The 576,716-nt window shown below is 42.5% G+C and overlaps 3 protein-coding genes, 2 long non-coding RNA genes, 1 other non-coding gene and 1 pseudogene across 22 annotated transcripts in view; 3 read left to right on the forward strand and 4 right to left on the reverse strand.

Moving 5' to 3' along the window:
- Positions 1-41,445, forward strand: part of NBEA (neurobeachin) — a 656,478-nt gene extending 615,033 nt beyond the window's left edge. For 4 of the 9 annotated variants that reach the window (XM_025263201.3, XM_044927360.2, XM_044927358.2 and 1 more), the window contains 10 exons: positions 14,963-15,025; positions 15,345-15,434; positions 18,219-18,411; positions 20,287-20,358; positions 22,265-22,420; positions 22,950-23,120; positions 33,793-33,894; positions 36,295-36,491; positions 37,601-37,752; positions 39,567-41,445. In XM_025263201.3, coding sequence (XP_025118986.2) covers positions 14,963-15,025; positions 15,345-15,434; positions 18,219-18,411; positions 20,287-20,358; positions 22,265-22,420; positions 22,950-23,120; positions 33,793-33,894; positions 36,295-36,491; positions 37,601-37,752; positions 39,567-39,657 — 1,287 coding nt within the window. In that variant the 3' untranslated portion in view covers positions 39,658-41,445. The remainder of the gene's footprint in view (positions 1-14,962; positions 15,026-15,344; positions 15,435-18,218; positions 18,412-20,286; positions 20,359-22,264; positions 22,421-22,949; positions 23,121-33,792; positions 33,895-36,294; positions 36,492-37,600; positions 37,753-39,566) is intronic. The other 5 variants (XM_025263205.3, XM_044927361.2, XM_025263207.3 and 2 more) reach the window with 3 other exon arrangements.
- A 35,952-nt stretch (positions 41,446-77,397) lies between these two features.
- On the reverse strand, positions 77,398-83,110 carry LOC123328915. The gene is made up of 4 exons (XR_006543917.1): positions 82,512-83,110; positions 80,263-80,422; positions 79,883-80,165; positions 77,398-78,309 (listed from the first exon to the last, which is right to left on the reverse strand). It is a non-coding gene; the product is annotated as an uncharacterized LOC123328915 (long non-coding RNA).
- Positions 83,111-111,773: 28,663 nt separating this feature from the next.
- Positions 111,774-130,367, forward strand: LOC123329008. 2 transcript variants are annotated; one of them, XR_006544165.1, is made up of 3 exons: positions 111,774-111,909; positions 118,620-118,809; positions 130,234-130,367. It is a non-coding gene; the product is annotated as an uncharacterized LOC123329008 (long non-coding RNA). The 2 variants fall into 2 exon arrangements; XR_006544166.2 differs by lacking the exon at positions 130,234-130,367 and adding an exon at positions 125,361-125,488.
- On the reverse strand, positions 120,965-469,642 carry DCLK1 (doublecortin like kinase 1). 4 transcript variants are annotated; one of them, XM_006057528.4, is made up of 18 exons: positions 469,418-469,642; positions 463,030-463,425; positions 442,265-442,611; positions 276,438-276,537; positions 219,137-219,253; positions 200,873-200,967; positions 185,299-185,386; positions 182,536-182,644; positions 175,464-175,521; positions 174,347-174,466; positions 170,488-170,634; positions 157,701-157,834; positions 155,302-155,379; positions 154,811-154,907; positions 151,945-152,025; positions 139,933-140,046; positions 134,764-134,837; positions 120,965-121,587 (listed from the first exon to the last, which is right to left on the reverse strand). In XM_006057528.4, the coding sequence occupies exons 2-18, from the start codon at positions 463,403-463,405 to the stop codon at positions 121,530-121,532; spliced, it is 2,193 nt and encodes a 730-aa protein (XP_006057590.1). In that variant the 5' UTR covers positions 463,406-463,425; positions 469,418-469,642; the 3' UTR covers positions 120,965-121,529. The 4 variants fall into 4 exon arrangements, with proteins under 4 accessions (XP_006057590.1, XP_006057588.1, XP_025118697.1 ...); XM_006057526.4 differs by lacking the exon at positions 134,764-134,837 and having other exon boundaries at positions 469,418-469,641; XM_025262912.3 differs by lacking the exons at positions 134,764-134,837; positions 219,137-219,253; positions 276,438-276,537; ... (1 more) ...; positions 463,030-463,425; positions 469,418-469,642 and adding an exon at positions 201,917-203,216.
- Positions 466,547-466,621, forward strand: TRNAE-UUC. Its single transcript has one exon. It is a non-coding gene; the product is annotated as a tRNA-Glu (tRNA).
- A 25,204-nt stretch (positions 469,643-494,846) lies between the features above and the next one.
- Positions 494,847-495,294, reverse strand: LOC102412366 (annotated as a pseudogene).
- Positions 495,295-506,855: 11,561 nt separating this feature from the next.
- Positions 506,856-548,317, reverse strand: SOHLH2 (spermatogenesis and oogenesis specific basic helix-loop-helix 2). Of its 5 annotated transcripts, XM_044927362.1 has the most exons (12): positions 548,150-548,317; positions 533,543-533,757; positions 524,377-524,438; positions 524,191-524,295; positions 519,998-520,097; positions 518,228-518,338; positions 513,689-513,836; positions 513,434-513,525; positions 512,690-512,811; positions 509,315-509,347; positions 509,091-509,215; positions 506,856-507,702 (listed from the first exon to the last, which is right to left on the reverse strand). In XM_044927362.1, the coding sequence occupies exons 1-12, from the start codon at positions 548,195-548,197 to the stop codon at positions 507,682-507,684; spliced, it is 1,182 nt and encodes a 393-aa protein (XP_044783297.1). In that variant the 5' UTR covers positions 548,198-548,317; the 3' UTR covers positions 506,856-507,681. The 5 variants fall into 5 exon arrangements, with proteins under 5 accessions (XP_044783297.1, XP_044783298.1, XP_044783299.1 ...); XM_044927363.1 differs by lacking the exon at positions 509,315-509,347; XM_044927364.1 differs by lacking the exon at positions 509,091-509,215.
- Between the last annotated feature and the right edge of the window lie 28,399 nt (positions 548,318-576,716).

Here is a 576,716-nt window from a genome sequence, read left to right on the forward strand (position 1 = left end):
GGATGGGGAGCACATGTATACCTGTGGCGGATTCATTTCAATATTTGGCAAAACCAATACAATATTGTAAAGTTTAAAAATAAAATAAAATTTAAAAAAAGAGAAAAATAAAAAAAAAGGAAATGGAATTAGGATTGAGACTTTTTAAATGTGGATATAGTGTTTATTACTTGAATTCTATAAAAATACCTGCTACTACAAGGTAACACTCCATTGCTTTGGACAGTAAAAAAAAAAAAAAAACTGTATAGAATTGTCAAACTGTAGAAAATCTCCATGAAACTTTACATGAAAGAGAGTAATTTAAAAAATTAAAAAATATGGTTGGGAAGGGGTTCCAGCTTTCCCAGTCTGAGGGCATAGTTGCTGAACACTGAGGTTCCATTAGAGAAGCTCCCAGAGTCACTCAGTGCCATGTATGTCCTCCCTACCTAAGCCCCTCGCCCACCTCTCTCACCGAAAAACTCTTCTGTCAGTTCTCAAAATACTAGGTGAGAGAGCATGTACTTGGAACACTGTTACCTTACTTCCGCCAGGCAGCACGGGCTCACACACACACTAGCAGAGCACCGGCCCTGACCCACCCAGTGTTTTGTGGTTTAGATGCTAAGTCATGTCCAACTCTTTTGAGACCCCATGGACTGTAGCCCACCAGGCTTCTCTGCCTATGGGATTTTCCAGACAAGATTACTGGAGTGGTTTGCCATGCTCTCCTTCAGGGGATCCTCCTGACTCAGGGATCGAACCCATGTTTCCTATGTCTCCAGCATTGGCAGGCAGATTATTTACTCACTGAGCCACCTGGGAAGCCCGTCCTACCCAGAGGCCCTGTGTCAACTCAAGATAGCTTTATCTCTTTAAGACCACTAGGGAAGCACTTAGGACGTTGCAGATATGACAGATGAAATGACCTTGCAAGGAATAGGAGTTAATTGCCCCCTCCACATTCCCCATGCTCACCTCCTTTACTTCACAACTAACATATTTCCACAAAATAAATTCTGTATTAATATTTAAGAAACTACAAAGATGAGAACCTGCCTGAATCCTGTGAGCTTTCTAATGTGGCCAAGTCATTTAGTGTTCTTCCACTTCCATTGCTTTGTCCATAAAGAAGGGATAATACCAAACATATGTTTGCCAGCATAAAAGCATCTAGCGTCTATTGTCACAAGAAAGAACCCTGTGGATAAGTGGAACAGAGTATAGTATCGTCATTATTTGGTGGTCATTTTTGCCCCTATGCAGTGAGGAGGCTGTCTGCAAGGCACGCTGCCTTCCATCAGAACATCAACATCGAGTTCCAAGAGGTCTGCTCTGTGATGCTGTGATTTGAGAGAGTTGCTTTATACCTAAATGATCAGACAGAGGCTTTTGGGAAAAGTAGTGTTCAAAACGTTGAGCCTTTTATTGAGTTCAGTGCATTCCTTTTATTTGATAAAGTTTATGTTGAAGTGAAGTGAAAAGTGAAATGAAGTCGCTCAGTCATGTCCAACTCTTTGTGACCCCATGGACTGTAGCCCACCAGGCTCCTCCATCCATGGAATTTTCCAGGCAAGAGTACTGTAGTGGGTTGCCATTTCCTTCTCCAGGGGATCTTCCTGACACAGGGATCAAACCTGGGTCTCCCACATTGCAGGCAGATGCTTTACTGTCTGAGCCACCAGGGAAGCCCCAAAGTTCATTTCAGTATTTTTAAATATGAAATCACTGTATTTCACAAAGATAAAACCAAAAGAAAGTGGCAGTTATCTTACACTAAGCTCCAACTAGCCTAAAGAAGATAATTTTTAATGCCTTAACAAATGCTGATTTAAAGGAGAAATTTAATATACAAAAATCCACATATGTCCCTTTTGTAAAAGAGACTAGAAAAGATACACACACACACACACACACACACACACACATATATATACATCTACAGTCTACCTAGAACTTTGAAGTTAGGGCTAAAATTCGAAAAATGTCTTAAGATTATTGATTCATTCTTCCTTGACAGGTGAAATCATGAAGCAGCACTAACCACAGCAATTATAGCATTAAAATGTCAAGAAATTAGAGGTCAGAATAACAGATAATTTTCTTCTCTATGTCAGATTTAAAATTGACATTCTTTGACAGCTTAGGATCTCTGGCTGAGAAAAATATGACAGCTTAACTTATTTTATACTTGTAAAGCAGTAATTGATAATAAACTTTATCATGACAGCCTCTGGGCAGAAACATGACAGAACAGTTTTGGTACCAAGCTCTTCATAACATGTAAACACTAGATCTGGGGGATATTAGGTATTATTTAAATTGTCTTAAGCCTGAGCTTTTATCATAGTCTTCTAGACACTTTTTTTTTTGTAGATGAGCTCATCTGACTGTTTAAGCAGTATTTTTCAAGCATGATAATGAGTGTTTTTCATATATATTTTTTCATGTTAATAAAATTATGTGATTTGCTTTATGTTTTTACTCCCCAAATGATGGCCGAGAAACTTAATCCTATGACCTACATGAGAAACAGGCTGTTCTGGTTTATATCTGGTCCCATGGTTTTCTAACTCCTTACTACTCGAATATGGTCCATAGACCAACAGTATCAGTATGAGCATCACCTGGGAACTTGATAGAACCTCATACTCTGCTCTCAGCAATGCCCCCACACAGCCTAGTAAATCAGAATGTTAGGAAATCCCCTGGTGACCTGAGGCATTACAGTGTAGGAAGCACTGTGCTGCTGTTCAGTTGCTAAGTCATGTCCGACTCCTTGCGACCCCGTGGACTGAGGCACGCCAGACTTCCCTGCCTTCCACTGTCTCCTAGCTCCATCCACTCTCCATCCTCTTTGCCTGCATCCCAAGGGTATCTCAGAACATCCAGGAAGAGGGCTCAAGCAAGTTTATTTTGAAAAAAAAAATTCTTTAAAATAACAGAATATTTACTTAGGGTTTTGTTTTGTTTGTTTGCTGTGCCACTGCAGCATGTGTGATCCTCGTTGCCAGACCAGGGACTGAACCCGTGCCGCCTGCATTGGAAGCATTGAGTCTTAATCGCTAGCCGACCAGGGAGGTCCCTTACTTATTTTTCGACATGATATTCTTCTTACTCCCAAAATGATTCTTTAAAAAGTAAAAGGCTTTTTAATGGGCATTTCCATTTTAATTTAAACTGTAAGATTTTCTATTTGTTTATGCTTTTAAATTTATTAAAACTTTTAACTCAGTAAAACTTCAGTAACTGTAGAGAAAATGTTAAGGTAACTTTAAGAAATCTTTATCAGCCATTTTTTTTTCTCGTTTGTCCTTTACTCTTATGAGTGAAAAATATTCTAAAATTGTTTCTTAAAATTATCTCTGTTATAATCAGGAGTATAATTAGTCAAGCCTGTCTGCCTCAGAGTATGATTGTTTGATCCCTAGCAGTCAATGGAAGATGATGGAAAGGTGGACATCAGATAACAGATTATATCACAGCCCCAGCATCATTATTTGAGTGACATAAGGGAGTCACTTTAATGTACTTTTATTTAACCACCTAAAATATAATTGAAATGATATCTCACTCATAGGACTGTACTTGAGGATTGTATGTGAAAAGATATGTGAAAATACTTTGTAAACCGTGAAGCACTACTGGACATTGATTACTCCTACCCCCAAACATAAGTAAATGAAGTATCGTGGAAGAACTTCTGTTTTAATAATTTATTTCTCTGTATCATGATATCTGTAGTCAACACTGCCAAACTGAAAAATGATTTAAATGACTTCTCTTTGACTGTGAAAGAGATATACACAGAAGTCTACCATAAAAGGCTTGTTTTGCTGGCAAATTATTAGAACATATGGACCATGCAGCATTTATTTATACATTTTGATATTACCAGTAGTCATAAAAATGTGGTTATTTTAGTCTAATTTTCTGTTACCAGTATTTCTTAGACTATATATTCTTCATTTCTTTCTTTCTTCAATCTGACAGGGATAACAAAGCATTCCTTTGGATCTGCTATGGTGAAAATATGCCCATAGGAAGTAGAATAGATCTCTTCAGTTTTCACTTTATTTTCTTGCTGAAACATTCCTTGCTACTGCAGAGAACTGACATGATAGGGCTGTCAGGAACCAGCAAGACAAATGTGTCTTTAACCAAAACAGCTGCAATGCTGACTTTCCTAGAAAAGGAACTCATAAAATTTATAAGGAAAAAAAAAAAAATGAACCCACTTTTCATCTTGATCATGTAAATGAAGGTATTTATCGTGACAACGTTGATGGCCTCTATAATAATTGCCTATTCTTTCTGAGAATCTGTTATTCCTAGTCTTTACCTTCCCTCATTTCTGACTTCTCTCTTTGATCTGACAAGGGATATTAACACCCACCCCTCCTGGATCGCTTGAGTGGGTTGTAGAACAATATTGTGTGTTTACTGGTGCCGTGCTGCCTAATTGTCTTCAGATGGGGGATGTTCAGGGTTCTTCTCCTAGGCGACTATTCTGAGGCATGATAACAAATGATCAACAAAAGGGCAGATAAATATTTCTTAAAACCATTTTCATTCCCCCCCTATAATTACTAGAAATTTTACGAGCTGAAAATCTTAACAAACTCAAAAGCCAAATTAACATAGAAAGAAAAGCCATACATTTTAAATTGTTGGAGTAGAAATACACATTGGGTCTTTTTTACTTTTAAAGAATCATTTTGGGAACAACAAGAATATTATGATCCCTAAATCTGGTAAGAGTATAGGTTCAAATGTATCTGTTGTTGTGCTTCTCATCTGTAGCAATAAGGCATGCATTGAGATAATTCAAGAATACAGTTTCTATATAGAAATTAGTATCAAGAAAATTAATGATACACATTTAATTTTGATTGGTGAATAAATCTTTTAGTTTTATCTTTTCTCTTTCTAATTACTGCAGTCCTTAGCTAGTCCATAGTCATCAATTGTGCATAGAAAAGCATAAATAATGCACTTAGTCAAAGTGAGATGTATGTCATTTATGTGAGGTATGCTTTTCTTCTCTCTTTGTGTTATTTTTATTGTGTGGTGCTGAGAAGCGCTAATTATTGATTTTCAGAAATTAACAGCAAATGCTTTTACAAGCATCTAAAGTCATATTTTACACAAGGAAGAAGGGTGAAAATTGCAGCCTGCTGTTTGTAATAGGAATAGCTGGAAGAGACTTCCTTATCTTCAATTAACATAGATTTCAGTTATATTACACAGTTGTTACCTTAGCATAAATTAACAATTATTCAAAACATACTGCATGCTTCAGTTTCTTGAAGTGGGTATTACTCAAGCTAAGTACCTAACCATTTTAGTTAGATGTTTAGGACTCATTTTTAAATGTTTTAAACATATTGATAATGAGTCTATTTATAGCCGTTTGATCTCAGTATAGTATATCTAAATTATTGTTTCCCATTTATGTCAAAGAAGAGCATTTTGTTTTGCCAAATACATGCAGTACTATTTTTAATTTGAATTTAATTGAGTGAAAGGGTATGATTTCATTTTGTAATGTTTATACCCACACCTGGTGAACCTTAGTCTTCATATCTTTCTATGTACCAAACAAATCCATTTCAGCTTTATTATTCTCATTATTGTCTTTCCATGATCAGACACTCCAAGTGAATTTATTTTGTGTAGTGAAGCAGGTCACCACCGATACTACTCTCCCTTCCCCCCGCCGCCTTCTCCTCAACCTCCTTCCTCCTCCATTTCCTGAATCAGCCAGCATAGAGTTTGCTTTATGTGAATTTATTCATCAAGGGAGAATTTGGCATGGATATTGTAGTGTTGTTACCTCTCACATATCATTAAGTATTTCTGGACTGAGTCTTCTACTATGTACTATTGAATGATCAAACCCAAAGTGGGCAAAGAACCAAAAACCTGGGGGCATCCTTAAGAACTCATCTGCTAAAACTCTTGCTTCTAGGTCAATCTGAAAATTATCCAGAACAAAATGTTATAGTTCTTTTTTTGAGGGTTAACAAGCATAGATTGAAAAAGACTCCATGGCCTCCCCCAAGAAGCTTATAGCAGTGTTTATCCCTCAAATATTCTAAATCTTCAATACAAATCTAACTTGTGTGTAATCACCTTTTGGTCAATCCTACTTGGAAATGAAGCAAAAGCGAGCCAGCATTTTTCTTATTTATTATACCTGAACACTAATCCTAGTTGTGTCCATCAGTGTGCTGCGTGTATCTCAGCACATTGCCCTTTCAGAGGGATAATGAAGACTCTGAAAAATGATATCTAAATGGTCAAGAAGAACAGGGAAAGAGTCTAAACATCACTAATCGTTATGCAAATGCAAAACAAAACCACAGTGAAGTGCCACTCCATACCCACTAGGTTGGATATAGTCAAACAAACAAACAGAAAATAGCAATGTTGGCAAAACTGGAATCCTTGAGAGTACTATGAGAATATAAAATGGTGCAGCCTCTCTGGAAAACAATATAGAGGTTCCTCAAAAAATTAAAGAGAGACTTACTGTATGATCTAGCAGTTTCACTACTGGTTATATATCCACAATTAATAGCAAGATTTCAAAGAAATATATTGCATATCCATGTTCATAGTAGAATTATTCACAACAGTCAAAGTGTAGAAGCAATCCAAGGGTCCATGAGCAGGTGAACAGATAAAAAAGTATGCCATTTAGATATAATGGGATATTATTTGGCCTTAAAAAGGAAGGAAATTCTGAGGCATGCTGTAACAGGAATGAACCTTGAGGACATTATTCTAAGTGAAATAAGCCTGTCACAACAAGACAGATTACTGTTTGATTCCAGGTGCTTAGAATAGTCAAAATCAGAGAGAGGAAAAGTAGAAGGGTGGTTTCCAGCAGCTGTGAGGTGAAAGTCACTCAGTCTTGTCTGGTTCTTTGCAACCCCATGGACTGTACAGTCCATGGAATTCTCCAGGCCAGAATACTGGACTGGGTAGCCTTTCCCTTCTCCAGGAGTTGTTCCCAACCCAGGGATCGAACCCAGGTCTCTGGCATTGCAGGTGGATTCTTTACCAACTGAGCCACAGGGGAAGCCCAAGAATACTGGAATGGGTAGCTTGTCCCTTCTCCAGCGGATCTTCCCGACCCAGGAATCGAACCAGGGTCTCCTGCATTGCAGGTGGATTCTTACCAACTGAACTATCAGGGAAGCCCTTGATATCAGGGAAACCCTTCCAGGAGCTGGGGGAAGGTGAAATGAGCAGTTGTCTGATGGGTACAGAGTTTCAGTTTCTCAAGCTAACAAGAGTTCTAGAGAATATACGCAATAATATGAATGTGTTTAACACTGCTGAACTGTACACTTAAAAATTGTTAGGATGGCAAATTTTACACTGAAATTTTATGTGGTAAATCTTAACCACAGTTTTAACAAATTTTAAAGGGATAATCAAGAGTTTAAAAATAGTCCTATTTACAGAAATGTGGGGCAAATTAAAGTAGATAAGGGAAGGGGAAGCCCCCTGAGGTTAACATCTGGTTACCAGGCCTAGGCTTGAGGGTGTAAGGGGAGGCAGCTTGTTGCCAGAAGCTGGCAGGAGAAGTAGCCCTGGGAATTGGTCACCCGGTAGAACCTGTGGCCTCAGGTAGAGAACTGCAACACAGCCAGTGCCAAACTGTGACCTGACAATGAAGGGACGCACAATAAATGCTTTGCCTTCTATCTTGCGTCCCAACCAATCAGAGGCCAACCCAGGACCAGGGATGCTGAGGGGCAAGGATGCCGATCTAGTTCACTTCTCTGTGCCCTGAGTGAGCCACCACTCTGGAGCAAACTTATTTAAGGCATTCAGGGTAGAACAGCCACTACCTTCTCATTAAAATACATGGATTTTTCTACCTAATTTGACTTATTTTTCAGCAGAAAAATTGAGTGAGCTTGCCACCTGTGGCACTGACCTAATATATTTTTTTAGATGTTCCAGACAGAGCTTTGTTATCTAGAGGATGTGGTGTTTTTCACATTAATTTGTTAAGTCAATTATGTAATATCCTTATAATTTATCATTCCAAGGAGGAAGTGTAGGAATCAGTAGGAAGAGAAATCTCCAGTATGTGTGTGTATCTGTGTATATATATGTATTAGCTTTATACCAAAAGAATATATATATACACACATATGTGTATATAAAAATTTGCTGATATATATATATATCAGCTTTATACCAAAAAAATAAAAGCAAGCACTGAGGCAAGTAAATGAGCAAATTGGAACCCCTTCCTCAGATATTTTCTAACATAGTCTGATAGTTAAAGCAAATATGGTCCTTTTTTGCTTGAGTTATCAAATATTTGCTTAAATATTCTAATACTTTTGCAAGTGTAGGTGGCCTACAGTCCGTGGGGTTGCAGAGTCCTGCAAGACTTGTGACTAAGCACGCATGCACGCATAGGCTTAGCCTTACTGCAGTTGATTGTTAAAACAAAGGAGACATCTTGGTTCTTCTGTTTTGTAGTTTCCGTGAAAAACTAGAAGCAGTTTAATATAAAATAGCATTTTAATTTTTTATATAGTTAAATGTTTATAAGGCAAGAAATAATAAAGTGCAGATATTATTTGCTTGATTTATTTTGCTATTTTTCCAGCATTAAAAAGTAATGCTTTATATGATCTTGTTTTATTGCAACAATAAACCAGAAGCAAAGGCTTATCAGTTAAAATGCATTCTGCCAATAAGTAATCTTTCTTTTTATCATTTCAGGCTTTCAGAATTCCATATTTTTCTTATTCGATAGAGAATTGGTAGAATTGGAGGTAGAACCGAGTGATAAAAATCACATATATATTTTTAATTGTATTATATGTTGAAGTTGTATTTTCTGTCAAAGGGAAAAAAAAGAATATCCACTCTCAAGCATTAAAATAAAATCATTCTAAATAAGAGCTGTATACTGAGATAAGTACAACACTAAGTAAATTTTTTGAAAATCTTTTTCTGTGTTCCCAAGCTTTTACTTTTTTTTCTTAAATTTTCTGAAATTTGCTGATAATTGGTAATTTGAACATAATCTGATATTTTGCATTATGGATAGCATAGCCTATCGTACTTTACGAAATGCTGATTTTTTTTAAACCATTTAAAAGATTTTACAAACCAAGGAAAATGGATATAAAACAGGTCATTTGACAGCCTACCTTATTAGCTTCCTCCTACTATCTCTCTCATGGCACTTAGACCTGATGGCATTTCATCTGAAAGACAATGCTAAATTAACATTTGCCAAAAAAAGACTGGAACTTGTAAAGATTCCATCAGAGAAAAATATATCTGGGCTAAATTCATCTGCACTAAGGAAAAGAGAATAATCAAAGTGTTTATCTGATGCATACCAGGGAAAGCGTAAGTAGATAACCAGACTACACAGAGGGAAGGAGAAAGCACATTTGTTCACCTAACTTTTGTCTTTTATTTTGAATTTACCATTAATTTGAACATCATTCTGAACTTTGACTTAACTGTCACCACGTTTCCTTGTACCTTGGTTGTGAAGTTTTTTGTATTAATGGGCAGACATGCAACACACATGCACCACAGCATGTTCACTCTCTTTTCTGAGGATTTAATCCCGAACTTGGGCTTCCCTGGTGGCTCAGAGGGTAGAGCATCATCTGCCTGCAATGCAAGAGACCTGGGTTTGTTCCCTGGGTCAGAAAGATCCCCTGGAGAAGGAAATGGCACCCCACTCCAGTACTCTTGCCTGGAAAATTCCATGGACGGAGGAGCCTGATAGGCTACAGTCCATGGGATTGCAAAGAGTCGGACACGACTGAGCGACTTCACTTTCTTTTCTTTCTTTCTAATCCCAAATTTGTATCTTTGTTCATATAGGAGGTAGAACTTTCTTGGGAGGAAAGGCAAGAAGGAAAAACAAAACAGTTAAGCAAGAGATACAGCAGGTCAGAGGAATAAGGCTTGTGTCACAGCTATTGCAAACACATAGGGGACGACAGAGGATGAGACGGTTGGATGGCATCACTGACTCAATGGACATGAGTTTAAGTAAACTCCGGGAGTTGGTGATAGACAGGGAGGCCTGGCGTGCTGCAGTCCATGGGGTCACCAAGAGTCGCACACGACTGAGCGACTGAACTGTACTGTAGGGCCTCTTTATGCAAATTTAAAAAGCCACCCTCTTCAGGAGGTTGAATTACAAAAAGGGCTCCTTTCTTTGGCAATCGGGGTCAATTCTATCACTCATTTACCCCCCAACTGGGCACCTTGGTACGTGGCATCTTCAATGACACCCGCCATACACTGTGCCCTGACCTGTGGGGAAGTTGAAAGACTAGAGAGAGCTCGTTGAGAATAAGTGGGGAAAGGGAGAGCTGGATGGGGCTTCCCAGGTGGCTCAGCAGTAGAGAATCTGCAGGAGCCACGGGAGACTGGAGCTCGATCCCTGGGTGGGGAAGATCCCCTGGAGGAGGAAATAGCAACCCATGCCAGTATTCTTGCGGGGACAGTCCAGTGAATAGAGGAGCCTGGTGGGCTACAGTCCGTGGGGGTTGCAAAGAGTAGGACACGGCTGAGCAGTGAGCATGCACACACAGGAGAGCTGCTTGAAGGCAGGGGTAATTTTGTAATTTGACAGGTGGGTCCTGGAGTATTTTACAGAGAGAGCCTAACAAAACTAAGAGGAACAATCAGAAAGTAGGGAGGACAAAAGGGAAACAGTGTGCATGGGAACTTTCCCTAGTAGGAGCTTTATATTCCATGTAAGCAGGTAAAACTGAGTTGTGTGTCATGTGTGTGTATGAAATCTGGAAATCAGAGGTACTTACATTGTCCTCGTAAGCATAATTCGGTTCACATTTTCCTTTCCTTCTCTGCCTTTCCCTGCAGAATTCCTGTCTTAGAACTTCCCTCAAGGTGTTAAAAGCAGTCTTTTTACCCTCTAATTTTAGAATATACCTGTTTCTTTTTTTATTATTGAAGTATAGTTGATTTTTGCGGTGTTTCAAGTGTACAACACCTGTGTGTGTCATACATATTACACAATTCATGTGCTCTCATATAAAATGTTAATTTATCCTTTCTTCACTGAAAAGGGCAATAGACAATATACATAATGCAATAGATTTTTTGTAACATAAACTAAAGTTTTGGTATTCAATTTTAAAAGGATTCACAAATGCTCATGTCTGCAAGTGGTCAGGCAGGGGATAAACTATTGAAGCTGGGCGAGGCGGCAGTTTATGCACGGGTCACATGAGTGATGGGCCTTAAAAAGGAGTCTCTGTGCTCCAGCTGAGTGTTACCACACAGGAATGATGATGGGGTCATGCAGGAGCTTCTGATTCTTATGAGAGAAGCCAAAAAACCCCAGTTTACTGTATGAAATTTCCCGACCTGTACATGTTGACTCAAATAGAAACCATGCCTGTGAGCTGAATCTAGCCCATGGGATGCTAGTATGTGACATCTGGCTGAACGTAAGCCCCTATGACATCCTGGCTAGAATGTAACCTCCACAAGAGTAGTCATCTGTATCTGTTTTGTTTGCTGAGTATCAGAGATCTCTAGAATGGTAGGTGCAAAATAAATACATATCTTAATGAATAACATTATCTTTCTGACCCATGCAGAGCAATATATAGAGAAATAGAAATATGTTGAATTTTTTAAGATCCCATTTCTGATAATATAGAAAGAATCCAAGTTATAATTAACTTTAAGTAGTTGTTTGGATGTTTTTTACTTGATGTCTTTGGGAAAATTCCATTACATGGCAAAAAAAAAAGTCCACATAGCAAAAATTCTTTTTTATGATGTTGACCAGCTAATTTCTACTTAACCTTCAAACCTCAGCTCTTGTTCTTTTTCTGGAAGTCCCTGTCCTTACAGCCCTTCTCTCCCTCCCCCATCCTCCACCTGAGTCTGATTGTCACTCCTCGGGGCTCCCAGGCCCTCTGGGCTTGCCTCACCCATGATCCTCCCTAACATGCACCTTGATGTCCTCATCTCATGTCCTCATGGGCTGAAAACTTCTGGGGGACAGTCTGCTGTATGAGTTTGTATTCCTTGGCGTAGAGTAAACATTCAAAAGATGTTCGTTAAGTTATTTCTGTGGTATTGAGTTGTAAAAATCAAGAGCTCTGAAGTTTTCCTCGCTACTGTGCTTTTCTCTTTTCAGGCTACCTTTTGGTTTTGCCCAAATGCCCTACCATTTCCCCACTTCTGTATTCAGACATTTTTGGAAGGACTAAATCACAGCCTTAACCTGCAGAGTCGCAGGCTGAGCAAACAGACACACATAAAGAATTCTGTGTTGAGTTCCATGATAAAGGGGAAGATATGCTGTGAGAATATGGAGGACATTGATTATGATTTAGGACATCTGGCAAGGATTTAAAACCCTGCCCAAGGTTAGCATGAAGGAGGTGTTTTCTTCTCCATCAGAACAACTATTCAATCTTTATGCTTCATAAGTTGCAGTATGGACTGTGTATATCCCTGGGCATGTGCCCATAGAAAGTACCTCCCTCCCTTTTTTATTTTTAAAAGATTTAATATGTTTAAAGAAATGAAATAGGCAATCAAAAATATGAGCTAGTAACAGAGAAATGAAACCATAAAAATTAATCAGTTCCCCACCCCTTTCTGCTCTAGTTTTATTTGTATCTCTGTTCAAAGCCTAACCTGCCCATGGAAAACTATTTTCTCCTCAGCATCACTTTTTAAAAAATATCAAAATCTTTGAACATATGAAAGTGGAGAGAATGATATAAAAATAATAATATAACAGATTTCCACTTGCCCAATAATGATATTCAGCAGTAGTACCTCCCATCTTGGTGAAAAGAAGACTTTGCTTACTTTCTAAATGTGGGGGAGCCAGTCAAGAAAATCAGTAGGTGCTCACGTACCATTCAAACATTTTAATAGACTTAGGAGAGACAACATGCTTTTTCAAGATCGGAAAGGTCTGATCAATTTAAACTCAAAGGGTAAGAAATTATTGGAGGACAGGATTACATGATAGCTAAAGATAAATATTGAACTAGGAACCTTTAGGTCATGAAAAGCATGTGATGTAGATTGTAGGGAAGAGAAATTCAGTTTTGTCTTAAAAGAAATAAATGTTGACTGTTTGGAACAGATTGCCTTATTGAAAAGGTAAGGTTGAGTACAACTTAAAATTCACCCTGATGCCATTTGAAGCATTTAAGATATATATATGTGCATGTGTACTCTGCCTCAATCCAAAAGGATCAGTGGCAGGACCCACTAAAGCAAACTGTACAGACGATTTCTAGAAATAAAGTCAGTTTCATAACATTTTCTAATATAATTTTAATAGTTCCCCTTCAGGAAAAAAGTTAAAGTCAAGCAAAGCATGTTTATTGATTCACTTCCTTTTTGAACATTTAAAAGCTACCTACTCAAATGCAGGGCACTGATCTAGGAATTTAAATGTGTTTGATTTTACTTCTGTCTCCCTCCCGACTCCCTGGTCCTCTATCTGGAGGAGTAAAAACACAAGTAATAGTAGATATCATTATATTTAGTTCATGATGCATTAAGCTAGGTATTGGACATTTTCTAACCAGGGCAGCTTTTAACAATGCAATTCTTACTTTTTTTTTTTACTTTTTACTTTTTTCTTACATCAAATAATTCTCAGAATTTATTGTTAATAATGTGAACCTAACCAGAAATAGTCTCTCCCCTTTCTAATCATAAATCTTGCTTTGGGGTATGTATGGGGAAGTATGATGGTATCTGTGTTAGCACAATTTAGTTGGTAGTCACAGTTCTCATGGAGAAGGCAATGGCACCCCACTCCAGTTCTCTTGCCTGGAAAATCCCATGGACAGAGGAGCCTGGTAGGCTGCAGTCCATGGGGTCGCACAGAGTCGGACACGACTGAAGCGACTTAGCAGCAGCGGCAGCACAGTTCTCATGTGAGTGGACACCATGCAAATAAATGTATACATTAAAATTGGACCGTACTTAAAGAGATTTAATAATTCATCCTGTTGCCTCTGCAAATAAAGAGCCAAAGCCCCATTTATGCACTTGCTAAAATATGGCAGATAATGATGCATTCATGTTTAATATTGCTAATAAATTTGAAAATTCACACTTTTATTGATAAACATTTTCTTAAAATGCAGTCCAGGAGGACAGATTGTTAAATTTAAAGACTTTATAAATGAGAATTGAAGATAGTGATACGATTAGTGGCAGGGCTGTGGCAAGAGTCATCTACCAACTTACCTGACTCCCAAGCATTCAGCAATGACTTTCGTATTTCACTTTTATGTGCCACCAAACTGCACACAATTTTAGGGGAAAAATTAACATGGTAACAGAGTGATAATTATAGTAAATATTGTGCTTCTCCTTATTGACTTAAATTACATACTTAAAATATTTCAGAAAAATATTTCTGTTAGTCTGGTTTAATATATTGCAGTTTTTGGCTGTAAAACGTATGTACAGAAGAAATACTTAAATCTCTTTTAAGATTTTCTCTTTGACATATGCACCAAAAAGGCGTATTATACACTTCAGACAGTTTGAGATCTAGAAATATTCATTGGAAATAACAAAGTCTCGTTAATATTTCCATCTGCATAGGTTTTAATGACATATTGCATAGGTTTTAATGACATATTGCATAGGTCAGGATGCCCCAAGAATTATTTCCTCTTTGGGTTAGTTCTCTCTAAAATCTCAGAAGATTTTTGAGAGGAATGAATTCGTAGTTTATAAATAATATTTCAGAATATATCTTAGAATAGCATAGCACACTAAACTGAATTTTTTGTAGTGAAAGTTTTGCTGTATTTGATGACTATACAGAAGTCTTAATGTTCTTTCTACTTATTACTCTCTGAATTGATTAGAACACATGCTTATTTGAATTTTATCTTGTATCCTTAGTGGACTTTATGTTTCATTCTTTTTTTTTCCTATTAAGATTCCAGAAGCTTATTTCATTAGAGATCCCCATACGTTTCTTCTTACAAAGGACTTTATTAAGGTATTTGTGTTGTATTTAGTGTTCAGAGTGTTCTCTGGTCTCTAGCTGCTTGCATGTACTCACAGGATAACATTTCCACATTTAACCCCAGCTTCTAAATAAGAATAGTGACTTAACGGAAGCATGTTTGGAAGGAGAAGCAGAGCTTGTCTACAAAATACTAACACTTGGATGATTCTGCACCCTGGGAGAAGAGCACCCGGTGAATTTTCTGGACTTTTTTCATGGCTGACTTGGGATACACTTTGCGTTGTCAGAGTGTGTTGACCTCTCTCGTTGATGCATACTGATTGTGACAATCACTCTCCTTCCCCTGCAGGCCATGGAGGCACAGATACAGAACTTTGGACAAACGCCATCTCAGTTGCTTATTGAGCCACATCCGCCTCGGAGCTCTGCCATGCACCTGGTAAGACGTAGCAGCTTGCGGAACATTTCTGTCTTTCTTTGTACCTGAGTAGAGTTCAAATAAAATAGTGCTTTTTTTAGCAGCATTTTAAAGCTTCTCAATGTATTGGCTTAACTCTTCAGCCTCAGGATATACTGATTACCTAGAAAGAAACAGAAAAAGGAGTATAGTTCTTACCTTTAAGTTCGGCTTCAGCTAGCCCAATTTTGGATTCACAAAAATCGCCGCCCTCTCTATTAGGAGTTGGCTCATATACATAAACTCCTTCATACACATACAGGCTTATAGACATACACAGGCACCAAAATTAGGTTACACTTATAAATTAGAATGAAAAATATAAAAGAAACACAATCTAAAGGTAGCTGGTTTGATCTTTGGGGTCAAAGTGTGGTAGAGGAAGTAGTTCATTTTAAGAAAAGGAAAGAAATATAAAGATAATATACAGCCTCTGCATGGCAGCAGTCAAGAAAATAGATTAAAAATAAGGACCTCAGAGCCAGATTTGGGTCAAGCACCATGTCTGCCACGAACTAATGAATGAATTGGGCGAGGTATTTAAGCTCTTTGTTTACATTTCAGCCTGTGTAGCCTGAGGGTAACAAATCGCACCAGCCCTGAAAATGCAATGACTCAGTACTGTATGTAGCACTTAGACCAGCCCCTGGCATACAGGTACTCAGTAAATGTTAGCTGGCCTTATATTCTCAGTTTGCAAGGGAAGAAGTAATATTCTTTTCATTTCAATCTGAATCTTTTAAGATCCATTTTCATAAGAATACGACCCTTTTCAGTTTTTAGCAGTTAACATTTCTCTATTTAATTTGAAGGTAAAAATTTTTCTAAGAAACTACTTTAGAACTTACTTTTTCACTGTGATTTTCCACTAAGTTTTTACTGAGGGGGAAAAAAAAAAAGCTTGATGGCAAAAATGTATTTGCAGAATGAATTACAGTTCATCAACTTTTCTAGATAATTGTCAAGGGACCAGATATCCTCATACTGGAGTAAAATGCCCTGGAATATGGTCCATAATATATGTATAAACAAATGTACAAGTTGTTATTGTGTGATGGAAGTATTGTTCATACCTTTCATTTATCCTGTCAACTACTTTACACATTTGAATCGACCCCCTCTGTATGCCAGGCATGACACTAAGCATTGGCAGGACAGAGGCAAGGCATCCTCTACACCGTCGAAGGGTTGGTAGTCCATCACCTACTGAAGCATAAACAAATGTGTGTGTTTGAAAACATTTATTTTCCTATACAGTAACTCAGCTGAGCAATTTCACTGTTTAATGAACTCTGCTACTTGAGGTGGGTCCTCACATGCAACCAAACAGAGAGGCTTTCACCACGCGTGCTGTCCCCAGCCCCACACCCAGGCGCAGCATAGACATGGAGCCTGCAGACCTGAGAGGAAGCATTTTAACAAACTGTCCAAGAGAATCTCTCTCATACTTTATTTTATGAAATCCTTTGGCAGAAGAGTTTTATCCCCGTGTTGGTTTTCTCTATTTAATAATAATGTAGTAAAAAATATTTACCCTGGAGAAATGCCCAATCAGAACTCATTACTTTCCTAGGGGAAATTGTTAGAGGCTAAATTGACATGGAACTGTTTATAAAGAAAATCAGCTTTTTAAGTTTATGTAGCAGAGAATTCACACACACACACACACACACACACACCCCCACACACACCCCCATACGTCTATATAAAATAGTGAACAGTTAGAAAATATGCATGAAAGCTAAATAGTGGTTATTTCCAGCATTCTTATCTGTCTTTTATGTAATAATGTGTATAGTATTTTGCAACCCACGCCAGTATTCTTGCCTGGGAAATCCCATGGACAGAGGAGCCTTACAGACTACATTCCATGGGTTGGCAAAGAGTCAGATATGTCTTGGCGACTAAACCACCACCACCATACTACTTACTAGTAGTACTAATAGTGTCTCCTTTCTGTCAAGTCATATACTAGATGTTTGAGAAACAAAGATTAAAAAAGCAAAGAGAGTGTTGTCTCTCAGGAAGCTCACCATCGAGCAGGGGAAGGAGCCTAAACCACAGTCATCAGAGACACAGCAGAAACGTGCCCATGGAGCACGGACAAGGGAGGCTGTGGAATTTTAATTATTTAGACTGTAGCCATGCCCCCACATCAGCCAGGTAAAAAATGAAAGAATCAGTTCACTTCGTATTTCACATAAACACTGTCAGGAACTGGCTTGACTGATCTTTCCACCACAGTGGTGTTGTAACCGCACTGAAAAATTACACTGCATCATGTGGACATAGCTCTAAGCTAACTTCTTAAATCATCTGGAAGCGTGTTAGTCACTCAGTCGTGTCCGACTCTGCAACCCCATGAACTGTAGTCCACCAGGCTCCTCTGTCCGTGGGATTCTCCAGGCTAGAATACTGGAGTGGGTTGCCATGTCCTTCTCCAGGGGATCTTCCTGACCCAGGGATTGAACCTGGGTCTCCTGCATTGCAGGCAGAGTCTTTACCATGCAAGCCACCAGGGAAGCCCTCTTCCATCGTCTGGCAGCACCTAAATTGCAGCTGGTTGTTAGTAATTGGGGTCCTCTCCCAGCAACTGTGCAGAGTGCCTGCTCCTTTGGCTGTGCCCGCCTCACAGGCCAGAGCACCGACTGCTGTGCTGCCTGCGTGTGCTCATGCTAGCCTGTTTGAATCTCACGCTCCCCCACGCTGTCACTAACTCTGTTATTCTTTCTGTTTTCTTTGCTCTCCTCCCTTTCTATTCAACAGTGTTTCCTTCCACAGAGTCCACTCATGTTTAAAGATCAGATGCAGCAGGATGTGATCATGGTGCTGAAGTTTCCGTCAAACTCCCCAGTGACGCACGTGGCGGCCAACACGCTCCCCCACCTGACCATCCCTGCGGTGGTGACGGTGACCTGCAGCAGGCTGTTCGCCGTGAACCGATGGCACAACACAGTAGGTACGTGGGCCTAAGGGAGTCACTTACTAGCGGGGTCTAAAACGCTGTGGTTCAGGTAAATGTGTGGAGAGCTAGCGAGTGTGCCAAATGAGCTACAGAAAGCAGCAGAATAAATAATTGCCAGACTTCACTAAATAACTCGTCTGCCTTCTTCATTGCTGCTGTGTTACAGTGCCGCACGCAGTGCTTGTTATTGTTTAGTCACTCGGTCATGTCCAACTCTTGTGACCCCATAGATGGTAATCCACCAGGCTCCTCTGTCCATGGGATTTCCCAGGCAAGAACACTGGAATGGGTTACCATTTCCTCCTCCAGGGGATCTTCCCAACCCAGGGATCGAACCCTTGTGTCTGCATTGACAGGCAGATTCTTTCCCACTGAGCCACAGCGACGCTCACAGAATGCTTGGCTAATGGGTCAGTATCTAATAAGTATTTGATGAATTGAAGCAGTTCTACAAATAATTCAGGTCCTCCCACCCTGCTCCTGCAAGGGGAAGAAAAAAAAAACACACACACAAATTTTATCCCATACTAAACAAAAACAAGTTTGAATCGAGGTGGTTTCAAATCCTTTTTCTCCCACTTGATTAACTCATTTAGGAAATATCTGAATGACCACTTTGTGTCAAGTGGTCCTGGGCACTGGGAGTGCAGCAGTGGACAAGGCAAATAGCATCCCTCTCTTTGTGGAGCTTTGAGTCCGAGAGAAGACAAAATCTAAATTGTTCAGCTATTTCATGTGTGTTTTCTCCAAACTCATTCCTGAAGGTTCCAACCAGTACATCTTGAAGTGATATAATTCTGTCATGAAAATTCAACAAATTGATACTTATCCAGCCAGGACAGCAGTGGATGTGACTAAATGCTTTAGTTGGCCCAGTTCATTACTGATATGATCTCCCTAGAAGCCTCAAGATCCCCACTGTCTCTAAGTTTGAATGGCTGAGCCACACCAAGTTCACCTGAATCTTAATTCTACTGACTTCTACATCACTCTGGAAAACCAGATTACTTTTAGCTTAATCTCCTAAGAATTTCTGAATACCCCTGTTTTATGGTTATTGGTAACACTTTCAACATGAAGTAGAGCGAGTTCCATTCACTCAGAAATATGGAGAAGACATCTCTTAAAAATATCTGAGGTTGGCTAAAAGGTTTGTTCAGGTTTTTCCATAATACTTTACAGAAAAACCTGAATGAACTTTCAGACCAACCCAAATATGACTTTATTATTCACAGGAGTCTTAGCCTCTAGAAATATTTTGCACTGAGAGAAAGCTGTAAAGATTTGATTTTTGTTTTCTTTAGAGTTGTTCTAAAGTTTTATATGTTACCCCATGTAAGAAATTATGACTAAAGAACTCAGTCAAGCTCTAAATATTAATCCTCTGAAAGTAGCTTTTAGGTTAAGATTTTAGGTGTGGCTCAGTTGTATACCTTCAGTTGACTTGTTTTCTTTTGAAAGAAGCTGGAAGGGATGGGAGTCCCATCTTCCTCTCTGCCTTGGCCCAGGTCAGCCCATGCTTACACCCATTTCTACATGTAGACATAACCTTTTCTTAGATTTCAGCTCTCTGATGGATTCCAGAAATGTGATAGTCTTCTATTTTATCCAGCTTTTTCTGTTGTTAGGATAACAACACTCTTCCCAGCTTTCTCCATCTTAAGTGGAAACCAACAGTCCCTGTTGTAATGCTTTTTTTAAGATTTGTCTTCAAAAACATATAGTGTGACTGAATGATTCTTACAGTAATTTACCAAATAATTTTTAAGAAAATATATATTTTGTATAATTGTTATAAAACACTGCTTATTAGGAAATTCCTCCATTCTGAGAACTTTATGGTCATTTTCTCTTTTAATTAATCTTTAGGCCTCAGAGGAGCTCCAGGTTACTCCTTGGACCAAGCCCATCATCTTCCCATTGAAATGGATCCACTAATTGGTATGTTAACAACAAAAAATGCATTTTCATAAATGCTGCCTATCCACAGATTCCTATGTGGTTATTTATCACAAATGACAGTTGAATGATACTTTTGCTGTCACAAATTAATGTACAAATAATGTCAAATTGCCATCAAGGAGCTGTGCAAATCATAATATGTCATCTAAGAATTTTTTGTTATTAAAATAATGATTTGTGGTATTTTCTTGGTATTTCCAGAGGTCATTTAGGTTGGTTCTAAACAAGGTATATAATTCCAAACTGTGCTTTCTTTCAGCCACAACTCTTCTTTAACAACTTTATAGTATTTCAAATATATAAGGACTCAAAGCTATTATTAAGAAAGTTGATACTAAAGAATAACTTTTCTGGAAATCTCCATTTAATAGAGCTAAGCATTTTTTTTTAATTTAAGATTTTATATGAATTGCAAACTCAGGAGCTGTAACTGTTTGCAGCAGTATTCCAAGTATTTTTAAATAATCACATACACATTTATTAGCTGTGTGATGCAGAACAAGTGTCTTAATCTTTCCGGGCCTCAGTTTCATATCTGTAGGATGGTTCCTAATAATGTTCATTCTGCCTGTTCTCATGGGATCATATGAGAGCTAAATAAGAAAAAAATAGAATGTGGTTTGAAAAATTATAAAGCCATAAACAATTTATGGTATTTTCTCCTTAGATTAATTCCGCCTTCATCTTTGAACCCAGAAATAAGATGCAAGGCAGCCATTTAGGTTAGTTACCTATACTCCTACACAGAATAGCACTTATATTTCTCTTGGAGAATATATGCTTAGGACAAGGAATATTTTTCAAGTGGAGTCCAGCTTCTAGCTGTTTCTCTGCTAAAAAAATAGCAACAGTTTCACGTACAGCTAGAATGTAACTGTGGAAGATTAATAGCTGTATTCTAATTAATCAAGCACCAACTACATAGTTTTCAAGGGACTCAGACCTTTGATTTTCTTTTCCTTTGCTGTTGTTTACATTTTTTTTTTTTTTTACTTTTTGCCTTCTCTAGTAATTATTATTATAGTGTTAGTCGATGTCCACAAATAGTAACACTTAAATTTAATTGGTGTTAGGAAGTGATGGTGATCTTCTACATCTGCATTTTCTGTTTAAGAATTCAGCCCAGGGATTTGGCCTGAAAGGACGGTGTGGAGTAAGGGACAGGCTGGCATGCAGACGGGCACTGGGGAAATCACAGGGCGTCTCTGAGTTCCTGACTTTATTCAGATTCAGTCCCAGTGCTGCCCATGGCGCTCTGCCTGTCTCTTTCTTCCCCAGCCCCTCTCCCATCTTTCTCACTCCCCTCCTCCCCTGCCAGCCCATTCTGGAAAGGCTTCTGTTTGTTGACAATCCAGGTCTTTAAAGCTGCTGACCTAAAGTTCCCTGAGGGGCCACCTACATAACAACACCCCTCTCACAAATCCCTACTTTCTTCTTTTCCCATGAATCATAAAGGCCATCAGAAAATGACAGATGGGGGCAAATATGAAGACATTTTTTCCTTATGTAACATACTTCATACAATATTTATTCCTTATTATTATTGAACTTGTTGGACAATAATGAACTTGTGCAGGGTGAATATCTATTGAATTAAGTGCATATAAATATTTTTATTATGTTGTAAATTCCCATCTTGAATTCCTCATATCAGTGGAAGAACTACTTAAATTTCCAACAATTTTTTAAATATATAATATGGTTCATAAATAATCATTGCTACTAAACAGTTTATATTCCTCATGAGGAAATGCTAAAATCTTAATCATATAGCATTAGAACCCATTTCTAGATAAATGAAGCATAAAAGTATTCCTTCTGTAAGTGCTTGGTGAAACTCTTTGTAGAATCTCTCTTTAAATTACTGTATCTGTTTTATGTTTAGCCAATAACTCTGGTGTGAATAAACGGCAGATCACAGACCTCGTTGACCAGAGCATACAAATCAACGCACATTGTTTTGTGGTCACGGCAGATAATCGCTATATTCTTATCTGTGGATTCTGGGATAAGAGCTTCAGAGTTTATTCTACAGAAACAGGTAAACTGAGCTATGAAATACCTTATCCTCATCAGAATGCCTGTTGTTTCACCTAAAGCTTCATATGAAGTCATACTTCTTAATGTAGGTGTCTTCATCTTGATGCCAAGATTCCAATTAAATGTCCACATTTTAAGTAATTGACTGCTTCTAATTTCATCCATTCTGAATTTTAGCGTGAGTTGAGCCCTGAATTCATGGGACAAAAGGGACTACTGTCCGCCTCCCCCAAATTAAATCCAGTAAAAGGCCTTAAAGCTCCCCTTAGTCTAGCCTAGCCTGGGAGGAAAAAAGTCATGATTGTGTTATTTTATAAGTTCTTTCCTTAAAAAAAAACCAAAGTGACGTTCTTGTATCATTTTTTCAGAAGGGATTCAAGAACCTAAATCTGTAGCTAGATTTGAATTACCTTGCAAGTTTGCAGGTCTATAGAGAGTCACTTTCCACAAATCTAGTAAAATAAGGTTAAGCTTACTACCATTTAAAGAAAAACAGCCATTGGATTCGACCTGCCGTTTCTGTGTTGCAGGGAAGCTGACTCAGATTGTGTTTGGCCACTGGGACGTGGTGACGTGCTTGGCCAGGTCTGAGTCGTACATTGGTGGGGACTGCTACATTGTGTCTGGGTCTCGCGATGCCACCCTTCTGCTCTGGTACTGGAGTGGGCGACACCACATCATAGGGGACAACCCGAACAGCAGTAAGTATTGGTCTGGAATTGTCCCATCAGACTGTAAATTCCTTTAATTTCCCTAATAACTTTTGCTGGGGTTGTAAGGATCTTAAAATATGAATGCTTAAATAGCATTGGAATATAGCTGTATTCAAAGTGTAAAAAGAAAGCAACCACTGTAACCTTCAGCCTGAGGAAACTCCCAGATCCCCTCCCAGTGACCCTCTGCCCAGCTGCCCTTCCCCAGTCTCCAAATGTCCCCATCCTTTCGGAATTCCCGTCCATGTCACCTGGTCCTTTCAACTTCCTGTGATTTCTCTCAGCTGAATGTATTCTCTCCCTTCTCTGAAATTCCATACACTTTATTTGTGCCTCCTGAGGACACCTCCTGCTTTCTATCAGGAGTATAGTCAGTATCTCTGTTTATTTATTTGACAATGATTGAGTACCCCTTCAGGTTAGGCATGGAGGGGAGCAAAAGCTGAATAAGATGATTTCTTTGTTTAGGGTGATTCCTGAGTGTTTTTTACTCAACAGGGCTCCCAAAAATACTCCATAGGGGAAAAAATGAGGTACTCCAGAGTAAAATAAATTTTAGAAAACACAGTATATATACTCTTATTCTCTATGTAAGCTCTAAAAGTGTCACACAAATACGTCTTTTGATGTTTGCATAAACCAGAGTTTCTCAAGGGCTTCCCAGCTGGTGCAGTGGTAAAGAATCCAACGCAGGAGACACAGGTTTGATCCCTGAGTTGGGAAGATTCCCCTGGAGAAGGAAATAGCAACCCCACTCCAGTATTCTTGCCTGGAGAATCCCATGGACAGAGGAGCCTGGTGGGCTACAGTCCATGGGGTCGCGAAGAGTCTCACACAACTGAGCACACACACGCGCACATGGTTTCTCAAACGTGTTTTCCAAGGAACCTTTTGCTCATGAAAGAGCAGTTATTATTCCTGAGAAATGTTGTTCTGAGGAAGCTCTGAAGCGCACCATGAGACCCTCTCTTTGCATCTGAAGGTTCTGATTCCTGGCATAGTTGCACACATTATAGGTTTTCAATAAATACTGTTAAATGACTGAGAAACTAGAAAATAGATTTCCTAGAAATAATTACTGCTTTTAACTACCAAGCTTGTATCTCCTGTACAATAGAGAATGATTTCTGTAAACTATTAATAATGGTGAGTACCTAAACTAGGGTTATTCCAATTAGAATTCATACACTGGTCACAATGTTAACAGTACTCTGAAAACATGAGTTTGGGAATATTTATGACGAAACAGAGCTAAGAATTTCCCAGGAATACTATGTACCTGCCACTGAAATACTATAGAGAAAAAAGAAATGTACAGGAGACCAAGGTATAACTGTGAGAGAGCTGGGCATGGAAATCTTCATGTGTATATGAAGGTAGTGAGAGAATGAATGACCGGGTGATTTAGATGACCCGGTGATTTAGTCTTGTCGCCCATAGCTAGAGGTGAAGAAAAGTAGATGAAGCGACTGAAAGTGTATTATGAAGTTGTGTCTCTGACTGTAGATACTGAATAAGAGAAAGTATGTGTAATTATACATTTTAGCCTCTGCTCCAAGTTGTGAGATACTGGTTTGAGGAAAACACATATTCAGTGTTGCTTGATTTCCAACCAGCGCAACTAATCAGCCACCAATTCTACAGTATACAAAACATCATACTCTAACTGCTAATAAGTCATTTACTCTTTTTAAAACTGTATCCCTAAAAAAAAAAAAAAGAGCTTTGTTTTTAACAGGATTCTTGTGTTGTGTGTAAAATATATTTGACCTACTTTATTATTATACTTTATCATTCTTAATCATGGTACATTATCACATGTATTTTGTCTAAATGTATTTTTACATATTTCCAAATTTCCTTTTTTGAGACTAGCATTCATTACAAGAGAAGTTGAATTGAGCACCAGAGCTGTGTGGTATCTTCCATCTATTATTGACACAAATTAGAAGTTATTAGATAGAAAAAACTTTATAAAGAAGCAAAATAGTATACCTGTGGCGGATTCATTTTGATATTTGGCAAATCTAATACAGTTATGTAAAGTTTAAAAATAAAATAAAATTAAAAAAAAAATTAAAAAAAATAAAAAAAATAAAAAAAAAAAGAAGCAAAATAGTGTTTTAAATCCCATTAATTAACATCTTCAAAATGAAGCTCAGAAATGATGAAAATGATGTTTCCAAAAAGAATTCATTTCTTAAAAACTACCATCTGGTAGTAGAGAAGATAATATAATGTCCTGCTATGAGATAAAAATGTTAAATTATAGTAATTATCTGTTAACTACTTTATTTTCTAATTATCTTCTAAACGAAATGATGGTTGACAATTGATTGTATCTTTGCTCCATCACTTAGCAAGAAGAGTGAAATGTAGTATTATTTAGAGTATTCAAAGTTCCTACGGTAGGAGCTGTGTAATAGGAATGTTTATGTTAATTCTTAAGAACAAAACTGTGACTGAGATTTGTTAAAATGTAGCATTTTATTTAAGCTTTAAATAAAGACAGGATTATCCCTAAGAAATTATTGCATAATATTACATATACAGTATTGTCTCCATTTGTGGGGATATACATTTTTTTATTAAAAACTGTCATCATCATTATAAACCTAAAGGACTTTCATAAAACCCACCCTGCCAAGACTTTCCTAGACATTTAATGTGAGCATATATAGCATGGTTCCACTGTATTTGTTATCCTTAACATAAAAGGGAAGAAATGCTCTTCTAGATTAAACAGGATGAGTTGCTAAAGTATTGGCCAAGCAGCAAGCATGTACTGAACATGTGCTGTGTCCTGGTACTATATTAGCAGCTGGGAGGGCTGGGCAGTCAAAGTCTCTGATTTTCTGGGGTTCACCCAAAAGTCTGTATTATAATGTATATAGATTATGAGGGTCACAAAACTGCTTATCCTGCTTGGAATTATCAAGTGTACTGAGTATTGCATGAATCATGAATTGCTATCAGATAATATTTAGTTTCCTAAGTACTTGTATCTACAAAATGTTTAATGTTATATCTTGGGCACAGATGGATGATTATATAAAAACTGATTTCAGCTTTTTGCCACATGGATAGTAAAAATCCTGATAGTAAAAAAGTCATTTTTAGTAGTTGATCGACTTGACTGATTTGTAACTGACTTAATCTGTTAGAAAAGGCAACCTCCCAGCTCATATAGGCATGCCTAGAGAGACCTTATATGTTGGTCAATTCACCTTTTGCAGAGGCAGTCAAAGTATACACTGAATTGACTGTCACGTCAGGGATCTGCCATGGGTATTTGCCATCAGAAAACCCACAATATGAAAGGGAAAAGCTTTTCTTTTTCCAGTTTCAGTTTAATCTGTTTTACCAATTCACAGGCTATATGTGCTTTCTCTCTCATAATGCATTGCTACACAAGACCAAAAAGCTAGTTACGTCTAAATTCATATTAAAGTGTGTGACACAGTGCCCTTAGGTTTCAAGGGTTGTATATATTAACCTAGACTTGAAGAGGGAAGTCCTAGCATGAAATGTAATATCCCAGTAGCTGTTAGAATTCAGGACTTGGTCTTGCTGTGGACATTAAATTCGCTTTGTATGTCAGAGGCTGAATCATATTTATCCAGCACACCACCATAATGTGATAGGATTCATGTACTCACCTTATGTGCACATCACTAAAACTTCCTCAAGATAAACTCAAGCACTTTAATAGATGTATGCTTCTTTTACATTGTCATTATTATTTTTTAATGGATAGCTCTATTGGTGTCACAGAGGGAAAAAAATAATGCTTCTGCATTTTTTTAGGTAAGTTTGAAAAAGTTAATGGCTTCATTGTATCAAATACATATATTGTTGTGACTAACTTGGACATCTCCTAAATAAATCTTTTTCTAATTGTCTTTACAGTTTTAATGAATTTGCCACAAAGACAATGAAAATGTGTAAGCAGATGATTACAGAGTTTCAGACCATAAAAGAAACATGCAAAGGCTACCTGGCCTAGGTTCCAGTTGAATTAATTATACTGGTTTTATTAATATATTGCAGGCTAATATTCACTGCTACTCTTTCAAACTTGCAACTCCGAACATAGACAATTTTCCTGTAGATGTAAATAGGTGCCTGACGAGATAACAGAATTGCAGAGATGTGAAGGACACACGCTTTGATCTGAAGCAGACTCTTATACAAATTGTGAAACTAATTTGGAAGTGATAAAAATTAATTTGCGCACTTTAATTGGAAGCAGGCGACCGCCTGAAAGGAAGGCGAGCGGAGCAGGCAATCTGTGCTCAAAGCTGATTGAATTTTTTGTCAGGCAGGTATCTTGGACTTGGCCGCTTATCCTCCTGAGCCCTTCTCTACAATATATTACAGCCCATCTCTGACTGGTGTTCTTTAAAAGGATCAATGCTATTCCTATTGAATCCCTAGAGCCCCAAATTTCATTGATCTTGGGACTTGACATTTCTCATTACGTGCTGTAGCTTCCAACGAGATAGTCACAAGAGGGGCAAGTCAACATTGTCTCTTCAGCAGACACTTAAAACACATCAGGGCCTCGGCTCCAAATCCAGTCTGCTTGTAAAGTATGTGGTTTAATGTCTATACCAGGTACAAGGTGCTGGATAGAGAGCTGGTTGACTTTTTTTTTAATCAGCAACAGGAAACTTTGAAAGAGAATTTACTGTTCATCTTTGCAAATCAAATCTACGAATACACTTTGAGTCATATGTGTAAGAGCTTGTTATTGTGCTTTTTCAATTTCACTTTTGAAAAACAAGGCTTTAGCTCACGTTTGAGCATTATGCAAAACAAACTATGAAATGAGAAGCCCATTGAAAAGGAGACTCCAGCTGTGCACACATCTTTTCCCTGGGCTCCCATTGTGTAAGCCTCAGCTCTGGACACTGACACTCCTGCCAGCTCCAACCTATCACTAAACATCTGCCAAATCACATCCCTTGCTTTGTCTGCATCCAGCCTTCTTTTCAAATGACCATCCTGGTGCCCAGCTCCACAGCCACCACTAACCAGCGGTGCTATGGGGGATGAAGAAAGCTTGGACAAAGAACAACCTAAAGATATTATATGTATAATATATATAATTATATATTTTGAGAGGAGGTGTGGGGTCGCACAGAGTCGGACATGACTGAAGCGACTTAGTAGTAGTAGTAATTACATGTGTAATAACTTTGAGAGGAGGTGTAGTTACGTGTGTAATAATTCTTACCTTGTAGGGCTTCCTGGGGGCCAAAAGACAATGTCCATAATGTAGCGCCCCTAGTACAGGGCCCATTCTGCAGGAGACCTCCTCCCGTGCCCTCAGCCCAACATTAGGAGACTTTATAGGGTTCTTGACTAAGAAGGGAACTGCTTGCCACTCAGCTTCTGCTTTTCCTTCCCCCTTTAAAGAACTGAGGCTGCAAGAGTCTTTGTTTTGAGCCAGAAGCAATCTAAGAAACAGACGTGACTAATGTGCTCTCGTGATCCAGGTGTCTCGGATCTATACCAGCGGGATCTCTGGGCGCCATGCAGAATTGCACCTCCTGGGGAAAGGCAGGCGGATGATATTGTAGATTATTTGGGAAAGAGGATGGTAGCACAGTTGTGCACTGTGACCTAGATCCTAGTCTTGAAGGCTCAGGACTTCAAGGACAGACATCTGCCCTGAAACAGCAATGCTCAGGGGAAAATGTGGTCAGTGCCCTCTCTGAAGAAGAAAAAGAATAACTTAGACTTAATGACTAGATAGGTTTATATCTATCGTCTGTTTTTTTCAAGTACTCCATGAGTGCGTGATAAAATGAAACCACATCATGGGACTTTTTCCAACCCATGAAATGTTTTTATGTGGGTTACCTTGTGACCTGTGGAAAATGCAGGCCCAGGTGTTTCTAGTACTTGGGCCACAAACCTCTGCAGCAGGCCCTCAGGTGGCCAAGGACACAGTGTCTCAAGAAGGGACTCCTCATGACTAAAATGATGTCTAGCATCATTTTTTTTTTCCAAAATAAATCTTGAAATCAGAGAGCCCTGATGAAAATACTGCACCCTTTCAAATCTCTTATTCTGGAAACTCAGGTCAAAAATCCATCATTTTTATATAGGTATAAACATGACTGAAAATACTTTCTGCAGTGATTCTGCAATGACCCCACAAAGGCTAGGGATAAAATCTGAATGTCATATATCATCAGGAGGTTCATTTTCTGACTCCAGCAGAACCACACTGAGGATCACAGAAAATCTCTGCTGTTTTTGTTTAGCTCTAATGTAGAAGAACTCAAGCTTCTCCTGCATATCAGTAGTCCCGTAAATGAGGTTTAAAATAATAAGGACCATGAGTAATCTTTACTTTGATCACTTCTCTGAAAGCCACAGCCTATCACGCTGAAAGGCTCTTTTGTCAGTTCTATGTGGATAGCAGCATCGGATACCTTTGTACTTTTTTCACAATCCATTTAAAAAATATTGAAATGACTTGTGATAAAAATGGGATGGAATCTGTTTATTGTAAGCCTGGTATGTTTGCTCTTTCCAAATACTTGCTTAGGAGGAATCTCAAAATCGGACTTCTTTTTTTCATTCATCATAATTCCATCACACAGAAAGCTCTTCTTCTGAGAAAGTGACTCTGAAAGGAGGGCAGTGGTACTCTGGTCCTCAGAGGAGAGGTCTCACCTGCACCTCCCTCTGTGCGGCGCCCTTTGACCCTCAGCTACATCCATCAATTGTGGTGTGACACTGACGGAATATTTCTAGGATTGTGAATGATTGTCCGGGTGGGTGACATCTGTCCCTGGCAGTGAAATGAAATATAGGGAATATGTTTACCCCCCACTCCCGCTGCCGCTGCAGATTCCCCAACTCAAAACCCCAGAATAACATGTTATTTACTCTTCTGTAGTTGAAAGCAGGAAACCATGCTTCTCAGGGGCCCTACAAAATCTTCTAATAGTTAAGTTTCGCAGTTTACTCAAATGGCCTGGGGAAATTGTAATGAAAAATAAAACATTTTAAAATTTTTAAATCAGAGGTAAGCCTTGGAAAAACTTACTTCCTCATAGAAAATGTATTACATACTTAAGGAATATGTTTACTATTTTTGTACATTTTTTAAATTTCCTGCAATAGAACTAGATTGCCTTTAACTTTTTCTGTGGCATATAGGGGAAAGGTTTATAAAACTATATAAATTTTATTAAATATATAATTGTAAGATGTTTAATTCATCAGTCTCTCCAAGATAAAATAATCACTTAGAAAAATTAAGGATGATATTACACATAAAATCGTGTCAGTAATTAATCCTCATTTTGCCAGGGAACGTAGGGCATCTTTGAAGCATAAATTTAGAGTCAAATGGCAGACTAACATGGGCTTTTAGCTTCCCCTCCCACTCACCATCTAGGTAAGAAATGTCTCAAACACAAAATGGAAGCTGATGGATGTGAGGAAACTCACAGAAAACAGTGAGCAGTTCCTGGGGAGACAGAACACCAGTGGGTCTGAAGGAGGAGATATTGGCAGATGGAAAGAGTATTGAGTACCTTGCTGGGTAGGGCGCTTTCATTATGTACTTTCTTCACAGAATTTTCCATGCATGACCTATTGAAGCCTTCCCTCCTGCCACTTGGGGCAGGAATCAGAGCACTGTCCAGGGCTGGATCGTTGCCAGGGGAGTGGCTGACCCAGGAGCCGGGCACAGGCTCTAGCCCTTGGACATTCACTTCCTCCACTGCCTCCTTCACGGTGAGGGGATTGCAGCCCAGGAAGCGTAGGATGTCTCTCTGAGAAACGAGATGGAGGAGGGGGTTCAGCCTGATCCAGAAAAAAGTATGAGTTCACAGAGAAAAACAGGCTAGCATGCAGGATCTCAGGCAGCATAAAGGAAAGATCACAGACCCAACAACCGGATGAAGCAGAGTGAACAGGAGAGAAATACAGAACTTTCTCAAAAGTCTTAATATTTTCTAAGGTATGAGAAAGGGGACATTAAAGCCACTGGTAATGGTCTATATTTTTAAGCTGGGGGTGAGTACAAGGTAATTCATTTTATTCTCTTAACCTTATATATGCTATAAATATTTAATATATAATTAATGATTTTAATCTAAAAGCAAATGAAAATGCACATAGTTGTGTGGAAGCTACCAACTTGAATTTTTTAATTATCAATAAAAATAGTCTACAATAATATTCCTCAAACTTTCTAATACACTGACCCCTTTTAAAAAGTACAAAATTATTACTAACCCCCCCAAAAATCTCTGACTCTAAGGAATGTGTTCTTGGACTCCTTGAATCTAGTTTGAGAAACATTGACTTAATTAGCTCATCGTAATCTTTAAGTGCATTTCAACTTTTAATTGCCACAGCATAGATTTTTGATGGTGGAGAGAGATTTCATCTTTACAACTGGTTAAAAATATAGAGTATCATCAAAATGTAAATCTGAAATTTAAAATTTTTCATAGAACTTTTCAGTCTCAATAAAATAGCCACAGATCCCAGGATACACAGACCATAATTTGATAAATACCAAGAATTCTGGAAGAGTTGCAGTCACAAGCCAAGTTACAACATGACTTCTCAAGCAGGAAAAAGTAATGGTCAAATGATACTGACAACATGAAATAATGATATTTTTATATATGCACAAAGGCTTATTTATGTATAATACTTGCTCTTTGCTGAAATTATACTGTAGAATCAACTGAACAATACATCCAAGATGAATAACAAAATCATACAGGTTTGCTGGAACTATTTAATAATTAAAGAGACAATATAAGGCATTAATAAGTGTGACGTTGTTAATGAAAAGTGGAAATAGTTTGGATATTACAAGGCATTGATAAATATTTGTTGGATCTGACATGAATAGGCAGATGTTAATTGTTAATAAGCATTTCATGTCCCTCTTCAGATCACCCTGCCTTCAACAGAGTTTCACTGCAGAGTCTGTTGGGTCCTCATATCCTATCCTGTACAGCTGACACTGGCTTTCTTTTCGCTTGTACCAAAGCAGCCACTCCAGACTGTACCCAGGATGGCAGCATACCCAGTGCACCTTCCAAAGTTCCTCTCTGAATTTCTGTTGTTTCCTTTTCCTCCACACTTTTGTACGGAGACTGTAGCAATCCCTCATTTCCATCTCAAAAGTGGCTTCTCCGAATGACTTTCCCAGCAAGATGTCGCTGGGCAAGAAGCCCTCTCAGTTTTGCTGGTCCTTCTCACAGTCTTACAGGCATGCAGTTTATTCACCAATATTCTGCTTTTCTCTCCATTCATTTGTGGATTTTTTCTTTCTCTTTTCTCTTCTGTGTAATCCCATTTCACTCTGTGCACCCACGTTTGTTCTTCACACTCGTCATTGTTGAGTGCCTCCAGTGGTCAGCCTGTGGAAGATGTGCCGTGGTTGTTGGATGTGTTCTAAGCAATTGCAGGTTATAACGTACGTCTTCTTGATACTCCCAACTCCTAACCCGCTGAGAAGACCTGTCACTTAGAAGGCATGCACTCGGTACAGAGGGCAAAGCACTTGGCAGTCAGAATGCTGATGCAGAATATTCAGCTGCTCTTTCTTGGCTAGGATCGCACCAAAGTCAGATGGAGAATTAAGATGATTATCTGATTGTCTCTTCTTTGCTTTACTACTTTCCGTTCCCATCTCCAAAAAAATCAAAGCACCACAGCCTGTTTTGTTGAAGATCTTAAGGAACATTTTTAAAGGGGTAAGAGCAAGTGTTGCAAAATTACCTAGCTCTGGGTTCAGTTCCAACACCTGCTCCTATATGAACTTGTGTAAGTTGAACAACCTTTCAAAGCTTTGGAGTTCTATAAAATAGAAAAAATAATTGTACCTACCTCCTATGTTTTGGCAAGCTTGATTTCTATTTCTTCACAGTAATCAGGAAGAAAAAAAAGTATTTCTCACCACTATCATGATGTTATAAGTAGGTCACATTTGTTGACTTAGCCGTCATCTAAGCATCCTGAGTCAAAGCTATGGTTTTTTCCAGTAGTCGTGTATGGATGTGAGAGCTGAGCCATAAAGAAGAATTAATGCTTTCAAACTCCTGTGCTGGAGAAGAGTATTGAGAGTCCCTTGGACTTGCAAGGAGATCCAACCAGTCAATCCTAAAGGAAATCACCCCTGAATATTCATTGGAAGGACTGATGCTGAAGCTGAAGCTCCAATACTTTGGCCACAATGCGTAGAGCCAACTCACTGGAAAAGACCCTGATGCTGGGAAAGATTGAAGGCAGGAGAAGGGGGCAACAGAGGATGAGATGGTTGGATGGCATCACCGACTCAAAGGACATGAGTTTGAGCAAGCTCTGGGAGACAGTGAAGGACAGGGAAGCCTGGCATGCTGCAGTCCATGGGGTCACAAAGAGTTGGACAAGACTGAGTGACTGAACAACAGCAAAAGCTTCCTGTGTGGTAGGCACAGTAGGTTTCCTCATTTTGCAGATGAGGAAAAAGCAGAGAGATTAAATAACTGCCTCATGGTCACACAGCTGTTAATAGTAAATGCCCTTACTAAACATTAATGATTGTTATTTTTAAGTGTTCGATTTAATGGTAGAACCCTTCATTCCTGCTATTGGTCTGTGGACACTCACTGCTGTTGTTCCCTTCCAGGTGATTATCCTGCTCCAAGAGCTGTCCTCACGGGCCATGACCATGAAGTTGTCTGCGTTTCTGTCTGTGCAGAACTTGGACTTGTTATCAGTGGTGCTAAAGGTCAGGAGACATTTCTTTCATTTTAGGTCTTTAAAAACTGTACTGTTTTCACAAGTTAACCATGATTTATGATTTGTTTCCTTGAGGAGGCTCTCCGTAGACAAATGCAATCCCTAGGTTCTTTGCAGCTGTTTAGTTTTATTAATATTTGCTAGTACTAATATAAGATAGATGTAAATTTTTATGAAGTACTTTGTGGTCACCAGCATTCTAGCCAGAACACTGGTAAATCAAACTGCAGCACACGCATCTGATGCAGTCATTACAAATCACGTTCAGAAGCCAAGGGGGAGAGAGCCATGATCAAGGAGATCACGGGGGCTCAGGCGGTTCACCAGACATAGCCCTGGGTCCACCCCCTCCGCTAGTCCTTTCTTCTCAAGGTTGGGTAGGTGGGAGAGGAAATATGATGACTTAGTTCTTTTGGCTTTTTATGGAAGAAGTACTGCTTCGGGAGAAGTCAGGAAACTTCGATTCTAATTCTGGCTCAGATACCAATTCTCCATGGAAGGTTCTGGGGCAGGAAGGAGCCTAATGCTTAAGAGAAACTGAAAGAAAACCAGAGGGGCTGAGTGTGCTGAGGACACCACGGAGGTGAGGAGACAGAAGAGTGAAGAGGCGGGAGACCTGAGGCACAAGGATTTGCAATTCGCGTTTGTTTTGAACATAGTAGAAAACCATCGAAGGTTTTTAGCAAGATGATGAGATGATCAGATTTTGTTTCTAGGGCCTTATTCTGACTGCTTTATACATAGAGGATATGATGTCTGAACACAGGGACACTTTGCTTTTGTATTTAAGAGTAAATAACCCAGGGAGGAATACAAAAGGTATTTTCAATAAGTGTCTTTTAATAAGTGTCTGTTTTAGTAATAATATGTATAACATCATTCTATTCTATAAAGCAAAAAAAAGAAAGAAAAGGAAAACACAAGCCACATAATACACATAGGGTAAAAACAATAACTTTCTGTAGATGATGGTTGATATTATAAGTGATTGCTATTTTTCTCTCTAACTCTTCATATTTTCTGGAATGCACATCTGTTACTTTAGTAATCAGGAAAAAATTTGGGTATAGCCTCATAATATCACTTGTTTTGAAAAATATATATCTACTGAAATCAATTGATTGAAAAATAGGAATAAAATTCATATACAGTTTTATGGAGTATTTCTAAAGGATGTGCTGCTAAGTCGCTTCAGTCGTGTCCGACTCTGTGCAACCCCATAGACGACAGCTCACCAGGCTCCCCTGTCCCTGGGATTCTCCAGGCAAGAACACTGGAGTGGGTTGCCATTTCCTTCTCCAATGCATGAAAGTGAAAAGTGAAAGTGAAGTCGCTCAGTCGTGTCCGACTCTTAGCGACCCCATGGACTGCAGCCTACCAGGTTCCTCCATCCATGGGATTTTCCAGGCAAGAGTACTGGAGTGGGGTGCCATTGCCTTGGATAGGTAATATCAAACTATATTAACCAATTATTTTTATGAACTTGGCTAGTGAATATTTGGAGAAGGCAATGGCACCCCACTCCAGCACTCTTGCCTGGAGAATCCCATGGACGGAGGAGCCTGGTGGGCTGCAGTCCATGGGGTTGCTAAGTCGGACACGACTGAGCGACTTCACTTTCACTTTTCACTTTCATGCATTGGAGAAGGAAATGGCAACCCACTCCAGTGTTCTTGCCTGGAGAATCCCAGGGACAGAGGAGCCTGGTGGGCTGCTGTCTATGGGGTCGCATAGAGTTGGACACGACTGAAGCAACTTAGCAGCAGCAGTGAATATTTTATCTCAGTGCTGTTTCTGCCTGAGGTGGGGGGTGGGGAGAAACAGTTGAAGCAAGATAAATCATTCCCCATGCTACTTTTACATTCTTGCCTCAGTCTTCATTTATTTGAAACAATGTTCCTACAGTCTGAACTACTTGATTAATTTTCTCAATTTTGCCTTTTACATTTTATATATAGACCATAGAAAAGGTACATTGACAGTAATGTATCTTTATGTGGCACAATGTTAAAATTTTGATGATACTAAAGAAATTTAGCAACTGTTTTGATAATTCTCCCAAACTTTGTAAAGAAAAATTTTCTAAACACATGAGAACACTTGTGGGACATACAGTCTCTTTTATTCTCATGTAATGTATGGACTGTATCGTGTTTTAATGAATATTATCCTATGAAGGAAAAGAGCAGGTATTTACCAGATGAAAAGTTTGGAAGACACATGTGTGTGTCACATAACAGTTGTCTGTTGCTATCTAACATCAGTGCTTGGCTCTTGCCAGCATAGTTTTCTTTTCTGCCTCTTCCTACAAACCTGAGTGTATATTCAGGTGCCGATTGCGGGTTTGTGAGAGTAACATGAGTGGCCGTTGCTGTTCCCTACTCTGCAGAGGGCCCTTGCCTCGTCCACACAATCACTGGAGATTTGCTCAGAGCCCTCGAAGGACCAGAAAACTGCTTGTTTCCACGCCTGATTTCTGTTTCCAGTGAAGGCCACTGTATCATCTACTATGAACGAGGGCGATTCAGCAATTTCAGCATCAACGGAAAACTTTTGGCTCAAATGGAGATCAACGATTCAACACGGGTAAATCTGCATGTTGAGTCTAACTAGGGACTGAGCCAAGAGGTTAAAGATTGACTATTTTGCATTCAGTGACTCGTAGTAGAAGTTCTCAGGTATTCAGGTAAATGTGTACTGGTTTATAAAAACATATGAATTCATATTGATGATGCTTTGAACAAAGCCAGGGTTCATTTAATCTCCAGTAGTTAACTCAGTGAATTAGACTTTGACGGTGACAGCTGTTGCTCGATTAGAAGTTAGACCCTAAGGGGGGCCTCCCTGACGGCTCAGTTGGTAAGAATCTACCTGCAATGCAGGAGACCCCAGTTCAATTCCTAGGTCGGGAAGATCCACTGGAGAAAGGGTAGACTACCCACTCAAATATTCTTGGGCTTCCCTTGTGGGTCAGCTGGAAAGAATCCACCTGCAATGAGGGAGACCTGGGTTTGATCCCTGGGTTGGGAAGATCCCCTGGAGAAGGGAAAGGCTACCCACTCCAGTATTCTGGCCTGAAGAATTTCAGGGACAGTGTAGTCCATGGGATCGCAAAGAGTGGACAGGACTGAGCAACTTTCACTCACTCCCTCACTAGACCCTTAAGGAGATTTTTCTTAAACTCCCCTGACAAAAAGCTATTCCTACACTGCACTCTCCTGACCTTAAAAGTGAGTTTATTGTCATAGAAACTTATCTTTCAAACCCTGTACCAAAATTACATACTGAATTGCCCATCCCTCAGAAATGAATTAGAATTTCTGGTTTATCATTATTAAAAACAGTTTTGAAATGTGTTCTGCAATTTGTTCTAAAAAGTCTTGACATTGTTAGTATTCAGAACGTAACAAACATCATGTTACTTAATTCTCAAGTTCTTTCTGGACTAGATGGGTAATATTCTTTTTGGAACTTCTGTTACTTTGTAACCTAAATTGGTTTTAAAGGATCCTTTGTGTAAGACTTACTTTGATAAATTCTACATTGGGAAGTCTATGGGTTAGACTTTGGAAAACTTGGACAAAGGGCTAAAAGTAGATGATGATAAGGGACCTGTGGCAAGTGCCTTTCAGTAGTGACCACTGGTCATTTGGGAAACACTGAAAGAAATGGTTGCTTTTCTACCTTGTCTGAAGGCCATTCTCCTGAGCAGCGATGGGCAGAACCTGGTGACCGGAGGGGACAATGGTGTGGTGGAGGTCTGGCAGGCCTGTGACTTTAAGCAGCTGTACATTTACCCTGGCTGTGATGCTGGCATTAGAGCAATGGATTTATCCCATGACCAGAGGTGAGCCATGTCGGGGAGAAATGTAATCAGTCAAGAGTTGTCATTGAAAGTTCTTTAGATTTTACCAAGGGTGAAACGTGTGATGAAAAATACTCCAGCATCCAGATAGAACAAGGACTATTGTTGAAAAGGGCAGATTGAGGAGAGGAGTAAGTACTTTAGGAAAGGATACTGGGAAGAAGGAAACAGGAAGAGAATAAAGGGAAAAAAGAAAGAAATGAGTCTGGAGAAGAACAGACTCATCTAGATACTTTCCAAGACGTAGAGTTATCCCCACCAACTTCTCTGTTCTCAGATCTTTACCTGGTCTCAGACAGGCCTGCCTGGCTTCCATAATGTGAAAGACACACATTTTTTTAGCAGAGTCTTGGCTGGAGGCATAGGTCTAGCTAAATGCAGCCAAATGCAAAGTGCAGACTACAGCTGGCCTCTGTTTTACAAATACAAGGCACTGGTTACTTGAAACCGTCTCACCTCCCATTTGCTTATTCACATATCTCTCATTTATGTTATTTTGTGGTATTTTATGTATTGCCCTAAGATACTATAATCTTTACTTGGAAGGAATCAATAAGAATGTTAACAAAGTAATATAGTTTTCTGTTATTCCTCAGTTTGCAACAGGATTTTGTTATTTCCTAAAATTTGTCTTTGCATTTATTATAAAGTGAAATGAATATTTGGAATGCAAAGCCTAAATTTTCCAAATTTAAAAAACAAATTAAAACTATATGATCTTAATATGGTAAATAATTTCTCGTTTTTGCTATATATCTAACAGAAATAAGAAAAGTTCATTAGGCAACTCATTTCAACTATGTGTATATGTATTCTTTATAAGTATTGGTTTTAAAATAGTATGAATATTAAGATTTACATGATGAAGTATCTTCACACTATAGTAAAATGATCCTGAAGTCATCAAGAAAAGCAATAAAATTTAAGTTAGTTTGGGGAAGAGATATTTGATCTGCAGCTCAACCTTTTTTTTTAAGAAAATTTAAGCAGAGTCCATATTCGTGAAAAATGGGAGTGGCTTACTGTGTAATTATTTGTAAATAGATTCATGTTTCTAAAGTATTTGAAATAATTTGTGTTCTTAAGTATTTCAAGATTCCCCGGCATTCTTATCCCTTTCATGTATTCATGTTGCAAACATTTTCTGCCACCATTGTATATTAAGGACTGTGCACAGTCTGGAGGATATAAAACAAGACCACTAATCCCAAGGAGCTCCAATAATCATAATAAATACATATGAGGGAGGCAGGAGCATAGGAACAGGAAGAGGAAGTGATTAGCTCCTCTCGAGGGGTGCCGGAGGGCAGGAAGGGCTTTGTGAGATACTCACCCTCTCATATACTCTCTACTAGATGAGCGCACAGACAAGGCTGCACTCGTGTTAGCGTCTCCCGGGAGGAGTGAGGAAAGATACTAGTCAAGTTTCTATTTCTTTTTCAAGCTCATCCCTAATTTCAGTTGTTCTTGGTGTTTTATAATGCCCCTGATAGGTTCAAACAGTAGTACGTGCACATGAGTTATACACTGACAGACAAATATGCAGTGAAGATGCTGTCCTCAAAAAGGTATTTATCTGATGAGCTTTGGGATCAAGTTGATAACACTTGGCCCAGCGGTCCAGGTGTTGGATTGAGTCAGCTTCTCTCAGGAGAACCAAGAATAAATTTTAATCCTGTCTCAGGGCACGCAAAACAAAAACTTGGTGAACTTTGAGATCATGCTATTGTTTAGTGTAAAGTAGAACCATGTCAGTGATTTTGTGTCTTTCTTAACTACTGTCTCTGCTTTTCCAGGACTCTGATCACTGGCATGGCTTCTGGTAGCATTGTAGCTTTTAATATAGATTTTAATCGGTGGCATTATGAGCATCAGAACAGATATTGAAGACAAATGAAGAACCAAAAGCCAAGTTAAAGCTGAGAGCACAAGTGCTGCATGGAAAGGCAATATCTCTGGTGGAAGAAAAACTCGTCTACATCGACCTCCGTTTGTACATTCCATCACACCCAGCAATAGCTGTACATTGTCGTCAGCAGCCATTTTACTTTGTGTGTTTTTTCACGACTGAACACCAGCTGCTACCAGGCAAGCTTATATCATGTAAATTATATGAATTAGGAGATGTTTTGGTAATTATTTCATATATTGTTGTTTATTGAGAAAAGGTGGTAGGACGTGTCACAAGAGACTTTTGACAATTCTGAGGAACCTTGTGTCCAGTTGTTACAAAGTTTAAGCTTTGAACCTAACCTGCATCCCATTTCCAGCCTCTTTTCAAGCTGAGAAGAAAAAAACAAAAAACAAAAAACCACGTTTGATACTTTGTACATCAGATGCATCTTATTTAAAGGGATACTTTTGTAAAAGTAAAACCTTGTATAAAGAACAAAACTGTTTCTTAATTTTATTGTGGAGTTACAACTTGCATGTTCTTTAATCCCTATGTCTTGATGGAACAGGCGCACTGACAGTAGGGAATAGTAAGATCTGTCCAAGGACACCGTTTGTATGAAAGGATTGAATTTGGGCTCAATCGATAATTTTTCACATTTTCACCAAAATATAATTTGCACTTTTTAATCTGAATTCCATCCCTCTACATGAAATTTGCTCATAAAGCATTTGGATACTAAGCCATTCTTTGCCATTTTTTGGTACTTTATACAAAGAAAATTCAGCCCTACCCTTCATAATTTGAAGACACAGCAGAAAGGGGGCTTAGGGATGAGGTCCTGGTTTTATTGTATAAATAGGAATCCCGATTGTTAGTTCCTTAGTGATGACTTCCCAACTCCTGGACAACTCTTCCAGACTCATCCTGCTGGCTTAGCGTGTGTACATTAGGGGAGGAGATCTAATGCTAACTTTTTTTTTTTTTTTTTTTTGCTGTTTTTTAATTTTTCTCTCTCTTTGGTTCTTGAATAGCTTAGTTTCTTTAATAAATAAGTCAGACTTTATTATAACAATAACTGAAGTTATTCTTTTAGGTTCTTGTGAAATTCTCACCTAAAGCCACATTCTTAGCCTAAGGCACTTCATCTTTTATGATATAAAATGACGCTATCAAATGATTTTCCATACATTGTACTGATCAAGTTATACACCCAGGGGTATATACACTTTATTCATGTTTCTTCTTTGTATATTTGGTGACCGTATCGTCATAGATGTACATATTGTGTCGGTAGGGCTATGAGGCATGTTACAGGAATGTAATTTTCTCAGAACTTACACTCACTTGCAGTCATTTATTTAAAAAGATAAAACAAGATAATGGGTTCTTTGTATTGGCACTTTGCACCAGAAACATATCATTATTTATTGATGTGATTACTTATTTGTTATCCACCTTGTACTAGTAAGTTTTAGCACTGAATTCCTTCTTCATTGTTGTTTGTATTTATGAGATTCTGAAATTCTGGGGAATCGGCGTAATGATTAAGTTATTCATCACCAGGCTGTAAGCAATATCTTGAGTTTGTAGCTTAGAATTGGGAGGATAATGAACATCTGGAAGACAAGTTCATTTCATCTTGAGATCATGGTGAAATATTTTGGATATATAAATTCCTTAAGCTATTGTAACCATGTTTTATTGCAAAGATGTAAAATATGCCAGATGTGTGTGAGTTGGAAATCAAAAAAAGAAAAATAAAATATGCAAAGAATTCACTGATTGTTCCACATTTCATTGGACACTTCACTTACATGCATTCATTATGTTGTCCTACAAGTTTAAGAAATCAGTGTCACCTCATGTAAAGGCCTAGAGCATCTATGAACATGAACTAGAGTCCTAATGATGGTCCATAATTCGCTGACACTTGAGCTGCTTGGCTTGACCATCTGGCAGGGGTCTGGGGCACCTGCAACCCCAAGGAACCAGTTCTTGTTGTTTCCTCTGCACAATCCAGTTACTGACAGGGACGGTTCCAGGTATTTTTGCCACAAGTTTCTTTGCTGTAGACATCTTTTCCACGAACATTTTTGCCGTAACTAATTGTCCGTAAGGTAATTTTGCTGTAAAAGATAAAATAATGGAATATAGAAGAGGGCATTAAGAAGGACATAATGAAACATGAACAATGAGTAACAAAATTTTTTTTAAAAAGTAATGGCAAAATACAAACACTTTAATACATTTAAAATGTGTGTAGATTCATGGTAATACTGCTCAAATAACTGATTTTACTTTGGAGGCTGTACCTAAACACTTGTCTCCTAAGTCTTATGTTCATAGTATTTTCTACTTTTTTTTTTTGCTTGTTGATTTATTTCCTCATTTGGCACTGCGCTTTTTCCATAAAGTCTCTTGCTTCATTAAAAGAGGTACTGATGATCACTTTTCAAATTCTAGGATGCATATTTGTCACTGAGCTCTGTGCTGGGTAGTGAAAGGCCTCCACACTGCTGTGTGCTCCACTGGTGTGTTGCCACAGCTCCGCTGATAGAAGTTCCAGAGTTTTGTGGGAGATGTGAGTCCCAGTCTGCACCTTCCTTCCAGGCCCTCGGCCTCTTTCTCCTCCAACGTAATGTGTTTGAAAAGAAGAAATGTAACACTTGGGGCAAATCATCATCGACTGTCGTGATTCCTTTTCTGTGTATCAGACGGTCAGCTAGGTCATCTTTTACGACAAAATCGCCTTACGCCAGTTAATTATACAGCATAATTATTTGCTGCAAAGACGTTGACTGCAAAAAACGCGGGAGGAGGCCATAGCCGGGGGCCTTTCCCGTGAAGGTACCGGGAATTTCCAAATGCCAGCAGTGCCCGAGACTTTAAAAGAAGGACTATTCAAAGCCTTAAATTCCTACTCTCTGCCCACTTTCATCCCGTCGGAAGAAGCGACGCCAACAGAGTTTTAAGAGCTTCTCATATTCTGGGCATTTTCAACCAACGAAGGGCTGGGTCGCATCATTCGACTTCTCACTCTGGAAGTAAGTTTTTAGTTCTCTCGTCAGTTAAAATGGGGCTAATCGTCTCTACGCTGGGGTGTTTTAAAGCCTAAGTTGAGCTTTGGCGAGGTAGCCGTCACTTTCCACAGTCTAGGGGGCGCCTTTCATTTTCACCTGTTTGGCGTCGCTTTCCCTGTTTATCTGCTGTGGATTTTCTGGGGGTACCTCCTCCTCCCCTACTTATCATATGACTTTTTTTTTAAACTGGCACTCAACCCCTGGGACCTCATGGTTCCATCCTGGTCCCACCACATCACCCCCTTTTCTGTTGACCCCGGTGCTTGGTCAGGGGTAGGTTTACCAGTGACCTTCCAAAAATGTGTGTTTTTTTTTTAATAATTTTATTTGTTTGGTTTTGGCTGTGCTGGGTCTTGGTTGCTGCCTGGGCTTGTCTCTAGTCGCCGGGGAGCAGGAGGCTCCTCTCTAGTTGCTGTGCAGGGGCTTCTCCTGCTGGTGCTTCTCCGGTTGCCTAGCAGGGCCTCGAGGGCCCGCGGGCCTCCGGAGCCGCAGCAGGTGGGTTTAGAGATTGCGGCTCCAGAGCACAGGCTCAATAGCTGTGGTGCAAGGCATGTGGGATTCTTCCCGGCTCAGGGATGGAACCTGTGTCTCCTGCCATTGGCAGGCGGGATCTTTACCACTGAGTCACCAGGGAAGCCCCTCACCAATTTTTTTTTTTTTGTATTTTGAAGCTAGGAAGAGATGTCTTCCCTTTCTTACAGTGTCACTGGACTGTCACCTACTAACCTGTCACTGAGAAACCAGGGCCTGCCAGCAACCAGTTCTCCACTGTGTAGAGAAAGCCCATGTGCAATAGAGAATAAAGCTGTGAAAGGATGCCAGAGCGGGAACACTTGTCTGCCAGCCACGAGTCCCTGGGCACCCAAATTGCCCTCATTCTTAGAGGCGTCCCAATTCTGGACCCCTGCTTTAGTCAATAGCCAATGAATACTCCCCCCACCCCACCCCACCAAGTTGATCAAAGCTGTATTTTTCGGTGCTTGAGAACAAATCAAAGTGTCCTTAATTAATACAATTCCCTGCTCCTGGCTCTGCTTAGAAAAACGTGACAAATCCTAATTTGGTGGTAAAGCTGCATCTATTCCTAGCCTATGTATGACCCCACGATCTCATATTTAGGTAAAGATCCAAAAGAAACCCCTACTTCCATCCATCAACAAGACATGGAAAAGAATGCTCTTGGCAGCTTTGTTCCTGGTAATCAAACATAGATGTTGACTTAAAAATCCCATCACAAGAGAGTGCAGACTCCATGCTATATAAAGTACAAAGACTGGTGAAACTGATACGTGCTTTCAGAAATGAGCATTGTGATTACTGGGTGGGAGGTCGTGACTAATTAAGGGCCATACAGGGGGTTTCTGGGCGCTGGGGGTGTGTGGTAGAGTGCTGGACTCCTCCTCAGCCACGTGTTTCCTGCAGCTCATTCACTTTGTAAGCATTCACTGAGTGGTCCAGTAAAAGTTTGTTTCCTTTTCTGGTGGAAAAAAGAAAAAAAAAAAAGTATACTTTTAAAAGTTAAAAATGGAGATTTATCCTGGTGGTCCAGTGGTTAAGATTTTGCCTTCCAATGCAGGGGGTACAGGTTCAATCCCTGGTTGGGGATCTAAGATCCCCCATGCCTGGCAGCCAAAAAGGCAAAACATAAAACAGAAGCAATATTGTAAAAAAAAAAAAAAAAATTCAATAAAGACTTTAAAAATGGTCCACATCAAGAAAAAAAAATCTTAAATAAATAAAAGTTAAAAATGTATCCTGCCTCACGCTGGCTCCTGTGCCTGCTTTGAATATGTCAGCCCTGAGCCAGTCCTGTCCTTAGCCAGCACCCACGATCTTCACCTGCCCCTTTCTCCTGTGATTTTTAGGTCCACTGTCTTGACTGTCCCATCTTGATGAGCACTTTTTTCCTTCTGACAGTGGCCTTGGCACCATGCCACCTCTTCCAGGAAGCCCCCATCCCCACGTAGCTGGTACCCATCTCTCTGTTCACAGGGTTGTTTGCACACGCCTCTCCTTTTGCACCATCTCCCTGTATTCTCACTGACACACATCTCCCTTCCACTACATGACAACTCAGCTGCCAAGACTTTTCCTTCTGGTGTGGCAGGCATTCAGCACACAGCCACGCTGTCACTGTCGTTTATGTGTCTGTCTTCCCCACCGGACTGTGAACCGACATGCTAAGCCCTTGAAAATGTCGATTGAATGAATGAATAAACCAATGAATAAGTAAATGCCTGGGTCATGTGGAGGCAAAAAAAAAACTGAAGACTTGGGTCTGAGCCCTAACTCCTGCTCGCTGACCTTGGGCAGGTAATGGAGACTCTCGGAGGCTCGGCTCTTCAGGTGTGCCGCATTCTTCCCAAATCATAATGGGCTGCCTCTCCGTGAAGTATTCCCCCAAACAACGAAGCCCTCAGGCACCAGGTGGAGGGTGTTTATGATGTGGCCAAAACTCACAGGAGGGTTGCGTTGCATGTGTTCTTGGATGGAATCTGTGCTCTCTGTGGGAGAGGCTGAGCCGGCAGCTTCCCGCCACCACCTGCAGTCGTAAATCTGGACTCAGGTCTGTTTAGCACCTAGTAGGAAAGGAAGGATGCCCTTTGATTGAGTTCTGTTCTGCGATGCCCCTTCCTGATCACACAGAAACAGAACAGGAGGTCACTCAACGCTGCTGGGAGAGCCAGCGTCTTATTCTTATTCTTCCCTGAGTGATCATTCTTTTGGATGGTAAACTGTTTTCCCTGTTGGTGGTTAGAGCCAAAACCCTGGTAGAGACACCTGTGGTTAGAAACTCAGATGCCTCTGTACAGACTTCCCTCCCCTCTGATGGCAAGAGGTTCCCACGGAGATTATTCTGAAAGCAGAAGAGCCCTAGGCTATGCCTGGGACAGGGGTGGAGTAGAGCTGGGGGTACCCCAGGGGAGCATCCCTTAGGTGTGTTGTTGAGGGGCTTCAGAGGTCATCCAACCCACTCATCTGTTTTGTCCTACTAGGCTGCTGATGGCCAGAGGTCAGGACCTCTGCCTCCACCAGCCACACAGGCAGTAAGTCAGGAAGGGAGGGCAGGACTTGCCCGTGGGGCCAGGATTTGGGACACTTGTACCTCCTCTACTTGGGCTCTGCAAGCCCTTCCCCTGCCTCTCAGGACCAGATGGGGAAAGGTGAACAGGGGGCCCTCCAGGAGCAGCCAGGGTTTTCTGATGGAACCCGTGTTCTCTGTGGGTGAGGCTGAGCCAGTGGCTTCCACCGCCTCTAATGGATCTGGTGCTGTTTAACTGCCTGGTCATTCTCCCCCACCCTCCATCCAGCACCCAGGGGTGCAGAGTGTGGGATGAGGGAGGGAGGCCCTGAGCACCCACTGCCAGTGCCAGCAGCTGCAGTCGACCACGGTCTGTTCCCGCATGGGGCAGAGGAGGGGGACCGCCCTCGTATTCCCCTGTGTAATTAGGCCAGCACTTCCCAAGCCTGATCTGAAAGCCCAGGATGAAGATAGCCTTGGTCTGAAGTGAAATCAAAGGCCAGAGATTGAGTTTCTCCTCAAACTACACTTGCTCAACTATTCTTATTCTGAGATGATGCCTTTTATGTGTGCTGAACATTTGCTTTCAAATGAAAGTGTGGAAATTGTAGATAGTCATTTTTCATGTCTGTCTTGGTCAGATAAAGTGAAAGTAAGAGTTGCTCAGTCGTGTCTGGCTCTTTGCAACCCCTTGGACTATACAGTCCATGGAATTCTCCAGGCCAGAATACTGGAGTGGGTAGCCTTTTCCCTTCTCCAGGATATCTTCCTAACCCAGGAATCGAACCCAGGTCTCCTGCATTGCACGTGGATTCTTTACCAGCAGAGCCACAAGGGAAGCCCAAGATTACTGGAGTGGGTAGCCTATCCCTTCTCCAGGGGATCTTCCCAACTCAGGAATCAAACCAGGGTCTCCTGCATTGCAGGTGGATTCTTTACAAACTGAGCTATGAGGGAAGTGGAAGCCCTGGTCAGATAAAGGTAATGCCCTAAATGTGTTTGGAATGTTCTTTCCTGAAATCCTGAAACCCACCTCTGGTTCAGCCTGACACCTCTCCTCAGGAGCAGAGCAGGCCTGAAAGTCTGGGACGAGGCATCACAAGCCAGGGGTGCCAGCTTCTGCCCCGGATGAAACCAAGCTAACTTCCTCTCTGACCAGGTGGTTAAACAGCGCTAGATCCAAACATACATCTACTGGAGGCCATGGAGGCCGCTGGCTCAGCCTCACCCACAGAGAACACAGGTTCTGTCAGAAACCCCTGCTGCTCCTAGAGGGCCCCTGTCCACCTTCCTCCATCCGGTCCTGTGAGGCAGAAGGAGGGGTTGCAGAGCCCAGATAGAGGGGGTGCGAGTGTCCCAAAGCCTAGCCCCACCGGCACGCCCTGCTCTCACTTCTTTCCCAAGGTCACCAGAAAGAGAGGGAGCCCCAAGGGTATTGGAGAAGGGGCTTCCCCTCCATCACCCAGGTTTCTTACAAGCAGAGAAAACCAGTTCTTGGTTATTGAAATAGAGGGGTGATTTGTTGGTGAGGTAGCAGAAAGCACCCCTATTTCAGGCCAAGTGGTAGACCATACTTCCTTCCCAAATGGAAAGACTAAGATATTGGATCAAATATACTAAAACCATTGTGTAAATGCACTGCTTAGCTGGTCAAAAGACCCACTGCTAGAGGCTAAGCCCCAGGGGAAAGTGGAAGCCTGGGTCGCCAGGAGAGGGTTGTTTCCAGAAGAAAGGAGATAGGACAGCAGTGCCCTTGGCCCGGGAATGGCCCAGAGGCCCCCGAGCGCTCAGCACGTGCTAGTTCTCCCCGAGGCGTCGTGAGTCTTAAAGTGCTTTGTTTCTGTGCTGGTGTGTCTTTTTTATGTATGAGAAAATGGGAGATCTTTGGCTTCCTAATGAAGATGGAATAGTTGAAATGGCAGGCTGAGCGTGAGGATAATAACATTCACAAAAATGCATATCCATACACTGGAATTTTAAAATAGACAACAGTTGAACTTCCCTGGTGGTCCAGTGGTTAAGACCCCGCACTTCCAGTGCAGGGGTCACAGGTTTGATCCCAGGTCAGGAAGTTCTGCATGCTGCGGCCAAAAAAAAATATATATATATAGCAAAAATTTAAAAAATAGAGAACAGTAAGAAGTCTGTCTAGTCAGAGCTATGGTTTTTCCAGTAGTCATGTATGGATGTGAGAGTTGGACTATAAAAAAAGCTGAGCACCGAAGAATTGATTCTTTTGAACTGTGGTGTTGGAGAAGACTCTTGGGAGTCCCTTGGACTGCAAAGAGATCCAACCAGTCCATCCTAAAGGAAATCAGTCCTGGGTGTTCATTGGAAGGACTGAGGCTGAAGCTGAAACTCCAATACTTTGGCCACCTGATGGGAAGAACTAACTCATTTGAAAAGACCCTGATGCTGAGAAAGATTGAAGGCAGGAGGAGAAGGGGACGACGGAGGATGAAATGGTTGGATGGCATCACCGACTCGATGGGCATGAGTCTGGTTGGTGATGGACAGGGAGGCCTGGTGTGCTGCAACTCATGGGGTTGCAAAGAGTCGGACATGACTGAGCAACTGAACTGAAGAAGTAAGCAACTATGCTAACCAAAACGATAATCACGGCTGCTGCGGCTGAACTTCAGATTTCTGTGGTTTCAAAAACAGAAGAGGGAAGCAGAGCACCTCCAGTTACAGATGGTTATGAGCCCTGTGTGCGCTGTCCTGGGACAGAAATGCAGTTTCTCACCTCAAAACAGCCACATCAGGCGGCATCACCATTCCTGTTGTCCACAGTAAGGCCTGAGGGGGAAGCGATCTTGTCGAAGGCCACACGCAAGGCTCTCCTCACAATTAGCTCTGAAAATAATTCTCTCTGTATGTGGGACACCCAGAAATAAAAGGAGCAGTGGTTTTATAGCACAGGCAGATGCAAGGGTTTGTTTTTTGTTTTTTTTTTTTGTAAGTTTATTTAATTTTTATTGGAATATAATTGCTGTACAGGATTGTGTTAGTATCTTCTGAGGGGATATATGTATGCAAATGCAGCTGTTATTGTGACTTTTTCTGCAGTAGCCAAGGTCTGTGCGAGGCCCTGGCTTCAGAGCAGGGGTGCAGTGCCATGGGAGACTCGGGGCTCACTCACCACTCCAGTCCCCGGCGTGACTGCTGTGAGGAGTGCGGGGAATGACAATCCAGGTCTCCAATTCCTTAAGTTGTAGCAGGAATCCTGAAAGTGCCGGTTGGTGCTGATATGTATAAGCTGTATCCGAACTATTGCACCTACAGTTAAATAACTATTTCCAAGCTGGTCCCCAGGGCTCTTTTCTCGCTAAGAGAGGTGTGGGGCCAAGCCTGAGGCTCCTCTGTCCTTTCAGCTGCTTTCTTCATGAAGGATGATCAGGGAAGGCAGTCCAGGCTAAAGTAAATTGTCCGGGGCAGGAGTGATCAGGCTCTCTCCGGGACTGACTTCAGTTCAGAAGGAAAACAGGCAGGGATGGAGTGGAGAGGGGAAGAGAGGGGAGTGACCCCTCTCTGGGAGAAGAGCGATGTCTGGCTCCAGGTGAAGCCTGGGAACTGGGTCTGGGAACTTGCCCTCTTCGCTCCCCTTTCTCTCCCCGCCTTCCACCACTTCTCTCCCCCACACACCCCACATCCTCTCTCCTGATCCCCTCACAACACCCTCCTCCTGTTTGCTTAAAGGTGTCCTACCCCACCCTCATTCTAGATGATTCTCTAGCCTATTGAAGTAGATTAGAATCCCAAATTGCTTTGAGGAGACATGAAAACACTAAAAAGAAGGGAATGAAAGGGAGATATTGTGGGAAGGGTTCGAAACCAAGAAGGGAGGCGATCAGTGCACTTTCTCAACAGCTGCAGTTTTGTTCATCATGAGACGTAAAGACAGTATGTCTCTATTTTATACAAGCACATATCAAGGTATAAATAAATATGACTTCAGATTGAATTCTGAAAAGTTCCGGCAACCCTGTTCTTCAGTAGCACGTGGAAGGCCAGAATCCCGGAAGCCAGCTGGTCTTGCCACTGCTGCTGCTGCTGCTAAGTCGCTTCAGTCGTGTCTGACTGTGCAACCCCATAGACGGCAGCCCACCAGGCTCTGCCGTCCCTGGGATTCTCCAGGCAAGAACACTGGAGTGGGTTGCCATTGCCTTCTCCAATGCATGAAAGTGAAAGCGAAGTCACTCAGTCGTGTCCGACTTTTCGAGACCCCATGGACTGCAGCCTACCAGGCTCCTCCATCCATGGGGCTTTCCAGGCAAGAGTGCTGGTGTGGGGTGCCATTGCCCTCTCCGACTTGCCACTGCTGCTTCAGTACAATTGTGGGCAGAGAGCAGCGAGCGTAGGGGGGACTCCTGCCTGGGTTTGGGGCCAGGGTAGGCTGCCTGGAGGAGGTGGCAACAGGATCCAAGATCTGAAAGATGGGGGTTTTAGCTGAGACGAGGATGTGAGGAAGCAGAAGCAGTGACTTCCCACTCGGGGAACTGCTTCTCCTTCGTTGTCGCTCTTTCACGTGGAGAGTGTGCAGGCAAAGCCAGGGGCTCCTCGGGAAGCATGTGGGTTCTTAGAAGGTGCACAGACAAAAGGGACTCCGGTTGGATGGTTCTGAAAGCAGCTATTACATCGTGCCCAGCTCAGCCTCTCAGACTTCAGGAGCCTCCCAGGGCACACCTGATTGAGGCAGCAGACTCTCTGCTGTGTCCCCCAAATCTGAACATGTGGATTTTCTTTGGGGACTGATTTGAAATGATTTTTGGAAGGTGTGGCTGCCTTTGTTGGGTGGTAAGCTGTTGGTTTCCTCTTAAGTTTCACTGATGCACTGTAATGAAGATGGAAACAAGCCCTGTCTTTCTGGTGATGAAAGTTCATTTTCTTCCTTGTCACCTGTATGGACTTAATGAGCATCCCCACAAGTGCCTCCTATCTGGTCCTGTGAGGGGTGGTGGACTCAGAGCTTCCCCAGGGAACTTACCCTGTGGTTGGACTGATCTGAAATATTTTGCTCCTCTTATTATAAAAAATCTACTTCCTTGAAACGTACAATGTTATCCCTGGCTCTGCCTCTGGAAGCAGAAAAAAAAAAAAACTAGAGCTGAATAACATAAACAATTCCACCTCTACCAGGAGCCCCAGTTTTCCTTGGAGAGTATCTGTTTCTTATGGGAGGGACTTCAAAATCAAAACCTTCACAATTCATTATTATAGGAATAACATCTTCCTACTTATTTGACAAAGGGGCCTCTGATAAGTTCATCCAAATGTGAGACCAAATCATTTATTTATAAACTGAAAATGAGGGGGGAAAATCTTTTGCTCAGAACCTCAAACATCTATCTACAAAGTAAGAGCATCCTGAGTCTCCACTGATTTTTGTAAGTAGAATGCAGATTTTATAAGGGCATTAATGTTTGATCCATATATAGGCCAAAAAGAAATGCAGATAGTTGCTGAATTGTCCTTGCCAGCTTTTCTGCAGCAGGTAAAAGGTAGTGTGGAAATGCTGTGTTTCTGGGAATGAGATCCAGTTGTTCCTTATATACTATGATGAGAAATCCAGAGCTGAAGTTCCAAGGAGAAAACTGGCCCAAGTTGAGGGGGGAAAGCTGTCGAAGCAAATGAAAAGGAAGGGGAGATGCTGGCACAGGGATGCTGGAGTAACCCTTGGAGAAGATTGGGTGAAAGATCACCTTCTGAGCTTATAAGGAAAGGCACATAATTGAAGGAGTAAACACAGGTAAAAATTTGGGCAAAAATCAGAGCAAACAATTGCGACTTTTTTTTTTTTTTTTTAAACAATATGGAGGTTTAGCTATTCAAAAACCATCCCACTACAAAGCATCTTAAAATGCTGGGATTGGCAAAAAAAAAAAAAAAACTAAAGGAGGTCAAAACTGAGTCATGAGTCCAGAGAGGTAAATTTTATGAAAAAATACTATTACCTGAAGGTCACTTGCCAATCCTAGTTTCAAAAAGAAATAGTGAGCCAGTAAGTAGTATAAATACAGAAGTTCTTTTCTTGGGACTTTGTTCAGTTTTGGGTGGCTGGTCAGATGGGGCAAGGTGACCAGGCCTCAGGCTGGACAGTTAGTTGTCCTGGATAAGTCAGCAGGGGATATCTCCTTCCACAACCACCATTACTAAAACTGCCCTGCAGCCCAATGCACCCCTGATCCATCTTGTTTATTAGCTGAAGAAACTCAAACTCCAGGTTTCCCTTTGCCATCTGTTGTACATTACAAGTTTTGCTTAGGCAAAAACCAAAACAAAAAATTAGACGAAGTAAACTCAGGGGAACCTTCTCGGGTGTTGTATTTGATCTGTTACCTTCAACCTGCTTGGGCTTATTTTTGTTTCTGATTGTTACCAAACCAAGAACTGGAGGACTGAGACCCATGTACACAGAGGGAAGACTTTGTAAGACCAGGGAAAAGAAAGTGCTCAGTGACTAAGCAGCAGTAGCCTTGATTCTATTTTCCACAGCTGTTTGGAAAGCAGTCAGGATTAAGAATGAACAGCTATTGCTCTGGACTTCGTCAGGAAGTAGCCCATGCAAGAGCAGGCACATGATGGCTTAAAACAGCACCCCTGAATCTGTGTTTGTTGGGGGATGAGAAATGACGTCACACAGGGAGGGCTTTGCCTCAAACAGGGGATCTGTTTTCTGATGGACCCCAATCAGGGATCCATCTCGTGCGGAAGAGCTGGTGACGCTGAGCAGACTATCAACAGGTTTGAAGAGAGAATCATCTGGCTGCCTGAGAAGGAAATAAGGAAGAGCCAGTTTTAAATGTTTAGCAGAGAGTATAGCCAGGAGGAAATCTCTTTAAAAATAACATTTATTTATAAGATAGCATTCTAAATACGAACTCTAACTATTACACAGCTATGGACTGAATTCTCCTGCAAGAAAACACACGTGACATGTAAGCCTGCCATTGCGCTGTGGACCTGCAGGAGGGTGGGGCCGGCACAGCCTCCGTCTCATCACAGCGACATCCTGGGTCACACCTGGTGAAGGATTTTCACCCATTTTTTTAAGTCAAGCAAGAAATAGAAGCTAGTTTTATAACCCCACTGTTATATTAGTAATATTTTTTAAATTATGTGATTATGGTTTTCATTCCAAGTGTGGGTCCAGCCATCTAAGTTTCCATTTCTTACCCAAAGTCTTAAATTCAAGAAATTCTCCACGTTTTGTCACAGAGGCCTCTGTTCGCAAATTTATGGCCCCATTAAGGACAAGCATCTGGTTTCTTCAATGGGGTATTAGTAGGGACATAGCCCTCAGCCAGGAGTCTCCAACAGAACTGAGTTAATCAGCTCATGCTGCACAACAGAACACCACAGACAGAGGAGCTTAAACGACAGACATTTACTTTTTTCACAGTTCTGGAAGCTCGAAGTCTAAGATCAAGGTGCCATGGGGGCTGTTGTCTTTCTTCCTGGCTTTTAGACCCTGCCTTCTCGCTATCTCCTCGTGTGGCCTTTCCTCTCTATGTGCTCGGGTGAGGGGGCTGGACGCCCATCTCTTCCTGTGACACCGTTTCTATTGGATAAGGGCCCTCACTCATGACCTCATTTATCCTGAAATGCCTCCTTAAAAGACCCGTCTCCAAATACAGTCACACTGGGCTTAGGGCTTCAGCATATGAATTTGGGGAGGATACAATGCAGTCAAAAAAAAAAAAGAATATTGTTTTATGGAGGGTCATTTGTGACATTTGAGACTATGACAAAATCCCAGACTTGTGTATACCTCCCAGCTGAGAGGAAAAGCCTTCCCTTTGCCTTCGTAAGACATGGCTTTGAATCTTCTGCCACTTCTCTACTGCGGTGATCTTGGGCAAGTTCCTAAAGAGGGTTTTTGTGAGGGTCACATAAGATCTTATGTGAAAATGTATAGCCCTGAGCTCTGCAGGTGAAAGAAAACTAACAGTGTAGTTGATCAGGACTTTTTGATTGCTCTGTGCGCGCTAACAAGAGTGTGACAAGGAACTTACATGACTACAATATGGGTCATTTTAGGAAAAAGCAACTTGAGTTGATTTCCAGTGTTTTTCAGGGTTAATTTTCTCATTTTGGCTCTCTTTATTTCTAAAGAGATTTCCTCCTTGCTATATTTTCTGCTAAACATTTAAAACTGGCTCTTCCTTATTTCCCTATTGAACAGCTATATTGCCAAAAATTATGTCCTTTTCCTTATTTCCCAAACTGCCTTCCTCTTTCTTCCAAAAGTTAAAAAGGATTAGGATTAACAGACAAACTAGTCTATATGTGCCTTTCATAGAGAGAAAGCAGAATTCACTTACTCAGTTCGTCATTTTTCTAACATTCAAACACTGTCCCGAAGCCCTTTAAACTGATATTGTGTTGAATGATGTCACTAATGTTAATTGACAGTTTGTTGGAAACTGTCTCTTAAAAACTCTCAATTTCTGTTCAAGACCTGTTTATTTTGTTACAGAATTCAAAATCAAGGAGGAACTTCCAGAAAGAAGAAGTGTGTGTGTGTGTGCATGCATATGTTTTGGCTTTTATACCAGGAAGATCATTTGCAAGAAAGACCAAAAAAAAAAAAAAAGAAAAGAAACAAGTAGAAATGAAATTAGACCCGTGTTTATATAGTTCTCCACATTGGCCCAGGACTTATTTTTGAAAGTTTGTAAACTAGCCTTCCAGTTTAAATTGAATAAGTAGGTACAGCTGAGTAAATGGGGAGACGCGGGTCTGCAGCCATGTGTTTTCACTTTAAAATTACATTGAAGAGGAACAGAGGGGGTTAGAAGCAAAAATAAGAAAGAGAGATATAAGACAGGCTGTGTTTAAAGGGAAAATGTGAGAAAATGAAGAGTCAAAACAGAAGTCCTCTTGGCTTGGCCAGAGGGGCCCGAGGCCGCTCCACCCTGATAGCAAAGAATGACCTTCTCAGAGCGCAGAGCCATCCCTCCAACCTGGGGATGGATACAGAAGCTTGCCATGCAGAAAAGCCCACACACCAAAAGGTGGGGTGCTGGGACAGGACTTAAAAAGTCAGGAGACATTCTGGGGTGGCCTGGATTAAAGACAGGCCCATCTGGGAATCTCCCCCTGACTCCCCAGGGCAGGGATTGGAGGCAGCCAGCCATCCTGTCTTAAACACCAACCTAAAACTACTGCACTGTTCCTCAACAAGACGTGACACCGCCTTCGTCTGTAGCTGCTTGTTACAGGCTGATTTGTGTCCACCACCCACCCCCCAGCCCAGAGTCATATGTTGAAGAACCAACCCCCAGTATTTGAGAATGTAACTGTATTTGGACATAAGGTTTTTTAAAGGGACTAAGTTAAAATGAGGCTATTAGTGTGGGTCCTGACTCGATGGTACTGGTGTCTTTATAGAAATAGAGCCAGGGGTGTGTGCACACAGACGAAAGAGCACGTGAGGACACAGAAGAGAGCTATCTGCAAGCGGAGGGGAGAGGGGTCAGGAGAGGCGTCTGGCACCTTGCTACCCTGCTGGCACCTTGATCTTGGACTGCCAGCCTGCAGAACTACGAGAAAATGCACCTCTGCTGTTTAAGTCCCCCAGTGTGGAGTGTTTTGTTAGAGCATCCTCGCAAACTAATTGAGGGAGGAAACCATGCCCACATCACCCATTAAAGACGGGCTGTTTTCTTGCAAGCCCCCAAATGGAAAGAATCATGTGGTTTCTCACTCTAACACCAGGGGAACTGCTTAGTTTCTGCCCCCTTCACTGCCCAGGGCATATTGTAAAAGCCATCTGGACACTGTAATTATTCATGGACTTCCGGGTAATTCTGAAAGGCTTCCTTCAATTTATCCCAATAATCTACAGCATCCCTGTTAAGAATCAAATTGTGCATTCCCCCCCACCCCGCCCTTAAAAAAGATCTGTTGGAGTCCTAACCCCCAGTGCCTCAGCAAGTGACTTTATTTGGAAATAAGGTTTTTACAGAGGTAGTCAAGGTAAGATGAGACCATTAGGGTGGGCCCTAATCCAGTATGACCGGTGTCTTAGAAAAAGGGGAAGTTGGGACAGAGACACAGACAGGCGGAACACCTTGTGAAGAGGCAGGCGGAGATGAGAGCGATGCTTCCACGAGCCAAGGAATGGCAGTGCCTGCAGGCGGCATCAGAAGCTGGGGAGAGGCAGGGGACAGTCCCTCACAGGAGAGCCAGCCCGGCTGCCACCGCTTTGACCACAGGCCTCCAGACCTGGGAGACGATGCATTTCCATTGTTTACTCCTTGAAGCGCGCAGTACTTTGCTACCGCGGCCCCAGGAAACAAATGCAGCTCCAATCCGAAGTCTTTCTCCTTCTTGTCTCTAGAAATGTCAGGGCGGGGGCGGGGCGGGGGTGTGGGCTCGATAATTCCACATATTTGGTCTACGCGGGTTCTGGTTGCCTAAGACAGAGCCTAAGATGGCAGCCACAGTCTGGGGTTTTTAGCCTTGTGGGAGGGGGGTATAATTGACAGAATTGTACATATTTAAGGTGTACAACTTACTGTTTTGATACATGTATACACTGTGAAATGATCACTGCAGTCAGGTTAAAGAACACCAGCTCACACAGTTCCCTTTTCGGGGTTGGGGGGCAAGAACACTCAGGATCTACCCTGTTAGCAAATTTCAAGCGTGCGATATGGTATTGTCAGCAGTCATCACTGAGTTGTAAGTTAGCTCTCCAAAATGTGTTCGCCTCGCCTGACTGCAACTTCCTACCCTTTGACAAGTGCCTCTCCATTCCCCACCCCTGCCTGGCAACCACCATTCTACTCTAAGCTGCAGACGCGTCTAACCTCATCTTGGAAGTGATATGGTGGCTCAGTAAAGAATCTTCCTGCAGTGTAGACCTGGGTTCGATCCCTGGGTCAGGAAGATCGTCTGGAGAAGGGGTTGGCAACCCACTCCAGTATTCTTGCCCGGAGAACCCCATGTACAGAAGAGCCTGGAGGCTACAGTCCACGGGGTCGCAAAGAGACACGACTGAGCGACTAATACCTTCACTTTGGAACCAATATAAATCTGTGAATACACTGTGGGAGGGAGTTACTCTAGCTGTGAATACTCAGAGGATCTGGTGGGCATATTGGGAGCTGCCTACCCCTGACCTTCCCAGCCCCTCCACGGACTGGCTCGGGGAAGGGCTGTGACCTTTATGGGTCTCCCTAGTTGTTTCTGTCTGCATACTGACAAATGATGATTGCAGGGTGATGGCCTACTCAGGTGGTTTCCTGTGCTGTCTCATTCAATTGGTACAACAATCGCCAGAGGCAGGGATTCTGTTTCCATCTTCATGACTGGGGAACCGCTGGCTAAATACTCAGGAGGTCTTGAACTCAGGGCGGCTCTTTCCTGAGCTGCCATGTTTTTAATGCATGAACGGAGAGTGCTGGACTCCAGAGTTCCTCCCAGCTCGTCTGTCTCCAAGAAGCCTTGGGCTCCGGGGCAGGCCTTTCACCCCGATGCTGGGGGGCACAGATTCTGGAACCGCTGCTCTTCCTGCGTCTGGGAGCAGCCCCACTTCCCCGGACCCATGGTCCGTGCCCACGCAGTCATCCTTCTGGGAGATTGCGTCTCGGCACAGAGGCGGTGTCTGTGGGTGAGACCGCAGGGATCGCCCTGACCCGACCGCAGGGGCCCTGGCTCTGCTGTAACACACGCAAAGCCTGGTCACGAGCTGTCACTCAATTCACCTTTCTTTCCAAACACTTAATTCTGTTATCTTGAGGAGAAGGTTCTAGACCACACAAGCCTGTGGCTTGTGGCCATGTACTGTGGGTGTGAGCCACCCCCTGACCCCAGCAGGCGGTCAGCAGAGGTCACCATCACCCGGAGGCCCTGAGCTACCACCCTGAGGGCCTCGTTTCTCGGTCTCTCAGTGACTGCATTTCATGGCTCTCCTGATGTCTTTTCAAAACCTCCCCCCACCCTGGTCTGTTCCTTGGTGATGAGGGTAGGCAGGGGCTCGAGCTGGCCTGCAGGGCCAGCTTGCATGACCAGCCTTCCTGGGACCTGCCCTGCTCCCCTCTCTCCCCTGGCAACCGTGGAGCCATGTCAACATCCCTTCAGAGCAGAGTTTAGATGTTCAGATATTTGTTTTGACATGACTGCTGCTTGCCCTCCCTCCTCTTCCTTGTCTGTCTTTCTTTCCTGACCCTGCTTCTTGTGATCAGGAGAAATCAGTAGGCCCACGTTTAAGCTTCAGAGGCAAGTGGGAGACTCCTAAGAGGCCTGGGCTTTGAGAGAGCTCTCTCAACCCCTCTCCCCACTGTCATGGGGAGCCCCAGGGCAGAATACCTCTCTCTCTGACCCCGTGCTCAAGGACAAGCTGAAGTCTAGCCTGTGACCCACCTGATGGATTCTGGGGTGTGGGGCCAGCAGGACTGTCTCTCGTGTCCCTGGCTCTGTGGGAGATGAGGACGGGCTTTGGGAGGGCTTGGGGCTGAGTTCCTGTATGAGGGTGCCACACCCCTGACGCGGGGACACGAAGGGGACAGGCAGGTGGAAAGGCCACAGGGCCTGAGGCTTTTCACTCCACATGTGTGTTCAAATGTTGTCAAAGCAGCTGATCATCAGCCAGTGTGAAATGTCATGGTGCGGGCGGGCCTCAAGCAGTGGGGCCTCGCTGAGCTGATCACCAGTGGGCACCGAATCACTGTGCCCCCACCTTTTATCCAGTAAATTAGGGAGCCCCTAGGACTGGCCTCATTAAGCCTTCCCTGCAGTAACTGGAAGGCACACTTCCTGTTCCCCAAATGAGTCCTAATTGCGGTTTTCATTCCTGCCCTTTGAGGACATTCACTTGGTCTTTGCTTTCCCATGTTTAATAGCGTGTGAGCTGTGGGGGGACACAGTTGTGGCCTTCATCCTCTGATGCTAAATGGACCTTCAAACCACCACTTCACATACCAAGGCCACCTGGCTGGAAGTCAGTGCATCAAAGCCAAGAAGCGCTTGAGTCTGGTAACAGATATGCCCCCTCCATGGCCAACTGTGGCACTTGGAAAACAGCCCACAGAAATATTTGAAACTTTCTGCTTACCTCTAGAATGGGGACAGTAATCTCTCCTTTGGGCTTCGCTGTTGGCTCAGTGGTAAAGAATCCTCCTGCCAATGCAGGAGACACAGGTTTGATCCTTGGGTTGGGAAGATTTCCCAGAGAAGGAAACGGCTGCACACTCCAGTATTCTTGCCTGGGAAATCCCAGGGACAGAGGAGCCTGGTGGCTACAGTCCATGGGGCGGCAAAAGAGCTGGACACAACTTAGCAACTAAACAACAACAATAGCTATCTCTGCTTTTCAGGCTTATGGTGATGGTGACGAAGACCATGCATGTAAAGCGGGTAACATGGTACCAAGTAGTAAATGTTCGCTTGAACAGTTTTCTCTTTCCTCTTTCCCCTTGACCCCATCCACCCAGGTGGGGTGAGGGAGGCTGGTAGCCCAGAGGTCATGTGAGAGATGACAAGTGTAGACATCCGTGCAACTCCTGTTCCCGTGCTCCTGCTGCATTTGGATTCCACAGTGCTGGCCCGCACCCTGGGAGGCTCAGGATACCCTAGAGGGAGCTTCTCTGAAAAATAAAGTTGCCACTCGCCTGCTACCCCAGGTTACACTGGATCACCACATAATGAAATGATTTTCCTTCCTCCTTTTATTTCCTCTCTTTCTTTCATTCTGAGACAAATGGAAAAATAATTTGATCCCCTTGAATCTTTTCACCCTGGGTATTCCCCCCTTCACACCCGAGCGCTGCCCCTGGATAAACGGGAACACATGTGCTGAAAGGCCGGCCTTCACCCTCTTGACTCAGGGCCCGCCTCCTCTCGGGACACGGGTTTCCTTTCAGACCTCAGAATAAATTCATCACAGCAGGAAGAACATTGTTTTTCTTCAAAACTTGGAGGGGAGAAAAAAAACGCAAATCCCATATCGCAATTATTCCATTTCAGAGGGAAAATGTTGCCCTTTAATCTCAAAGTTTCTCCTCTCCAACTCTGAATGCTGTGGCCAAGGTGACTCGAAGACTCAATACAGCTGCTTTTTTTTTTTTTGCAGAGTCTGCACTGATTCATTGCTTGGGGAGCCAAGGGGTGACACATACATATTTTGAATGTGACCCTGGGTGTAGATCTGCATAGTGGCTTGACTGAAAGCGCTTCTCCTTGAGGTGTGCACACGTGGCTACTTTCAGTGGAACTTATACTTAAAAAAAAAAAAACAATCCTCAATACAGTTCTTTCATTTGCAAGTTGAACTTTCTGAAAAATTACGCAGTGAACCTTAGTATGTTTTGTTTTTATTTTCTTACCGTGGCTCCTCCGGCATCCTGGCCCCTCAGAGAACAAACCCTTTTCTCTTTAACGAAAACACACAATGACAACCGCTCGGTGCCATGGAAATTAAGCTCTTCGGTCTGACCATCTTCTGTAGCAGGCATCAGAGAAGCAGGATGTCTTCCTGAACTGAAATGTTGGCTCAAGAATTCCCATAAACTGCCGTACACTTCATGTTAAGAAAAACTCCCTGACACTGAGCATACTCCCCCTTGCTGCCAGGCGTCTTTCTGTTTATGTAGACTTTGTTTACATGTGCCCCCTGTTAATAAAAATCTATATTTAACAGATGCACTCAAGCACCTTGGAAACCAGTTTTTCTTTCAAAGCCCTTTCTGGGAAGGAGAGAAAGGAGTTGAGCGCTGGGTTGGCCGCCCTCCACCGCATGACCATTTGTTGTCAAGGAATGTAGCAGAAGACGGCTCCCGCTATTTCCTTTTGATTTCGGTGTGTAAATCTGCTCTCACCTACAGCTTGACCACATGATGGTGCAGACACACGTTAAACTGATTATTTCTGTCTGAGCTGTGCATAGAATGTGCACTCTAAACTGCACATAAAAATGTTCCCCAAAATAGTACCACCTGCCTGCACAAGTATCATTTTCTTTCACAAAGACAGACCCGAATGTGTTTCTGGGATCCCGCAGCCTCTGGCTGATGAGGGTTGCCACTCTGTCCCTGCTGGGCGCCAGCCCGGCCTGGGCCTTCCTTCCCTCTGAAGGCAGGGATGCTGGTGTCTCCCTGGCATGTCTTGGACAGAAGACATTCTCAGATATTTAGGGAGCAGCTCCTCCCGAATCAAAGGGATAAGAGAGGACAAGTGGTGGGCCGGGGGGGGGGGGGAGGGCAGGCAGGAATAAAGAGAGTGGGGAGCAAAGCAGAAGAGTACAACACAAACCATCACAACCCAAGACAGAGCTCTCCCAGAACAGGAGGGATAAGCAAACCCAGGGAAGAAGAAAGGGAAAGGGATGTAAAACTAAAAAACAAGACTTGTTTCAGTTTTTAAAAGACACAATGAAAACTAATCCCAGAGAGGCAAGGTCAGATTATTGTGCTCTCTCCTGATTAACGAGAAATGTTGAATATCCTGTTTTCTTTCAAACATCTGCTGCGCCCTCAACATTCAAAGGGAAGGGTGTTTAGAAAGAGAAAGAAAGGTGTTTTGCCCATATAGGGGCACACAGAGAGCTTTTATTCTCGAAAGAACTTTTCCCTGACTTACTAACTTCTTGCCCAGAGACAGGGGCATCTTTCTGGCTGCCCATCCAGCACATCTCGTCCCATCTCTGGGGGCCATGGTTGCAAACTCTCTGTTTCCTAATTGTCTGGTGCTGCGTGCCCAGAGGGAACCGCACAAAGACCTGAACGTCTTCAGAATTTTCTTGGTCATTTTATGCTCTTGTAACAGAGCTTTAACAGACTGTACACATGGAAGATAGTAGAATGTCTTAGCAGTAAGGGTGGAAGCATTCGGGACTATGTCCTTGTCCATCTATGTCTTTGTCAGCTTGAAAGGCTGAGATTTTGGCTGCCTTCTCACAGACTTGGATGTTGTCTCCATTCCTAACAGCCTGGGACCGTTCATCCTCATCCTAAGTGAAGTGAAGTGAAAGTTGCTCAGTCGTGTCCGACTCTTTGCGGCCCTATGGACTATACAGTTCATGGAATTCTCCAGGCCAGAATACTGGAGTGGGTAGCCTGTCCCTACTCCAGGGGATCTTCCCAACCCAGGGATTGAACCCAGGTCTCCCACATTGCAGGCCGATTCTTTATCAGTTGAGCCACAAGGGAAGGATAATTTTTTATTGAAGGATAATTGCTTTGTAGAATTTTGTTGTTTTCTGTCAAACCTCAACTTGAATCAGCCATAGGTGTACATACATCCCCTTCCTTTTGAACCTCCCTCCCATCTCCTTCCCCATCCCACCCCTCTGGGTTGATACAGAGCCCGTTTGAGTTTCCTGAGCCATACAGCAAATTCCCATTGGCTATCTATTTTACATATGGTAATGTAAGTTTCCCTGTTACTCTTTCCACGCATCTCACCCTCTCCTCCCCTCTCCTCATGTCCATAAGTCTGTTCTCTATGTCTGTTTCTCTATTGCTGCCCCGTAAATAAATTCTTCAGTACCATTTTTCTAGATTCCGTATATATGCATTAGAATATGATATTTATCTTTCCCTTTTTGACTCACTTCACTCTGTATAATAGGTTCTAGGTTCATCCACCTCATCAGAACTGATTCAAATGTGTTCCTTTTTATGGCTGAGTAGTATTCCATTGTACCACAACTTCTTTATCCACTCATCTGTCGATGGACACCTCGGCTGCCTCCGTGTTCTAGCTATTGTGAAGGGTGCTGCAGTGAAGCCCATCCTTATCCTCACTGTACCCCTATGTTCATGTTAGCTAAGTTCCTCAAAAACAGCCTATTTTTGTGTCTCCACGGCCTCACCTCGTGTTCCCATACAGACCTCTGTTAGTGAAATTTCCTGCCCTACACCCTGCTATTCCCTCCTGCCCCGGCAGTTTATCCGTGGCCTCTAAGCACCAAAAGCAGTGGGTTCCTTTCGGTCCCTCTCTCATCCTCTCTGTGGTGCCTGATGGTGCTGACCTCTTCCTTCTAGAATCTCCTTCCTCTCTGAGCTTCCCCACACCCTGTCTCCCCTCTGCCTGCTGTGACTGCTGATTCTCCCTGTCCTGTGCATACTCTTACCCTTTGCCCATCCTCAGGGGCTGGTATCTTCCCTCCTACATCCACCTCAAGTCTCAGATCAGGCCCCAGCCACCTGTCAGCCTCTGCGTTCTGCTGCTGTACCCCCAGCTGCTGCAGGGAAATATTCTTGCCAAGCGGTAGGCGGAGTATTAGTCCCCAAAGATATGCACATCCTAATCTCTGGGAGCTATGGGTGTCACCTCACAGGGCAAAAGAAACTTTGCAGGTGTGATTAAGTTAAGGATCTTGGGATGGGGAGCTTATCCTGGATTATCTAGGTGGACCCTAAATGTCATCCCAAGCGTCCTCATAAGAGCAAAGCAGAGGGAAATCGGAAGCAGAAGAGGAAAAGTCAGTGTGACAGCGGAAGCCAAGACCGCAGTGACCAGTGTCTCCACTCCCCACCCCCAGAGATTTTTCCCCGAGAGCCCCCAGAGGACCCAGCCCTGCTGGTAACCTGACTTTACCCCATAGAGACTCATTTCAGACCTCCAGCTTCCAGAACGTTAAGAAAAAAAATGTGTATTGTTTTAAGGCACCAAGTTCATGGGATTTTATTACAATGGCTACAGAAAACTGAAACAGTCTCCAAGAGCTCCTCATTGACAGATCTGTTTGGCATCTCTCAGTCCCTGTGTCTCCTGGCAGAAGTACATTGTTCCATTGGTCACTCGCTCTGGAATCTCCTCTTCCATTGACTCTCATTTATCCAGTTCTCAACAGCCAGTCAAGCGTTCAGGTTCCGGGGAGTCTACCCACAAAGCAGCTTCAGCCTCAGTTCAGGCTCTCACTATCTCTTACCTGCATTCCTCTGTGTCCTACCCAGGCCATTGCTAGTCTTATATTAACATCCGGTTTCCCTGACAAATCACTGCCACTGGCTTGTCAATTTCATATGGTTCAACCCAGTGGATATAGTTGAAATATAGGGGGGAAAAATTCTTGGACATAAACATTTTAAAATACAGCAAAACGTGTGTGAGCTTGTTTCAACGTTTTCTTCAGGAGTCTCTGGACCTCCAGGGATCTGGCTGAAGAGGGGACAACCCCTCGCTTTTCATTCTCTACCCTGCTCTTCCCATTATAGGCCATGATTCCTTTTAGCTCCTTAGTTCTCTGCTCAAACTGTTTATTTCAGAGTGAGGGCAGCTCATGTTCAGTTTGCCTTAGTTCTTGTCTGAGAGATATTCCCTCAAGTCTCTTCTAGAGGCCAGCATGAGACTCCTCCATCCTCAGTAAAAGAACTTTCAGCTCCTAAAAACTGGATCTTCAGACCCTTAGATTCAATCTCATTAGCATGGTGAAGAAATTCCCCACCTCAGCCCTTCCTACAGTAACACATTTAAAGCCCACATTTCAACTCTTGCCCCTCAAGCAAATGGCTCAATCCTCTTGAGATTGAATTGGGGGTTGAACATTGCTATTGTTCTAGATACAAAACATGAGCCTTTTATTTTCCTTTCCAGTATTAGATTTTTTTTTTTTTTTTAATCTACAGTAAAATTCTAAAAGGAGACTCTAACATCCCTGGGCAGAATTTCTCTTTGCAAGTTCTTGGCCAGTCTTTGTAACTTTCCCATTTGTATCACTTCCTCTCCCGAGTCTCCCCCTGGTCTCCCAAGGCCCAGTCCTTCCACGCTGCCCACGGCCTTCAGGCTGTGCTCATTCCTAGTGGTCTCATCCACTTCCCCACACTTTCTGTTCCAGAAACACTCAGCACTTGCTGTTGCCAGAAATACTGAACTCCGGCCTTGATTTTCATGCTTTCCTGGCTCTCAAACACATTCTTTCCTTCGTTGAACCAAGGACACCACATACACATATACTTACATTTAAAAAAATAATTCTTAACTCATTTTGTAATAATTTCAGACATCAAAAAGTTGGTGACAATAATACAAAGAATTCCCCAAATGTTAACATCCTCCCTAAATAGTGTAATTATCAAAATCAGAAACGTAGCGCTGATTCCATGTTATTATCTCATCTCCTTCAAGTTTCAGTGATTGCCCCACTGATGTAATTCTTATGTTACAGTTCCCAATCTGCTATTATGCTTTGCTTTCAGCTCTCATGTCAGCCTAGTCTACGTGGGCCAGTTTTTCCTGGCCTCCTTTATCTTTCATGACCTTCACACTTTTGAAGAACACTGGCAAGTTGTTTTATACAATTGTTCTCAATTTAGGTATGTCTGATGTTACTTCATCATTGAGTTAGTTATGTATTTTTGGCGAAAATGCTACAGAATTACCCTAATTCCAAAACCACCCAAAGACATTACAAGTTAAAAAAAAAAAAAAAATTCAGACCAATATTCCTTATAAATACAGATGCAAAAATCCTAACAAAGTACTAATCAACCAAGTCCAGCGATATATATAATTATACACCATGGCCAAGTGGGGCTTATTCTGAGACTGCAAGGTTGGCTCAACATATAAAAAGCAATTTATGTAATAAACCATAGAATAAAGAACAGAAACCACATAATCATTTCAATAGACACAGACAAAACATTTAACAAAATCCAAAACTCTTACATCATAAAAAGACTCAATATACAAAAACCAGCTGTGTTTCTATATGCCAGCAATGGACGATCTGAAAATGAAATTAAGAAAACAATTTCACTTACAATAGCATACTTAGGTATACATTTAGTGAGACGATACAATACATATACACTGAAAACTGCAATACATTGTTGAAAAAAATTAAAGGATATTTAGATAAATGGAAGGGTGTATTTATGGAATAGGAGGCTTGACATTATTAAGATAGTAATACTCTCTAAATTGATGTGCAGCTTCAGTGCAATATCTACCAAATCCCTCATGACTTTTTTTTTTTTAGATTTTATTTTTTAGAGAAGTTTTAGATTCATAGCAAAATCGAAGTGAAGGTACAGAAAATTTCCGTATATTCTCTGCCCTGCCCCCATGCATAGCCTCCTACATCGCCAACATTCCTCCGCAGAGCAGTGCTTTTGTTATAACTGATGCCCCTACATTGACACATCGTAATCCTCAGTCTCCAATTTATATTCTAGTGTAGTCTTGGTGATATACGTTCTGTGGATTTGTACAAATGTATAATCCATATATCCACCATTATGATATTGTACAGAGTATTTCCACGGCCCTAAAAATCCTCTGTGCTCCACCTATTCATGCCTGCACAGCCTCATTCCTCCAACCCCTGGCAATCACTGATCTTTTCTTGTCTGCAGAGTTTTGCCTTTTCCATAAAGTTGTGTAGTACGAAGACTTTTCAAATTGTTTCTTTCACTTAGTAATATGTATTTAAGGTTCCTCTGAGTCTTTTTATAGCTTGACAGCTCATTTCATTTTAGCACCGGATAACACTGTATCATCTGAGTGTTTGACAACTTATATATTGGTTCACCTGCTGAAGGACACTTTGGTTGCTCCTAGGGTTTAGCCATTTGTAGTAAAGCTGCCATAAACATCCTCATGAAGGTTTTTGTGTAGATACGGGTTTTCACTCCTTTGGGTGCATATCAAGGAGCGTATTTGCTGGATCATATGGAATCCCAGGGACAGAGGAGCCTGCTGGGCTGCTGTCTGTGGAGCCGCAGAGTCGGACACGACTGCCGCGACTTAGCAGCAGCAGCAGCAGCATGATAAGAATATGTATAGTTTCCTAAGAAAGTGCCAAACTGTCTTCCAAAGTGGTTGCACCATTTTTTATTCTCACTAGCAATGAATGAGAGTTCCTGTTGCTCCACATTCTTGCCAGCATTTGGTGGTGTCAGTGTCCTGGTTCATGGTCATTCTTACAGCTGTGTAGTAGTATCTCATTGTTGTTTTAACTTGCATTTTTCTGTCGACATAGAAAGTGAAGCATCTTTTCCTGTGCTTATTTGTCATCTGTACATCATTGGTGAGGTGTCCGTTAATGTCTTTGGCTCATTTTTCAATCAGGTTATTTGTTCTTCTGTTGTTAGGTTTTGATAGTTCTTTGGATATTTTGGATAAAAGTCCTTTATCAGATATCTTTTGCACATATTTTCTTCCAGTCTGTGCTTGTCTTCTCATTGTCTTGACATTCGTTTTTAGCAAAGCAGAAGTGTTTAATTTTAATGAAGTCTAAGCTAATCAATTATTTATTTCATGGATCATGCCTTTGGTGTTGTACCTAGGAAGCCATTAAAATATTCAAGGTCAGGTAGGTTTTCTCCTATATTATCTTCTAGGACCTGCTAGCTACTTTGCTGAAAGTGACAAGCTGATCCTAAAATTCATATGAAAATTCAAGCTATCCAGAACAGTGAAAACAACCATGAAAAATAACAAAAACCTTGTAGAACTCATGCTTCCCGACTTTAAAACTGAATACAAAGATAAAGTAATCAAGACTGAGTAATCAAGATCAATGGAATATAATTGTTAGTCCAAATATAGATCCACACACAGACATATAGTCTACTAATTTTCACCGAAGGCAAATTCAAGTGAGGGAAAGGATGAAGTTGGAGTCCCCTTACCTTATACAATAAAGAAAATCATGGGTGCTTCTTGGTGATCCACTAGTTAAGAATTCACCTTCTGATTTAGGGGATACAAGTTCAGTCCCTGGTTGGGGAACCAAGATCCCGCATGCTGTGGGGCGGTTAACCTTGTGCACTACAGCTACAAAGCCCACACACTGTGGAGCCTGAGGGCTGCCACATAGATTCCAAGTATTGCAACTGAGACCCAACACAGCCAAAAAAAAAATATATGTGTGTGTGTATATATATATATATACACACACACACACACACACATACATGAAAATCACAGACTTTAAAGGCAACTAAAACGCTTAAAGCAATGAATGAAGTAAATGTTCATGACCTTGAATTAGGCAGTGATTTCTGAGATATGATGTCAAAAGCACACGTGACAAGTAAATTAATAACCTGGACTATGTCAATACTCAAAACTTTTGTGCTGAAAATAATACAATCAAGAGAGTAAAAAGACAGCCCACAGAATGGGAGACAGTATTTGTAAACCGTATATCTGACAAGGAACTTGTATTCAGAATATAAAGATAACTGTTACAACTCAAACATAAAAAGATAAATAAGCCAATTAAAATGGGCTTCCCCAGTGGTGAAGGAATGTGCCTGCATTGCAGGAGATGCAGGAAACACGGGTTCTATCCCTGAGTGGGGAAGATCCCCTGGAGAAGGAAATGGCAACCCATTCCAGTTTTCTTGCCTGGAAAATCGCATGGACAGAGGAGCCTGACAGGCTACAGTTCATGGGATCGCAGAGTCCAACACAACTGAGCACGCACACATGTACGCAAGCCAATTGAATAATCGAGAGAGCATTTTAATAGACCTTTTCTAAAGAAAATGTACAAATGGCATCATCCTTGGTGTGTACAAGGATATCCTTGTATCCTTTTCTCGTCTGCATCTGTTGAGCACCTGTGTGCTTGTCCACACGACAGTTACCATGTTTCCAGGTCTCTTTGCTCTTGGCTGGGAGGACTCTGAGACAGCATCCCACACTGAGCACAGTGCCAGCTGTGGAAGACGCTCAGCTCTGGTTGGTGGCTGGATGAACACGTGAGGGAGAGAATGAAGGGATGAACAAACACTGCAATGAATGCTCAGATGCAAGTCCTAGTATAAGAACATCACTTGAGAAACTCCAGGTATCATCTTGGGTGGCCTCAGGTGGTGGACCGCAGTCTGGTGTGTTAGTTTTCTGTCCAGACAAGATATAAAGAGGGAGGAATCGAGTACACTTCCAAGGCTTCTGGTTATGAGCCCATTGGTAGAAGGTGGTGTGAACGTTAAGCCGAGGGACCTACCTGAAGAAGACTGTGCGTTGAGGCCTCGCTGGGTTAAGGAACTGCCCTCCACCTGGGATGCCGATGCAGGGAGTCTCGGAAGCAGCTGGGTGTCTGGGCTGGAGCTCCCAGGAGAGGACTGGCTGGACGACACTTTGCGGGTCAAGGGCCTGCTTGGAAAGGATTATGCCCTGGGAAAATGAGCATGAGCTGAGAGAGGAGGGGAGAAGATGGAGCAGAGAACCCTTGACAACGCTGAGGGTCAGTCACCGGTAGGGGAACCCATGGAAGAGCAGCCTGAGAAGAGTCTCAGGGGAGACCCGAGAACAGAACCAAGAACTGGAGCAAGCGAGACCAGTAAGATGGAGACGGAAACAGCCCAGGGTTTAGACATCACTGGGAAGGCGTGGCAGCATCAGGAGGCGTATTTCTGGGACGTGAACGGTAGACGGAGGACATGGGCCCTTGAAGTGTCGCTTATTCTCGTAGGGAATTTGAAAACCAGTATAGGACTGAGACCCAGTAGCACTTCTTAGAAGTTTAAAGTCCATCGATCATGTCTTTTAAAGCCATGGAGTATCTTGAGTATGTCTGTACATCAGAAAAAGCAGACAGGGCCAGCAGAAAGGAAGAGGTCTGGTGAGACAGGAAATCATTAGCAGGAGACTGAAAGTGTAGAGGAGAGAGGGTTTGGAGCCCAGATGGAAGGCAGCACGGCACAGGGAGGGCCCCCCGAGACAAGAGGGAAGAGACGAGGCTGGCCAGGTGTGGGGGAGTTGGGGGAGCATGGCAGGAGGCTGTGGGGTCTCCTTCAGGGGCCCCCTTGTTTTCTCTGAGGCACCTGGGGGGCGGGGGTGGGCGGCAGCAGGGGTCAGATAAGGTCTTGCAGGAGGGAGGGAGCTTCTCAGGGAGGCCTGTGGAGGGACCTTGAGAGGCAGCCAACCCCGGGGCTCTGACTCTGCAGGGAGACGGGGTGGTGGGGGGAATTTCTCCTGCAGCCCCAGCAGCCCGGGGAGAGGGGATGAGACCAAGGGGTGCGGCGGCCCAGAGTGGGCGGGATGGGAGGAAAAGGCTGAGGAGGCTGAGGTGAGAGCAAGACTGCAGCGATGAATTGTGATCTAGGGAGGGACCCCGGGCCGCAGGCTGAGAACACAGGCTGGGGGAGGAAGACAGGGAGAGAATGGAAAATCAGAGCTTGCGACCAGCGGGTGGGCTGACAGAGGAGCGTCTCTGAGGAGCGGCTCGGTGATGACAAGACCTGGGTGTGGCTGTGGGTGTAGCTGCCGAATCTGTGGAGCAAGCGGTGCTGGAGGAAGTGAAGCGGGGCATCCCAGGACACCAAAGGAGGAGGCCCCACCTCTGAGCCCTTAGCCAGAGCCAAGCCAAAATCGTGTCCAGTGTGTCAGAAGACAGATCCTGCCTGGGGACGGGGAGCCAGTGAGAGGCAAGGAAGTGAGTGGGCCGCAGGGCTGACCCAGGAGGAAGGAGGAGAGGAGAGCAGAGGGGGTGCTGGCAGGGGTAGAGGCCAGGCTTCCAGAGAGAAGCAATGCCCCGGGATAGCCCACTCTGGTTTCCGGCCTGGCTTCTGGATGTGGGCTTGGCACACACCTCTGTTACAGGCAGAGGACTCTGCTGGAGCCCCAAGGTTCAATGTGAAGAGGTATCAAACTCCGTACAAACACTTTAGCCTTACCGTTCTCAACCAAGATAAACCACAGTCCTCATACACGTTTTATTCCCCTGATGCGACTGATAAGGGTGTTAGGCTGAAAGAAAATCATTGTTTTTGTCACAAATGCAGTGCAGTTTCTTTTCACTTTGGCTTCTTGCCCTTTATCCTCACGACAATTTGAATTCTCCTGCCACTCGTTGCTGTTTGATCTACGTCAGCCCTTTGTGGGACACGTTCCAAAGGCACCTGGTTTCCACTTACTGGAGATGAAATATACATACACCGGAAGTGCTGGGTGCTCCCAGCTCGCAGCTGAGCCTCTCAGGTGCAGATTTCCTCTTGTACAAGAGCCCAGCCTTGCCCAGGGTCACGCCTCCTTCTGAGATCAGCCCACAGCCAGTGACTGGTCCACTGATCCATTTGGGAGAATGAAGCAGCAGCCAGCTCCCCTCAGTGTAGGGCAATTCTCAAGGACCATCCCAGCTCCAGAGCTCCCTGGCGAGCTGGCCGAGGTCTTTTGTTGTGACTGCCTCGCAGCTGAACTTTTTTCTCTGCCCAGTTTTGCTGGCTTCACTCCCCCCATGGGTGTCCATCCTGAGAATAACCACCCCCAAACTTCCCGCATCCAAGTCTCCTTTTCAGTCTGCTTCTTAGTACAGCAGCCAGATTTATTAATAGCAAATAAGACTATAGGATGCCCAGGTAAATTTGAATTTCAAATAAACAATGCATAATTTTTTTTTTCATTCTGTCTCCAGTACCGCATGGGACATACTTATGCTAAAAACCGATTTATTGTTTGTCTGAAATTTTCAGATTTACCTGGGCATCCTATGTTTTGTCTCTCAACGCTGCTGCTTTGGAAGCCCAGCCTGGCCTCCAGAGTGAAGTTCATGGCTCTCATAGGTTGCGGAAGAGGAGCCCAGTGCTTTCTGTGCTATGAAAGAACTCAGGGCTACAGGACGCACAAGAGCCAGGGGCATTTCAAGGTCAATTGGATGCCCCATGCGGAGAACGGATGGGGAACAGTTCCTGTTGGTGAGGCTGAACGATTCTCGGGGGTGGAGGTGAAACCGAAGAGTTCTCCAGGAAGAACCCCCCCCAGTACTGACATGGAGGTAACCACCTCAGGGGAGGCCACCGCAGAGCAGACAGAACCAGGCTGAGCCACGTGAGGCCAGGGGCACAGCCCGTGACAGTCACCAGGGCAGACCCTACCTCCCTCCTGCTCCCGTATGGGGCGGGGGGTGCTCTAACTGGACGGGAGGAATTTCAGAGTCACATCACACCCTTCCTCCTCTTACAGCAGTGATGTGCCCAGTTCAAGAATGCAGACATTTTAAACGATAAAGACTGAATCTTAAATGCCAAATTTAAACTATTTTAGTTATCAGGAATGATGGACATGTATGCAATCTGGTCAAAATCATGTGAGGAAGGGACCTGGCCCTTGATGAGAAAGGAAGATTCAACATGGACCTTATCAAAGAGAAGTTACTAGGAAGAGTAAAACCATTTCCTGCTTATATCCAATGAGTTATATCTATAATAAAGCAGATAATTGTTTTTATCACACCAAAGGGCTGTTAAGCCAGAGAAACTAAGCTTTCCAATATCCTTACCAGAGAAGGAGGAAGAGGGGTTATAGTTTGGGAAAGGACCCCAAGGCCTACCCTACTCCTTAGCCAACCCGCACCATCCTGCTGGCTCATGGCCTCTTCCCACTTTGCACACTCTGGGGAGGAGACTCTTTCTTCCCAGAAATACATCCAAGTCTTCCTAAAGAGCAGCATTCAGTCCTGCCCACTTCTTCAGGTTCTTCTGCTTTCCCCTGTGGCCCCCACAATTCTGCAGAACATTGTGGTGGTGCAGTCAGTGGGGCTTTCTTGGGGAACGTTGATGACTTGTTGGTCCATGCGCTTGTTTACTGGTCTGGATCCTCGCTGACCTCTTGACAGCACCCGAAGCAGCTGTCTGGGCTTTTCCTCCGGAGTCCTTCCTCTCTCGGAATACAAAGGACCTCCGACCTCTGAATACTCCCTATCTCTGTGGGTAACTCCACTTCCTCTTTTTGCCTTGAAGACAGGTACTCATTTTCAATTCTCAGTGTCTCAGCATCCTTGCCAACACTTGCTATTGTCTGTCCCTTTTCTTTAAGTCATCCTAGTGTATATGAAAGGGTTTCCCAGGTGGCGCTAGTGGTAAAGAACCTGCCTGCCAAGGCAGGAGACACAAGAGATGTAGGTTCGATCCCTGGATTGGGAAGATCCCCTGGAGGAGGAAATGGCAACCCACTCCAGTATGCTTGCCTGGAGAATCTCGTGGATGGAGGACCCTGGTGGGCTACCGTCCATGGGGTCACAAAGACTTGGACACAACTGAAGCAACTTAGCACAGTGTATATGAAAGAGTATTTCATTATGGTTTTGATTTCATTTCCTAATGACTAGTGATGTTGGCCATCTTTTTGTGTGTTTATTGGTATTTGCATTTCTTCTTTGGAGAAATGTCTGCTAGGATTATTTGCCCATTTTTTCACTGGGTTATATGTCTTTATTTTTGAGTCATGAGAATTGTATGGATATTTTGGATATAAATTTCTTATCAGATATATGACTTGCAAATATGTAGCTTTTTGTGACTGGCTTGCTTACTTTTTGAATGATTTTGAGCTTCATCCCTGTTTTTGTGTACATAGCAGTTATTCCCTTTTATTGCTGAGTAAGGCTCCATTATACAGATGTACCTGGTCCATATATCTGTTCACTACCTGATAGATAATTGAGTTGTTTCTGGTTCTTAGCTACTATGAAAAAAGATGTTACAAATATTAGCACAGAAATCTTTCTGTGGCTTTATGTTCTTATTTCTCATGGGTCAATACTTCCCTTTTGGATTTTGAACCTCTGACTAGCTGTGAGCCAAGCTAAAAATCAAGGATTCTCCTATAAAGAGAGAACAGAATAGAAGCTCAGGACAACTAGCAGACTCTGCAATAATAACCCAAACACAAAGCCCTGTCTTTGTACCAGTCAGGATTCAACCAGGCACGCAGAATAAAACAATAGGACACACACACCCACGCCCATCCACACACCCACACCCACACACACCCCACCACACACACACACCCACACACACTACCCACACACACCACACACATACCACACACACACACACCCACACACACACACCCACACACACACTACCCACACACACCACACACATACCACACACACACCCACACCCACCCCACACACACACCCACATACCACCCCCCCAACACACACACACCCCCACACACACACCCCCACCCACCCACCCACCCACACATACAACCATACCCACACACGCACATACCACACACATACCCCTCCCACCCACCCACCCACACATACACCCATACCCACACACGCACACACCACACACCCACACCACACACACACACACACACACACACCCCACACACACACACACACACACACATACCCCTCCCACCCACCCACCCACACATACACCCATACCCACACATGCACACACCGCACACCCACACCACACACACACACCCACACACACACCCACACCCACACCCACACACACACACACACCACCCACACACACCACACACATACCACACACACACCCACACCCACACCCACCCCACACACACACCCACATACCACCCCCCCCACACACACACACCCACACACAAACCCCCACCCCCACCCACCCACCCACCCACACATACAACCATACCCACACATGCACACACCACACACATACCCCTCCCACCCACCCACCCACACATACACCCATACCCACACACGCACACACCACACGCCACACACCCACCCCCACACACCCACACACACCCACACACACCCACACCCCACACACACACACACACCCACACACACCCACACACCCACCTACACACAGCCACACCCCCACACACCCATACCCACACCCCCACACACCCACACCCCCACATACACACACAACCCCCTACAGATTTATCATGAGGAATTGGCTGGCTAAGCCCATACAGGGCGCTTCCTTGGTCAATACAGAATCCGCCCACGATGTAGGAGACCACCTGCAATGCAGGGACTGGGATTTGATCCCTGGGTCGGGAAGATCCCCTGGAGAAGGAAATGGCAACCCACTCCAGTACTCTTGCCTGGAGAATTGCATGGACATAGGAGCCTAGTGGGTTCATAAAGAGCGGCCTTTAGAAAGGAAAATCAGAAGTAGGCTGGACCTACAGGCACGAATGGAAGCTGTGGTCCAGGGCAGATTTAAGCTTTCTTTTCTCTGACTGATTAGGTTAGGCCAACCCAGGATAATCTCCCTAACCTAAAGTCAACTGATCGAGGACTTTAAGTCCAAAGGGAAAAACCCCTTCACAGCAACACCAATGTTAGTGTTTGATCGAATGACTGGGAGAAGTGGCTTATGTGGCAGCTGCTTCCCTCCTGTCCTCATGCTCGGAAGAGAATATCCCTTGTAGCCCACCCTGTCTGAAAACGTACTGGAGAGGGAATTCTGGGAAATGCCATGTAGGACAGTAGTTCACCATAAAGCCATCACACCCATGATTGCAAATTCACAAGTTCCAGGAAAAGTCTCTAACTGGCCCAGCTCAGGTCATAAGACCACACCAAGCCCAACCTCTGCCACCAGGGGAAGGGGCAGAATATTCAGGCCTGAACGTCATGACCGTCTATTGACTAGGAGGGTATGCAACTGTGATGTGTAACCCCACAGCACTGCAAGATTGGGGTGGGGGAGGAACGGGTGCCCAAATAACTGGGATGCTGAAAACCGCGGGCCCCGTGGCTATATCTTGGATCCCTCATAGGGCCGCTTGCGGTCTGCCTGCCACTTCAAAGGCAGCCATAGGCACAGCTGAAAGCCAGGTAAGAACTGGAGCAGGACACCCAGGTGGCATGAACTCTACTGCTTGTCCAATCACTGCCTTAGACCAAGAGAAGGGCAGATCTGTCAGTCCCTGTGACTCCTCTGCATGGGAACTGGCTTCTCAGCACAGTGCCTTTCCAATTTTCTGAAACAGTTGTTATTTTCCAAGACATATTGCATATCTGCACAGCAGCGCTGCTGCTTTTTCATACTGTTTTCTCTGGAAGTCTCTAGCAAATGCCAGCTGGCTGCAGGGAGGGGACTGATTTGTGTTGCCTCCTCCTCCAGGGGCTTTAACCTCTCCACAGGTACCCCAAGGAGAAGGCCCTCCATGTTTGTGGATCCCATTTACCCAAAACAGCATGTTGGTGCCATTAGTCCCTATGGCATCATCCCGTTGTTAAATCTAGGCCAACAGAAACAGTGCTCAGCTGCCTCTCTTGTGGACTCATCAAAGTTTCATGATCCTTTTCATCAGAGCAGTTCCAGCAGGAAGAGGAGCTGTCGCTGTATATTCATCCTGGTCTCATCCCCTACGAGGCTGTAAGCTCCCCAGCAGGAGAAGTGATGTCTGATTCCTGTCTATATGCGCCCTCAGTGCCGGATTCTAAAGGGCATCAGGCAAATGTTTGCTGATGATTAATGAATGAAGGAGACCAGGAAGGGCTGGTCTCTGGTTCCTCCTATGCAGGGTCCATAACTGAGATGAATTAGAAGCTGGAAAGGGCTGCATACTCCACCCCCTTACTTTCACTGTGCTCATTAGCGTTTGTGCTTAAATATAACACACACTTTTCATTCTGCCTGCCTCTCCTTAAGTTTCATAAGAACGGGGACTTTGCCTGTTAGCCTCACCTGGCACTCAACAGGCACTCCATGAATGAATAAATGTTAAATGAATAAATGTCTTTGTCACATCGTCTGGTGAGCATATTTCATTCAAAATATCAGAGCTTTTGAGGAAGACAAACGATCTCTGCTCTAATCTTTCAGTTTAAAGGCTAGTTCTGATTTTCCCCCAGACCGTAAATAGGCAGTGTTTATTGGGTACCCGCTATTTTCTACAGTCTTACATGCACACTTCTTTAAATGCTCACAGCACATCTATGTAGGCTAATGCTCATTTTACAGTGGAGGAAGCAAAAGCATGGTGAGCTTAAGTACCTGCCCATTGCTAAATTGTGGGGGGAGCCACCAGATAATGGCAATTATCTGCCCCACCCTTCATGTCTAGACCTGTAAGGCAGTAAACTGACTAACCTCCAGACCTTGGAAGGTGGGATGGAGCCCAGGGCGGAGCGGACTTTATCTTAAAATGCACCACCTTGGTATTTTACTCCTTGTATGAACTACCCAATGGCATTCTTAAACTCCCCTCTTCTTCAAAAAATAGTCCTACATATTACTTGACGAATGCCAGGCAACCCCACTCTGAGTTGCTTACCCAAATTAAATGAAAACATTTGATTTCACAAAGACCTGTAAACAAAATATTCATAGCAGCTTGATTCTCAATAGAGAAGAACTAGAAACAATGTAAATATTCATCTGCTGGGGAATGGATATACAGATTGCCGTGCATCCGCATAAAGGAATACTACTCAGCAGTAAAAGGAATGCACTCCTGGTACCTGCAGCAGTGTGGATGAATCTGAAAGGCATTGTGCTCACTGAAAACAAAAGACCAGATACAGTGTGTGATTCCATTCATAACGACAGTCTAGAAAAGGTAGAACTAAAAGCACAGAAAACGAAGCAGTGGCTGGGCGACCTGGAGGTAGAGAGGGGAGGAGTTCACTGCAAGGGGACACAGGAAACCTTTGGGTGGGAAGGAGTGGAAGCTTGACTGTGGGGATTACACAGCTGCCTGTATATTTGCTGGGGCTTCCCTGGTGGCTCAGTGGTAAAGAACCTGCCTGCAATGCAGGAGACCTGGGTTCGATCCCTGGATTGGGAAGATCTCCTGGAGAAGGAAATGGCAACCCACTCCAGTATTCTTGCCTGTAAAATCCCATGGACAGAGGAGCCTGGTGGGCTACAGTCCATGGGGTCGCAAAGAGTCAGACACAGTTGAGTGACTCAGCGCACCACATCACACGGTCCACTAAAGAGGGTGGAATTCATTGAATGTAAATTATACCTCTGTAAACCTGATTAAAATTTCTTTTTTCTTTTACTCCAATGTAATAAAACTTTTTTCTATACATTTTTAAAAATTCAAATGATAACATCACTCTTAAGGTACATATAATTAAAAAATAACAATAGGCAAACCTAACTTGAAATGTGGGTTAACACATTCCCACTGAGCGAGCTAAGCATAGCTGCTGCCTGCACACCAGCTAGAAGGGTTCCTCTGTCCAAAGGGCAGGGGCAGCTGGGAAAGCATCTAATCCAGGGGTGTGTTTCTGCGGCTTGGTGTTAATCAGATTCCGTGTGACTGCATTGACCTTTGTTCTCCTTCTGGTGGAACTGCCAACGCTCAGGGAAAACCTGTTTACTTTTAACAAGTGCCACAGGGTGCAAGGTAAACGGCATTCACCCCAGGACTCAGACACGCCTGAGAAAAAACAGAGGGAAGAGTGGAGGACTGAAGCAGAAAAGCCGGGTTAGTGTCAGAACCTAAGCAACTGGACAGAAAGCCTGATGTCCCCCTAAGCCCGGGCCTCCCCTCTCAGGGACTGATGTCATGGCCCCAGGCCTTGGAGGCAGCAACACAAATAAATACAAGAGCTGTTTCATTAAAATCTCCGTGAGACGTGGTGAGCTCTGGGCGGTCTTCCGTGACCCCTGGAACAGAGGAGGCCGCGTGTTAAAGACAAGATTGCCCCCGAGGCCCGTCTCTGGAGTGAGACAGGGACAGGGCAGCTGAGGGTCAGCCAGGGCGGCCTCCAGCTGCAGGGCGACGTCAGGCCCCAGCAGCATCAGCAGCTCTGCAGGTTCAGAGACTGGAGATGCAGTGGGAGAGCTGGGGCAGGAGGAAGCTGGTGTGAACTGTGGTGACAAGTCTCCTGAAGCCCCAGGGGAGATGCGGAGGACGAAGGCGGGCTAGGATTCCTGCAAAGAGGGTAGGTCCAGAGTTATAGGAAAATTGCTCTCTCATTGTTATAATTACTCCCGGTATCCGTCCCCAAGCCCTCCAGCTGGCGGATAGCACAGTCCATGGACATCGCTCTTGAAGTAGCTGGATTCTGTGCTAACATGGTTGTGCAATCACATTCCTCCTCTTCAAAAATTCCCACCTGCATTATCTATAAATCCCCTTAAAGGTTTTGCCTCTATGTGCATCTCCTGGGAGCTGTGGTCCATAGCAACTAAATTAGCATCCAGGCCTGCTTAATTAATAAAACGAGCCAGCGTACATTTGCAATCCTGTGCAATTATGGCATTGCTCCATTCCTACATGGAATTCAGCCTGTTAGCAGGAGAGGAAAAAAAAAAAAAACAAAAAACCACGATACACCAGACAATTATTTTGCCCTTTAAAACATTTTAAAAAATTCAACTTGTGATGTCTGAGACCTTGTGGTCATTTTTTCCCCCTTGAATTGTGCTTGCTCTTGTTGGCAGCTGAGAAAACCCTGGCTTGGCACAAAGCAAGGTCTAAAATTTGGTGAAATTAATTGTGACCTCAGATCTGTTGTATGATCTCACTCCTTGAGCCTTCATTTTGCCATCTTTAAATGAAGATAACAATACCACTTCTGCAGGATAGAGGTGAGGATTACATATACTACATGTAAAACATGTGCATGCATTGTTAAGTCGCTTCAGTCTTGTCTGACTCTTTATGACCCTGTAGACTGTAGCCCGCCAAGCTCCTCTGTCCATAGGATTCTCCAGGCAGGAATACTGGAGTGGGTTGCCATACCTCCTCCAGGGGATCTTCCCAATCCAAGGATCGAACCTATGTCTCTATGTCTCGTGCATTGGCAAGCAGGTTCTTTACCACTAGCACCACCTGGGAATTCCCAAAACTTGCAGTATAAAATATGTATTATGCTGATGCTGCAGCTGAAATGCCAATACTTTGGCCACCTGATGTGAAGAACTGACTCATTGGAAAAGACCCTGATGCTGGGAAAGATGGAAGGCAGGAGGAGAAGGGGACGACCATGGATGATGTGGTTGGACAGCATCACCAACTCGATGGACCCTAGTTTGAGCAAGCTCCGGGAGTTGGTGATGGACAGGGAATCCTGGCGTGCTGCAGTCCATGGGGTTGCAGAGAGTCAGACATGACTGATCAACTGAACTGAATTGAATTACATATATATATATGTTAAATATAAAGGAGATATAGCATTTTATATATCATGTAAATGCTGGGAAAGAATAAAGACCTGTCTTTGAATCCCAAATATACCACTAAATTGTTGACTGACCTTCAGGAAAATCCTTTAACCTCTTTCTCTGTTTTGTAGAGATACTAATTCTGGTGCCTACAGGATTTTTGCAAACATTAAATGAGACGATATAGACAAAAGCAGGTTAAAAAGTAGGACTGGTTATTTCATTTCTGTAGCTTTGTGATCATTGTGCTTCCTTCAGAGTTAACCAAACTTTCCTTTCCCCGGGAACTAACTCCTCCCTGGCTGTGGAATCAATGCATGTTTCTGTAAGAGCTCACCTTGCACAGTTCACAGAGGAGTGCAGCTCATCTATGTATATTTCTGGTATAGCTCCTCTGTGTATATTTCAAGTATAGCTCATCTGTGTACATTTCAGGTATAGCTGCCAATCCATATACATTTCAAGTATAGCTCATCCATGTACATTTCAGGTATAGCTCATCCATGTATGTTCCAGATATAGCTCATCTCTGTATATTTCAAGTGTGACTCATCTGTACACTCATCTCAACCTGAGTTTGGCAGGAGCATCCCAAGCCCAGGTGGGATCTCACGTCACACCTGAGAAAAAGAAACATGCCCATGTCCACAAGTAAACATTGTCCTCCTTCTCCCCACCTGCTCCCCAGAATTGCTGTGCAAGTTCCCCTTCCTGCACCTTCCTTCTTTTGGGATCAGCATGGCATCTATTTATTTATTTCACTCATTCATGCTCACTGGAGGCAGTCTTCACTCTCCTCATCTTTCGGTCACCCTTTGTAGATCGTTCTTATTAAGCATTAACTTGGTGAATGGATGCGCGTCACTTGGGAACAGCTCTGGAATATTGCAAAACATAAAGCAGTCAGTGCAAACATCTGCAAAACTTGGCAATTACTGTGGCTTCAATGAGCTCAGGGCCAAGTCCTTGACAGGCCTTGAGGTCCTCAGAGAACGCTGCACACGGAAGATTTATTTGGGGAAAGGATGAGAAATGTCACTTTGCCCTTCAGGTAGGAGGTAGACTCGGTCAGCATTTGCAAGCATGAGTCATCGTCTGATCTTAGCCCTCTCAGTGTTGTCTAAGCTGCCCTCTCCCTCATTCCAAGTCCTCATGGTGATTTTGAAAGAAGCTTAAAACCCAGGATCATCCTTTGAGATGTTGGGGGAGCAGGCAGTCCTCCAGGCTGGGTCCTAGATATCTGGGTTCCACTGACTGCCCTGTCCTTCCCACCACCTCTGGGACCAGCGCTTGGAGGTGCCTGCATTCCATTCTCCACCCCTCTGGTATACTCTGGATTTCAGCTTTGGCACCTCCTCTGAGGCACCCCAGTCTTCTCAGGGAGGCCCTGGCTGGTAACAAGAGCCTATCTCCCCTGCCAGCAGCTGTCGTGGGCTAGGGGGCCTGACTGCTGCCCGCATCGACAGGCATTGAGGTTTCAGCAGGTGAGATGGTGCAAATTGCCTTCTGGACTCTCCAGCAGACAGCATGGATTACTCACTCATTTCCAGAGTGTGGCTTTTGCTTTTGATGCTTTGCATCCTCAGTAGGCCTGGGAAACAGATCAGGCTTCTTTCTTAGCAACTGATTCATACTAATTCTAGGGATCAGAGTGATACTGCTGGGGTCCATGGAAGGAATGCTGGTATTAGATCTTCTTTCCCTGGTATAATAGAGGCCAAGTTTCATGGTTCTAAAATCATTTCCCCCTCACATTTGGATCTTGAGATGTTGAATCCCTTCTTGAGATCGTCAATAAAACATTATCACAAGTTTCAGAGTATTCACTTCAAGTCAAGCACAGCTCTCTGTAGCCTATAAAATCCAGGGTGCATCGAGTGGTTGGGGTTGGGCCATCATGGCAGAGTTGAGTGAGGACTGTTTTGGGCCCAGGCACTTTAGCTTTCCTTGGCTCTTTCCTCTATGAAAAGGACTAAATACATAATATTGTTTATGCCTCTGTTGGCATAAGACAAATATAATCCAAGCTAGGTTCATTATTACTGCTTTTTATTCTTTTCTGATTTTAAAAGAAAAGTAAAAATAGCTTTGGGGTCCCAGAAAGTGTCATGGGTCCTAGACATTCTTCCTCCTGTGCTCAGTGGAGAAGTCAGGCGTGCACCGAATCTGAAGGAGGCTCCCATGGGTCTCAGTGGCTTTGCAACCTGGCCTGGAGGCCAGAAGGTTCTCAGTCCCTGCACGAGGGCACAGACTGGGTCTGGTGGTTTTCTATTCCTCTTTCTCTCTCCTCCCCACACATAAATCAGAACTATCCCAAGACGAGAGATTATGTCCTATTTATCTTTGCATCACAGTCTCATTTCCACCTTCTTTAGATGTTCAGCAACATTTTGTGGAATTAAATTGAAGTTCTAAGGTATCATTTCACAGCGAGGGTGAAGAAGGAGGCTTAAGCCGTCAGCCAGTTGATGACACCGACTAGAGGCCACATCTGCACTGTGCTCTGAGATATTCCATGAAGCACAGGTTGGCATTTGGCCCCCCAAGTTGTTCACAACAAAACAATGGGGACACATGAGTAACAACACTGTCCCCTGGGCAAGCCATGCGGCACCCTGGTTAGGAGCTCAGACTTGAAACCCATCAGCCTGACCTTGAACCCTAGCCTCTCTATCACCTTCAAGGCCCTGGAGATATTCTTGAAACTGTGTAAGGTTTTCTCACATTTGACTTTGGGTAATAATGATACCTACAACCTCATTCAAAGCAATGACGTATGTGAAGATACCAGGGCATCACATGGGCTGGGACATACATGGACAGCATTAGATGAGTTAGTTCTTTGTGGTGGTGGCTTGACCCACATCACTGTTAAATCATCACTATCTCTTAAAGGTTCCAGCCTCAGCTGCCGAAATTTCTGCCAGTCACACATTACGTTTTCAAAACTGAGCTCCTTTTCTTACCTTGAATCTCATGTGTTGTTCCCTTTCCTCCTGTGGCTGAAGCTCCTTGAGGGCAGGCCTGCCTGTGCCTTTCATCTTTGGTGTTCCGGAGTCTAATAAATCCCCTTCGCGGGAGGTATGAGCGAGTTACCCAGTGATGTTCCCCAGGGGCAGCAACCTGGGAGGTATGGGGTGGTTGATTGACCCAGAGCTGCGTGGCAGAGTTAGGGCTGGTAAAGGATCAGCTGAGCACAGATTCTGTGGTTTTCACAACAAGCTACATCATATCCACCTCATCGCTGCCTCAGAGAAGGGCTGAGATTTTCCGTTAGGGACTGAGGGTTGGGGTCAGAGGAGCAGCGGTAAAGCTGGGAGCAGACCTTTGGCAGAGCGGGCAGTGGAGCCACACAGGGGCAGCAAATGAAACCAGAAGATAAAAGACAGTTCTTAAAGTGAACTTGGAACTTTAGGGATAAAAACTAAGAACACCTCAATGTCGTGCATGCATGCTAAGTCGCTTCAGTCGTGTCTGACTCTGTGCAACCCTATGCACTATAGCCTGCCAGGCTCCTCTGTCCAGGGAATTCGCCAGGCAAGAATACTGGAGTGGGTGCAATGCCCTTCCCCAGGGGATCTTCCTGACCCAGGGATCAAACCTGCGTCTCTTACGTCTCCTTCATTGGCAGGTGGGTTCTTTACCACTAGCGCCACCTGGGAAGCTCATCAATGTGGTAGAGATATTAACTCATCTCTCTCCTGGTAATCCTTATCAGACCTTGTCTTCCCTTACTCTGTGTGGCCTGGGGCACGGGTGGCAACCTGGAAAAATGCAAAAATGTAGAAGACACCTTGCCTTCCTACCCAGAGAGGAAGCCACACAGCATAGTCTTGGGTTCCCATGGTAACTTCAAGAGAAACTTTCATGGTGTCAGGAGCCCTTGATGGCAATTTAGGAGAAAGATGTCCTCAGATTCCTCACAGCAGGAACCCACCCCAGTGGCACTGACCTTGACTTCTGAAAGGAAGGGTGCGTCTACAGAAGCAACAGCTTCCATGAATACATTGTGGACCTGGGAGGAGCTTCTGCTGGAGCTTGCGCCATGGTTGCCCTTGCAGACCTGGCTGATGTCAGCGCCACATGCTCCAGGAAAACTGGCCAGGAAGCTGATCTGATCCCGGCAGGATTCTGGGGGCCATGGCTTCTGGTGGGTTCCTGACCCCAGGGACTGCCCAGTGGCCTCTCCCGGGGGCTCTTCCATTAACCAGCCCCATCATCCCACGAAGCGCAGCCTCAGCCCTGGGCCATGTGGACACTGCCATCCGTGCCACCACAAAGGAGCACCCTCAGCGCATCTGATGTGGTGAACACTGCCCGGGGAAGCTAAGCACACCGTGTGGACACCCATGGAGGTCACGGCTCACCTCTACTTCTGCCGAGCTCCCAAGGAGGCTGAAAAGGCAGAGCAGGTCGCTGCTGGAAGGGCTGTGACTGAGGAGGGGGCTCAGAGTGAACGGTATCTGCACTACCTCCCGACCGTATTGCTGCTCGGTCTGAGGTCGCAGACATGTCCACAGGCTCAGAGCCTCCTATGCCTGCTCGGTGGTTCCCCAGCGAGGACCAGAGCACTCAGCTGGCCAATGAAGGAGGGACGGCAACTCCCACCGCCCAGACCGCTGAATGGGGGGGAACCACCACAGATGGGTCTTAGCTGTTCTTCCTCAGACTCTTAAACAAAAAAAATGGAAATAAGGTTGATGAAAATTAACACTTTCTTTAAAAAAAAAAAAAAGTGCAGAAGGCAGAAGGAAGAGCTGCCTCCATCTCAGTTTCCCAAAGCCTAAACCCACTAAGAATACATTGAGTTCAGTTGGTTGTGTCCGACTCTTTGCCACCCCATGGACTGCAGCACGCCTGGGTTCCCTGTCCATCACCAACTCCCGGAGCTTGCTCAAACTCATGTCCATCGAGTCGGTGATGTCATCCAACCATCTCATGTGCCTCCAAAGCTAACCTGAAGGTACAGGGAGTTCCTCGAAGGAAAAATCCTCAAGGGTGAAAATGATTTTCCCTCTCTAGTGTCTTTAAAAAACATTCCCCAGGACTGGAAGTAGAGTCCCAGGATGGCTGCCCTGACCACTTTTCTGGACAGAGTCAGCCCTAGAAGTCGAGACCCTGAAGAGGGTCTGCAGGCTGGGCTGGGCTGCAGCAGAGGGAACTCACTGCTGTGTCTGTGCTCGGCAAAGACAGGCTTGAACCCGAGGGGCTGTGTGGGCAGGCTGAGTATACAGCTCAGAGGGGACCTTCACTGACTCATGACTCAGGGACTGAATTTCCTCCAGCCTCCCTCAACACTTGTCAGATTCAACCAGTGGAGTTTCAACACCACCCTGGAAATAAGGGGAGAGGAATCAGAATAAATGGAAAATATGTTTGTGACCATCAGGTGGAAATTAAAAGTTATAGAAAAAATATTTAAATTTATATTTTTTAGACCACTGCATTTGTGGATGAGACTAAGTCTGGTGACAGTAGCCTGAACCCATGTCAAAGATGCTAGCCTGGGAGCTTCCCTTGTGGTCCAGTGGTTGAAACCCTGGGCTCCCAATGCACAGGGCTTGGGTTATTATCCCTGGTCAGGGAACTAGATCCCATGTGCAATTAAAGATCTTGCATGCCACAATTAAAGATCTCACATGCCACAACTAAAACAAAAAAGTTGCAGTGCCACATGCTGCAACAAAGACCCAGCACAGTCAAATAAATAAAAATAAGTATTTTTTAAAACAAGATGCCAGCCCAGCAGAGTGTCCTCTAGGATGGCCAATGGCTGGACCCAGAGAGGAAGAATAGGAGAATCGAGCAAAAGAAAAACATCTCTGCTGAAAACAGAGTCATTCTGATCACACTGGCTGAGGCTCCTTTGTGAGGAGGGATGGGGACGTGGAAAACACTCTAGTAAATGATTTGCTTCTCATTCCAAAACATGGGTCAGTTGTTTCAAGCAAATCTCAGCAGCTTAATAAAAGACACGAGTTCAACAAAGAGGTCTTCCAGGGTTGCTGTCTCGCACCCAGAACCAGGTGGATTCTGCTTGACTAACTGGAGTCATGATCCTGGTGTCCACCGCGGGTATCGCAGTGGGGGAGCCTCGTTGTGTGGTGAGGCATGGCGCCCCAACCTGGACTGGAGTCATGATCCCAGTGTCCACCGCGGGTACCACAGGGGAGGAGCCTCGCGGTGAAGCATGCCCTCCCAGCCTGGGTTATTGGGACTCGCTTTATTGCCTGGCATGTTGCAGGTGCTCCATCTGTGTTAATGACTGGATGAATGTTGGAGCTTCTGTGGAGTTTCTGTCTGCCCCTGGTCGCTCCAGGGGACTAGAATTGCCCTTCTGCAGCCAGGCCCTCAGGCACAGAGATGCTGGGGATGGTTCTAGCCCCGATGCCTAAGGGACTCTCCAATGACTCATCCCCCAGGGCTGAGGCAGACGAGATGGCGCCCTATTCTGAAAGCCTTTCTCCCCCAGCTCTTGCCCAGGCACCCTGTTTTATAGGCCTATGGACGTTCTTCCCTCACTAATCTGTAATCACTAAAGTATGGCAATTGTATCCCCAGCACAGTGCCTGGCAAATGTTTGAGGAATTAAATGATAACATGCTAAGATCAGGCCAGACGAGCCCTGCCCATCAAGGCCAGGCAGCACTACCCAGCCTGAGCTCAGCATCATAAAGTGGCAGTGAATTGATCATCTCTGAACTGTGCTACTTTTCACAAGGTGCTTGCACTGCCAGTAACCTCCATTGCCAAAGTCTTTGAATTTTCAGAGGAAACATCTTTGTCAAGTGGGCCAAACCTGGCTGACATTCCCAGATATCTGCTCAGGCCAGAGCAGCAGGCTCTTTGCAGTCCCTCTCCTCTACCAAGCACTATGGTGCCGTAAGTGGGAAGGAAAAGAGAGGGGAGGTGAGGATCTCGTAATTGTCCTCCAGGGATGCCTGAGGCGGAGAGAGAACCATGGGGCCCAGCAGACTGCAGCAGAACAGATGCTACCTCTAGAAGCTCGTCTAGAGCCTGAACAGGGATCTTCTCAGTCCCTGGGCGAGTCCCTGGGGAATGGAATGGTGCGCAGGTGCCCCCTGGTGGTCTTCCTACAAACTGCAAGGCTCCGAAAGCAGGGTCGTCTCCAGTGGAGAATGGTATGTCCACACCCAGAGGAACAGCATCACCTGTTAGGGAAAGAAAAGAATCAATCGGGGGCCGCGGAGCCACGGTGCCTTAATTAAGTGCCTGACATCGAGGGATGTCTTCTTAGTGAGTCTATGCCCAGTTAGTCTATGTGGATTGATTTTGCGATTACATCTTGAAGCCCGGCCGCCAGGAGCCTTGATAAAATCTTTACATCTACATTAATCAGGGAATCCAGGTAAGCACCACTGACCGCTTGCCAGATGCGCCCAGTAGATGAAGGCCTCCACTGGGGAGGTCAGTGTTTCCAGGGTCAACATTAATTGTCAGGTTCGGTAGCCAAAACGGGCTGAGCAGTGAGAATGGGGAGGGGAGGGAGGTGTGGACTTGCCTGCAGAACTTATGGAGAAGCCATCAAAGCCAAGTGCCTGGGAGGAGCCAGGGTCTCCACTCCTGGGCTCTGAGCAGCAGGAAGACCCCCCAATGCAGCAGTGGGGGGAGGGGCTCCAGACCAGGCAGCGGCCAGTTGGCTCTGAAAGAGCTTCAGGACTTTCCCAAAGACACAGGGATCGTTTCACAGATTAGGACTCGTCCTAAGGGGTAACCCAAAGTTCTTTACATTCCCATACATAGATGAATCATCCTGTTAAGTTCTAAATCTTTTTACAGTTCATGCACCAGGTAGTTAAGTGTTAAGGTGATGAGTTTAACCAAAGGGGTTTTAGAAAGCAAAGGCATTTCACGGTCCATAGGTAGACAAGACATGTAGGAAGGTTTTTCTTCCCATTAAACAAATGGATTTTTAAAACTAGGGACTTCATACTTTGAGCTCTGTTCAAGAACCTGGAGGGACCAAACTCTTAGTCCAGAGCCCAAACGCTCATGTAGTTTGAACTGTTTCATCTCAAAATTACAGCTTGTACTTCCACAGCTCTTTTGCTTATGCCTCTAAAAGTTACCAACGGGGTTGTTTATACACTGTAGCTAAGAATTTTGCTTTTTGGAAAAGCACGCTCTTGTTAACCAAATCAAAGTTTTTAAAACATGAGCTAAATGTGCTCCATTTATTATCATAGTCACACACCCATTTAATGGATGATTATGTTGAGGATCTTGCTGGATGGTTCATGAAATGGGGTTAGAACAGAGATCCCCTGGCTTTCCTCCACCAGTTCACGTGGAAGATGCACGTTTCATCACGTGTGTGCCTTACCCAGGGCCCTTGAAGTCAGGGCTGCAGCAAACGTCCTTTCTTCTGGCTTCTTGGAAAAGGCAGGCCTTGAGAAGTGATTTCTGAGAAAAGCAATACCCCTCAATGAAAAACTGGCCATAAAACATGAAAGAGAAATTCCCCTCCTTTCCCCAACAGCAATGCATCTTCTACTGTATCCTGCCTTCTAAAGGCTTCAAACAGTGAAAGAGCCGAATTTGAAACATTCGCCACATTAAGGCACAATTGAGCTTAGCCAGGATCTTTATGGGTCTTATAAATATTTATACTTAATAACATCTGGGCCGAGCCTTAGCTTCGAAGCTCATGTTTGCAGAACGAGTCTTTTTTTTTTTTTTTCTAATGAGAAATGAGGTTGAGGAGAACACCTTTACTTTGGTATTTTACAGTTTTCATATTCGTTTCTCTTAGCATAGCTCACAAGAGCCAAGCCAGGGTCTGTTTGATTTATTCATTTTATTACTAATCAAGAGGCAGAAAGTGAAGCCGGGAGAAAGGGGGTGAGTGGAAGGTGGGAGCTCTCCTAGGACCGGCTCACACAGCTGAGGGTTGCACAATTATCTGCAAATGTCAGGGCCCCAAATCCACTTTTGCCTGAATTATATGATCGCCTGTCCCAAAGGCCCCGAATTTCCTCTAAATAATTGCACAATATTCTTACTTCGTTGTAGCTGAGGAGGCGTAGTCATGGGAGTAGAGAAATGTTGACCTCTTCAGGTTCTCCAAAAGCTATTCAAGGAGTGATTTATCATTTTTGGACAGGTCAGCATCAGCCATGTTTGCATAGGCAGAGAGAAAGTACGGCTTTCAAATTCAAGGACCAGAAATGTGTGGATGCAAATGAAGTCCCCCTCAGCTTTCTGCACCAAGAGAAAGCAATTCAAAACTCACTGGTGTTTGGATTGGAAATGGGTTTGTGCTCTTAATCAGATCCAGTGCTTGCAAGTGTTGTGGACATTTCACTTCCAGCAAAGCAAGGAATCTTGCTTTGAAGACTGATTTAGAAGGAGCTAGAAAGAGATTTCCTTTCCCATATCATCTCTTGTTTATACCTCAATAAAACCTGGGGTTTGGGGTGGAGAGAGGCAGTGCTTTCTTGCTGGCCCTGAAATGTTTCAGGAGAAGCCATACTGCCCTTTCAAATGTCCCTGGAGCAAAAATGGCAATGTGATTTATGTTGCAAGGGGCTCTCCAGCCAGGATGGATGCTGCAGAAAAAGCAAGTGAAAACTAGAAGGGATCGACATGTCAGTAAAGTAAGGAATTGAAATGTTAGTGTTTCTTGCTGAAAAGGGGAGCTGTCAACTTGGAAAATAATTAAATGCTAAGTGCTGTCAATGGATTTGAAAGATTTGCCTCAGGTAAACCAAAATGCAGATAATTGATACATACACACAACAAATACACAGAGAGAGAGTCAAAGGAAGAGGATATTTTGATGTAGAGAAGTGAAGTGACTTACTCAAGGTCACTAAGGCATTCCATTCTCCAGATTTGTTCCATAAAGTGACTCCGTGACTATGGTCCTCTGATCATCAATATGGACATGGCATTGCCTTGAATTAGTTCCATAGGCATTTTTTCTTATTTTCTGTGCAGATATGAGTGCATGTGCAAAACTTTTAATTCTATTCTGGGCCCTGGCCTTTTCAAATGCTCAGCTCCCTCTGGGTTCACATCATCTCCTTTGAAAGAAGAGATAAGCCTCTACTCTATTATTAGAAGCAAATGGTTTGAGAAAGTGATTTTCCCCCCACCCTCCTCTTGTCATCCAAAATGTGGCAGAAAGTGAGAGTGAAACAGAAGATAAGAGTCCCACTCCCTGACTTAGACGTTGGTTTTTGTCCAGACGTAGAAGACGCCTTCAGAACGAGATAGCAGGTAGAATTACACTTTGTTTTCCTAATGATACAGGCACCATAATAACCTTAGAAAAGTAATCCTCAACATGATACCCATAGGAATATTTCTAATAAGTAACTCGGAATCATATAATATTCCTGCTGTGGTGTGGCCCAAGGGAACCGTGAGAAGATTAGATTTATTTTCTCGTGTTCTTCTAAATGAGGCCGAGAGGCAGGAAGAGGGGCATCGCCTACTTAATACTAATACTCTGACATTGTGTGACTATGTTCTTAGGCCCACATCCAAATGGTCCTCAGACTGACAGAAACCGAAGCTGAAAGCTGAGAACCATCAATCTCTGACGCGGAACTTTTTCAGATGCTTTCTGAAAACTGAATACACACCCGCTGACCATAGCGTCCTGGGATTTCTACAGGCTGGGGACTCCTGGAAACCCAGGGGGAGTCCACAAAATCTAGCTCTTGGAGCAGAGACTCAAGTTCCAGAAATAACACAAATGATTTTGCTTAGAACAGTTAAAAGAAAGCTAATGTTACTTTAATTTGGGGATTCTACAAAATTCAGTATGCAACAGAGAAAAAAGGATAGAAAAGACTTCAATTGAGAATTTTAACTATCATGAAAAGATAATATTAGTAAAATAGTAGCACAGCATCTGGCTGAGGAAGGAGACATTAATATTTTACTTTTAAATTAATTATTTATTTTTGACTGTGTTAAGTCTTTATTGCTGTGCGGGCTTTTCTCTCACTGTAGCCAGCGGGCCTTCTCTTTGTTGTGGTGTGCGGGCTTCTCACTGCAGTGGCGTCTCTTGTTGCAAGGCACGGGCTCCTAGGGCACTCGAGCTTCGTAGTTGCAGTGCATGCGGTCAGTAGCTGTGGCTCCCAGGCTCCAGAGCACAGGCTCAATAGTTATGTTGCACATGGTGCTGCACAACATGTGGGATCCTCCTGGATCAGGGATTGAACTTGTCTCCTGCATTGGCAGGTGGATTCTTTACCACTGAGCCACCAGGGAAGCCCTAACATTCTCCTCTAAATGGAATAGGAACCCTTTTAAATCTTGACTCTTCTGTTGGACACACCCCCTTAGTGACAGCTACCATTGATTGGGTACTTACTAGATATCAGGCACGGAAGTAGGTGCTTACAAGCATTATCTTGGTTAATCCACATAAAGGAGGAGTTATTATTCCCATTTTCCAAATAGGAACGTTGAGGTTCAGAGAGTCCCCAAATCATACAGTTGATGAATGAAGAAGCCAGGATCCAAACACAGGCCTGTGATCCTATCACAATGCATCATTTTAATAATTCAAGGCCCCTTCTGCACCAAAAACAGAACTAGCACGTAAGTCATCCAGGGAAAAGTCAGTTTTTCTCTGGGAAAGCCTCAGGTGATCAGCCACCTGGAAACCCCACTCTAATCAAGAACTGGCCTCGAAATGTTTACCAAAACACATATTTCCAAGGTATTTTCAGAATTTGATAAGGAAGAGTGACCAAGGATGTGATCATCCTGAATTTGCCCAGAACATGAACCTGAAGGCCAAGGGAAGGCTGTTCGCACCAGATTGAGCTCAGGCTGGAAAAGCAACAGAAGAGAGGTCTGTGATTAGGAGCAACCAGTTCACTGAGAGAAAGCTGAGGGGAGCCTTCCTGACAAGCCTGGGTGCCAAGACCAATATTATCTTATATTAAAAAATAATTGAGGCTGATACAAGGCTTTTGCAGATCCAAATTCACCGTGACCAGGAGAAGAACTGGGGCGGGCAAGTAGGGGTGGGGAGCAGAGGACCACCACCCCTCTTCAGTAGCCTGGGGAAGGAGGAGACAGAAGCCAGGGAAATTCAATATCCCAGAAGTTAAAGCCCTATGCTTGTCAGGGACAAAAGAAAACACACCTAATGGGGTGGAATAACAAAGAGAGCGCTCTGCATTCAGAGAGTATCGGGCTGTCAAAGATCTTTGCAAACGATCCGGGGCTCCACGGCTGTACACCTGTGAGGCATCGTTTGCGCCGGCTGCTCTGTGGAGTGGAGCCGGTCCTGACAATGGTGAGAAAGCACCGACACAATGGTCGCATTCCCGCCCTGGAGGGATTAGGCTCCAAAGCCACCTGGGAAGAGAACAACACAGGCCTGGGTGCTCTTTTGGCCGGTGGGTGGGGCATTTTCCCTGTGGTCTCCTGGTTTCCCTGTATGCTCATCGGTTGCAGAGTAACTAAGGGTAGGTGGGTATGGTTGACAGATTTTTTTTTTAATAGAGGACCGGTTTTCAGAGAATGAGAATATCCTAAAGCAATGACCCATGAACTTTTTGGCTTACATTCCTTTTAAAATAATTTTGAAAAACTTTGTAACCCCACCCATATTATGCAGTTGACCTCTGAGTTCTTCATCATAAGTTTTTCATCATAAGTAATTGCAAAGTAATTGCAAAGGATGTAACTTCTGGCATATTGTACAATTTGACAATTCAAAATATAGCTCTTAGTAACTCTCTTGATTGTGTCCAACTGAATGATTTAATATCCACCAGCATTCATTTTAAAATACACAAGTACAGACACTTCTCTTCAACTTTGCATTTCCATTCTACTTCTCTTTAAGAACTATCCAAATTAATTATATTTTTGTGCTTGTGTTTTATGACAGCTCTTTCACATATTTATGTGATAAATATATATAAGTATGTGTGTATATATGCATATTTTTAAGTTTATAGGTTTCAACATTTTCTTCTGAATTGAGGTATTATTATAATGTTAATAAATAATTGACCACAACAATATGGGGCTTCCTAGGCTGCTCAGTGGTAAAGAATCCGCCTGCCAATGCAGGAGCCAAAGGAGACTCAGGTTCAATCCTGGGTTGGGAAGATCTCCTGGAGGAGGAAATGGCAACCCACTTCAATATTCTTGCCTGGAAAATCCCATGGACAGAGGAGCCTGGTGGACTGTAGTCCATGGGGTCGCAAAGAGTCAGAAGCAACTGACCACACATGCACAGCAATATAAAGATTTTACAAATTTTGAAAAATAATTGTAAGCATAAAGCTCTAAAAGTTTACTGAATTTATGTATTAATAGGATGGGAGGGCATTTATAAGTCTTTCATTGTTTCTTTGTTTGGTGCCCTGGAGGTTTTTACACCTGGGGGAATACAGCATAGTAAATTTTGGGGGTTGTGGATTGTTTTTTATTTTATTTTTATTTTATAAAATAGAGGAAGGCATACGGTGGCAGTGGAGATGGCAAAGGACAAAAGCAAAGACTTGTCCTCAGGCCAGTCCGTTTTCAGGAGAGAACTCATGGAAGTTGAGGAGTTGGAAATTGAAATTACCCACATGCAGGTAGCAGAAGGAAAGGCCATGGTAGAGGGTCAGACTGGGGCCTGTGCTTCAGTTTGAGGATGACTGTCTTCAGTGGTGCTCTGTAGACTGTCCTTTCCTCTTTCTCGGGGGACGGAATCAGGGAAGCCATCCAAAACCTTGGGGTCCCAGGTGAGAGTGGAGAGGTCGCAGGCTCCGGCTGCGCCGCTGGTTGGCTGTGTGACTGTGGTGAGGAAGGACCCTCTCTGGCCCTCAGCCCCTCTTCTTTACAGCGAACGCACAGGAGCTGCTTCTCCCACAGGGCTGCTGGAAGGGTCATGTGGCTCAAACAGGCACAGCAGATGTTGAAAGTGGCTGCTTGGGGCTTATCAGTTTCCTTTCCTGGGACAGAAATGGTGTGTTAGATTTAGCTGTGTGGACATGTGTTATAGTCTCTGTGATTCTTACGGCCAAAACACATCAACACAGCCTTCGGCCATAGTGAACTCAGAGTCAGTACTGCCAGGAAAGAGAATCGTCGCTTTGTGTGTCTTCATTCCTCGGTCTTACTACCTCAGACATGTCGGGGAGCCAGGCCCCTTCTCTCCGGGATTTTCCTTCCTCTTCTCCCTGTGCCTTCTTTGTCCTTAGGAAGACCCTACCGCAGGCTGCAGAGGGCCCTTGTTGGGTAGACGCAGCACAGTATGGTCAGACTTGCAGTACGGTCTTCATGGCATCCCAAGTATTTGGGTCTCAAGTTCAGCTGGAAAGGCATTTGGAGCCCTGCAGCCCTGTCTGATTTTGGAGGGTTGGAGGAGCTCCTCTTTGGCGGAGAGGAAGCTTAGCTTTGGCAGCCTGGCGAGGACAGCTTAAGACCGTGGACTATGACATCCAACTGATACAGTTTCAAAGCCTAGCTCCCTCACTCACTAGCTGACTAGTCACTTACCACCTGGGTACTCTTGGTAGGCCATTTAACCCTTCCCAGGCCAAGTTAATGTGTTGATAAAATGTGGTTGGTAATGACACTTATTGTGTTTAGAGAATTTAATGAAATATTGCACATTAAACAATCACGGTGCCTCCCATGAGGAAGTGTTCAATAGGTACAGGAAGTTCTAGCTGCGGAAATGAGACAGGAAAATTAACTAAAATGCACCCAGAATGGAAAGGAAGAAGTAAAATTATCTATATTTCCAGGTAGTATGATTGCCTTAGAACATTTCCATGAATTCTGGTTAACTTTACCTTTAAATTAATAATTCTTTCAGATAAATTCTGGAGTGGAATTGGCACAATGCTTAAACCATAGGGACTCTCTGTCCTTTTTTTTTTTTTTTTTTTAATTTTTCACGTAACTAGTAAGTAAACCAAGTGGGCAAACCGTTGTCCTCAGTTTGTGCTGACTGAGATGGAGGTGGGCCCTGCAGAGTTTGTGAGCGACACAAGGTGTGTCTGGCCCGCTCCCTGGCACCCAGCAAGCCGGCAGAAAGCAGGAAGGAAGCGTGGGCCAGTCACTGACATCCGGCCCAGGGTTCATCGGAGCGCTGCTAATGGGGAGTGGAGCCTTTAATGAAGTTAGGGTCCCTACTGAGGGGTGTCCCCTGGGCTTCCTGAGGCTGGGAACGTGGCACCTCAAGCCAGCAGGTGCCGAGAAACTGTCCCACAATCGAGGTCCTGTCACCACATCCCCCAGTGGGAAGTCCATTCCCGACCATTCCCCATTGTCCTGCCCTGGGGGAAAGTGCTAGAATGTGAGGCCCCTGAGGACAAGGACTTGTTTGCTCATCACAGTATTCCCAGGGCCTGGAACAGCACTGTCCAAGAGGAATACAACTTGAGTCACACATGTAATTTAAAATATTCTAGTAGCTACATTTTAAAAGTGTAGAGAAGCAAGTGGAATTAGCCTAATTTATCAGTTCAGTTGCTCAGTCGGGTCCAACTCTTTGCCACTCCATGGACTGCAGCACACCAGGCCTCCCTGTCCATTTCCAACTCCCGGAGTTTACTTAAACTCATGTCCATTGAGTCTGTGATGCCATCCAACCACCTCATCCTCTGTCGTCCCCTTCTCCTCCCGCCTTCAATCCTTCCCAGCATCAGGGTCTTTCCAAATAAGTCAGTTCTTCGCATCAGGTGGCCAAAGTATTGGAGTTTCAGCTTCAGCATCAGTCCTTCCAATGAATATTCAGGACTGATTTCCTTTAGGATGGACTGGTTTATATAAGCACATATATTGTTGTCGTTAATTCAATATACCCCAAATATTATATCAGTGTGTGATCAATATAAAAATTATTAATGAGGTCTTTTACTTTTTGTACTCAGTCTTTGAAATCCATGATGTTTTATGCTCATAGCTCAGCTCGGTCCACACTGGCCATCTGTCAAGCGCTCAGCGGCCACGTGTGGCTGCACCGTAGCCCTCACAGACCTAGAACACTTGCTGGCACATGGCAGGTGCCTGCACAGAATTCAGAAGTACAGCTAAATCAGAGTCTTTATGTTTCCTGGGACTTCAGTAACCAATCACCAGAAATTTGGTGGCTTAAAACAATAGAAACATACCCTCTCGTGGTTTTGGAGGCTAGAAGTTCAAGATCAAGGTGTCCACGGTGCTGTCCTCCTTTCAGAGGCTCACAGGGATAATCCTCCCATGCCTTTCTCCCAGATTTTCCCCGCTCCTTGGGATTTCTTGACTTGTAGACCCCTCAGTGGAATCTCTGCTTCTGTCTCCTGTGTCTCTCTGGGTCCTTTTCTGTCTCTCATAAGGACTCGGGGTCTCCTCTACTCTGGGATGATCTCGCCTTGATCCTTACCATCATTACATCTGCAGAGACCCTTCTCCAAACAAGTTCACTTTCTGAGCTAAGTAGACGTAAATTTTGGAGGGGCATTACTCAGTCCACTATGGGAGCCTAGACATTTATATTTTTAACAGCTCCCAGCTGGTTGCTCTATGCACTGTGGCTTAAGGAAACCCACAGTATCACCTCATTGAATTCTTAACAGCCTTGCAGGGTTGAATTACTATCTCACTTTTACCCAAGAGTAATCTAAAGTTGTGAATTTAAGTAATTTGCTCAAGTTCTCGAAGCTGGTAAATAGCAGAGCTCAAGCTCAAACTCCGGTCTATATGACTCTAAAGTCCATAGTCTTAAAACATGTATTCAACCCAATCTCATGTGTTCAACGTCTGTGGATTTCTATTAGCTTCCCTAAATGAAAGTCCTTTGTAAAAATGCTTCCTCTTTCATATTTCTAGTCTTTGAGTCAGTGGCTTGACATCACTGTGCATTTTTCATATTTGATCAGAATAATGTATTCTGTATGAAAACCATCTTTATGATCGTGCAAAAGACATTACCATGGTTAGAAATGGCTAAGAAAAGGATTTGCTTTTGTTTTAAGGCTGAGGAGACTACAAAGCAGGGACTAAGTTCAGTAATGCATGTGGCATTTGAAAACCATCATCAGATCTGGGAGCAAAATCTCAGTGTGTGTCCAGAGGTGGAAATAGCTCCTGGAAAGAGCTTATGAAGAACTGTGTGGGAAAGGCACCCAGTACTCCCAGGAAGGAACTCAGGATTACTCCAAAAGGAACTTTTCTTTACACAAAGGAACGATCCTCCCCTCCAAAGTACGTGTTCTCTATTTAATAGCAGAGACTCAGAGGACAACTAGGAAAGTGATTCCAGACACTTCTGGTTGCAGGAGGGTGACCTGGCAAAAAATGCTCAGTGGGGAGACGGGAATGTCTCCTTTTTCACGTACATGTGAGAGTAAATACAGCTCTCTTCATCTTTTCTTTCCAGGTTTTTATTTTCTAAAATAAGTAGAACCACCTAGCTTCCTGCCCTGGTATCTGGAGTCCCCACTGCAATGGGAAGGACAGGGCAAGGGTCAGGTCAGGGTTGTCTCTTGGTGAACTGGAAGCCTGTCACCAGCACTCTGCCAAGTGGCTTTAGCTGAGCGAGTGGCATCACAGTGTCCATCATCTCTGGCCCTTCCTGGGCCTGACCACTGGGGCCTGGGTGTCACTGACCTGGAGATACAGTTACCAGCTGTGAAGAAATCCCTTTACTGAAATTGGCATCTGCCCTTAGCAGGACTGGAAGAATCTGTTCCACTGAGATTTTCCAGGCCTGGACCTGGTGTCTAAAGACTTGGCATTTGCTTCAAATTTGGTGGAAAGGCCTGGAGAAGATGTTGATTCTCTGCCTCTACCATGGCAGTGCAGAAAGCCCTGGGCCCACCTCATACATATTTGCTGTGGTAAAAAAAAAAAAAAAAGAAAAAAAGCCCAAAAGCAAAAGCAAAAAAACCCCCCAAAACAGCAGCAACAACAACAAACTCAAACCCAAATTTGAGCAGAACCCAGCTTGTTACATTACTGCCTGGGTAAACCAAAACTACAGGATTGTGGCTGCCCTGGAAACCACCCCCTTGTGGTCTAGAATGTGGATTCCTGTTTGCTTTTCTAACAGCCCCTTGCTCTGAGCCACACAAGTTCTGCATGCCTGCCTCACAGACTGAATATGCACCTTTCCTCCAAAATTTAAATGTGGAAAGCTTGACCTCAGTGTGGCCGAGTTAGAGACGGGACTTCTAAGGAAGTAATTGGAGTCAGTGAGGTCATAGAGTGGGGCCTGGAGCCAACAGGATTAGTGTCCTTATAACGAGAGACGCCACACTGCGCTCTCTCTCTCATCCTTTCTGTCTCCGTGCACGTGCGCATGCACTGGGAGCAGTCACGGTCAAGTGAGCACACAGGAGGTAGCCACGTGCAACCCAAGGGGAGGGCCCTCACCAGACGTCAACCCTTGCTGCTGTTCAGTTGCTAAGTCATGTCCGATACTCTGTGACCCCATGGACTGCAGCACACCAGGCTTCCCATCCTTCACTATCTCCCAGAGCTTGCTCAAACTCATGTCCATTGATGAGTGATGCCATCCAACCACTTCATCCTCTGTCGTCCCCTTCTCCTCCTGCCTTCAATCTTTCCCAGCATCAGGGTCTTTTCCACTGAGTCGGTTCTTCACATCAGGTGGTCAAAGTATTGGAGTTTCAGCTTCAGCATCAGTCCTTCCAATGAATAGTCAGAATTGATTTTCTTTAGGATTGACTAGTTTGATCTCCTTGCTGTCCAAGGGGCTCTCATGAGTCTTCTCCAGCACCACGATTCAAAAGCATCAATTCTTAGGCGCTCAGTCTTCTTTATGGTCCAATTCTCACATCTGTACATGACTACTGGAAAAACCATAGCTTTGACTATACAAACCTTTGTTGGCAAAGTGATATCTCTGCTTTTTAATACACTGCCTAGGTTTGTCATAGCTTTTCTTCCAAGGAGCAAGCATCTTTTAATTTCATGGGTGCAGTCACCTTCTGCAGTGATTTTGGAGCCCAAAAAAATAAAATCTGCCATTGTTTCCACTTTGCCCCCATGTATTTGTAATGAAGCAATGGGACTGGATGCCATGATCTTAATTTTTGCAATGTTGAGTTTTAAACCAGCTTTGTCTCTCTCCTCTTTCACCCTCATTAAGAGGCTGTTTTTTCCCTCTTTACTTTTGGCCATTAGAGTGGTATCATCTGCATATCTAAGGTTGTTGATATTTCTCCTGGCAGTCTTGATTCCAGGATTGTGCTTCATCCAGTCTGGCATTTTGTATGATGTACTCTGCATAGAAGTTGAATAAGCAGGATGACAATATACAGCCTTTACGTACTCCTTTTCCAATTTTGAACCAGTGTGTTGTTTCCCATCTGTTTCTAACGGTTGCTTCTTGACCACCCTGTTGGCAACTTAATCTTGGACTTTCCAGAGAGTCCAAGAAAATACATTTCTGAAAAATAAATGTATTTATTTTTATTTTGAAAACAATAAATTTCTGTTGTAAAGCTCCCCCTTTAACTGTGTGGATCACAACAAACTGTGGAAAATTCTTAAGGAGATGGGAATATCGGACCACCCTACCTGCCTCCTGGGAAACCTGTAAGATAAATGCCAAAAAATTGATGGCCTTTGAACTGTGGTACTAGAGAAGATTGTTGAGAGTTCCTTGGATAGCAAGGAGATTAAACCAGTCAATCCTAAAGGAAATCAACCCTGAATATTCATTTGAAGGACTGATGCTGAAGTTGAAGCTCCAATACTTTGGCCACCTGATGCAAAGAGCCGACTCGCTGGAAAAGATCCTGATGCTGGGAAAGATTGAAGGCAGGAGGAAAAGGGGACAACAGAGGATGAGATGGTTAGATGGAATCACTAACTCGATGGACATGAATTTGAGCAAGCTCCAGGAGCTGGTGATGGACAGGAAGGCCTGGCGTGCTGCAGTCCATGGGGTTACAAAGAGTCAGACACGACTGAGCGACTGAACCAAACTGAACTGAGGGAACTTCTGAGAAGGGCCAGGCCAAGAGTGGGAGCCCAGAGGCGGGGAACTGAATTCTCAGAGTATCCCTGGGGCACCCTGAGGGACTCTGGGAAATAGTGAAGGACAGGGAAGCCTGGTGTGGTATAGTCCATGGGGTCACAAAGAATCAGACCTGACTTAGTGACTGAAAACAACAGCAACGGCAGCAAAGCCCCCCAGTCATGGAGCTGCAGAGGAATCCCCTCAGAGAAACAAGGCCGGCCGGAGGGCGGGGCGCAGAGCAGGCTCAGGCTTTCACTTCTCCGTCCCGACCTGCTTCAGCTTCCGTTTCCTTCTGGTGAAACAGTGCTTGTGAGGTTGCCAACGTAACCCCCAAACAAGCAAGACTCCCACGGTGGGGGGCCCCTTTGGGATGAGGGTTTCTTCCTCAGAAACTAGGGGAGACGTGGATCTTGACTTTCCATGAGAGTTCTGAAACCCTGCGGAGATGGCTTTTCTTGTCTGGCTGGCATGATTTTAGTTCTCTATAGACTTACGTGTCAGTTAAGGGTATAAAATGTTCTCTCAGGTCCTTTCCAGCTCTAAACCCAGCTTTTCACTGTCACTGTTTCTTATTATTGTTCGTCTTTATAAGATATATAATTTTTTTAGGAAAAACAACAACAAACCCAAAACCAACCACAGAAGAATAGCGCTTTCCTGTATTATGAAGGAAGTATGTGCATATGGATGTGTAGACTGGTTCAGAATGGTTCATTCTGTTTAACAGAATGAACACGGTCTGCTGGGTATAGGGAATACAAAGACAGTGAGAGGGTCCCTACTTTCAATGGTTTAGAATACACTGGAAAACATTCAAGTAACTGATCTTGCTTTTTATTTTAAGCTCAAAAAGAAAAAGAACAAAATACAGTGATGACTTGTTCTCCTACCATTCCCTACCTCATTTATAGAGCATGTCTCATGTTTTAAACCTCTGGGAAATAACAGCAACAGATGCCAAGTGTGTTTTAACAGAGCCGAGTGTCTGGCTCAGGTTCTAAGCACAGACAGGGGACGCTTGTATTAAGTTAACACACATTAATATATGAGCTCATCTGATGCATGCGGTGAAGGTTCAAGATGGCAAATAGCTCTTACAGCTGCTAAACTCAGCAAAAGCTATTTGCCCTTTGGAACTGGACAAGGCTGGTGGTTGCCGGACACTGTGAAGGTACTTAATGCCACAGAATTATATACTTGAAAGTGGTTAATTTTTATGTGAACGTCACTTCAATTAAAAAAAAAAAAAGCTGATTGTCACCTGGGCCTCTTGCTGGACTAAGATGCACTTCCATACCCGAGATTCAAGGTCTGAGAATAACCTTGAATCAAGGCAGCAGGGTCACGTTTCCTGTGAGAATGCACAGTAGAGGTGAAAGCCATAGTTGTGAGCAGACGATCAGACCCAGAACCATGTTCTTAGCCCAGCAGGACCCTGACCTGTGCGCCTCACTGACACATATGACGAGGTGCAGAGGATTCCATAACTTTCTTTGCTATAGCTGTCTGCCTCCTCAGAGTTACTCTTTATTTAACTTTTACCATATAATAGCATATTTCACTCTTGCCTCGTCACCCCTCCACCTAATCCGTAATGTTTCCTACGTCTGAAATGCTGGCAGTGTGCAGCGGAACATTGGTCTTACCACGCTGTGGTTGCCGTCTGCCCTTTGAGGGCCTCCTGAAAATGTCTATGAGTGGAATGCCTTATTTTCACACATATGGACACACCTCCTTCTTCCTCTTGGATTCCTCCCAGCTGGGGGTTCAACCTTAGTAATTTAATCACCCAGCCTTCTTGGCTTGGTTTCCATGGCCTTGGTTACATCATAATTTCCTTTCACCGCATAGTGTATATTTTCTGGCCAACTGTCCTGTTTCTCCTCTTCTGTACAATTGTGGGACGACGATGGAAGGACATGACTTCAAGCTCTTGTTTCTTTCCTTTGTGGGAATGTTCAGGCTCTCTTCTCAGCTCCCTGAACCGCTGATTTCTTTCAACAGCACTTGCATATCGGTGCTCACAGGGTGAGCCGTTCTCCTCTGTCTTCATTCTATCTTTACTGTTCACACTCTGATGTTTTGCATGTTGGTTGGTACCCACCCTCAGGAATAATGGGGCTCTTTTTGGAAATTTGTGTGTTTGTTTCCTTAATCTTTGTTCTTGTCCGCCCACACAGGTGCCCTGTGACTCTCAGTGGGCCCAAATGCATCGAGGTTGTCGCTGCCCTTCCGTACACAAGCCATTGGACCTAGGGTTCACATCCTGACATGGTCACTTTCAGACTTTGGATTCTGGGCTCAGTTCTTAATAATTGTTTAGCGGTTTTGGGACTTCAATAAAGTTGTGCCTAGGGCAAGACATATAGGACACACATCTAGGAGATAGTAGGTATGCCATAATGGTTTGTTGGATTTAGAGTAAAATTGTTTTCATCTCAGGAAATATTTTCTCTAATCTGAATCTCTGACTATAAAGACCCATTTAAGGGATTAAGAAAACAGTCATTCATTGTGGTGGGAACATAAATACAACTTCTCCGGAGAGTGATTTGACCACATGTATATTATTGGATGTATTTATACTAAGGAAATAGTTGATCTACCCAAAGATTTTCCTATTCACTTGAAGCCATGTTTGTATTCCTAATTTATTGAAAATATCTAAATGTTCATCAGTAGGCAATGATTAAAAAGATCGTAGTATATCCATAAAAGGAGTAGTATACAGCTGTTTTTAAAAGGTGTTGTAGAAGAATACTGAATGACAAGCACAATATGCATGACATTATTTTTTTTTTTTAATTATTTATTTTTGGCTCTGCTGGTCTCCATTGCTTTGTGCGGCTCTCTCTAGTTGCGGCGAGTGGGGGCTACTCTCTAGTTTTGGTGCTCAAACTTCTCATTGCAGTGGCTTCTCTTTTTGCAAAGCATGGGCTCCAGGGCACGTGGGCTTCAGTAGCTGCAGCTCATGAGCTCAGCAGTTGCGACTCATGGACTCAAGCTCAGGCTCAGTATTGTGGTGCATGAGCTTAGCAGCATATGAGATCTTCCCAGGCCAGGGATCAAACTCGCGTCCCCTGCATTGGCAGGCAAATTCCTATCCACTATGCCACCAGGGAAGTCCCTGCACGACATTTTAATTGAGAAATCAAGGTTAAACCACACTTGGATGTTTAATAGATTAAAAAAATCAATCCTGTCAATTTAAGAAGTAGAAAGTCTGTCTCTACCCACTTGCCGAATATGCTCTACCGGTGGCTACTGCCACAGCAAACAGAGGTTCTGTCCTCCCAGTCGCTCGGGACAGAACTTCAATGTCACTTTTTTATTGTCACAGCCAGTCTAAGTTATCATGATGTCCTTGGACCCTCTGGTTTCAAGATCTACCCAGAATCGCAGCCTCACAGGAGTCATTGCTATCCTAGAGCAGGCCACTACCATCTCTCAGCTGAATTAGCGCAACATCTTCTCACTCATCTTCTTGGTATTACACCTCACCGGTTATTTCCGACAGCAGTGGAGGGAACCTGTGAAGGCCTTAAAACTCTTCACGGAGTCCCTGTGCTCACTGCCTCCCATCTCACCCAGAGTCAAAGACACAGGAAATGGCCTGCACAGCCCTCCATGCCCTCTCCATTAGCTTTCGGATTGCATCTCTTACTCCTTTGCCCCTTATTCTCCCCACCCCAACCACACTTCCCATTTCTTGAGCACACCAGGCAAACTCTTACTTCAGGGCTTTTCTGCTGGATGTTCACAGATATACCTGCATATCTCCTTCCTCACCTATTTCCAGTTTTTGCTCAAACCTCAGCAAAGTCTCCTTTGACTGCTTTATTTACCATTCCATCATGTGTGCCTACTGCCGGCACACTTCATCACCTTTACTAGTTTTATTTTCTTCCCATTGTCTTATGACTTTCTATCATCTTTCATTGATTCATGATGCATATTTTTTTCTACAATTAAACATCTCTGAAATTGAGATGCAGCTGACAATCACATATGTGTTCCAATGAACTGGCAGCTGTTACCTTTCATAGTGGTGAATGAGATGATGGTGGACCTTACAATCAACAGTGATGAATAGCTTGCAAAAAATGGTTGCGATTGGTTACTTCCTTGTATCCATGCTTTTTGATGTGACTTTATAGCTCCTCTATTTTCCTACTCCCTAAAAGTTGCCCAGTCCTGTGGACTGCTTTGATTAACACATTGTTGCAGAAATGAAGGGCCAGTTCTGAGCCTGGTTCTGTGGAGGACTGGTGTATATCCCGTCTCTCCTTTGGAACTCTGGCTCCGGCCCTATAAGCTGGCCTGCTGGGTGATGAGAAACAATCGGCCCAATTGCCTCCCCTGCCCCAGCTGACAGCCAGGAGAGCTCCCTCGCTAATAGGCAGCTGACCATGGATGCAGAAGTCATCTCAGAAGAGACCAGAAATACCACCAGTTGAATCCAATCCCCGGAATGACCTAAAAAATGGCCTTTCCTTTGATGTGTTTTATTATGCAAACAGAGGTGACTGATACTGCTGGTATCTGAGAGTCAGTGAAAAACAATGAATGATTGTCTTATTATGGTTATACTTATATGTATATTTCCCTCTAAGTAAAATACAAGTTTCAGGAGAGAGGGCTTTTCCATCCCTTTGTTTTAATTATGTGACCATCTCCTCTGCCTAAAGGGCTCAATAAATATTAGCTGAATGTCTTATATATAGGTAAGTGCAGGATAATCCTGTTTATGTGAAAGACTAGAGGACACATGTTAAAGTCTTCATCGGGGTGGAATTTTCCCCCCTTCTTTTGCTTTGCTTATGATGTCCAAAATTCAGCAATAAACAAGCCTTCCTTTTATTTAAAAATCATTTTTGATGTATTAATACTTAATCTTTGCAAGCAATACAATTGTAACTCAACTAGCCACTACCCTTAGGGGTGATACCGCCTCACTGGCTTGGTGGGGTCTTATTTTTATGTTTCTGGCTTCAGGGGTTTCTAGTGTTAATAATGGGCTTCCCTGATGGCTCGCAAGTAAAGAATCAACCTGCAATGCAGGAGACACAGGAGTTCAATCCCTGGATCAGGAAGATCCCCTGGAGGAGGAAATGGCAACCCCCTCCAGTATTCTTGCCTGAAAAACCCATGGACAGAATAACCTGATGGGCTACAGTCCATGGGGTCGCAAAGAGTTGAACATGACTGAGCACACATACAAAACAAAAAAAATAGTGCTGATAATACAGCCGTTTTAACTGCCAAGAGAAAAATATCAACCCTGAATAATTCCTCGTTTAGGGCTTGAGTCTTTTGAAATTGTTATCCAAAGATTATCCTAATTGACTATTTCAGTTCCAGATATGCTAACATTTAGTTAACATCTCTTCTTACTTGATCAGTACAGTTCTTACCTGCAGCTATTAGTACATCAAAATGGCATCAAAATGTTAGAGAATCAAGACACTGCCTGTGTTGACTTCTCTGTACTCAGGGTAAAATTTGCTTGCTAAACATCCTTTCTACGAAACTTATTAAAAGTCAGATTTATGCTAACTAAATAAACAACCCCTTAAGTTGAAGAAGGTTGTAGGGTAACGCTCCCACCATCTACTTGTTCATTACTGATGAATGCTCATCACTGGCACACTTTTAGCCAATGTATAGACAGTAATTGTTGTTTCTTTATTTTAATGTAGAAAACTAGAGTACTTTACAACAATCTGAAAGCTTTCTCTTCTTCACTGACACCCCAGGTGCTTCCTAAGGCATTCTTCCTCTCTGTCAGTCCATCCTTTAGCCCTAAAATATCTGTTAAGCATCTCTTCTCTTTAGGCACAGTGCTAAGTGATACATAGAAAAATGTGGGTGAGAGCTTCTCCCAGGAAGCTCCAGTGTGGCGAGACAGGCCTGCAAACATATAATCGTCCTCTAGTGAGATGAGTGTTACTGATAAGCAGTGGTAAATATACATTGGTGCCCTGCTTGGTGCCCCAAGCAGGGGTGACCCAGTTGAGTCGCTGAGGTGGAAGTGAGTGAGGTTGGCCCAGTCTTCACCGAGACTGAGATGCACTCACGGGCTCTTAAAGGATGAGTAGAAATGGAGGAGAAGGTGTCGAGGAAGGGGAGTGTCACATGCAGCAGGTGAGGCAGAAGAGAAAAGGGTCATAAAAAGTCTTAATTAAAAAAAAAAACAACATTACCAAGACACGGTTGTTTTCACTGAGAGCACTGGCATTTTGGTGTCCCTTGTCAGGCCAGAGGGCCCAGATGTCATGGACGTGGAGGACCAGTTACCAGCTGTGCAAAAGCCCCCTCACTTAGCAGGATTAGGAAGATCTGTCTCACTTCACATCTCATAGAATTTACTCTTTTTAATGTTCATTTATTTTATTTTATTTGGCTGCGTCGGGTCTTAGATGCACACACGGCTTCTTCGTTGCATCACGCGGGATCTTTTGTTGTGGCTCACGGACTCTCTGGCTGTGTCGCAAGGTTTAGTTGCTCCACGGCATGTGGAGTCTTAGTTCCCCAACCAGGGATCAGAGCTGAGTCCCCTGCATTGAAAAGCAGATTCTCTCCGATGCATACCTAGGAGTGGAATTGCTCGGTTCCATGATAACTTGTCCATATACACCTAGGAGTGGAATCGCCACCCTTTCTTGGCTACCCTTGGTATCAGGCAGGGATCCTTTTCCATTCTGCCATGACAGAGGGTTGAGAAATGCTGCTAAAGGATCCCTAATAACCTCTGCATTGCTAAATTCTACCAACATTAAAAAAAAATCTTTAATTTACTCTCTACCCTTGGCTTTCACAATACAGCCCTCTCCTGGGTCTTGCCTGCTTCTCCAGCTGTTTCTCTGTCTCTTCTCTTACACATTTTCTCCTCTATACAACCACTGTAGGTTGAAGCTCTTAAGTGCTCAGTCCTGGACCCTCTCCTCCTACTCCACACTTGTGTCAGGCATCCTCATCCGTCAGTGGGTTCCCATGTAGGGATGCCTGAAGATTTATGTCTCCTCTGGGCTCCAGCCTAGCATATCCTACTGCACACTCGAGGTCTTTTGGACGTGTCAGCATCACCTCAAAAAGAACATGTCTGCAATTAAGTTCAGCATCTACCTCCACTCCTTCAAGCTGGCTCTCTTCCAGAGTTTCCTAACTCAGGGAATCAGAGGGACCATTATCCCTTCTGTAAGTGATAAAGTGGAAATTACCCCTAACAGCTCTTGCTTAAACCCCTCATGGTCAAGTCCTGTTAAGAATAGCTCCTAAATATCCAATTCCCCATCTCCACACTCACTACCAGAGTGAGTTTATCTGTACTGCTTTCTACCTGTCTTCTCAGCCCCACCCTCTTAAAGCTCGTACTGCTGCCAGAGTAATCTCTTTGAAATGAACATTTGATCCCATCACCACCTCCACCTCTTACTTAAAACTATCCCTGAGGATAAAGATAACCACCATCTCCCACAAGCCTGTCTCTCATGTGTCTCGGACCTTTCTTCCTCCACACTGTCCCTTGGGTTAGCATGCTCACTTCCACCACTGAGGCTTTGCATAAACTCTTTACCCTCTTCGTTGCTATTTAACTCTTACCCAGCTTTCTAATCTCACCTCACGACACCTTCCCTGACCTCCTGTCTCCATCAAATTTCCCTCTCAGATTCTCTCATTGTACCCCTATATAATACTCATCACAGCTGAAACGCCACTTGCGCAATTATTTGATTAATGTTTATCCACCACTAGACTGTGAACTTCAGGAACCAGGGGGTTGATTTATTTGGTTTCCTATTATTATTTGGTTTCCTATTATTACTCAGTACCCAACACAATGGCTGGTGCATCATAGATGCTTACGAACTGTTTGTGGAGAGAATGAATGAGTGCCATCCTAAGAAGCTGGATATTTATCCTGTGGGCATCATTGAAAGAATGCAAGCAGAAAAATATGGTGATTTGAATTTTAAAAAGAAAATTCAGCAGTTTTAAGATAGGACAGACAGGGGTTTAAAGGACCAGGTTGAAACCTGTCACAATAGAACTACTGAAAATTATTGAGATCGTAAACCAAAGTGCCGTGGGATTGAAGAGCAGGAGATGGGCATGATGGTGCTTAGAAGGTAGACTCAATAGAACTTAGTGATTCAATGACATGGATGCCTGGTTGGAGGGGAGTGCCCCTAATCCAGGGTGTTCAGGGAATGAAATTTGTTTGCAGCAAGAGAGAACGTGAGCTCAGTTTTGGATCTGATGAAATTAGAGGTCAGTATGAGTCTTGCATGAGATATGAGATATCTACCAGGCCGTCTGATATTTTCAACCCCCTTCATGGTGGCTTATTCTCATCCTGTTAACAAGGTCCAAGTTCATTCTTTTAAAAATTGAATGTTCTTGGAGGCTTATCACCCTTGTATTACTCCTGCTCTTAACAGAATATCCCTGAACGGGCAGGGGGCGCATGCTCTGTCTGCATGTGCTCACCTGTTTGTTTCTGTACTGTCTGCTCTCTTGGCATTTCTGAAACTGCTTTCAGTAAGGCTCCCAGAAGCTGAATCTGCACCCCTGGAGACTGAATATACAGATGGACAATACCAGACCATATATAAAAATATAACTTTGACCTGCAACCTTCAGCAACAAGCCCGTGAAACCAATCCTTTATGTACACTGAGCAACCCCAGGAAGCCAGCCTGTTATCCATCAGACTTGTTGGAAGCTTCAGATCGCCATCCCCGGGGACAGTTCAGGAAGTTAGGCCATAACTTCTATAACAACCAGCCCCAGATGACCAGGACTTGACTCATAACCAGAAGTTTCCCTATTTTCTTCCCCAGCTGAGGGCGCCTTCCTCAGCCCTCTTCTCTACTTACATTCTAACTCTGCTCAGCGGCAGCATCTGCTCATTAAGGTTTTAAATACCACTTCTGGTCCACTTCCTCACCCCTGTGTGCAGCCCAGACTTGTTCTGCAGGTTGTCCCCTTCCCCATGCACCACAGTCCCCTAAACTCAATATATATATCCCAAAGCAAGCTGGTCTCCCACCCCAGCACACTAGCCCTGTCATCTTCCCTCCTGTTAGTCACGCCACACTCACCAAATCACCCCAGAGAAATAAGTAGATTGCACTGGTTGCTTTGGCCTCCTAAACACGTCCTTACTGCCTCTTCTTCATCCCCATCACCACTGTCCATATCAGGACTTCACTATGTCTTTCCTAAAATATTGCCAGTCACCTAATGATTTTTCAGTTGCCAAGCTTGTCCCCTTTCACACAAGCCTCTACTGGTCTTTTATAAGCATACATCTCAGTATGCCACGCCCTACCCCAAACCCTTCACTGCCTCTTGACTGTTTCATAAGGGAGCATGTTGGCTCCCACGATGCCTCACCAGCCACATTTCCTGCCAAGCAAGGAAATGGAAATCAATGTCCTAAGTAACACATCACACTGTTGAGACCCTGAGCCTGTGCAGTGATGTGTCCCAGGTGGAGGGAAAGCTCTGATGATGCCCTCCTCATAGGTGACCTATGGTCTTAGCTTGGAGTCCTGACAGAACGTTCAGAGAAAGTAGCTTGACGCCTGTGAAGAGATCTCTGCTCAGACAGCCGCCAGCCTGAGGGCCATGTTGGATTCAATTAGCTGTGGTTCGTGAACTTGAAAATTCTCTTTCTTGGATGCCCTGGTTTCTACTTGGCTTTTAGGTATGGCTGGAACCAAATAGAGGAAATAGATGCTTTCCCAGGAGCAGGGGCGTTTCACACACTCCCCCTCAGAAGTTTTCATCAGCTGCACAGAATGAGTCCTTGCTTATACTTACAAATGTGGCCCTTCCCCTCCTGTGACCCCGTCACCAGATGAGGCTAAGGGGGACAGTGGGCTCCCCCCGACTCTCCAGAGACACAGTCAGGGTCCCAGCAGGCATCCTTCTGTCAGCCAAAGCAACAGGAAGAAAGAAAGTCAATATTGGAGGGCAACGGCTGATTGTTAGAGCTGGGCTCAAGTGGAGGAAAGATAATGGTCTGGTGATTTCACACGTAAACATTTTTAAGATGCCAATAGCCAGCAGGCAGCTTTTCACATCAGATATCTGTGAAGAGCGGCGGAGTCGGGGGAAGGTGGGCAGACAGGGTCCTCCCACCTGAAGCTGAAAATATAGGAGCTCAGACTGAAGGAAAGGGTGTCTCATTTTCCAAGTGCCAGGTCGCGCCTCCCTGATTTACGGCAAGACTTTTGAAGCTGACTGCTCAAATCTAAAGTTACTGCAGCGGCCTCCTGCGCTGGGAGCAAAGGATGAAGTGGATGACAGTGAAGGAGAGTAAATAGAGCCCTAGGAGGCCGGCTCTGGCCAGGAACTGCGCCCGTGTCACGGCAGACTATGAAGCCTGACACTGTGGGAGTCAGGATCATCTTTACGGGGGTGATACAAAGGCAAACGCCTGGGACACTTAAGCTGCCTGCAGCGGGGAGCTGGCTGTGCTCTGTGATGTGGGCTTGTGTTTTAATCACCTCCCCCCCCATATGCACATATACGCACACACAGCACGTTTGCACCACACATACACGTATACACACTGCACACCCCTGCATACATACATGCTTACATACATACCACGTATTCATACCACACACAGATACATGCATACATACATACCACATACACACACACACGGCACATACATACACACATACACTCCTACACAAACACACCCATGCACACACACACACTGCCGGTTCACACCATACATATAGACACATACACTGCACATACCACTCACACATACATACTTTCAGGATAACTTTGTAGTGATTCTACTAGGAACTCCAGTGCTGGCCGCCACCGTGCATGCTGTGGAGTGAGGGGGAAGGAGCCTGCTAACCACAGCAGCACAGAAGCCGCGGTGGTTATGGTTCTGGGCTCTTAAAGCTAAATGCTGATGCAGCAGATGTCCAAATGGAGAAGTTCCATCTCTAGCAGGCCCACTGGCTTATGATGGGGGTCAAGTTTACCAGAGGTCAGTCTGGATATAGGGCCACATTAAGAAGAAGCGAAACCTTGGACGCTTATAGTGGAGCGACCGCCTGGTTTTCAGGAGACAGATGTGCCTCTGAGGAGGGGCGCAGGTTACAGCTTGGGGTGAATGAATGTGGCTGTGGAGGGGTTTATGGGGCTGTTTTTGCTGGAATGCCGATGAGTGGAGCCGAGCACTGGGAAGAGGCAAGAGCCTATGCAAGGAGGCCTGACTTGGCACAACAGACCCTCGCCTCCCTCTCACCTAGAAAGTTCTTCCCTGCTGGCAAGTGGGAGGCAGAGCTGAGTTGGATAATCTTCATTGTGATGGATAGAAGTGATCCTCTAAGTCTGAGGGCACCTTTGCTACTGTGAGAGGGACTCATGGAGGCTCTGATCCGCTGACACTAAAGAGATTGAGGCTCAGTAGTGAGCAGACCTCCAGGCTGGCAAGGCTTCAAGCTCTTTTATTCCAGAGACCTGATTACTCAGGTGACAACTGCCTGCCTTCTAGGCTTCCCTTGTAGCTCAGCTGGTAAAGAATCCGCCTGCAATGCAAGAGACCCTGGTTCGATTCCTGGGTAGGGAAGATCCCCTGGAGAAGAGATAGGCTACCCACTCAAGTATTCTTGGGCTTTTCTGGTGGCTTAGCTTGTAAAGAATCCACACGCATTGCGGTCAATCCCTGGGTTGGGAAGATCCCCTGGAGAAGGGGGCTACCCACTCCAGTGTTTTGGCCTGGAGAATTCCATGGACTGTATAGTCCATGAGGCTGCAAAGAGTCGGACACGACTGAGCGACTTTCACTTTCTTTTCTCCAGCAGGGCTGCCCTTGGTGTGTTTTCCTCAGACATTTTTGGTACAGACTTGTTGAGAGAGGGAAGCCCTGTTGTGAGAGGCAGAGGGATTAAGGTATACATACCCCTCGACAACATTTTTGCAGAGAAGCACACCAAGGTGTGGGCAAATCGGGAGAACCCACAAAACCACTGGGCAGGAGATGTCCCTTGAGAGAATCAGTGGATGCAAGTGTTGGAATGAGGTCTCTCTCCCTTCCTGAGCAGGAAATGTTCAGTTTTCCAGTTTAAGAAAACAGCGTGAACCTTCCTCTACTGAGAAGCTAGGAAACAATAGAAGCTATTGATGAAGCCCAAACGATTTGCCCAGCATGAGCAGAGAACTTAGAAAATGTTCTTGAAAAAAGAAACATCCACAGCCGTGAGAACAGAGGGAACCATGTTGAGAGAGGAAATTAAACATGTCTAGGTTGATTTGGCCTTGATTTACCTGTTGAAAATGAAAGGATATTTCACATTCTGAACAACGTGCCCTTCATGACAAGTTCACCGCTTCGTCGGAAGAATCCAGAAAATTAATAGGTAATTCTGATGGAATAACGAAACCTCTCTCAGGTGGAACATTAATTATCACCCCGCTGTAGGGAAAGGTGATAATGTGGATTTGTCCGGGAGGGAGGAGAGAGACTGCTATTTTCAGGGTCAGTGGCTTTCTCTTTTCCTTTTTTTTTTTTTCCCAGCGGTGAAGCAACACAGGAGAGAAAGATGTGATTCTTTTCCCCCGCTGTGATCCGAAAAGGTTTGTGATTTGGAGACTCCACTCCTTGTAGGAAGGGGTTAACATGACCAGCTCCTCTGTTTGCACAGGGAGGCTGCCCTCTTGTCACTGGGGTGAGGGATCCATCAGGGTTCCTATTATTTCAGAAAGGGAAGGGTCTCTATTGCCCCCTCAAGTGCTGTTTACCCGGCTTCACTTCCTCCTTTAACCAGCCCTGGGGACCCAGCATCTGGGCTGTTTCGTTTCTACCCACCACATTTTCAGTGGGCCACGTGGGCCGGCCCGCACGCCTGTTCTGCGTGCCAGCTGAGGGTGTGAGGGGCCCACTGCCCGGGCTGTACCCTGGCCTCCTCAGGCCCGGCCGTAGCCTCCATCTTACCCTCCCCGAGCTCCGCCGTGTTCTCTCCGTTCCTACGGCTTGAAGCACATTTCTCCTTCTCTTGGCTGATCCCTGCTTCTCCTTCAGACCCTCTCTTAGGGCTACCTGATCCAGGAAGCCTCCTCTGAGTGCCCCCAGCCCTGTATCTCAGTGAGGTGAATTCCCAGAGTGCCCATGGAGCACCCTGGCTCTCTCCTCACAGCCCTGACCACGCTGGGTGCCGCCCCTCTGCTCGCTGGTTTCCCACACCAGACGCCAGCGGTTAGATCTTCCATCTCGTGATCCCAGGATGGATCCTGTGAGCCTGACAGGGGCTTGCTGGAAATGGGACTAGAGGGTGTGCCCTGAGGGTGGATGGCGGCGAGGGTGCCCCAGGCTGAAATCCTGTTAGTGGCTGCAGGTCCTCTGAGAAGTTCCCAGAAGTCAAGGAGAGAATGGGCAGTGAGGGGTGAGAATTAGACCATTCTTGGGAAACACCTCCCCTTCTGCTTCCTAAAGAGATGCACTGACGGTGCCATTGGTGGGATCTTATTGCTCATCCTGTCTCGGGGAAGGGGGGTCCACTCACTCTGGTGAAGAGACCAAAGCCATGTCCAAGCTACAGGATGGTATGCCCTGTGATTCTACAGAGCACATCCTCGGACTGGGTTTGAGGAGCACACTGTGAGACACCCATGGTGGCACATAGGGTAAAGCGTCCGCCTGCAATGCGGGAAGCCCAGGTTCGATCCCTGGGTCAGGAAGATCCCCTGGAGAAGGAAATGGCAACCCACTCCAGTACTCTTGCCTGGAAAATTCCATGGATGGAGGAGCCTGGTAGGCTACAGTCCACGGGGTTGCAAAGAGTCAGACACAACTGAGTGACTTCACTTTCGCTTTTCTGTGAGACATTAGTATTCTTACCCTCAAATGACACTCTGGGTCCTAAGACCCGGGCAGCTTCAGTCTTGGCAGCTGTCATTCCTTCCTTCCCTCCCACTCTTGCTCTCCACTTTCCTCCCCTTCTTTGCCTCCTTCCAGGGGCTTTCTAAGGGCAACACACAGATCTCTGAAGTGTTGTAAGAGAGCAAGCCACAGATGCGTGTGCGCATGACTGAAGCTTGGCCTGCAGACTCAGCAGGCTGAGGGCCAGTCTCAGGCTGGTAGGGGTGCCTCGGCCCCCGACAAACTGGAGTTCGGCCATCTGTGAGTGATAAATCAGGTGCCCCAACTCGTGGGCATCCAGAGAAGAGTTCTCACCAGATCTGAGATTCTCAAGAACAGGAATTGTGTCTTGTTCATCTCTGCCTCCACAGTGCGGCACTCACTGTAGGTCCTGGACGATGCTTGCTGAATAAATGTGCTAGTTTAGGACAGCTGTAAATCGCGTGCTAATTACGAAGGGCGGAGAGGACTCTGGGAGGCCTTCTACCTCAGAGGGCCAGGAGCAGAGCCAAGGGTATCACAGGGTGTGGGCACCACCAAACAGGCAGATGGCAAACACATCCTCGAGTGGGAGAATCCAAGTTGCCGTAACCACAGGGTCTGATGATGTCCGGGTTGTCTGAACCCCAGACCAGGAGTCTCAGAATAAATAGCAAAGCTTTCTTCTGGAGACGCCTGTCCTTGTCTTTAACATCTTCTGATCATAGTAAAAATGAAAATGGACAACAGAGTTTCCCTTTCTTTTCTAAACCCCAGTGAAGTGCCCCAGTAAGTGCGGTGTTGGCACTTACTCAAGAAACATTTGAATGAACGATTTGGATGTGCAGGCAAGCTGGCAAGGACATCTGTCGCAGAGCTGGCGGCCAGCGTGAGTTTGGCTGGTCCAGCTGGCTGGGCGGGGCTCCCCGTCTTCCCTCGGTGCCCCTTCTGGAGCTGGGGAAGCTGGCTACCTTCGAAGACAAGGCAGAGCCTCTCTTGTGTGTAAGGAATTCCCCGGGATGCCACTTTCCCTGTTACCTGTTTACCTCCGTGTGCAAAACTTCCTTAACTGAACGTTAGTCTCGCCCCGCTAGAACGCCCATCTCTCAGTTTCCTGACGTGGCAGTGTTACCCTCCTCAATCCCAGAGATGCCAGTAGCATTTGATGTTTCTGTGTCGGGGCACTTTTTTTGTTTTTTCTGATGGCAGGTTTTTGGAGAAACTGCCAGCCTCATAAAACAAGGTAATGGTCCTTAGGAAACAATCACTTGAGCTATTGTTTCACAGCAGTTGCCCTGAAAGCCTAGAAAGGACCCAGCAATTTCACTGCAGAGGAGCAAAAGGCAAAACAACAGCCGCAGCCGCAGCGGCCGCATGTAGATGGCCGGGAAGGGGATCGCTAATTTTACAAGTGCTCCGAGATCCTCTGGCACCTTCATAGGACACCAGGGGACCTGGAGTCACTTTCGCTGGCCGACTTTTCAATCTCCTAGCTCTGAACAATTCACGTAGAAAAGAACTTGATTCTGCTGTACATTTTTGCAATTTTCTCTCAGGTCAATATCACACGTGGGTTGCCTAATAAGACATCACTATCAAAAAAAAAAAACAAAACAAAACAGCAGCTAATTTACAGGGTAGCGGATAAAACAACACTCTTCTCTGGAGAGCTGGGGCAGACAGGTGGAAGGATAAAGTTGGGCTGAATGGTATTTGATTTCTTTGTGTATATCCGAGTCACTGGCCCAGGCGGGAAGGTAATATATGAAAAGGGACATTTTTGGAATAGTTGTTTTTGAATTATGCTCATGAAATAGACACTCTGCTACGAAGGACATGTGGGAAAGCTACACTCTGACCGCATGACTAATTTTTAAAGCCTTGCATAGAGAGAATTCCCCCCAAGAACACAGCTGGGTTATTCCTTCGTGGACTGAATGTGTCAATTATGAACTGAACTAAAATGAAATTTTACTCCATTATGGCAGAGTGAACTGAGGAGTGGACATTGGAGCTCGGGTATTACGTAGTAGTTCATACACCAAGTACTATTCTTTTATTAACCTTTAAGAACATGTTTTACATAAAAACAGGCAACATCAAAAAAGCTCAGTTGATAAATGAACATAATATATCACAGATGATTTCATCCACATTAACCTACATTTATTAGCTTAAACTGAGAGATTAGGAAAAAAATCAGATCTCATTCCAGCTTTAATAATGGATACAAATCGTTTGGTAGTTACTTCATTAAGATTCTGAAAATCAAAGATTAACCTGTGCCATCTGATCCATGCAGCAATTGATAAATTCAGTATTTTCAAAGGAAACATTGAATTTTTTTTCTTGCACCAAATTGAAACCTTTCAGAAACTTGTTTAAATGCATCAAGTTCTGAGCCCACCTTTTCAGTATGCATGAGCAAAATACTATTTAATTTCACACTCAACTAATCCTTTAATAATTTCCTTTCACCCAGAATGAAAAAGACTATTATTAATTTCCTAATAAAATTAAAAAAAATAGTTATCGAGGATATGACTCTAACCTTGGACCAGTTTCAATTTTTAAAATTTTTTTCCTAAGAATACATCAAAGATTAATGTCAATGGCCAGTGAGAAATTGTCCCTAGAGAACTATTCAAGGTCTTTTTCTTACCGCATTCAATTGGACTGGAATGAATTACCATTATAGCATCCTTATCATCACTTTTAAAACCCTACTTTCTCTTAATACCAACAGTGAAGGCTTTTAGAACTATTATTTACTTTAAGTTAATAAAGTATATCACAGACAAAAATATACAATTTTACACTGAAGCAACATTAAGGGTCTCATGTCAGTGGACCAAAAAAGAATGTCGAGGAAATTTACAGGTAGGGTTTAATTACAGAGATTGCACTTCCTTTATGAAAAAGAATGAAACTAGAGCCCTCACTTGTCTCCAAGGGCAAGAGATTGCAAACCCCGTGATCAAAACACCTGCCAGTTAGAAGCTCACTCACTGAAAAATGATCGCATAGCTTCAGCATTGAAGCCCATGAACGACAACAACAGCAAGACACAAAAAAAACCAAAGGGGGAAATAAAGACCACCTCACCCAGAGGCATCCTAAGCTTCTACACTGAATTTCCTGTTTCCCACCAGTTTATGACCCTTAATGTTACTGGATGGATGGCTGCATATTTGAGATGATTAAAAAATGAAAGACTGCTTTAAAAGCACCTCCTCCTCAAGTATGTAATTACATACAAATGAAAGATTCCTTCTAACAGTCCTAGGGACCCCATTTGTTACTGTTTCATGTATAAGCACCATTGAGCCAATTTTTAAAGCACATTTGCAGTGATCAAATGTGTTCTCAAGTTTCATTGATTTTTTTTTTTGTCTTTAAACCAAAAAATGTGTGAAGTGTGTCCATTGATGCACGCCTTATCATATCTGAATTGACAAAAATGTTAATTTTGGAAGTGCTTTTAATCACTATTTTCCCCAACAGACTAGAATGGCTTCATGAAACTTGATAAAGAAATCCGTATCTCCCAAAGCAGCACATATCTGACCCTCTATCACTGCATGCAAAATAAGGGTCTGAGAGTATTTTTTCCCCAAACTCCTAATGGAAATGGCAGACAACACACAGGAAGGGCTAACCCTTGAACTGACCAACTTCAAGTTTTAAAAAAATCTTTGATTGGATTCCCACCCCCACCCCTCCCAAATCATGTAGCAGTTTAAAAAATTAATGATTTACAAATTATAGAAAAGATATGTTATCTACAATATATGCCAGGTGACTCATTAATTTTTTTTTAACCCACACCCAAATGAATAATTATATTAAACTACCATCTTGGATCATGGTGCTTTCCACAATTCTGAAATTACAAGGAAAGAGGGGAGACATACCAGATTTTCTTTTCTTTATTTTTGGTTATTCTTTTCTCTGCAGAATTGGGCAGAGAAAAGAAGGCAGTGAACCTTCATTCTTTGGAACAGGCCCTCTATAGCAAACTTCAGCCTGGGGCACCTTTTTATGATCAAATTAAAAACCTTTGAAATCAGAAGTTTATCATGGAAATGCTGACAGATCCTGACCCAGAGAAGGGCTATCGGGCAACACAATAATATGAAGAAAGCTCTCCCTCAAGCACAGCTGCCCTTCAGCACAGGGACAGAGTTGTGTTATGGGCGCCACTAGCCAGCAGCCAGCCATGATTTAACGTGCATGAGCCTTGGTCACACGGTAGCTCTGTGACCCTCTGTTAAGCCAATTTTTCTTTTCTTTTCTTTTTTCCAACTGAAATATGCCTCAGAGGGTAAAGGATTGCAATTTTAGCCTTCATTTATGGATATATTGCTTTCTTTCAACAATATCTGACGGGCCTGTTGAGCACCACCCATGGGGGTGCTGAGCAGGTTCTAAGAAGGTCTCACTGAATACAGAACACCAAGCATTTTCAGTAGTTTATTTGCATTTTTTTTCTCTGCTTATTTTAGTATGCACCACGTGTAAAATCAGATGAGGGCTACAGAAAAAACATTTTCAATGACCGAAATCTTACTTTTCCTTCTAACGATGTGGAGCAAATCACATATGCATTGATTATGAGAATAAATGGTTTCTGCTACAGTGCTGAGAAAAAAAAAATGTTTTCATCAATATGAACGGTTCGCATCTACAGAGATGGTTTACATGATGCAAGTAATGAAAGAGTTTTTCCTTAACTAGTCTACTACTAAAACTGAAACAAAATGAATCTTAAAATTCCCCTTGAAAATACCATATGGTTGGTCATGTATCAATAGAGGAAAGACAGTCCCCATCACCAGGCCACCACCATAAAAGCTATATTAAATACATAGAAAAGAAAAATATGGGGACACTTGTGGCAATGAGTAAATTGATAAGTACAGAGATACACTGCCATAATGGTACATATTTATTCTCTAATAAAGTGAAATAAAAAATAAGATCAATTTGGTTATAGAAATTCCTTAAAGAACACCACCACTTAATTCTTTCAAACTTGAACTATCCCAAGAATGTCGTGAAAAAAATTAGCACTGGCTAAGAAGCAAAAGCAGTATGGGTACACCCACGTAATCAGCATGCCTTGTGCTTGTCTGTTAACCCTCTGAGTACATCTCTGACATTCAGCATCTCGATAGCTTAGTGCTGAAAAGATTGCATTCCATCTGATGACTGAATATTTCTACTTGACAGGTCGCATTCCACTATTCATTCAGCATAGATCATTCAAATTCTGCAGCGATGCGCTGGGATCCCCATGCTGAACGGCCCTGCGTTCTTCCGAGCGGCCCCTCTGCAGTGTTATGGGAAACATGCCACCGCTTTACACAGTCCACAGTCCTTCAAGACTTGGGTGAAAAAGGCCTGAGCCATGCACTGGAAGGTATGTACGCTAGATGCTGGCATCATACACGCAATGCCCACGGGAAAAGCAGTAATTCAGAGAAAGAAAGTGAAGTAAAGTGAAAGTTGCTCAGTCGTGTGCAACTCTTTGTGACCCCATGGACTATACAGTCCATGGAATTCTCCAGGCCAGAATACTGGAGTGGGTAGCCTTTCCCTTCTCTAGGGGATCTTCCCAACCCAGGGATCAAGTCCAGGTCTCCCGCATTGCAGGTGGATTCTTTCCCAGCTGAGCCACAAGGGAAGCCCAAGAATACTGGAGTGGGTAGCCTATTCCTTCTCCAGGGGATCTTCCTGACCCAGGAATAGAACTGGGGTCTCCTGCATTGCAGGCAGATTCTTTACCAACTGAGCTACCAGGGAGGCCCAAGGAAAACCACAGTCTTACCGCAGGTAGGTCTCCGCACACAGGCTTTCTTCATATTCACACATTTATAACTGAGGCCAATCTAGGAACCTGCTCCTTCGTCTTACTTTGAATAGTGCTTTGCTTTCGAGTTCTAGAGAAAGCAGTAATTTCTGACCAGTTCTGAGTACTTTACTGTATGGAATCTGCCTACACACCATAACTTCCTGGCGTCCTGCCCGCCCCCTCTTCGCCAGAAAACCCAACTGATTTGTGCTACTTTGTGATGTTGTGTGTCAGATTTCAGGACTCTCTTAAAAAACAGGTGGGGGTGCTCTCAGTAAATGATCTAATATTTACATGGCAAGACAACACAGAAGAGATAAACCTAAAGGTGAAAGAGTCAAAAACTCGGGGTGGGGGGGCGGCGAGGGGCGGGGTGGGGACCATGGTGCAGAAGTCACGGCATGCTGTGATTTTTAAATCGATAGTAATACAGACCATACATTTATCAGCTGAAGAGTAAAAGGCGGCCACTGAAGACCGATCTGTGTCTGAACTGACTGTGGAAGTGCCGCACACACATTTCAAGACTTTCAGGTGTCGAAGTACATCTCAGAGCAGAGACAGTGAGTGCTGTCCAGCCGTCTAGATGCAAATTTCATGAGCCATCATGGCTGTCTTCCCAGCCAGGGAGCGAAGCAAACCTCAGGAGGACATTTGAGTTGGGACAAACCCCGCCTTGCCAAACACCCTGGCCAGCCTCTTCCCTAAGCATCTAAGCAGTGACCGCAGGCTGCTGCGGGCCCCCATTCCAAGCATAATACACTCCACGGGAGTCACAGGGCTAGGAAGAAAGATTTGGAAACAGGAGTAAAATACAGCTGTTGGACAGGACTTGGACCAAAGAAAGAAAATAGCATCTCTCTCTGGACAGCTAAAGACAGTGCTATATAAAGGTCATCCTAGGGAGCGGAGGTTTTATCCTCAGGGATACCCTCTAGCTCTCCCATCCTGTTCTCCCTGAGACTATATGTAAGTAACCTAAAGGTGCATGTGGAATCATCTCACCGATGGTTTATTAAAAAGCATTTTGAGAATATTCTAGACTGCTGGTCCACTCTGCTTTCTCCTTGGCCACCTTGCAAAGCACTTGCCTCTGGGCGCCTAGTCCTGGGCGCTGCTCCTGTGTGTGGACTTCATGTTCTGTGTGTGGACTTCATGTTCTGTGTATGGACTTCATACTCTGTGTGGATCTCACACTGAAGACTGAACTGCGTGAAAAAAGCAGATGAGACAAAGAACAGGGTCTTGTTGCCTCTTCCTGTTTGACATTCCAGCCCTGTAGAGCACCTGGCAATTTATTGCTCTTTTCCACCAGTTTGTTTGTTTTTTTCCTGTAGATGTTTCATACTGAGCAGGCAGACCCTGACTCACCAAGTACAGGGCAAGTTATGGTGACTTCCTGAGGGTCTGCACTGGCAGCAAGTAGCAGCTGAAGTGGAAGCAGCATTTCTGGGGCGTCATCAGCACATCTTCATATGGAGGTGATTTGGGGGAGGGGGGCCACCGTCTATATCCTGGGTCAGGCTGTTGGCCACAGACCCAGGTCCCTTCACTTGGGATGCAGGACTCAGGGCAGCTGGCAGTTAGACCTCTTTCTTTAAAAAAGCCCCTTTCTTAATAGGATTGTGAAGAGGAAAGGGATGCTGATGCTTAAGTTATAAACCTGCCATGTTCTAAACCCACAAAAAAAGGACAAGCAAGACAGCATGCTAGACGCTCTTCCTGTCTGGACATCTCAGCATCTAATAACCCCTTAATCTCTAGCAAAATCAAGAAACATGTGCATATAAATCCAGAGGCCTGAAAGATTCCCTCAAGCATTCTCCATAAAATCCCATGCACTCAGAGGGTTAACACGTGCTATGTTACATACTGCAGAGCCTAGCTCCACTGATGAAAACATTCATTGCTTCTACATTTTAAAAGTCGCAAAATAGCCTTAACCCTTTGAGGACCCAATTAGCAGCAAGTTGTCATCTTCACCAACAACATGTCACAGTCTCATTCAGCAAAAGGGAAATCGCTACAAGGATACCAGAAAAACACACTGTTCTGCTCGGCCATTCAAGCATTGAGTGCTAGGTAGATCAGATGAAACTGTTGGACATAAATTTGGGGGTGGGGGAAACAAACCTCAGAGTCTCAAAGGGTTAAGCTAGGACTTCGAGTAAAAGGGTCTTATTAAAAGGGCGAGTTTGGGGAGCGAACAGTCTCGGAGGAGCTCGGCGAGTAGTCTTCCGACTCCGAGTTGAGTTCCGGCGGAGCTGGCTGGGCCTTGTACCGGCTCCTCACATCCGGGTTGCGTCTTCGTCGGAAAACCTGCCTCTCCTTATCAAGAGCGGTGGTCTAGCAGGGGCATAAAATGAGAAAGAGGACAATTAGGCCGAAGGAAATGGCAAACACACACACACACACACAGACACACACAAACACACGACACTTTCTGGAACTTTCTGAAGTCAGAAAAATATGCTGGCTAAAGTTAACCGTCCACAATGGCTCACTTATGGTGCCCACAGTCACCACTGCTGGGGTGCCCTCTGCTCCCCCAGACGCAGCTCCTGCGAGCCCCTCGTGGTGACATCGCAGGCACAGGCAGGATGGATGATGTTCAGCCTCTCGCCCGCCCTCCCTAGACTTCCCTGAGCTCCACATCTGTGACCCTTGGTTGCTCCCAGCCTATCCAGAGAACCCCCCTTCCCCCAGCCCCACCGGTAAACGGGAGCCCAAGGCTTGTGTGCCTGACATGCAAGGACACCGGGCAGTGCCTCGTTCATCAACATGCAGCTCCAGGCAGCTGTATAATAAAAGACGAGAGGTGATGAAGTTGTCAGACACGGAAACAGAGCCACAAGCTCATCCCGTTATTTTAGCACCTCCTCATTCTAAATGATCTTATTATCTGTTGATGAGGGAGTGTGGGAAGGGTGGGTTTAATTTGAATGAACCAGCTCTGACGTTGAAAACTGCTCTGAATGCAATTAAACCTGATGGAAACCTTCCCATGGATTTCCCTCTACAAAGTTCGTTTTCACTGTAGTACATGGGAATCTATGGAACTGAGGTTCAGCGTCAGGGATTCCAACTCCTGCCTCCTTTTCCGGAGGAAACCTCGGATCGTCTCCAGGATGTGCTCTGGAAGTTATTATGACATCAGGATTGGGAAGGGCATGGCTTCATTACAGATTTTAATGGGTGTGAGCAGGATGGCCCATTACAGAGAAACCTTACACAGAGAGCAGGAGAGCAGGTACAAAGCCTGAAGAAAAATACAGAACACACATAAAAGTTTGAAGGCATCCTTGTTTGAAAGTCCCTCTTTAAAAGGATGTAGCCTGGAGGTTATTCTGCTTTTAAGAGATTACTTTTCCTCTACAGGGATATATACCACCATTTTTCCTCTTGGAAATTTACTGTTAACTTCTTCAAAGAACAGAGATAAATTTATAGCCAGCCGGGTTCTGAGAACAAAGTGAAAACTAAGCCCCTCATACAATTGCAGTGTAGCATTAGAGCAATCTTAGATCTAAAATGGGGCAATCAAAGTTACAAAATGAAGTAATAAAGAGAGAAAGAGAGGCAGTGTGTAGAACCAGTACAGTAAATGGCTTCGTTAGGCTGAACTGCTCAGCTTTAAAACCTACCCACACGTTGAGTAACAGTGTTACAAATCAATGAGGAAGATAAACTTCAATAATTCACTTCTTGTTTCACTGGATTTTTAGTACAATAATTCAATAATTATTGAAATGTCTACCTTTGATTCACCGACCTGTAGAACTTTTAAGGGCCCTCACGTACTTATATGTGAGGCCCTCTTGGTCTTATGCCCGCCGATTTTTTGATATTTTTCAGCATCATAAACTTAAATCCCTAACTTTATTTAAAACATTGTAAAGTTACAACACATGGTATTTTGCTTTCAAAGCAAACTGAAAATGTTCTGTTTGTGTAGAGTTGAACATAAAAAAGCAGGAGTCTATTTAGTCTGACGTACATAAACACCACTCTGTAGTTAAGTCAAGAGTAATATAAACTCTTCTCTTGGTTATAAAAAATATTTCTACCTTCTTGAGAAAGAAAAAATCACTTGGCATCAAACTGAATACTGACTAGCAGACAGGTTCCCCGGTGTTGCCGAGAAAATTGCATGTTGGATTTTGAGTTAGAAATTTGGAGTCCTGCTCAGTCCATGGGAGAAGGCAATGGCACCCCACTCCAGTACTCTTGCCTGGCAAATCCCATGGACGGAGGAGCCTGGTAGGCTGCAGTCCATGGGGTTGCTAGGAGGCGGACACGACTGAGCGACTTTCCTTTCACTTTTCACTTGCATGCATTGGAGAAGGAAATGGCAACCCACTCCAGTGTTCTTGCCTGGAGAATCCCAGCGACGGGGGAGCCTGTGGGCTGCCGTCTATGGGGTCACACAGAGTTGGACACGACTGACGTGACTTAGCAGCAGCAGCAGCTCAGTCCACTGCTGGGTGTGGGAACCATTTACTCAGTTCTCAGGTAAATAAGGAGCAAGGATAACCTCGCCCCCCTGCTGCCCTCCTGAGTTGTTAAAAGGTAAAAACAGAAGTGCACATGCTCTCGAAATAGCAAAGACTCCCAGAAATATAAGGTGGAGGTTTGTTTGTTCTCTTTACAATGTAAGATGTTTTAAAATGAAGGAACTGCAAGTCAGAGGAAAGCGATGCAGAACCCAGCTCACATTAGAATGTAGAGTGCGTTCTCTCCCTCACTAGCACCTTCTCCACGTCTGCCTCATTTCCCCATCATGGACTCAACCACTCCAAGTCGCTCTTGGCGGCAGCCACTGACAGGCGATTTCTACTCCGACACCGCAGTGCCCCGTCTGCGCAGTCACAGCTTGGATGGCACCATTCCCTTAGGTTCACATTCACTCCTCCAGATGCTCTCAGGGGTAAATCCTTCCTTGTCCCTCTGCCTGGCCAGCCCTTTGCTATGTCCCACTTAAGTGGTCAGTTCTGGCCCCTCCTGCCACCTTCTCTAGTGAGCAGCTTTTAAACGCTGGCCTTTGTTGCTAAGCCCTGGTGCTCAGATGCTCCTAGGCTTTCAGTTGTGCTGAGTCACCAGGATCTTGACAGCAGCTCCTGGGCTTCCCTGGTGGCTCAGAGGGTAAAGCATCTGCCTACAATGCGGGAGACCCGGGTTCGATCCCTGGGTTGGGAAGATCGCCTGGAGAAGGCAATGGCAACCCACTCCAGTACTCTTGCCTGGAAAATCCCATGAACTGAGAAGCCTGGTAGGCTACAGTCCATGGGGTCGGAAAGAGTTGGACACGACTGAGTGACTTCACTTTCACTTTCTATTGTTGAAAACACAGCATGTCATGATCACAGGTCACGGAAAAGGGTGTGATGGTTGTTTCTGCTGGATGTATAGACTCCACATTGAGAAAGCATTTGTAAAGCATTCTTTGCCTGGGGCCCTGCCTGGGCCCAGGCATGCGGAGAGACCCGCCCCTGTCACCAAGGAGGAACAGAACTCGGTTCTCCTCCCAGCTCAGGCAGCTTCTTCCCACTGATTCTAAAGTCTATTGAAACAGAACTCGAAGGAGCCATGCACTCCAGGGGTTGCCTTCTCCAGTCCCCAACCACAGTGAGCTGGGGAGGAGACACAGACCACAGGCAGCATCCAAGGACAAAAGCCCAGGGCTTTCCCGTGCCCGAGACCCGAGAACTCTCTCAGGGACAGTAGGCCAGGGTTCCCTGCGTGTACAGTCCCATTTTGGGCCTGTGAACTTCGAGGGACACCTGGGCATGATGACAGGCGGGCAGTTTCCAACCCACCCAGATCTGCTCAATATTCTCAAAGGCTCCACAAGCAGGGTGTAGGGCTCCCAACACACTTGCTCTCAGAGATGATCTTGAGGACGTCACTGCCCCCAGGCCTCTGCTCCCTGGGCCCCTGCTCACTCTGCTTCTGCCTCAAGGGACTGAGCTTCACTTTAAGAACTTCTCCGCCTTCCCATGAAGCCCAGCACCGCGCATCCTGCCTGCACCATGACCGACTCTGAGGCAGTCTTCCCTGCCATGCTGCGGACGCTGTGGAGGGCAGGATCAGGTCTGGGCATCCTGTCTCTGTCTCCACAGTTCACAGCACAAAGGAGATGCTCTCAGACGTGCAGCATTTGAACTGTGGGGAAGTACAACAGAGGTCCTGGGACTTCCCTCCTCCTGCACACCCAACCCCCGGGCTGTCCCGCACCCAGCTGACAGGTCAGTCTGCCCACGACTGATTTATTTACAGTTCCTCATGCAGTCAAACTCCTTGTCCTAGAAGTCACAATGTGCTTACAATAAATTTTCCAGTGTCTAGTTCTTAATATCATTCAAAATAATCCTGTGACGTCAGGAGACCCAGTGTCCCCATTAGCAGACACAGCACCCGCTTGTTCTGCTTATAGTTAACCATGCCGGTTTCCCTTCAGACACCCCCCGCTCCCGCAATCTGTGGTCCCAGTGAAGGGCACCCTACCTCCGTCTCAGAGGGTGCGGCAGGGCTGGCTTGTGCCCCAGAAGCAAGCCTGTGCTGACTGCGTTCCCCAGGACCTGTGGTTGGTTCAGGATGGGCACCCCACCCAGTTCCTAGGCCAGAGGAGACTACCCAGCGATTTGGACTCAAAGTGAGTCCCAGCTGAGAGGGTGGCCAGGCTGGAGGTGGTACCATGTGAAGCTCCAGACTGAAGCCATTACAGGGAGGCAAAGAGGAGGGGTGGAAAGACAGCCAGCCTGCTGACAACTGAGTCCACCCATGACTGAAGCCACAGCCAGCCTCTGAACCTCTCAGGTTGTATAAAATCATACTTCTCCTTTTTGCTGAAAGCCACTTGGGTTTGGGTTTTCTTCACGTGAGACCCCAACAGTGCTAACTGATAGCTCTCTGCAGGTGCTTCAGTCACGCTCGCCTCTGCATCTTGGCTTAAGGTGTTCACCAACCTGACATCACCCTCTCTCGCTTCCTGCCCACTCACATTTCTGTTTTCTAAGATTTGATCAAATCTCACCTTCTGCATCACACTTTTTTCTTTCTAAATTCCTCAGGCAAGTATTGTCTTGACCAGACTTTGGACATTTACTACACCCAGGTCTTTTCTGTGCATCGTTTCCAAATCCTACGCAAGCTCCTTCTTTGCATTTTCCAGAGTGCCTAGCCAATTGTTGCACACATCGAAGGGTATATTAAATATCTCTTAGCTAATACAAAATTAAGTTATTTTAGATGATTATATACTTTCTGAATAACAACAAAACAGAACTCCAAGCAACTCTATAGTATAAAAGAATAAGAAGTTAAAGATATTGTGAGTCTTAATATTTAAGAATGCAGTTTATGTTTTAGATATGATCAAATGCTTACATCAGATAAAGTTAATAATCTCTTATACTCCTATTTATCCACTAAATAACCTTGGATGGTGGTCCAGTGTCTTATCACAATAAGCTCTGTCATATATGATCTCTTTGGAATTTTAATTGTGCCTATAAAATTAACTTTCCTCTAAAATCTGCGTTGCTCAAGTTTTTCAGCTAAGTTCTGTAGCCCCTACAGGTAGTTAAGGACAGATGAATTCTGCAAAGAAGAATAATACGCCAATATATAATTTTTAAGAATGCTACAAAAATATTTATTATCCAATTGGTAATTTTCTCCCCAGAAAACATTCATAACTTTCCCTTTGAAGTGCTGCCTCATAGGTGTACATTCCAGGCTCTTTCAACCATTTCTGAAAGCCTGCTCTCCTCTTTCTCAATCACAAAAATTTCCCAGATATCAGGCAAATAGGGTCTCTCCTCCCTAACGCCTGTCTTTATAAGGTAAGGTTGTCCCCAGCCTTGATGTTCCATTAAAACTTAAGACTTTCTAACGGATTTGTTATTTCATGAGTTTATTTTGCTCACAGTTTGCAGCTCTGTGCAATAGACATGAGTGGACTTGCTGCGGAATTCCCAAGTGTTTTCTCAGTAAGTTATCACTTCATTAAGCGCTCGTAAGAAAATCTGAAGCCTGCATTATCACATTTTGGTGCTAATTATTACAGGTTAGAGGTGAGCAAGCAATCTCTTGAGATGCTGGAGCTGGCCAGTAGTAACCACATAGGAAGCTCTGATCTAGCTGTTTTACACACGTACCCAGCGATGACGGCTGTGGTGTGCGGGGCTACAGCCAGCTACCAGCGGACTGGGGGGGGTCCTGATAAACAGAACCAGCCACGGACCAAAGGAAATGAGATGGAGTCACAAAGACACTCGTGTTCTACACAGAAGAGACTCTCCACGCTCCTACCTCAGACTGCAAGCCCTTGCAGATCAGGGTGTCCTGAGGAGCTGCTGGATGAAATGTGAAACCCGAGGAATGGTAAAAGCATGCCGGTTACCTCAGCAGCTCATGGGCAGACGCACATAGCAGTTGGAGCTCTTAAGGAAATTCACATTGATCATGTTTTGGTGCGTGCCCTAACAGCAGGCATGAGAATGAGAGACAGTGCTTGAATAAGACCAAGGAAATGTATTCCAACAACAGATTCACCGAATGAGTTTGGCCAATGGTGGCTTCTGTTAACAGTAAAACTAGACAGTACTCAGATTTTTTGAAATCCTTCTTTCTGACCTCGAATTTGGAAAGCAGCAGGAACACCTAGGCTGTACCCACCTGGCCTATGTTATGGGAAAAATACAGCATGGCGGGGTGGAAGGTCAGAAATGAAGTGAGAGCAGGAGACGGGGCGTGACTTTGTTTTTGCCAGGCTGAGTCACCCACATCTGTGCAATGCTTGCCTTGCATGGTAGCTGTAGCCTAAGCCCCTTGGTAGCAGCAGCAGGCAGAAGTGAGGAGAGCCGGCCTTCTGTCCTGCCTCAGCTGATTATGTGGCCCTGGGCACGTTTCCTAACCACCACGTCGGTTGAGCTATTTCGCAGTGCAGAGAATGACGGGAGGTACTCCAGTGCCGCACCCCCAGGGGAACTCCCACCTATGAAATGCCATGAATATGCTTAATATCACCATCAATCTACTAGAACGGGTTCTGTTTTTCTCTCAGTAAACAACAGGCCTTCTGTCTGTGGATCAAAAATATTTGTCATGCAGGACCTGCAAGAGATACACCTCATTTAAGTTTGGAGGCGATGCTTTCTGATGTGGCAGTAATTATTGGATTTAAGTAACTGCATTTTTCAGAGGCAAGCAGTGACTGTTTCTCCTTTTTTACATTTCTAAATTTATTGCTAGCCATCACAAACAGTCTTCATTTCATTAATAAAAGAACATTATCGCGCATGTTGCCTTTGAGCCCATCCATTATTCATACCACCTAGGAGAGTGAGCCGGGGATGCAGCTGTTGGGGCATTAATCTCAGGAACCCTCTCCTTCGCTCGCCCTTACTCTGTGGGGACTGAGTTACGATTCGCTTGCCACTTTGCAAATGTTTTGCTTGCTAGTAAAATTAAGCTGACTCCTCAATTGATATATCATCCTACTCATTTCTTTTTTTTTGGTTCGCAGCCATACTTATTATGGTTTTATTTTGTTTTGCTTTAATACCCTTTTGGGGTCTCGCTAGGAGTTACACAGTATCTGGACTAAGACATGGTATTTCCCTAAAGTGACAAAGGGGGACTTCATGGAATGAAACTATCGGCCTTTGAAGCTCTTTCCTAGGCACCAGTCTAACTGGGAGTTCTCAGGTCCCGGGGTAGGGGTGCCCCAGGTTTCTCTACTACTTCATAAACGTAGGCTCCTCCCGCTGATCTGGTTCTTAACAGAATCTTGTCCAGCTCTGCAGAAGGTTTCTAGTGGCCTCCTATCAGAAGGTTAAAATGAAAGCCCCTTACTGAGCTCAGGCTTCTAGAGGGTGAAATCCCCATGCTTCCTCTGCTCTGTGACTCCTGACTGTCTCACAGCAGAAGTTAAGCGGGGCTGCCATGTTGCTTTTTCCTTCATCAGGTTAATAAACTAAAGGACAACTGCAGGCATAGTTTATCTTAAGAAAATCTATGGAAATTTAGAACTTACTAAGCAAGTGGGTTAAGGGGTGACTCCTTTTATTAGAGTTTTTTGTTTGTTTTAGCTGTGCCAAAACCTTACTTCTGGGTCAATGCAATCGTGGAGCATTTCATATGTGATTTGATTGTTTAGGCTCTCAGATATCCCAAACTCTTAAAAAACACATTTATCCTCAAAAATCAAGGTTTCTCCATTAATGGTCCCCTCCTTGGAAAATTCAATCATTTATTTATTAGCAAATATTTATTGAGGCACCTACTCTGTGCCAGGCATTCTATTCCACCAGGTGGTGGTTATATAGTTCTTAACAAGCCCACCAGGTGGTACCTTTTCCTACTAGAATAGGAGATGAAAATTTCTTTCTGGAAAGGGTGAATAATTAATACTTCAGGTTTTGCAGGCTATATAGTTCTCTGATACAACTACTCTATCCTGCCCTTGTAGAGTGGAAGTGGCCATAGGTTGGTTATAAGTGAATGGATGTGTTCCCATCCATTCCAATGTGTTCCAATCTGTGTTCCAATCAAACTTTTAGTTACAAAAACAGGCAGTGCGCTAGATTCAGCCCATTGGCTAGAACATGGCGATCTCTGCCCTAGAGGATAACTTTTTAATTAAACATATACTTCATCAGGATTTGGGGCTATAGACTACTTAAAGTAAAATTTAATGCCCCTCAATTCATGAATAATCTAACATACAGCTTATTCAACAGTTTGTTCCAATCGCAGCATCAAAAAAGGTCATGGTTCTACTTTAATAATAAATGCTTTGCCCTGGAGAGAGATGAGTTTTCTCAGGAAAATCTCTCTCTCTCGTGTGGAATGGATGGTTTTCTCTTGGAGCAGTCTTTTCCGGACTCTTCTTTTGGGCTGAGTCTACGAAGGCACTTTGGTACAGGCAGCTCATTTAATTCTTGCCACAGATTTGGAAGGTTGATAATACCCATCTCATTTTTATAGGTAGGAAACTGAAAATCAGAGAAGGAACACATGCCTTGCCTGAGGTCACAACATGAGGAAGTAGGACAGGCCGGATCCAAAACAGGGCTTCTCAACACCAAGGCCACAGGCTCTCCATGCACAGAGCTGCCCATCTTTAATCAAGCTTGATTCATCTCGATTTTCAAGGCTTTTTCGCTTCTAGAAGTGTCACGTGTTTGACATGTATTTGAGAATTGTCTGACTTCAGCATATGGATATTTTGCACTCAATAAAATAACAGAGTGTCAATACTTTCAATTAAGTTCTTTATGATCATTCTTTCCTACATGTTTATACCCCATAAAACCTACATTCTATCAGTGAACATCACTGGCGAACATGTGGAGTCAAAATATTCAGGAACAACTACATAGAAAAGAATGTATATGTCTTTTTAAATCATAAAGAGGGAAAGAGGTGCTGAGGCAAGATTAAAATAAGTGCAATACCACAAAATTTCCCATCAATACCAAATTACCAAGACTTTCAGGAAAACATATAAAATTTCACTCCAGTTTATACACAATGAGTAAGTCTTGGAATGCCATGCAAACTTCTCTTTTCTAATATAAAATACATTAAGCTTTAAAAGGATTTTATATATATATGGATCCTCTTTTAAAGGGGCCCTGAAAATAAAATGAAAGAAAATAAAATCTCAGATAGTGAGCAACCTGTTTCACTTGGTAAAATAATACAGATGTCTCACTAGTTCTGTGTTTCTCTTAATGACCATTTGTGGAACTATCCATAGAAGACAAAGTACTGTTGCTCAGCTTTTGAACCTAATAACTCACTTTTAGTATCATGGGACAGGTGTAAAACCAGACCTCATACTTTCTCTTACTTTTCTCTGTCATCACAGTCTGGGTGGTTTCGAAGTTTAAATCTGTGCCTTTTCTGTGTATTAAACTTTCTGTTACTGAGGGAGACCCAGGCCAGGGTCGGGGAGAGTGGTTAATCCTTTGCTAGAACTAAGACCCCTGCCCTTCCTTCCTACAGCACTTCTGACACTCTTTGGGGGCTGGGGTCCTTTTCTCAAGGGCAGAGCAAGGCCAAGCCAACTTCAGCAACCTACTGCAACCTCCCATGTGCCTTTGGAAGCGTCTGTCTCCAATGCGGGAGACCCGGGTTCGATCCCTGGGTCGGGAAGATCCCCTGGAGAAGGAAATGGTAACCCACTCCAGTATTCTTGCCTGGAGAATCCCATGGATGGAGAAGCCTGGTAGGCTTACACTCCATGGGGTCACAAAGAGTCGGACACGACTGAGCAACTTTACTTACTCCACCCTGTGAGGCGTTCCTCTCTGGCTTTCGTGGGAACTGATCTTTCAAACCTACACTGAGCAAGATGCCTTTAACTGACCCATTCCTTTTAGCAGCAGAGCATGGCAGCATTGAATAGGCTTACAAGGGCTGCGTGGCTGCCGCAGCTCTGCCTCATTACTCACTGTTGTAGGACGGCGCTTGAATCCAGGGTGCACACGAGTCAGGTCAGGGCTGGAACTCCAGCCCCCTACTGTCCTAGCTCTACTCCACGTCTTATCTGATGTGGCGTTCTTAGCGTGTGTCTTGCTTTGCTACTTGTTTCATTCAGTTGGTTTCTGGCTCTTGCCCCGTTCTGTGTGCAGAAGATGCAGGAATTCTTCTTCATGTGCTGCTGGGCACAGCACCTGCCAGGGGGCAGCTTCTCCTGAAAAGCAGGCATGGGGATGACTGCTTCCCCTTTGGATAAGGTTGCATTTTCAGGCAGGGAAAAATGGAACAGAATATCAGTGTTTTCCAGGGCTTCTGGAGTCCCTCCATGAGAGGGTGGAATGGCCCAGGCAGCCCATTCCTGGGATAGGGTCACCCCGAGGCTCTGGGGGACAGGAGTAAGGTCTCCTGGAAAGAGAAGCCTTGCAGGATGCGGCTCCCTTGGCCACAGCCTGGAAGCATCTCTGTGCTCAAAGCAGGCGACCGAATGAGAGGAGGAGGAACAAGCCCCCGTCCCCCATTTCTCCACCATCAGCAATAAGCCTCCTAAGAGGGACACTGCCAATGCTGGGCGCCCTGAAGAGATGCTCGCTCAGCCTCTGCCCCAATGTGAGCTGCTTTACCAAATGCAAGCCCTCTCCGGGTGTTCTGCTCAGAGCAGTGAAAACAGCCAGGAGCACTTGTAAACACAACAATTGGGAGCAGGGACATTCAGCCCGCAATGATTGTTTATGTTGCGAGTTGGCTGCCACCGTGGTTAGACAAATGCTCCCACTTCCGTGGAGATAAAAGGCAAGCATTTGCAATCAGTGAGGGAAGTGTGTTCGTTCTGGGGCTAAATGGCATTATAAAACTTCCTAATTAAGCATATACGCAGATGAGTTTTTAGCATCATTTCTTCAATTTAGCTTTACATACTGGGTGTGCTGTTTAGTACAGCATTAACTATAAACATTGTTGTTACTGCCCCCAGCTGGAAAACAGAGCAGTTTATGTGTGGAAGGAAAAAGAGATTATCTCCCATCTGCTCCTGCCCATTATTCAGGGATGTGTCATTTTGTCTGCTGATGGGAACCACTGCTAGGATTTCAGTTAAATAGTCTTTTCTATCCTTGGCTACATCTATTAATTATTGTGTTTATTTGGGGTTTTGCACCCACCCTTCAAGCCCACAAATTTAGTAATATAATTATTTGGATTTTTTTTTTTTTTAAATTAATGTATATATATTGTCATTTGTGTTATGCAAACAGGCACAACTGTAATTAGACGCATTTGATACCTATCTTTAATTGTATATCTTTATACTCATATTTTTGGTTAATATCCCTGAGGTTAGGAGACACACAATTAAAAAAAAGGTGGCGCATGATTCGGTTTATATAAAGAACAAAACCAGGCAAAACTAATTAATGTGGACAGACTCCAGGTCAGAGCTTGCCCTCGGGGCTGCGTGACCCTCCTGGAAGAGCCCTGGGGGCAGGGGTCCTCTGGGGGTGCTAGAGATGCTCTGTGCCTCATCTTGGGGCTGCTTGCTGTTTGTGAAAATACACTGAGATGTGCACTCGAGTGCACTTTTCAGAATGTATATTACATTTCATGAAAAAGTAAAAAACTGGACGCATCATCTTCCATGTAAAAAGAGTATGCACAAATCATGACTGAGTCATCCCCCCATCAAAAAAAGAAAAAAGGTTAAACATAAAACAAAGTTCTTTCTGTATCTATAACGCTATTTACTTAGGTAAATAAAAAGGTAGGAGTGCAACTCCTGCGTGTACATCTGTCCAGAAGATACAAATACCTTCTGTGTAAAACTGACTTCAAGATACTTCTTGAAATTTGAGTATTTTCTTATTTTCAGCAGGCTTAGAAATGGCCACAATCTTAGATAGTTGGATAGTTTGTTAAAGATTAGCTTTGTCTGCTTCTCTAAGGGCTTTGATCCTACTGTCTAATTATAGAAAAAATTAAGTGCAATAATTTGAGGTTAAAATTATATATTATTATACATATTATTCTTATTTTTTTAAATGAGTTAGTCTATTTCTGGAAATAGTATAAGGCACCATCATTTGAGGGCAAATGCCAAACCAAGTAGAATTTTTCTTAGCAAACACTAAAATGTGGAGCTTTACCTGGAGATCATTTCAGAAACATTAAGATGGAGGAGAAAAGTTGCCTAGGACTTCTCAGAGTTCATTTCTCAAATCATCAAAACTCATCCTGCCTGTGGATAACTTAAAGAGACACAAACAATGCCCTCTGAAGGAAATGCCACGGCAGTTGACCAGAATAGAAAACGATTGGATAGAATTCTTAACCCAGTTAAAAAAAAAAAAAAAATCGATACCTCCCATAGTCCCTTTTGCTTGAGCAGATAAGCCAGCTAAGTAATCTGACAGTTACAAAATACCGAAAAATAAATTCATGCAATAGCTAGTACATAGAGGGATTTCCAAGGGGGGAGAGGGAACAATAAAACAGAAACAAAATGAAACAAAAAGGTGGAGAATTTGAGAACACAAGCTTACCAACACACACAATGCATTCTATAGCTCACCGTGTTTAGAGGAGCTTCTACGACTAAGGTGTAAATGCATTGTTTCATCCATCTACTAAGGTCAAGGTCGGGCTTGATGATTTTAAAATGACAGTATATACTTCTATAGAATATATACTAAGGTACTATTTTTCTTCCATTTGTTAAGGGACAGAAGAACACTAGAAATCATTGATTTAATTAGCAGCATCAGGAAAATGCTTTGACATATACTGTCCTTTTAACTGTAAGGAAAACTGATACTGAGCATGTGCAATGGAAAGAAAGCTGGCAAATGTCAGTGTGAATAATGGGTGAAAAAAAGGAATGAGGGGGTGTGGCATCTCAATCAAGATTAAAATGAAACTGATAAAGCAGCATATGGACTGGATAACAAATCAAAAGCATGTTTATCCACTGAAGGAACTGGTTAATGGAGACTGCCAGCACGTTGCCATGGAAACACTGACTTGAGCTGCACCATCTCATACCTTATCCAATACATTCCTGGTTGTTGGTAGTAGTCCAAAGACCCTGATCTCTTGATGGTAAACCCGTGGTCCAGCTGAGCAGAGAGAAACGGGGGCAACTCAGTGGATCGACATTGTGCTAAAGGATTAAGACTCCAGACCAAGCTCTTCTTCACTGACTATATATGTATATAGAAATAACGACGCTTCTTGTGCAGGGTGACTAGCTAATACCCTAAATCTATACATTGAAAATAAAAAGGCAAGAAAAGACACTAATCCCTCATGAGTACCTCGGAGGCCAATTTGTTAGAAAAGATCTAATTTGTCAAACAAGTTTTTGAATGCACATTTAATAATATCCTCTCAATTTCAAAAGACATAAACACCTCTTCATATTCTAGAGCAGTGTTAAATGCTTTACCATAAAGTGTTGAAATCAGCTTTAGCCACCTAAGAGAAAGCAGATTGGAACATCCCCCCACCCCCGCCAAAAAAATCTTACCCCATCAAGCTTAAATTTGAGGCCTTCATAAAAAAAAATAAAAGATGAAAGGAATCGAGTTTTGAATCACAGCACTTTGGATTTCTCTCAGAGTTCATCTTCAAAAGCAAAGCTACTCTTAAAGAAATTACATTTCTAAACTAGATATAGTATAAAACAGTAAATTTTCTCTAAGAAATTATAGAAAATAAAATGAAAGTTTTCACTATTAAAAATGCACATGTACAGGTAAGTGCTTATGACAAAAAGTACAATAAATAGAAGACAGGATAAGTTCTCAAAGTTGTTCCTCCTGGAATAAGATGTTAGCTTTTGGCTTCCTAGGAAGAAAAGATTCAATCCCCCAAATCTGAGAAACAGTAACCATGCCTTACGCCCGACTCCCCGTTCTGCCCACGAGAGGAAGCAAACTGACCACTTTTCTTTCTGGAGAGGCTCATGAGTGCTTTCAAGTGCGGTACTGCCATGATGCTGAGGACAGTTTCTACCACAAAATTCACAAAGGCATTTCAGAAACATGCCAGGGCAGCCGTCATTTAAGCTAGAAACTGCTCAGAAGATTTGGTATCCTGATGACAAACTAGGCTATCCCAGTATTCACAGAACAGCACTGTGAGATTTTGATCCTTAAAAAAAATGTACAAAAAAAAAAATGTACAGTTTGTTTTATTTAGGAAAAAAAAAAATCGAAGTACACTTGCTGTTAGGAAGATGAAGGCCTGCATTTCTGTTTCAGCTCAGGGACAGCTACTCAGTAACTGGCTCTCTATTGCCACCTACAGGCAAGGCGGCCCATGACACCGCATTCGGAAATGGCTCCAGTGCAGGGGTCCCCGCCTTCAGAAGGAAGCTGCCCACTATCACAATTATTAGTACACTGATTAGTATGGATTTGTTCAATTAGACTGAAATTCTCTATTTGCATGAGCAAAATGCAAAATAAGAACTTGAAAGCATTAGGAAAATTACCGGTTAAAATAATAAACAGCATTAAATGAGGAAAAATAAATTGGAACTGACATCTGAGTCATCGGTTCTTCATCAAGCTGAGCAAATCTAATAACGCCTCCCTCCCCTCCCTCGGCTCTCAAGAAGTCCACCGTTAAAATGTCATCTCTAATTCCATTTTATGTCTATAAATTGCATTTTAATAACCTTTTGTTTCCCTTTCTCTGGTCTGTTCTGGGTTTCTTTGGTTTGGTTGTGTTTTAATCCCCCAACTACTGGGAAAGGTAGTGAGGCAGCGGGGAACAATGGAGACTGGGTGTTGCAGCTATGAGGAGAGCGGTGGGCTCCACCTAGTCATGCCATCGGACCTAAATGCCAGGCACCTCTCCTCCTCTGAGAAGGGCCCTGCGATCTCCGGGAGCCTCCAGTGGGTAATTACTCTCCCAGCCAACTCGAGGACCTTAACATAAAGTTATCATTTGTCCTCTCTTTGGTCTTAATCATGTAGGGGGTGGGAGGTAGAGAATAAAAAAATGACAACACGAACAGAAAACATTAAGGTTCAGAACCATGAATGCATGTTAAACTACCCTCACGTCATAAATTGTACCTGTGGCCAGAGTCTGTTTGTTATGACAGTATGCTCTTTTTTCCTTTGTCACTCTGAGAAAGAAAAAGTGTCATGAATCCCTGTATGAGCAGATAGTGAGGTTTCTAACTAAGGGAAGACTATTACCAGTTAAAGACCAATAATTTAATTGCTGATTTTATGAAGAAAAAAAAAAAAGCCAATTGATACTCCATTCTAGACAGTATATATATTTTTGAATTTTAAAGGGTGCATATAATTTCCAAAAAACCAGTCTTATAATCGTGGCAGTTTAAAATAAAATACATCATTTGATAGCCTCTGAGAAAAGCATACATGCCCATGAGAAAAAAATTCTGTCTGAAGGAAATCTATGCTGAAATCAGTTTCTTTTTCCCCTATACCTATCAAATAGAAGTCATTACAGTGTAATTATTACAGAAATTTCTATCATGTGGGTGAATCAATAATTATATTTATTATTAAATTGTCAAATGATCTTTATAGAACACATCATTTATGAAAGCTATTCCTTCTACCTCTCACTTATATTCTGCCTCACAGCAGAATGTCATTCCTTTGCAATTAAACTTTAGTTTGAGTTGGGATATTTTTAATGCCAGGGCTCCTTCATTGGGCGGTGGTCCCCTGAGTCTAATTCTTTGCACTTTAAGAATGGGAACATGGGTATGGAGTATACATTAACTTATCCAGTGCCATTTTGAAAGCTAAGCACAAAGGCAGTCAAACTGGCTGGTTTCTAACTCCCATCCTGTACCTGGTGACCTACCCCAGGTTTTTATGGAGGATGTGGACATTTATATGAGGGAGAAGCATTCTGGAGAAGATGCATAAATGCATCTATTATGGCCTGTGAGCTCCTCCTGAAATCCTCTCTGAAATTTACAGCCATATTCTCTTTCATTTGAAATATTAATCATAGTGGTCAACATGTGAATTGTGCTTTAGAATTTGACAAGGCACTTTTTCAGTGATTTCTCTAAAAAGTCAATTATTTTGAGCCTGAGTTTAGTGGATGATTTTTTTCACAACTTTGTAGTGGATAAAGAGGTTAAATCAGCTTGCAACTAATGCACAACTTAGCATCACACAGCCCATTCTACAATTTATAAGTTTATTACCAGTTGGTACCGTCTCCATGGAAACATGTTAGTGATGAACTGAGAAACTGATACTAAATTACATTCAAAATGGTCCAGTCATGATGTTAGAAAGAAATCAGTGGACTTTTAATCTTCAAATACTAACTGAAGGTTTTGGGGGAGATCTACTTAGATGAAGTTTGAATGAACTCATATGGAATAGGTTTCAAAATTTATCCCTGTTTGATTAAAGTAGGATTTCCCCTCCCATCTGTGTTGTCTGTCCACTGGAGAATTGCCCTAAAGTTCCTGCTCTCAGTCATTATAAGATTCCCAGAAGATTCCCAGAATACTGTGTACAAAGCATTCTTGAGCAACCAAGGCAAACTTAACCAAAGACTAATTAAAAATAAACGGCCAGGAAAAACAAAAACAAACCCCAAAATGACAGGTGGGAAAAGCACCCTCTCTAGCGATTGTAAGCCCTCAGCAGGAGCAGAAAAGCAGTTCTTTTCATGGACAAGCGTGCTGGCAGTCCATTCCAAAAGGAAACTGTGGAAGCAAACATCTTGGAATAGACTTATGTCTTGAATGAATGATGAAAGCAGAGGATAGAATGTCTGGTTTCCCTGAGAAGCACCATGAGATTGTTACCTTCAAATATTACTGACTGAATGTTAGCTGATAACAAAGAACACTGATGAAGACAGGAAGGACACTGTGCTCCTACACTGAATTTCCTTAGAAAGAACCAGAGAGCTAGGGCCAGAACAACAGCTTGTATATTAAATCCCCAGCAGCGCAGAGGAGAACCAGGAAAGAGTATGCATTCTACTTAGCGCTGTCAGTATGCTTGTGAGCCAGTGACTCATAGTCATGTAACTCCCTGCTGAAAGGGTCCAATCAAAAATCATGATATGCAAACAGTCCAGGGAAGTGTACGCACGTACTCGTGCCACCTGCAAATTCTGGAAGCTCCTCTCAAATATTCAGTAACCCAGATCTGAGACTGGTTGTATCTAACAGGTCATTCATTTATCTTTGTCTCTTTTCTGGAGTTCTGAAACAACCAAAGACAGAAAAGAGAGAGAAAGAAAAACACTGGTAGAAGTAGTTAAATATTCAGTATTGCTGACAAGAATGATGTGTACTTAGTAGCATAAATACTTTTAAAAATTTGACATAGTGCGTAAGTTGTTTGTTTGGAAAAGAAAAACAGCTCAAGTGATTTCACAATGAATACGCTGTTAAAATGTACACACTCAGGGGGAAAAAAAAAGGAAATTATTAAAAACTCGAGTAATCTAGGACTTGAATATATTTACTCTGGAATATGACACCAGGAAGTATGAGGTTTCATTATTTCTCTGCCCAATTTAATCTCTGCCTAGAGCTGCTATCAAATTGTGTGTACTGTATGTCTGCAGGTATGGAACAGAGGGAAAGAAAAAAAAAAAAAAGCCTTGTGCAGCCGCATCAACAAAATGGTAAATATTAACAGACTCTCCACTTTGAAAACAGACATTTCTAAGGAGCAAGAAATAGTGATTTCTTTCGGTGTTCGCAGCAACTCAGTTTCACTGAAAATCTCAGGGGGTAAGCCTCCTGCCATGTTTTTGGCTTTCGTTTAAGTCTCTTACAAAGATCTATAGTGTTCCAGCGTCTCTCTGCCATGCCTCAGCTCCCCTTCCCTCCCAGGTCCTGGCAAAAGGACACCAGGAACTCTTTTTTTCTCAGAGCCCAGAAGTTTGCATTGGCACAGAGTCCAGTGTGGGGGCGGTTTTCTGCTTTAAAAAATAAATCATGAAATTAATATACACTGCAAGGCACCCTGGAGGTGTTGGATAATGATGCAACTCCCACAGAAATGATCAGCAAAAACACATCAGATATATAAGCCCCAGACCTCCCCCAGTGCTTTCCATGGTCGAGCTGTCTAAAGAAATGACCCATTCCGCTGTCTCTGGGTGGAATCTCCTGAGTAATGCCTGTCTCTGAGGTGGATTGCTTTGAAAAACTTATAGGTGGATATTTCAGATGCTTACTGCTATGACAGAAACTCCAGCTGCTGTGCTATTCGGTTTGGGGCCTGTGTTGAAATGCTTCTTTATCTTTCCCGCTACTGACAGCTGATGTTCATTTTCTGGGAGGCCGTCATCCTGGAGGAAAGGAAAAAAAAAAAAAAAAAAAAGGGAGAAGAAAAAAAATGAGATAAATGGGAAATGAGGCCAAGATATTCCAGTAACAGGCAGTGATCTTAAAATTCATAACATTTCAGGAAGAAACCAACCAGTGTCCCCTCATTAAACACTGTTGTTGGAAGTACTGCTCCAAGGGCTCCTTCATGTCCTCATTTTCTCTGAAATTAATTTGCTGTGTCATTTCACCCTCTTACTTTGTCCCTAAATAAAATTTTTCTGTTTTTGGTTATTAGTAAAATTGATTCCAGTCATCACTCTAGAGACATATGTCAAAGAGCAAGTTAATCTGGGCAACCAAAAAAAAAATCTAAAAAACATTTTTTTTCCCCCTAACACAAGAGTTTTATCCTCTTAGCCCATAATTCTGTCCCACAGCCAAGGGAAACTGATGGACCTGGGCTCAGGCAGGAACCCCTAAATAAACTCAGTCTGGTTCCACAGCCACTCGATCAGCCACTCTATAATCCCAGGCAGCTTTCCAGGGGGAAGGTTTCTCCTTAAGTTTTCTAATTGTGTGCATTTATGTGTCTTATTTTTGGCTGTGAGGGTCTTCCCTGTTGCTCAGGCTTTTCCCTCGCTGCGGAGATTGGGGCCTACTCTCTAGCTGTGGCGCGCAGGCTTCTCACTGTGACGGGTTCTCCTGTTGCAGAGCAACGGGCTCTAGAGTGCTTGGGCTTCGGTGTTCCACGGCACACGGGGTCTTCCCAGATCAGGGATTGAACTTGTGTCTCCTGCACTGGCAGGCAGATTCTTTACCACTGAGCCACCAGGGAAGCCCCCTTCCTTAAGTTTTTAATCCTTCTTGCTGCCCTCAATTCATCTGTTGTCATGACATACTCCACACTGGAGCTCACTTGAACTAAGGCTTCTGCTCTCTGCCGGAGCCATTTACAATGAAGATTGGACTGATTTCTCTCCTTTGCTAACTACTGTTGGAATAATAAGAACCAGGGTCAAAATTATGTGCCACCGTTTACTAGTGCATGCCGAAGAGACTGCACGATCCTTGAAGACAGAAAGTGTGTTTTGTGCACTATAGAATCCCCAGGTCTTAGCATGTACTTTGGCTCATAGTAGATGCTTAGTAAATATTTGTGGGATAAATGAATGAATATACAATTGTTGCTATCTATTTAAACCAAAACTCCTGGCAAGACTTCAGCATCATTCATCATTTTCCTTCCCTACTTCCTCTCCATAATTTTGCATGGAATTTCTTGGCTCTACCCAGGAAAAGAAGTTTGCTGCTTTCCAAGCACAGCAAGCTTGCTCCCTGGTCCCTCCACATGGGATTTACTCCTTTTTTCAGCATTCAGCTATTTGTTTATTAAGCTAATAGTAACTGCATGCCTGCAATGGGCTGGGCACTACAGTAAGTGATGGAGAAATAATAGTGACCAAAAACAGGCACGGGCTTTGCTCTTATGGACCCTGTGGTCCTGCTCTTTCTTCAAAATTTGGGTCCTAATCACCTGTTCCAAAATGTTTCCCATCTGTTAAGCACCATTCATTACAATAGTTCTTCCATAAACTCCTAATGCTTTTTCATTATATATATTTGCACTATTTGGATTCTCTTTGGTGTTGCGTGACCTTGTTTGTGTGTCTGTGAGTGTGTGTATATACACACACAGATAAGTTTATGTATAACTGAATCTTTGCCCTCTTGTACCACATCTTTCATGTTTTCTGTAATCTTCAGTGCAAGTCTTGGCTCAGCACCCTGCACACAGTGGATGCTCAATTTATGCTCTTCTTCTGCTGCTTTATTAATGGCTAGGAGAAGGAACACTTATCCTGCTTATTAAGTCACATCTGAAACCAAATCTAGACAAAGGGGGCTTTCCAATGATGCAGAGTGAATTCAAAAAATTTTTTAAATTCTGTATTGTGGAAAGAGATATGAAGTGAAGGTCGACTGGAGTAAAGGTGGGATGATACCTGAATGGCAACAGTGTCATGAGCAGTACCTACTCTGTGCAGGGCTGTGCTGGGGGTGGTCAGGTGGGGAAAAGATAGCATTGCCATCTGCCAGACCCTCCCGGGCTAACTGGGAGACAGAGGTCACACACCGTGTCAGACAGTAAAACAGGCCAGTAAGGTAAGAAAAGAGCTATTAGCAGGCAGTGTAGCAATGTGGCTCAGCGAGAAACACCAAAGGAGTTTCGGGGAGAGAGGATGAGTTTTCAGTGAGCACCGACTTCACAAGGAATCCAGGACCCCACTAGGTCCCTGCTGGTAGGAGTGTCCTGACAGGTGTGTGTGCGGCGGGGCGATGTTGGTGCAGAGATGGGCCTGAGTGGGAAGCCACAAGGCATGTTTGCCAAACAATTAGTCAACCATCCTCCCTCTAGTTAAGAGTTTCCGTGGAAGAGAGACAGCGAGAAAGTTGGAAGAGCAGGGGAGGACTGGTCAAGGGTGAGGCCCAGAAGATCTGGAGTTGGAAGCCTTGGTCTCAGTGGGAGTAAAGCAGTGTTCTTTAAGAGGGGCCCATGCGTGAAGGACCACCCTCCCTTTATTCACTTCCCAACTCAACAAGTGAAAGAGAAGCTGGAAAAAAAAAAAAAAAGAAAGAGAAGCTGGAGGACAATCCCAGAGAACTAGGATTAGAGGGTCTAGACTTTTAAACACAAGAGCAAACTCAGTGATGCATGGAAAACAGTTTTTCTTTTTTGGTTAATGGAACAATAGCCTTGGAATCTAAGTTAGAATCTGAGAAGGATTTAAACATTTGACGAGATGAAATGATGTGTCTACTGAAAGTCTTACAAGTGTCTTATCTCTGGTGTAATCTGAGGTTCTGCCTGAAGGGAAAGAGGAAGCAAGATAGAGTGGTGCCTCACTAGGTGTCACTTCCCAAATTATATGGGTGCTGCTGCTGCTGCTAAGTCAGTTTAGTCATGTCCAGCTCTGTGCGACCCCATAGACGGCAGCCCACCAGGCTCCCCTGTCCCTGGGATTCTCCAGGCAAGAAACTGCAGCGGGTTGCCATTTCCTTCTCCAATGCATGAAAGTGAAAGGTGAAAGTGAAGTCGCTCAGTCGTGTCCAACCCTTAGTGACCCCATGAATTGCAGCCTACCAGGCTCCTCCGTCCATGGGAGTTTCAAGGCAAGAGTACTGGAGTGGATTGCCATTGCCTTTTTAAGATTTTTTTAAATGTGGATCATCTTTAAAATCTTTATTGAATTTGGTTACAGTATTGCATCTGTTTTACGTTTTGGGTTTTCGGCCCAAGACATGTGAGATCTTATCTCCCCAACCAGGGATTGAACCCACAACCCCTGCATTGGAAGGTGAAGTCTTAACCACTGGACCACCAGGGAAGTCCCTCCAGTCATCTCTTAACAGAGCTCCAGGCTATGTAAAGCAACGCCATTTGTATGAGCTTCAGATGATAAAATGAGCTTCTCTGGTAGCTCAGCTGGTAAGGAATCCTCCTGCAATGCAGGAGACCCTGATTTGAAGCCTAGGTTGGGAAGATCCCCTGGAGAAGAGATAGGCTATCCACTCCAGTATTCTTGGGCTTCCCTGGTGGCTCAGACAATAAAGAATCCGCCTGCAATGTGGGAGACCTGGGTTTGATCCCTGAGTTGGGAAGATCCCCTGGAGGAGGGCATGGCAACCCACTCCAGTATTCTTGCCAGGAGAATCCCCATGGACAGAGGAGCCTGGTGGGCTATAGTCCATGGGGGTGCAAAGAGTTGGACACAACTGAGGGACTAAGCACAGCACTAGATTATAAAACAGTAAGGAGAGAAAGGGGCAAGGAGGGGAGCAGAGTTAAAAGAGAAAGGCAGGAAGATGACAAGAGATAACCATTGCCTGGCCCCGTGCTAACTCTTTACATCTGGGATCTGCTTGGTCCCCAGACTACCTTCTACACTGCGCACTGTTAACCCCATTTTGAAGATGAGCAAACTGAGGCTCTGAAAGGTTAAAATTTTGCTCAAGGTCACAGGGCTAGAAACTGGCGGACTCAAGCCTGACCCAGGTTGGAACTCTGTCGTCTTCCCATCACACTGCATTGCATTGTCAAGGGCATTCAAGGGCATCGAGGGTGTTAGCTCCAGACAGAGGTCCAGAGTTGTTAAATGGAAGGCTCAGTGAGTCAGCTTTTCCATGATGAAAGCAGTCTGAAGGTAAGGAGGATTGCATCAGGGGCTGAAGACACCAGAGGACGTGTGGACAGGGCTCAGTGGAGGTTGAGAACAATTTGGATGGAGGTCAGTAAACAGGATGCTGAGCACTTCCGGGGGCCCAGAGGAATGTAGTTAGAAACTGAAACTCCTATGTCTAGGGACACTGGGCATCCACTCAGCTGAGATGTGGGGAGGTGATCCCTTGAGCTCTCGAAACATCTGTGGAACAGGCAGTGCTGGAAGGCCTAGCTGATCCTGGGTGACAGGAAGGTGCCCCGGGTCGCAGTGTGGGCCTGTGACAGGTTCCTGCAAACGTGAAGGAAACAGCTAGCAGGGACTCAAGGGGCAGCCTCTACTCAACTTCCCGAGGGAGAATCAGCCTTACCGCAGTCTCATCTCCTCACCTCCCCACCACTGCCATCTTGGCCAGAAACTTCTCTTTACCTGGCTGCTTCTTTTTTTTTTAACCTGCCCGTTTTCCAGCTCAGAGCTGACTCTCTCACCATGCACACAGCGGGCTTCGTGATCATTTCCCAGCTCTGTCCTGGTCCTAATCCCCTGTCAGACTCCTGGCAACTCTTTCAGATGTTGGGGCCTGGGGGTTCAGGCCTCCAGCTTTAAATTCTGCTGAAGGTTTCAGCTTCCCTTGGGTTACGAGTTCATGCTGAAGCAATGAAGGTAGTGAAACAACCTTACAAGCTGTCAGGGATGCTTCTGACTTCATAAATCTTAAAACATTTCAGGGTTGTTTTTTTTTTTCCCAATGAAATAAGGTGACTCTGCTAGAGAAGGTAACACACACACAACTAAAAAGTCTGCAGTCTCTGTATCAATTTTGAAGGCTTTGAGCATAATTGGATTAAAAGACAAGCAACTGGCTTTGCAGAGCCCTAAATCTGTACCTGAGGCATCCAGATTGATGATGGAGATTTAGCTAACTTACTATCTTGCATCAGTAGAATAAATAGGGCCATTAAAAACATACATTTTTTAAATATATATATCTTCATCGCCATTATCCTGAATAGATGATGTGCCAAAAATGTGCTATGAATTTTCCCAAACGTGACAAGCCTGGCAGTATGCTCCGAATAGTTACAGTATTATTACCATACGTTCTGGTATGTAGTCTCCAGGAGTAGTTTCTGAAGTTTGACACGGGCTGGTTGTGGTTTGAGGTTAGTGGTTTTTGATTTAGAAATTCCCGTCCACTACTTGGCAGAGCATTGCAACTGACAAGAATAAAATTAGTTTGCAAAATGGAAAATGAACTCTCCCAGCTGTCTGCAGGAGACCTAGCCTCCTGCTCTCCATTCCTCGAGCGGATGTTGGGGAGGAGCTGCCTGAAGGGGTGTGGGGCTCAGTCGTGAAGTCATTCAGTGAAGTAAATTCCTCTCTCTCCGAGGGAAACCATTCCAGGGGTCGTGCTTTAGAAACCTTCCTTCCTTCATGGGGTTTTGTTTTTGAATCATGGATCTGGTTCTTGGTCTACTCACTGCCAGACTCTATTATTAATAATACCTGTAAATTTATGAGAAGCGTGGCAATCTGGAGTGGTTCACTACCAGAATATCCTGACTCGGTTTTAAACAATCCCAAGTCCATTAGCGCACTCTCCAAATACTGGGTCCATTTCACAGCCCTCAACTCTTAACCATTCCCAGCTGCACGACATCTCTGGATTCTGACGCCCTTGTCTCAGCCCTCTGTATCCACAGTTCACACTGCTCTTGGGGAGAAAATGTGATTTAAATTAATATCTATCTTGGAGGAAGGAGAGGGTAAGCTGCCCAAATGGAAAGTGGAATTCCATGTCCTCATTTACAACTTACAAATACAGACAGGTGGTTTTATTTATTATTACAGTATCATTGGGGATTCTCTTAATTTCTAGCAACAATTAGATGAATGCCTATTTATCTTTGTATGGGTAGTGCTGAATTTTATGAGCACAGAAGAAAAAACGTATTATCTAGGTTCTTGTTTTTTTCTCCTTCCTCTTTTTTTTTTTTTTCTTTTTGAATATCTTGGCAAGGTAGTTATCTTTTCAAAAGAATAGGTAGGTGAAAAAAAAGAGGTAAGGATTTAAAGGCCAGGAGGGGGATAGGAAGTCTTGCATCGACTAGGTAACTATCCTTGACTTATTTAAACCTGCTCTTTGCTCTAGACGAGAGGTTCTCTATCTTGGATTCACATTATAATTTGTTGTTGTTGTTTAGTTGCTAAGTTGTGTCCAACTCTTTTGCAACCCTATGGACTATAGCCGGCCAGGCTTCTCTGTCCTTAGAATTTCCTAGGCAAGAATACTGGAGTGTGTTGCCATTTCCTTCTCCAAGGGATCTTCCCCACGCAGGGATGGAACCTGCATCTCCTGCACTGTAGGCGGATTCTTTACCACTGAACCACCAGGGAAGCCCCACATTATAGTCACCTAGCAGCCTTTAAAATTCCTGATGTCCAGGCCAGTGAGGATCAGTATCGGAATCTCTAGAGGCAAAACCCAGGCATCAGACCGCATCCTATCGACCTACTAAGCTTTGTGCTAAAGATTTCTTTGAGCCTCAGTATCATCATCAGGAAAAGAGTTGAAAGTAGAACACAGATTTGTGGATTTGTAGCACTGAGATGGACCTTCACCTATGGTATGAGGAGAATAACAGGAGGTAAGATATCAAAACTTTGAAAATAAAAATCCAATAATAGGGGACCTCCCTGGCGGTCCAGGGATTCACCCTCTTTCCCATGCAGGGGGTGTGGGTTTGATCCCTGGTTAGAGAGCTAAGATCTCACATGCCTCTTGGCCATAAAACTGAACATAAAATACAGGGGAAATACTCTAACAAATTCAATAAAGATTTTTTTAAAATCCAGTAACAACAATCTATTTGAAATATAATGCTGATATATTTAATCCTAATTATAAACAAGAAAGCACTGTGGAACTGTCATTTAAGCTTAGTGAACCTGCATTTTTCTATCAACAAACTGTCATTTGGAGACAAAGTGACTCAACCTTATTCCTAATCCCTGGAATGGTCCAGATATAATTTTGTCTATTCCACTCTCATATGTGCCTAAATCATATGGTTCCCCACAAGATGAGAAATAAGGTAGATAATCTTAGCCAGGGCAGTAAGTGTTGGTATTTTGCAGCTACGTTAAGAGAAGGCTCCGACAGTGGAGAACACCACAAGCTGATAATCACATGACCTATGTGGAGTTCAGAGCCCACAAACAGGCTCATTGTTTGGATGAAGGGTTTGGTCCTTAATCCAGTTTCTCATACGCCTGTGTTGATCACAGTTTGCATTTCATCAGTACGTAGTCACAGATGATGGAGTCACTGCCTGCTTCAGACTCAAATTCTCCACACATTTACCAAGTACCTACAGAGTACAAGCACCTAAGACTGTCTGCTCAGGCCCTTCATATATGGTGAAAGAAAGTGAAAGTCGCTCAGTCGTGTCCGACTCTTTGCAATCCCATGGACTAGACAGTCCATGGAATTCACCAGGCCAGAAAGCTGGAGTGGGTAGCCGTTCCCTTCTCCAGGGGATCTTCCCAACCCAGGGATTAGGTCTCCCACATTGCAGGCTGATTCTTTGCTAGCCGAGCTATGGGGACGGTGGTGTAAAATGAGCATCCCCAGGTTACCCACGGTCAGCCAGCGCTCCTTCCAGGGGTCTGCAGCCCTCTCCCAGACACCTGGCTGCACACTGCTGCTGCCTTCATCCCTCTGGCTCCTGGGAACCATCCACTGAGAGGCCTCGTTCACAACTCTTTTGACAGCAGAGCAGAGGTCCAGACACCAAGGAGCATCCAGAGTGTGTAAGGAATAATGGGAGCCTAGAGGAAGCACCTTGAGTAACGTTCAAACAAGTGACTCTCGTTGACTAGATTTTTTTTCAGTTCTCTTGCCCTCATGCTCTACTCTCTGTTTCATAAGAGACTACCTTTTCAGTTCCAAGTGTGCCAGGTGAAAAGGGCATCATAAAGCAATAGAGAAAATTAGGACAAATGGGAATGTGGGAAGAGCTTTCTGACGACTTCCTTAGGGCTTCCTTCCTTACAATTATTATTACATTCTCCACCCCTCCCTGCCTCCCGCTTAGGTGGCGTCTGCTGCGGTGATCAGATACAATTTGATGGTCAAATGCAAAATGTCTTGCTAACTGGGCTTCCTTTTACATTCCTAATTTATTTATTTTGATCGGTGTTGTTCATTTATTGTACTCAGAGACCCCAACAAATACTAAATGCTGGCTGTGAACACTTGGATACATATTTTTTTCATTTGTTATTTTGAGACAAAGACAATAATCAGTTTTTTGACTAGTTACTACATAATTTCAAAACTTAAGCAGTCACTTTACACATTTGTTTTTTGCTAAAATTGCTATTTTCTGTTAGAATTTAAAATCTGTTAGAATTATATTAAAAGGTATTTAAATTTTTTAAATCTCCTAGATAATGCCTTAAATGTTATCCTTCCTTTTATTTAAAAAATTTTATTTATTTGTATGTTTATTTTTCATTATTCTTCACTGCTGCCTGGGCTTTCTCTACTTGCGGCAAGCAGGGGCCACTCTCTAGCTGTGGAGTGCGGGCTTCTCATCACAGCGGCTTCTCCTGTGCAGCACGGGCTCCAGGGCGAGCGGGCTTCAGGAGTTGCAGCTCCCGGGCTCTAGAGCACAGGCTCAGCAGTTGTGGTGCCCGGGCTTAGTTGCTCCAAGGCATGTGGAATCCTCCTGGATCAGGGATGGAACCTGTGTCCCCTGTACCGGCAGGCAGATTCTTTATCACTGAGCCACCCGGGAAGTCTTAATTTTGTTTCTCTACCCAACTGAGTTGGAATATATTGATGTAGGGTCATTTGCTTTGCAATCAGGGTGAGGGATTATTTTGTTTCCAGTAGCATCCCGGGTACCTCACATGTGCCTCCCATTCACAAAGACAAATTTGCTCCCATTCACAAAATTCTCTTAGAGCAAACATCCATATCCTGCCTCAGCTGGCGCTGCCTGACGTCTCTTCCCAGCCTCCTCCAAGAAGAAGGTCTGACTCCTTGTCCTCTGGGAAGCCTTCCATCCAACCTCCCCACAGAGCCCGGCGGGGGTGGCCCTTCTCCCACTGCCAAGCTTTATCAGATTGAGCTCCTGGAGAGCCAGCCTGGCAGGCGGTGGTCCTCTGATGAAAATGTATTTCAGATCTAAAATGGATGTTTGTAACCTATGAACCTCTTTCCTCCACGGCTCTCTGTGAGCCTTCCAAGGCGGTGTTTCAAATTCAGATTTTCCACTGTATTCTGTGTGGTCACACTCTGAATGTTTCCAGTGCTAACATGCAGGGTGACAGTTTGAGGACCATGGGCTTTTAATTAGCACATAGATCAGTCCCAAACAACTGCTGCCACCAGGAGAGCCTGCAGCTGGCCTGTGCCTCTTCCACCCTGGACGGCTAAGGGAGAGGCACCATGACCCACTTCGGAAAGACTGCGACCTTGCGTGACCAACTGTTAGCGCACGCGCTCCTCTGCCGCATTCACGGTGCTTTCTTGTATGACAGAGAGAGGGCAGACGCAGGGAGGTGCAGGACTTGGAGTGAGGATGCCTGGTTGCGAATCGTGCTTCAGTCACAAGCCCAGCTACTTGGAATAGTCATCCCTCGTAGCCTCTGTCTTTTCATTTGTAAAATGGGCATAATAAAACCTACCCTGCCTATCTTGCAGGCTCCTTATTAGATCTGCATGAGGTGCTTCCTAACCTTTCCAGCTTCATGGAAAATGAGAACTTTTGCTTAGCACCATGGGGGTAAATGCTAAGGTGGTAAAGCTGGAGATGACGGCTCCTGGACTCTGCCAGACTGTCCCCACCAAGGGCTGCGAGGATGCATCTTTACACATCTGTACACCAGTTGGGAAGCTCTGCTGTGTCCAAACAGTTAACAAATCTTAGCCATATACCCACACAAGCTCACATTTCTATATATTCTCCAGTCATATAGATATAAAGCCTCCCAGGACTTTCCTGGTGGTCCAGTGGTTAAGAATCCACCTGCCGATGCTGGGGACACGGGTTTGTTTCCTGGTCCAGGAAGATGCCACATGCTGCGGGGCAACTAAGCCTGTGCACCACAACAAGAGAAACCACTGCAATGAGAAGCCTGTGTACCACCCACCAGAGAGTATAGCCTCCACTTGTCGCAATTAGAGAAAGCCCATGTGCAGCAAGGAAAGCGCAGCACAGACCAAAAAAAAAAAAAAAAAAAAAAGAAAAAGAATAAGTAAATACAATTGAAAAAAAAAACAAAACCCTCCTTGTGGAGTGGGAGAAACCAGGTTCAGATGTGTAAAGTGCTGAACCTAGGCCCATGGCCATCAAGTGGCAGAAAATGAACAAGACCCCAAGCTCCTGTCCACCTCAGGTAGAATCTGTCTCAACACTGTGCCTTCAATCATAACCTCACCCTCAGTCATTAGTTATCTTGGGAAAACACACCCAACCGATCACCAGAGTGGTAATTCAGAGAAATGGAACATTTTGTTGCCTTCATTTTATAGCCAGATCCTTCAAGGCAGCTGGCAAAATTCATATCAATGAACTGATGATGTTACACCTGCCTGTGTCTGCATCTATATCCAAATCTATGTCTGTCTTCTGTTCTGACCGCAAGAATCATTAGACCCAAGAATGGACTTCAACACATGTCAATAAGGGCTGTAACAGCCCCTGGGTTAGATGGTGGTAGTGGTGAAGAATCTGCCTGCCAATTCAGGAGACGTTAAGAGGCGCAGGTTCAATCCCTGGGTCGGGAAGATCCATTGGAATAGGTAATGGTACCCGACTCCAGTATTCTTGCTTGGAAAATTCCATGGGCAGAGGAGCCTGGTGGGCTCCAGTCCATGGGGTCGCAAAGAGTCGGACACGGCTGATTGAGCACGCACACGGGGTTGTAAATTAATCTATGTGAGATCCTTAAAATGGTCCTGGGCAGACACTATAAGCTAAACACTCTGTTAGTATTTATTAGTATGATGATTCAAAACAAACCATATCAATCAGTTAGAAAGAGAGAGAGGATCAAAAAATAATGACTCTATTCTGGAGACTTCTTTCACAGCTAAAGAAATATCATCAGATTCTTGTACTCAAATAGCAGCAGCAGCAGCATCTGGGAGCTTTTAGAAATCGAGAGCGTCACATCTCCGACATTACCATCTGCATTTTAATAAGACCCCCAGGTGACTTGTGAGCACAAGCTCGTTTGAGAAGTGCTGCACTGGAGAACCCCAGGGCTGGTGCAGAGACCCTTGGGTCACTGGCATTTTTGGTTAGAAACGATGCAAAAGCAGCACTGACTCAGGAAATCTGCTCTGTCTTATTGATGGACTCAGTCCTAATCGGGACCACGGAATGTAGGTTGCAGGGTGGGGGGTGGCGACCATGTGCAAGCCCACCCCCCACCCCCACGGAAGGCAGGCCCATCTGAATCAAATGAAATGCTTTGTGCACGGGCCCGTGAGAACACATGTCAGCACAGATACATCAGAGGCCCTCATGGAGCAAGGCTGAGATCCTAGAACTGCGCTGGCATGTTTGAGGGGGAGGGACAGACGCAAACACAACACTTGAAACAGGAGGCAACATCGTTAGGAAAGTTGTGATTTGACAAAGGGAGGTTTAGGAGTAAATACAGGGCAGGGAGGGAGTCACTTACGTTAACCCAGGGATGTTCGAGGACCTGCACGGCAGAAAATCGCTGATCGACATCCACCAGCAGCATCATAGTGATGAGCTCCTGTGAACAGAAACGTTTGATGCTGTTTGTGTCTAACACTGAAAGTAAAAAATGGCGTGTTTTCAAATGCAGAGGTTCTCTTTTATCTTTGAAAAGCATTTGTATAAGCTCAACCTTAAATATATCAACTCAACTTACCTGTAGCCGCCTTTTAAAGGAAAGGTGAATATTTGGAATTTAAAATATACACCTTGTAGTTGAGGGAAAAATATAAAATGAAATATTTAAAATCAATTTCATAAAAATGTTTTTAGTAGAAGGAAATAAAGTACACCAGTGAAGGAATTAATATTCCTTTCTTTGCCTAGCATTTTGCACTTTAAAGACAGAGTCCTAAATTACTTTAATATAGAAATCATATTTAAAAAACCCCTCAACTAAATTTTCACTTTGCCAGCTCAAAGAAAAAACGGGTTTTTTTCCTCCTAACTGCAAGAGCATATTTGGGTTTGAAAGAAAGAAATGAGTAAAGACATACGGAATTGCCAACAGCTAGTTGGTAAAATAGAAACTGTTCTTTAGCAGCCAAAGAATTCAGAGGAAATATGTTAAAAATGATTCACAAATTTCCAGAACGATCAATAAAAGTAAAATAGAACCATTAAGAAACCAACTATTGAATGGTTCTGAAATTAATGCATTTCTGCCACGAGCTCAAATTTATTTGCACCAGAAGAGCACAGCTTGGGGTTTAATGATGAAGTCTATCAGACAGTTGTCTCCTCTGGATTAGAAGTTCCCATGCAACAAAATGGCTAGATAACGTATTATCGGGTCCCTCACCTGCACAGACTCTGAGTACTGCTGCACTGCGGGAATCATTTATTCCCAATGATGTACAGATTCGACCTGTACTCTCTAACTTGGGCCAGGACGTAACTAAAGTGACTACTGTGTGTGATGCTCTTGGCAGGGTGCCGAGGGGGTGCAGGAGATGCCCTCTGCCCTCCAGTTACGGACTGACAGCACTGGGAGTTGCGCACGTTCCTACAGAGCCTGCTCACAGGCGAAAGCTTCTCCACCCCCACCTCTGCAGCCGCTATCATCCCGTCTCCTTTCCCCTCTGTGGCTCTTCTTGGACACTTCTCTCAACTCCACACATTTTCCTATGCCCAGAGGTAGATTCCTGGATAGTTGAAGAAAATGAGCGATTTGGGCCCGCTGTGCACCATTTTCTATGGAAGTGGCCAGGCCTAAGGAGTTGGATTTAAAATTGAACTTACACTCAGGATACAGCCAAAGAAGAAAACAGGTACACTGAATAATCAAAAGATAATTAGTTGCCAACATCAGTTTTAGAAAAACTTAAGTCAATGCTTGGAGACATATACTTGAAGAATGAACTAAAAAGTTTTCTTTTTTTAATCTCAGAGTCTACTAATGTCTCTGTGTAAGATTTTCATAGTTTCTTAGAGGTTTTAATGACAAAAACTCTTTTAATGACAAAAACAATATGTTTTGTTCCTCGTTGCCTCTAAATCCTGGCTGTCTTCCAAGGTCCAAGTTACACCACAGCTTCCCCATGGTGTCTTTCTTGGTCATTTTAACTCATGTTGAGCACCTTCACTTTGACTGCCTAACAGATCATTTAATTTCCTCATTCTTTTATCCATTCATTCAGTATACGTTGAGTATCAGTTATGTCACTATTTAGGCACAGAGGTATAGTGATGAATACAACAGACAAAAATCCTTGTCTTGATGGAATTTACATCCTAGTGAGGAGAGTTAGAAAATGAACTCCATAAATAGGATATATCCACCTATCTATATCTAGGTTGGAGAAGGCAATGGCACACCACTCCAGTACTCTTGCCTGGAAAATCCCATGGGCAGACGAGCCTGGTAGGCTGCAGTCCATGGGGTTGCTAGGAGTCAGACACAACTGAACAACTTCACTTTCACTTTTCACGTTCATGCATTGGAGAAGAAACTGGCAACCCACTCCAGTGTTCTTGCCTGGAGAATCCCAGGGACAGGGGAGCCTGGTGGGCTGCCATCCATGGGGTCACACAGAGTTGGACACGACTGAAGCGACTTAGCAGCAGCAGCATATCTAAGTAGTGAAAGTGAAAGTCGCTCAGTCCTGTCTGACTCTTTGCTACCCCATGGACTATAGAGTCCATGGAATTCTCCAAGCCAGAATATTGGAATGGGTAGCCTTTCCCTTCTCCAGGGGATCTTCCCAACTCAGGGATTGAACCCAGGTCTCCCGCATTGCAGGTGGATTCTTTACCAGCTGAGCCACAAGGGAAGCCCAAGAATACTGGAGCAGGTAGACATCTAGGTAGGCAGACAGATACAGACAGGTAGTTAGATGGTAGACCAGATGGAGGTAACAGTGGAGGTGTTACAGAGGAATACGAAGCAAAGGACAATAATGTCAGCCAGGTAGGGGTTCAGAACTGCAAATGGAAATAAGATGTTCTGGGAAAGCGTCACTGAGAAGATGACATCAAGCCAAGACCTGAAAGAAGTGAAACAATAACCTAAATGGAAATCTGAGGTGGGCTCCAGCCTGGTGTGGGCAGAGCATAGCTGGGTACTGCAGCAGTACCACTGGAGTGGCCACAGCGAGTGATGGGCCAGGGAAGCAGGGGCACCTGACGAGGTGCACGACCTGAAGACTGTGAGCGCTTGGGAAGGCCAGTAATTATGACTAACATGCATACAGAGAGCATATTCACCATACCATTTGTTTCTTGGCACAGGATGATTCAGAATCAATAACTCCACAGAGACACAGACTGTAAGGAAGAGGAAGGCACTGGAAGCCGAAACCTACCTTTGCAGAATCGGAAACGTTATCCCAGTATGGAGAAGGGAAGTCCACTTGCCCCATCAAAATCTGATCAAAAAGCACCTCCTGGTCGTCACCGCTTCTGTTTAGATGAAAGACAATAACAAGGAATAAACACAGGAAAATGTCAACTCACGGTATCCTTATGCATCGGAGGCCTTCCTTCCCCCGTAAATGTGTAAAACGTTGTGTTTTTAAGCAATTCAAAATGTCAGTATGGAACTGTTTTGGCAAATTAAGAAATAATGAGTTCTTAAATTATATGAGAAAGATTTATGGAAGGCATGTAAACTAGCGTGCACAACATGGAAAAAATAACAAGTCCTTATTAAGCAAAAGGTAGTAAAGTTAAGTTCTTTAACACAGCGTTCCGTTCTTTTCCTGCTACAGGCTCCTTTATGCACAGAGGCTGAATGGATCATTCAGAGAATGGACAAACGCCTTGTGGGTGCTGAATGAAGGATCACTGCCCATACCCACGGAACGGAGGGAAACCACACAGCAGGATGTAAGTAATGACGCCAGCCGCCCAGATGTCCACCTTGAGGCCATATCTGAAAAGGTAAGTGACGCCACCGTTAGCAAAGTCGGGCCAGGACAAATTACGGAGCATGGCAAAATGGATAGTTCTGCTATCATAAACCAAACAGCAAACCAAGCAAAAATTTAAAAAAAGCCACAACTAACACTAAACTACAACCCACTGGCTAAACAAAATTCAAGAAAAGAATAATAATTAAAAAAGAGACAATTTAAGGCACATGATTAAAAATCAAAGTAACGCTAGGGTCATGTCTAAATATCAGTAAGTGAACGGTTTCAGTAACAATGCCTATTATAGTCATATCAAGTTTGTGTTTTTGATTATTATTTTTTATGAAGAGTATAATTGCTTTACAATGTTGTGTTAGTTTCTGCTATACAATTAAGTGAGTTGGTTGTATGCATGCATATATTCCCTCCCTCTTGGACCTCTCTCCCACCTTGCCTCCATCCCACATCTAGGTCATCGCAGAGCACTGAGCTGAGCTCCCTTGCTATACGGCCGTTTCCCACTATTAACCCGTTTTACACATGGTAGTGTATATATTCGGAGAAGGCAATGGCACCCCACTCCAGTACTCTTGCCTGGAAAATCCCATGGACAGAGGAGCCTGGTAGGCTGCAGTCCATGGGGTTGCTAAGAGTCGGACACGACTGAGCGACTTCACTTTCACTTTTCACTTTCATGCATTGGAGAAGGAAATGGCACCCCACTCCAGTGTTCTTGCCTGGAGAATCCCAGGGACAGGGGAGCCTGGTGGGCTGCCGTCTATGGGGTCGCAGAGTCGGACACGACTGAAGCGCCTTAGCAGCAGCAGCAGCAGCACTGTATATATTAATATGTCAATTCTAATCTCCCATTTCGTCCCACCCTCCCCTTATCCCCTTGGGTCTGTAAGTCCATTCTCTATGTCTAGTTATATAAGATTTAAGACAGAGACAGACCCGTGAGACAATTTAGCTCCCAAATTTTAGAAATAGTAATTACACATAAGACATTCTCTAATCTATAAAGCACTGGCATACATTATCTGATTTTGTTTTCCCAGTAACTCTGTAACTTGTACAGGACAAGTATGATTGCCTGCTTTATAAGAAAGAAAACCTAAGTTCAGAGGGGTAAATAATTTGGCTCAAGATCACACAATTAGTGGCACAGCTGAGTTCCAACCAACGTCTTCAGGACCCAACCAGATTCTTCTGCCCCACACCTCTCCTCCCCAGTGGGCCATCAGAGAACCCACCGGGGCATCGCCTGAGGTGGTGCCTCGGAGGAGGTCAGGCGTGGCCACAGACATGGCTCCCAATCAAATCTGGTGAATAAGAAAGTCCTCATTACCCTGCGTTGGGGATTTCTCTTCTCATCTGTTCTGTATTTCTGCCTTTCTGGTCTATGCATCTACAGTACAAGTAGAAAAACGACCTCCAGCCGTCACAGGGGAAGATAATATGTACAGTGCTAGGTGTGGGCTGGTGCCACTCATGAGAAGAAGTGGCAGGGCTGTCTCTTCTTGCTCTCCCACCCTTCCCCATACTTCTGTTTAAGGACCAGCATTCAGAACACTGCCAGTAATCCTCGGCAAGAAATGGGGCTTACTGAAAGAGCCGTTTGCCCACCTAGACCTGGAGTTCTAATGCTGACTCAGCTACTGTCATGAGCTTATATCAGTCATCAGAGACTGAGTTTTTTTATATGCAAAATGGGGATTATATCATCTACTGGAAGAGTAAGAACTAAATACAGGAGTTTAGCACCTGGCATATGGTACTAGGTCGCTAGTAAGCATTAGGCCACCCTACTATCTCCCCTGATTCTAGAGATTTTCTTTAATCTGTGTTGGCTGCACTCAGAAACAAGCCAACTCCCAGCAGCCTTCTGATGCCTGAGGGTGTTTGTGCTGCACAGATAGTCCATGAGCTGCTAAATGGACCAAAGTAGGACTGGAACTGGAGAATAAGGAGAGCTTAGGAGAAGTAACCAAAGGGACTGTACTCACCCCACACAGCAATGTCTGTTTCTTTTATCTCCCAAAGCTAGTTAATTACCATTCTATGTTTCTCTGTTAATTTGAATATTTTTTACTAAGGGGTTAATAATGGCTGTTCTACCTTTAATAAAGGCCAAAAGGAAGGCTTAAGCAAGACTGCAGTAATTGGCAACTTGATTGGGAAAACAGAAAAAATGGCTTTTACTTCTCAAGTTAAAAAAAAAAAAGTGAAAAATAGCTGATAGCTAGTTCTGTCTGGATGGAACACAGCACTATGTCATCTATTCTCAAAGCAGACTATGTTGCAAGCACATCACTGCAATAAATACATGAAAAGCATTTACCCAGTCTCTGCAATGATTTCGGGAGCCACGTATGTCGGGGTACCACACACGGTGTACAGGGGGCCATCTACAATGGTGGCCAGTCCAAAGTCACCCAGCTTCAGCGACTTGCTGCCATCTTGGTGTTCATACACCTAAAATAAAAAGTAAAAGTGAAAATGCCTTAAAAAATAAGGACATTGTGGTGTAAGTCTAATATATGTTGACCTAAAACAAACAGACTGCCAGGTATTTCTCTAGCAAACATGGATTTATTCAGGATCAGCAGAGAATTACAATTTGAAGTCTGTACCCACCTGCAGCCATGAAATTAAAAGACGCTTACTCCTTGGAAGAAAAGTTATGACCAACCTAGATAGCATATTCAAAAGCAGAGACATTACTTTGCCAACAAAGGTCCATCTAGTCAAGGATATGGTTTTTCCTGTGGTCATGTATGGATGTGAGAGTTGGACTGTGAAGAAAGCTGAGTGCCAAAGAATTGATGCTTTTGAACTGTGGTGTTGGAGAAGACTCTTGAGAGTCCCTTGGACTGCAAGGAGATCCAACCAGTCCATCCTGAAGGAGATCAGCCCTGGAATTTATTTGGAAGGAATGATGCTAAAGCTGAAACTCCAGTACTTTGGCCACCTCATGCAAAGAGTTGACTCATTGGAAAAGACTCTGATGCTGGGAGGGATTGGGGGTAGGAGGAGAAGGGGACGACAGAGGATGAGATGGCTGGATGGCATCACTGACTCAATGGACGTGAATCTGAGTGAACTCCGGGAGTTTGTGATGGACAGGGAGGCCTGGCGTGCTGCGATTCATGGGGTCGCAAAGAGTCGGACACGACTGAGCGACTGAACTGAACTGAACTGAACCCACGACAAGTTACCTCCAAGTCCCCACATGGCAAGGGAAGGAAATACATTTACAGAGAGGAACAGGAAGTGGGAGGACTATGGAAACAAACAGTCCATGGCTTTTCATTGGCTGAGTCCTTGCCAGGAAAGAAGAGGAGTCTCTCTTCTTCCTGTTGGGCTCAATTATGGTCATAGGACATGAGCGCTCCCCCTTCTGGTCCGCTGACTATTAATAATTGCGATTTCAGTTGATTTATTTCTTAACATTTATTTTTCATAAAATAAAAACTCAGGCAACTATGCAGGGGTATACATACAAGAACATCTTTATAATACTACAGAATTAAGAACATGGCAAACACCCAGGAAATGAAAGTTCATTAAATTACGGCATGTTCATACAATGGGAGGCTACAGGACTGTTAGAATGGTGATGTGAGTTTACATTTATTGAAATAAGTTAGATTTGGGAAGTGAGGACAGACTTCTGACTGGTTGCATAAAATGTCTATTGAAGAAAAAAATATGTACTAAGAAAAATGTCTGGAAGGACATTATATTGGTGTGTCTGAGTGGTAAGATTATAGGAGATTTTCTTTTCTTTTGATTATCTATATTTGATGTTTGCTGCAATTCAAATTGATTTGCATAACACAATGAAATATAGAAATATAGATTTTTTGCTAAAAAACAAAAAAATATAGATTTTGTGTTTAGTGCAAAATATTCAGTTTATGAAAATGTCTTCATTTTAATGTATCAGAAGCTTTAAAGATGCAGTTCTTTAGTAAATGGAACAAAAAAACTACACATCTATTAAAACACTTTATTTTCAGTGCCCCATATTTCCAACAAGATCTATTTATATTTTTTATTAATAATTGAAAGGGGCATTAACATTTCATTTCACCTGTGGCAATTTGGAAAGATTTATCAGGTGCAGAGTCAGCATTCTGTCCAGTTTTCCTTATTAAGGCAGTAATAAGTCTTTCACTGTATTATATTCTTTCTCTAATCTTTCACCCAACCAATCAAGAAAAGGATGCATGTGACCACAGGCAAGTATTTAACTGCTTTAATTCTAGCCCACAATCAAACAAAATGGATCTGTTCTAAACAGTATACCAAACAACATCTGTTATTTTAAAGAAAGTATCAAAGGGCATTCAGAATTCTAATTCAGAGCCCTCCACTGGAGTCAATAAGATACAGAAAAGAGAGCGACAGTAAAAGGCTAGTATTCCCAGCGAAGGCAGTCTCCAGGAGATGCCTCAAGGAAATGGTGAAGTTCTCCACGTACATCAAAATAATTCTTCCAGCCCACTGAGGCCTGCATGTGCCCCTGTTATTGCTCTATGATCATCTGTACTTGCTACAGCGGTATGAACCTCGTGCACAGCAAGGCACATCTCCACACATCAGGAGCATGGCTACCGTTCACACACCGCATCTGCCCTCCTTTGGAAAAAATAGATTCACTTCTCATTTCACTGCAGCATCAAGTGCAGATGTTTGGCCAGCTAAGCTGCAGTATCAGCAATGATCATTTGGATCTAACTGTTCTGGCAGAAAAAAAGGCAGCCAGAGCCTCCTCTCTGGAGAGACTGTCTTTTCTGGGCAGAAAATGTTTGTTCACATTTTCTCCATACTCGGAACACAGAGTCCTCTCCCTGAGGGCTCAGCCACAATCAAGTGAGGGCTGCCCTTAGGCAGGTATCCAGAGGCTTGGGGGGCCACCTGCACTTGGGCTGTTAGGGCAAGGACAGCTGTATCTCCCGCAAGGATGTGGCTTTGCCCAGTGGTCCTCTGAGATGGACACCGTCTTCCCTACTTTAACGAAGCAGCCATCCAGCCCTGGTCGGCATCAGCAAGTTTGAATCATGGACTCTGAAGTATCAGAGATGCAAAACATAATATCCTCCCTGACTTAAATGCTCTCAGGCAAAAGAAATCCCTAAATTGTAGTCTTAGCATGTCAGCCATTCAGGTCGTCCAAATGACAAGCAAATGTTTTTCATGAAAAGAAATCTGAGCTGGAAACACCTAGTAGATCATCTAGTTTAATTCCCAGACACAGCAGAATTGTTTACTTCCCTAATTCCATTTTGTTACCAACAATCTCTTCGAAATGCAAAATAACCTCTTGCTTTGATGTTCTGTTAGGTCCAAACATTCATGGTGCCTGTTTTGTGAGGCTGTGCAGATTTCAAATCACATAACTCCATTTACACAGAGATTTTGTGGCTTGTTTCTAAACATACTATCCATAATCACCCAACTCTATTCAAAAGTTGGACAAAGGCAGATGTTGGCAGATGCAGTTGTAAGTAACATGTTAGTTCTGAATATGACCATGTAATTTTCCTCCATGTACCAAAGGGTTTTTTTAAGCATCTACATTTTAATAGGAATTCCATCTTACAGCCATATGCCAATTATATTTAATATAGCTAAGCAATTAAAGTTCAAAGCTTCAATAACTAAGCAAAAACCACTAAAGACTTACCTAAAATAAAGAAAATGAAGATTATTTAATGATAAAAATAAAAGTAAACCAGCATCATTTAAATGAAATACACAGAATCGATCATTTTCATGTTTTCATCTCTCTTTAATCACTACTATGCTTCTCTCTCTCTCTTTTTAACTTTGAAAACCATACAGTAGAATTTTCATGAACACATAAAGAAATTAAAGTGATGTTTAGGAGAGGCAATAAGAGCTAAGAAACAAAGGCCTAATCCACGTAATTGAAAACATTTCTGGACCCAAGTACATTTGAAATGCTTCAGCAAAATGTTTTTGCAGGTGAATAAATGTCCAGGCCTCTCGTTTGGAATTCTGTTTAACTTACTTACCATCAGGCAGGGCAGGAAACAAGGTTGCTTTGGGTTTTTCTCTGTCAACACTTGGGGAGAAGGATATAGAAGAATATATTGTCGTGTCTCCCTTCCTCCCGTGGGAGAGCGCCCTCCCTAAGTGCTATTGGATTGGCCAAAAAATTGTGTTTTTCCGTAGGAGCATACAGCAAACCCGAACAAACTTTTTGGCCAACCCATCCCAACGGGCATCTCACAGCTGGGCTCCCGAGAGCTCCTGCTGCCGCCTGAGCTGGACTCTCCTCACCTCTGCCCCCGCCGTTTACAGCAGGGCAGGAGTGAGGCCATTTTAAAATGTAGTCAAAACTTTTGTTAAAAATCACCGATTGTGAAATGCATGTGTTTCAAATGTGTGTGTGTGCTCACACACACACAATCTTCAAAAAACCATCTCCAGAAAGTATTTCACCAAATGGCAGCTATAAATTCACTTTGAACTAAGTTTTTAATTAAACGTTAGGAATCGGAAAAGCTTCTAACATGTTCACGTCGAAAACACGGTGTCCATGGCGTCTCCCACTCTCGGAATCGAGTTCCTTAGCTTGTCTCCTCATCCTGACCTTCTTTCAGAAAGAACCTTAACAGCCTGCAAGTATAAGTTTGGGCAGCCTGACCCAGCAAGTGGGGTTCTGGTTGAAGAACTTTTTGCTGTAACTGTATTTTAAAGTCTCCATAAAACATGCCCCACACATGAGGTGGGGGTGCATTAACTGTCAATCAAAGAGTATTCACAACAAGAGATATAATTTAATGTTCATCCAGGCCCTTTAAATACTATAGATGTTCCCCCACATTTTAAACACCGAGGGGCTATTAAAGAGATGGGGATTAGTGCAAATTACCCAGTATGTAGTGCTTTCACTGTTTTAACTAAGCAGTAAAACTGTGTAATTGCACAACACTAATTGAATGCAGCCACACATAATTGTGGGCTGCCATATGTATCCTATTACCATAAAGACTGTCAGTGTTTTGTAAGCTACTCTTGTGATCATTGCAGATGGCTACAGTCAGAAAAGTTGTTCTCTAGGGTTTATTATATGGCTATAAAGACATCCCATGATTTGACAGGCTAAATGTGTTAAATGGCAACAATTATGAAAAAGGTTCCAATTAAAAGTTGAAGGCATGTCCTACCAAGAATAGACCTAGTGAAAGGTCAGGTACGTAGGTTTTTGGTATTCTGCTATTTACACAGGATTTTCTTTTTTTAAAGGAGAGTTTTTTGTTTCTTTTTCATTTATTTGGGGTTTCGCAGTAGTCGTAACTTGCTGAACAGAAGATTTGGGGCATATGTCTGATCTCGCTTGGATGAGAAACTGAGACCATTTGAAAAACTAAAAGATTTAATACAGAGTCATAAAATGCAGCCGGCGGCCATAAAATAATATGAAAATTCACAGATAACCTGAACCCAGTTAAATGGTTTCTGAGATTCCCATAATAGAGAACTAAAAGCTGACTAATATAACAGATGTGTTGGAACAAACATAATTGTCAATGATAATATGAATTCAAGGATAACCCTGTTGAAATATTGGCTAATGAACTGTCCGGAACCACTGAAATTTCTTCACAGAGGAGCTCAATAGGTACTAAAAATTACTTCACCAGAGAGAATTTAACAAAACTAGCATGAAATTGACAAAGCTATGACAAAAAAGTGAATTTACTTTTTAACAAATATGGTATCCTTTAAAAAAGACATTTATTTTTCTTCTAGCCACAGAATTTGGCCTTTATGACACTTTCTAAAAACAGTGGATTAAATTTAAACCTTTAAGAAGTGAAGTATAACAACATTTATGCAGGGAATTACTTAGCAAAATGTATTTTATGCTCCACATACTTTAGAATTAAGCCTGCTAAAAAAACTTAATTCTTAAAAAAAACAAATTCATTTTATACCCCCATGTAAAATCTTTATGAAACAAAAATTATGTGAAATAATAAAAATAAAAAAAGGTGTACAGAAGTCAGAAGAGGCGCGGCAATGTAAGAACAAAAAATAAAATAGCTTTTCAAAGTCTTACCCTAGAGATGTATGTGAAGATGGAGAAGTGAATGGAAATTCCAGGAAACCTGACTCTCATCCGTTCTTTAAATCAGTCATGAAACTATCTAGAAAGGAGTTCTATGCAGCTGCAGTGAGATACAGCAAAAATGCACATTCCTGACTCTATAGTGAGTGTACATCCCAGAATTCTGTTATAGCTGGGAATTCAGCGTCACTGCAGTTTTTAAAAACTGTTACATTTTTGTCACACAAGTACTATCCAATATGTCATTGTAGGAAAACTGGAAAAGACAGATAACATTACAGAGAGAAAAGAATTACACTCGATCGCAATCTTGACACCTAGAAATAACCATTGTTAAACATTTGGGCCTATGAACTTCCAAAGCTTTCTCTCTCTCTTTCCTGTTCTTTTTCTCACTGGACTGCATACCCTGAATGTGTGCCCCAGTGAATAAGCATACATGTGTAGCCTGCCAATATTTTTAAAAATCATTGCCCTGACCTATTTCTATATATACATTTTTCCTTTCCATGCTAAAAAACACTGAGATGACCATCCCTTTGTATGTATACATATCTGCTATTTTTTTTTCTTTAGGTCACATTTCTAAAAGTAGAATTACTTGATCACAGAGTTCATATTATTTAAGTCTGTAGTTACGTATTACCAAACTACTTTTCAGAAGAGTTCCATCAAGTTAATCTTGTACCGAGTCATATGAGATGACTGGTATCCTACTAAGTTTGCCAACCCTGCATATTATTATTATTTATTATTAATCTTTGCTAGTCCAATAAGACCATGTCATTTTAAAAATAATTTTATTGGCTTATTTATTTATAGCTGTGTTGGGTCTTTGTTGCTGCGTGGGCTTTTCTCTAGCTGTGGCGAGCAGGGGCTTACTCTCTAGTTGTGGCATGCGGGCTTCTCATCACAGCGGCTTCTCTTGTTGTGGAGCACAGGCTCTAGGGCACACGGGCTTCAGTAGCTGCGGCACAAGGGTTTAGAAATTGAGGCTCCCAGGGTTTAGAGCACAGGCTCAACAGCTGTGGTGCTCGGGCTTAGTTATTCTGCGGCATGTGGGATCTTCCTGGGTCAGGGATCGAACCTGCATCTCCTGCACTGGCAGGCGGTTTCTTTACCATGGAGGCACCAGCGAAGCCCTTTAAAATGAAGTGAATGATGGTATTCTACACCACAGTGACAGAGGGATGGGCAGTGGAGCAGACAGATGCTGACCCTCCCGGAGACACTGTACTTCTACTTCCTGTCTTCTTCCCCCTGGTGGAATCACAGGTCCTTGCAGAAGTGAAAGTGAAAGTCACTCAGTAGTGTCTGACTCTTTGCGACCCCGTGGACGCTACAGTCCCTGGAATTCTCTAGGCCAGAATACTGGACTGGGTAGCTTTTCCCTTGGAGAAGGGCCCTCAGTAAATGCTTGGTATAATAACTGGCATATTACTGTAGTAAATCATGTTTGGGGAAAATGTTCTTTTTCTTATCCAAATGCAGATAGAAGGACTTTTTTTCTTTCCTAACGTTTTCAGTCACTCAGTCGTGTCTGACTCTTTGCGGCCCTATGGACTATAGCCTGCCAGGCTCCTCTGTCCATTGGATGTTCCAGGCAAGAATCCTGGAGTGGGTTGCCATTTCCTGCTCCAGGGATCAAACTCACACCCCTGGCATCTCCTGCACTGGCAGGCACATTTTTTACCACTAGGGCCACCTGGAAAAACAAGCATTCCATTTCTTCTGGGGGACTTCAGTGATTAAAAGCTACTGACTTTTCAAACAGGTGTAATTGTTAGAAAGTTTTTCCTTACATCAACCTCAAGTCTGTCATTAACGTCTTCTCCTTAGTTTGAGTTCAGTGTCTCATATGCAGCACAGAAAAGCTCTCCCATCTCCCGTCCGGCAGCCTCTGCTGGGCCACTCTGCTGCGCTCTCTCCATGTGTCTGGGTCCCGCCCCACTGAGCTCGCGTGGCACGAGCAGGACAGAGGACTCTCGTGAGAGCGATGCTCTTTCAGGGAAAGCGTCTAAGGGCACATTGGTATTTTTGGCAGTCACGTCACACTGACTCTCATAATGAACTTGTTATGGTCAATGAACAGCCTTGAGCCCAAATTTTCCCATTACTGTTTTTCCACAATGGTCATTAAAACAACCACACCAAAACAGACCTAGTCCATAGGGACTTATGTTTTTAACTCTTGTTAAATTCCATCTTACTGGTCTGGAACCTTTACGGAGCCAAAGATAGTTGCAGATCTCAGTTCTGTTATTTACTATATAGAATACATCTTCATGTCAACTCACTGGTAATGGTGATAAGGGTGGGGCCAGTGACAGACTCCTGTGAGATCCACGGCTCCCTTCCTTAGGGTGATCCCCAGTCTGTTCATCCACATTCTGGTGGCTCAAGTTCATCTTGCAGATCTATTCAACTGTCTTTGTTTATGACCTCTACTGTCCATCTGTGGCACTGGCCTTATCCACCAGTGGAGTGAGCTATCGGACCACAAAATGAGTTTACTTGAGGATTAAGACAGAAGGAAATCCATTATTTGGTAAAGTCAGTGTTGACCTGAACTGGAAACTAAGACGAGCAGGAACACAACCTCTGGTTATCACTAGGGAAAAACAAGATAATTTATTCCTAGATTCAACCCATTTTGTGAAAATGCAGGGCATTAGCTGTACATGCCACTTTGATGCACAGCGAGGAACAGGCCCAAACACCTTGACAGAGTTTCTAAAAGGAATTTTCTGACCTAGAGAAGCAGTTTCCCTGAGAAACTGCTTTTTCCCAAACAGTATTTAGGAGTTTGGAAGCAAAAAGATTTTTGAACAGAAATTTTTTTTATATTTCAAGAAAATTGCTGTGTTTATTTCTGGAATCTAATAAAAAACTAGTTATGTCAGTTATATTTTTGCCAGTAGGACTTTAATTTTCCTAAGGAGAAGGCATCTGTGTATACATTTAAAAAAGACGGTCCCAGCTCACTGCAAGAAACAGGCTGCTTTTTGCTGCCAAGGGTACAAGCTTGCCATCTAGCGGTGGCTCATGTAAATGGAAAGCGGTTGATCTTAGGCCATTTCTGTTTTGTTTTAAAGCAAAAAATTCCTTTTTGTCATAAACTATCACGTCGCATGTGATGCATACAATGGTTTATGCATAAATGCAGCTGGGGAAGCTCTGTACTTCCTCCCCTCCCTCCAGAAAGGTTTATTCTGCAGCCAACGTGGGTCCTTCATGTAACTGATGAATTGAGAAATGACTAAGGCTTGCCAGACTTGCTTGGCTGCATCGTGTCTTAGTTGCGTTATGTGGGATCTTTAGTTGTGGCAAGTGGGATTTAGTTCCCTGACCAGGGATGGAACCCCGGGCCCCTGCACCGCGAGTGTGGAGTCGCCATTCACTCACTCTCTCGTCTAATCCACCCTCTCATCCACCTGTCACTCATCCACAGCATCTAAGGACCAGGCCTGATAAAGCAAAAGAATCATATAAATTCACTGACACAATATACTAATTAATAAAATAAGGCCTTGGTAACAATGTGATAATAAAATTATAAGAGCTATTTCTATTAGGTCAGCTCCCAGTTTTCACCTAAAATATGACTGGAAACATCACTGTACACGTGTTTTTTTTTTGTTTTTTTTTTCATTAAAATGCCTTGATCTTTAAGTACTCAGACTTGAATAAATCATTCATAGGATCAATATAGATCTGAAGGCCAAACTACAATATTTTTATATGGCTCTTTAAGCATTAAAAATAAAAGAGTTCTCAAAGTTTTTGCTTATACAATGATACTATATAAAATGAAATCTATAGCTGAAATGCCTACAAATGTAAAACATAATTCTTTGCTACTTATTATAAACACTAAACACTTATGAAGCAAAAATTTATCAGCAGTCTAACAATTTAGGGTTTTTTTTTTTAAGATCTCTTCATAAAATAGTAATGCAAAGTGTGCAGCAGGGCCGTTTTTTTTAAGTTTCTGGTAGTTAGAAATGGATTGAAACTCTCTGCATTAAATTTATTATAGCATTTTTCCAAAAATAGTCTCTGGCTCTACATTTTTCCATTAGATGGTAAATCCATGCCTGGGTAAATAGTGACACTTTAAAAGCAATGTCAAAAATGATGAAAGATGATTGTTACAACTTACAGTTTTAAACAGTTTCATTTTTAGGGATAATTTAATTTTTATTACAAATAAAAGGGGAATAAAAAAAGAAGGGAATAGTCACATGGTATCTCTTTATCTTCATATAGTCCCCTTAAAGGAGACCCAAAGGAGTTAAGTATCTTGTTCAAGGTCAGAGGATCAGCCAGTGTAAGAGTAAAGCCCTTGGTTTTGAACTTTTGTCCATCTGACTATAAATCCTGAGTATGTGATTTTGTGTCTCCCATGATGATTCTTCTTATTTCCACAGAAAGGTCAATAGAATGTGAAATTAATAGAAGTCTCAAGGGCAATTAGTAATGTCATCCTAATTTTGTTAAAATTATTCTATTCTTCTACCTAGTTTATCCCATAGTAGCTTTATCCCTGCAAAGCTTGCCAATCCTTACTACTCTCCTATAGAAAGAAATGACTATACTGGAGAAGCAGAATTCCTTTAGTTTTTCATATATATATATATATTTTAAACCTGAATTATGAATGACTGCAATTGTGTGTTTATATATATATATTTTTTCTAATTTCATACATATTTTTCTCATTCTTAAATTAGAAAAGAAAGGGAAAAGGGAGAGAATTTTTTTTTCTTTTTTGGGTAATTTAAAGTAAAATATGTTCAAACACACACAGTACTTTCAAAGTATCCTGCAAATTGTCATTTTAGTAAATGCACACTGCTCTGTAACCATTTATGTCATTTATAGAAACAGTGCTCTGGTGAGAAGCAGGTGAACAATGGGTGCACAAGACTGAACTGCAAAAGCGGAAAGGAAAATGAGACTTTAATTTTCCATCACTGAATTTTCGGAGCTTAGAGAAATTTTTAAACAAAGGCTCAGTTGTAAGTCCGTTCCCGTGAGACAATCCTACATAAGTCAGGACACAGGAAGAATGAGTGCAGACGAGGGGAAATTGCTGCCATTTATGGAGGCAGCTATGCAGAAGAGAATGTTTAGGCTACTGTGGAGATGTGGAATTTGAGGGCCAATTAAGTCAGAACTCCATCATCTGACCTCTGCCACCTTCATTAGCCAGCAGCGCCAAGATCACTAACCTAATTGTAATTAACTGCTTGTATATGTATTTCTTTCTTTTCTTTTTAATACTTATTTTTATTTGGCTATGGGGTCTTAGTTACAGCATGTGGGATCTAGTTCCTCGACCAAAGACTGAATCTTAGGCCACCTGCACTGGGAGCTCAGAGTCTTAGCCACTGGACCACGTGGAAGTCTCTGTGTACGCATTTTTTAAACGCCTATTTTTCCTACTTGAATGTCCCTCCATGGAGGTATGCGTCTTCCTGTTCCCTGGCACAGTTCCTGGCATAGGGCAAGCAAGCAGTAAAGCTCTCTCCCCAGTTCACACTTTACATAGTCTAGTGGTCAAAAGTCTGAGGTGTGGAGTGGAGCAGAGCGAGGTTGTGACCTTGACTCCTCTACTTAAGAGTGATGATGGCCTTGAGTGGGTCTTTCAACTTCTAGGCACCCAGTATGTTCACCTGTGAAATGGGACAGGAATAGACTTTACCCCACATGGCTGTTGTGAAGATGAAATGAGATACTGAGTGTAAAGTCTTAGCACAGGATGAGCACACAGGTGATTCTCCATAGCAGCAGATCTTAGCAGTCGTTACTGGGAATGGGAATTGGGTTGTTCATCTGTTTTTATTGTATTTTTTAAAAATATTTATTTATCTGGCTGCACTGGGTCTTTGTGGCATGTGGGATCCAGTTCCCTGACCAGGGGTTGAACCTGGGCCCTCTGCACTGGGAGCTTGGAGTCTTAGCCACTGGACTGCCAGGGAAGTTCCTGTTCATCTGCTTTTAAACTTGAAAGTTCACTGAGATCACGTGGGGGAGCTGGTGGCAATGCAGACCTGCACCCTGTCACCAGTCACCAGATTTTGATTTGGTGGGGCTGCAGGGAAGTTCAGAAATTTACATTTTTAACCAGCATCTGGGAGTAATTCTGATGCAGGGCGTCTCTGGACCACCCTTGGAGAAACACTGCTTTAGAAAGAGAACCCTCATTTCCCAGATTTCCGAAGAGATGGACAAACTAATAGTCAAGTAATGCATGACTCTTTGGGTTGGATAATGAAAGTAAAAGAACAATTAGCATCTGGAGATGGGGAGAAATTGAATATATTTCATTAAAATTCCACCCTGAATAGCCAACAAAATTTATATTACTCCCATATTCACTAGTGACAGCTCCCTGATGCCCAGTCTCTGTCCCCTTAATTCTTTCAATACCGTCCCCTTAACAATGGGATCAAGAAAGCATGGGGGGTGGTGGTAAGAATGTCTCTGATCTGTAAAATCAGTCTTCGTTATGATCATTTTTATGCCGAGGGGCTGGTGTCTTGAAAACTCACAATGAAATTTATCCTTTTAGCTTTTAGATCAGATTATTGGGATGTAAATTGGGAGACTAAGTTTAAAAGGCCTTCCATTTTCTTTGTTTTTTTCTCCAAGTAAAAGCTTTCTAACACCAAAGTGCTATCGATAAGTCATGCAAGTGTAAATGCTCCTTATGACTGCGTTGGCCTGGTCCATGGTCTTAACCACAGCCCTAGATTTCCTGAGTTCTCTTCCTGTCCCCCTGCCTCGGGTTTTTATTTGCTAATAAGTTAAGTGCTCCTAATGGTGCATTAACCCTGACAGATCAACTTAGAAGACCAGTTTCCAGCTAGTTACTGAAGGCCAGCTGGAAACTAGCCTTTAAGGGTTTTTTGTTTTGTTCTTTAAGAAAATGAAAAAGAAGGAAAAGAAGTGTTCATATTCACTCATGCATGAGTGCTTGGAGCTCAGGACACCCTGAAGTTGGAACCCTTCTTACCAGCAGATTCTCTGGTTTGATGTCACGGTGGACGATGTTGAGGCTGTGCAGGTATTTGATGGCGCTGGCCAGGTTGTACAGCATCCCACTGGCATCTCGCTCAGTGTATTTGTTAGTGGAGGTGATGGCATCGAAGAGGTCTCCTCCCTGAGAGAGAACAGCAGGAGAAAAAGTGGATTAACAGATGGTCCAGTGGGGCCCAGCCTGGAGAGGCGCCCGACACGCTATGTGCGCGGGGTTTCTGGGTTCCAAGAGCTTTCCCTGTCACCGCCCTCTCAAAGGCCCAGGAACCCTATGGTGGTTTCTGCCCCCACTGCGAGAGCCAGTGATATTTCCTCCAGAGAGCAAAGGAAGGAGGAGAGGACTCTGCCATTAAACTCTCAACTCGGGGTGGGGAAGCGGAGCTGGGTCTCCAGGGCAGAGACCTTGGGGCACCGGCTATCCTGGTGGCATGTGTTACACCAACTGCCAGCAGAAGTTCAGATTCATAATCCCAAGTCTCCTGAAACGAGAAACATACCACAGACTGCGCCCTGAACAAAACGTTCTGCGGCCCTGTGAACCTCACACACACGCAGTTCTCGTCATTCTCTAGATTTAGGTCTCTTGGAGTGGGCGTCACGTCTTCTTTTTCAATAATGTGCCTCCTTGTAAGGAGCAGAGAAAAGGACCAGAAACTGTCACCCCAGAGATGAAAGAGAGGGAGGAAGACGGAGACATTTCAAAGAGTTTTCTAGGTCCATTACTCATCCGAACTTTTGTTTCCACTGTTTTGGGCTAATTTATTGTTATTTGGTGAAGCAAAGATTTCAGGCTCCAATTTTAGATCCATTTATTTGAAGCCCTTTCAGAGAAGTTGGGTCTGATTTACTGACAATGTGTGCACCCTTTTTGCACACGAGGCCCCAAAGAGCCGAGCTCCCCCTGCCAGAGGCTGACTGTGTTCATCTGTTACCTAAAGGGCTAAGAGATTTAATTTTTTTTTTTTTTAATAGCAAACACAACCTAGAGCACCTGTAGGCTGACCATTTTCAAATCCCACTCCCTAACCTGGCCCTCTGTGACCCTGTACCACCCCCGCTCGGGGGAAGGGGTATCTTCCTCTGACTCTCAGCCTCAGCAGTTCCTGAACTAAGAAGATACTTTTTTTTTTTCAAAACGAACACTGTCTCTCCCAGTGTTCTGTCTCTCAAAGGCGAGGTTGTGCAGCTTTGCAGGTTGTTCCCGTGCCACCGGGGGAGATGGGGTTTGCACTGCAGTCCACGTGGACAGCACCCCGACCATGTGTAGGGCCGTAGGAGGTGACCCTGCCAAGACTCCACCATTGTCCTCGTCGTCTAAACTCAAGACAGCCTGTAATCTCATTCCTTCTTCTCCGCCTTCAACAAAGCAGTCAACAGGTCCTCTAAGGACCTGTTGCCTCTGCCACGGCTTTCTGGGCCGTCTCAGGCTCTCTATCCAAAGACCTCGTGTACAATCGTCACCTCCCACACCACGGGTCAATGTTTCCTATCTTTCACTCGTATGAAATCAGCGTTCTGTTCCCATGGTTCTCCCTGCTCTGCCCCCAGCCTTCACTTCAACTTGCTTAACTTCATCTCCTGTCTCACCTGGAGCAGCTGCCTTTATGCTCCACGTAGCATGGGTCTTCCCTGGTCACCCAGACAGACTGAAGCCTCCCCCGAGTCCACACTCCAAGCCCATCCCAGAGTCCCCTCCACGCCCTCTGTCTTTCTGGCTCCCGCTGATCTCTCAGTGCCGGCCCACGGGCTGCCCCTGCACAAGGCCTTCCTTCCTCTGGACACACAGGCAGTGTGCACGTGTTCACTTCTGCAGCTCGAAGTCTAAAGTCCCGTTATTGGTACTTATGAAATTTCACCCTTAAGAATGGTTTTACTGTTCACTCACTTCACTGTTTTCTGGAACACAGACCTTATTTATCCAATGGCATCGGGCCACCCTGGGCCCCCTGATGGACTCTCAGGGTTTGACAAACTAAATTCCTCAGGGGGGTGTCATGGGAGCTTTTCAGGTCAAACGTGGGGCTAGCCTTCTCTTCTGAGATGCTTCCAGACCTGGTCTCACAGCCATTCTCGGTCAGACTAAATGCAGGGGTATGATACAGTGGTGGAGAAGGGAACAGCGACTCCAGTATTCTTGCCTGGAGAATTCCATGACAGAGGAGCTTGGTGGGCTATAGTCCATGGGGTTGGAAAGTATCAGACACGACTGAGTGACTCACACACACACACACACACACACACACACACACATCCAGTGGCTCAGTTGAGGAGTCCCAGTGCTGAGTTTTGCAGGCACAGTCCAGGCTTGTTAGACTGGTCACCCGGAGAGAATCCACAAAGGCTAAGTGGTACTTCGCTACTGTCACTTGACTAAGCATATTACTGACAATCGGATTAAGCTTTCCCACAAACTGTGTTCTGAACTATTAAGCCTTTTCCTCTTTTATATCTCATCTTCAAATTTAATTTAGCTCTCCAAAACCCAGCCAATAACAGGGGGTTGCTAATTAGTTTTTAATGGCACCCAGAGGGGTAGCAGGAATGATTTGAAGCTGTTGCTTTAAAAATTAAAGTCATTATGAAATTACTATTCTTGGTCCTAGATAAAGTAGAATTTACAGTGTTGTAATTACCAAACTTTATTTGGTAATAAAGCGCCAATATGAAAATTTTCTGAATAATGAAACTGACCTTTCTTGGTTGGAATAAGCGATTAACATTTTTATCTCCCTCAATCTCAACCATGACCATAACCTGGTGTTAGTACAAACTAAAAAGGCTTCACCCTCAGAGAAAAAAAGTCTGAACTTGAAACAGAAAAAAAAACCAGACTTTATCTATAAATATAGACTAATCACTAAGTTAAAAGAAGGCCAATAGATCTAAAACAAAGTATAAAGAATGAAAATTTAAAGTCTCTAGAATGAACATTTTTCTATACAGTAAATGATTGGTTAATTAAACGCTTTGTTGGCTTTAAATCTTTGCAGAAGGAAATTCCACATTCCAGCTGCCACCAGCTCAGCTGAGTGATTCTAAGTAGAATTCCTGGAATCCTGGGTGCTCGGCACACCCCTGATGGAGAAAACGATCTGAATAATTTACAACTAAAGTAGAAATTACTCATGCCTTTGGTCAGATTAACATAATAGAAAAGCCTTGAGCAAAGTACAGCTTTATGAAAATAAAACATTCAATTTTCAAAACTTCTAATTAAGAAAATTTCACATATGGAAGTAGAGGAAATAGGTGGGCTACCTTTCACATAGATTCAACCATCATCAACATCTGGCCATTCCTATGTTATATGATTGACTAGAATAAAAACATAATTTTATGTGGCAGGATGAGATTGTACCCGTCACTGAGAGGCAGTATTCACATTATTATTAACAGGGTGCTGTTTTTCTATTACCCTGGAGTCTAAAAGTTCAGAGCTTGTTTTTAGGATAATGAATGATACTTTTTGAGTAGTTCCTGGCAAAGTGAGCAGTTTCTGCTGGAGTAACAACCATCATACTGGTATCTAATACTTTGTGTCACAGAAGCTGGTGAAAGGGATTTCTTTTACCTTCAGAACAACATTCCTAGCAATATCTCATTTCACATAGGAGGGGCCCGAGGTACAGAGTGGCAGACCCAAGGCCAGGGACTATTTCGGTCCAGGCTGAGACTCGAACTATGGGAATATAATTCTAGTGTTAAGACTCTTAACTGTTACGCCAGTGCACAGCAATGAGATTGAGTACTGCTGAGAGGAAATGAAGGAGAGAGCTCCATCATACAGGAAAGTGAGGTGCTGTATATAGGTTTACCTCTTGTACCAAAACACACACCTTTACTAATTCCATGACAAGATACAGCTCAGTTGGCACGTCCATCTCTTCGATCAGAAGAACAATATTAGGGTGCTTCACTCTTCTCAAGATAGACACCTCATTCTGGATCATGTGTTCCTATTCAAGAGAAAGTTATCTCCATCAACACACACAGCAAAACAATGAAGGGCTAACTCAAATTAACAAAACCATACTATTTAAGGGTTTCCCTGGTGGCTCAGATGGTAAAAAGTCTGTCTGCAATGCGGGATACCTGGGTTCGATCCCTGGGTCAGGGAGATCCCCTGTAGAAGGGCATGGGAACCCACTCCAGGACTCTTGCCTGGAAAATCCCATGGACCAAGGAGCTTGGGTGGGCTACATACAGTCCATGGGGTCGCAAAGAGTTGGACTCAACTGAGCGACTAACACTTAACTTATACTATTTAAAGATCAAGGGAGATATATTTTGCTAAAATATAATGTCTATCTTAAATTCTGATATTCGTATAGCCTGCTGCTGCTGCTGCTAAGTCACTTCAGTCGTGTCCGACTCTGTGCGACCCCATAGACGGAAACCCACCAGGCTCCCCCCGTCCCTGGGATTCTGCAGGCAGGAACACTGGAGTGGGTTGCCATTTCCTTCTCCAATGCATGAAAGTGAAGTCACTCAATCGTGTCCAACTCTTAGCGACCCCATGGACTATAGCCCACCAGGCTCCTCCGTCCATGGGATTTTCCAGGCAGGAGTACTGGAGTGGGGTGCCATTGCCTTCGCCGTCATATAGCCTAGAATGGCAAAAGATATTGAAGGTCCTTAGAAGATGCTTGTAATTTCAGAACCTACCATGGTTCTGAATGTAGAAGGTTGAAATGAAACTTAGATCACAAAAGTAAGAGAAAAAGTAAATACAAGAACAAAGAGAAGGAACTGAAATAATATCCCATCATTTCATCTGACTTTGATACCAGGAATATTTATAGAATAAAATTATATCCTAATAAGTATATAACATTCTACTCTACCAAAACACAACTCCCAGGGTGAACTTATGTTTATTTGGGGGCTCATCTTGTGTTTTTCTTTCTACCTCCAAAATAATATATTTTCAAAAGAAGAAAACCTTTTACATACTTTGCCTCGACACTTGCTTTTCTTGATAATTTTCAGAGCATACTCCCTAGCAGTCGACCTGCAAAGAAGAAGTTTTGTTTTTTTTTAATAAATGTAATTTCAGATGTGTTGAATCATCTTATTAAGGATTCACTCATACCCCATTGATCTGGCATCATGGTGTAAATATTTTGTAAAAAATTCTCTTTTCCGTTTTTAAAAGAAATATGTGAATTTTAAGGGGTTGACCAAGTGTAAGGACAAAACAAACATGATAGCTCAGAAACGTCACAAGCTGTTACGGCTGCCGTAATTGTAATAAACTTACTGCTGCTGCTACCCCCGTGGGTAACTCCCCCTTGCAGGAGGCTGTGCCCTGTTCCTCCCTCTAAAGTGGACATGAAATAGGGGTGAGTTTCTGCCCTTCTTCCCCATTTCTCTTGAGGTTATCCACAAAGTGACAGTTTTCTGAATGGTTCTCACGGTCACACTGATAACGTTAAGATGCAGTTCACCCTCTTTAGACTTGGGCTGTGTGCAGCTCTGTGTGTTCTGGTAGAGAACTCATGAATGAGGTGTTCAAGGAGTATAGCAAGGGATACAGTCGTTATCTGAGCATCCTGTGACCTCTTGAGCCTTTCAAAAAGAGTATTTATTGATTTGGCTGTGCCGGGTCTTTGGTGTGGCACGAGGGATCTTCGATCTTCGTTATGGTATCCAGGTTCTTCAGTTGTAGCTTGAAAACTCTTAGTTGCGGCATTTGGGATCTAGTTCCCTGACCAGGGATCAAACCCAGGCCCCCCTGCATATGGAGCGTGGAGTCTTAGCCATAGGCCCTCTCATTCAATAGAAATGAAATGGAGGTGGCAGTTATAAACAGCTCACGTTCCCAAAGCCACCTGGCAGTGCTAAAATCAGCACTTGAGTTCCTGGGGTCTCTGCTTCTCATATAGCCCAGCCAACACTGCCCGTCCTCCGTCGTGGGTGTGGGAGGGAGGGCTGAGTCATACCGAACCTTTAAATAGCTTCCTAACTTGGGTGAACATTTCTAAGATACTGTAGTGCCAACAGTGACGGTCCACTGTCAGAGGACACAGTGCCTGCTTAACAATCATCAGGAACCACGACCTCACAATCGTTTCTACTTCAGATCTAGTTGGGAAACCAAGAGAGTTTAGCTTCTTACCTGTAGATAAAGGCCAATTTTAGGGATCCAAATGAATACACTGGGAGTGAAGTTGATTAAGAACAAAATTTCAAAACAGAGTTTTAAAATTTTCACTTTGGAGAATCAAAGGGGAATTTCCTAGTCAGATGTTATGGTAAGAGCAAGACAGTGATGTGCCTATGAATTAAGACAGCAGATAGTAACAATGTGTTTCAAGCATTTTAGAAACCATTCATGTTGTTTGCTTCTCTTTTTAAAATATTTATTTATTTATTTACTTGGCTGTGCCAGGTCTTAGCTGTGGCATGTGGGATCGAACCCAGATGCCTGCGTTGGGAGTGTGGCGTCTCAGCCACTGGACCACCAGGGAAACCCTCCTGTCCTTTACTTCCAAAACTCCTCCTTCCACTGCACTTCCAGGACCCTTCAGGGTACTAGCTTGCAGCATAAAATAAACATTGACCAAGCTGTTATAATTTTATCTAATGAGAAAGTCTAGAGGCTTCCCAGGTGGAGCAGTGGTGAAAAACCCGCCTGCCAATGCAGGAGACTCTCACATCACAGAAGGATCACAGGGACTCTATAAGCGGCTCTTTTTAAGAGGCTTCTGAAGAGTTTCATCTGCAAACATGAAAATATTTAATCAAGAGGAAAACTAAAAGCTGACGTGTTTCTGGGTTCTGCATTTCACAAATCACACAGAAAATTATAATAAAGCAAATCTGAGACTGGAATATATGAGCAGTTTCCAATCTAGTCTGGGATGTTTCATCAGATTGCAGGGGATCTGGATTCCAGGACTGCAAGCTTTGATAAGAGCCAGCAGTACCGGGCAGAGCAAGAGAGGCAAGACAGTGTTTGGGAAGGTGCTGGTTAGACGAGCGGAAATTTCTTGGCTGTGTCTTCCCCATGGTTACTACCTGATCCTCCATTTCCCTGGAGTGAGCAACATTAAAGCTTTGCTATACTCAAAACAGAAAGCTGGAGTGGGACCCAGGCAGGCTGACTCCTCCTCTACAGCCAGACACACAAGCAGCAGAATCCCCAGCAAATAAGTGAGCGTGCTGGGTTCCAGGACACCAGGCAACCAGGTTGCGTGCTGAGCCTACAGCTGAGGGGCAAATGCAAGCAAAGCTGGGCTGCAGCGGCCCATAGCTTCCTAGAAGAGGCCCTTGTGGGCTGACTACCCAGAATCTTACAAAATAGGAGTCAACACTCACTCAGATTTACCCACATTTTGTATCAGACAAAGAGCCCTGTGGAGGAACCACCAAAATTAATACTGCAAGTTTTTTTTTTTTCCCCCTGGATTCTTTGAGAATAGAACTATAAAGTCATAATAAAATCCTTAATTACTAGAAATGCATGTTTATAAGGAAAGGGGATGAATCTGGAATGTAAGACTAAAAACAGGTGTTAGGATTAAATGTCCACCATAAGAATAAACACATCATGGCTTGCTTTCAGTTGGTAAAAGAAAACATTTGGCAAGAAATAAAACCTCAAACAAAGTATCTGCCTTCCTTCATACTCTAAACTCTGAGGACCGCCGTGCCCATGTCAGCATCCAGTAAGCAGGAGCGTGGTTCTTTGTCGGCTGCACGGGTGATAAGAGACCTGGCCTTTGACCTCAAGGAGTCTACAGTTCAGTGTGTAGAGGAGAGAAGACGCCTGGGTTGCTGGGGAACATCCAGGCCGTTTGCTTGTATGTTCCTGAAATTCCAGCCTTGACCGTTCATGCAATCATAGAAACCCCAAAGGCCACAGCTAAAGTGGCAGCACGAGACAAGCTTGGTTTTCCTCCTTGTCCATAGGAGCTCAGTTTGTAAGGTCACGTCCTATTCAGTTTGACCCCAGGCTAGAGCTCGAACTGCTAGGGAGAAATGTCTGAACTTTACAAACTGAAACTAAATCTAGCCTTTCAGGGTTGTACTGATGATGGTTTGGAGAACGCTATCTTGTTTAGCGCGATGATTCCAGGCCTCAGGACAGTCTTCTCACCGCTTCCCTCAGCCCTGGAGGGCTGCAGAATGCTAATGAAAAGGGCACGCTGGACCAAAGGGATTTTTGTCGTTTGCTCTGTTTTGATGATTTTTATGAAGATTATGTGGAAGAGGAAACACGGTTTCCCAGGCATTCTTCTGCTGCAGCCTTTATTGACTGTCATGGCGATCCTTTGCTTATGGGTGAGGTCCTCAAGCAGAGCGGCGGTGTGACTCTCTTTGTGCCCTGGAAATGCCCAGCAGAGGCCTGAACTAGCAGGGCCTCCAAACACGCTGGTGGAGCTGGGAGAACTCCAGAGGCTGGTGGCGCTTAGGACATGACAGGGAGACCCTGTCTCCTTGAGGAGTGAGTCCACAGCAACCTTTGTTTACCCAGTAATCAAAGCTAAATCTCAGCCTCCTCTGTGAGCAGAGAACGGAGGCACCCCAGGAGTGTCTTGTCAGATATCTCCGGAGTGGAGCTGTGTTTTGAATTTGAACTTGGGCCCTGTGGCTATCAGGGGCCAGAGCATCCTTAGGGAGGAAAGAACACTGTTAGCTGAGAGACACTTAAAATCCTTCCCACTGACTCACCCTCCAAATCCCACTTCAGAAGCAAACATCTGAGGACTTTCTAGGTGGATGCACCCATGTCGCTGATACTGCAGTCTCAGCTCGTTCTTTGGGTTTGGGCCTGTCTCACACCATTGCCAGAGCTAATGCTTTCAACGTGTAGTTCTTTTATTTTATCCTATTAATATCCTATTAATTTTATTTATTTTTTTGACTGTGCTGGGTCTTCTTTGCTACTCAAAGACTTTCTCCAGCTGTGGTGAGCAGGGGCTACCCTTCATTGAGGTGCACGTTCTTCTCATTGTAGTGGCTTCTCTTGTTACAGAGCATGGACTTTGGGCACATGGGCTTCAGTAGTTATGGCTCGTGGGCTCCAGAGCGCTGGCTCAGTAGTTGGGGTGCACAGGCTTAGCCACTCTGTGGCATGTGGGATCGTCCCACACCAGGGATTGAACTGGCATCCCCTGCACTGCCAGGCAGACCCCTAACCACTGGACCACTGGGGAAGCCCTCAACGTGTAGTTCTTTGCATCTCCAGGTGGAGCAGGGAGAGAGGGAATCATGAGTGGCTACAATTTCAACCCCGTTGAATCCTGTGCTGCCAAAACATGCAAGCAGCCAGGTGGGGAGGAGGGCCGGGAGCCACCCAAGACACCATGCCTGCTCACAACCACGTTACTGGTACCCGTGGCTTGACCAGTAATTAATCCACACAGAGCCAGGAAGCCAGGGATGAAGGGCACCTCATCTCAAGCCCTCTATCCATCCTCGGACCTCTTCTTAGCACATTTCAGCTTTGTGAGTTTTCTTTGAGGCCTCGAAAGGCTCTACAAAACAGGTTCTAAAGTTTGCCAGCATCCTTCAGCACATCCTAAGGGCTCCTGAGGCCACTGGAGACAGTGCTACAGGGATACAGGCGGAAACCGAAATGGACCTGGCAGGCCCCAGGATGGGATGTGTTGACACAGAATCAGGGGAGGGATGCGATGTCACCGCATCCATTGTTGCAGGAAACCCTCCCCTGTGACAGATCACTATTAACAGGAGGGGTAGACCTGCTCTTGTTCATCCACATCCATCCTTCCAAATACGTCATAAAGTCCCCACACAAGCAGTGTGTGCCACTCAACATTCTAAGCCCCCTTTTATTTTCCTGGACCTCTGGAAAGTATTAAAAGATTGTTCCGGGATACTTCTGAGGAGAGGGGGCAGCTGCCATATGTCCTGGTTCAGCGGGAGTTGAATACTAACACTTCGGGAGCAACCTGGTGCTTAGACTCTGAAGGCACGTACGACGAGACCCGAGATGCAAACTCCTGCAAAACGAACGCAGTCTAAACCAGAAAGAAAGAAATTAATCCGGGATGAAGAAATGATAAATTTCTATCCGGGAAGACCAGGGCCGTGGGACTAAGATGCCATCGTGATCAGAGGACGGGCACACGCCAGACTCAAAAGATGACGCCCCTGGCAAGGAACCAGGCCCCCGGGGGGGAAGAGCACCGCGATGCCAAACACGGGATTTTCTGCTGCAGCACACATTACGTTTAAAGGGGTTGGCTTTCCTACCAGTAAAAGCACAATGAAAAACAAAATTATATACACACACACTTCCACACGTTACTTTGAGAATGGCTTTCCTGATTTCACTTCTGTCTCCTTTGTACAGGGACAAACGTGATGTGTGTAACTTCGGGCCTGGTTGGAGGCAGAGGAGGGTGGAACAGAGTGGTCCAGTGGCGTGGGGTTTGGAGCTGAACTAGCATCCATGCCTTGCCAAATAGAAATACTTAACTATCTGAGCACTTACTGACTTGGGCATTTACCTTCTTCAGGCGTTCTTTATATAAAATGGAAATAGTTCCAACGCCATGGTGTTATTATGATAGGTCAATAAAATATCCTAAGTTAAGGCCCTTGTATATAGTTTACGTTCAGTAAACAGTGGTTGCTCCTGTCTGGGGAGGCGTGAGGCCCAGAAAAGTAGTGGGGCATTTTCTATGTTTGTCAGTCACGCAGCAAACTATCCAGCTTTGTGGTGGGAGTGGGGCGGAGAGGAGGAGGGGGAAGAGGGCCTGGGAGGGTCAGCTAAGGCGATTCTCAAGCTGCTCCTCACTCATGCCTCTCCCCACCAAGGAGTGGCTGCTCGGGGTGGGTGCCACCACGTCCGCAGGAATGGCTTGGCCCAGCTGGTAGGCTGGGAGGGGCCCAGTGTGAGACCCACTGCTCCAGGGAGCCAGCTGGTAGGCTGGGAGGGGCCCAGTGTGAGACCCACTGCTCCAGGGAGCCTAACGGGGGCTCCACTGCCTTAGTCGGGCAGAGGGTGAAGGGAAGCAATTCAGTGGACACTGGCCAAACTCAGGACCCTCGTGTCTGAGGCCCAGGCAGACGTCCAGCTCCAAAGTGACTTGAATCTTTGTTTCTAAGTCAAAGGCCTTGCAGAAAAGTAAGTTCCGGGCTCTGCAGGTTAGAACTTTCAGTCTGAGGCGTCTGCTTCAAATGGAGGCAGAGCTTACAGCCTTTGTGTTGAGAACTCAGGCGGGCGGCCGAAAAGAGCACTGGGGAAGATGCTCACCCCAGCCGGCCCCTGGAAGCCAGCGGACACGCTCCCTTAAGGAGCGAGGCACGTGCCTCCGGCTCTCCAATACCCTGCTCACCAGCCCTGAGAAGAAGCTGCTGGCCGATCGGGTCCTCCTGAAGTAAGGAATTCCAAATCTAGCGCTGGGCTCAGGGTTTGAGGCGGCCTTAATCTGGGCTATAACTACTACTTGTCACTTCTCCAACTAGTAGCCCCTGCTACTGTCCTTGATTAAGTACTGAGATCCTAGGGATAAACCTTTCACTCTAAGCCCTCCCCTTTGGCCCATAAGAGTGCCTGGCTCATTCATTTTAAAACATTTTAATGTATTAAATGCTAGTTTTTGGGGGGATCAGTACAGTTGCATTGTGAAGCTTTTAGAAGTTCTTATATTTAATTTTATGACATATACATGTGAGAAATATATCAATACACCTAAGAATGTTCTGACATTTACAAAATGTCTCCCAAAAATGTAGAAAAAACTATTAAGCTTTTTTTTTTTTTAAAACAAAATAAAAGGACTTACCTGAAAGAGCTGGCAACATTTTGCTGAGTACATTAAAAAGAAAAATCAAAGCTCTTAATTTATAGATTGTCCCCAGAAATCACTACATTTTTCAAGTCTGTTGTTAGATGAGCTGTTCTTTCTTTTACATTTTTTTTTAACATCTGGAGTTGAGACATTAACGTATTCCATATGTGCCTCAGACCGCAAATAAAGACACAATCTCAGAAAACATAACCCCAAGTGTTTCCTTTAAAGCTCGATGCAAATGATATCTTTCTCACCTTTCTACACATTCCTTGACAACAGCAAAATTTCCATCTCCTATTGTCCTTCCGACTTTATATCGTTCTGTTATTGTGGCTGGAATCTGGAAGCCTTCCTCCGACACTTCTGAAAGAATCATTAGTATGTTTTTATTGGTAGAAAAGGGAACACAGATGTAGTGCCTAGGAGACGTTTAGAAGTATCATCTAATAGACTGGCACTGATTCAGAATCAATATGTCATTTTCTGGACAGGCAGGCCAGTCTCCCACCCCTAGCCCCTTGCTGACATTGTATAATCAACTGTTTCTACTAAGACAAATGATCAACTAAAAGGAAATGTAAAATCTATGGGGTCCACTCCCACCTATGTAAGACCAGCTAATGCTTTCTGTTGAAGTGGGTTGTCTGAGGAGGAAGTTTTGCTTTTCATTTCATGCCAATCTGATCAATAGCATTTATGAATACCCATGGTGTTCAGAGACATGACATTCCTAGGTAGGGAGGAAAATGCAGTTTGTAAGGGGCTCTAGACCGCTTGACACTGTACAAGCATGAAAAATGCCTGCTGTTTGGACACTTAGCTTTACTACATCCTGAAATAGAGATCTCCGTAAAATTCCTTATGTTAGAACTAAGCACTGATCACCGCCCCTCCCCAGTATCAATGAGCAGATTTTGGACAAATGTTCTCACCAGCAACCTGCGTAGCAGATGTTGAGTTAAAATTGCAGTATCTATTATGTCTGCGAACAGAACAGTTTTGTAGTTTCAATTATGTTAGTGCCACTAACACAACGCATTTTCCCCCTTAAAATGCATTTTGAAATATTTTACAAATGCCTAATAATGCTTTAAATATCTAAGGTCATAAAACTAAATAAGCCACACTTAAGTCACATAAATATCATGGATAACCTTTAACATCTTAGGGGTATAAAAAGCCTTTTATAGCCGGGCTCTAAAATTTACATGCTTTAAAGTTATAAATCCTGGCTTCTCCCTCAGGCAACCTGAATACAAAATGTGGTGGAAGCCTAGTGCGTTTTCTAAATGTGCTCCTTCTCTGACCTTTAATCACAAACCGAGACTAAACATTTCTTCTCAAAATAAAATTAAAACCTTAGGTGGCAAAAGGGCTTTCTGGGCGATTTTCTTGTTCTCATTGAGTTTAGTCTGCAGGGCTGGAGAACGGTCAGTAGAAGCTCACAACTGGCAGGCATCCACTATAGGACCTTTACTTCCTCTGTTTTGTGATCATCTCCACCTTGCACCACTCTGGATGCTTGAGTGGATGGGATTTCTGGAAAGTATTGTACAAATGTAGGGCATTTGCTGCTGCTGCTTTTGTCCTTGGCATTTTGCAACCTCTTTAAAGGTGACATTTTACTTTTAACCCCCTAGAAGCCATCTCAGAGGCCTCTGAAGAAAGCGAGAGCTGGAGCCTTTCCTCCACTCGCTGCTCCATCTCACCCCAAAGAAGCCGTCATTTTGCCTCCGTCTGAAAGATGCATCCTAGGGATTTTTGTCTGGCCTATGGCTATTACAGGAGATGGCTGGAGAAGTTTCAAAGCCACTGTAAAGCACCCGAATTTACAAAACATCTCTCAGATGACACCGTCTTAAGGCTCTTTCCTGCAGGGATAATAAAAGTAACCATCCGTGTCTGTTGGAGGCAAGTCCGGTTTCAGATGGGAAATGGAAGGAGATGCTTCTGTGTTTCCATGAAGGGGACACCCATCTGGAGCACATGGCTTGTTTTTTTTCCCCAACTATATAAAAATGTATCTTTTAGGCCTCTGATTAAGAAGACTAAGCCATGGGCTTAGTCAAGGACCATTTTGTTTCATTAAGTAAATAAAACACATTGGAACAAAAGAAGACTTCTGGATGGCTGAATTTCATCCTTTTGGAAATACCAAAAAAGTCTGATATTGCATGGTAGTCAGGAAATAATCCTTGGGTCAGTCATGTATCGCATGTAACATAATGAAGTGTTTCCCCCAAGTGGGACTTTATTGGAAAATTAAATCCTATCCCTTCAAACAAATAAGGGGTACTGGTTCTCAAACAGTGGCTTGATTGTATCAGTTTTATACCTGAGTTCCTAAATACTTTCCCATAATTGATTTCAGCCTGACAATAACCTCCAGGGAGGAAACAAGCATGTACTAGGATAAAAATCTCCATTTCATAGAAGAAAAACTAAGATGCAGAGGGCAGGAAAGGCTCATTCAAAACAATTCAGGAGTTAGCAGGAAACACCCATTCCATAACCCGAGTCACATGACCACTTTCTAAAGTGAATTCGCTGGCGGTCCAAAGAATATTTTTGCCATTTGCCATCAATTCAGTCTTTTTGTAAAGCCAGATGTTCGCATTTGACTTTTCTGAAGTCTGAGTGCCTCTGCAGGGCTATCTCAGTCAAAGAGAGTAAACATGTCTCTCTTGTTACAGAAGTGCACCGAATTTGGAAAACAAAGGCAACAGTTAGCCCCTTTTATTTGCTAGGAGGGCAAGAGCTGGCCTTCTAAGAATGCTTACACCTTCGGAGAGTGGGAGAGGTCCCCACATTTGGCTGACTTCCTCTTCCCAGCCCCAGAGAGCAGATACCACCCCTGGTGAGAGCCACGTTCAGTCCTACCCCCTTGCAATGACCCTGAACTGCTTCAGGGTCATTCTGCTGGAGAAATGTCCGTTTCCTGGACTAAATTTAGCCAACCCATTCTCCGTCCGGGGACAAGCTACGCCTTCTCCTCAGACACCACATCCCAAGCTTACCACCTTCTCCGGGCCCATCGTTCTCGTCCATCGAGCTGCAGACTTTGGTGGATGCAAGTGAAGTGGAGGAGCCGCCATGCTGAGAGCTCTGGAGGAAAACGGAAACAGAGAATAAAAACTGTCGATCCTGCCTCATGTCTCCAGGTGCTGTGCCCAGCCCAGAAGCTTGGGCAGCAACTGCGCCCACTGCCCCGGAGGCGACTGGTCTCCATGCCCAGAAAGGGAGGTGCTCAGACCACTCAACCGGGACTACTGCTCCCCACCAGCTTCTTAACCAACGATGGGTGGTGGTAACTGCCAGGCTCATCCTTGTCGATTTGGACGGTCCATGACTTTCATTCCATTTTCTCAAAATTAGCATCCTTTTGCTCACTGTTTAGGTTGGGCAGATTTGAGGTGTCTCACCTCACTCTTCCACAGTCTATCTGCAAACAGGCTTCTTTTAAGTGGTCACTCTGATCTTTTTTTTTATTCTTACCATAGCAAAATTTTTTCTTCAGTTTGATTTTTATGGAATATCCTTTTAAAAAAATATTCAGCTTTGCCACATCCTTGGGGAAAGATTAAAGAGTAGGTTTGTTAATTCCACTTTGTGATAAAGACATAAGCACTAAGCAAGTTATTGATATGTTAAATGTTATGTAACAAGAAACATTTACTTATTATAATTACTTTTCTTCCTGAGGCAAAGATGAAACTAAAAGCCTAAGCCTTGTGATTCAAATTCTGGGTGTATTTGGACTCAAGATCCGTGAGAGCAAACAGGGTAACAACTATATTATAAAGCTCAGTGCGTGTGCTAAGTCGCTTCAGTCATGTGTGACTCTTTGCGACCCCATGGACTGCAGCCCACCAGGCTCCTCTGTCCATGGGATTCTCCAGGCAAGAATACTGGAGTGGGCTGCTATGCCCCCTTACAGGGTATAAAGCTCTGAGGACAAAACAATACCAAACATTTAATACTGGGATCAGCTACGAGGCAGTATTTTAACAATGAATCTTTCCATCTCTGCATCTATTCCTTAAGAAAACAACGTGCACATATCGATGCTGTTTCTAAGTAATGAACACAGCTTGTCCTAAAAGATCCTCCTTCTGTTTGCCTGGGTTTATCCACTTGGTTGGCCTGATGGGAGCCAGGAGGCGGTGAGGGGGCGGCATTGGCTCGGGGTGCCGGCTGTCTGTGGAGCAGAGAGAAGGGAGAGAGAATCTGTAGCTGAATTAATAATGAAGTGGCGAGAAGCAGTGTTGACCTACTTTTCCTCTGCTTACCTGTCTCCCTTCAACCTCCTCCCCATGCCCTCCAGCCTTAAGTGTGCACAAAGCCGGAAGGAAGAGTTTTACATACAGTCATTGTGCCTAACAGACCTTGCATGGGAAATTCAGAGACTTTAGTTTTCACCCAAAGGATGAATATAACTGGGCAAATGCTACTTCAGTCACTGCGGGGCCATTTAGGTCAACTGCACAGCATTCCCCGGGGGTGTATTTGGATGACCGTGTTCCATGGGACAAGCTCATCAAAGCTGACAGCTGCCATAATGGGGACGAAAGTTAAACTCACAGCCATGACAGATCTGCTTCCTCATGAGACTTTCTGGAAGTTTGGTGGTTACTCTGGAAGTTTGGTGGTTAGTCTAGAAGTTTTGTGATTATTCTAGAAGTTTGGTGGTAGTCTGGGTCGTGTGCCCTTTATTTTCCAGGATCGAAAGAATCCCCCATCCATCAGCCTAGCCTGGTGACTTGAGCTGTTTCCATCCTCTCTCACTCAACCTCCCCTTGTGGCCAGCAGCGCCCATTTGTCCTCTGTCAGGTCAGAAAGAGGGATTCAGACCGTGACCCTGTCAGATGGCTCTGCCACTAACTGTAGCCACAGCCAACTCTGTCCAAGGCACTGTGAATGTATGAGCCTCTGGGCGCGCTCATTTATGAATGTCTGTTTGTGAAAACCTTGTATTTATACTATTGGAATAGGAGGTTGAAACAAGGCAAATTTACAAGGTCAAGGTCTGGAGAAAAGAAACATTAGTGCTACCACATTTGAGGGGAAGGTGTGTTTTCCAGAACAGGGAGATCTTTTATCCCTGGGGTCACTGCTTTTGCTGTAGACATAATCCTGTTCCAAGCAGAAAAACAGTAAAGAAATGTTTACAATGTAGAGTTTCTCTTCTGAGCCTTTCAATCCTTGAATTTCTTCCAGCAGCATCACAAATGGTGTTTAATAATGCAGACACATTGTGGTTTGGGATGGCAGGTGCTGTCCCATCATATGGTGTTTTAGAATACAAAGACACATTCTTTCAGAATCAAGCATTCAAATTAATAGACTAGTAGTGTATTTCCTAGCAAATATGCCTACAACTTATGGACTCGATTCCAAAATCTTGTTCTTTTAATAAGAACACCAGACACTCAACACAGAACACTCACCCAAATAATGTGAAAGCATTCTTTTCAACTGTAATGTTTAATACACTTGCTGGATATTATTCACTAAACTGCCTTATCAACTAATGAATTACATTTTCAACAATGCCACCAATTGCCTGATGCCCTGAACGCTTGCTACAGTGCCAGCTGTGTTTTTCTCTGCCTTATGAACAAAACCCCTCAAGGTTTTAGGCTCTGGTTTAAAAAAAAAGTAGGGTTAACACAAGTCTGCTTATGCTTAAAATTGCTTATTTTCAACTTTACTTCTCGAAATGTAGTCCAGGTCATTTCAAATTTCATGCTATCTGAAGGTAACAAACAGTTGTAAGAGAACATTTAATTACAAATACGGTACTCTAAAAATGGAAAGTTCTCATTTTGTTCACTGTGCTCAAATACAGTAAAATAAATGTGTTCAATTTCTCGTTACTTCTGCTTTTCCTCAAAGAAGTAAAGTGGTTAAACCTTATACACCTTTCCAAGACAATGACCATTCATGGATTCAAAGAATTGCAGAACTGAAATGGACCTTAAATATTACCTCTTCTATCCTACTTTAAGAGACCAAATGCCCACTATAAAAATCCCAGCCACAGGGTCAAATGGCCTCTGTGCAAACAGCTCCAGCACTGAGCCCGTTGTTCCCGGAGGCAGCCCGCTGACTGTTAATAAGGTGAGTTATGTTCCAATGATGCCCCTTTCCACTTCCCGTTTGTCATTCTACTCTCGCACCTCTGAAGCCACCCAGGACAGTGCATTTCCCAATAGGACAAGGCTTCCAAAATTTGGAAAGGGCCACTGAACCCCTTCTGTGTCTTCTCTTTTTCCATTTCAATAATCCCAGTCTCTCTGGTTATTTGCCGTAAAACAGGACCCCATGACCCCTTGATCCTCCATTTGTTAATATCTCTGGTTAATGCTGGTGCTCAAAGCAAATGAAATATTCTAGGTGTGCCCTGACCAACACAGAACAGAGAAGGGTAGTGTTTTCTTCTTTGTGAATAGAATACCAATGCACTTTAAGATCATATTGGCTTACAGGTAACAACATACCTTTTAAGCCTATACGGTGTCAGATTTCCATATTCTGTATTTGAAAGGTTAGTATTTTGGGTCGAGTCTCAGACTTCTCAATTATTCATGTTAATGTCGAATTTATTACATTCCTATCCTTCCAGCCTGTTATCTTCTGGATTCTCACTTTATTACCTAACATACTGCACTCTCTCGGTTGAAGCCATTCAGTAATCATCATGGCCCTCTATGTACCCTCGTCACTACTCCTAAATATACTACCTTAGACAGACTGCGAACATTTTGATTATTGCCCTAAGTCTGATTGAAGGATTTTGAACCTAATACAGGGGAAATGTGTAGTTCATGTTCTTTAGAATTAACCCAATGAGATGAACCAGTCTTTATGACCTACATAGAGCTGAAGAGTCCACTTATATTTTGCCATGCTTACAAATGAAATCAATTTACTATTTTTTTTCAGAGAACATAAACCATTTCATAGTATACATGATCATAAGATTTTGTGTTTGCTTCAGTTTGCTAATTCCAAGGCATATGGTGTACAGTGAAAAACACAGTTATTTTATAATTTAATGCAATTAGCTGCTCTAAGAGATACTGTGACATCTGAAATGTCATCACCTCGAAGCGGATTTAATGGGAACCAGGTGGACAGGTCACTGGCACCTGGATGCTTTTATGGCACACCTTCATAAAAGCTCTGCCCTAAGTAAGAACACATCCGAAGTGTAGCTATTTAGCTTGGGATCATATAACAGATGGAGAACATATCACACTTTTTGAAGTAAGTGAGAAAGCTGACATAACAGTTCTAACCACATTTTACCAAGATGTATCTGATGACTATGTGATAGAAAAGTTCATTTCAAATACAAACGGTATGAGTTACTCCTGCCATTTGTATTCATATTATTGGTGTTACTCAGGTGGGGTCCACACCAAATAAAGATTACAGAAATATCCAATCGATCCGACTGATGTAAGCAAGGGAGAAAAATTTCACAAGATAACTTTAGCTCGGTCTTGATAATTGTATTATTAACATTTCACATTTTGTCTTGGGATATGGTTATTACTCTGGTAATTTTTTTTTTGGAAAATGGCAATATAATATTTAAACATCAACTGGATCAATTTTATAAAGGAAACACAACCAACAGTTAACAAACTCTTATAATTGTCTTGGTGATCCTGACTTGAGGTCTGTAGAATCTCTAAAGATGACCTCATGTAGCAAAATTAATTCATAATCTTGGTGTAGAGAGCTTGAGACCCAAGGGACTGTGTGTGCATACAGAAAAATCATACATTTACTTTGCAAGTGGGTAAAGAACAATAAGTTGATGACATCAATATGCAATAATTAATAAGGCTCTATTACTTGAAACAAGGCACAAAAGAAATTTCTTTTCCCAAATTCCTTTGTCTGCATTCTCCATAAAATGTTTAAACCTAACGTTTATGGCACAGGCAACCATGTGCATAACTCAGAATGAACAGTGAAACATATAAAAGCTTATTATAAACAAAGTTTTTAAAAGACTATAGAACTGGTATTCATGAAATTGGTTTACTTAGAGGAAGAGAAAAAGAAAATGAGAATATTGACATTAAATCCATGACAGCGAAACCACGGGAGCCAAGATATCAAAAGTAAATGTATTTAGTTATGACTCTGTAGGGCAGTCTGCTCTGCCTCTGCTGTTTAGCTGCTAGTCATCATGCTCACTTAAAGCCAGGATCTATACACTCCGAATCTCAACCATTTGTCTTGGCTGGCACCGGGTCTCCTCTTAGAAGGGACACTCTGTGAGATCACCGTTTGAAGGGGGACCAAGAAGCCATCTAGTTTATATCCTCTCAATAATTCCCTCCATGATTTACTCCTCAGTTTGGATCCCCAGCCTGTAAAGAAGGAAGCTGCTGCTGCTGCGAAGTCGCTTCAGTCGTGTCTGACTCTGTGCGACCCCATAGATGGCAGTCCACCAGGCTCCCCCATCCCTGGGATTCTCCAGGCAAGAACACTGGAGTGGGTTGCCATTTCCTTCTCCAATGCATGAAAGTGAAAAGTGAAAGTGAAGTCACTCAGTCGTGTCCGACTCTTAGCGACCCCATGACTGCAGCCCACCAGGCTCCTCCATCCATGGGATTTTCCAGGCAAGAGTACTGGAGTGGGGTGCCATTGCCTTCTCCCAAAGAAGGAAGCTAGTCACTACTTTTTCAGGCACATGCTCCATTTTATTTTAAACTCTATATTCAGAAAGTAAAGCACAATTTGGAATTTTATACATTTGTAAAGTGAAAGTGGGACTTCCCTAGTGGTTCAGACGGTAAAGTGTCTGCCTGTAACGCGGGAGACCTGAGTTCGATCCCTGGGTTGGGAAGATCCTCTGGAGAAGGCAATGGCACCCCACACTCCAGTACTCTTGCCTGGAAAATCCCATGGACAGAGGAGCCTGGTGGCCTACAGTCCATGGGGTCGCAGAGTTGGACACGACTGAGTGACTTCACTTTCACTTTCAAACATTCCTTCCAGTTGTACCCATTACTGTGTTCAGCATCCACTATATTTGGTGTCCATGGAAATAATAAAGAGAACCAATTAAAGCAAATTATACTTTCAAAGTTAAAATGAACCTAGTAAAAGTGTGTTAGATTTAAAACTTATATAGAATTTCAGACTTCTATAATAATTTTAATGTAAATAATTTTTTCCAACTAGAATATCATATTATGTAGAATATCATAATATGAATGAAATAGATTATTGGTTTTAATTCTATATTAAAGTTGGGCAATCAAGTATTTTATTATGTATTTATTATAGTTATTTAACTTTTATATTATATAAACATATAATAAAACATTATATATTTATTTATAATAAATATATAATATCATTTGGTGCTTTTAAAATAACTTTCACACACACATGTACCTATATACACATACACATTTTTCCCCCTGCAAGTTAGGCAACCTTGGGAAAAATGCCTTCATGCCTAGGAGAAAGTATATTTAAAATTTCTTTTTTTTTTTCAAGAGAAACAGTTGCCAATTTGTTTGATATATTCACTCTTAAGGCAAACCTGAGAGGAAAGGAATGATTTTACTATATCCAAGTAAATCAGAGTTCTTCGCCAGATAGTCTTATTTCACTGTTACTGTCCGTATCTGATACTTTGGATGTCACGCGCTGTCACTCGGCAGTCTCTTAAGTCTCACCTACTGATGCTAATCTCGTCACCAAACACCATAAATATGATAATGAAGGTAAACCTTACTCCACACAGTCATTTCATTTTCAGCGTCTACTTACCAAGTTTTCTGAAAGAAAATCACTGAACAACACAGGCAGTTTTTCCTGTTTATTATGTAGTTATTCTAAGGGGTAAGCATAACAACATTGAGAGGAGTAACACGGTCCAGTGTGAAACACAAAGTACAACATTGTACAATGAAACCACAGCACAGTGATGGAGCTTTCAAAACCGGGGAGCTCAAGGAAACATTTCAGCATTTCACTCTATAAAGCCCTGCTGATGGCCTCAACAGACGAAGTTTTAAAACCTGTTGCTGTTTAAAACATTTTAACACCAAATGCTCTTTTTTAAGAGAATACATATCCAGGCAACTCAAAATGTAAGCAGGAAATATATCAACCTCTTTATAAAAATTTTATCCAAATTTGCAACATTCATAGTGTATTTTGAAGTTAAATGTTCTGAGAATAAACTTGATTCCTTGCTTGTTGATGAATATAAACTCAAAGAAAAATCACAAGAAAATTAAATTTCATAGTTCTTTGTCTATGACCTTTCAGATACCTTCTACCCTAGCTTCAAAACCATTTTGTGGCCATATATAATATAAACACCCATGTATTACATGCATCATTTATACTATCTTGGAATTTATCCATCATATTTACTAAAACGAACCACATTTTAAAGACACTATATATCATGCACCCTGAAAAATTATAGCTAGGGCCTCAGATTTCCTATCTTTTCCACATGCGTTACAGGTACAAAATTACAAGTATTTTTCAGCTGACAGTATAACAAACTGCATCAGGCAACTGGTATATTGAATTCAATATATCTCTAATTTTCACACTACACTTCTGTGGGATACTGTTGTTACTGACATGCACAATTAGAGATGCTAATCAGGCTAATGCAAATATGCATAAATAGACAATGTATGCATATATAGTATATTCACTCAGTTAACAGTTTCAAGTGTGTATATATTTATATAGATATATACACACATGGCAAGTATAGTAAGGTTACTACTGAAAATACATTAACAGTTTTGAATCATGTTTGAAAGAACATACAGACCTGCCTTATAGGTTATCTGGCTTTGTTATGAAACTTAGTTCAAATCAAATATAGTTTGGATTTTCTTCTATTCATGTTTCAGGACAATACCCAGCTACTCACAACCCTATAAATCAGCTTTTTTAATGAATATTGATTGACAATTGCCATATATCATACACATTAGACTATCAAGTCACAACAATATAAGCATTAATGAATGCTTATATTTAATAGTTAATAAAACACTGAATTTGTCTGAATTTGAAATTTTTTGTTCGTTTATCTGGTTTCCAAATTGTTTAAATCAGTACATCTGCCTATTATTTGGAACCATTTTGCCATGCTAGTTTAGCAAACTACCTTTGAACTTAAATATGCCCCAATTAATATGTCATGTGTAATGATTTATGACACAAAGGTTTTACATACAATTCCACAAGAGCCAGTAACTTACAAGGCTGTGTCACAAATACCAAACTTTACTATTCATGGTCTATAAATATACACAATACTTACATAAGCACACCCATTTACACACTGACCCTTGCAAATTTATATGAATGCCTACACACCTGGGTAGATACATGCCACATATAAAAAATTTAGTAGTTCAATAGCTAAAATGTATGGAATTATTTTTCAAGGATATTATTCTATATATTAATTTGTTTTAAGACACGTGATTTTTAGATTTCATTGCTTTTAAATGAAAAAAAAAATCATGTATAGATTTACATTGGATGTAACCAAAACCTCTGCTGGTTAACACAGGGAACCCATATGGCAATTGAATGCTGGTTCAAAATATTTTTAGAAGATACTTGATTTTTTAAAATATTTAGATGAGCCAATTTAAGAACACAGGGGTGTGTGTAAATGGGTGGACCTGAAACTTCTTAAAAGTCTACGACAGTATGAAAACATGGAAATTTCTGCCCCATCCCACCCCCACCAAATTAAGCAAGACAAAGAAGAAATAAACCATGTGGCTTTCAGAACCAGTCTTTTGAGTTCACAATGAAGTTTATACTTGATAAATGATTAGGATTTGCCTTTCTAAAATGCTAAAAGCAGGAGTATATTTATTACATTGTTCTCTATGATAACTAAAGGAAAAAAAATAAGTGCAAATGAAAAAAAGTATCAAACTGTTACCTAGAGCGCAGTGTCTTCACAGAACATTTCAGGTTTACCATAAGGACAAAAATGCATTGTTTTTTCTGGAGGTCTCTTCTGCCCAGGAGAACAATTTAAAATTTCAGTGTCTAATATTCTAAAAAGAATTCTGTAAGTAAGTAAATCTTAAGTGCCTATAAATCATCAATTCAGTTCCACCAAAAAAACTGAAAACATCTAGTTTGATGCTAAGGATTTTTTCATATATATTTCTGTTTTAGTATAATGGAATTATGCTCTGCATAGAAAGAGATTTCAAAGTCTATAAATGGTGTGCTGTTTCAATCTCTGAGGGATTTTAGTTTCAAAAAGTAAATGATATATATTGCCTCTGAACAGTCCTTTAATAAAAGTCATATGTTCAAAAGATTAAATGCTGTGGAATAGCATTTCCCTCAGAACCGCTTGAATGGAAAGTTGGCCATGATATCTATCGGCAATTAGCACAAGTCCAGTTCCTTTTTGCCGTGTCTAAACAAAGCCCTGGGCTTCATATCAGTTGGCGATATCTGCCACTTACCCAGAACAAATAGCGTTTATTGGACCTTTCTAAGCAGTAGCTGTCCAAAAGATTGACAGTTCAGGGAAGTTAAAATTACTAGAATTTATTTTTGTTCTGGACTATCTGACCCCCACCAGATTTAAGGTAACTGTTCCATTGCTTTCTTTGCGTTTTTGACAGTTCAGTCAAATACATACTAATCTTTTATGGACTCAACTGTATTAAGTAATGCATTTTACGAAGACATAACTAGAACAGACACCAGCACAGGCAACCTCACAGATGTTTACTGTTTCAGCTAAAACAAAGCAGTCTTTTGATCTCAGCAGGAGTCTCTGTTCACAATTTCTATTGGAAACAGTTTTAAAACCTGAAGTCTGGAACAGGTATTATTATGAACTGTTCTTTCAAGATGGAATGGTTCGGCTTGCGGTTCTCAAATAACCTGCCAGAGAAGTGTCTTTCTCTCCAACAGACAGGATAATAAGGCACTAATTATTACAAGGCTAAATTTTCAAATGCTGTTAGGTTGCCTGGACTTTTTAAAAAATATTCTTCTTCTTATGGTTGGAATATTTTATTCACTTGGAAAGTGAGATAGTAGCATATGTAACTATAAACCAGATGGTAAAATTTGATAGTTGAGCAATTTATCAAGGAGATAAATTGATAGCATTTAAAACATTATATGACAACTTAATTTCTCTCCATCTTGAATAAAACATTTTGTTTTTAAATTCAATTTTCAAGTAAAATTTTGGGGAAAAAACCAAGTGAAAACCTCCAAATGGCATCATTCATTGTGAATTTATCACCTACTGAGATATGTCAAGCCTGTGAAATAGCAAAACCATGCTACACAAGTCTTAAATAGTTAGTGTCTGAACTAGTAAAACTAAATGATCACTAGGTCATGGCTTAAATACAACAGACCATACACATTAAATTCATTCTTAACATTCAGCTTTAAAAATAAATGTTTTATGTTTAAGCAAAGCTGACTATAATTTTTAAATAGAGGACTAGGAAAGCAGAATTAGTAGGTTAATGCTTAACAATGGGTTATAATCATAGACTTAGTTTAACACGAAGGAGTTTTGCATATGAAAATTTCCAAAATACCAGTAAGATCCAGAATGTATCCAAATAGAGATTTGGCTATTTGGGACCTGATTTATATAGTACTGTTTAAGAGAATTTTTGCTTTTCAAATTGGTTTTTCGGAAGAAGTCCAGACACATTTTTTTTAGGTCTATATGTTTAAAAAAAAAAATTTTCATAACTTCAGCCTTTATACATTTGAAAAATTGCATACATGATTGTAAGGAGGAATTATATAATTTATAGTAATGCCATTAAACAAGTTCTTCATGTTTAATCTATGCTTATGCTGCTTTCAATGAAAGATAAGTATAAAGAGTAAAATTTACTTTTAACAACAAAAATAAAGCTCCTAATGCTTAATGTAAGTCTTCATGAGTTGTATATTTCACATGACAGTTTCTCCTCATATGTTAATCCACATATGAGGAGTATGATAAGTAGCTCTGAATATTGTCTAGGAAGAAAAAAAACTCTAATCGAATACTTGTATTAATTTGCAATAAAAGTACTTTAAAAATCAGCAATCCAAATTTTACAAAGACTATATAACTTTAGGAGAAAATGTCTCCTTAGTGCCATTTTAACCTGCTTGGCCAGAAAATCTGCACAGAAAGGTACAGAAAAATTGTATCTACATGTCTTCTTCTGATTAAAAAGAAAACCCCATCTAAAGAAATTATGACTCTGTCTTGCTACACCATTAGTGTGTTCTGACACTAAGATCGGGCCCATATATGAAATTCATCTAGAGCCAGGTCTGGCACAAAAGCCTCACCAATTGAGCCCACTTGTGTTCAGTCTCCTCAATCAAATTAATCAAATCTCCTCAATAGGAAAAAAAAAATAATCTCCTTCAAGGATTAATATGAAATGCCTGGATATTTCCTTTTATATGATTTGGGGTTTATCATTTCAAGGTATGCAAAACTCTTTTGTGTATTTTGCTGTTAGACTTTTGCTTAGGAAACGTGAAACCTTCACCCAACCACAAACCATATACACTGCTCCATTGTCTCTTTTACACTGAGTCTCCTACTGAATCCAAATCATCCGAAGAGAGGGGGCGATACAGGTCCTGTAAGACGAAGGGCGGTACAGATTTGTTTACTTGGGTTTCTTAGGTGCCCTGTGGCTCTCTCAGGAGTGGAGCAACACCGAATAGGCATCCTTGGTTTCTAATGTCATTAGACCTTCTAAAGTCACCACATTTGGATAAGAGGAAAGATCATAGCTGAGAAGCCATCTAAACATATGCAAAGGATGCTATTTTGCCTTCTTGGCTTGAGCTGCTCATGAGCTTTCGCCTTCCTTTGTGTGCAGTTGAGTTCTATAGCCCGAGGTCTGTCAGAGCCACCCTGCTACTATGTGTCAAGGCAATTCTTCCTCAAACACTTCCATCCCATTCTGGGAAGAAGAGGAACATGCTTACCTCACACAATAATTGATTAGGAGCCCCAGCGGGCATTCAGCAAATTCCGGTCCCATAGCAGCAACCCAAAGGTTGCATTTGGGTACTGCATACACCCAATAAACACTGTGTTTTCAAAACAATTATGTTTGGAAGACAGAAAGAATGCGAACTTGACCTCCTTGCTCCCTTCCCAAAGTTCTTCCTGGTTACCCAAAGGCTCACCCGTCACCTCCCCTCTTCTTCCCTCCGCCTCCTTCTGCTACAAGATCCTTCTGTTGGTCGCCAGGCAACCAGCTCATATCTGCAGAGAGTGTCTAGAATCCTGGCTTCCTTTCTAATTTGAACCACCCACTCCTCACATCATCTGACTGATCAGATAATCTACAAAAGTCAGCCATGTGGGAGTATAATGGGGAGCTTCATTCGACCTACACAATGTAACACGTTTCTTCCTAATGTATTAAGGAATGAGACCCCAGAAAGTTCATGGATAGAAGAGATCCTCCAGGATCTGCTTCTGTGACCAAACACTTCTAGACAGCAATTTAAATGACAGTGTTTAGGAAAAATAGGACAGTAACTCGGTACACTGCCATCGGGGTTTTCATCAAGAAAAGTATCTGGCGTGCAGATTCCTATTGTATAGGACTATTCTAAAATACGGAAGGAGGTAACAAAATGTAATTTTAAGGGAAGGAAAAAAAGCTGATTAAACCATCATAAATGATATAAATAAAAATATAGGTTTTTTTTATTTGTGAAAAAGCAGTCAATGTCTCAACAATCCTTAAAAAAAAGCAACTTACATTCCTGTGTTTCAAAATGAGGTAGGAAGTGTGAATGTGTGAGAGTGTGTGTGTGAGTGTGTGAGTGTGTGTGTGTGAGTCTGTGTGTTGGCGAGAGAAGCAGCCAACTCATTTTCCTGGCCATGTTGCTAGGCAACACAGAAGGAAAAATAGAAGTAGCTACTGTTTTCCAATTTGCAATAAAAAGAGTTATATTTATTCTTTGAAGTGTCTTCTTTTAGCACTTGCCATCTTTCACTTATTTCAGTATTTCCTGCATAGGAGTACAGCCAACCATTTGAGAAGAATATTAACCAAATTTGAAACAGGATCGGTTTTTAGGGATATTCTAGGCTCATTTTAACTGGGAGGGATTATTTGATGTAGTTGCCTCCACACCAAGATGAAAGCGCCTCTCACTAAAGCAGCTGGGAATGTTTCCACTCGCTGACATGGTACATGGATGGAGGATGTTCATTTATGGCCTAAATTCAAAAGCCTGGAAACTAAACCATCTCTAAACTATCTCGTGCTCTGCTCACAACATGCGCTTAATAACTGTTTTCAGATGATGATAAACCTTTGTCTCCTTAAAACAAATGGGATTGTTTTGTCCCTCTCAAGTACGGGGCTGGCGTTGGTAGCTTAAACGACAAAATGAAGACTCTCTAAGAGGACCATCCCTTATAATTACTTCCCAAGCGCTGGCAGTGTTAATTACATAAGCCACCGGCCACACAGCTGCTCGGAGCTGGATGGAAATTTTCTGCCTCAGTTGGACACAGTCGTAGTGAAGTAGGGAATACAGAGGGAAGAAGCTGCACATTCTAACCTCATTTGCCAACAAATGGACAGCTGTGCCAAGCGTTTTATGTCCCCAAGATGGAAGTCTCCTCCATATAGCCAGCAGGAGAGACGCTCAGGTTGCTGGCAGGGAGTCTCAAACACTAATCTAACCTCAACAGCTAAGCACAAGCTGAATCCTGAATCTAATGTAATTAGTCCAGAGGATGACGAGAGATTTCAATGCCAGGTATACTCTCCAGAGTATACACTTCAAAAGAGAGACTGTTCTATGTGAGAGGGCCCCATCCGACCTATTGTTTTTTAAATTAGAAGTTTACTTTTATTTTATTATTTGGCCTTGCTGTGGGGCATACAGGATCTTAGTTCCCCAGCCAGGCATTGAACCCATGCTCTCTGCATTGGGTGCATGGAGTCTTAACCACTGGACCACCAGGAAAGTAAGTCCCTGTCCTATTTCTAATGGCTTGCCCCTATAGACGGGGGCCTTGCTGGGGAACATTTATGAGAAAAGAACCACTCATTACCCCTTCCTCCACTCAACCACAGACATCTGGGAGATTAAGTGAATCTGGACCTTTCTTCTTCTAGTAGGTCACTAATGATCTCTATACTTTAAAATGCCAAATTATACTGTGACCAAGAAGAAAGCATAGGTATTGCACTCAGATGGAATTGGAGTAATGATAATGTTTTCTATCTGGAAAGAGTCTTTTGTTTTGTTTTTTGACTGGGGTGTGGAGAGGACTGCAGACTTACCTACGATAACACAGCCATTTAGTAGAGGAACTGGTGCCCAGCTCCAGGCCTCACTGCATCATCTAAACGAGGCAGAGCTGACATTCAGAGGGTCAGCGGAGCAGGATGATACAACCTGCTATGTTGGCGGGCCAGCCTCCAAACGATTAGGGGTTGACTCAGGTCCCCTGCCCACCACTTTAGGTGGGTGTGTGAACACAACCTTGGCAGGAGGCTTGCAAAGGGGTGCTTCCCTCTCGGAGGCAGTGTAAATGTATGCAATGTAGAAGTCTCATTTTAAAGCACACAGGACAAGAGACCAAATTCAAGAATCCAGGTTTGAGTTCAAAAGTTGTCAAGGAGCGCTCACTTATTAAAATGTCCAGGGAACAGCATCCTCAGAGCTCCTATAAGTACACATCCCTCCCCACTTGCCTGTGAAATCAGGACACTGAAAGGCCCCCTGTTGCCTCCACTGTACCATCTGCCTCTTCCCCATCCCACTACTTTTATTCTTGCCTTGATCCTACTGGAAAATTAAATCAGGTTGTGAGCGGATCCAAACAGCAGCTCACCCATCCAGAAAGAAGAGCTAACCCCCAGCCTCTCCCTTAGCAATGGGGAGACTAACACCATTTTCGGTAGCTTTTGACTCTGATCTCCAAACTCAATCAACATCTCCATTATTACACAAGAAGCTACAAGAAACATGCAGGTCGTGATGAAAGAGAAGGTGCTCAGTGTGGGTTTCATTCACAAAAACACAGGTCACACGTACCCATCTGTGCAGCACAGACCCTCAGTGGCTCTGGATCACCATCCTCTGCCATAAAGCAAGTCCCGCCAGGGCCCACCTACCCTCCAAACCAGGCACTTTCCCTTCTTAAGGAAGGCTGGTGACCAGCGATCAGGCCTCCAGTGAAAATCCTTACAGCCCAGGAAGTTTACAAACCAGTGCCATTAAAATCTTTGTGCGTTCCGGACAAAAAGAGAAAAGTGTTTAAAAGTGAAGCAGCAACTGTCTGTTCTTGGAATGAAGATCAGGACAATTTTTACTGGGAAACTTAAGGTCCCAAGTCCTAGCTAAGAGAAACCAGAGCCAAAACCAGCGACCCACTGTTGGTCACCTCCTGCCCTCACCTGGTTCTTCCTTAGAGACAAGCAGCCCTAACTCGAGAGGGCTATTTGCTGGCACTGTGCCATCTGCACCAAGACGCGGACAGGTCTTAAACGAGGAGCTCGCTTATTCTCTTACCCTCTGCTTCCGCAGGCTTCCGGGGCTGGTGGGTGACGGGCTGGGAGACTTGCCCGAGCGCGGAGTAGAGAGCTGACTACCCGGGGTTCCATTAACTGGAAGCACAGAGAATCACAGAGAGAAAAAAAATGGCTTATTAAATAATTCTCCTGACGAATCAGCTTCACAGAGCAACAAACAATTAAAGAGGGGCATTTGCTAAAATTCCAGACACCTTTTTATCTACAGTTCTGAACACTAGCTTCAGGGAGAAACCTTCTTCAGAAATTCACTTGTTTTGTGAATCCTGTGTTAAATATAGCAGCAGGTTACATAGAAAAAAAAAGGTACTTTGCACAACTTTTCTGATGATTTATTAATGATGCTTTTAACTGTGTCCACAGAGATCTTAGGCATGTGATTCTGAGACATTTTTCAATGGAATTCATGCTTAATAGTTTAGCTTCCTAGTACAAGCCAGTGGAAGTAAGTATTAGCACAGCTCATAAGCAATATTCCCAGTGACCTGTGAAAGCAGACTGCTGTCTTTTTAAGAGTTAAGAACTCAATTCAAGTTAAGTTCCTGCGTCCACCTGTGCCCTGTACACCCCCCAGCCTAACTGGAAAGGACCTGACTCCAGCAGGACGAAGTAATTGGCACAGACACTCAGAAACTCCTCACAGTTAGTTTGTCCTGCTGTTGAAGAGAAAACTGTTTTGTTTTTTTTTTTCCCTTTTTAAACAGGTTTAAATCACCAGAATCAACCTGTCTCTCTAGACCGCTACACATTATCCCTAGACTGAGTCAAAGTCACAGAACTCAAGTAAGTCATCCTTTCCTCTTTGTAGCAGTCCCTCTAAACTGACAAAACACTTAAAGACATGACTCTACAAGGATGTATCAAGTCGCCACTATTCCACCTATAAAAATGTCAACTTTTCTTTTGTTACATGTTTTACATCCACAGCCCAGGAAGTCGGGTTAGCAGTGAGAGGCACACATTCTCCAGGGTGCAACATCAACATTTTTCCATGAGGGAGAGAGCGATCATGCATTTAACTTACCTTCTATGAGTTCTAACATGGACACAGTCTCAGTGGCTAACCTGACAAGAGCAAGAGCGAGATCCCTTCTCAGCACTAAACCCAGCACCGCGGAGGGAGGAGGAGGGAAGCGGCTGGATTAGTTAAGGATGGCTAAGGCTGCTCCCAGAGCAGGCTGAATGAGAGGCAGGATTCATCAGCAGATGCCTTTCCTGCGTAAGGCTGACGTCTTCCAGGCAGCAGTGGGAGGTGCGGGTTCTGTCTTAGGCTACATCAAAGGTGTCAATTAAGCCTCATGCCAACGCGGAACCACCACAACCCCCACCGCACCACGGACTCCCGGAAGCCGAGTCCTTTCAGGGTGCTCCACGCTGAATCATAACCAAGTGCCTCTGGGGGCAAGAGCCCCAGTGACTCATATGAAAATCACAATGACAAGACCTCTTCCAAAGCCTGGTGACTCTCCGGGAACAAGGGGTAATAAGTCCACCCTCAGAAAATTCAGTGGCGAGGTGCATGTTTATTGATTTTTCACACGCGATGTTTGCACCAAAGCTCAGGGCCCGTGCGTGTGGGAAGTTCCTTGTTTTGTCATCTTCTCCAAAGACCTTTAACAAATGTCACAGAACTCATGCTGTACTAATTTGTGTTTTGCCTTTGAAATTTATTTGGTGACTCCATCTAAAACACACCCAACCACACACTTTTTTTTTTTTTTTTACAGATTGAAGTAGGAAGCCCTGAGAATGCTTTGATCTGTGTGCCTTCTCTGGTCCTGCCCAGACAGTGACTCTAACAGGAAGGGGTCTGAAACAGGCAAGGACGCAGGAACTGTGGGCAGAGGCAGAATCTACAGCTAATAAGGCAGGAGATCCCCTAGGGTTGACTGGAAAACAGGCTCTGGGAATATCATCTTTGCCCACATTCTACATCACTGTACATCTTTACATCACCCCTATGCAGACTGGGAAAAAAATGAGCAAATGGGAAAGCAATCACAGTACTCACATTTTTTACTTTTGGGACTCTAATCTCAGCCAGTGGAACATTAAAAAAAAAAACAAAAAACGATAAAGTGCATGCCCAGTAGAACTGTCTTAGGAACAGTCAGCTTAAAACAGCAAAACAAAACAACAAGAAGAAGTTTACATCTACTAAGCACTCACTACGCATGCATCTCAGCTTATCGAAGACTTATTTTCCATGGACTAGTTAATACACTTTAACCTTTTATATATGCACACATATATGTATATACGGGGCTTCCCAGGTGGCTCAGTGGTAAAGAATCCACCTGCCAATGTAGGATGGCATCCATCTGTGGGTCGGGACGATCCCCTGGAGGAGAGCACAGCAACCCACTCCAGTATTCTTGCCTGGGAAATCTCATGGACACAGGAGCCCACCGGGCTATAGTCCATGGGGTCACAGAGAGCTGGACACCGCTGAGCAACTGAGCATGCATGCACCTATTGTCTATTTGCGCGCGTGCACACACACACACACACACACACAGAGTATTGTCTTACTGAATTCTCAGGGTTAACTCCGTGAGGCAAGCAGAGTTATTTTACAGATGCGGAGGCATAAACATGATAACTTGACCAGTGAATACAGGGTGGAACTGAAATCTGTGTACTCTTTACCCCCACCTTCCCCTACAACACTAGCCTTCTAACCTGAAGGAAAACTACACAACTCAACTCGAAATCACAACAAAGTATTCTGAGAGGGGGAGCACTGAGGGTTGCTCTTGATCCCCAGTCACCTATGGGGTCAAGACTAGTCTACAACCTATACAGAGAGGGTAGCAGGTAGTGAAGTCAGATCCTAAGTGTTAGTAGCAGTTAGCCAGGTAAGTAAGGTGAGCCTTGCTCCAAGGCAAGAGGACCACGTGTTTCATGGCTGGACATGGAGGAGGGAGCAAGCATGGCACTTTGAAGGGGCCTCAACAGGTGAGCACAGCAGCAAGTGAAGTCGGAAGGAAGGACCTTATGGATGCGGATGGAGGAGGCGGCAGGGGTCACATAATGCAGGGTTTTGAAATTCAAGTTAAGGAGACTGGTTTTTATCCAAAGCACCATGAGAAGCTATTGAATGATTTTAAGCTGGAACCCAGGGGATCAGATCTGCATTTTAATAAGCTCCACAGAGCTCTTAAGCTGTCAAGAATGGATGAGAGGGGAACAGTAACAAGAACAGGGCATCCCTTAGTCAAATGTCCACGTGGAGAGACGGGGGCACATTTAAGGGTCTTGTGGTCAAAGAGATGGGGTGGCTCTGTCTTGGGTAGTGCAGTGGAGGTGGAGGGAAAAAGAAACATTTCAGAGAGATTTAAAAAGTAAAAACAACAGGACATGGTAATCAGTTGGTAAAAAGGATTAAGGCTAGAGGATTAAAGTGAAAGTCCCTCAGTCATGCCCAACTCTTTGCGACCCCAAGGACTTAGCCCACCAGGCTCCTCTGTCCATGGAATTCTCCAAGGCAAGTCTCCTGGAGTGGGTAGCCATTCACGTCTCCAGGGGATCTTCCCAACCCAGGCATCGAACCCAGGTCTCCAGTCTGCAGGCGGATTTTTTATTGTCTGAGCCACCAGGGAAGAGACTTAAGACTCAACATTAAAAAAAACTAAGATCATGGCATCTGATCCATCACTTCATGGCAAATAGAAGGGAAACAAGTGGAAGTAGTGACAGATTTTATTTTCTTGGGCTCCCAAATCACTGCCGACAGTGACTGTAGTCATGAAATTAAAAGACGCTCCTTGAAAGAAAAGCTATGACAAACCTAGCCAGCATACTAAAAAGCAGAGACATCACTTTGCTGACAAAGGTCCATATTAGTCAAAGCTATTGGTTTTTCCAGTAGTCATGTACAGATGTGAGAGCTGGACCAGAAAGAAGGCTGAGTGCCAAAGAATTGATGTTTTTGAACTGTGGTGCTGGAGAAGACTCTTGAGAGTCCCTTGGACAGCAAGAAGATCAAACCAGTCAATCCTAAAGGAAATCAGCCCCGACTATTCATTGGAAGGACTGATGCTGAATCTGAAGCTCCACTATTTGGCCACCTGATGCGAAGAGATGACTCACTGGAAAAGACCTTGATGCTGGGAAAGATTGAGGGCAGGAGGAGAAGGCAGTGGCAGAGGATGAGATGGTTAGATAGCATCACCAACTCAATGTACATAAATTTGAGCAAACTTCGGGAGATAGTAAAGGACAAGAGAGCCCAGTGTGCTGCAGTCCATGGGGTTGCAAAGAGTTGGACAAGGCTTAGAGACTGAACAACAACAAGGCTAGAAGAAGAGAGTTTGGACATACTGAACTGAAGCATCATTGTATGTATCTTGATATACATGGCTGGCATAAAACAAGAGAAAAAAAGAAAAAACTTGCATTGCAAATTGGTGTCATTTTTGCAGTTTGCTATGAGGAAACTGAGGTTCAGAGAGGTAACCTGTGGAAAGACAAGCAGCTGGAAGGTGGGAGAGCTAGAAATGAGTCTCATTCAGTCCTACTCAAAGAGCTGCATACTCTTCCCATGAGTGGCCAGCTCATCAGAACATGTCCAGGCCTATTGCTCTGTCTGCGGAGCTGAGGATGTATAGGCTTCTTTCTCACTGGGGCACGAAGCTGCCTCCTTTATTTATAGCCACTGGGCTCATGGCTTCTACTTGTCTTGCCTTCTCTCAGGAGAAATGAAGTTCAAGTGCCAAACAAGTCACTGACAGTCAAACATTTTTGGAACACAATCTGCTTGTAAGTTGGGAACGACCTGTATTGTTAAGGTCAGAGTTCTGTAGAGACTCTTCCTCTTGGCCTCTTAAAAAGCACCACCAACTTCTTAAATTGGTTTTTGACCTCCAGAAAACATCATACTCCTCATCCTGCTGGGATAAATAATTTTGTTTCTTAAGTAAGGTTGACACATGTATTGAGTCCCATTGTTTTTTAATCCTGTACTACCAGAAATCCCTGAGTGCCAATAAAAAAGGGTTTCTCACTTATTTAACAGAACTCATTAAAAGTCAACTAACAAATGGTATTACAGAGGCCTTTATTAAACAATTCTTTATTTTGAATGGGAAAAACCCAATTTCATATGGTTGTTTCTAAATGGCCCAGCAGGCCCAACAATTAGTTATTTCAGTTGGAAGTCACTAACATCTGAATTACTAAAGGACCCATCAGATCCACTGCCTTAGATCCAGCTCTGGTTTCCTTTGCTCACATCTGTCTGGATACAATTTAAATGCTGTATGCTTTGTTCTGGTTTTTACCTCCTGAATGAGAAGTGGTTAACTCTAGGCTGGATTATTCTCATATTCTGTGATGATCAATTTCATAACTAGCCATCAAAGAGCTGTAGAAGAAATCATGGGGCTGACTTCTACCATCTCCAGTCCATCCCCTCTCAGGGGCACCTGAGCCTCGCAAGGACACAGCAGCCTGAACTGGACCCAGACCATGACTCCTCATGAATGATCCGACCTCACCTCTTTATTATCAAAGATCGATGATCCTACCCTCCCTCATTGGAGCCATGAATTCAGGATTCTATAATCCACCATTCAGTACATGCAGCTTTCACTTAACACATGCTTGACTCTGTCTAATGGTCCCTGTTCTCCCAAAACTTATAATTAAATATGAAATTTACTAAAAAAAAAAAATCTAGAATCAGGAAATACTTGGCTTACTTGTTCAAATTCATTGCTCCTTTTAAATGACTTTAAACTCATGTGTGTTTGAAATTTAGCAAACCCTTTGTAAGCTTAAAGGACTTTTTTCCCTTTACAGTTTCATTAGTAAAAGGCTCAGACAGCAAGTGAAAACCAAATGCTTGAATGTCTCAAACTGGTCTGGAAGCTAGAACAATCTCCATGCAAGACCATCTCATTACAAGGTGACTAACCTTTTGGACCTGAAAAGCTATCTTGCTGTTTCACTATCTTCTTTTTGAACTAAAGTGGCTCATTTATTAATATTTATGCCGCTGCACTTGCAGGCATGGGAGGAAGGAACATGTTTGCACGCATGTGAGTCCATCTATCCGTCTGTGTGTTCAGGGGGTGGTGATTCAGGCAGGCTTCCCGGGAGATCTGGCTGCTTGCCTTAGACTTTCCCTCACTCCCTGATCATGGAGGAGGCTGTAGATACTCTAAAATATGTTTTCCCAGCCCTTGTCCATTGCCTGCCACATTATTGAGAAAGAAAAAAAGAAGGAAAAAGCAGATGGAGTCAACCTAGGCAAAGACAAAACAGACAAGTGTCTGATGGGTGGGAGAACTCTTGAGAAAAATGCTTTTTCCTCATTTCAGCTTCACAGGTGCTGACTTCATAGATGAATTGGAACCCTGATTTTAACCATCCGTCTGCATTTTCTTAAACAGGGACAGTAGGTCCAATTCAGAGGGACTATCTTATTGGGTCAGGAAGATCCCCTGGAGGAGGGAATGGCAACCCACTCCAGTATTCTTTCCTGGAGAATCCCATGTACAGAGGAGCCTTGTGGGCTACAGACTGTGGGGTCACAAAGAGTTGGACATGACTGAGTGACTAACACTTTCACCTTATTGGGACGGTCCAGTGGTTAAGACTCTGCACTTCCACTGGAGGGGGCATGGGTTCTATCTCTGGTCAGGGAACTAAGACCCCACACGACTGGGGACTAAGATCCCATGTATCATGGGTCATGCCCCCCCACACCCAAAAGACAAAAGGACTGTCTTATCTGCTGTGGACAGTGGCAAGGCAGGAGGTCAACAGAAACAGAGGGGTTGGAGAGAGGAACATGGATCTATGAATTAATTTTTTTAATATTTACAAATGGGGCCTTGAACCTCAAGAGATCTAGGCAACTTGAAAAGATCCCATTGTTCCTCAATTCACTCATGCAGTCAACATTTACTCAGTAGTGACCATGAACTTGAAGGCACTGTGCTGCTGCTGCTGCTGCTAAGTCGCTTCAGTCGTGTCCGACTCTGTGTGACCCCATAGATGGCAGCCCACCAGGCTCTCCCGTCCCTGGGATTCTCTAGGCAAGAATACTGGAGTGGGTTGCCATCTCCTTCTCCAATGCATGAAAGTGAAAAGTGAAAGTGAAGTCGCTCAGTCGTGTCAGACTCTTTGCGACCCCATGGACTGCAGCCTACCAGGCTCCTCCATCCATGGGATTTTCCAGGCAAGAGTACTGGAGTGGGGTGCCATTGCCTTCTCCGGAAGGCACTGTAGGATGCATTAAAGAACTCCTGCCCTCAGAAACCCTGACTTGGTCAGGTGACACCCGTCTCCTATAGCCTGGGAGCCAAATCAACTGTCACAGGATGGGGGAGGAGGGGTAGACCCTCACAGAGGTCAGCTGGGCCAAACTGGGCATGTGCACTTTTGACCAGAAGTGATAGAGCAAAGGCTTCTAGAAAGTGACAGGAATAAAGGTGGAAGAGCTCCAGGGGTTCCTGGTGGAAATTTAAGTTGGTTTCCAGGCTAGAACACAAGTCCAGAGGAGACATGAGAGATACAGCTGGAAAGGAAGACTGTGGCAACCCAAGACAGTTCTTCATCCTAGAATAAAGAGTTCAGAATTGATTTAGCAGACGGTAAGTAATGGCAACAGGCTTCCCAGGTGGTGCCAGTGGTAAGGAACCCGTCTGCCAGTGCAGGAGATGTAAGCAAGTGGAGGTCTGATCCCTGGCTCGGGAAGATCCCCTGGAGGAGGGCATGGCAACCCACTCCAGAATTCTTGCCTGGAGAATCCCATGGACAGAGGAGCATGGCGGGCTGCAGTCCATAGCGTTGCAAAGAGTCGGACACGACTGAAGCGACTTCACACACACACACACACACACACAGAAGTAACCGGAACACGTCTAACATCAGCGGCCAGGACAGAGGTGAGGAGCAGAGGTCAGAGGCAGGGAGGGGGCCGGTGCTGCTCCTGCAGCTGCGAGAAATCAGTCCTAGGACAGCAAAGCAGGGGCCGAGAACCCTGGTGACAAACCGAAGGTGGACGAAGAGGAGAAAAGGAGCCGAAGATGCTTTCAAGGTGAAAGGAAAGAGATCTGGACTTTCACGGACAGCGTCATCTGGAATGCTGATTCAAAATGATGAACATGTGTCAGCGGGGACCGCAGAAGAGGCTGGTCATTCTGAAGGAATGAGGTGATTAAAGGCACCACCAGGGATCAGCGTGGTGAAGGGCTCTGGGTGCTTGGTCCCCACCCTACCAGGTACTGCGGGGCGGCCTCCCCTTGGAGTAAAGCCCGGGCGTCCGCCCCCGGGGGCAGTCCCGGAATGACCCCCGGGACAAAGTGCCCGCTGAAAGGGACTTTCCACAGGTCACCAGTGGTGTCCTTACCGCCAAATCCTGCGTTCCCTTCAGTCCTCAACTCTACCTGCCCTCATGTTAACATTTCTGGCCTCTTCCTCCACCTTGAAACTTTCTGCCCCCTCTGACTTCCGTTCTGCGCACTCACTGTGCCTTCTCGCCTTTTCTAATGTGCTTTTTTTAAAATCGAAGGATAGCTGGTTTACAGTATTGCGTTCGTTTCTGCGGTGCACCAGCATGAGTCAGCTGTGTGTGTGCATATGCCCCCTCCCTCGTGAGCCTCCCTCCCACCCCCCATCCCACCCCTCTAGGTTATCACAGAGCACCGAGCTGGGCTCCCTGTGCAATGCAGCAGCTTCCCACCAGCTAGCTATTTTGCACGTGTGAGTGTATATATATGTCAATGGTACTTTCTCAATTCATCCCACCCTCCCTTCTCCCCCGAGCCCGGTGCCCACGAGTCTGTTCTTCAAGTCTGCGTCTCTGCTCCTGCCCTGGAAATAGGTTCATCTCTACCATTTTTCTAGATTCCACATGTATGCATTAATATAAGGTACTTGTTTTTCTCTTTCTTCTTTCTGACTTTCATGTCCTCTGATGTACCCTTATAACTGCACATGTTCCTGCAGTTCCAATCTCTCCTTGGGTTGAGGGGAGATGCATTTTACATTTCTATTATTTAAATCACTACTGTATGTCAGTGTCTCCCCAGTACATACACAGAAAGCTCAAATCTGACTTCCACACCGTTCCTTCCTACCTGCCTACTGATGGTTCTGGAACATCTCACGTGGACGTGGCTACAATAGGACCCATCCTTCATCAATGGGCAAATCACCTCTGATCCCCTTCTCTTTGTCTGGCCTCACATCCAGTTAAATTCTTAGTTTCATTTCCCTTTTGAAGTTTCCCACATTTTATTTTATAAGATTTTTTTTAATGTAAACCATTCTTAAAAACTTTTATTGAATTTGTTACAATATTGCTTCTATGTTTTGCTTTATGGCCACAAGACATGTGGGATCTCAGGTCCCCAACCAGGGACCGAACCTGCACCCTCTGAACATTGGAAGGCAAAGGCCTAACCACTGGACCACCAGGGAAGGCCTGTCCCCCATTTTAAAAACTGTTTAAATTCTGTCCTAACAGTTCTTTCCCAGGTGGCTTCACAGAGCCTTTCTGGCCCTCGGTCCTTTCTGTGTAGCCATCCTTTCTACCCCTGTGCCATTGTATATAAATTCAGGTAAATAACTAATCATGGCCTTACTAAAAGTCACCTTTTACCCCCTAATACACACAACACTGTTCTCATGGCATAGTGCCTGGTGCAATCTCAGCATAACCAACTGGGCTACCACCATCTTCTCCTCTCCTAGAATTTTATCATCCATTTCTACTGGACTAGCAACTGCTCCCTAAACGTGCCGTATGTTTCCATGCTTTTGTGCCTTAACTCTCACTGTTTTCTCAGGTGCTGATGCCCTCTGGGCTCTTCTTATCCCGGCAAGATCCTTCAAGTCCCAGTTTATAAGTCCTTTTGTCTGACCCTATTAATGAGATGTAGCCCCGTGGCACTTACTACACTATTATAGTAAAGTAGCATATGTGTTTGTCTCCCAACTTGAAGATAAGAATTGCGGTTTAATCACATTTGTATCCCTACAACCTAATACATGCCTGGAACACAGTTGCTGTCCTGGTTATATTTAATTAACGTGGAGCAGTAGTGGTGAGGATTTATTAAAGCAGTTGCCATAGGGTGCTGCCCCCACAGACAGTGTGTCAAGATAATGGTTCAAAGTTTCAAGGAGTATCTTTGGAAATACTTACCTGCTGAGCAGGGCGGTGTGGGGGGTGGGGGGTGGGTGGGCAGTGGTTGATAAGTGCAGGGAAGGAGAATGGAAGGGGGATTCAGCTGTATAGGCAATAGAAAATTCTAAAAACACAGGGAATGAGTCATCAGCCCTCTGGATTTGCTTGCTGCATTTTGTTTTCAACAATTCTCTTGGAATGCCAAAGCAGAAAAGATCCTCTGTAGAATGTATATGTCTGAAATCTCTGCACTAAAGGAAAAAGACAGCTAAAAATTAATAGCTAGCCATCTGCCTTTGATGGTGCTTGCTATAAGTTTTAAAAATTGACAAATTGGACCAGTATGCTGATTAAAATTCTCTTTGCTTCCCCAGCTTTGATCCTTATCTGCATATGTTGCATAAAATATTTTATATAACTATAAAAAAGTAAAATTTGACTAGTATAAATAAAAAAGACTTGAGGATTTCCAAAGTCACATTAAAGTGAGTTTTAAGCCTGAGAAATATAAGATAATGCTTCCATCGTGGTAGAAGGTCATCAACTAAGGCATCTAGCTTTTCCTTCTTTTAAATGTTCACTCTTGCATCTCTCACATCACTGGTCCCTGGCGGGTTTCAATGCATACTGAATGAATGAATGTCTTAGACTATAAGCTTCTGGAGGGCAAGAAAGTGCATCAGTTTATGCTTGAATTGATGAGCATAAGCATCCACTGGGGACTCAGTTATGTTTGTTATGGCTTCTAAACAGAGGCAGTCACTATATAAGAAAGAAAAATGGCCATCCACCTAACTGGGAATAAAACTCTAAAACAAACAAACTTCTCAAAGTTCTTATAAGAGATCTAAGAGGCCAAAAGTTTGAAATCTCTAAGTTTTTAAGGAGGACTGCCGCAATGATGATTCAAGATAGGTAAACATAGCTTTCTTCTACTTTTAACATTAAGAAAACAAAATAAAACGAAAGCTTATCCATTCTTACTGAAATTGAATGAATGCATAAAATACTCTTATTTGGAGACAGACTTTGTTATAATTTCCCCGTGCAGATAAAGGAATTTGTTGACGAGAAATTCACCTTTAAACTTACACATGTTGTGAGATGTCTATGTTCCAAAGAGACACATGAATAAAACTTCAATCCACACAAAACTCTCTTTATGATGCTCTTACATATTTCTGTTTCTTTAAGAAGTAACTAAAACCAGTTTTTGCCATTTCTTTTTTTAATTAATTAATGTTTGGCTGTGCCAGGTCTTCACTGCTGCACACCGACCTTCTCTAGTTGGGGCTAGTAGGGGCTACTCTGGCGGCGGTGCTCGGCTTTTTCTCTGGTATGCCGGCTTCTTGCTGCAGTGGCTTTTCTTGTTGTGCAGCTCAGGGTCTGGAGTGCACAGACCTATCGGGCTATAGGGCACAACGATAGGGCTCAGCAGTTGCGGCTCATGGGTTTAGTTGCCCTGAAGCATGTGGGGTCTTTCTGGATCAGGGATTGAACCCATGTCCCTTGCACCGGCAGGCGATTCTTAACCCCTGGACTACTGGAGAAGTTTACCCCATTTCTTAATGATACCTCATTCAGTGTTTCAGCACACCATTGTCTGGGGACTTCTTATTCTTGTTTAGACTTCTGGTTCCTTCTTCCTCCAGCTCCAGTTTGCCTTCTTTGGACCCTTTCTGTTATGGAGACTAATAATAATTCAACAGCTCTGTGAATTACTCTATGTGTAAATTATTTAGGGGGCTTAACCTGTGTGCTTCTTGACCGGAGGGGCTATTTCTTTCATCTCTGCATTATTAGTGTCTAGCAAGTGCTCGACACTAGCAGGGTTGAACTTGATATTTCTGAATGTGTAAATGAACACCTTACATTAATAAATCACCTCTAACTTCTCCTAGTCTCAAGAAGAGGAATGAGTAAGGAACAAAGAAAAGATTTACTGAGGAGTCTCATTCTTGTTCTAACATTTGACTTACAAAAGAAAGTTTCTGTCTACTACTGGCAACCATCATGAAGTTGGAGTGAATCATTTTACCCCCTGGAATGCCCCTGCCTGGGACTAACACTTAGGCTTCTATTACAAAGGGTTATGATGTTATAAATCTCAATCTTAAACTAGGTACTGCATCAGTTATTTCCTGAAGATCAAAATTTTAATAAGCAGAGGTGAAGAAACAGTTATCAAGAATGGCCAGCCTGCTGTGTCCAGAGCACTGGAAGCCCCAGTTGCCTGTTCTGAGCAGACACATTAGCCCTGTGACTCTGGGCCAAGCAGTTCCCCCAGCCCTGGCCCTGCTTCCTCATTTAAAAGATAGATTATATATTATATAACAAAGAATAATGTCTTGTCTTGCTTGTTGTTGGGAGAGGAAAATAAAGAGATTAAAGTTCTATGTTAACTCTGATGTTTCATTTAAATGTAAAGCCCAGGTCTTCCTTGGTGGTCCAGTGGTTAAGAATCAGCCTACCAATGCAGGAGACATGAGTTTGATCCCTGGTCCAGAAAGATCCCACATGCCACAGAGCAACTAAGCCAGTGAATTGCAACTATTGAAGCCTGCGCGCCTAGAGTCCCTTTTCTGCAACAAGAGAGAAGCCTGCACAATGCAGCAGAGAGAAGGCCCCCTCACCCCCCACAACTAGAGAAAACCCTCACACAGCAACAAAGACCCAGTGCGGCTATAGATAAATAAATACTTCTAAAAGTGGTAAAGAGATCATTAAAAAACTTCTTAAAAGTAAATGCAAAGTCAACAAAGCAATCACAGATAGCATACTACTACTACTAAGTTGCTTCAGTCGTGTCCGACTCTGTGTGACCCCATAGACGGCAGCCCACGAGGCTCCCCTGTCCCTGGGATTCTCCAGGCAAGAAACTGGAGCGGGTTGCCATTTCCTTCTCCAATGCATGGAAGTGAAAAGTGAAAATGAAGTCACTCAGTCATGTCCGACTCTTAGCGACCCCATGGACTGCAGCCTACCAGGCTCCTCTGTCCATGGGATTTTCCAGGCAAGAGTACTGGAGTGGGTTGCCATTGCCTTCTCCGACAGATAGCATGGGGACCTACAAATCTCAACTTCATGCAATGCTCCAATCTCTGTGTCAGGCAGGAAGGTGAATACTGGAAGCAGAAATTTTAAAACTGAAGGAGAAACCAGTTCAAACTTAAGGTGAATGTGTAAGGAGGAAAAACAAAACTTCCTCAATGTTACAAAGTCAGGTTCATGGTGGAAGGGGGCTGTGGGGGACGTCAATGTTCCAGGAGTATGAAAGGGAAGTTATTCACATTCCAGTCCTATAATTTATGAAAAACAATATACAGGCTATTTTAAGAAAGTTCAGATGCAGTCAATACAGAGAAAATTCACTGCTCCCTTCCACATTTTCAAGAGAAACTTGAGTAGAGGCAGGAGTCTCAGGCTAGTTCAGTGGAGGGGACCAAGGCAGCTGATCCCCTGACATCCAGCAAGAACACCTGCCCTCAAAAGACATGGAGACACCACTGAACCTTCTAAACCCTGGGCTTAGGTCCTGGGAAAAGGGGTCCCTGAGGCAAGCCATGCATTTGCGACTGGGTGTTGCTGCTCTATAAATCCTCTCAAATAAGAATCATCCAGAGGAAGGTGGGAAGATTTGGTAGCAAGTCAGAATCAAGAGACAGTCATCACATATTATAAGCTCTTATATAACCAGGAAATGATTGCATGGCATATCTTCTAAATCAAAAAGCAGGGAGTTGAAAACTATATGCATAAAAGGCTTATATTAAAATGTGATATGTACTTTTTAATTACTTTTGACCTATAAGTTTAAAGATACTTTGAATGAAGTGTTAATTTTTCAAGAATACATTGATTTTAGGATGGATTGGATTATGCTTTCTGAATAGAAATGATAATTCCCTGGCATGGTGTACCTATCACATATTCCAGGTGATTTCTGGTCAAATCAACCAGGTTTTAACTGGTGGAAAAGGGATTCAGAGAAACAGCAGAAAATAGAAATGCTTGTTCGAAGCAACCTATCAATTTTGAGGTAATGTACCCTATGCATTTTAAACTTCTAAAGAGAATGGTTCCAAACGTTGGCAGTGACAAATTCAAATACATCTAATACATTTGCCTATCTCCGTTTTTGAGTTTCCAGAATTACTTTTGGTAAATGATATAGTCATCTTTATTTATAAGATCATAATTAAATACATTTATAAGATTTATATAATCTTAAGAGATGCTGAATAGTGAGTCTGTGACCAGTTAATTCCAAAGTGAAACAATTTCCTGTATTCATAATTATCTTTTTAAGATTAGAGTGATGGTTCTTTTTTTTTTCTTAACTGAAATTTTAGATTCCTTTTTTGAAATAAAGTAGGTTCTTCATTATTTACAAGCTTATTTTTTTCTGAGTTGAAAAAATTCTCTCTTCCTTTTTTTTTCTTTTAGCCCTATATTACCAATGAGAGGCCCCTGTTTAGTCCCGGCTGCCATGATTAGACAGACAGAAGCATGAAGACACTTCTGCATCTGTAGTGGAAACCTGAGCTGCAGACAGTAACTGCTCCTGGTGTCAGGAGCCGGTCCTTAGACACGCACTCCTCTGACCTGCCCACTACCTTCTGTGACCTATGGAGACAAGAAGCAGAGAGAAAGAAATTCTTGCCCAAGCCTAAGAGCTTCTAACTGGCTACAGCTCTTAAAAGACACCACCTCCAAAGGTAATAACAAAAAGTTAATAGCAATAAGTGCATGTTGATTCCCTTAAAATATCTATGATATTAAGAGATGTACGATTTCAGCTAATCTCTCATTCTCATTATTAGATACTTCTTCCTCAACCACACCTGATATTTTTTAAGTACTTTTTGAATTTTTGATTTTTTGGTCTCGCCCCACTACATGTGGGATCTTACTTTGCTAACCAGGGATTGAACCCAAGACTCCTGCAATAGAGGCACAGAGTCTTAATCACTGAACCACCAGGGAAGTCCCATACCCCATGGTGTATACTAAGAGGAAGGAGAGAGGAAAGATTAAGTAAATTTGTGCAGTATCAAAGTGGGTTGGATAGGGCACAAATACTGTTTTTTAATATACACTTTTTTTTGGTGGTATTGATAACGTTCCAACTAATGTGAGGCCTGTTTCTCCTTCACAGCTTTTCACGATTGTACTAAACAGCCACGATTTTAGGGAAAACAGGCTGGCTAGGCCCGTCACCTCTTCTTCCTTCCTGCTCTGTGGGACTTCATCCTACAGCCCAGGTGGGTCTGACTGGAAAAAATGAGGACTGCTCTTTGGTCAAGATTGATCATCCTCCAAAGGGCTCCACTGTAACCTATCAGTTGGTTAATAACAAGCTCCCGCCCCCGAGCGGAGCTTTAACCAGCAGCTTTTCTGTCATCACCCAACCATTCTTGGAGTCTACATCTGCAGGTAGGTGGCATCTCCCCAGAAGGGAGAGCCTTTCTCCAGTATCAATTTCCAGAGAAGAGGTGATCTTCAGACATAAATTCTCTCTTCGCCTGGGGGACTGGCTCTCTGACAGCAGGTCATTATGAGGAAGCAGAAAAGGAGACTGGCACCAGCCACTCTCCTCTGCGCACTGCTACACTTCACAGTGCCGGGTTACGAGGGTTAAAGACAGACACCGCTGCTCGGAGGCAAGCAGGGAGGCAGGAAGGAAGTCATCTTTGTTATGCCAGCAGATGAAGATGAGCAGGCCTCATCTTCCAACCTTGACGGTCCAGAGTCAGTGACTCCCCATGTTTATCTCTTCTTTTGTTACCCACAATCCAAGGGTTCTTAAACTTAGGTGAATATCAGAATAACCTGGAAGGTTTGTGAGAACCCAGACTGCTGGGCCCCATTTCAGGGGATGGTGATGCTGCTGGCCCAGGAACCATACTCTGGAAACCACTTCCTTACCTGTCTGTCCTCCTAAATCTGGGACCAGGATCACCCGATCAGAACTGCCTAGAATACTGGTTAAAACAGGCTTTTGTCCTTGTCAGAATCTAGAGAGTTTGGGGGTAAGAATGGCAAACTCTATACCAAGTTCCCAAATGACTCTCATGAACTTTAAACTTTTGAGTCTCATCACCTTCAGTTCAGTTCAGTTGCTCGGTCATGTCCTACTCTTTGAGACCCAATGAATCACAGCATGCCAGGCTTCCCTGTCCATCACCAACTCCCGAAGTCCACTCAAACTCATGTCCATCGAGTTGGTGATGCCATCCAGCCATCTCATCCTCTGTCGTCCCCTTCTCCTCCTGTCCCCAATCCCTCCCAGCATCAGGGTCTTTTCCAATGAGTTAACTCTTCGCATGAGGTGGCCAAAGTATTGGAGTTTCAGCTTCAGCATCAGTCCTTCCAATGAACACCCAGGACTGATCTCCTTCAGAATGGACTGGTTGGATCTCCTTGCAGTCCAAGGGACTCCCAAGAGTCTTCTCCAACACCACAGTTCAAAAGGATCCATTCTTTGGTGCTCAGCTTTCTTCACAGTCCAACTCTCACATCCATACATGACCGCTGGAAAAACCAAAGCCTTGACTAGATGGCCCTTTGTTGGCAAAGTAATGTCTCTGCTTTTTAATATGCTATCTAGGTTGGTCATAACTTTCCTTCCAACAAGTAAGCGTCTTTTAATTTCATGGCTGCAGTCACCATCTGCAGTGATTTTGGAGCCCCAGAAAATAAAGTCTGACACTGTTTCCACTGTTTCTCCATCTGTTTCCCATGAAGTGATGGGACCAGATGCCATGATCTTAGTTTTCTGAATGTTGAGCTTTAAGCCAACTCATCACCTTACTCTTTAACAGAGTCTGACATCAGTGTTCTGTCCAGTCTAGGTGACCTTACAACACAATAAGGGAGGAGCTCCGAGTTCATCGAAAAATAGGTGAGGCACACTCACCCCACCCCAAGGGCCAGCTGTGTTGTGAGATGCTGTAGCCATGCTGTGGGGAGGGGACAAAGTGAGAAGAAGGTCTTGGAGGACCTGCTAGGGAAGAGTGTGCATGTGTGCGTGCAAAGTTGCTTCAGTCGTATCCGACTCTTTGCAACCCTATGGACTGTGGCATGCAGCAAAGCCCCCAGGGAAAAGCACCTCTTAGAGAACCAAGGTGGACCACATGGTCCAGCCAACTAAGAGTCCCTTCTAAGACTCGTTTCAGAAGTTTCAGTTTTAATCAGAAAAAAAAAAAAAGATTACAGGGTCTCCACTTTTAAACAGGGAGGCTGTAATTCACACTGGGCAGTCGTGCTTGAGGGAGGTCCTGTAGCCCGAGCCTAGAGATCTTCTCACATCCCTCTGGGACCACACTGCTGAGTGTAAGAAGGCCTCCGTATAGACCCTAAAGGTCTTGGTCTCTATTTATAAGAGCTTCCCTGCCTGCCTTTGTGAAATCAGGTGACGATCACTCTGATGTATGTATCATTTAGTAATTCACATTCAACAGTTTAGAGCACTTAGTAAATAATTACCTACCACCGTGAACTAGATCTTCTACCTAAGACACAGACAGACAAACTGATTCATGTCAGTTTAAGGCCAAAGAAGGACAGGGCAGAGCTGAGGCGCTCATCCTGCGAGTCCACATCCTGCTCCAACACCAGCACTAGCCCAGGACAGACAGGAGCCAGGCCCAGAGGCACTGCAGTTACTGGGGCCCCAGGGCTGTGCTGGGGCCACAGCGAAAGTGTGCTGATCAAGACTCAGCGCACACAAGCAGCAGCCTCCTCACCAGCCAGTCACAAGTGGAACAGGAGCTTTAATGAAGGTTCCTGGAGTCAGGGGCCCTGAGCCTAAAAAGTATTTCTTTTTTTTTTTTTGAGCAGAAATGATGCAAGTCGGGAGCGTACTCCTATTTGTGGGCAAGTCTGGGTTTTCCGAATCTTTCATTAAGTTTTCCTGAACCCGATGTTTTTTCTTACAGCCAACATGCTAGACTCTGGCAAATCTGTTCCCCCAGCTTACCATGTTCTAAAATTATAAACCGGAATCTGCACTCTGTTGAAACCTCACGCTCTGGGCTTTCACACACCCTCTGCTCAGCATGCGTCACAAAGCAGTCGATCCGGGCTCCTCCGCGGCCTTACCTGAGCTGGTGGATGCCGGGGATTTGCTGCGTCGGGAAGGCCCTGGGCTCTTGGTGGTGCTCCTGCGGGAGGACGAAGCTATTTTGGTGTAGGAAGTGGACTTCACCACTCGACATTCTGGGGAAAGAAGAAAGGCCACACGTCAGTAGAGGGGCACGGCGCGTACCATTCAAAATGTACAATAAACTTGGAATCAGAAATATACAGCCCTCCTTGGTCACACGTGCTTCCTGCCGGCTCAGAGCATGTCTATGACAACAGAACCAAGACGAAGACCAGAAAGGGCACAGTGGACATCTCAGACATCGAGCTAAATGCAGCTGTCCCTCTGTATTCACGGGGATTTGGTTCCAGAACTACCCGCCCTCAACCATCACCACCAGTGGTTGCTCTGGCCTGGCCAGGTGGCCCTGCAGGAGATTCCCATTTCTTAAACAGACAGACAAGAGTGCATAGGAACATATCAGCACAAATTAAAAGGTAGACACAAGCAAGAAACAATATCAGAAGATACGATCAGAACCACCATATTAATAATGACTGAGAGTGCGTCTCGAGGTTTTAATTCACAAAACAAGGGACTTCCTTCATGGTTCAGTGGCTAAGATTTCCCACTCCCAATGCAGGGTACCCAGGCTCACTCCCTGGTCAGGGAACTAAATCCCACATGTTGCAACAGCAACAGACCCAGCACAGCCAAAAAAAAAAAAAAAAAGAATATATATATGCACACACAGAGACACTTAAAAAAAAATACAGGCACTATGATTCTTTAAGAGAGTAAAGTGTTAGTCACTCAGTTGTGTCAACTCTTTGCAACCCTATGCACTGTAGCCCACTAGGCTCCTCTGTCCATGGGATTTTCCAGGCAAGAATAACGGAGTGGGTTGCCATGCCCTCCCTTCCAGGGGATCTCCCCGACTCAGGAATCGAACTTGGGTCTCCACTGCAGGCAGATTCTTTACTGTCTGAGCCACCAGGGAAAGCCACATAATTCACAAAACAGATCTTTGCACCATGTGACAAGGACATCCACTTGGCTCAAGGCTCTGTCCACACCACTGACAACACCCCTTGGAGTCTGTCCCAGCCTACAGACATTGGTCTGGCCTCTCAGAAGCACATGAGGAACAAGACTGGACAGATCTAATGCTGCCTGTCCACTGGCACGCTTCCAGTGACATTTCTACTGAGTGTTCGCTCCATGCCAGGCGGTGAGCTCTGCAGGCCTGGTGGAGGACACATGTGATTTTGGAACCAGAAACACCGACCACCTGGCAAGAATCTTTTAACCAGTGAGGGCTAGTTTTTCTTTTGTGGGCCTCATATTTGAAAAATGTTGGCTTATGAAACAAATTGCACAAAATAATAATACATTTCTCACTATAAATCAAAACCAGGACTACAAGGAGGGCAGGATAACTAGGATTTTTTTCCCCTAGGTCATGAACATTTAGAGGTCACATAAATTTAAAATAATAATTTAAAAAAGCCTGGCGTCTAGTTAGCAGGGATGAATGGTTAAAATAGAAAGTTACCAGATGGTGCACACTGGTAATAACACCCATCTGTGAGCCGCAAAGTGAATTAAAAAGTTGATTTTGGGGTCTGTCGCATGCTGTTTGCCACAGGTGCCAGAAATTGCTAGTTCTGGGCTCCACCTACCAGCTAGGGTTCTGGAGCAGCATAACAGAACCGCTGTTACCACACTAAGTTGACATGTTTCCAGCCACCAGAAAGAAACTGGGTATTTTTGTCAGGCGGCTCAGTCTTACCAGAGCTAATGTAGGCGTTCTATTTGATTTTTGGAGTACTGAAAAAAACCCTGTGGACTCATGCCACGCTTCTACAGCTTCTATGGCTTCTCTTGAACTCATTTTCCACCATATTATTAATCTATCAAAAGGGTTCATCTATTCATTTGCCTCCCCATCCCCAACGCCCTTGGTGGTGGTTTAGTCGCTAAGCTGTATCCGACTCCTGCGAACCCATGGACTGTAGCCCACCAGGTTTCCTCTGTCCATGGGATTCTCCAGGCAAGAATACTAGGGGGGGTTGCCATTTCCTTCTCAAGGGAATCTTCCCGACCCAGGGATCGAACCCAGGTCTCCTGCACTGCAGGCAGATTCTTTACTGACTGAGCTACCAGGGGTACCACCTAGTCCTGGCATATTTAAAAGCACATAATAGCTGCTCAATAAATACTGGCCCACGTTGTTACTCATCTTGTTACCGGCTGTGTGAACTCATAACTACTATTTGCTAGAATGATCCAACCTCTCATTTTACAGATAAGGCAAGTGAGACTCTGAGGGGCTAAATGGTCTGCAATGGAATCCCAGCCTCTTGGATCCTCGCAACCCCAGGATCTGGTGCGGTGGCCTGTTCCATTGTGAGTAAAGGCTGGAAAATTAACAGTGACCATGGGCGGGGCAGATGGACAAGTGGGTGGTGGTGGATAATGGGAATGAAGGCAAGCAACTCATTGTCATAAACATTAAATTAAAATTTAAATACTAAATTTAGATTATCAAGTCTATCAAGCAAGTCTATCAAGATGCTTACTGCATCAGAAAAAAAAAAAAAAAGAAACAAGGAACTCTCTTTCAAAAATGGAATTATAGGAAATAATCGTTTGAGAGATCATGGAGTCCAAAAGACAATTACAAATCTCATGCCACTTGCCTTCAGGATAAGAGTGAAGCTTCTGAGTCATACAGGGAGATTAGCATCATCCTGAAAGGCTAGGGTTGAGTAACAGAACAGACACACAACAATGATAACTGCACCCCCGGCCCCGCCACCACCCAGGGTCAAATTAAAACCAGTGAAGACACCAGCAGCACAGCCATAAATTAGAGAAAAAACAAAAAACAAAAACAACAAAGGACTCCAATCATCTTTCCCATTACAGTGAGGATTTTAATTACTTTAAATGGAAATGGTATTTTATGATGGTGAAAGATGCCATGGAGAAGGACAAATGCTTCGTTACTTTGGAGAGAATGCCAAAATCTCTGTCAGCTTAAAAGCACACTTTAGAAAGCTTGTGACTAATACGATCTAAATGGCCAGTAAAGCACAAAACCTTATTTGTTCTCACGAAGGCCATTTCACAGACTCTGGCAAGGAAGCAAATAGCACCCTCCCCTCTCTGCTGGGGTCATTTGCCTTTGGAGTCAATCACTTCATTCTGATATTTTTGGCATCTTCCTATTAAGAGGGATGCATTTCCTTTGGCTGTGGGGACACTTCTTGAGGCGGATGAGATTCAAGGGCTGTAGGTAAGCCACTTGAAAGAAGCTTCAGGACAGTAATTTCTCTTGCCACTGATGGTCACACCTTTCCCAAACACAGAAAATCAGATGAAATACATTAACTGGGTCTCTATGACTGGACCTCCCATAGCAAGCAAGCAAGTAAGCAAGCAAAGTCTGATTAAATCTCTGCTTCAGAAAGTCCCTATAATCATAGCTCTGCGAGGGGGAGAGTACCATTCTCCATATGGTCTGTACTGATGTTAGCTTTACAGATGTTCTCATAATCTGGTAAAAGAGAAGTTAGGACATTTCCCACCTTCACCCTGGACCCCAACTCATGAAACAGGCGCTCTGTGATGGCCAGATTTAGACAGCCAGGATGTGAATGCAGAGGGAGGAAATTGGAGAAGGAATACACCCTTCGGCCCTGTTCCCAGTGGCATGAGAACCACCCCCCCGCCCCATTAGAGCAGATTCTCCCCCAACTCAGAAATAGTTGGGAAGTGTAGGCTGATGTGTAATGAAAGGTGCTAGAGAACAGGAACAATTCCAGAACTCCAACACCAGCATCAGCAGCTCACCTGAGCTCACACAGCCAAGACGTTCATGCATTCAACAGAGCCTGATAGTATCTTTTGGAAAACCTTGAAGGACAAGGTGATGTCCCTTCAATGCCGAGGCAGCCTTAATGACATGCTGCAAGCTGGCTAGAGAATATCCTCTAAACACGAGATTTCTTTACTCCTCTAATCTCTTTGTAAAGCCAGCAGAATAAAATCACTGTCGGGCAGAGACCTCTCAGTTATCACTACTCTAAATTCAGTTGTCCTGAGCTACTTAAGAGATGGGCACGTTCATCTAGAAGCATCTGTTACCAGCAGTAGATGCTCTGTGTGTTCTTGCCCATCCTGATAACAAACAGGCTCCCTGCTAACTTGGCAAAGGTACAAAGCTTCCAAACGGAACAGTATAGCTAAGGTGGTAAAGAATCCACCTGCAATGCAGGAGACCCCGCTTCTACTCCTGGGTCGGGAAGATCCCCTGGAGAAGGGAACGGCTACCCACTCCAGTATTCTATACCGTCCATGGGGTCACAAAGAGTCGGACAGGCCTGAGTGACTTTCACATTCTTTTACTTCCTCTCCGTGGCTACGTGCCAGAAAGTCAGGGAGCCCATTTAGTTCTAGAGACATTTGACAAATATAGCATGAGTTCAGTGACCAAAAGAGAAAACCTCCAATTCTGGCTGTCTAACTGTCCAACAGAAGTACCTCTTATATGTTCAGATGCTCTGGGTTGGAATGACCCATCTGAGAATACCACGGTTACCCATTCAAAGCTGTCCTCAATTCATGAATATCCTCCCCTCCTGTCTTGGTGAGGGGCTGGCCAGCGTCTTTCTGGTGTACCTCCAGTGCCTGGGGTATTCACCACCTTCTGGCTCAGCCTTCTGGCTGTTGAAGCTCTGATCATCCTGCTTGGCCTCCAGCTTTCTGTGTGGATGAGCTTAAGACCATTCCTGGTGTGACTGATAGCTCATGTTTACTTCCTATAGAAAAATAATGATTTTCACACTTTAGGGCAGTCTTTTAGGAGAATTCAAATGTTGGTTCCTAGGAACTCCCTGGTGGTCCGGTGGTTAGGACTCCACAGGGCTTAGGTCCAGTCCCTGGTAGGGGAACTAAGATCCTGAAAGCCTCACAGCAAGGCAAAAAGCAAACAAGCAAAAAATTCCACAAAAGTAGGCTCCTGCAGGAAGGGCCGGTCTGCTGCATTTCCCCAGTGGGGATGAAGGCTCAGAACTGAGGCCCGTTCTCTTTTTTCTGCACCACTTAGGTTCAGAGTCAGTTCTGACACTGCAGTGAAAACTCCCATTCCTACTGACGGCGGGGTTTGGAACCAGCGTTCCAAAGCTCCAAATGCAGCAGGTCTTGGCATAAAAGCAGTGGAGACAGAAACACCCTAAACCATAGTTTTTTTAAAAAAATAAAATCTGTAGCAGATTGGACTGGAAGCAAAGGCGCCGGCTGGAGTGGCTTCACTGGAGAATAAAGTCCCAGAAACTGAGATTTTTTAAAGCACCTTCTAAAAATATATCTCTGTGTGTCTAAACCCAGCACCTAGACTGGCCCACCACAACCCTCAGAACCCCCAGCTCAGAATGGCACACACGTGTTCCTGCGTGATGTTGCGTGGCTACTGGCTGTGAAACTAACAGGAATCAGCTCTGGAGCACTTGATGGCTGGGTGCTGACCCTTCTGTAACATCTGGAGGAGGCTTTCTCGCGCTGGCATGCTCTGTCCTGACATCTCGGGAGTCACCACTCAGATCTACTGTTTTAACTGTGTGAGCGATTCTCTTCCCCAAATACTTTTTTTCTCCTGAGAGTCAAATAAACAGTAATTTTCCCGCATAACAGCTGAGTGTATCTGGTGCTCTAGGAGACTGCCTGGAGGCCCAGGTTCCTGCTTCTTGTCTGTCACCCCTGAGTGTTCTTCTCCGTGTAGTCCCAGCCCGCTCATTGTACCATCATCAAGTTTCAGCCCTGGGGAAAAGAGAAAAAGAGGAAGGCTTCCGAATACTAGGCAGGAAAGGCTGCCGTGTGCCTCGCGGCACCAGATCTTTCCTTTCTGATGCGAATCTGGGTCTTTCCTTTTTCCCACATGAGCTGAGCTGTTCAGGGCCAGGAGCTAGTGGACTCCCTGCTCTCTACCTGCTAGATGTTGGTAGCATCTCCCTAGTTGTGACGACCAGAATATGTCTCCACACGTTGCCATAGCCCCTGGTTGAGAACCACTTCTGGATCTGTCCACTAGTGATGTTCCCAATGGTCTTCAATAAATTCTTCAATTCTTCCTTGAGGGTGTTAATGAAGCCATCACCAACCACCTGCCCGGGGGCCTAAACAACGCACTTTGCACATTCTTTCCGTAGATTGGGCCAACATGACCATGCCCTCCTCTAGGGAATCTTCTCGACCTAGGGATCAAACCTGCATCTCTTATGTCTCCTGCATTGGCAGGCGGGTTCCTTACCACTAGCGCCACCTGGGAAGCCCCAAAACAATGCATTCTACACATTCTCTCTGTAGATTTGGTCAACATGGATTCATAGTTTTGGGTATCTGTGGATCCACTGCAGTGAAGATACCGTGACTGGCAATGTTGTAAGTCTTCCAGTTGTTTGTTAAAATCAGATCAGCATGCACTGCTTTGCCGTCTCTGAGAACACGGTGACGTGGGACCCTGAAACGGTCGTGGCTTCTTAATTGAGAGTTTAGAAAGTGGAAGAAATCTTGAAATCAAGGTGCTACAGAGCCACCACAGTCCCTTCGAAGGCTCTAGAAAAGAACCTTGGCCTTGCTTCCTCCTCTTTCTGGTGGCTCCAGGTGTTCCCCGGCTCACGACCGCATCACGGAGACCTCTGCCCACATCTTCACGTGGACTTCCCTTCAGTGTGTCTGTGTCAAAACCTTTTGCCTCCTTCTTAGGCTGGTATTTGTGACAGCATTTCAGGTTTGCCTGGATGATCCAAAACAATCTCCTCATCTCAAGATCCTTCACTTAATTATATCTGCAGAGAAGCTTTTTCTAAGTTAGGGAACATTTCAGTCAGTCAGTCAGTTCAGTTGCTCAGTGGCGTCTGACTCTTTGCGACCCCGTGGACTGGAGCATGCTGGGTTTCCCTGTCCATCACCAACTCCCCGAGCTTGCTCAAACTCATGTCCATCAAGTTGGTGTTGCCATCCAACCATCTCATCCTCTGTCGTCCCCTTCTCCTCCTGCCTTCAATCTTTCCCAGCATCAGGGTCTTTTCCAAGGAGTCAGTTCTTCACATGAGGTGGCCAAAGTATTGGAGTTTCAGCTTCAGCACCAGTCCTTCCAATGAATATTCAGGACTGATTTCCTTTAGGATGGACTGGTTTGATCTCCTTACAGTCCAAGGGACTCTCAAGAGTTTCCTCCAACACCACAGTTCAAAAGCATCAATTCTTTGGTGCTCAGCTTTCTTTATGGTCCATTTGCAAGGGACCATAAAGAAAGGGAACATTTACAAGTTGACATTCTCGGGTGGTCATTCAACCTACTACAGTGGGTGTGATGCAACTTTAGGACAAACCTTTCTTGAAAATTTTTGTCAGGATTCTGCTGTTACTCCCCCACCTAAAGCCCTTCTAGGACTCATTGCTGCTCTTTGAGAACATGCCAAGCACAGCCTGTAAGGTCCCTGCCCACCTCAGCTCCTCTCTCCTCCTTCCTCTGTACACACTATTGCAGTTTCTGACAGACACTAAGTGTCTTCCTGCCTCTGGCCTTTAGAGAACACTAATTTCCCTGCAGGAGGAACAGCTCCACCCTGGTGCTGTCTCACTTCCACTCATCCTTCCCTGTTCAGCTTAAATTCAACTATTTTGCAAATATTTACCAAGTTCCTGCTGTTTAGGTGCCAGGATGCAGCAGTAAATCAGGAGACAGGGTACCTGCTCTGGTGGGAGTTTATACTGTAGAAGATGAAATGGGCCTTAAAACACAAAAACAAGAACAAGAGCAGATTTTCTAACCGCTCTGTCAAGGAAAGAAAGATGCTGCGATGGTGACAGTGAGTGGCGGGGTGAGTGGTTTCTCTCCGGGGGTGGCCAGAGAAGGTCTCTGGGATGGGATAGAGGACACTGCAGGTGAGCTCTGAACACAGGAAGGAACCAGCCACGGGTAGATTACAGGAGAGAGGGAGGCAGGGGCCAGAGTGAGTCAGGATTGGGAAGATTAAATAAGGCATTTGGATTTTACTGAAGCAAGAAGGAAAGTTACAGAAGGAGTTTAAACAAAAGCGTTGAAATGTTCAGGTCGGAGAAGGCAATGGCACCCCACTCCAGTACTCTCGCCCGGAAAATCCCATGGACAGAGGAGCCTGGAGGGCTGCAGTCCATGGGGTCGCGAAGAGTCAGACACGACTTCACTTTCACTTTTCACTTTCATGCATTGGAGAAGGAAATGGCAACACACTCCAGTGTTCTTGCCTGGAGAATCCCAGGGACGGGGGAGCCTGGTGGGCTGCCGTCTATGGGGTCGCACAGAGTCGGACATGACTGAAGCGACTTAGCAGCAGCAGCGAGTCTAAAAGATCGGTTCAGTTGCTCAGTTGTGTCCAGCTCTTTGCAACCCCATGGACTGCAGCACGCCAGGCCTCCCTGTCCATCACCAACTCCCGGAGCTTGCTCAGACTCACGCCCATTGGGTTGGTGATGCCATCCAAGCATCTCATCCTCTGTCATCCCTCTCTCCTCCTGCCATCACCTTAGGGCTAATTTAGGTGAGGAAGGGTGGTAGCTTGGACCAGGACACAGGTAATAGAATGGATGGAAAAGGAGGACTTGACATACAGTGTGGTGGTCCAGTCCACAGGCTTAACGGGGGGTCTCAGTGGGGTTGGTGGGGGGAGTGAGCAGGACACCCCCGCTTACACGCTCTTTCTCCAGTACTTCTGTACTTCTGAGACCCTCTGACTGGTCTGCACAACGTAGTGGCTTCATGTGCTGAAGGCAGGAGAGAGAAGGGGTTTACCAGAGCCCACGGTCCCCCTTCAGGATAAAGGACAGACTTTCCCACTCTGAAAATGTAGAACCCTTGTCCTTCTTTTGACCAACTGAATTAGAATCACTGGAGATGGAACCTGAAGCATTAAAAAGAAGAGAAAAAAAAAAAAATCCCCAGGTGATCCCAATAGTATCAGTCCACAGACCAGAAACTTTCTGCCACTCTGGTCCACAGATAAGAAAATCACTTAAAAAAAAATCCAGAGGCTCAGCATTTGAAGTAATTGTGCAATGTGGCATTTGGAACAAAGGATTAAACCAAGAGTCTGAAGAGAGAGATTAGCAGGATAAATCAGCCTTGAAAAAACAAAAAGTATCCATCCTACTTAGATCTGGTCCCAACTCAAATTTTCAAAAACAACAAACTGTCTCCCTGAGGCTCAGCCGAAAGCAGACTTTGGAAGAAGAACCGCAGTTCCCGTTTATTAACAACTCATAACCACCTGGTTATCATTAGTTACAAGATGGAAATGATCTGAAAGATAGGTAAGAAACAGATAAATTACCTAAGAACCAAAAGGAAGAAAAAAGTGAGTTACAAATTTCTCTGAGAGAAAAACAAACAAACAAAAACATGGAAGTGTGAATTGGCATAAAATTTCATAGCTCTGTCCTATAGAGTAAGGCTTCATTTCATGCCTGACTTTATCCCACTCCTGCAGGAATAAGTAGTGTACATCTTTGGTCCAGTGGCTCCAGCCCAGGCCCAAGTGGCTCAGGGGTCAGGAGGTTTCCATGGGGCTCCCTGAGAAAGGGAAAGGTGTAGAGTCGCGGGGCACCCCTCAGTGATGACGCTGATAACGCTGGGTGTGCCATTCACAACGGGTGAGGTTCTGTTCTGAACTGTCCTGTGCCGCCTTAATGAGATCAGGACGAGTCATAGCTTAGATGGGGTCTACTCTCCTCCCATCTAAACAGAGTCACAGGCTCTGTGCTGTCCGGAAGTTTAGGCCATCTTGTTTAGGGACGTTCTCTAGCATCTTGTGGAGAAGGCAATGGCACCCCACTCCAGTACTCTTGCCTGGAAAATCTCATGGATGGAGGAGCCTGGTAGGCTGCAGTCCATGGGGTTGCTAGGAGGCGGACACGACTGAGCGACTTCACTTTCACTGTTCACTTTCATGCATTGGAGAAGGAAATGGCAACCCACTCCCGTGTTCTTGCCTGGAGAATCCCAGGGACGGGGGAGCCCGGTGGGCTGCCGTCTATGGGGTCGCACAGATTGGACACGACTGAAGCAAGTTAGCAGCAGCAGCAGCAGCTACCATCTCGTGCTGATGTGGTCCATGGACCAGCAGCCTCGACATCGCCTGAGAGCTTGTAGAATCTCAGGCCCCACTCCAGACCTACTGACCCAGAAGGTGCATTTTTCCAGTGTTCCTGGAAATCTGGACTCACACTAAAGCTTGAGAACCACTCTAGAACTGTCAAGGGATGCCCTATTCTGATCAAAGGGAGCATGTAAAACAACAACAGGTTCCCTGGGTCCGGTTCCCAGAGATTCTGATCTCAAAGGCCAGGCATCTGCATTTTGAACAAGCACCTCAGATGATTATGACTCTTACACTCAAAGGGTAACTTAAGAAAACAGGCCATTCAGTTCAGTTCAGTTCAGTTGCTCAGTCATGTCCGACTCTTTGCGACCCCATGTATCGCAGCATGCCAGGCCTCCCTGTCTATCACCAACTCCCGGAGTTCACTCAAACTCACGTCCATTGAGTCAGTGATGCCATCCAGCCATCTCATCCTCTGTCGTCCCCTTCTCCTCCTGCCCCCAATCCCCCCCAGCATCAGAGTCTTTTCCAATGAGTCAATTCTTCTCATGAGGTGGCCAAAGTACTGAAGTTTCAGCTTCAGCATCATTCCCTCCAAAGAAATCCCAGGGCTGATCTCCTTCAGAATGGACTGCAGTCCAAGGGACTCTCAAGAGTCTTCTCCAACACCACAGTTCAAAAGCATCAATTCTTTGGCGCTCAGCCTTCTTCACAGTCCAACTCTCACATCCATATGTGAGCACAGGAAAAACCATAGCCTTGACTAGACGGACCTTTGTTGGCAAAGTAATGTCTCTGCTTTTGAATATGCTATCTAGGTTGGTCATAACTTTCCTTCCAAGGAGTAAGCGTCTTTTAATTTCATGGCTATAGATGGTAATAAATAATAATCAGTAACTCAAGAAAGGAATTAAGTAACAGACATAGTCCAGCATCTTCCTGAGGGGGCAGTATTGCACTCTATCACTTGAGGGTCATTATTGAACACACAACCTCCCAAACCCCTTCCCCAGATGTTTTGATGCAGTAACTCTGGATGAGGATTTGGGAATTTCTATTTCTAATTAGTACCCTGGATGGCACTTAAAGAGATTTAGGTACACTGCTCTAGTGGGAAATATCCATGGTACAATTGAGAAGGGCACCGTGTGAGGCGAGCCTGTCCTGGCCAGCTCATCACCTGTCGCTCAAAGCAGAAGGACTAGGTTCTTGGTGGGGGAAAGGCTCATGTATCAAAGAAGTTTCCACAGAGTCATATACACGCATGCGTGCATGCTCAGTCGTGCCCAACTCTTTGCAACCCCATGGGTCACAGCCCACCAGGCTCCTCTGTCCATGGGATTCTCCAGGCAAGAATAGTGGAGTGAGTTGCCATTTCCTCCTCCAGGGTATCTTCCCAACCCAGGGATCAAACCTGCATCTCCTGTGTTGGCAGGTGGATTCTTTACCACTGAGCCACCCGGGAAGTCCAGAAAGTCATCTACCATCATGTAAATGTTCTGTGGAGTAGACATCAAGCTTAATTGGGAACAGAGGAATAATGAGCTAAGTCTCTTCCTGAGAAAAGACACTCAAACCTATGTCAACATGAGGTAAATGGTACTTAGGGGTCACCTCTCTTTCATGTCTGGAGGCAAAGTAAAGATTTGAGAAGATAATTATCCAAACAAAATCATCTTTGAGTCTGCACTGTCATCTCAAGGAGAAAAAATGTTTAAAAAATCAACAGAGAAACTAAGGGGGGAAAAGTCTTAACTAGAAGACCAGGAATAAAGATTCAGACTCTGGTGCAGAAGAAAGTAATCAGGCAGAATGACTGTCATGAGAAATGACAAGCTGAAGTTACATGGTTATAAAGGGACTAATGATGCTCAAGAATAACGATTCAAATCTACTTCCGAGCAAAGTCTCACTGGGAAAGAATTTAATTTAGAGGGTTTGCCTTCAAGGAACAGGGACAATCACAGAGGTTGACAAAACTCAGCTGCTTCAGGGAAGAAACAGGTAACAGAAACGTGCATTTCACAGAGCACAAAAAATCAGAACATAAAGAAAAGCTGCTAGATAATAAATGCTGTGTGTGTGTGTGTTAGTCACTCAGTCGTGTCTGACTCTTTGCGACCCTATGGACTATAGTCTGCCAGGCTCCTCTGTCCATGAAATTCTCCAGGCAAGAATACTGGAGTGGGTTGCCATTTCCTTCTCCGGGATAATAAAAGTTGAACTTTCATTATTATGGTTGAACTTCTAGGTTCTTAAGAAAGCTCTTATTTCCTTCCAAGGAAATAGTTAGAAGCACAGCAGCCAGTGGTTTTCCCACAATGGTTTAGATATTGTTCTAACCATCAGCAGGCTTTAGAATGAATGACTTCTTAGGGGTATCATGAAGTACCTACCCCGAAGGAACAAAAGCTCTTAGTAAAAGTTCCCCATTGGTACCACACAAGCAACACTTCTCTGCTAAGAGTGTTCTAAGAGTGCCATCAGGGAGACTCACTGGAGAAATTAACTTAAGTGCTGCACAGAAATTCATTTTCTGGGAATCAGTTATGCCTATGGGTGTCCAGGGTACTCTTTGAAGATCAGCAGCATGAGAGACCCCAGGACTCAGGGATGAAATACATTCTTTCCATCTTTTCATAATCAGTACAGAAAACAGACACTGCCTACAACAGGGCAACTTTTATAGTCTGTCAATAGCTTTTTGACTGTTCCAGGGCTTCAGGGAAAATAGCAAGTCTGGTTATTTCATTGAGAGATTAAGTAGGATAAAAATGACTTAAAGCTCAGAGGTAAAAGTTTCACAGGTTTAATAGAACTATGAGATATATCTCTAGGTGCTCCACTTTCTAGGGTCATTAATATAGTCTAAGCTTCTCTGGGGCCACCCCAATTCACCCCTGCAATCCTTGCTGAGGAGGCAACTGTGTTTCCAGCTGAATGGCAACTCCCCTACAGTTTAGCTTGCAAGGCGGCTGCAGAGGAGAAATGTTCTGTTGCTTCTGCTTTTGACAAAGTGAAGAACTTGCTTCAGTAGATAAACCCTGCTCTTCTAGTTAGCAATCATGTAGGGGACACGCTTGTCAAATACAGCTAAGAAGGTACATGTTACAGGCCTGGGGGACACTGCAGGGTGTCCAAGTGCCACACTGAGCAAGGAGGGGGGACGAACACACGAAAATGGCGGAACCAACATGACATGGGCAATCCTGGTGAATTTCTCAGCTGTTGCTGGCCCTGCACGTTTAAGCAGCTCACACGGTCTTTGAATTTAGGATGGAACCGTTAAAACAAGAGGACAACCAGATAAGATATTTGCCATAGTTTTTGTGACCCACTGGATTTCTGGCTGTGTGATCTGGGTTGCTCACAGATTACAAAGGATGCTGTATTCGCTTCGCAAACCTTCCCTTTCACCTCGTTTCATGTGAGTCAGTGTCCAGGATGAAGAAGTGGTATGGGGAGAATGATAAGGAAATGGGAGGGGATCTGGGAAGAGGGAGCCACTGATAACAGTTTTCAACCAAGATTGCCAGTTTCTAACTATGCAAACCAGGGGAAGACTATTATCTAGGAGCTCATCTCAGTATGCATAGCTTAATCCCTGACGTTTTACAGCTCAGACATTTGTTTAGGACAGAGTTACAAGAACTAAAGAGCCTCTTGATGAAAGTAAAAGAAGAGAGTAAAAAAACTGGCTTAAAACTCAACATTCAAAAAGCTAAGACCATGGCATCCGGTCCCATCACTTCATGGCAAACAGATGGGGAATCAATGGAAACAGTGACAGACTTTATTTTCTTGGGCTCCAAAATCACTGAAGATGGTGACTACAGCCATGAAATTAAAAGACACTTGCTCCTTGGAAGAAAAGCTATGACCAACCTAGACAGCATATTAAAAAGCAGAGACATTACTTTGCAGACAAAGGTTCTTCTAGTCTAAGCTACGGTTTTTCCAGTACTTGTGTATGGATGTGAGAGTTGGACCAGAAAGAAAGCTGAGCGCTGAAGAATGGATGCTTTTGAACTGTGGTGCTGGAGGAGACTCTTGAGAGTCCCCTGGACTGCAAGGAGATCCAACCAATCAATCCTAAAGGAAATTAGTCCTGAATATTCATTGGAAGGACTGATGCTGAAGCTGAAACTCCAGTACTTCGGCCACCTCATGCGAAGAGCTGACTCATTGGAAAAGACTCTGATGCTGGGAGGGATTGGGGGCAGGAGGAGAAGGGGACGAGAGAAGATGAGATGGTTGGATGGCATCACCGACTTGTTGGACATGAGTTTGAGCAAGTTCTGGGAGTTGGTGATGGACAGGGAAGCCTGGCATGCTGCAGTCCATGGGGTCGCAAAGAGGGGACGTGACTGAACGACTGAACTGAACTGACATTTGTACAAATGGGAAAGGGATGAATTTTCAGCCACACATACACAGAGACTGTAAAGTTATGAATGGCAGAGTTTTCCTGGATCAAACACATTTCTAAACCATTTCTTCTTTCTAAATTCTTTCACATTCATGCAACATGAGGGAGACACTTTAAGAGTGAGCTAATTCTTATAGGTAATTCTCTGTAACCTGCTCTGAAAACTTAAGATTTCCTTTCCTCACTTTTGCCCAAAAGTGTCATATTTATTACCCTGTTTCTCATGTTTCCTTGTTACTTGACTTTCCTTTTAATGAGAAGTATCCTTTGCATCAACCTCCTAATAAAATCCTTGGTTGTATAGTTTAATTTGAAAGCACCTCCTTCACGAGCCATTTATCTATTTTCCCTTCTATTCCAAATGACAGACATTAAATTACATCTCTGGGTAGATGCGATTAATCTTCTATTCCAAAGTGAAGAAAAGAAGAAAAAGGTTAGAAACATTTAAAGCCTCTTTTCTTTTCTTTTGTTTTATTAGAAGGCAGACTCTGGGTTGAAATCTTGATTTATTCCCCTTAAACCTATTTGAAGATCACCTTTAAAACAAGGGGTCAAATGCGGCTTGAAATGAATTCCCTGTGCAGTACTTATGTAAGTCCCTGGGTTATAGTATTTCAAAGCTAATAAATATTGTAGTCACATGAAGGCAGCCTTCTAATATGACAGTATATAGGATTTTAGAGGGATTGTGGTCTTTCAAGGAAAAGGATCTGGTTAGAAGGGAGACATTAGGGTAGACTTGCTGGAAAGCTGCCTGAAATCAGATGATAATTTTTTGCATTTGGCCTTTGGCCATCAAACAAACAAGTCATTACTGCAGTCCACAAGGTAGTTATCTCTGGCCCAGGAGTCCACTAAATCACTTCAGTAGATAACTTGCTTTTTGTGGCTAGATTTATCATCTTCAAATATTTACTCAGTAAACTGCAATGTTGAGCTAAGGTAAACTTGCATTTTTGTGGCGAATTTGACTCTCTATTTCCAAAACAGAGAGGAAAGTGTCAAGCCATGTTTAAAGACATTCAATTTCACATAGAAAAGATTTTTTTCCTTTCCAAAAATATTAGCAGAAATGTATTTAAATAATTTTTAAAAATCTGTTCAAGTTAGAAAACAGATGAGTGAGCTTGTTCTCTCCATCTTTCCTGGCACATCATGTACCTGATAATTTTTATTTTTAAAGAAACTTAAGCATCTTGTAGGCTAGGAGAGAAGATATCTAACACGCTGGTCTCTTAGCAACCATAGGATTCTAGAGAGGTCTACTGGGCCCCACTTAATGGAGAAAACATGGTCATACATAGAAATTTCAACATTTAATGCATAATTTCATAATTTTTCTTTGAAAATAATCTACCAAAAATGCTTTGTGATGGATTTATTATTTTTATAAAGAGGACCTATAACCATTATAAAAATTAAAAAAGTGCAAAAAAGTTAAAAGAAAGCAGTAAATCATCCCAAACAGGAGTTAGGAGCTGTGCCACGCTCTGCCACACTAGAACCTGCTTTGTCTTTCCTTGGCAACCACTTCTTAGTTGATGAGCCAGATTTGTTCTTCTTTCTTTATTAGAATGTGATTGATTATTTATTGATTTTTAACATTTTCCTCTTAATTTTTAAATTACATTTTGGCAATTTTATTAGGAATACAGCAGAAAACATGCTATAATTTTGAGTCATTCCCTCATCTTTTTTTTTTTTTTTTAAGATTGCATGATATATGCTGTTTTGTAAGAAGGAATTTGGCTTTTGATTCTGATCCACCATCCAGTCCTCGTCTATAGTATTTTTATTTTTACAGACCTCTTACCACCTTGATTACCAATCTCTCTCAAATATTTTTTCCTTTCAATTCATGAAGAGAAATGAGGAGAAAATGCACTAACAACCTATCATGGCCATATAATTAATAACGACATATTTATTTTAACAGTACTGTGAAGGACTATTTAATGATAAGGAATGTTTATGAGTAAAAATAAGAGAGTATAGTATACAGGCATGGCTGTGTGCTCAGTTTTCAGTCGTGTCCAACTCTCTGCAACCCCGTGGACTGTGGTCCGCCAGGCTCCTCTGTCCATAGGGTTCTCTACACAAGAACACTGGAGTGGGCTGTCATGCCCTCCTCCAGTGCACATGTATGCAAATGAATGTTTAAAAAATATTTCTGAATAGCTTTAACAATGATTTTTCCAAACCTTAGGTCAAAGAATTGCTTTTAACTTTTTCTTTATGCTTTTCTGAATTTCCAACTTTCTGTATGACATAGTGTTGCTCTTTAAATGTGAAAATGTTCTGAAATTTTACAAAATTCAAATATTAAGCATGGATCTAAATAGTAAAGAAGGGCATGCAATAAAAAATTATTTCCTCCCACTTCCTATCTTAGTTCAGCACCCACCCAGGGGTGCTAACTGATAACAATTTCTTAGTAGTCTGTCATAAAATTCAGGCACACATAAATATGTATATGGGTGCAAAAGAATATGTATGTGTTCTTTTGTATTAAAGTAGAATATAATACTGGAGAAGGCAATGGCAACCCACTCCAGTATTCTTGCCTGGAAAGTCCCATGGACGGAGGAGCCTGGTGGGCTGCAGTCCATAGGGTTGCTGAGAGTCGGACACGACTGAGCGACTTCACTTTCACTTTTCACTTTCATGCATTGGAGAAGGAAATGGCAACCCACTCCCGTGTTCTTGCCTGGAGAATCCCAGGGACAGGGGAGCCTGGTGGGCTACCATCTATGGGGTTGCACAGAGTAGGACACGACTGAGGTGACTTAGCAGCAGCAGCAGCAGAATATAATGCACAATATTGATACTTTGATTTTTTCCTACTTAGCAATATATATTGGACAAGTTACAATATTGGCCCATCTGGGTTGACCTAATGCTTATTAGGGACAGCATAGTATCCTCATTTACTTATCTGGCTAGACTAATAGCTTTTACTTTTTTCTCTAGATTTTTGTTATTACAAACAAACTCCAATAACCTTTATAAATATATTTCTGTGCATCTGTGCACAACATTTTCTAGAGACACAGTTGCCAGATCAATGATCAAAGACAGATATGCCTTTAAAATTTTTACAAATTGGTACTGTCTGGCACTCACCAATCTCTTATCAACTTTGCACTAGAGAGTATTCCTTCATACTTTCCCAACACTTTTTTTTACCTTTTAAGTAAAAATGGGATTTCACCGTTGTGTTCATTTTCAGTTCATTACTACTTAGCAAACTGAAAGCTTGAAAAAAAAGTTAGTCACACAGTCGTGTCCGACTCTTTGCGATTACACAGACTGTAGCCTGTCCTGCTCCTCCGTCCATGGAATTCTCCAGGCAAGAGTACTGGCGTGGGTTGCCATTTCCTTCTCCTTATTTATAAATCATTTGAATTTTCTTGCTTCTGAACTGCATGTCCATATCCTTCAACTATTTTTGTTGTTTGTCCTTTTCTTTACTGCTTGATAAATACTCTCTCTGTTACAAAATTTAGTCCTTTATAGGGTAAGTTTAACAAACATACTATTTTTAATTTGTCTCCTGACTTAAAATTTTTATAGTGTTTTGCCTCACATAATTAATTGTTTTGCATTGTAATTAGAGCAACTTTTATTTTATAGGTTCTGGGAATTAATTATTGTAAAGAACCCATCCAATATGAAATTTAAACAAAAGGTCACAAAGTATTTTCAAGGAACATTTTCATTAGGTGGGTGACATTATAGGTTCTGGAAATGACTAAAAATGCACATAACTTAGGTAGACTGTACATTGGAGTTCTGTCTCAAGAAAACAGCACAAAATATTGAAATTTACAATTAAAAAAATAATAATAAAAATGTTTATCATAGTTGCCTTACCCTCAATTTTAACATTACTTTTGTACAACAAAAGAACTATATTATAAATCTAGGTTTATACATATAAGGTTTTTCTCCTTCTGTTTGAATAAAAATGAACTGTAGGACTGTTAAGGGTTAGGGGGTTTATTTCTAGAGAGACCAAAATGTTCTAACCGTGATCATAGTCAAGGTTTGCACAATTCTGTAAACACCCCAAAAGCCATTGAATTGTACACATTTTAAGTGGTTTAACTGCATGGTATGTGAGTCCTGTCTCAATAACGCTAAGAAATATTAAATGTGGTGAGTTTTGAGTGGAGCTGTGTGCAAAATAAATTACTGTGGTTTGTCAGTTCACTGCTCACAGCATCTTCTGTACCAGCTAGGACACAGTTTCATTAGGAAACGGGTTTTCAGTGGGCTTATCTTCAGAGATTCCTTCCCTGATCTGCCCTCTTTTCAAATTCTCACAACTGGGGTAGAAGCCAGGGCAGATGGAGGGGCATTTTCTGACCTCCTCTCCTACGTTTTTGTTATTCCTCTAACCACTGGGGTTATCATTCTTCCTCAGTGTAGTCAATCAATGCTCTAGAACTTGACATGCCACAATATGGGTTAGAAGAGGGTAAGCAGCCCTGGATGATTCAAGGAAATTTAGCCTGGCTGGTACCAGCTGGGGCACATCCCAAGGGACTTTCATGCTCTCATGAGTTCTCATCTTACTGAGGGGAGTGTGACCCAACACATTAAACAATTAGTTATACAATCACTATTTCTTACAGAATCTCTTCCGCCTGTCTCCTAAAATACCTACAATGATTATTCAGTGGTAGACTTTTTTTGCTTTTATTCTTGAAGACCTTTCATTAAGATATAATACAGAGAATAAAACTACAGGTATTAGTACATTATTTCCAGCAGCTTTGAATGACTGTTACCTTCATCATTGAATTTATAACCCCCAGAGTATGAGTCAAAAATCAAGGTAAATAGTCTTTCTCTCTTGCACAGATATGCAATGAGTCAGTGATGAGCAAAAATCTCGAAAACTAATTTAATTCCTTGGAATTACCCTTAACACATAATTGGAAAACACTGTCAAGTTTTTCCATCCCATGTACTAACATATTGGTGAGGTTTCTTTTTGCGCCTCAGACTAAGGAAAATGTTAATCAGAAGAGGCCAATTACACAAATTTTATCAAGTATTCTGAAAGCCCCATAAATGGTCCCAGATACAGTCTTATATGCAGAGTACATCATGCAAAATGCCCAGCTGGAATTAAGATTGCTGGAAGAAATAACAACCTCAGATATGCAGATGATACCATTCTAGTGGCAGAAAGTGAAGAGGAACTAAAAAGCCTCTTGATGAGGGTGAAAGAGGAGAGTGAAAAAGCTGGCTTAAAACTAAACATTCAAAAAGCTAAGATCATGGCATCCGGTCCCATCACTTCATGGCAAATAGAAGGGGGAAAAGTAGAAGCAGTGAGAGATTTTCTTTTCTTGGGCTCCAAAATCACTGCAGATGGAGACTGAAGCCATGAAATTAAAAGACGCTTGATTCTTGGACGACAAGCTATGACAAACCTAGACAGCATATTATAAAGCAAAGATATCACTTTCCTGACAAAGGTCTGTACAGTCAAATCTATGGTTTTTCAGTAGTCATGTACGGATGTAAGCGCTGGACCAGAAAGAAAGCTCAGAGCCGAAGAATTGATGCTTTTGAACTGTGGTGTTGGAGAAGACCCTTGAGAGTGCCTTGGACTGCAAGGAGATCCAACCAGTCCATCCTAAGGGAGATCAGCCCTGAATATTCATTGGAAGGACTGATGTTGAAGCTGAAGCTCCAATAATTTGGCGACCTGAGGCGAAGAACTGACTCCCTGGAAAAGACCGTGATGCTGGGAAAGACTGAGGGCAGGAGGAGAAGAGGGTGGCAGAGATGAGATGGTGAGACAGCAACACTGACTCAATGGACATGAATCTGAGCAAACTCCAGGCGAGAGCGAGGGACAGGGAAACCTTCAGTGTTGTAGTTCATGGAGTCGCAAAGAGCCAGACATGACTTAATGACTGAACAACTACAATCTACACAGTACAGAAAAAAAAAATCAGGGGTTGCCTACACTATATAAACTTGAGGATAAACTCACTTTGAGAATAATGAATATGGTTTCAGATAAACTAGGATAAATTATTTTTAATGAAAAATGGACGATTACATCTACTACTCAAATTTTTAAAAATAATTCTACAGATACCCGAAAGAAAGACACTTCATTCCAAAGCACTATTAAAAGTGTAGGTCACTGTCAGTGGTTGCTTGAGCTTTGCATGAATATTTTTTTTCTAGTTCCCAGAGACTTAAACCTCTTTTAATAGAACCTGCTCTTCCTCCTCCCTAACTTCATTAACGACGTTCTGTTGCTTCCAGTCATCCTGAGAAGAACAGAAATATGGTGCCTTACTCCTGACATCCTCATTCAGAGAAACTTCAGGGAAGAGAGGTTAAACATACATCTGCTCCAAAGGGAAAGGAACACTTAAAAGGTTTATTTTGTAACAGGGTAGAAAATTGCTTATCAAATATTCAAGTTGCTGAGAGACTTTGATTAGACTGGATATAGCAACAATAAGGAAAAGTAAGATAAATGAAACAATACATACATAGAAATACGCTATTAGAACCCAACACACAGAGAAAAAACAAGTGACAATGATCTGTTTTATTTGAAAGAATATGGAAAACAGCAATTCTCTTCTCACCAAAGGATCCAATAAATCTTCACAGAGAAATTCTCTTTCATCTCTCATGAGCTCAGCACTAGCATTGAGACAAATCGGGTATGGTCATTCAGTTCAGTTCAGTCACACAGTCATGTCCGACTCTTTGCAACCCCATGGACTGCAGCAGGCCAGGCTTCCCTGTCCATCACCATCTCCTGGAGCTTGCTCAAACTCATGTCCACCAAGTCAGTGATGCCATCAAACCATCTCATCCTCTGTTGTCCCCTTCTCCTCCTCCCTTCAATCGTGCCCAGCATCAGGGTCTTTTCCAGTGAGTCAGCTCTTCTCATCAGGTGGCCAAAGTTTTGAAGCTTCAGCATCAGTCCTTCTAAAGAATATTCAGGACTGATTTCCTTTAGGATGGACTGGTTTGCAGTACAGTCCTTAGTTTAGGTTAATTTTCCCACTAGAGGGAAAGACAGGTTTGGACCCAGATCATTTCCCCATTCAGTGGCAGGTGTGCTGGGACAGAAGACAGGGACTTGTGTGTAGGACTTGGATGCTCAGAAAAGGAACACACTCCATCTGGTTGTGGATGGAAGGCTCACCGAAGTAAAATTTGAAGAACCTGCAGACATAAACCAGATCAAGACAAGATACCCCAGGCTCCAGAACTCATGGTCAAAGGCAGGAGAGGTCTTAAGGCAGCATGGAGTGTATGAAATAGAAAACTAAAACCACTTACTACTGAGTCATCAGTTACAACTGCAAAAAGAAGGAAGAGGAGTCTGGAGAAATAGCTAAGGGCCAGATGATGCAGGGTCTTTGGGACCATTAGAAGGAGCACAGACTTTATCCTTAGGGGATAAGAAAGGGGCAGTTAAGGAGATACTGAAATGCTTTAAAGAATGAGGCTGACTTGATTTGATTTGCATTTTAGGGATAATATTAAGATGCAATGTGAAGGTTAGCATTGAGGAGTGCAAGGCTGTAAACAAGAAACCGGCCAGGGGATGAGAAATATGGAACACCCTGACCCAGCCACAGAAAAAAGAACGGACGGCAGGGACCAAGTGTGGGTCAAACTGGCTAGAATCAGATAGTGGATGAGGAAAAGTGAAGATGACTTTTCAGGAACTCAAAGAATAATGGCAACCCACTCCAGTATTCCTGCCTGGAGTATCCCATGGTCAGAGGAGCCTGGTGGGCTACAGTCCACGAGGTCTCGAAAGAGTCACACACGACTTAGCAACTCAACATTAACAGCAACAATGCAAAGCGTTGGGCACAGCTGAGTGACTGAGTATGAGTAAGAGCAAAGAATACGGAATGGATGAATGAACCCATGTGCTGAATGAATACTTAGGCATCATTGTTTGGGCTGTGGCAGGGAGTCACAATGATGCATATTGAGGAAAACTTTCTTTCGTATCCAAGGCTAATAAACCAGAGAGAGGAAAATGAGAAACAAACACACTTAAAGTAGTACATCCGGGACTTCCCTGGTGGTCCAGTGGCTAAAACTCTGAGTTCCCAATGCACAGGGCTCAGGTTCCACTGCTGATCAGCGTAGTAGATTCCAATGCTGCAACTAAGACCTGGCACAGCCAAATAAATACATTATAAATACATTAATTTAAACAAATATTAAAAAATAAAGTAGTATATCATCTAACTTTTATCATTATTTAGTTGGGAAATTTTATTAGTGGTGATGGTGAGCAGTGGGCTAAGTCTTCCCCTCCCAAGTAACTGAACATGAGCATTCCAAATCACCCTCTTAAAAATAAAACGGAGAATAACAATCAAGTTGATTTAGGAAATACTATAAAAACATACACACCTGACAAAGGAGAGTGTTAACAGTTAAAACTGTATTTGATGTTCTAGAGAACTGGTTTACTAGGTACTGGTTTACGAAGCTCTTGAGAAGTCTTTTGAGTATAGGTATACACAGAAACGTCTGGAAATCTTGGCTCTTACTAATGAGTAAGAGGAAACAGTAGCAGGAAACATTTCCTATACTACAAAACTTTCATTTGTAAACAGAGAATCAACATTGGCCGTAGTCTTATTATTATAGTATATCTGCAACAACAGTGAAGAAAAAAAGATCGTACAGCTTGGTTGGCTTAAAAGAAACTGTGAATTATAGCTTTAAGATGTGTCCAATGGGCAAAATAAAATAAGCCCAAGGCAGTCCGTGGTGGGTATGACCCTTGGCGCCTTTTGTTCGTGTGCCACAGCCTAGCTACAGCTACAGTTCCTAAGCTTTAGAACATGATGGTTTATTTCCTCAATTATAAGCAAAAAATGACTCCCTGGTTACGAGAGGATACACATATACCATGGCTGACACTAAGGTACCCCTTGGGTTCCAGTCCACACCCTCCTTTTTCCCAAATAAGAATGAAGATTTCAACTACAGTATCAAAATAATGATAAAAAAAAGATTGGTATCATCTCCCAATCATTCCCTTCTGCCTGATGTTCCCAACCCGCCGGATAATAATACAAGAGAGGGAGCAGCTTAAGCATGCTAGTGCTTCCTGTAATTATGTGTGAATGAGAAAGAGAGGGGTGTGTGTGTGTGTGTGTGTGTGTGTGTGTGTGTGTATGTGTGTGTGTGTGTATATGAGAGAAAAAATAATTAAGTGTACACAGTACTATGAGAGACAGAAATGTTACCCAACAATGATTACAGACACTGGCAAACTAAGCAAATAGGAAAAAAAAAAACAAAAAACAAACAAGCAACCTGATAAAAACATGGTTTGGCTGTGTAGAAAGAATACTAATTACAGTAATTCCTCTGAACTGTGTACCACATGCCTAATTACCAGGCAGCACAGTGATGAATTCGTAAATTGTTAACTATGTATCTGATTAACTTGTACTCATTTTAACAAGGTTGAACTTTGTTAATGTATAATCAAACTTCATAATCTGTTCATAATTTATCCTCCTCTAAAATGGTCATTGGTTCCTAACTTAAAATTGTGGAAGCTTATATGAAATGACAAAGTGAAGAAGGAATCAAACGAATATTTAAAGTAATGATAATTTTGAAAAAAATGGCATCTATAAATAAGAAAAAGGAGACTATTGGTAAAAAATACACTCACTTCTATATCACAAGTTATTTCTACATGAAATTTATTTTAGATGTATTGACAGTCTAGGGAAAGTGGAAGCATTAGAATAAAGATCTAGAAAATTTTATAATCACATTCCTAAAAAAAATGACAAGTATTTTTTAAAATATAAATTCAAAGCCATTGAAAATACCCTCATGCTTTCTCTAAAAATAAGATACCCATTCTATAATAAATAGTAATAAATACATTTACTAAGCATTTTTCTTCATTAATTACAACACAACATTGTGGAAAAATACTTAACAAGAATTAAAACAAAGTAATATTAATATAAATATGAAAGGCTCACTGAGTACTACCGATGGAAGTATCTAGAAAATGTGGGTAATATAATATGGCTAAATCAATGTGGGGGACAGCATCAGTCAATTCCTTTAGCTTTAAGAGACTTTAGGTTCAACTAAAAAACATTTAACAGAAATTTTTCACCAATTTTCCTGTATGAGCACTGTACAGAATTACCCTAATTTATGGCAGGGTTTCTTTTCTTTTTTAAAATGTGTTTATTTATGGCTGTGCTGGGTCTTGGTCGCTGCGTGGGCTTCTCTTAGTTGCAGGGAGCAGGGGCCCCTCTCTAGTTGTGGTGCCCAGGCTTCTCACTGCACCAGCTTTTCCTGATGTGAGCACAGGTTCTTGGGCGCGTGGGCTTCAGTACCTGTGGCCCGTGAGCTCAGTGGTTGCAGCTCCTGGGCTCTAGAGCACAGGCCCAATAGCTGCGGTGCAGGAGCTTACTCACTCTGTGGCATGTGAATCTTCCAGGATCGGTGATGGGACCTGAGTCTCCTGCATTAGCAGGTGGATTTTTCGCCACTGAGCCACCACAGGAGTCCCTATAGTAGGGTTTCTTAACCTTGGCAATTTGATATTTTGGGCCAGATAGGTCTTTATCCTGAGGGCTGCCCTGTGCGTTGTAGGATGTTTAGTAGCATCCTTAGCTTCTATCCACTAGACGCCAGAGGTGTTACCTCCCACCCCTAATAGTGACAAGCAAAAACATCTTCACATACTGCCAAATGTCCCTGAGTGTGTGTGTGCGTGTGCACAAAACTGACCCCCAATGGGAACTAATGCTTTATAAATGTGGGGAAAGGTGCAGAAATGAAAAGTTCTGTTAATGTAGTCATAATTGAAATGCTTTAGCCAAGTTCCCTATTTTAAAGGAGAATGGGAAACTTTTTCTTTGATGAGAATTATCAAGCTACATCAAAAAATTAACTCAGCAAAAGAAAAAGAATTCAACGAAGTGTGTTTTATTTAATTTTTTTAAGGGAGATGTTGAGAGGGTGAGAGAAAAAAAAAAACAAACAAGAAATAAGGAAATGTTCTCTCTGACTTGTAAAATTAAGAACAGAGGACATAAAATTTTAAAAAATATACTTCAGTTCTGTATTATAGTTGAAATAGGGAGATGAAAACTGAAAGATCAGATAGAGGAGACCTAAGTACAAAAAGTGAGAATGTATAAGATGGCAAAGGTGGGGTGGCAGTAGGGGTGGAAATGGGGTGAAACTTTGAGAAGAAAGAGGGGCAGGCCAATCAGGAGTTAAAAGAGGAGCACCTCCTGGCCCTCCCTCTCGCTTCCTCTCAAGTCTCTTTCGGCTCAAACCCGAGCTCAGCATCCTTCCATCCAGACTGCCAACATCCTCCTCCCAGGGCTGGACCATGAGCCGGTGGAGGAGGCTGGGATGGAGGCTAGAAGGCAGGGGAGAATCACTACCAGGAGAGCAGCAGGGACACAACAAAGGCTGGGAACCGGCGAAATGCCGGGGTCAACACCCAGCTTTATCACACAGCGAAATCTTTTTTCGGTGAGGGAGCATTTGTGTGGAGAACAGCCCGGAAGTTAACTTCAAGAGAAAGGTAATGACAGCCTATGTTAGGGCACTGGCAGATGAATTGAACATAACAGCGCTTGCTTACATTTTGCATAGAACTTTGAAGGATAATACCTGTTTTTTATCCCTTATAACCATCAACAACACGTTTAGATTTGCTTTATGCACAGGAAACACTTAACAAATACTGCTGCTGCTGCTAAGTCGCTTCAGTCGTGTCCGACCCTGTGCGACCCCATAGACGGCAGCCCACCAGGCTCCCCCGTCCCTGGGATTCTCCAGGAAAGAGTACTGGAGTGGGGTGCCATTGCCTTAGTTCGGTTTAATTTGATTCACTTCAAGTTAACCTGTCATATCTATTTCAGTCAAAGGAAACTAAAGCCCAGTGAAGACAAGTGACTTGCCTATGATCCAGTGCTAAGTTTTGGAGGCAAGGATGAAACTGAAGTCTCCTTAATTCCAAAATCCAAAATCCACTCCATTAGTTGTAACAAATGCGTGGCCCTTGTGCCATTCTCTCCATTGCTGTACCACTGTAGACATTGCTAATCAATTTCCTACCAAGAGCTTGCATACGGCCTCAGGATCCTTTTGAAAACAGGGCTCCAGGGGGCTACCCTGAATCAACTTTTCTGTGTCCTGCGGTGCACTGTGCTAACTAGCCAAGAGAAAGGAAGAAGACAAGGTAGAGATGCCCTGCTGGCAGAACCATTATCATTTGGGAGCTATGGGAGTGGGCTTCCTGGGTAGTTCAAATGGTAAAGAATCTGCCTGCAATGTGGGAGACCCGGGTTCGATCCATGAGTTGGGAAGATCCCCTGGAGGAGGGCATGGCAACCCACTCCAGTATTTTTGCCTTGAGAATCCCATGGACGTGGAGCCTGGTGGACTACAGTCCATGGGGTCATAAAGAGTCAGACATGCCTGAGCAACCCAGCACAGCCGTGGGAGTGAATCCAGTAGGAGGGAAGGATATAAGTACATTAAGAATGACTAAGGAGGAACTTCCTATGTGGTCCAATGGTTAAGAATCTGCCCTGCAGTGCAGGCGGCACCGATTCGATCTCTGGGGGTGGGGGGAACTAGGATCCCACATGCTGCAGGGCAACCAAGCCCACAAGCTCCAACTACTGAGCCATGTGCCGCAACAAAAGATTTTGCATGATGCGACAAAGATCCTGTGCACCACAACTAAGACCCAACCCAGCCAAATAAATATAAAATATTAAAAAAAAAAAGAATGATTAAGAAGCTAGAACCTGGGTAGCTAGGGGGATAACGGTACTGTTAACAGAAGGAGCAGCTGCAGAGCTGTAGTGCAGTGAACGTGATTTTAGATGTGTCGCATGCACAGTGAGAAAGGAGGCCATCACAGTCAAAGCTGAAGGAGGCTGTTCAAAGGAAAAAAAGGCAGGACCTCCTAATGGGTCTGGTGATCTCAGCCTCACAAACAATGGGAACTGTGGATCCTAAAGGTACATGTCCGAAAGATACTGGCCAAACACTTTTAGGAGAGATGCAATAAGGACATTCCAAAGTCTTGATTCAAAGGACACTGCTCTGAATCATTTTGCAAGGGGAGAAATATTCTCCTATAATTCAAATAATCACCAAATTAAAAAAAAAATCTGATTTCCTATGTGCCAGGTTCCATTTAAATAGGAGGAGGGAAGCAGTGAAAAGAAAATGGCTCTTTAACAACTTGTGATTCTCACTGAGAATGACGAAAGACGTTCTGTAAAACTTTACAAACTAAATTATTAAACCTTTACGTGCTTAATCATGACAAGATGTTTTTATTTAATGGGAGTCTGGATGAACTGCTTCCATCACTTGTCCTTCGGCATAAGATTAACAATGCAAGGCTTTCTATCAGCCCAATGATGTGCCTTAAATTTTATTATGTCAGACACATTTGGCAAATTAAACAGAACACCATGGAAAATGTCTGGTTATAACTAAGAGGCAGGAATACTGCTTATGCAAACCTTGATAGGCAACTTGTTGAACCATTTCCTAACCTCAAAACAGATGTGTTTTCTATTATTTAGCATTTAATGTTTCATCTCGGCCTTTCTTTTTTAATCTTTAGCTAGTTTCTTCCCCTTTCACTGCCATCCATTTTATGAGTGTCTTGGTTAAGTTATAAAATCAAGCTATAATGATCTTATTTGGCACCATATGGCTAATGTCAGCCAAAGAGTCTTTAATATTTTCTCAGCAACAGGATATTGTAGTTAATGCTCTCAGAATGAATTTCAATCTAAAAAATATTACAGGCTATCTATACACACATACACATGTCTGAGAACTGTCCTCCTAAGCCAAACTTTAATTAATAGCCCAACAAAATAATACCAACACTTCAAATATGCCCTTGAGACGGACTACTGACACCAGAGACAACGGAATTTCTATTCAAAAGCAGAAAGTCACCAGTATTTCCTTTTCCAAAAACAACAAAACATCCCTCAAGTTCATCAATGGACCTACCAATATCCATTTTTCTCTGCATTATTAGTGAATTTTACATATATATGAAAGAATATTTAGATCTGAAGAATTCTTCATAAGGTTAGTTTCATTTCCAGTAAAGCAAAGATCAAACAGGGTCTTATATATTTTATTGTTAGGTATAAATCCACGGAAAGGATCTCAATCACACAAATTTTTGACAAGCTTACAGTTACGTGTATATGTGCTGAGGGTATAGAAAGCTATGGATATTCTCAACCAAACACTATTAAAACGGCCTATCAAGCAGCTCAATACATCATAGAGCATTTCCAGGAGTAAGGAAATTTCAACAAGCAGTACCTTTAGTAGGGAAATCTAAAAGTTCTGTTCAGCAGGAGTCTCTACTGAACGCTGCACTTGCTTCTTTGATAAGAAAAAAGAGGGATGGGGAGGTGCTGGTTGGACCGGGGATTATGGTTTCCCAGCTTTTCTTCTATTTCTTCTTTCTTCTTTTCTGTGCTTCCAAAAGAAGGGCTGGACCAAGAAGGGGAGACACTTTTATGGGGAGCCAGAAAGGCTGATCTGGGTTAGCCAGACTTTGAAGACCCAATGAAGTGGGGGAAGCTCCCTTAGTGACTTTCCAGATGGGTCTGGCCACCTCAGCTCAGGCACTGACAACCCTCTCTGGGGGCAAGTCGGTCAATGCTCCCAGTAAAACTGCAAAAGGGCAAAGTTTGGTTTTGTGCCCTCTTTTTCTTTTTGAAATCTTGTCATCTTTTCTCAAACACTCTCCTTCCATTTCTGTGAATCAGCACCATTTCCTTCCCAGCGCTTGTCATAATCTGAAATTATCCCATTGACTTAATTTTTTTGTTTGCTTATCATTTCCTTTCTCAACTGACTCTACGGTTCATGGGGGCAGGGACCTGGTCTGTGTCATTCACCCTGCAACCTGGCACTTGGACAGTACTCGATAAGAGGCTGCTGAGAGACAGACAAATTCCTTGCCTGCTCCCTGCCTCTTCTCCCCAGCTTACAAGGACAGTGACTATCAGTCCTACCCTCCCTCCCAGCCTGCAGCAGACACTCTGGGCCCCACCAATGTCTGTGTTGCCTGGGTGGGATCAATACCATCCCCATTCCCAGAGGCCAGACCTGATGGGATGAGCCAGTCATAGCTTTCTCCTGGCACAGTGTAGAGCTGGGCATACGATACCATTTGGTGCATTCGGAGAGAGGAGCTATGTGATATAATTTGGTAAAATTAAAATGGCTGGGGAAAGAGGCGGTCCCCGCCTCCCCTTTCCTTCCACGGGAAACATGGAGCCCTGGGAGCGGCTGGCAGCCATCTTGCCCCCATGAGGTAAAGGCTGGAACACACATAACAAGGTCAAGAGCTTTCTGAAGAAAGGAGGCCACATCCTTGGGACCTTGCTAACCTCTGGTCAAATCCACTTCAGGGTCTCCGCTGGATTCTCCACTTTGCTGGACTCATTCAGACCCTTGCTTTGAAGACCACCCGAGGTGGGACTCCCTTACTGCTAACGCTCCCTCCCAGAAGTCTCATGTCCCAAGATAAGTCCCGGCAAGGTTTTATTTCATTAACTGGGGGAAAGCCCAATATCAATTAGGTTTAACCCTCCCCAAGAATATTTTCACTTAAAAATGCAAACAGACAGACGCAGATGTGCTTCAGTGTTCTTACATAATAATCCAGAGAGGGAAACAGAGCCAGCAACCACACAGATTCATCCCGCTTTCATCTTTATAAGTGGAATTCATACAAAACAAAGTCAATCACTGTAATGAGTTTAGGAAGTAGGTGTTTTCCAATTTTCAATTTTTTTTCAATAAATATTTATTTATTTGGCTGTGCTGGGTCTAGTTACAGCATGTGAGATCTAGTTTCCTGAGCAGGGATGGAACCCGGGACCCCCTGCAATCGGAATGCAGAATCTTAGCCACTGGACCACCAGGGAAGTCCCTAATTTTCACTTGATTAGTTGGTCAAATATCCTGCTTTTTTGAAATCAAGGAACAAAAGAACTACAGCAAAGTCTTGCGATCCTAGTTGCTGCTAAGTCGCTTCAGTCGTGTCCGACTCTGTGCGACCCCATAGGCGGCAGCCCACCAGACTCCCCCGTCCCTGGGATTCTCCAGGCAAGAACACTGGAGTGGGTTGCCATTTCCTTCTCCAATGCATGAAAGTGAAAAGTGAAAGTGAAGTCGCTCAGTCATGTCTGACTCTTCTCGACCCCATGGACTGCAGCCCACCAGGCTCCTCCATCCATGGGATTCTCCAGGCAAGAACACTGGAGTAGGTTGCCATTTCCTTCTCCAGTGCATGAAAGTGAAAAGTGAAAGTGAAGTCGCCCAGTCGTATCCGACTCCCAGCCACCCCATGGACCACAGCCCAGCAGGCTCCTCCGTCCATGGGACTTTCCAGGCAAGAGCACTGGAGTGGGTTGCCATAGTTGAATGAGTACAAATCTGAATGAAAACAATGCACAGGAGATATATTTAAAGGTCAATGAGGCTTCTGAGAAGAGAATGATGGCCTCTGACTTGAAGGTCTGCAAAGACTTCAGAGAAGCTGTATTTGTGCTGGACTCTGAGGATGGACAAGAGAGATGAAGGGCCAGAATGTGACCTGAGTTATACCTGATGAACTGTGCTGGCCCAGGTGGGTATGGATGCAAGGAGCAAACTACTGATGAAGTCGAGAAAGGTGAGCTGGGACAGGCTGTGTAGGACTCAGAATCTCGCTCTCAATTCAGTTGTCTCTAGAAACTCAGTGAAGACTTTCAAGCAACACAGTGACATAACCAGGGCGGGGTGGGAAGAAAGACTGATGGATGTGGCCTTTGGTGGTGGCCTGAGGAATGGTAAAGGCAGAGGTCACAGCAACTGAAACTAGGAACAGTGGGCGGTTTTGTGGACACCAGCTCAGCGTTTGACTCCCTGCTGCTCCCACCCCCAACCAAGCCAGGGCTCAGGGAGATGGGGGCTCAGGCTCAGTGTTGGTTAAACAGTGTTCTGTGGGCCTAGGGCCCTAACCATCACCTCTACTGACGTTTTTATGGAAAAATACTTTTTCTCCCAAAAGAACAGCCTAAAATCAAAACTGTTGGAGCTCATGTAATTAGGGTTGGTATATTATATAAATTATTTTTAAGTTTAAAGATAACATCTCTAAGAACATTTTTTTTTTTCTCTATATTCCAGGACTGCTTTAAGATTTTAGTCTAGACAGATTCACACCCTTACAAATGAGCTTTTGAGCTTAGGATCTTAAAATAGGACTGTGCTGACATTGTAATACAAATCAGGAAGGAAAAATGGTTGGAGTAAGCTTTGTTTCTCATTTTCCTGATGAGTTTTGAATTAATCAAAGATGGGTAACATAGAACAGATAAATTATGGAAGGAAATAGAATGTTTTTATAGGTATTAGTATAGAAGATCTAAGACATTATGAATAAGGCACAGGGATTAGGAAATTTCAATCAATATTAACTATTATTTCTCCACAGAAGATGAGAAATTTCTTGGTACCCAAAGAGGACAGGCCATTTTGTTATTCAAATTAAGTAGGAGAAGATGTTGGGTTCAGGACAAAGAACCAGAGGATGGATTATGCTAATACTAAACGAGGTTAGACAGCAGAGGCTCCTCAGTTCACCTTTCTGTTGGTGTAATTTGTAGGGGCAAGGATGCACGTAATCAACTCCTATTCTTGACTGAGCACACACAAAAAGACACTTCTTTTCCTTACAATTTTGGGCTAAGAGATAGTATTCAGATGCACAGATTTCCTCGCACAAGAAACCATAAAGCTTTTGCAAAAAAACAAAACAAAACAAAAAAACACCTCTACACAGACCTGGAGAATTAGAAAATCTGTTCCCAGAAGTCTGTGCAACTCTGTAAGTCCAGACAGGCTCCTGAGCCATCGTGAGCAGTGGTCATAGGAATGTTCGTATTGTGCAGAGACATGCAGCACATAGTCTCCATATCACAAAGAAGCAGCTATTTTATGCTGCAAAAAGAAATGAGGCTGTGGGATGGACAACACGGCTGCTGGCGGCTCCTCCGCCTGGCCCTCTCCAGCTCTCACGCCAAGACTGGCCTCCTGGGCAGTGTTTCTGGGCCATATAATCACGAATATGAGTGGGCCTCTTTAAATACCTACAAATTTCTCTGTCCGTGGCATTCTCCAGGCAACAATACTGGAGTGGGTTGCCATTTCCTTCTCTGGGGGATCTTCCTGACCCAGGGATTGAACCTGTATCTCTTTCTCTGTCCGTGGCATTCTCCAGGCAACGATACTGGAGTGGGTTGCCATTTCCTTCTCTGGGGGATCTTCCTGACCCAGGGATTGAACCTGTATCTCTTGAGTCTTCTGCGTTGGCAGGCGGATTCTTTACCACTAGAACCTGAGAACCTGAGAAGCCCAAGAGATATCTGCTTTTGTGATCAAATCTTTTGATGTTCAACTATATTTTTGTTTTTATTCCAGCAGATAACTTGTATATATCCTGGCTCCTCCCTTACCTCTTTGGAGCAGTTCCTCAGAACTCTCTGAGAGGCTGTCTCCTGGACCACACTCCTCAGTAAGGTGTCTGAATAAAAGATAACTCACAACTTTTAGGCTGTGTATTTTTCTTCCGTTAACAACTGCATATTCTTTCACCAGAACCTATATAAAATATATTTCCCCCCTGGGATGCAGTATTCATGTGCTACATTTCCTTTTGACTTCATATCTTCATGAGTATGTTCATGGAACTGCGTCCAACCATGGATGCTCTAGCACTTCACCACATGGAGCGTCTAGTATGTACCTTTGCTCCATAAAGAGTTTTAAAATATTTGTTTTGCTTTCTCTCCCTACCCATCTTCTCAAATGAATTATTTTTAATGGAAAGAAAGTGAAAGTGGCTCAGTCATGTCCAACTCTTTGTGACCCCACGGACTATACAGTCCATGGAATTCTCCAGGCCAGAATACTGGAGTGGGTAGCTGTTCCCTTCTCCTGGGGATCTTCTGAGCCCAGAGAATGAACACAGGTTTCCTGAACTACAGGCGGATTCTTTACCAGCTGAGACACCAAGAAAGCCCATTTTTAAAGGAGATACACAGAAAAACATTAGATGCATAGCCTCTTGGCTATTATTGTTTTAAGTTGCCCACTAAGTCACTTTTCGTTTCTTCTCCTCAAACTCTGATAGCCTAGACTCTCTTTATAATATGAAGCAGAAATAGGATAAATATAATTCTAGTTATAAATTGTTGCTAAGTGGTTTTACCTAGCTAAAACTATAATACATACTGGATGTTTGAGAAATTTTGGAATATGAAAAGTTATGCTCATGCATCTAGGAAAATAAAGTCACAGAAAGCACAATATAAGAATATATTGGCAAGAACTTCATAGCATTGAACTAAACTTGCAGTTGGCAGGTGACCAGATACAACACAGCTGATCATGGCACTGACCAGAGAAGATGATTAATTTTCCTTCATTTCCAGGGTGCTGCCGCTGCTGCTGCGAAGTCATTTCAGTCGTGTCCTATTCTGTGTGACCCCATAGACGGCAGCCCACTAGGCTCTGCTGTCCCTGGGATTCTCCAGGCAAGAACACTGGAGTGGGTTGCTATTTCCTTCTCCAGGCTAGATTACTTTTATTCCAAGTTGGTGTTGTCAGTATAAGAAAGAGGAAGGAATATTGAGAGACTAAAAAGGTATATTACCAAAATGATTGTAAATGAAAGTCTTATCCTAGAATTTCTGAGGCTGCCAGATTCTGAGTTGATTATGAGTTCTCTCTCACTAAAAAAAAAAAAAAAAAAAAATCCTATGAGAGCAAGGGTCATAGCTTACTCATTATTGAATCCCCAGCTTCCAGTTTCGTGCCTGGCAACTAGTAAAATCTCTTAATTCAATCAAATAAACAGGAAGGAGATCACTTGAAAAATGAGAAGAAGATAACTGGAGAGAGCCAGTGATTTTAGGAATGGTTTTATGAGGCCCTAAGTAGCAAATAAATATTGAAAAGAAACATTTATTGTTGCATTATGCTTTGGAATCTCTACTAATTATCCCCCCAAATTTCCCATGAGGAAGTTAAGTGCTCTATTCAGTGAATGAGAAAACATAAAAATAAGTTAAGCCTAAGTATAATCGTATCATAGTAAGCATTTAAAACAATTCATTTCTTAATCCTTGGAACACATCATTGTTTTGCAGACCGAAGAAACAAAGTTTTTTTCTTCCAAAGTCACAGAGATTCAATAGTTCGAGGTCAACAATAAAACCATGCTGAAGGAAATAACTTGTAAGTGCTATTCCACCGAGGTTCCTTTAACCATAGCCTCCTTATGATTATCAACCACAAAGGCTTCAGGTCCCCGATCAATATCCCCTATTTTGACTCCTGGGGTTAGCATTTTCAAAGCTAAATTCTGAAAGTTCAATCTGTGTAATAAAAAAGGCAAAAGAGCAACATAAAGGAAAGTAAGCTATGCATTCATGGAAATGTTACTATCTTATTTATGTTTTGATTTATCACTAACCTAGGGAGGCTACAACCAAATAAACACTGGGGCAACCTTTATTTAAAGCTAACGCAAGCCCTCCGGCATATGTGTATATACACATTGCAAGGAAGAATAAGTGTTTTAAAACAAGTAACCAAGCAAGCAAATCAAGGGGATTTGATTTTAAAGACAGAAGTCACTGGGAGTGTCAGGTCAATGGACTTTTTACTTTAAATCTATCCTTCAAGGCTCTGGGCGATGAAGTGCTCATCGCTGGCCAAAAAAGACTTCAGGTCTCAGTTTAAGTTAACTGATGCTGAGAGGGAGGCCCACGCTACATTTCCAGGGAGCCAAGACCTAAACAAAACAAAAGAAAAACAGAACATTCGTAACAACTACACGCATGTGAAGCCTTTGCATTTGAACACAGAAACAGGTCCGCTTCTTCCCAGAATAGAAAGAGCCGAGGAGCATCTCAGAGGGCTCTTGTGACATCTAGAGTCCCGACACACAGCAGATACAAAGAGTGGATTTCAGTGCTTGGATATTCCAGGAATGACCTCAGCTTCTCCAGGCAGCTCTCTGCCCCTCTCACACCCTCCCTTCTCCGGACTGGCCCAGTTCATCTCCCTAGTCTTGGCTTCCTCCCCCGCCCCGTAAGATGTTTAGCCTCACCTTTAACAAGGGGACAGAGCAGATGCCCCTTAAATTCCATCTTTCATCCCCTCATGCTGCTGCTCTCCTCCTGTCTCTTTTATCTCGAAAGAGAGGTGAAAACCTCTTCTTCAGTAATGCTTCCCTCTTTCTCTTACTTTATCCCTCTAGACATCCTTTCCCTAACTGGTCAAAATTTAAAACTAAAATTAAATCACAGCAAGGCCCCTACAAAGGAAAGAGTTCTGTTCCAAGAGTGCATTCCTAAGTCCACTTTCTTTGTAAATCCAACAAAGTTAGCCTTGGTATCCAACTAATACAATCGGCTATATAGTACTGTACTGTAATAGGTTTTTAACACTTTGCATGCAGATAATACATAGAAAACACACACCAAAAAATAAACATTTTTAATCTTACAGTACCTTGAAAAGTATACTACAAAAGTACAACAGCTGGCATGCAGGAGTTGGCATCGAGTGAACAGGCAAGAAGAGATACTGACTGGGGGAAGGAGGGGATGTGGGTGATGGTGGAGCTGAAGGATCGTCAGCATTTGGAGATGGAGGGCAAGCTGCAGTTTCACTCTCGCCTGATGGCACAGGTTCTGGTTCCTTGTTGGAATCAGACGCACAATTGTATCTTTGAAAGTTTGAAACTCAAAGGTTCGTATGTAGGGGGCTTACTGTAAATGTACAGGTGACCCCTGAACCACATGTACTGACCCCCATAGAGAATCCATGTACAACTTCTACTCCCCAAAACTTGACGACCAATAGTCTACTGTCGACTGGAAGCCTTACTGAGAACATAGTCAATTAACACATATTTTGTATGTTATAGGCATAGCTGCTATATATTTAATGCATTCACGACACAGCTATTTCTCATATGTCAATATTTCTAGGTTCTGTGGTTTGTCTGTGAGTTTTTTCAAATTGTTGAAAATCTCCAAAAAATGTTTCCAATGTATTTGTGTATAGGTGGACCTGGGCGTTTGAACCCATTCTCCAAGGTTCAACTGAATGATGGTGAATATCTATTTATCCTGACCTTTAAAACATGACTGACCATTGGATTGCATATAACTAAATGGCTGGATGAAGCAACGTTTGTGTTGGGGTTCTCTGTCATGGTTGTGGCCCTTGGTTTCCGGTCCAAGTGCCCACACCTCACGTGGGGGTTTCCAAACAATCTGGTCCAAACGCTAAACAAAACACCAACAAGAATTTAGGAGGTGGAGGGCAATGCTGCATAGATGAAGAAAAGCAAAAAAGGAAGCCAGCTGAGCCTGGGAATATTGTTTTTTCATTGTTTCAAATTAAATACACACTGAAAAGAAAATGAAAGCTTATAAATCAGCTTCAGACTCAGTCTGAATCCCAACGGCATGACCCTCCACCTACATGTTTCAAGCACCATGGTAACGTGGCATCTTTAAAGTCATCAGTTATCCTGAGAATATTTTCAGCAGAGATTAGCACAGCATTTCCCGTGGGGAGCGCCAGCTGGGAGGCATCCTCCAGCTGGCTGGAGACCGCACAACTGGCTTCACACACATTTCAGAATTCGAAGGACCTCCAGAGGGTGAGGCAGCCTTGGCCGGTGCAGGGACCCCGCCAGCTCGCACCCCTTAAAGCCAGACGGATGAGAAAACAAACACAGACCACGGCCAAAACCCTGCCCGTGATCTTCATAACCATCTTCCCTAAACATTCTTACACACACTGTGCTTATTCTTAATAGGCGTACTAAGAAGTGATCATTTTGAGTGACAAGCAGAAACAAATAAATCCACTGTATAGCCTCATGTAACTCATACCGACTCTAAACATCTTGATTTTTCTTTCTCAAAGGCATTGAATAACAGATTTGGAGTCATCACGATAACAGCTTGGTTTGTAATTTGCATCAAGGTTTATAATAAAAGGAGCATATGACTGTTATAGGTGGTCACAATGACAGCTAACACCTGGCAGAACTGTTGTCAAGGAGATGGTGCAGGTTCAAATCTGGACGTGGAGTGAAGAACTCTGTGTGGGCGGGGGCGGGGGGGGGGGGCAGTCCAAACACTGAATTGTTAGATGAAACACAAAAAGTTGATTTGATTTCCAGTGTTGTACTTATACCTCCTTGAAGTGATTTCCCATGGATTCTTGTCATATTTTAGGGAAAGGAGGACCAAAAAACAAAACAAAACAAAACTCGACTCGATTTTAAATGGCTTGATTCCAACTCTACCACTTACTGTGCTTTGCTTACTCACTCAATTGGGTCCGGCACTTTGCGACCCCACGGACCGCAGCCCACCAGGCTCCTCAGTCCATGGGGATTCTCCAAGCAAGAATATTGGAGTGGATTGCCATGCCCTCTTCCAGGGCGATCCTTCCACCCAAGGATCGCACCTGTGTCTCTTAAGTCCCTTGCCTTGGTAGGTGGGTTCTTTACCACTAGCGCTACCTGGAGAAGCCTGTGCTGGGAGACACTCCCCCAAAGTCACACAGCTCCAAGTAGCCCAACTGGTGCCAAAACGGATATCTGACCTCCAAGCCCCCTGTTGTTCCCACTGGGCCCCGCGAAGCTCTGGTTAGGACCCGGAGAAGCAGAGGCCCAGAGAGCTTGGACCAATATATAGAAACAGAGCTTGAAAACCATGCCTCTCAAAATGGAAAGCCCGCTGCTCTTTCCTTTATTCCAGAAAATGACTGGGCTTCCCCACTGCCATCCTAAAGAACTGGGGTAACTGCTGTCAACTAGGATCTTAAGGAACACAAAGAGAGGTTGATCTACCAGTAAATTAAGCAGTGAAAGAATGAAAAAGAGCCTAAGAAAGGGGGGTAGCTTGAAAGATCTCCCCAAATTCTGTGTTCAGATAAGGAATAAAGAAAGGAGGGACTGGAGTTAAGATTCTGAGCTTCTGCTGCAGGGGGTGAGGGTTCGATCCCTGATCAGGGAACTAAGATCCCCACATGCCCTGTGATATGGCCAAAGAATTAGGGAGGATAAGGGGGAAATGGGGACAGTCAAGGAGGACCTTAGAATCCAGGGTGCAGGGCTCCTGGGGGAGGCGCTCCATGACCTGCTTGAGGTCACACTCTAGTCTAGCTCAGGAGAGAAACCAGACTCCGCCCTGGTTCGGGGGCTGTGCCGCGGACGCCCCCAGCTTTACCATCTCACCTCCTTTCCCCTGAGCTGTGTAAAGTGCATGAGTCACTGGGAGGACGGCCAGGCCTTGGTGGGCTGCCCTGGGCCTGAGAAACACAGCGAGGGAGGAGAGAGTCGACCGTGTGGGTGTTGGGAGGCTTATGAGGGAGCAGTGGGGGGCAGAGGCTACAAGGCAAATGACAAAGCTGGTGGTGTTGAACAAAGGATGGGGGCCGGCTCAGCCCCCGATTCACCAGTGAGTCAGAATTTGCGAACAGGAAGCACAGCCTCAAACTGTGTTTTGGAAAAGGCCAGAGAGGTATACTCGCGGAAGGTCGCTGTTTTATCATCAGAAGCAAAAAAAGCCACCGCTGCCAATGACCACTAAATAGAAGCCGGACTTTTACATTAATTAAAAGTCATGCAATGCACATCTGGGCCAATTTTTCAATTACCAAGAGTTATAACAAGAGAGGACCTCAAGGCAAAGATAAGCTCCCAGGAGGCTGTGTCCATCTGATCCTGGAGGTAGTCAGGTCATCTGGACGCTAGAACAGCATCTGAGCTGCTTTCCATTTCTCTAAGGTCAAGCAGATTCAGGCAACAGACCCAGCAGAGCTGACCAGTCGTCCTCCCACCAGCGCTTGGACCACGTGCCAGAGGATGTATGCACCATCACCGCCCCACGGCGGTGCTGTCTGGGATATCAGCTCTCAGACGCCACCTCCTGTCTCCCACAGGGAGCTGCGCCCCTTTGGCTTACAGAGGACAGCATCACCAGGTGGCGAGGACATGGGACCCCCTGAGTGAGATTTGCCCCCGACACCTGTTCAACAGGATCACACGGCCTCACTGCATGCACCTCATGAGAAAAGACCCTGATGCTGGGAAAGATCGAAGGCAGGAGAAGGGGACGACAGAGGATGAGATGGCTGGATGGTATCACCGACTTGATGGACATGAGTTTGAGTAAACTCTGGGAGCTGGTGATGGACAGGGAAGCCTGGAGTGCTGCAGTCCATGGGGTCGCAAAGAGTCGGACACAACCGAGCGACTGAACAACAACAACATATATGTGCTAAGTCACTCAGTCGTGTCCAACTCTTTGCGACCCCATAGACTGTAGCCCACGAGGCTCCTATGTCCATGGGATTCTCCAGGCAAGAATACTGAAGTGGACTGTATACTGGGGTCCCTGGAGAAGGAAATGGCATATATACATAATGTGTGTGTGTGTACACACACACACACACACACACACACACACACACACGCATATGTATATATATAAAAATATACTTCCCTGTCGACAATGTGTCCAGGCTGCTTCCTTATGAAGCCCCAAGCTGCCCCTCTAGTGCAAGCCTTCTGTATTTCCACATGAACTGCAGGGTCTGATCAGAGTCTTGCAGTTTCTGATGTGTAGGAACAAAACCATCTCTTTTTTTCTTTTCTTTCTCTTCTTTTTAAAAGGATGGCTGTCCCAGGGTATCCAGCACGTCACTAGAAAGTCTGTCAGGAAAGCAGCACTCAAACCAAGAATTCTTAACCTGTATCCACCCAGACCAAGAGCTATTAATCTGGATCCTAGCTTTAAGGATATGTAACTTCTTGAAATTGAAGGCGCTTGTGTGTGTGCACAGGCATGTATGTGTGTGTACATGGCTGCGCATGGAAACGTTTATTTTTCTGGAGTACGGTCCATACCTCTCATTAAGTCCTCATGAAGGAACATATTCCCCAGGAGATTAAAAAATCAATGATTCAGACCGGGGCTCACCAAATTGGAGCCTGCAAGCCAAACCGGGCCACAGCCAGATAAAAAAGTTTGATTAGAACAGGGCCCTGCTTATGTACTTCCGTATCGTCTAAGGCTGCTTCACACAGCAACAGCAGAGTTGAGGGCTGGCAACGAAGACCACAGGGTTTGCTAAGCCTAAGATATTCACTCTCTGGCTCTTTGCAGAAAAAGGTGCTGACCCCCAATTTAGACTATATTTTTAATTATTTTTGGCCACACCTCCCAGCATGTGGGATCCTAGTTCCCCGACCAGGGATCAAACCCATGTCCCCTGTACTGGAAGAACAGAGTCCTGACCACTGGACTGCCATGGAAATCCCTAGACAATATTTTTTTAGAATCATCTGCTGCACTTGGATGGTTGCTTGCGAATAATTCACCATTCAGATCCAAAGGTGAGCATATAATCTTTGAATCAGTTTCCTGCCCTAAGTGGCAAGTTCACAGATTACTTGATGGGCTCCAGACACCCCTCCTCCTGTCCTCCTTAGAAGTCTGCTGGACAGAGGAGTGACCAAGAGAGAGACGAGTGAGAATTCTTCCAAGGGGACGCTGCCACAGGCGGCCTGGGCCAAGCTTCCTTTGCAAACTGCTAGCAAAGAGACAGTTAAGCAAGAGAATTATCATCACTCTAAATAATTCAGAGTCCTGCTGCTGGCTACAAACCAAAGATGAGAAATTATATAATTAGCTGCAGCGCATTTAAGGGACTGTATAAAAGATGCTAATGCAATCACCCCTTTCAGGCCAAGCTGCAGAAATGATGCCATCTATTAACTAGTCTATAAGACTGGTCCAAATAAAGAGAAACATCCTAAAGGGTATTTCCAAAATAATACTATCAATCAGTTTGACAAAAAACTTTTCTTAGGCCTCGGATTAAGAAAAAGTCTTGCTCCATTTGAATGTGGTCTAAGTTGCATATTTCCCTTTCCAAAGCATTCTTTATATTAACTGTATTTAAGTTGAGAATCTTTTTTGTGTATTTTGGTGGTTGTTTTGGATAGCTCTCATTATGCTGATCTGTTTGCTGGCTGATCAGGTTATGTATACAGACCTGAATACATGCACTGAGAACAAAGCAAGCAGACACCGTATAAATACGACCACACGGAACCTCATTATGCAGAATTATTCTATATCAGTGTCTCCCATGCTTGAAACCTCAAGGACACTATGCCTTACCTAAACCTGCAGTTTGTATGTGAAGCCAGGTGTGTGGGGCAAGGAAAGAGAACTGCAGAGTCAGATGAAATGAGATGATGTGCGTGAAAATCACATTGCAGAGTGTGAGTGGCCCATATTTGATTAGCGATCTCAATGGACGGAACCAAAAGAATTAGGGTTTGAGTCCTGATTCTATCCAGACTGCTTTGGTGTCCTATCCTTGGTGAGTCAGACTTTGGTGTCTTTGTTTTTGAGGCAAAGAGAGCAGTACACATATTTTTAACCATGTGGGGCTGGTGCCTCTAAGTCCCACGTTGCTCGAGTCAACTGTGCATTATTTACAACTGCACTTCCGTCCACACCCTCCCATGCACCCCACCCCACACACTCTCCCTTCCCTCCCTACTTCCTTCTTCATTGCACTTATCTTCTGATGTTTATGCAATTCATTTATGAGTTTGCTTGTTAAATACCTTCCTCTCCCAGAATACAAGCTCCATGTGGGCAAAAGTTTTTTTCTCACTTTAGTTTACTGTTAAATACTTGCTGCTCAGAATGGGATCTGGCACATAGGCATTCACTAAATAGCAGTCAAATTCAGTAGAATTTATACCTATATGCATACACACATATAAGATCAGAATCCTTGACATAATAAGTTGAATTCATACTGTCTCTAAACCCCCCGAAGTATATTCATAGATCCTACTTTTCATATTTGTGAAATCCACTGTATATAGTAACATTTTATATCTCCTTTGAGGAAGAAGAAACAACAGTACTCCTTTTTTTCATAGGTTTTTAAAGCTAATCCTAATGTCACCTAATCTTCTGACTTTAAATGGCATTCTCAGAATCATTCTGTTGAAAGATAATCAATTGTGAAATGCACAACCAAAAAATCGTTAAAACAGAATACACACTGAAAGGACTGATGCTGAAGCTGAAGCTCCAACACTTTGGCCACCTGATGCAAAGAGCTGAGTTATTGGAAAAGACCCTGATGCTGGGAAATATTGAAGGCAGGAGGAGGAGGGGACGATAGAGGATGAGATGGTTGGATGGCATCACTGACTCAATGGACATGAGTTTGAGCAAACTCTGGGAAATACTGAAGGACAGGGAAGCCTGGCATGCTGCAGTCCATGGGGTTGCAAACAGTTGGACCTGACTTAGTGGCTGAACAACAACAGCAACAGGTTTAGCTAAACTGTCCTTAAAGTTGAGGCACAATCTTACAAAAAGAGAGACCTTGTTTTTTCCAGTGATCATCAACTCGAAAGATTTACAACCTCAGTTCTCAATAGTTGAGTACGAAGTTTTGTGGTTCTACCAGAGAAATGACCCAGCTGTCATATCAGTGGGACACCCTACAAGTGATCAAAAGATAATTACTGAGCCATGGGCTCTGATGTACTAAAGGTAGAGATTGATCACTAAACTAAAGGTAGAGACTGATGTTGTCTTGAGAGAAAAAGGATGCTAGCTCTCCCTCTGACCATTGGACCATGGTTTTCCTTCATTCATCCCCTCCTCTGCATCCAGAGATGCAGGGTCTTTTATTTCTATTGCTGGCACTTCTTGGCAGGGTTGCTGAGTTTTTTGGACTTTGTTCTGATGATCTGATAAGATTCATATGAATTTAGAGAAATTCCTTCAGAGCTGTTATATTTTTTAAAATATAATTTTATTCATTTATTGGCTGTGCTGGGTCTTCGGTGCTAGAGGGTTTTTCTCTAGTTGCTGCACATGGGCTTCTCACTGTGGTCGTTTCTCTTGTTGCAGAGCATGGGCTTTAGGGCACAGGCTCAATAGTTGTGGGACATGGGCTCAGTTGCTCCACAGTATGTGGGATCTTCTGGAATCGGGGCTCGAACCCGTGCCTCCTGCATTGGCAGGCACAATTTTTTTTTAAACACTGAGCCACCAGGGAAGCCCCAGATTTGTTTAGGTCTCCAAAAAAAGTGAAGACTCCTGGTTTCACAATGACCTTGCTTATTGATACACCAAGATAAGTCACTCCTGGTGGCTCAGAGGTTAACACGTCTGCCTGCAATGTGGGAGGCCTGGGTTCTGTCCCTGGGTTGGGAAGATCCCCTGAAGAAGGAGATGGCAACCCACTCCAGTATTCTTGCCTGGAGAATCCCATGGATGGAGGAGCCTGGTGGGCTACAGTCCATGGGGTCGCAAAGAGTTGGACACGACTGAGCGACTTCACTTCACTTTACTTGCTTATTGATACACCAAGGTAAGTCACTCCTACAATCATTTTTTTTTTTTACTAAGAGTTTTATCCATTTTTTAATTTTCCAGATCCACTGAAAGAAAAAATCTAGCTGTAAGGAGCAAAGACTCATATAATATCAGGATCTTATTATATTTCAGTTACTCCAAATACTTATAGGAGTGAAAATCTGTAAAGACAACCTATATCCACACTTGTATCAAATAATTACCCAATTTTGAAACTTGAGTTTAGAATCATCTCCACACCAAGTATTTTTCCTTAGTAATTTCTACTTCATCTGCTTTCCAGGAAGTAGACATTTAACTTCCCAGAACTTTATTGAAATTCCAAGAATCCTTGACATACAGACGTCTCTTAACACACTCTTGCTGCAGGAACTGAATCGGTAGATTTCAAACAGGAATAAAAGCCTGAGTGCATATGCCTTATGCTTCTGCTGCTGCTGCTGCTAAGTCACTTCAGTCGTGTCCGACTCTGTGCGACCCCATAGACGGCAGCCCACCAGGCTCCCCCGTCCCTGGGATTCTCCAGGCAAGAACACTGGAGTGGGTTGCCATTTCCTTCTCCAATGCATGAAAGTGAAAAGTGAAAGGGAAGTCGCTCAGTCGTGTTCGACTCTTTGCGACCCCATGGACTGCAGCCTACTGGGCTCCTCCGTCCATGGGATTTTCCAGGCAAGAGTACTGGAGTGGGGTGCCTTCGCCTTCTCCGGCATATTCCCTATGGACCTATGTTAAGAAGAAAGTTCAAACTGTGCCCCCCTGTACTAGAGACATGTGTGGGTCCAGGGCAGGGGACAAAAGGACATGCTGTCCTCCTCTGCAGGACTGTCACCCAGATGCAGGAAGAGAATGACCCAACCAAAGCTGGACACTGAATTTGAGGCTGTTCTGCCACTGTCACCCCCGAGGAACATATGAAGTTTATTACAGCCTTTCATACCTTTTTCTTTTTTTTTTTTAAGGGTTTTATTTTTATTTTTTAAAATTTTATTTTATTTTTAAACTTTACAATATTGTATTGGTTTTGCCAAATATCGAAATGAATCCACCACAGGTATACATGTGTTCCCCATCCTGAACCCTCCTCCCTCCTCCCTCCCCATACCATCCCTCTGGGTCGTCCCAGTGCACCAGCCCCAAGCATCCAGTATTGTGCATACCTTTTTCTTTTTGTCTGAGAGCTTGCAGGCAGCTATGCTACTGCCGGTCTTCAGCTAGACAGGCCCCTAGCAGCAGAACTCAGTTGGAAGGAGAAGGGGCCAGCAAACCAGGCAGACCTCATTTCAACTCTATTCTCTGTCATTACTTATCCACTGGCAGAATTCGGATGTTGAAAGCTCTTAAATGGCCAGAATTATTGGCTAACATTAATAAGATGTTGGCTGGCATGAAAACAATGAAAGTCCTGGATGAAGGTTCAAATATGCACTTAAAGGAGAACCTGACTTGACATCACTATTGGAAGCTCCAGAGAATTCAGCAGGCCACAAGCTGAGCATGAACCCGAGTTGTTGGGCAATAGTTTAAAGGGGTCATCGTCACTCTGAGGCTGCATGTGAACAAGCCGGATGCGTTTATTAAGTAAGTTCATATTCTCTATACTGTTCGAAGCCCCCAAGGAGTACAGAATTCAGTGCTGGGTTTATTTTAAGGAGGATATTGCTGGCCACAAAGTACCCAGAGAAAGTCATCAGGATAGTAGGGTGGTCTTAAGAAAGCTTTGCCTAAGAAACCTGGATAAAAATTGGGGGGAAGTAATGGGCCTCAGCAGAGAAGGCAATGGCACCCCACTTGCCAAAGGCCACTTTTGAATGAAACCTCAAAGGACAGAAGGGAGTTGGGTTTTGGGTGACACAGGAGAAAGGGAAGAAGAACATTCCCGGTGGAGGGGACAGTATGAGCAAAGGCAGAGATGCAGAAAATAAAGGAGTCTTTGGGGAGACTGGGGCCTCCTGGTGGCTCAGACGGTAAAGCGTCTGCCTGCAGTGCGGGAGACCCAGGTTTGATCCCCGGGGTTGGGAAGATCCCCTGGAGAAGGAAATGGCAACCCACTCCACTACTCTTGCCTGGAAAATTCCACGGACTGAGGAGCCTGGTGGGCTGCAGTCCATGGGGTCACTAAGAGTCGGACACGACTGAGTGACTTCACTTTCACTCTTCACTTTCATGCATTGGAGAAGGAAATGGCAACTCACTCCAGTGTTCTTGCCTTGAGAATCCCAGGGATAGGGGAGCCTGATGGGCTGCCGTCTATGGGGTCGCACAGAGTCAGACACGACTGAAGCGACTTAGCAGCAGCAGCGGCAGCAATGGGCCTCAGTCCTTAAGTATCTGAAGCGTTGACAGGCGGAGCAGACTCCTACACGGATTTAACCATCCCTGGAGAAGGGAAAAGCTACCCACTCCGGTTTTCTTGCCTGGAGAATCCCCACGGGCGGAGGAGCCTGGCAGGCTACGATACGTTGTGTCGCACAGGAGTTGGACACGACTGAGTGACTAACATTTCTTGGGCACTCACCATATTCAGGGCAGCGCACTAGGTGCTGTGTTATATAGAGATTCATGACACACAGGACCAGCCTGAAGGCACTTGCAGCTAAGTAAGACGAAATGAGGAGTCTGGGGTCCCCGGCTTTTATTCCAGTTCTATTACCTAGTAAGTATGTGATTTTTGAACAGTTTCTTATCTGCTGTTAATGACACTGTAGGGCCACATGGCAAGAATTTTTCTGAGAATGAAATGAGATAAAGATGGATAAAAAGAATGAGAAATTAGTGATTGAAACCAAGTAGACGGGGGAGGTTTTACCACAAAGGCCACTCTTTTTTTTCCTAACACTGAACTTTTTATTTTGTATTGGGGTATAGTCATCACCACCTCAATGAACATGAGCAAACTACAGGAGACAGTGATGGACAGGGAAGCCTCGGGCACTGCAGTCCATGAGGGCGCAAAGAGCCAGACACGGCTTAGCGACTAAACTACAACCACAAATAGCCAATTAACAATGTTGTGGTATTTACAGGTGAACAGTGAAGGGACTCAGCCACACATACACATGCATCCATCCTCCCCCAAACTACCCTCCCATTCAGGCTGCCACATAACATTGAGCAGAGTTCCACATGCCAAAGGCCACTTTTGAATGAAACCTCAAAGGACAGAGGGAGTTGGGTTTTGGGTGACACAGGAGAAAGGGAAGAAGAACATTCCCGGTGGATGGGACAGTATGAGCAAGGGCAGAGATGCAGAAAATAAAGGAATCTTTGGGGAGACCGGGGCCTCCTGGTGGCTCAGACGGTAAAGCGTCTGCCTGCAGTGCGGGAGACCCAGGTTTGATCCCAGGGGTTGGGAAGATCCCCTGGAGAAGGAAATGGCAACCCACTTCAGTACTCTTGCCTGGAAAATTCCATGGACTGAGGAGCCTGGTAAGCTGCAGTCCATGGGGTTGCAAAGAGTCGGACACGACTGAACGACTTTCACTTCACTTGGGGAGACCAGCGAGCAGCACTGTGGCTGGAAGACACAGGAAGAGGAAAGTGATGAGAACGCTCTACAAAGACACAACGAAGCCGACCTACTGCACAGGAGGACCAGAACTGCATGCCAAGGAGGACCTGGGCAGTGGAAGGCTTGTCAAGGGAATTTAGGAGAATCAATCTGTGTGCAAACATAGCTGGAGTCAGGAAAGCAAAGTGAAGAATCTTTATAAGTCTAAGCAAGAGATTATGAGAAAGTAACCCAAGATAAAGGCAGTGACAATGGAAATCAGGGGAATAAACTGTCAGATGGGAGGAGTGAAGGTGAGCGGACAACAGAAGATAGCTCCATGGCGACAACCTTGGGGTTAAGGAGAAGGCGGAAGCCAGGCACTGGAATGGGAAACACAGGAGGAGAACAAAGTTGACCAAGAAGATGGTAAGTTCAGCTGTGGGCTGTGTTGAATTTCAGGTGGCTATGGAAAAATCAGAAAGCAGTTCATGAGAGAAAGTTGGAAATATGGTTCAGGGGCTCATGAGAGGAGTCAGGGTTAGAGATGTAGATTTGAGAGGAGGTACACTTAAAAGATGAAGCATGTGCTGTCAAACATAAATGAACTTGGGTTTGAACTCTGCCTTCCACACTAACTAGCTGTGTGGCCTTGGACAAATTGCTTATCATCAAAGCCTTAATTTCCTTAATTGTAAAATTGGGAAAATTATACAGACTTCAAAGGCTCTGCTTATTGCATACCATCTGGTTGCCATTTGTCACGTCACTGTCTACCATAACCATCACTGCTGAAACCATTCAGGTAGATGAATTTGGCTAGGAACAGACAGCAATTAAGTAGAAAAAAGAGTTGAGGAATGAATCTTAGGAAACAATTATGAGGGGATATATGACAGAAGAATAAACTTGAAAGAAGCTTAGGAAGAGTCAAGGAAGTGGGCAGAAGATCAGGACAGACCACGAAGGATGAGGGGCATCACCAAATGTCCAATGTGTCTCTATTCCTGCTCTGGAACTGTGTTCATCTCTACCTGTTTATAGAGACACAGATGTAGAGAATGGATGCATGGATACAGGAGCTGGGCTTGTGGGGGGGGGGCAGTGGGGAAGGGAAGGGTGGGATGAGTTAAGAGGTTAGGTTTGACATAAATACACTACCTACCATGGGTAATGTAAATAGCTCGCGGGAATCTGCTATGTAGCACAGGGAACTGCTCTGTGATGTCCTAGATGAGTGGGGAGGGTGGGGGTGGTCCAAGAGGGAGGGAGTACCTGTGGAGGCACTGCTGATTTACTTTGTCAACAGCAGAAGCCAACATAAAATTGTAAAGCAATTATACTCCAATAAAAAAAATAAAGACAAAACAAATACCTCCAAGGAGTCAGGAAGGAAAAACATGGAGAACACGGGATATAGTGATGTGACGATCATCCTTGTTCAGTGAAACTATTATGTTAAGGGAAATGAGATTTTCATCCAAACTCCAAAGGGATGTGTATCAGATACACAGTGAATTGTGAGACAGATAAGCTTCTAGAAAGGTCCACGTAGATGCAAAGAAATGATTGCCGGCCTTAAGTCTTCTTACCCACTTTCAGAGGTATAAGAGGCTTAATTCATTAGAGAGAAAGGGGATTTCTGAGATGAATCTCTTTAGAAAGAGCTGTGCTGTGAGAGGAGGGAAGATGCTCCTTCTCATCCCAGCTGGGGCTCCCCTGGGAGATCTGAAGAGCTCAGTCAGTGTCATCCATGGATGGAGGGAGATAACAGACTGGTGTTTGAGTGTCTGGTTTTTCTTCCGAGAACCTCTGGCAGCAGAGTAAAGGAGATTCGCTGGCAATGTGTGGCCTGTGGTTGGGGCAAAAGACATATGAGTGCAGAGACAGATCTGAGGGAGTGAGCTGGCATGAAGATAATTTACATTCTTCTCAAGAGGATCATTTGAGGCCAACAAGCAGAGCTTTGGAACACAAGGACTGAGGGAGAAGTAGCCAAAACTGGAAGAAACTGAACTGACCACATCGAAGAAGAGCTGAATGCTCCCAGTGAGAGTCCCTGAGGAACCGCTGCAAACACTCACAAGAGACTTTGCTGAGCACCTGCTCTCATGCCCAGAGAGGCTGGGCCTCCGCAGCACAGTCATGAGGACCCGCCACCCGCTCCTCATCCCCCAGCTCCACTGCCCCCTTCCCTACTCTAACCCTGAAGGATAATTAGCACACAGGTGGCAAGTAAAGAGGAGAGAAGGTATCGATCCCACTTTTTTTTTTCCTGCAGAGAAAGAATTCACTACATTGGTCCCTGGATCCATAAGGAAAACCATTCCAATTTGGAATGACTACTACATAGGACTACATGTTTCCACTTCTTAATTGAGATGATGATTTGTAGCTAAAAGAGTTCATAACACTTCTACTATCTTAGGAAAGAACAGAAAAGTCTTTTTTTTTTTTAGATTTTTTTTTTGACTGGATCATTTTTAAAGTCTTAATTGAATTTGCTATAACATTCCTTCTGTTTTATGTTTTGTTTTTTTCACTGCAAGGCATGTGGGATTTTAATTCCCTGACCAAGGATCAAACCTGCATCCCTCGCACTGGAAGCAATAGTGGAGGACAATTTTGTAAATTAAAAAAAAAAAAAAACTTTTGTGTTTTCAGCATATCATTTACCCAAAGGTATAAAAAGTGAATTAGGATGAGGCGATGGACCAGGGATTGAACCAGCACCCCTGGAACTGGAAGCTCAGAGGCTAAAATACTGAACCACCATGGAAGTCCCAAGGGAACATAAAAGTCTTGAGAGATTTTCCCAAGTGTCATTCAGTGACAAAAGAAGAACTTTAACCATCATTCAAATTTAAAAGATAGTGGAGGACAATTTTGTAAATTAAAAAAAAAAAAAAAAAAAGCTTGTGTTTTTTGCATACCATTTACCCAAAGGTATACAAAGTGAGTCAGGATGAGGCGATGGAGGTTTCAAGGACAGTATTTTTAAAGCTGTCTGGCAGAGACAGAAAGGCATTGTGGTTTGATGAGATGATTGACAGCTCCTTTAGGACAGGAGAAACTGAAGCATGGTCATGAGTTGAGAAGAAAGAGATTATAAAACCGAGGTAAAACAACAAATGTTCAGGAACAACAGGAAGGGAATGATGAAAAGGCAAGGTCACAAATAAGAGAGAAGACAAAGTCAAGAACATTATCACTGCCAAAGAAAGACTCTTCTTCCTTTGAAAGATGGGAGGAGGGGAGAAAATGAATGAATGTTCAGGGACATTTTGATCTAGAAGGACAAGGAAACAAAATAGTTTACTGTGAACTGGCTTTGATCATCCTGGTGGTCTACGAGGAAAGTTCGTCTTCTAAGAATGAAGGCAGTGGGTGGGTTTTACTACTCTGGAGGGCAGAATTAGGACCACTGTGAACAGGTCAGAGAGAGATTTATTTAGATTTAAATATTTAAATAAATATTTATTTATTTATTGAAAATTTCTTATATTTTCAATATAAGAAAAAACTGATTTAAAAGCAGCACTAGTGGAAAGTGGAGCTGGCCTTCTTATAAAGGAGTAAGTTGCCGAAACAGAGTGTTTTGGTTGGGGACAGATGAACAACTGCTGCAGCGCTGTCGGGAGGGACTGTAAACCCATGGTTTCCAAGACGCCTCACGTACATGATTCATTCTCAGTGTTATATTTTGTAGGTTTTTTCATGTGAACAATTCAGGTGTCACTGTTACCGAACATAAGAAAAAGAAGCCCATGAGGACTGGAAGAGAAAACATAAAGAAAAGATGTGTTATATTAATACAATGTCTTTCTTTCCTAAGGAGAAAAATCATCTTTTCATAGAAAAGGAACTAGCTGGTACTCCAGTTAGATTCTGTCTCCAAAGTATAATGCGTCTCTACATGTCTCCAAAGTATCTATAGGTCTCCATAGCTTGGCAGTGAATCAAATTAGAAAATATCACTATGTTCTGGGGAACTTTATATTTACACATGAGCTAAAATGTAGCCATGGAGGAGGAAGTCTCCAGAACCCCTTTAATTTTTCTACAGCTAAGATGCAATGGGGAACTTACTGACAAGAGCAAAGCATGTAAGCCAATGGGCTTTCTGTTTAGAATTCATAAAAATGCATACCCGATTTTCTATTCAAAAAGAAAAGGTCACAGAAACTTGGCAATTATTCACCACTACAGTTATAATTTTTTTTGAAATAAGAACTGTACATTCCGAACATCAAAATCTATTGAACCTATCAAGTATTCCAGCATCGGGTACCACACATTTGAAATAAATCTGCTCACAGATTTCATTTAAACTGGCCACATCATCCAATTAAAATTTAAACCTATAAAGAATTGTCAGTCTGTTGTGACCCATCAGATATTTTACCACAATATTACTCCAAAGAGATAAAATATACAAGCAAAAAGTAATATTTTGAGTCAAAGTTCAGCAGCCAAGATCCTTCGACAGCTTCAGACATAAGCAATATTAAAAGTCATAGGAGGGTCCTATTTCATGGAAGTGTTACTGTCTACAATTATTTGTGTCTGGTGCACTGCCCGGCACATGGTAAGTTAGCTCAGCTTACTGAATAAATGAATGGATGTATGAAAGAATGGGCTTCCCTGGTGGCTCAGATAGTAAAGAATCTGCCTGCAATGCAGAAGGCCCGTCCGTGGGTTGGGAAGATCCCCTGGAGGACAACATCACAACGCACTCCAATATTCCTGCCTGGAGAATCCCCATGGACAGAGGAGCCTGGTGGGCTCCTCATGAAAGAATGAGTGACTTTTGCTGGCAGTAGCTCGAAAGCCACTTTGTAAGGAGGTCTGGTCAATCCAGACACTAAGCGTCTTTCTGGTGTCCCCAATGACCTTGGGGACTGTTTCTTGTGATCTTTCTTGGCATCACCAGCCCCAGGACAAAGCAGCAGATCCATTAAAATCCCTCTAACCCAAATCAATGTGGACCTAAGGGCTGGGACTTCCTGAACATCATCAGTTTTATAAATCTGACTGGGTCTAAATGTCATTTGGTTTAATCTTCTAGAGATTTCCTCCAGAAAAGGGTGGGTATCTTCAAAGGTCACTGCATCTCCTCTCACCTCCACCACAGGAATAAAAGTTGAGAGTAGGGGAAAAAAGCAATAGATAGTCACTTTTTTGTTCTAAAGTGCCCCGGCAGCAAATCTTAATGACATCTGCCTCCAATTAAGCCCTGCCAATGCAGCTACATGGCTGAGTCCAGCTGCAGTCCACCAGGAGGTATATTTCAGCCGAGGTGTCATTCACTAACATCATTCACTAAGTAATAAGGAACACAGTTTTGAACGTGCTTTGACATTTATTATCTCATTTGAGGTCCATTACAACCCAGGGAGGGGGGAAAGGTGTTTTACAGAATGGAAAGCAGGCTTGGAGATGTAGAGACCACACAGCAAGCAGGACACCAAGCTTGGGCCAGACCTTTGTCTCCTAACCCTGTCCCAGTATTGCTTCCATTATGCTGGGTTCTAACCCGATTTTCTCATCACCCAGAGCTGGGGAAAGCAATGAGGACCCTGTGGTGCCTCGTGCCTGATGTAGCTTCTGCTGCATCTCATTCAGGACCTGAGTCCTTGTTTCCAAGGTCAGGATGGAATATTTCTGGGAACATGTATCAAGAGGGTCCTGGGTACCCGATACCATAGGGTCCACAAGAGAAAGCTGAGGAAACGTCCCTTCTCAAATCACATACCCAGGAAGAAGACTATACTCTAGATGGGTCTATCTACTGCAGGAGAAACCTGGACCAGTATTCCCCAGAGACAGGACTCTTTGTTACAGCAACCTTAGGAGACAGATAGACAACAAAAATACTTCCCTGGTGGCTCAGACGGTAAAGTGTCTGTCTGCAATGCAGGAGACCCAGGTTCAATCCTTGGGTTGGGAAGATTCCCCTGGAGAAGGAAATGGCAGCCCACTCCAGTATTCTTGCCTGGAAAATCCCATGGATGGCGGAGCCTGGTAGGCTACTGTCCATGGGGTCGCAAAGAGTCGGACACGACTGAGTGACTTCACTTCACTTTCAAACAAAAATATGTAAGTCTGAAGTCATGCCTACTAACACTAAGGAATTAACATTAATGCCTATTAACGAATCAAGGGCACAGGGGAACTGGTAAACAGAGAGGATGAGCAGAAAGAGAAAGGCAAATACCATATGACACCACTTATACGTGGAATTTAAAATAGGACACAGATGCGCTCATCTACAAAACAGGCTCATAGACAGAAAGCAGACCTGGGGTTGCCAAGGGGAGAGAGGAGAAGGCGAGGGATGGACTGGGAGTTTGGGGTTAGCAGACGAAACCAGTATATGCAGAATGGATAAACAAGGTTCCACGGTATAGCACAGCAATGTGTATTCAGTATCCTGAATCCTGAAATAAACCATAATGGAAAAGAATATAAAAAGGAATGTGTGTGTGTGTATATATACACACACACGCATACACATATATATGTGTGTGTGTGTAACACCAAATCAGTTTGCTGTACAGTAGAAATTAACACAACATTATAAATCAACTCATTTCAATAAGAATATTAAATTTAATTTTTTAAAAAAAGGATGAGTGAGGTTTGAACTCCTGAGCAGGTGTCAGGCCTGGCAGGGGTGAAGTAGGCAGGTGAGGAAATTGGCCAAGCGACTCTGGGGGGGTGTTGGCTTTGAGGGGTGGACAGAAGGTGACATCCTGAGACAGGCACCTCACCACGGAGTTGCTTTACCCTCCTGGGTAGAGCCAGGCATTTCTCAACAAAATCCTCTCACCTTTTAAGGGCAGCAAAGTATAAATCCATCAGTTTATCATCAACATACAAGCGAAACTGTGTGAAGCTTCCTGTCTCCAATTTGGCATTTCCCTTGACTCTGTTTCATCATTTCTAAATCAGACCGCAAGCCACGACTGAGGAAGGATCCCCTGGCCTGTGTCTCTATATATAGTCCTTCATCCACCACAGTAGAAGGCGCTAAGAAGCCAGTGATTGATGACGATATTGCTAAAATGGTTACATTTGGAGCTGGAAGAAGGAAGGTATTTTTTTTCCGTGAAAACGGGGGAGGAAGAAAGCCCCCTCGCAGTTTCTAATATTGATCTGGCTCCACTGTAGTCCCGTGAAATAAACATCTATAAAGTCACAATGTCTCACTGGAAAGACCTTAAGAGCCGTCTCCAGGAGCTTTCCCAGCAGTCATTAGGGGAGGTATCGTTGCTAATCCTGAACTCACTGCAAGCTGGCTTAATTTCGAGAGACAAAATAAAAGTGCTGCCTTGTGGCAAAAGCCCACTTCTTGGTGCCATTAAATCAAGCAGAGCCTCTGCGCCAATATTAATTCAGTCATGCTGGCTCCCCCGCTCCCCGTTGCCCCTCCTTTCAGGAAGCCCCTATGGAAGAGGCCAAAGGAAGCCTCGACGTGCAAATATCGTTTAGCAAGTACAGATAAGCTGCAGCAAATCATGCTCAGAGCACTTAAAAAAAAAAAAAAGATTCAAATGTTAATACATTAGCGCCAGAACATGCTGTACAAGCGACAGGGAAACTGCAGTTGTTAACGTGTGAATTTAGTCTCGGGGTAGGTTCATGCCAGGAAGTAAAAAAAAAAAATCTCAATTTAGACTTCGTCTCTACCCCTACCCCCAAGCCACGTGCTTCCTGGAGGATATGGGGGAGTACACGGTTACTCAGCAGATGTACTTCACACCAAGAAACGCTCGGGGTATATTCATCCCAGGAAAGGATGTGCAGTTCTCCCTTTGTCACTAAAGTTTTAGTCTGAAGCAGTCCATCACGGGGCCAAGCCACACATCATGGGCAACATCCCCTGACTCCCGTGTGTGCGTGCATGCGTGTGCATGAGTGTGCGTGTAAATATATGCATTCTTATCCATGAGAAAGGTTTCTACAGGTAAATCACGGGGATTTTGCTGTTCCACGTTTCAGAAAGCCGGCCTGCCCATCACAGCGGATGAACACGAGTAGGCTGGAGCCACCTGGGTTGAGAGGACGCTGTCAAGGGCGAAAGCCCAGCCCCAAGGCCACACCAAGAGAGGCAAGGTTGGGGAGAAGGCCCGGGTCTCCCTGGGGGCTGGGGGACATGGAGGGCGGCAGAAGCCCAGGCTGATGTGAAACCGAGCTGGATTCCAGTTCAAGTCTGACAGGCTGCTTTTCTGTTATCAGAGTAGCAGACTCAAACTTTCATTTCAGAACGCCTCTGGTCTCTCCGTCCGTCCCGTTAGAAACAGCTATTTTCTTTACATTGGAAATCAAGGCAGTTTACTCTTTTCAAAACTGTGCTGTCGGCCCTTCTGCCTGACTTCGAACCTTCACTTCTTTTGCACAACAGCTAAGCTGTCTCATCTGAAAAAGGGGTGGGCTGGGGGATAGATTTGCATCAATTTTTGTCTCCAAGGAGTGTCCATTAGAGATAAAGACGCAAAGTAGTTAGAGAAAACTTATTTAGAGGGAAAGAGGTACCAAACCACTCTTCCAGCCTTTTCAATCAAAACATCAATAACTTAAATCTCTTCAAGTGACAGAGCTACAAAAACCTTTATTAGGCATTTAAAGTTTTAATGATAAAGGGGCAACCTCTCTTATTCTTATCCCTCCCTATACACCTGAAGTCATTTTAAAATGATGAAATAACTGTAGTGTGTTTAAATGCATGTACCTGATATGCATATATGCATATAATATAGACATTCTATGTGAACGTACATCAGCCATATTTGGAGCTCCAGTATTTCCCACCCACTTGGTCAAAAGCTCATTAATTTATCTGCATTTATCTAAGCAAGAAATTCATTATCACTTCAAAAAGTACTTCCAAGTAGCAACAATTTGAATTAACAATAAATATGTACTATGTCCCTAATTAAATCAGAAGTCATATGACTTAGGAAAGGTCTCTCTGTTCAGGGCAATTGTCTTTTCTGTGATGCTGTTAAGATTCTGAGATGATTTATGGTATCAGAAAACATCATTCTTGAAGTTACAACATTTCACATGCATTTCCTAAGATGTATCTTTTCCTCTTTATCAATGGTTCCTTCTCTATCAGTCAGAAAAAAAAATCACATTTCATTTTCAACTGAAGGATGCTCTTTTCTGATCCTTCACAGATCCTAATGACACACAAATTCTGACATATTTAAAGGAAAAGGACACAAGACCATCTTTCTCAGGACCTACAAGAGAAAGGAGGCCATGTGAAAGCTGAGTCTAGACACATGCTCAATAACTTCACAATAACACATCTTTCAACTATGAGTTTTGATATAAATATGTAATTAAAAATGTAGACATCGGCACCATGATTTTTCTATAGAACACCAATGTAGTTAACAAAATGGTTATAAATTAGCCACTGGTAATTTACTCTTCTAAATGATTTAACCTTTCCAATGATCATTTCATCTGTTTTCTATATTATAAAAAAATCAAAGAAATTCGAGATATGGAAAAGCCATGTTGGCTGAGGATCTGAAACTGATTTGGTAGCTTTCGAGTTGACATAATCTTGGCCCGAGTGCAGCTCATTTTGGAAAGCTGCCTCAAATTTCCCCTGGTTTTGAACTTTTTTTTTTGTTTCCTTACCACTTTCATCTAGCAAGAAATCATCCTGGTAACGGAACTTCTCCGGTCCACATGCAATAAAAATGTCATCGTCACCAAAAAAGTCCTGAAGGCACATCACCTACAAGAGAAAAGCGTGGCACTCAGCAAGGGGTCAGCAGAACAGCAATTACAGCAAAGCATCCCCGCCAGTGGACATCTGCATACAGCCACTTCCCAGCTAATGGAATCAACAGGGCCGTTCCTCCGGAGGAATTTCAAAGGGAGGTTTTTCAGCATCTGTTACTAGTAAGAAACATGTTCCGTTTCAGTGGTGCAGGAAGGCGGGAAAAAGTACATAGAACCGGTAACTGTCACATTTATGACTTGACATATCAATAGGCTAGGAGGTAAGAGCCCTTTATTTTCACAACAGACTGGATGCAGCAACTTGTAGAAAAGGAGCACTCCTTCACTCCTCTGACTGTAACCGTCCTGGAGAGCAGTAAAAGTCAACGTATGGTTTTAGCAACAAATGTGTTTTCTAGTAACTGATGCCATAGTTACATGATGATGGTCGCTGGGGCAACAACTAGAGAAAAATATTTGTACCCTAACAGGAATAGAACAATCTCCTTGAGACCCCGTCTGTGCTGTGCTAAGTCGTACCCGACTCTTTGTGACCCCATGGACTGTAGCCCGCCAGGCTCCTCTGTCCATGGGGTTCTCCAGGCAAGAATACTGGGGTGGATTGCCATTTCCTCCTCCAGGGGATCATTCTGACCCAGGGTTCAAATCTGCGTCTTCTGCATTGGCAGGAGACTTCTTTTACCACTGAGCCACCTGGGAAGCCCAAGATCGCTTCTACCTCTATCTAAAACAAAAATGGCACCCTTCATAAAAGGAATAATAGAAAAAGTCAGTTATTTCGGAGATTTAGCTACAGAGACGAAGCAACTGTATCCCTCATCTCAAGCTAAGCTGAACTTTAACACTCCCATGGTTCCCTAGCTTGTGGTCACACAAAGGGAAAGTTTTAAAACAACCTTTTGATATTTTATTCAACTTCTTCTCCAACATGAACTTTGAAAGCTAAATGCCGCTTTTCAAGTAAATGTAGTCCAGATGAATAATTCCGAGCTTACTGCTCTCTCTCTCAATATGTGGATGTGCAGTGTAATATTTTTGCTGTTGTTGTTCACAGTATGTATAATGCCAGTAGAAGGCACCGGAAATGCTTCTGATTTCTATCTATTTTCAATTTTTTTTCTACCACTTGGAGCAGATTGTAAAGTGGTCACTTGAAGGCACCATTCAGAGCTGTGTGAAACAGACTTTCGTATGTATTTATCGCATTTTCCCTTGGATATTTGAGGATCAGAGACAAGCCTTCCTGTGTCTGATTGTGAGATGTTTTTGGTCTATGTTCCCTGTGAACCCCTTCCCTTACGTACTGGCACTTCATCCGCAGAGCACCGCTGGGGTTCTGGGGTTCTGCTCCTTGTCAGTTCCCGTAACGTGACCCTGACAAGTCAAAGATGCTTGAGCGCTTACAGAAGTAAGGTGGGGAAGGATAGCGTCGTTCAGAGCCCCAGATGCAATGCTGTGGAGGCATCAGATAGTTTTTCTCCAATAATCTCTCATTCCCAAATAACTACTTGGACAGAGTGAAGTCAGAAAGAGAAAAACAAATACCATATATTAACATATACATGTGGAGTCTAGAAAAATGGTACGGATGAACCTATTTGCAAAGCAGAAAGAGATACAGATGTAAAGAACAAACATATGGATGCCAAATGGGGAAGGGAGGTGAATTAGGAGATTGAGATTGACATATATACACTATTGTTACTACGTATAAAGTAGATAACTAATGAGAACCTACTGCATAGCACAAGGAGCTCTACTCGGTGCTCTGTGGTGACCTAAATGGAATGGGAGTTTGAAAAGGCGGGGGGTGGGGAATAGACATACATATAGCTGATTCTGGAGAAGGAAATGGCAGCCCACTCCAGGATTCTGGCCAGGAAAATTCCATGGACAGAGGAGCCTGGAGGGCTACAGTCCACGGGGGTCGCAAAGAGATGCACGCAAACACACATAGCTGATTCACTTTGCTGTACAGCGGAAACTAACACAGCATTGTAAAGCAGCTGTGCTCCTATAAAAATTAAACAATAACAACAACAAAATCCCCACAAATAACCACTCGGCTGAGGTCTTCAGGAGGATACTTCTCTCACAGTTTGATAGTAAGCGTTAAGTGTGAGTGAGGGACATTCATGGTGGTCGGTGCTTATCCTGTCTCCAAAAGCTTGAAAACACAGGTGACTTAAGAGGGACACTGTAACCATCCAGGAAGATGAACGGAAGGTCTTCACCACTCAGATGCTTTGATCGTCTACTTGGGTTAATAACAGGCCTTCTGAACTGGGATCCCGCTCTCTGCTCCATTCCTTTCTGTCAGATTGCAACCATGACTCTCTTCATTTGTATCTTCATGACACAGCACCCAGCACCGCAACCCCAGCTGTCCTGACCATCGCGGGAGTCATCGCAACCAACCCTGCCCAGCCCGCTGTCATTTTACTCACGTAGTTCCACACTGTGCCGACTATCTGTGTGTTAGCATACAGCACACAGGCATATAAAAATGAGTAAGAATGGGAAACCATGTCTTATTCAGGCAAAAATGTGAACAATTAACCCTAAAAAGCAGTACTTCCTAAAGTGAGAATGATTAATAGAATTTGTGCCCCAGAGGGTCCTATGGCCATAGAGATCTGGAAAATACTTCTCCAATATAAACAGATTTCTTTATTTCGTGCTGTGTCACTTCAGTCATGTTCAACTCTTTGCGACCCTATGGACTGTAGCCTGCCAGGCTCCTCTGTCCATGGGATTCTCCAGGCAAGAATGCTGAAGTGGGTTTTCATTCCCTTTTCCAGGGGTTCTTCTCGACCCAAGGATGGAACCCATGTCTCTTACATCTCCTGCACTGGCAGGTGAGTTACCACTAGCGCCACCTGGGTTTGTTTCTTTCTGATCTTCTCAAGACCCTTAATGTGCTAGTGAGTGAGTGAGTAAAGTCGCTCAGTCGTGTCCGACTCTTTGCGACCCCCATGGACTGTAGCCTAACCAGGTTCCTCCGTCCATGGGATTTTCCAGGCAAGAATACTGGAGTGGGTTGCCATTTCCTTCTCCAGGAGATCTTCCCGACCCAGGGACTGAACCCAGGTCTCCCGCATTTGTAGGCAGATGCTTTACCGTCTGAGCCACAAGGGAAGATCCAAATGTGCTAAGCACACTGCAACTCCAAAGAGGAGATACAAAAATACAGTCTTTCCCAGACTTACTTGATTCTGGAACTCTCCTCATCAGCATGGTATGCTCTCTTATTGGATGGGTTCCCTTTGGTACTATGCTGACGGCTGTTAAGTGAAGAGAATTTTAAATTCATTCAAACATTTAAGCTGGACCTACTCTGTGCCAGGCTCTGTGCCAAATATTATGATGACAAAGCTCCAATGGTTGAAAAATACTGTTTTCCAAAAGAAAAAAAAATGCCCTTTCTTTCCACATATTGCCATCATTTGCATTTGAGAATGTCAGTTGGCCAACCAGATCACCTCTATCTACCGGTGGCTACTTTATGCCACTGATAAGTGAACAAATACCTATCAAAACTATAACATGTTCTGAGCAGGTTGCCAGCCAACTCCCATCCATCATATCCGGATGACCATCCTCCCAGCGCGAGACTCAGAGAATAGAGCGACAAGGATACAAACGGGATGGTTTAGGTAGAATTCTGTTCCAAGTGGGAACTGAAAACATGATGAACTTTTGATGTTGTTTCCAACTCCAGGACTCCAAGAACATAAAAGGAACACAGTGATGGCTACGGAAAAGTAACTGTCATCACTCAGCACACACACAAAGAAGGCAGGAAGAAGTCCTTTCAATGCCAAGCAACACGTATCCATTTACCTCTCAATCTTCAGTGAGTGAAATCAAAGAATTTGTTCAACTGTCAGAAACTGTGATGTTTTCTATGCTCTCTGCTCTGGCATCATGTATCCATTTCCCTGCTTACAAAACTCCCACCCAGAGAAGGTGCGTAGGGTCAGTAGATCAAGTTCAAACTTAGAAAACTGCTCCCTGTTAGAAGCCTTGGTAAAAGAGTTGATCGCAAAGGAGGCTTAAACACAAGGTTACAATAAAGATGGATTTAGGATAATCTATGTACAGGGGACGGGGATCAAGACCATCCCCGTGGAAAAGAAATGCAAAAAAGCAAAATGGCTGTCTGGGGAGGCCTTACAAACAGCTGTGAAAAGAAGAGAAGCGAAAAGCAAAGGAGAAAAGGAAAGATATAAGTATCTGAATGCAGAGTTCCAAAGAATAGCAAGAAGAGATAAGAAAGCCTTCCTCAGCGATCAATGCAAAGAAATAGGGGAAAACAACAGAATGGGAAAGACTCTCTTCAAGAAAACTAGAGCTACCAAGGGAACATTTCATGCAAAGATGGGCTCGATAAAGGACAGAAATGGTATGGACCTAACAGAAGCAGAAGATATTAACAAGAGGTGGCAAGAATACACAGAAGAACTGTACAAAAAAGATCTTCACGACCCAGATAATCATGATGGTGTGATCACTCACCTAGAGCCAGACATCCTGGAATGTGAAGTCAAGTGGGCCTTAGAAAGCATCACTATGAACAAAGCTAGTGGAGGTGATGGAATTCCAGTTGAGCTATTTCAAATCCTGAAAGATGATGCTGTGAAAGTGTTGCACTCAATATGCCAGCAAATTTGGAAAACTCAGCAGTGGCCACAGGACTGGAAAAGGTCAGTTTTCATTCCAATACCAAAGAAAGGCAATGCCAGAGAATGCTCAAACTACTGCACAATTGCACTCATCTCACACACTAGTAAAGTAATGCTCAAAATTCTCCAAGCCAGGTTTCAGCAATATGTGAACCGAGAACTTCCTGATGTTCAAACTGGTTTTAGAAAAGGCAGAGGAACCAGAGATCAAATTGCCAACATCCGCTGGATCATGGAAAAAGCAAGAGAGTTCCAGAAAAGCATCTATTTCTGCTTTATTGACTATGCCAAAGCCTTTGACTGTGTGGATCACAATAAACTGTGGAAAATTCTGAAAGAGATGGGAATACCAGGCCACCTGACCTGCCTCTTGAGAAACCTGTATGCAGGTCAGGAAGCAACAGTTAGAACTGGACATGGAACAACAAACTGGTTCCAAATAGGAAAAGGAGTATGTCAAGGCTGTATATTGTCACCCTGCTTATTTAACTTCTATGCAGAGTACATCATGAGAAACGCTGGGCTGGAAGAAGCACAAGCTGGAATCAAGATTGCCGGGAGAAATATCAATAACCTCAGATATGCAGATGACACCACCCTTATGGCAGAAAGTGAAGAGGAACTCAAAAGCCTCTTGATGAAAGTGAAAAAGTTGGCTTAAAGCTCAACATTCAGAAAATGAAGATCATGGCATCTGGTCCCATCACTTCATGGGAAATAGATGGGAAAACAGTGGAATCAGTGTCAGACTTTATTTTTCTGGGCTCCAAAATCACTGCAGATGGTGACTGTAGCCATGAAATTAAAAGACGCTTACTCCTTGGAAGAAAAGTTATGACCAACCTAGATAGCATATTCAAAAGCAGAGACATTACTTTGCCAACAAAGGTCCATCTAGTCAAGGCTATGGTTTTTCCAGTGGTCATGTATGGATGTGAGAGTTGGACTGTGAAGAAAGCTGAGCGCCGAAGAATTGATGCTTTTGAACTGTGGTGTTGGAGAAGTCTCTTGAGAGTCCCTTGGACTGAAAGGAGATCCAACCAGTCCATTCTAAAGGAAATCAGCCCTGGGATTTCTTTGGAAGGAATGATGCTAAAGCTGAAACTCCAGTACTTTGGCCACATCATGTGAAGAGTTGACTCATTGGAAAAGACTCTGATGCTGGGAGGGTTGGGGGCAGGAGGAAAAGGGGACGACAGAGGATGAGATGGCTGGATGGCATCACCAATTCGATGGATGTGAGTTTGAGTGAACTCCAGGAGATGGTGATGGACAGGGAGGCCTGGCGTGCTGCGATTCATGGGGTCACAAAGAGACACGACTGAGCGACTGAACTGAACTGATGCACTTTGATTGTCTGTGCTCTCACTCTGGATCATTGAGCTGGAGGTAGCTACAAATGTATTCTATCCCATCTAACAATAGAGGATAACAGAGGAAGATTTATAACCCTTTTTTCTAGGCCAATATACTTGGAGATTTTTCCTTTAGGCATTATAGTATTTTCTGACATCAAAGGATTAGAAAAGATAGAGAAATGTAAAACCAATACTGTGTGATTTGATACATCTATGCAATGTTATTCCTTCTTAAGTCTGAGGTTCTCAAAAGTCAGCGTGGTAACCAGCTTTGAGAAACAAGTTCCATTTATGGATTAAAACAACAACAACAACATTCTTTGCTACAAAGAGATGGTGACCATTGACCTTCTCTTCTGTGAAATCTCTAGTCAACAGGTATCAGGTATTGGAAGCATCCATCAAGACTAGGTCCAAGAAAGATGCAAAGGCAGAGAGATGATGTTTAAGAAAGTCCAGCCTGTCCCTGTTCACCATCACTCCTGCCTCCAGAAGAGGTGGTACGGTCAGTGCCTGTCTATCTCCGTGATCTCCATGGCCACAGATGCTGCCTCAGCACCGTCTCCTCAGCACCCCCATCACCACCTCAGTCCACAGCTTAGCCTCCTACCTGTGGACCATGGTTTTGCTCACTCCCACCTCCTTTCTCTCCCACTGATCCTACTTAATTCTCTTAATCTCCTTCTTCTTAGTAAACTTTCAGTCTCTCTCTCTATGGCTCATACCAACACCTATGACTTATCATCACACTGAAGTTCATCTTTGAGCATGGCATTCCAGAATCCTCGAAATCTGCTCTGAACCTAGTTTTCAAGTTCATGGTAGCTTCAGCCATGAGATGCTGCCTGATACTCAATAAGTGTTGATATGGATGGATGGAGGGATGGATGGATGGATGGATTGATGGATGGACAGACAGGTGGGTGGGTGGATGGATGGATAGATGAATGGTTGGATGGATAGATGGATGGATTAATTTAAGTACTATGCTCTAACAGGAAACATGTTCCAATTTATCTGCTTTACTTACTCTCCTTGGAAAGGACTTCTTCTATCTTATGTGTGTGTGGCTTTGGAACAATTTTTTTTTCCCATTAGGTATCCCCTTCTACTAACTCTTTGACTACTCAAATCCCTTCTACGACTCAAGCCTCCGTTGAAGATCTAAGCCTTACCTTCTCTCTACACTCCAACCCAAAGTGACTCACCCCTGCTCTGAACCCCTAGTCATCACTCCATAAGCGTTCTCTGGGCACCACTGTGCGAGGCCTTGAGGATAGGACTGCCTTCAGCCTTCACTTCTTCATTTCTAGCGCTTAGAACAGACTGGCACTCCAAGGAATTCCTAACACACTGCGGTGAATTGGAAATTCAGCCGAGAGGAGCCTGCAGCGTCTTCCAGCAGTTTGTCGCAGGTCTGGAGGCAGATGGCTGGGGTGTGGCTCCTGCTCTGCCATGACCACTGACCTGAGCAAGTCAGGAAACCCCTGTTTCTAAAGATCCTACACTCCGGGCAGAGATGGTGCCTCCCTGAGTGCAATTCTGCAGCCTGGTCGTAAAAGCCCAGGGTTCTGTGTTAACCCAGCTCCACCCCTCAGACCTTCATCTCTTCATGCCTCCATTTATTGTTTTGGTTGTTTTAAGAATTTGACTGCGACTCAGAAGAGGATAAACCCTCAATACATTTTAGCTATTTTTATTAGCCCAAATACAGTTTTCCTTCCAAATAAGCACAAATCAAATGCATAGCTAATATAAACAAATAAATAAATTTTTAAAATGCAACAGATAGCTCCCGGGCACAACAGGCTTCTATTGTAAAAGTAGATTTGGGTCAAAGGTAGCATATGGGTGCCCCTTCTTACTTTGGGTCTAGGGGATCCTATGGGTCAATCGTTTTGGGGCAAAGCACACTTTTTAAAATATATATTTACTTAAGGTCTTCGTTGCGACAGGTGGGATCTGTAGCTGTGGCACACGGCATCTTTTTAGTTGGGCCAGGTGGGATCTTGGGAGCCCGGAGTCTTAGCCACTGGACTGTCAGGGAAGTCCCACGGAGCACAATTTGAATTAGCATCAGGGAGCTCATACGAAGCCGGCTGCGGTTGCTGACAACAAGCTGGGTTTATGCCCCAGGTTTCCACTGAAATGATGCTGTGAAAGTCACCTGCAAATATGTTCACCTTCGACCACATGAATATATAGTTCTATGAACCACTGTCTTAATCAGGGACTCTTGGAGCCAAATTTTAGTTTTGTGGGAGCCGGAGATGTGTATTCCTCTGAGAAAAGTATCCTCTGTCAAAATACCCCTATATTAGAAAAGGCATTATATGCATATTGTATGCAATTCACAAAGGAGGTAATCAGTTTATGGCACAAGGTGCCATCAATCAATTTTCAGTTCTTACCTAATGCTTTGGTTATTATAAGAATATATGTTGTTCGGTTGCTAAGTTGTGTCCGACTCTTTGCGATCCCATGGATTGTAGCACGCCAGGCTTCCCTGTCCTTCTCTATCTCCCGGAGTTCACTCAAAATCGACCATGTCCATTGAGTCCGTGATGCCATCCAACCATCTCATCCTCTGTTGCCCCCTTCTCCTCCTGCCCTCAATCTTTCCCAGCATCAGAGTCTGACCCCATGAGTCAGCTCTTCACATCAGATGGAAAATCCAATCCCAAATAAAAACACTTTATTGCATCTGAATTTATCCCTGGGGATGATTAGCATAATACCATATCCATATCTCAAAAAAGATGGATGATTATAATTGCCAGGGATGCTGGAAAAAGCCTTTGAATGAAGGTCATGATACGTAGATTCTGGGCACAGATAGAAGGAAATGGCAACCCACTCCAGTATTCCTTGCCTGGAGAATCCCATGGACAGAGGAACCTTGTGGGCTGCAGTCCATGAGTCACAAGAGTGACCATGCAGGTCACAAGAGTCGGACATGACTGAGTGACTTTGACTTGACTATAGACTTGGACCAGTTACCTAAATTCTCTTATCAGTTTCTCTAATGGTTCTATGTTTTACCATAGTAGTTATGTGATGAAGATATAATAAAAGATGTGTGTGTGTGTGTGTGACAGAGCAATAAGAACCTTTCTATATATATTATTACACTTAATATTCAATATACATTATTACATTTAAGCCCCTCGGCTATGGAGACAGACTATGAGACAATAGTTAGATGCTATTTGGAGAAAGAAATGGCAACCCACTCCAGTATTCTTGCTTGGGAAATCCCCTGAACAGAGGAGCCTGGCAGGCTACAGTTCATGAGGCTGCAAAGAGTCGGACACGACTGAGCAGCTAACAGTTTAGATGGTATTAATATTCCTCCGGGCTTCCCAGGTGGCTCTAGTGGTAAAGAACCTACCTGCTAATGCAGGAGACACAAGAGACTTGGGTTCTATCTCTGGGTTGGGAAGAGCCCCTGGAGTAGGAAGTGGCAACCCACTCCAGTATTCTTGCCTGGGAAATCCCATGGACAGAGGAGCCTGGTGGGCTACAGTCCATGGGACCACAGAGTTGGACACGACTGAACAACCGACCACACACACAGTATCCACACTTTACAGATTTAGAAAAACTTAGCCAGATTAAACAGAAGATCAATAGGAATTGGAAACTAGGTCAGTCAGAATTCAAAGGCAGGCTTTTACCTGCCAAGTTTCAGGAAAACAAGACTATTCAAATGCATAGAAACATATACCCTTGCATTCACATATTATAAATTACAGCTGATAAAACCACTTAGTTATCCTATAGTGTACAATGAAAAGTTACCTAATAAAATTATTAAAGCAAGTTGGAATTATTTCTTTGACTCAAGGAAAACATATTCAGTTTTCTGACATTCTTTATGTGAAATCTGAAATTATATCTTTCCCATTAACTTGCCATCATGCACTCTCATCACAGGGGACCAAGCTTGTGGAGGGAAAAAAAAAAAAAAAAAAAAAAAAACTGAAGAAAATATGGACTTCCTCCCGTCTGAGCTTCCGGTTTGAATTGCTCTGCAAGGGCAAGGAAACAAAGGCAATAAAAGCATCTGCTATTTACACATTTCCAAAGCAGGATTGTGGAATCCACTTCCCCTCACTGGAATGAGATCTCCATGGTGACGCTGACATCACCAGGTTGGGCGAGATTCTCAGCAGTGCTTGTGTGATGAGATTTTCTTTACAAGAGCACCCTCTAGCAATGAAATAAGGGATATCTCTGCAGCCATGGCCTTCCTTGTTTGAAGCCACACCAGCTTGTGTTAGACACACTAGTGTATTTTAAGTGAAATTACAGACAACTACAAAAATAAAAGCCAGGAAATTCATTCAATTTATTGGCATCACTGATTATGGCCTATCCTTTCTGTTTTAATATTATTTTCCTAAAAAATATTTATAATTCCTCATTCTTCTTGATACCATTCAAAGAGCATAGCTTTAAAGGTTCTGTTGACTACATTCTGATGAGGTAATCTTTATCAAAAGGAATGCTTATACTTAAAAAAAAAAAAAAAAGTTCAGTCACCTGTGTATCTAAGGTACCAGAAGCAACAATCTCCTTTCTATGCAATTCACAATGTGATCAATATAATTAGCTCTCAGTGAAAATCTGGCACACAAAGGCCCCCTCCTCCTGCCAAAACTTAAATTTGAGGTTTCTCTTCCAATTTCATTCCATACTTGGCTTCTTGCCTCATGTCTTAGTATCGTTACGCCACATGCATTGTAAGTCAACCGTTGTGAATTTTCCTGTTCTTTAAATCATGCAATCCCATACATTTATGGTTCTAAAATATGTCTACAATTAGTTTATCTCCAGCTATTAAGAATATGTTAGGTATCGTCCCTTTATCACCTCTGCATTTCTTTGATGAGAAACTTAATGCAAATGGCAATTTATTTTAAAATTGCTCCTCTAGCTAGAAATTTCTAAAAAAGAAAAATATTCAAGAAATATTCAAGAAATATATTCAACAAAAAGAAATTATATTCAAGAAAATATATTCAAGAAATATTCAAGAAAAAAGAATCAAGAAAGTCTGATTTTTCCCTAGAAAAAAATATAGTCAATAAGAAAAGTAATAAATTACTCTAATAAGAGTAAAATAACAGATAAAGAAAGATCCTCAAACTGCTTTCTACAAGTTTGAAGTTCTAACATTCTTCTTTTTTTTTTTTTTTTTTTTGCGAAAGTGGATAATATTGTTGAAATTCAGAGTTGGCTAGAAGCTAACATTGGAATAACACGCTGATGCTTAAAGAAATGGGAGAAAAAAAAAAACTGTTCTCTTTTGAAATGCAAGCAATTTCATTTGCTGGGTCAACCAGGAAAAATCCCAAGAGTTAAGGAATGGAAAGTGCATGTATTCCTTGAGTGTGTTCTCAGACTCTGGCTCACATGGACGTCTTGTGATGGACAGAGGAGCCTCTCAGAAGGAGGAGGGTGTTCTTCATCCAGGCTCGCCATCTAAATGATTCATCTTTCATTACATATCCTGTTTTCCTTTGTTTAATATTAACATCTCTTTTTCTTCTTCTTCTTTTTTTTTTTTTAGTTATAAAATGACCGTCTAATACCTCCTTGGACTGCAAGGAGATCAAATCAGTCAATCTTAAAGGAAATCAACCCTGAATATTCAATGGAAGGACTGATGCTGAAGCTCTAATACTTTGGCCACCTGATGGAAAGGACTGACTCATTGGAAAAGACCCTGATGCTCAGAAGGATTAAAGACAAAAGGAGAATGGGGCAGCAGAGCAAGAGATGGTTAGATAGCATTCCCAACTCAGTGGACATGAATTTGAGCAACTCCGGGAGACAGTGGAGGTCAGGGGAGCCTGGTATGCTGTAGTCCATGGGGTCACAAAGAGTCAGACTGAACAACAAGTACCCAGGAATGACTAGGTGCACTGGCTCTGCCACCTAATAGATGTGTGACCTTGGGCAGCTACTGAATATCCTCAAGCCTCAGTTTCTTCATCTGTAAGATGGGGCTATCAGCTCTCGGCACCATGCATGGCCCACAGGGAGTGCACAGGGGGTGAGCAGCTGCTCCTGTCGGTGCTGGCACTGGTTAGACAGAGCAGGTCTCTGGACCAGGCATCCTGCTGAGGAATCTGGGGCTATCTCTTAAGAACAGCATACTAAAACCTTTGAGTATCTGGGAAAGAGAGGTGTGGAGAACAGAGCTGACCTTGGAGGCTTTCAATTCTGCCCTCTTGACAAGTTAATGCAACCTCAATCCCATTGCTGTCTGGTTTCTCCTGTGAGACATAGCTGCTGTTGACTACCACATCTTTATAATAGCTTACTCTGGGGGTTTTTTGGTGGCTCAGGGGTAAAGAATCCACCTGCCAATGCAAGAGACATGGGTTTGATCCCTGTTTGGGGAAGATCCCACATCCTGCGAAGCAGCTACACCTGTGGGCCACAACTATTGACCCTGTGCTCTAGAGTTTAGAAGCTGCAACTACTGAGCCCACCTGCAGCGACTGCTGGAGCCTGTGCCCGCCTGGAGCCCTTCCTCTGCAAAAAGAAGCCACCGCAAGGAGAAGCCCACACGGCACAACTAGGGAACGGCCCTAGTTGCATTGCTAGTTCTCTAGCAGCCCCCGCTCGCCGCAGCTAGAGAAAGCCCATGCAGCAGTGAAGACTCAGCACGGCCAAAAATATATTAACTGAAAAAAAAAAAAAATTAGTAGCTTACTCTACTTGCCACCAGCTTCCCAGGTGGTGCTAGTGGTCAAGAACTTGCCTGCCAATGCAGGAGACATAAAGAGACACAGGTTTGATTCCTGAGTTGCGAAGATTTCCTGGAAGAGGAAATGACAACCCACTCCAGTATTCTTGCCTGGAGAATCCCATGGACAGAGGAGCCTGGAGGGCTACGGTCCTTAGGGCGACAAAGAGACACGAATGAAGCGACTGAGCACGCACGCAGGCACTTGCCACTCCACTTGAGGAGTGGAAGCACAGTCCAAGAAAAGTGGAAATGTCACACAGTTCTCTCTTTAAAGAGGGTACACTAATCTCTGATCTGAGCTCAGAAGCAAACGGTTCACCCAACCCCAGATGGCTGCTCCTGTCTGTGTCCACCCAGATCTCTGTGCTGAAATCCTAACCCGAAGGTGATGGTATTGGGGAGCAGGGCCTTTGGGACATGATGAAGTCATGGATTAGGGTCTTTATAGAAGAACTTGGAGAAGGTTCCTTCGCCCCTTCTACCGGGTGAGGTTACAGCAAAAAGACGGTCATCCAGGCTCTCACCAGACACTCGACCCTGGATTCCTCAACCTCTAGGACTGTAAGAAGTAAAATTTCTGTTGTTTATGACCCACCCCAACTGCAGTGTCTTGTTACAGCAGCCCTAACAGGCTAAGACAATGGATGTTCAAGTTGAGGGCTGCCATGCCCCAAAACTGGCTTTTTGGACCAGGCTTATTATTCAAGTCATTCTTTTCAGGGCTAGCAAAAGAGTTCAACTTAATATGCTGTCACTCAGAGGATCTTCTAAAAGATCCATGTAAATAGGCAGTGAAGACTGTGACTCGGTTTCTAATTAGGCAGAAATATTGACTATGATCATTGGAAAAATAAGAAATAAAATACAATAATAAGAAATTTAATCACATAATAAGATAACAAATTTAAATACTAAATAATAAATTTAATCAAATAATAAGAAAATTATGTGATACACAAAGCCAATGAATGCAGAGCTCTTCAAAGCAGATGAGGAATAACAATCCCCAAGAGGAAAATGTGGCCACGACAGTTAATACTTAGTTGTCTGCTTAACATCTGAACAGAGGTGCTGGGCATAATGGGTGCTTCAAATCAGTCTGAAAAATACTTCAAGCTCTCACTGTCAAGGCTGAGAGGTGCTCTGACTGCCCTTGGTGAGAGTCACAACACAGGTCCAGCCTGGCTTTGGTAGAGAACACAGATGAGGGAAGGGCTTCCCTGACGGCTCAGTGGTAAAGAATCCGCTTGCCATGCAGGAGACACAGGTTCCATCCCTGGGTCAGGAAGATCCACAAGAGAAGGGCATGGCAACCTGCTCCAGTATTCCTTCCTGGAGAATCCCACGGACAGAGGAGCCTGGTGGGCTACAGTTCAAAGTGTCAGACAGGACTTAGCGGCTAACACTTTCAATTAAAAAATATCTGTAACACCACATAAACCAATAAAAGGCTCCTCTGGGTTGGATTCAGTCCACACAACTTTTGATCTAGAAACATCCACATAAAGCTCCTTGACAATAATTACACCTTGAAAAAGATTTACGAAAGTTCACTCCTTCATCCGTGTTTATTTTATGCACTTGTGTTTGTGGTCCAGCATGGTCACCATTTGCGAATGTCCAGATGAAGGCCAAAGAAGTGATGTTCTGAGATGCTTCCACTAAACGGTCAGAAGCCTGGGAAATACCACAAACAGGGTGCGTCTGAGGCAAATGAAACTAAGGACAAAGGAAAGGTGTCACTGAAAAGGTAGCTTAATATGTTTTGTGGCGGAATTCCTGGTGAGCAGGTAAATTAGGAAGCTTAAGATTGCAAACGTTGGGCTTCAAATCCCAAGGACCAAACCCAGTCCACAAAACCTGTGCAAGGCAGCACCCTCAGATGTAGCTTCTCTGGGTCAGGAGTTTAAAATGTACTTAAAGCACCTAGCTGTTCTCTTGCAATTTTATTGACTCTTTTAACTCAACATGCACATAGGCAATGAATTGGTGCTGTGACTCTCCCTCTCAACAGTGCAGAAGGAGCCCAAAATCAGTGCAAAGGCCTGAGATGTGCCAGGCCCCGAAGAGAGTCGTAACTAACGTAACTCATTACACTGAGTTCTCTAAAGTGCCCTTTGGTAAAACCTGATTTTTTTTTAAAGGTATGCAAGAAAATCACAATCCAAAGAACTGGTATCTTTTTGAGGGTAAAAACACAGACTCCGCCTTTTACGTTCTTATGTACTGGCTTGTCACTTGGGGTTGCAGGCAAAATACGATATTCCCAAACTCATGGAAGCACACTTCTCCAAGAAAATTTGTAAACTGCTTGACATTAAACTATAGAGTTGGTTGCTTTTAATCTATTTCTAGTTCTAATCTACTTGTCTAAATTTATAGCTTGACATTAAAAGATTTTTTTATATACATTTCAAATTAGTCTCAAGTAAACATTTTTTTCCCAAATGATGACATTCCCATAAATCTGAGATCTAAAATGACTGTTGCTATCCAGCACCATCATCTGCCCCATGACCATCAGCACCACTGTACCACCATCACCACTTCCACAGTGGCAGCGCCCCTAAAACATTGCAAAATTTTAAAATTTGTCTCTTGTCAGTGGTCAGTGTTCTGCATGGTGGATGCTTAACCACTTCTAATTGAGTATAATGATTCCAGTAATATTTAGTCCAAATGCAACTGAAAATTACATTCTACAATCATTATACAAATTACTTTCATTGTACCCCAACTCAAATGCAGCTAAGATAAACATTTATATAAAAAATATAAAGTCTCTCCAATAGGAGGGATTTCCCTGGCAGTCCAGCGGTTAAGACCTTGCCTTCCCGGAACACCCCAAGAAAAATATTAATCAAATTAACAAAGATCAAACACAAAGAACAAACAGTAAAAGCAGCAAGGGAAAAATAACAAATAACACACATGGGGATTCCCATAAGGATAACAGCTGATCTTTCAATAGAAACTCTTCAGGCCAGAAGGGAATGGCAGGACATACTTAAAGTGATGAAAGAAAATAACCTACAGCCCAGATTACTGTACCCAGCAAGGATCTCATTCAAATATGAAGGAGAAATCAAAAGCTTTACAGACAAGCAAAAGCTGAGAGAATTCAGCACCACCAAACCAACTCTCCAACAATGCTGAAAGATCTTCTCTAGACAGGAAACACAGAAAGGGTGTATAAACTCGAACCCAAAACAATAAAGTAAACGGCAACAGGATCATACTTATCAATAATTACCTTAAACGTAAATCGGTTGAATGCCTCAACCAAAAGACAAAGACTGGCTGAATGGATACAAAAACAAGACCCCTACATATGTTGTCTACAAGAGACCCACCTCAAAACAAGGGACACATACAGACTGAAAGTGAAGGGCTGGAAAAAGATATTCCATGCAAATAGAGACCAAAAGAAAGCAGGAGTAGCAATACTCATATCAGATAAAATAGACTTTAAAACAAAGGCTGTGAAAAGAGACAAAGATGGACACTACATAATTATCAAAGGATCAATCCAAGAAGAAGAGATAACAATTATAAATATATATGCATCCAACATAGGAGCACCACAATATGTAAGACAAATGCTAACAAGTATGAAAGGAGAAATTAACAATAACACAATAATAGTGGGAGACTTTAATACCCCACTCACACCTATGGATAGATCAACTAAACAGAAAATTAACAAGGAAACACAAACTTTAAATGATACAATAGACCAACTAGACCTAATTGATATCTATAGGACATTTTACCCAAAAAAAAATGAATTTCACCTTTTTCTCAAGTGCACACAGAATCTTCTCCAGGATAGATCACATCCTGGGCCATAAATCTAGCCTTGGTAAATTCCAAAAAATTGAAATCATTCCAACCATCTTTTCTGACCACAATACAGTAAGATTAGATCTCAATTACAGGAGAAAAACTATTAAAAATCCCAACATATGGAGGCTGAACAACATGCTGCTGAATAACCAACAAATCACAGAAGAAATCAAAAAAGAAATCAAAATATGCATAGAAACGAATGAAAATGAAAACACAACAACCCAAAACCTATGGGACACTGTAAAAGCAGTGCTAAGGGGAAGGTTCATAGCAATACAGGCTTACCTCAAGAAACAAGAAAAAGTCAAATAAATAACCTAACTCTACACCTAAAGCAACTTGAAAAGGAAGAAATTATGAACCTCAGGGTTAGTAGAAGGAAAGAAATCTTAAAAATTAGGGCAGAAATAAATGCAAAAGAAACAAGAGACCAGAGCAAAAATCAACAAAACCAAAAGCTGGTTCTTTGAGAAGATAAATAAAATTGACAAACCATTAGCCAGACTCAACAAGAAACAAAGGGAGAAAAATCAAATCAACAAAATCAGAAATGAAAATGGAGAGATCACAACAGACAACACAGAAATACAAAGGATCATAAGAGACGATTATCAGCAACTATATACAAATAAAATGGACAACTTGGAAGAAATGGACAAATTCTTAGAAAAGTACAACTTTCCAAAACTGAACCAGGAATAAATAGAAAATCTTAACACACCCATCACAAGCATGGAAATTGAAACTGTAATCAGAAATCTTCCAACAAACAAAAGCCCCAGGACCAGATGGCTTCACAGGTGAATTCTAACAAAAATTTAGAGAAGAGCTAACACCTATCCTACTCAAACTCTTCCAGAAAACTGCAGAGGAAGGTAAACTTTCAAACTCATTCTATGAGGTCACCATCACCCTAATACCAAAACCTGACAAAGATCCCACAAAAAAAGAAAACTACAGGCCAATATCACTGATGAACATAGATGCAAAAATCCTTAACAAAATTCTAGCAAACAGAATCCAACAACATATTAAAAAGATCATACATCATGACCAAGTGGGCTTTATCCCAGGGATGCAAGGATTCTTCAATACCTACAAATCAATCAATGTAATACACCACATTAACAAACTGAAAAATAAAAACCATATGATTATCTCAATAGATGCAGAGAAAGCCTTTGACAAAATTCAACATCCATTTATGATAAAAACCCTTCAGAAAGCAGGAATAGAAGGAACATACCTCAACATAATAAAAGCTATATATGACAAACCCACAGCAAACATTATCCTCAATGGTGAAAAATTGAAAGCATTTCCCCTAAAGTCAGGAACAAGACAAGGGTGCCCACTCTCACCACTACTATTCAACATAGACTTGGAAGTTTTAGCCACAGCAATCAGAGCAGAAAAAGAAATAAAAGGAATCCAGATTGGAAAAGAAGAAGTAAAACTCTCACTGTTTGCAGATGACATGATCCTCTACATAGAAAACCCTAAAGACTCCACCAGAAAATTACTAGAGCCAATCAATGAATATAGTAAAGTTGCAGGATATAGAATGAACACACAGAAATCCCTTGCATTCCTATACAGTAACAATGAGAAAACAGAAAGAGAAATTAAGGAAACAATTCCATTCACCATTGCAATGAAAAGAATAAAATACTTAGAAATATATCTACCTAAAGAAACAAAAGACCTATATATAGAAAACTATAAAACACTGGTGAAAGAAATCAAAGAGTACACAAACAGATGGAGAAATATACTGTGTTCATGGATCAGAAGAATCAATATAGTGAAAATGAGTATACTACCCAAAGCAATCTATAGATTCAATGCAATCCCTATCCAGCTACCAATGGTATTTTTCAGAGAACTAGAATAAATAATTTCACAATTTGTATAGAAATACAGAAAACCTCGAATAGACAAAGCAATCTTGAGAAAGAAGAATGGAACTGGAGGAATCAACCTGCCTGACTTCAGGCTCTACTACAAAGCCACAGTCATCAAGACAGTATGGTACTGGCACAAAGACAGAAATAGAGATCAATGGAACAAAATAGAAAGCCCAGAGATAAATCCACGCACCTATGGACACCTTATCTTTGACAAAGGAGGCAAGAATATACAATGGAGAAAAGACAATCTCTTTAACAAGTGGTGCTGGGAAAACTGGTCAATCACTTGTAAAAGAATGAACCAGAACACTTTCTAACACCATACACAAAAATAAACTCAAAGTGGATTAAAGATCTAAACGTAAGACCAGAAACTATAAAACTCCTAGAGGAAAACACAGGCAAAACACTCTCTGACATAAACCACAGCAGGATCCTCTATGACCCACCTCCCAGAATATTGGAAATAAAAGCAAAAATAAACAAATGGGACCTAATTAAAAGCTTCTGCACAACAAAGGAAATTATAAGCAAGGTGAAAAGACAGCCTTCAGAATGGGAGAAAATAATAGCAAACGAAGCAATGGACAAAGAATTAATCTCAAAAATATACAGGCAACTCCTGCAGCTCAATTCCAGAAAAATAAAAGACCCAATCAAAAAGTGGGCCAAAGAACTAAATAGACATTTCTCCAAAGAAGACATACAGATGGCTAACAAACACATGAAAAGATGCTCAACATCACTCATTATCAGAGAAATGCAAATCAAAACCACAATGAGGTCCCATTTCACACCAGTCAGAATGGCTGCCATCCAAAAGTCTACAAGCAATAAATGCTGGAGAGGGTGTGGAGAAAAGGGAACCCTCTTACACTGTTGGTGGGAATGCAAACTAGTACAGCCACTATGGAGAACAGTGTGGAGATTCCTTAAAAAAATGGAAATAGAACTGCCATATGACCCAGCAATCCCACTGCTGGGCATACACACCGAGGAAACCAGAATCGAAAGAGATACATGTACCCCAATGTTCATCGCAGGACTGTTTATAATAGCCAGGACATGGAAGCAACCTAGATGTCCATCAGCAGATGAATGGATAAGAAATTTGTGGTACATATACACAATGAAGTATTACTTAGCCATTAAAAAGAATACATTTGAATCAGTTCTAATGAGGTGGATGAAACTGGAGCTGATTATACAGAGTGAAGTAACCCAGAAAAAAAAACACCAATACAGTATACTAATGCATATATATGGAATTTAGAAAGATGGTAATGATAACCCTGTATGCGAGACAGCAAAAGAGACACAGATGTATTGAACAGTCTTTTGGACTCTGTGGGAGAGGGAGAGGGTGGGATGATACAGGAGAATGGCATTGAAACATGTTAAATATCATATGTGAAACGAAACGCCAGTCCAGGTTTGATGCATGATACAGGGTGCTCAGGACTGATGCACTGGGATGACCCAGAGGGATGGGATGGGGAGGGAGGTGGGAAGGGGGTTCAGGATGGGGAACACATGTACACTCATGGCAGATTCAAGTCAAGGTATGGCAAAACCAATACAATATTGTAAAGTAAAATTAATTAATTAATTAAAAAAAAAAAAGACTTTGCCTTCCAGTGCAGGGTGTGCAGGATGGATCCCTGGTAGAAGAGCTAAGATCCCACATGCCTCACAGCCAAAAAACCCACAACATAAACCAGAAACAATCCTGTAACAAACTCAATAGAAAGACTTTAAAAATGGTCCACATTAAAAAAAATAATAAAAAATATTATTGGAGAAAAAAATACTTATTCTTCCAAAAATATATTTGATACCTGATTTTTTTTAATGATTAATGAAAACAATCTCTGGAATTATTTTAATAATAATGCTGTTTTGCATAACTGTATTGCAATCTAAGTAAAATGGACAAAAGGCTGAAAAAGATGGCAAGAGTAAGATAAAGAATTTTATAGTCCAAAATGAAAGCTTGGTCTCAAAACATTATGTTTTTATAAATAAATGTTGATATAAGTATACAACTATGAACACATACTTGGAGATGCTCCATATTCGGTGGCCATTAAAAAATTTATACATGGAGACCAAAACACTCTTCGCTAAAACTTCTTCTTCGTCTTCATCCTATACTATGTATATTAGAGCTTTTATAATTCTTTTTTATCTACATACAGAGTTGAGTGAATAACATGGAACTGGCTGCCATTTCCCCACAATGTGTGAGCGATTTCAAATAGCTACAGAGACCTGGAAGGTAACACAAACTGAAGTGGGCCAAGCACCATTAAACCCAGTGCAAACGGGGCGAAACGTGGCAGTTAACAGAGGCAGTCAACAGGAAGTTATAATAAATATAACTGTAGTAAACCGCAACGTCCCCCTCACCTAAAGGGGATGCCTACTAACATTTATCCTGTAGGAAGTTTCCCCCAGTTGTAGCTAAACTGATTGATTTCCTAAGAGAAAGTGAAATCAGGTTTTTATCTGAAAGTCCCCAATTTTAAAATGTTGGCAATAAATTCATTTTTTAATAAAAAACACCATACATTCCAAATAAAACACACCTGTGTCCTGGACTCAACCCACAGGCAAACAGTTTTCACTCTCTGGGAGAGAGTTCCACACTAAGTGGCCATTAGCTGTGGTTCACATGCTCAGGGCCAGTCCCTACGGCTGTGCCAAAGGTCCAGGGAGGCCACCAGGCTTCCTGTCACACTCCAACTCCTGTAATTTCCAAAGACAGGGTAGCCTGCACTCAAGACCCACCACTTCTGGAACTTGGAGCCCATGAAAACCCCAATATGATCAATCCTGTGTGCGCTTGTGTGTGGGCACACATATGGGTGTATCTTCATGTGCTTATTACTCTGGTGTGCTGGGAAAACGGTGGGTTTTCCAACTGAGATTGCTGTTTGAGTCCTTCCTCTCATCCCCATCCTTGATCATGACTTTCTTTTCCCCCTTCCTGAGAGAGAAGAGGAAAGAAATAGATGATGCAGAGAATCGATAACAGGAAATTACAGAGCAAATGTTATGAGCTCAGTAGAGATGGAACTCAATTAAATCCCTTCGATAGAGACCAGAAGCATACTGCCTCACTCTCCAGCTCCTTAAGTCTTCCCCTGGTTACAAGGGCTGATCATGGTTTGAAAAGCTGCTGGCTTCACCTTCCGAAGGAAAGGTCTCTCTTAAAACTCATAATCAATCATAGGCAGTGATTTGTTTTTGGTCACATCTGCTCTGCCCAAATGTGAAAATAACCAAGGCGATTAAAAACTACTAGAAATGTTAGCTCTCATTGGAAGGAAGCAGAGTAAATAAAACTCAGCCATCTGGGGAAATAGATCTAGGGTCTAAGACATCAAAGTGAGAGGATAAAAATCAAAGCTTTTCACAAGTCATTTGTAATGGCTGCTTTTTTATTTATTGGATATTTCACAAGTGAGGAATAAGTTGACATGATTCTTCTTTCTTTCAGAAACTAGTCTTATAGATCTTTTCTCACAAGGTCATGATTAGCAAGTGTTGTTTAGTTGCTCAGTTGTGTCCAATTCTTTGCGACCCCATGGACTGTAGCCCGCCATGCTCCTCTGTCCATGGAATTTTCCAGGCAAGAATACTAGAGTGAGTGGCCATTTCCTCCTCCAGGGGATCTTCCCAACTTAGGGATCGAACCCATGTCTCCTGCATAGGCAGGTGTATTCTCTACCACTGAGACACCAAGGAAGCCCATGATTCTCTCTGAATGTCCCTAATAGCATACAAAGGGTCGGTCCCTTTATCCGGGGAACATCTACCAAGGACAGGTTTAGATAAATGCACAGAGGATGCTTTCATCGTTTGGATAAGGACGTGTTTTTGTTTACACATTTATGGTCTCATTTTCATTTCACAAAACACCAGTACAAAACATCATATAACAGTAGCTTTAGATGGATTATGAAAAGTTTGAAGAGCAGGTCTGGAGTCAGAGAACATCAGTTTTAAAACTCAATTCCATTACTTACTAGCTGGGTGACCTGGGTCGATTACTCAACATTTAGATATCTCCTTTTCTTCATATAGAGAATGAAAATACTATTGTATCCATCTCCCAGAATGGTGGAAATAATTTGATAAAAATAATGTATGAACATGTGTCAGGCAGAACAAGTGTTTAGCCAAAGGCAAATGACTGTATGCATCCCTTAAGTTAATGCTGGTGAAGCATACACTTCAAAGATTATGCTCAGAAAAGCCAACGATCAAGGCATAGAAGGCGAGATACCTCCTAAGTTTCCAATCTGTCTACCCCTTGTACTATTTTCATACTGAAAATTATTCCATCTAATGGCTGTCAGACTGCAGGCAACTGCAAGGCATTAGAACTGCAATCAACACTAACTCAAGTACATGAAAATAACATTTACTTTCCATCTGTTTATCATCCAGTTTTCTTTCACATGTGAAGAATACAGTGCAGTAACTATATAAGCTAGCTCCTCACAGCCCCTAGAAATCACGTTCTTTCAAAATACCTGACAAGCAGACAAGTGAACATTCTCCCCATGCCAAAACATTCGTCCATGTCAATCAAAACTTCCTTGATGTTACAGGAAATGAAACTGAAGCATGAACGAGCAGTCATTTAAAGTTTCAGAAACATAAAAAAGGTATAACCATTCACCGTAAACCTCAACACTGAGGCTCCCTCCCTGTCATTTAGACAATCTAAAGTTTCAAATCTGCCTCTAATATTTGGTATCATCGGATATAAATGAGGTTAAGATGACCAGACGTGACAGCTATGCTTATAAAATGAATTTAAACAAAACCATCACTATAATTCAATTTCTAAAGTCAGGAGCCACAAACTTCTTCTTGCATTATGTGTAGTGCTATACTGCCCTTCAGTGTTCAAACACAAGAACTGTTCATCAAAGCGGATTGACTCTGCTGTACAGTAGAAACTAACGCATCGCCTCCTGCAGAGGATATTCCTGACCCAGGGATCGAACCCGTGTCCTCTGTATTGCAAGTGGTCTCCTGCACTGCAGGCAGATTGCTTACCACTGGGCCACCAGGGATGCCCATAAAGCAGCTATACTCTAATAAGAATTAATTTAAAAAAGAAAGATCTGAAACTATCAAAAAATTCTGAGCTCAAGAAATGTCTGTGAACCTGTACAGTGAACAGATTAGTTATCTTACTTTTTCAAATAATTTTATTTATCTATTTCTGGCCATGCTGGGTCTTTGTTGCTGCAGGGGCTTTTCTCTAGTGGTGGTGAGCGGACCCTACTCTCTAGCTGTGATGTGTGGGCTTCGCGTTGCGGTGGCCTCTGTTGTTGTGGAGCACGGGCTGGCCTCTGTTGTTGTGGAGCACGGGCTCCAGGGCACTTGGGCTTCAGCAGTTGTGGCTTCCAGGCTCCAGGACACTGGCACAATAGTTGTGCTCAAGGGCTCAGTGGCTCTGTGGCAAGTGGGATCTTCCCGAATCAGGGATGGAACCCATGTCTCCTGCGCTGGCAGGCAGATTCCTTACCACTGAGCCACCAGGGAAGCACCAGTCATCTTATTTTTTTGCTGTATCTCCATGAAGGGTATTGTTATTATTTGGACTCTGCACCCTTCCACTGCCCCACTCCCCCAATTCACAGATTGAAACCCAAATTCCCAGTAGCTCAGAGTATGAATGACCCTGTTAGGAAATAGGGTAACTGCAGAGGCAATCAGTTAAGACAAGGTCACGTTAGAGGAGGATGGGCTTCTAATCCAAGGTGACTGTTGGCCGTCTAAAAAGGGGGAATATGGACACACACATACACACAGGAAGGACGGCATGTGAAGGTGAAGGCAAAGGTCAGGGTGATGCTTCTATAAGCCAAGGAATGGCAATGTCTCAGCCAGGTGACCAGAAGCTAGGGGAGAGGGAGGGGACAGAGTCTCCCTCACAGCCCTCAGAAGCAACCGTCCCTGGTGACCTTCATCTCAGACTCAGGCCTCCAGAATCATGAGACAATACCTTCCTGTTGTTTAAGCCCTCAGTTCACCACACTTTGGTATGATGGCCCTGGCAAACCAATACAGATGCATATCTTTCATGCACGTGAAAATACAGAATAACATACACATTTTCCACAGAACACAATCATCTCACTTTAACTAAAAGGATAAGAAGAAAGGTGTGAAACATACCAGATTACTATTAAACCTAGAGGGTTGTTTTTTTTTTTTTTTTTTGCATTTAATTTAATTGGAGGATAACTGCTCTAACAACACTGTGTGGGTTTCTGCCATGCATCAACATGAATCAGCCAAAGGTATGCATACGTCCCCTCTCTCTTAAACCCCCCTTCCACCTCCCACCCCATCTGACCCCTCTAGGTTGTCACAGAGCACCAGCCTGAGCTCCCTGCATCATACAGCAAATTCCCACTGGCTATCTGTTTTACATATGGTAAAGTATATGCTTCCATGCTACTCTCTCAATTTGCCCCACTCTCTCCTTCCCCCACTGAGCCCACCAGTCTTTTTTCTATGTTTGCGACTCCACCGTTGCCCTGCAAATAGGTTCATCTGTGCCACCTTTCTATTAATAAATTCTATATATATATATGCATTAATCTACAATATTGTTTTTTTTCTCTTTCTTATTTACTTCTCTCTGTATAATAGGCTCTAAGTTCATCCACCTCATTAGAACTGACTCAAATGTGTTCATTTTTATGGCTGAGTAATATTCCATTATATATATATGTACCACATCTTTATCCATCCCTCTGTTAATAGACATTCAGGTTGCTTCTGAGTCCTGGCTATTGTAAATAGTACTGAAATGATTCTTTTAATCTTGACTGTAAATCGTTCTCAGTGGGCTCTTAATGCCTCTGAGAGCATTTTATCTACTCTAAAATGAGTGAGTATACTAAATGAGCCAAAGCAGTGCCTCTTCTGGCCCCTCTGTTTCATGATTTACAAAGGGACACACACAGACAAGCTAAGGAGGCAAATGTTTCCGGCAAGCCTCCTAAGCCTGAGGTCCTAACGTAAAAGGCATCTTGACTTTCACTGTTAGGATAGTGGGGGACAGATATGATTGACTGTACAAATTATTAGGTGCTCTTACTAGATGTTTTGGTAGACTGAAAACCACGTTTTTCCTATGTTTTGTCAATGTGAAGACTGAGACAGTCAAGAATTGATTTTAAGCTGAAATGTTAAAAGGTTATTACTAAATTTTTGATGTGTTCTAGTCAATGATAACATTAAAACTTCAGTGCTCTAGGCTGTTTGTAGAACCACGAAATAGTTCAATTATTGCTGCACCGCTATAGCAAGTTGGGAACAAAAACATTTAGTCTAGACAAAAAAATACTTTTAGAACCAGGACACAAAGATCACTCTTGTATTACCAACTGAAACTTGGGAAAAACAACGTTTAGCGATTAAAAGTACTCCTTGCTGCTAAGTCACTTCAGTCATGTCCGACTCTGTGCAACCCCATAGACGGCAGCCCCATAGACAGCAAATGTTTCCGGCAAGCCTCTTAAACCTGAGGTCCTAACGTAAAAGGCATCTTGACTTTCACTGTTAGGATCCCGTCCCTGGGATTCTCCAGGCAAGAACATTGGAGTGGGTTGCCATTTCCTTCTCCAATGCACGAAAGTGAAAAGTGAAAGTGAAGTCACTCAGTCGTGTCCGACTCTTAGCGACCCCATGGACTGCATCCCACCAGGCTCCTCCGTCCATGGGATTTTCCAGGCAAGAGTACTGGAGTGGGGTGCCATTGCCTTCTCTGAAAATGTAGTAAAATCCTCTTGTATTAAATGATAACAAGATAAATGGAAATAATTGTGAATTACTAGGGCTCATTTTCTGTGCAAAACTGTTTAAATTTTTCTTGGTCACACCATGCAGCATGTGGGATCTTATTTCCCTGACCAGGTGTTGAACCTGTGTGCCTTGCATTGAAAGCACAGAGTCTTAACCACTGGACTGCCAGGGAAGTCCTGTGCATAACTTCAGGAAATGAATTAAATTCAGAAGATAGGGAGGTATATGCAGAAGTAAAGGTATTCAAAAGAGATGTTCCATGAGGTGCCAGGTTTTGAGAATTTGTAACATAGGGTTGTGAGCGGGGGAAAAAAGGAAACAATTTTCACTGAGAATAACCCTAAAAAAAAATTCCAGGAGCAAACATTTCATCACAGAGGAAAAGAATGTGTCAACTGTCTGCATGCACAATTTAAAAATTCACAGACAATGCCAGGGTTTTAAAGCCCTCCACCGTCCTCTCCTGGCAGGCTCACTTTGTTCCCTAAATCTTTGTCTTCTTGAAGCCATCAAATGCAGCCAGACAGATTACGCTGGGGTAGGTGGCAAGAAATACTTACTTTCAAATCTTCACGAGTAACTTGATAGAACATACTTTTAAATTTTCCTGCATCTGAGTTTTTCTACACATATGAAGATATCAGCAGCAAAATAAACATTCCTGGAAGCTTGGACTTCTACAGGGCTCATAAACTGAAACTCGCAGGCCAAATCCGACCCTGTTGACTGTTTTTGCACAGCCCGTGAGCTAAGAATGGCTTTCACATTTGAAAACTCACTGGAGAAAAACCAGAAGAAGAATAACATTTGGTGTCAAATGAAACTGATATGAAATTCATATTTCAGTGTCCATGAATAAAGTTTTATTGAAACAGGGCCATGATCACACATTTTGGGATGATCTATGGTGGCTTTGGGGGCTTCCCAGGTGGCTCAGTGATAAAGAATCTGCCTGCCAATGCAGGAGATGCAAGAGACGTGGGTTTGATTACTGGGTCGGAAAGATCCCCTAAAGAAGGAAATGGCAACCAGCTCCAGTGTTCTTGCCTGTAGAATCCCATGGACAGAGAAGCCTGGAGGGTTACAGTCCATAGGGTCACAAAGAGTCAGACATGACTGAGCGACTGAGTACACACACACACACACACACACACACGGTGGCTTTAGCACTACAATGGCAGAGACAGTATGTATGACAACACCTAACACATTTTCTCTCTGACCTTTTCAGTTAAAGCTTGCTGATCTCTGATTTAAGTCCTAATGTGAGTTGCTCTGACATGAAACCAACACACTAGAAGGCACTGTTTCTAGGTCACCAGTGCAGTGTGTTAACTCTTCAAAACCTACAGTCCTGTGACAACAGGCAGGTACTTCACAAATGTGTCATTAGTGATGCTAATTTTTTAAAAAAAATAAATACACACAACGTTTCCTCTGCAAGCATTATAGAAATCTTCCTATACATGCTGACAGCTCGGTATTCTGTTCAGACCAATGGTCCAGTCTAGGCAAGCAATGACCATCTGTTTCCATATGACCAGTCTATGCAAACGCCCATCTCCACCCTTTTCCTGTTCTGACTCTAACTGAATTCACACGAGCGTCAGGAGCTTCTGTTCTGTGTACACACGGCCTTCATTCCATCTGATACTGACACCTCTTTTTCAGCCAAATTTTACTCATTTGAGTAAGTGATGTTTCCACGTTTAAAAATATTTACTTTTTTTAAGCAATCTCAGTTTACCCACTGCTGTAGAATCCCACAGAAAGAGAGAAAAAAAGTCATATTCAGTGAAACTTAGATATGTCCTTCCACGAAGGAAAGTTCATTTGGAATCAGCAAAGGGCTAGTTAAGAAACCATCTGCTCTCTCTCTTTTTTCCAAGACTGCCTGGAAGCCACTGAGAATCAAGCCACACGTAGTCCCTATGTTTTCATGGCCCCATCTGCGGGCAGGGGGTCGGGAAGGAACTTACTTTTTCTTTCTGTCTCTTGTTAAAACTGTGGTCTCCTGCACTGCGGCTGGCATGGATGAAGGATGCACCCGCTGTATCAGTAAGCAAAGGATCTTGGGGGCATCAACCCATCAGCCCCTGCAGCCACCCCGGCTGTGCACCCAGAAGGGATTCAGGATGGAGAACAACAGGACACTGGCCCCAGACTGCTGAGGCGCACATCAAAGGAATGATTTCAATGAGCCCAGACTCTCGCATCTTCCGAAATATAGAAAAGTGCTCAATTCACTGACTTGCGTTGTCTAGACTTCTTTAACAGTAATCTTTCCATGTTTGATGTTCCGACTACCTGGTTTTTGTGGAAAAAACTCCTATAAATCCTAGGTCCTTCCTTAACTCTTCAGAGCTATCTAAGAGGCTGTTTTCCCGGCTTAAGTCTTTAGAAAGTGCACAGAATAAAATGAATTCTCAACTTTTACATTGCACATATTTTTTTCAGCCTGCACTGACCTTAAAAATATTCTTCAGGGCCATATAAGAGTAAGAATGACCAAAAGATGAAAAAAAAAACAAAGACAACAGGAGACTATAAATGATTTGAATTACTCATTTCAAAGAGAAAGGACCACAAGGCAAATTCATAGATGTCTGAAATAATATCACAGAATTGAGGAAAACTTTGTTTTTGTCATTACATATGTGAGAAACAGAGAGCTCAACGTGAGGGGACAATTTAAACCTGAGTATAACAACTTTCTGAAAATACAATTCATTACAAACCTGAAATGGGTTCATACTCACTAGGGTGGCTATTTTTTCGAGAAACACCAACAGAGAATAACACGTGTTGGCAAAGACGCAGGGAAGCTGGAGGCCTGCAACACTAGTAGAATATGAAACAGTGCAGTCATTGTGGAAAATCAATATTGGTGGCTCCTCAAAAAATTAAACAGAGTTGCCATATAATCCAGCGATTTCACTTTGGGGTATATACTCAACAGAAGCAAGAGCAAAGACTTGAAAGGGTATTTGTACACCCTCGTTCACAGCAGCATTATCCACAATAGGTGGACTCCACTCAAGTGTCAATCAAAGAAGGAATGATTGAATCAATGTGGTTGAAATTCTGACCCAGGCTACAACATGGATGAACCCTGAAGACATTAAGCTAAGGGAAATTGTCAAGGTTTTGTAAGTTTTTCAGAAAAATATAGTTGCAGGGGGTGGAATGAAACATCATTTACATCTCAAAATTGAAACCACTCTTTCTTCTAAGCCATCAGGTAATAAATTAGACATCTACTTTGGTGAACCAGGCCTTTAATGATATTTGCATTTTTTTTTTTGAAAGGTAGGATTTTCCTAGACAATCTTGCTTCTAATATTTAGCAAAAAACCAGTTAATTTCATAGATATTCAGGGGAGAATGAGCAGAGCAGGAAAGCAGGAAGAGTAGCCTCATTTCAGGGTCACTGTCAGATGTCAGAACAGAACAGAACGGAGACCGGACAACAGAGGGACCTCCGAGGCCACCGGAATGATCCCACCAGGAAAGGGCCCACCAGGAAAGGGCCCAGGGGAATGATCCCACCAGGAAAGGGCCTTCAGAGGAACAGAGCAACAAGTTGCCTTCTTATGAAGGTCACGTCCTTGATAAAGAAGAGCAAACACCCCAGGAGCACACTGAGTTCCGTTTAACAACAACAAAGTATCAAATCCAGCTGTTAGCATCATGTGGCTCAAAGGACCAACTGAAGCTACGAAATTTCCATTCCTGCTCAGCCCATGCAGTATCCACAGCTCGTTAGCTTTAAAAAAAACTTACTGAAGTATAGTTGACTTGTAATGTTTTGTTAACTCATCCTGTACAGGAAAGTGATTCACTTATATGGCTTCCCTGGTGGCTCAGAAGAAAAAGAAACTGCATGCAATGCAATGCAGGAGACCTGGGTTTGACCCCCTGGGTTGGGAAGATCTCCTGGAAAAGGGAATGGCTACCCACTCCAGTGTTCTTATCTACAAATATACATGTTTATTTGTAGACACACATATATATTCTTTTTCATATTCATTTCCATTAAAGTTTGTCTGTGTTGGAATTGGATATAGTTCAGGTTATTGATATAGTTTCCTACGGTCTATAGTGAGACCTTGTGCTTTATCCATCCTATACACACCAGCCTGCATCTGCCAGCCCCCGACTCCCTTCCGCTAAGCCCCGCCCCCTCGGCCACCACCAGTCTGTTCTATGTCTGTGGGTGTTTTTCTGTTTCATACATATGCTCATGTGTGCCCTATTTTAGATTCCACATGTAAGTGATATCACACAGTATTTGTCTTCCTCTTTCTGACTGATTTCACTTAGTATGATCATCTCTAGGTCCCATTATTTCCTGACTATTTCTTGGTAGTGAGCCAGACACAGAAAGCCCGAGGGACAGCCACGTAGCTGGAGCAGAGGCTGGGAGCTGAAGCAGCTCCCTGGAAGCTGAGGCAGGAGACCATCCTTGGGCAGAGTCTGTGCCAGAGGCACCCTCCTGGGGCCTGACGCTGGGCTCAGGAGCCGCTGAGACAACTCTGGGAGGAAGGGCCATCCGTGCCCTTCGTTCTCATTTGGCACCTGGCCAGGGACAGGGCTACACGGGCTCCTACCTTCTAACAGCTGATAATCGCCACCTGATGGACTGCCTTTCTAAAGTCTGCACTGAACCTTTCCAGAGCTTCACTGACTGCGCTCCCAAGAGCATCTTCTTTTCCAACCACAGAATTAAAGTTCTCGCCCACAGATCGCTGACCGCAGGCCTGGACGTCTGTCGTCTTCCCAAATGTTACTTCTACGGCCTCTGCCCTCCACTGAGGCAGCAGCACACCTCTCACCCGTACAGATTCTCAACACGCCCTTCCATTAACCAAGTGCTTCCTATGTGCTCAGCCCACGTATGTGCCATGAGATATGGAGTGGGGAAGACAAACTCCTTATCCCTAGAGCCACACACATCATGCTCGATACACATTCCTGAATGAATTTACGAACACATCACGAGGATGGGGCCAGAAGACGAGGGTTCCTGGCAGCCCAGCAGAGGCACTCTGCCTTGGTGTGGTGTGCGCTGTGGACTCACCATGGGATGACAAACACAAAGCAGAGATCGGAGCAGGTGGTGTTTTAGGGAGGTGGCAGGGGCTGGGGGACACCTTCGGCAGCACAGACTGGAGGAGGTGTGGTCGGTCCTCCCTGTCCATGGGTTCCGCAGCATCCAAGGTTCCAACCAACCGTGGATTGGGAACCCACGGAGACAGAGGGCAGACTGTAATGATGAATAAACACTGTGACGATGGACACAGGAAGGCAGATTCCAAAGACGGTAGGAGAGTAAAACCGACAGAACTCTGGATCTGGGGCTTTTCCCCTCCTGACTTATGAGACCAAAAAAAATCTCTGCTGTTTAAGCCTCCAAGTCTCTGGAACTGTTACAGTTGCCCAAGCTCAATAATACAAGCAAGGTACTAAGAACTTGAGCCCAATGATCTCATTGAAATCAACAGCCCCTGGAGGCTGCTGCCATGGCCATCCTTAGTCTGCAGAGAGGAAGTGATGTCTCCAAGGACACGGCGCCTGCCTATGAGCCCATCAAGCTCACTCCAGAGGCCAAAAATCCAACGCACTTCATGGCCAGAGACTGCATAAGGGCTTATCTCAATCCCGTCATGATAGAAAACCACAGCTCTGAATGGCATCGGTTTCCCCATGAGTAATGGTTTCTCTGACATCACCGAGCTGCCAGGGGTAAGAGCAGAGAAGGCAGGCGGGGCTCGCAGTGTGGACACAGCAGAGGACAAAGGGGAAGGGGCTCAGGGTGTGCAGGGAAGAACGCAGGAGCCACAGCGGAGAGCCAGGGGTGACTGAGAAGACAGAGACAGGGGCTGCCTGGGGCTGGAGACCCCTCTGTGCTGGGCTGTCCCATGGGACAGATTGAGGGACATGGTACCAGCCTGCCACGCCAGAAACAAGGGGTTGCAGGTAGACGACATCGAGAGGCTGCTAACCATTTCTGGACAAGCCCAGGCAGTCAGTGAAGGGGCTCAGGATGCCCTCCTCCTCCAGGAGCTCAAAGGTGATGCCAAGGACACCCCCTGAGCTGCTTTTGACCACCCCAACCCCGCTTTCTACCAAGAATTCTGACACTGTCACTTTTTATAAAATGGTTCTGAAATTTTAAACACACACACACAACACACACACACACATGGAGGACTGGAGCCCCTGAGCAAACGTATGAGTTAACTTTTCAAAAACCTTCGTCTGGAGCATCACACAGATCTGCTTACGTTTTTGTTTGTTTGTTTTTGTTGATTTCTTCATGGTCCTAACTTCCTGCCAAATCACCTTAAGGATTCCCTATAAGGACTCAGTGCAACCTTGATACTGAACGTTGTTTGGACCAATCTTTCTCAGCCCTTCTAGTGCCAACTCACCAGGGTAGGCAGCCCCGCCCTCTCTCAAAGTCAGACCCATTTCCTTAATGTGACTTGGAAACTTCACAGTAGACCACCAGCCTCCAACCCAAAGCAAACACCTTCCTGCAGTGTGTGAGGGGACACACCCACCAGTCCAGGGTCCCCATCAGAGGACCACTTCTGGCTTCACCGGGACACCATCTTGTCAATGACACTGAGCATCCTAGGCATAAAATGTTTGTCCAATTAAGCTGTTTCCTTAAAGGTTCTAGGCTAGGTCATGAGACGATGCAACACAGGAGAGGTTCATTTCTGAGCAGCATAGGGGTGTGATTGGGGGCTGGGGGTGGTGCAGAGCCGAGTCCTGACCTGTTCCGGTCCGTGGGGGCAACAGGAGGGGCGTGGCTGGGTGAGGAGGGCCTGGCCAGACCACCAGAGCAGGGTGGGGTGGGGGCATTGGGGCGGGAAAGCCCTCAGAAGCTTCTCCATCCTCAGCACTGAGAATTGAACTTCCTGCCGTATCAGTAAACACGTATGTCACAGTCACCTGAGATTCCAGTCCTCCAGGGCACTCAGGAAGAAGAATGCCTGCTATCAGCAGCCATGAGGCTGCAGCCATTTCCTACGGTGAGCCCCACGGGAGCTTAGGATGTGAGAAACACGGGACACCCAGACAGCCGAGATGCACAGGAAAGGAATGATGTTAGCGAGCCCCGACTTTTCATTTTCCCACACATAGAAAAGTGCTAAATTCCTTAACTTGAAATACCCCGTTTTCTTTCATTAACATTGATCTTTTGATGTTGAGACTATCCGCCCTCTGTTGTGGAGAAGGAAATGGCAACCCACTCCAGTATTCTTGCCTGGAGAATCCTGTGGATGCAGGAGCCTGGTGGGCTGCTGTCCATGGGGTCACACAGAGTCGGACACGACTGAAGCGACTTAGCATGCATGCATGCATTGGAGAAGGAAATGGCAATCCACTCCAGTATTCTTGCCTGGACAATCCCAGGGACGGAGGAGCCTGGTGGGCTGTTATCTATGGGGTCACACAGAGTTGGATACAACTGAAGCGACTTAGCAGCAGCAGCCTTCTGTTGTAAGACTTCTGTATAACCTGGCTCCTCCCCTTGCCTCCTCAGAGCAGTTTTCTCTGGGTTACTTGAGATGCTGCTTCCCGGGCGTAAGTCCTAAAAATTTCTGCTGGATAAAACACAACTCTCAACTTTTTGTTGCTGTTCAGTTGCTAAGTCATGTCCGACTCTTTGCGACCCCATGGACTGCAGCATGCCAGGCTTCCTTGTCCATCACCATTTCCTGGAGTTTGCTAAAACTCATGAGTTTAAGTGCTGCAAAGCACTTATTATTTGAGGCTATTTTTCTAAACTGTCCCACTTTTAAATAGTTGCTGATTAAAGTCTAGAAATCCATGCATTTAATACTGATCACCAGGTGTGTTCTGATGATCTATGTCTGTTGCGTTGCCCAGGACACTTTGGATAACAACAGTGAGGAAATCCCTATGAGGTCAGAACACAGCCAGAGATGGTTGTTGCCATGATGAAGAAAGAAGCTGAGAACAATGAACGACTGGGTTCGGACAGTCCCAGTTCACCAATACTGGCCTGCTCCTCAGCAGCTGTCAGTAATAGGGACTTCCCTGGGGGTCCAGTGGTTAAGAATCTGCCTTGCAATGCAGGGGACATTTATGGGTTTAATCCCGGGTTGGGGAACAAAGATACCACATGCCTCAGAACAACTGAGCCTGCAGGCTCTAGAGCAACAAAAGATCCTGCGTGACACAGTGAAGATCCCACATGCCACAACCAAGACTCAACACAGCCAAACAGATAAATGTTTTTAAATAATCCATCCCCGAGGACACGTACAATCCATGTACAATCCATCCCCAGGGTCTAACCACACCCAGAGGTCTCCCCTGTAGTGCAAAAAATGGTGGAGGTGCATTCATTTCTTTTCTGAGGAAAGCTAAGGCGGGAAGAAAGTTCAGAAACAATTTTGGGAACAGAATTAGCCTACTCCGCATGGCCAGCAATTCTGTGTTCAAATGCTGGCCCCATTGACAGAATGGGGCAGGTAATGTGAAACAGAGTGGCATTGGCCTTTAATGAAATCTCAGTGTCTTGTTACCAATGATTCAGTATAAATTGGTGTCAATTTAAAATGCATCACTGTACTGACGTGATATAAATAATACATGAAGAAAACATTCACCCACTTAAGAACTAATCTTCTGCTCTGTGCAATTCAGCACTCCCTTGACTCAATAAGTGGACATGCACTACTACTTTTATAATCAGTTTTCCATTCTTTAACCTTACTCCTTGAAACAAGATTATAATTAAGGGGGAGACCCTCGGAAATGATACATAGCAGAATAATTTGCCATTGTTAACGCAGTAGACAGCAAAAACACAAAATAGCCAAATTTGTAATAACAACTTTGTCCACTAGGTGTCACTAGAACTTCAGGAAAAAAATCATTCAGCATGAGCGATTACATCAGACTCCTGCATCTTTTTTTCCCTTTCAATGCCCCCATTTCAGGCAAAAATATTACACAATGAGAACAGCATGAAGTAGAAGAATAATGGGATTGTTTTCTAAAAGGGTCATAAACTCAAGTTAACTTCCAAACACCATATATAACTATGGCATAAACTACTAACCAGCATTTACCAAATGCAAGATGCTGTGCTAAATGCTTTACACACATTGTCTTATCTAAGCTTTAGTGCACAAGCTTACTTGAATGGTAGTTATATCTGTTTGTTTTTAAAATGAGGAATCTGAGTCCTCCAGAATTCAGTAACCTCCCAAGCTGTCACAGTGCCCAATCTCCACTCAGCACTGAGGCTCCAAGGGTGTAGGGGGTGGGCAGGGGGTAGTAGCCATGATCTCTGGAGGACTAAGGTCCAGCGGGAGATGGGCTTCATCCATGGAAAGGCAGTAGTGCAAGGGCTGTAAACTGTCAAGCAGCTGTCCAACGACTGTTACAGGCCACATAATATACAGCCCGTGAACTGGGAGCATGTGTGCTAAGTTGTTTCAGTCATGTCCGACTCTGCAATCCTATGGACTCTAGCCTACCAGGCTCCTGCGTCCATGGGATTCTCCAGGCAACAATGCTGGCGTGGGTTGCCATTTTCTCCTCCAGGGGATCTTCCAGACCCAGGGATCGAACCCCAGTCTCCCGCACTAGGAGCAGATTATTTACCGCCTGAGCCACCAGAGAAGCCCGTGCACCAGGAGACCCGAGGCTAATCACTGAGGCTTCCTGGAAGACAAGGGATGCCAGCTGATCCTCACAGGGGGCTCAGAGTGGAGACATCCAGAAAAAGAACATGCCAACGGGTGAGGGGGCAGAGAGCCTGAAAAGAGGCCCTGCCCTTGCCTGGCTGATGCGTCAGAGACAGCCCACAGTGACACTGTTCTCAGAGTTCGCCTTTCCCGTTAGATCCCTAAGGGCCTCCTGTTTCTCGCTGCTTTCCAGTCCCAGTGCCAAAGCTCTGACTCACAGCCTTTGGGGCTAAAAGGGAACAGACTCAATTTTTTTTCTTCTTTTCAAAAGATGCTGAGTTGGCTTCTTGGTCAAATGATGATGATTCATCGGGAACAAATCCTGGCGGTGAAAGGCCGATCATGGCCATTTACCTCATTGAGTCCTAACAGCTGGAGAGCAGAGGGTGTCTGCAATGCATTTCCCTGCTGGATTGCAGAAAATGACCTTTGTCTCCAGAGGCCTCCGTGTGCGGGCGGCCGGGCCCCCTTCTCCCAGACGTGGAGGGTACTCTGAGCGACTCTGGCATCAAGTCAGCTGGATCAGAGCACACTGGTCCTTCTGTCATGCTGGCTCAACCCCATCACAACTGAAAGCTTGCTGTTGGAAATATAATGGGATTTCATATGCTTGGGACTATCAGGAAAAACCTTTTGGTATATTATTTTTTTAATTCTGGTAAAAAAAATTTTTGTTTAGTTGCTAAGTTGTGTCCAACTCTTTGCAACGCCATGGGTCATAGCCCGCCAGGCTCCTCTGTCCACAGGATTTCCCAGGCAAGCATACTGAAGTGGGGTGCCATTTCCTCCTCCAGGGGATCTTCCCAACCTAAGGATCAAACCTGCGTCTCCCGCACTGGCAGGTGGAGTCTTTACCACTGAGCCACCTGGGAAGCCATTTTTCTGGCAAAATACGGTAACACAAAATTTACCATCTTAACCTTTTTCAAGCAGTTGGGTTGTGTTAAATACATTCATATCAGTGTGCATCCATCTCCAAAACTCTTTTTGTCAGGAAAAACTGAAACCCTGGACTCTTAACTGCCCGTTCTCTGCTCCTCCTGGCAACCATCATCTTATTCTGTCTCGAGAAATTTGAATCTTCTAGATACTTCATACAAGTGGGGGGGGGAATCTTTGTCTTTCTGTGACTGGCTTAGACAGGGAGGCCTGGCGTGCTGCAGTTCATGGGGTCGCAGAGTCGGACTCGACTGAGTGACTGAACTGAACTGAACTAGTTCACTTAACAAAAAGCCTTCAAGGTTCACGCTTAGTGCAGCCTTTGTCAGAATGTCCTTCCTTTAGGAGGCTGAAGAACATGCCGTTGTATGCATATGCCCGTTTTGTTTAATCATTCTTCTGCTGATTGATGCGTGGGTTGCTCTCACCTTGGGGCTATTGTGAAATAATGCTGGTGTGCACATATTTATTTGAGACCCTGCTTTCAGTTCTTCTGGGTGTACATTCAGAAGTGTAATTGCTGACTCACATGGTAAATCTATTTTTAATTTTTTGAGTAATTACCATACTGTTTTCCATAACAGCTGCACCATTTTACATTCCCACCAACGGTGCACAAAGGTTCCAATTTCTCCACATTCTCACCAACACTTGTTATTTTCCATTGTTAAGTTTTGTGTGTGTGTGTGTGGCTTTTTTTTTTTTTTTTTTAATATTAGCTATCCTAGCAGCTGTGAGGTGAACCTTTTAAACCTCTTTCCAAGGTTGAATCTCTATGAAAAAGCCCTAATTAATAAAGCACTGTGGTAATACTGAATGGTTATAGAAATGTATCTTGGGGACTTCCCTGGGGGTCCAGTAGTTCTTGCAGTGATGGAGACGTGGGTTCAATCCTGGGTTGGGGAACTAAGATCCCACATACCGCAGAGGAACTAAGCCTGCATGACACAATTAGAGAGTCCACGCGCCACAACGGAAGATCCTGCGCACTGCAACTAAGACCCGGAACAGCCAAATAAGTAAATAAATATTTAAAAAGAAATGGAAAGGTGCGCCACAACGAAAGATCCTGCGCACTGCAACTGAGACCCGGCACAGCCAAATAAGTAAATAAATATTTAAAAAGAAATGCATACTATGATGAATGTGTGTGCTCGCTCAGTGGTGTCCGACTCTTTGCAACCCCATGGACTGTAGTCCGCCAGGCTCCTCTGCCCATGGGATTTTCCAGGCAAGAACACTGGAACACGTTGCAATTTCCTCCTCCAGATTGAAATCCGCTACTGCCTCCGGCCTCTGGGAGGTGGCTGGGTCAGACTGGCAGTGCATCCGTCTGATGGGGTCCTAGCCTGCTCTGGTCAGCTCTTTCCACAAGGAAAAGGAGGAACTGGAAATCTGACCATCAATATGAGGGCAACCAACTTAAATGAATTCCAGCTTAGTGAAGGCAGAATTCACAAAGTTCCACTAATTGCTAAATCGAGAGCAGCCCCACGATGAGAGTACAATGTGAAAAGCAACAGAACAAACCAAAAGTGACTATAAATACCACAACTGAACGCTTTTCTGTAAGTCTTCAGATCTGGAACACGGTTTTTCAAGGTCTAAAACCAGACTGCTAAATCACATTCTTGAGGGGAGAGACAAATGACCCTAGGAGTGTTTGGTTTCCCACACCATTCATTAGAGTGAACGGCTTTTTTGTCTGCTTTACCTACCAAGCTTCCTGTAGGGGCCAGAACCCTTTTTTTTTTTTTTTTTTTAATTGAGGGATCATTGCTTTACAGAATTGTGTTGGTTTCTGCCAAACATCAACATGCCAAGGGATACCCAGGAAGATCTCTCTCCAAGAGTCTCTTTTTCAAAGCTGGTTGAGAGTTAATCTCTGGTTAACTTCAGCCAAAGAGCCAACCATGGTCAAGCTCATACTGGGCCTGGTCACCACCTCTTGGTCTTTCTGTTAACCTTTGACCCTCCATGACCAAGCCCAGGAGTAGAGCCAAGTTCAGTGAAGATTCCCTAGCCCTGAATCCTTCCATCAGGAAGCTAAGGGTTTGCCTGCAAGTGGAAGGAGCTAGTGCAGTGAACTGCAATGAACTGCAATCCAGAAATCCGGGTTTGATTTGAGCTCCTAGACTGTGGGCAAATGGCATAATCTCTTTGAGCCTCCACATTCTCAACTGTAAAATGGGATGGATACAGATCTCTGCACCACTTCTGACATACCGGTTGTTGCTTAAATGTTTAAAATGGTTGACTTTTACAACCAGAGACTGACAGACTAATCCCAGAAAGTTCCTTTTCGGTCGCTGACCTCAAGGGTGGGCCTCTGTCTTTTTTAGCTGAGGGGATGGCTTCAGTCAGTGTCCACAAAACAGATGCTAATATGATTCTTTGGACATCCTCTCAAGGTCTCTGGCAGAGGGTCGTGCCCCTGTGAGACCTGCGTGAAGCACCCTTTGCCTCATGTTCTTTGCTGTAACCAGGAGGGGGCCGCTCTGGGTGTGCACTGCCTTAGCGGCTGATTCCCCCTCAGTGTTGGGGACCAAGTCATGGTTTCACGGAACACCCCGATCCTGCAAGGGTGAGACAGAGAAGTTCAGTTCCTCTCCCTGATGCTCGGAGATGCGCACCCTTGGGGTCAGCGACTGAAAGGGAGCTTCCTGGGATTATTCTGTCAGTCTCTGGTTGTTGAAAATCGATGATTTGAGCATCTGAGCCACCACCGGTATGCCAGGAGTGGTGCCGAGATCCGCATCCACCCCGTTTCACAGTTGAGGATGCAGAGGCTCAAAGAGGTTGTGCCGTTTGCCCACAGTCAAGGAGGTCTTGACCGCTGGAGACAGCAGACCCTCAACCCTGCAGTTCCAGAAACACTGACACTCAAACCACCTGGGCCCTCTGTCTCTGCTTGCTAAATTCGATTTCTCCCTTTCCCATCCACGTGGGATAATCCTGCCACCAGAAACCCTTCAAGGCAAAAAGACAAATTCTCCACGCACCCCTCCCTTTTCCCATCTGCACTTGCTTTCCTCTTTGGTTTTCTAGAATTCCCCTGATTCAGGTATCACTTTTTTGGTCTCCCCCAGGCATCTCTCCTAGTTAATGCCTCACCCACCTATCCTACCTCCTGGCTCCTTCCTTCTGTGTCTGTTGATGGACCCCAAACACACACAGACACACACACAGACATACACACACACACACACACACACACTCGAGAAGGCTGCTGTGTGTCAGCACCCTGGTCCCAGCAGCACCATAACCCTGTCTCTGCAGTGCCTCCCATCACCATGGCAACGAGCGTTTGCAGGCACTACAGACAGACACAGCCATTACTGTGGCTAGTGCCCGTCAACCCACGTGTGAGTGTGCACGCTTAAAATAGAAGTTCTGCAAATAAAAACAGCAATCAGGGAGATCTGGAAACCTTTCTGGCTACCTACTCATGGAGCCCTGCTGCCAGCTGACTTCCCTTTCACCCCTTCTCCACCGTCGTTCCTAACCAAGGTGCAGAAAGCCAATAAGCCAGTTCTCCCTGGAAATAATGGCTCCTGCAAGGGGGATTAGCCATCTTTGGGGATTCTGAGGTTCTGAGGATCAGCAATGGCAGGTGCGGCACTGGCGCTTTCAGAAAATCTGATGCTGATCCCTGGTCTCTGCTTAAAAAAAAAAATAGGACACTTAAAATACAAAAGGGGAGAAGAGGGAGTATTTAGAAACCCTTAAGTGAAACGCAATAAATACCAGGAAAGGAGAGGAAGCTGAGAGAGACAGCAAAGCTGCAGAGTCCCCTTAGTTTGCAATTAGTGACGTGGGGCGTGACAGCTCTGCAGGGACCAGAACTGGTTACTGGCCTCCCTGGCGTCTCTCCCAGGTAAGGCCCCGCCCACCTATCCAAGGAGAGGCCGGCTGGCAGCCTGGCCCCTGGGAGGGGGGGCTCGGGGCCTGCAGGCCGAGGAGAGGCTGGGGATGGGCCGCCAAGCCCATGCTGCCTCCTACAGGGCCTCTAATCTTCCCTTTCCAGAACCTTCCTCCCCTCTGGCCAGGTGGTAACGCCAACTAGCAGAACCTTAAAGGCTCGTTTTCTAAAGTATATACTTGCCTCAAGTAAAAATATATTCTCATGGAAGAAATAGATACTTTAGTGCAGAAACTTCACAACCTCAGCACAGCAGTATCACTATTCCTGTGTATCTCCAGACTTCAGAAGACATGAAGAAATGCAAATATAATCAGAGAAGATGTCAAGAGTTCATAAGGTCTAGCTGCACTTGGAAAACTGATAAAGTACATTATTCTCATTTTACAAGAAGTGAGGGAGGGCCGAGAAGTTGGGGATTTAGTCCTGACCTCAGTCTAGCAAGTGACCCCTTAAGTCCTAGTGTAGTCTATTTCCCTCACACTTTCTTAGAGCTATCTGGTGGGCATTCATTGCTATATCTCGGTCTTCATACACTCTTTTAATCAGATCTGAATGGCCAGCTAAAATCAAATGGTCCTAAAGGAAATCAATCCTGAATGTTCAATGGAAGGACTGATGCTGAAGCTCCAATACTTTGGCCACCTGATGCGAAGAGCCAACTCATTGGAAAAGACCCTGATGCTGGGAAAGATTGAAGGCAGGAGAAGGGGACGACAGAGGATGAGATGGTTGGATGGCATCCCCCACTCAATGGACACGAGTTTGAGCAAGCTCTGGGAGATGGTGAAGGACAGGGAAGCCTAGTGTGCTGCAGTCTGTCCACGGGGTCACAAAGAGTTGGACACGACTGAGTGACTGACTGAACAACAACAACTGAGGATGGATGCAGAATCAATCACCTCTTTCATAAAAACTTGCAGTTTTCATTGTTTATCTGAGACCACTTCTCGGGATGGTTTCTTGTGTGAATCACTAGCAGCTTTCTGTACCAACCACCTTTCTGGAAGTAAATGATGTGGGAGGGAGTGGGAGGAAAAATGCAGACACCACTGGGAACTTCCTGATCTTAAGAGGCAGACCAATATCCTTCTGTAGGCAGCAGGCTACCCTGGTAAGTAACCCACCCCTTCGTTTTCCAGGATGGAGCCGGCAGGCTACAGTCCATGGGGTCGCAAAAGAGTAGGACACGACTTAGCGACTACACAACAACAGCAACAACAAAAACTAGCCACTGAAGGCAAGTTCGACATGTGCAGGCACAGGGCGTGTGGAGGGGCCCTTACAGAAGACAGGGAAACATGGGAGGAAGGCAGGCTCTGTTGCCTTAAGGAAGCCTAGATGGTAATTATTTTTTAAGTCACTGATGTTTGCACGGAGAAGGTTTCATGTTTTTACGAAAGCTCCATTTTCCTAATCATATTTTGCAATGAAAGATCTCAAAGTGACTTGCCCCCTCCCCTGTGCTTTCACTGACTGAGCAGGAGAAGGGGTGAGAGAGGAGTTGAGTCAGACCTCGAGGCCAGCTCAAGATAAAACACTGACGATGACTTCTCCGTCGGGCGGGGACGTGCTCACAGAGGGCCAACCAATGGCTTCTCACTTGAGCACAGAAGACAGGCGTCTCCCAGCTGCCCGTGCCCCCAGGCGGCTGGGCCAAGGCCCCCAGAAGGACTTGGGTGGGTCACCTAGAGCCCAGGGGCGACACAGTTGTGCAGGCGCCAAGGCACCAGACCAAACGCTCCTTCTTCCGCCAAGTACGTTCCCGCAGGATCAGTTTGGCCCGTCTGCCTCCTGCAGCAAGCTGAGGTTCTATCTCTTGGCCCCTTTCTCTGGGGAGGCAGGGGGGAAGACTTATGAGACAATCTCAGCGAAGAGAAATGCCTTTCTGTTTTTATTCACAGCAGTGAGGTGCTAGACACTGGGCTTCGTCGTCTTCTACACGTCTCATTTCATATTAAAAATGACCCTGAGGAGGATCGCTGCCCAGCACTTAAGAGATGAAGTGGAAAGAGGCTGAAAGGAGGCGCCTCACCGGCCCTGAGTGATGAAGCCACAAGCAGGGGAGCCGAGTGGGGAATCCAAGTCTATAAAACTGGCTTCTTCTCCTGCAGATTTTAGGTAACCCAATACTATACGCTTCCAAGGCCAAAAGCTGACTGTCTGGAGTTACTTTTCTAATGTATTTCCCATGTCCCAACATGTCTAGAGCTTTTATGGTACGATCCCCTCACTGCTTCGCACTTCTCTTCCACTAGGGCCAAGCACATCCCCCATCCTCGGGGGTCCCCAGGCAGGTGGGCCCGGCTGTGTTGGTGACTCGGGGTCCAATCTCTGCTGGACTGACTTTCAGGCCCCACTTTTTAGGGACTCCCTGCCCCTTCTCATCACTTCTCCCTTCTCCCCGCACCTCCCAGCTCAGCCAGCCCCTGTGTTTCTCCCTCCATCCACCAGGGGCTGGGGCGCCAGTGTCCTCCAGGCATGGGTAGACCAGCTGGCCCAGTGTGCTGCCTAAGCGGCAGGAGAGAACCAGCCCCTGAGTGTGGTGGCAGCAGGTTGACATCAGCACCCGCAGCGGGGACAAGGTGCCCAGGCAGCAGGCGAGGCATGTCGCTCATGCATGAGTCCAGAGCCCGTGTGGTACCAGCGCTGTGCAGCCAGCTGCTCTCAGCATCCTAGTACCCAATGCCAGCCCTGCTCCTGCATCCCAGGAAGGACACCTGGGAGATGCCTGAGTACTGCATCCCCACGCCACCCTCCCAGATGCCAAGTCAGAGGTTTTTTGGGGAAAAAGTCATTAACTAATTTTTTGACCTACATCTCACAGCTTTCTGTTTCTTTTACCATTTATGAAAATCCCCAAGAATGGCCTAACAGGGTTTCCCCCACCACCCGCAGAGGGCCTTCTCTCTGCTTGTTCTGTCTCAATCCGTGGATTTTTTTTCATCAGCTGACCCGAAGTTACCGAAACTGGTTACTCCTCACTGTCTTCTGAAGTACCAGCGTGTCTTGATAAATAGCAGTTGCCATGGAGATGACAAAGGAACATTACCCATGCTGCAGCGAGCTTCTGATTGCATCCTGAGCCATCAGCTTTCACCCACAGCTCATTCATTATTCATCTGCAGTGAGGAAATGGCTGCAGCCCAGAACATTTCAGAAGGCCTGCGTCAGCACGGCTGCCCAGGACAGCACACGGGGCAGCACCAGCACCCAGCCGGGAGGGACGCCAGTTCTGGGATTTAAAGAGCCGTCGGAAATTCCGCACTGGCTCTCTCCTGGGGGTCGGCATGTCTCCCACAATGAAAATCTGGATTTTCAACGTAAGTTAGGAACTTCACAAATTATCCCATGACTTAAGAGCAGCGACCCCCAACATTTATGGTACCAGGCAGGGACTGGTTTCATGGTCCATGAACAGGAGGTTGGGGACGACTGATTTAGAAGATACTGGGGTACAGTATCTTTGCCCCCTCCAAAGCCCACTAAGTACTGCTCTTCTCCGAGTTGACTTCCCCTGTTCTTCTCAATGACGACTCCTTTACAGTACGTGCGTACTAGAAAGGTTTGTGAGTTTAATTTCTGTAAAAGAAACATGTTTTGAAATTTGAAAATGTGACCCTTATAAGGACTTTTTTTTCACATTTTTCACCTTTGAAGAAAATAATCTTTAATCTTAACAAAATAACTGATAGGGATTTCCCTGATGTTCCAGTGGCTAAGACTGTGCTCCCAGTGCAGGAGGCCCGGGTTTTGATCCCTGGTCAGGAAACTAGATCCCACACGCCGCAACTAAGACCTGGGTGCAGCCAAATAAATAAACAAACAACTGATATATGATAACCAGAGTCAGTCACTCAGCCGTGTCCGACTCCCTGAGACCCCATGGCCTGCAGCCCGCCAGGCTCCTCTGTCCATGGGATTCTCCAGGCAAGAATACTGGAGTAGGTTGCCATGCGCTCCTCCAGGGGAATCTTCCCACCCAGGTCTCCCGGCATTGCAGGTGGATGATTTACTGTTTGAGCAACTGAGAATTGATAGATGCCAGATATAATAATTGCAGTAGGAAAGGGGATTGTCTAAGTCAGAAAATTACTTAAAAAAAAAAAAAGAAACCACAACTCTTGAGTAGCCCATCTTAATTATGTCCTTTTCTATATGTCTAATAAAAATACGAAAATTGTATCTGAGGGCAGCATTCTTGTAAAGAGACTGTAATAAGCATAGAAAATACATTTCTGGTCCTAGCTCCCAACAATGTCTCTCTTTCAAAACCATGTTTCAACTGCCCCCAAGAGTATAAAAACAGACTTAATATCAGAATACAATCTGTAATAATATTAAATACCAAAATACAAGCTTTTAAAGAGCTAATATCTGTGTGTAATATATTTTCTGATACTAGAATATTAAGGTATCAGTTTATTACCTATATTTTGAAACATCAGAGCCCAACAGCCCCTACTCTTTATATCATGGAACCATTCTTTCCACATTCTGCCCTGGAGAGTGCTAAAGGCTGCTAGGTTTTTACGGGCAGTCTAAGATTTTCCAGAGCTCAGCAGTTTTGCCAATAAATCAAGGCTAGAGACCATTTCTGGGTAGGAAAGGGGTTTAGGCTGAAGCCACGTCCTTTGAAAGTACTGAAAGAAACCCAAAACACGTGGCAACAGGTAGGAAAGGAAATGGACCATGTTTCCTACAGAAACAGAAAGCACCTTTCACACCTGGCCCAGGCAGGAAGGCGGCCAGCATTCTCAGAAAGCCTCCGTATGTCCTAGGACTTGGGAATATACCACCTCCCACAGACAGGACACTCTCTGGTGCCCCTGAGCATCAACAGCACCTGGCTCCTTGGCCCCTGCAAGCCACTCCGCCTGGGGGGCTTCTCAGGGTCCCCCTGTCCACCAGCCACAGGCCCCCGGGTTCTGTCTCCACCCCAGGCTCTTCCTGGCCCTTCCCCACCACACATTTCTGCCCTTGTTGGAACTTAATCTCACACCCCAGACAGTGGCTGTCACTGTAACAGACACTTCCCTCCCGCCCACCGCCAGTTCCTAGACACAAAATCTATAGTCTCAGGTAAACATGTATTCCCTGGTAGCTCAGCGATAAAGAACCCGCCTGTCAATGTAGGAGACGTGGGCTCGATCCCTGGGTCGGGCAGATCCCCTGGAGAAGGAAATGGCAACCCACTCCAGTATTCTTGCCTGCAAAATCCCATGGGCAGAGGAGCCTGGCGGGCTACAGTCCATGGGGTTGCAAAGAGTTGCAATCACACAACTTAGTGATTAAACAGCAATGTGTTTACACAGCAAACGTGTTTTACATTAGGCTGGGTGTGGAAACCCAGGATTCCTTTAAAAAAAAAAAAAAAGAAAAGAAAAACTTTGGATTTCTCCCAGCTCCTGGGTGGAGCTGTCTACACTCACTGACCACCCTTGATTAAGTCAGGGCAGATGGTTTCCAAGCTTGTTGTGAATTCCAAGTGAAGACTTCACATGTTAGTGGGTTTTGTTGGTTTTTAAACAGACAACCAACACTGGGAAATATTTTTTAGGGAGCTATTTCTGAACATTTCAATCTATTTAGAAACTGATGGCTTCTCTTAGACATCATGGCCTGGAGAATAAAAACCCGACTACGGAGCATGACATTTTCAAATTTCTGTGAAGGGCAGTGATCACCTCTGTTTCCCTCATGAACTAGGTCTGGAACGGACAAGAGGGCTATCTTCTCCTTGAAAAAATCCAGGTCTGGTTCAAGAACCTTCTGTGAGCTTCAAACTGCCTGCCCCATGCTAAGCTCATGTAATAGGCTATTCATCTATTTGGAATGAAAGCTAAGAAGATCTTAAACCTAACACGGATAAAGCTTTTATAAATGCCCCAAAGTGCCGCACAGATCACCTAAAATGTCAAATAAAAACCTAAATCACAGCTCTAATCATGAAAATTTTGTGCCAGGATTTCACTAGCTTGAATTCATTCTGGTTTAATTGTCACTCTGAGACATCTCAAGGCTACCGATAACAAATGGCCAAATTCTTTCTAATGCATGATGGAATCACAGATAATCACTTGGTTCCCAAGTTTATACTTCTCAGTCCACACTTCTTTCTCCTAAAAGCCTCAGTGATTGCCAACATTCAATTCTGCTTTTCTGGAAACTCAAAGCAGGCTGAATCCACTTAGGAGACAAATAATCCCCTGCACATTTTCGATGCAGGAAAAATGCGCACAGCCATGCTTCAGAAGCCAAAGACACATTGATGATGAGTTCCTTACAGTCCATCTAGGATGAAGTTTCTAAAATATTCAAGGAAATCAAGTTTCCCTATTGGCTTTCCTTCCCTTGCCAGCGACACCATGGCCATAGTCTCAGAACCTCAGCATCTTCTCTCTAGACCAGTATGATCACAGGTCCAGTGTGGCCTGGGATGGTCCCAGTTTGTGACCATTTTCTCAGCATCCTGACCAGTTTAGTATCTGTCCTGGGAAGAGCTCCTGATTGGACACTAAATCAGTCGTGGTTTAGTTGCTCAGTCATGTCTGATTCTTGCGACCCCATGAACTGTAGCCCACCAGGCTCCTCTGTCCATGGAATTTCCCAGGCAAGAATACTGGAGGGGGTTGCCATGTCCTTCTCCAGGGGATCTTCCTGACCCAGGGATGGAACCCAGGTCTCCTGCACTGCAGGTGGGTTCTTCACCATGGAGCCACTGGAAGCCCAGACAATAAACTATATAATGACTGTTTTCACCCTCACCACCAAATCTCGTTGCTTTTTCTTTGTGGAACTTGGTCATCCACTCCCTCATCTCAACTCCCCATTTTTATCGACTGCACTGATAGGATACGCCCTGTCCTGTGATCTCCAGGCTCTTATTACTAACACACACAAGTCTACTGCTCTAAAACTCTCAATGTCCTTGTGTAATTTAATGGATAAAGTGCAAATTCAGGCATTCAGGATCTTCGACATTCTGGCCCTTCTGTTGCATTTTCAACCTTGTTTCCAATTAGTTCCTTACAGGACATATAAGTCCCACAAATGGCTCACTCAGCCTGCCCCCATCCTGCGCACCTGGTTTTGTGATCTCTTTGCCCAGCTGCCTCCTGCATTCTCTTGTGTATGTGCTTAGTTGCTCAGTTGTGTCCCACTCTTTGTGACCCCATGCACTATAGCCTGCCAGGCTCCTCTGTCCATGGGGATTCTCCAGGCAAGAATACTGGAGTGGGTTGCCATGCCCTCCTCCAGGAGATCTTCCCAACCCAGGAATCGAACTAGAGTCTCCTGCACTGCAGGTGGATTCTTTACCAGCTGAGCTACCAGGGAAGACCCCTGCATTCTCTTATCTAAGACCTACCCTTCTTTCAAGCCCCAGCGCAAGTTCTACTCCCTCCTTAAAGCTTTCTCTGCTGTCCCCTGCCTGCAGTCACCTCTTTTACAGGACGGCTCCACTGCAGGCATCCTCTGGGCCAGTGATTTACACTCACAGGGTCCACCTGACAGTCTTCATCACTTTTGTGCCTCTATTCAGTCTCTCCAAGGTGACCTTCCATTCACCAAGCACCTTACCTTAGAATTCTCTCTGTCAACAGTCACCCAAGTCTGCTCATAGCAGGCAGGAAGCAACAAGAAATACAGGAAAAGTAGGGACCTAGCACGGCTTGTCTCAGACTCATCACTTGCTGGCTGTGAAACCTCAGGGAAGGAGTGGAGCCTACCTTCCTCAGTTTCCACATCTGTAAAACGGGGTTGATGATGATAATGGCACCCACCTTTTCCTCATGACCAGGTAGGTTGTTGTGAGGAGTAGGTAAGTGAATCTGTTATAAATTACAAAGTCCTACAACATAGGGAGTTAATCAACACTTTTGACAATGATAATAATAACCAGTCACTTCTAAAGGAAATCAACCCTGAATATTCATTGGAAGGACTGATGCTGAAGGTGAAGCTCCAATACTTTGGCCACCTGATTCAAAGAGCTGACTCACTGGAAAAGACCCTGATGCTGGGAAAGATTGAAGTTGGGAGGAGAAGGGGATGACAGAGGATGAGATGGTTGATGACATCACCGACTCAGCAGACATGAGTCTGAGCAAACTCCAGGAGAGAGCAAAGGACAGGGAAGCCTGGCATGCTCTCCAAAGATTCGGATACAACTTAGCAACTGAACAACAAAAACAACAACAACAAAAATAATAACGTGTCTAGCCACAGTCTAGTCAGAACTACATATCCCATGATGCTTCTGACTCAGCACGAGGACCTGGGCTGACTACACCTGGGCAGGGATCACAGGCCTCAAATTCAGTTGCCTTCTCTGAATACTCACGAAACAGGAGGCAGGCACTGGGTGGGTCTTCAGGCCACCATATTTCATCTTCCTCTTTCAACACTGATGTATTTTAACAGCTGACGGAGTATGAAAAACAGGAAGAACAGGGAGGTGGAGAGGGACCCCGCTAAAGGGTCTAAGTTTTTACAACATTTTAGACTACTTGCAAGTCCTTCTCTCTCATCTGCAAAACATTTCTTTGAGATACTGGAACCACTATTATCAGCCTTTGAAAAATGAATGAGGAGGAAAAGAGCATGTCACCTCCAAAAAAAGAAAAAAAAAAACACCAACCCCCCAAACTAAGCTACTTAGTGGGGGTAGATGGAGGGTATGGTGATTTTGGAATGAACCACATTTTACAATTTCAACTGCATGCTTGGGTGAGGTATTTCAGATACCAAGCTGTTCTAGAACTTTCCATGCAGCAGAAATCTGTGTGTTGATACATGTATTAGTCAGATATACTGCACGTGTAAAAGAAGAAAAGTGGTTCTTCTGAAGCTGCCTCTCTCTCTGTCAGCTTCCCACACTGTGGAATCATCAATCGCATTACAGCCCACAAGAAAAGTCTTGAAAAAATAATGCTCAACTGACCTCAAGCCACATAGTCTTAACTAATAAAACACCCCTGTGTCAGCTCACAAGGATACAGACTCTCAGCTAATGTAAGGTACCAATTTTTCAAGACAGCTTGCCCCTGGTAATTATACTAAAAATAAAAGAAGGCAGCCAACTGGTGGAGTTGTCTGTTTCTTTAGAAAAAAGTATTTCATGTTTCTTCAAGCTTCATTATCAATGATTGGCTTGGATGAATAAGAGGCAACCAGCAGCTTCTGCCCAAGTCCAGGCTGGACAAATGTGGCATTATTTTGGCAGAGCGCAGGCTCTGATTCAGTCTTCAAATGCCTGGAACTGTACGTGAACTTCTGAACCTGACCTGAAGCTATTATGGGCTTTAAAGTGTTCAAGCAGTTGCTTCATTAAGCAGCCGCATGTGATGGCATTGCTATCTCATCCACTGCCCCAAACCACAATGCAACCAAAGGCAAGTGACATAAATTAGCAAAAAGAAAGACAAAGAAGATGGCAGGAAGAAACAGCCTGGCTTTAAGATCCATTCAAAAGCATACAGGTTACAGCTGCTATAGCATATTCGGTTTGAAAAGGCAGATATGCTACAAATTCAGAAAGCATGAAGGGCAATTTGTGACTTTTTATCAAATAGCACATGTTGTGAGCAATTTCCTCCCCAAGTGTTTTCAGAGGTAGTGTGGTAGTCATACGGTTTCTTCCTTAAACCTTTGCCCTAGAAGAATGAGACCATGAAAACAAAGCTTCTACGTTCAATTACAACTATAAGGATTGCCTTTTTTCACAGTAACTTGCCAATACTCCCTCATTTTCTTCCAATATCATATTGGAAAGATAAGACCTAGCTTCCTGTGTCTAAAAGGATTCAGTGGGGGAAATAACTCAATGTTTGAGTGAACTAAGTTCATTTTATACTAAATCTAATATCTTTTTAATTTTTTAATATGTGACAATCTTTTTTTTTAATTGAAGTATAGTTGGTTTATAATGTTGTGTTAATTTCTGCTGATAATCTTTTTTAATGAGATAGACATATACCAAAATATAACAAGATAATGAAAAGAATTCAGGGAGAGATGAGGAAGAAACCAGTTCTGGTAATTTTATCAGCAAAACTAGAATGAATAAGAACCTTGTAATTTTTATAGGTTCCTTTATCTTCCTTTACTTTTACTGAGACCAATTTAAACCTTGAAAAACAATCTGGCAGGCTCTTCAAGGTCAGCAATGATTAACAGGAAATTATCATTCAGAACAAAAACTTTTCCTCCTTCTAAATCATTAGACAGAACACATCAGCATTTCTGACTAAATCCCAGGTGGGCAAGTAACAGAAGAAGATTGCTTATTCTTAGTGGTGAGCTATAACCTGAAAAAATACTAATTAATCCAGGTATATGAGATCATACATATTTTCCATAAATCTGTGTTTCCTCATTGGTATTGTAAATGCAAACTTAGCAGAAATGTTTCAAACACGAGCAACCAGATTAAAACAGATGGCCTAAAATATCTTCTAAATTGACTTTCCTGAATTTAAGGCTACCGGTATTTTTGCTCTACTTTGATTTTAAGGAAACTCATCAATGCTCTGAGCAGAAGAAGGAGGTCAAGACGTCCCCGCCTTAGCATTCACTCCGTTGTGCCAGAACTGCAAACAGTACCTTGGGCAATGCCATCTAGTCCTACCTGCGAAGGTTAACTTTCCAAGTCAGCTTGGCTGGGCCACAGTAGCCCAGCCACTCTTCTGGATGTTTCTGTGAGGGTGTTTTGGGTGAATTAACATTTAGATCAGTAACTTAGAGTAAAACAGATTGCCCTCTATAATGCAGGCGGGCCTCGTCCAATCAGTTGAAAGTCTGAATAGAACAAAAGACCGAGCAAGAAAGAATTCTGCAAGCAGATGGCCTTTACACCAGACCTCCACCATTGGTACTTCCCTGGGCTTCCAACCTGCTAGTCCATCCTGAAGATGTTGGATTTACCAGGTTCCATAATCACATGAGCCAATTCCTTAAAATAAATCTCTTTCTCTTTATACATATCCATCCTATGGGTTCTGAACTCGGGGGAACTCTGACTAACATGCCGATTACCTGAAGGGTTATTATCCACTCTGCATCGTCCTCTGTCTACATCTTGCTTTCATCAATATGGACAGCAGAATTTTATTTTTGCACATTTAATATTGAGAGTAAGCATTTAATCTCTTGACCACAAAGTTATATAGGTATTTACTTTGAGCTTTTTTTTGGGGGGAACACTTATTCTTGTGCTATATATTTTGCATGCATTTAAAGTCCTTTAAAGCTCAGTAACCACTTCTTTGCATTTGTACAAGGGAAAATGGTTTCCTCCTCCCTAGGAAAGGAGTCTATTGGAACTTTGATTAAAAGATGGGATGGAAAATGCCAGCCAGTTTCCAGAGTGGCTTCTCTCTCCAGGGGCTTTTAAATTTAAAATTTGTAAATCAAAATTAATTCCAAGGTCAGATGCATCCATATACAAATGCAAAGCCAAGGATAGTCCATTTTCAATGACCTCATGATCCTCTCCACTGAATATAAACACATATTATCTGGATCAAGTTCCTTTAATGATGAGGAAATATGAGCTACATTATTGATGAAGATAGGCCCCAATCCAACCAAAACATAGACAGATACGATCACCTCTCATCTCTTCCTTCATCTCTCTTTTTAAAGGTGAGAGGTGGGTAGGTGCTGGGAAATCATAGCAGAGCAGAAGGCTGAAAACTTGCTTTGGGGCCAAAGGACATTTTTCACTGTTCTGGCTCTTTCCAGGGTGAATGGAACACACATGGATCTGATTTCAAGGGCTGATTTCATTCTGACAAAGGAAAACAGCACAATAGCCAATCACATGTTTACATCTATCAGTAATTTTTAATACCAATGGTCATGGGATGGTGTTGCCCTCATTAGGTTTTTTTGACTAAATTAAAAATGAGTCGTTTGGAGTAAAAATATCCTTTCTCATCCAGAAAATTTCAAATAAGGTTATAATTCAGGAGGCAAAACAAACCAAAAAACAAAATTTGCTTCTTTTGAATGAATTACTACAAGTTTTTCTGTTCCAGGATACAGAAACACCTCAACCAATCAAATGCATGGGCTAAAGGTGTTTTCATTAGTTTGGCGCACTGGTCCAGTGTTAACCGTCTTTTGTGTCAAGAGCTTTACTACTGAAAATGTATCTAAAATAGGACCAGTCTGTTTTCTTGCTGAGTATAGTCAATAGTTTCTATTCTTTCAATCACTGTTTCAGACCATTGTTCTGGAAGTATCACTCAATAAATTCTTTTGATGTACTGTCCTCTCATCTGAACCTTCCTTAGTGACTTTAGTTACTGATCCTCTTTTGACGTTTTGTACGCATTTAAGTGAATTAAAGTTAAAAAATAAAATTTGAATAAAATTAAAATTTGTATGAAATTGTAGGAGTCTTAGAAAAAAAGTTGGCTACAAATGTTCTTTAAGATAAAGTAGAAAAATAAGGCCCAAAATATTCCTACCATGATAAAATACTAAAAACTTTAATAGTCATTAACATGAGAGCATTTTTGAATAGAGTGACCGACAACATCCTAAAAAAGGGTTTTGGAAGTGGCCGGCCCTGCGCCCTACCCATCACCTGACATGACTGCAGGTCAGCACCCACAGGGATAGCCCTCCTACCTCTTGGGTCCTAGTTCTCCACCCTCCTTAATTCCATCTCTCTTCCTTTCACTCCACTTCAATCACTCAGAATCATCACACATATTAGATACTGAACTTCAAGATCCTTGCTGTCCACAGGCTTCCATATTTCCTCCTCCTTCAGTCCTGACCTTCACTGTCCTCTACCCTTATCATGGCTTCATCACAGTTTCTGTTTGGCCCATGACTGGCCATTTCTGTCGTATTTTCCATAGCAGCCAGAGAATCTCTCACCTACTATCTTTCATAATCTCTAGTTAAAGGTAAATGGCATCATCTTAAAATTTTGGATGGAAAAAATTTTTACTGGAAGAAGCCAAAATTGGATCTGCTCTCTTGTGCACATCTGGGAACCAAACAGCATGTTGGCTGGGCCCCCGTGGGCTTTGTCTCTGGGCGACAACAAATCACTCTTCAGCAGCTATTGCCTACCTACGACACCATTATAAACATTCAGCACAGTCTTCACAAGCTCACCTCCTCTCCCTCTAGAATTTCCTAGAATTGTTTATTTCCTGGACTTGCTTTTCTCCTTCTTTCTGAATTTGGAAAACGGCCTGTCCTTCACCTTCCAAAAGTGAAAGCGTCAATGTTCATTCATGGTGTCTCCCATCAGGAGTCCTCTTTCTCTTTTCTCTCTCCCTCGGCCAGTGAACTGGCCTACATCTCCCTTACTTCGAGAAAGAAGTCTCCTTTCAACCTGCCCTGCCCCTCGGGCTCCTCCCATTTCTCCACCAAACCTGCAGAGCACACAAGTTCATTCCACCTGTCCACCTCCACCTCTCAACCTCTGAAAATCTGCTTCCTCAACACCACTTCTTCACCCTCATCAACCAGGAGCTTCACACCCGAGCTAGTTGCACCGGGGCTGAGTCCAGGGCCCTAACATGTGACAAGCGCAAGTGTCCCCTGCCCCCAATTCTTCCCACACCTCGCCCAGCACTCCTGGTGCCTACAGAGGATGTGTCTGCTCCTTGCCTGGCTTCTCAACAGCATCCTGTGATAATTCAAGATTTTCCTGAAAACTGGGGGGTCAAGGAAGAGACATCTCACCACCCCTCATCCTCCCTCCTCTTCCACAGACACAGACAGTTCTTTCTCCTCTCTTTAGCCTTTCAGTTCAGTTCAGTCGCTCAGTCGTGTCCGACTCTTTGCGACCCCATGAATTGCAGCACACCAGGCCACCCTGTAGATCATCAACTCCCGGAGTTCACTCAGACTCACGTCCATCGAGTCAGTGATGCCATCCAGCCATCTCATCCTCTGTCGTCCCCTTCTCCTCCTGCCCCCTTTAGGCTACCATTTTACCCCACAGAATCCAGCCAAGCATGTGGTAGACAGTCAGTAAATATCTGCTGAAATAAAGTCACAATAAGTGTACGTTGGGGATGTGGATTAAGGATCCTGTGGGGGCATACATCAAATTATGAACATTAAAAATGGTGACAGAATAGTATTTTAGCGGTTTTAAGAACTACAATGCGCTCTGTCACAACTCAATGATTATACCATGAGGGGCTCCCTGCCTGCACCCCGTCATACAGAGCAGGGTCTGAATGAATGAAACATTACCAAACTAGCTTTATAAGAAAATCTTTCATAAGACTCTTTTTTAATCATTAATATTTTTATTAAAGGTACAGTGCCCAAACTGAGAGATTACTAATAAATTTTCATAAGATAATGGTATCGTGCTTATGCTTCAAAAGAAAAAGTATCCTTATCTTTTAAACTATTTCCAGAGGAGAGACAAATGTGTCTTAAGAAAGAGGTGCAGTCACCCAAGGAAGCTGCCATCACCCAAGGTTTTACTACTAAAATGTACTGAATATTTATAACTTTGTAGGCAGCAAATCCAAAATAGATGGGAGTGAGACATTAAGACAAGGACGCCCAGGTTGGATATCTATTAATTTTAATGGTGATAAAGGATTTTGGTTTCTCGGTATGATTTTCAAGTCTCCCCACTAGAGCTCTGCTACCGACACCGGCACTGTTGGGGGACGCCACACTCTCTGACGGCCCGGGGCCCTCGTGGCCACAGCAGTCACCGCGGAGCCACCAGGGCTTGACCCGGGAGCTGCACCCGGGCCCCCCACGCCTCCCAAACATCGCCAACGCTGATTCTTACGGTGAAAGTCGGTGGGATATCAGTGGCCACAGCCTTCTGCCCTTCTCTTCTTTTGTGTCTCTCCCTTCAAGGACATTTTGAAACAGAAAAACATGCCCTTTCATCTCAGGCCCAGCACGAAACTGCCTTCTTTCCACCAGACCGAGCGGGGCCTCCTGCCCACTGCTAAGGAGACGTAGCCTTTATCCTGAGGCCTTGGACTTCCATTCTCTCTGGCTTTGATTTTCTCATCATAAACAGAGAGGTTGGAATGTAAAAACAGTAGTATGAAAATAAACTGCATTCCTTTCTCCTTGTGATGGACACCTGGTGTGTTATTATGCCCGGGTACTTAACTCTTCTCTGAGAAAACTGGTAAAAGCAGACCTCTCTGCTTGGGAGGTGGCTAGGAACAGTGATGCTTGCAGAGCCGGGGCCTCCGATCAGCTAGTCCTAGACGGCTGCTTACAGAGCTACTGACTGTACACAAATAACAACTAATTGCTGAAATCGCCCCATCTACCACAGCCTTAAACTCCAGGGAGCAAAGCTTTTGCATTTGAGACAGTGATCTCAGGAAGAGAAGTGAGTTACCTGAAGGGGCTGGGAGAGGAAGGAAACTAGGGAATTGTTAACCTCACATGGAACGAGGTCTGTCCCCACTTTACTCCTAACCTTGACCTGTTGCTGCTATTGTTGTCTAGTCGCTAAGTTGTGTCTGACTCTTTTGCCACCGCATGGACCGCAGTCCATTAGGTTCCTCTGTCCATGGGATTTTCCAGGCAAGAATACTGGAAATGGGTTGCTATTTCTGCCTCCAGTGGATCTTCCCAACCCAGGGGTCAAACCTGCACCACCTGCAAAGCAGGTGGATTCTTTACCGTTGAGTCACCAGGGAAACACCTAACCTTGACTACTATCCCTCTATTCAAAGTGTCTGGCCTGCCTCAGTTCTTCCATTTAATCCTCAAGGTGAATCTTAAGCCATACACACCCGAAGGGCCAAACTAAGGATCCCACTCTCCCCACTCAAGAGGATGCCCTCCTCTGAGAGCCCTCCTTGGACTGATGGTCTACAGACTGTCTTTTCTTTTTGCCAGGGAGTCCTAAAGCTTCACAGCTTAAGAGAAGAAACAAGTCAGCTCTCTTTGGATCCCAAGCTCCTAGCCCAGACTCTGGCACGTCCCAGGTGGTGGTGGTCCTAGGGGTGGGGATGAAGGAACCCAGGCTTCTGCTCTGGCTTGATCTGACTAAGCCAGACATCCGTAGCTACCAACACTGCAGCACTGCCGTCTGCTTGTAAAAACTCTCATTTGCAAAGCTGCATGAAGACAAGGACGCCCAAGCTGGATATCTAAAAAGAACTCATCTTTACATATCATTATGTAAATTGGCATTATACTCCATTTACACATCGTTGTATGCCATTACTGAAATTATTATATTTGGAAGCATTCTAACTTCAAACTCTTTAAAGGTCATCTGAAATATATTATGGAGGAATTCAGAGGTCATAAATAAAATGAAGTCATCTAGAATAATCACATCTTGTTAATCAAATTATGTTTTACCATAGAAAACAGAACAAAAGGCCTTCAGTATCTTTTTCCTGTGTGTGTGTGTGTGTGTGTACTCAGTCATGTCTGACTCTTTGTGGCCCCAGAGATTGTAGCCTCCCGGGCTCCACTGTTCATAAAGTTTTCCAGGCAAGAACACTGGAGCAGGTTGCCATTCCCTACTTCAGGGATTGAACCCGTGTTTCCTATGCCTCCTGCACTGGTAAGTGGATTCTTTGTCACTGGTTCTACCAGGGAAGCCCTTTCTTATATATAAATGCAGGGATCATCCATTATTTGATTAACTATTACCAGCTGTTAGCACACAGCTGACATTCAATATACATCACTTAAATGAATGAATATGAATTTTATTCACATAACCCATATTTTCAATGCATTAACTATGTACCCTACACATTGCTATAGAAGTATAGACGTATGTAAGTGATGCTTTAGTAGCAGAACAACACACAATCTGAAAGAAACACCCAATAGCAAAGCACAGTGCCACCTTTTAGAACGGACATTAATTCTTCCAGCAACATCAAAGCAACAGAGTTTAGTGGAAAGAACTGGCTGCGACAGGAATGAGATCAGGCTCCAGTACCAACGATCTTGTGCTGGTCATGTCACTTCTCTAAGTCTCAGTATCCCCTTCTGGTTCTCTCCAACCTCACATTCTAGATTCTATGGTTCCTCTAGCAAACATCCCTTGTTTGCCAGGGGACATCTCATTAACTGGGGGGTTTTTAATGGAAAAGATGTCAGGCATGAAAAAGCTGTGTACTCTACAAATGCCCAACTTATGAGACAGAGAAAGACTGTTTTAAGAAAAACAAGATGAAAAAATATATATAAGACTCATCACCCTGGAAAATTTCTAAACAAAGCTTTCCTTTTAGTTTGTTTTCATTTGGTGGGGTAATTTTTACTTTTTTTCTTAGAAGATGAAAGGTCAGAACCCATGGTCTGGATCTTATTGAATCCTTCTTAATTAACTGGGAAAGAAAGCACATCATTGTATAAATCAAGCTAATTGGAAGCTTTGCTTCGTTTCTTTTCAGGATCAGCTAGATGAAGGTTGGATGCATTCTTGCCTTTTTGTTGTACAAAGAACCGGTTTAGCTTTGATTATCTACCTTATCCCCTTTTAGAAAGAAGTATGATGAGGTTGGGTCGGGGGAAACTCTCTTTAAAGACAACAGGGGTACTCACAAGGCCAAGTATAATGTGTGGGGAAAAAAAATCTAATTTTCATTTTTGGCAATGATCAGCTGAAAGCTTTGTTTAGGCAAAAATCAAGATATAAAAACATAGGCTTTTTGGTCTTTTCAAGATCTGTCCTTTATTTAGCAAATGAGATGACAACTTTTAAATGTTTTAAATAGTTTTGAGTTTCAAGTTGGTACCATCCAAGGTAAGTCAAAGCATTTCTTTAGTAAAACCTAGAGAAAAATATTTGCTAGAATAATATGTGCTAGAAAATAAAATGAATTCGAAACGTTCTAAAATAATCATAGAGGTAAGCTTATTCTTCAAAGTACCAACAACATCTCGTTGAAAGATGAGAGTACAAATTATTTTTTTTCAAGGTTTGAAAAGTTATTCAGCGCTAAAGCTACACAAAATTTTTTTCTTCCGATGAAACATTTTAAGCAATAAACAGAAATGAAAAATTTGAGTGTCGTTTTATGGGCCACACAAGGAAAATTATCCTTCACTGGAGAATCAAGAATTACAAAACAAATACTGAGATCAGCAGAAAAATGCTATATTTTAGCTCATCTGCAAATGCGTGTGTACATATGCAGGCATGTGTATGTATGTCTGTGTGCATGGGCACACATATGTTTTCTTCCAGGATTTATTGATCAACAATCCAACAGCCCTGTAGCAAGTAACTGCCTGATTTCAACATCCATTGTTTTAAATCCTGTGGAAGATGAACTGGATACATTATATATTCTAAAAGATCCACAGTTCTTAAGAAATCAAGAAAGGAACAATTTGAAGTGTAAGGAAAGCTTTAGCTTCATCCTCAGGGGTAGAGGATAAGTCATCAGGACAGACCCCTGCAAACTGCTCTGGCCTCTGCTCACTCATTCTTGCCTTGCCACGTGACCACATGACCCCGTGACCCCGTGACCAAAGCAGGTAGCTGTGCGTCAGGGAGCTGGGCAGGCTAGCTCTGTGTCCTCAGCCATGTGCCCAGATTGTCTAAACAATCTGATCTCATCTGATGTTGGAAAGCCACATGTATAAACTCCTGAATGAACTTTCTAATGCCAAACTGATTCCAATCAGTCCCCTGTGACTTTGGTGACTATGAGCTCAATTTTTCAAGCTCTGAATGTTCCCGGAGCTAAACCCTGGAGACCAGGGGAGAAGAAAACAACCTTGAAGACTTTTGCTCTGCCACAGACAGTCATGAGGAAAGGATGGGACTAGGAAGGGGATGATGAGAACTGCATTCCCAGTTTTCTGTGTGTGTGTGTATTGGCCATTGCTCCAATTATTAAGGGTTTGGAGAGACATATTCTCAGACATTGCTGGAGAAATGCAAAATTTTAAAATCTCTATGGACAGCAATTTCATGATACAAAACAAGAACCACAGAAGCTCATCCATTTAACTTCTAATAATCTGTCAAAAGTAAGTGTCTGAAGATACACAAAATATTTGCAAGGAGACTAGAATTCATGGCAAGACCGCTTATAAGAAAGAAAAAAATGGAAATAAAGAGGTTAACGATAGGGTATTGACAAACTAAGTTAGATCTATATAAAAAATAGATGGATGGCATCACTGACTTGATGGACATGAGTTTGAGCAAGTTCCAGGAGTTGGAGATGGACAGGGAAGCCTGACATGCTGCAGTACATGGGGTTGCAAAGAGTCAGACACAACTGAGCAACTGAACTGAACTGAAATAAAAAATATAAAGCCTATAAAAATTGTGCTAAGAATATTGACTGTTGGCATGAAAAATTGCATAATACATTAATAAATGAAAAAGTTACAAAACCATGTGAACACTACTCTTTTTTAAAAATAAGATATAGAATACATTGAAAACTTTGAAAGGATATAACATTTTATGTAAGTAGTTATGACTTTTAAGATTTAACTATCTGCAGTTTCCAAAGCTTCTAATTTTTTTTTCTAGTAGAGCACAATTGCTTTTGAAATCAAAAATTAAAGTTTCCTCATTAGAAAGTAGTGAGTAATCAAATTTAAGTCTTTGTGTTAACTTTATTAGAGTGCATGATCTAAAAACCAATAGTTCCCAATTACGCCTCAATAAAGTTTTAAAAAGTGATACTATTGGTTCTGAAAAGAAACAAACAAAAAATAATTCAGGATTTAACTATGAAAAATCACATAACTGACAAGAACAACAAAATCATACATTACCCTGATGTTTTGCCTTAATAATGTGTCTTTCCTTGATTATTGCAAGAGATTCAGCATTACCTGATCTTTTAAAAAGCAAGATCACTTTCTGAACTGTTTCTAATACATCATACATGGTCACAAAAGTCTTCCGTTGTCTTTGGGCTTCCACAAACTACTTAACAATACAGCTTCTAGTACATTATACAAATAACTTTGTAAAACTACAAAGATGAAAATATTACACACACTGGTCCTAGAATATCAGCTCTCTGAAAGTAGGGGCTTTATCATTCATATGATATGCCAAACCTCCATATCCTAAAACAGGACTTTTCACAGAGTTGGGGCTCAATAAATATTTGCTGAAAAAAAAAAAGAAGGGCTAAAGGGTGTGATAGTAAAAATAGAAGATGAAGGTAAGAGATACGAAAAATTTTCCTGTTTTCTTAAAGAGAAAATACAGAGGAACAAAACTGTTCATAAATTTTAAACACTATTAGTAATAATGCTATTGTCTTCTGTATACCAGGTACTGGGTTTATCTAATATAATGGTCACAACAACCCTTTTAAGTATAAGTATCTTTTTAGACAAAACTGTGGCACTGAATTATTGAAAACTAGCATAAAACTAATACAAAGAGATTATTAAATCCAATGGGACTTAAGTGAAATACCATCACTTAGGGTCCTTCCAACAGAAGAACAGAATATACATTTCAAGATTTATATTTATTTAGAAATTCTAAACAAAATAATTTGCATATGTGTCATAAAACCCACACAAGATGCTGGAGTGCTTGCTGATTTTTTTTTTAAATGCTTGCTGATTTTAATAGATGATAATTTAAAAGTACTGGCAAAGAATAAGTATGTGAAAGGATAAATGACTATTGTGTTAAAGGAGATTTGTTCTGAATATAAAGAATAACATACACAAATTTATAGGTAAAAAGAATTCCCAAAGGCAGCTATCAAAAAGGCCAGGAGATAATGACATAATGACAAGCACAAACAAGAAACTCAATACATAACCTTGCAGCACAAGAAGCATGTGTCAAACTAACTTCTTAAAGGTCAAAGATCAAAGCCTCTTTTTAAAACGATGTCAAAGTGCTAAACAAACAGGCAGGTACTGAGAACAGAGCAGTGGTTACAGAAGGGAAGGCTCAGGGGTGAGGGCAAAATGGGTAAAGCTAGGTCAACTGCATGGTGATGGATGGAAATTCAACTTTGAATTTGAGCACACTGTAGTGTACACAGAAATGGAACTGCAATGCTTACACGCGAAACCTATAATGTCATAAACCAATGTTGCCTCAATTAAAAAAAAAAAAAAAGATGGCCACGTGTTTTATAAAGATATCCACTATCACTTATTTAAGTACCTTTTAGAAACATTACGAAAGGATCCAAGAAAACATGCAATTCAACTACAAAAGGTTTAAGTGCTACAGGCTAAGTTATAACAAACAGCAGAAATGCCCCATGACATAGCAGCACTCCTGTGTGGCTGCAGGAGGGGAAGGAGGTTTGGATGATCCAGAAACGCTTAGAGAAATCATGGGTGAAAGAAACAGTCACATACAGATGTGAGAGTTGGACCATGAAGGCTGAGCACTGAAGAATGGATGCTTTTGAACTGTGGTGCTGGAGAAGACTCTTGAGACTCTTACAGTCCTGGACTCTAAGGAGATCAAACCAGTCAATTGTAAAGGAAATCAACCCTCAATATTCATTGGAAGGACTGATGCTGAAGCTCCAATACTTTGGCCACCTGATGCAAAGAGCCAACTCATTGGAAAAGACCCTGATGCTGGGAAAGATTGAGGGTGAGAGAAGAGGGCAGCAGAGGATGAGATGTTTGGACGGCATCACCAACTCAATAGACGTGAGTTTGAGAAAACTCTGGGAGATAGTGAAGGACAGGGAAGCCTGGTGTGCTGCAGTCCATGGGGTCGTAAAGACTCGCAGGGGATTTAGCAACTGAACAACAAAGAAACAGGAAGAATGCCCAAAGGCAAGCACTCTGTCTAGGAAGCTGTAACAAGGATGGGGAGCACAGTAAAGGTAGGGGTGGGAGTGATAAGGGGGCCAAACTGATAAAAACTCAGTTTAGAGAAATCCTATGGGAACCTCTTTTAAACTGAGAAATGAAACAAGGAAGGACTGCAAAAGCCACATCTACTTGTGAGACTATCAAATGAAGCCAGAAACACACTGTATCTGACATTAGCAGATTTGCATATACACTTACATTCACTTTTTAAACAATGTGTGGCCCTCCACACATTTCTTTTTCCTGCTGCGCAAAAACCATTCTGCAGCTTCCTGGGAAGAAAAAGGCCCAGGAGGGCAGGGCTTCCCAGAAGAGGGCAAAGGAAAGGTCAGAGCCCCGAAAGCAGATACCTACGAGGAGAAAAAACTCCTTCAGTTTGTCATCTGAGAAACTGACTTTCAACCTCTTGGACAAAGAACGTTCTGTCTGAAGTGACCTGGATCCAGGAGCATAAAGGAAGATAAAAGAGTAGTTTTAAAGCCAGGGGACCTGGCTTTAAAAGTTAGCTGACCCCATCAAGTCATCTATAGCTTCTGAGCTACATCTCCATCTGTAAAGTGGAATAATGATAATACTTTGAGAATTAGATCAGACTGTATATATTTAAAGAATATATTTCAGCACCTCTTAAATTTAACTACTTGTAAATATGGAAATGTCTGAATTGCTGGTCCCTATGTTCAGATTCATAACAACTGTTTTCAACTTCCATAGTAGTTTTGTACTTGATGAAAAGTTAACACAAAGAAATTAAATTTTTACCACTTAGGGAAAGTAAGGGCACCTGAGAATTGAGAAAACAGTGATGCCTGGTATCCAGCAAGGGCCCTCTGTCAACCCTGTGGCATGTGGCTGCCCTGTAAAAGCACAGATTAACTGCCCACCATTCCAGTTGAGCCTCAGAAATTTCACATTACCGTATATCATGAATCATTAGGAACAGGCCCAAACACTGAAATCATGACTATCAAATCCACAAATGCCAAGAGTGCCTTCTTATCACTAAATCTTAATGGAGACTTATTATTTCACAGGCAGAAGCTTCAGCCAGCAGATGTAATTTCTATATTCTAGAATATGATTCATGGGCTACAAGGCTGCATTAACACACATTTGAAGGTAGAATCATCCAACCTTGTATTTGCAATATCTCTATTCAAGTCTTCTATGTTCCCAGCAAAATCCTGCCATATTTCTTCTGTGAATCTTCATAGCATTGATGAACACTGATACTCGAAGTATCTAAATAGTCTTACTGGCAGCAAATTAAGGCAGGTGAGCTACCCCAAGGGAACTAGAGCATATTCTAAATGGAAGAGCACTGAGTATATTCTACTCTCTAAAATAAGATTTCCTGTAGAATATTCTCCAAATCTCATACTATTCATGGATAAAGAAATGCTTGAAGAGAGAAAAAGCAATAACAACAACAACTGACACTTAAAACTAGAAGCAATTACTATCTTCAAATAACTAATGAAACGGATTTTTTTCTGAACAGCATGTGTATCCAATCACTTGGAACATTAGAGAAAATTTAATAAAATACTTGTGTGTGTGTCAGTTGCTCAGTCGTGTCTGACTCTGTGACCCCATGGACTGTAGCCCACCAGGCTCCTCTGTCCAAAGGATTCTTCAGGCAAGAGTACTGGAGTGGGTTGGCATTTCCTTCTCCATAAAATACTTAGCTATGTCATATTCAGTGTATTTTTGTTTGTCTTGGTAGCTCAGCTGGTAAAGAATCTGCCTACAATGCAGGAGGTCCTGGTTTGATTCCTGGGTCGGGAAGATCTGCTGGAGAAAGGATAGGCTACCCACTCCAGTATTCTTGGGCTTCTCTGGTGGCTCATCTGGTAGAGAATCCGCCTGCAATGCAGGAGACCTGGGTTCAATCCCTGGGTTGGGAAGATTCCCTGGAGAAGGGAAAGGCTACCCGCTCTAGTATTCTGGCCTGGAGAATTCCATGGACTATATAGCCTATGGAGTCACAAAGAGTCAGACATGACAGAGCAACTTTCACTTTCAGTTGACTTCTAAGAAATCAGAAATAATTATTTTGAGTGTCATTTATAAATATTGCATCTTCTATACTGTAGAAATGATCCTTCATGAGTAATTAATAAAATCATTATTTTGTGAAAATCCACGTATATATTTAGGTTCCTTCTGACAACTAAAATATTTCCAACTATACTTAACTGCAGTTTTGATCAATTCCAATCAACTAACTAATAACAGGACACTATTTTTAACATCAATTATCTCCCCAACATTTATAGAGCACTAAAGACCATATAAACAAAAATGCATGCTTAAAAGAATGAACAAATTTAACTGTTGCCGTTTTCAAGACTTCACAATTTAAATAAAGCTTATTTTCCATTCTTCAGAGCTATAATTCAGAAAGCAACTATTTTGCTGCATTTATAATTTTTAAAAAGCTGTTTACCTTATTTTGTCACACCTGAAATACTTATAACCTTGGACTGTAACTTAACGATGTGTGAATGACTAATAAATTTAATATAGATGAAAACCCAGTCCTGACAAATGGTTTTCAGAAAATTTATCTGTAGGAGAAATGTTAGTAAAGCATTTGCAATCCTCTTGGAGTTGTCAGAAAAAAAAATAAAAGCAGCAGGTAAGTCGGGTATAAACTGATCGTAATTCTCAATCATTTTAAGTGAAGTAGCTCAGTCATCTCCAACTCTTTGCGACCCCATGGACTGTAGCCTATCAGGCACCTCTGTCCATGGTATTTTCCAGGCAAGAATACTGGAGTGGGTTGCCATTTCCTTCTCCAGGAGATCTTCCCCAGCCAGGGACTGAACCCGGGTCTCCCGCACTGTAGACAGATGCTTTACCATCTGAGCCACCAGGGAAGTCAATCATTTTACTACCCCGCAAAAATTTTAGTCTTCCAGAAAGAACAAACACTATTGAGGAAAAGAATCAAATTATTCAATATAATGGCATGTTTAGATTTTAATATTTTTTTAAGTGGATGTTTAAATTTAAACTGCAGACTCATCAGGATGCTTCTTTCAAGTAACACTCACGTTTCCAACCTTACCCCTTTTCAATAACCCACAGATTATCACACATATCTGTGAGCAGCTTCTCATTCTTCAGATCTTGGCTCAAGCATCGCCTCTTACTACCATATTCTAATGTTCTAATGTCCAGCTATTCTCTCTGTCACACACACTCTTCTTTATTTGACTGTATCTGATCCATGGACCAGTTACGTCTGTTTCATTCAGCAATACACTCCCAGTCCTTGGCATATAACAGTGACTCAATACATTAATGAAGATTAATTACTCCAACATCCTCCAAATCTCTTTAGACATATGAAGTGCCACCTCTCATCTGCAGTGTGTTTGCAGCCTGTGTTTTCTGAAGGCTTCCTGTTTAGCTGGAGGGCGAATGACTCCCTGGGTATGACTTCTTCCTTAATGACAAGTCTTAGTGCTGAAGGAAGAAAGAGGGACTATCCTAGGTCGTTGTACAATAAAATCTCAGTAAGCTAGCACTTGAACAAATAGGACCTTCAAATGAGACATTTTTATTTTTATTTTCTCCCCCAGTGGTGGATTCCAGTGCTTGGCACAGAACTCTGGAAACAGAAGGGATTTAATATATAGTAAACTACCAGTATGATCATAAGTTATTGGACTCAATGAGTTTTAAGTATCCTTCCAATTCAGAGCTTCTGTGATCTTATGATCTCAACATGTCTAACACTGAGATTGTCCCAAATCGTTCTCTAATCCCACTTGCCTTAAAGCAGCGTTTACTCTGTAAAAGGCACCAGCATTGAGCCTTTAGCCAATGCTACCAACCTTTTTTCATCCACACCGGGTTACTCATCCCCAAAGGCTGTGACTTTACTTTCCAAGTGTTTTTTGATGCAACTGCTATTTCCATCTCCCTCGCTGCCTCATCATGCCTTCACTGTATTTATTCAGACTAGAAATGAAAAATATCAATTGTTTATTAGATGGCCCCTCACAGCCATATAAATTCCACCACGCTTCTGATCATCTCTGTATAAATGGGTTTAGAAGTCAGAATGTTCATTTAACCAGAAAATCACTCCATAGCTGCTGCTGCTGCTGCTAAGTCGCTTCAGTCGTGTCCGACTCTGTGCGACCCCACAGACGGCAGCCCATGAGGCTCCCGTCCCTGGGATTCTCCAGGCAAGGATACTGGAGTGGGTTGCCATTTCCTTCTCCAATGCATGAAAGTGAAAAGTGAAGTGAAGTCGCTCAGTCGTGTCTGACTCTTAGCGACCCCATGGACTGAAGCCCACCAGGCCCCTCTGCCCATGGGATATTCTAGGCAAGAGTACTGGAGTGGGTCACCAGTGCCTTCTCCGATTCCATAGCTAGGACACTGAATAGCTTTCATATATTTATTTGGGTAATATCTACATAGCAGCTGTTAGCCTGGAGCACGGACAATTTACTTCTTTCAGATGCCTTCCCAAAATATATTAATGTAAACAACCAGATCAATTATATACTGATATAATTGATGTTAACATATTTCATGTTAAAACACATTAAACATATGTCATTGTTAAAATAGAGGAAATTACTGATCTGGTCAACCTATTCTTTCATACATATAATTCAGACTCATGGATACCTGCATTTGTGTTGGAACCTAGGGTCTGAAGAAAAGGTTTACAAACTGAAGCTATACATACTACATTAAAATGTAGTGCATTTCAGAGTTGACTGAGCCATATTTTAATACTAACCTCTGTATCCCTCTTTGTCATCATGCTTCCCAGAGTCACGAGTCAACTAATAATGATTACAAGATCAAAAGTTCGTCATTAAAAGTGGCCCTAAAGGGCCCAATGATTCCATTCCCTCCTCTATTAAGCAGCCTCCCCAACCCAGTAATTACACAAGCCAAATCAGGCTAACCAACTGAACACATGCATAACGGTAGAAAAGAAGAGCATGACCGATAATTACCCAAGCCATGTTTTTATCAGGACTTCCTCTTCCCTACCATTCATCTCACCAAAGAAGCCTGTCAGGGGGAGTGCACTGCATTAAGGAGGTAAACCCATGGGCTTTATCATGGGTCCCCCCAAAACCTGAGTATGTGAGTTTGCATTATTCCTAAACCAGAGATATTCTTAGAAACATGCTGTAAGCTATTTCTAGTTGTTGTTTAGTCACTAAGTCACGTCTGACTCTGTGCGACCCCATGGACTGTAGCCCGTCAGGCTCCTATGTCCATGGGATTTCCCAGGCAAGAGTACTGGGTGTGTTGCCATTTCCTTCTCTAGGGGATCGTCCTGACCCAGGGATTGAACAAGCGTCTCTTGCATTGGCAGGCGGGTTCTTTACCACTGAGTCTCTAGTAGTAGTGTTAGTCGCTCAGTCGTGTCCAACTCTTTGTGACCCCAAGGACTGTAGCCTGCCAATGTCCTCTGTCCATGGGATTCTCCAGGCAAGAATACTGGAGTGGGTTGCCATTTCCTACTCCAGGGGATCTTCCCGACCCAGGGATCGAACCCAGGTCTCCTGCATTGCAAGCAGATTCTTTACCGTCTGAGCTACAGGGAAGTCCCATGAGCCTCTGGTAGCCCCATTAAAAAGATAAAAAAGAAACTGATGAAAACAATTTTGATCATATATTTTATTGAACCCCATATATCTTTTCACTTTTCACTTTCATGCACTGGAGAAGGAAATGGCAATCCACTCCAGTGTTCTTGCCTGGAGAATCCCAGGGACGGGGAAGCCTGGTGGGCTGCCGTCTATGGGGTCACACAGAGTTGCACACGACTGAAGTGACTTAGCAAGTTAGCAATATATCTAATATGTTATCATTATAACATGTAGTCAATATAAAATTGCTGAACTCTTTTATATTCTTTTGTGTGAGGCTTTTGACATCAAGTGTCTACTTTACACTTACATTTCAATTCAGACTAGCCACAGTCTAAGTGTTTAAGAACCACATGTAGCTAGTGGCTACCACATCAGACAGAGCAGCTCTAAACAAAACATCCAACCAAATGAGAAAGATTGCTCTTTTTGCCTTACAGAAAAACACCAGCAACTGCATGGTACCTTAAGGAAGCGAATACTAAGAAGTCTGATAAAGTAAGACAAAAATGTGGGTGAAAACAAAGATATATTCTTTTGAAAACGTAACACAAATTTTAGAAATAATAAAAAAGGAGGAATACAACTACTAATTACAAGAATTTAATTGAATTCTCCGTCTCTGGTATAGGTCATAGCAGTTTTTAATAAAAGTTGGAGCACTTGCTATAACTATCTCCAAACTACGAGTTCTACACATGGAGTCAGGATTTCCACAACATTTCAGAAGGAAGTAATCACATCCTTAGAGAACCAAAAGATGAAACTCCAAGGCTAGACATAGGAAAATGGAAGGTCAGGAATGGAATGTCATTTTGCACTGATAAAGACAGAATGGAACACAATCAGAAAAGTCGACAACCTTTGGAATCAAATACAATCCTGTTCGGTGTTTAGTTTAATATCCAACATTCAGGTAAACTGGAATTCTCTTTAAGGCAGCTATAAAAATATATAACTCAATAACTGATGTTGGCGTGATTACTCTGAGGTACTCCATGAGCCAAAGATGACCTCAGAATCATGAAAATATTAAATGTTGTTCCCTATCATTTTATGGTACTTATTTAACTGTATTCTCCATCCCTGAAACTATTGCTAGAGTATATACTCATGGCAAATTTTCACTAATCACAAGAGATCACCAGGCCAGGTACCAGAGCTCACACACACACACGCACACCTTTGTCATAAGAAAAGATATGAAACACAGACCCATTGCTAGGGATATCTCTAACGAGCTCACACACATACGCACACCTTTGTCATAAGAAAAGATTTGAAACACGGACCCATTGCTAGGGATATCTCTAACTCGGGGAGAGTCATTAGTAACTGGGAGATTCAGTTTCCCAAGTTCACTAGGTCGACTCTAGGATTTGGGCAATTTTTATTCTTTCTGCCACTGATAATGCAAGTGCATGGTTCATCTTTGGCCACTAGTTCTGCCATTGCCAGAAAAACTTAACAATGTTTCCAGCTATTCAAAGGTTTTGAAATTATGTTCTTCAACAGGAGGAACTCTTGCATTTGAGCAAGTACTCCAAAGCCTTAGGGCACTTCTTCCAGTCCAGCGATTACACTAGACAATTATGACTAGAAAATTACAACTAACTTGTCATGTATGCCTGAGAATTGAGTTTATACACATCCCCTACACAGAAACCACCTTCAATATGTATTCTATTGATTCTATATTATTTTCCTTTAATTAAATATAGATACAAACTTTTTCTCTTAAGGGAATAAAATTGATTATGGCTTAAAATTTATAATTCTTTTCTTGTAGAGACTATAACTCTTAACTAATCGTTATTTTAAGCATTCTGAAGAAATCAGTTTAAAATATTTCCTGACTATTTTAAAATTATTAATTATATTTTAGCTATCTCCAATGGAGTATGTCAAAGGTATTTTTTAGACACCTGCACAACTGAACAAAATTTCATGAATCGAAATTTACATTTTCCTTTGATACACAACCAATTGTTTTCAATTTTGGTTTCAAACATGCTAATTTACTACATTTTCTTATGACCATATGTGAAAGTTTTCCCATGTGGTATGATGTATGAAAGAATAGCTGAAAAAAGTAAGCTATCAACAATCATAAAATATTAAACAATTAAAGTCTTACTCTTTTCCATCCAAATGTTTTTTCTTGTTCCTATGTAGTTTACTTCATATAAATTACCCAAATTCTAAGTGAACTTGAATAATTTTCTCCAAGTTCAGTTTAGTAATGAGAATATAGTTTATAGAACTTTCCATATGGACCTTGATTGAATGCATTTCCTTTCCGTAAAAATTCAGATAGCATGTACGCAAATGGATACATCATAGAACACTGCAGACTCAATTGCTTATTTCTGGATTTTAGATTTATCTTTAGGTCTATGTAGTATCTTCTTATCAAATTAGTATGCAAATTTATTCTCATTTTGTGTTTTTTAAGTACTCCATCAAAATGAGCTGCATTTTTCCCATGAATGACATCAAAGACATCCTCTGAATTAATTTATTTCTGCCATTTTCTCCAAAACCTTAATATCTTCTCAGATTGTGTTCTTTTAGCTATCATAGGAACTAGTAAGATGATTCCCATGATTAAAAACAAACTGTGCTGTATTGTTAACATTCAGACCCATTTAGAAAACAGAACTCAATTTTCAAATAGCTTGGCCACTGAGATCTTAAGCCATGAACCTTTCTACTGAAATATATCTTTATAGTCTCAAATGCCAGGCCTGAAAAAGTGTAACTGACACAGATATCACAAGAAAAGAAAACTACAGGCTAATATCCTTTGTGAATATAGATATAATACTACTCACGAAAATACTAGCAAACTAAATCCGGCAACATATAAAAAAGATTATAAACCATGACCCACTGGGATTACGTCAAGGAATGCAAGATTGGTTTGATGTCCAAATATCAATAAATACCATATTATATCATAAATGATAAGACACCACATTAAGAGAATAAAGGAAACAAACCTACCTAACCATCTCAAAATATCAAAAAAAATGCATCTGACAAAATTCAACACTCTTCCATGACCACTAGGGAAAAAATAATAGGATTAGACATTTTTTCACAACCTGCTAAAAAATTATCTACCAAGAAACCACTGGAAACACTGTACTTATTTCTGAAAGACTGAAAGGCTTCTCACTAAGCTCAGGAACATGACAAAGATAACTGCTATTGCCATTTCTATTCAGCACTGGACTACAGGTTCTAAGCAGCCAACTAGACAACAAAAAGATATGATGGCCATCCAGATTGGAAAGGAAGAAATAAAACTACCTCCATCTGTAGATGACATGAGTTTGTATATTCTACATAAAATTATACATCAGAAACCAATTGTCTTTCTCTAAACTAGCAACAGACAATCCAGAAATGAATCTATGGAAACAATTTATAATAACATGAAAAAAAGAAAATACTTTTACATAGAAGTGTAAATGAACTGCACAAGTGTAAGACTTGTACAATGAAAATTACTTCAAAACATCAGTGAAAGAAATTAAAGGATACTTCAGTAAGTGAAACAACATCTTGTGTTCATGGATTTGAAGTCTTAATACTGTTAGGATGACTGTATGTGTGCTCAGTCGCGTCGGACTTTTTGCAACCCCATGGACTATAGCCCGCCAGGCTACTCTGTCCATGGGATTTTCCAGGCAAGAATACTGGAGTGGGTTGCCATTTCCTACTCCAGGGGATCTTCCCAACCCAGGGATCCCTCAAATCAATCTACAGATTCAATGCAATATCCAGAAAGCTATCTTCATTTTGGAGAAATTCCAAACTAATTCTAAAATTCTTATGGAAATGCAAGGAACCTAGAAGGGCCAAAACAATCTTGGAAAATGAGAACAAAAGTAGAGACTCAAATTTCTCAATTTCAGAACTTACTACAAAGCTGCATCAATCAGGATAGTATATACAGGCATAGGAGAGACATACAAATCAGTGGAATAGAATTGAGAGTAAAGAAATACATTTATGGTCAGTTGATCTTCAAATGGCTGCTGAGACAATTCAATGGAGGAAATAACAATCTTTTCAACAAATGGTTCTGGGACAACAGGATATCCACACGCAAAAGAATGATGGTATATTCCCATTGAAAAATCTATGGCCCTACAAAAATGTGTACATGAATGTTCATCAGAGCATAATTCCTAATAGACAAAAAATGGAATTCCCAAATGTCCATCAAGTCAGTAATGGATAAAGAGATGAGGTAAATTTATTCAATGGAATATTATTCAGCCTTAAAAAGTAATGAAGTACAGATAGAGAATATAACATGAAGAAAATGGTGAAAATATGTTAAGTGTAGGAACCCAGAAGGCCACTTAGTTACGATTCCATCAATATGAAAACGCCCTGAAGAGGCAAATGTTTGGCATCTTTGGTCTAGGTTAAAGCTAGAGCAGGACATGCCAAGGATGGTAAAGGGAGTGGAATGGGAAAGACAGGTGGGGGTAAGTTTTAAACACCATCATTAAGGATTGTCTATGTTACTCTAAAGAATTAAAAAGTTTTTAAATGTTTGTAAAAAGTCAGAATCTAAGGAGATCTAATTTGTGTTTCCAAAATATTATTCTGGCAGCAACATGGAGGAGAATGGAAAAAAACTGTTAAAATTTAAAAATCAGAGATGATTCAGGTCTGAGCTAGAGTATTAAGAGAGGAGAGAGTAAAAGAAATGAATTGGAATACGCCATCATCTTTTTGAAAACTCCCACCAATTCTATTTGATCGGTTAATTTATCTATACTTAAGCATTTTTTAAATGAAACTATCATGTTACCTATTCATATGTTCATAATACAGATATGATAACAGATAAAATATGAAGCCTATTGAATTGAGTGTGTGAACTAGGTATTTTGAGCTTTCTTTGATGACTTTAACATTGATCAGGAAATAATGTGTTGGCTCTGCACTGTCCAAGATGGAAATAACCCAACGCTTGTTAGCTCTTTTTTAACCTTTTTAAAATTTGCCTTGAGTAGTGAATATTGAATACCAGTCATGCAAAAAAGTATTTAAATATGTCAAGAAATTTGCATCAACAGACTTTCTTCATAGATTATACAAAAATAAATGGTAATTCAACCCACATCCAATTCCATGAATTTCACGACATACAATTATAAATTTATCTGTAGAAAAAGCAGAAGTGTAATTAATTCTTTATTAGCAAATCCACACTACATCTCACATGTTAATTTGCAAAACTGTGGAGACATCCTAAAGGTGAATCATTTGCTTTGTATCCCATCAATGTTTGTTTGAAATACATTTTATGATGAGTTTATCAAATGGAGTCTTTTCTGCAGGAAATGTAAGTCTCTTCTAATTGTTGCTTTATGGCTGTGGGAGACATATGAAATCACATTTTATAATTTACTGATTATTTTCAGCAAATGCCTGAAATATTTGCACTGCTTTAGGTGCATCTTTTGCTGACAATGAACTAGTTTCCTTGGAAGCAAAACTCCTCAAAATTCAATATGAGCAGGACTCTACTTAGTCAACAGCTTTGCAGGCATTACTATCATGAACTAGGATAATTTACTTGATTGTTAGAAATAACGTTACTTTATATTACTATAACATAACATAAAATATACTAGCATGCTCTACTGACCATAAATAAGGTATATGTATATAGAGACTTATCTATTCTTGGGATAACAATATAATATCTACTTATTAAAAAATTTAAGATGCATTAAAAATATTTATTGGCTTTCTAATTTTAAATAGCAGCTAATATCTAAGGCTTCACACTATTTTCACATAGTGAGATTTGCAGTGCGACATTATTCTCCATGATAATATTAAATGTAATGAAATGGGACATGCATCGCTAAGATACGACCTTGAAAATATTACAGAGTTTTGGATGAGTGGGTAAATTTTATAGCTTCAATAGGTGCCTATTTGGAAAGAATGTGTCAGCTGCTGACCCTCCAAGATGATGACTGCGTTCTGGGGTCCATGTATTGATAAAACAGGTGCATAAGTATTTAGAGTGCCACACATTTCTATATGTGAAGAAAAATATTTCTTTACCTAGTACAATAGCTGGGGCAATCAATGACCTATTTCCTATTGACAACGGTGGTAATACAGATTCATATATGATTTTTAAGTTAATTAAGTTGATGCTTTTAAAGACTCATCTTTCAGTCCTCCAGGTTTTCTTAAATTATTATAAGATGAAATTTACATTTCTTGTGGACTTACCTGACTACAGAAATAGCAGCTCGGTGGCTATTTGTAACAGATGAACCACATGCAATTCAGGTTTGATTTCTCTAAAATTCAACTGCATGGTGGAATGATTATTTATGTTTGGCTAAGTTCAAGACAAATACTCTACTATGATTTTCCAGACTTAGTGGAGACTCCAACTTAAGTCTTCTGAAATGCTGATGTGACCACATCACTCATGGGCCTAAATGCTCAATGGTTTCCCTTTGCTCCTCAGGGCCTCGCACCGTCCAATCTCTGTCAACCTCTCCAGTTTCACAAGGGGGCCACCTGCTCATCCTGCTTCACTCATGCTGTACTACTTCACTGCTTCCTCCATTTGCCTGGCTTTCTCCTGCCTGGGGACATGCTTCTCCCCTGTCCTAGGAAGCCTTCACCTTCTCTTCACTCAGGGGACCCCTAGCCTTTCTTCAATCCTCAGTTCATGGATTGCTTCCCAACCTCCCTGGTCAGGTCACAAATCTCTGTTGCCCACTCTGACAGCACCAGGTATATTACCTTCATAACATCCATCACAGAGACAGTTATGCACGTATTTGTACTATTTCATGGGTGACTGTTTTCCCCAAGAGATCATCAGTGCTGTGACAGCAGAGTCTGGTGTGAAACCAGAAGAGGACCAACAAATGAGAAAAGCCAGTCCGATTTATTCTGAGTTTACTACAAAGAAAGGGAATCAGCGACGGTCGCTTGTGGTTTGGCAGAAACTTAAAGGCAGGCTGAGGAATGGGACAGTTTTAGAATTTTTAAAAAAGGAAAGCTTTCCTCTGATAAACAAGGTAGCTTTGGAGTTTGATATTTACTTTTCCATTGGAATATAATTGCTTTACAATGTTGCATTAGTTTCTGCTGTACAATGCAGTGAATCAGCTATATGTACGCATGTGTCCCTTCCCTCTTGCACCTCCCTCCCTCCCCATCCCACCCCTCTAGGTCAGCACAGGGCACCAAGCTGAGCTTCCTGCGCTTTACAGCAGGTTCCCACTAGCTATCTCTTTTACACATGGTAGTATATATAAAGGTGTGTGTGTGTGTGTGTGTGTGTATATATATACATATATATATATATCAGTCCTAATCTCCCAATTCATCCCATCCTCCCCTTCTTCCTACCCCATGGCCACATGTCCATTCTCTATGTCTGTGTCTCTATTCCTGCCCTGCAAATAGGTTAATCTTTACCAGTTTTCTAGATTCCACATATATGCGTTATAATACATAATTTTTTTTTTCTCTCTTTCTGACGTACTACACTCTGTATGACAGACTCTAGGTCCATCCAGGTCTCTACAAATGACCCAGTTCTGTTCCTTTACATGGCTGAGTAATATTCATATATATATATATATGAATATACATGAATATTCATATATATATTCACCACATCCTGGCTATTATTAATACCACTGCAACGGGCATTGGGGTATATGTGTCTGTTTGCATTATGATTTTCTCGGTGTATGACCAGCAGTGGGATTGCTGAGCCAAAGGGGTACTTTCCCCTAAATGTAAACAACCGAACATACGGGCCCCCTATTAGTTAAGTACTATCCGTTCAGTTCATTTGAAAGAAATGGGAAACAGAAACAAAGCAAAAGACTGCGGGTTACTTAATAACTCTTAAATGTTTGAACATGAACTCAGAGTGAGGCACTATGGTTCAGACATGTACATTCTATTGCTCTGCATTAAGATGCTAAATAATGAAAAACGTAGGGCTTAACTCTTTGCTTCAGTTAACATTTGCAAGATTTTGAATGGGTGAAGCCTCCTTTGAATGTATTCCATTTTCAAGTACCCACAACTCAATGAAAAGAGTTCCTGGCCTCTGCATTTGTAGATCTGGGTCAATGCCATAGTTCAACAGAGACCTAGCTGTGTTATCTTGGGCAAGTTATTTAACCTTTCTGGATCACATCTGTAAAGCTAGATTAATCATTTTCATCTCTCAGGTTATTGCGGGGACAGGAAGAAATTTAAAGATTTGGGTCAGAACATGACGATGCCTGCATGGAGGAGGCACTCAGGCAATATTGCCCCAGTAAGAAAACGTAATGGAGTGATCACTAAACATATAAATGTCTAAAATGCTATTTGAAATGCAAATTCCATCTAGCGACTCTTGTTCTTCTGTTGGTTTAAACAATGGAAATAAACTTACAACCAAAATATAGTGGCCTCACAGCTTCCCTGGTGGCTCAGACAGTAAACCATCTGCCTGCAGTGTGGGAGACGTGGGTTCAATCCCTGGGTTGGGAAGATCCCCTGGAGAAGAAAATGGCAACCCACTCCAGTCCTCTTGCCTGGAAAATTTCATGGACTGAGGAGCCTGGTAGGCTACACCTGGTAGGCTACAGTCCATGGGGTCGCAAAGAGGTGGACACGACTGAGCGACTTCACTTAACAGAGCCAGGGCCTCCTAACAGCTCCTTCTCAATCCAATTATCCTATACTTTTCCTATGAGATATTTTGGATTCCATCTCTCAAATAAAAGTAATGTACAGTTTCTATTTTAGTAGAATCTAACATTTACCTTAAATGAGCATGTCATTTACCTTGGCATAATGGTGATAAAATTTTTAAGGTAATGGGATATTAGATATACACATTCATTCGACAAATACTGCCTGGTTCAGGGCAAGACACGGGAAAAGAAAAAAGTAAGACGGTTCCACTGAAAGACTGAATACACAGACAATGGCCAAACCGAATATCTAAACTGAACTCTGACCCACTACCTGCAACAAACTGCCCAGGAAACCAAGCCCTTTTTTCCAGTAAACAGCCCAGGCAGCCAGTCTGCTGTGGATCAGACTTATAGAAAGTTACTCTCCTGAGTGACAACCTTTATGTCTCTTTTCTCAGGTTTTCTGCTTGTGGAAGGGCGCAGGTCTCAGGGCACTTCACCACCTAATCAGCTCAACCAATTCATCATTCATGTGATATCACCACACCAAACTTCCTATAAAACCACCAGTGCCTTGGTATTTCGGACCTCGGTGTCTTTGGAGGTTGTTTCCTTAGCACTTAGAAGAAAAACTGGTACTCTGTGCTCTGCAAAAGCCATAGAACTTATTTCTAAAGAACTTTTGAGCATGAACATTCTATCTTCTATACAAAACCCTCACCTGCACACTATCCCCAAGACCACCACCAATGCTCAGACCCCATCTCCGGAGTCCTAGGCCTTCACAGTCCAGGATCATTTCCTTAAAACCCTGCACAGTGCTGAGTCATCATTCTCTGAATCGGGGTTTGACTCTGGAAACTAGCCAAAATTGGATTAGCAAATAATATGTCTGACTGAACTGGATAATTCCATTAAGACTAAAAGAATAAAAATATACAAGAGTAATTTTCTCATGAGGCTTATGGACTGGCTACAAGGCCAACCACTAAAAAAGGAAGGGCTTCAAAAATGCTTCGCTTTTCTACAATGTGGCTGCAAGAAGCTTGGATTCTGCAGTGGCGATGGTTTCACAGGGATCAGGCTCACTTAGATTTATGCGTGTGCACACATATATATTGGGGCTTCCCTGGTGGCTCGACAGTAAAGAATCTGCCTACAATGTGGGAGACCGGGATTCCATCCCTGGGTTGGGAAGATTCCCTGGAGAAGGGAATGGCTACCCACTCCAGCATTCTTCCCTGAAGAATGCCACAGACAGAGGAGCCTGGCGGGCTACAGCAGTCCATGGGGCCACAAAGAGTCTGAGACACGACTGAGAGACTAACACTTGCACTCATGTCTATGAAGCACATGTATACAGAATATGTATGTCATCTAGATGTCATCAAATTTGTTTTTAAAATATCAGTCCTGTGATTCAATTGCCACTAAGCCCTACATTATTTCTCGGTAATACATTTGATAACATAAAGACCCAGATAATCACGATGGTGTGATCACTCACCTAGAGCCAGACATCCTGGAATGTGAAGTCAAGTGGGCCTTAGAAAGCATCACTATGAGCAAAGCTAATGAAGGTGATAGAATTCCAGTTGAGCTATTCCAAATCCTGAAAGATGATGCTGTGAAAGTGCTGCACTCAGTATGCCAGCAAATTTGGAAAACTCAGCAGTGGCCACAGGACTGGAAAAGGTCAGTTTTCATTCCAATCCCAAAGAAAGGCAATGCCAAAGAATGCTCAAACTACCGCACAATTGCACTCATCTCACATGCTAGTAAAGTAATGCTCAAAATTCTCCAAGCCAGCCTTCAGCAATATGTGAATTGTGAACTTCCTGATGTTCAAGCTGGTTTTAGAAAAGGCAGAGGAACCAGAGATCAAACTGCCAACATCCGCTGGATCATGGAAAAAGCAAGAGAGTTCCAGAAAAACATCTATTTCTGCTTTATTGACTGTGCCAAAGCCTTTGACTGTGTGGATCACAATAAACTGTGGAAAATTCTGAAAGAGATGGGAATATCAGACCACTTGATCCGCCTCTTGAGAAATCTGTATGCAGGTCAGGAAGCAACAGTTAGAACTGGACATGGAACAACAGACTGGTTCCAAATAGGAAAAGGAGTTCGTCAAGGCTGTATATTGTCACCCTGTTTATTTAACTTATATGCAGAGTACATCATGAGAAACGCTGGACTGGAAGAAACACAAGCTGGAATCAAGATTGCCAGGAGAAATATCAATAACCTCAGATATGCAGATGACACCACCCTTATGGCAGAAAGTGAAGAGGAACTCAAAAGCCTCTTGATGAAAGTGAAAGTGGAGACTGAAAAAGTTGGCTTAAAGCTCAACATTCAGAAAACTAAGATCATGGCATCCGGTCCCATCACTTCATGGGAAATAGATGGGGAAACAGGGGAAACAGTGTCAGACTTTATTTTTCTGGGCTCCAGAATCACTACAGATGGTGACTGCAGCCATGAAATTAAAAGACGCTTACTCCTTGGAAGGAAAGTTATGACCAATCTAGACAGCATATTCAAAAGCAGAGACATTACTTTGCCAACAAAGGTTCATCTAGTCAAGGCTATGGTTTTTCCTGTGGTCATGTATGGATGTGAGAGTTGGACTGTGAAGAAGGCTGAGCGCCGAAGAATTGATGCTTTTGAACTGTGGTGTTGAAGAAGACTCTTGAGAGTCCCTTGGACTGCAAGGAGATCCAGCCAGTCTATTCTGAAGGAGATCAGCCCTGGGATTTCTTTGGAAGGAATGATGCTAAAGCTGAAACTCCGGTACTTTGGCCACTTCATGCGAAGAGTTGACTCATTGGAAAAGACTCTGATGCTGGGAGGGGTTGGGAGCAAAGGGAGAAGGGGACAACAGAGGATGAGATGGCTGGATGGCATCACTGACTCAATGGACGTGAGTCTCAGTGAACTCCGGGAGTTGGTGATGGACAGGGAGGCCTGGCGTGCTGCGATTCATGGGGTCGCAAAGAGTCGGACACGACTGAGTGACTGATCTGATCTGATCTGATTCTTATTAGACAATTTAAGGATATCACTGGTTAAGTTGTAAAGATGAATACTGTCACCATGGCCTTATTTACAGTGACACAAGCAGATGCTAGTTAGAGGGGAGGTGCTGGTGACGGTGCTGTGAGACTGCAGAGCAGCCTCTGTCGTGGTCAGCATTTGTGACTGTCACAGCAGGCCGCTTCTGCCTAGCCCGGCTGCGCTCCCCTGCGGACAGAACCTCGGCTCCTGCTCCACCTGTTAGACTGAAGGGTCCAGCAGGAGGCTGCACTTGCAGCCAGCAGGAGGGGCAGATGCAGAAAACAAAAGGCAGGGACAGGTCTGCGGGGGTTGGGGGGCAGCCCCTTCCACCCCACTGATGAGACTTCCTCCCACTGCCCTGGGTGGCTCAGAAGCCAACAGTGGGTTGTCAACTGGAAATGAGGTGTTATGTTTCTAAAAATCAGCTTTTCTTTTAAGCCCCAGCATTCACTGCAACTCTGATCATCAGAAAAAAAAAAAAAAATCTGAAGATTCACAGCATGACATTCAGTATGACTCTCTAAATGGTTGTTCTAACCAAACCCTTTCATTAGCTGGGTAGTTCTGATGGGGAAAGGCCAACTGGACTCCAACTTGGCCTTAGCGAGCTCCCGGGGAGGGACAATCCCCCTTTCTAGTGATCCCTTAAAGTGCCCCAGGAAAGGAAAGTGGGGCGAGAGATCCAAATTCAAGGATCATAGCCGTATCAATGGACACCCTCTTGGCAAAAGCCCTTTTGATGTCTTCTGCATTTTTGTCCCTTTTCCACTTTCTTGCTGCCTTTCATTGCAAATACAAGGTGTCAACTTGGGCAACTAAAAGTTCCTTGAGTGAGATAAAATACTTTTTAAGTCATTAAGGATAATTCCCTAATAACAGGAACAAATGAACCAACAAAAATGAAATATCACTTTTCCCCTGAGTCTGGGGCCCAGGAACAGAAGGGTGGATGGCTGAGACTTGGGTACTCCCCAGAAGCAATAGGACTGATGAACAGAACGAACACCTTCTGTGCCGAGCCCATTATGACTGAAGCAGGGAAACATCAACTGAAGATTTCTTTCTCGGTCCATGCTCTTGCTTTTGAAATAGGAACCACTTAAAAACATTTACACACAGTTTGTATTAAATCCAGAAGAAGCTGTTATGAATTTGCAATAACGTCCTACTAAAGTTTCACAGAAAGTCAGACATGATGACCTCATTTTAATTTTGTTACTGTGCTTATAATTGTGGCCATCTGGGGAGGAGCTCTGGAAATGAAGCCAGAAGACCTTTCGAGCTGTCAGATTTTAACTCACTTGTGCCCCCTAAGCCTTTTATAAAACCTAGCCTGTAAAGCAGTGATAATACCTGCTTTGCATTCTTCCCAAGGTAACAAGAAGGTCAAAATCACATAATGTATGGCAGGCTTAAGAACTTAAGCTTTGCAATGAAACAGTTTAGACCACTTTTACTTAACTACTGAAGTAACTCGGAGCAAGTAACTTAACTCTTCAGGGAATGGGAGAGGAGGCAAATAACACCTGCTATATGGGATTGCTATGAAGTATTAGCAAGACAAATATATAAGAGCTGGTGAGAGTTGGCAGTCAATTACTGTAAATTCTACTTTAAAATATAAACACCATGCAGCTTCATCTTTAGCTGAAGCCCACTCCCCTTTCTGACCATGAAAATACCAGCCAAATGTCACAGAGCAGTGCAAAACCCTGCCACCTTCAACCACGTCTGCCCACCGCATCTCTGCCTGTCTTCACCGTGTTCCTCATTGTGTGAATCCACTCCCTCCTTCTCGCCTGTTCTTTCCCTGTCCATCCGTCCTTTTTCTCTCCCTCTGTCTGCCTCTGGCACTCTCATCTCCCTTTCTTCCTCTCTCTCAGCCTCTGTCTCTGCCCCTATGCCTGGCTCTCTCTCACTAGGTCTCCTTCCGTCTCTTCCTCTCCAATCTTCCTTTCTACCCACATGCCCCTAGATCTCCGTCCCTCCTTCTTTTCTAATAACATCTAGTTGACATTGTTTTTAAAGTCATATTCTGAATAATCTTTGTGGGTCTCTATTGACCTCCCAAGATCGAAAATTTAACTTAGAAACTTCAATCTTACTATGCTCACCATAACCATACATGAAACTCTTGATAACTGGCTTCTTTTAAATTCTCCTGCTCTTTCTCTCCCAGCATTTTCCATTGATATGGCTATTAAGTCGTACTGGGGGTCCAAGCAATTTAAAGACTGAATCTAGTTGTTTATCAAATATTCAACCTGTGCTTTTATATTTTGGTTGCAAAAGGAAATCGGTAGCTATGCTGCTGACCTTTTCTTTTTTATGTATCCTTTTAACTCCTAGAAAAGCAGTGTTTGGTTACAGTAAATATCGATTTCAGGAAAATCTGAGTTAAGTGCTACATAAAACTGGTATAGAAAAGCTATAGATCGGGGACTTCTCTGGTGGTCTAGGGTCTAAGACTCTGCACTCTCAAAGTAGGGGGCCCGGGCTTGATCCCTGATCAGGGAACTAGATCCCACATGCCACAACTAACCCAGAACAGACAAATAAACAAATATTTTAAAAAAAGAAAAGCTATGGATGTTCTCTTTCCTTGGCCACATGCTAACATATATAAAGATATCAAGATTATAAAATAGACACTATTTTCCATGGATATACTTTTTGTTGGAATTCTTGAGGCCACATGCTAATATATATAAAGATATCAAGATTATAAAATAGACACTATTTTCCATGGATATACTTTTTGTTGGAATTCTTGAGGCCACATGCTAATATATATAAAAATATCAAGATTATAAAATAGACACTATTTTCCATGGATATACTTTTTGTTGGAATTCTTGAATGGTAAATCTAATAATACCTTCATTTTCTCCATAACATTACCTCACCATCTGCTGCAGATTATAGCAATTACTCCTTATATTTTATATATGCTTTTGAACCAAAAAGGGTATGTATGTGTGTGTATAAAATCACATTTCATATACATGTTAAGCTACCAGATTTCATACATGTTAAATATTACATACAGAGTTAATATTTTAGTGAACAGTAAGTTCATTTTGAACATAATTTCAGTTAAGTTTCCTTAAACCTGTTACTCACTGACTCATGTCCAACTCTTTGCAACCCCATGGAATGTAGCCCACCAGGCTCCTCTGTTCATGGGATTCTCCAGGCAAGAATACTGGAGGGGTTGCCATTTCCTTCTCTGGGGGATCTTAAATTTCCTTAGGGGAGTAAAAAAAAGAGTATTACCCCCACTTTTAAAGAAGGTCCAGTGTTGCTGAGGAACTGTGGCTTATATCCATGAAACAACTAGAGAACTGAAATACAAACTGCGAGCATAAAATTGTGTATCACAGACACACTGAGTTACAAGACAGAGTGACCTGTAGTCTGAGGCAGCAGAGAGAGGACATTCTCATGGGCAAAAAAAAGCCTTTTGAATGCAGCTGACGTTAGTTTTATTTAATGTAAGTCCAATAACTTACTGAATCTGAGAGGATGATGGAGTGGGAAGAGATCACCACATCCTCTCTTGCAGTTTTGTCATCTTACAAAGGAGGAAGCCTGGTCCCAGAAAAGCTCAGTGCTTGACCGAGGCTACCCTGCTTGCTGAGCTGGTGGCCCTCAGGTGTGGCTCAGAGAGGCGGAGGAGGGCTCCGTGCCCTGAGGGACCAGAGTCGAGGGGACGGGCGGCATGCCACGGCTTCAGCCCTGCTCCCGAGGCTGACTATGGGGCTATGGGATGGTTGAATTTCCATCCTGTGTGCTAAGTGGGTAAAGAAAGGAGGCAGAGAACCCCAAGATCCAAGTCCGGTGACAAGAGTTCTAGAGCCCGGCTTTGGTCAGAGAAGAGAAGGAACAAATGGGATACTGAGGGCTCACGGGACACAGCTTTCTTACACGTCAGGATCCAAAGAAGCACTGGCGTTTCCTGGGACACACAGTTTTTCTTTTAATCAGAGAGCCTCAGAGGCTTTCCTCCCCTGTGTTCCTAAGCAACAGATGCACAGTTGATCATTCAGAAGTCGGACACTTGGCGGCACTATTCAGGGAGGTTCTGGCGTGTTTTCTATTGATGTCAATGTCATGATAATGAACACAGCTGACATTTACTTCATTTTTACTATGTGCTATGACAAACACGGTACAAAGTTATCTTGTTTAACACCAAAGACAACTCTGCATTAGACACTCTTCTTCCCTTTCACTCTGCAGATAAGGCAACTGAGGCAAAGAGAAGTTAGGGAAAGATGTCCGAGTGCATATAACCAGGATGTGGCAGGTCTGAGACTTGAATGAAGCGCCTCTGGCTCCAGAGCGAAAAATCTCGGTCGACTGTTTTAGGAAGTAACCCCCTGGGGGCAGAATTTATTTCCAGCATTTTATGATTGGCAGCACCATAGTCTATGAAGGAAGAAGGTAGTTTACATGACTTAGCATTCATTAGTCAGGATGCCTAGAGGAGAGAACTTTTCAGATGTTCTAGAAAATGTAGTTTTCAACTTTAAAAGTGACTTAGTTTAAAAAATATATATATATTTATAAACTTCTCACTTCAGGTAAAGAATGACTAGGAAATTGATTTAGGAACACAGAGACTCTCACAAACACATAAGGCTTTAAAAGAAAACTCCAGAAATAACTCCTGGCCAACCGTGTATTTCTGAAGTGTGAAAATGCAACCCATCGCCAGATCTTCCAAAGAAAACCTGTGAAAATCAAAGGACATAATCTGGTTGGATTTCTTTTGGCATTAGAGCTATACTGAGCTGCAGACAATTCTGGTGGAAACGTCGCACCCGTCCAAAGGCAGCAGCTGGCCTCTGGTATAAAAAGCAAATTGGTGAATAAAATTCACACTCTTCAAAAATGTGCGAACATTGGTGATTTTTTTCCCCCCCCAGCACTGCTTTCTTCTAAAGCTCAACCAGGAGGGCAAACACTGTCTTTCAAAATTCCTTTTTAATTTAAAATGTCTGTCAATTTTCTTGGTGAAATGTTTTGTTTACAGTGTTGTATAGAAATGGTTAGCATGTATGTGTGTACACACATATGTACACACACAAACCCACTGCCCTTCCAGCTTCAAAACAAGTTACAGGGCCAAAAAACACTCTTTGATTCCATTAGACAAAGACCTAATTTTATCACAAAATCCGGAAGGTATGACTAAGAGCCATAAATACACAGCCGCACGGACTGAACCATGCACTCAATGTCTTCTGAACTCAGTCTCTAATAATGTCTAACAATGCATACATTACTTGCCCTAAATTTAAAACTGAGATAGTCCCACCAAGTAGCAGACATTTATATAACATGGAAAACTTTCAGCCTATCAGTTAGAAACCTAGAATGGATTCCTACCTATTGGAATCTCTGGGGTATTTCTAGGTGGGGTTTCCTCAATATTCTTTTTTTCTTTTTCTTTTCTTTCCACCAACCTGGCTTCTTTATTGGCTTGTGAGTGGCAAGCAGCCAGATTCCCCAATATTCTTTTAGGTTTTTTTCTAGTTTTAAACGAGAGAGAAAAAGCCTCAGATGTAAATTAAACCTGTATATCTATTATTGATTGGTTTGATTTTTGCTATGAATATCTAATCACCTACCTTTAAAAAAATAAACTTCATTTTTAGAATAGTTTTAGATTTGCAGAAAATAATGCAAAAATAGTACAGAGTTCCTATATATTCCACTGCCAGTTTGCCTGATTATTAATATCTTATGTTATTATTATTATAGTATTTTGCCCTGCATTATATAACAACGAATGAGCCAATATTTTTAACTCAAGTCCATACTTTATTCAGAGTCTCTTTTTTTTTTCTTCTTAACTTTAACTACTTCTTCTCTTCCAAGATTTCATCCATGATATCACATGAGATTTAGTCTTCATGTCCTTAGGATTCTCTTGGCTATGGTAGTTCCTTAGACTTAATCTTTGCTTTTGATGACTTTGACAGTTTTGCTGGGTACTGCCTAGGTATTTATTAACTGATGAATCTCTCTCAGTAGACTGGGGCTCTGGGTTTGAGGGACCCAGAGGTAATGTGCCATTCTCATCACATCATATCACAAGTGTATACTATCAAGGTGATTGATCACGGTTGATGTTGACCTGGATCACCTGGCTGAGGTGGTGTTTGTTGGGCTTCTCAACCACAAAATTCAGCTTTTATTCTCCTTGCCATGCTGCCCCCTGTGGAAGGAAGTCACTATGTGCTGCCCACACGCACGAAAGAACCTGAGACTGGTGCTCCGTATCCTTGAGAGTATCTACACAATTTTTTCAGAATTCTTTTGCATGGAAAATTTGCCCTTTCTCTCCCATTTATTTATTTATTGCAATTAATTATTTATATCACTATGGATTCATTCACTCTGTACCTTGGATTATAACCCAATACCACTTTATTTAATGTGTTGCTCCAATTGATGCCACTTGGCCACTGGGAGTTCTTTCCATGGGCTCCCATGTTCCTCTGACATACCTCTATCACTGGGGGTGGGTTTGTTTTGTTTTTTTTGGAGCACTTCCTTACTTTCTGGCAATAGAAGGTATGCCCCAGACTCATGATATATATATTTCCTGCTCCAGTCTTAAAATCAGCCATTTCTCCAAGATCCCTATTTCCTTTCATCAGAGAATGGAAAAACAAGATCTGAGCACTAGAGGCATCATTGCTACTGGGTTGCTGTTGCTTCCAACCTTCTCATCTGATAAGAGCAAGGAAATATGTATATGTGTGCTAACCCATCTACATACACATATCTATAAATATACGTAACCATCTGCATCTATTGGAGAAAGAAATGGCAACCCACTCCAGTATTCTTGCCTGGAAAATTCCATGGACAGAGGAGCCTGGCAGGCTACAATCCATGGGGTTGCAAAGAGTCAGACATGACTGTGCGACTTAACACACACACACACACTGAATCTATATTAAGTTCAGCATGAGTTATACTGATATCTTCAACTCTAATTGATAAACATGTGGGTTGTCTTCTTCGCTTGTTTAATCTGTAAAATTCCAGTCCAACAGTGAGAAAGCTGGCTCATATCATTGGCTCTCCATTTGCCCCTATTGTTCAGTTCTGGAATATATGTGTGGATGCATCAGAACTGTTGACCTCCACCCCATGGGAAACAACTTTATCAACTACACCCAGTGCTTACAGATAGTTTCCTCTGCCTTGAAGCTTACAGACTCCACTAACTTCCTAAGTCCCTTAGGTAAACACTGTTCCCCCATCTCTATTAGGGAGGTTGTTTCATGGGTAATAGACTTAGATCATTTTGTGAATCCACTGCAGTTTAAAAAGAAAGGAAAATTAAATGTAGTAAGCTGATTTATCTTAATCTAAATTCCAGAATATTTAAAACAGAATTGTATTTTATTCTAGATGTGCAAGTATTTTGAACACTGCATTTAGTCTCTGTGGTCATTGAGTTTTTCCACCATGCTTATCCTACCGTGCCCCCTCCACACACCTATACTTAAATCCATCCCCTATAATGAAAGTTTCTATAAATCCACCTATGGAAACATTTTATAGTTTAACTTCTACCAGGATAAACTGTAGCTTTAAGCATTATGCTTTAGAAACACTACAAATATAAAATGTTCTCTCTCAAAAATGATTGCAACTATAAGGATTTTAATAATTTTCTCTCCTCTTCTTTTGCTACTTCCTAAAATAGAAGCAAGGGCAATATTGCCTTGGCTACTCTGCTTCTTCCACTTCAAATTAATGACTGGACAGATGGGGGCTGTTAACAAAGGGTAAAGCCACAGCTCTGCTTCAGTGGCTCAGATCTTTAGTCCTTAAAGGGCTGGTGACATACAAAACAAGTATAAGTCACTTGTGATGGGACATTTGGCATTCTCTCCAGGTGTGTATGGAGCTTCCCTGGCGGCTCAGTGGTAAGAATCCACCCACAATGTAGGAGACATGGGTTTGATCCCTGTATCAGGAAGATCCTCTGGAGAGGAAAATGGCCACCCACTCCAGTATTCTTGCCTGGGAAATCCCATGTACAGAAGAGCCTAGTGGAGCCTGGTAGGCTACAGTCCCTGGGATTGCCAAAGAGTTTATGGGGCTGCAAAAGAGTCAGACATGACTTAGAGACTAAACCACCACCACCACCACTACTACCAGCTGTATATACTTACTGAAGAGAGTTACTGTGTGACAGTGTCACGAGCTAGTTCCAAGTATAGTCAGAATTTCTCAAACACGGATGTCTGTACAGGTTCAGATCAGTTCAGTTGACTCAGTCGTGTCTGACTCTGTGACCCCATGGACTGCAGCACGCCAGGCTCCCTGTCCATCACCAACTCCTGGAGTTTACTCAAACTCATGCCCATTGAGTTGGTGATGCCATCCAGCCATCTCATCCTCTGTCCTCCCCTTCTCCCCCTGCCTTCAGTCTTTCCCAGCATCAGCGTCTTTTCAAATGAGTCACTTCTTCACATCAGGTGGCCAAACTATTGGAGTTTCAGTTTCAGCATCAGTCCTTCCAATCAGGACTGATTTCCTTTAGGATGAACTGGTTGGATCCCCTTACAGTCCAAGGGATTCTCAAGAGTCTTCTCCAACACCACAGTTCAAAATCATCAATTCTGTGGTGCTCAGCTTTATAGTCCAACTCTCACATCCATATATGACCACTGGAAAAACCATAGCTTTGACCAGACGGACCTTTGTTGGCAAAGTAATGTCTCTGCTTTTGAATATGCTGTCTAGGTTGGTCATAACTTTTCTTCCAAGGAGCAAGTGTCTCTTAATTTCATGGCTGCAGTCACCACAGGTATGCCCTGCTTTTTGCCAAAGCTCACTTTATGTCATTTTGCTTTTACAAAAGAACTACATTAGCTTCTGTTTTCACTAAGTGAAAGAAATCCATAAAGGATTTTCACTTTTATGAAGAAAACGTCAAGGGTAAAGTAGTTTTCAGCGTTTGTTGCCATTGTTGATATTTAGCATTTATTTATTTGGCTGTGCCAGATCTTAGTTGCAAGTTGTGGCACACGGGACCTTTTTTTAGTTGCAGCATGCAGGATCCTTTGTTGCTTTCACTGTGGCATGCAAACCCTTAATTGTGGCACGTGGGATCTAGTTCCCTGACCAGGGATCGAACCCAGGACCCCTGAATTGAGAGTACAGAGTCTTAGCCACTGGACTGCCAGGGAAGTCCCCACATTCATTCTGCAGCAGGGACTGCATTCATTCTCTGCCTCTCACAGAGGCAGTGCACACCCTGAGCAGTAAGACAGTGGCACCGCCAAACTCCCTCCCTGGTAACTACACTCGGTGTCTCAGCATCAAGTCGCCGTAGCTTTGAACTGTGTCTGTGAGCATTTGTGCCTTATGTTGGATTTACTCTGTGTACCCATGAGCAACACTCATTCCAAGGTAACTGCTGCTTTGGCTTACAGAAGGTTTCATCTAAACCCTCTTTGGCGACTAAACAAAAACAACTTCCGGATAGCAGCAGAAACGTGTATTATGTCTCACAAGATAAAGTGAGGATAAAATAATTTTCACATTTCCTTTCCTTTTATTGCAACCTGATTTAAAGAAAGGATAGTAAAAGTAATCATCACTCAGTCGTGTCCGACTCTTTGCAACCCATGCTCCTCTGTCCGTGGAATTCTCCAGGCAAGAACACTGGAGTGGGTTGCCATTTCCTTCTCCAGAGGATCTTCCCGACGCAGGGATTGAACCTGGGTCTCCTGCATTGCAGGCAGATTCTTTACTGTCTGAGCCATCAGGAAATCAAAGTGAAAGTGAAAGTCCCTCAGTTGTGTCAGACTCTTTGCCACCCCATGGATTATACAGTCCATGGAATTCTCCAGGCCAGACTACTGGAGTGGGTGGTCTTTTTCTTCTCCAGGGGATCTTCCCAACCCAGAGATCGAACCTAGGTCTCCAGCATTGTGGGTGGATTCTTTAGCAGCTGAGCCACAAGTGAAGCCCAAGAATACTGGAGTGGGTAGCCTATCCCTTTTCCAGCGGATCTTCCCAACCCAGGAATCAAACCAGGGTCTCCTGCATTGCAGGCGGATTCTTTACCAACTGAACTATGAGGGAAGTTCCCCCCACCCACGCCCCCACCCCTCCAAAAAAAGAAAGGATATTTGCCTATTAACTCAGTTGAGAAACTAGTGGCTGGGTCCGTAACCACCACTGGCCTTAGAAAATCACAATTACCCGGCCTCAGTGACCTCTATGTCCCATGCAAGCACTAGCTATTGCTCTCCTGTGCATGAACTTTTACTTGCAAAAAGAACTGACAGTGAGAGTGACTGTAAATCACTGAGGAGAGAGAACCTTCAAATAACGATGCTGTGCACAGGGCTAACCAAAGGGCATCACCAGCCAGGAACCCATAAAACACAGCTAAATGTTAAGGACGACACTGCCAAGGCAGGGGCTTCCCTTGTGGAAGAGGGATGAATTCCCTTGTGGAACAGCCCTCAAGGAGGCATCTAGTGAAGCCTCTCGTACGAGTTGTGCTGATGCATTCTGTATCTTGAAGAAGCAAAGGTGATCATAATAGAACTCAGATTCATTCACTTTAAATCAAGTCAAAGCATGAAGTAAAAAGTAAAAATGTTTTGTTTATACTACTCCATTTTCATCCGCTTCTTCGGTAAATGAGGTAAATTAGTTCTGGTGAGAAGACATTCAAAATACATTTAACATACATCTAATATTCAATTACTAAGATGAGTTACTTTCTTCCAAAGAAGCGTATTATTTGGTAACTCATATTAAATTGTGATCAATTTAAAAATCAAATGGAAGGACTTCCCTGGTTGTCCAGATGTTATGGCTCTGAGCTTCCACTGCAGGGGGCATGGGTTCTAGTCCTGGTCTGAGAACTAAGATCCCACATCCTGCAAAGCACAATCAAAATTTTTAAGAAAAATTAAATGGAATAGCATCCCACACTTAATATTTAAGTAGTTAAGTTGGTTTTGCATCCAATTTTCACTATAGAGAAGTTAAAAGGTCAGAAGGAGGGTCCCACGGAAACTGTGAAGGGAATGATAGTTGTGAAGGCCAACAATAGCTCAACCCAATCTAATGAGTAGGAGAATGGAGCTTTCTAAGAAAGGTTTCCAAAAGAAATAGAATTGGTAGATACTCTGATGGAAAGTCATTTGATTAGTGTTTCACATATCCCAGAAGCATTTGGATATATACCCAGAAAACTAAAGCATTTTAAAAAAATGCAACAATTAATAACTCTAAGCAACAACGGCAAATTGTACAATAAATGAAACAATGATAGTGTACTAATTGATTCAGCAATAAAATTCACATGTTAACTACTGACTTAATAAATATTTGTGATAAGGATATCTCAGGATGAGGGAGAAAATTAAGCAAAAGATATGGAAGATAAGTCAAGAAATAGAAGAATCAGCATATTTTTGAAGTTTATGGAGGTAAATAGCTTTTAAAAAATGAAAGCCTAGGGAAGAGGACTTGCACAGAAAGGTAGGGTCGACGAACCCTCTGCTTTGTAATAAATCTTACCTTACTATTTGATTCCTAAGCTCCTATAACTTTGTTACAAATAAAAAGAAATATCTTCCTTACATTAAAATTAAACTGGCTTCAGAGAAAGAGATAGTGTTCTATTTCTAAATTGAATGGGGGTATTATTTTTTCCAAAATTTCGTTTTGGAAAACTTCAAATACACAGTCAAGTTGAAAGAAAGCTGCATACTCAACACTGAGATTCTGCCACTGACATTTCACCGTATTTTGTCTCAAGAAGATCTATCTACCTAGCCATTGCTCTATCTTCCCAAGATCCATCTTCTTTTTTTATGCATTTCCAAGTGGATTCCAGGTACCAGTACAAGTACTTCAGTAGACATATACATTTTTTTTAGAAAAAAAAAAAATAAAGAAATAAAAATCAAGCAAAGTAATGGCTAAAATATAAGTTTAAAACATTTCAAACAGTATAAATCTTCTCAGTCAAAATCTGACTCTGCACATTTCAGTTTTAAAACTTATCAAATAATTGTTCCTCAGAGACAAGTTCCTTGCTCAAAAAAGGAGCCTCATAAATGCATATTAAAATAAATGGAAACTTCTTTTTTAGCACAGTTTAGGTTAACACAGCCCAATTCCAAAAGAGATGCCTAGTGTCCATTTTGCAGTGTGGCCTTTTAAAAATGAATCTTAAGTTTATAATTAAATAAGATTCCTCAAATATCATTACAAAATCCTAAAGGCTGGTTTGATAAAAGAAGTCATTAGAACTGGTTGGGATGAATATTTACTTTCTTTTCCAATGATTTCCCCTCCTTGCCTGGTAAGCTTGCAGAAGCAAACACATACTTTCCAGTGGCCTAACATTTAGCTGGAAACATGTGACTAACTTGAATGCCACAATGCAAACTGCTAAGTAATTTTAATGGCACTTTATGGTTCTCCAATCATTCAACAGCACCTAAATTAATGCAAATTATAACATACACAGCCAGAGTGCCTGAACAGTGGTAATTTTATGACTGTGGTTTAACAGACAATGCTAAATCTGGGACATTCCTTAAAATACTCCCATGACTTTGTGGCACTGCCCAGATCCATAAATCACATCCCCAAAGAAGCCAAAAAGTAAATCGGCAGCTTGAAACTTCATTAACTCTCTGCTCTGAAATCGGATGGCCGGCCAGCATAAAGCACGTGAGAAACAGGTGATGGCAAAGAAAGTTAAGTGGGACGTTTCTACAAAGTGGCTGCATCAAGTTTTCTTAACAGAGAAATCCAAGACTCGGGGCCCTCGGGGGAGTGTGTGATGGCCCCATTCCTTTCAAGTTAATGATTCTTCACTTCCTATTTTTAGAAACGCCTGACTTGAATTATATGCAATAACTAACTTCAGGGAGAAGGACTGGGACTAATGAGACAAGACCATCAGAATGAAATTGAAATTGGAAATTCCAAACCCATAAATACGGCACCAAAAGGCCAGCAATGGTGGTTAGTGAGTAAAGCAAAATCAAAGCTCACATGCATGAAAATCAGCTGTCAGAATGAAGAGACAGCTGCATCTACCCACGGACGGGACTGCCAGAACCACAGACATTTCTGCAAGGCAGCTAAACCCCACGTTCCATGGCTGAAATCATGGCTTTCTCTGGCTAAATATTCCGTGGTAGCCAACACGGAGCCAACTGATATATTCAGCACTGGATATGGGCTAAAACTGGAAACCATTAACCAGGGAAGAAGTACTGCCAAAGTTCTCCAGAATAGTTTACATTTTGGTCCATGAAATAAACCACTAAAAAAAAATTATAAAATACTTGTCTATATTGTTTGGGGAGCCAACAACTATTATACTTCCTAATAAGTACCTGAAGACAATATTTTACTTTATGTGGAGTAAATCTTTTTTTTTTTTAATTTTTACTGGCGTATAGTTCATTTACAATGCTATGTTAGTTTCACAGCAAAGTGAATCAGTGACACATATATTCACTCCTTTTTAGATTCTTTTCCCATATGGCCATTACAGAATATTAAGACTTGAGTTCCCTGTGTGATACGGAGGTCCTTATTAGTTACCTATTTTATATTGAGGTACCATCTGAGTCACCAAGAAAACCCACATAGCTCTGGATGGGGCTTCCCAGGTGGCGTTAGTGGTAAAGAACCTGCCTGCCAATGCAGGAGACGTAAGAGATGCGGGTTTGATCCCTGGGTTGGGAAGATCCCCTGGAGGAGGGCATGGCAAACCACTTTAGTATTCTTGCCTGGAGAATCCCATAGACATAGGAGCCTGGTGGGCTACAGTTCATGGGGTCACAGAGAGTTGGACATGACTGAGTGAATAACATTTTCATCTTATTGGGACTGAAGCGACTGAGAACACACCCATGTAGTAGCAGGTATTTGTCAATTACATGGAATAATTCTGCTCATACTTCCTCCTGCATGTTTATGGAATATAAATTACGTTTCAACTATCTGATCTCAGAATATTCCCCTGATGATGAGGATTGTGTGTATGTTCTCAGTCTTGTATTTCCCTCACAAGGGTGGGGCTCTGAGCCCATTAGAGACATAAGGTAGAATGTCCCATTCAACTCAATCCCCAGGGTATTTGTAGACTTAAAACGAGGCTATACATTCAATTCAGTGCCCTACAAGCACAAGGCACTAGACACTAGAAGTAGCACTAAGTCGGGAAATACAAGACATCTCATCGTTCGTTTCAGACTTACTAAGAATCAACTGTGAGCTCTGGGGGAAATCAACTCTTTTTCCTTGTCTGGTCAAAAGCCTTCACGGCATTCAAATTTACGACTGGAATATTCTCCAGTATTTATCAGCCAGAGGTCATAGTACCTGTGGGCAAGACTCAGTTCTCTGCCTCCTTCCGCTGGGGAAACGGCCCTGGTTTCATAAATCTACTCGGTAGGACTGTTGGGCTGGAAGCGAGGGGCACTGGGAGCAGTTTCATGTATTTCCTACCCCTCGTCGTTTATCTCCTCTTATTCCATTCTGCTTCTTCCCTCCCCCTTTAAACTCTATCTCATAACTTCCATTCATGTTGGATCTTATCCTCCTGCACACCACTTTGCAAAGACAATGGTAAGCCCAGGAAAATGTAACAAAGCACTGAAGAAAAAAAGAAAGCCATTGTTGTCTGGGCTGGCTGATTATAAGATGCTGGTTTGAAGAGGCTGAGCGTATTATTTTCCATTGTTTGGTACTGCGCCTGAGCACTTCAGGCAAGTATGGTCTCCTAAGAAACATGAGCGTATTCTGATTATTTTCTGAGAATTTGCCAATCTATCTCCAAACCCTAATGACCTGACAGGGGAGATGGTTATCTGAAAGCTTCCAGCAAACTTTCAGGAGACATTGAATGCTCTGTGAGAGTCTGGCTGTTGCTAGAGCCCTTCCATTAAAGTATTACTTTCTAAAATAAACTTTCCAATTCTTTGTCCAGGCTACTTTTTAATGCTCCAAGTCCTTTAACACAGCTCCCTGGCTATCCCATGTGGCCTACCAGAACTCTGAGCTAGCTACTATTTTAAAGATTAAATGAAAATTCTTGTTTTCCTATCTTAATCATCTATCAACCTTTTACATTATTTTTGTGTGTAACAGATTTCATTTCATGAAAATTGTATCTAAAGTTAAAGATGGGAAGAAAATCTACTAAATTATTCAATTATATAATTTAATTTTCCTTAAAATTATATTTGCAGTTTTTAAGAAGTATTTTTCAAAAAAAAAAGTATAATCTTTACCCTATGGAAAGATAGTAAAAGTAGCAATAATCATAGAACTGTCATGATAAAAATGAAAAAGAACCACTCTAACATCCTATTTTGGACATCACTGGTGTGCTCCTATCCATGGGGTTGCGAAGAGTCAGACACAACTGAGCGACTGAACTGACTGAACATATTATTTTTGTTGTTTAGTCACTCAGTTGTGCCCAACTCTTTGGAGACCCCCATGGACTACAGCCTGCCAGGCTCCTCTGTCCATGGAATTCTCCAGGCAAGGACACTGGAATGGGTTGCCACTTCCTTCTCCAGGGGATCTTCCCGACCCAGGGATCAAACCCATGTCTCCTGCACTACAGGGAGATTCTTTAGCAGTGAGCCACCTGGGAAGTCCCCTAAAGTATTATACTTGACTTAAAAATCATTTAATAAAAATAAGACTCACTGCCACTGGAGAGCTGGAACGTTGAGCAACTGGCTTTCAGGTGGGGACTGTGAGGAAGTCTTGATTTGAAGCAACTGCTGATGTCTGTGGTGTAAATATTCCCAGCATGATATCTATGACCAATCTCAAGCTACCATCTGCTGAACAACTGACTCAGAAAACTCTTGAAATTTTAACAGTCAGCTCTAACAAGCTGGTTTAAGCCAGCTCCAGCACATAACTGGTACTTAACTACGTTTAATGCATTGTTAAACTTTCATAAAATAATTGAATAAAATTTACCACATATCCCATGTCATCATTAAACTCTTCTGGCCCATTAATAGTTGATCATTTACTAATCTCTTCTAAATAATTAAGTCCATGGAATAGAGAAAAATAGGATTTCTTAGTCAACCTTAAATATCTTGATTTACTAAAAAAACTACTGGAGAGCAGACACAAGGAAAATAAGCACATCCAAGAACAAAAGTCTCAACACAGGTGTAGCGTTTAAGTCTAATGTTCACCGATGGATTTATTACATTATTGGTGGACTTAAATACCAGCAATGATGTAGCAGAAATTAAATTTGAGTAAGAATCAAGAAAAATTGATTTTAATTTTAATACTGCTTCTAACCCATCAAGTACTGACTGACCCACCTCAGAAGATGACAAAATAATAATCTGGTTCACAGCCTTTAAGAATCCCGGTACCAATTCCTTTATCTGCTATGAAATCTACCCATTCAGGCGGTCTTGACATGTGAGGGTTAGACTACATTATTTCATTTGTTTTTTTAATGAACATTCCCTTTCCATCCAAGGATTACGTTAATCCATTTCTCCATTATGCATGAGGTTTGCATTTTCCTTCAAATTATGGGATTTGCATGGGGGCACACCATCTTGATCACTGTCCCTTATGATTAAACCAGTTCAGTTCATTTCCACATTTACTGAGTGTCTTCTGCCTGTCAGCAACTATGTCAGACTCTGAAGATTCAAAGATGATGGGAACAGATACCCTTCTCTCTGGAACTCTAGTGGACTGGGTAGGAGCCCATCAGAATGAGGAGGATCACGTTAAAAAATAAGAAGTTAAAACCCCAGACTTGGTACAGCAACGCTTCACAAGGTATCTCCAACCATGATACCTGGAAGGTGCTCTAGAAGCAGAAACACATTTCCCTCCACCCAAAAGCTAAATGTGCTTAATGGGACAGTCAAGCTATTTCCTTTCATATTCTTTACTATAAAATAAAATAAAATAATGGGCAGTCAAGCTATCTCCTTCCATATTCTTTACTATAAAATAAAATAATGGGACAGTCCAGCTATTTCCTTTCATATTCTTTACTACAAAACAAAGCAATAGCTATTTAAGAAATTTAGAAAATGAAGGTAATATCCTCTCCTTCTACACTAATCCCTTCAGCTCATGTTTGTATAATCTTTGTGGATTCATTTTGGGCCTTTCTTGGTTATCAACATCTCTGGAGAATTCTCAGTTCTTCAACACACCAGAAAGAAAAGCACCAATGAATCCTTAACTGCCAAACTCACCAATCATTCCAATTGAATTACTAGCCTCGAATCACCTTACTGCTCAACCATATTCCCATCTTCAAGTGGCAAAGGATTATTTCCATTTATGGATAAATTAATGTTTGTTCTTTTTAACTACATTTGTCTCACTTGATTCCTGTCAGTTTAGATCATAAAAGCCTTTGTAGAGTCTATTAATCTCCATCCCCAAACCCAAGTGCACTCTAATTTGTTAATAATCATGACAATTTCCTGAAATCCACTGTTCTTTTAATTCTATTCATTCATTCACTAAATCTCAACGAAGCACACAACACTGGTTTTTCCTCTGTAATTGCTCAGATTTAAGCAGAAGAAAAGTAAGCTTGCTTTAGAGAAGTGAAAATTCAAGTTGAGATTGAACAACACTAAGGCACCATTCACCTTCACGCTTCTTGAGAGTAAAAGTACAATGCCTTCTTTTTTCTCAAAAGCAGCTTTCTGAATTTCAATACTTTTCTTATTATAGCGATAGCTATCTAAGAGCTATGTTTACTGATTAATTAAAAAAAAAAAAGAACCTTAGAAGCGAATTAATCTGTTCAAAAGCGGCTCCATCTTACAGAAGAGGGAAAAGACCTTTAACGAAAGTTTCATTACCTCTACAGAATTCAAAGGTGGCATTCTCAGGAAACCTGAGCCTCCCAGTGGTTTAAAACACAATTCCACATTTGAGTCCGTCCTAATGACGTGGATGAACCTAGAGCCTATTATACAGAGTGAAGTGAATCAGAAAGAGAGAAACAAATACCGTGTACTCATGCATATATATATGGAATCTAGAAAGATGGCACTGATGAACTAATCTGCAGAGCAGCAATGGAGACACAGATATTGAGAACAGACTTACGGACATGGCTGGGGGGAGGAGAGAGAAGGTGGGATAAATAAAGAGAGTAACATGGAAACATACATTACCATTTGTAAAACAGATAGCCAACGGGAAATTGCTATATGACTCAGGGAACTCAACCTGGGGCTCAGTAACAACTTAGAGGGGTGGGGTGGGGTGGGGAGGGAAGTGGGAGGGATATTCAAGTCGGAGGGGACATGGGTAAACCTATGGCTGATTCATGTTGATGTCTGGTAGAAACCAACATGATACTGTAAAGCAATTATCCTGCAATTAAAATAAATACATTTTTAAAACACACACAATTCCACCTGCTGCTCCATTCCTATCACTTTAGAGAGAGCCAGAGTTAACTGCTATTTAATTTTTAAAATACCCACCACCATGCATAGATGTTTTTTTCTTGAATGTCCTTGCTTGTTCTGAGAACAGAACTGTCCTTCTCTTCGAAAGGCATTGATATTAGCAGCAGCAGCAGACCATTATCAGGGATTCAAGGATAGATTTGTTTTAGAAGGGGCAAGGTAGTGGGGATAACAATTGAGAAAGAAAGGCAGTATTTCTGGGCCACTCAGAAGGGTACAGACAGCATGCACGTGTGCACGCACACACACACACACACACACACACACACACACACAAGAGCCAAACAAGCTATCAATGATATAGAAAAGATCAATCTCAGACTGATAATTCATTCACTCTACAAAAATCCAATGAACTTCAACTAAGACTCTAGGTCAGGTACTGGGAATGGGAATCTGAACAAGATATGGCCTCTATAAAAAATGTTAAACTAATTTTTATTGGAGTACAGCTGCTCTACAACTTTGTGCTAGTTTCTGTGGTACGGCGAAATGAATCAGCCGTGCATCTCCTTCCTTTTGGACTTCCTTCCTATTCTTAACGGGTACACAGTTTCCTAGAAAGACAGGCATTTTAAATCAATACTGAAATAAAAGGAGAAAAGTGTAAGAGATATTTTCGAAATGTTGTGGGGTTTAAAGGACAAAAGAACTAACGCCCTACCTTAAAGGATGGAAAAGAAACTACTGTACCTTTAGGCTCAGGATATGCTGCTCAATGTCATTATGTGATTGATGGGTAGATTACTTCCCTGGTGGTTGAGTGGCTAGGACTCTGAGACCCCAGTGCAAAGGGCCTAGGATCGATTCCTGGTCAAGGAACTAGATCCCACATGCCGCAGCTAAGAGTTTGCACGCCACAACTAAGACCCAGTAAGACAAATAAATAAAGGTATTTATTTTAAAACGTCATAAAATCCATATTGTGAAAGGGACTTCCTTGAACCCCTAGTCAAACCACACCACACTCCCCACACCCTGTGTGTACTTGAACCTGCTGCCAATCTTCCGCTAAGTAATCACCCAGCCTGAGTACTGTGACCGAGTTTATTCAGAGATAGTGTGTGCACTGTCTCTGAGGCAGTCGCTGCCTTTGTAAAACTCCACTTGTTTTCTCTTGTTGCTGTTAGTCTCTCAGTTGTGTCTGACTTTTTCGACTCCAGGGACTATAGCCTGCCAGGCTCCTGTGTCCATGGGGTTCTCTAGGCAAGAACACTGGACTGGGTTGCCATTTCTTTCTCCAGGGGATCTTCCTGATCCAGAGATCAAATCTGCACCTCTTGCACTACAGGTGGATTCTTTACCATGGAGCCACCTGGGAAGCCCTTGTTTTCCCTTATATTTAGCCAAAATCTCTTTTCTCTCAGTTTCTACCAGTTATTTCCTCCAAATTCTAATGAAGAGTACAGTCCAATTACCCAAGATGCAGAACTAAGTAAACCACTGTCAAAAAGAGTGCTGGATTCCAGGCTACTTGGTCTCTTCGCTCACCACGAAATACAGAGCACCTACATTCAGTGTCCACTACATTAAAGGGACTGTGCAAGAAGCGACCCAGAGGAAGAGAAAGGCTCTGCCCTCCTTAATATCACAGTCTAACTGGGAATAAACATCTATAATAAAAGGCAGAACAGGAGCATCATCACAGAGGAGGACAAGAAAAGCAGGATTAAGGTTCGGCAGATGGAGAGACCATATTCCCCTCCGGGAGCCTGGAAAGAGCCATGGAGTAAGTGAAATACTTCATAAACTGACCCCCAAATAAATATAATTATATGAGATAAATAAGATCTGAGGACCTAATGTACACCACAGTGACTCCATAGTTATATAGTCACAACTGTAGTCATTATATACAACTACAGCTGTATACATTATATACAACTATAGTCGTATAGTCATTATATATAATGTACAGCATGGCCGATACTATATTGTTGATAACACCATATAGTATAATTGAAATTCGTTAAGAGAACAGAACTTGAATGTTCTCACTGGAAAGAAGGAAAAGAAGAAAAATATTGAGGTGTCGAATGTGTCCATTAGATGGGAGGAACCCTTCATACATATGAACCCTTCATACCTATAATATATATAATTTCATTCATATATATAATTTTCTTTGTCAATTATAACCCAATACAGCTGAAAAAAGAAAATAAATTTATAATATTAAATTTTTTAAGAAAAATGGTTCCTCAACAGAATCGTTTAATGAAGATACTCAGACTTTTTTTTGGGGGGGGGGGGGGCGGCGGGGCTGGGTCTCTGACCGCGTTGTTCTCTAATACAAAACCAACTCACAAGATCAACCAGTAGTTATTTACCATACACTTTGTGGCAAGTCCTGATTAGGGGGGCTGAGGCTGCAGCAGAATATCAAACATTCAAAGTCTTTACTCCCAAGGAGCTTAGATACTAGAAGGGGCAGATGGACCAAAAACCAGTACCTGCAAGTCACAGTGATAAAGACAAAGGGACTGGCACTCCTGGGCGGCGCCAGGCTCCTATTTAGATCAGAGAAAGGTTTCACTAATAAGTGCACAGGCCCCAAGGAAGCAAATGGGGAGACTATGCAGATATCTCATGGAGAAAAAGATGGATCTGAAGATGAGATGAGGTTTTACCTGGGAGAGCTTAGAAGGAAAAGCATACATGTAGCATATAGCAAGGAAAGCGCATGATATACAAAGGAAACTGACATGTGCTTCAGTTTGGGGTAATACAGGATAAATGCAAGAGTCAGAAAGATAAATATAGAAAGACAGAATTAAGGAGAAGTTCCCCATGAAGTTTCTACTTGAGACAGAGTGAGTCCTAAACTATCTTTACAAAGATGCGTGTATAGCAAAATAGCTGTGGACGATACAGGTGATGTCTCTTACGAGGTACAGGGCAGATCTGTCTCATGGTCCAGGTAATATGTGTAATCACTCTCTCTGGGACAAGGATTTGGTAGCAGCCCTCTCATGAAATCTGGGGTAAGGAGAGTGAAATCTCAGACTCTCACAGCATAGCTGGGTCTTCTTCATAGTGAGAGCTGGGCACTGAGCTAGAACCTGTCACCCAACCTGGGAGGGGCAACAGGAAGTCAGTGTTCAGTTGGAAGCAGAGCAATTTTTGGCAAGGTCAAGTTATCAGTGGGGACTTAGGATCAACTAGAGGAGGTGATGGTGATGATGACTGTCAAAGTTCACACACTGGGCAGGCACTTGGATGCAAAGTATCATTTAATCCTCACAAGAGACTGTATGTTTATTCATTCATTCAGCATGTATTTATTGGGCACCTACTATTGGTTTGACCAAAAAGTCTGTTTGAGTTTCTCTAGAAGATGGCGCAAAAAGCCAGAACAAACTTTTTGGCCAATCTCATAATCCTCCAAGAATTTTTTAGCACTGAGATATTCCCATGAACAAAATCTCAGGTTGGTTACTATGTCTATGGAACTCACATTCGAGGGGGGAATACAGACAACCAACCAACCATTTAATAGAATGTCAGGTGGTCACAAATGTTTTAAAGAAAAATAAAGCAAGGTAAAAGGACAGAGTGATATGGATGCCATTTCAGAGAAGGAACTCAAGAAAAACCTTTCTAAGGAGGTGAATGCAAGCAGAGACCTGGAGAAAAAATGAGCTGACTACCACTATCATGTCTATTTAAGAGGTGAGGACACTGAAGCTAGAGAGACTCTATCTTACTGAGATCCTGTCCTTACTAAGGAGTAGTGGGCTGGAGAGACAGACCCAGGAATCTGATTGCAACCGCTGCACTCTACTACCTGGCAGGGCAGCCGGGTGAGAGGCTACCCATGTCTGTAAGAGGTAAGGGTCAGAGCCATGGGCAGTGCAGCAGGATTAAGAGATAGGGAAGATAAGAAAGATAATGAGAGACAAGATCTCGTGAAACTGACCACTGGGTTCACTTGAAAGACAAAGAAAGGTTAGAAAGAAATTAAAGCTTTTGAACTTGGATGGCTGGGAGAACAACTATTACCAGAAACAGGGGATCAACAAGGAGGGCCAGGCTGGAGGGAGGATGGGTAAACAGAGAAATAATTATTTGATTTCTGCACAGCAAGCTTGATGCATTAGCTGAACTGGCTTTGAAATTTCATCTCAGGTTTGAGATATCATGGACTTTGCTCTTCTGCCCTCTGAAGGTGAAGGTGAAGTCACTCAGTCATGTCCAACTCTTTGCGACCCCATGGACTGTAGCCTACCAGGCTCCTCCATCCATGGGATTTTCCAGGCAAGAGTACTGGAGTGGGGTGCCATTTCCTTCTCAGGGGATCTTCCCGACTTAGGGATCGAACCAGGGTCTCCTGCATTGCAGGCAGACGCTTTACCCTCTAAGCCACCAGGGCCCTCTACTTCTACTTTTATCTTCGAAGTCTAGTTGTATCGCAGCCACTGGACCCTATTAGAAAACCAGCAGAAGAAAACTGACCATGCCATGCTGGTTGATGCTAATCAACTGGCTTCCTTTCTTTGAATGAATTGAGATGTGAAATCAATGTCTATTTCTTCTTAATATATTTTACATTTTTCTTTCTTTCTTGAACTGTATAATAATATGAGAAAAAATGCATCATTTCCCCAGTGCTTCACTCTCAATGGGTCTTTAAAGAATACCAATACAGTGGTATTCAATTTATCTTCCCTACTTACATTAGGTATAACAAATTCAGACACCACAATGTCATATATCTATGTCACATTTCATCTCTTTTTGTCATCTGTAGGACTACCTAACTTCATTCTAACTTCTTGAGAGCTTGCCAGACCACACTGGGGTAAAGGCCAGGTAAGATGTCTTTCGTTTCTATTTTGAAACAGTTCTAGTTTCTTGCAGAATTTTTAAAATAGGAAATACTAAAAATAGAAAGTATGAACTTTAAAAAATTAACAGTTTAATAGGTAATAAAGTTATATCATTCAAACGCCCAAATGTATTTGAAAGTATGTAATAAAAGTATGTGTATATGTTTACATATCTGTATGTATGTGTATGTATGCGTTAAGTGTGTGCTTATGTTCTCCTTTTCTACATAAATGGCAGCATATTATCTTTGAGGCATGTTATCCTTTCATCAAAACATGCTACTTAAGAACCACTTCCATGGACTCAATCTTTAACACAAACACACATGTGAAACATGGTCAATATTTAAAATTTTAACATTGTTTTAAAGTAGTTCTCTCTCATTATCTTTTATCATCATCCCTTTGTAAACCACAATCATGGTGCCTTTGCCAAGTAAATCTATCTTTTCTAGCAGCAACATAAATCAGAACCACGGACAGCAACACAACTTTCCCCATCCCTTATTCTTCACTTCAAAAGGATTTAATCTTCCAAACAAGTAACTTCACTCCAATCTCCACTTTCCTAAAAGGACAAAACAAAATGAAACCCTGCAGGCATAGGAATAGGGAAAGCTTTTAAAGCACCTAAGGACTGAATCCTGACAAATCCTGAAATAGAAGCTACAACTGCTTACTCAAATACCACACACTTATGTATGTATATGATATATACTAGGAATGAGCAATATATAAGGCAAACATCAATTATTAAGTCAAGTTGGCAAGTAAGGAGTATAAATTTCACTTCTAAAAATTCCTGAGACAGGGAAAATGACCTGCAAGATTTTCTGCCTTAGCGATCAAAATCTGCTCAAGCCTCGCTTTATGTGATGCACTTGTGAAAAAAATTATTTGCACTTTCTAGCCTGTGCAGAGTTCATATGAGGACCAGATTCAGGATACTGAATTCATGGAATGGATTAGAGCCATGCTCGCCAGCTAGTGTGGACTTTTAGTTTACAGAATAAAGTACTGGGGCAAGGTGGGGGGAGAAGGGAAGAATTTTAAAACTCTGTGTTCAGGGTCAGTTTATCTTTCTTCCTGTGACCTCTTGGCTTTGAGAAGGGCTGAGAGATACCTGTCTGTTGAATGTCCAGCTCTGTGATAAAATGCACAGTGTGACGGCTGTCCTTCAGATGCATATAGATTTGGGGGGAGGCGTGAATGTATATAAATAGTCATTTCATTTCACCCTTATGCCTTGTTGTTTCGTCGTTGTCGTGTCCAACCCTGGTGACCCTGTGGACCGTAGACCACCAGACTCCTGTGTCCATGGTATCCTCCAGGCAAGAACACTGGAGTAGGTTGCCACTTCCTTCTCCAGGGGATCTTCTCGACCCAAGGATCGAACCTGCATCTCCTGCACTGAAGGCAGATTCTTTACCACTGATCACCCTTGTGCCTAGACATATCCTAAACAATAACAGTAAATATCAAGAGAATAGGACAGCTCATAAGTGTTCTAGAAAGTATCCAGAAGAGAGAGAAAAATCTGTGGGTTGGCAGTACTGAGAAGCTTAATGGAGCAGGTGGGATTTGAAATGGATTGAAAAGAAGGCTGGAATTTACACAAGCACACGTGGGGTGGCGGCATCTCTGTGGAGGGGAATAAAGTCCAGTTCCCTTCACAGCACAGAGCCAAGCTCCCTGTAACACTGGCTACAGTGTCTGAGCCAGGACCAGGTTCTGGGAGCCTGAGGGACTGAAAAAAGGGAACTTTTCCCAGAGTAACCAAGGGCAGCGCTGTGTGAGGAGCAAGAATGAATTTTAGCAAGAGATGAAACCAGAGATCAGTGCCAAAACAGTATCAAAACTGAGGACTGAGAGAGAGCTACAACCAGAAGGCAAATTAAGAAATGTGAAGCTAATATCCAAAATCCGTCTGGGGTGAAGCACTAATTGAGGTAGGTGAAGGAATTCTAGCCATAAGTTGAGAACAAGCTGAGGATGTTAGAGGTGCACAGGTATAAGAAATGCCTAAAATAAGGTTCCCGCAGCCAGGAGAGACTGAAGAGCATAAAATGAGACAGAGATTTGAGTATTTCAGTGGTCAATTGGAGAATGAGGAGCAGCAAGAATCATTTCACGGACTTGAGGCTTACAAGAATGAGAACCTCACAGACAAGGAAGGCCACTAAGAGAGTTGGTTGAGCCTTTGATTTTGTTTATGTTGCACTTGACCTCTGGGCCTAGATTTAATTCAGTCAATCACAAATACAGGGCTACACCTCTCTGGAGAGATTAGGAATGAGGCCCAGGTCTCCCTTATTATTCGCAGGAATAGGTTACTCATGATTAGGAAATCTCAGTTTCTCAATCAGCACCCATGGTCAAAGCAGGTACTAAGGGACCCGGTATTCGATTCCTCTGAAAGTGAAAGTGTTAGTCACTCAGTTGAGTCCAACTCTTTGTGACTCCATGGACTGTAGCCCGCCAGACTCCTTTGCCCATGACGCTCTCCAGGCAAGACTACTGGAGTGGGTTGTCATTTCCTTCTCCAGGGGATCTTCCCAACCCAGGGATCAAACCCAGGTCTCCTGCATGGCTGGCAGATTCAATTCCTCTACTTTTCTCAAAAAAAAAAAAAAAAAATTCCCCCCCCTAAATCTCTGTCTTCATAAGAAGACCACCCCATAGATTTAGAATGGCTGGACTGACCTGTCCAAACTAGACAGCAAATCACAATCACGTCTTGCAAAGCCTACCATGAAACTCCATCAGTCATGGAGGTACAGCCATCCAGTTTCATTTCCTGATGAGGGAAATAAAATTAGGGGCTTCGCCCGTGGACCACGCTTGGCTTCATTTGTACAGAAATATTCTTTAGGTCAGATGAAGATGAAAGCTGGGAACCCTTCCTCCTTCCAATTCCCAACAGCACTGCACCCCTTTGTCATCCAACTCTCCCTTTGCACAGTAACACAAACACACTGTTTATTCCTGCACAGAGAAATCTTCATGTTAGAAACTTGGCATTTAAATAATACCTTTCTCCCAAGAAGTCAAGAGGGTTTTCTAAGCCAGCATTCAGTGAAATCATCACAGTGGGCCTGGAAATAAAATCAATGGCTTCGTTCCTCCAGGCAACTGTTTGCTCCACTAGACCCCGGTGGCTAGCTGCCAGCTTCGGGGAAAAGAAACTGAAACACAAAAAATAACCTCTCATCTTTGTTGGAGGGATTTAACTCTAGAATACAGACAGCCTGAACAACTGCTGAGTGTGAAGGAAGAACTGAAGGTGAGTTTTGACAGGTTAACCAGGGCAATCTTAACTCCACTCACCACAGCTTCAGCGAACAGATGGACTGCAAGGAGTTGGAATTAGGGGAAAACTATCCATCGTTCAAAACCAGTTACTCCCTTCTGACTTGCAGAACGCCACACAGTCAAAGAAGTGTTCCATAGTAGTACATATGATTTCCATAATAAATATGACTTAAAAATTGAGAGTTGTGGATTAAGAGGTACAAACACTGTGTATAAAACAAGTAAGCCACAAGGATAGATTTAAAGCACAGGGAATATAGCCAATGTTTGTGATAACTATAAATGGAGTATAACCTTTACCAATTGCGCATTACACTGTTGTACACCTGAAATCTGTATAGTATTATAAATCAACTACATGTCAATAAATTTTTTTTCAAAATTCCCTCTTTTTAAAGACTATTAATATTCAATTCACATGGGGTATCTGTGCATTAACATGTTTCGGGTGAATTCTATTTTGAATATAATAAAGTGCCTATTAATCAACAATTTATTCAACTATTTATCATTTCCTCGGCAATGGCACCCCACTCCAGTACTCTTGCCTAGAAGATCCCATGGGTGGAGGAGCCTGGTGGGCTGCAGTCCATGGGGTCTCGAAGAGTCGGACACGACCGAGCAACTTCCCTTTCACTTTTCACTTCATGCGTTGGAGAAGGAAATGGCAACCCACTCCAGTGTTCTTGCCTGGAGAATCCCAGGGACAGGGGAGCCTGGTGGGCTGCCGTCTATGGGGTCGCACAGAGTCGGACATGACTGAAGTGACTTAGCAGCAGCAGCAGCAGCAGTATCAGATTACTCTGTCATAGACCTACAGTTGACTGTCTGCCTTTTAAATACCAAATTCTCACTTTCAGTGGTATAATGACCAGAAAGTACACTTTTCCTATTTTATCTTCCTCATAATCAGGTCAATTAATCCTTGTGCCCTACCTGAATGTGCAGATATAGAGTTCTAGATGTTCATCAAACATGGAGAACACTTCATATGTTACTTGGCTGGCATACATGTAATCAGGCTTCTCAGGTGGCTCAGTGGTAAAGAATCCACTTGCCATTGTAGGGTTTGATCCCCGGGTCGGAGATTCTGGAAGAAGGAAATGGTATTCTTGCCTGGAAAATTCCATGGACAGAGATGCCTGGCAGGCTATAGTCCATGGGGTCGCAAAGAATCAGACACAACTTATTGACTTAGACAACAACAACAAATATATCCAATCATTAACTGTGATTTACATTAACTATGGGATGCTTTCCATAAGATGATATGGAAAAACCTGAACGAACTTTCTGGCCAAAGCCATACTATAGGGGTGTGTATGCACTGATTGGCACAGATTTCTAAGAACCCTGTTGCTTATTCTTAAGTTTATACTCAGTAAGTGCATAAAGCAACAAAATTACCAAAAAGATAGTTAATACTGAAAGAATTAAAAAGATGTCTGTTTTAGAACTAGATGGTCACAAACATTTTTCTCCCTCAAAATGAGTAACATACTCTAGTAAAGACAGAATGTCAATCAGAGAATAATGCCTCTTCAGTAAAGCAGAGATATTACTTTGCCAACAAAGGTCAGTCTAATCAAAGCTATGGTTTTTCCAGTAGTCATGTATGGATGTGAGAGTTGGACTATAAAAAAAAGCTGAGCGCTGAAGAATTGATGCTTTTGAACTGTGGTGTTGGAGAAGACTCTTGAGAGTCCCTTGGACTGCAAGGAGATCCAATCAGTCCATTCTGAAGGAGATCAGTCCTGAGTGTTCACTGGAAGGACTGACGCTGAAGCTGAAACTCCAATACTTTGGCCACCTCCTGCGAAGAAGTGACTCATCTGAAAAGACCCTGATGCTGGGAAAGATTGAAGGCAGGAGGAGAAGGGGACAACAGAGGATGAGATGGTTGGATGGCATCACCAACTCAATGGACATGAGTTTGAGTAAACTCCGGGAGTTGGTGATGGACAGGGAGGCCTGGTGTGCTGCAGTCCATGGGGTCGCAGAGTCGGACATAACTAAGCGACTAAACTGAACTGAGTCACAACTCAGGCAACCGAGACTACAGGAAGGAAGATGCACAAAAATGCATCCTGTGCCCCAAATACCTGGATGCAGCAAACAGACTGTAGGAACCAGCAGAAATGGTCCCTAGGCCAGATGAGGAAGCGATCTTCATGCCAGTCATAAAGAATGCAACATCTGCTTAGGAATGACATGTATAAAGCTGCACAAGGCCACATGGGGGAGGAAGCATGTGGGATAGATTATAACACAAGCAACATTTCAGAAAAGGAATCTTCCAGAAGACCAAGAGAAAGCCTGCGTGGGTGGTAACCGTGGTGGTGTTGACGGAAGGGATGTGAGGCAATGGGGAGGGAAAGAATTCTTAAAACTGAGGTCACCAGCTCACAGCAACAGTGAATTCAGAGCCGCAGAGAACTAATTAATCCCACCCCAACTTTCCTCAACTGAGAACTGAAATTTCTCCTCGTCTATGGCCAGCCAGTTTCGAGATCCAATCTTGAAACAGGTCCTTGCACATTAAAAAAACAAGTACGCTGTTATACATGACTTTTTGTTAAAGTCGACAGACATCGAAAAGCAAACACATAATCTCTTTTGAAATTAGGATAGCAGATAGGCAGCTGTTCGCACCATATACATTTTCTCTTCTGGCACCTAACAGTGCACTAAAACGATCATTAAAACCTTTTAAAGGCCCAATTTTCCCCAAATTTCCACTTGGAACTTTTTTTAAGCTACCGTCTCTTCTTCCACTAACAATGACTCCCAAATAATTCTAGTAGGGTAAAGCAGTCCACAGATGCTTAATAAGATTAATAGTATATCTGAAAAAATTGGCAGAAACGGTTTCATGTTTAAATTAAATACCACAACCCAGACAGAAGTGACTGACGACGTGTGAATGTATGTTGGCTCAATTCAGTGCTTTCTGGCGATCCTAACACATTGATATTACAAACAATCAAACATTTAATCAAGTTATCTAGCATCTACTCAAAACGAAGCAGCAGCCAGAGATTTTCCTGACACTGAATTATACTGTAGTAAATCTCAACATTCCCCCACCCAAGTGTCATCTTCCATAAAATACCATGTTGGTCACCACAGCACCTGGGAAGCCCCAAAGTCCTATTTTTCAGATGTTCTCGTCTACGAAGCCGCTCGCTGAGCACTCTGCAAACCTGGAACGCTTCAGTCAGGTACAGTTCTGCTGGCGTTCTGGTTGTGAGTCACACTTCAGTGGGGCTCCCTGTCGTTATAAAACATCATTCTTGTCTGGGAACACACCGGTTCTTTCATCCTCATTTATTCATATAATGACTTTGAAGTTTAATAAACACTGCTCGCAATTCTGAGACACTTAAGGATTACAGAACTGTTTTCGGATTTCACTCACCTAAGGTCTGGGCTTCCTAGACAGCTCAGTATTTGCCTGCCAAAGCAGGAGACGAGGGTTTGATCCCTGGGTTGGGAAGATCCCCTGGAGAAGGAAATGGCAACCCATTCCAGTATTCTTGTCTGGGAAATCCCATGGACAGAGGAGCCTGGTGGGCTATAGTCCATGGGGTCACAAAGAGTCGGACACAACTTTGTGACTCAACAAAAACGTTAACGGTTCTATGTAGGAAGACTGAGACAACCCTAAACTATGTCCTCTTTCCCAAGCCTTCCTATGACTCACTGGCTATTGCCTGGGATCCAAATGTGCAAAACCATAATGGTGTCAGAGACCGGCTGTCTCGGTTATGTCTCTATCGCCAATGCTGAGAACAGGGCCCAGTAAACTGCTGCTAAATGACTGAATAAAGGAATCACCTCTAACCTCCCAGAGAAGCAGTCAGGGTTCACAACCCAACAAGTGGAGAATAATACAGGGAAGCCCTGGGTCTAGATATTTTGAGTCTCAACTTTACTTAATACGCCCCTTTGAAAGTTAAGCCTGTAGGTTGATTCTTAAAATGGAAATAATGAGACCTGACAGCAGAGCATTTGTAAAAATTTAAAGATAGTTGTATAAAGCGCCTGCCTGACATACAAAGATACCCAAGGAACAATTAAGAGGATGATAATGTTGATAGTGATGAACGGTAAATGCAAACTCTGGTGGTGCTGACTTAAAAAGAAAAAAAGAGCAGAGGAGAAAACTGACCACAGATAGCAGCCAATGCACAAAGTTCTTTGAGATTAGACTTGATCCATCTTAAATAAAAATCGAGGATACAAACCCTCATTCAAATTTGATATCCCTATTTCATATGTTCAGGTCACACTGACAGCTAAAATCAAAAGGTCAATGACCTTGACCCAGCTGTCAGCTGAAGACTTAATGAAGGTATTTCCTCCGATGACCACAAGCAATGTGAGGCCTTGCCGCACTTGTTGGCTGACGTTTGCATCTGATGTCCTCTGGTTGCCCATGTGGAACACGGCTGCTGAGGTCCTGTGAGAACAGGGCCTGGTCTGTTTAATCTGACTTGACTGGAGCCAATACAGTATCACGTGTGCACATGGAAACAAAATGATTTTGCTACTGATTGTGATTTCCATCATCTAAGCCATGATGAAAATAATTAACTTTTAACGGAAAGGTCCTCAGTGTCACTGGATACAGTGAAGTGCCTTAGGATTTGACTCTTAGACATCCTGGGAGGTTCTAGATGTCACCTTCTCAAGCTAGAGACTCAGTGCACCCAGACATTCGCAGGGACATCCCAAAGGGTAGACGAGAAAGGAGAAACCAGAGGCGATTTGGTATCATCTGTCCTTCAAATGACTTCTCTGCCTCGCCAGGAAGTTAGGTCACTGGATAATGGCTTCAGTTAGACTTTGGCCATTTTTGAAATATACGAAAGGAAAAAAATATGCACACTCTGCTTCCCAGCAACTTCAATGCCCTCAGATTCTTATTTGTAGAGAAGCTGCGGCATCCATCACTTAAAAAAAGGCAGAGAGGCCTAAGAAGAATCAGGTGTGCCCGATATTTCAGAAGCTACGACACCAGTCAGAGCACTCACCCCCTGCTAGACAGGAATTAGGGAAACAGGGTCAGTGTGGGGGAATTTCTCACTTTTCACCTTAAGAGGGAAGATCATGGGGACTCCTTTTTAAAAAAATGAATAGAACCTAACAGAACTGTTCTCTACCTGTGGAAAGAGCCAAATACAACTGTGTCCTTGAACAACAATATCTATACACATTTTTCAGAGTATCTACTTCGGAATTCAACCTTTTAAAAAGGGCTTTCAAATCACAGTCTTGTTCATTAACATATACCCAGTTCCCAGCACTCAGCTTGGCACATAAAATATGGGCAGTAAATATTTACCACATGAATAAGGGAAACAATGAGTTGATGTTGTGACAAGCAATCCCTACGGAGTGTTTCATAAATCCATTAAAGAGATTATTACATTTTTAAAAACGTGATTTACAGGGTAGCTTTGGGCACACTGACAGGTATAATTAATCTGTAATAATCAACTAAAACGAAAGTGATAAATGTAGTCCAAACAGCTCTCACAAAAAAAAAAAAAAAAAAAAGAGAGAGAGAGAGAGAGAACACTGGGGAAGAGTCCCACCAAATCTGATGAAGATAGCGCATATACCACATTCCTGCCATAAACGGGACTCTTGACTAGAGGCACTGGCTGGATTTAACAAATAAGGTAAAATGATGTGTCTGCTAATCTGAAAATCCACAAAGCTTTAAGCATCATTGAGTATACTGCAGAAGAGCAAGTGGCTAGAAGGAAATATCTATAGCAATTTGTTATCGTATATGCGCTTTTGTTCAACACTGATGTCACTAAGCTGCAGATAAGATAAAGCTCCACTGAATTCTAGTTTATAGGAACGTAAGAAACAAAGAAAGAAAAAGGTAACCTCACTTTTACTCTTTACAGAGTCTATTATACCAGGAAAAAGAAGTGAAGCATGACAATTCTGCATAACACCATCATATATATTACATAATAATGGTACCGATCTCCTTTCATCAGAATTTTATTCTCAAGTAGAAAAAGGATTGCAATGCCATTACTCTAAGCTCATTCTCTCTTCTCACACATAATTACATAAGCAAGGGCAGTAGTGTGCTAATGATTCACCAGTAGTGTGCTAATGATCCTAAACAACACTGGAAAAGTTCTGCAAACACTCGCATCTTCCGTGAAAAAAAAAGTCATCGTCTGGAATTCTTGGCTTCTGACAGACTGTAAATACGAAGAGTTAAACAAAATATGCAGGTCATGACAGGCTAATAAATGGTCTCTCAGCTTCCTGTGTCATGTAGCACTTAGGACTTCCTGAGAAATCAGCCCCAAACCCCAGCGCTTCCCCACTCACTTACTGTGTGATCTTAGTAAGTTACTTGACCTCTGTGTACCCCAGTGTACTCACCTGTACTCACCTATATAATGGGAACAATGGCAGCTAAATTAGGGTTGTTGTTACAATTATAGATATTATATATTAAGCATATACTGGGCACAGAGTAAGTTCTCAATAAATGTTAGCAAGTAGTCCTACAATCCAGAATTTCAGTTGTTCTTCCTATATAAGGATGAAAAACAGGACTGGAAGGATGGTTTGGAAAGACAACTTTCCAATGACTGATGTGGAAACTCAAGGCCCTTCAGCTTCTAAGAACCTATCTTTAAGACTTAGACAATCAGGCAGAACAAAGACTCCGCCAGATAATACAATACATTTTTTAAAATTTTGCAAAGCCTAAACTTCCAACAATTAAATAATCACTTAAATTACATTGTAAAATGGAAAAATACATATGCCAATATATTATGGAAAAGGACTAGAGGATGCCAGATTGAATATATAGAAGAATATCCATAAGCAGTCTTAATCATTTATATATGAATATTTTATCAAAATGCTAACAGAAATAGTAAAGGTTTGAGGTGTGCAATTCTGGCTGGGTTTTTTTTCCCCCTCTTTGTAGCAAATGCTGTGTTTGCACAGGGAAAAAAACACACACACACACAATATAAAAGATAAGCCCCAGATATCAGAATAACCACAACTTATCACCCAATTTGAATTTGTTGTTCAGTCACGAATTTGAATAGCATTTTACAATTTGCCAAGGGTTAACAGTCCCAACATACATGGCCTCGTCTGCACCTCAAATAACCTTATGAAATGTGTTCAACCCAAGGCATTCCTGGCAGACCAGGCACCTGAATGTCAGAAAGGTCGAGTTCTTTTCCACAATAACATGGAAGGTAAGGAGAGGCGTCTAAGAGCAACCCAGAGCTTTGCCACCCAGGACACGGCTCACAGTTATTTCCCTCACGGCGCTACGGATCAGACGGGACCTGGAATTTGAGGCTCCAGGGCTGTAACTGCCATGTTAATCACCGGGAACAGCAGTATTTTCCTGCGCTTAAGATGGATCTAAACGATACCACTTTCCCAAGCGGATCTTGTCAAAATAGGAAACAAGATATCATGCTAGCCTTTGAAGTAACTTCTAGCACATTCTTCTTGGAAGTTTTCATTTTGCTTAGAAGTGCTATAATGAACTGAGTATGCCCAAATGAACCAGGCAGCTACACCTCTACTGTAAACTGGGAGGTCTGTGCAATAATGAATCTGTTAGTATTTTCTGTCTTCCTCCCTCCCTTCTTTCCTCTTCTTTTCCGTCTTCCCCCCTCCCTTCTTTCCTCCTTTTCCGTCTTCGCATCCTCTCTTTTGTTCCTTCCATCCTTTTTTTTTTTCCCCCTTTCTTCCTGCCTCCTTCCTTCCTTTTTCCTTTGTATCCTAATTCAGAAAGTAACGCAATCAACAGCTCTGAGGAACATGGATCCTGGTACCACACAGCGTCCTTCAGGGTAGTCGTGGGGAAACTAAGATGCCAGGCCTCTGTCCTTCCAAGGGGCTTCTTATTTGCTGCCTGAGGGCCGTCCCCTCTGCCCTGGGAGACAACAGGACATGGACTCCCACCTCTAAGTGTTATTCTGATTCTTTGTGACCCCATGGACCATAACCCACTGGGCTCCTCTGTTCATGGAACTCTCCAGGCAAGAATACTGGAGTGGGTTATCATTTCCTCCTCCAGGAGATCTTCCCGACCCAGAAGACTAAACTTGGGTCTCCTGCACCGCAGGCGGATTCTTTACTGTCTGAGCCACCAGGGAAGCCCAACTCTAAAACCACTATCTTAATGGGAAGCACTCCTTCCCAACAAAGAAAACAAATAAGTTTTGCTCCTTCAACCAGATGCGCTGCAGGGGTGCTAGACATCTGCTTTAGGTGGAAAACAAAAATCACCAGTTGAGACGTTAGGGAGCCAAAAAGAACTGCTTACATACATAAAAGTGTTCTTATTTTTAAAGTATAGGAAGAGAAAAACTAAGTATTCAGAAGAATGTAATTAGAAAACATGAGCAAAGTGATGAACATTTTTAAAATCCACAATACAGCTTTGGATTCCAGCATTTTATACTGTGATTCCTAAAAAATTATGGCTACAGACAAACAGAGCCAAATGTGCTAAGCCTGTAAAAGCATGCTGTTCCTATTATTTTGGCAGTGGATGACCTGGCTAGTCTCATGCTGGCAACAAAGATGAATTTCTCAGTGTTTAGTTAAAATGCTTTTGACACTGTACATTGTTTTGGCTGGCTACACTGTCTTGGTCTCAGGTTATAAATAAGAGACCACGTAAATCAATCCTAAACTCTTTAAACAAAGCCACAGTGAAAAGAACTGCTTGGTAGTCAGTGAATATAAGCCTCTCTAAATAAATCTTAAGACTCAGCTTTGAATGACTTCTCTGTAAATTTAATATGATACAGTTTTTACAGGCCAAAAATTAAATCCTCAGATTTTTAAAAATTTACTTATTATTTATTTTACTCTTATTTTTACTCTTTTTATCTGTCTGCATCTTGGTAGAGTGCAGTCTCTCATGCAAATTTTCATAATTTTTTTTACAAAGAAATCTCTAATATTTAATGACTAGCAAACTTGATCAACAGAAAAAGTTTTAAAAGAAAACTTCTTGTAACTGGTCCTAAGACATAGTGATTCAAATTAAACATAACTTTCTGAAATGCTTTTTAAAAGCCGCAGGGAAAAAAGAATCCATTTCACTAGTTTCAAAATAAGACATTTCAAATCTTCTTTCCAAAAGCATGAGTGATGAATGCAGTGAAGTACTGGGTCTTTCAAATCACACTAAACTAATTTGGATGAATTGAAAACTCCTGGATAATGTGAAGACAAGGCAAGACAAAAGGAAAAATAATAAAATGTATGTTACAATTTCCAAATACAGTCATCAGATAAAAGCTAAGCTTTTTAGTCAAACATAAATTATAAGATATAAGATCATTTTAGAGTAGCTTCTGCACCTTTCAATGTATAGAATTTTCACATTACATCACAGTAATTTAACATTCCTAACAGGGTTGGCAAAAAAAGTTCCTCTGGGTTTTTCTGTAAGATGTTAGGGGAAAACCCAAATTTTTTGGCTAACTCAATAAAATCACACGAGATGCTTAGTATTAATTTCCATTTGCCAGATGAAGAAACTGAAGATACAGTAGGAGTTGAGCACTGATGGAGAAAGAAACCAAGTGAAAGGTTTCGTTGGAAAAGAGTTCAGAAAAGAATGCTTGGGAAATACTTTGGATTGTATTTTAAATGTAGAAAAAGGCTTTAAAAGATCTTGATTTTTTTTAAAACACCAGCCTCTTCCTGAATCCAAGTATTAGATTAAATTCAAATTAAGCTAAATAGCTTTGCCAACAAGCAACAGGAGTAAAGACAAGGAACGGGGAAATTAAGACTACTACTAGTTACCACTCTTGCTTCAATGAGAACACGACTTAATTTGTTAAACTCTGTCATGGTTTTTACCCCAAGGCTCTAAGAATTAGGCCACGTGAAAGCAACAAAGCTTGTTCTAAGGTGACATTTGATCACTAAGTGACAGAAAATGACTCCAGTGTAACCTTCACCGGATTGGCATCACCTCCCCTTGCCAGTTTCACCGGCCCTATACCGTCCTCCCTGTTTCCGTCCACTGAAATGCCCTTTCCTGCTCTCCACTCATCAACCTGGACTCCCGCTCCAAGAGACTGGTCCAGCCTCTCCCTGAATCAGCCGCCTTTACCCACCATGATCTTTCATTCGCTCGGGCTATGTCACACACAACCTCAATGCTTATTTTTATGTGGCTGCGGGATCATCTCCTAGCTGTCTCTTGGGCATCCTCTAGGTATCTTTTCCCCATCGCTCTCAGAGCAACGTTATGTGTGTTCCATAGTGGCCTTCTGTGCATACGACCGAGAAACTTTAAATGCCAGAATTTCTTCTTACTCCTTTAAAATAACTGCCGAGCATTCTGTTTAGCAACAGCAACAATGAATTATACGATGACCACATGCTGCAACAGAATACTGTGATTGGTTAGCCAACAGAGAGTTTTTAAGGACCTATTGTGTGTCTGGTGGAAAGAGTGAGTCTAGATGTAGTTTTGATTCAAGACACATGTATTATTTAAAAACTAAAATAGAATCCTCAGGTACCCAAAAGAAGCTCAGAACTCTACAATTCACATTTGTTGCACAGTGTCTGAAAGGTGAGGGGGTGGGGAGGCGGGGGAGGGAGGAAACATACTTCATCCAACAACTTTCTAAAGTGGCTCAGTTCCAGCTTTGACCCAAAGGTAATTATGCAATCACAGAAACCAGTTGTTTCTTCCTAAAGTGGATGTAACCCTAGTTCTAAAACTGATCTCATGGGATTGGTTTAAAAATTACAGGCAACAAAGCTCAAGAAAGTGTTGTTGTTTTTTTTTTTTAAGATCTGAGAAGTATATACATACAAACTAGCAGTAACAGCACTCGTTACTACAGCTCCTCCACATCCTTAGGGCATCCTACGATACTGGAGTGGGTAGCCTAGCCCTTCTCCAGGGGATCTCCCAACCCAGGAATTGAACCGGGTCTCCTGCATTGCAGGCGGATTCTTTACCAACTGAGCTATCAGATAAGCCCCAGGGGATGACCAAGTGGACTCAAAAGGGATTGGAGTTACTTCGGTTATGGTCAGGGAATTTGTGAGCAGTCAAGTGAGATTTTTATCAAACAAGGCCATACTAACCTCATTTTTTTCCCATTAGGTTATTCTTCCTTGGAAGCTTCCTTAGATGATTAGCTGACCTCATTCTCCTTCATCTTTATTTTTTTTTTTAACCAGCTGTTATAGATCATTTTTCTCCTCTTTAATAGAAATACCTAAAGGACACAGTATTCTGGCAGAAAGATAAAAAGACACCTGCTTGGCAACAAGTAAGTTAGTTCACTTGAGCCAGTCCATATGAGAGAAAAATTTAATAACTGCATATATGTGTAACAGAGTCACATTTCTGTTCTTCCATTTTGTAGTATCTTCCACACTTCAATACTTTTTATGAAAAATAATAATGGTAACACATCTTCTTATATTGCCACTGGACACCCTCATTCTCCTTGGAACCCAAACTTTCCATGAAATTACACAGTTAAAACTGCAAAGATGGATTAAGATTTTTTCTTTCTTAGTACACAAATTTAATGGTAGAGGTCAAATATATTTTAAAAAAGAATTTCATTTTAAATAAATGAAATGAATATTTGTATGGCACTTTTTAAGGTACAATACAATTTTATAAATACATCATTTAATTTTCTTTGTGTTAAGGATTATTAACTTCATTTTAGATATAAGGAAACAAATTTACCAGTGTTAAGTAAGATGTATAGACAGTAATGAAATGGAGTAGAAACTCAAGTATGGTCAATTCACAACCTCATATTTCTTCCTACCTTATGTTGCTGCTAAGTCGCTTCGGTCGTGTCCGACTCTGTGTGACCCCATAGACGGCAGCCCACCAGGCTCCCCCGTCCCTGGGATTCTCAAGGAACACTGGAGTGGGTTGCCATTTCCTTCCCCAATGCATGAAAGTGAAAAGTGAAAGTAAAGTCGCTCAGTCATGTCCGACCCTTCTCGACCCCATGGACTGCAGCCTATCAGGCTCCTCCGTCCATGGGATTTTCCAGGCAAGATTACTGGAGTGGGGTGCCATCGCCTTCTCCTACCTTATGTTCAGTTCAGTTCAGTTCAGTCGCTCAGTCGTGTCCAACTCTTTGCAACCCCATGAATCACAGCACACCAGGCCTCCCTGTCCATCACCAACTCCCGGAGTTCACTCAGACTCACGTCCATCGAGTCAGTGATGCCATCCAGCCATCTCATCCTCTGTTGTCCCCTTCTCCTCCTGCCCCCAATCCCTCCCAGCATCAGAGTCTTTTCCAATGAGTCAACTCTTCTCATGAGGTGGCCAAAGTACTGGAGTTTCAGCTTCAGCATCATTCCTTCCAAAGAAATCCCAGGGCTGATCTCCTTCAGAATGGACTGGCTGGATCTCCTTGCAGTCCAAGGGACCCTCAAGAGTCTTCTCCAGCACCACAGTTCAAAAGCATCAATTCTTCGGCGCTCAGCCTTCTTCACAGTCCAACTCTCACATCCATACATGACCACAGGAAAAACCATAGCCTTGACTAGATGAACCTTTGTTGGCAAAGTAATGTCTCTGCTTTTGAATATGCTATCTAGGTTGGTCATAACTTTCCTTCCAAGGAGTAAGCGTCTTTTAATTTCATGGCTGCAGTCACCATCTGTAGTGATTTTGGAGCCCAGAAAAATAAAGTCTGACACTGTTTCCACTGTTTCCCCATCTATTTCCCATGAAGTGGTGGGACCGGATGCCATGATCTTCGTTTTCTGAATGTTGAGCTTTAAGCAACTTTTTCACTCTCCACTTTCACTTTCATCAAGAGGCTTTTGAGTTCCTCTTCACTTTCTGCCATAAGGATGGTGTCATCTGCATATCTGAGGTTATTGATATTTCTCCCAGCAATCTTGATTCCAGCTTGTGTTTCTTCCAGTCCAGAGTTTCTCATGATGTACTCTGCATATAAGTTAAATAAACAGGGTGACAATATACAGGCTTGACGTACTCCTTTTCCTATTTGGAACCAGTCTGTTGTTCCATGTCCAGTTCTAACTGGTGCTTCCTGACCTGCATACAGGTTTCTCAAGAGGCAGATCAGGTGGCCTGGTATTCCCATCTTTTTCAGAATTTTCCACAGTTTATTGTGATCCACACAGTCAAAGGCTTTGGCACAGTCAATAAAGCAGAAATAGATGTTTTTCTGGAACTCTCTTGCTTTTTCCATGATCCAGCGGATGATGGCAACTTGATCTCTGGTTCCTCTGCCTTTTCTAAAACCAGCTTGAACATCTGGAAGTTCACGGTTCACATATTGCTGAAGCCTGGCTTGGAGAATTTTGAGCATTACTTTACTAGTGTGTGAGATGAGTGCAATTGTGCGGTAGTTTGAGCATTCTTCGGCATTGCCTTTCTTTGGGACTGGAATGAAAACGGACCTTTTCCAGTCCTGTGGCCACTGCTGAGTTTTCCAAATTTGCTGGCAAGTTACTTCATGTCAAAATATAAGTTAATAGCTACAATAATAGCTAAGCTTTACTGGGAAGTTTACATAGGTATTAGTGCTGACCTAAAAGTTGTAACTGTATTACTTCAATTAATGGAGCAAACAGTGGCAACCCACTCCAGTATTCTTACCCAGAAAATCCCATGGACAGAGGAGTCTGGTGGGCTACAATCCATGGGGTCACAAAGAGCCAGACAGGACTGAGCATGCATGAGCAAGTACAGTTCAGTTAAGACTCATGGCATCTCTACAAGGTAAGAATTGCTACCAGAATTGTGGTGCTGGAGAAGACTCTTGAGAGTCCCTTGGACAGTAAAGAGATCAAACCAGTCAATCCTAAAGGAAATCAACCCTGAATATTCATTGGAAGAACTAATGCTGAAGCTGAAGCTCCAGTACTGTGGCCACCTGATGCGAAGAGCTGACTCATTGGAAAAGCCCCTGACGCTGGGAAAGACTGAGGGCAGGAGGAGAAGGGGGTGACAGAGGATACGATGGTTGGGTGGTTGGATGGTATCAGCTCAATGGACATGAGTTTGAGCAAACTCCAGGAGATAGTGAGGACAGAGAAGCCTGGAGTGCTGCAGTCCATGGGGTTGCAAAGAATCAGACACAAATTACAACTGAACAACAATTTGCTAGGTGAAAAAAAAAAAAGGCTAAGGAAAACTAATAAAAGAATTTCACAGCTCACATGGTTAAGGAGGAGGAGAACTGAGACTCAGATTTCAGCTGAATGACATAAAGTACACAGTGTTAACCACTAGACTATATTGCTTTGGCATTGCAGGGGACATATTTATGTTAAATAATCCATATAGGACACAACAACTTAATTTTGTTGTTGAAACTGAGAACTTGCAAATCAAAACTCAAAAAAAAAAAATACTAATGATTATGGGCTATCACGATAGGCACAGCAAAGAAACTAAAGAAATTAAATCTGTCCACATAGACCAAAGGCCCAATGTTTGTAGATTCAAATATCTGATGAAAGCCCTCCATCCTTATCATCCTACTTCTGTCACCAGCTTCCTCCCCATTTCTTCCTGAAAGAGTTGTCTATGTTTGCTCCAATCTTTCCCCTAACATTATTTCCCTAAAGGCCCAAACCTACATCAGGTTTTGACTCCGCTTTTCCACTAAGCTGCTCTTGTCAAGATGGCCTCTGGCCTCTAGGTCAGTGCATTCGATCAGTTCTCGGGACATATCTTCCTTTAGTGCACGCCCAGGTGTCACTCGGTCCTCTTGGCCCTGCCTTCTCTTGGCTTACAGGACATCCCAAGCTGCTGGCTTTCCCTCAGAAGCCAGTTATCCCTTCTCAGTCCTCTCTGCTGCTACTGCTAAGTCACTTCAGTCGTGTCCGACTCTGTGCGACCCCAGAGATGGCAGCCCACCAGGCTCCCCCGTCCCTGGGATTCTCCAGGCAAGAACACTGGAGTGGGTTGCCATTTCCTTCTCCAATGCATGAAAGGGAAAAGTGAAAGTGAAGTCACTCAGTCATGTCCGACTCTTAGCGACCCCATGGACTGCAGCCTACCAGGCTCCTCCATCCATGGGATTTTCCAGGCAAGAGTACTGGAGTGGGGTGCCATCACCTTCTCCACGTGGTGCCTTTTCTTTCCCTTGCTCTGTTTTTTTTTTTTTCAGAGCACTCCAAAATTAAGGTCAGTTCACAGAACTCTTCTCTACTGACACTCATTTCCTCGGTGAGTTCATCCAGTTTCATGGCTTTAAATACTACCACTCTATGCAAATGTCCTCCTAATTTATATCTTCAACCCAGATTTCTCACCTGAATTCCAGACTTGAATCAACTGCCTTGTCAGCTTCTAACAGAGATCTCACACCTAGGACACCTGAAACTGAACTCCTAACTTCTTCACAGACCTACACCCAACATCCAGAAAAATCACTAATGTATTAGATGCTCAATAAAACGGCTGAACTGAATCAAGTGAGTGCCCTTTCAGATGAACATGAGTCTTAAAACAGAATCACAGTGCTTTACGCTCTAAGTATCAGCTCTAACTTCTTATAAAGGGTTTGGTCTGAAATCGGGTTATCAGGCTCCTCGGGGAGCTCAGAGGTAAAGAATCTGCCTTCAATGGAGGAGACACAGGGGACTCCGGTTTGATCCCTGGGTCGGGAAGATCCCCTGGAGAAGGGCATGGCAACTCACTCCAATATTCTTGCCTGGAGAATCCGCATGGACAGAGGAGCCTGTGGTATTATTACCAACTCACTTTACAGATAATGAATGTGAGGCTCAGAGAGCATAACTCACGTGTCCAAAGAGGATCACCAGCCTACTTAATTATGTGGGCTTCCAAAACTAAACTGTCTGTATTTGAAGATCTCCAAAAGATAATTAATACCAGATGACCAACTTGTAGAATGCGACCATCCAAAACCAAGCAAGGAGGAGAAGTGGTACTCCCTCACTCCATTAACACTCCTCATAACCCTCATCAGCCCTCCGGGCTTGACAGTTTGAAGGGCAGATGTCAAGCTCACACCTGAGCTGTGAAAGTGGTGCTTACGCTCATCCTGAGCACCTGTTTTGAACACGAGGATCTTCTACCTCTGACCTCAAAGATTCACACATCACTCATGTCCTCATGTAACATGCACCCAGACAGAGATTTATGGACGAATTACTATGCTGATCACAGCTTATAAAGTCACATTAAAAAAATATGCATACATCAAATTAACAATGTATTTCTGTAAGAACTGCAATATCTCTTATCTGTCAATAAAGAAAAATTTGGTTACAGTTTGGGGTGTTTTTTTTTGACAGCCAATGTTATTCATTTATTTATTTTTTGAACAGTAGGTTCGAAGGTTATTTATGTTAAATATAGCAGGGTGTACATGTCAACCCCAAACTCCCTAACTTCCTTCCCCTGCCAGGTAACCAGAAGTTCTTACTCTAAGTTTGTGAGTCTGTTTCTGTTTTATAAATAAGATCATTTGTATCACTTTTTTAGATTCCACATTATAAGTGGTATCATACAATATTTCCGTTTTTCTGACCACTGGGCCTGACAATCAGCCACTGTGGAGAGCAGAATGGAGGTTCCATAAAAAAAAACTAAAAAAAGAGCTACCGTACCATCCTGCAATCCCACTCCTGCATATATCCGGAGAAAAACATAGTCCAGAGGGATACGTGCACCTCATGTTCACCGCAGCACTGTTTAGCCAAGATGGTGGGTTATTTTTAACTGGACTGACCACTTGGTCATGGTTCAAGTTCATGAAAATCTCTACTTCTTTTAGCTGAAATCCAACATCAGTGTCCTGCTCTCACATTGCTTTGCAAAGATGAACAGTTGGCTTCCTTTCTCGAGTGTCCTCTGCAACATTTAAGAAAGAAGATAGGATGGCTTATTTGGTATCTTGTAACTACAGCAATAGATTCTCTTTTGCTGAATAAGTCACTGACATCAGGTGATTGATGAAACAGAGCTGAGAACTTAGATGCTGTGCATGCTACACGACTGTCAGTTCCCGTGAGCGCCTCTACCTCCTCGTAACCGTCAGAATAATACAAGTCATGAAAATCCATCTGAATCCTTCAGGATGAAACTCAAGATGGAGGCCTCACTTGAACAAGCACTAAGATCCCCACCGCCTGTCACTGCCAGGGATGAAGTCACCCGGTAGCAGGCTCAGCTCCTTCTGCTTTGTGCAGCCGAAGCTGCTCCTTAGCAACCAATGTCGACAACTGGGTTGCCAAGGAAACCAGAAAGCCCAATTTATAAAACTATGAAACAAAGCCACTGTAAAGGCTATGTTAGACACAGAAGGTGACTCTATTCTTATCATTGCTACTGAATTCCTGCCAGAGATGTGGTGCAAATATTTTATTTTTAAATGTTCAAGGAAGAAAACTCATTTTTAAAGTACACTGAATTATCTCTTGTCCTCTGTATCTTTCTGTGAAAGGGTGGTGAAATGTATCTTTTTTCAGATTCTAAGGAGGACTAGCATCAAAAACTTGTGTTTTTAAAACATAGATGGTTCTTGAAGGTGAAGAATATTTTTTAGAATCGTCTGCCAAGTGTAAATTCCTTCCAATTCACAAGCAGAATTCTATTGATTTTATTCCTGCATAAGACAAGTAGGTCTATTTGCCAAGTTCATTTCCATTAGTTCTTTTAATGTTACTACTATGGCTTCCTGAATATCACATGTTTCTCATGTAGGGAGTAATAGATAGGAACCCATAATGAAGGGAAGATACAAATGAGGATACAACTAATAAAATACAGGGATTACTTACAAGCTACATCTGACTGACTATATTGGGAAATCAAGCATATGTCATATGCCACCAACTGCCTTATAATTTAGAGCTCCTAAATGATTTTACAGAGAGTGAATGAGCCATTTCTACAAAAAAATCTATTTGTCTGCCTTTTAAGATGGATCATTTCCTTACTGCAGAGCCTGGGGTGAGTTATTTAACCTGTGAACCTCACATCCTTTTCCATAAGATGTGGACAGAATTAATAGGAATTAAATGAGACTATGAATAACAGTCAAAGAACAGTGGAGATGTTAAATAAATGTGAAGATTGTCTTATTGACCCCTCACTTCAAGGATATTTCTTATCTTCCTTACACTTTTTTTTTTTAATCCAGAAGACTACTTTCTTCTTAAGATAAACAGAATGAATAGAAATTGTGTAGGAAGACAAAATCTTTAACAAAGAGAAAGGTGCGGTTCAAAATTTACACAAAGAAATGCCGAATGATGTGTGTACCAGTTCAGTATGTTAATAATGGAAAAGATGTCACTTTTCTCTTGTCTCCTTGGAACAGACAGAACTTACACAAGTAATTATGGGTGCATTCATAACCATCACATACCTTAATTTCAAATATCATCTTTACCTCCCTAGTCTGCACTACTCGATGAAACCAGTTCCTGAAAACTGCTGATTGCCTAATTCTCAAAAAAAAAAAAAAAAAATCTGAAAATTAACACAGGTTGCCATTTGTGAATCCTACAAAAGCTCTGACAGCACCTGAATTCTCCTTCCATCTCTATTCTCAAGCACCATTTTGATTATGTCGTCCTGACAACTCCCCCTCTACATATTCTAACAGGAGAACAACGTTTCAAACTCTGGTTCTCTCTGGTGGAATATAAAGACTCCCCGTTCCTGTGTCAGCAGTGAAATTATATTAATTCAATGATTGGCTGAGTCCACCCAGGAAAGGAAAGAGAAACAAGAATCATGTGATTTTAAATTTGGAAGAGACTTAGAGACATCTCGTACAATTCTCTCTCCCAGTGAGGAAATCCCCTTGTTCCAGCCCCTTTGGCTATTATTCTGCTCCCTCAGTTTCTGCAGGAACACTTTCCTAATAATGGGAAACTGCTGATTCCAAAAGCAGCTGCGATGTTAGAAGTTCAGATCGCCTCTGCTGTTTCTACTTCACATGGCTAATGTCTCCCCATCAGCCCTGGTTTTAACCTGTGATGTGATGTGGCTCAGCTGGTAAAGAATCTGCCCACAATGCGGGAGACCTGGGTTTGATCCCTGGATTGGGAAGATCCCCTGGAGAAGGGAAAGGCTACTCACTCCAGTATTCTGGCATGGAGAATTCCATGGACTATATAGTCCATGGGGTCGCAAAGAGTTGGACATGACTGAGCAAATATACATATACACAGACATAGTGATGCTCTCTAAGTCTCCTCCATCTCCTACATGACACCCTCTCAAATGTCTGAAGACAGTTATCCTGTCCAAAAAAGAATAATGGACAGACACCCAGATTCAGTTCCTTCTTTCACATCTTTCTAAGAAATCTCAAACAAACCACTTGACCCTCTAACCTTACCTTCCATGTCTATAAGATAGGTAAGATCCTCCTCTAAGATCCTCTGTGGAGGGCGGGAGGTGGGGGTGAAGGGGAGAAAGCGAGAGGAAGGAGGACAAGTAACCAGAGGACAGGAGAGAGCGGCTGCTGACTCAGCACTTTGGAGCAGAACCTTGCCAGTTGCCAGTGCTTCTCCACCAGCCAGGGAGAGACTCACCCTGTTCTGATTTTTCAAAATTTACACCAAGACCTGCCAAAGGTCACACTGCTTTTAATTCTTAACCTCGATGCTTTGCTCTGTGTTGTCCAGTCTGGACTACGAAATGCAGACGTGACTATTTTCCAACCTAAACAACCCCAGCTTCATCAACTCCTCGTGTAAAAGGGATTCAAGAATACGCAGCAATCTGCTTGTCCCGCTCTGGATGCATGCTGGTTTGCCAGCATCCCCTTAGAAATGGGTCACTGAGACAATGTACTGAATGTTTACTCTCAGGATGTTAAGTGTCGACCACTGGAGAGGGTAGAAATGAACAGACAGTCCTTGTTCTCTGGCAGTTAAAACATCTATTACCGCACACACACACACACACACACACACACACACAAAACCCACACAAACAGAAAAATAATAATAAAAGGATTACTATACTAAAGGCACCAGCAAGGTACAATGAAAGAAAGTAGAAGGAGGGCCAGACGGGGCCAGCATCGCACACACAGACTGGCCACTTGGAGGAATGCAATCTCTTCCCCGAACTGCCACCCCCAATACCCCCACCAGGAGGACCACACATCTCATTACATGTGTCCCTGCTCTACATTTGCTTTGCTGCTGCTGCTGCTAACTCGCTTCAGTCGTGTCCAACTCTGTGCGACCCCATAGACAGCAGCCCACTAGGCTCCTCTGTCCCTGGGATTCTCCAGGCAAGAACACTGGAGTGGGTTGCCATTTCCTTCTCCAATGCATGAAAGTGAAAAGTGAAAGTGAAGTCGCTCAGTCGTGCCCGACTCTTAGTGACCCCATGGACTGTAGCCTACCAGGCTCCTCCATCCATGGGATTTTCCAGGCAAGAGTACTGGAGTGGGGTGCCATTGCTTTAACAAGTCCTAATACATGGTTGGTTCAATTTTGTTAACAAAACCCATGCCATTTTCCCATGAATCAATAACATCAAGTTATTGCCCCAGCCAATAATTTTGCTGTTGTTCAGTCACTAAGTCATGTCTGACTCTTTGCAACCCCATGAACTGCAGCACACTGGGCTCCTCTGTCCTTCACGATCTCCCAGAATTGACTCAAATTCATGTCCATGGAGTCAGTGATGCTATCAGACCATTCATCCTCTGCCGCCCCCTTTCCTTTTGCCTTCAATCTCTCCCAGCATCAGGGTACTTTTCAGTGAATCAGCTCTTCACATCAAGCTGCCAAAGAACTGGGACTTCGGCTTCAGCATTAGTCCTTCCAATGAATATTCAGGTTTGATTTCCTTCAGAATTACTGGTTTGTAATTTGAGCCAATAATCACATAACTGACATTGGGAAAAAATGGAGAACTAGCAAAGCCACAAACTCTACCATGATTATATGAGCTCTGATCAATTATTTTAGTAAATCATAACCATCTGATTCTCTCACTAACCAGTACATTAGTAAATAGGTTCTATGGATTGAATGTTGAGCCTCCCCAACATGCATATGTTGAAACCCTAATCCCTACTGTAGAGGTAGAGCCTCTGGGAGGTAACTGGGTTCAGACAAGGTCATGAAGGTGGAGTCCCCCCTGATGGGATTAGTGCCCCAAAATATGATGATGAAGAGATCCCAGAGCTTCCCCCCCCTCTGCCAGGTGATGGTACAGTGAGAAGGTGTACATCTGGGAGACAAAAAGCAGGCTCCCCATGGTGACTTCAGCCATGAAATTAAAAGACACTTGCTCCTTGAAAGAAAATCTATGACAAACCTAGGCAGTATATTAAAAAACAGAGACATCACTTTGCCGACAAAAGTCAATATAGTCAAAGCTATGTTTTTCCAGTAGTCATGTACAGATGTGAGAGTTGGACCATAAAGATGGCTGAGTATCGAAGAGCAACTGATGCTTTCAAACTGGGGTGCTGGAGAAGACTTTCGAGAGTCCCTTGGACAGCAAGATCAAACCAGTCAATCCTAAAAGAAATCAATCCTGAATATTCATTGCAAGGACTGATGCTCAAGCTGAAGCTCCAATACTTTGGCCACCTGGTACAAACAGCTGAGGCACTGGAAAAGACCCTGATGCTGAGAAAGACTGAGGGCAGGAGGAGAAGGGGCGACAGAGGATGAGATGGGTGGATGGCATCACCGATTCAACAGACATGAGGATGAGCAAACTCCGGGAGATAGTGAAGGACAGGGAAGCCTGGCGTGCTGCAGTTCATGGGGGTCACAAAGAGTCAGACATGACTGAGCGACTGAACAGTAACAACCACACCTCAATTTGTGGCACCTTGATCTTGGACTTTCCAGCCTCCAGGACTGTGAGAAATAAATGTTTGCTGCTGAAGTCACCCAGTCTATCGTGTCTTGTTACAACAGCCCAAACTCACCAAGACATTAGGTCTACCCCTTATGTCTTCTCCTAACACACAGATCAAAGTGTGTTAAAAGCATCTAAATGATGCTCATAGGATCAAGCCTTGGGGTATGCAACTCCAACTTGGCAATAATCTGTTATCTGCACTAGCTCCTTTTCAACCATGCAGAACTCTTCCACTATCCTTTTATCTTGGCCACAAGAAAACCATGATTTTTTGAATCAAATTATTAATACAAGTAGCCTACAAGTTGGATATACTGAAAAATTTTCAGAATGTTTTGGAGAAAGTGGCTGGTAAAAACCACAAACTGCAGGCAAAGTGCTGACAGAAATACTATCTCAGGTTAGCTTTCGGTAGGGTTCCCAAATGGCTTTACTTTAACGTGAAAGGCTGTGGTACAGAACATCAATAAGGCTGTAATTTTATGCATACAATTTTATATAATGTGAATCATTTCCTAAGAGAAAAATCAGGCTCGAACTTTGTGAATTTTGAATTTTTCCTAGGTCTTCAGGAACATATCCCTTCTACAAAATGTGACTCATTGCACTTCGGAAGGTTATTTGGAGAAGATGAAATGGCAGATGATGGACAACCATTCTGAGGAACGGGGCACTCGGGGAGAGAAAGCAAACAAAGGAACAGGGCAGGGTATCAAACACACGGCGTGAAGCGGCCCATGTGCCTCTATGAAGCAGAAAAGCCCATTCTGGTTAACAAAATCCATGGGCAGAGATGAGGCCACATGAGGACAACTGCTGAAGTGCCTAGATGTCACTCTGTGGAGCTGCAACAAGTCCCTGATGGAGGAAAGGGTATGATACCCTTTCCTGTGAAAAATGGCAGTGATGTAGCATTGAGACTATGGTCATGGAATATTGTGGGTAGTACACATGAAGACCAAGAAAGCATGAGGAATTCAAGGGCAAAGGGAAGTAGAGAAAAGGAGACATCAGTCCAACTTCATGTTTTAAAGACTGGAGTACTCTACATCCAACAAGACTATTAGAAATATTCTGTTTCCCAAAGGAAGGAAAATTACAATTTGCTCCCAAACACAGTGCACAGGATGGCTCCTCCTCTGTCCATGGGATTCTCCAGGGAAAAATACTGGAGTGGATAGCCATTCCCTTCTCCATGGCATCTTCCTAACCCAGGGATCGAACCCAGGTCTCCTGCATTGCAGGCAGATTCTTTACCATCTGAGCCACCAGGGAAACCCCCAAAAAAGAGTTATGTGGCCCCAAATGTCAAAAGTGCAAGGTTGAAAATCATGCTTTAAATAATTATAGACTTTTGATACAAGTTTTACCTCACTCATCACAAAATCACCATTTCAGTGCATATGGAAATTTAGTATAGCTTCCCTGGTGGCTCAGAGGGTAAAGCGTCTGCCTACAATGCCGGAGACCCGGGTTTGATCTCTGGGTCAGGAAGATCCCCTGGAGAAGGAAATGGCAACCCACTCCAATACTCTTGCCTGGAAAATCCCATGGACTGAGAAGCCTGGTAGGCTACAGTCCATGGGGTCGCAAACAGTCGGACACGACTGAGCGGAATTTAGTATAACAGTAATTAAAAAGTTAAAATCAAAGTAACTTTTAAGAGAAAAAAAAATCAGAATTAAATGATTATTATCACAATGAAGTTAAGAACTTAATTTGATGTAAGTATATTTTCCCCAAAAATATTCCTTTTCCTAGCATCTCATTAATATAGTCTAATATTATAAAGCCTTACAAAAACAATGTGAGTTTTGATGACACAATCCCATTACTTGGCACATAATTAAATAACATTTTGGTCAGATTATAAAAAAAAGATGTAATGAAGCAGAACAAAATTCAAAGTCACATATTAAAAAAGAAAAGAAGTATGCTGAAATATACTTAAGAAGACCACCCACAGTTCAAAAGAATAGAGGGTGGCTAATGGATGGAAGTGCAGATTTTCTTGGTTCCAATTTCAGAGTCCTATTCAGAAAATGAGGTCTTAAAAAGCAGGTACTCACTTCACAGAAACGGCATTCTTGGAACGTTTCATTGTTCCAGAATTATACCCTGTGTGCCTGGGTGGAAAGCACTGGAATCCAACCGCCATCTCTACCTCCCGCATCCACCCAGACCTCGAAGGCACACAAGGCACGACCAACGACACGGGAGCGCGTCGAGCCACTGCTTTAATATCCTCTCTTGCTTCTTCCAGGAAAAATCAAACATGCACTGAACTTCAGTAGAAAGACTGGAGAAATGAAGCAGAGAAGCTGATTTACATAGGCATTCTTGAGTGAAAACTTTCTTTCCTTGGACATTCCAGGTGCTGCAGTCACCTGGAGTGAGGAACTGCATTGCCTTCAGACCTAAATGATTTGGAGAACTGGGAGGATCCACCGGCAGCAGGCTATGGCTCGGCATTAACTCGGGAGGACAGAGTGCAGAGAGCGTGCCATCTGTCCTCTTGAGAAAACTTTATCTCCAGCGTTGCTATTTTAACAATGACTAAGACATGTACTAAGGAGCCACTGTCCCAGACATACTGCATCAAGACGGCCTGATGGACTCTCCAAAGGCCTCCTCTCCTGAAATATCAGCAGAACAGTTACAGTTCTTGGTTCAACCACCCTATGAGAGCACAGTTTCCCAACCTCACTGAAACGAAGTCGACAGAAAGTACTAAAGTCACTTAAATATTTCCATATAAAAAACAGTCAAATCCAGGACTTCCCTGGTGCTCCAGCAGCTAGGACTCTGCTCTACCAATACAAGGGGCCCCGGTTTGATCCCTGGTCAGGGAACTGGATCCTGCATGCCACAACTAGTCTCGGTACAGACAAATAAACTTTAAAAAGTTAAAATAAAAAAAAAGTGAAATCCATGCACTGAATTAGACCAACACCTGAGCTAGATGAACCCCAGCTACTGATCTAGCATTTTCTCTTCTGTATCTCTCACTTTGCTTTTGTCCCACGGATAAGAAGGGAATATAACAGATGGCCACCATCAGAAAAAAGGCAAGAGTTGCCTCAGCTGCTCAGAATCTGATGAATCAAAGTTACAGTTACAAGCAATAGGCTCTGAACACACACAAAAAATTTATTTTAATCCTTGGAGCATAAGAATCTCTAAAAGAATCTCAGTTGAACTCCCCAGCCATCCATTCAGTGTTAAACAACGGACTTACATGTTCCAAATTGATATTTTAAAAGTCCTTGTGAAAGGGCAGTTCGAAGAGTAAAGAATCCATTCTTTATTAGGACATAAGAAGAAAGGATCTCATTTAAGGAGGAAAACACTACATCATCTTAACAGTTCAAGATGGTGGCCTTAAGCTCTAAATGGTCTCTGTCAGACACTTGATGTCCTCAGTCAGTGATGTCAAAAGGCTAGGAAGTTCTCTAAAATATGCTGGGAATTTCTAGCTTGTTTTTAACTAACACATGGATTCGAGTCTCTGCAACTTCTCTTCCATTTTATGATGACTCTGTGGGGTCCCTCGTCAGCTCAACTCCAGCCCCCGGTCTGGAAGATCAGCCTACAGTGGGAGCATTCACCATCCAGATGACAATAAGGAAACTGTAAATGGTAATAAAAGCCCACTGCCTGTGCTGTCAATTAATACCCTTGAAATCATCCAAATGTAGATGCTGTAAACATCACGAACGTGACTCACCAAGATCAGACATGGAACAGATTCTAAGAAACATACAGTTGCATTGTCCACATCTCAGTTAATCTGTAAGGTCACCATATAACAAATAAATGATATACAGAACCCCTTCAGAAACAATATTTTCCCTTGAATTTTCTCATTTTTTTTTAATTCAACGAATATTTATTAAGAATGTACTATGAGCCATCTGCTGTGGTACTTCATAGTACAGCTTCTTATCTCTACCCCTGATCCTCTAAGTGATCATATATATATGTGTGTGTATATACAAATATCTATACCTACATATATATATATATATATATATGGAGAAGGCAATGGCACCCCACTCCAGTACTCTTGCCTGGCAAATCCCATGGATGGAGGAGCCTGGTAGGCTACAGTCCATGGGATTGCAAAGAGTTGGATACGACTGAGTGACTTCCCTTTCACTTTTCACTTTCATGCTTTGGAGAAGGAAATGGCAACCCACTCCAGTATTCTTGCCTGGAGAATCCCAGGGACAGGGGAGCCTGGTGGGCTGCTATCTATGGGGTCACATAGGGTCGGACACGACTGAAGGGACTTAGCAGCAGTAGCAGCATATATTTCTACACATATATGTATCTCCAAGTCGATGGGTTCATTTCCTCCTGGATTTTGAAGTTTCTGTGCTGTTGTTATTTTTGCAACATAATTAGGATGTTCAAGAAAAGCACAGAGATGGGTCCAACTGAGACTTCTCAAACAACTGTTTTTTCGAAAGGAAGAAAACTAAATTTATTTGTCTCTTGACATTAAAAATAGACAAGGGCAGATGGACATGCAGGGTTAGACTATCACAAAGGAAAAGTCAAGTAATCATTGCGGCATTACAAACATACACAGAAATGTCAGTAAACATCCATGAATGCGAGTTCTCTGGCAGAATGAAGAGTGAGGAAAAAGGCAAGATGCAAGGGTCACCAGACAGTCGCTAGATTCATCTTCTCCACTGCCGTTCTCCCCAGACAGTGAATGATTCTTGGTTTAAAACTGGACAACAAGGGACAACAGCAGGATGTCAGGTTTTTCTAATGACTGATATGCATCACTGGGCACAGCAGTTAAATCTTACAGAAGTCTTTCAAAAATTCTGAAATTTTTGAAATTATGCACCTAACTCTCCATAGTCTGCTGAGAGTTACAGCTAAAAGCAAGAGACAGGAAACAAACCTGAAGCTTTGGAAATCTTCTTAGAAGAATCACTAAGCCGAAAGCTCAGAAGTAGAAGAACTTATAAAAGGCAAGGGATAAAAGCCTAAATCTGGAAATAGTTACTCTATATCCAGATCTTTTCTGCAGAACTATACTTTTATAAGAAGCTAATTACACTCATGAAAGCTACAACCATTCAGCTATTATTCTCTATGTTCCCACTAAATCCCTACTACACAGACTACCTGCAAGCCATCAGTACGTCATGTTAAGAAAAATGAAAACCAAATAAGGTGTGAAAACCGATGTGAGATTAACAACAAGCCAATGCAAAGTGGTCTTCCCTGCTACTGTTACATGAAATCTACTTTTGTTTTTTAAAATCTTCTAGGATAGACTTATATATACATACATATATAGCTTTCCCATTAAAAATTATCATTCCCTTTTCAAAAATGTCGTGCTGCTGCTGCTGCTAAGTCTCTTCAGTGGTGTCCGACTCCGTGCGACCCCACAGATGGCAGCCCACCAGGCTCCGCAGTCCCTGGAATTCTCCAGGCAAGAACTTTGGAGTGGGTTGCCATTGCCTTCTCCGCAAAAGTGTCATATGATTGCATAAATCAAGATCAGACTTTGAGGGATGTCATTGGTGGTCCAGCGGTTAAGACTTTGCCTTCCACTGCAGGGAGTATGGGTTCAACCCCTAAGATAGCTAATAGCTCACATGCCTGGAGGCTAAAAAATCTAAAACATAAAAAAACAGAAGCAATTGTAACAAATTTAATAAAGACTTAAAATGGTTCACATTAAAAAAAATGAGTTTGAAAACAAACCTTCAAATAGATATCCTCTATGGAGGAAAATGAATGTTTAATTATCACTTTATTGCCAAAGATAAACTCTTAATAACTGAATTTTTAAGTATCCATTTTGAGATAAACTTGGATACTATATTAATATGCCTGAGGGCTCCCAAAGTAATATTTTTATCAAAATTTTAAAATAATGTGATTTTTATCTCAAAATTATATAAATAAATTATACTGATTTCCCTCCCTAGGAGGAGCTTGAAACAGAAGCCTACACACTCTAAAAGTTGTCTTTGGATACTTCTATCTTTATACTTACAGTAGGTTTACATTGTGAACAAATGATACAAAGCAAATGAATCCGTGCAGGGGTCCCCAAGGTCCAGGATCTAATGCCTCATGATCTAAGGCGGAGCTGATTTAATAATAATGGAAATAAAGTGCATGATAAATGCAATGCACTTGAATCATCCCCAAACCATTCCCACCCCAGCCTGTGGAAAACTCTCCCAACGAAACCGGTCCCGCGTGCCATAAAGGTTGGGAACCGCTGCTTTAGAGTCCAATCCCACCCTCTTTCTTACAGGTAACATATCATTAATTTGCTGTGGTGTTTCCTAAACTTTTTAAGTATGAAGGAAACCATACTGCACATATTTTGCAAGCTGCTTTAACAAAGGAAAGAATTACTAAGGGTAAACAAAGGGCAGAAGCCAGCTCTGTACCAGTGCCCCGAAGACAAGAGTCCATCTGTAACTATGTTTAAAGCTTCAACCATAAAGTTCCCATGACTGCTCATGTTTTCTGTATTTACCCTACCATTGTTCATCAAAAATAAGTCCCTAAATTACTGCACGTTATCCTTTAAAACTGAGGAAAAAACTACCAATATCCTGATGTTATCAAGTGAAATTACATTTGGGATAAACCAAGAAAACTATAGCCTGCCATTAAGCACAGTAAGCTTGCCAGCTGCTAGAGAAGATTTGAAAAGGGCAAACCAGAGAGAGACACATGATGGACATCTCAAGGGCACTATGGCACGGACTCCTGAAGCTCTCCTTCCCTTCACTCTTCCTTTGGATTCCTATTATCCTGGTGTTTGGGCAACTTTGAATAGACAGACAGGAACCTAAAAGAGAATATTTCATTTGCATATTGTTGGGAGCTTCCCAAGTGGTGCTAGTGGTAAAAAATCCACCTGCCAATGCAGGAGACATACCAGATGCAGGTTCGATCTCTGAGTCAGGAAATTCCCCCAGAGGAAGAAATGGCAACCCACTCCAGTATTCTTGCCTGGAGAATCCCACGGACAGAGGAGCCTGGAGGGCTATGGTCCATGGGGTCGCAAAGAGTCAACGCGCGCAAGCACGTATTTTCAATTAGCTATCCAGTAATAAAATGCATTACTTGTTTGAAGAAATACTTCAAGAAAAATATCTACCCAAACCAAATCTCATGGTACTTAGCACAAGGTTGGATGCTTTTAATAAGAAAATTCTACTGTTGCTCTATGTAAGGTATTAAATGCTCCCCCTTCATCAGCTCCAATCAGATCTTCTTCCCCATTCAACTCAGCAACCAGTGACACTGTTTACTCATTGGACAGCACTATTTGGCAATTATCAGCATTACTTAGTTAGCTTCTTGAACAGACCATGTCAGTGCCAGGCGCTATTTCTCTGCCTTGAAACACTCCCTGCACTAGCCTTCTGGAGTACAACCCTTAATCCCCCAGGCTCTAGAATACATCACCTAAACTCAGGAGTCCAAAGAAAGCACGTGGGGAGAGAGGATCAGTGGCCAGAGAGGTCTACGTAGGACGACCTGAATGCCTTGTACTTCAGCTTCTGAAACACACTGAGTGACAGAGTGTGTTTGCATGTTTCTGCAAGTGGGATGCCAAGCTTGCAACCAAAGAAGGTACTGAGCTTCAGCAAAGGTGTTGCTACAGGAAACACATGCTTTTATAAAGGGACCTGTGATTACCACGTTGCGATTAACAGAATTAGGAGGTGTTAGGGTATTACGCTGATAATCGATTCTGAGCAGCTCCAACAGACACACATTGGTGGGCACAGAAACGTGATAAGATCCATCCTCTGATTACAAGAAACCTGTAGCTTAATGGCAGATACAGACACATAAAGATGGGGCTGGAAGGCGAGGCCACGCAGATGCCGGCACACGGGGCCTGCCCAAGGATCCTGATGTCTCTATTCCACTGCAGAGCTTCCTGGTAGATGATGTTTGCTCTTGTCTCCTCCTCACTCCCTTTCACCTGGGAGGGGCTGGGTTGGCGGAGGCAAGGGTAAATACCAGAGACCCCCATACTGCTGGGGGCACACGCTGTCCCAGGACTCTGGCAGGAGTGACGACCAACTTCCCCCAGGAGACAAGGAGAGGACGGTGAAGGGGGGCAGAGGCCAGAGAGCAAGAAACGCCAAACCTGCATTTTCGGCTTTTAGCACAAAATTTAAGGAAGCCCTTGGGCAGTACTGGAGTGCCCATTTATAAAAGATGCTTTGGCTGGGTCCAAACAACAGTTTTTTTTTTTAAAAAAAAAAAAAAAAAAAAAAAAAAAAACCCATGATGTAGGAAAATGGTACAGTTTCATGGAGTTTTCCTGTTACTTCTTAACTGAACACTCAAATTCACCTCTGCGGGCTGGTCCAGCTTAGAGAGTTGGCTCTTAGGGCTGAGGCTGGAGTCCAGGGGGGATGACCAGATCCAAAGACGAGCACCCTCATCATGGGCAGATGAGCTGGCAGCTACCACGTGCCAGAGACGAACTGGACCCTGGCCTTCAAGAGCAGTCCAAGCTTAAGGCTTTTCCAAAAAAAAACTTTTTTTAATGTAAAAGGCATCTGGAAACTTTTGTTAAATATCATTTTTGGCCTGAATTGTGCTGTGAAGAATGAAAGGCCAGCTGTTTTCCACGTTGCGGGGGGACGTGGTGCAGGGCAGGGAGACACAGCCCGGGAAAGAGGTGGGAAGACAGACGGGGGAGTGTGCCCTGCAGGGGGGTGGGCGGCATCGGCGCCCTTGCACCCCGCAGGCCAGCTGAGTGGGGGGCTGCTGGACGTGCAGGGCTTCCCAGAGGCCCTGGAGACCCTGAGGCAGCAGAATCTGAACCATCAGCGCTAGGAAAGTATCTGTCCCTCTCGACAAAGCCAACTCCCTTCTCCCACAGCTAAGGCGCCCCGTGACAACCACGTTTCCATTTATGTCTTAGCTCATAATAGCTCGAGAACGCTCACTATTCTTAGCCTTACTTTTTCCTAGTGCAGCCATTTTCTCAGAGCATCACAGTCCTTCCCACCTCCACTCTCTATTTCAAGGCTCCTACGGATTGTAATGTTTGCGAATATTTTTAAAAAGCTGACAAGACGTCAATAACCAGTAAAAAAATTGATGAAATATCAATAATCAATCAAAGAAATACATTTTGATTCTATATTTTTCAAGAACACTCTCAATCTACTGACCATCACTGGGGCTATTTATAAACACAAGTTTCCTGTGGGGGTGGGGGGGGATGGGGTCTGAAATAATTTCAAAATGGCTTTTACCAAAATCAGTCTTATGCTTCAGGTTGCAGTTTAATTGCTGAGTTGTGTTTGACTCTTTTGAGACCCTATGGACTGTAGCCTGCCAGGCACCTCCATCCATGGGATTTCCCAGGCAAGAATACTGGAGTGAATTGCTATTTCTTTTTCCAGGGGATCTTCCTTACCCAGGGATGGAACCCACGTCTCCTGCATTGGCAGGTGGATTCTTTGCCACTGAGTCACTGGGGAAGCCCATGCTACAGGAGCTGGCTTTAATTTTACCAATATCTTCAATAGGCCTGATTTCTGGCCTGCTTCAAATTGCTTCTCCTCGGTGTTATCTCACACACTTATGAATAAAAGGTAAAGCTCTCCCTGCTGGACCAGAAAACCTTACATTATAAACCCAGCAGGACAGGCCCAATGCCTGGGGACCCAGGTCCTGCCAGCCTGGATAGAAACACAGACCTTTCGCCAGCATGCTTTATGCAGTTCATAGACCTCTAACGACTTTCAGAAACAGAATCTGGTTCCTAGTCAGTCTGTATATGTTTCTTCCCAGCACATTCTCAATGCTTCCCAGCTCTCAACAACCTTCTCTGCAGGATCGTCTTCCAACAGGAAGCCAGGGTTGTCCATTTGTCAAAGGTTCTTATTTGCTCCAAACCCCATATCCTCCCCCTCCTCTTTCTACCTCAACTCTCTGGCAAAGACATCTTTTTTTAAATTGTATTTTAATTTTTTTTTAATTTGTTCTTGGCACAAAAATACCTACAACAGGTAGTTTTGGTCACTGAATTTCCCTAACTCCCTTTTTGTTTTGGGGGGGCGTTGACTCTTGTCTCACACTGATAATGTTTAGCCCAGTTTGTTTCTGATCGAAACAAGACAGAATCTTGTTTCCTCTGGTACGAGCTTTGATCTCCACTTGGCAACATGAGAGAACCAAAGCTTTCCATTCTGCCAGGGATGAATCATGACTGAGGTCAACTGCGGAGGTTAACACATGTTAGTGATCCAGATTGTGTGTTTTCGACCATGAGTCCCCGAATGTGTCACGTGCTTGGTAGGAATAGATAACAGGCTGACCATCTACTACTACGTTTAAAATTTATTGCACTTTTTGTAAACGGTCAGATATCTGGCAATGCTCTATGAAGCAGGCTTTATCTCAGAATGGGGTGACATTAACAGCTGTAGGTTTCCTGTTGTGGTAAGAAAAATCAGTCAACATTTCTTGGTCTGGTGAAGGATACAGACGAAAAAGGAAAATACTTATCTTGAGGTCTGAACATTCAGGGCTTTGTAGAGGAAAATTCTCACAGCACTAAGATGCTGGACCTCTAGCCTGATGGGGCTGCTCCTTCTCCATTGGCAGAGAAAGTACCTAAATGCTGCAGAGAAACTGCCTTATGAAAGGAGCCCCAGAAAAACCAGACTGAAGGCACATCAGGCAGACAGAGGGAATGGGACTACAAAAACTGGAGGTTAAAAACACAAGCTGTCTGGGGAACTGAGACTTAGGATGCGCCTGGGGAAATGGCAAGAAATGAGGGTGGACAAGGGAAATGAGTCCACAACTTGGAGTTTTACTGGCTGTGTTCCGACAAAAATAGGGGGAGCGATGACCTCATTGGCTCAGTGTCTTAGAGAGCGCCCTCTGGAGGCAACATGGAGGACAGTGTGGATGGGAACAGAGGCAGAAAGCAGAGATCAGCTAGGGAATTTCTGTGGAAAATTCTTAAACATATGGGAATACCAGACCACCTTACCTTCCTCCTGAGAAACCTGTATGCAGGCCAAGAAGCAACAGTTAGAACCAGACACATCGGACTAGTTCCAAATTGGGAAAGGAGTATGTCAAGGCTGTATATTGTCACACCGCTTATTTAACTTATATGCAGAGTACATCATGCAAAATGCTGGGCTGGATGAAGCACAAGCTGGAATCAAGATTGCTGGGAGATATATCAATAATCTCAGATATGCAGATGACAGTGCCATTTTGGCAGAAAGTGAAGAGGAACTAAAGAACCTCATGATGAAAATGAAAGAAGAATGTGAAAAAGCTGGCTTAAAACTCAACATTCAAAAAGCTAAGACCATGGCATCCGGTCCCATCACTTCATGGCAAATAGATGGGGAAACAATGGAAACAGTGACAAACTTATTTTATTGGGCTCCAAAAATCACTGCAAATGGTGACTGCAGCCATAAAATTAAAAGACACCTGCTTCTTGGAAGAAAAGCTATGACCAACATAGACAGTATATTAAAAAGCAGAGACATTACTTTGCCAACAAAGGTCCGTCTAGTCAAAGCTATGGTTTTTCCAGTAGTCATGTATGGATGTGAGAGTTGGACTATAAAGAAAACTGAGCACCGAAGAATTGATGCTTTTGAACTGTGGTGTTGGAGAAGACTCTTGAGAGTCCCTTGGACGGCAAGGAGATCCAACCAGTCCATCCTAAAAGAGATCAGTCCTGAATATTCATTAGAAGAACTGATGCTGAAGCTGAAACTCCAATCCTTTGGCCACATGATGCAAAGAACTGACTCCTTGGAAAAGAGCCTGATACTGGGAAAGACTGAAGGCAGAAGTAAAGGGGATGACAGAGAATGAGATGGTTGGATGGCATTACTGACTCGATGGACATGAGTTTGAGCAAGTTCCAGGAGTTGGTGATGGACAGGGAAGCCTGGCATGCTGCAGTCCATGGGGTTGCAAAGAGTTGGACACGACTGAGCGACTGAACTAAACTGAACTGAGGGAACTTCTGAGAAGAGCCAGGCCAAGTGTGGGAGCCTGGAGGCGGGAAACTGGATTCTCAGAGTATTCCTGGGGCACCCTGAGGCTCTTGCTGGATATGGGGACAGTGCAGAGAAAGGGAAGGTGTCTGGATGATGCTCGGGTTTCTAATGAGACAAAGGGAAACTTTGAGACACAGCAGAGGAGGGGAATAAGGATATTGTGATTATATCTGTCTTGCTCCTCAGCCTGCTTACTGCCCCAAACCAATGGGTGGCCCCCCTTCTGCAGTCATGGGACTCAGCACTTAGCACACGGCACTGTAACCCATCCTTGGAGGGCTGGTCTCCTGCCTTGTCCTGGGAGCGTCTCAGGGCAGAAACAGGACCTTACTCATCTTTGTAACCTCAATGGCTGGCACACGATGTCTTGTCCTGTGACAACCGCCTGACCTTCAACTTTCAATCTACATTTGGCCGCAAGCAGAAAAATGACAACCCAAACTTCAAAGCAGCAGCATCTGCTTGCTTCTCTGTATGTTTATAAAGTTAGTCTGCACAATTTCTTTCCCCAGAGGTATAAATACATATATGAGTCAAGGCAGATAAAGAAAACAGTGTGATGTGCTTAGCAGCATGTGATACTGTTGACTATATACAACTCCAAACTCGCTTCATTTTTCCCACTGGAAGGCAATAGTGTAATCAATTCTGGCCTATGAATTATTTTCTAGCTGGGTTATTTTGAACATATTACACAATCCCTCTAAATCTGTTTCCTCATCTATAAGAGAGAAAAAAAAAAAACAAAACAGAATTTACCTCAAAAGGCTGGTGGGGAAATACATTTTAAAATGCATATAAAGTGGTCAATATACAAAAATTGTTGAGGATATGTCCGCAGTTTTTATGCAGACTGTATTATTTAACATTTAATCTCACCATTCTCCACATTACAGCCCAAACACATGCCTCCTGCATCTAAGATGCCTTTTCTTTCCTTTGCATTTTCTTCACTTTTCCTTCTTCCCACATCCAATCAGACAACGAATTCTACAAATTTACCTTTTAAGTATCCCATGTCTACTGGTCAAGAGTCCAGACCACACAAAATACACATGAACTAAATAAAAGGGACCTTGAAAATAAGACATGTCAAGAGAAAAAGTGGCTTTAGAGAGGATGGCATGGTTCACATCATTGATGCGTGTGTGTGTTAGTTGCTTAGCTGTATCCAACTCTTTGAGAACCCACTGACTGTAGCCCACCAGGCTCTTCCATGGGATTCTCCAGGCAAGAATACTGGAGTGGTTAGCCATTCCCTTCTCCAGGGGATCTTCCCAACCCAGGGATCGAATCTGTGTCTCCTGCACTGCAGGCAGACTCTTTACCATCTTAGTCACTAGAGAAGCCCTCACATCCTTGATAACTGGGCCTCACTGAGTAAGAGAAGCAAGCGTGGTGCTCCAAACCACCGACACAATGGGGCGTGAGCTGTCTTTGAAATTCCTTCTTCTGTATCTAACCTGAAACATGTAACTGGTTTATGTATTACTTACTGCTTGAAGCACTGGAGGAAGGCGTGCACAAGTGACTTTTAAAGTTGGGAGCATGTACCTGATTTGGAACACATCAGCAAATTATTTAAGAAGGTTCCTGGAGTAAGAATGTAGGCATATTTTTCACTTAGACTGACAGAAGTTACTATGCGGGTAAAAGCAACACTTCATTCAGTAACACCAGGTCCCCGGATTGGGGAAGGAGTATCTTCCTATAACGAATCTTCAGGAGGAGGGTTCCATAGTGGCTACGAGTTATCAGCTTAAGTTTCCATATACTGTACGAGGACTTCCATTTTTTAAATGAAAACAACGCTAAATGAGTAAAGTACCATATATGAAATATAAACTCCTGGGACTTCCCTGGTGGGCCGGCGGTTAAGAATTCACCTTGCAATGCAGGGGAATGGGGTTCGATCCCTGGTTGGGGAATTAAGACCCCACATCCCTGGAGCAACTGAGCCCGTGTGCCGAAACTATTGAGTCTCGCCACCAAAACGAAAGCTACCAAGTGACACAATTAAGACCTGAGGCATCCAAATAAAGAAGTATCTTTAATGTAAATACCTTAAATGAAAAAACATATACCAAATGCCTGACAAAATCCAAGTACCATGTTATTAGGGGCACTTCGATCCAAGATATTCCCAAACTTCTTATCTGCTCCCCAACCTCAATCACCCATCTATAATTCAGGTACCGAGGCTTCCAATTTTTCTCCAAGAATCTCTTCATAGCACTATTCAAACTCCTGAACATCCTGAGGAATTTTTAAATAATTTCGACATTTTGAACAATAGCTATTTTAAATGAAACGTTTCCATTTAAATTGGAAATGACATAAATAGAACTTGGAAAATACTTATGAAGTATAAAGTTGAAGTCTGTTCTTCCCAATCAACCTATGTTATATATCTTCAAGTAATTTTAATGTATAGGTAAATACATGATTGGTCATGAAAAAAATTTTAAATGACTCTATTATGTAGTATTATCATCAAATATATATTAAAATGTAGACAAATCAAAATACATGTTTTAGTGTAAAAAATAATTGTTTTTTGTGACCTGAGGTATATTTTGCACCAAAACCATCTTGTTTATTAATCACAGTCTGAGTGAGGAGTCATTAAAATATCAGTCATTAAAAACTAAGTTTGATAAAAATTATCACTATATTTTGTTAATATTATTTTTAAGTACCAGAAACACCTAAATAAAAAGTGGCAGTATTCTGCCCCTTATTAATTTCCTATATTTAACCAATAGTTCATTATGAATATAAATTGAACAATATACGACTGAGAACAAAATCAGTTTAAAGATGCATAATAATCAAAATCATGTTATAGCCTGTGGTGTTCCGCTGAGTGACAGACCAGCTGAGAAATGGGTCATGGGGCCTGATCTCCACTAACCACCAAACGTGGCTGCTTGATACACACTCAGGTTATCTCTGATTCCTGTTTAAGGGGAAAAACATTTAAGCAACAATTAGATTTCTAGTTTTGGGTGGGGGTATTTGCTGTTTCTGATTTTTTAGCAAGGGGGATCTTAGTTTCCCCACCAGGGATGGGACCCGTGGCCCTGCACTCGGAGATCGCAGTCTTAATCACTGGACCACCAGGGAAGTTCCTATATTTGCAGTCTTCTTTTCAAGATAATAAGACAAATGCCATCACTGGGACACACTCATGGGTACCCTAGGGGCTCCAGAATCATCAGCTGGGAAGCATTCTACCATTTTGAAAATGTACTGGCCAGGACAATGTGATGAAGAGCCCTAGGTATCATCTGTTGTAGAAGAAGGGAGAATTTAATGCCAGGAATATGATTTTCTATAAGTGAAAAAAAAATGAGAAGAAAAATTACCTCTTCTCATTTACATGAATTTTTCACATGAAAAATTTCATGTGAAATTACCTCACATGAACTAAAAGCTCAAATTAAGGAGGTAAAAATTAAGGTGTAAAGGAAAGGAAGGAGGAGAAAAAAGGAAGCATGGGTGATCTGAAGAAGGACCGTATGTTTGTGGCTTCCTTTGTACAGAAGCACCAGACTCTTGTTCTGAGAAAGAAACAAGTGAAAGAAAGCAAATACCCATGTCCAACTGAACTGAATAATTAATTATGCATGGGAAATGTTTTGTCAAGAACCAGAAATTTCTTTTGGTAATCAAAGGCATGAAAGAACACAGGTGGCAGAACTGACCCTCGAATCTCTCTTTCTGGGCTCAATCTTCAGGTTGCTTCAAGAAAATCACTACTAAACGCCAGGAAACTAAGAGATTTAAAGATTTCATTTCTGTCACTTGATGAGTAAATATCAAGGCTGTATAAATTCCCTTCAAAAGGACACAAGAATAAAAACATGGAACACTGATGAGCACATAATAGAAAAAGGGAGTGTTAGCTCACCCGTGAAGTGTCTCCAGGGGACAGCTTCCCTGGATCACAGCACTCATGAGTCTCAAAGGAGACTATGATCCCCAGATTTAAGAGCCACTGTTAGAGCTAAAGAACCCACCTGCCAATGCAGGAGACGCAAGAGATGTGGGTTCATTCCCTGGGTCGGGAACAGCCCCTGGAGGAGGGCATGGCCACCCACTCCAGTACTCTTGCCTGGAGAATCCCATGGACAGAGGAGTCTGGCGGGCTACAGTCCATGGGGTCGCAAAGAGTCAGTCATGATCAAGTGACTTAGCATGCATGTTGGAGCTAAAACAAGAAAACTTCAGTTGAAAGTACAGGGTCCAGGGACTTCAATGGTGGACTCCATATTCACCTCAGTATGTGAGACACCAGCCAAAATGGGGAGCTTTAAAAACTGCCAACTGGTTCCACTGGTTTTAAAAAGGGTCTGCTATACATGATTCTTAGCAAAGCATCAATCCTTGGTTTTGTGGATGAACAGATCACCAAGAAGGAGACAAGAAAGTGAGAACTGATAGCAATCTCAGCATTTCATCAGCCTCAGCACTGTGCCTAGAAAGAAGCCCACAGCTTTCAGATGGGTCTTGGCCAGGGACCAGCTTCACCTCCTCACCCCATAAGAAGCCTCACAGAGGAAACCAAGCACTGTCTTCGGCTTAGAGATGGCCTTGAACATAAAGAAAAGGGATACACAGACATAAATAGATACAGACATAGATATAGATAATGAAGACACAAATTTCTCTGGAATCCAAAAGCCAGCAGCATCTGAACACTGAATTACAAAGGTACTCAACGATGGCTCAGTGAACAGAGTTTCCCCAGGTGCAGATGTACTGCACAGCACGATATTGAAGTTCACAATGAAGTCCTTTTCCTTGAGAAGAAAGAAATGGATAATAATAATAATAAAAAAAAGTCCTCAAAGATCTTGAATAGTAAAGTGATGAAAGGACAAGTGGGAAAACCACCTTGAGAAGGGGAGAGAGAGATTACAAAATGACTGGATCTCACCCAAAAAACAGACAAAGCACATGGAAAGCATATTTTAGCCATGAAAAAGCAAAAAGATATACAGCTTAAAATATGTTAATATAATTTGAAATCTAATCAGCCTCTAAATGGTATTTTGGACTGAAGCAGAGAAAGTACCTCCAAACGGAGCAGAGAGAAGCAGGAGTGAAGAAGAATAGATGTCTGGGGAGCGCCCTTGGGGCATCAGAGGACGATAATTGTTATTCCATCCTGCCATGAACGTTAAATGCTTTTCCTTAGTTGTCTAAGTTTGGAATTAATTCAGAAATCCCATATGTGCAGAAAGTGCAAAGACAATAAGCAGTTCACTGCGTTGAAACAGACTGAAGCATCCTCTCTGGTACAAGTTACTTATAAAACCCTCATAAGCCCCAGTGCCATTCAGCTGGAGAGGAGAACGATCATAATAAAGGCTAAAAAATGATGTACTTAGTAAGCCCATAATTTTACAAACTACTTCAAAGGTGGGAAAAAAGTCTTTCCTTTAAATGCATATAGAAGGATGTGCTGTGCAGCGTCACTTCAGTCGTGTCTGACCCTTTGCGACCTTTATGGACTGTAGTCTGCCAGGTTCTCTGTCTATGGGATTCTCCAGGCAAGAATACTGGAGTGGGTTGCCATGCCCTCTTGCAGGGGATCGTCCTGACCCAGGGATCGCATCTACGTCTCTTACGTCACCTGCGTTGGCAGGTGGGCTCTTTATCACTAGTGCCACCTGGAAAGCCCACAGAAGGATGGGGTCAGCATTTCAAGGTTGATGCAATTAAAAAGCAGATCAAATGGATTAAAGATCTAAATGTAAGACCAGAAACTATAAAATTCCTAGAGGAAAACATAAGCAAAACACTCTCTGACATAAATCACAGCAGGATCCTCTATGACCCACTCCCCAGAGCAATGGAAATAAAAGCAAAAATTAAAAAATGGGGCCTAATTAAACTTACAAGCTTCTGCACAATGAAGGAAACTATAAGCAAGGTGAAAAGACAGCCTTCAGAATGGGAGAAAATAACAGCAAATGAAGCAACGGACAAAGATTTAATCTCAAAAATATACAAGCAGCTCATGCAGCTCAATTCCAGAAAAGTAAATGACCCAATGAAAAAATGGGCCAAAGAACTAAACAGACATTTCTCCAAAGAAGACATACAGATGGCTAACAAACACATGAAAAGATGCTCAACATCACTCATTATGAGAGAAATGCAAATCAAAACCACAATGAGGTACCATCTCACACTGGTGAGAATGGCTGCTATCCAGAAGTCTACAAACAATGAATGCTGGCGAGGGTGTGGAGAAAAGGGAACCCTCGTACACTGTTGGTGGGAATGCAAACTAGTACAGCCACTATGGAGAACAGTGTGGAGATTCCTTAAAAAACTGGAAATAGAACTGCCTTATGATCCAGCAATCCCACTGCTGGGCATACACACTGAGGAAACCAGAAGGGAAAGAGACACATGTACCCCAATGTTCATCGCAGCACTGTTTATAATAGCCAGGACATGGAAGCAACCTAGATGTCCATCAGCAGATGAATGGATAAGAAAGCTATGGTACATATACACAATGGAGTATTACTCAGCCATTAAAAAGAATACATTTGAATCAGTTCTAATGAGGTGGATGAAACTGGAGCCTATTATCCAGAGTGAAGTAAGCCAGAGAGAAAAACACCAATACAGTTGCATATATATGGAATTCAGAAAGATGGTAACAATGACCCTATATCTAAGACAGCAAAAGAGACATAGACATATAAAGAACAGACTTTTGGACTCTGGGAGAAGGCAAGGGTGGGATGATTTGAGAGAATAGCATTGAAACATGTATATTATCATATGTGAAATAGATTGCAAATACAGGCTCTATGCATGAGACAGGGTGCTCAGGGCTGGTGCGCTGGGATGACCCTGAGGGATGGGATCCGGAGGGAGGTGGGAGGGGGGTTCAGGATGGGGACCCATGTACACCCATGGCAGATTCATGTCAATGTATGGCAAAAACCACTACAATATTGTAAAGTAATTACCATCCAGTTAAAATTAATTAATTAAACAAAAAGATATTTGCAAATATCATGAAAGAGCTAAACAACAACAACAACAAAAGCAGATCAGTGGTTCCTGGTCTTGGGGCAAGTAGGGAATGACTGCAGACGAGCACTAGGGAAGCTTCTGTGGTGAAAGTGTCCTAACAGTGGGCTGTGCGAAGGCTGCACGGCTGTATAAATGTATGAATCACTGACTGCTGCCCTTGAAGCAGGCACATTTTATGTATGCAAATTATGCCTTAATAAAGTTACAAACTTTTTTTTAAGTTGACATGTTTCAAAATTCAACAATACTTTCTATAAAATGGTTGCATTTCTGAGTGATTCATTCCATTAAAAATGTGTTTTTTCCTACTTTGCTGTATAGAAGAAACTGACACAGCAGTAAAAAGCAACTATATTCCAATAAAAAGAAAGAAAGGAAGAAAACCAAAAAAGAATGTTCTTCTTCCAACTGTCAGGATGGAAATCTTTATGATCATTTTTTAAAAGATTCTTAGGTGCTTTTTCGGAGAAGGCAATGGCACCCCACTCCAGTACTCTTGCCTGGAAAATCCCATGGATGGAGGAGCCTGGTGGGCTGTAGTCCATGGGGTCGCTAAGAGTTGGACACAACTGAGCAACTTCACTTTCACTTTTCACTTTCATGCATTGGAGAAGGAAATGGCAACCCACTCCAGTGTTCTTGCCTGGAGAATCCCAGGGATGGGAGAGCCTGGTGGGCTGCAGTCTATGAGGTCGCACAGAGTCGGACACAACTGAAGCGACTTAGCAGCAGCAGCAGCAGGTGCTTTTTAAAATTATTCAAAGCAATTTCATAACTAACAATCAAAATAGCATGAAAAAGTTAGAAGAAATCATAGCAAGGCATTTCAGTAGTAACTTTCACAACAGTTACTATGCTTTTGGCAACCCATTCAAACTACAATGTTGACAGATCCCTGGAATTTGGTAATTTCAGAAGAAAAGCAATTTTATACTCCAGCGGGTAAAGTAGATAAAACATAGCAACGAATCACGAGCGTTCTTATACACACACACACAAATGAATACATGTGAATTTTATATACTCAAAACATCAAAACACCATAATAAACCCCAAAATGGCACTGTGATGAAGACTGTCGATCACATACTAATTAGTTGGGTTGACCAGTTATTTCCCTTGTTTCAGTACCTGTGAACTGGAGATAACAATAGCGTCTACCACGTAACACTGTCAACGTGGTAGAAGGGAAGTCTTGTAGTCAGTGCTTGGCCTATAGTAAACATTCAAGAAATGCTAGCTGCTGTTGTGTTCTTGCTGATGTTATTACCCCTGAGTTAGGGCCAATATAGAGATGAGTTTATTCTCTTTTCTACAAAGGCTCACACCCAGGGACAGCTCTAGCTCTTTACCTTCCTGGAAACCCAATTACCCAGCAATGCTCATGCCAACCCTTTCCTGCTGTTGCAATAGCAAATATCTTCCAACTTGTGATTCATTACACAATGCATTATCACTCATAAACTGGCACAGAGCTGGTGCTAGCATTCCCAACTGGTCTGACACTTTCTCTTCGATTTGCGTTAAACCAAATTATTAGGCAAAGGGGACAAAGAAAAAGTCAAATGAGCGGAATCCATTTACAGTGGAGTCATTACAGTAAGGTCCTGGCAGAGGATGGAGCGTCGGAAATACAGACAGGCCGTAACTTAAATACACGGGATAAGGCTTCATTTTTCCCTCTGAAAAAAGTAATTTTAAGGCCTTGAAACAAACAAAAAAAAGGTGTCATTACTGTTGCTGACCCTCAAAACCATTTCAACCTTTCCTCTAGTCCTTCTCTTCATTATTTTATGCCCCCGAGTATGCACATGTGGAGTAAAAATTGCCCAAATCAGTTCTCATACATTGTGATATTCTTGTAAAATCTTGGAAATAGCTCCCCTCTCACTTCAACTGAAGTAAGGAAAGGAATGGTCAATTTACAGATCTGATTGCCAATGCACCTCCCTGGGAAAGTGCCAGCTACTGAAACCAAGGGCTAGCTCATTTACTATTTATTTTCAAACCTTCTAAAATACGCCACGAGCTTTGAGTACAGGGACTAATTTAAATGTAAAGCGATTTACTGGCACGCTGGTACACAGAAGTAGGCTTTCAACATTATTCATATTCTGAATGTGCTAGAAGTGTTATTAATTAAAGAACAAAGGAGAACATGTCTTTCAGCTATTTAAAATATAAAGGCATTGCTGCTTAAGAGTATCTCAACAGTCATATTTCCAAACAATACAAGGACATCCTCAAGCAAGTTTACCTGTACCAATCAACACCTACTTATGAACATACATGGAGAAGGAAATGGCAACCCACTCCAGTATCCTTGCCTGGAAAATCGCATGGCCAGAGGAGGCTGGTGGGCTGCAGTCCATGGGGTTGCAAAGAGTCAGGCACAACTGAGCACACTTATTGCTGCTGCTAAGTCGCTTCAGTCATGTCCGACTCTGTGTGACCCCATAGACGGCAGCCCACCAGGCTCCCCCGTCCCTGGGTTTCTCCAGGCAAGAACACTGGAGTGGGTTGCCATTTCCTTCTCCAACGCATGAAAGTGAAAAGTGAAAGTGAAGTCACTCAGTTGTGTCCAACTCTTCGCGACCCCATGGACTGCAGCCTACCAGGCTCCTCCGTCCATGGGATTTTCCAGGCAGGAGTACTGGAGTGGGGTGCCATCGCCTTCTCCGAACACTTACTATGAACATACAAACATAAGAAAGCAAGTTTCTCTAGCAGTGAATTCAGGGGATCTAAAGGGACCCTTCTGCTTAGGACTCCATTGTGAGGAATTCTTCCAAGTCTTCCCCCACCCCACCACCCAACAGAAGAAAACTGACATATTCCCAACTCCTGGCACAAGCCCATGCTCCATGGATGTCTGCTAATCTAACAAATCTATGAGAACTTGAATATTCTCAATATGAGAGGGCATTGAATTAAACAGTTAAAGCAGGACCATTTCGATAGAATCCACGTGAAATTCTTGGTCCAATTTGGCAAAATCAAAAGCGACTCTATGGATAGCCTGCCCATCTAACAGACACTGGCATAGACCTCTGTTTCTATGACAATGATCAATCATGGGCACCATGCAATAAGACAATGGGATTCGGTTCGACTTCCTCCACTTGAAAGTATCTCAGAGGCATCAATATACAATATTCTTAGATTTTTCTCTTTTCCAACTGCAAAAAAAAAAAAAAAGTTTAATATGTGGACATACTTTTTAAATACACAGTGGCTGAATCTGCCAATTTGAGATGAAATGCAAACAAAGTGGAAAACATTTTTGCTATAAAAGAAAACGATGTTCCCAACCAAAAAAAAAAAAAAAAAAAAAAATGGCCAACATGCCCTCTTTTCCTTTCCCAGCCTACCAATCCCAGAAAAGGCCTGAGAAATACATAATTTTATTTTTTCCGCGGGCTATCGCATCATCCACAGACAAAAACGAATCTTGTGCTGCTTCTCTGCGGCCCACTTATTTCAGAGCTTATTATTTTCTTTCCCCATTTGGAGCTCTAACTCCAGAGATAAGAGTTGACCTTCCCATTCAAAAAAGGTTCCCGATGATGGGCTTCTTGGCCATTGTGTGGCTGTTCGCAAAGCCACGTCCGCCCTAAGTGGTGTGCAGTCAAGGGCAGCTGACAGACGAATTAAGTAGAATAAGTCTCCCCAGTCTCTTAGCCTCCCAGGCTGCATGGAAGAAAACAACTCCAGTTCTGATTACTAGGTAATCACTTCACACCAGCTTACCCCATCCATTGTGGTGGTTCTCAACAGCCGGGTCTGTGATACCAAAGACCCTCGACCACTAAATTCCTAGGTATGCTAGCTAGAAATTATTTCCAAAAGTTGTCCCTCCATTTCCAGCATGCATTAAAAATGTCCCTGTATTCTTCTGGACATTTTCCATGATGAGAAATTTCTCATGCCTAGGGACTCACCCTGACATCACTTAATGACTTCCAAGCATCCCCATGGAAGCTATCCAGAAGGACCATGAGGAAAATATTAAATGTGTTCGGCCCATGGAGAGGAGCACACATATGGACTCTGCAGCAACCATGTACATTAAACCCTCCCTCAGGATCAGCATTTCCATGGTGACCGTTCAGTCTCCCCTGCATCTCTTAACTTTCATTTATTCTCCAAACAGGAAGTCATCCATCGTCCACACACAGGCAGGCAGCCCACAGTGGCCAGATTGCAGGGGGCACTCATTCACACTAATGGACTGGCTGCTACCCAGAACTCTGCTGATGGCAATCATACCTTGCCACCTGACATTGAGAGGAGGCAAATAAAACTGCTATGTCAGCTAAAATGAATGTCCATCTACTGAGTAATAGCCTGGGTTTTTCAGCTTTAGGTCTTCAGATTCGGATGCTTTGTTCATACTGTCCGGCCACCTGAGCCATGTCCTTCCAGCTTTCATGTGAACGTGAGTCCCATGAGGATACTGTTTCGATTCAGCAGTAGGTCTTGGATGGGGCCTGAGTGTTTGCATTTCTACAGGCTCTCTGGTGGCATTGCTGCTGCCATCCTCTGAACACTCCTGGTAACAAGGTTTTAAAGAACACGAGCGACACCAGTGACGTGGGCTCGATCCCTGGGTCAGAAGATCCCCTGGAGGAGGGCATGGCACCCCACTCCAGTATTCTTGCCTGGAGAATCCCATGGCCAGAGGAGCCTGGCGGGGTTGCAAAGAGTAGGACATTCTGACTGAGCACACGAAGTATACAACTGAGGAGATGGAAGGACTTTCTATGCCTGTTTTGTTGTATAACTAGTTACTAGTTCCCATAGTATTACTGTGAAACAACATTAGTCTCCCCCCTCTTTTTTTTTTTTTTTTTTCAAGATAATGCTTACCTTGAGTTGTTTTCTTCCCAGGAGACTTATTTTAAATAAAATATTGATTTTATCTTTCCACTTTGCCAAGTAAGTTTAGTTTATAGTTTTCCAAGGACAGAAAAAGAGAGAATAGAAAGATCTCTTACAGGGACACTCCTAACCCTATAATTATGTGATTCTACGTACCAGAATGTGAGCCACGAGCTAAAATCAAGAAACATCATTTCATAAACATTAAGCATCTAATAAGGGTAGCGTGCTGCAGTCCATGGGGTCGCAAAGAGTTGGACATGACTGAGCGACGGAACAACAAAAAGGGTAGCACTGTCTCCTTTCTCCAGGACGCTGGTCTTGTGTTCAGAGCTGTAACACAAGCAGATGGAGCACAGACAGAGAATTTCTGGTGTTTTTCCCTCAGGGAGACACTTGTAAAGGATCATGGTGACTGAGCTCCAACTGACCTAAAAAGCCTAAATGATCTGGTATTTATGAAACAACAGGAGACTTATTTAATCAGACAGGTTTTGAAATGTGATAATAAGTTTTTTTCCAAGAAGTCTCTAGGCAGGGCAGCTAGATTCTGAGATACTTTAACCTCCAATAACCAACTACACTGAACGACAACTCCAGAATCACGACACCACAGAATGTCTGCCTCTCAATCTGACTTTAGAACCCTATAACTCAGCCATAGTAAGAACCCAGCTGGGAGATGGTCTGCTGATGAATTACCAGAGAAGAAAGCACCCTGGAGAACTCGCCTTCCAAGGATCTTACACTGGGCAAGAAAACACCACAATCAGAGGAGGAACGGGCTCAAGACATCTTCTCACATGAATGTACACAGTATCATGTGAAATTATAAAAGACACCAAATTGGATTCAGAGTAGCATCTGAATTATTTTTTTAAGGAAAAAGCAAAAATCAGGGCAAATTATCAACAAGAGCCATCTTGTCAATGAGACTGTAGGTCATTTTAATTTATCTTAATATTTTCCCACTTGCTCCAAAATTCTTTACAACAATCGTACCTTGATCTTACCATGGAAAAAGCCAATTAGAACTTAAATCTCCCATCTGTCCTTTTGTTTCTATGGCATGTTGTTTACAACACAGTTCATATTTAAAATCAGATTTTTTAATTTCCATTTAATTTCTGAAACTGTCTCCTTTTATTTAATTTAGTTTCCAGGATTTAAACTAATCAGAAAAATCTGCTGCGACATATTGTACTCAGCCCCGCGAATGCCCTTGAACACTGCAGGTTTGCGTCTGTGCAGTAATTGGGCCAGATGCTCTTCAAGCCAGTCTCTTATTGGCCTATCACCAACTTTGAAATCCACAGAATGTATCGATTAGCTCCTCTCTTTATGCTCTGGACGGCCAAGGCGATGTCAGGAAGATTTCAAGCAATTTTCCAGACTCAGACGGTGAAAATTTTTGAGCAGAGTATCCATTGTTTCCCCATGTAATAAAAGTCCTTTCAATGGAGAAAATGCTCTAAAATTAGCAGATGAGTTTTTGTTTAATTATCCTAGAGTCTTTAATGAAGCAGGTGTCGGAGCTAGAAAACAAGAGCCATGATGAGCCCCTTACAATCTGTGGTTTCAGTGCAGACGGCAGCACCAACCTTGAGTGCTAAACAGAAACACAGCCCGGGTAAGCAATCAGCTCCTAAATGGCCAGCATCTGTGCCCTGCAGAACACTGGACGCAATGAGCTAACACCAAAGGGGTGCTACTGCTAAGCTGCTTTAGTCGTGTCCGACTCTGTGCAACCCCAAAGACAGCAGCCCACCAGGCTCCCCCATCCCTGGGATTCTCCAGGCAAGGACACTGGAGTGGGTTGCCATTTCCTTCTCCAATGCATGAAGTGAAAAGTGAAAGTGAAGTCGCTCAGTCGTGTCCGACTCCTAGTGACCCCATGGATTGCAGCCTACCAGGCTCCTCCGTCCATGGGATTTTCCAGGCAAGAGTACTGGAGTGGGGTGCCATTGCCTTCTCCGACACCAAAGGGGTAGGTCATGGCAAACCAGCCAAACGTCTAATCATTCAGTCATTTCTTGAACAAGCATTTACCAAGGCAGGCCCTAGAGGTTCAGAGGCTGACAGGGCACCTTCCCTACCCTCATCCTATAAGTTCTGAAATGAGACGTGGGCACCTCAACTGCCAACAGGACAGTGTAATCAAGAACTGTGGAGCTGTCTACAATGGACTGATGGAGCCCCTGGAGAGGGAGCTGTCAGTTCTACATGGGGAAATCAGGAAATGTTTAGACAAGGCCACCTTTGAAATAATCTTGAGAAATAATCAGGTTCTTGCTTTTCAGAGTTGTGGTGATGATTCATTGTGATGTACAGACATGTGACAACTAGCCCATGGTACTGGGCATGGGCAAGGTGCTCAGCCAATGGCAACAATAATAATGTGAATATTACTGCATGAGTGTAGTGGTTTGTGAGTGAGTTTAATGACTGGTACAATTAAAGAAGAAAGGGAAGAAAATAATATCTAGGCTACATTCACAATTGACAATAAATGGAAGGATAAAAATAGAACCATCAGTAGTTTCGTTACAGCACAGATAATGGAAACAATGCAAAATCATCAATTCTACACCAACCATATTATACAACTCTAAGTGTCCTGTACTTTTAAGAAAGCCTGGAATTTGAAGACAGCAGGCAGAAGGGCTAAATATTAATAGTTATATAGGACTTACCTTATGTCAAGCCAGGGCTTTATATATTAATACCTATTTCTCAGTCAATTATCCCACCAATATTATGAGGCATGCTGTTTTTATTGCCATTTTAAAGAGAAAACTGAGATTCTGAGAGTTTAATTGACTTGACAAAGGCCACGCAGGTAACGCATGGTAAAGTCAGGATTGGATCTCATAAGCATCTCAATTCAAATTCTATGCTCTTTTCTTTATATTGGGTTGCCCAAAAAGTTCCTTATGTTTTTTTCCATAAGATGGCTTTAGTAGCACTTGTGAAGCGAAAGTGTTAGTCACTCAGTCGTGTCCGAGTCTTTGCAAACGCTGTGGACTACAGCCTGCCGGGCTCCTCTGTCCATGGAATTCTCTCAGGCAAGAAGACTGGAGTGGTTCTCCATTTCCTCCTCCAAGGGATCTCCCCGACCCAGGGGTCGAATCTGGGTCTCCCGCACTGCAGGCAGGAGGACTCTTGACTGTCTGAGCTACCAGGGAAGCTTAGTTGTCTTTAACTTCATTCAAAACAATTTTTTAGATTGTACTATGGCAGCTGTCACATAGGCGTGCATTTTAAAAAATATATCAGAATTGGTGAATTTTTGTGTAGCCATTTGAATATTGAAGATGGAAGAAAAAAGCAACATTTTCAGCATATCATGCTTTATTATTTTAAGAAAGGTAAAAACACAACTGAAATGCAAAAAGATTTGTACAGTGTCTGGAGAAGATGTTGTGACTGATGAACATGTCAAAAGTGGTTGGCCAAGTTTCTTGCTGGGGATTTCTCGATGGACGATGCTCCGGTTGCATAGACCAGTGGAATTTGACAACAATCAAATTGAGACATTAAATGAGAACAATCAACGTTATGCTATGTGGGAGATAGCCAACACTCAAAATATCCAAATCAAGCACAGAAAATCACTTGCATCAGCTTGGTTATGTTAATCTCTTTGATATTTTGGTTCCACATAAGTTAAGCAGAAAAAAAAAACATATTTTGCATTTTGCATGTTATATTCTCTACTGAAACATAACAAGAATGTTCCGTTTTTAAAACAAATTGTGACGGGCAATGAAAAGTGTAAACCGTACAATAACATGGACTGGAAGAGATGGTGGGGCGAGCAAAACGAACCACCGCCAACCACACCAAAGGCTAGTCTACATCCAGAAAAGGTGATGTTGTGGATATGGTGGACTGGAAGAGAGTCCTGTAACACGAGCTCCTTCTAGAAAAACCAGCGGATTCATTCCAACAAGTACCGCTCCCAATTAGACTAACTGAAAGCAGCACTCAATGAAAAACGTCTGGAATTAGTCAACAAAAAAATGCATAATCTTCCATCAAGATAACCAAGACCGCATGTTTCTTTGACAACCAGGCAAAAACTGTCACAGCTTGGCTGGGAAGTTCTGATTCTTCCACCATATTCATCAGACATTGTGCCTTTGGATTTCCACTTATTTCGGTCTTTACAGAATTTTCTTATATGGAAAAAAATTCAATTCCCTGGAAAACTGTAAAAAGGAATCTGGAACAGGTCTTTGCTCAAAAAGATAAAAGGTTTTGGGAAGATGGAATTATGAAGTAGCCTGAAAAATGGTAGAAGGTAGTGGAACAAAACGGTGAATATGTTGTTCAATACAGTTCTTGGTGAAAATGAAAAATGTGTCTTTTTATTTTTACTTAAAAACCAAAGGAACTTTTTGGCCAGCACCATGGAGCATTTTCATATGAACAGACACATTTACAAAGGTAGATATGGTAAGTACTTATTATTAAAAGGTAATTTTATTTTTTAAAGCAAGTTTTTCTTTGTTATTTATTTCTCAAATATTTATTTATTCATGTATTTGGCAGCACCAGGTCCTAGCTGTGGCCTGCGGGACCTTCTTTAGTGGCAGTGTTCGAGCTCTCAATTGTGGCCTGTGGATCTAGTTCTCTGATGGAATGGAATCTGGGCCCCCTGCACACAGCTGTAGCTACTGGACCACCAGGGAAGTCCCTAAAGGGTAATTTTAAACAGTGAGTTCCCTCAACACATTGAAAATGTAATTGTTTTCCAAAAACAATTTACCTTTAGCTTTTCGGGGATATAAACTACCAATAGTGGAGTACCTAAGGCAATGCTAAAGTTGTCACACATTATTTCATTAATCCTCACAATAACTTATACAGCAGGCATTACCATCAGTCCCATTATGCAGATGAGAAAACGGAGGAGTATCAGAGAATTAAACTTCCCAGTGGGAGGGCATATTTCACTGTGACCAGCAGTATAAGGCAGACTTGACCACAAGATGGTCAGTTTAGAACTGTGTGTTTGATATGAGTCTATAAAAACTGTTTCTCTTCTATATTATATAACTGCATATATCTACACTTACATGACAACATATGCAAGCAAATTCCCTCATTACAAGTAAATTCAATATATACTACAGGATTTTTAACTAACCACTTGAGTTTCTCATCTAGGCCTGGAAGGAAGGTTTCCAGGCCTGCATGAGAAACTGGATCAAGCTGGATTTTTCAGACTGAAATCTGAGCTCAGGCCCAGCTGATGTGAAAATCCAAGTGCCTTCCCTCATTCCAACATACTCCCTCAGGGCTGAGGAAGCTCACGAGCCAACTCAGACTCCCAGACACTGCAAAAGCAGAAGTCAGCATAGGTGATCCCAAAGGCCCCTCCCCGACTTGCCAAAGTGCCCCAACATGCCCAGCACCCCCACCGGAGGGAGGGCTTCAGCACATCTTCAGTTCAACAGGGGGCCACTGGGGAACTGGAATTCATTTGACAGCAAACTGGAATTCCATTTCCAGAAAACTGACTTTTGCCCAGACCAACTGAAGCCTTAAAATATACACCACAGCAGGCACCCGTAATTAATTACACCATCAGAGGAGCTAAGACTGGAAGACAAGGACTTAACTCTTCCCAATTTGGGGGAACTAAAAGCTATACAAGGAGAGATGTAGCTTATAATCCTGTGAAGTAAATGAAGTGAAAGTCACTCAGTCGTGTCCAACTCTTGCAAACCCATGGACTGTAGCCCGCCAGGTTCCTCTGTCCATGGGATTCTCCAGGCAAGAATACTGGAAAATCAACCAAAGGTATGGAGCCTAAAAAAAAGCATGCTCCATTCTGGACACTTTAATTCCCTAATGAAGTATCACAATAATTCTTAAGCTCCTTTTTCTGTGAAAACAGTTAAGATTTTCCAGCAGTTCCGCCCTCTGCCAAGTCATAAGGATGTCTCAATGCGTGCTCTGAGTTTTTATAGGAAATTTTAATTTGACACTGTAATAAGCTAAAATATTTGTATCAACTGTTTTTTTCTTTACATCATTTGCGGAAACAAAAAACTAAAAGATATTACATTTACTTTCATACCACAGATAATATGTAAAATCATAACAGTAAAAAATCTATGTATCAAGGATGAGGGTTTAAATATGCTTAAGAAACTTAGAGCTGTCACAGAAGTTTTAACTTAAAAGAAAAAAAATTACTATTATCAACAGCACCAGGTAAATCTCTGTTTCCAGTCCAACCAAATCCTTACATCCTAAATTTGTTGCTTTTCATTCAGAAACCTTTAGTTTTCACATCTTCTAGGCTCATTAGCTGCTACAGCCAAGGTCAGATGTGGTAATAATGTATACCCCTTTTTTTACTAATAACTTGTATGGAGAAGAACTATTCTAAGCTCTCTAAACTCAAGAGTGAACCAAATATTTTTTTTCCTTCAGATTAGAATTAGGTATTAAAAACCAAAAGAAAAAAAAACAAAGACCACTTTGGAATTTCTGACTGATCGATTCTTATTGATAATATTACCATTTCCTAAATTCCAATAAACTCATATACTAACTACCTCAAATAAATGGCAGTGAATATTATGACTTTATAAGCATCTTTTGGGCTTTATGTTTGTAGCAGGTGAGGGGATAAATGATCAAAAGATACAGAAAAGACACATTATTGACAGCAACTGAGATTTCCTTTACAAGGCAGCTGCTTTGGGCAGAATATTTGGGTCCACCCCCACCCCAGTCAATTCATACATTGAAATTTAACCCCCAAGGTGATTCAATTGGGAGGGGAAATGCTTGGGGAAGTGATTAGGTCATGTGGCAGAAGCCCTCATGAACTGGGTTAGTGCCCTTTTACAAAAGGACCCCACAGAGCTCTCAGCCCCTTTTTAACATATGAGAACACTGCAAAACCAGAAAAAGTAGCTTCTATCAGACCAAACGTGCTGACACCTTGATATTGGACTTTCAGCCTGCAAGACTGGAAGAAATAAACTTATTTTGTATATAAGTCATCCAGTCCGTGGTATTTTGTTATTACAGCCCTAATGGACTACAACAGAGAAGGCAATGGCACCCCACTCCAGTACTCTTGCCTGGAAAATCCCATGGACGGAGGAGCCTGGTGGGCTGCAATCCATGGGGTCGCTGGGAGTCGGACACGACTGAGCGACTTCACTTTCACTTTTCATTTTCATACATTAGAGAAGGCAATGGCAACCCACTCCAGTGTTCTTGCCTGGAGAATCCCAGGGACGGGGGAGCCTGGTGGGCTGCCGTCTATGGGGCTGCACAGAGTCGGACACAACTGAAGCGACTTAGCAGCAGCAGCAGCAATGGACTAAAAGAGCAGCTATGATGTCTGTTCTCAGTTTACCATCTAAATCAGTTTATGAGCACCTCTACTTCAGCTCTTGGTCCAATGTTTTCCATATTAGGAAGAAAATAAGTATTTGCTCACTTCAGCAATGGTGGATTTTACAAAGTGCATGACCTATGTGAAATGCCTATAAGATAAAAATACAATATCCCTGAGTAAATTTTTCCTCTGATACTAAATTATACTGTCATTTTAGTAGATCTTCAATGTCAAAGAGTAGATAAGATGGGAATGTGCATATATCTTCTACTTAAAGAGCAATCTGGTTTCTCATGACTATATTTCAGTGGGGAGAGGAGATCATTGGGAAGAGCCTTATCTATGATCTGTACAGGATAAATTGCCTGCTTAGGCACTAGCTGTTCTAAGACTCTCAGTTGTTTATGTTTCTAAGCCAGAATCCGGTAATCACAGATGCCGAAGACTTAGCAGTTCAAGACAGCCTGATTAGCTGTTCCAAGAAAGGAATCGGGAGACATGCAAGTGCATCTTTTCAGCAAAGCATGTACGTTTCAGGCTTATTTTAATCACTTAAAAATTAGTCACACTCCAAACGACCTCTGGCTTCACAGGTGGTGCTAGTGGTAAAGAACCCGCCTGCCAATGCAGTGACATAAGAGACACAGTTCTATGTCCTATTGGGAAGATCCCCTGGGGGAGGGCATGGCAACACACTCCAGGATTCTTGCCTGGAGAATCCCATGGACAGAAGAGCCTGGTGGGCTACAGTTCCATCCGGTCACAAAGAGTCAGACACAACTGAAGCACCCTAGCACACAGCACACAAATGACCTCTGGAAGTAGCTGCCCAGCAGGGTCAGAGAATAACCCACAGAAGAATTCCAACATCCAGACCCTGCAAGACTCTCGCAGCCTGCACAGCCTCCCTTGAATATGGAGAAAAGGGATGTGATTTTAACCTTCAATTAGAAAATGCCCTCCATCCTTCTTTGGGAGCCCTTAATCAGTGCCCAGGTAAATAAGGCATGACTGAAAGTAAGATGGAACACGATCTCTGACCTCCCCAGCTATGCCAGCAAAAGTGTCTGATCACCTGGTTAGCACAGACCCCCTAAAAGGTGTGTGGAGGGGGTGGCGAGGTTGTGGAACCTTTAATCGGAGCCTCTACACTGCTGGATAAAGAATGGAGTTGAAATAACTAGAAAAGGTTCACTCACAAACAGGCTGCTCGTGAACCACAAGAGCCATCCAGGGAAACTGCAGCTTTCTGCAGAATGCCTTCTACACGGGACAGCATTTCCAATATGCTGATTTCCTGATCTCAGCCAAAAAACCTCAAAAAAGCACATTACACAGTGAAGTCATGAAAAATGAAAGTTTAAGTCGCTCAGCTGTGTTCGACTCTTTGCGACCCCATAGATTGTAGCCCCCCAGGCTCCTCCATCCATGGAATTCTCCAGGCAAGGATACTGGTACAGGTAGCCATTCCCTTCTCCGGGGGATCTTCCCAACCCAGGGATCGAACCCAGGTCTCCCGCATTGTTGGCAGATTCTTTACGGTCTGAGCCAATGAACTCATAGGCTAGGGCTTAAAGCAAAGCCAAGAGGCTGATGTGCAAGGAGACCAAGTGAGAGGGCCATGTGGTCCACGCCTGTCAGTGACCATCCCTGGGTACCAGCTGGCACGGGCTTACCCTGTTCCACAGTCAGAAATCCCAGAGTCCCCAGTTTCCTTCCCACAAATTCACTTGTAGGCTGCCTGATGGCAATCTGAAAAGCCATTCCTGCTTGTATATCTTCCCCTCTACCCGTTATCCAAAGCACTCAAAGTATTAATTATTTAAACAATTCTATTTCCTTGCTAAAAAAAAAAACAAACAAACCTTTAAAAGCTTCACTGGGCATTGGGTTTTGATACAAGGGCTCAGATATACTATTGAAAAAAAAAGGCGGACAAGCGATCTTAGGGGTGATGTCCCACGGACAGCATGTGGTCCCCGATGCCATGGTGGGCAGGCTGAGACCCTGGCAGCACAGGGTGCCACCCTACTGTGTCAGAGCATCACGTCACAGGAAGGCTTGGAGGGAAGTGCTTTTTTTCTCAGAGACTTATCAAGCCGTGGTCACAGCCTTGGCTGTTAAAGAATCCCTCCCACAAAGGGAGGGGGGAGATCTGCTAGCAGGGGCAGGTTCTCTTTTGAACAAAAAAGATTCTAAAGACTCCTAGGGTCCATGAGGAAGGAAGCTTTGTTCCTACTGGGAACCCAAGCACAAAGTCTTTATACTCTTTCACTCTTTCCACTTTATCATCCGATTCCTTTGCAGCTTTTCACCGCTCCTGCTTTGAAGAGAACATGCCTCAACAGAGGCAAGGCCACAATAGTGACCGGGATCAGCCCCGTGAGAAAAGAGCTAGATACGACGGTTAGCAGGATGACTGAAGCGGGGAAAATTCACAGCAGAAAACTTTCAGATGATATTCCTTGTACAGATTAATCACTTGGAAATTTGTTTTCAGTGCACTTGCATCTCTGGTTTTACTATCATCAGCTGTGCTACAGTGGCCATGAGGGCAAGCTCTGGAGAGAAACTAGTTCAGATCCCAGCTCTACCATTTATATCTGTCTGGCCTTGGACCTGTTTTTTATGAACAAGTTTTGTGCCTTAATGGCCTTATCTGTTAAATGGGGATAATAACTGAGCTGTTAGCAGTAAACATGCCAAACGCATGCAAAGCATTTCAAACAATGTTCAATAAAACTATGGTTGCTATTATGATGGGCTTCCCAGGTGGCTCAGTGGTAAAGAATCCACCTGCAATGCAGGAGATGTGGGTTCGATTCCTGGGTCAGGAAGATTCCCCTGGAGAAGGAAATGGCAACTCACTCCACTATTCTCTTCTGGAAAATCCCATGGACAAGAGCCTGGAGGGCTACAGTCCACAGGGTTGCAAAGAGTTGGACATGACTGAGCATGCCTGCATGTTATTACTATAGTTCAAAACAGCTTTCACTTATTTATCAGAGTTGATCCCACCAGCACTCTGTGAAACAGAGGTGATCATTTTATCCATGTTTTATTGATGAATATAATGAGGCTAAGATAAGTGATTTGGTAAAAAAAAAAAAAAAAAAAACCTGTGGCAGAACCAGGATTTGAATCCTGGTCTTTTAACATTAAACTTCGGATTCTTTCCCATTATTTACATGTAAACTACAGCAAAAACTGAAACCCAGCAGGACCCTGCAGGGCCTTCCAGGAAGAGACCCCCATGTCCCCTGCCTCTTGCTTTTAGAAAAGCTTTAGCCTCTTAGGTCTTCCCCAAGTTTCCAAACAGAATTTAATCAGAGAAATGAGAAAACGCAGAAACAAAGGAAAGCAGTCATGCAAGACAAAAGAATAATAATTTAGCCATAAAACAATGTCATAAATCTTTAATCCCTCTTCAAAGACTATAGATAATATCCTAAACCATATTCCTGAGTTGGTTTGCAGACATTAAAGCCCCCACCTAGTTGAAGAAGCTACCTGCAAACTTACGGTGCCAGCACATAGACCCCTGACCAATTGCAACCAGAAAGTTGACGACATTACCTTCTAAAATACCAACTTGTTACCTCACCACCAACCAATTAGAGGGGTGTACAGGAGCTGATCACACACCCTGAGATCCTCTCCCTTACTTTGCCTTTAAAAATGCTTCCCTAAATGCCATGGGGGCATTGGGGTCTTTTGAGCACAAGCTGCCTATTCTCCTCGCTTTGCCCTGAAACAAACGCTACACTTCCCTTCACCACAAGCCGGTGTCAGTAGATTGTCTTTGCTTCACATCAGGAGATCAGACCTACATCTGGTGCATTAACAAAACAGCTATTACAAAATACAGACACCAGATAAAAATCCTAAAAAGATGAAGGCTATTGAGAACATCATGATATCTCTTCTAGGAATTCATTCTTGGAATAAACGCTCAGTTGATGGCAGAATTTAGCATAAATAATTAAAGCTGATTTTTTTTTGATTCAGTGTGTAACAAATTGGAACCCCAAAGTTCTGAAGCAGGGGGAGAGGAGAAAGATTTATAAGTTATGTGTTCTTTGTTGTAAATTTTATTTTTATGAAAACAGGTAAACTCCCATGTTGAGAAAAATCACCAAAATGCAGATCTTCAAGACAGTTGAGTAATTCATTACAAAGGGAAGGGATTAAGTGTTTAAATGTGAACCTTGCCATCTTACTGCTGCTATAATTTACAAGGCAGCCACGGACTTTTTGATCCCTAATACATGGTGACATTCAGGCTACACCTTCCTAGATCTAGACGACTGGAGATTTTCTCACTACGATTCCTTATTCACATGACACTTAGGGTAAGTTTTATGAGACAAGCAGAAGACTGGTGAATATAAATGAACAATTGGCAGATCTTCCTTTTTCTCCTAATGAATTTATAATTTAGAGCATCTGAATGGATCCCTAGGGGAGTAATTTTTTCATGACTAACACTCTCTAGTATTTGCATCTATTTCTAATTCATAAAGTTTGAATGTGTTAGCCTTCAAGAACTTGGAAGAGTTTTCTATTTAATAAGATCAATCTTTTAATTTATGAATCTAGTTTTGACTTTTACTATGCACTCTTTATCCAAATCATTTTAATTATATCTCAAAATAATTTCTAAAACACATGTGGACAGATCCATGATAAAAACTAAGCTTCAAGTAAAGATCGTGTCCTGAAAATCGTAATCTGAAACAAAAAGACACTGGTAAACTTTGAACGATCAACAAATTTCTCTGTACGTATGTCATATATCAGTGTTCTTTATTCAGCTCACCATCACGGTTCTGTCAAATCCTTGCAAAAGTCCACACGAGACTTCCTTTAAGTTCATCCGAGCAATGTACATTAACATGTCCACTCACCCACATCGACCGATGTACATTCCACAGCTAAAGAAACCCCTCTTTTCATTTGATTCCAGAAAGTATGTTTTCAATAAAAGATGTATAATATTCTAGAAATATGCCTCTTAAGAGCCATCCAGATGGAAATATTTCATTCCTTAGATATGTACTCAGAAATATATAAACTGTAAATAAATCTTGCTTATGAACATTACTGAGATATAAAACTATGAAATATCATTGAGGTCAAAGAAAGGACTTGGGTTTTTCTCCACTGGTCAGAGTTCACTTCTACACTTCAGTGCTACTCACAGTGATGATAAAGACACGACTACACAACCAAACTGAACACAGATGGCTGAAAGAGCACCACTATGTTAAGCAATTAATAATAGGAAAAGTAGAAATCTCTGAGTAATCATTTAAGCTTCAGAGGTCTATATTTGTACTTGATTACTAAGGTAATCCTGTGTTAACTCTATCCTTGAACTGGTTGGAGGACAACAGCTATGTTATCTGCTGACTAGATGACTCAAGCCCATCAATATCAGTAGAATGTACATCTCAGGTCCCCATTCAATGCCACACAAACCCCCCAACTCCCTGGTTCTTGCCCATAAAGTCAAGGCCATACCACTGTCACCCCCACCACCACTTACCTGCTTCCCATCTAGGGTGTAGAGACGTTTCACGACTCCCGAGTCCAGCTTGATGGCGTCAGTGATGTCGGTAAGAACCTGCTCAAAGGAGTGAGCGGTCTTCTTGTTGAGGAGAATCCGGACGGCTTTCCGTGGCTTCACCCCACTTCTGATGATGGTGACCAGCTTGGGCCGAATGAAATCCTTATTCTCCCGCACCTCCGAAGGGCTCCCTTTGGCAGTGGCCAGAGAGGACACCGCCCGCGAAGCCGAGGTGGTCTTGACGTTCACCGACCAGTTGGGGTTCACGTTCTTGGTGTATTCCAGCTTCTTGAAGGGTTCGATTGAGCCACACACATAACTCTCTCCTAAGGAGGAGAGGGACATATTGAAATTTACACTCAGCTAAACTCATTCATTCCCTTTGTCCCACTGTCTGAATTTTCCTGTTCTCTTGATACTTGGAAGCGAGCATGACTTGTGACTTTTTAAACAATGGGAGCATGATTAATAATTAATGAAAAAGAAGGATTTCTGACTTCTAATCTAGCTCTGTCAGCAACAGATTGGTATTCAAGGGGGGAGAAATGATCTTTTCTCCCTTTCTTCATCTTCAGTTTGGTGACAGAAATATCGATGTTGAACAGCCTTTGGAGACACATGAAACTGAATTCAAGATAGAAAGTATTTGGGGATTTGGGGGATTTAGCTATATTTATATTAGGAGAAAACTTCAAAATCAGAGGCACCGACATTTGCCACCTGAGATAATTTTAAAACAGAAAATGGATCAGAAAATAGCTTCTAAAAATAGCTGTGTAATTTATAAGTTTGATGGGAGTGTTTGCTTAGTATTTTGTAAAGTTAAGTAAAATTCCAGTAACAAGCAGAATACCTCCATTCCTTTTCTTCCATCTTCATAGAGCCATGCACAGTGATCCACACACACATCATACTTGTTTACAGATAAAACATTTTGAGGGTGGTCAACGTACAAGCTTTATAAACTGATTTTAAAATAATTATATAAGATGAAAAAGATCTGAGGATCTAATGTACAGCATGATGACTGCACTTGGTAACACTTTGCGAACCCATGGACTATAAAGTCCATGGAATTCTCCAGGCCAGAATACTGGAGTGGGTAGCCGTTCCCTTCTTCAGGGGATTTTCCCAGCCTGGGTATCGAACCCAGGTCTCCTGCATTGCAGGTGGATTCTTTAGCAGCCAAGGCACCAGGAAAGCTCAAGAATACTGGAATGGGTAGCCAATCCTTTCTCCAGCAGATCTTCCTGACCCAGGAATCGAATCGGGGTCTCCTGCACTGCGGGTGGATTCTTTACCAGGTGAGCTACCAGGGAAGCCCCAACACCGTATGCTGCTGCTGCTGCTGCTAAGTCACTTCAGTCATGTCCGACTCTGTGCGACCCCTTAGACGGCAGCCTACCAGGCTCCTCTGTCCCTGGGATTCTCCAGGCAAGAACACTGGAGTGGGTTGCCATTTCCTTCTCCAATGCATGAAAGTTAAAAGTGAAAGTGAAGTCGCTCAGTCATGCCCAACTCTTAGCGACCCCATGACTGCAGCCTACCAGGCTCCTCCGTCCATGGGATTTTCCAGGCAAGAGTACTGGAGTGGGGTGCCATTGCCGTCTCCTCAATACCACAACACAGTATAGTATAATCAAAATTCAATAAGAGAACTGAACTTCAAAGTTCACACTAAGAAAAATATTTGAGTTGACGAATATGTCAATTAGATAGGAGGAATCCTTCATATATATATACACACACACACACATAGATATACACATACATATATGTACATACATATATACATATATGTGTGTATATACATATATACACACATATGTGTAAAACTGTCATAAGATACACTGTATATATCTTACAATTTTGTCAATCATAACCCAACAAAGCTGAAAAAATAAATGTATAAAGTTAAATTTTTATTAAAAATGATTCCTTAACAGAGACTCATTTAATGAAGATACTCAAGCTTTTTTTTTTTTTGGAAGGGTCTTCTGCTGCCTTGTTCGCTGATATATGCCCAGCACACAGGACAGACCAGTGCCTGGCACCTTGGGGTACCCGATGTTTGTTTAATGAATAAAAGAACTATGCACACTCAGACTATTAAACAGATACGGATCACATAAAAAGGTAACACATATACCAAGCAATTATAATTTGTCATAAACTTAGGTCAGAGTATTTTGAAATTAAAGATTTCATAATGGCCTTTTTTTCTGGGTAAGTCTTTGTAACTGGGAATATGTAAAAATGCTAAAAAGCCTTCCTAATTGCAGGTAAAGTAAGCTAGGACTAATCCTACACAGCCCATTTACTTTTATCTAAATCCTTGTCCTATTTTTAAATTAACAGTGCAAGCATCCAAGGCCATGGAATAGGTATTCACATAAAAATAACTGAACCAGTGTTTCAAAAATAGAAAAGCACAATTACGCATGTTATCCAACATTTACTTTGCCAATGTTTTTAAAACATACTCCAATGTGTGTTTATGCATTATGTCTCGCTAGTAGTGATACAAATAGTACAAATTTAGTGAACCACGTTTCTAGTCACTGAGCATTGGAGAAGGAAATAGCAACCCACTCCAGTGCCCTTGCCTGGAGAATCCCAGGGCCAGGGGAGCCTGGTGGGCTGCCGTCTCTGGGGTCGGACACGACTGAAGCAACTTAGCAGCAGCAGTCACTGAGCCGATTGTTACTGGCTCCAACTATGGTTTTCTCAAAAATCTCTGTGCATATCATGGAGAAGGAGATGGCAAACCAGTCCAGTATTCTTACCTGGGAAATCTCATGGACAGAGGAACCTGGCTGACTACAGTTCATGGGGGCACAAAGAGTCAGACATAACTTAGCAACTAAAACAATGATGTGGATATAAACACCACCTCCATGGAGGCTGCAAGAAGAGCACTGTTTCTTCAGGCTTGGTGGAGAGACACTGTGAACGTCACGGTGGGAAGGGAACCGGAACTCTAGGCTGGGGACCTGGCCCCTCAGCATGTGACTCGGGCATGTTCGGGCCCTAGTCTTCTCAGCGGGAACCTGTCCACCAGGCAGATGAAGGCTATGCTAGTGGCCACTTTCATGTCACCAGCTTAATCACCCGAGGCTGCACTACACTGACTGTGCAGGAAGCAGGTATTATACTGTACGGTGTTCGTTGTTGCTATGGTCACACCTCAGTGTGAGGATGCCCCAAGGGTACCCCAACAAGGCACACAGGCCTTAGCTTACAAAATCAGTCTTTGCAAGAATTCTGTGCTAATTGGAGATATGAAATTATCTGATTATTTGTAAGTTTATGTATTAAGCTAATAATTAAAATCAAAACAAAAGGGGACTTCCTTGGTGGTCCAGTGGTTAGGACTCCGCTCTTCCAATGCAGGGGCTGCAGGTTTGATCCCCGCCAGAGGAACTAAGATACCACATATCACACAGTGCAGTCAAATTTAAAAAAAAAAAACAAAACAAAAATATGGAATGGTTTATATTTCAACAAAGGATCATTCTGAACTTTAGGAAAAAAAAAATGTTAAAAGGGAGGAATTTTAAAGTATTCACATAATAGTATGGAATGGATGTGTTGAAAGAGAAAATAAATAAATAAATACATAAATAAATATATATTTTTTTTACATCTTCTTAAACAAAGTACTTTGAAAATTTCTGAAAGCATGGCAACTTTGGGAAGGTAATGCTGAAGGAAGGCAGATGCAGGTGTAGAGAACAGATCTGCGGGCACAGTCCAGGAGGGAGACAGTGGGGTGAATGGAGAAAAGTAGCATCAACACACACACTCTCTCAGGTGTAAGATGGATCCCGGTGAGCTGTTGTATAGCACAGGGAGCCCAATCTGTGATGACCTAGAGGGACAGGATGGGGGAGAGGAGGGAGGCTAGGGAAGGAGAGGATGTATGTAAAATTATGGCTGCTTTGCGCTGTTTTATGGAGAGAACCAACACAACATTGTAAAACAAAAAAAAATTTTAAAGAAAGTAACGCTGGCTTGGTTCAAGCACCAACAGGGGAGGAAACTTGTGTTTAACCGGGGCTGTCACCTTGGGGCTTCTCTGGCTCATCCAAGACTGGAATAAAATCTTGGGAAAGTGTATGAGACAAGAACTTAATTTAACTGCATTGTGACAGAGACTACGTTTTCTATTGGGGAGAAGTTTGGAGCTTATTAATAAGCTTCTATTAAATTATACAAATATATTTATATTAAATTTACTTGACTCACATTTTGACTCCTTTTATTTTAATCGTAACTCCAAACTTCTCCCCAATAGAAGGTGTAGTCTCTGTCACAATGCAGTTAAATTAAGTTTGATTGTGCCTTCTGATTTTGTTAAAAAAAAAAAAAAAGCTTTTTAATTAATGTATTAATATCATTGATAATGGGAAATTAACAAATGCAATTGTTCTGAATAAGCAAAACAGTCTTGATTTGATTAAATGGCTTTGGATAGCCAGGGTTTAATCTCTTCCTTAACTGGGAATAGAGTCAAGAGATAGATTATATTTCTTGATTAGAGAATCATCAACATCTTTAGTTTAAGACCTAACATAAGGTATGCATGTTAAAGGCCATTCAAAAATAGCAAGATATTGGGGTATATGTATCTTTTTGAATTATGGTTTTCTCTGACTATATCCCAGGAATGGGATACATACCCCTCAACATTCATGGCAGCACCATTTACAACAGCCAAGACAAGGAAGCAAACTAAATGTCCATCAACAGATGAACGAATTAAAAAAATGTGGTATATTTACACAATGGGATACTACTCAGCCATAAGAAAGAATGAAATAATGCCATTTGCAGCAACATGAATGGACATAGGATTAACACACTAAGTAAGCCAGAGAGACCAAATGTTAGTTGCTCAGTCACGACCAACTCTTTGTGGCCCCCCAGACTATAGCCTGCCAGGCTCTTGTGGCCAAGGAATTTTCCAGGAAGAAAATTGGAGTGGGTAGCCATTTCCTTCTCCAGGGAACCTTTCTGACCCAGGGATCAAACCTGGGTCTCCTGCACTGCAGGTAGGTGAGGTACCAGGAAAGCACCAGAGAGAAAAAGACATATATCATATGATACCACTTATATATGAAATCTAAAAAAAAAAAAAAAAAAAGATACAAATGAAGTTAAATACAAAACAGAAATAGAAGCACAGATATCAAAAAGAAATTTTTTTTTTATTATCAAGGGAGAAAGAGGTAGAAAGGATAAATTAGGAGTTTGGGATTAACACATACATACATTCAGTTCAGTTGCTCAGTTGTGTCTGACTCTTTGCGATCACATGGACTGCAGCACACCAGGATTCCCTGTCCATCACCAACTCCTGGACCTTGCTCAAACTCATGTCCATCAAGTCAGTGACGCTACAGAACCATCTCATCCTCTGTCGTCCCCTTCTCCTCCCACCTCTAATCTTTCCCAGCATCAGGGTCTTCTCCAATGAGTCAGTTCTTCGCATCAGGTGGCCAAAGTATTGGAGCTTCAGCTTCAGCATCAGTCCTTCCAATAAATATTCAGGAATGAATTCCTTTGTTGTTGACTGATTTGATTTCCTTGTAGTCCAAGGGACTTTCAAGAGTCTTTTCCACCACCACAGTTCAAAAGCTTCAATTATTCTGCCCTCAGTTTTCTTTACAGTCCAACTCTCACATTCATACATGACTACTGGAAAAACCATAGCTTTGACTAGACGGACTTTTGTCAGCAAAGTAACATCTCTGGTTATAAACATGCTGTCTAGGTTAGTCATAGCTTTTCTTCCAAGGAGCAAGTGTCTTAATTTCATGGTGCAGTGACCATCTGCAGTGATTTTGGTGCCCCCCAAAATAAAGTCTCTCACTGTTTCTATTTTCCTCATCTATTTGCCATGAAGTGATGGGACCAGATTCCATGATCTTTGTTTTTTGAATGTTGAGTTTTAAGCCAGCTTTTTCACTCTCCTCTTTCATTCTATCAAGAGGCTCTTTAGTTCTTCTTTGCTTTCTGCCATAAGGGTGGTGTCACCTGCATATTTAAGGTTATTGATATTTCTCCCGGCAATCTTGATTCCAGCTTGTGCTTCATCCAGCCTGGCATTTTGCATGATGTACTCTGCATAGAAGCTAAATAAGCAGGGTGACAATATACAGCTTTCATGAACATCCTTCCCAATTTGGAACCACTCTGTTGTTCTATGTCTGGTTCTAACTATTGCTTCTTGACCTGCATACAGATTTCTCAGGAGGCAGGTCAGGTCGTCTGGTACTCCCATCTCTTTCAGAATTTTGCACAGTTTGTTGTGATCCACACAGTCAAAGGCTTTGATAATCAATAAAGCAGAAGTATATGTTTTTCTGGAATTCTCCTGCTTTTTCTGTGATGTTGGCGATTTGATCTCTGGTTCATCTGCCTTTTCCAAATCCAGTTTGAACATCTGGAAGTTCACAGTTCACGTACTGTTGAAGCCAGACTTGGAGAATTTTGAGCATTACTTTGCTAGCATGTGGGATGAGGGCAACTGTGCAATAGTTTGAACGTTCATTGGCATTGCCTTTCTTTGGGCTTGGAGTGAAAACTGACGTTTTTCAGTCCTGTGGACACTGCTGAGTTTTCCAAATTTGCTGGCATATTGAGTGCAACACTTTCACAGCGTCATATTTTAGGATGTGAAATAGCTCAACTGGAATTCCATCACCTCCACTAGCTTTGTTTGTAGTGATGCTTCCTAAGGCCCACTTGACTTCACATTCAGGATGTCTGGCTCTAGGTGAGCGATCATACCATCATGGTTATCTGGGTCATAAAGCTCTTTTCTATACAGTTCTTCTGTGTATTCTTGCCACCTCTTCTTAATATCTTCTGCTTCTGTTAGGTCCATACCATTTCTGTCCTTTATTGAGCCCATCTTTGCCTGAAATGTTCCCTTGGTATCTCTAATTTTCTTGAAGAGATCTCTGGTCTTTCCCATTCTATTGTTTTCCTCTGTTTTTTTGCACTGATTGCTGAGGAAGGCTTTCTTATCTCTCCTTACTATTCTTTGGAACTCTGCATTCAGATGGGTGTATCTTTCCTTTTCTCCTTTGCCTTTCGCTTCTCTTCTTTTCTCAGCTATTTGTGAGGCCTCCTCAGACAACCATTTGGCCTTTCTGCATTTTTTTTTGGGGGGGATGGTCTTTGATCACCATCCGCCTCCTGTACAATGTCATGAACCTCTGTCCGTAGTTCTTCAGGCACTCCGTCTATCAGATCTAATCCCTTGAATCTATTTGTCACTCCCACTGTATAATCGTAAGGGATTTGATTCAGGTCATACCTGGATGGTCTAGTGGTTTTCCCTACTTTCTTCAATTTAAGTCTGAATTGGGCAACAAGGAGTTCATGATCTGAGCCACAGTCAGCTCCCAGTCTTGTTTTTGCTGACTGTATAGAGCTTCTCCATCTTTGGCTTCAAAGAATATAATCAATCTGATTTTGGTATTGACCATCTGGTGATGTCCATGTGTAGAATCTTCTCTTGTGTTGCTGAAAGAAGGTGTTTGCTATGACCAGTGTGTTCTCTTGGCAAAACTCTATTAGCCTTTGCCCTTCTTCATTCTGTACTCCAAGACCAAACTTGCCTGTTACTCCAGGTGTTTCCTGACTTCCTACTTTTGTATTCCAGTCCCCTATGATGAAAAGGATACCTTTTTTTGGTGTTAGTTCTAGAAGGTCTTGTAGGTCATCATGGAACCATTCAAAGTCAGCTTCTTCAGCATTACTGGTTGGGGCACAGACTTGGATTATTGTGATACTGAATGGTTTGCCTTGGAAATAAACAGAGATCATTCCGTCATTTTTGAGACTGCACCCAAGTACTGCATTTTGGACTATTTTGTTGACTATGAGGGCCACTCCATTTCTTCTAAGAGACTCTTGCCCACAGTAGTAGATATAAGAGCAGTGACCCCACAAGAGACTGACCCAGTCTTGCCTGTGAATATACAGGAGTCTCCGGTGGAGGCGTGGGTTGGTAGTGGCCTGCTACAGGGTCGGGGGCGCTGAGTGTGGCAGTGCCCTCATGGGACCTTTTGAAGGGGGTCGCCATTATCTTCGTCACCTCCACCATAGTTGGGTCTGAGGTCAAACAACAGGGAGGGAACACAGCCCCGCCCATCACCAGAAAATTGGATTAAAGATTTACTGAGCATGGCCCTGCCCATCAGACCCAGTGTCCCCCCAGTTAGCCTCTCCCATCAAGAAGTTTCCATAAGCCTCTTATCCATCAGAGAATGGACAGAAAGAAAACCACAATCACAGAAAACTTATCAAACTGATTAGAGGGACCACAGCCTTGTCTAACTCAATGAAACTATGAGCCACGTCTTGTAGGGCCACCCAAGACTGACGGGTCATGGTGGAGAGTTCTGACAAAATGTGGTCCACTGGAGAAGGGAATGGCAAACCACTTCAGTATTCTTGCCTTGAGAAGCCCATGAACAGTATGAAAAGGCAAAAAGATAGGACACTGAAAGATGAACTTCCCAAGTTGGTAGGTGCCCAATACGCTACTGGAGAAGAATGGAAAAATAACTCCAGAAAGAATGAAGAGACAGAACCAAAGCAAAAACAACACCCAGGTGTGGATGTCACTGGTGATGGAAGTAAAGTCCGAGGCTATAAAGAGCATTATCGCATAGGAACCTGGAATGTTAGGTCCATGAATCAAGGTAAATTAGAAGTGGTCCAACAGGAGGTGGCAAGAGTGAACATCAACATACACACATTACTATATATAAAACGGACAACCAACAAGGACCTACTGTGTAGCACAGAGAACTCTACTCAGTGTTTGGTGATAAATATAAGGGAACTGCAGAAGCAGCATCCATCTGAACAGCTATCATATTTTTAAAGGCCCAAAAAACAAATATTTTCTGTTAAGCAAAGAAAGAAAGAAAACAACAGTTAGACAAAAAAAAAGTAAGGAAATGAAGCATTAAATTATGTTTGGATCTGACCAATATCTCCTAAAATATCAGAACACAGTAACTTTTCCCTGAAAGTCGTATATATTTTGGGACTTTGGAAAACAGAATAATTTCTGTGTAAGCATATTAGATTATCATAAAGGTACCAAAGAGTCCTTGTTTGTTTTCAAAAAAAAAAAAAAAAAGAATCACACATGAGTTTTAAAATTATTATGTTTTGCTATTCTTTAAAGTATGGAAATAAATTTTCTGTAACAAAATTTATTAGTAAAAAATCTGCAAAGTTAATGCTACTTGGCCACTGGCTCCCATTATAAGATTAAAGAATTTGCACATAAGAGAAATTCTCAAAGTCACAATGGACAACTTACAGTAATATGGGTAACTGAAGTCATCTAGGAAGGTCTTTCTCCATAAGAGTCCATATTAGGAGATACTAGATGTTTGCCCTGTTTTTCCTTATTGGTAGAGGTTTTTCACTGGCTCAGGGTTGAGACTTGTAAATTCCATCTATGACATCACTTGACCTCAGTCCGAAAATGACCTAATCTCCATTTTTCACATTATTGAAGCTGCTTGCCATCTCCTTTAGGATTCCTTTAAGCTCTAATGGGGCATGTTCAAAAGTATATTAAGTGAGGGCTTTGTGTAATGCATGCCATTTTTCCAGAGTAAAAACTTCCTTATTGAAAACTCTGGAAATGAAAATTCACTATTGTGAATTACAGTAAAATCTGGGACAGATTCAACTGTATATTGAAATCTCTGAAGCTGAACTGAGTTAAATTACATGAAGTACATAATTTATGAAATATAATATCATAAAGTGCCTTCTGGATATTATATTTTATAAACCTATGTCAGATGTACACAAAAACATTTCACGGTCTACCTGGAAGGTGCTGGTTTAAGAAGATGATTTGACAGCGCTATCACAGGCAAGAAAAAAGATTCCCAAAGGCACTGACGCATCATTCCTCCATGGAAGTCTTTCATAATATGATAGTACATAAAAATAAGCTCACTGAAAATGACATGTGAATGTATATATCAGGTCTATGGAAAATGTCAACTTCTCAAATATAAAGCAGCAAAAAAAATAACAGAAAGGAAAAATTGAGGGACACATTTTTTTAATTTAAAACTGATATAACTGAAAACTAGAGAAGCTAAAATAAAAAGGGGAAAACAAACTGATGACCTATAATACAACAGTGGGTTAATATGCTATGCACAGCCTTTTATAATTTACAAAAATACAAGGTACTAAAATATATGACAAAGAATAAAAACAAAATATAGAAAATGCCACTAGGGACACTATAAATTGATATCAACCCTTTTGGAAAGCAACATGGCAAACTATATTTGGAACCATGAAAATATTCTCATGGCTAAAATTTTTTCCTAAGTAAATAACAGAGCAACAAATAACCACACTGCAACAGATACAAGCAGCATTAGCCATGACATCAAAAAATTTTAAGCAGCCTCCTAAATTTTCAATGATGGGCATAATACCTGAAAAGAATTTTAAGTCATAACCTTATCTTCAAAGAGCTTTGCGAGCAAGATGTGCATATGAAAATTTTCCACCACAAGACAATAAGTGATAATTGGTAAAGAAGTGGTCCAGGCAACCCTAATCCAGAAGAGAAAGAAATCATTTCCCACTTCCCACTGTGTGATCAATAAAGAAAAAATGGAATTCCTGCTGGCCCTGGAAGTGAGGGTGAGATTCTCATTAGCAGAAAAGAAGACAGCACTTCAGATAAAAATAAAATAATAATATGCTCTACTGAACAGTACAGTAAAGGGGATGGTCTGTTGGATATTAACCTGTCTTTCTCAAAAACTAATATAAAAATCTTTCCAGGGACAAACAAGTTAGGCTAAGAATGCAGTAGGCTATAGCACCAAAGTTTTTATGCATGATCAGAATTGAGGTTTTATTTTATTTTAAAGTCTTTACTGAATTTGTTACGATGTTGGTTCTGTTATTTATGTTGTATCAGGCATAGAACCTGCACCCCTGGACTGGAAGGCCCAGTCCTAACCACTGGACTTCCAGGGAAGTCCCCCAGACCCAGGTTTTTAGGAAGACCACACAGGCTGTAGTGTGAAGGCAGAGCTGCAGGTAGGACATGGGAAGATAGAAGTCAAGATGCCTTTTAGAAAGCTATTCTACTAGCCCAAGCGAGAAGCTGGAGAGCTAAACTTTACACATCCCCATTAGGAACAGAGAGGAACGGCTGCCATGAGGAGTACTTAGCAGACAGAATCAACTGATTGGATTGAAGAACTGGCAATTGACTGGATGCTAGCCTCATTGATGCCATTGAAACTTCTATTTTCGCCAACTCTCCATATATTACAGTAGATCAAATGAGAAGGGAAACACGTCTGGATTAGATGGTAAGGAATAAAATGAATTTGGTTGTGCACAAATCAAACGTGAAGTTCCTAGGAGCCAACTGGTTGGAGATTTTCCAGCAAGAAATTAGAAATATAGATCCAGAGTATGAGAAGGGGATGCATGGGGTAGTTGCAGCTATGGGAACTAAAGAAAATGTTCAGAGTCCCCACCCAGCTGGCCAGAGTGAAGTCCAGGGCAACGCCAGCACTGAGAGAGCGATTAGAGATGGAGGGGCCGTTGAAGGGAGCTTAGAAATCAGGTGCCTGGAGCCATGGCAACCAAGGGGGTGGTGAGGATGCGGCTGGGAGAGACCCAGACATCAGCATCTGAGGCTCCAACAACAGCAGAGAAAATGAGGTTTCCTAACAGACCACCAGCTGGGCCACAAGGAAGCCACATGTGGCCTCCTAACGGCCACTTCAGTCGGGCAGTGATGCCAGGTTGCTCTCATTCATTTATTTACCCATTCGGCCTCTCTTTCCTCTTTCTTTCAGTGATATTTATTGCATTCTTGCCACCACCGTGCTAACACCGAGGACTCCAACAAGCTCCCTGATGTCCAGAGACACTGATACAAAACAAATATGTGTAATGATGCTAACTAAGGAGCTGAGGTATGACTGGAAGTTGAGGAAGTAGAGATAGCAAAAGCAGATATTTCTCATGGAGGAAGAGCTTGTGGTTGAGAGGTAAGCAGGACAAAGCCAGGGATTGTTCAGACTGAGAGATTTGCGTGTCTGTTGGCTGAGGGGTCGAGTGGGGAGAGGCTAATACAACAGGTTGAGTGTTGGCCATCAGCAGATCCTGTTGAAGCCCATCCCATGAGATGCGACCTGCAATCCTCACCATGACTCGATGAGCTAAGAACGAACAGACCTCTTCTCCCAGGGCGCACGGACACACAAGGAGTGAGTCAGTTTGCTCAGGGCCACCCCCAGCTTAACCATGGCACAGCCGTGCACCCACAGGAGGGCACCCACCAGTGCCGTCCTCACAGAGAGTGGGGAGGCCCAGAGGTGGGGGGGCAGGAGGAAAGAGAGCAGCCCAGATCAGTGGGTCACGGGAGACAAGCCAGAATAGACGGAAGCGTAGGAGCCGCAGAGAGAAACATGAGAAAGATCATAGGCTGTATCCTCTGTACACACGAAGCAAAGTGTGACAGAAAATGCTTCGCCTGTAGCCTGGCGTCTAGGCAAGAAAACTTGCTTGAAGCCTGCTGTGTGGGACACGCGTCCTAAAGGACCTCGCCTAAGATGGATACGGAAGATGTGGTACATACATACAGTGGAATATTTCTCAGCCACAAAAGTGCACAAAATTGGGTCATTTGCAGAGGTGTGGATAGAATTAGAGACTCATACAGAGTGAAGTTAGTCAGGAAGAGAAAACCAAATATTGTATATGATCGCATACATGTGGAATCTAGGGAAATGATACTGATAAGCCTGTCTACAGGGCAGGAATAGAGGCACAGACACAGAGAAAGGACATGTGGACACAGAGGGGACATGGGAGGGAGGGGCCAACTGGGAGATGAGGACTAACATACGCACACCACCACGTGCAAAAGAGATGGCCAGCAGGGCGCTGCTGTAGAGCACAGGGAACTCAGCTCCAGGCTCTGTGATGACCGGAGGGTTGGGATGGGGGGTAGGAGGGAAGCTCAAGAGAGAGGGCGCGCGTGTGTGTGTGTGTATGTGTGTGTGTGTGTGTGTGTCGCTGATTCACTTTGTTGTACAGCAGAAACTAACATTGTAAAGCAATTATTCGCTAAGAAAGAAATAAAGAGAGGTTGTAACAGTAATGGAAAGCAGGGGCAAATACAGATGCTATAAAAAGAAAAGAGAAAAACTGAAAAAGAAAAACTAAGATGTCTGTTTTTAGCTTAGGCGCCTAACAGTACAGGGAAGAGATGACAGAAGTCAGTGGCAGGAATATGAGGAGCTATTATTTACTTTTTTAAAAACTTTTTTGCATCTTCCAAAACTTTCTATAATGCTCACTGCATAAAAATGTATTACTCCATCAGTTAAAAAAAAGTACATTTTTAAAACAGTATTGAGAACTCAAAAACTGTAATAATGGTGCTAAAAAAGGAACAAGCAAACTGAAGAGGTGTCTAAAGGACGAATAGTAAATGACGACAGCTTGGATCTGTGGGATGAAGAAAAGGCGAAGCCAAGGGTGATGTTGAGTTAGACGGTGACACCATTTAACAGGATCCAGAGATGAGAAGAAGGTGCAATTCCGAATAACCTGAAAGACTGGGATTACATCTGTATGTGACATGATGAAAGGACTCAGGATTAGAGGGCCACCTGACGCAGAGCCGAAGCACTGGAAAAGACCCTGATGCTGGGAAAGATTGAAGGCAGGAGAAAGAGGCGACAGGGGATGAGATGCTGGGACGGCATCATCGACTCGACAGACATGAGTCTGAACAAACTCTGGGAGGCAGTGAAGGACAGCAAAGCCTGGCGTGCTGCAGTCCACGGGGTTGCAAAGAATCCGACAGGACGTAGCGACAGAACCACCACAAGTAGGGTGAATATATCCAGGGAGATGAAGTGATGAAGAAAGGTCTGATCTGGGGCTAACTGGCCTTAAAAGAACAGTAAAAATGATGGAGTTGATGATGTCGCAGTAGATAATGCAAAGACAGGAAAGTGAAGGAAGTGTTTAAAGGTGAGGCAAGTCAAGAGGAAAACAGAAAGTCACTCTTTGAACACCTTAATAATCACTGGTACAGGCAAAATCCAGAAAGAAACACCAACATTCAGAGGCAAAAGTTACTTTAAAAGCCACGAAGTTCTTCCTCAAAATATTTATTAATTACAAAGGGGAAAAGAGTAACTTTAGAGTGAAGATAAGTGGCAGACACTCCTTAACCAACAGGTTAACCTCACCAGCAACAAGGCACGGCCACATCACGCACTCCTGAGACGATGGCCCAAGGAGGACACAGCTTCACTTCCGGGGCATCCTTGCCACAAATGCATAATTTCAACCTAAACGCCAGGTGAACACCCCGAAGTTGAGGGACACTTTACAAAATAACTGACCAGTACTCTTCCAAGTGTCAAGTCATTAAAGACAAAGATTTAAGAACTGTTGGAGCCTGGAGGAGATGGAGGAGGCAGGATAGCTAAATGCAATGTTTGGAAACTCAGAAAAGAAGGGATATATGTAAACATGTAGCTGATTCACTCTGCTGTACAGCAGAAACTTAACACAACACTGTAAAGCAACTATATGCCAATAAAATTTTTTAAAGATTTTTCAAAAAAAATAATGAAGATAAATGCAATGCGTGATTCTGAAACAGCAACACCAAAGGGCCAATGGTGGAGAAACCAATGGAAGCCAAATAAAGCCCATAGTTCAGTTGCCAGTATTGTTCTCATTAGTTTTTACTTTGATAATTGTGCCTTGGCTGTGCAAGATGGTCCCTCGTGGGAAGCTGGGTCCAGGGTATATGGGAACCTGCCGTCTCTGTGACACTTCTATTAAGTCCAAATTAATTTCAAAACTAAAACTCTTAAAAATGAGGCAGGCATCCTGCAAAAAATACAACTGAAGCCTTTCTTCAAATATTATACAACTTCCATGAGAATATTTTTAATGAAAACATAAAAACATTAGAAGAAAAGGAGAGCAACAATTTTATAGTCTGAGTCCAGAGGACAAGAAGCATGAAATTCAAGCCATAAATGAAAAGATTGATCCATTTTGATTACATAATTTTGTTAAATCTGGGACCCCCCAAAAAAAAAACAAACACAATAAACAAAATCACTAAAGGACAATCTGGAAGAAACACATACTTGAAATTAGTATCACAAAGGGCTAATATCTTAAAAAAAAAAATCCTAAAAGTCAATTAGAAAAAAAAAAAAAGACCCCAACCTGGTAGAAAAATGGACAAAAGCTATGGAGAAAAAAAGAGATATGGAAAGATGAAATTTAAAACTATGAGGGTACACGCTTTTCTTAACAGATTGGCAAATGACAAAACATTTGGTAACACACTGCCTCACAGAAAAACAGCCACTCTCATACATTACTAACGGGGACGACAAACTGGTACCACTTCTATGAAGAGAAATTTTCCAATAGCTCTTAAAAATTTAATGCCTGGACTTCTCTCTCCAGCAATATTACTTCTAGGAACTGATCCTGTGCATATTCCCCTACACGAGAGGAAAACTTAACATCCAAGGATATTCCCGTCAAAACTGCTTCTAATAACAAAGGATCGCACACAACCTAGAGGCCCATAGATAAACACTGGTTAAATTAAAAAATGGCCCATTGTGTAAGGAATACTCTGAGGTTAGGAAAAAGGCTGCAGTGGCCCTAGCTCATGCTATGGCATATGGTTAAGCGTGTAAAGCACAGTGCCAATGTGTGAGCAAGGAACGTTAACTTACAGGCAAATGATAAGCATATTCTCGACAAACACTGGTGTCTCCGAGAGGATGGATATTCAAAAAACTAGTGAACTATTGGCCACAGGGGGATTTTAGACAGGCATGTTTTACAATTTTTCAAAACTTAAATTTAAAAAATCTTTAAATAGAGCAGAGAGAGGCATAGAGTCAGGTAGTAAATTAGATGGGAAAAGTACTGATAGAGGACGACAACATGTCGGGGGAAAGTTGCCAAGAGAGGTGGGGGCCCTGGAAATCACAACTGGAGAGATTTCCTGACTTTGGGGTGAAGTATAGGTTTATTCCTGAGAGGTTAATTCTGATGGGGACTTGGGAAAAGCCCTTAGGCTGGGGATGTGGAATCAAGCAGTGTCCATGGTGGGGTCGGGGAGGGAAGGTGGGTAGGGGCATGTCACAGCTTGGGAGCCCAGGAACCCAGCGACTTGTTTCTAATACATGCAGATGTCACATACATATTAACTTACTCGTATCCAGAAGACAGCACACTTGCATGTTTCTACCCTATTGCTTAAAGGAAATTCTGGCTCTTACATCCACACAAGATATTAAAGGATGTTACTGAGAGAGTAAAAAGGTCAATGGATGCCAGGGATTGAGGCATGGAGGGATGAATAAGCAGATTAGAGAGGATTTTTAGGGCAGTGAAACTATCCTGTATGATACCACAGTCATGGATACACATCATTATTCCTTTGTCCAAACCCACAGAATGTACAACACCAAGAGTGAGCCCTTGTGTAAACTATGGACTTGGGATGATAATGACCTGTCGATGTAGGCTCAGCGACTGTAACAAACGTACCCCTCTGGTGATAATGGGAAAGGCTGTTGATGGGTGGATGCAGGGGGATACGGGAAGGGAAAGCTGCTCATTCGTGTCCGATTCTTTACGACCCCAGAGACTATACAGTCCATGCAATTCTCCAGGCCAGAATACTGGAGTAGGTAGCCTTTCCCTTCTTCAGGGGATCTTCCCGACCCAGGAATCGAACCAGGGTCTCCTGCATTCCAGGTGGATTCTTTACCAGCTGAGCTACCAGGAGTTCCCCAGGATATAGGAAAACTCTGTACTTTCTGCTCATTTTTGCCCTCAACTTAAAACTGCACTAATAATAAAAGTCTATTTAAAAGTGTGGGGGAGGGGAGCACCTATTCTTCAACACACATCCCTGATGCCTGAGCATCAGATAACGAACAGTCAATCAATCAGTGCTTGGGATTTACATATCATGTTGTATATAATACTACATCTTTCTCCTAAGAGTTCAAAGGTTTTAAATGTTCCTCCTTCATTTACCCTTACAACATCCTCACACCTACAGTGGAATATAAACACTGTAAAACTGGGTAGAAAGAGGCAGTATCGGGAGAATGAGGCCAAGTCTCAAGATGAATCACTTGCAGAAATAGACCTGCAATTCAACTTTCCTTATTGAGCATCACGATTTTTTCAAACATATAAAGGCCATGTTGAAAGCAAACAATTAGGAGTGTCATCTATGTTCTACCCTGAAGTGTATGTGTGTGCACGTGTATACATAAACATACATGCACAAACAGATACACAATCATGCATTCATGCATACACACACCCTTACTCATACATACACACACACACCCTTACTCATATAATCATACTTCAGCCTAAGAGCCAGCTCATTCCTGGCTGGCTAAACTTAGGCATTTTTTTAAGCCAAACTTAGGCACAATAATAGTAAAATAGTGAAACTGACTATTAGCCATTATAAATAAAGAAACTCACGTATGTCATTGTCAGGATTTCTAGTCTGAGATAAGTGAGAACAAACAAACTTACAAAAGACAATTACAAGTCACATATACTTGTCACTGCTCCCACTAAAACGATTTAATTTAAAACATCATCATATTGGAAGGAGAAATGAGACGCTAATAACATGCATTGACTTTCACATAAAATTAGTATGTAAAGTGGGAGCTAGGAACCTAATGATGAATATGAAGCAACGGCTTGCATTTTATCAGACTAAGCAAAAACGTAATTGACAAAGAGGCAAATCTAAATGAATTTCCAGCTTACACTAAGCGCAGCTGCATGCTAATTGTCAGTATTATAGATGGAAAAAATGCATTTAAACAAAAAAATTTTAAACGCAGACAATAAGCAAACTTACCTACTTTACTGACGTTACCATTTATTTAATCAGAAAAGTATTTTTTTCCAAAAAGGAATTTTTAACATCAGATTATTCCATCTGCAGTTACTTCAAATTAATTGAGGAGAAAAGTGTTTGGAGGCAAATGAAAAGATTAAAGTGTTTCTGGGAGCAGTATCTGCTACTCCTGGAATTAAGTCGAGGTTAAAAAGCATCTGTTTTCAGGAAGAAGCCAATACAATATTTCATTTAAGAGCCACTGAGAATATTTTATATGTATATATATGTACATACATAGGTACACACACACACACACACACACACACACACATATGTAACAATCAGTTTTCTGTACACCAGAAACTAACACAATATTGTAAATCAACTGTACTTCAATTTTAAAAGGCCACTAAGAATACCCCGCTCGGTATCTTACGTCAGTGGCAGTTAAGAGATCAAACTCTGGCATCAGCCTTCTTGAGTTCAAATCCCAACTCTTTCTTGCTGTGTGACCCTGGCAGATCACTTAACCACACTGTGCCTCACTTTTCACTTTTTACTATGAGGGTGATTAACAGTACCTACCTCCTAGGATCACTGTAAGAATGAAATATGTTCACATATGTCACACACATGCCCCATATCTGTGAGCGATCATTATCACCACCGCTCAGGACAGCAGTCTCTTCGGGTATTCTTTCTTTTGTACTAAAAAACTGACCAAGAAGATGGTAGCAACATGTCATGATTCTGCTGGTCCCCCAGATAAAAAGTACTGTCATGTCCCACCTCTCATACCCTCTCCCTGGTCGATGGGAATCATGGGAATATCTTTGCTGCTTCGGAGTACGGATCGATCCTTGGTGATAAACTGACTGAGGTAGCCCTCTCCCAGGAAATGCTGCACAGGTGACTCTAGACCAGAGGCTGCCAAGCCCAGCATATCTGAGGAGGTGCTCTGAGATTCTGGCCTATCTTCCCTACAACACCATCAGCCCTTAAAGCGACGATTTAGGTGACTGGGCACACACCTGGCTTTGCACTTGATCTTTATCCAGATGCCTGGAATATCTCACCGGATTATTTATCATGCCTTTTCCAAGGTCATGAAAAGGACAGCGCACAAAAATCAAAGCTGATAACAGAAAGGTTTTATGTTCATTCTTCCCCTTTAATTTACTGGAAGTTCCAGCATCTGAATAGAAGGGAAAAGGCCAAGTCTGCAGGCATCTTGGCAGGGTGACGAGTCATCGAAAAGAGAAGTGAATTCCCACAAAATAAATACACCAAACCCAGGCTTCTCTCAACTGCAGTCAAACTGTGAGTGGACTGGCACCCCTGCCAAGGGATCAAGGGAAGAGAAATGGGAGAAAGACAGAGGAAGCCCTGAGCCTTGAATCACATACAAATTCTGATTTCAAAGGAGGACCAGAGTGCTTGCCTGTGCGTGGTCAGGATCCAGACAGACCACAGGGCCTGGCAAATATACCTGGAGTAGGGATAAACTCAGGGTGAAACCAAGCTCTCCCCACCTTCTCAACGTCCTTTTCCGTGTTCCTTTGCGCTATTACTTCATCAGGACCTTGAGACTTCAACTTAGAAAAATCTACTCTCCAAAGAGGATCATTTACCTCTCAGCATGAATTTAATCCCAGTATTTTTCTCCAAATTATTTTGCTTCACTTATGATTTCTAAGGTGATCAGAGAATTCCCGCCCAGTTCAAATGGGATCAGTCCTGAAATAAGACTATTCCAGAGAAGGAAATCTACTCTGCTTGCATAAGACACCAGGTCTCATCAGATAGTCCTATTTTCACTGGGTGAGTGCTCAGTCACTAAGTCATGTCCAGCTCTTTGTGACCCCAGGACTGTAGCCTGTCAGGCTCCTCTGTCCTTGGGATTTTCTGGGCAAGAATATTGGAATGGGTTACTACACCCTCCTCCAAGAGATCTTCCTGATCCAGGAATGGAACTCATGTCTCCTGCATTGGCAGGTGGGTTCTTTACCACTGAGCCACCTGGGAAAACTTATTTCCACTTGAAATGTCTAAAACAGATAATGACTGTTAACCTCAGTTAAACTTTATAAAAATAAACTGAGTAGATTAATTCCTCAAATACCATCGAAGGACAACAATCCTTTAAATTTAGAATTGGTCAAACCTCATAATAATTTTAAAATTTAAATGTATCATATTGGAAAGAATAGACAACCTAATTTTTTGATCCAACATCACCACTATCTTATCATGTAACCTTAGACATATATCACTTGAATTATCAGGCCTCCATCTACAGTGATCAAAATTAATAGTTTGGATACCTATCTAAGATTCAACTCAAAATTCTCATGAATCATTGGTTATTTTCAGTTCACGTACTGGCAGACATGTGGGAGCAAAAGTTCAATTTGCAGCTATCAATGAATATGAATCATTTGAATAAAGATACAAAAAAATAGACTTTTAAAATTAATGTAGCATGGGTATGAGAAAAAATAGAGAGGATGCTGCAGAAATAAGACAGTTTTTCCTTCAGTCCATTATATAAGTTACCTGATCTAATACTACTAAGTTTTGTTTTGTTTTACACTACTGTACAGCCACGTGAACGTCCCAATGTGTAACATACAAGGACAACACCACGAGACTAGATGCTAGCTCTTGGAGTTCAAGCAAGAAATGCTGAGAATAATACAAACTTTTGGGAACCGAGGCCACCCCCTCCAGGGTCCCTGGGGAGGTCTCCCCCAGAGCTCACCTTCCAGCAGTTGGTCCAGGCTGGAAATCTTCTTGAGTCCATCAATGGTGTAGATTGTTCTCACTCCCTGGGGCAAATTCACGTTATCCGACAGAGTTCGGGTCAAATCAGCCAGCAGGGCCTCAAAAGATCGGAAGCGGTCTGGGGAGATGGCATACACAATCCCTTTGAAGTAGCGATCTCCGTTTCGATAGAAACGCACTTTCTTGGCCTTCTTCTCGGAGCTGAGGGTCTGCAGCGTGCGGGTGCGGTAGAAGCTGCAGTGGGCGCTGTGCGTGGGGCTGGGCAGCCCATTCACCCGCGACCCTCGACTGTACCTCTGGGCCTTGTCCCGCTCGTCAAAGTGCTCTAGCTCCATGTCTCTGCCGAAGGACATGACTGCAGTTAGAGCTGAACCTGGGAGGCACAGAAACACAAACAGAAACACAAAGGTGTTATTTTAGCATCCAGACCGGGAAGGCTCAGCTTGAGAGCAGCCGATGGGAACACTGCTATAACAGATGATATGTTTCATACGAGTGATCAACTTGGGAGAGAAAAGACAAATATTTAGGAGAGGCAGACCCAGTGGAAACAGATTACTAATCAAACCCAGTTTTGTTAGAATACGGCTGGTATGCATTGACCACCTAGAATGTCTGGCTTTGAACCGCTCTTATTTCCGATAGTCACAACAAACCTTTCAAAGTTTATTTATTATTAACCCCATACACAAATAAAGAAAATAAGGCACAGAAAAATTTCTCCCAAATTTCTCCAAATAATACAGTTGAGAAATGCTTGAACCAAGAACTCTGACCCAGGTTTGTCGGACTCCAAGGCTCCCTGCAGGTTAATCCTGATGGTAGGTAGCACATGAGCGTTCACATCAGTCCAGGGCTAAATATAAAAGATACAGCAGTGGGGGTGGACCAGGAATCAAAAGAGGGCTGCTGCTGCTGCTAAGTCGCTTCAGTTGTGTCCAACTCTGTGCGACCCCATAGACAGCAGCCCACCAGGCTCCCCCGTCTCTGGGATTCCCAGGCAAGAACACTGGAGTGGGTTGCCATTTCCTTTTCCAATGCATGAAAGTGAAAAGTGAAAGTGAAGTCGCTCACTCATGTCCGACTCTTAGTGACCCCATGGACCGCAGCCTACCAGGCTCCTCTGCCCATGGGATTTTCCAGGCAAGAGTACCTGAGTGGGGTGCCACTGCCTTCTCTGCAAAAGAGGGCAGGTAACATTTAACAGTCAGATTTTAGGGATTTCCCTAGTGGTCCAGTGGTTGTGAATCCACCTTCCAATGCAGGGGATGCGGGTTCGATTAAGATCCCACAAACTGGGGAGCAACTAGGCTCACACGCAGCAACTACAGAGCCAACGGGCTCCAGGTGCCGGGCGCCACTACAGAGAAGCCTGCGGGCTGCAAGGAAGATCCCCCACACTGCAGCGAGGACACGATATTGCCAAAAAAAAATGAATGAATGAATTTTTTTTTTTTAAGTCAGTGTTTGTAGTCTCCATGGCCAGACCAAGAGCAAAAAAAATCCATAGGTTTAAAAGCGATATTCCTACATGGTGGTTTAGTCGCCAAGTTGTGTCCAACTCTTGCAACCCCATGGAATGTAGCCCGCCAGGCTCCTCTGTCCATGGAATTCTCCAGGCAAGAATACTGGAGTGGGTTGCCAGGTCTTTCTCCAGGGGATCTTCCTGACCCAAGGACTGAACCGGTTTCTCCTGCAGCACAGGCAGATTCTTTACCACTGTGCCACCTGGGAATTTCCTACATAGTCAATTGAAATTTATTTGAAAAGTGGACTCACACTAACTCATTTACTTACACTTAATGCTTCAGATAAGGTGGATTTTTAAAAAGGGGGGGAAAAAGGAAGGGACAGGGAGAAAGGGAAGGAGGGAGGGATGGAAGAGGAGAAAGAAAAGGAAAAGCAACAACAAAATAAAACCAAAAGGGATCAAAGTTACTTCTTCTTTGGGGCACTTGGGCCTTCTTTCCACTAAGACTCTCTCTCTCTTTGTGTGGAGGAAATTGAGGCTTAAAGACGCTGATCCAGACTAGATCCAGAACGAACTATGTAACCGGGAGAAATCTACTTGTTCAGCATCATTAAGCCCCGGTTTCCTCCGTCACACGTGGGAAACTCGATAGTACCTACCTCACAGTTAATATCAGCTATTAAATAACTGAATACACATGAAACACTTCGGGTAATGTCTAGACTGTGATAAGTATTAATATTTTTAATTCATAAAATTTGCTTTTCTGTTCCTGACTCTGTCACGGGAAGAACTAGCAGAAGAGAATCTCCCCTTTCCAGCAAAGGGGGATCCGGGTGAGTGCCTACCCCCTACCTTCCACCATTTCCATGTCAGGACCTTCTGGAAGGCACACCTGTGCCCCCACAGTTCCATTTGACTTTGGACGGAGCTGGGTCGTGGGCAGGCTGCCCGTGGGATTATTTCACCCTTGCTCAGGGGTTAGCTGACGAAGGCTCATGCTATTGCCCTTCACAGGTGATCTGTGTTTTAATAGGACAATCTAGAAGATGGGAAAACCTCAGCACTCAAAGAAAGAAGTCTCAATGACAAAATTTCGGCACAATGAAACAGAATATAAGGGAAATGAAAACTGGGGGCAAGAACTTCATGTTGTTGTTCAATCGCTCGGTCGTGTCTGACTCTTTGTGACCCCATGGACCACAGCACACCAGGATTCCCTGTCCTCCACCACCTCCTGGAGTTAGAACTTTATCAGTGCCCCCCAAACCCCACCATGAAGACGATGTTGCTGTTCTGAAGGTCAAAACCAACCCAAATGCCAAAGCCCTGCCAAGCCTCCCTGACCTTTCCTTCACTCTCCGTAAACTGACCTCTGATCCACTCAGAGCGACTAAAAATTCATGCTCAAAGCTTCATACACTGCCAGAGACTGCACTCCTGAAATGCATGCAGTGGAAAAAGCTCACATTTATCGGATGTCTGTGATGTGCCTGACACTATTAAGTGGCGATCAATTGCTGTGTAACATGCTAAAAATGCCCTCTAGACCTCATGACAGTCCAGTGAGGGAGGGGATGTTATTGTGACCGAGAGTGAGTACGGGCTGTATCCACGTGCCAAAGTCATAACTGAGGGCCTTGGGACTTGAACCCGGATGTACTCCGGCTGACTCTGAAGCTGGCGCCCCCGCCCCCTCCTTTCTGACCCGAGCTCTGTGTTCTAGTGGCCTAGACCCCTGCCAGCGGCCGCTCATCACGTGTAAAAGCAGGCTTCTGAAAGCCTCTGCTCCTCTTGGGCAGACCACTTAAACTGCCAGAGAGACTCCGTGTGCATGAGACCAGGCAGGTCATCCGGCCTCCAATGTCTCCGCCTGTGCGCCCTGAGGCGGGGCGGGGGAAGAGCAGTGCAGTGGGATTCAATCTGGAGTGATGAGTTCAGGGCACGTTTTAACTCCAGACATGAAAACTACCCCATGCCACTTACTACCCCAGACAGCCTAAATTGGAATTTTCCAGGGACTTCCCTGGTGGTCCAGTGGTTAAGACTCTGCACTTTCAATGCAGGGGGGGCCAGGGTTCAATCCCTGGTCAAGGAACTGAGATGCCAAATGCAGTGAGGCAAGGCCAATAAATTAATTAACAATAATAATAATAAAATAACTTCATGAAAATAAAAATAAATTTGCATTTTCCAGAAAAAAAATTTACCATATGTAAGTATGAACTAGTTTCACTGATTTTGAAGTTAGATAACTTCAAAACAATTTATCAGTTGATATCCAATCCTTCAGATAGCTAGTAACTGAGTAAACAGAACAAATATTTTGCGGATGATATCATAACTGCTCCTACGCTTATTAATTGTTTTTAAAAGGCGTTCTTTTGTTTTCCAAAAGGGAGTGTGTGTTGGGACAATGATGCTGCCAGTACTGAAATAGCCATGCCAATTCACTAGGTTCCTCAAACTTCGTGAAGTATAAAGGCCGGATTGGCTGTTGAAGATTTTATTTTTAAAGGCAGTGATAATTCTTCCTGGGGCTTCCCTGGTGGCTCAGCGGTGAAGAAACTGCCTGCCAACACAGGAGACCTGGGTTTGATCCCTGGGTCGGGAAGATCCCCTGGAGGAGGAAATGGCAACCCACTCCAGTACTCTTGTCTGGGAAATCCCACAGACAGAGGAGCCTGGCAGGCTGCAGCCCACAGGGTCCCAAAGAGTCAGACATGACTTAGCAACTAAAAAAAAAAAAATTCTTCCTACCCTAGGCGTTTCCTCTCAAATCCAAATAAACTGAAACACACAGGACATGCAGAAAGGATGGTACAATTGTGTTGCCAGAGTGCAAATCTAATTCCAAGGGGTTCTTGTTGATCTGTAATTGGCAAGGGTCAAATGATTTAGCAATTGTTGGAATCCCCTTGAGGGAAAGGCTTCTAGAATCAAGAATTCCACACCAGACCTTCCCCCTCCCACACCCCCGCCAAAAAAAAACATCTATTTAGAACAGAAAAGTTGATTTTGTTTTATTTGTACATTTCCCAAACTGGACCAGGCGTTCAACCACAGCAGGGCCAAGATCTTTTACTTCCCTTCACTGAGCGTGCTCCAAAGTAAGCAATGATGTTGGTGACAAAGAAAAACCACACTCCCAGTGAAATCATTCTGAAGGCTACAGCTACCACTAAATGAATGTCAAAAACCACACTACACATCCTCATGTTCCAGATATTATGTGTGGCATTAGAAGAGGTGTTCTCTCCTTCGCTCAGCAATTCCAATGGATTAGTCATTTATTTGAATCAAGAGCACCTGGGGAAGATTCACCAGACTTCCACGGCTCCCCTGCTTTCTGTGGAAGCCAGCTAAGGAGCACAGCCACACGGTCACAGACCATAGGTGGCCAAGGGCCTGGGCACAGGTGTGTCCTGATACCATGAAGGTAACCGCATGGCCTGAGCCAGGGAGCTTATAGACGCCTGGGTGGGGAAGACCCCGGCCTGGCTCTTATCAAGAGATTTTCCTATAAACACTGCCAGGCTGAGAAATCAGCGTTTTAGATGGTTCTCTGTGGGATTTCTCACCATCATGAAGAACCTCTGCGTTCATCCTTCTCTAGATGAGCACATGAGTTCCTGTTCACAGATTATACTCATACACACATATACATACACACACACACACACACACTCACACCAAGAAATAATCTGGCATAAACACTACCGTGTTTATAAATGTTTCTAAATAGATTTATATAAAATCTATATAGATGCTGGACCTAGAGATTCCAAGGCACATTTTGCCAGTAGAACTAGGATGTGGGGGAGATGGACAGGCGTGCAATACGAGGCGCGCACACACCTTCAGAGTGCATGCACCACCCTAGACGCAGCTGTATCACAGGATGCGAGCGTAGCTTTCACAATGTTCTACACATAACCTCTCTCAGAATCCTCTCTGACCCGCATTCATGCGACATTTCATACTTAAAACGCTGTCCTACTTTCCGGGGAAAGGAGATATATTTAGGAACATTCATAAAACGTATTCACACAACACCCTGCTGCGTGGCCGCTGAACGCGTGTGCTCCGTAATCTGTACACACGTTCACAGGTGCGGGGAGAGGAAGCCGGTCTGAACGAGACCTTTCATCTGCTCCATCTCTCATAAGCAGCTCCCCGCCCAATCCAGCAGCGACTCGGAGCAAACCCGGTTTTCCACCGCCGCCCCTTTTGTGGGGCAATGCGGGGCTGTGCGTGCGCTCCCACTAGGAGGAGAATGCCATTTCCTCTCCGCAGGCTTTTTAGCACTGCGGGCACTAATTTGTACAGGGGGCAGCCTCACAGTCCCCGAAGGAACTTGAGACCCCGCAAATGTACTTGCTACATCCACCCTGCCCCCCCACCACCATGCACGGACCCCAGTCCTCCACCCTCCGGGCCCACGGGAGAGCGCACACACAATAAGAGGCCTGCCCCGGCCACTCCTTCTGGGCTCAGACTTGGTCCCCGTTCCGCGGCCAGTTCTGACAATGACCAACACCTCGCCCGGCTCCTGCGCCCTGGTTCTCCACTAACAACGCGGCGGCCGGGAGCCCCGCTCGCCCGACTCCCCGTTTCCAGGGCGGCGGTGGCACCAGACAAAAGAGGCAGGTGCCCGCGGCCCGGGGGCCGCCCGCACACAGCGCCCCCGGCCGGGGCAGGACCGGGCAGCGCCTTTCGAGGAACGGAGGGCGGGCGGGGCGGCGGCGGCCGAGGGGCGCCCACCGGCCCTCCGCGCCCGCGCTCCCCCGGTGCCCCGCAGCTGCGGGAGGAGCAGGCTTGGCCCGGCCCCCAGCGGGGCCCCCGGCCGGCCCTCCCCACTGCTTCCTTCCCCAGGCGAAGGCAAACCACGCACCGGTCCGCGGAGAGACGCCGCCGGGGGTCTTTGTGGCCGCGCTCGGGCCGCCTCGTGCGCTGTCCTCGCCGGGCTGGGCGCGGCCGGGCCGCGGGGCTGAGGGGCCGGGGCTGGGCGGCGGCGGCAGGAGCGCGGGCGTCTGGGCTGCAGCCGCTAGAGCAGGGATGCGCCTCGGCCAGTACTCATTGAAATGCGGCACTTCGCACAGCCTCACTCCTGCCTCTCTCCGGAGGAGGGCGGCGGCGGCGGCGGGCGCGCTCCCTTTTCTTGTGGCTCACTCGCTCGCCCGCCCCGCTCCTCCTTCTCCTCCGCGTGCGCGCCCCGCGCCCCCGCCCCTCCAGGCCGGGCGCACCCACCACGGCTGCGCCCCGGGCCCCCGCCTCCAGCGCCCTGGCCTGCCACGGCGACCTCGCTGCGTCTGGCTGGACAAACCCCCTGACCTCCCGGGCCCCGGGAGTGGTTGTCTGGAGACAGGGGGCGGTCGGTGGTGGACCTGGGGACCGGGAGAGAGAACGTGGATCGGGTCTGAACCGGGAAACGTGCACGGCGGAGACGTGAGGTGTGTCCGCCTCAGGGCAGGCCGGGCGTCGGGAGCGGAGGGACATTTCTCCCCTCAGGGTACACACACTTGTATGTGACCTCATGGTTTGACGCCATTCCCAGAACTGTGGAAGCCAACGTGATGGCCTTGTCATCAGTTCTCACCCAGGAGACCCTCCCTACCTACCGACACGAGTGTCACCCTCAGGCCCCCTAATTGGGAAGGGCCAGATCTGCGCATAGATCCCACCCATCAACTCCACTGGAACCCGGGACTTGAGTCATCCTTGAAACTGTGACCTCTGCTTGGAGCTGAATATGTCACAGCAGGCCTTTGATAACTTAGAGGCCAAGTTTCACTACTGGACACCTCGTGGCTGCCAAGGCTGGAGGTCAGCACTGGAAAGCCCCATGAACTCACATAAGCCTTCCCTCCCGGAGCAGGAATGTTCTCAGAGCCCAGACTGCTCACAGCTTCCTCCAGATTTTGCACAAAAGTCCAAGGAGTGGGATCAGGTCGCAGACTTCCGTGAAACCTTAGCCTGGTTCAGTGGGCTGCCTGAATTCAGGTCCAGTTCATCTCCTGACTGTGGGCCATGTCCCCTGAGACGTGTGGGTGTGTGTGTGTGTGTGTGTGTGTGTGTGTGTGTGTGTGTGCTAAGTCACTTCAGTCATGTCCGACTCTTTGTGACCCCCCTGCACTGTAGCCCACCAGACTCCTCTGTCCATGTGATTCTCCAGGCAAGAATACTGGAGTGGGTTGCCCTGTCCTCTTCCAGGGAATCTTTCCAACCCAGGGATTGAACCTGGGTCTCTTATGCCTCCTGCTTTGGCAGGCAGGTTACCACTAGCACCACCTGGGAAGCCCCTTGAGACATGTATTTGTCCCAAATACTCACACATACACAAATACGCAGGTATTTCTCTCTCTTCCTGAGCTTACATCTTTTAATGGAAAATCAATTTTTTTTCTATCAGCTGAGCCCATTATGTATATTTGACTAGTTATTATTAATAAGAGCTATTCTGAATTACTTTCGAAGTATTATGTAAATACTAAATAATTACCGTTTGTTATAAAATGCAGCTCAAATGAGATGCATGTTACATATTCAACAAGTGCTGCATATTTATTTTTGAACTCCTGAATAGCCCAGGGATGAGTACAATAAACTCACCAAATTAACTACATGCGAAGTACTGAGACTGTTCCTTCAAATTCTAATCAAAACGAGGCCAAGGGGTAAGTGTGAAGAAAGTAAGGAGCCAAGTGTATTATGAGAAGGGAAATAAGAGTTTCTGTTTATCTTTCCAGTGACAGATGCCAAGTGATTTCTGCCAAAATGCTAAACCAAGAAATATATTCCCTCTCCTAACCCCTATGGGTATTCTATCAGGGTCATTTGTTAAGCACTTTAAGTAACTCAACCATACCTTTCCTCTGTCCTAGCTCTTCAACCTGGTATATGCAGATAATGTCCAAAGAAACACCTTTGAGTTTGATCCTCTCAGTTGTAAAGTGCTCTCACTAGAAACTGCTGGGCATTATTAACCCTTTCACGACACCAAAGGGTAACTGATAAGTAAATAGATGGGCACACTGAATAGTACCCACCAGCCACTATACTTTGGTCATATCATTTAGTCAGGATAGCAGGCTGGCACTAAATGGTTACCCAGTAACCTAATGGAAGTAGCTATGTGTGCTGTGCTTAGTCACGCAGTCATGTCTGACTCTTGCAACCCCACAGACTAGCCTGCCATGCTCCTCTGTCCATGGGATTCTCCAGGCAAGAAACCCACTGGAGTGGGTTTGCTTGCATCCTAAGTCGCTTCGGTCATGTCTGACTTGCAGCAACCTAGCCCACCAGGCTCCTCTGTCCATGGGATTCTCTAGGCAAGAACCGGAGTGGGTTGCTATGGCCTCCTCCAGGGGATCTTCCTGACCCAGAGATCGAACCCCTGTCTGTTGTGTCCCCTGCATCAGAAGGCAGGTTCTTTCCCACTAGCGTCACCCAGAAAGCCCCCAAGTAACTATAGAAGTGCCTAAATTATTCCAGTGTGGCATATCTAACTCCTGTTGAATAATAATTCCTGGTTGAAATGAAATTTAACCAGGAAACTCCTTGTTCAAATAATTTTCAAAAACTGATGTTACTTTCTATACATCACCAGGGTACTGATCAAAGACGTGACTGGAATCAATCCATCCTTTCCTCCATGAAAATCTGAAGGCAACAGAGATCTCACTGGAACTCCCTAAAACTAAAGCTGTGTACCCCAGCTGCTGCTCTGAGCAGCTACAGTGCTGCACCCCACAAGATGACCATAGCTTGGACATTGTTCTGTCGACGGCAACTCTTAATTGAGTGTTTGCTCTTTGCTGTGCTGGGGGGCTTTTGTACATTTTCTTCTTCCATCCTCCTAAGAACCATTCAAGTTAGGCATTACTATCCTCATCTAAGAGATGAAGGAATTTAGGCAGAGGGAGGTTACTTCATTTGCCCAAAGTCATGTAGCTAATAAATCTCAAGTCCAACTCCATTTTTAAAAAATTCCTGTGTTTAAGATTCAAGTCAATTTTTCAATCGCTATGGCCTATAAAGCAATACCAAATTCTAATGTAAAGTGTAATCTCTTCTGGAAAAATGCAATTTTTTAACCAGTGGATTTATTATTTCATAACAGAGCGAGAACAACTCTTGCTTTCGTGAATGCTGCTTTCTGTAGTGATGGGTACCATCAGCTTGTCCTCTCTGAGCAAGTCTTTTCATGAGAATATTTGCCCTTCATGCTCGTTCACAAAGTTGATGGACAATCTGATCTAAATGTGCTTTTTCATTTTCTTTCTTGAAATTAAGTTTTCAGGTGAGGCTAGGAAAGATAAAGAGAACTAAAGAATAATAATTTTTAGTTGACACCTCTTTTTTCAGGTACCTTTTATTGGCTTCTTCATAGAAAATGTGGTTAATCATGCAGATTCAAAGAGGTTTACAGAATAAGGGATATTAGCAATGAGACGCACTTCCTGTTTTTCCCTCTAGGAGGGGGAATGTACTCTGTCCTGTTCATCATCTCTCTTCAGTCCTCCTCTGGGACCATGCAGCCCTCTACATGTCCTCTGGGACATGCTGTGCTCCTGGGTTGGGATACCCAGCATATTCAGTGCCCACCACAACAGTGGGAAATAGTTTTATAGAATATGATCGTCGTTTTAATTGTCCTTTGTATTTCTTCCCATCTGGTAAAGGCTCTTTACGGCATTTCCCACAGCGTTTCCTAATCGCCTCTAATTACAGAACACTTACTTCTGCCTTCTTCCTGAATGAAAGCAATTCCCTGGTGAGGGACCTTGTGGCAGCCAGTCCGGTTTTCACCACCCTGCGCATGAATCCCCGCCACCACAAGGGGCCTTTCAGCCTCCCTTCAGCTGCTTCTGAACATGGCACATTCAGAAGAGAAATGAGGTTCTCCTCTGAGAGTTAGGATAGATCAGGGGTTTCTAGATATGATGGACAAAAATCTCTAAAACTAGTTTTTTATCTGGCCATTTCTCTCAGGCTTGGCACGTCAGACATGATGATATGGGTCCCAACTTCACAAGTTTTGGACCTGTACAAAGGAGCCAGGGACCTGCCACCCCGAGAGGACCTCCTGAAGTGGACAGAGAGCCTCCCAAAGCTCACATCCCACTTTCCGATGTGTGATTTCCTTTAGGAAAGGGGAGCTAAGCACAGCCCACTCGCCTGCCGGCAGAGCCTCAAGTTAAAACCTAGAGTCACTACCCTCAAATTTGCCTGGTGGTTCTGGCTCTTCTCTTTGGATCTACAGAGGACAGATCTAATGGCCCTGCCTCTCCTTGACAGCCTACTGTATTCTACCAAGTTCTGCTCCACTCCACTTTCACAAGGAACCCTGAGCCCCTCAACTGTTTCCTAGATGACATGGTTTGGAAGCATCAGTGCTGGGCAGCTGTCAGGACCTCCCTCGACACCTGCCTCTGGCCCCTGGTGGTGATGGGCGTCTGCCACAACTTCACCTGTCCTTTACACGCTGCTTCTGTTAAAGCAGCCAAAGAGCACATGAGTGTGCCTGCAGGCATGCTGCACCGTTGACCCATCCAGTTAATTAAGATCTCCATGTGTCTCACACGCTTGGCTCTTAAGGGCCCTCAATTCGTATTTGTTCAGTTAGATTCACAGGGCCTAAGCCCAGTGCTCTGTAACTTCCTTGTTAAATTGTGTGTCGTTATTGGATCCACCTTCCTAACCTGTTGAGCGGGATCCTTCCAGACATGTTATGTCACCATCACGCCCCAGTGACCCCTCCAGCCTCCCGTCAACCTGATCAATACCACACCAACATCCTCTTCTTGTGTGGATAAAAGCTTTCAACAGATCATGGTCACAGCAGGCCGCATTAGCCACAGCAAATATGTTCTCTACAGCAAATGAGTATCTAGAGAACCGGTGATGGCTGAAATTCACATTTTTATATTTAGGATTATATCTTTGACTCTGTTGATATTTTGAGGTCCTGGATATTTATAGATATAACTATAAATCACTCACAAGTTTCCATTCCTTCATCCATTCATTCAACAAATAATTTTTGAGTGTCTTCAATGTGCCAGGCACTGTGCTAGGAAGGAGCAGTACAACCATGAGCTACATTTGCAAGTCCCTGCCCATGACCTTGACAGTCTCTAGAGAGTAGGATGGTATGTACACCTTACACAAATAATTCTTTAATTCCAATATCGCTAAGTACCATGAGGGAAAAGAACAAAGAGCTTCAGAGACAGCATCTCTTCCCTGAGGAAGTAACATTTAAGAAGAGACCTGAAGTTACCTAGTAACAGGTGGAAGAGTATGATTCCAAGAAGAAATAGTCTTTTGAAAACTGAGTGGGAAGCGGCTTGTTCAAGGAGCAAGAGATGGGCCAAGGACAGGGGAGGAAACAATTCTCTAAGAATTTAGATACACAAGCTGGGCCTCATGTAGGTTTGTGGCCAAAAGTCAAATTTCCTAAGGGCCCCCGAAGCCTTCGAGTTCTCAATTAAAAATGGTCCCCAGGCACTCAGGAGAAACAGACTAGATCTTCATTGAAGAAATCCATCTTCAACATCGACCTCAAAGATCACCACTGATAAACTTGCAAAGAATATAGGCTTAGGGTTAAAAGAAAAATCACAAAATATATCAGTTAAGAAGGCATCGGGAGTATGAACTAGAAAAAGAAGAAAAAAATAGAATCAGAATCAAAATGATTTCTGACAGAATCAAAGTAATTATCTAACATGGGTTATAAAAATATATGTATGTAGAAGAAAGGATACAGCTTGCAAGCAAAGAGTGGGTATTATTAAAAAATGACCCAGAGTATTTGAAAAAAGTATTAAAACAGGTTGTAAAAATTATAAATAAAATAACTGAAATTAAAAACTGAGCAACAGCTTGTTTAGCAAATTTGTACAACTACAGAAAGATTTAACAAACTGGAAATGAGATCCAAAGAATTAGCTCACAATGCACACAGAGAAATGAAGAGATAAAAGATACTAATAGTTGAGTTATAAATAATAATTTAGTAAAAAGTTTAAAGAAAAAACATCTAAATAGAGTCTCAGAAGAGAATGGGAAAAGGAATATCCAAAGATGATATTTTGTTATTGTTGTTGTTTAGTTGCTAAGTTATGGCTGACTGTTTGCAACCTTGTGGATTGTAGCATGCCAGGCCCCTCTGGCCTCTACTATCTCCTGGAGTTTGCTCAAATTCACGTCTGTTGAGTCAGTGATGCTATCTAACCATCTTATCCTCTGCCAATATGGAAGATATGCCGATATGGCAGAAGATATGGCTTAGCTTTTTAAAGAAATGATTATAGACATTAAGCCCAGATTTATGAAGCCAACAGTGTCAAAAACTTAAATTAAATCCACACGTAAACAAAAAAAAAAGACCAACTACAGTTGATCCTCAATGTTCATGAATTCGTATTTGCAAATTTGCCTACCTCCTAAAATTTATTTGTAATCCAAAATCAATATTTGTAGCAATTTCATGGTCATTCATGGCCATGCACAGAGTGGCAAAATATTTGAGTTTCTGCACAGATGTTCCCAGCTGAGGTCAAGTATAATGACCCTCCATTGAATTTCAGCTCTCATAGTCTAAACATGTGTCCTTTCACAGTCTATTTAGAGCCAGATTTTCCCCATTTTTGTGCTCTTTACTGGTGATTTTGTTATTGAAAATGTCCCCCAAGCTAGCGCCTAAGTGCTATCTCATGTCCCTAAGAGCACGAAGGCCGTGATGTGCCTTTGGAGAAAATCCACGTGTTAAGGAAGCTTCATTCAGTCCTGGATTACAATGCTGTTGGCTTGAGTTCAATGTTAATGTTTCAACAATATGCATTAAATAAGGTATATTTTAACACAAAAATATATAAAATTAGATTATATGTTGGTCACTGATGAAAATATTTTAGCTAAAAATTTCTAGTGATGAAGATTCAATTGATCAAGAACATACATTGGTTGTGAGCTGGTATGAACAAAATATGATCTCAATGATATAAGTCAAGAATTGACAGAATTATAATAAGAAAATGGAAAAAATCCACAAATTCCCAAGTATTGATGTCAGATAGTCACTATTCTCTCCTATAATGCATTTAAGACAGAAATGAGTTATTATAGGGAAATTAATTTTTAAAACCCATACATTTGAAACTTTTCAAATATATTTTCAATAATACACTGTTCAAAGAAAAAAATTTATGGATTTTAGAAAAGACAGGGGCTTCCCTGGTGGCTCAGATGGTAAAGAATCTGCCTGCAATGCAGAACATCTGAGTTTGATCCATGGGTTGGGACGATCCCCTGGAGAAGGAAATGGAAACCCACTCCAGTATCCTTGCCTGGAGAATTCCATGGACAGAGGAGCCTGGTGGGCTACAGTCCATGGGGTTGCAGAGTTGGACATGACTGAGCAACTAACACTCACTTAGAAAACACATTAGAAAACCAAATGAACTAAACATCTAATATCAGATGTTAAAAAGAAAACAACAAAATAAAACCAACCTAAGTTTTTTAAAAGGTAAATACAAGAACTTCTGGTAGGAAAAATTCTCAGATGCCACTCAAGATTTCTGCATCTCTGTGCACACACTCAATATAATCCCCACTTGTTGAGTGTGGGTTGGCTTGACCTAATCAGGTTAGGTTCCTTTTAAAGAGGATCTAGGGGTCATAGACAGAGAAGGCAATGGCACCCCACTCCAGTACTCTTGCCGGGAAAATCCCATGGATGGAGGAGTCTGATAGGCTGCAGTCCATGGGGTGGCTAAGAGTCGGATATGACTGAGTGACTTCACTTTCACTTTTCACTTTTATGCACTGGAGAAGGAAATGGCAACCCACTCCACTGTTCTTGCCTGGAGAATCCCAGGGACGGTGGAGCCTGGTGGCCTGCTGTCTATGGGGTCGCACAGAGTCGGACACGACTGAAGCGACTTAGCAGCAGCAGCAGCAGCAGGGGTCATAGACAGGCTTCCGTGGTGGCTCAGGCGGTAAAGAATCCACCTGCAATGGGAGAGATCCAGGTTCAATCCCTGGGTTGGGAAGATCCCCTGGAGAAGGGAATAGCAACCCACTCCAGTATGCTTGCCTAGAAAACCCCATACAGTGAGGAGCCTGGGCTACAGTCCACGGGATCTCCTAGAGTTGGACATGACTAAGTGACTAAGCAAGCAAGCAAGTGACTAACACTTTGACTTTGACAAGTCATAGACAGAAATCAAAGAGATCTAGAGCTTCAGCAGGGCTCTACTACCAGCCTGGAAAAAATTCACAGGCATGTTGTGAATTACCTATGGATCCACATTGCAAAGAACTGTGGCTTTTCAAAGTTGAGAGTGGTCCTCAGTAACATGCTAGCAAGAAAATATGTACTTCATGTAACCACAGGAAATGTTCTGCCAAAACCAGTGAGCTTGTAACTGACTGTCAACAAAATAGCTACAATAAGAGATGGGAAGTACAAGATTTCTGGTGGCTTGGGCGTCTAATTCAGATGCTCAATAAAGGATGAATGAAGACAACTGAAATGATGTAATAGCTAGAATTTAGGTTTAAAGTTATTTGGGAAGTGACCACAGGAAGCAAGAGTGAAGGACTGGCAAAAGAGTATGTTCTAATTCCATTCTACCTCCCAGTTATGGAGCATGTAATATAAAAGTAAATGTCATGTTCCCCCTCTCTATTTTTTCATATTTGATATAACTGTACAAATACAATTAGGAAGGCATAATTCACCAACTGTATTGGCTTCATATCAGTCTACTTACACATTAAATTCTTTCTTTGCAAAAAGTATGAGGAACCATCTCAGGATTTCAACTTTAAGTGTGAATTATCAGTTTCAGAGAGATTGAAATTAGGTTGAAATTAACAAAAGCATTGACATGTAATGATGGAAGCTACATTTATTAGAAAAGAGTAGATCCAAGCTTCTAAATATATTGTATCATAGCTTCTAATCAAAATATTGTATTAATGTATTTTCATCATTACACAATGAAAAAGAGCATTACTAAGAATCTACTATATGACAACCACTTAATATGTATTCTACCATTTAATCCTCACCACAATTCTTTTGACATAAGCTTTTCAGTTCCATTTTTACTTATTAAGAAAATTGGACTCATTATGAAATAAAGTAACTTTCCAAAGTTCTAATAATTATAAGGTGGCAGATTAAGGATTTGAGAGCAAATCTGTCTCAAAAGTCAGAGTTCCTTCTACTAAACCATTAAGCCTAGAAAATAGTTAGAAAGCAAATGCAGTTCAGGAAAGGTGAATAAAAAGCAAGTGGGTAGGAAAAACAAAGAAGAAATGTTCTCAAGGGTGGAGTCACATAAGGTAATAATTCACAGCTAAAATTGAACTAATATGTCAACATGACAAATAATTTTTCCTACAGTGGTTATTGTATTTGTAAAGAAATTACCAAAACCCTGAAAGCAATTTGTTCTTTATTTCCTTTTTTCTTAGTATCAGCTATTGTTGAAATTATATGATTCATCACATTGGTAAAAGGCAGATCTAAAGATTCAGGATGCTAAATCTGGAAGGTATGCATAGCCTTTATACAACTCTAGAACAAGCTATACAAACTGCAATACTATGCTGCTGCTTGTCATTTCTTCTCAATATAGCAATTAATAAAATAGCAAATAGCCCTATTCTCTAAGAAGTCAATGTTATTCCTAAAACCATATAGATAAAAGGAATTAATTTTCATTATAAATTCTACATAAGATACCCCTGGTCTTTCTAACAAGTTTTCCAAAATAAAACCTAAGGAAATAAATAATGATGATTAGTAAATTAATAAAGTTTATTTTATTTATTTTTAATAAAATGAAAAACCAAAACAATAGAGAAAATCAATGAAACCAGAGCTTGTTCTTTGAGAAGATCAATAAAATGGTAAACATCTAAAGAAACCATGAGAAAAAAGGGAGAAGATATATACAAATTACCGGTATCAGGAATGCAAAAGGTTATAGCAATACAGACTTTACAAGTACTGTAGTAATAAAAAGGGACTATTACTAACAACTTTATGTCCACAAATCCTACAGTTTAGAACAGAAGGACAATAAAGACATATACTACCAAAGCTTTGTCAAGAATAGATAACTTAAATAGCCCTTTACCTATGAAGGAAATGGAATTAGCACTTTAAAAACTTCCCCACAAAGAAACTCCAGACCTAGATGGCTTCACTGGTGTATTATACCAGATAAAGAAGAAATAATACTAATACTATACAAACTCTACCAGAAAATTGAAGAGAAGGGAATAATTCCCAACTCAATCTAGAGACCAGCATCACTCTATACTAATTTCTGTCTGACAAAGCGTCAAAAAAAAGAAAACTTTACACCAATGGGATTATATTCAGTTGTAAAAAGAATGAAATCTTGCCGTTTGCAACAATAGCGATGGACTTTGAGGGATTATGCTAAGTGAAGTAAGTAGACAGAAAAAGAAAAATACCGGATGATTTCAGTCAGATGTGGAATCTAAGAAAGAAGATGAACAAATGAACAAACATAACAGAAAGAGAACCACAGAGAAAAACAAGTGGTCCCCAAAGGGGAGAGGGGTGGGAAGATGAGTGAGATAGGGAGATTAAGAGATACAGGCTTCCAGTTATGCAATAAATGAGTCACAGGGATGAAGTGAACAGCATGGCAGCATGGGGAAGACAGTCAGTGATATTGTAATAATTTTTTATGGTGACAGATGGTAACTAGACTTACCATGGTCATCATTTTGTAATGTATAGAAATAATGAATTACTATGTTGCTCATCTGGAACTAACATAATGTTGTAGGTCAATTCTGTTTCAATTAAAAAAAAATTAGAGCTGGTAATTTTGAAAAGAAAAGTATAGGTGATAATGTAAAACAAAATAGTGATGAGACTAAAACAATAAAGTAATGACATGCATTTGTTTCCAGTGGAGATACTTGTGGCCAAGATTCCCAGGAGTCATGCTTAACTTTAAGATGAAAACTAACACATTACTCAAAAAACATAAAATTATTCTGAGAATAAAAGCAAGGTAGGAATGTCCCCCATGGGGCTCTGTAACAAGGATACTGTAGGATTTTTTTAAATCTTAAATATTTCTAGAAGATGCTGCAATAAATACCACAGGATATTTCAGCATCTCTCAGTATGTTTGGGTGGAGAAGGCAATGATAACCCACTCCAGTACTCTTGCCTGGAAAATCCCATGGACGGAGGAGCCTGGTAGGCTTCAGTCCATGGGGTCACTAAGAGTTGGACATGACTGAGCGACTTCACTTTCACTTTTCACTTTCATGCATTGGAGAAGGAAATGGCAACCCACTCCAGTGTTCTTGCCTGGAGAATCCCAGGGACGGGGGAGCCTGGTGGGCTGCCGTCTCTGGGGTCCCACAGAGTCAGACACCACTGAAGCGACTTAGCAGCAGCAGTAACAGCATGTTTCAATTTAGTCGCTTAGTCGTGTCCGACTCTGTTCGACCCCATGAATCACAGCATGCCAGGCCTCCTTATCCATCACCAAATCCTGCAGTTCACTCAAACTCATGTCCATTGAGTCAGTGATGCCATCCAGCCATCTCATCCTCTGTCGTCCCCTTCTCCTCCTGCCCCCAATCCCTCCCAGCATCTGGGTCTTTTCCAGTGAGTCAGCTCTTTGCATGAGGTGGCCAAAGTATTAGAGTTTCAGCTTCAGCATCAGTCCTTCCAATGAACAACCAGGACTGGTCTCCTTTAGGATGGACTGGTTGGATCTCCTTGCAGTCCAAGGGACTCGCAAGAGTCTTCTCCAACACCACAGTTCAAAAGCATCAATTCTTCAGTGCTCAGCCTTCTTCACAGTCCAACTCTCACATCCATACATGACCACAGAAAAAACCATAGCTTTGACTAGACAGACCTTTGTTGGCAAAGTTATGTCTCTGCTTTTCAATATGCTATCTAGGTTAGTCATAACTTTTCTTCCAAGAAGTAAGTGTCTTTTAATTTCATGGCTGCAGTCACCATCTGCAGGGATTTTGGAGCCCAGAAAAATAAAGTCTGACACTGTTTCCACTGTTTCCCCATCTATTTCCCATGAAGTGATGGGACCAGATGCCATGATCCTCGTTTTCTGAATGTTGAGCTTTAAGCCAACTTTTTCAGTCTCCTCTTTCACTTTCATTAAGAGGCTTTTTAGTTCCTCTTCACTTTCTGCCATAACAGTGGTGTCATCTGCATATCTGAGGTTACTGATATTTCTCCATGCAATCTTGATTCCAGCTTGTGCTTCTTCCAGCCCAGCGTTTCTCATTATGTACTCTGCATAGAAGTTAAATAAGCAGGGTGAAAATATACAGCCTTGAAATACTCCTTTTCCTATTTGAAACCAGTCTGTTGTTCCATGTCCAGTTCTAACTGTTGCTTCCTGACCTTCATATAGGTTTCTCAAGAGGCAGGTCAGGTGGTCTGGTGTTCCCATCTCTTTGTTTGGGGACCTGCAAACTTCAGTCTGAGTAATTCTACAAGGGACCATCATAATGAGTGGAGTCTAAACATCCCAGTCCACAAGTTTGGCTTAAAACACAGGTGCTCTAGCTGCTGCTACTGCTGCTGCTGCTAAGTCGCTTCAGTCGTGTTTGACTCTGTGGGACCCCAGAGACGGCAGCCCACCAGGCTCCCCCGTCCCTGGGATTCTCCAGGCAAGAACACTGGAGTGGGTTGCCATTTCCTTATGTTCCTTATAAATACTATAGGGTTGGGCTCTGGTTTAGGAGCCAATTTGAATTTTTTTCTTTTAATAGGTAAGTTAAACCCACTCATATTTATTGATATGATTAATTCATTGGATCTCAATTCTGTTATATTATTTTTATGTGTGTTATGTTATATTCACCTTGCTTTATTCTTTATGTGGTGTGGCTTCCTTGCTTCTTTTAAATGCTTGTTTTGGTGTTTGGAAAGATCTAAATTTTTGTTCTCTAGTAGGCATTTTGCATTTTTATTATTTCTAGTGCCATTAATCTCCCTTTTCTCCTATTTAACCTTTTACTGTTTCATCTGCCAATTTAAAATGGTATACTTTGATACCTCCAATCACCTATGAGAGAGTCAAATCCTCAAACTGAAAAGTGAATAAAAGTCTGAAGACTGACTAAGTATGGACAGATAAACAGTAGCATTCAAATTTCAGATAACGAATTCTGATCCGGAATAAGAATTAAACCTATCCAGTGTCAATTACACATAGAATTCGTTCAAATACCAGACTCACTGGTGCTAAAATTTTGGAAAACTTACAGGAATCTTGTTTTGTCTCATTTCTGAAATGAAAGTGATAATACTTCTCGCACAGCTGTGTTAAGCATTACATAAGAAAAACGCATGGAAAATACTTAACAGGGGGGAAAAAAAAGATGGTAAAATTTTTACCAAAATAGATAGATACCTGCCAAATCGACCACAGTTAATTTTCCCTGACATTGAAGAGGACATTGCTGTTTGGAAATTGCAGATGGAATTGCTACTGATCTCAGTCTGAGAAACTTCCTCAATTTTCGGAATTTGGTAGGTGTTCAGAAAGGGACTCAAACTTCAACAACTTATTTAAATGTTTCCCTTAAATTTGATGACTACCCTGGTGGCTCCGACAGTAAAAGTGTCTGCCTCCAATGCGGGAGACCCGGGATCGATCCCTAGTTCGGGAAGATTCCCTGGAGAAGGAAATTGCAACCCACTCCAGTACCCAAAATGGGGTCACAAAGAGTCGGATACGACTGAGCAACTTCACTTTCTTTCTTTCTTTACAACTGAGGAAGCTGAAGATTGCTGGCCCGGGGCATTCAGCCTGTTGGTAGTAACTATCATGGAAGTCTCCCCAGTCTGGCCATAATCAGCCACTAGAGTCGTACTTCTTTTTTTTTATTATTATTTTTTTATTTTTTATAGTTGTACTTCTGTCATAGCCTCCAAAACAAAAAGAGAATGATACTACAGCCCAGGGGGCAGAGAAAGAAATGATTCTTGCTTAGACCACTGTTTTGTGCTATGCTTAGTCGCTCAGTCATATCTGACCCTTTGCAACCCCATGGACTGTAGCCTTCCAGGATCCTCTGTCTGTGGGATTCTTCAGGCACAAATACTGGAGTGGTTTGCCATTTCCTTTTCTAGGGATCTTCCCAACCCAGGGATCGAACCCAGGTTTCCCACAATGCAGGCGGATCCTTTACTGGCTGAGCCACCAGGGAAGCCTGGAGCACTGGTTTACTGAGCTATAATACTCTCCCCAGGCCCAGGGGCAGGAATTGAACCTATGACTTTAATAACCATTGGTTTCTAGATACAAAAGCAGGCTGTGAAGGGCGTCTCCAGTAGATTCCCAAGCTGCTTGGAGAGCTGGGTCGTGTGCCTCACACGTGGACAATGAACTCAATACTAATCAGAGGTGGCAGGGGAACGGGAGGGCTGGGAGCCTGGCTGTCAGGCCCAAGGGCAGAGGGCATGACACATTAGAAGGGTCACGCTTCCTCCCCGCCCCAGCGAAGCACTGAGCGTTGCCAGGGAGCCACACCCCGGCGGTGGGAGGCGCTGCAATGACCACGTGCTACGCTTTCGCCCAGGCTCCCCATGTGGAAACAGCCTCTGTGCCTTCCCTCTGTCCCCACCAGGGCCTCTTCAGGGCTCTTTTCACCCAGACCTGGGCTCATCAGACTCCACAACAGCTGCTCATCTCCCTTGAGACGCAAAAGGTCTGTGAGAACACAAGAAGGGAATGCGTGGTCATGCAGATATTCACACCCGAGCATAATTTTCACCACGTGATTGAGTGAGGTGCATACAAAATGTCTAAAGCCTCATAAATAAATAGCCCTGGGAGTTTAAACTGTCAGAATAAGTTGAGACGTTCACGACTCCACATAACATTACACCTACCTAAGTTTTTGAAGTGGGGAGGAAAAAAAAAAAACTTCTTGAATATCTTAGACTCCAAATCATTAGCTCTATTAATTTGCTGTTTTCTTATCAATACAATTGCCTTCACCTTGTGCTTCCCTGGGTAGCTTTTGTAATTAAAGGTCTCTGGAACTAAAAGTGGATAAAAATACAATCAGGGCCAGTGTGGAAGACCTTAGTTACAAGAATACATAGCTATGTGAAAAAGTGGATTTAAATTCCAAATTTCCCAAGTTAATTTCCCAAATTACCATTCTTTCAAACCATGAAGAAGGGAGTTGAAGTAGAGAAGGAACAATGTACTTACTGATGACAATGAACGAATATTTGATCTTTCATCTCTGAGACAGAAGCTTTCCATTTTAGGTGCTGATAAAACACCTTCTAGAAATTTTGACATTGCCAATTTTTTCATAGGCATTGGCTGCTGAAGGAATGCCTAGGATCGAGGCACCCATAAAGAAGGGCCAGCACTCTTTGGTGATGGAACTTTTGAGCAGTGACCTGAATGAAATAAGTTAGCCAAGCAAATCTGGGGAAGAAAACACTTCATTCAAAAAGAACTGGAAACACAGAGTTCCTGTGGTGGGCTTTTTCAAGGAACACCCAGGTGACCACTGAGACTGGAACAGAGTGATAGAAAGGAAGAGTTGTTCAAGAGGATGTTGGAAAGGGTACAAGGACCACAGTTATACAAGGTCTCTCAGACTTGAGATAAAGCCTTTGGTTTTTACTGAATGAGATGAGAAGCCATTGGATGTTTACAAAGTGATGACATCTGATTTAAATATTTACAAGGTCATCTGGCTATTCTATGAAAGAAAAAAAAAAAAACACACAACAGACTGTAGGGAGACAAGAGCAGATGCAGGGAGACCAGTTAGGAGGCTGGTTGCAATAACCCAGGTGAGAGATACTGGTGGCTGAACCATGATGGGTGCAGGGGAACTGGGGTGAAGTGGTCAGGTTCTAGTAAGCTTGTGAAACTCAGATAGGATTGCTTATCAATCAGATGGAAGGTATGAGAGAAAGAGGAGTCAGGGATGACAGCGTTTTCTGGCTTGGTATGCAGAGTACATCATGAGAAACGCTGGGCGGGAAGAAGCACAAGCTGGAATCAAGATTGCCTGGAGAAATATCAATAACCTCAGATTTGCAGATGACACCACCCTTATGGCAGAAAGTGAAGAGGAACTCAAAAGCCTCTTGATCAAAGTGAAAGAGGAGAGTGAAGAAGTTGGCTTAAAGCTCAACATTCAGAAAATGAAGATCATAGCATCCACTTCATGGCAAACAGATGGGGCAACAGTGGAAACAGTGTCAGACTTTATTTTTTGGGGCTCCAAAATCACTGAAGATGGTGACTGCAGCCATGAAATTAAAAGACGCTTATTCCTTGGAAGAAAAGTTATGACCAATCTAGATAGCATATTCAAAAGCAGAGATATTACTTTGCCAACAAATGTTCCTCTAGTCAAGGCTATGGTTTTTCTAGTGGTCATGTATGGATGTGAGTGTTGGACTGTGAAGAAAGCTGAGTGCCGAAGAATTGATGCTTTTGAACTGTGGTGCTGGAGAAGACTCTTGCGAGTCCCTTCGACTGCAAGGAGATCCAACCAGTCTATCCTAAAGGAGACCAGTCCTGGGTGTTCATTGGAAGGACTGATGCTGAGGCTGAAACTCCAATACTTTGGCCACCTGATGTGAAGAGCTGACTCACTGGAAAAGACCCTGATGCTGGGAGGGATTGGGGGCAGGAGGAGAAGGGGACAACAGAGGATGAGATGGCTGGATGCCATTACCGACTCGATGGACATGAGTTTGAGTGAACTGCAGGATTTGGTGATGGACAGGGAGGCCTGGTGTGCTGCGATTCATGGGGTCACAGAGTCGGACACGACTGAGTGACTGAACTGAAGATAGAGGAAGAGGAATGGTTGGTGGAGTTCAGCTTTCATAACCTAAGAGTCCAGCAATAGAGGAGTGGATAAAGAAGATGTCGTACATACATACAATGGGACATTAACTAGCTATAAAAGAGAAAGAAGTAATGCCATTTGCAGCAACATGGATGGACCTAGAGATCATCTCATCATACTGAGTGAAGTAAGTCAAACAGAGAAAGACAGATACCATATGATGTCACTTACATGTGGAATCTAAAATATGATACAAATGAACCTATCTACAAATCAGAAAGTGAAAAAGTGAAAATGTTAGGCCACCAGGCTCCTCTGTCCGTGGGATTCTCCAGGCAAGGATATTGGAGTGGGTTGTCATTCCCTTCTCCAGGGGATCTTCTTGACCCAGGGATTGAACCTGGATCTCCCGCATTTCAGGCAGATTCTTTACCATCTGAGCCAGCAGCCAAGAGCTACAAATCAGAAAGGGAGTCATTGACATAGAAAACAGCTACCAAAAGGGGGAAAGGGTTGAAGGGAGGGATACATTAGCAATTTGGTATGAACAGTTACAAACTACTACATATAAGATAGATAAGCAAGGTCCTATTGTATAGTTTATATCTTGTAATAAACTATAATGTAAAAGAAAAAAAGAGTTGAACTTTTGTTTTGCTTTAACCGAGTCCTCTCTTTAGCCTTGTGTTCTTCTGCACAGTATGTTCATTGATCTTCAACCCCTTTTACCATCTTCTCCTTTGACTTGATACAGCTCCTTCCCCCAAACCTCCCCCTTTCATAATTATTCTGCATCTGCTTCATATCCTGATTATGCAGGAAAATTTTGTCCAACATTATTTTCAAAAGTTGGCATCAGGAAGACATTGGGACTATTCTCTATCTTGCACTCCACCCATTGAGAGCACTGCTCTCACCTGAACATTGTCTTCTATGCAGTCGTAATCTACTAAAGAGACAGACCAAGACCTTTAAGCCCTTTTTGGCATGAAACTTTTTGCTCCTGCAGGAGGGTCAAGCTGGAAAGGAAGGACCCGTAAGACTTGCCGGGAAACATGAATAAACATCACTCTCCTCCTCTGATCTCCTTGTAGCTCCCTGGCATCACTGTTCCATCAGATCACACCCAGAAAGTTGCTTGTTAAAATGGTGGACGTGATCAGTGTGGACTGTCCAAAGTAACTTACTACGAACAGTGAAGGTAGGCTTGCATACTATCTATTTTTTAAAAAAAGAGAATTGGAGCCAACTAAACTGTCCTATCTTATTGTCACTCTCCCTTACATTCTAACAAGAGAACAGGATGAAATTACCACTCCCTCCAGTGTTGGGAATTTCAATGAATCTTGAGCATCCCCTTGAGAGTCGACGTGCATGGCAGCCATTGTGTGATTTGACAGAAAAGAGATTGAGGGTTGCTGACTTAGCTGCCTAAGGACAGCGGTGTGGAGGGGCTCAAAGCTTAAAATGTTCCTAGAGACTCCAAACGGAAGGCCAATCTAATGGTAGCATTTTTCAGTGATTACCCTCCCTCTCTTAAAGCCACTTTCCCCTGCCACTTTCCCCTTGGTGCCCCAAGCAGGCAAGGAATGGGACAAAGCAGCCTGAGGAAGAAGCGGTGGCAGTGGCTCAGCTAGTAGGGTTCATGGGCAGGAATCTGTTGGCACAGATCTTTGCACCCACTGGCCTCAGAGGAGAACAACGATAGCATCATCACCACCAACAATAAAAATGCAGCTAACACATAACGCACAGTTCCTGTGTGCCAGGCCTGTCTTCTCATTTAATTTCACCACACCCTTGAGAGACTGGTTCTCCAAACTCCTCGCTTTTACAGATGACAAAACCAAGACAGAGAGGGAAGGGTAACCTGTTCATAGTCCCCCACCAGGAAATAATGGAGGCTGGATTTCACGTGCAGCCTGGCTTCAGACTCTTGTCTGAATCACTCTTCTTGATCAGAAGATATAGGCAAAGGAATTGTCTTTGGTAGGTGGGTAGAAAAAATAAATATTCTGAGCAGTTGGTATAGAGACAGCAACACTGAGGCTCTTGGTTACCTTGACAAGACCATTCTGGGGGGACAGAAGCGGGTTTAAGAGAGAATTCAAGAGAGAAATTTTGGACAAAAAGTAAAACTTTTTAAAAGGGTTTTGCCTCAAAGGTGGTAGAACCTGAAAGTAAAATGCCCAGATTTATGCATTAGAAATAAGTCTTTAATAGGTAGATGAGCGAGAAAACTGCGTTTGGTACAATTCTAATCTTTAATGTTGATATATGAGGCAGGCACCCAGGCTACCTCACAGAAATAAATCTTGGTGCTACGACTCCAGACAGATTATCTGCAGTGGACAGAGAAATGGTCTGGTATTATCTGCCATGCTCCTAGATTTTATTTTAACATATTTACCTTTGTTTTAGAGAGAAGTTTTAAGTTCTCTCTTAGCAAATTTCAGTTATACAATATGGTGATATACATAGGGCTTCCCTGATGGTTCAGTGATAAAGAATTCACCTGCCAATGCAGGAGATGCCAGTTTGATCCCTGGGATGATCTTCTCCTGGGAAGATCCCCTGGAGAAGGAAATGGCAACCCACTCCAGTATTCTTGCCTGGAAAACGCTATGGACAGAGGAGTCTGGGGGGCTAACAGTCTATGGGGTCGCAGAGTTGGACACGACTTAGTGACTGAACAACAATAAAATATTTCATATTTTCTGTATCTGTTCACTGTTGACACTTAGACACTTAGGCTGTTTCTGCACCTTGGCTGTTGTAAATGATTCTGAAAGGAATATGGGAATACAGATACCTCCTTCAGACAACGAATGAATTTCCTTTGGACATATACCTAGAAGCGGGGTTGCTGGATCACATGGTGGTCCAAGGTTTAAGTTTTTGAGGAAGCACCATGCTGCTTTCCATAGTGACTGCACCAGTTTCCATTCCCACCAACAGTTTACATGGATTCCGTTTTCTCCACATCTTTGCCAGCATTTGTTATCTCGTCTTTTTGATAATGGGTATCCTCACCGGTGTAAGTATATATCTTACTGTGGTTTTGACCTGCATTTCCCTGATGATTGGTGATCTGGAACCTTTTTTCATGTACCTGACCATTTGTGTATATCTTCCTTGGGATATTTTGACCATCTTTTAATTGGGGTATTTGTTTATTTGCTATTGAGCTTTGAGTTCCTTGTATATTTTGGACATTACCCATTATCAGATATGGTTTGTGAATATTTTCTCCCATTCCATAGGTTGCCTTTTCAGTTAATTGATGGTTCTCTCTGTGCAGAAGCTTTTTAGTTTGATGTAATCCCATTTGTTTATTGTAGCTTTTGTTGTCAAATCCAAAAGCTCATAGCAAAAACCAATATTAAGTTGCTCATCCGTATGTATCTTCCAGGGTGTTACAGTGTCAGGTCTTATGTTCAAGTCTTTAATGCATTTTGAGTACATTTTTGTATACAGTTTAAGATAGGGGTCTGTCATGTTCCTAGATTTGAAACTGACAAAGACCAGTCCCATTTTCTGCCCAGAGTGCTGTGAAAACCAACACAGAACCAAATATTTCAATCTAAGTAAAAATGTTAAAGCTTCCATTTCAAAAGATGAGGATTATCAGAACCAAGAAAAAATGTGAGTTATAGCTGAGAATCCAACCGCAGGTAATCCGATTTCAACCGAGTCATCTGAAAACATGTTACCTAGAAGACAAATCTTTCTGATACCATAAGTGCTGAGAATAGCAAGAATAAATGTAAATCACATGCAAAACCTTACAGCTGGATAGGGTGTTACTATATCTCCAATTATGTATATTTAGGCAATCCATAGCTTTAATACTGCCTATCAATCAGCTTTTGATGAGTCATTACTATACCATCCTTCCCCCCTGGAGTTGAAATTAGATTGATTTTTCTAGCCTTGAGTTTGATTTCTACGTTTGATGAAGTATTTACTTATAAGATCCACAGTTTCAAAATATCAATGCTTTTATTTATTGTCAGCCATAAATTATCCTATTTTAATTTTGAAAATTACAGTTGCTTCCAGTGGCTATTTTTGTTGTGAAGGTGTTAATTATTTTCTGGGCCTAAATTGTGATAGCTGGCCTCATTATCACAGGTCCAGCACTGAGCTCCGTTTATTACTGCTTTGATTTAGCTCCTCTGAGGGACTGACCTAAAATGCCTTTTATTTTTAAAGCTGAAGAATTTAATAGTGTGATTGGGTTGTTGCAACAGCTTCCTAACCAGTGTCTCTGGTTTCACTTTCACCGTCCAGCCCACAGTCTGTTCTTAGGGTAGCAGCCAAGTGAAGCTTCTAGTGCAAACATCATGACACGTCACTCCTCTATTAAAACCTTCCAAGGGGTTCTTTTCCCTTTGAAAAAAAAAATTTTTTTTTTTTATTCTTAGCTGGATTTCTTAGGCCCTTATGTGATCTAACTAACCTCCGCTCCACAGCTTGAGTGAATCTCACAGATACAATGTTGGTCAAAAGAAAACATGGCACAGAAATACACGGTATTACTCCAAAACACTTTTTCAAAAACAGCCAAAACGATGTGTTCAAAATAATAATAGTAGTTATTTTGGAGGAGGAGGGAATGGTAGTGAGAAGAAAAAGGAACAAGATTTCTGACACGTGCACAGTATTCTATTTCTTGCTCAGGGGGTTTGTACGTAGTGTGTTCACTTTATGGTAATTCATTGAGCTGTATACTTCCTATGGTGCACCTCCCAGTAGGTTAACTATACTTCAGTAAAAATACATGCCAGAGAGGGACTTCTCTGGCGGTCCAGTAAGACTCTGCACTTACACTGCAGAGGGCGAAGGTTTGATCCCTGGTCTGGGAACTAAGATGGCGTGGCCAAAAAAAAAAAAAAAAAGACACTTGCCAGAGACAGAATAGGAGGTGAGGAAGTAAAGATGGAAAGCATGAAACAGTTCTTTCAAGAAGCTTTACTCTAACAATGATAGAGAAATGGAGCACTAACTGAAAGAACGTGAGGTCAAGTCAAAAGATTTTTTGAGTTGGTTTGTTAAAATGAGAGAGATGTTCACTGTGCTATGGGATCTACCCTGTCTGAAGGACTACCCAGTGTTCAAGAGGGAAAAGGGTATTTGCTAAAGGGACTTAGCATCTCATCCTCATCGAGAGGGGATGAGACCCAGGACTGGAGTAGAAGATGGGTCTAGAAAGTAGCACAGTAGAGTACAAAGGATCAGACAATGACTGAATTCTATTAAGAGCCTGGGTTCAGGGTAACGGAGTGCCAGGGTCCCCATAGCGGATGTCAGAACGGTGGGAAAGGAACATGGGAAGCTTAGACTTCTGGTGGTGACTGTATTAAATGACATGGAAAAGTGGGAGAGATTATTACCTCTCTTTAGGAGTTGGTTTAAATTTATAGAGAAGGGGCAATTCTGTGTTGTAATAGGAGGAAGAAAATTGTATTTTCGTGCCCTTCTCATGTCCTGTATGGCCCCTCTGGAGGAGGAGAAAGTCTTGAACTTACAATGCACTCCTAGATACAGAACTGTGGGATTAAAAGTATGTACATTTGAAATTTTGATGGACATTGCCAAAGAAGTGATGCAAATTCAAGCTCCTGTCCACACCTAGGACAGTTTTCTCCCACCCTCTTGACAACACTGTGTTAACGTTTATAATCTGCTAAATCTTGTAGGTGAGAAATAGCTCACGGTTATCAATGACTAGTGAAAACATTTGTTCATATATTCACCTCCTTTATGTCTCATTGTTTCATCTTTATGAAATGCTGTACATGACTTTTGCCCATTTCTCTCTACTTGTCTTTTCCTTATTGATTTAAAGAGGTTTGTTTTTTTTTTTAATGTTAGGGAAACCTGCCACTTGTCAGTCATAATAATTGAAAATTTACAGTGTTCAAGAAACATGAAAAATTACACAGTGTATGTGTGTGTGTTTAATCACATGGGTCTGGACCTCATTGCCATTCTTTAAAATAAGTCCTCACTACAGCAGAAACCAATCAACATTGTAAAGCAATTATCATCCAATTAAAAATAAGTTAAAAAAACGAAGAAGTCATCACTTCAAGTTTACAAAAACATTCATCTGTTTTCTTTAATGACTTTTGGCTTGAGTTTTTAAATTCCTAAATCTTTATTAGGAATTACTTTTGTTGAGTGAAGTAGGAATAAAGCTTTACTGCTGTTTTTTTCCTCCCAAAGAGCTAGCAGTGGTCCCATCATTGTTTCTGGGATAATCTGCCTTCCCTTAACATACTTGAAATGCCAACTTTATCCTCCCAGATTTTGAGAGCACTCATCACTCAGTGCTAGAGGGGGCTCATCTGGATCCAGTCACAGGCTATCAACCTAAGGACTTCCCTCCCTCCTTCTTGGCGCATACACGACTTGGCATTGACTCCTCGGCTCTGAGCTCTAAATCTGGGGTTACATTAATTTGAGTCTCTTACTGTGTTTCTGGGTCTTTCAGACATTAGTTTCTGCTTATTGCTATTGAGTGGAAGTAAACAAGGTCAGTGAATAATTGAGTCCTCTTCCTACATTTATTAAAATAACATTTTTTACCTTGTGAAAACTTTATTAACTCCCTGGAAATAGCTGGTTTTTGAGAATATTGGCTGATGGTAAATTATTCCTTTATGTGCTTGCACATTCTCTATCTCACCCTGTCTCTCGCTCCCTGCCCATATTCTATTCAAGTATTGAATATAATATCCTTCAGCAACATGACTGAAGCTACTCAGTTAACTGGCCATTAGAAAGAATCCTATCAGAATTATTAAAATAAAACATATGCTTTACGTATTTGCTTTCTGGAAGGTTCACATGAATGGGATTCTCAATTGCTGACAGGGCTGGAGAACTGAGGTCTTGCAGTTATTGGTGTGTGTGTTCTCTCAATAACCTTTCATAATCGCACTTGACTTTCCCACAAACGAGAAAGCACTCTTGTTACACTAATAACAGCACCCCTTCCCCACCCAGAACCCTGAGTAGCCCCTCTCTCACCTCTACACCTGCTCTCACTCCCACCTTATCCTTAGCCTCGCTGCTCTATCTGGTGCCTGCTTCCAATGATTTTTTAACCAGACAGGACCAAGACCTCGATCCATGGGTCCCGTTAAGGTATACTTGCTGTCCTCCTTCCTGGCCAAAATTCTCTGGTTCTTTGTCTGAGTGATTCTGGCATATTCCCTCCACTCTGCAGCCCCCACCTTCTCTGTTGCTCAGTGCAACTCTCCAGTTATATCTCTGCCAACTCAAATGGCCAGCAGGTAGCTGGATCCGCTTGGAGAACACCACACAAACACATGCTGACTGGTCTTACTTTATATTCGCGACTGTGTTCCCCAAGTGAACCTTTGTGTGCACAGCAACCCCACCCTGCAGGGTTTATTCCCTCTCCTGCTCTCCTGGAAAATCATCTCAAACTCCCTCCTCTCCTCTCAACCTTCCGTGACTCCCACCATCACATCTGTAATCACTCCTGCACCACAGCACGGTGGGCGGCCTCCCCTCTATCACCTTCCACTGGCTGCGCTGCTCTCAAGCTGAACCACCCTCTGGCCACTCCAGAACATTTGCTCTAACAATTACCCTTCATTTCTTTGTAGTATAAATCTTTCATCCTTTATAGGATCATTTCTATCAGCATATGGTCATGCAAAAATTTCTCCTGTTTAGGGGGGTGGGTGGGAAGGGAGGCTCAAGAGGGAGGGGGGGTATATGTATACATGTTGTGCAGCAGAAACACAACACTTTAAAGCAATTATCTTCCAATTAAAAATAAATTTAAAAAATTCTCCTGCCTTAAAAAACCCTATTCTAACTCCACATGCCCCCGGCAACCACTGCAGGCCTCAACACCCACTTTGGAGAGCTGTCTGCTCTTGCCTTCTCTCCATCTTCCCCTGTTTTCTCATGGAACCCTCCAATCCGGGGGCTTCCCTGGTGGCTCAGCAGTAAAGAATCTGTCTGCAATGCAGGAGACCCTGGTTCAGTCCCTGGGTAGGGAAGATCTGCAGATGGTGACTGCAGCCATGAAATTAAAATATGCTTGCTCCTTGGAAGAAAAGCTATGACCAATCTAGACAGCATATTAAAAAGCAGAGACATTACTTTACCAAAAAGGTCTGTCTAGTCAAAGCTATGGTTTTTTCCAGTAGTCATGTATGGATGTGAGAGTTGGACTATAAAGAAAGCTGAGTGCTGAAGAATTGATGCTTAAAAAAAAAAAAAGGAAATGACAAGTGTAATTTAAAGGAAGAAACCCAGAAATTGTCCAAAAAACAGTGGAGCAAATCAACTCCTGAAAAAGCTCTGTATCCTGGTGATCACATTTATTGGAGGGGTTGGAGAAAAATAAAAATGCTGTTTAGCTGAAGAATCTGTGAGTTATCTACAAATCAACTTATTTCAGGAGTGGAAGAATTCTTAGTTTTTTCTTAGTATCAAGATGTACGTCGATCTCTCTTGAGTATCTTTCATATTCAAAGAGGCAATCACACAGTATGGCTCATTTTCCACATGTGATAAATTCTTTTATCAGTTAACTCTCAACAGCGGGGCAACTAGCACAACACCGTCTCCCCATACAAAGAGCATCAGAATATTCCATTTTGTTGATTTATATCTCTCTTCATATGTTTCATCAATTTCTATAGTTTTCAGTTTCTTCCACATCTCCCGATATCATATTTAAATGTTGATCATAAGCATGTAACCTGCCTCAAAGCTCTCTGTCGTTTCTCATTTCATGTGGATTCACTCATCCAGGCTGAGCCTGATGAGATCCAGGGGCTCTTCCACAGTGTCGGTAGTTTGTTGCTGGTCCACACCGTCCGCCATCTTTCAAATCCTTGAATTGATGCTTTTGAACTGTGGTGTTGGAGAAGACTCTTGAGAGTCCCTTGGACAGCAAGGAGATCCAACTAGTCCATCCTAAAGGAGATCAGTCCTGAATATTCATTGGAAGAACTGATGCTGAAGCTGAAACTCCAATACTTTGGAAACCTGATGTGAAGAACCGATTCATTGGAAAAGACCCTGATGCTGGGAAAGACTGAAGGTGGGAGAAGGGGACGAAAGAGGATGAGATGGTTGGATGGCATCACTGATGTGATGGACATGAGTTTGAGTAAGCTCCAGGAACTGAAGATGGACAGGGAGGCCTGGTGTGCTGCAGTCCATGGGGTCACAAGGAGTTGCACACAACTGAGTGACTGAACTGACTGAGGGAAGATCCCCTGGAGAAGGAAATGACAACCCACTCCAGTATTCTTACCTGGAGAATCCCATGGACAGAGGAGCTTCACGGGCTACAGTCCACAGGGTTGCAAAATGTTGGATACAACTGAGCGACTAAAACCACCAACCACCACCCCAATCCGGCTTCTATGCTCACCAGACCTCCCAAAGCAAGATTTTCATTAACTACTTTTCACCACCCAAGATTAAAGCACCAACCTCAGTTGCCGAAAGAGTATATCACTGATCTTCTCTGGGTTTTGTTCCCGGTCTGCTCTGCCCAGTGCTCAGATTGGTCCTTTAATAATGCACATTGGGTTCCATACCTCCTCTGCTCTCCCTTCCTTTGGGAAGAAACTGAAGTCCTAACAGTGGACTTTGAGGATGGACACCGTGTTGCTCTCCACCCACCCCTCCTTCGCTCCACGCCAGCCTCATGGGCCTCCTTTGTTGCTCTTCACACCCAACAAGCCTGTTCCCACCTGGAGCCTTAGTGGTCCTGGTGCCTTCTACCTTAAATGCTCTCATCTCAGATCATAGAATGGCTTGCTCATCTCCCAAGTGATGCCAACTTCTCAGAGAGTCTCCCGTGTCCTCCCTGTCTGAAATAGCATCCCAGCTCTACCCTGCCCCAGCTTCCTCCCTTCCTTCAGGTATCACAGCCAACTGACATGGCATTTTATTTTATGTATTTCGCTCACGTTTTTCTGTAAGTCTGGAAGAAAACTCACTGATTTGTCAAGGGTGATTACCTCCAAAGAGTAGGATTTCAAAAGAAGGGAGAGAGATTTTTTACTGTTTTATACAGTTTTGGTTTACATTTTATAAACCCAAATTACTTTATCACAAATTAACATATTATTTCAAAAGAAACCGTTGATGAATGTTTGTTGGTGGTGTCTGTGGAAGAGGCAGGGAAGTGAAAGTTAAGGGGGGAGATAACCAGGGGAGATGCAAGCCTTCAGCAAATATGGGACACAGCACAGCCTGTGGACTGGAACACGCAAGGCTGATGAAACAGACATTTTATTTGCTGAGCTCTGACCACCGGAAAGGTGCTATCCTTAGGTAGACAGGTCCCATGCCTCTTCTCAAATCCTCAGAACAAACTTGCAAGTTAGGTATTAGCTCTAGAGCAGTGGTCCCCAACCTTTTTGGCACCAGGGACTGGTTTTGGAAGGGGGGACCTGGGGATGGTTTGGGATGATTCAACGGCATTCCATTTACTGCACTTTATTTCTACTGTTATTACATCAGCGCCACCTCAGATCATCAGGCATTAGATCCCAGAGGTCAGGCAACCTCTCCTCTGTAGGATGAGGAAAATGATTTCTCAGGAGCCCTGAGTAAAGCCCAGAAGCCTTGGTGCCAATTCAGATCTATTACTGCTTCTCACGCAGGCCAGCCCCTGTGGTTGGGGTGACGGAAGGGCATTTGGGGTCTGGAAATCCCCAATGCTGGTTCGGGCTCAGCAGTCTAAGGAGAAACCACATGAACTTTTATTCCCTTCCTGCTTCTATATTGCTCCACCTGAGGCTGGCGGGGGAAAGATCCTGCCCTAGAGGAGAGTCAGGACCTCATATGTCACAGGTCAGGGGCTAAAGGAGCCCCACAGCTCAGAGGAAGCCCAGCATCCTCCGTGTTTAGGGTCCCGCACAGGTGGGAAGGATGCTCTGCAACACGTGGAGAAAGCTGATCCTCCTCCTTCTGGGCACGCCGTCCTGGTGGGTGGAGGCTGCAGGCAGGGGCGACCGAGCTCTCCTATGGGCCAGGAACCTGATAAAAATTATCTTCCATCCTCCCAAGGATTACCGCTACCTCTATTTTACCAAAGAGGTCAGTTCAGTTCAGTCGCTCAGTCGTGTCTGACTCTTTGCGACCCCATGAATTGCAGCACGCCAGGCCTCCCTGTCCATCACCAACTCCCAGAGTTCACTCAAACTCACGTCCATCGAGTCACTGATGCCATCCAGCCATCTCATCCTCTGTTGTCCCCTTTTCCTCCTGCCCCCAATCCCTCCCAACATCAGAGTCTTTTCCAATGAGTCAACTCTTTGCATGAGGTGACCAAAGTACTGGAGTTTCAGCTTTAGCATCATTCCCTCCAAAGAACACCCAGGGCTGATCTCCTTTAGAATGCATGAGGTTGGAACTCCTTGCAGTCCAAGGGACTCGCAAGAGTCTTCTCCAACACCACAGTTCAAAAGCATCAGTTCTTCGGCACTCAGCTTTCTTCACAGTCCAACTCTCACATCCATATATGACCACTGGAAAAACCATAGCCTTGACTAGACGGACCTTTGTTGGCAAAGTAATGTCTCTGCTTTTCAATATGCTATCTAGGTTGGTCATAACTTTTCTTCCAAGGAGTAAGCGTCTTTTAATTTCATGGCTGCAATCACCATCTGCAGTGGTTTTGGAGCCCAAAAAATAAAGTCTGACACTGTTTCCCCTGTTTCCCCATCTATTTCCCATGAAGTGATGGGACCAGATGCCATGATCTTCGTTTTCTGAATGTTGAGCTTTAAGCCAACTTTTTCACTCTCCTCTTTCACTTTCATCAAGAGGCTCTTTAGTTCCTCTTCACTTTCTGCCAGAAGGGTGGTGTCATCTGCATATCTGAGGTTATTGATATTTCTCCCAGCAATCTTGATTCCAGCTTGTGCTTCTTCCAGCCCAGCGTTCTCATGATGTACTCTGCATAGAAGTTAAGTAAGCAGGGTGACAATATACAGCCTTGACGTACTCCTTTTCCTATTTGGAACCAGTCTGTTGTTCCATGTCCAGTAATTTATGTAAATGCACGCAGCTAAGAAGAGGCGGAACTGCGCTAGGATCACACGGCTTGCACATCTAACCGCGTGCTCTTCCCAGGACGCCAAGCTCTCTCTCTGGGTGGCCGATGGGCCCATGTGTAGGTGCCCAGTGCCCAGAGCCAACGAGCAAGCCAGGGCATCAGGCGTGGAGGAGGAGGCCATAAGGACCAGGAAGATGGCAGCGGTAGGGCCGTGTTTCGGGAGCCTGGCCAGGGGAGGATCGCAATCACCAGCGTTCAGTTGTGCCTTTGTTTGGGAGCAGAATGTCCGTGTGTAGACAATGAAAAACAATTTTCAGCTGGAAGCCTGGCTTGGCCTGGCGAATGGGATCTGATTAGTGTTTCTGAACTTTGATTAGCATTTGAACGAAATACCCAAATGACACAAAGCCAATCCTAGTAGTGGAGACTTAACATTTTTCACTCTCTTTCTCTAAGGCAGTCAGGCACCTTCTTTTTGCAAACTACTTTGGGCCTCTGATAAGCAAATCATTTCCACAAGCATCCTCACATTCCCCTCCCAGAAACCAGGCTGGAGGAGGTGGGTCCTGGGAGAGTTAATTTACATCACCGGCTGCTGGGCTGGAGAAGTGGGAGCCTTTTCCCAGCCTCACTGGACCAGGGCCAAGGGCAGATCCCTTCACGTGATCTCCCTGGACCGGCTTCTGGATCTGACAGGATCCCGCCCCTGAGAGCTGAGTTTTTACTGCCCCTTTTGTTGTAGGTTTTCCATTTTAGGGAGAATTGATAGCTGAGGCTAAGAATAAACACAATCTCTGCCAGTTAGATTCTGTGGGGAGGTTTTTAAAAGGACCTGGCCAGCAATAATATTTATGTTGAAACTCAGCTCTTGCTTCACAGCGTGAGGGCATGGGTGGTCAAGAAAGGAATTCCCTTCTCCGCATACAACACTTCTCACCCGTTTCAAGAAAGCTGGGGAGTATGTGGAGCTCAAAGTAAATTCTGCAGTGGTTTATTGGTTGCCTAAGATTAGGATTAACCCTTTAAAAAGTCTTTTTATGCCAAGACGGACCTTCCCAGGTGGTTCAGCAGTAAAGAATCCGCCTGCCAATGCAGGAGACCTAGGTCTGATCCCTGGGTCAGGTAGATCCCCTGGATAAAGAAATGGCAACCCACTCCAGTATTCTTGCCTGAAAAATCCCATGGACAGAGGAGCCTGGTAGGCTACAGTCCATGGGGTCACAAAAGAGTCAGACACGACTTAGTGACTAAACAGTAAGAACAACAATGCCAAGAGGATATTTTCATAATTAAACTTTTCAAAAATTGATTTTTTTTTCCTAAAGAAAAAAACTGGTATCTCACTCTTTCTCGTAACTTTTATCAATGGCTTCGAGGCATTTTTGTCCAGGTCCTGACTCACTAACCCAATAAGAGTTTAACTTCTTTTCACACTGAAATCCTTTAGCATTTTTTTCTTTTTGGCCATACCACGCGGCGTGTGGGATCCCAGTTCCCTGATCAGGAACAGAACCCAAGCCCCCCACACTAGAAGCATGGAATCCCAACTATTGGACCGCCAGGGAATTCCTAGCAACTTAAATCATTATTTCACTAGTTAAATGTCATGAAGGGTAGTTCAGTCACAGTGCTCCAGTAAGGTGACAAAAATCAATGCTTCAACCACGCTGGCTGCCTTTTTTTTTTTTATTATAGTAAATAAAATCTTTAAGTATTAAAACAAGTAATCCCACAGGGAAACTCCTATGGATTTTCCCACTCTTAATGCTTTAGAAACAACAGATTTGGGAATGTTAGAATACCAGAACATGAGATAACTAGTATTAGTCCAAACCAATGGGGGGGGGGGGGGGATGAGTTTATTATTGTTTCTGTGAACCTGTCCTAATATATACATGGCTGTGGGAGAGATTTCCCACTTTCCCATAGTTTTCAGCTCAACACTGAGATTAACTTTAGGTTTATGGAGAAAATAACCTGCAAGGAGTTTTCATGGTGTTTGCCAAGTTGAGACCTGTTATTGGAGATTTAAAAAGGGTATGGAGTCTCATAAGTCCTAAGTCACAGAATTTTTAAAACTTTGGTTATTATTTTGAAGAACACAAGAAAATAGCTTGAGACAGGATACAAGAGGGGGAATTCAGTGTTTCAGAAAACACACTACTGCCAACACCCACACATAGCCTATCTGGGGAAGAGAGAAGTGGAAAGGAATTTCTGTCTGCAGACTTCTTGGGATAGATGGTTTAGCAGATACCTTTTCAGAACCAGTGTATCTGTGCACATTAGAAGTCTATTTCACTGCAGTACTCAAGCCCACCTAGTTTACAATCTGACCTCTTCAAACAAATGTTTGCTTTGAGCAAAAATGAAGAATGCTTTTTTCTTGAGTTTGATGAGTAAAATTTAGCAGCATACAACATACTATGTAATGCAGTTTTGTGTATGTGTGTGTGTATCTTTCTGTTTTTTGTTTTCAGAAAGGATATTATTCTGGGATGTTAAAAATCCCCCTTGAAAAATAGAGATAAGAGGTTTCTCTGTCTTGTATAGGGGTGTCACGTTTCCATAGCAATGAAAGCAGCTCTTGATACCTGATTAACCAAGGGCTTCCTGTTTCCTCATTCCATGTAATAGGGAGCTAGGCAAAGGGGAAAACAACAGGGATAGAAAATTGTAAAGGCTCAGGTTTGGTCTCAGGGATTTTGTGATGATAAGTATCCAGAGATATGACAAGTTTCCTGGTGTTAGTTATATTGCAAAAGGGGCTTTCTGCTTTTAACAATCCCTGTACTTTTACAAACATAAACATTTAATAAACTTGGGAAAGCACCTCCCTTCACACAAATTTTTACGCAATCGAGATAAGCACAAGTAAGCCAAGCAGGCTTCACTTTCGTGGTTTTCACTCTTCTTAATTATCTCTACTGAAACATCCCTGGGTCCTCTCCCGGAGCCTTTGAATTGCCCCACAGCTATGCTCTGACCTGATCATCGTTTTAACTTACCAAAGCAGTTTCTGAAATTCATCTCCTTAGCAAACCTTTTTCCATCACCCAGTGGGGCAGTAATGATCCTCTCCCATGAGCTGCAGAAATTTGGGAGGCTGTGTTCCTCCTGCTTCGTTCCTTGACCTCTGCTCTCAAGACACTTCACTAGCACGTTATAAATCTAAGAGTGGGCTTTCCTCGTAGCTCAGTTGGTAAAGAATCTGCCTGTAGTCAGGAGACCGAGGGTTCGATCTCGGGGTTGGGAAGATCCCCTGGAGAAAGGCATGGCAACCCACTCCAGTATTCTTGTCTGGAGAATCCCATGGACAGAGGAGTCTTGTCCATGGGGTCGCAGAGTTGGACATGACTGAACAACTAACACTTTCACTTTTTACATTCTGTTTCATGTCTCCTCGGGGTATCTGCATCCGTTTATGTGCACTGGGTGTTTTTAAGGAGGATAATCAGATGCCAGCTACATCTTGGGCAGTGTTGTTATAATGTGAATTCCTTGGTACTGCCATGACCAAGCTTGCCAATCTGACTGTGGGGTATGCTGCCTGGGAATGTATATTTTAATGTGCTGCCACTCTCCATCCCCCAAGTGTGGGGGACAAACTGGAATACCTATGGGGACTGGGAAAGTCATTTCAATGAAGGAAGCAAGCTGAGTGAGATGTGACTGGAAGGAACCTGATGCCCAATATAAAGGGCCAGGTACTACTTACCTGAGCAATGTGCTGCTATTTTGCCAAAGCAGAAATAGATCCAGTATTGCCTATGTTTTGAATTTTTCAGAAGCCAGAAATTCAGAGAAATTTAATTTCTCACTGGGGTTGGGGAGAGGGGGAATTGGATGAAGGTGGTTTCAAAAGGTACAAACCTATAAGATAAATAAGCACTAGGGATATAATGCACAGCATGATTAATATAAATAACCCTGATGTATGTTATATATCAAAGTTGTTAAGAGAGCAAATTCTAAGAGTCATTATTGCAAGGAAAATTTTTTTTTGACTTTGTATCTATACGAGAAGATGGATGTTCCCTAAACTTACTGTCCTAATCATTTCATGATATATGTAAGTCATTATGCTGAGGATCGGATACGACTGAGTGACTTCACTTTCACTTTTCACTTTCATGCACTGGAGAAGGAAATGGCAACCCACTCCAGTGTTCTTGCCTGGAGAATCCCAGGGACAGGGGAGCCTGGTGGGCTGCCGTCTATGGGGTCACATAGAGTCAGACACAACTGAAGTGACTTAGCAGCAGCAGCAGCAGCATGCTGTACACCTTAAACTTATAGTGTTGTATGTCAATTACATCTCCATAAAACTAGAAGAAAAAATAAATAAATAAAACAGTAAACACAGCCACCACAAGCAAGTTGTACCCTCTGCCTTAGAGAGTTCTACCCATGTCTCAAAACTCTGGTAACTTGCAGTGTCATGTGACACTTGGGGCCTGACCTAGTGACTTCTCATGATGAACTGTAATAGAATTGCAGGGTTAGAAGGCCCTCGTGCGTCACCCAGGCCACCATTTAATGACTGAATCCCCACCCCTGGCCACATTTACCCACCTCAGGATGAAGACACCCTAAACCATCTCTCACTCCAATCCCTGCCTCTCTGTGTGCGCAGATCTGAGTGTTTTTTGGCCACCTCCATTAGGATACCATATACACACACGATGTAGCACATTACCAGATGAAACTGTCATCAGCCAACGCCATCCCTCCAAATGCTCATTTCCCTGTGTACCCCCAGTGAGCTCAGTGTGATGTGTCCAGCAACCAAAGCCCAAGACCTGGGTGTTATCCTTACTACTTTGCCCTCCTTCACAACCTCTATATCAGATCATCTACCACCTCTTACTAATTCTTCCTTCTTAATATCAACCAAATTTGCCTCTTCTTTTCATTCCCATTGCCAGTGACTTATTTCAGGCCATCTCGTCTGAATTACTGAAATGGCCAGTCCTTCCCCTGCCAAGTTGGTTTTAGTCCCGCTTTGATTCATTCTGGCTTTAACTCACCAAAACCAGAATGGTCACCCTAAAATGCAAATCTGATGACGTCAATACCATGACAACAATGAGGAGTAGTCAGAGTGCCAACAGGGCAATGTCAAATGGCCCTTGCCTGTCTCTCCCTGCTCCATTCTTCCTCGATCCCACGCCTGAACTCTCTTCACAGCCACACAGAATCGCCTTCACTTCTCCAGGTGTGTTACACCGTTCTTTCCTTTGTTCCTTCACTAATGAGGTTCTCTTTGCCTGAAAACTCATCTCCCGAACCAGTCCCCAAATCTCCATGGCTTGGCTTAGTTTATGCTTACAGGCCCTTAAAATCTTAGCTTAATAATTGTTGTAATTGTGGTGATGACAATCATATGATGAATTCAGTTCAGATCAGTCGCTCAGTCATGTCCATGACCCCATGAATCGCAGCACGCCAGGCCTCCCTGTCCATCACCAACTCCCGGAGTTCACTCGGACTCACATCCATCGAGTCACTGATGCCATCCAGCCATCTCATCCTCTGTCGTACCCTTCTCCTCCTGCCCCCAGTCCCTCCCAGCATCAGAGTCTTTTCCAATGAGTCAACTCCTCACATGAGGTGGCCAAAGTACTGGAGTTTCAGCTTTAGCATCATTCCTTCCAAAGAAATCCCAGGGCTGATCTCCTTCAGAATGGACTGGTTGGATCTCCTTGCAGTCCAAGGGACTCTCAAGAGTCTTCTCCAACACCACAGTTCAAAAGCATCAATTCTTCAGCACTCAGCTTTCTTCACAGTCCAACTCTCACATCCATACATGACCACTGGAAAAACCATAGCCTTGACTAGACAGACCTTTGTTGGCAAAGTAATATCTCTGCTTTTCAATATGTTATCTAGGTTGGTCATAACTTTTCTTCCAAGGAGTAAGCGTCTTTTAATTTCATGGCTGCAATCACCATTTGCAGTGATTTTAGAGCCCAAAAAATAAAGTCTGACACTGTCTCCACTGTTTCCCCATCTATTTCCCATGAAGTGATGGGACCAGATGCCATGATCTTCGTTTTCTGAATGTTGAGCTTTAAGCCAACTTTTTCACTCTCCTCTTTCACTTTCATCAAGAGGCTCTTTAGTTCCTCTTCACTTTCTGCCAGAAGGGTGGTGTCATCTGCATATCTGAGATTACTGATATTTCTCCCGGCAATCTTGATTCCAGCTTGTGCTTCTTCCAGCCCAGCATTTCTCATGATGTATTCTGCATATAAGTTAAATAAGCAGGATGACAATATACAGCCTTGACGTACTTCTTTTCCTATTTGGAACCAGTCTGTTGTTCCATGTCCAGTTCTAACTGTTGCTTCCGGACCTGCATACAGGTTTCTCAAGAGGCAGGTCAGGTGGTCTGGTTTCCCATCTCTTTCAGAATTGTGCCAGGCACTGTTCTAAAAGCTTTCACATATTTTATCATTTAATCGTCATGATAAGCGCAAGAGATAGGTCATGTCACTACCAGTTTTAAAGGAGAGCATAGACTGGCAGGCTGAAGTCCATAGGGTTGCACAGAGTCTGACATGACTAAAGCAACTTAGCACACACCCACAGACATCACTACCTCCATAGCCTCTTGTGAATTCCCAGAATGCTGTGGGCGATGCTTCTGAGAACTTCATATTCTCCCCCTGCATAGCACTCACTAAACTCCACTGCAGTTCCAGCCAACCTGTCCCTCCCAGCAGATTCTAAACGCCTATATATAGAACATAAAAAAAGACAATGCCTTACATAGTTTTCTCAGCATTTAAGACAATGCCTATCATGGGACTTCCCCGGCAGTCCAGTGGTTAAGACTTTGCTTTCCAATGCAGGAGGTGTGGGTTCAATCTCTGGGCTGGGATATATGATCCCACATGCCTCAGGGCCCAAAAAAATCCCAAAACATAAAAGAGAATCAATATTGTAACAAATCAATAAAGACTTTAAAAAATGGTCCACATCAAAAAAAGGAGTCTTAGAAAATAAGACAAACTCTGCCAAATAAATAAAGTTAATAAATAACGGAATGATTTTTGAGTTGTTCAACATTTGATTGTTCTCCATTGAACAGACAACAGTTTGTTTGCAAACACTCCCCATTACTGCCATGTCTGCTATGCTGGGAGACCATCCAACTCATCTATTAGAAAAGCATGGCTGAGGGGCAGGAAATCAGTGTAAACAGAGTAGCGATACACTCTCTGTAAAAGCTACACCGACGGATGACTAAGCATCTACTTCCACTCTTCCTTCTCTTTTGACTTCAGGTGGGTCCCTAAGTGCCTGACCATGTCTTCTGCTTTCCTTTCTCAGGATCATCACCCATGTTCAGCCTCCTCCTTCCCCCAGGTACCCATACAGGTACCTGTGCATCCATCCATCTAACCAGCCAGATGGCTGACATGGAGGGTCTAGAGACTAGTACAGCTAAGTCCCTCTCCTCAAAGGTGTATCTCCTAAACTGCCTGGGCCACAGAAAGGGCTCAATAAACACTTGCTTCTGCCCCTGATCCCCATCTGGGGAGGGACTGCTGTAACCATCAGTGTGAACCTGCAAGCCGCCACTTGTTCTCAACAAACTCTCTGCCCCTTTTTCATTGTGAAAACAACATTGCAACTGTCTCATGACCAGTCATCCTGACTTTACAAAGGAAAATCATGTTCTAGTTTTACAAGCTGAGGCCCAACTAACCTTTCCGCCCCAGCTGACAGCTGAACTTAGTCAGAAGAGCATAATTTATTAAAAATAAAATTCATGTATTGGAAGTGATTTTGGACACTTGCACGAAGGATCGTGGGGACCAGCACTGAAAAAAAGAGGAACCTGGCAGCCTCTTCTTCATGTAGAAAGAAAAAAAAGGGGGATTGAAAACCGCAGGTGGATGGGATCTGTGTGTCACCCTTCTAGGCATTATAGAATTCCAAGCCACAACTGCGTCTCATGGTCCATGCATGCATTGAGGGAAATGCTGATGCAAAGAACAAGTCCTGGTATAAACTAAGACCAGCTGTGAACACAGGAAGTCATCCCAGTGCTCAAAACACCTCAACAGGTTCTCCTACGATGTCAAAGCCATTACTATTCCCAACAGCAAGAGTCAAGCACACGTTTATAATAAAAAGCACAGAATCTTACAAACTTCTAGTTTCTTTATCAAGTTTGCCAAATATCTACAAATTCCATCATCTTGCCATTCTCAAAGAAAAGTTATACATTTTAACATGAAATGTAGGCTATGCCTAATTTTTAAACTGCTCAAAAATCTAGTAAAATTAATTTCCCTACATAGCACTCTACTAAAAGAGGGAACACGTAATTATTAAACAGAACACAAACTGGTTATCATTTTCAGTATCAGAACTGAATATTTCCTTTAATAATAAAACTTTTGCATAAGAACATTCAGTGAAATATAAAACAAACATTTTTTCCCCTTATTTCCAACAATCTTTTCTAATGCCCATAGGGAGAAGGAGATGGAAAACAAAGAAAAACCTGCTAATCTGTAATCTGTAACTAAAGATCCAGAAAGATGTTAGCTCTCATTTCACTCAAGGGAAGGTGAAATGCAAAAATAAACACATCAGTTTATTCATTAGTAGTCGAGTGAGGAGGTGAACACATCTCTCAAATTAAGGTATCTTAGTGTGAATAATGAAGGAAGTGCTCTAAAATGCCTAATCTGGAAAAGATACCACCTAGAAATAAGTGACAGTAACTCACAGTGATACTAAAAATAAGAATCAAGTTGCAATATCTGTACTTAGCAACATCAATGCACTATGTGGATCTTCTTTATAACGTACTTTTTGCATAAATTGTGGATCTTCTTTATAATGTACTTTTTGCATAAATTGTGGAATGTGTGTTGAGAAAAAAAGTGTCCAGGTCACCTAGGCCATTTGTTCTTAGAGCACCTTGGTTGGGGAGATCCAAGTGTGTATGAAGCTAAGTATTAATAAAAGCCTATGGCTAGCTAGCACTCTTGCTGCATGTCTTTCTACCTGCAGAAGCTTTTAGCACATTTATCAGAAGCCATACAATGCAAACCCTTTTGATATCAGGTCTCTGGGTGTAGCTTTCAAGATCATTCTTTGTTCCATTCTTCCGCTATTGTCAAACGGCACCCAATAGGTGGTCTAGAGTGAATTTCAAATATGTGCTATTAATACGCCCAAAACTGTTGCTGCAAAGGTGAAAAAAAAAAAAAAAACACACATTAATTGAATACTGGCCTGTTCTTACTCATAATGACACAAATGTGTTTTCTATGTTCTCAAGCAATAGGAAATAATTTGTAAAACCATGAACTCTTTAGGTGAATATGCCTTCAGGTTTTAAAATATATATTATTCATAGTTACTAAATAATTCTCCAACAAAAACTACATACAGTTAAGTGTAGGTCACAATTAAAAAAATAATGTTGCAATCCTTTTTTTTTTTTAATTTACTCTAGTTTTCGGACTGGTATACTAATGATTATTAGCAACAGTATTATATCTGTAGATACTTCATGTTTTAAAATGTCTTTCTAATGCTCTTTAGAATAGTTTTCTTATAAATGTTTTTTGGGAAAGTCACTATTATTCCCACTCTATAGATGTCATATGGAAATGGTGTCCCTACCTCAAATGACTGTCAGAGGTTCATCAGATAACCCACATTAATACGTACGGTATTTGACACATGACTTACTGAGTGCTCAAAACATATTAACTATTATTAATATGCAAAAGTATTGATAGTTATATTAAGGCTATGAGAGTCTATTTTAAGCAGGCAAGTCTGGTTTGGGTCTTTCTCTGGAATTGGACAATTCTTGCCCAAAATGAAGATACCACTGTTTATATATGCTGAACCATCTGCCTGGAATGCTTTTCCCTTCCTCACTCTCAATTCCTAACTGCTCTCCTGGGCTAATTCTCACTCTTCAGATCTCAGCGTAGACAGTACTTCCTCCAGTCTGTCCCTAACCTTGCCTGCATCTGTGTCACAATGCGTACACTGGGGTCTCCCTCTACATGCTCCAATGCACATCACCACCATCTGCTTCCATGTTTGCACCCTATGAGACTCAGCTTCATGAACGCAGGGATCGTGGTCTCCCTTTAGACACTCCATTCTCGGTGGTTAGCACAATGCTGGAACACAGTAGGTGCTCAATAAATACCTGTGGTATGCAGACACCTGGGATGTGAAACCAGCCTGGTTGGCATTTCAAGAAAAGGTTTTCATAAAGTGTAAGTGACTAGGGCCTAGAGATAAGGCAGAACCCAGCCATGGGGCCAGTGAAGGATGAAGCTGGTGGGGTGGGGAGCAGTGAGGAGGGGTGCTCGAGGAGATTAGGTTCCATTAGGTCACTTCCGGTGAGAGCAGCAGGGCCACGTCCAGACTGACTCTGGATATCTAGAGAGCCATTGTGCAGCACTGGGAACCAGTGCCTGGGCTGCCTCCCATGGTCCCAGTCCGAGAGATTTCTAACCCAGAGCATCAGCAACAAAACGCAGGTCAGGGGCCCCTGTGGGCTGGAATCAAAGAGCCCAGTTTGACCCACAGACCCCAAGAGACTTACCAGACAGTTGGGGTGTGCTGTGCACACCTGGCCCAACACAGAATTGCAGTGCTGAGGAAGAAACTTGGAGACTTTGGGTACAGCGGTTGGGAAACACACTGAAGTGTTCTGATTTGTTACAGTAGCTGCGTCATAGGAAGGGACCACTTTAGAATAGTATCTGACAGCATGGAAGGAATTAAGAGACAGAGCTGTGCTGGGGATTCGGGTTTTATATACATCACCGATAGCCTTCTCTGACGCAGAGCTGGACTGACCTTTAATAAAAAAGAGTATCCGTCAGTAGATGCAAATTGGTAACTCTGAACTACTGTATTTGAAATAAATCACCCTCTATTTCATTTCCCCACGGTACAAACTTAAGATACTGCTACATTCAAATGCTGATGAAAAAACAAAGTGAACTTTTTGGTAGTGACATTTAGTGTAATACAAACACTATAAATTACTGTTCACTTGTCATTTAGAGACAGAGATTTTAGAGACGCATCAGCTCTCTCTGCCTGGGTATGTGTGTGTGTATCTTTCATCATAATAAGTGACCATTTCTATGAAGCAAGGAAGAATGTTGGAAAGAAAAACTCCACTCAGCCACAAATAGTTTGGTCACTGATTTTTCCATCAGTGAGTGGGTTATACTGTTATATCGCTCTATTCTGTACAGTAACTAGAAGGCAGAAAAAATGTTTAATATATAGTAAACATTAACAATGTAGTCCCTATGCTGTGAATATTTATTTTCTTCTGGACACTAACAGAAATGAAAGTAAAGGAATATAATTTTATATCGACTTTAAATACAAACGGACCTGGAATATTTGTGAAAAAAATCATTTCAGCAAAAGTGTACATAAACTTATGGAAAAAGACAAGTAAAAACTTCTTAATGAAGTCTAAACACTGACTAAGATCAGCACTTCTGGTTTACAGGTCAGATTTATCACAGAAAGCAGGGGATCATAGGTGGCCACTTCACTTCTCTTAACCTTCAATTTACTGGCCTAAGTGGTGAAAGTGCAATTTGAAAGACTTAACTGATTCCAACTGTTCCATTCCTCTTTCAAAAACCATTTTGCAACATGCATGGCCAGCTACACATGTGCTCACATCCAGCCCAAAGAAAAGTCCAAAATATAAAAAAATCCATATAGAGGGATGTATTTTCTGAAATGTTATGTATAAAATCACTTTCCCCACAAACCTGGAAACACTAAATGTGTCAGGAAAACTATTCTCTAAATTGTTGGATAAACTACTAAAACCATTAAACTGGTGATAAAGGCTGCATAATACAAAATCCAAGCATACAGGACACAATGGTAGGTAAAAAAGTCAGAGACAAAATCAGAGGTCCGATACGGTCACTACTATGTTGTTGTTCAGTTGCCCCATCGTGTCCAACTCTTTGCGACCCCATGGCCTGGCAGCAGGCCAGGCCTCCCTGCCCCTCGGCGTCTCGCGGAGTTTGCCCAAGTTCATGTCCATGGCATCAGTGATGCCATCCAGCCATCTCAGCCTCTGACGCCCTCTTCTCCTTCTGCCCTTGATCTTTCCCAGCATCAGGAACTTTTCCAATGAGACAGGTTTTTGCACCAGATGACCAAAATACTGGAGCTTCAGCTTCAGCATCAGTCCTTCCAATAAGTATTCAGGGTTGATTTCCCTTAAGACTGACTGGTTTGATCTCCTTGCTGTCCAGGGGACTTTCAGGAGTCTTCTCCGGTACCACAGTTCAAAGACATCGATTTTTTGGCATGTTGCCTTCTTTATGGTCCAGCTCTCACAACCATACATGACCACTGGGAAGACCAATACTACAGAAGATTACTACTATAGTATTACTACCAAAAAATATATATATATATAAAAATATATACACACACACACATACACATATATATAAAGACTTGAAAGAAATACATTAAAAAATGAAGTTATTATCTTAGCTGGGTTTTGTTCTTCAGTCGCTAAGTCATGTCCAACTCTTCGCAACCCCATGGACCGCAGTACGCCAGGTTCCTCTGTCCTTCACTATCTCCCGGAGTTTGGTCAAACTCACGTCCATTGAGTTGGTGATGCTATCTAACCATCTCGTCCTCTGTCGCCTCCTTCTCCTCTTGCTGTCAATCTTTCCCAGTATCAGGGTCTTTTCCAATCAGTTGGCTCCTCACATCAGGTGGCCAAAATATTGGAGCTTCAGCATTAGTCCTTACAATGAATATTCTGGGTTGATTTCCTTTAGGATTGACTGGTTTGATCTCCTTGCAGTCCAAGGGACTCTCAAGAGTCTTCTCTAGCACCACAATTTGAAGGCATCGATTCTTCGGTTCTCAGCCTTCTTTATGGTCCCACTCTCACATCTGTACATGACTACTACTAGCGGGTTTTTAGTAAAGCACTAATACTGCTTTCAAATGGAAAAATGTTATAAATAAAGTCAGAATGAGGAGTTTGGTTCAATGACCTTCAAGGTCTCCTCCAGCCTGAACCTGACATAAGCCTATGGTCCTAGTGGATTTGTTTCTTCTTGGACCAGTCACTTTAGGTGATACAAAACCAAGAGATCCGGGGGCACAGAAAGGCCTGAATGCACTAGCATGAGGAGAGTGTTTCAGAGATTCTGCAGGGTATGAAGAATGAAAACACAGAAGTACTGTCTGTATAAGAAGTAACATTGACAGGCATGTGCCTGTGGCCTGGCCCCTCTCTGATCTAATCTGGGCTGATTTAATCTTTCTTTGTGACATTCAGCCAGAGCTACTCTAAGCAGTTTAACCATGGCTTATGGCTACTTTTTCCTTCTCTCCTTCCCTCCCCACTGAGTCAGGAAAAAAAGTCTAAAAGGACTAACAAACACCCTGAGGCTGATACATGAGCAAGGAAGGCTGTTGTCCTATCTTGGGCCCCTTTCTCCTTTGACTTTTGACATCAATCCCAGTAACCCCATTTGTTCATGTGGTCTCCATTATGTGCCCACAATATGCACACAACCTCAATGACAGTGTCACATCTTTGCTATCACTACTAGTATTCGCTGAAAACTCAGATGACAGCTAGCATTTTAAAGCAATGAAACTTTTTAAAATTAAGGCATGCATATGACCTTTTTAGACATATGCTATCATGTACTTAACAGACTATGGTATGGTGTAAACATAATTTTTATATGCACTGAGAAATCAAACAACGTGTGACTCTACTGTGAAGCTCATTTTATTGCAGTGGCCTGGAAGAGAACTCACAATATATCCGCGGTCTGCCTATATACACTGTTAGCACTGAATTAACATGAATACTTCCCTTGCTTTAGATCCTACTCACATAATACACACAGTCACCAGTGTGCTCGTCATCTGTGAGCAAGATGAACTTTCTGGTGATGACAGTCAATTTTCAGCCCACCCTCTGGGATAACACTATTCAAATGTCTGTGGCCAGCTGTGTCCTTCCAGCAGATAGCACCAGAGGACCCAGGGTGCAATGTTCCAGCTACGGCTCATCCCTTGGTTATGGCAGTGGCTGCACAGGAGCCCCGGCTGAGTGGGACACGCACCAATGCCCACATACACTACAGCTGCAGAGCAGCGGGCAGAGCTCACCTCTCACAGCTTCATCCAAGGCATCCTCGGAGGTAGGAGCAGAGCGCACACTCAAGCGCTCATTAGTCAGGACTCTGATGCCTGGCGCAGGTGAGTGAGTGCTTCTCAGCACACTGTTTTCCCTTAGAAGACAAAAAACATTCCTTAGGCATTTCTCAAAGAGGAGGATATGAGCATTGTGCAGTTGAACTGCTCTTCTGTCATTCGAGTTCTAAAAGGCACAGAGATAAACTCTGTATTAAATATTAGAGCAAAGCATAGACAAGGACTCAGGATGGTTATTTAGGACATGAAGGAAAGGTTTACTTTTCCTTGTTAAGAGTTCTTCTTAGTTTACATATTCTAATCAATTTAAATACGGAAGCATTCATTTGGCACACCACCTTTTACACTAGAAATTTCTTTAAGGACTCCTAACTGAAAAAAATGAGGCTGGATCGCCCTGGTCACAGAGGAATGCTAGAATCCATCACCACAGGCACTACTTGTGAAGGCTGGTTTAGAGAAACAACAAAAGAAGTTAAGAGTGAGTCAAGTCATGAAGGGATCCCAGGTCTGAGACTATTATATATTTTATCCACTATAATTCAATGATGCACATCAGCAGTGGGAAAAGTTCACTGATTCTTTGTAGATGCCCGAGTTCTCAGTATGGGTGGGTTCAGTGCCTGTGTTATTTCTAGCATTAATATCAGAGAAAAATAACAAGGCGACTTTGGATTCACAAGATTCAGATTGTCATACCTTTGTGCCATGATCATGCCTGGGACGGATAGCTGGATGGGCATTTGTTGTTTCTTACAAAATCTCTTATTGCTCTGAAGTACTTCTGTAATCTAAGAAACAGACAGACAGAGACCTACTTTATCAATAGATAGCTATGGATGTTTTTCAAAATATACAAACAGACATACACTTCCAATTATAAAACAGAAAGGAAACTGCAGCATTAAACCATTGTCTACGAGGATTAAAGTCAAGGGCTTGAGAGTTGCATACCTGGCCCATGATGGCTGGAGGGATTTTCTCCCGGACAAACTTCACGTAATCAACTGTGGCCTCGAGGACGGAAGCCGCATCATTCTTTCTCCCCTTCATATACGGCAGCAGGGTGCGCAGCTGCTCACAGCAATACTTGATTCGTTCTCTGAGCAGAGAAGTGCGACAAGCAAGTAATAATTAGTCTACTTTCTTCCTGTCACAAGGACAGTCTTCCTCCTGGGTCTGTTTATAAAGGAACCGGCCCCTCCCTTTCTGGTGTCCGATTCAGAGAAAGAGCATGTCCCCACAAGCCAGCAGCCTCCACGGCCCCTGGAATCCCAGCTTCCTGGGGCACCGGCTCACATGCTGCCAAGTACAGTGTCTGTGCGGATGGCAACCCAGCTCACTCATCCCTGTGGGTGTGCAGGATGCCCAGACACTGAGGATACCAGGGAACACCCACTCTGCCTATGGAAACCCATAGGCGACGCAACCCTCAGAGGAGAGAATCACACACCACATAGGTAAATCCTTTTGTGACCCACACGAGAGACAACTAGAAGACAAAGTCCATGGGATAGTCCCATCACTCTGATCTGGACCACATTTCCAACAACACACAACTAACATCTTGAAATACATAGGCTTTAACTGTGTTCTGAAAAGAAAATCAAAAGCCTGCTTCCTTTACACAAGGCGGGCACATGAGCAAAACAAATAAACCGATATGCAAAATGAAAACGACGTCCAGGCTCATACCAGAAAGAAACCAACCTAAGTATTTCATAGTTCTGAAGGGAAATACATAGGAAATGTAACACCAAATTGAGCGAAGCCTTTGGAACCTTCAGTTATCCATGTTTTCATTTAACAAACATTCTTAAGCATGTTTTGTGCTGAATACTGCCATACTGACATAAATGGGATCAAAGGGTGGCTTTGCCAATTCTAGATGGGATCTTAGGCAAGTTACTAAACCTTTCTGAACCTCAGAATGACAAAAATAAATGGATTAAAAAATCCACTTTGACATACAGCCAGTGAATAACTCAAATATTCCAGACCAGTGGGTGGTATTTTAATTGGGCTTTAAGCTTTGGGGGTTCCAGGGAAATGTATCAGGACAATTCTGTAAAAGGGTTGGAAGTGTCAACAATTTGACACATGGATGAAGGGCTTTGAAACTTCATACACCCATCCATAGGGTACTTTCACTTATAAGGATCACAAACACAGAATAAACTTTATGTAGAATGATATCCATTATGGTAGCCTTTCAGTAAAATGACTTCCCTGTGGCTCAGACGGTAAAGCATCTGCCTACAATGCAGGAGCCCTGGGTTCAATCCCAGGGTCAGGAAGATCTCCTGGAGAAGGAAATGGCAACCCACTCCAGTATTCTTGCCTGGAAAATCCCATGGACGGAGGAGCCTGGTAGGGCTACAGTCCATGGGGTCGCAAAGAGTTGGACATGACTGAGAGACTTTACTTTCCTTTCCAGTAAAATAGGAAAACCAATCTAAAGACACAAAATAAGTGGATGCTTAAGTAAGCTAGAGGATATTAATTCAGCAGAATATTATCTGGACGTGGAAAGGATATAAAGCTTACTGGGGAAAAAGAGGGCATTTCTATAGGATATAAGTAGAAGATAGCATAACAAATATGATTACAGCCATTAAGGCCAAAAGAGATAATAGTGTCAATTAGTCATTATTTCTAGATAGCTGGACTATAGAACAAATTATTTCTTCCTTTTATTTTCTACATTTTCCAAGTATCTGTGAGGTATATATCACTTTTATAGTGAAAAATCATATTAAACATTTCTTCCATTAGGAAAATGTTCAAACATACAGGGAAACTGAGAGAATTAAAAATTCTTATTCCTTAAAAGCTGAAAGAATTAAGAATTTGTACAGGGAGCACTTAAATATCTATAACCTGGAATCCACAGTGAACAGTTACTGTCCATGCTTTGTCATATACGAATCATCCCACTGGCCAGACATCAATCCATTTCATTACACTGAAGTATTCCAAAGTAAATTACAGACTTCAGTACACTAAACCCCTAAACATATTATGAGCTACAGTTAAAATTATTTTATTTTCAGGTAAAAGTTACATAAAATAAAATGCATCAATCTTAAGAGTGCCATTCTATGAGTTTTGATAATGCACAAAGCTGTGTGACTCAAACCACCTTATTAACATTCTCATGACTCGGGAAAGTTCCTTCTGTCCCTTCTTAGTCTCATCCCCCGTAAAAGGCAACCACATTTCTGATATTTTCCCTCTCACATTAATTTTTGCCTCTCTTTTAACTTCACGTGTGTCTTTTTATGTAAGGTTTCTCTCACATAATGTTTTTGAGATTTATCCAAAATAATCTGTTATGTCAGTAATTTGTTGCTTTTTATTAATAGCATTCCAAAGTATAAATATGCCACAATTTATTTATTCAGGTTCTTATTAATCAGCACTCCCACTATTTCCAATATTTGATCATTAGGAATAAACTTACTAGGTCTTCTATACATCTTTTTGTGAATGCACATTTTTATTTCTCTTAGTAAATGCACAGGAATTGAATCAATGGGCTATTTTATAAATTTAGAAAAAACTGGTAGAACTTTCCCCCAAATTCTACCATTTTACACTCCTACCATCAGTGTATGAGAATCCCTGTTGTTCTAAATCTATGACAACATTTAACATTGTCAGTTTTAGTTTTAAAATATTGGACTTTCTGAGGTATATGTGGTAGTATCTCATGCTTTATAATGTGCATTTCCATGATGACAAATTACATTCAGCATTTTTTTCCGCTGCTTATTAGGCACTTTATCTTCCTTTGTGAAGTGTCTGTTCAAATACTTTACCTATGCAGGTCTTTTTATTATTGAACTTTAGGAGTTCTCCATATATTCTAGTGTCAGTATTTTATCAATATATTTGTTTTGCAAATCTTTTCTCCCTGTCTGTAGTCTGCCTATTTATTTTCTGAGTGGGGTCTTACGAAATCAAAAGTTGTAAATTTTGAGGAGTCCTAATTCATCTACTGTTTCTTTTGTGGTTATTGCTTTCTGTGTCATAAGGAACAATCGTCTACCCTCAGCTAATGAAAACATTAACCTTTATTTTCTTCTAGAACTGTAGCTTTCAGTTCATTACCTATGAGCCACATGAATCTATTTAAATATAAATTCATAAAAAATTAATAAAAATTTGAATTCATTTCCTAAGTTGCAATACCCATATTTCAAATACTCAATAATATGACTTGCAGCTACCTTCCTGGACAGCAGATACAGGCCATTTCTAACACTGCAGAAAGTTCTACTGAATAGCCCTATTCTAGAAGCTTTACAGCTCTAGCTGTATATAGTAGCCCTGTCTATACTCCATGCTGAATTAATTTTCACATGATATGAGTAAACGGTCAAGTTTCATCATTTGTTTCATATGGATGTCCAGTTGTTCCAGCACCATTTACAGAAAAGACATTTGTTCCCCAAGTTGTTTGCTCTGGTGATTTGCTGAAAATCAAAAGACCAAAATATGTGGGTCTAATACTGGGCTATTGTGTTATATTATCTACCAGTCCATCTTCATTTTAGTAAAATAATTGATAAATGTAGCTGTATACTATATCTTAAAGCCAGGTAGCTTACACACTCCAATTTTGTTAGATGTTTTCAAGATTGCTTTATTCTAAGGCCTTTTATATTCAGAGTCCTTTCCATACAGTTTTGAATTAGATTGTCAACTTTTTCCAAAAAGAAAACAAAAATCTACTCAAATTATCTAGATTTGAATTGTATTTCAGTTTAGTGAGGACTGACATCTTAATAACATAAATAGTTTAATTCATAATTATATATAATGCATGATTTAGGTTTTTAGTTTATCACAGCAATATCTTGAGTGACCACTGTACAGATATTACATGTCTTTTATGCATTTTTGTTCCTAAATATTTTTGTTAGAAGTCTGTCTGAGCACTAGGCTAAGACCTCCTTGAAGGCAACAATTTATTTCTTATCTCAATTCTCCAATCATATTCTGGCACATTACACTCACACCTACTTGCTGAATGGCTAAATGAGTAGAATGAGTGAGTAGCATATATTCAGTTGCCAGATAAACTAGTTTCACAGTGACGACTTTTTTTTTGGCCATGCTGCACCTTTGTTGCTGCCTGCAGGCTTTTCTCTAATTGCAGCAAGTAGGGGCTACTTTCTTGTTTCTGGTGCCCGGGCTTCTCATTGGCGGGCTTCTCTTGTTATGGAGCATGGGCTCTAGGCATGCGGGCTTCAGTAGTTGTGGTGTGTGGATTTAGTCACTCCGAAGCATGTAGAATCTTCTCGGACTGGGATCAAACCCATGTACACTGCATTGGCAGGCGGATTGTTAATCACTGGACCATAAGAGAAGTCTTCACACTAACTTTTAACAATACTATAAAAAACTATGAAATTCATGAAAGTAATTTCTTCCTACAAAGGAATAATGCTAAAAAAAAAGGGGGGGGGGGGCTGTATCAAAATTTACCTTCTCAGCTTTTCCTTGTTTGAATGAAGAAGAGAAATCTTTTTTCTTTTCTCAAAATTTGGCAATGGAGCCTTTAAATCAAATCCAATGTCGTTTCTTAGAGATTCAGAGCTAGAAAAAAGAGAAAAATTGTACCATGTATTTAAAAGGAAAATTATGAGGCAATTGTAAAATAATCACCAATACACTAGTCAAAGGACGCGTCTCTAAATCCCAGCTTTATACAAAGGTGCAGTAATTATCAAAGTATTTTACCTTTTCTAACTGGTAGAGAATATTTTATTTCAGAAGACTTTATTATTAAGATTATCATAAATTCAATCCCAAATTCTAAAAGATACCAATAAATAACAGACACAAACAGTACTAAAATATTCTAACCTCACTGATTATGAGTATTCCAAATTACATGACTGTATCTAAAGGTGCATTGCAGGAAAACAGCACAGAGGAGGGGAAGGCCAAGATACACTATTCCAGCTTGATCAGCAACTGGTGCAGTTTCCCTCCATGTAAAAATGCGTCATTTAATGGATATTTTCTGGCTCTACTATTTTTCTAGATTTGATTTTAATTGATTTTAAAAAATATATTTCCCTAAGAAACTTACAAATTAATATCATCTTTTTCATTTGAAGATAAATAAATGACTTTCAAATGACTTCATTTGAAAATTTACTTTTATTTATACTAGTAGGCTTGTGAGGAAAAAAAAAGGTACAAGATGAGGAGGGCTCAAAAAGCAGTTTTAAGTAACACAAGCCTTCCAAAACCCTTCCCAACCTCAACTCCCAGAAAAAAGTTTAACACAGAAAATTTCTTTGAGGTTAAAATCTTAAGTAAGATAAAGAAAGCTGTTGTCAACTCTGCACTACTGAAGTAAGTGTGTCCCTGGTTTAACCACACTTACTGGTTGCCAAGTCTCCTCCTTGTACAAAATAGTAGATGGTCACATTCTACAAATTCTGGAAGTGACTCAAAATTCTTACTGCCATCACCCAAATCCTCAGCACTCCTGTCCATTCTTTATAGTCAAATGCTCTACTTAAAAGCCTTGGAAATCAGCTTCAAGCGAAACAAAGAAATTGACGAATATAGAATTTTTACAAGCATTCAATGTTAGAACTGAAAGGGTTTTAACTGGCCCTCAGTTCAATGACCTATCCTCTGCAGGTTTGAAAGCTAGTTCTAATACCCCTGAGGGACACAGACAGAGAGACTGTCTTTAAAGGGTCATTTTCAATAAACAGGGTGATAGTTCAGGAAAAGACATTGGGGAAAAGCTTAGCAGCAGATGGATAACAGCTCAGAATTCCATTGTTTTAAAAGTCTGGACATCACTGCTTTTATTTAACCCAATCTCTAGTTGAACGTGTCCAGCGATGGGAGTGGGTAGTCTATCCCTTCTCCAGTGGATCTTCCCAACCCAGGATCTCCTGCATTGCAGGCAGATTCTTTACCAACTGAGCTATCAGAGAAGCCCATGGGTAATTTACTACCTGACAATTCAACGTGCTCCCCTGCGGTTGTGGAATGCTTCCTTATACTGAGATGGATACTTCTTTAACATGTACCCTCAGTGCCAGCTCAGGATTCTGAAATACAGAACAAGCTGTATCCTTCTTCCACAAAACAGATAATTTCTTTTGCATTACCCCCAGCACTGGAGCTGCTGTTCCACAATCAATAAGTCCTCCAGAAACATTTTTTAATGAAACGTACATAGTAAAAATTGCTATTAGGAAAAAGTGAAGAAAAAAGAAAACTAACCAAGCAAATACATCAGTAGAAAAATATCCCAGGTGTTCACCGCAGGACTTCTGCAGAGGCAACTCAGGTTCTTCAGGCTTCACAGAAATTTCATTCTTAACTGCAAATTTTAAAAAAAGGAACCATTTTAATTATAAAATCACTGGTGGGGATGATGTTAATCACACATGCAAGCTCTAATCAAAAATAGTTGTCATGTTTCACTCAATAGATTTTACAAAGCAGTGCTTTTACAATAAAAAATAATTTATAGATTTCAGCCTGTTAAGCATGGAACAACTCAGGTGAGAAAGCAAAATTATAACACTACATACAATTTACTCCACAGCAGCCTCCTTTAACCAGATTCTACTAATTAGTGATAGGTGTGTTTAAAATGCATTCAACTGAGCTTCTTTATTATTTACAGGTAAATGTCAGAGGCAGAAAATGCCTGTGAGTCTTCAGTAAGCAGCTGCATTGTCAAAATAAAGCATCTGATGGTTGTTTTGTTTTTTGGTTTGGGGGTTATTCTTTTTTTGCTGCCTTGCAGCTGCTCATCCTCAGAGCAGAGATGAGATGACTGGTGAGATGTGGTTATGACCAATAGGAATGTGCTAGACAAGTGGAGATAAGCAGCTGTTCTATTTCCAATAAGAACCAAAACAAGAAGAGACTACCAAAGGACCCTGGTCCAGAAGGATTACCATTTCTCTCCCAGGAAGAACTCACACTTGCAGTGGCTGGGAGCTGTTAGAATGTTACAAAACAGACTCACTCATCTTCCCTCCATAATGAAGAACATTTTAAAAAAATGAGAGGTGTACTGAATCTTGTATCATCTGGACTATGAGCTTATCCATCACGATCCCAAAAGTGTCTTCCAGGTCCATTTGAAGAAAAATATCTTAATTTAAATAGATTCCTGCTTGTAACCCAGGCTTTGAAAAACCATAAATAGTCACTGATCAACAATGATTCCAGGAGAATTTAATTTCAGAAATTGGAGTCTGCCCTTTTACAAGCCATATCAAAACTAATTTAATTATCTTAAGTGTTCAGATGCTGGCAATACACAAAATACAGTATAGATGAATTTAGAAATGTAAGGTCTCATTGAAGCACTGACACCAATTATCTGTATTCTGCTGCTGCTAAGTCGCTTCAGTCGTGTCCAACTCTGTGCGACCCCATAGAGGGCAGCCCACCAGGCTCCGCCGTTCCTGGGATTCTCCAGGCAAGAACACTGGAGTGGGTTGCCGTTTCCTTCTCCAATGCATGCAAGTGAAAAGTGAAAGGGAAGTCACTCAGTCATGTCCAACTCTTAGCGACCCCATGGACTGCAGCCCACCAGGCTCCTCCGTCCATGGGATTTTCCAGGCAAGAGTATATAAAAATCTAAAAAAAAAAAACAAAAAAACAAAAAACAAAAACAAAAAGGAAGTAACACACAATAAAAATCTAAAACAGAAAGGATAACCACTCTATTAACTTAAAGAAGTAAAATAATGTATATACAAGTGTTTACCAAAGCACAAGACTCAAGGTTAACGGTTTTTACATAATCATACAATGACAAAGCATGAATAAGTCCATTTAAATGACTAGGGAATGATGATACCAGCTACTAAAACAAACGACAAACAAAAAAAATACCCTGTGCTTAACTACAACATTGCATTTGTCCTTATGCGACACATTTTAAACCTTTGAAGACAAACTTTCTCCACAGGTAGAGAACATATGTTTCCCTTTATTTTATTCACACTGTTTTCTTAAGCTCTGTTCAGTTTACTTCAGTGGTATCTGACTCTTGGCGAGCCCATGGACTGCAGCACGCCAGGCTTCCCTGTCCATTACCAACTCCCAGACCTTGCTTAAACTCATGTCCATTGAGTCAGTGATGCCATCCAACCATTTCATCCTCTGTCATTCCCTTCTGCTCCTGCCTTCAATCTTTCTCAGCATCAGGGTCTTTTCTAGTGAGTCAGTTCTTCACATCAGGTAGCCAAAGTACTGGAGCTTCAGGTTCATCATCAGTCCTTCCAATGAATACTCAGGACTGATTCCCTTTAGGATTGACTAGTTGGATCTCCTTGCAGTCCAAGGGACTCTCAAGAGTCTTCTCCAACACCACCATTTAAAACCATCAGTTCTTCAGTGCTGAGCCTTTTTTATGGTCTAACTCTCATATCCATATATGATTACTGGAAAAACCATAGCTTTGACCAGATGGACCTTTGTTGGCAAAGTAATGTCTCTGCTTTTCAATATGTTATCTAGGGTTGGTCATAGCTTTTCTTCCAAGGAGCAAGTGTCTTAATTTCATGGCTGCAGTCACTATCTGCAGTGATTTTGGAGCCCCCAAAAATAAAGGCTCTGTTTCCATTGCTTCTCCATCTATCTGCCATAAAGTGATGGCACCAGATGCCATGGTCTTCATTTTTTGAATGTTGAGTTTTAAGCCAACTTTTTCACTCTCCTCTCTCACTTTCATCAAGAGGCTCTTTAGTTCTTTGCTTTCTGCCATAAGAGTGGTGTCACCTGCATATCTGAGATTATTGATATTTCTCCCGGCAATCTTGATTCCAGCTTGTGCTTCATCCAGCCCAACATTTCTCATAATGTACTCTACATAGAAGTTAAATGAGCAGGGTGACAATATACAGCCTTGATGTACTCCTTTCCCAATTTGGAACCAGTCTGTTGTTCCATGTCCGGTTCTAACTGTTGCTTCTTGACCTGCATACAGATTTCTCAGAAGGCAGGTCAGGTGGTCGGGTATTCCCATCTCTTGAAGAATTTTCCACAGTTTGTTGTGATCCACACAGTCAAAGGTTTTGGTGTAGTCAATGAAGCAGAAGTAGATGTTTTTCTGGAATTGTCTTGCTTTTTCTTTGATCCAACAGATGCTGGCAATTTGATCTCTGGTTCCTCTGCCTTTTCTAAAACCAGCTTGAACATCTGGAAGTTCTTGGTTCACATACTATTGAAGCTTGACTTGGGGAATTTTGAGCATTACTTTGCTAGTGTGTGAGATGAGGGCAATTGTGTGGTAGTTTGAATATTTTTTGGCATTGCCCTTCTTTGGGACTGGAATGAAAACTGACCTTTTCCTATCCTGTGGCCACTGCTGAGTTTTCCAAATTTGCTGTCATATTGAGTGCAGCACTTTCACAGCATCATCTTTTAGGATATAATATAGCTCAGCTGGAATTTTATCACCTCCACTAGCTTTGTTCATAGTGATGCTTCCTAAGGCCCACTTGACTTTGCATTCCAGGATGTCTGGCTCTAGGTGAGTGAGCACACCATTGTGGTTATCTGGGTCATGAAGGTCTTTTTTGTATAGTTTTCTGTGTATTCTTGCCATTTCTTCTTAACATCTTCTGCTTCTGTTAAGTCCACACCATTTCTGTCCTTTACTGAGTCCATCTTTGCATGAAATGTTCCCTTGTCATCTCTAATTTTCTTGAAGAGATCTCTAGTCTTTCCCATTCTATTGTTTTCCTCTATTTCTTCGCATTGATCACTTAGGAAGGCTTTCTTATCTCTCCTTGATATTCTTTGGAACTCTGCATTCAGATGGGTGTATCTTTCCTTTTCTCCTTTGCCTTTCACTTCTCTTCTTTTTTCAGCTATTTGTAAGGCCTCCTCAGACAACCATTTTGCCTTTTTGCATTTCTTTTTCTTAGGGATGATCTTGATCACTGCCTCCTGTACAATGTTACCAACCTCCATCTGTAGTTCTTCAGGCACTCTGTTTATCAGATCTAATCCCTTGAATCTATTTGTCACTTCCACTGTATAATTGTAAGGGATTTGATTTGGATCATACCTGAATGGTCTAGTAGTTTTCCCTACTTTCTTCAATTTAAGTCTGAACTTTGCAATAAGAGTTCATGATCTGAGCCACAGTCAGCTCCTGGTCTTATTTTTGCTGACTGTATAGAGCTTCTTCATCTTCAGCTGCAAAGGATATAATCAATTTGATTTTGGTATTTACCATCTGTGATACCCATGTGTAGTGTTGTCTCTTGTGTGTGTTTTCTTCAGACTATGATAAACAAGGATTATATGTCCTTATACTATAGAGAATGCAGTTAATCTTCAACATATAAAAGGCATCAGTGGAAAACCAAATGTATAAAAACAGTTCTCACAGAATTTTAATTACAATTTTTCAAACCTTTGGAAACTTGTTTTGCACTCACCAGTATGTGAGAAATATGTTTTCCAGTATTTCAACACAACACTCATTTTTTCCATTGTCAGGGGTTCAGTTAAAGCAATATCAGCTCGGTGCTCTGAAATACAACCTGAGAATCTTTGTATTAAATATTGACCTTATGATTTCTACTTGGAGAAAAAAACAAATAATATACCCAACAGGCACATACCTTTAAAATTCTCAGGGATTATAAAAACAAACAGCAAATGTGTATTTTTTTCCTCACCAAATCTGAAAGGGAAAAAAGAAGTTTAAAATAAAGCAAAATCAACATTAAAAAACTTGGGATTCATACATTTAGCTTATTAGGAAGTAACTACACTAGGGTGATTTTATTTCATTAGAATTTAAAATGGTGATGTTAATATGGAAATTTACTGACAGCAGCATCTTAAATCAGTGAGGGAAAAGACTGCTGTTGTTCAGTTGTAAAAGTCATTTCTGACTCTTTGCTACCCCATGGGCTGTAGCTCGCCAAGCTCCTCTGCCCATGGGATCTTCTAGGCAAGAATACTAGAGTGGGTTGCCATTTTCTTCTCCAAGGGATCTCTCTGACCCAGGGATCAAACCCGAGTCTCCTGCATCTCCAGTACTGCAGATAGATTGTTACCCCTCAGCCACCAGGGAAGCCCTAGGGATAAGAAGGATTTTTTTTTTTCAATTTACAAGAGAAGATGTTGCATTTTGATTTCACGCAATTGTACAAAGAGGGTTCTGCAGTGTGTGGCTGAGGTGGGCAGTACAGTTACAGATTATTTGAAAAATACAAAGGAAGGGGATATTCTGAAACTCATGCTTGCTCTGTTTAAAGTTTTATATATAATAGATGCTTTAGCTTCTCTGTTTCCTTTTAATGGGCAAGAAAATCCAAATTCTGAGTCATAGGCAAAATGACTCTGAGCAGGAGTTCACTCTGTTAATAAGAATAGTCTTTTTACAGTTCATTTCTATAGCAACCACTAATGCCAGGCTGTTTAAAACTGGGCAAGGGGTAAGTGAGAGAGAGGTGACTTTTTAAAAATAAACCTTTAACTTTAGAATAATTTTACATTTACAGAAAAAAATATGAAAACAGTAGATTTTCCATATACCCCAAACCCAATTTCCCATACTGCAAACACCTTACATTAGTTTAGCAAATTTCTTACAATTAACGAGCCAACATCGATACATTATTATTAATTTAAGCTCATTCTTTATTCCAATTTCCTTAGTTTTTCCTAATGTACTTATTTTTCCTGTGCCAGGACCCCATCCAGGATCCTGCACTACATTTAGTGATTAGGCTACTTAGGCTCCTCTGCACTGTGACATTTTTGCTGACTTTTGTTTTTGATGATCTGGATAGTTTTGGGAATATGGCTCAGGTATTTGAAAATACCACTCATGTATTAGGTAGAATGTATGATGGACCACTTTTATTCTCACTTAAAAAAAAAAAAAAGAGCCAAAACCGTATCCAGATTCTTGATCTAACTATAGGTTTACAAGACATTTAAAAAAAAAAGAGGAATATTTTTTAAGATGCTATGGGGATGAAATCGGAATGTGGGACATTTATAAGCCAAATGGCCCCTTTATAAAAACACAAAAAGAGAAGATAAAAAGAAAAAAATCAAAAGGAAAGGAAAATTGAATCTTCATTTGTATAAAACTCACAGTTTAAAAAAGAAATCATAAGATTAACAAGAGAAATTTGAACAACAACTGGATTTTTGACAATACTAAGGAACTGTTATTAACTTTTTAGGTGTGATTATTGGTATTGCTTTTTAAAGATCCCTTATCTTAGACAGGTACTTATTCAAGTTCTTATGGATAAAAGGAAATGATGTCTTAGATTTGCTTTAAAAGTATCCACCTTGACTTTATTTTTTTTTATTTTATTTTATTTTTAAACTTTACATAATTGTATTAGTTTTGTCAAATATCAAAATGAATCTGCCACAGGTATACATTTGTTCCCCATCCTGAACCCTCCTCCCTCCTCTCTCCCCATACCATCCCTCTGGGTCGTCCCAGTGCACTAGCCCCAAGCATCCAGTATCGTGCATCGAACCTGGACTAGCCACCTTGACTTTAAAATAACCTACCAGTGAGCAGGGATGGGAGGCTGGAAAAGGAGGTGTAGGAGAGGGTAGGTATGAAACAAGATTGGCTGCATATTGATAACTATTAATATTATGGGCACTTGGAAGTTCATTGTACTATACACTTGAAGATTTCCAACATGATTTTTTTTTGAATTGTGGCATTATTGTTAACTCTACTTAGGAATTCAGTAAGGTGGAATTCTGATACTTTGGTGGATACTGAGTATTGGCATTAGCTAAAAGAAAATGATTTTCCAAGGAGAATAATACTGTGAACCTGACTTTAAAGAGAACAGCTAAAACTGTTGAAGACAAACTATTCTTAAATATGTAAAACATCATTTATTAGTATATGGTCATATATATGGTTATTATTTACTCCTTAAAACAAGACCTGGAAGAACCCCCACTGAATAATATTTGGTCATCTTATATCTGCATTTGAAAGTAAACATACTGTATTCTACATTCCAAATTACATTATACACAGTATATAGATCTGAGCCATACATACTGAGAGCCTACTGTGTGCTAGATTCTGTGCTGACTCTGGGGGATACCATGAACAGACAGAAAGACCAGTCCCTGTCCTTGGGGAGTCAACACTTTTTTGCGGAGGACAGACACTGAGCAAATGCCTGTAGTTGAGTAATTTAGTGGCAACTCTGTGCCCAGTGCTGCAAAGGAAAGCCGTGGGGTCTGAGGGGAGCATGGCCTGGGCACCAACCTGCTCTGCAGCTTCAGGCAGAGGTACCCCAACTGGCTAGGAGGAACCACATGAAAGGCAGGGGCTGCGGGAGGGTGGGAAGCAGACAAGCAGCAAAGTGCATTCTGGAAAGGGAACAGCAGATGTACAGGCCTGGGAGTGCAACAAGCAAGTGAATTCCAGAAAGTAAAAGAAGTCCAGGATGGCTCTAGTACAGAGCTTCTGAAAGACAAACACTTAAGACAAGACTAGACATGGAGGCAGGGCTGGAGTCTGATTATAGTAGGCCTTTTAGGCCAAGTTAAAGATGCAGTATTTCATTAAAATGAGCAAAAAATAAAATAAGATGGACAATGGAAACTGTTAAGCTTGGGAGTAACATGATTATCTTTGCATTTCTGGGAGACCACTCTACCTACAACGGGGTGAACTGACAGAAGGTGGCACAGAATACATCTGAGAGACCACAGTGTAAGCTATCCAGGCAAGAGTTGATAGAGAAAAAATTATTGAGACACACTAAGAACTTTCTTTAAATGATTCAGAATATTTACTAAGTCAATTATGTCAAACAAGTAGGATATTGCTAAAACGTGACAATCACTAGACAGATCTATTCAGGGTTGATTCTTTGCTATGAATTCTGAAAGAGAATGTGGGCTGAAAGAGAAGAGAGGAAAGAAAGGAAAGAAGAGAGGAAACCTCATATGGTTTCTATGAGGGAAATGAAAAGCTCAGGAAGTTGTTCTACTATCAAAATAGGCAAGTGTGGGAGGGATGGTAGAATTTGACCACAGACTGACATAACACCAAGAAAGGCCCATTAGCACACGGTGTGCTGTGGACAGCGGGGAGCGGTGTGGATGGCAGGGAGCGGTGTGGACGGCGGGGGTGTGCTGTGGACGGCAGGGGCGCAGTGTGGAGAGTGGGGGTAAGGAGGAGAGAATAACCCCTGCCATGATGTAAGCTTTTCATATCTATTTTGTAAGTGATGAAAAAGTGTAGAGTATACCAGGGGTATAGATAACAGGATGAGGTGGGAGGCACAAACGGACTGAACAGATAGAAACTTAGTGGGTAGTTTAGTCCAACTTTTGAAATAAAAAGTACTTTCCAGATTCATGAAAAAATACATCAAAGTAAGTTAAAATATTCTAGAATTAGAGAAGTTTTAAAAAACAGATTCTCTCCTTTTAGAAATAATCCTGTTTCTACTTTTCAACTGATTTTACTGACCAGAAAACAGGTCAGATTTGGATATATGGATTTTTATACCCTGATGAATTTCAAGCTTTACAGATGGAGTTGGAATTCCTGGATTTGTGTCAACAGAACAGAATCAATTACCAACCCAAACACTTCCCCTGCCGGTGGAGCCCTAATTGTACAGGAACCCCAGCAATCAATAGAGTTCCCAGAATCCAACACTCTGGTCCACAGATCAGCTTCTCAATCACATTCTGTACAAATCAATAAGCTGAAAGAGTTTCTAGTATCCAGGGTCACCAAAAAAGGTCCTCTTTCCACTAAATGAATGTTCCTTAATGCAAAACTAGGCAACACCAAAATACAACAAAAATCTCCTTCCACCTCAACTGATACCACTTCTTTCACTTACCAAAGCCAAATTGCAGGTCCTGAGACCTTATGAACACTTTCTCAGTTGCGGTCTCCTGAGATTTTAAAAATCTGCAGCTTGCTGGGGGATAATTTATTTCCCCTTGTTTCACCACATACACTGCTTAAATGACATGATGGTTCCTCCATACACAAGACTGGGTATTGATGTTCTAGTGTCCACCCCCACATGTCCATCTCCAGCAACCTCTGGAACTGGAGGCTGCTATAAGCTCACACTGAAGCAGTGCCCACCCCAGCCTGGTCCCCATCCCCAAGTCCAATCCCTGGTAGCTGGAACAAAAAAATAAAAAGATCATACAAAGGTGTTTTGAGCTGAGTTGTACACTCTGATGACCAAAGAACCTCAGGAAAGCCCAGCTGGCCTCTGAAATCTATCATCCAACAGGAAAACCAAAAGGTTCCTGTAAGTCCATATGAAGCCAGGGGACATTTTAAAATGCACTTCCTTTATAGCACAAGGATTTCAAAAGACAAAAGCCAGTGTCATTTTTGAGAAGCAACCTCCCTGAGTACTGTTTCCATTATGCTGCCTGTGGGCCCAATGCAATCAAATTAACCTGGCATGGTCTAGTTTGGTCTTTGTAACAAGTAATATCCTTTATTAATTAATTAAAACAACAACCATTTTCAGTGAGAAAATTAAGAGTTTTTCTATAAATATGAAAACTGTGAGTTTACTTGCTACTAATAAGGCTCCTGCAATAAAATGCAATGATTTCTTCCAGTCAATAGTGAAGGCTGCTGTGCCCTGCTCACAGTGCGCTTTTTGTCAGAAGAATTTCTGCTGCAACCCTAAGTCAGGTTCACCAGATTATGTGATGCTAGAACCAATAAACATCTAGAATGTTCCTCAGTTCTTATAGAATAATGCTTTTAGAAAAACTACTGTGTTTACTGTCAAGAATTCAGGTCATGCAGACTGGCTAATGGGATTTTCTGAGCAGCACTGTCAAGTCAAGGATGTCCTGAAATTTGGGAACATAACAGGACAACCTATGGGTCATGAGACTGGGTTTCCTTAATGAAGTAATAAGTTAACTGATCAGACAACTGGATCTATATGGGAAAAAATGAAATCAGAATCAAAGTTGATTTGTTGACTGAGCAGATGGAAGCACATTTTGTGTTCCCTCTCCATTGCTGTACTGCTCTGAGCTCATGAGAATCACGAGTTTGGAGGACCTCAGAGAAAGTTTGTGGACTGGAAAATCACAATGCCAAACAGGATGCAAGCACAGTGGATGAGTCTGCAACATACTCTGATGTTCTGTCCTGGCCTTTGTAAGATGGAGTGTCTGGATGCATCTGAATTACCAAGTATCTGCCTTTTGAATTTGGCTCAGTTTTGAGAACTGACCTGCGCCAAGGGTCAAACATTCCTGAAATTCTGGAACCAAGAATATGAATCTTGAGATCTTAAAATACTTGACCACTGGGTGGTATCTGAGTTCATCTGGCTCAGTAAGAATGTATTCATGAAATGACATCAAGATCAAAAAGAATACTTAAAGAGCCTCTTAATGAAAGAGGAGAGTGAAAAAGTTGACTTAAAACTCAACATTCAGAAAACTAAGATTGTGGCATCCAATCCTATCACTTCATGGTAAATAGATGGGGAAACAGTGAAAACAGTGCCAGACTTTATTTTGGGGGGACTCCAAAGTCACTGCAGATGGTGACTGCAGCCATGAAAGTAAACGACGCTTGCTCCTTGGAAGAAAAGCTATGACCAACCTAGACAGAATATTAAAAAGCAGAGACATTACTTTGCCAACAAAGGTCCGTCTAGCCAAAGCTATGGTTTTTCCAGTAGACATGTACAGATGTGAGAGGTGGACTATAAAGAAAGCTGAGTGTGGTGTTGGAGAAGACTCTTGAGAGTCCCTTGGACTGCAAGGAGATCCAACCAGTCCATCCTAAATAAGTCCTGAATATTCACTGGAAGGACTGATGCTAAAGCTGAAGCTCTCATACTCTGGCCACCTGATGTGAAGAGCTGACTCATTGGAAAAGACCCCAATGCTGGGAAAGATTGAAGGCAGGAGGAGAAGGGGATGACAGAGGATGAGATGGTTGAATGGCATCACCGACTCAATGAACGTGAGTTTGAGCAAGCTCCAGGAGTTGGTGATGGACAGGGAAGACTGGCGTGCTGCAGTCCATGGGGTTGCAAAGAGTCAGACATGACTGACTGAACTGAACTCAACTAGAAATGTCAATCTATGATCGAGACGTGCCATCATTCTTGAGGATGTCAGGGTATAAAGTACTATTATTTTTATGAATATTTAAAGCTGTTTCATGATTAGTCCCAGGCCAAAATCACAGTTCTTCTGTAAGAATAAATTTAAAAATCTTTTTAATGAGCTGGCTTGCATTTTATCCTAAAAGAAGTTTATATAGCTAACAGAGTACATTCATTCTTATTCTCAATAGAAATTGATATGTATTATAGATATACATACATTTGTGATCATGTGCCCTGACACTGAAAATAAACATGGACCAGTTTCATGCTATAGTTAAGTTCTTTACTTACTGGCAGGGCACGTACGTTTCCAAAGAGAGAAGAGTAAGGTAAATACTTCTATATTTTCCTGAACCTTTCCAGGTTTTGAGATATAACAGAACAACAACAAAGCTCTAAGGGGAAAAATCCAAAATACAGCATATAAAAGCTAAGCTGAAACCCTTTATCTTGGCTTAGTCATTTAATGTTAACCCAAAACTCATGAGATAAAGTGTTCTAGGAAAGATAAAGATTTAATGCCTTATAAATGGGGCAAGTTGTTCATGAGACTCATTATCCTAAGAAAATGTATAGCCTCAAAATATAAACATGGTCCATAAGGGTATAAATAAGTCATAAAGTCATAACAGTTCTGAGGACAAGAAAGGGAATTTCAGAGACATTTCCAGCTGCTGAGGTCAGTATCAGGAAACACAAAGCATCCATAAAGAAGGCTTTGTTCATTTTTCAAAGAGGAACACAAAAGTTAGGACTCATGGTCCTTCTGAGGTATGCTCACCCACCCATACCTAGAGCAAAGTACGGAATACCTAGTATTAGTCAATACCTAAACTGAATATTGAGAATAACATAATGAGACCAAAAAAAAAAAAAAGAGAGAGAGAGAGAAAACCAAATTCAAGTGTACTCAACAAATTATCTTTTTTCTTCCTTTTCAAAAAAATGATTTTACAGCAAAATAACCGAACTATCATATACATGTCTGTATATATAGTTCCTTTATCTGCCTTCTTCTCTCTGCTAACACATCTTAAGCTATGCTATTCAGAGCAGAGAAAGAATCCACAGAGGGAAGGATCACACAGAGGCTCTCTCCTCTGTCCCTGAAGCTTTTAACAACCGTGACTAGACGTAAAGCCTGTTCTTCAACGTAACTTTAATCTTATCCTGTTCAAAATGTAGCCTCAATCATGTGCATACATGAGGCCTTTACCACCTTTGGAGGAGCATGGCTAGACTCTGACCCCTGGAATGAAGCAAGGTCAGCCATCCAGCTGATCCACTGCTCTTCCAGAATGATATGTTTAGTTTAGAGTCAGTTTGGTATTTATGGGATCTCAGAGATGTAAACAGCCAGATCATTACAGACTTCTAGAAGAAAGAACATGAAGGGAAGAATAAAGAATTCTAGTCTGAGTTGTGTGAACACAAGCCATGTGATCTCATGAAAGTCACTTCAGCCTCAGGTTTCTAATCTGCTGAGTAGGAATGATGAAGCCCTGCCCTCATAAAGCTGTTGTAAATTCTTTAAAATGCTATATAAGTGAGATATTACTATGCACCTTCAATGAGAGGTACTCTATGTTTAGGAGACTTTTTGAAAAGATGTGTTAGTAAAATAGGCATATCTTCAGAAAGAAGATTGTACACACTATGTTTTGGAAGTGAAATCCTATTTGAGGTAATTTGCCTGGTTTGTTTAGTTCATATTCTGAGTAGAAAGCCAATGAAATTCATAAGACCAAAAGTTCCAAGAAACCCCAGGAGCAGGGTCTGTCTTCTGTTTTGTCTTTAACAAGTAACCAGTGGCTCTGGCTTTTTCCCAGTCCCATCTTTCTTTTCTCCTAATGTAATATTCTTGCCCCTTTTCATTCTGGGATTACAGTATTGCTCTGGACTTTCTTCTTTGGTCTAGAAAGACCTCCCCTATAATGATGAGTAGTCCCTAAACATGTATCAATATTATTTGCAATTACACTTCATCAAGTCTTCTCACAGAAGGGAAATACATTCAATCTCACCTAACCCTATTTAAAAACATCCTAAATGACTCAAAATCATATGTAATCAGGCAAGGAAGAACCTAACTCTTCACCTCTAGACTCCAGATCTCCAGAATAAAGTGGGTCAAACAGAAGGAGAACGTCTATGGACCTGCTGGATGAAACAAGAGTAATGGAATTGGTATTGACTTGGACTCAGTGGATACAGAGAGCCTCATGGCTCTTCCACATCAGGACATTTCTTGAAAGAGACACCTTCCGCCCACAGCCACCATGACCCAGAGTGGTCACCTGCTTAAGTATCTGCTATAACAATTAATGAACTCTGAAAAGATATGCCATGCTAATGACATCATTATTAAAAAGGAGTGCCTATCAAATTAAGGGAAGCATTATATACCAAATAAATTTCTATGACCAATTAATTCTTATACCCTCACCTATTACTTTTTAAGTTAAAATGACAATTCTTATAATAGTATGCCAAACTGGTAGTGAAAACAAAGACATATATAGAGATTTTGCCCTTGAAAACATCTCTCACCTTAAAAATTAAAGTAGAATAGTATCATCTTCTAAGGATTTTTATAGAAGCAAGTTTTAATAAAAACTATTCTAAAGATATAGAGTCAAGATTTTACCTAATTAATTTGATCACTTCCAGCTCCTCAGCAGTTGGTGGAGAAGTCAGCTTCAGGAAAACCATGTCAAATGTGCAGTCATCCACAAGTGCTGCTGCCTTCTTCACATCACTAATGATGATGGTGACTTGTGCTATATTTGAAAATAATTTCTGTACAGTATCAGCCAGGTACTGAACTCTGACATCGCCCACTAATAAGAGGTCTATATTTGCCTGAAAGAGAAGGAAAAAAGCAGACACACCATGTCTAGGCATAGAGAACAAGTCATCATGTATGAGAAAATAAACAAAGGTTACAAACAGCCAATGACTGACTATTCAGCTGGACTGAATGGCCAACTATAAGCATACATCAAGGGCGGGAGCTATTCATCTCATGTCCTTAGAACCTAGGTATTGAACAGATTTGAAAGTCATGCTATTTTTAAAAGTTTTGCTTGCAAATATGTGGTTGTCCTATAGGTCTCTTTCTCATCCTATTAACAACAGATAAGATTCTTTTGGTCCAGTTCTCCAATTGTCCATCTGCTGGAAAACCTGTTTATTAATGACAGAACCAAGCTGGTGCCTCTCCCACATGATTTATGTGTGTGTATGCGCACACACACACACACACACACACACATAATATGTATATACATGTATATATGTACAAAATGTGCTTTTATTTAACAGAGTGATTACAATGTACAAGTTTCATATTTGAGAAAGAACTCGCCACAAAATTTGTACTCGAAGATGTTGAATGTCCTGGATGAAAGCATTTATTAGGTGCTTAGCAATTTTAATGTGGAGAGTGGAGAGTGAAAAAGTTGGCTTAAAGCTCAACATTCAGAAAATGAAGATCATGGCATCTGGGACCATCACTTTATGGGAAATAGATGGGGAAACAGTGGAAACAGTGTCAGACTTTATTTTTTTGGGCTCCAAAATCACTGCAGATGGTGACTGCAGCCATGAAATTAAAAGACGCTTACTCCTTGGAAGGAAAGTTATGACCAACCTAGACAGCATATTGAAAAGCAGAGACATTACTTTGCCAACAAAGGTCCGTCGAGTCAAGGCTATGGTTTTTCCAGTGGTCATGTATGGATGTGAGAGTTGGACTGTGAAGAGGCTGAGCGCTGAAGAATTGATGCTTTTGAACTGTGGTGTTGGAGAAGACTCTTGAGAGTCCCTTGGACTGCAAGGAGATCCAACCAGTCCATTCTGAAGGAGATCAGCCCTGGGATTTCTTTGGAAGGAATGATGCTAAAGCTGAAACTCCAGTACTTTGGCCACCTCATGCAAAGAGTTGACTCATTGGAAAAGATTCTGATGCTGGGAGGGATTGGGGGCAGGAGGAGAAGGGGATGATAGAGGATGAGACGGCTGGATGGCATCACTGACTTGATGGGCATGAGTCTCAGTGAACTCCGGGAGTTGGTGATGGACAGGGCGGCCTGGCGTGCTGCAATTCACAGGGTCGCAAAGAGTTGGACACAACTGAGTGACTGAACTGAACTGAACTGAACTAGCAATTTTAAAGTTTGTTTCTCTCTTAATACTACTTTCTTGCTTGTTCATACAAGTTTATATGCTTATTTTAAATGATTACTATTTAGAGTACGTCTAAATAAAAGGCATTAGTAGAAAACAAAATGTTTTTAGATAGAAAATTAATAATACTTCATCAAAGGCTCCAGAAAGATAGTTTAGTAAATAGCATGGCCTTTGCAGTCTTGCTGTTGAGAAAATATGATTTTTTTTTCATTTAAAATATTTTAATTGGAATGTATCATTGATTTTTATGAAACACACATTTCAAAGAACAGAGAAAGATTTAAATCTCCCAATTCTAAGAAATACTCAAACCAAATCCTTTCTTTGAATGGAATATACATGCTATTCAAATTCCAAGATTAGGAATAAAAAATGTTCTTTATTTTCATTTGGGGATATTTTCAAGCACATTTAGTTAGAAAAAATAGAATTTCCATATTCACCTTTCATTTCCGTGCTTTATTCTATACAGACATTAAATACAACCCAGTTAAAATGTCAAAGAACAGCATTAATGAATAAGCTAAGCTTCTCTTAATAGGTTCAAATGCCATATATATGTATTATATAAGTATATATGTATGTAAATTTTGGGGGACTTCATTCTGATGCATTGATCTATTTGTCTATTCCTGGTTAATAGCACACTAATTACTAGCTCTTTATGTTTTATATTTGCTAGAGCATATGGTTCCCTCTTTACTATTTTTCTATTTGGTCCTTAGATATTTTCTCACAATGGTTCTTCCTACAGAATTTTATCATCAGCTTGTCAAGTTCCATAAGGAGTCTTGTTAAAATTTTGATTAAGGTTGGCATTTATTTTTAAGATTAATTAGGGACTATCATTATGTATTACATCTCCCTATTTAGGAAGTATGACTCAGAGAAATCTGGTCTTATGTTGTTCATTTTTCTTGTTGTTATTGCTCAGTGGCTAAGTCATGTCTGACTCTGCAACCCCAAGGACTGCAGCATGCCAAGATTTCCTGTCCTTCACCATCTCTCAGTTTGCTCAAACTCATGTTCATTGAGTCGGTGATGCCATCTAACCATCTCATCTTCTAGGACAGTCTTCTCCTGGATTCAGTCTTTCCCAGCATCAGGGTCTTTTCCAATGAGTTGGTTCATCACATCAGGTGGTCAAAATATTGGAGCTTCAGTTTTCTAGTTACCTTCACATAGATTTTTCAAGTGTCTTCACACACTGATTCCTAGATTTTTCAAGATTTCAGAATCAATGTCAAAGAGATATATTTTCTCACTATACTTCCTGATTGATTATAGCTGACAGAGAGAAGCACTATCGATTTCTGTATAAGGAATTTGCTTCAAGTACTTTAAGGTACTCTCCATTTAGTTCCAATATTTTTTAGCTGATTCTTTGATTTCCTTGGTAGGTTATCACATAGTTTTTAAAAATGACATCTTTATCCCTGTCTCCAGAATTTATGTCTTTTACTCATTGATCTTAAAGCATGGCTAGGACATTCAAAGGGCTTTCCAGGAGGTGCTAGTGGTAAAGAACCTACCTGCCAATGCAGGAGACATAAAAGATGTGGGTTTGATCCCTGAGTTAGGAAGATCCCCTGGAGGGCACGGCAACCCACTCCAGTATTCTTGCCTGGAGAATCTCATGGACAGAGGAGCCAAGAGGGCTACAGTCCATAGGACTGCAAAGAGTTGGATACAACTGAAGCGACTTAACACTCACACACAGGACATTCAAAACAACAGTAAATAGCAGGAGTAAATTGAGCATGCTTGTCTTGTTCCTGACTTTCTATAACAGGAATATTTCAAATGTTTTTACCACTACTGAAGGTCAATACCCTTAACCAAGTTAAATAGTTCTCTATTTGGAGGCTAAGAATTTTAAATCAGAAATGGGTGTTAAAATTTATCAACAGCTTTTTCAGTATCAACATGATTGTATTTTTTTCTCCTGTCATCCATTAGTGAATTACATTAATAGATTTCCTAATGTCAAGTCATCATTGAATTACTGGAATAAACCTATGCTTAATGCAAACAGATTCAATTCCTTTATTTTAGATTTTTGCATCTATGTTCATAAGTAAAACTGGATATAATTTTGTTTTATGGTACTGACTTATCTGGCTTGGGTATCAAGGTTATGCCAGCCTTGAAGAAATAGAAAGCTTAAAAACTATTCCATGGTCTTGAATATTTTATAAAAGAAGAAATTATCAGCTTCTTGAAGTTTGGGTAAAACCTGTCGGTGAAATCTCGGCTTGAAGTTACTTTATAAAGTTAAGTTTTAGACTGCCTTTTTTGTTCTTTACTGCTTACTAGTAAAATAAGTGTTAAACACCTATATAATGACGTTATTGTCAAGTGGTTAGTGGTTTTTTTCTTAATTTTGGGGGCTATTGACTCATTTCTTGTTTCAGTGCATTGTCATCAGTGGATGTACCCAACATGACTTCTACTTTTTAGAACTGGTTGGTATTTTCTCTGTGACTTAATATACGATGTTTGATATTACATGGATACTTGAAAAAAACTGCATATTTCTGTTGGGCATATAGTCTTTACATACCTTTCAGATTAAACTTGTTCATTGCTGTCTCACTTACTTTAGGTCTACTTGATTTTTCAGTTTATGAAGCAGATGTATAAATTGTCCCTCTCTAAATATGGTTTGTCAATTCATCGATTTCTCTAACTACAGACTTTGCCAACACAGGTCCATCTAGTCAAGGCTATGGTTTTTCCAGTGGTCATGTATGGATGTGAGAGTTGGACTGTGAAGAAAGCTGAGGACCGAAGAATTGATGCTTTTGAACTGTGGTGTTGGAGAAGACTCTTGAGAGTCCCTTGCACTGCAAGGAGGTCCAGCCAGTCCATTCTGAAGGAGATCAGTCCTGGGTGTTCTTTGGAAGGAATGATGCTGAAGCTGAAACTCCAGTACTTTGGCCATCTCATGTGAAGAGCTGACTCATTGGAAAAGAGTCTGATGCTGGGAGGGATTGGGGGCAGGAGGAAAAGGGGATGACAGAGGATGAGATGGCTGGATGGCATCACCGACTCGATGGACGTGAGTTTGAGTGAACTCCAGGAGATGGTGATGGACAGGGAGGCCTGGCGTGCTGCAATTCATGGAGTTGCAAAGAGTCGGACACTACTGAGCGACTGAACTGAACTGAGACTCTGTGTATAACTATGGACTCTGTGTGTAACTATGGATTAGGTACATAAAGGTTCCTAATAATTCCATATATTCATACAAATATATAACTGTAATACTTAATATATACTATATAGTGATCTATGTTTATTCAGTATGTATTAACATATAAATATCATATATTACTAACCATATTGAGAATAAACTATATATAAAATATGTCTATTTTTTAATGCTTTTCATCTGAAATTTTATTTTTTTCTGATATTCAGGAGTTAGTTTTTTGCACCCCTTTATTTTGAGGCTTCCTTTATCATTTTGATTTTGTATGAATTTTGCAAGTAACATATATTTGAATTTTTGTTTTTTCCATCAGATTTCAGTTTTTTATATATAATTACTGTTTTTAATAAGTAATTACATTAATGGCACTAGTTAATGAACATTAAGGTAATCAATATAATGTAATTAATTACTAACATTAATTAATTGTGAAACATTCATAACTTAACATGAAATGGTCTTATTCCTTTCATTTGTTATCTCAGGTTTTCCATTCACTATAATTTTGTTTCTCTTTTCCCAAGCTTTCTGTTAGGCTGAGCAAATTTTCCTTTTCCCTCCTGTTGCTCCTACAATGTTAAGAGTTAAAACTCCTTATTTATGTTCTTTGGTGGCATTAGGGATCACAATTCAATGCTAGTTTTCTAATCAAAATACTCCAACAAGTTAGAATCTCTTTATCTCTGAACTCTGAAGATACTGAGTCATTGCCTTCTTGCATCCAGAGTTGCTGATGAAAAGAAAAGGCTGCCTTGTTTTTCTTTTAGTGCTTTTCTCTCATGCTGTGGACTCTGATCGTTTTCTAGGATGTGTCTGGGTATGGGCCTTACTCAGCTCACTTGGCACTCAATGGATCTTCAGCTCTAGAAAGTTCCTTCTATTATTTCTTTGGTCATTTCCTCCTGTTGTCACTGTCCTTAGGAACAGTCTGTTAGATGCTGGGCATCCTAAATTGATCCTTCATGTCTCAACTTCTGAGAGACTTAAGTTTATTGTTCATATTACTAGCTCAAGCTTTGCTGCTGCTGCTAAGTCACTTCAGTCATGTCCGACTCTGTACGACCCCATAGACGGCAGCCCACCAGGCTCCCCCATCCTTGGGATTCTCCAGGCAAGAACGCTGGAGTGGGTTGCCATTTCCTTCTCCAATGCATGAAAGTGAAAAGTGAGAGTGAAGTTGCTCAGTCGTGTCTGACTCTTAGCGACGCCATGGACTGCAGCCTACTAGGCTCCTCCATCCATGGGATTTTCCAGGCAAGAGTACTGGAGTGGGGTGCCAAGTCCTATTCTAAAGATTTTTACAATTTCAGTTAATTTAATGTGAATTGCTCATTTCTAATATTTTTTTCCTTTGATAATTGATCATAGTCTGCAATTTTTAGGATATGATATCCCCTCTAAAGATACAAATCAGAAATTTTTAAAGTTTTTCCTACCACGTTTATCACCTATCCCTGGAACAGTTGTCTGCCATTCTTGGTTATCCAAACATAAATATGAATCAAGGACTCAGTTGAAACAGTGTGAGCAGTTTTCCCTGAAGGTGGGGTGGTCTGCTTCCCCAGTTATTATTTCTTTTAAAGGAATAACCGACTGTGGGTTTGATGTGAGTGGGAGGGATGGTGGAAGAAAGGCTGGACAGCAACAAGACTAGGACTGGCTATTTGTCTAAATAAAGGTAGGCTTTACTCTAAAAACCAAGCATTTTGGTTTTTTTTTCCCCTCCAGGGTAGAGAGAGCTGACTTTCCTTCCACTCTTGTCAGCTGTAGACATCTGGAAACTACCAATACCAGGAGCCCAGGACTCAGATAGAGTTCATTTTCTTTAGAAAAAGCAGTGCCTGGGTTTGGCTCTTGGCTTGTAAGCCCTATGCTCTGGCTGTAATAGAAATGAAGGGGGAGTGTCCCGAGTAAAAACTCCAGAGCCCCAGTTGGCCCAGGGTTCTGCAGACGGCTAATTCTTTACCAGGGAAGCGCCCTTGGGCCCATTTCATGTTCCTTTCTGCGAACATTCTGCCTGGACTGTCACTAGAACTGTTTTACCTGGGCATTATTTCTCTTCTCCGTGTCTTTTAAGCTGTGGGGTTTTTTCTACTTTTGTTTTAGTGGCAGTTTGATTCCATCTGCTTTCTAAATTTCAAGCTTTCCTGCAGATTTTCTTTTTTAATGTTCAGATCTTCTTCAAATCAAGATCCCATTAAGGACTAAGCACTGCATTTGGTTGTTATTAATATATGTGTGAGCCACAGTCAGCTCCCAGTCTTGTCCTTGTTGACTATATAGAGCTTATCCATCTTTGACTGCAAAGAATATAATCAATCTGATTTTGGTATTGACTATCTGGTGATGTCCATGTGTAAAGTCTTTTCTTGTGTTGTTGGAAGAGGGTGTTTGCTATGACCAGTGAGTTCTCTTGGCAAAACTCTGTTAGCCTTTGCCCTGCTTCATTCTGTACTCTAAGGCCAAATTTGCCCATTACTCCAGATATTTCTTGACTTCCTACTTTTGCATTCCAGTATCCCACAATGAAAAGGACATCTTTTTTGGGTGTTAGTTTTAGAAGGTCTTGTAGGTCTTCAAGAACCGTCGAACTTCAGCTTATTCAGCATTATTACTGTGATATTGAATGGTTTGCCTTGGAAATGAACAGAGATCATTCTGTCATTTTTGAGATTGTATCCAAGTACTGTATTTTGGACTCTTGTTGACTATGAGGGCTACTCCATTTCTTCTAAGGGATTCTTGCCCACAGTAGTAGATATAATGGCCATCTGAGTTAAATTCATCCATTCCAGTCCATTTTAGTTTGCTGATTCCTAAAGTGTCAATGTTCACTCTTGCCATCTCCTGTTCGACCACTTTCAAGTAGCCTTGATTCAGGTATCTTACCTGCCCTGGTGGCTCAGAAGTTAAAGCATCTACCTACAATGCGGGAGAACCGGGTTCGATCCCTGGGTAGGGAAGATCCCTGGAGAAGGAAATGGCAACCCACTCCAGTATTCTTGCCTGGAAAATCGCATAGAGAGAGGAGCCTGATAGGTTACAGTCCATGGGGCCACAAAGAGTTGGACATGACTGAGCGACTTCACTTCACTTCATGTACCTTACGTTCCAGGTTCCTATGCAATACTGTTCTTTACAGCATCAGACTTTACTTCCATCACCAGTCACATCCATAACTGGATGTTGTTTTTGCTTTGGTTCCATCTCTTCATTCTTTCTGGAGTTCTCCACTGATCTCCAATAGCATATTGGGCACCTACTGACCTGGGGACTTCATTTTTCAGTGTCATATCTTTTTGCCTTTCATACTGCTCACGGGGTTCTCAAGGCAAGAATACTGAAGTGGTTTGCCATTCCCTTCTCCAATGGACTATGTTTTGTCAGAACTCTCCACCATGACCCATCCGTCTTGGGTGGCCCTACATGGCATGGCTCATAGTTTCATTGAGTTAGACAAGGCTGTGGTCCATGTGATCAGATTGGTTAGTTTTCTGTGATTGTGGTTTTCAGTCTGTCTGCCCTCTGATGGAGAAGGATAAGAGGCTTATGGAAGCTTCTTGATGGGAGAGACTGACTGAGGGGGAAATTAGGTCTTGTTCTGATGGGTGGGGCCACCCACAGTAAATCTTTAATCCAATTTTCAGCTGAAGGGTGGGGCTGTGTTCCCTCCCAGTTATTTGAAGTGAAGAAGTTGCTCAGCCATGTCTGACTCTTTGCGACCCCATGGACTGTACCCCACCAAGCTCCATGGGATTCTCCAGGCAAGGATACTGGAGTGGGGTTGCCATTTCCTTCTCCAGGGGATCTTCCCAACCCGGGGATCAAACCTGGGTCTCCTGTGTTATTTGACCTGAGGCCAAACTATCGTGGAGGTAATGAAGATAATGGCGACCTCTTTCAAAAGGTCCCATGCAGGCAGTGCCCCCAACCCTGCAGCAGGCCACCACCCTCCCATGCCTCCACCAGAGACTCCTGGACACTCACAGGCAAGCTTGGGTCAAAATTCTCCAAGCCAGGCTTTAACGGTACACGAACCGTGAAATTCCAGATATTCAAGCTGGATTTAGAAAAGCCAGAGGAACCTGAGATCAAATTGCCAACATCCGTTAGATCATCAAAAAAGCAAGAGAATACCAGAAAAACGTATACCTCTGCTTTATTGACTACACCAAAACCTTTGTGTGGATCACAACAAAATGTGGGAAATTCTTCAAGAGATGGGAATAACAGACCACCTGACCTGCCTCCTGAGAAATCTGCATGCAGGTCAAGAAGCAACAGTTAGAACTGGACATGGAACAATAGACCGGTTCCAAATCAGGAAAGGAGTACATCAAGGATGCATATTGTCACTCTGCTTATTTAACTTATATGCAGGGTACATCATGAGAAATGCCAGGCTGCATGAAGCACAAGCTGGAATCAAGACTGCCGGGAGAAATATCAATAACCTCAGATATGCAGATGACACCACACTTATGGCAGAAAGCAAAGAACTAAAGAGCCTCTTGATGAAAGTGAAAGAGAGTAAAAACGCTGACTTAAAACTCAACATTCAGAAAACTAAGATCATGGCATCCAGCCCCATCACTTCATGGCAAATAGATGGGGAAACAGTAGAAACAGTGACAGACTTTTTGGAGGGGGATGGTGACTGCAGCCATGAAATTAAAAGATGCTTGCTCCTTGGAAGAAAAGTTATGACCAATCTAGACAGCTTATTAAAAAGCAGAGACATTACTTTGCCGACAAAGGTCCGTCTCGTCAAAGCTATGGTTTTTCCAGTAGTCACGTATGGATGTGAGAGTTGAACTATAAAGAAAGCGGAGTGCTGAAGAATTGATGCTTTTAAACTGTGGTGTTGGAGAAGACTCTTGAGAGTCCCTTGGACTGCAAGGAGATCAAACCAGTCAATCCTAAAGGAAATCAGTCCTGAATATTCACTGGAAGGACTGATGCTGAAGATAAAACTCCAATCCTTTGGCCACCTGATATGAAGAACTGACTCCTTGGAAAAGACCCTAATGCTGGGAAAGACTGAAGGCTGGAAAAGCATGGGACAACAGAGGATGAGATGGTTGGATGGCATCACCAACTCGACGGACATGAGTTTGAGCAAACTCTAGGAGCTGGTGATGGACAGGGAAGCCTGGCGTGCTGCAGTCCATGAGGTCACAAAGAGTCAGACACAACCGGGCAAGTGAACTGAAATGAACTGAATATATGTCTCCATGGACTTGTAATTTAGAATACCACCTCTGCTTTTTTTGTCTTTTCAATATTTACTTGCTAAAGGTATCAGCACACTATTAAGCAACTCTTGCCAGGTAGACTGGGGAAGCCGGAATGTCAATAGGTGTGCTCAATTGATCATCATGAGCCAATCCCACTCTCCTGCCCCACTCTATTTTAAACAGAATAATAATTCAATATTATTATTTGATATTAGGCCTTTCATAGCCTAATATCAACTCATGTCACCAGCTTCATGTCCTCCTTCTACATTCTAAGAAGACAGCATAACACTCTTAAGTGAATTTTGAAATCTGGAATTTCTACAGTAAAGAGTATCAGGACCCTTTTAGAGTGTTTCCTTTTAATTTTGTAAACATTCTTCATTTCCATTAATACTTGGAGGACTCTAAGCCACCATGATGCTTTTGAGTGAAGAGTATTTGTGAACCTCCACTGGGGCACAGGGTTTCTTTTATACCATTACAATCACTTGTGAACCAAATGCCAAGCAGTGAAACAATCATTAACAAGGGGTCCTAAAATGAGTAACTAGATTTTTGTTTTTTAATTAACCAGGTTAACTGAAGCAACCTATGAATGTCCAAAAGTAACGTGCCTGCTACAGATGGGGTGACCATTTAATTTACCTTCCAAACTGAGACTCATGAGAACAAAGGGGGTGCTATTAATTATTATACTAAAAAACACGTATCAACTAGGATGTCCTGGGCTATGAACCACTTGCAAACCTTTCTAGTAGTAAAGTTTCTTTTTTCCTTTAAGACCTCCTGCCACTTTTATTGCATCTGCTTAAATATACTTGATGTCTCAGTACTCTCACCATTGGTATTTACTGAGTCCCTACTCCAGGGCAGATGCTGTGCTGGGAATTCAAGGTGGACAGACAGACCAGCTCTCTTACATCCTAGGAATCTTTTTTTTTTTTTCTTTTCGCTATTAAAAATGAATGGCTTTCAATCCTTGCAAGACAGGGAATATAGTGGAAGATCAGTTCTACTAAAGCTGTTACTGATCCTTAAAAAAAAAAAAAAATAGAGTATGACTGCTTTACAATGTTGTGTTAGCTTCTACTGTACAACAGTGTGAGTCAGCTGTATGTACACATATATCCCCTGCCTCTTGGTCCTCCCTCCCACCCCCCCACCCCACCCCACTGGAGCACTGAGCTCAGCTCCCTGTGCTGTACAGCCGCTTCCCACTGGCTATCTAATTCACACATGATAGTGTAAACAAGTCAGTGCTACTCTCTCAATTCATCCCATGTTCTACTTCCCCCAATGTGTCCACAAATCGGTTCTCTATGACTGCATCTCTATTCCTGCCCTGCAAATAGGTTCATCAGTACCATTTTCCTAGATTTCATATATGTGTGTTAATATACAACATATTTTTTTAACATCTTGACAGTTAGCAGCAAAGGCTTTCATGGTAGGTATAACAGCATCCATTGCCTTGTTCAGTCACTAACTAGCATCTCTGAGTAATGTACCTATGCAGTCCTCATCTGGCCGGGAGGGTAATAGTACTTAAATCGCAGGACTGTTGTTAAGGAGAAATGTTTGTACAATGCCCTGCAGGTGGTAGTACTGCCCTATGATCCCAGGTAACACCAAATTTGAGCACATGGAACTCATCAAACCAAGAAGATGGGAAGGGGAGAGTAGAATTAGAAGGAAAACGTGTCCACATCAGGCAGTGAAAATAGCCCTAAACCAAACTGCTGTCTTCATTACTTGAGCCACAGGTAATGCAGGTTAAGTTTTGAACAATGTGCATCAGTTACTAACGTGAATAGCTCTATTGCTTCTCACCGCAATATTCTGCTCAAAGGCTCAGTTCTAAGTTCTCTAGAATTCCTCAGCTAGTCTTGTGGAGAAAAGTCAAGAGCGAGCTTTGACGGGCAGAACCCAGGTACTGGGGAAAAACTGAGGAGAGGTGGAAAGAGATTCTGAAAGAGATGAGGAAGCAAAGTACCCCTCATGGGCCTTTCTGCAACTTGTAACAGGACACAGAGGGGCAGGAAATAAAGCCATTCTGAGAAGAACTGATTCGTTCTCCTGCCAAAAGCTTCCATCTCTGCCCCACAAAATCAGCATACGAGGAACGTTCCTAAATCAGATCAGAATACTGCCCCACTGTCCCCAAGTAACTCAAATTAACTGAAGAACTTTTTTTTAAAAAAGCCTTATCACATTTATTACATTTATAAGGTCTAGAAGAGCTTCTAATCAACTTAAATTTGAATATTTATACAGTTAAAAATATCTTGTTGATGGTATAATATGAGCACAGGTGATGAGAAGTATCCACTGATAAGAATAAAAGGAAAATGAATAAAACGTTCTAGTATATTCAGCTCTGGAAAACTGCCTTTAGTACCTCTAAGATTTTCACCTGTGAGCATCACAACCTGAACTGATGCTGGGCTTCATTTGGTGGAATTTTTTTTTTTTCTATCTGAATTGTTCACTGCACTCCTTTAACAAAAGCAATACATATTCATTGCTGGAGGTTGGAAAATTCAAAGCAGTCCGAAGAGAAAATAAAAAGCATTTAATTCCAGCACTCAGGGATAAACACCTTGGTGTAGCTCCCTTAAGTGTGGGCAGTTTTTTACAATGCCACACCATCATCACCCACGCTCTTCATCCACTCTGATTACTGAGATTAGGGTAACAGGCAGGGCACGCCAGTCTCTGCCATTTTTAAAACACTGGATTTCCATTTGCAATCTGTGGCAGGCTAAACCCTTGATTAGTAACAGCAGGTGCTTAAGTGCTTAAAGCAAATGGCTCCTGCATTTTAGTGAGCTGTTCTTTATGTCACTCTTAGCACCGGGAGCAGCGCTGACAATCAGCAGCAGCTGGGCTGGCTCGTGCCCTGACCGGGGCGCTTGCTGGTCACCAGTTTCTCCAGGAGTCAGGGCTTTAAGCAGCTCTAGCTGGAGAAATGAGCAAGCTGCTCAAAGGGTACAGTTGGGGCTTCAGGGTCTCTTAAGGGTGAAAAGCCGCAATCATCTATGTACTAACTACTCGGGCATCAGATATTTTATTCAGAATTCCACTGTGTGCAGCTCTGCCGAATCATATACCCCCAAAATACTGTTTTTCCTGAGTTGAAATCTCTCTCTCTCTAGTCGCTAAGTCGTGTCCGACTCTTTGCAACCCCATGGACTGTAGCCTGCCAGGCAAGAATACTGGAGTGGGTTGCCATTTCCTTCTCCAGGGGATCTTCCCGACCCAGGAATCGAACGCTGGTCTTCTGCCTTGCAGGCAGATTCTTTACCGACTAGACTATGAGGGAAGCCCGATAGGTGCTTCCATTTTGAAAGAATTACAAAAACCTCTTAAACATGGTCCACTTCCGAGTGGTAGTAATTCGGTTCAGAAAGCTTGTTCTCAAGGAGTTTGTAGAGACTGGAGTATGTATAACACTCTCAGGGGTTCAAAACTCGACACCGCCCAGGTTTCCCTCTCACATTTATCAAGACGTGAAATAAAAGAAAGTCAAACGCCAGCTCGCCTTGCTTCCTAGGGTGGGGTGGGGTTTAGCTTATGCTTCCTTCTTAGTGGATTTTTCCCTGGAGGCTCAGAGGTTAAAGCGTCTGCCTGCAATGCAGGAGACCTGGGTTCGATCCCTGGGTCGGTAAGATCCCCTGGAGAAGGAAATAGCAACCCACTCCAGTATTCTTGCCTGGAGAATTCCATGGATGGAGAAGCCTGGTGGGCCACAGTCCACGGGGTCGCAAAGAGTCGGACACGACTGAGCGACTTCACTTTCAGTTTCACTTTCCTTCCTGGTGAGCTGCTAATCACCGCTTCATTATTATCGAAAATGAGTCACAAAAATGATTCTGCATTTCTGCCGAGGGGATGGTAAATAAAGTGCGCCCCCCGCCCCACCGCCTCCCCAAGGCTGGGGTAGGGGCAGATTTGTGAATAGGGTGGGAGAATGTGGGAGGAGGGCAGCCGCCTTTTCCCACCAATGGCGACGGTCTCGACAGGCGTCAGCCAGTTTGGGGGTCGGGGGTGTGCAAGGACACTCCGCACAACCCGCCAGTGAGCAAAGTGAAAGGAAAAAAAAAGCACCCGAGTTGTGCAGACTAGAGACCTGAAGATAAACTTTCCCGTATTCAAGATGGTGACTAAAAGTCTCCATATCCAAACTGAAACGTGTGGAACCAACTTTTGTATACAGGATTCAGGCGAAAACATAAAAACTGCCTTTCCTGTTTTATCTGGTCACTAGCCCAAGACGTCTCGCCCTCGGTTCGCCCCACCGGTGGTCCGGGGCCCCGAAAATGAGTCTGTGATGGGCGAACGTCGAGAGCTCGAGGGGGCGACTCTGTGACGACAACATGGCCAGGTCCCCTTCCCTCCTCGGGCCTCCGCTCCTGAGGTGACCGAGCGCGTCCTCGACCTCGAGGAGGGCAGGCGCCCGCCAAGGGCTCCCGGGAGCCGGCCGGGTTGCCAGGGAGGCGTCCTGGACTGGCTCGCGCCCCGCAAAAGCCCCCGGGGTCGGCTCCGCGCCTGCCCGCGCGCCGTTATAAACGCAGCTGCCTCCCCTTCCTCCTCCTCCTCAGCCTCTTACCTGCCCCTGGGTTTGGCCGAACTCCGGGCGGGTAATTGAGGCCGCCATGGCGCGTTGCGCACGTGCGAGTCCTGGGGCAGCCTCACCGCGGGAGGAGCTTGGCAGCCCGCCTGCCTCGTCAGCTGCCAGCCCTGCGCCAATGGCTCTGGGCCCCCAGCTGCGGGGCGCCCGCCCACGGCCCGCCCTTAAAGTGGCCCTGCCGCCCGCCCCACCAGGTCGGGGTGGGGGTGGGGGGACTTCCGGGGAACCAGTGGGATGGCGATGGGCCGCCCCAAGGTGCCCTGCGGGGGCTCAGGAGACCCTGTCACTAGCGGTAGCCCACCTACAGTTCCATTCCGCTTGCCCTAGACCTCACACAGCTCAGGCCTGGGGCAAGGACATGTCTAAAAAGTCTTCAGTGTCTTATGGGAACGCTTTCAAGTTTAAATATCAGGAATTAGCAAACTGGATTTTTCTTTTTCCAAGACCAAGGGATGGTGGATCCCTATCCCAAGGATAGGGATGGTGAAGACTGATTATAGTGGTTTATTTCCAAACTATTAAGAAACGTCCTGTGAGTCAATAACAAATATCGTCCTCATTTCTCAAGTGAGAAATCTCCAGGCGGGGGCTGCTATGAAACCTGCTTTGTTCAGCCTTGCTAGACATTTTATTGAGATCCACTGAATGCCCTGACCCCTGAGGGATCCTTCCTCTTGTCTTTACCACTGTTCTTGGTTTCTTTCATTGCTAAAAACTTGGGGGGAGGGATGTCACTTTGGATTTGGCTAGACCCTTGATCTTACTTGAACACATAATACACACGTGCTCGAGTTGACCCACCACCTCCCATCTCTGGGCAACTGTTTCCTGAGCAGATGGTGGAGGGGTTCTGATTTAGATCATGACAGCAAGCATAAATATAACAGTGGTTGCCCATGATTTTCATGCAAAGAAAATGCAGATGAATTTCTGATGGGATCATTCTGCATTATTTTTGGAAGATAATTTTAATAGATATTAAGAAAGCTGTAAATGGACCATAAAGAAAGCTGAGCACCGAAGAATTGATGCTTTTGAACTGTGGTGGTGGAGAAGACTCTTGAGAGTCCCTTGGACTGCAAGGAGATCAAACCAGTCAGTCCTAAAGGAAATCAGTCCTGAATATTCATTGAAAGGACCGATCCTGACGCTGAAACTCCAATATTTTGGACACCTGATGAGAAGAACTGACTCATTGGAAAAGACCCTGATGCTCAGAAAGACTGAAGGTTAGGAGGAAAAGGGGACGACAGAGGACGCGATGGTTGGATGACCTCACTGTCTCAATGGACAAGAGTTTGAACAAGGTCCAGGAGTTGGTGATGGACAGGGAAGCCTGGTGTGCTGCAGTCCATTGGGTTGCAAAGAGTCGGACAGGACTGAGTGACTGAACTGAACTGAATTTTGGCTCTATCAGTTTTTCCAGTTAATCAGGCACTAAGAGTGTTCAGCTAAACATCTGTGAAGCAGTTAGCTTGCCCAATAATAACATAGGTGAATTCATCCCCAGGCATTGAGGTAGGAGTGAATTCAGACAGCATTAAGCACCTTCCCCAGTCTGGTAATCAAGTTTATCATTGACCTAAAAGTCTAGATTAGCAAGTCTGATGCTAATAGTGATGAAACCATTGTGGAAACTGACACAGTCATTGCTTTTAAACTTGAGTGGATGATGACAAAATTTATGCAAGAGGAAGTAATCATTTCCTGTGATGGAGGAAGCAAAAAGGTGATAAAGCTCTTCAGTATCAAGAGTATAAGACTCCAGGTTCCATAAGAACCAATTTCGATATTTGAGAAGTTTCCAATTTCCTAAAAGAAAGAAGCTTACTCTGTAAATGACCAGACATCTATGGAAACGAAATGACACTCACTGGGGGCGATTTTTGTCTCTCAAGAAACAGTTGTCAAAATCTAGAGACAGTTTTTTTTTTCATTGTCACAACTAGAATCTAATGAGCAGACATCAGGAATATTGCTAAACATCATACAGTGCACAGAACAGCCTCCCAGAACAGAGAATTAATTATCTGGCCCCAAATGTCATTAGCACTGAGGCTGAGAGGCTCTACTATAAACCTTCTGAATTATAACACAGAATTTTAAACCATTTACCTTCTTTTTCACCATTAACATTCTTGAATCATACTCATTTTTATTACTAGAGATAAATGGACAGATGAACTCTTCCGGTGGTCCCCTAGAGTAACAATATGCTAGTCATATTCTTGATGGAAAGCTGAATATAATACCAAGAATTATAAAATATACAAAAAATAATAGAATAATTCTATATAGAGAAATATATTTTAAAACATACTCAAAATTAACAATTCAAATTCCTTAGAAAAGTTTTCCAATCCTTTAAAATTATTAGCATTCATATGGTATATGCATTGCATATAATGCATATGCTATATGCATTACATTATTTCCCCCCAAACTAAATTATAATTATGTATTTCTCACAATATTCAAATTACAAATAGGTTTATAAGTAGTACAGTACACATGGTCTCCTCAAATGAACTCGTGAAGAACCTATTCTTAAAATATTTGGAAATTTTCCATCCAGATATTTTCTAGAAACTGTTCTATACTTGACTTGTTCTCAGAATCAGAGAAATTTAGAATTTGATAGGAACCTAGGGATTACCTGATTGTCCTTTCTGTTTAAAGATGCTGAGGCCCAAAGAATGCTCTCCTAAGTAGGTAGGACTGTAACCACAGAGATTGAAAGCCAGAGACTTAACTGATTTCAATCATTTTTACTAATAATTTTTTATACTTCAATTCAGTTCAGTAGCTCAGTCATGTCCAACTCTTTGCGACCCCATGAATCGCAGCACGCCAGGCCTCCCTGTCCGTCACCAAATCCGGCAGTTCACTAAAACTCACATCCATCGAGTTGGTGATGCCATCCAGCCATCTCATCCTCTGTCGTCCCCTTCTCCTCCTGCCCCCAATCCCTCCCAGCATCAGAATCTTTTCCAATGAGTCCTCTTCGCATGAGGTGGCCAAAGTACTGGAGTTTCAGCTTTAGCATCATTCCTTCCAAAGAACACCCAGGACTGATCTCCTTTAGAATGGACTGGTTGGATCTCCTTGCAGTCCAAGGGACTCAAAAGAGTCTTCTCCAACACCACAGTTTAAAAGCATCAATTCTTTGGCACTCAGCTTTCTTCACAGTCCAACTCTCACATCCATACATGACCACTGGAAGAACCTTAGCCTTGACTAGATGGACCTTTGTTGGCAAAGTAATGTCTCTGCTTTTGAATATGCTATCTAGGTTGGTCATAACTTCCCTTCCAAGATGTGCTAAATTCACTTTTAAAATACATATACTTTTAAACACTGTGTCTGCAATATTTTGGAATATTGAATCCAAGAGTGTACCATAACTTGACTGTTAAGTTCCATTATAGAATTGTAAACAAGGATATTTTTATACTCGTAACTAAGGAAGGTGACCTTTGCTTCCACTTTTGCCATTTTCCCCTATCTCCTTTCAGGCATTTCATCATAGAATAGCTAGAATAATCTTTTAAAATAAAAGTCAGAGTATTAACTCTTTCTCAAAACCCTTCTGTCAGAAAAAAAATTTTAATTATTTTCCAAGTCTAACAAGGCTTTATATCATCTGACTCCATCAACTTTATCTCTTACCATTCCTAGGACCTCTCATGACCTCCTCTTCTTCCTAAAATACCAGGTAAGTGCAAAGCTAGAATATTCTGCCCTTGTCATCCTTCTGCTTGGAATGCTCTTCCCCAGGTTTCTCCATTTCATGTAGATTTGTTATGATGTCATCTCTGTGGATACCCCAATTAGAATCTAACCCCTCCATTTTTCTTTATAAAATTTTTCTAATGTTATACAGCATATATATGTTTTTACTTGTTTTTCTCCCCTCTCTAGAAGAGGAAATTTGTGTCATTCACTATTAACACCTTGGCATAGAAAAATGCCTGGCTCATAGCAGGCACTAAATATGTGAATGAATGAATGAAAGTCATTTCAGTAGTTGATTAGTATACACCGACTTGGATTCTGGTCTTTCTGCCTCCAAGTCTACAACCTGTCCTTTATTTCATAATGCCACTCATTTCATCATGAAAAATTTCATCATGAAAAAGACAAGGTTTAGAGGAAAGGAAAAAAAATATTGCAGGCACCAAAATGACAAGATTGTTATCTCAAAGTTGGACTGGTATCATTGTGTTGGTGGTGGCCCGGGAAATGTGGATAGGTCAGTTTTAATCTCATCCCTTCCTCATTTAAAGTGTGCAAGGCTCCTCTGCTTATGAAATTAACTTCTCATTCCTCAGTGAGGCACTAGGGCACACATTCTCTTGCCCCTATCTGGCTTTCAAGATTCAGCTTTTAATCAAGTCAACTAGATTAAACTAGATGAAGTGAACAGGATTCCCTGACAGTGTCTTGGGATTCTCCCCAGCGTAGGAGCCCCATGACCAGACAAAGTGGCCTCTTTCTTGAGACTACAGTGCTGAAGGGATGAATCACCTGAAGCCTAGAGAAGCCCAGAGCCACCTTCAAAGGACAGAGCAACGTTGGCCAGCGACCACTGAGAACAAAGTTCACTGATTTAGACACCAAGCTGGATATCTCTTCTGACCCTCCCCAGCTTCTCACTCATTTATCCCTTGGTTCTGATTTCAGCCTAAAAACTCTCCCTGTCATCCCTATGTCAAACAGGCTAGGACCCTTTCTGTTCCCATGCCTCCTTTGTTTAGCTCAGTTGGTTCTCCCAACCAGAAGGCTCATCTCTGACAACTGCATAATGTAAAGTTTATTAGTACACTTACCCCTGAACTTTCTCATTCATCCTGGCTTGGGGGCTCTCCCATGCTACTCTCCGACTCAAACTTCCCTTTGGTGGTTAATTTGGGAAGACAACAGGAAAATTCCCAAGGTATTCCCAACTCTGTCTGACATCTCTGCTTCAACAATTAGAATTCATTGTAAGTAGCATGATAAGGCAGAGATTGTTTTGTTTTGGGTGCCAAACAGTTCATTTTGCTTCTTTTCCTAATTTTGCTTAATATTCAACTGTAATAGTATATGCTTTAAAATAACATTCCTTTAAATAATATGATAAAAAATAATCATTAAGAAAAAAGGAAATAATGGTTAACTGTGAAAGAATAACTGTATACATATAACTGATTCACTTGATTTGCTTACAACAGAAACTAACATAATACTGTAACTCGACTATACTCCAATAAAAATCAATTTTAAAAAGCCTTGATATTTGCCTAAGCCACTGAAACGCTAGAGGAAAAAAACAAAAAAATAATCTTTATAATACAAAGTAACTTTAATAATTTTTTATTTAAATTTTATTTTATATTGGTGTTGAGTTGTTTAACAATGTGTTAGTTTCAGCAAAGTGGTCCAGTTATACATATAAAATAACACATTTTGACTTTATTGTGAATAGTTATTCACAGAGATTTCTTTACTACACTTGATATTCTGCTGCTGCTAAGTCACTTCAGTCGTGTCCAACTCTGTGCGACCCCATAGAGGGCAGCCCACCAGGCTCCCGTTCCTGGGATTCTCCAGGCAAGAACACTGGAATGGGTTGCCATTTCCTTCTCCAATGCATGAAAAGTGAAAGTGAAGTCGCTGAGTTGTGTCCGACTCTTCGCAGCCTACCAGGCTCCTCCATGCATGGGATTTCCCAGGCAAGAGTACTGGAGTGGGGTGCCAGTGCCTTCTCCACACTTGGTATTCTAGCATGCAGCATATAGAGGGTGATCAGTAAATATGGTTTCCCAGTGAATTAGGAACCATTGCCCTTAGGCAGTGATGAAGGTCAAAGAATAGTATCAACTTTTAGTGATGCCTTACAGCCAATAACACTAAGATGTGACAGTTTTCTCATCGTCCAGTATACCAGTATACTTTCAACAACAGAGTTTAGTTTTATGGAATGAGTCTTTACTAGGAAATGTGGAGCTAAACCAAAGTGATACTCTTAACTATGGATGAGGGGGACTGCGACACTCAAGGTCCAGAGTGAGGCTGGGCACTGCCACAGTGATAGTTCTGAGGGTGTAGTTCCAGGTAACCACACAGCAGAACCATTAAAGCAGCTTCCCTGGAGTCACTGATTATGGCTTTATTGCCTGAGATCAGTAGCTACAAAACCGCACAGCTTCCTTTAAGCCACAAAGACTGCGGACTTAAAGTCCTGTGGAATTTCTACATCACAAACATACTAGACAATCTTAAAGAAGTCTCTGGTATTGTGAAGGTGGCTGATAAGGTGAAGGAGAAAAAATGATGTTCACACTTTCCTTGTGAATACTTACATGTATACTAACATGAGTTAAAGTCAGCTGGAGAAATTTTTATTTATTATGAAAAATTTCATACATATATGTACGTAATAGATGTACAACATAAAGTACATGAGTGTATATGCACCTACCGCCCAGCCTAACAGACACTCAATAATTCTGAAGTCTTTGAAGTACCTCTCCCATTCCTGGTCTCCTTTGTCTTTCAAGATATAAATATTATTTATCCTTTTTATTTTATTTTTAAACTTTACAATATTGTATCTTTTTTTTTTTTAACTGCTGAAACCTGAATGGATTGTACTGAGAGAAAAATAAGCCTCGGTGTGAAGCCCCTGAGGTCTAGAGTTCTTTCTTATAGTCATAATGCAGATATTGATAACTTGAAATTAAGTGCTGCGTTAACAAAACATTAATACTAAAACAACTGGCGTGGCATTAACTTAGCAGGTCTGCAGTGGGAGGGAGGGACACCAAGTCTGGGGACCCCTATTATACACAGCAGATTAAGTGCTTTCCAAAGCTGTGGGTGAAGGAAAAGAGGTGGGAAAACTAATAATGATGGATGCCTGATGTTACTGGCTGCCTTTGACAAGGCAGAAGAAAAAAATGAGCTTGGGATGTCATCCGCCAGTTTGCAAGGAACAGGGTATACAGAGAGTCTCAAGGAGAGCCCAGAAATTTGGGGTCATGAAAGGGTTGGAAAGGCCAACTACTTTTAGACCTAAAAAACAAGAAATAAGACCTAGAAAGTTTGTGTGCAACAAGAGGCCACTAGCACAGCCTGTGGCAAAGATCAGACTATGGGTATTGACTTATGCCCAACCATAGATCCAAGGTAGCTGCCATTTAGGAGGTAGAGAGATACAGGCCAATGAAACAAATCTTGCTCTAAAATTGTCATTATTATACATGGAATTGACTACTATTTTAATAGAGCTATATTACCCAAGAAACCACAAACATGGACTAAAAGGCTTTTGACTACTTGAACTAAGAAGCCACCGTCTATGGGAACCCAAGTTTTTTCTAACAGAAAATGAGCTCTAAAAGCTGTGCATCTCCAAAGGGGGGGCTCTAACCCCCAAAGCCCACTTCAAATATGAACAAGAAGATTGAAAGGGAAGAATCTTTCGGGGATAGAGTTATAGACCATTTAGAAAAATAAACAAGGACACTCCTATCAGGAAGCGGAATTACAGCCTGATCCAGGAACCTACCCCATTAATAGGATTCCATAAATGTTATGGATCAGAGATGGTGTGCGGTCTTCTTTTCTGAGTGGAAGTGCTTATGGGTTCCCCTCAGACACAGATTGGTATATTCCACGGTTGTTTGAGCCCAAACTGTATTTGGCTTGGACTGTAGAGCATTTGCACAAGGCTTTAAAGAGCCTCCCTTGTGGCTCAGCTGGTAAAGAATCTGCCTGCAGTGCGGGAGACCTGGGTTTGATCCCTGGGTTGGGAAGATCTCCTGGAGAAGGGAAAGGCTACCCACTCTAGTATTCTGGCTTGGAGAATTCCATGGACTGTATATCCATGGGGTCGCAAAGTGTCAGACATGACTAAGCAACTTTCACTTAACGAGTGGTATCCTAGAAACCAATGGATGAAAGAGCAAGAGATTCTGTTTAGTGAAAAAAAAGAAAGAAAATTATTTTGGTTCTGTTCAGTGGACTAGAAAATACACTGAGTTAGAATCGCTTTAAAAATACCAACTGAAATTCTAGAATCCGACTCAATGATGGAGGCAGGCCAAGGGCCATTACTATCAATAAAAGGCTGAATTTATCTCTAAGTTTCAAAGAAAGATATCATTATCGGCTGAAAACAATATCCAAAGAGTTGTAAGCTTTACTAAAAATATTGTTTGATACGATATTAGTGAGCACAGGCTGCTTGAACAAGTAAAATCCAAATCTCAGTAATTTCACATAGTCACTCACTCACAGAAAGGTTTACTTTCCATGTACCCCATAATCAAATGAGAGCTAGCAAGGTAAGAGAAATGAATTTGCTACATGATTTTAGTACTTACTTTTACCACATTAAGATAACAGAATTGTCTCAAATAAAAAAGGTTTTCCCCCTCCCTTTCCCTATCACATGCTCATAAAGGTAACTTTGAAATCCATTAGTTCTTTTTTTTTTTAAGATTTAACCAAAATTGTGATTTTTATATTGGGGAGTAGCAAAAGGATAAAGAGAGAAAAAAAATCCTTATGTACTATAATAAAAAAGTCAATAGATAATGTTTTAAAACTTAAGAATCAAGAGAACAGTTTGCACATATTTAAAAATATGGAAATAAATGTCCCAAAGGTTGAAAATGTAAAATAACTGACCCCAGAATAGAAAGTTGGAAAATGAAGGACACAGGGAAATGATACAAGGAAGTTTTGGAGATTCAGGGATAATAAGTAAGGTGATTGGGATAGTCCTAGTTTATGGGTGGTTTTTCCCCGGCATCCTGTCCAATTTAGCAATTTTTCTTGTGAAATCAATTAGCTCCATCTTCATTCTGCAGAGAAGACACTTAAGACAGGAAAGTTATGTAAACTTTCCTAAGTTAAACAGCTTGTTAAAACATGCTCCCTTCTAGTACTCCACAAGGCACTCTCCATCTCCACCTATTTCTGAATCATCACTTGGAGCCTACCTCATCTTCCTCTGTAGAGCTGGACAGTAAATTTGTGTAACAAAACACATTTTTGGCACTTTCAGTAGACTAAAACCCCATTTTTGTAGTCTCTCCTATATTTTCCAGTCATCAAAATCATATTATATGTATGATTTTGCATCACTATGTTAACTTTCTAATGTTAAGTCCTCCCATGATCTGTTTTGCAAACTCCACTGAAATCAAACAAAATGTATTGTGTGCCTGTCATATACTAGGTAATAAGCTAGCTGGTGACAAATGATGAATAAGAGTGTTCATTATATTAAAGTGCTGGAGATAAAGTACACTGAAGTACGTCAGAATGGAGATATATGAGAAGAAATAATTTTAATATAAGATAGCAAATACTAACCAATGCAGAATATTTAACCATGTGGAAGAAGCACAGTTCACTTATGCATTTCCCTTTAATTGTACATTTTTTGGTATGACAAATAATACTGATAAAGTAATTGTCCTTGAATGTTTTCTATGTGCAGGGTTTTTCATTAGACTTGATTACCAGAAGTACAAACATTAAGTCAACATAACATTGTCTTTCAAAAGAATTATATGAATTTATATTCCCAGCTGCAATATATTAGAACTTCTTAATTTCAGCTCTATTAGCACTGAAAATTGTCTTTTTGAAAATCACTGCTTATTTTATAGATGAAAAATGGTATCTAATTTTAGTTTACATTTAACAAATGGACAATAATAATATTACTCCTAATTTTGCTAGTTTTGGCTACTGCTAAAGCAACATTTTTGAAAGTCCATATTTACAGCCTACAGATACATAGCCTATAAGATACAATTAACATATATTTTCGGAAGCCATTTTTGGGTCTGATAATGGACAGGGATGCAAAGAAATAGATAAAAACAACAGAATGGGAAAGACTATAAATCTCTTCAAGAAAATTAGAGATACCAAGGGAACATTTCATGCAAAGATGGGCTCAGTAAAGGGCAGAAATGGTATGGACCTAACAGAAGCAGAAGATATTAAGAAGAAATGGCAAGAATATATGGAAGAACTATAGAAAAAAGATCTTAATGACCCAGATAACCATGATGGTGTGATGACTCACCTAGAGCCAGACATCCTGGAGTGTGAAGTCAAGTGGACCTTAAGAAGCATTTCTATCAACAAAGGTAATGGAGGTGATGGAATTACAGCTGAGCTCTTTCAAAGCCTAAAAGATGATTTTGTTAAAGTGCTGCACTCAATATGCCAGCAAATTCAGAAAACTCAGCAGTGGCCACAGGACTGGAAAAGGTCAGTTTTCATTCCAATCCCAAAGAAAGGCAATGCCAAAGAGTGCTCAAACTATCACACAATTGCACTCATCTCACATGCTAACAAAGTAATGCTGAAAATTCTCCAAACCAGGCTTCAACAGACAATGAACTGTGAACTTCAAGATGTTCAAGCTGGATTTAGAAAGGCCTGAGGAACCAGAGATCAAACTGCCAACACCCGTTGGATCATTGAAAAAGCAAGAGAATACCAGAAAAACATCTATTTCTGCTTTATTGACCATGCCAAAGCCTTTGTGTGTATCACAACAAACTGTGGAAAATTCTGAAAGAGATGGGAATACCAGACCACCTGACCTGCCTCCTGAGAAATCTGTATGCAGGTCAAGAAGCAACAGTTAGAACTGGACATGGAACCACAGAATGGTTCCAAATTGAGAAAGGAGTACGTCAAGGCTGTATATTGTCACCCTGCTTATTTAACTTCTAGGCAGAGTACATCATGAGAAATGCTAGGCTGCATGAAGCACAAGCTGAAATCAATACTGCCGGGAGAAATATCAATAACCTCAGATATGCAGATGACATCACCCTTACAGCAGAAAGCGAAGAAGAACTAAAGAGCTTCTTAATGAAAGAGGAGAGTGAAAAAGTTGACTTAAAACTCAACATTCAGAAAACTAAGATCATGGCATCCAGTCCCATCACTTCATGGCAAATAGATGGGGAAACAGTGGAAACAGTGACAGACTATTTTGGGGGGGCTCCAAATCACTGCAGATGGTGACTGCAGCCATGAAATTAAAAGATGCTTGCTCCTTGGAAGTAAAGCTATGACCAATCTACACAGCATATTAAAAAGCAGAGATATTATTGTGCCAACAAAGGTCCATCTGGTCAAAGCTATGGTTTTTCCAGTAGTCATGTGTGGATGTGAGAGTTGGACTATAAAGAAAGCTGAGCGTCAAAGAATTTATGCTTTTGAACTGTGGTGTTGGAAAAGACTCTTGAGAGTCCCTTGGCCTGCAAGGAGATCCAATCAGCCCATCCTAAAGGAAATCACTCCTGAATATTCATTGGAAGAACTGATGCTAAAGCTGCAACTCCAATACTTTGGCCACCTGATGTGAAGAACTGACTCAATGGAAAAGACCCTGATGCTGGGCAAGACTGAAGGCAGGAGGAAAAGGAGACGACAGAGGATGAGATGGTTGAATGGCATCACCAACTTGATGGACGTGAGTTTGAGTAAGCTCCGGGAGTTGGTGATGGACAGAGAAGCCTGGCAAGCTGCAGTCCATGGGGTTGCAAAGAGTCGGACGTGACTGAGCGACTGAACTGAACTGAACTGACTGAATGGACAGGGAATCAGAGTATCTTAGTAGCAAAAGGGATACTGGCAGTCATCAAATTCACCCAACTGCAGAGTCCTTTCTGTAACATCCCTGACAAAGGGACACCTAGCCACTGCATGAACAATTTCAATGATGATAATAAACTCACTGTTGGGTAGCTCTCTGGATAGTAACACGCTCTCTGTAACTGATACAGAAACATGAAATTGCTTTATAAAGTTAAAAGGATGCTCTATAAATTTAAGATTTTTTTTCTAATTCATAGGTTGGATTAGTATACTAACTTGTTTTAAAAATAGTGTTCTACTGTCAAAATGGTATGATCTTGCATTTAAATACAGCTTTATTATTTAAATGTTAGTGGCTCCGTTGTGTCCAGCTTTTTGCAACCCCATGGACTGTAGCCCTCCAGGCTTCTTTATCCACGGAATTATCTGGGCAAGAGTACTGGAATGGGTAGCCATTCCTTTCTCCAAGGAATCTTCTCGACGCAAAGATCATACTCAGGTGTCTTGCACTGCAAGCAGATCTTTACTGTCTGAGCCATGGGAAGTCCTATATTATATTTTAAAGATACTTTCATATCTCAGTCACACTGAGTGATTTTAATAGAAGCTTTTAGTATTCTGGTATGCTTACTCTCTTTAAATGCCAAAATCGCAGTATCTTTGTTGTCATAAGTCTGATACTCTGCTATTTAAAAATCAAAAATCTATATTATTTACATATTGAAATAACTGTTATTCAATTACTCAATTTATCCAAGAAATGACATGTTATATGTGGTCTAGACAGGCCTTCACTTGGTGCACAAAGCAAAAAGTGTTAAGCTTCTGGTGCAAGATACAATTCTTAGTCCAAAATAATTTCTTGTGCAGTGGATTATGACCATCACAGTACTAAAACTGATACAGGTAACTTCACATTGGATTCTCCAGCTATACATGATAAAACTAATGAAGACGATGAAAACTATAAAATGTCTTTGAAACAAAACCTATATAGCTCTCTATAAATTAGGGGGGGAAAACCTGCTGCTGCTAAATCACTTTAGTCGTGTCCGACTCTGTGCGACCCCATAGATGGCAGCCCACCAGGCCCCGCCGTCCCTGGGATTCTCCAGGCAAGAACACTGGAGTGGGTTGCCATTTCCTTCTCCAATGCATGAAAGTGAAAAGTGAAAGTGAAGTCGCTCAGTCGTGTCCGAGTCTTAGCGACCCTATGGACTGCAGCCTACCAGGCTCCTCCGTCCATGGGATTTTCCAGGCAAGAGTACTGGAGTGGGGTGCCATTGCCTTCTTCGGGAAAAAACCTAACCCTAGTCAAATGTCAAAAGATGCTTTATTAATATTTCTACAAGGTTATCAAATGAGATAGGATTATTCAAAAGAAGTCAAGGAAATACTGGGAAGTAGTATATAAGCTTCATTGTCCTTCTGTCTAGTATAGTATCTGAAAGAGCTTCTTTGTTCGAAAATTATGGTAAAAATATACTCTTGACTCAGCAATGGCACTAATGACAATGCATTTTAATGTTTAAGATCATATTTTCTAAGATCAAATAAAATCCTATTAAAATTCATCTGTCAATTTATATTAAAAGGTTAACATATGTTTGTTTTTAAATAATAGTTTTATTAAGGTATAAATAACATTGCATGCAATTCACCAATGTACAGTGCTTTCAGTATTTTTTAGTTCACTCATGAAGTTGTACAACCATCACCATGATTAATTTTAGAACATCTGCATCAGCCCCCAAAGAAACCCTATACACATTAGCAGTTCTTCTCCATTACCCACCCTCCCCTTCAGCTGATGTTGAAGCCCCATCAGCCTTCAGCAACTATATTAATCTACTCTCTGTCCATACAGATTTGTCTATTCTGGACATTTCATATAAATGGAATTATATAATATGTGATATCTTGTGACTGGCTTTGTTCACTCAGGATAATGTTTTCAAGGTCCATCCATGTTGTACTTCGTTCCTTTTACTGCTAAATACTATTCCATTCTTTGGATATACCAGAATTTATTTATTCATTCATCGGCTGATGGATATTTGGGTTGTTTCTACTTTTTAGCTATTATGTAGAATAGCGCTATAAATACTTGTGTACACATTTGTATGTGCACCTTGGTTTTCATTTCTCTGGGGTGTATCCAGAGGAGTAGAAATGCTGGGTGACATGGTAACTCTATGTTTAACCTTCTGAGGAACTGACAGACTGTTTTCAGAGTAGTGGTGCAGTTTTACATCCATCCCCACGAGGGGATGTAAACTTTTTTAATGTCTTAAAAGAACACTTCTCATACTCTTGTTCCATTTCCACTCTAGACTTGAGTACTATGAACACTTGGCCAGTGTGTGAGGCTTCCAATTTCTCCACATCCTCATTATTACTCATTATACTGTCTTTTTAATTACAGCAACATTTTTTTTATAAATGGTACTTTTTAACATTTTGTAATACATTTATAGGTGCTAAAATTTTTGAAATAAACATTGTTTACTGATATTTTGCTTCAGGAATTGTGAATACTTCAAAAACAACATCAATACTGATATTAATACATACTTCAATATTAAATAAAATAAAGACCCCAAAGTATAAATTTTATACTGATTATTTCAGTAAATAATTGCAATTTTGTATAAAGCTTCACATTGACAAATTATCTTCAGAGCTCAGAATTAAGTATAACTTTTTCTCAACTTGTTTTTCCCTTCCATTAAAAAAAAGAGAAAGATGTGTAATTCACTCTTTCTTTGCGCTGATTACTAGGAAGCTTAAAATAGAGCTTTTTCTTAGTTGGGAATCTAGCAAAACTAACTTTTATTTTTATCTTTCATCTTATGGGTTTTGTTTCAATTTATAGATATATCTCTATATTTAGTAAAAGGTAACACAATACTTTTTAGAAATAGTGTATACAGAAGTAAATAAATAAAAATGTAGTATAAGGCAATGGCACCCCACTCCAGTACTCTTGCCTGGAAAATCCTATGGACAGAGGAGCCTGGTAGGCTGCAGTCCATGGGGTCGCTAAGAGTCAGACACGACTGAGCGACTTCACTTCTCACTTTCACGCATTGGAGAAGGAAATGGCAACCCACTCCGGTGTTCTTGCCTGGAGAATCCCAGGGACAGGGGAGCCTGGTGGGCTGCCGTCTGTGGGGTTGCACAGAGTCGGACACGACTGAAGTGACTTAGCAGCAGTAGCAGTAATTATTTAATAAAATGAGTCATGGTACCTGATATATCTGTAGCTAGCTTAAACACGGGTAAAAATATTTCCAAATGGTTTCTATTTGGAATAATTTACAGGAAGTTACTTTATGTTTCTCTGCATTACTTTTTAAAGTCACATAGAATAATTGTCTATATGAAATGTATGTATTCTAATTTAAAGAAAGTGAATATCTATAAATAGTTAGAGAAAAGCATTTGGCATCCATTATTGGTGATACTGAATATAATTTAGGTTTTGGTACCAGATATAAGGTAAGAATACCAGAAACTATACTTACCTCTGAGTGATTTCTGTAAAATCTAATAATTTAACTTATTAAGCAGGGGGTCACCAGACATACGTGACAGTAAGAAAACAATCTAAATAAGATAATTCGTAAATTTTTTTAATGCCTTAAAAGAACACTTCTCATACCATGTTCTATTTCCACTCTAGACTTGAGTATTGTGAACACTTGGCCAAAGTATGGCCCAAAGAACTAGGCCAGCCCCATAAATTAATACATGTCTTAAAATGACTTAAATTGCCATGTGCTAAGTGGCAGGAACTTGCAGTTGAATAAGTACTGGCTTTCTAGAATGGTAAGAAACCTTAGAAATTGTACAGTTTGCTTCAGTTACAGATGTGGGAAATGAAGATGAGGTGAAAGAACTTATCCCAGATCTCTTAAGTTCAGAGCAGGGTGGGAACTATACCCGAGCTGATTCCTGATTGAAGGCTATTTCCACAACACCATGATAGTTCAAATCAAAGTTTAAAATGTATTTGATTTCCAGCTTTGTTTAAACCTTGAGTTTTAAAAAGCTGAACATGATATAGCCTAAAATAGCAAAAACGTTCTGATAAACTCACATTTTTAGCTAATAGCTAACTAGAATCCAAATAAAATAGCAATGTTACTATCAGAACAGATCATGAGTATATCATTAAAAGCAAGTGTAATGATGCCAACCTTAAGGCTTACTAGGATATTTAAAAAATCATAAGAATGCTATTAGATGGTTTATGGTCTTGAGAAAATTACTTTCATACAGACAAAAAAACAAACTTCTAGAAGAAAAGCTAAAGATAAGATTGATAGCTCTTTCTTATCTATTTCATTCCCTGAAAAGTATGTGAACCATTAACTTCACAAGTTAAATATTAAAATGAAAAAAGGTAAGAAATATAAACTGTCCAGTTCAGGAATCACAGATTGAGTTTTGAAAGACGGCTTGATCTTGAAATCTTTTTTACTGGTCCTTTTATGGCATTCATTGTCTTCTGATTCACTGAATTACATCTTACCCTGAAATAAGATAAGCATTAATCATGATTTTTCAGTTACCATTGTGTGCAACAAAAACACTAGTATGTCACATGGGGAGAATTACTTAGTTCTCCTAGTTCCCCCAGTCCACGGTCCTTCACAGAGAAATCTCTCTATGCAGATTTTCTGTTTACTGTATAATCCTAAACAGCCATATGTTACAGCATATCATATCATCTTGTCAAGTTACAGAGACAACTCCCTCAAGGGCAAATAATCCAAAGGCCTAGAAGTAGCCCATGGGGTAGCCTAATGTGGAAAGTTTTGTCCAAAGAGGGATGAGATGGACCAATCTGATGCTTGTCTCTGGAAATGTGAGTTAAAGATAAGAAAATACAGTCCATGAGGTAGAGCATGGCCAAGATGCAAATAAGAATCCATGAGTAAGCCAAAGATGTGTGACTTAAAATTACAATAAAATTGAAACTATGATATATACCAGAGTCTGTAATGTAAAAGTGTAGAAAGTGAAATTGGCAGTTGGTAATGAGAAGAAAAATGAAGCAGAGAATAAACTAGTGGTCTATTATACTACAAATAATAATAGCAACATTCTTAGAGCTCATAATCTGAGTCAGGGACTGTTCTAAATTTTATTTATTTATTTACTCATTATCAACTTCACAAAATCTCTATAATGCAGATACTATCATTAGCTCTGTTAGTTCTGACAGAAGACAGAAACAGGTTATATAGTAAGTAAGTAGATCTGGAATTTGAATCCATGAAGTCAAAGTTCAAAGTCTGTGCCTTTAATTACTATCCAATATGGCAAACCACTAAAGTAATGATCCATGGATATCTGCTGAGGTCTTTAAAGCTTCTCTGAATTCAAATTCTAGTATCTGTGGATCCAGTTATATTGGAATTCCTGTTCTTGGATTTCCACAAGACTGTCTTTCCCTCATTGACTTATATGTCTTTATAAGGACAACTTCCCCATGTGCTCACTTGATAAAGTAAAAGCCACCTTTAATTCCCTGCAGGTGCTTAAAAATATTTTACTCAGGGAGTGATGTCAGCTAAAATGACAGAATGCTGCTGCTGCTGCTGCTAAGTCGCTTCAGTCGTGTCTGACTCTGTGTGACCCCAGAGACGGCAGCCCACCAGGCTCCCCCGTCCCTGGGATTCTCCAGGCAAGAACACTGGAGTGAAAATGACAGAATAGGGACCCCCCAAAAATAATTTCCTCCTTAAAAACAATGAGACAATTTACAAAAAAAAAAAAAAATGGTCAGAAGCAAACTTTTAGAACTCTAGAAATTAACCAAAGGCTTGCAGCAATCCTGGAGAATTTAATACATACACACCCACACCCACACACACAAACCCATGGCAAAATCCAGTAAGAACACTGAACTCGGTAGCTATTTAACTTGCCCTACTCCACTCTTTCCTCAGCTCTGTGGTGAAATTCCTATGATGAAACTGACAAACTAATCCTAAAATGTATATAGAAAATAAAGGGACTCTGAACAACCAAAACAATCTTGAAAAGAAGATTAAAGTTAAAGGACTCACTCACTGATTTCAAAACTTTATGAAAAGTTATAGTCATCAAGACAGAATGGTACTGGCATAGGGACAGACTTACAGACCAGTGGAATAGATCTGAGGCCTAGAAATAAATTTATATGTTTATGGCTAATTTTTAAAAGGATGCCAAGGCAATCCGACTCAGTAAGAATAGTTTTTTCAGCAAATGATGCTAGAATAATTGAATCAGTTCAGTTCAGTTCAGTTCAGTCACTCAGTCATGTCCGACTCTTTGCGACCCCCTGAATCGCAGCACGCCAGGCCTGCCTGTCCATCACCAACTCCCCGAGCTCACTCAAACTCACGTCCATCGAGTCAGTGATGCCATCCAGCCATCTCGTCCTCTGTCGTCCCCTTCTCCTCCTGCCCCCAATCCCTCCCAGCATCAGAGTCTTTTCCAATGAGTCAATTCTTAGCATGAGGTGGCCAACACATGCAAAAGATTAAAATTAGATGTATTTCACATCCTATACAAATATTAACTCAGAATGGATTGAAAAAAGAGCTAACACTATAAAACTCTTAGATGAAAATATGTATAAATTCGTATGTTCTCGGATTAGGCAATGATTTATTAGACATGATACCTGAAGCACAAGCAACTGAGAAAATAAATCCTAGGAAGCCAGTAACAATTGGACTTCATCAAAATCAAAACTGTCTTCTTCAAAGACCATCATCAAGAAAGGAAAAAAAACAATAAATAGGAGAAAATATGTGCAAATCATTTATCTGATTAGGTCCAATAACCAAAAAATTTAAAGAACTCTTATAATGCAACAAAAATAACACAAACAAGCTTTTTAAAATGGGCAAAGGACTTGAATAGCTATTTCTCCAAAAGAGATATACAAATGGCCAGCAAATATATGGGCACTAAATATCTAATGTGGGTCCCTGGAATCAACCTTCACAGCTCATTGCTGGAAGAACTAAGTTTCTGAGAAACTTCACTGGGGGAACTTTTAGAAGCTTGTGCCTGGTTCCCTCCAAACTTCATCTCACACACCTCTTTCCTTTGATGGTTTTGCTTTGTATCCTTTTACTGTAATAAATCTTAGCTGTGTGCACAAATAGATGCTGAGTCCTGTGAGTCGTTGTAGTGAACCACTGAACACGGGAGTCGTCTTGGGGTCCTCTCAACACAGAAGTACAGCATTTTTCAGAAGGAAGTCCTTTTCTACAATTGACTTAAATGCTTTAACTCCATTGTATTTCCATTGATTATTCATTATCTTGTACACTTCAAGTATTTATGATTACTCAAGGAAGAATAAATACATTCTAATCTATCTAGCCAAATACTGAACAGAACATTGCTATTCTATGAATTTCCACCAAAGAAACCTATTATACTACATGCACTTTGAGTGCCTGTGTTTGAAAAGAATTCTGATCTATAGATAGTTTATATCTTTGCTTACAATTTTAATACTGTTAAGTTTTATATGAATATATTATCTGCGTGAGATAAGGTTATAGAAGACAAGGATTGCCTGAGTAATTCTTCTATACTTAGTACAGGACCAGAGAAAACTGTGTGTAGACATAACCTCCTAAACTTCTAAAATATTCCTCTATTCTTTATTCATCCTAAATTATTTTTATTCACATACAAAAACATAGTTTAAATTGCATTGACACCTACATTTATTTCAGTGTCCATACTTGCTCATTAAAAGTTTCAGTTCAGTTCAGTCGCTCAGTCGTGTCCAATTCTCTGTGACCCCATGGACTGTAGCACGCCTCCGTGTAGATCGCCAACTCCTGGAGTTTACCTAAACTCATGTCCATTGAATCGGTGATGCCATTCATCTCATCCTCTGTCATCCCCTTCTCCTCCCACCTTCAATCTTTCCCAGCATCAGGGTCTTTTCTAATGAATCAGTTCTTTACATCACGTGGCCAAAGTATTGGAGTTTCAGCTTCAACATAGGTCCATCTAATGAACACTCAGGATTTATCTCCTTTAGGATAGACTGGTTGGATCTCCTTGCAGTCCAAGGGACTCTCAAAGGTCTTCTTCAACACCACAGTTCAAAAGCATCAATTCTTCTGCACTCAGCTGTCTTTATAGTCCAACTCTCACATCCATACATGACCACTGGAAAAACCATAGCCTTGACTAGACAGACCTTTGTTGACAAAGTAATGTCTCTGCTTTTTAATATGCTGTGTAGGTTGGTGATAACTTTCCTTTCAAGGAGTAAGCGTCTTTTAATTTCATAGCTGCAGTCACCATCTTCAGTGATTTTGGAGCCCCCAAAAATAAAGTCTGCCACTGTTTCCACTGTTTCCCCATCTATTTGCCATGAAGTGATGGTACTGGATGCCATGATCTTAGTTTTCTGAATGTTGAGTTTTAAGTCAACTTTTTCACTCTTTCAGTTTCATCAAGAGGCTCTTTAGTTCTTCTTCACTTTCTGCCATAAGGGGGTATCATCTGCATATGCATATCTGAGGTTATTGACATTTATCCTGGCAATCTTGATTCCAGCTTGTGCTTCATCCAGCCCAGTGTTTCTCATGATGTACTCTGTATATAAGTTAAATAAGGAGGGTGACAATATATAACTTTGAAGTACTCCTTTTCCTATTTGGAACCGGTCTGTTGTTTCATGTCCACTTCTAACTGTTGCTTCCTGATCTGCATACAGATTCCTCAAGGGGCATGTCAGGTGGTCTGGTATTCCCATCTCATTCAGAATTTTCCATAGTTTGTGGTGATCCACACAGTCAAAGGCTTTGATATAGTCAATAAAGCAGAAATAGATGTTTTTCTGGAACTCACTTGCTTTTTCGATGATCCAGCAGATGTTGGCAATTTGATCTCTGATTCCTCTGCCTTTTCTAAAACCAACTTGAACATCTGGAAGTTCACGGTTCATGTTCTGTTGAAGTCTGTTTTGGGGAATTTTGAGCATTACTTTGCTAGCGTGTGAGATGAGTGCAATTGTGCACTCACCCAAAAAATGCCTTTCTTTGGGGCTGGAATGAAAACTGACCTTTTCCAGTCCTATGGCCACTGCTGAGTTTTCCTAATTTGCTGGCATATTGAGTGCAGCACTTTTACAGAATCATCTTTTAGGATTTGAAATAGCTCAACTGGAATTCCATCACCTCCACTAGCTTTGTTCATAGTGATGCTTCCTAAGGCCCACTTGACTTCACATTCCAGGATGTCTGGTGAGTGATCATACCATCATGATCATCTGGGTCATGAAGATCTTTTTGGTACAGTACTTCTGTGTATTCTTGCCACCTCTTCTTAATATTTTCTGCTTCTGTTAGGTTCATACCATTTCTGTCCTTTATCGAGCCCATATTAGCATGAAATGTTCCTTGGTATCTCTAATTTCCTTGAAGAGATCTCTAGTCTTTCCCATTCTATTGTTTTCCTCTATTTCTTTGCTCTGATCATTGAGGAAGGCTTTCTTATCTCTCCTTGCTATTCTTTGGAATTCTGCATTCAAATGGGTATATCTTTCCTTTTCTCCTTTGTTTTTCACTTCTCTTCTTTTCACAGCTATTTTTAAGGCCTCCTCAGACAGCGATTTTGCTTTTTTGCATTTCTTTTTCTTGGGGATGGTCTTGATCCCTGTCTCCTGTATAATGTCACGAACCTCCATCCATAGTGCATCAGTCACTCTATCAGATCTAGTCCCTTAAATCTATTTCTCACTTTCCCTGTATAATCGTAAGGGATTTGATTTAGGTCATATCTGAATGGTCTAGTGGTTTTCCCTACTTTCTTCAATTTCAGTCTAAATTTAGAAATAAGGAGTTCATGACCTGAGCCATAGTCAGCTCCCAGTCTTGTTTTTGCTGACTGTATAGAGCTTCTCCATCTTTGACTGCAAAGAATATAATCAATCTTATTTCAGTGTTGACCATCTGGTGATGTCATGTGTAGAGTCTTCTCTTGTGTTGTTGGAAGAGGTTGTTTGCTATGACCAGTGTGTTTTCTTGGCAAAACTCTATGAGCCTTTGCCCTTCTTCATTCTGTACTCCAAGGCCAAATTTGCCTGTTACTTCAGGTGTTTCTTGACTTCCTACTTTTGCCTTCCAGTCCCCCATAATGAAAAGGATATCTTTTGGGGGTGTTAGTTCTAAAAGGTCTTGTAGGTCTTCATAGAACTGTTCAACTTCAGCTTCTTCAGCATTACTGGTCAGGGCATAGACTTGGATTACCATGATACTGAATGGTTTGCCTTGGAAATGAACAGAGATCATTCTGTCATTTTTGAGATTGTATCCAAGTACTGCATTTCGGACTATTTTGTTGACTATGATGGCTACTCCATTTCATCTAAGGGATTCTCATCCACAGTAGTAAAACTAAAAGGTTGAGACAGATCATTTAATTGGATTTGTTTTTAATGGTGTAGTTCTAAGCTCTACTTGGGAACAGTATCATTTTAGCTTAGAAAATAACATCATGTTTGAGGATGAACAATATTCCTGGAACCTACCAGATATATATATAAATAGTAAATGGAGAATACAAACTTCTCTAAGTTCTCTTAACATCTGCTATTTTACATTGTTGCTATAAAAGTTAAGCTTCCAAAATATAATGGCCACCTGTTTCGTGAATACCATTCACATTTGAATGTAATTAATTAGAATGGAAAGATCTCAACTTACGTTTTCTCTAGATTCTCTTTCATTTTAGGCAGTTGATCCATCTGTTTCCTTTGAGAAACTTGGTAGGAGCCAGAGGTCTGAAATACAAATAGTTGAGCATTTATCCTCTTATTTCTTGATTGCTTTCAGAGATAAGAGGAATAGTCAATTCTCAATTAACTCTTTCCTAACCAGGTGTGGATACTGCATGTTAGATATAATGCTGTTGTACTACATTACAGTGTAAAAAAAATTTAATATGGACTAGAAACCAAAAAATTCATGTGACTCACTTTATTGTAATATTTGTCTTACTTTATTGTGATGGTCAGGAATCAAATCTGCAATATCTCCTAGGTATGCCTGTATATCTTTTTTTCTCCTTTCTTTCTTTTTTAATTGAAGTATAGTTGATGTACAATATTATATTGTACATCAGAATTATACAATATTGTATTGTACTGGTGTACAATACAGTGATTGACAATTTTTACAGGTTATACTACATTTTGGGGGCTTCTCTGGTGGCTTAGATGGTAAAGAGCCTGCCTGCAATGCAAGAGACCTGGGTTTGATCCCTGGGTCAGGAAGATTCCCTGGAGAAGGGAATGGCAACCCACTCCAGTATTCTTGCCTGGAGAATTCCATGGACAGAGGAGCCTGGCAACCTACAGTCCATGGGGTTGCAAAGAGTCAGACACAACTGAATGACTAACACTTTCACTTCATTTTGCTTTATACTGTATAGTTATTATAAAATATTGGCTAGATTGCCTGTATATTCTTAAAAAGCAATGTCCATACTGTCCATATACTGTGTAAATTGGAAGAATCCTAAGATGTGGAAACTCAGTTTCAGCCAAAACTGTGAAGCCAGCAGAAATATAAACAGCAGACTCAGCAAACAGCTCTAGTTATCTACTAAAGAATCAATTATTTATGTATTCAGCATGGAAAGAATGGCAAATCATTCATTGACCTTTCCAGTCACCATAGTATCCACATAGTCAGAACAATCTTTGACTATAAAGATTAACAATTCACTCTGGAGTGAAAATCCTTATTAACATTTATACAGGGAAACAGGATTAACATCTTCCTGGGAAGCTGTTAAAATAGGCTTTGATTGTATGTTCAGTGATCCTGTATAATCAGAGTAAGAGCTATTCCACCCAAATGATTTTTTTTTCAGATAAACAAAGCTAAAGGAGGATGGCTAAGGCAAGTAGAAATGCTGATGCCCCTGTCACAGAGGGAGGGGTTAGGGAGGTTGGAAAGAAAAACAGGAAAATAATATTCACTGTTCATTGGAATTTAGAACCAATTATGTGCCAGGCATTTCACTCAGCACTTTACATACATCATATCTCTAGAGCCTCACAAATCCCTGTCAGGATACTCCAACTACTTCCCTTTTACAGAGGAGGAAAGAAATTGAGGCCTCCAAAGGTCACACCACAGTAGGTACAAATCTGGGATTCAAGTCCAATTTGCAGTGACTCCAAAGTCTGTGGCCTCTCATCATATCATGGCCTCATAAAGGAGAGGGCGTTTTGCTACACCTTGAAGGAGGCAGAACTGGAATGTAGGAGAAGCAGCATATTCTGAGGAGCAGAGTGTGTGGTCTGAGGAAAGGCCCCTGGATGCCGGTGCAGCAGGAGGAAGCAGGGCTTCCAGCCAAGCACCCAGGCTATAAAAGGTGGACTGACTGTCCATTTCATGGGTAAGAGACCATAATTTTGTCTCAATTTCCTACTTACCTTTGTTGGCACTAGAAGTCCAAGCTTGCCTTTACCCCTCACCCTGACTTTCATTCTCAAGTTGTTCTGTGCATTCCATTCTCGATTCCAATTCCCAAAGCTAACTCCCTTCCTTCCAGTCCCTTCATTGAGCCTCTGGAAACACCAAATCAGTGGTCAGCTGATTACTTTTATGTCAAAACCAGTCCTCAAGGTCCTCTACCTCAGTGTCTCATGTACCTATGTCTTGAGGACACTGACCCTCTTTTTGGCTCTTCTTCCCTGGCTATCACTCCTGAAACTCTTCAGAGCTGTATCTCAGACTATCTCTTCACCCTGTGTATTCTCCCTGATGTATCTGATTCATTCACATGGGGTCATTTACTATCTATATGCTAATAAGTTCTAAATCCATTGCTTCAATCCTGATCTTTTATTTTTTTCTCTTAGATTCACACATCCTACCCCTCTTTGGACACTTCCATTCAAATGATGCACATTGAAAACTGAATTTGCATCCTAACCTGAAAACATATATCAAAATAGTTAATAAGGATTAAATACCTAAATATCAAATATTAAGCCATATAAGTACTAAAGAGATGTGATGAATGTTATGAAACACTGAGACAAAGACAGTCTTTTAAAATATGACATAAGAAGCCATAAATAAAAGATAGGTCTGACAACATCTAAACCAAAACTCTATATACCAACAACATCATAAATAAAATGGAAAAGGGAATGAAAAACTGTGGAAAGTATGTGCAGTGTCTTTCATAATTCATTGATCACTTCCCTGTCCTGCTGCTTGTAAGTACACACTTTCTAGCAATAGCAGTGTGGGGGTCTATCTTAGACTTCATCATGCGTAGCTATGAGATAAAACGCCTTGACTTTCATGACAGAGAAGTGATAACTACTTGTTTGAATTCTAGTAATTACAAATCAAACTAAAGGAACAACTAAAGAAACAAGTACACAAAATATAATCTTAATTTGGGAAACATATATCTTATTTTTACCTTTTTATAAAAGTTACATATTTTCTTTTTCACCTGCCATATATAGAAACTTGGTACTGCTTCTCCTTTAATTACAACAGCTGCTTCTCTACTAAGCCAAACCAATCAAAAAACCTAGAAAAGTGAAAAACATAATTTACAGTACCTCTTAAAAACTGAAGGTAAAGAAACAAAAGTTACCTGAGACATTTCAGCGAGGTATGTACGGCGCTCATTGTTGGTCCTGTGGCAAGCTTATGTGAAAGATATAAAAGTAAAGAAACTGGTATCAAAGAAGATTTACAATACTAGCAAGACCACTGCTAAGTTATGTCTCTATGCTTTTTTAAAATAGTATACAAAATAGTTTTGTAAGTATAGTGGAAAATTATATAGTATGTTTTTAATAACATACCAAAAATCATGGCAGTTCCAAAGGAATTTCTTAGCATAGAAATAAAAACAAACCTTTGACTCTTGTTCCAGTCTCAGTGCATAGTCTTTCACTTGATTTTCAAGATTCCTTTTCTCTCTAATTGTTTAAGCAACGCATTTAAGGATTTCTGAAAGTATAACAGTGTTTTTACATGCACTCACATTTTAAATAATATTAGGACCACCAGTTTCTTCATTGGCAAATTCCTTCTATTCCATATCATTCTGTGACTTCAAAAGTCTATAATACATACCTTTTCAGCAATAATAATAATATTTATTGTTACAATATGCCATGTACTGTGCTAAATGCTTTCCACAGATTATTTACTCCTTATTACAGCCATGGAGATGGCTAATATATTCATTTTACTGTTGAGAAAATTGCATCTGATAGAGTTTAAATAACTTGCCCAAAGGCACAGAGCTAGTAAATGGTAGAGCTGGAATCCAGGTAATCTGACTCCAAAGACAATACACACTAAATGATTACTATATGTGTGTATTCATACATATAACTAAAGTACAGTGTTAGAACAGGCAGTAAGGGTTTTCCCGGTGGCTCAGTGGTAGAGAATCTGCCTGCAAATGCAGGAGACATGGGTTTGATCCCTGCTCTGGGAAGATCCCACATGCCACGGAGCAGCTAAGCCTTTGTGCCTCAACTACTCAGCCTGTGCTCGAGAGCCTGGGATCCGCAACTGTTGAGCCCACGTGCCGCAGCTACTGAAGCCAGGGCCCTCAGGAGCCCGTGCTCCACAACAACAGAAGCTCCCACTTGGTACAGCTAGGGAAAAGCCCACACAGCAACGAAGACCCAGTACAGCCATAAATAAATAAATAAATAAAAAGAACAGGCAGTAAAGTTGATAATCAAGGGAACTGTGAAAATGTGGCAGAGTAGAATAGTTCTGGAAACCATGACATCAACCTATCACCACAAATAGGTGAACAGCATAGAGGAGAAAAGGGTTAGCCAAGCACCAGAACAATAATGCATTAACCAGATTGGGTTTAGAATGTTAATCCCGAAACTAATAACTGATCTTTCCCAATAACTCTCATTATTTCTCATATTCTGACACTTTAAATTTAAAAATCTCCAAGTCGAATTCTACACAGCTCTTGCTGGTCATGATCTGGGTCACCGAATCTATTATAAGAAACATTCAAATAAAAATGGAAGCAGCTGATTTAAATTGCCACAAAGCAAAACTGCAAGTTACTTTAGAGCTCATACCCACCTTCTGAAATTCAGCTCATTCTCTAAAAACTTACTGATTTTCTCTTAGATACTTGCTGGTAATTATTAGAAGTGTAAAAAAATTGTATTAATGGGAATAATTAGGTCAGCTGTAACAGGACAAGTTCTAGTGTCTAAAAATAGCAGCAATGATAAAACAAATCCTTTGGAAGTGACAATTCTCCACTGCATGTTTGCTCAACATCTCTGTTAAAACATGGTCAGTGATATTTCTCAGGCAGCCATTACTTGTCTTCAAAAATTATGCACTGGTGTCCTAAGTGGTTTCCAACCCTCCACCCCCAAATACAGGCTTCCCGGGTGGCTCAGCAGTAAAGCATCCGCCTGGATGCAGGAGATGCAGGAGACCCGGGTTCAATCCCTGGATTGGGAAGACTCCCTGGAGGAGGAAATGGCAACCCACTCCAGTAGTCCTGCCTGGAAAATCCCATGGACAGAGGAGCCTGGCGGGCTGCAGTCCATGGGGTCGCAGAGTCAGGCACGACTGAGCATGCACACATACATACATGCCTCCAAACACAAACTTGCTCCAGAAGAAAATCAATGAAAGCCCTATCAGTAGAAGAGGATAAATGGACTGAGTTCTCTACAGAAAATTAAACCCTTACGAAGTAAACCAATGCTCCAAAATGAGAGTTTTTGAAGGGACAATCAGGGAGTGATGGATGTAGTCCAAAATTTTGCTACATAGAACCCTTGCTCCAAGGATTCCCAGCTTGGCTTTCTGTAGTAATACGCGTCACTTACATCATTTGTTAATATATTTTTAGAGATGTAAATAGAATCTAATCATTTTTAATACTGAGTCAATGGAAAAATGCACTTGAAATACTGAAAGAAATTAATTTACAAATAAACAAATGGAACACAAATTATTTTCATATTAATGAGATATGAATGAGATACGGTCCAAAACTCTAGAAGCTCAAATAAGAAATGTAGATAGGAAATAGATAAATTCAAGAGCTGAAGCAAAATATCTGAGCAATTAATAAGAGGCAAGGTAAGATAACTGGGGAGGAGAAGGCAATGGCACCCCACTCCAGTGTTCTTGCCTGGAGAATCCCAGGGATGGGGGAGACACGACTGAAGCGACTTAGCAGCAGCAGCAGCAGCAGCAAGATAACTAGGGAAGGTCCTGGTTAGAGAAGGCTTAGGATGCTAGGTTCAGGGGTCGAAACACTGGAGCTATTGAAAGTTATTAAAGAAGTGATATGATGAAAGCAGGGGTTTAGGAATATTAATCAAGTGGTAGTTTCTACAATAAAAGGATGATTTCTGTTATTTGTCAGTGTGGGTTTGCAGTTTTAACCTTTGAAGCTTAAATATTTTCCATCTGCTTTCTCTGTGTTAAGACTGTATCTTGGTGCTATTCCCATGATGATCTGATTCCTTGTCTCCCAATTTTACAATTCATTCCTTTATGCAAAAAATATTCATCAAGCATCTCCTGTGTGTCAGGCATTGTGCTGGGGATTCCACAGTGAGACTGACAAACCCAGACCCTAACCTCATGAAGCTCAGAGTCTAATAGGATGCCTAGAATGTGCTTTACACTGGTGAATGTTACACCCAAGCTTGAGGAGAATCTGTATTCTGCTGTAGTGGGATGGAACATTCTATAAATGTCAACAGATTGAGTTGACTGATAGTGCTATTCGGATAAGCTATTGAGTATCTTTATTGATTTTTCTGCCTTTTTGATTTATCAATTACTGACAGGGGGTGTTAAGTCTCCAACTTTCATAATGGATGCGCCTA

Source organism: Bubalus bubalis, chromosome 13, assembly GCF_019923935.1.
Source record: "Bubalus bubalis isolate 160015118507 breed Murrah chromosome 13, NDDB_SH_1, whole genome shotgun sequence".
NCBI lineage: Eukaryota > Metazoa > Chordata > Mammalia > Artiodactyla > Bovidae > Bubalus > Bubalus bubalis.

Bases quoted from the DNA above. Each gene is read 5' to 3' on its own strand.
- DCLK1 (XM_006057526.4), bottom strand. From the start codon at position 463,405: ATGTCCTTCGGCAGAGACATGGAGCTAGAGCACTTTGACGAGCGGGAC. The intron at 174,467-175,463 runs GTATGTAAAAGG...TCTCTTGAATAG, and splicing joins AAAGCAAGTGTCGAGGCAAA to GAACACATGATCCAGAATGA. The intron at 152,026-154,810 runs GTAGGTTTCGGC...TTCTGTTCACAG, and splicing joins ACGTTTCCGATTCTGCAAAG to GAGCTCATCACTATGATGCT.
- SOHLH2 (XM_006057530.3), bottom strand. From the start codon at position 548,197: ATGGCGGCCTCAATTACCCGCCCGGAGTTCGGCCAAACCCAGGGGCAG. The intron at 524,296-524,376 runs GTATGTGCCTGT...AAAGATTCTCAG, and splicing joins AATCCCTGAGAATTTTAAAG to GTTGTATTTCAGAGCACCGA. The intron at 509,348-512,689 runs GTGAGCTCTGCC...TTTTTATTAAAG, and splicing joins CTTGGATGAAGCTGTGAGAG to GTCAGTCCAGCTCTGCGTCA.